The sequence below is a fragment of the Schistocerca piceifrons genome, chromosome X, assembly GCF_021461385.2.
Source record: "Schistocerca piceifrons isolate TAMUIC-IGC-003096 chromosome X, iqSchPice1.1, whole genome shotgun sequence".
In the NCBI taxonomy this organism is placed as follows: domain Eukaryota; kingdom Metazoa; phylum Arthropoda; class Insecta; order Orthoptera; family Acrididae; genus Schistocerca; species Schistocerca piceifrons.
Window position 1 is genome coordinate 260,988,954 of NC_060149.1, and position 576,716 is coordinate 261,565,669.

At 41.0% G+C, this 576,716-nt stretch overlaps 2 protein-coding genes across 2 annotated transcripts; both read left to right on the forward strand.

The window, feature by feature from the left end:
• The first annotated feature begins 74,050 nt into the window (after nt 1–74,050).
• On the forward strand, nt 74,051–317,322 carry LOC124721935 (sodium-coupled monocarboxylate transporter 1-like). The gene is made up of 14 exons (XM_047247093.1): nt 74,051–74,138; nt 198,307–198,517; nt 237,071–237,230; nt 237,396–237,461; nt 248,716–248,767; nt 264,472–264,539; nt 270,811–270,965; nt 271,076–271,216; nt 275,583–275,691; nt 289,728–289,837; nt 306,267–306,450; nt 307,211–307,297; nt 316,317–316,471; nt 316,580–317,322. Exons 2-14 carry the CDS (start codon nt 198,315–198,317, stop codon nt 316,851–316,853), a joined length of 1,764 nt encoding a protein of 587 aa, XP_047103049.1. The 5' UTR covers nt 74,051–74,138; nt 198,307–198,314; the 3' UTR covers nt 316,854–317,322.
• Nucleotides 317,323–478,026: 160,704 nt separating this feature from the next.
• On the forward strand, nt 478,027–521,183 carry LOC124721927 (tRNA-dihydrouridine(20a/20b) synthase [NAD(P)+]-like). The gene is made up of 6 exons (XM_047247083.1): nt 478,027–478,412; nt 479,035–479,156; nt 479,233–479,308; nt 480,061–480,240; nt 482,544–482,752; nt 520,752–521,183. The coding sequence occupies exons 1-6, from the start codon at nt 478,336–478,338 to the stop codon at nt 521,153–521,155; spliced, it is 1,068 nt and encodes a 355-aa protein (XP_047103039.1). The 5' UTR covers nt 478,027–478,335; the 3' UTR covers nt 521,156–521,183.
• The last annotated feature ends 55,533 nt before the right edge of the window (nt 521,184–576,716 follow it).

Here is a 576,716-nt window from a genome sequence, read left to right on the forward strand (position 1 = left end):
TTTTGATGTTCTCCTTGCTCCGTCCGTCATTGGTTATTTTACTGCCTAGGTAGCAGAATTCCTTAACTTCATTGACTTCGTGACCATCAATCCTGATGTTAAGTTTCTCGCTGTTCTCATTTCTACTACTTCTCATTACCTTCTTCTTTCTCCGATTTACTCTCAAACCATACTGTGTACTCATTAGACTGTTCATTCCGTTCAGCATATCATTTAATTCTTCTTCACTTTCACTCAGGATAGCAATGTCATCAGCGAATCGTATCATTGATATCCTTTCACCTTGTATTTTAATTCCACTCCTGAACCTTTCTTTTATTTCCATCATTGCTTCCTCGATGTACAGATTGGAGAGTAGGGGCGAAAGGCTACAGCCTTGTCTTACACCCTTCTTAATACGAGCACTTCGTTCTTGATCGTCCACTCTTATTATTCCCTCTTGGTTGTTGTACATATTGTATATGACCCGTCTCTCCCTATAGCTTACCCCTACTTTTTTCAGAATCTCGAACAGCTTGCACCATTTTATATTCTCGAACGCTTTTTCCAGGTCGACAAATCCTATGAAAGTGTCTTGATTTTTCTTTAGCCTTGCTTCCATTATTAGCCGTAACGTCAGAATTGCCTCTCTCGTCCCTTTACTTTTCCTAAAGCCAAACTGATCGTCACCTAGCGCATTCTCAATTTTCTTTTCCATTCTTCTGTATATTATTCTTGTAAGCAGCTTCAATGCATGAGCTGTTAAGCTGATTGTGCGATAATTCTCGCACTTGTCAGCTCTTGCCGTCTTCGGAATTGTGTGGATGATGCTTTTCCGAAAGTCAGATGGTATATCGCCGGACTCATATATTCTACACACCAACGTGAATAGTCGTTTTGTTGCCACTTCCCCCAATGATTTTAGAAATTCTGATGGAATGTTATCTATCCCTTCTGCCTTATTTGACCGTAAGTCCTCCAAAGCTCTTTTAAACTCCGATTCTAATACTGGATCCCCAATCTCTTCTAAATCGACTCCTGTTTCTTCTTCTATCACATCAGACAAATCTTCACGCTCATAGAGGCTTTCAATGTATTCTTTTCACCTATCTGCTCTCTCCTCTGCATTTAACAGTGAAATTCCCGTTGCACTCTTAATGTTACCACCGTTGCTTTTAATGTCACCAAAGGTTGTTTTGACTTTCCTGTATGCTGAGTCTGTCCTTCCGACAATCATATCTTTTTCGATGTCTTCACATTTTTCCTGCAGCCATTTCGTCTTAGCTTCCCTGCACTTCCTGTTTATTTCATTCCTCAGCGAATTGTATTTCTGTATTCCTGATTTTCCCGGAACATGTTTGTACTTCCTCCTTTCATCAATCAACTGAAGTATTTCTTCTGTTACCCATGGTTTCTTCGCAGCTACCTTCTTTGTACCTATGTTTTCCTTCCCAACTTCTGTGATGGCCCTTTTTAGAGATGTCCATTCCTCTTCAACTGTACTGCCTACCGCGCTATTCCTTATTGCTGTATCTATAGCGTTAGAGAACTTCCAACGTATCTCGTCATTCCTTAGTACTTCCCTATCCCACTTCTTTGCGTATTGATTCTTCCTGACTAATGTCTTGAACTTCAGCCTACTCTTCATCACTACTATATTGTGACCTGTCTATATCTGTTCCTGGGTACGCCTTACAATCCAGTATCTGATTTCGGAATCTCTGTCTGACCATGATGTAATCTAATTGAAATCTTGCCGTATCTCCCGGCCTTTTCCAAGTATACCTCCTCCTCTTGTGATTCTTGAACAGGGTATTCGCTATTACTAGCTGAAACTTGTTACAGAACTCAATTAGTCTTTCTCCTCTTTCATTCCTAGTCCCAAGCCCATATTCTCCTGTAACCTTTTCTTCTACTCCTTCCCCTACAACTGCATTCCAGTCGCCCATGACTATTAGATTTCCGTCACCCTTTACATACTGCATTACCCTTTCAATATCCTCATACACTTTCTCTATCTGTTCATCTTCAGCTTGCGACGTCGGCATGTATACCTGAACTACCGTTGTCAGTGTTGGTCTGCTGTCGATTCTGATTAGAACAACCCGGTCACTGAACTGTTCACAGTAACACACTCTCTGCCCTACCTTCCTATTCATAACGAATCCTACACCTGTTATACCATTTTCTGCTGCTATTGATATTACCCGATACTCATCTGACCAGAAATCCTTGTCTTCCTTCCACTTCACTTCACTGACCCCTACTATATCTAGATTGAGCCTTTGCATTTCCCTTTTCAGATTTTCTAGTTTCCCTACCACGTTCAAGCTTCTGACATTCCACGCCCCGACTCTTAGAACGTTATCCTTTCGTTGATTATTCAATCTTTTTCTCATGGTAACCTCCCCCTTGGCAGTCCCCTCCCGGAGATCCGAATGGGGGACTATTCCGAAATCTTTTGCCAATGGAGACATCATCATGACACTTCTTCAATTACAGGCCACATGTCCTGTGGATACACGTTACGTGTCTTTAATGCAGTGGTTTCCATTGCCTTCTGCATCCTCATGTCGTTGATAATTGCTGGCTCTTCCGCCTTTAGGGGCAATTTCCCACCCCTAGGACAATAGAGTGCCCTGAACCTCTATCCGCTCCTCCGCTCTCTTTGACAAGGCCGTTGGCAGAATGAGGCTGACTTCTTATGAATGAAATTCCAGTCCGAATGTGCCCGATACCACTGCAAATGGGCTTGTTGGTGTACAGGGGTCTACAGTAGAGGCACAATGAACGCCGTGAGCTCAGCCCCCTTAATGGTCCTTGTGGTCACTAAAACACCAGTTGTATGTAGGATCGATGATGGTGATAAATCCAGGGCTCTGGGTGCCTCTCTGACGACTCCTCGGTCCTCACGTTTTGCCGTCTCACTACGTCGACTGTTCCCGTCTTGACGCTGTGTTCAGCCTTCGTTCACCCATCCCTACCAACATCGTCGAATGGTGCCATCGCCCCTATTTACTCGTAAATGTTGACCGGTTCGCCTATTACTCCAACCGGCTTCTTTGAGCCCAACTACACGTCCACTCCCAAATGCTGATATCAGCGTATATTGTTCACACTCCTGTCTGCGAGGCATAGTAACTGTCTGAGTACACGCAATGAAATTCGTAAATTCTTTACGCCCTGGTGTATGTCCCCTGTGTACTATCATTGGCAGCTGCGCCGTCAAATTGCGCTGCAGCATCACATCTTTATCCGTGGGCCGCCAAAGTTTACAATTTTGTATTTTCCTTCGATACCTGTATGAATATAAATCTGTGACGAATTTGCATAACTCCTTCGCGGTGCGTCGTTTTTTCTTGCTTTAGAGTGTAAATATTCTAAAACACAAAAGCTCATACTGTGTTGATCGAATTCCAAACAGAATTCTGAAAAATTGTTCTAACCCAGTAAATAATGTCGTTACTTGTATATTAAAGCATCAGTAATATAGGGAATTTTTCCAGAAATATTAAAATACTCAGTTGTTAAATATCTTTATAAGAAAGATTACAAGAAAGACTTGTATAAGTATCGTGCAGTTTGATTTCTGATGTCATTTTACAAAATATTCGAAAAAGCAATATACTGAAGAGTAGTCTCAAATGTAAGTAGAAACAATTAACTTTGCACAAGACAGTTTCATTTCCAGAGGGGTTTCTCGATTGAGAATGCTATTTATATATTCGCTCAGCAAATATTACGAGACTTACCCAATAAAATAACACCATGTGGTATTTCTTTATCTTTCCAAGCTGTTTGCTTGTGTAGATCATGTTACACTTTGAGAAAAACTTAAGTGTCATGGAACTGATGGCGTTGCTCACAACTGATTTCAATCGTACTTAACAAAAACAACGAAAAAAGTTGTGCTGAATAGTTCCATCAGTGTACTTCTTGCAGACAATACTATTGTTATAATAAATCCCACTAGAGAGAAAGCAACAGAAAATATTTTTAATAATGTTTTTCATGAATTATTGAGTGTTCCTCTGAAAATGTACTCTCTCTTAATTTTGAAAGAAATAAGCGCTACGTTCAGTTATGTACATCAAACAGTTACACCATCAAATGATGCAGCAAAAGAACAGGAGTCAGTAAACGAGTTAGAATGCTCCAAATTTTTGGCATACATGTTGATGAAGACTTTAACTGGAGAAACTATGTTCCTGAGCAGCTCAAACAATTAAGGTCAGTTACTTTTGTTCTTCCTATAATACTTAGTCCTAAAACCAACGAAGCAAGCTCCTGACATATTTTGCATGTTTCCACTCAATAATGTCTTATGGTATAATTTTCTGGATTTACTAGTAAGCGAGAAAGAAAATACTGATTGCAAAAAACCGAAGGGTAAGAAAAATATGTGGTGTTCACCCACAGTCGTCAAGTAGGCACCCCTTCAAGGAGTGAGGCATTTCAACTGCACAATATGCACTAACAGAAAAAAATCGCAACACCAAAAAATAACTAATCTAGAATAAAGGAATTTCGGCAATACTTTTGAGTAGGTATCGTATTTAAGTGCTTAACATCGCAAGATCCCAGATAAATCCAAGCACAAGATAACCCATTGCAAATGTGAAATGTTGGTACATTAATCACCGAGGTAAGCTGCGCGGGGTAGCTGCGCGGTCTTGGGCGTCCTGTCACGGTTTGCGCGGCTCCTCCCGTAGGAGGTTCGAGTTCTCCCTCCGGCATGGGTGTGTGTGTTGTCATTAGCGTAAGTTAGTTTAAGTTAGATTAAGTAGTAGTGTGTAAGCCTAGGGACCGATACCTCAGCAGTTTGGTCCCATAGGACCTTACCACAAATTTCCAAAAAAATAACCGAGGCAACCGTCAGAATGTTGAATGCAAGCATGCAAACATGCATGCATTGTGTTGTACAGGTGCCGGATGTCGGTTTGTGGGATGGAGCTTCATGCCTGTTGTAATTGGTCGCTCAATACTGGAACGGTTATTGCTATTTGTGAACGACGCTAGAATTGTCAGATAAATAAATGTCGTGTGGCTAGGGCCTCCCCTCGGGTAGACCGTTCGATGATGTCCCGTATGTGCTCGATTGGAGACAGATCTGGTGACTGAGCAGGCGAAGACAACATGTCGACACTCTGTAGAGCATGTTGGATAACAATAGCGGTATGTGAGCGAGCGATGTACTGTTGGAATACACCCTGTGGAATGCTGCTCGTGAATGGCAGCACAACGGGTCGAATCACTAGACTGACGTACAAATTTGCAGTCAGGATGTGTGGGATAACCACGAGAGTGCCCCTGCTGTTATGCGAAACGGCACCCCAGACCATAGCTCCGGAACTGTCCCTGAAGTAACCGATCTATAATAGCTCGTTGTGTCACAGTGGTGCCAATAGCTGCACAAATTGCAGTTGCAGATGCAGTGCAATGCGCCAGAGCCATAGGCCGAATACGATGCTCTTCCCTCTCGGTACCGTCTGGAGCCCGGTCTCCTTGCGGCCGTTCATTCTCGTGACCACCGCTGCCAACAGTCATGTACAGTGGCTGCATACCTGCCAAGTTTTTCTGCAGTATCGCAGAAAGAACATACAGCTTCTTGTAGCCCAATTACACGAGCTTCTTCAAACCCAGTAGGTATCGACAATGGCGTCTTTGTCACCTCAAAAGTATTCTTGGCTGATATCAACTCACCACGCCCAATCTTAAAGGTAACTAAGGCTCACGACCATTACAGTGTGTATTTAAAGTACACCTCATCTGCATATTCATAGTGGCGGTATTAGCGCCACCTGTACGCGAGTGGCGCGACGTTTGAACACACCTTGTCTTTCATCTTGGTGTTGCAATTTATTTTCACTCGGTGTATATATTCGCTAACGAAATTCGTCATAAATAATCCATCACAATTTGAGAAGACTAATGTTGCCCAGACATACAACGGTGGATGAAAGAATGATACTTTTTACCCATTATTAAAACTGTCAGTGCCCGAGAAAGGAGTCCGACAAGCAGCATTAAAAGCTTTTTTTATCTTTTTCCCAATACCATAAAATGTCTGACAGGTAGCGAAGCAAGTTTCAAATCTAATCCAAACTTATTTCTCCTGGACAGCTCGTTCCATTCCGTGGACGAATTTTTAATTAAAATTGGTAGCCTGTAAAAAACTAGTATTTGAGGGTTGAGTAACACTTAGGCGGTTTTTTGTTCTACTGATTTTTTTTAATTGCGTGAACTAGTTTTAAAATTAAAAAAAAGATCAGTAGAACAAAAAACCGCTTAAGTGTTATTCAACCCTCAATATGGAAACGTTATATCAAGAAGCGACGGAAGAATCCATAAACAACCTAGTTTTTAATTCTAGGGACATGATTAGGCTAGCAAATGTACCGCGCAAAAGAATTAAAGCATCACTTTTTATAACTCTCTCAGTTTCCCCCAGCGCGACGAGTAAGTTTAAACTTTGGCTTAAAGTTGCCTATTACCTTCCTCTGTAACGGTGTAAGCACCCTGCAACGTCACCCTTGGGCAAGTTGACGGTTCAAACACACAAAAAAAAGCCAAACCAGGTCTTAGAAGTTCGTGTGATATGTAATACGGGTCAATAATGTCACATTGGCACCAAATTTCACCATAATTCTTATCAGCGCCGAAGCCGTGGACGTGTCGTACGATGGGAAGGTAGGTCATCACACAATCTAACGTAACAGTTGCGACACTTAGCCTTGATTTTGTTGCCTACAGCGGCAGCAGCGCCCCAAGCGGCCGATAGGTTGAACTGTGAGTTCGGCGCGATCGTGAAAGCGAATAGTGATTATTTATTTTGCTTTATACAATGGTTTTTACCATGGGGAGCGTGTGTAGCGCAATAAATTGCAGCAACAACAGAAAGAAGACACCACAGCAGTCTTTTTTTAGGTTTCCTAAGGATCCTGAGAGGTATATACCGTTATGTTACTAAACTGTATCGTCAGGATTCACTTGCAAACTATATGTGTATAAATGATGAATGTTTCGTTTTAGGAGCAGAAAATGGCTAGTTAATAGCAGACGAGAAGACCTTATGAAGAAAGACCCAGTTTACCTGTACAATAATAGTAGATTTTGTCCGCTACATTTCGAACAAAACCAGTTTATGAACGCAGACAATAACAAACTCGTTTGGAATGCAGTACCCACACTGACATTCCAAATAAGCCACCTCAACTGACGATGAGGAGGAAACTGCCACAAAGATTCGACAGTCAATCTGAAGCTGTAAAACAGTCCTATGACACAGAAGCAGTCAGTTCAACTCTCCTTGTATCAGTGCCACATTCGTGTGAACATCAACACAGACCTACTTTGGCGATGAAGTGGTTAGGTTAAGTGCAGCTGTTCGTGTCTTAAAAAAGCGTGTGAAGTGTCGGAATGTGCAGATCGAGCGAAACTATTACGGGACAAGGAAAGTGCCTACAGACAGATTGTTTGAAAATAATTCAAATATTTGGTTTTTCGTGAAATGTAATGTAATCAGCTCATTGTAATGTTTTCAGCATATTTCTCCCACTATTTGGCAGTTGCTTGTCCCACTTAGAGTAATATAGAGATGAAGGTCGTACTTGTAGCAACAGGCGGCAATGACACACACAGTAGGCGTACAGAACGATAAATGAGCTGTCGATCGCTTTAGCATGTAGAGGTACATGTCTGTGCTTCTCACATGTGAATCTGTGTGTTTATATTCTTTTGATATCAACGTGGTAAGCTGCAATTCTGTCCAATGTCACAAGTGTTTCTTCACGAATGTGTTGTAGCTTGCCACTCTATTCATGGTTTTTGTCCATACTTGCGCTTATTTTAGTATCGCTTTTAGAAACATATATGCCTTCTGATACTACACAAACTCTTAGAGGTAAGAAAATAACTCGAATAATTCGGAAATTACGTAGGAAATGGATGCAAACAAACATTATGCTTACGACGCGTTTGACGTTTACCTAACCTGCAACTTGGAGCGCTAGTGTCGCTCCATCTGTCAAACAACACCATTTAAGCAGTGAGTGTCGCGACTGTTATGTTAGAGTGTGCGCCGTATTCTGCCTGTTTACATATCTCTGTATTTAAATACGCATGCCTATACCAGTTTCTTTGGCGCTTCAGTGTATTTTCCTCCTCGACCTTTAAGAAAACCGCGTGATATCAATGCTTAGTATTACCGTTCTGAAATACTTGGTGGTGGTGTCAAGAGAAAGAGCAAGTGTTGACACCTTTCTGTGTGAAATGCCACTGAGCACGAACGTGACATCGCAGGGTGCAACTTTTTATATACCATTACAGAGGAAGATCGCAGACATGTTTGAGCGAAATTTCAGACTTCTGCGTCCCAATGCGGGAAAGAGCGGGGGTTTCAAATTAGAGACCCTTCAACTTTTTTGCGTAGTGTAATAGGCCGCCCGCTGTGACCGGGCGGTTCTAGGCGCTTCAGTCCGGAATCACGCGGCTACTACGGTCGCAGGTTCGAATCCTACCTCGGGCATGCATGTATGTGATGTCCTTAGGTTAGTTAGGTTTAAATAGTTCTAAGGGACTGATGACATCAGATATTCAGTCCCATAGTGTTCAGAGCCATTTGAACCATTTCGTAGTGTAATACTGTATACTCATTAACGTTAATACTTATCATGTGTACATATCATTTAAGCTGACTTATGCCACATTTGAGTTGAAAAATCGTTGGAATTGTATATGGAACATGTAACTAACGATCAAACTAATATAACTAATGCAATATTACGAAAGTTTGTTATTAATTACATTACCTTACATTTATATTCGTTTTCACGTTTCTGGTACTTACTGATAGATGTCGCACTGGCTGCTGACAGGAAATGGACTTTCACAATTTAAACTGGAATACACTGTAAAAACAAATCTTGTGAAACCACTGCAAAACTGACTACGGTATAATAATAATTTAAATACAATTATATCTTATCTTCTCTTTTTATATGTTGGTAAACCAATATAATGCCCATAAACAAAAAGCAATTAATTTCTGGAGCCTGTCTCATCACTTAAATAACCAGGAATGTGAAATATTACGAGAATATGATATCATGAATACGGATGATAGATATAAGCAGTAAACGTCGTTTCATATCATCTGGTGTATTCGGGATCTCCTTGTCAATAATGTCTTTTAGTGAATTGATTTCGCACATCTTCTAGGCGTAATTCATTAATGGTGTGCTTTCGGATGTTCGGTAAAAATTTTGTTGTCAGTTATATTCACAGTATTTCTATCATCAACCCATTCGCCTTACTCAGGTACTGTGAGATCTGTTTTTATGCATGCTCGCTGCTGGGACTCCAGCCACAACCGAGTTGGAAATTTGTGGCATGATCTTATGGGACCAAACTGCTGAAGTCATCGGTCCCTAAGCTTACACACTACTTAATCGAACTTAAACCAACTTACGCTAAGACAACACACAAACCCATGCCCGAATGAGGACTCGAACCGCCGACGGGGGGAGCCGCACGAACCGTGACAAGACGCCTCTGACTGCGAGGTCCGAGTAGGACTCCTGGCACCCATTACGCTCTTTGATGCTCCTTTGTTTAACAGAAACTGCTCTGTTATTCTGCGAAACATCCATTCTCAAACTATTTTCCAGCTTTGGTGGATGTCACGGCTGGCGAGATCTTTCGAAAGATTCCGCAATTATGCTGTCCGAGAGATTTGATATTTGTACTACAGTACTGATCTGTCATATTTGATTTCACGATAACAACTCTAAGACAAAAAGACAAGACACCACGAAGGAATTATCCGAATGGTACGGAAATCGGTAGGTGTAATGTACACGAAAAGAGGAACAAATGGTTACAATTTCAGAAAAGATGGATGATTTATTCAAGAGGAAGAGCTTTACAAATTGAACATCTACATCTACATAGCTACTCTGGAAGTCGCACTTAAGTGCCTGGTAGAGGGTTCCTCGAACCACCTTCACAATAATTCTCTGTTATTCCAGTCTCGAACAGCGCGCGGAAAAAAACTAACACTCATATCTTTCCGTGCTAGCTCTGATTCCCCTTATTTTATTGCGATGATCGTTCCTCCTCATGTAGGTCGGTGTCAACAAAATATTTTTCGCATTCGGTGGAAAAAGTTGGTGATTGAAATTCTGCGAGAAGATCCCACTGCAACGAGAAATGCCTTCATTTTAATGATGTCCACTCCAAATCCTGTTATCATGTTCGTGACACTCTCTCCCCTGTTTCTCGATAATGCAAAATGTACCGCCCTTCTTTGAACCTTTTCGATGTACTCCGTTAATCCTATCTGGTAAGACTCCCACACCGAGCAGCAGTATTCTAAAAGAGGACGGACAAGCGTAGTGTAGGAAGTCTCTGCATTAGATCTGTTGCATCTCCTAAGTGTTCTACCAATAAAACGTATTCTTTGGTTCGCCTCCCCCACAGCATTTTCTGAGTGTTCTTTAGAATTTAAGTTGTTCCTAATTGTAATTCCTAGGTATTTAGTTGAATTTACGGCCTTTAGATTTGACTGATTTATCGTGTAACAGTACTTTAACGGATTCCTTCTAGCATTCATGTGGATGACCTCACACTTTTCTTTACTTGGTATCAATTGCTAATTATTGCATCATAGAGATATGTAAATCGTTTTGCAATTGGTCTTGATCTTTTAATGACTTTACTAGACGATAAACGACAGCATAATTTGCAAACAACCTAAGACGGCTGCTCAGATTGTCTCCTAAATCGTTTATATAGATAAGAAACGACAGAGTGCCTGTAACACCACCTTGTGGAACACCAGAAAACACTTGTGTTTTAGTCGATGACTTTCCGTCAATTACTACGAACTCTGACCTCTCTGACAGGAAATCACGAATCCAGTCGCATGTTCCATAAGCACGCAATTTGATTACAAGCCGCTTGTGAGGTACGGTGTCAAAAGCCTTCTGGAAATCTAGAAGTACGGGATCAGTATGAAATCATTTGTCGATAGCACTCAACACTTCGTGTGAGTAAAGAGCTAGTTGTGTTTCACAAGAACGATGTTTTCTAAATCCGTGATGACTATGTGTCAATAGACCGTTCTCTTCGAGGTTATTCGTAATGTTCGAAAACAATATATGCTCAAAAATCCTGCTGCATATCGACGTTAATGATGTGGGCATGTAATTTAGTGGATTACTCCTATTGCCTTTCCTGAATATTGCTGTGACCTGTGAAACTTTCCAGTCTTTGTGTACGGATAAGTAGTCGAGCGAGTGCTTGTATATGATTGTTAATTATGGAGCTATTGCATCAGCCTACTCTGAATGGAACCTAATTGGTATTCAGTTTGGTCAGGAAGACTTGCTTTTATTAAGTGATTTAAGCTGCTTCACTACTCAGAGGATATCTACTTATAAGTTATTCTTATTGGTAACTATTCTTGATTCAGATTCTGGATTATTTACTTCGTCTTCTTTGGTGAAGTAATCTCAGAAGGCTGTGTTTAGTAACTCTACTTTAGCAACACTGTTAATTTCAATGGCACAGAGAAGGCATTAATTGTGTCGTGCCGTTGGCATACGTTACAGACGACAGGTCTCCCTTGGATTTGCCAGGTTTCGAAGCAGAGTTTCGAGCATCTTGCATTGAAGTCCGGGATAAATTTCGAGCCAGTCTTGGGAGTTTTGTGTTAATTTGAATTAGGCATACTTTTTTTCGTTGTCTCTGAAACGTTGTTGTGACCTGTTTTGTGTACCAAGGAGAATCATCCCCGTCATTTGTTAACTTATTTGGTATAAATCTCCCTATTGCTGTCGATACTGTTTCTTTGAATTCAAGACACATCTGCCATACACTTATAGTGTTAATTTGGAAGGAGTGGATATCGTCTCTCAGGAAGGTGTCAAGATAATTTTTATCGGTTTTTTTGAATGGACATATTTTTCGATTATTTTTTATGGATTTGGGAGTTACTGTATTCAGTCTCGCTACGACAACCCAATGGTCACTAATCCCTGTATCCACTTTGATGCTCGTTATTAGCTCAGGATTATTTGTTGCTAAGAGATCAAGGGTCTTTTCATAACCATTTACTATTCGAGACGGCTCATGAACTAATTGTTCGAAATAATATTCAGAGAATGCGTTTAGCATAATTTCGGATGATGTTTTATGCGTATCTCCGGATTTAAAAATGTATTTTCGTCAACATACCAAGGCTAAGTTGAAGTCACCACAACAATTGTTGTATGAGTCGGATACGTGATTGAAATTAGGATCAAGTTTACTTTGAACCTTTTTGCAATTGTAACATCTGAATTGGGAGGTCGGTAAAAGGATCCAATTACTATTTTATTCAGGTTGCCAAGAATGACCCCTATCCATACCAACTCAACTATCTACTTTAATTTCGCTACAAGACAGACTCTTCCTAACAGCAACAAACACACCACCATCAGCTGTCTTTAGCCTCTCCTTTCTGAACATCATTAGGTCCTTCGCAAAAATTTTGGCTGAACCTATCTCTGGTTTCAACCAGCTTCCAATGCCTACAACTATTTGAGCATCAGACCTTTCTATTAGCTTTTGGAGCTCTGGGACTTCCCCAACACAGCTACGAAAATGTACAACTGTTACACCGATGGCTCCTAGAGCTATGTTCTTCCTGTGTTGGACTTGCATCCTTTGAGACTGAAGCTGTTTTTGTCTTTTCGCTAGATCTTCTAACCTAAAAAACCACCCAGTTAGCACCACACAGCCCCCTCTATCTGTGCGGCCGCCTCGTGCGTGCAAGGGACTCCTATTAGTGGAACCGGGAACCCCACCATCCTATGGCGCATGTCGAGGAATCTGCAGCCTACACGGTCGCAGAACTGTCTGAGCCTGTGATTCATACCCTTCACTCGACGCTGTACCAGAGGTCCGCAATCGCTCCTGTCGACTATACTGCAAATGGTGAGCTCTGATTTCATCCCACAAACAAGACTGGCAGCCTTTACCACTTCTGATAGCCACTCAAAACCAGAGAGAATCTCTTCCGAACCGAGCGAGGTGGCGCAGTGGTTAAACACTGGACTCGCATTCGGGAGGACGATGGTTCAATCCCGCGTCCGGCCATCCTGATTTAGGTTTTCCGTGATTTCCCTAAATCGCTCCAGGCAAATGCCGGGATGGTTCCTTTCAAATGGCACGGCCGATTTCCTTCCCCGTCCTTCCCTAACCCGATGAGACCGATGACCTCGCTGTCTGGTCTCCTTACCCAAAACAACCCAACCCAGTCTCTTCCGATCCAATGCGACACACGCCACTGGCACCAACATAAGCCACCATCTACAGTTGCCTTCACCCTGTTCCATGTCTGGAATGACTCCACCCGGTACGCCCACAGATTGCACACTGGCTTTCTTCCCCTACCTGGCACCCATGTCCCTAAGGGGCCCCATAACACGGCTAACGCTGGACGTTGGAGCTCCCAGCTAGCAATAAACCTACCCTCTGTGATTGCCCGGATGTTGCAGGCTGATAGGTTTCCTCTGAAACACAAGCGACTGCGTCTGGCTGCGCGACATTGTCAGCCCCAAATAGCACCTAAAATCGGTTTGTCAGACTAACAGATGAGGCCTTACATTCAACCCCCTGGCAAGTCTTTCGCAGCAAGCCACGCACCAAGGTGACCTCTCACAAGTCAATAATGCGTTGGTCCACGCTAGACCTATTGCAAGCATTTATTCGGCTTGGAATTGATTGATAGAGTTGTTGAATGTCCTCCTGAGGGATACTGTATCGAGGTTTTCCAGTTGATGCGTTAGATTGCGAAAAACCCAAACTAACTCAAGGGCCCTGCCCATAATGCTCCAAACGTTCTCCACTGGGGAAAGATCTGCCGCCCTTGCAGGCCGAGACAGGGTTTGACAAGCGTGAAGGCAAGCAGTAGAAACTCTGGCCGTGTGCGCGCTGGCATTACTTTCTGAAATGTAAGGATAGAATGGATTGCCACGAAGGGCAACAAAACTGAGCGTAGAATATGGTCGACGTGAGGCTGTGCTATAAGGGTGCAGCAGATGACGACCAAAGGGGTTCTGCTATGAAAAGAAATAGCACCCATACGATCATTCCTGATTGTCACGCCGTATGGCAGGAGGCAGTCAGGTTGGTATTCCACCATTGTCTTCAGACACGTCTTCGCTGGTAATTAGGACACAGTTAGAAGGCCGGCCGCGGTGGTCTAGCGGTTCTGGCGCTGCAGTCCGGAACCGCGGGACTGCTACGGTCGCAGGTTCGAATCCTGCCTCGGGCATGGGTGTGTGTGATGTCCTTAGGTTTGTTAGGTTTAAGTAGTTCTAAGTTCTAGGGGACTTATGACCTAAGATGTTGAGTCCCATAGTGCTCAGAGCCATTTGAACCATTTGAACAGTTAGAAGTGGGACTCATCGCTGAAGACAATTCTACTCCAGTCATTGAGACTCCACAGCGAATGTGCCCGGCACTACTGCAAATGGGCTTGTTTGTGTATAGAGGTGGATGGTAGGCGGTGTATGGGCGTCTTGAGCTCTGCCCCTTCTCTCCGAGCGCCCTATTAATGTTCCTTGTGGTCGCTGAAATATCAGTTGCACGTCGGATCGATGATAATGATGAATCCAGGGATCAGAGCGCCTCTCTGAAGACTCCCCAGTCCTCACGTTTTGTCGTCTCACTAGGTCGACCATTTCGTTTTTGATGATGTGTTCGCCGGCCTGTGTGGCCGTCGGTTCTAGGCGCTTCAGTCTGGAACCGCGAGACCGCTACGGTCGCAGGTTCGAATCCTGCCTCGGGCATGGATGTGTGTGATGTCCTTAGGTTAGTTAGGTTTAATTAGTTCTAAGTTCTAGGCGACTGATGACCGCAGAAGTTAAGTCGCATAGTTGGGGTTGGGTTGTTTGGGGGAAGAGACCAAACGGCGAGGTCATCGGTCTCATCGGTTTAGGGAAGGACGGAGCGGGAAGTCGGCCGTGCCCTTTCAAACGAACCTTCCCGGCCTGGAGTGATTTAGGGAAATCACGGAACACCGAAATCAGGATGGCCGGACGCGGGATTGAACCGTCGTCCTCCCGAATGCGAGTCCAGTGTTTAGCCACTGCGCCACCTCGTTCGGTAAGTCGCATAGTGCTCAGAGACATTTGAACCATTTTTTATGATGTGTTCGGCCATGGTTCATCCATATCCGCCAACAACCATCCAAATTCAAACGTCGATCGATTCGCCGTTCACTGCTACTTTTTTCTCTGAGCCTAACTACACGTTCTCTCTCAAATGCTGATATCGGCGTACACTGTTCATGCGCCTGTCTGCTATGCATAGTTACTGTCCAACAGCGTACACGGAATGCAGTTCGCAAAGACCTGATGCCCTGATATCAACATGTTCACTGTTTATTATTCTTCCCATCTGCACGGTGAAACTGTGCTGCAGCATCACACATTCATCCATCGGCCACCAAAGTTTGTAGTGTTGTATTTTCCGTCAGTACCCTCATGAATATAAATTTGTGACTAATTTGCGTTACTCCTTCATGGTGCTCCATTTTTCTTTTTGTCCTAGCGTGTATTTTGTCGTAATGCACTTCCATTTCACTAGAAGCAGCAGAATAGGTTCGTTGTGAACACATATCACTTCAAAATCTATGACAGGATAACAAAAATAATTTTGCAAGCTCTCAGGAGAATGCCACAGTCCTGGACTACAAATAAAAGCTTCCCGATCTTTCAAATGACATTGCCTTCAGGGAGACTGACGAGGAGATAACGAATAAAACTGAGAGGAATGTAATGACTATTCTCAGTGCGTCTGGCTAGCCACATAAAGTCATTTATGCGAATAGAATATAAGCAACTCTGCCACTGTATCTTCCTAAGGTATAAAAGAAAAGTATTCCTCTAAGACTCATAGTTAGTAATGGCGGCGCACCTGCATAGCAGCTGACAAAATACCTAAAGCTCATTACCAGCGAATATGTGGGGAAGAGCGAACACGAAATTCGCAACTCTGCTCGATTTATACACCACTTAACACCAATGTGTCTCCCGGATAACATATTGTGATCATTCATAATGTGATCTTCCTCTTTACGAGACTCCCACTTTCAAAATCCTTGGAACTTATCGCGAAAAATTTCGATTGTTTTACTAAACTTTTTAGTCACATTCTCGCGGCACCTTACTTCCTGTTCAACGGGAAGTATCATGCATTCTTAAACACAATGGCGTGGCGATGGGTAGTGTGCTATCACCTATCTTAGTGAAACTATGAATGGAACACTTTGCAGTAAACGCACTAGAATCCATTTAGTTCAATGCAATGTTTTTCTGTCGATCCGTGGGTGACATGTTTGTGGGATGGCCATATGGAACGAAAAAACCTGAAGAGTTCCTGGAACATTTAAACTCCATCCATCCTACTATAAAATACACGATGCAACTTGAAAAAAGATGGCTACCTATCTTCCTTCGACGTGTTAATTAAAGAAAAAACAGACCGATCGCTAGGTCACAGTGTAAGCAGAAAATCCAAGAATCCGTGAAAGTTAACTGTTTTTTGTAACATTAATTAAACGCCCATCAGTGATTTTGAAACAACTTTCGAACAGATTTATGGTCATTTTTCAGGAAAAACTCTGTGACTCGAAAAGTTTAGCGACAAATGGGAAAACTTTCGCAAGCGGAATGTAAATTTCACCGAGGTGTTTTTGAAGGAAACAAATTAGTTAATATTAGCACGGAGATTTGAAAAGCTGATGTATGGCTCGTGTAACGAGTCGCATTTTATAAACAGAGACTCGTGAACTGCAAATGTATTTCCCATTTGTACGACCTGAAGCGAAGTATTCAAGAAAATGGACTTTTAAATCCGAATAATTACCGATGAATTTACGTAGAGGACTAATCTGAAGTCGTTGCTCCCGATGGAATTGCATTCAGTGATAAACTACTACGTCAATACTTAACGTCATGGACTGTGCGGCTGATCCCGGCGGAGGATCGAGTCCTCCCTCGGGCACGGGTGTGTGTGTTTGTACTTAGGATAATTTAGGTTAAGTAGTGTGTAAGCTTAGGGACTGATGACCTTAGCAGTTAAGTCCCATAAGATTTCACACACATTTTGAACAATGCTTAACGTGAAACTGAAAATATTGTGTAAGACAAACTATAGTGCGGGACGGTGCACAGAGTATCCGTTTCTTATTATAAGAGGGTCGTTAATGGAACCGATAATCATGACAAGAACTCAGTATAGGTTGTTCATAAGAAAAACTACGTAGTTTCATGCGCAAACAGAATTAAATTTTAGTGTAATGAATAGTAAAATGCTGAAACACCTTGTAAAGGCAATCTAATATTGAAGTACTTTGGTTACAAGAATATGCAGCCCTATATGGGTGACTGCAAACCGTCTCAAATGTTGCACGAAAGCAATAAAAATTCCTAATTTTATGACTCAAACAAAACAACAACGCGAGCAACGTAATCCACTTATTGAGAGGTGATACCTTCCGCAAGAAACATATGTGAAACACGTGTGGAAAATTCGGTGTAAGTTAAGGGAATGTACCGATCTCACCCAAATATATGCAGTGGCATGATGAACTTCAGATCAGCGTTCAAACTATAAACAGAAGCCAGCGAGCAAATGTGGCTCCTGCCTTGGTCGTGCTGTCCCTAACACAAATTCGCGCCAATGCCTCTAATTGGCTATCACAAACTCAATGAGACATACCATGTGCAGCTACTCAGAGATAATGCTGCAGCCAACAGGCGTGGCAGCGTGTCAGAAAGACAATATTCTGGAAGCAAAACCAATGGACTGGTGAGTGGCACACTTGTGCGAGTATGAAACAAGTCGGTGAGTGTAGACAGTGTAACGTGTTTAACATGGATCTACATTTCCATGCTTCTAGTTATCACTATCCACCACAATCAAATTTCGTGCCACAAGTTCTGGTTCATAGAGCTCGATCGCTGTCAGATAAGGAGAAATGCACTGAAAAAAAGAAAAAAACTTCATCATTTACGAACAGTGTTCCGAAGGAATGAATAATCAGATCGGAAAATTAAGAGAGCATCGCAGTCAAAATTGACAGAACCTGAGGTGGAGGTTAGGTTGAGACTGAGAAAGATAAAAAGATACCAAGAGCAGTTTGATCTGCTTTATGTTGGCCGCATATTCAGAAAGATCCGTAGATACTTACGAATACATGATATCCAGTGTGTTTCACTCCAGTCAACAAAGACAGAAACTCATCTTTGTAGTGTTGAAGATGTTCAAGGTCTCTGAAAGCCGAGAGTGTTTGAAAGAAACTGTTTTCATCATTATTTTCATGTCGATGCAAACATTTTTTAATCATTTTAGTAATTATAAATTGCCATCTTAAAGGATTTTTCTTGTACCAGTATTGTAAAACTTTTACTCTCTATAACCTAAAAAATGTAAAAATTACCCAAATGATAGGAACTGCTTGGAATTCATTATTATTAGTTAGTGTAGATTTGCAGTAAAATATATAGTGAATGTGTATGCATTATAATGTCTTTGACTCTTATAAAGAACTGAATTCGTCATATTCTCTAGATATTAATAATTTGTTGGATACATATATCCTCAAATTTCTTTATGCTAAATGATTTAAATCTGCTTTTTAAGTCTACTGAGATCATACAACCATTATGAGTTGAAATTTTTCAAAATTATTCAAACTTACATTGGTTCATATATTTTTTGTATATTAACATAACGAAATTCGTAGATTTTAAATCTCATACCTTGCTTCATCCTGTATCATAATTATATATATCAGTAATAGTAATCATTCAACCTCGTTTGTGTGTTAATGTTTTCTTTACAGACTTTCAGTTAAACATCTAATTTGAGCACCTTTAATTTTCGTTAACGTGATTCTATTCCATATGGACAAAATCAAGATTCAATAGTAAAAGGCATTTTTGAAAACAATTTATCGAAAACTCTTTATGAAGACATTATTTGACATAACCAGTAAAACCTGAAGCCTGAAAAAGTGTACAATAATTGAAATAAAATCATATTAAATAATTTATTCCAGTACAAAGACAAAATGAAAACTTATAGAAAATCTAGAGAACTACAAAATGAAGCAATTTCAGTAAACAATTGGAGGAAACTAAAATATTTTAGACTGAGAAAAAAATCGCACGACCAAGAAAGTATTCTGTGACATAAACTGAAGTTGGTATGGGTGTTTCTACATCTGAAAGACGATGTGCACTAAAATTTCTCGCCAGTCGCATAAGAGTGGCACTAAGGATGAAAATCAAGTTTGCTTTAAATACACGCTGTAGCGGTCGTGAGCATTACTTACCTTTGAGATTGGACATGATGAGCTGATGTTAGTCAAGAATGCCTTTAAGACGACAAAGGCGCGATTATCAACACCTTAATGAGGTTGGGCGAGGTAGTGTAATATGGCTAATGAGCTGAATGTCGTTCTGGGATATTGCAGAAAGACTTGGCAGGAATGTAGCCACTGTACATGACTGCAGGCAGTGGTGGTCAGCAGACTGTACGTTCGCAAGAAGACAGGGGTCCAGACAGCCACGTGGTGCTACCAAGAGCGAAGACCATCGTGTTCAGCATATGGTTCTGGCGCATCGTACAGCATCTGTTGTAGCAATATGAGCAGTAGTTGGCACAACAGTGATACAACGAATTGTTAAAAATCGGTTACTGCAAGGACGGTCCCGAGCCAGACGGTCTGTAGCGTCAATTCCTCTGACCCCAAACCTCCGCCATTTGCGACTTCAGTGGTGTCAAGCAAGAGCTCATTGGAGGGCAGGGTGGAAGTCTATTGTGCTTTTGATGAAAGTTGGGTCTGCCTCTGTGCCAATAATGGCCATGTGTTGGTTAGAAAGAGGCCACCTGAGGGCATGCAACCGACCTGTCTGCTTGCTAGACACACTCGACCTACACCTGAAGTTATGATTTGGGGTGCGATTTCGTATGACAGCAGGAGCAATCTCGTGGTTATCCCACAAACTCTGACTGCGAATCTGTACGTCAGTCTGGTGATTCGACCTATTGTGCTGCCATTTATGAATAGCATTCCAGAGAGATCTCCAGCAGGATAATATTCACCCACATAGAGCTGTTGCAGCCCAACATCTTCTACAGAGTGTCGACGTGTTGCCTTGGCCTATTGGCCTACTCGATCAACAGATCTGTCTCCAAACGAGAACATGTGGGACATCATTGAAAAAAAAAAAAAAAACCTCCAGCGTCATCTACAAACAGCATTTACCGTCCCTGTATCGACGGACCAAGTTGAACAGGCATGGAACTCCTTCCCACAAATTGACATCTGGCTCCTGCACAACGCAATACATGCACGTTTCAATGTTTGCATTAAACATTTTGGTGGTTACAATAGTTATTATTGTATCAGCATTTCACATTTGCAGTGGCTTATCCCGAACTTACATTTACCTGTGATCTTGCAACACTAATCACTTACATATCCTACGTAGACAAATGTATTCCAAAAATTTCATTACTCTACATGAATTATTTTTTTGTGCTGTGATTTTTCCCCCAACAATGTATCATGAATAAACTAAAATTTAGAAGTTTACAGTCTCAAGCAAAAATTAATAAGAAGATCAGTACAAAGAGGAAAAGAACTTTTTATAACATTTCATCATCTCAATAAGTGAAAAGAATAAGCGGATTAGTAAAAGATTAGAAAACTATAACTTGCAGGTAAGAAATTTTCTATAAACATAGGCTTTAGAAGTAAATTTAGGCTTAAGTAAGAAAATACTGAACACTGATTCGAAAAATTTCTGAATGATGAATGATACAAACAAACCAATCATCCTGAAATACTAATGCTAATCCTCAAGAAGAACCATCTGAAAGTAGTGCTAATATTAGCAAGGTAGAACGCTTATCTTAAATTTGAAGTTCTGGCGAGGAGAAAGAACATAATTTTAATAAATTTTGAAGGATATATCTTCACAAAATTTTATTTTTGCTAGGGTCCACAGGCTCATCATGTTATGAGATTGGAAAAATGGTCCAAGTACGCTGTATTCTGCAATATAGTATTCTAGAACACAGCATATGTGGACCATGTTCTTCCGGCTGGGGTGGCCGAGCGGTTCTAGGCGTTACAGTCTGGAACCGCGCTACCGCTACGGTCACAGGTTCGAATCCTGCCTCGGGAATGGATGTGTGTGATGTCCTTAGGTTAGTTAGGTTTAAGCAGTTCTAAGTTCTAGGGGACTGATGACCCTAGAAGTTAAGTCCCATAGTGCTCAGAGCCATTTGAACCATTTTGAACCATTTTTTTGGACCATGTGCTCATTCTGAAATCTTCATAAAAATTTATGAAAGTTATTGATATTACTCATAGTTATATAAATGAAATTATAGAACTATTTGGAGTTTTTAATGAGAACGTCTTGAGTAATTCATTTGAATAAAATTTTTTTTACCCTAACCACTGTAACTTATTTGAACATTACTCACAGTATTCCTATGAACGACATATCTGAAGGGTTAGTGGTAGAATTATTAATTAATACTTTAGTAGAAAATTTGAATTAAAGAAGAAATAGAAAAAGGAGTTAAGTATAAATTATTATAAAATATAATTTGAGATACTTAAACATAATACGAGAAAACCCATTGTGATTTACTTTGAACAAGATTAAAGTCTATTAACTACTGCTGTTTGATCAAATCAATATGAACAAAGGTAAATAATACATCTGGATGTACAAAACTATCTAATCTTTGGATTAATACACAAGGATAAATCCACTGACTTCCAAGATGGATATGAACTTTGTTAAAGGTATTTAAATGTATGCCAGACAAAAAAATAAATCTTGTGAATTGTGTGATAAATAAACAAAGAAAGTTGATAAAAATAACTTTTGATGTCGCAGATGCTAATTCTGCCTTCCAGCATCTAAGAATTTCGAAGATATGAAGAACAGAAAATCTACAAATATTACTTTTCTTCTTATGAAGAGAGAAAAGCAATATTATCAAAAAGAGAATGAAACTGATTCTTGTAATATACTTCACATTGACTTTGTTGTGCTGTATTTATATAGAGGCTTAGTTATTTTAACAAATCGTGGTATCATGTAAATATGTAGTGGGTATCCACCTAAACTTTTTTAAAAATATCTTGCATTTAGAGCAAAGTTCAGAAATTATCTACTAACCCCAATATAAACCTTAAAGTCATGATAAAATTCCATTTTGTTTATAATGATAATGTTCAACTAGTGAGTTTACCACTTTCAGTTTGAACATTTATTTGCAATCCAACACATAATGTTACATCTGTCTCTGTGTGAATAAGAGCAATATACACAAGGAACAAAAATTCCTCACTCTGATGTGAATTTGCAAATATATATCATTTTCTGATTCAGACATTTTCAATAATTCCAACATTTTGTGGTATAACAGATACCAGTTTTACTCAAATAGTCTACTTTTTTCTGTATTGCCTATTTAATTTTCCCTAAAGCATGCGCCCATATATATTAAAAGCTCATGATCGAAATGTGGTGATAGATATTGTAATGGAGGTTGATCGGTGATGTTTGAAATTCACAGTACGTTTTTATTGCCATTGCGACGTTAATCATCTATAACTACCTCATATGTACTCCAAATTATATCAATCAATGAATGGTGGAAGGTTTCTACTTCACTACATTAACTGCCCCGACTTCTACTCCGTTTATCAATTGTGGGTGAGAAGGAAGATTTCAAGTACTGCTCTGTATATGCTCAAATTTAATTTTTTTGTTTGCTCATTACGCGAAATAAGAGTTGGAGAGACTACCATGTTTCTTGTTTTGTAGTCCAATGTGCATTTCCAAAAGTTTTACATAGAAGCTCTCCAGAATTCACTGCATATTACTTGTATCATTAGATAATTCTCAGTCGCACAGTTTGCTTTCCAAATAGTTACATTTATTATTGTTCTGCATTTATTAGATGCTGTTAGATGTTCATAGATGCATGAGTGTTGAGAAGTTTTAGTGACTGCTCAGCAACTACATAACCAAATTATATCTAGTCATTTCTTCTGTTTATGCGGAGTGTGTTACATTATATTTGTGAAAAGTGAACTGTTAGTCTTTGCACCGAGAGCTGATCCCTTTCTGAATTTAGTAATTTTTTGACGATGTGTCCCCACCAGATTCTTAACGAGTGCACCACGAAGTCTATATAGACTGAAAACTGTACGTATTACATTGGCATAGTAGGGAATTTACGTGTGGTCGTCTTAGTCGTCTGATTACCATTCTAGACCAACTGCAGTGGGATGAAACTATTAGTTCTTACTGGGAGACTTTGTGAGTCATGTGCATTATTGATTGAGAAGACACCGAAAAAACTTTTTTCTTTCGCACTTTCTGCGGATTGAAATGGAAGGGGGTGGGGGAGGGGGGAAGAAAATCGAATACAGTGAGTACCCCCTCCCCATACGCCGTACTGTAGCTTGTAGTATACACGTGTTTTGAGTTAATGAAATCAAGAAATTGTAATCAATAGTTACACAAAAGCACCGAAACGGTTGAAGACAAAAGATGTTTGTAACTGACGGAGATTGGTTTCACATTCGGAAGTAGAATAAAACGGGCGAAGAAGGTTGTTGGTGACAGGTGCGGAGGCGTTTGGAAGAATATATGTTCTGAAGGAGCGGTGAATCGACTAATTTATTCAGCCGCGGCTGAAGGACAGGAGGAATTGTTTGGGCGGAAAGGAGTGCTTGCTTGTCGGCTGTGCACAGTGGTTTCTGGTTCTAATTTCCGTAATATAGTAACGTTTTCTTCGAGAATTGATGAAGAAGGTCAAAACATTGAACGTGAAAGTCTCTAGAATGTCATCTGAATAATTTGAAGCGATGCGTACCGTCCTCTCCTAGCTTTGGAGACATATCGTGTACCGTACGTACTGATAGGCAGACAACTTTAGAAAGAAGAACGATCTTGAAATGCCGCTTTTCTTTTGTCTACTGCGACATTTGCTGATACTACATAATCAGTTTCGATGACAAAACCGGCAATAAGTATCAGCGTTCCCTTTTGTAGCGCATGTATGTTGACGCTGTCGGGGTTGATCAGACCTTATGCAACGTTATACTGCGAAATTTTCTTAGTGCTATTTGCACAGCGCCCGAGAATACTTGGAAATTTGATGTGAGGGGCAGAAGCGATGTTGCGTCTATTGCACGATTGTTTGGCATGGGCAATTATAATTACTTAGTGTTAACTAGCGCAAGGAGTTTTGTAAAGTGGAAAGACCACATAAGTTAATTGCAGGGAAGGCGGACATCGGACAGATTTATTGGAAGAATTCTCAAGACTCCACCTACGAAGAAGGTAGATTACATTATCTTCGTTCGACCAATACCACTGTATTGTTCGTCAGTTTCGGATCCTTGCCATACAGAGTTGGTAGAGAAAGTGAAGAAGGCCCAAAAAAAAATCGTTTGTTAAGCTCATTTAACTCCAATGACGGATGCTACAGGAGACATCGTGCATCACGGAACGATTTGCTGTTAAAATTACGAGAATGTACGTTAATAGATGAGGCAAACAACATATTGCTTCTTTCTATGTCTATCTCTCGAAATAGCTATGAAAATAAAACTTGAGAGATTCGAGTTGACACGGAGACTTACTAACAATCGTTGCCCCGTGCCCCACTTACGGCTGGAATAGGAAAGAGAGAAGTGAGAGTGGTAAACAAAGTACCTCCGTCACATCCCACGAGGTGTCTAGAGCAGTGTAGATGTAGATGTAGAAATGATGTTTGTTTCTTGTTTATCTGAAAATACATGTATGTATTGTGTGTGTGTGTGTGTGTGTGTGTGTGTGTGTGTGTGTGTGTGTGTGTAGTTTAGTGTGGTGTAATGTTTGTGTTGTATGATAATGACGATGACAAAAGAAGGAAGAAGGTGAAACCCGGTTCAGCGAATAGCACCAACGGGGCCGCCAAGCTTAACGTCCCATCCGACGGATGGATCACAATCAAATTCCCATTCACTTCATGAGACACTGCGGAGAGGTTTGGAATTCAAACCAGGACACTGGAGCAAAGTCTGGTGATCATGAACTTTATGCCACCTACCTCTCCTTCCCATGCCGATCAAATACCGGAAGCGAAAATTTTTTCACTACCGGGATTCCCACCAACGCTTCCCTGAGACAGAGTTACCGCACAAGTGTACGTTAGCGACCTCTGCCGCAGATGTGCGTAGAAGAAATGTCGTTTGTTTATTAACATTTTGCTGCTAGAGACGATACCAGGAGGAGGGTAAGATTCTGTGTGATCTTTCGCCCCAGTACTGAGGGATTTGACCAGGATAAAAAGGCAACCGACGGTCAAATGTCCCTTTACTCTCTGTATGGAGCTGTCATAACATGAGACACTTCTAGTAACAGTTGTGCCGTTTGGAGTCATTCGTTGAGCGCACCTATCCAAGTACATGCTTAGATGCAGAGTCTTCAGTCTCTTGCACGGTATTCTTACCGTATACAGGGTGTTAGAAAATTCCGTTACTGATTTCTAAGACTTGCAGAAAGGAGTGAGTACATAATATTTTGAACAGGAACCCACGTCTGGAAACGTACCTTTCCATTCTACGACGGTTTCAGTTCGGATGTAAAACGCGTCCACGTCTTCTGAGGAAGAGAGAAAATTCTCAGAGTTGCTTGTCCTGGTATTCAATAGATTAGATAGGATGACATGTACTACGTCAGACGTAGTGACCTGAAGTCACTTAACGTATGCCTCGCTGCAAGGCCTATTAAATGCCTGTGTCTCTCAGATACAGAAAAAAGGGTCTAGTAGACCAAAATATAGACATGCTTCTGTATGGCGAAGCTCGAGGTAGCGGAAGCGCTGCTAGTCGGTTGCATCACGAGCGTTTTCTGAAACGTAGCATGCCAACCTTTTGCCCAAGTTACGCAGCGGGTCCGAGAAACAAGTATCTCCACAGTGCAAAGGGTGTCAGTCGCAATATCGACTTGGAAGTTCTGCGTGAGCAACAGTTACATCCGTGTCAGTGTACACGCTATGGGTCCAGCCGGTTTTTCACAACGCAGTGCCTACTGCACCCGGTTGCCGCACAGCTGCATTGACAAGTCCCTACCTCCACGACGAATTCTGTTCACGGATGAAAGTAAGTTCATTACGGACTGGGCTCTGAATTCACGAAACAGCCATGTCTGGGCAGATGGAACCCTCGTTCCACACATGTTCAGGGACTTCAGCACCAGTTTGATGTTAACGTGTGGACAGGTATTCTGGACTGTCATGTGATTGAACCATATCTCCTTCCACTCGAATTAAATGGTCTGCATACTTGATCTTCCTACAGAGCGTATTGGACCAGTTCTTGCAAGCTCTGCCACTGGATGTCCGTTAGGGAATGTGTTTTTACCATGATGGTGCGCCACCACACTTCTCGCGTGCGCCATCAACATACGACATGGTGAAAGATGGATAGGCCAAAGTGATCCAACTGCGTGACCGCCACGATCGCCGGATTTAAATCCTGTGCACTTCTTCTTATGAGATCGTATGCAAAGTTTAATTTACAAGTCTCCTGTAGTGACAAAGGAAGATCTACTGCCACGAGAACTGGCCGCTGCAATAGTAACTGAAGAGACACCAGATGGGATGGAGTAAGTGTACCAGAACATGCTTCTTAAGGACAATGTCTGTAATAGCGTTGGTGGTTGCCATATCGAGCCGCGTTTTTAATGCGTCGGTATTGTTCTGTACGTACAGCATGCTGGGTTCTTTTTTGCTTTGGATCAATGTAAACACGTAATGTTTAATTAATGCAAACAAATGTGCTTGAGTGATAAATGGATGTTTTGTTAAGTTACCTTTTCAGTTGTTATCTAATAGTGGCACTGCGTCACACCCAATTCAGTTCCTCAAGCAGAAGTGAATAAGTTAAACATCCGAATCGAAACCGTCGTAGAACGGAAACGATACGCTTCCGGACATGGGTTCCTATTGAACATATTATGTAATCACTTCTCATCTACAAGTTCTAGAAGTTTGCAACGGCAATTTCCGAACACTCTGTACATTCACTGGGCGGCTAGCGTCTGGCCATCAGTATTAGCCAAACCACTCAACTGAGGAGGCCTAAGACATTACAAACAGATTTGGGATATGAACAGCGGCCTTGCACCCGGATAGTTACATGTTTTCTCTGTAATTTATCCCTTATATAATACATAAATGTCCAATTGCACACGAGCTGCGATTTTCAAATGAACCATTCTGAGCATCCAAACGTATTAGTAAGTATTAAAAGCCACCAACAACAATTTGTGACCATCCGAGCACACCAATTTCCATAGAATAAAATATATTACCTTATGACAGCAATACAGACGCATGTGTGAAATAGAAACTTTACTAATTAGTTCAAGGGGTAATTCGAGCTTACGCAAGTAAGATACTATTACGTCCGCTTAGCAATGGCACACTGCTGACGCTGTGGATAGCGAATAAGTTAACAAAACTGCTTATTGTAGCTACTAAAGAAATCACGCTTGGCGTATTGCTGTGAAGGTCAAGGCAAGCATTACAAAATGTTAGAACGTCTCCCAGGTGTGCAAAAAAATACGTACCACTCTGCTGTTCTAGGGTTACGTCACCTCCACCTCGCCGGATAACTGGGTAGTTTGTTGGCACAGTTATAGAAAGTTGGTAAAGAAAGGCAGAGGTAAGAAGAGTGAATGTCATTCTTTCTTTCTGTTTTAGCAATCGTCGCCGAGCTCACTATCATAATCTTGGAAAATCCAGTACAAACTAATTAATAAAGCGTCTGGAGCTCTCCATAAGCCTCTCGTGTCTCATGAGTAGTGCGAATTGGTGAGCTGCTTAGGAATCACATTTATCTGTTTACCTACTTTTCTCACAACTCTAGACTCTTGCCTTGGATTCTTATAGTGCGTCGAAAAATTGCATACTCAATGATCAAATCACATGATAAAAACGACTTGCAAAATGATTTAGATAAGATATCTGTATGGTGCGAAAAGTCGCAGTTGACCCTGAATAAAGAAAAGTGTGAAGTTATTCACATGAGTACTAAAAGAAATCAGCCAAATTTCTATTACGCGGTAACTCACACAAATCTGAAGGCTGTAAATTCAGCTAAATACTGAGGGATTACAATTACAAATAACCTAAATTGGAACGATCACATATATAATAGTGTGAGTAGAGCAAACCAAAGACTGCGATTCATTGGCAGAACACTTAGAAAGTGCAACAGGTCTACTAAAGAGAGTGCTTACACCACGCTTGTCCGCCCGATTCTGGAGTATTGCTGTGCGGTGTGGGATCTGCATCAGGTGGGACTGACGGATGACATCGAAAAAGTGCACAGAAGGGCAGCTCGTTTTATATTATCGCGAAATAGGGGAGATAGTGTCACAGACATGATACGTGAATTGGAGTGGTAATCATTAAAACAAAGGCGTTTTTCGTTGTGACGGGATCTTCTCATGAAATTTCAATCACCAGTTTTCTCTTCCGATTGCGAAAACGTTCTGTTGGCACCCACCTAGGGAGAAATGATCATCACGATAAAATAAGAGAAATCAGGGCTCGCACAGAAAAAATTAAGTGCTCGCTTTTCCTGCGTGCCGTGAGTGGAACGGTAGAGAGACAGCTTGAAGGTGGTTCATTGAACCATCTGCCAGGCAGTTTACTGCGAATAGCAGAGTAATCACGTAGATGTAGATGTGTATTTCTTAAAATATTAGCCGAGCAACCGACATTGCCCAGGTATGTGTTTATTCCAGTTTTCTATTAGTGCATCTTCCCCTTCCTCGTCTCTCTGTACATCTGCACCATCCCCACTCTCTGTCGACCTCCTGCACCCACCCCTCACTGTCCCTCTCCCCCTGCCCCTCACTCTGTCATCCTCCTCCTCACTCCTCTCTTTGTCAATCTGCTCTTCCCTCCTTCTTTCCACCTACTCCTTTCGCCTCCCTGCCCTCCTTCCCCCCACAATTCCAATTCCTCCTCCCACTCTCTTTTTCAATTCCCCCCCCCCCTTCTCTCTGCCCATCTCCTCCTCCTCCTCCCTCTGTCCATCTCTTCCTTCCCCTCTCCCTATTCATCTCCTCTTCTTTCCCTTCTGTGTCCATCTACTCCTCTCATCTCTCTATGTCCATCTCCTCCTCTTTCCTTTCTCTAACAATTTCCTACTCACCTTGTGTCTGTTCATCTCCTCCTTCCCCACCTCTTTGCTGTCTCTTTCTCCCCCTGCCTCTGCCCATCTCCCCCTTTTTCCTTTCTCTGTCCATATCTCGCTCGTCAGATATATTTCCCACATACTTAACAAATTTCACGCGCACTTGCACGGATATTTCACCTGCATGTCCAGGGAATTTTGCCCGTCAGTTTCATTTTAACACAGCTCAATATTTATGACATGCTATCTCCTGAACTATGTGCTGTACAATAATATCGCTTTCCAGGTACATCCATTGATATGTTTGTCTACTGTCTGGGAAATGCTTGGTGAATAGAGTCAGTAACAAATAAGAAATAAATTAAAACTTCAAGGATGATGCGGCAGATTTCGCGCATCTCAGTATTTGGCGTCATATCTCCTCTATATTTGTGTGTGGTACTATGATATATTTTTGTACGTGCATTCAGTGGCAGATGTGGATGCTGTTTACGGGAAGTTTTGCGAAAGAAGCCATCAATTTAAACTTCTTGCAGGACGCTTAATTTTTCACAGATTTCAGTGTTTATGACGTCATATCTCCTGAACTAAGTGACATACAGTGATTTAATTGTTCTGGTACATTCAATGGTGTACGTGAATACCGTTCGCAAAATGCGTCACGAATGTCGTTAGTATTGAAGAAGTAATAAACTAAAAAGTCATGCTTCATGCTGCATCTTTACAGTATGAACAGCGAAAATATAGTAAGTGATAACCTTTTTATATTCCATTCTTCAAGGTTTGAAATTTTGTGTAAAATTTGTTGCAAGTCTCTAAGGGCTCTCATTTTCAAATACTGGATAACTTAAGTATGGGTATTCTCGTGTCGTGGGGGCTACACTGCTTTTTCACCCTCGCTCCTTTGGTAGGTAGGTAGTTCCGCCTCCCCCCACCCCCCAGTGATTTTTTCACATAGTACATGATATGTATACCAAGTCGTGTTGAAATTGGTCAAGTACCTTAGGAGGAGATGTGAAACACACACACACACACATATATATATATATATATATATATATATATATATATATATATATATATATTCACTGCTGGAAAAAACTAGTATACCCGGAAAGACGCTGTCGATTTTCATCCGATGACGGCGTATGCCAGCTGGGGGACAGCAGATGTAGTCATAATAGATTCAACTTCGTCCGCCAACAGGTAAGTTTAGTTGCATAGCTACCAGAGCGCCATCTGTGTTTACCATTCAATAAGGAATACTCAGAAGGATCAGTGTAGTGCAAACGTGTGAAGCAATCAGGAAAGCATGCTAAGGAGACGCACTCGTGCCCCCTACAGCCAACTGAGCGAGTTTGAAAGGAGTCAAATTGTGGTCTTCCCAGTGGCGAGACGGTCCTTTCGAAGAATTACCACACAAGCTGAACGTGTTGCCTCAGTTGTGCAGCGATGCTGGTATCAATGGTCACATGAACATTCTCACACCTCTAGAGGAGGCTCTGGTCGTTCACGCAGCATAGACGTTCGTCAGGATCGTCGTATTGTAAGGGCAGCAGTGGCTGATCATACAGCTACCATAGCACATACACTACTGGCCATTAAAATTGCTACACCAAGAGGAAATGCAGATGATAAAATGGTATTCATTGGACAAATATATTATACTAGAACTGACATGTGATTACATTTTCACGCAATTTGGGTGCATAGATCCTGAGAAATCAGTACCCAGAACAACCACCTCTGGCCGGAATAACGGCCTTGATACGCCTGGGCATTGAGTCAAACAGAGCTCGGATGGTGTGTACAGGTACAGCTGCCCATGCATCTTCAAGGCCACAGTTCATCATGAGTAGTAACTGGTGTATTGTGACGAGCCAGTTGCTCGGCCACCATTGAGCATACGTTTCCAATTGGTGAGAGATCTGGAGAATGTGCTGGCCAGGGTAGCAGTCGAACATTTTCTGTATCCAGAAAGGCCCGTACAGGACCTACAACATGCGGTCGTGCATTATCCTGCTGAAATGTAGGGTTTCGCAGGGATTGAATGAAGGGTAGAGCCACGGGTCGTAACACATCTGAAATTTAACGTCCACTGTTCAAAGTGCCGTCAATGCGAACCAGAGGTGACTGAGACGTGTAACCAATGGCACCCCATACCACTACGCCGGGAGATACGCCAATATGGCGATGGCGATTATACGCTTCCAATGTGCGTTCACAGCGATGTCGCCAAACACGGATGCGACCATCATGATGCTGTAAACAGAACCTGGATTCATCCGAAAAAATGACGTTTTGCCATTCATGCACCCAGGTTCGTCGTCGAGTACACCATCGCAGGCGTCCTTTCTGTGATGCAGCGTCAAGGGTAACCGCAGCCACGGTCTCCGAGCTGATAGTGCATGCTGCTGCAAACGTCGTCGAACTGTTAGTGCAGATGGTTGTTGTCTTGCAAAAGTCCCCATCTGTTGACTCAGGGATCGAGACGTGGCTGCACGATCCGTTACAGCCATGCGGATAAGATGCGTGTCATCTCGGCTGCTAGTGATACGAGGCCGTTGAGATCCAGCACGGCGTTCCGTATTACCCTCCTGAACCCACCGATTCCATATTCTGCTAACAGTCATTGGATCTCGACCAACGCGAGCAGCAATATCGCGATACGATAAACCGCAAACGCGATAGGCTACAATCCGACCTTTACCAAAGTCGGAAACGTGATGGTACGCATTTCTCCTCCTTACACTAGGCATCACAACCACGTTTCATCAGTTAACGCCGGTCAACTGCTGTTTGTGTATGAGAAATCGGTTGGAAACTTTCCTCATGTCAGCAAGTTGTAGGTATCGCCACCGGCGCCAATCTTATGTGAATGCTCTCAAAAGCTAATCATTTGCATATCACAGCATATTCTTCCTGTCGGTTAAACTTCGCGTCTGCAGCACATCATCTTCGTGGTGTAGCAATTTTAATGGCCAGTAGTGTATAAGAGAACTTGTGACCCCAGATGTGTCAACACGAACTGCTGAGAACCAGTTATTAGCAGTGGGAGTACAGGCATGCTTACCTTTAGCCCATCTTCCACTCACGCCACAGCACCGGCGTGCCCGGCTCGACCGGTGCCGTCAGAGGACCACTTGGTAAATGGAATGGCGCGCCGTGATCTTCAGCGATGAAAGCAGATTCTGCCTGCACCAATGTGATGGTCGTGGCGTTTAGAATATCCCGTGTGAAGTGATCTTCACATGATGGGCGTTTTCATAATCCATGCTGAATTCCATGGAGAGAGTCATTTGGCTCGAAGTAAGTCATTATGCTCTAACTCTAAATATGTTCTAGAATTCTGCCAATAACAATGGTTAGTGATGTAGGATAGTAGTTCTGTAGATCAGTTCTTCTCTCTTTTTTGTAGGTGGGTATGCCAATTTCAGAGGCTGGGAATAGTTCTATGTTTAAGGGATTACTAGTAAAACATGGGTAAAAATTGACCTGATTCGCTCAAAATTCTGGATAGGACCTGGACAAACCCGGAATGATCTGGGGTCTTGTTAAGTTTTAGAAATTTCAGCAGTATGGTGACTAAAGGGGGGCAACTTCTCTGATTATTTGAAGACAGAACTCAACACTGTTGTTTTTGTTTTACTGTTTTCCAACCTTGCTCCATGTCTCGTCAACAAGTATCAGGAAGCTAATTTCTGAGCCACTGACAGCCTTAATTGTTGTGTTGGCAGAAGAGCCAACACCATGTTACTAGTGGAGACCGAAATTCACGCGTCTTAGCTCACGCAGGCTGGCGTGAGGCGGGAAGGACTATACTGACGTGAGGTCTGGAACATGACAAGGAATTAGAATTCAGAAAGCGGACGTAAATAGTTTGATACTTAACTTTAATCCATTAATGATGAACGTCGCTCTTGACGGTACATGATTCACAATATTGTCTGTTTATAATTCATTCTAATTAGTGAATATGGCGCCTTGCTAGGTCGTAGCCAATGACGTAGCTGAAGGCTATGCTAAACTGTCGTCTCTGCAAATGAGAGCGAATGTAGTCAGTGAACCATCGCTAGCAAAGTCGGCTGTACAACTGTGGCGAGTGCTAGTGAGTCTCTCTAGACTAGACCTGCCGTGTGGCGGCGCTCGGTCTGCAATCACTGACAGTGGCGACACGCGGGTCCGACGTATACTAACGGACCGCGGCCGATTTAAAGGCTACCACCTAGCAAGTATGGTGTCTGGCGGTGACACCACATTAATATCTGACAAAAATTATTTAGGCTTTCAGGAGAAGTCCAGATATAAGATTTTGTTAAGGAAGTTCCTAAAGCAGAATGACGCAACTGCCTGTGGCAGCAGTTGAGTGCGGGAATTTACTGTGCGCTGTGGCCGTAGTAGACATGGCACTTAGGGCTTAGCTCACAGCGGGTGGTTTTATTTAAAGTGCAGCTAGTCACGGAGGCCAAGTGTAAGTTGTAACTATCGTTGGGCAGCGAAGTTTGGTTAATATGCTAATGCGTTAATGCGCAACCGACTTACGCTAAAAAAATAGTTAGTTCCAATTGTGGCCACGAGGTTGGAAATTCGGCGCTGTACACTGCACGACGGTATGACGTCAACGTTTTGGTTTGAGAAGCCGTAACGTGAGTGAACAATATGGATATCGAGAAGAGAGACCCTGCACTGTTAGTGAAACTATTTTAAGTGAACGGCAGCCATTACAGTGCTGCATTGAGAGGGTATTATCGACTGGAAGGTCTAGGAGAGGCCGGACGTCATAAAATGGTTTGAAGAAGATGATAATGAAATTTGAAAACGAATGTGAGCTTGGTATGGCACCTGGAAGAAGAGGGCATCCATTCCAGTAGAAGTTATTGGACGATGTTGCTGTTGCTGTAACTGACCATGCAGCACATGTCCCATGTAGTGCTAGTGCCCGTGCAGTGTCACGAGCTTTATTGATCTCAAGGTCAACAGTACGGAAAGTTTTGCGGTCTATTTTACACTGGTACCCGTGCAAGATCCAGACGGTGCAGCAACTGAAACCTAATGAGCCGCAGCAATGTTCTGAATGTCCTCTTCGGTTTATGGGACGGATAGAAGTTGATACTGTGTCGTTGGGTAATATCCTATGTAGTGACGAGGCACACTTTACAGGACATTGTGTAATGCCGAATTTGGGATACTGTTAAGCCACGTGTTGTACACGAAGAGCCACTCCACTCGCCGTATATGACTGTGAGGTGTGGATTCACAAGCAGCTTTATTCTTGGTCCGTTCCTCTCTGAAGAGAAAACACCCAGAGAACCTGTCAGGTGTACTGTTACATCGGGAGCCCCCCCCCCCCCCCTTGTACAGCACGCGATTCCTGCTATGGAAGAGCGGAAGAGCGGAAGCGTGTGGAAACCACTGTTTTCATACAGTATGGGGCAACACCTCAAGTTGCTCGCCCAGTGAAAGATTTGCTAATGCAACCGTCCACGAACGTGTTATCTCCAGACGATTTCCAGATGCATGACGTGCAAGATCACCTGATCTCATCCATGTGACTTTTGGCTCTGGGGTTATCTAAAAGAACGCGTTTACCGGGGGCACGTTTGGTCTAAAAATGGTTCAAATGGCTCTGAGCACTATGGGACTTAACTTCTGAGGTCATCAGTCCCCTAGAACTTAGAACTACTTAAACCTAACTAACCTAAGGACATCACACACGTCCATGCCCGAGGCAGGATTCGAACCTGCGACCGTAGCAGTCGCGCGGCTCCAGACTGTAGCGCCTAGAACCGCTCGGCCACTCCGGCCGGCACCACGTTTAGTCTCTACTTGATCTAAAGGGCAATATACACGAACATGTTGCTCAGATTACAACGGAGCTACTGTTTATCCTGTCGTTTTACGGATGCAGCATCTCGTCGAGGTCCCCGGTGCTGATACTGAAAAAATCGTGTAAGAGACAGTTAACATTAAAATAAAAATTTATGCCTTTCTCACTTGTTTGATCTTTTCTGCCTACGTCCCGTTCGTAATCCATTACGCATGGAAACATTTCTACACGTCTTTCTTGCAATCACAGCTCCAGATTTGCAGATGGTGGCCAAAATTGGAACTAATTTCTTTCCAGTGGAAATTGGTTCCGCATTAACACATTAGAATAACTACCAAGTTTCACTGCCACGCGATAATTACAGCCCATACTGGGCCTCTGTGAGTAGCTGCACGTTAGTTATAACCACCCGGCATTAGCTGATTTAGCGAACGCTGGGCAGCACCACCAAGCCGGCGAACTGTTATGCACGTACCTAAGCGCTGTTATCATGGATATGTGTACGTGAAGGAACTAGCTACGATTTGGTTCTCCCTACAGAAATGAATGCCCGAAAATGCACTATATGGACACATGATTGTTCGAAAAAGATAGGTTTACTACATAATGAAGTCGTTGGCCTTTGCTTATGACTTTTTAGGCAACACTACATCAGACTAGTCAACGACGAAATTTGCATACATTTGGTTACTCATTTTAACGGTGAAGTTGATTTTATCACATCTGGGGGTGAAAAGACCGAAGTAATTACCCCATACGTGAGCTTAGGATTGCTCTCGGGTTAAAATTAAGAATGAGATGATGCAACAAGCGCTAGGCGCATTCATCAGAGTGGACAAGAACCGCCAGTTCAGTGTAGATAACAGAGTCCATATTTTGAGATTAGAATCGGAAATACGTATCCTCTCAAGTCTGTTTGGGCATCACGCAGTGTCCGAAGAGACAATATATGTGCACAATGTCCCAAGCTGAATTTCACACACGGAGCATTGCAGCTTCTGAATGCAACACCCTCTACTAGTCAACAATATCACGTCATCTATGGAACAAAGACCAACACCCAAGATCTATGTGAAGGTAATTCATCGAACAATTAGATCTTTTAGGCGAATACATTGCCCACACTACAGACGGAGTTAGGAACCCAGCCTCCTCGTTAGACGATTCCGGATCGTGGCTACCAGCTGATGTTTCAAAATCGCACCCCACGCATCCCTCAAAAGTACCATTCTTCTGTACATTTTCGGCACCCAACTTATCCATCCTTACTTCAGCCATTATGAAGCCCAAGTCGACAGTCTACAATCAAAGGTGGGGAACCTACGCAAGTTCAGTGCTGCGAAAAACCTGTACCGAAAAAAACAATAACGATCGAAACTTTAAACAACACATCTGACGATACTATTGCCCAGAAAATGAGGCAAAACGTACACTAAAACCCCAGCAAGTAGCGGAAAACAGAGACAGAGAGCGTAACGTGTTATTGTAGGTACCCTGAAAACTATCAGAGTGAATATTAAAATAGGCACAGAACCCGAACTTGCATCTTCCAATGTGCGGCCACTTTGGAAGACGCTTAATGGACATCTCTCAATCGGAAAGTTAAGATCCTAAGTTGCTTTGTTCACAGAATAAATAGAACTACTATTGCGCAATGCGAAATTACAGAATTGCAGACTTAAACATGTATCGTGTCATCTTTTGAAACACTCCACTTTAGACAATATGTGTCTCGGACTAGCCCGGATAGCCGCGTGCATTAGCACACCGCTTCCGGGAGCGGCGAGGCGCGTCGACCCATGCTCGAATCCTTCAGTGGATTAACGACGAGGGTTGGTGTGCCAGCCAGCCTGGATGTGGTCCTAACGCGGTTTCCCACATCGGACTAGTTGAATACCGGCTTGATACTCACGTCCCGCCTCATTTACACGATTCACAAACATTTCCAAAACGTTCTCTCACTTTCACATGGGATAACAAGAGACGCAGGCAGATGAGGTGAACAAACTCTGTCTCGGGAGGGGATGGGGAGGTGACAGGGAGGAAACTGGGCCACCTACTAAGACTAACATTGCCACATCCAAAATTAAAATACCGAATCCGTCATGATACGGGATAAAGGCCAGGATAAAGAAGAAGACGAAGAGAAGGAAAAATAAGAAGAACTTGAAGCAATATCTGTCGGTAGCAAACGTTGATATAATGCTACTTCAAGAAGTTGTCATTCGCACTTTAGCTGATACAACAGGATATGAATCACTAATAAATATTGGCAATGGCGCAGGTAAAGCAACAACATACAAAAGTAGGGCACTGTAACCATGCTGCTGGTGATTCTTTTATCGGGCCGAGATATTTCACTTAAATTGAACGGTCGACTCCCCATTAATATCTATGCTCCTTATGCGTCTACCGATCACACGACACGCCCGCGGCGGTTGTCCGTATTCGCAGCTGCCAATCCGTTTCCCGTATTACAGAGATGCATAACAAACTCTAGTGGCAGACGCTACAAGAGAGGCGTTGTGCATCAGGGAGAGGTTTACCGTTGAAATTTCGACGGAGCACTTTCGGGAAGACCCAAACAACATATTACTTCCTCCCACGTACATTTCGCGAAATAACCACGACGAGAAAATTCGAAAAATTAGAGCTCCTACAGAAACTTTCCAAAAATCATACTTCCCGCGTGCCATTGACAAGTCCCACAGGTAAGGTGGGATCACTTAGCGAAGAGGGAGGCAACCCTTTTTACCTATCACCCACTTTTGTATTTATGTTAGTAGCAAAAATTTTAACGCCCACCAGTTCTACAGTAATGGTGATTTATAAAGTAATAAAATGGCTTTAAGTTATACAGTATATTTCCAAATAAGAGTTGAAGCAAGTTAAAGTATATAATAATAATTACTCACCAAATAACCTATGTCAAAATTTTATGAAAACCCAATGAAAATATATTTAATCCCCATCTGCCTACCACCGACCATGAAAGCTGGGACGCCCAGTTGTAGGCGGTAAGGACCAGGTTGACTACCACTGAGTTAGTGGTACCGGAAGTACACTCTGCCGCACACCGTTGAGTGGCTTTCGAAGCATGATGTAGATGTTAACGTCGATAGCGAACCATAGCTAAACAGAGACCAGATAGATCCCATGGACATGGACCGTCGAGCATTGCAGACGGTGATTCAAAAAAATCGCATGAAATGAGCATGAGGAATCACTTGTGAGTTACAGAGTGCTAGCATCAGTCCTGTTAGCACAGTGATTGTGCGTGGGCAATTAAAAACAATGGGGTACTATGGTCGAGCAGCTTCTCACAAGCTACAGATTTCTGTAGTCAGAGCATAGTGACGTTTGGGGTCGTGTAAAGAGCGACGCCACTGAACAATGGATGAGTGGAAATGAGTGATTTGGAGTGATGAATCACGCTACACCCTCTGGCAGTCCGACGGAAAGGTTTGGTTTGACGAATGTCTGGAGAACTCTACCTGCTATCATGCACAGTAACAACAGTATAGTACAAAAGAAAACTGCATGGGTGTTTGTTTCGTGGATAAGGTGTTGCGTGTAAGTAAATGCTAAATGTGGAACGATATGTACATATTTTACAGCACTGTGTAGTGCATACAGCAGAGGAACAATTGGTGGCGATGTTTGTTTGTATCAGGACGACAATATACCCTGTCTTAAGGCAGCATCTGTTAGGCAGTGATATGTGGAAAATAACATTCCTGAAATGGACTGGCCTGCCTATAATCCTCACATAACCAAATGGAACACCTTTGGGACGAGTCAGAACGTCAACTTCGCAACCCTACCTTCTCTGTTTCCGGCTCTTGGGGAAGAATGGGCTGCCACTTCTCCCCAGACATTCAGACATCTCATCGGAAGTGTAGTCAGCAGAGTTCAAGCCAACAAAAAGGCGAAGGGTGGACACACCCCATATTAATGTCCGCTAACAGGTGTCCTGATACTTTCGATCAGACAGTGTAGGTATAGAAAACATTCAGACGTAAGCTTGAAGTGGTTTGGAGATAATTGAAACGACAATGGCTCGAAGACGACTTAAATACCGTTTCTTTGAAATTCGAATCTAGTATTTTAATCAGTTGCTATTCGAGAGATGTAGGCTGCATTCCGTATCCCTCTCCCTTCTCTTCCGAAAGAAAAGGTGCGACTGGGTGCAAATAAAGAAAGCCTTCAGAATTTACTCGGTTGAACCCCTAGAGGACATCACATGACAACAAGACCATGGGCTGTTTACATTTCTTACCTTAAGCGCAGTGTCTTCTCGGACTGCTGGTGTTCAGGACCACTCAGTTTGTAACGTTCAAGCAACTGGTCCTAATATATTTATTGACGGAAACTTGCTAAAGAAAATGCTAGTAAGAATATTCTTGCGTTTTGGCAAAACGATATTCAAAGAACTTGTAATGTAGCATTAGCAGTCAAATACGATTCTAAACTGTAACGTCAACAGCGTTGGCAGTTCGAGCGTTGCCAGGTCCCAGCATGTTCTCCATCCTGCTTGCTGGCAGCCGCGTTTGCGCAGTGCCGTAATCCTCCGTTAATGAGTAGCGGTTACCTTGGAGTACTGATCTCAAGCGTCACTGGCACTAATAATGTGGCGTGCATTAACGACCTAAGCAATTTCCAGCAAGGTGCTTACGGTACTCGCACACTGTACGCTTGGAAACTGCACTAAGGCAGTTTTCATTGTCGTTCAACGGCTGAGTAATTATTAAAAGAATTTTAAAACTAGTTATCAACTAATAGCATTTTTATGCGAATGTATATCTAGTCGTGACTGGTAACCAGGCGTTTCCTAGTTATTCCCAGAGATTTACTTTGAGAGCTGTGCAAAATTTGCGAATGTTAGATCTGCAATAAAATGAAATTAGGATTGTAAGATTTTTCGAGATCAGTTCATACCTCGTTTCATAGGAACCATATGCAGAATTTGTTGTTGTCTTCATTCTGAAGACTGATATAATGGAGCTCTTCAAGACAGTCCATTCTGTGCAGGCTTCTTTACCAATGTACAGTTACTCCGGGCTATATCCATTCCAACTGAATGTAGCAAGCATTAGCGTTCCTCTAAAATTACCATCCTCCACATTTCCATCCATTATTCAACTGACGATTCCTCGATACTTCATGCTGTGTCCTATCGACCAGTCACTTCTTTTTGTCATGTTATGCCATTCATTTATTTTCAAATACGTTCGATTCAGGGCGTCTTCATCAGTTGAACGATCTGTCCATCTACGTTTGAGAATTCTTCTGCAGCTCCACATCTCAAAGGCATCTATTCTCTACTTGTCTAAACTGTTTAGAATCCACGTTTCACTTTCGTGGTTACTGTCTATCAATGCACTTATGAAGAACTTCAGTAACCAAAGGTAAATAAACCACGCATCTACTCGAAAGTTGGTTTGACTGAGATAGTGCTGTACTAAGCATCATTCCATCATAGACGGTATGCCCCTTCCTTCCTCTGACCCGAGGAGCGACTCACCAAGCCAATAACTGGAGAAAACGCAGTTCACTCCGAAACAGGAGACAATTTGGAGTTTTCCATATAGCAAACCGTTATCAAAGATAGAACTCATGGTACATGCCAGAAGAGGAACGATACGACCAACTATGGAGTGAATCGTGAACCTTATTATTTTTAATCAACACAAGCGCACTGAGCCACCAGTCCCAATCCAGTCATTCAAATATTCACCATCAACAAATTTAGGTAAGCAGTAAACGTATATTCGTTTTTGGTCTTACGATCCATGTGAACAGTGAGTTAACACCAAAATAGCTGTAGACCGTTCTACCGATGTTTACGAAAAATCTACGGTGGTTTAGCTAAAACCTCCTTGTTGTATATGACGAAAAAATTCCTCCTTAATCCGAGAAGACAGTGACTGATTGTCAGTTCCTACTTAAGACGGTAAACTAAGCATATTAATAGATAATGAACAACATAAACTAGTCTCTGTCTTCAAAGTCCTGCTGTGATCCTTAAAGTGCCAAGAACGAATCCTTCAGAGGTTTGTGTCTTCATCTCTCTCATTCTTCGTTGTAAATAAACCGTACTCAATCAAAACGTTAGAATTGATATTCAATAGTTGTACATTATTTCTACAACAATATTTCAGCCGAAATGAGTATTATTTCGATCCAAAACACGGCCTCAAGCGCTTATTCAGATAGCAACTTGTAACGGAAATATCCTATAGTTCTTACCGATGTTCCGTTAGTATTCAAACACAACTGTATTCAAGCAAGAGCTTATATACCTTCATTGTAATAAATAGTCAGTGTAGATAATCGGCATTCGCTACAAGGATAGCGGAAAGTAATATGAACGCCCACATTTGCCCCAAAATCAGTCTGTGTCATCCTGGGTGCCGATTAATACAAATCATAACGGGATATCAATGGAACCTTATGCCACCTCTTGTGGAAAAAAATTCAGTTTCTTGAGAGACACCAGAGGAAACTGTTTTTATGTTTTTCGATTAAAGACCTAATCACCACACTGGTGTAATATTCTACAATATTCATTATTGTTCACACGACTAGGTTTTTGGCTGTTATGTCATCATGAGGCACAGAGATAATTGTAACATTTTATAAATATTGTATAATATTACACCAATGTTGTGTGTGTATCATTCATAACGCGTAAAATATTCTACCAAGAACCGATGGAACAGTCAATCAATGCAAGGAGCAAATCACTTGATGATGTTCAAGTAAGTAAGTAAGCTGTTTTACTTCTTCTCTACAGTCAGCAAAAGAATTTTGGACATACAAAACCGTATAAAAGAAGCATTCTCATATTGGAAGATGCGATACTATTTACGTTTTCTTCTTCATAACTAAACGCTTTCTGTTGTGATGATGCAGACTCTCCAGGTTTTGTATTACTCGCACTACTTCAGCCTCTTAACTCTACATTCTCCTGGCGTACAAGAGTTTTGGCAACAGCACCTCTACCATGAATGATTTGCTTATGCTTTTCTCGTATGCTAGAATACTTTCTAAAAGTCTATGAATTTCCGGCGAAGTGATAATTCACACACATATATCCGTTCCGTAAATTCGTTTATAATGTGCAAGTTGTCCATTGTACTACATCCATTTCTAAGGCCAGTTTATTTTATTATTTTACTAAATTATATTCTTTCCATGTGGAGGTGTTGATAATTTTAGCGAATATCTGACGCCTTAAGAACAGGACTTTGATAGATCTATAGCTTATTATATCTTGACAGTCTCATTTCTGGTGAAGCAGAACAATCACCATACTCTTCCAGTTTCGAGGAACTGACTTACGTAAGTAATTCAAAAGTTTACTTTACATTGACGTTCTTTCAGAACCTCCAGAACCCTATTACTTCCATTACATCTCAAATGGATTTATACATTTACTCTGTTACCACTTCTAGAATACTGTTACTTTAATAATTAACTATACATGTTCCCGATTCATTTCTTGCTCTATACAAGTACTCACTGTCGAACGCTTCTGTCTGTCTGTTTTTGGATTTGTGCCATTTGACATATTAATAGATGAAGGGTAATGTCTATCATACATAAGTTTATGTTCTGTTTCCTTTAATTTCTTGTTTTTTTTTAACAATTTATCCCATATGTACCTTTTCACATTCTCTCAACGATATTCACTAATAGTTTGGTTTCACTCAGCATATTCCATCACATTCCGTTTATCGTTTTCTTGAAACGCACGCCATTTTTTAATAGTGGCTACGTTCAATTTCAGATTTTCTTGCTGCCTACAATATACTCTGCTGTATGCATTAGTATCTTTCGTAAGTACTCTCTAAGACAAAGAAAGGTAAAAGACCTCAAAGGATATATCTGTTCTGGGACGGAAGTCAGTAGATGTGGTGTACATGTAAAGACAAAAAAAATGCTTACAATTTCAAAAAAGGTGGATGATTTACTCAAGAGAAAGTGCTTCATAAACTGGTCCATCTCTGACCCTTACACAAGCACCTTTTCGGCTTGAGATTGACAGATAGAGATGTTGGATGTCGTCGAGGGGAATATCTTGCCAAGATCTATTGGGGCATTATATCATAAAATCCTTAGGAGTTTGGACGATCCTGTCCATAATGGACCAAACGCTCTTATTTGGGGAGATATTCGACGAACTTGCTGGCCAAGATAGTGTTTGTCAGGCACGAAGGCAAGCAATAGAATCTCTCGCCGTCTGCAGTTGGTCATTATCTTGCTGAAATGTAAGCCCAGGACAGCTTGCCACGAAGGGCAACAAATAGGGGCGTAAAATATCGTCGACGAATTGCGTGCTGTAAAGTGTCGCAGATGAAAACCAGAGACCATGCTATGAAACGGAATGGCACTCCAAACCATCACTCTTGGTTGTCGGGCCGCATGGCGGCCGACAGCGAGGTTGGTACTCTTTCCCTGTCCAGAGGGCGTCTCCAGACACGTTTCGGCCTAGAAGCTCATTGACTGGAATAGAATTGTCTTCAATGATGAGTCATGCTTCGAATCGAGTCCCGATGGCCAGTGCAAACGATATCACTAAGGTGGATGTCCAGCAACTCTGTCAATGAATTGCCAAGCCGAATAACTGCTTGCATCAGGGTCAGAGGTTGACCAACGAGTTATTGACTTGCTCAGTTTGTAAAGCTCTTTCTCTTGGATTAATCCTCTAGTTTTTCTGAATTGTAATCACTTGTGTGCCTGTACATGTAAATCACATCTACCGATTTCCAGCCAGTTTGGATAAACCCTTCGTGGTGCGTCGCTTTTATTCTTTTTTTCCCTTAGAGTGCGTAATCTTCATTTTCTAAAAAATTGATCCTGTTGTTTACTTTCAGCTGGCATATCTCCATATTGTTGTACTAATCATTATAAAGCACATCAATGTTTTCTTTCTTATGAGTTTTTTTTCTTTTTTTCTTTATATTTATTTTTACTAATTTATTTTTACTGTGTATCTAACCAGTATGCGATTACTCGAAATTTTAAAGTAATTCTGCACATTTCGTTTGTTGATTGGTAAATTACAGTCAGCTAAATTTTAGATTCTATTCGGTTCCTCTCGGGTTAACTCTCCATTTGTTGCTGTATTTTGTTCTAGAAGAATGTCTTATGTACAAATACTGCACTGAAGTAGGACATCTGTCATTTTTCCTACCAGCATGTCTTCATATCTTAAAGTACTGTAATTTGTCATAGAAAATTAGAAAGTAATAAAAACAGTCGAGATTTGAAGCCCACATTATTGATTAATCAACCAAAAATAGTGTGGCAAGATGGGGCTCACATGTGTCTGTGAGTGCTCCATAGCCCACCAAATCCATTAAGAAGGTATGGTTTGTTAACGGATTAAAAGAGCAACTCTACATTACATCAAAACATCCACCCTAAAAGCTTCCGTAAGAGATCACATACTTTCAGGACACATCAAAGTTTCTTCGTCCTCAGTTGAAATAAATGACAAGGTACTCTCTTCGAAAACAAGCATGTACGCTGAGGGCTTGAGACATAATATTCAATGTATCATCCACAAACTTTCGAACGTTACCTAAAACACAACCATTTGACTGCTGAGTGGCTTGCTTATCTTGCTGAAGTCCTATTTGGTAGTTTTCTTTGTTTGAGAGGTGGTTTTTGGATCGGAAATCGGCTACAAAATACAAAGCGCCGCTCATCTCGTATTGAGATGTATATGCTTGGATGCTAATTATAACTGGTTCTCACAAGGGAACCTTCCCATCGCACCCCCCTCAGATTTAGTTATAAGCTGGCACAGTGGATAGGCCTTGAAAAACTGAACACAGATCGATCGAGAAAACAGGAAGAAGTTGTGTGGAACTATGAAATAATAAGCAAAATATACAAACTGAGTAGTCTATGCGCAAGATATGCAACATCAAGGTTAGTGTGAGCTCAAGAGCGCCGTGGTCCCGTTGTTAGCGTGAGCAGCTGCGGAACGAGAGGTCATTGGTTTAAGTCTTTCCTCGAGTGAAAAGTTTACTTTATTTTCGCAAATATGATCTGTCCGTTCGTTCATTGACGTCTTTGTTCACTGTAATAAGTTTAGTGTCTGTGTTTTACGACCGCTCCGCAAAACCGTGCGATTAGTAGACGAAAGGACGTGCCTCTCCAATGGGAACTGAAAACATTTGATTGCAAGGTCATAGGTCAACCGAATCCTCCACAGGAAAACACGCCTGATATATTCTATACGGCACTGGTTACGGCATGTGCGTCACATGACAGGAATATGTTGTCGACCCACCTAACTTGTACACTTGGCGAATGGGTAAAAAGATTCTTCTACCTTGCCTGATTTAGGTTTTCTTGTGGCTGTGATAATCACTCCCAAAAAAGTGGCGAAAACATAAGAGTTTGTCACATAAACTGAAAATAAAGAATTAAACTTTTCACCCGAGGGAAGACTTGAACCAAGGACCTCTCGCTCCGCAGTTGCTCACGCTAACCACGGGACCACGGCACGGCTGTATTTATAGTGTCTTGATGTTACTTATGTTTCGCATCAACTACTCACTTTGTATATTTTATTTATTTTTTCATAGTTCCACACAACTTCTTCCTGTTTTCTCGATTGATCTGTGTTCAGTTTTTCAAGGCCTATCCACTGTGCCAACTTATAACTAAATCTGAGGGGGGGGTGCGATGGGGAGGTTCCCTTGTCAGCATTTCGTGTCTGAGATCAAAGTCCTCTTATCTGTGCTATGGTAGCTGTACGATTTGCCACTGCTGCCCTTACAGTACGACGAACCTGACGAGCGTCTGTGCTGCTTGAAGGTCCAGAACCTCGTCTACGAGTGTGGGAATGTTCATGTGACCGTTGATACCAGCATCGTTGCACAACTGACGCAAAACGTCCAAATACGTGGTAATTCTCCAAAAGGATCATCCCACTACTCGGAAGGCCACTCGCTCAGTTAGCTGCAGGAAGCACGAGTGCGCCTCCTTAGCATGCCTTCCTGCTTGTTTCACACTTTTGCACTACACTGAGCCTTCTGACTGTGAGCATTCCTTATTAAAGGGTAGATACAGATGACGAAAAAAATGTGAGTGAAATCTTATGGGACTTAACTGCTAAGGTCATCAGTCTCTAAGTTTACACACTACTTAACCGAAATTATCCTAAGGACAAACACACACACCCATGCCCGAGGGAGGACTCGAACCTCCGCCGGGACCAGCCGCACAGTCCATGACAGCAGCGCCTGAGACCAATCGTCTAATCCCGCGCGGCCTACAGATGACGCTCTGGTAATTTTGCCACTACAGCTATCTGTTGGCGAACGACGTTGAAACCATTATCACTACATCTGCTATCCCGTAGGTGGCATATGCCACCATCGGATGAAAATCGTCTTTCCAGGTGTACTATTTTTTCCCCAGCTGTGAATATATGTACGTATGTTCCACATCCCCTCCTAAACTACTTGACCCATTTCGACTAGAGTCGGCACACATATCACGTACAAACTGGAAGGGAGACGAAATGTGGGTGAGGAACTACCCGCTATCAAAGGAAGTTTAGTTATCTAGTATTTGAGAATGTGAGCACTTAAAGACTTGCAGCAGGCTTTACACATAATTTCAAATCTTTAAGGAATCTTTTCTCGCTGGTGACCCCCACCAAAGGCTGAAAGGTAAAAAGATTATCACTTACTAAATTTTCGCTGTTCATTCTGCAAAAATGCCTCACGAAGCATGAAGTTTTAATTTATTTCTCCTTTACTACTAACGGTATTCGTGGCGCATTTTGCAGACAGTATTGATATACATCATTGAATGTACCAGAAAAACATTGTGCTACGTGAAAAATGATGGACAATGGTGGACAAAATTCGCTGGACAGGCAGGTATCTGTACAAATACGCTTGAAATTTGTTAAATATGTGTGAAATATATTTGACGAGGAGGAAGTGGAGAGAGAAAGAAAAGAGGAGGAGATGGACTGAGACAGGAGAAGGAAGAGACAGGCAGAGAGATGTGGGAAGAGGAGATGAACAGATAGAGGGTAAATAGGAAATTGACAGAGAATGGGGAGAGGAGGAGATGGATAGAGAGAGCGAGGAGGAGGAGGTGGAGATGGGCAGAGAGAAGGGGGAGGGGGAGGAAATTGAAAAAGAGAGTGGAAGGAGGAAATGGAATTGGAGGGTAGGAGGAGAGGGACAGAGGCGGAAGGAGCAGATGGAAAAAAAGGGGGACGAGCAGATTGACAGAGAGTGTGTACAGGAGGAGATTGACGGAGTGAGGGGGGAGAGATGGACAGTGAGTAGCGGGTGCAGGAGGTGGACAGAGAGTGGGGATGGTGCAGATGTACAGAGAGACGGGAAAGGGGGAGATGCACTAATAGAATACTGGAATAAATACATACCCGGGAAATGTCGGGTACTCGGTTAATAGTTTTAGAAGTACACGATCACTGAATATGGAATTTTTCGATGCACTACAATAATCCAAGAAAAGAGTCTACAGTTGTAAAAAAAAAGCAGGTAATCAAATAAACGTGATTTCTGAGCTGCTCAAGAATTCGTCCTACTCATGAGATACGAGAGGCTTATGGAGAGTTACAGACGCTTTATTAATTAGTTTGTTCTGGATCTTTCATTTGTAGACTTAGAGAAAGCTTTTGACAATGTTGACTGGAATACTCTCTTTCAAATTCTAAAGGTGGCAGGGGTAAAATACAGGGAGCGAAAGGCTATTTACAATTTGTACAGAAACAAGATGGCAGTTATAAGAGTCGAGGGGCATGAAAGTGAAGCAGTGGTTGGGAAGGGAGTGAGACAGGGTTCTAGCCTCTCCCCGATCTTATTCAATCTGTATATTGAGCAAGCAGTAAAGGAAACAAAAGAAAAATTCGGAGTATGTATTAAAATCCATGGAGAAGAAATAAAAACTTTGAGGTTCGCCGATGACAATGTAATTCTGTCAGAGACAGAAAAGGACTTGGAAGAGCAGTTGAACGGAATGGACAGTGTCTTGGAATCTAGTCGAATTAAGTCGGGTGTTGCTGAGGGAATTAGATTAGGAAATGAGACACTTAAAGTTGTAAAGGAGTTTTGCTATTTGGCGAGCAAAATCACTGATGATGCTAGAAGCAGAGAGGATATAAAATGTAGACTGGCAATGGCAAGGAAAGCGTTTCTGAAGAAGAGAAATTTGTTAACATCGAGTATAGATTTAAGTGTCAGGAAGTCGTTTCTGAAAGTATTTGTATGGAGTGTAGCCATATATGGAAGTGAAACATGGGCGATAAATAGTTTGGACAAGAAGAGAATGGAAGCTTTCGAAATGTGGTGCTACAGAAGAATGCTGAAGATTAGATGGGTAGATCACATAACTAATGAGGAGGTATTGAATAGAATTGGGGAAAAGAGGAGTTTGTGGCACAACTTGGCGAGAAGAAGGGACCGGTTGGTAGGACATGTTCTGAAACATCAAGGGATCACCAATTTAGCATTGAAGGGCAGCGTGGAGGGTAAAAATCGTAGAGGGAGAGCAAGAGATGAATACACTAAGCAGATTCAGAAGGATGTAGGTTGCAGTAAGTATTGGGAGATGAAGAAGCTTGCACAGGATAGAGTAGCATGGAGAGCTGCATCAAACCAGTCTCAGGACTGATGACCACCACAACAACAACAACAACAGATCTTTCAATATTGTGATAGTGAGCTTGGCGAGGATACCTAAAACAGAAAGAAAGAATGGCATTAACTCTTCTTAGTTACGCCTGTTTTTACCAACTTTCTATAACTGTGTCAACATGTCTTCCATTTACACGGCGAGGTGGAGGTGACGCAACCCTAGAACAGCAGAGTGGTACGTAGTTTTTTTACACACCTGGGAGACGTTCTGACATTTTGTAATGCTTGCCTTGACCTTCACAGCAATACTCGAAGCGTGATTTCATAACTAGCTACAATAAGTAATGTTGTCAGTTTTCTCGCTCTCATCAACGTCAGCAGTGTGTCATTGCTACGTTGAACGTACAGTAATAGAATCTTCCTTGCGTACGCTCGAATTACCCGCTGAACTAATTAGCAAAGTTTCGCTTTCACACATACTTCTTTATTACTGTTATAAGATTATTTATTTCATTCAGTGTAAGTTGGTGTGTTCGGATGGTCATAAATTGTCGTTGATGGCTTTTAATATTTATTAGTACGTTTGGATGCTTAGAGCGGTTCATTTGAAAATCGCCGCTCGCATGATGTAAGATATTTATGTATTATATGAAGAATAAATTAAAGACCAAACATATAATTATCAGAGTGCAAGGCCGCAATTTGTATCCGAAATCTGTATTTTATGTCTTAGGCCTCCTCAGTTGAGTAGTTTGGCTAGTACTGAAGGTCACACGGCAGCCGCTTAGTGAATGTACAGGGTGTTCGGAAATCCCCATTACAAACATCTCAGACTTGTAGAGGGGAGTGAGTACATAATATTTTGAATAGCATCCCATGTCTGAAAACGTACCGTTTACGTTCAACAACGGTTTCGATTCAGATGTTTAACTTATCCACTTCTGCTTGAGGAATTGAATTAGGTGTGACGCAGTACTACTAGTAGGTAACAATTCAAAAGGAAACGTAACGAAACATTCATTTATCACTCAAGCACATTTGTTTGTATTAACACTTAAACATAACTTGTTTACATTAATCCAAAACAAAAAAAGAACCCAGCGTGCTGTTCGTACAGAACAATACCGATACAAACTTCTGTGAAGTTTGGAAGGTAGGAGACGAGGTACTGGCGGAATTAAAGATGTGAGGACGGAGCGTGAGTCGTGCTTGGGTAGCTCAGTTCGTAGACCACTTGCCCGCGAAAGGCAAAGTTCCCGAGTTCGAGTCTCGGTCCGGCACACAGTTTTAATCTGCCAGGAAGTTTCATATCAGCGCACACTCCGCTATAGAGTGAAAATTGCATTCTAATACCAATGCATTACAACAGCGGCTCGCTGTGGCGACCACCAATGTTGTTACAGACGTTGTACCTACGAAGCATGTTCTGGTACCCACTCTCCATCCCACTTGGTGACTCTTCAGTTGCTAATGCAGCGGTCAGTCCTCGTGTCAGCAGATTTTCCTCTGTCTCTATAGGAGTCTCATAAATTAAACTTTGCATATGATCCCATAAGAAGCAGTGTGTAAGAGTTAAATCCGGCGATCGCTGCAGCCACACGGTTGGATCACCTCGCCCTATCCATCTTTCACCATATCGTATGATGATAACCGCAAGTGAGAAGTTTGGTAGTGCACCATCATGCTAAAACCACATTTCCTAACGGACATCCTATGACAGAGCTTTCAAGAACGGGTCCAATACTTTTTGTAGGAAGATCAAATATGTAGGGCCAGTTACCTAGACTGGAAGAAGGTATGGCTCAATCACATGATGTTCCAGAATACCTCTCCACACGTTAATACGAAACCGGTGCTGAAAGCCCTGAACATGCGTGGCACAAGGGTTTTCGTCTGTCCCTAGTGAACTTACATTCATCTGTGAATAGAATTCGACGTGGAATCAGGGATTTGTCGATGCAGCGGTGCACGAACCGCGTGAATAGGCAACGTGTTATGGAAAATCGACTGGAACCACAGCCTGTACCCTGGCACGGATGCAATTGCTGCTCACGCAGAACTTCCAAGACGATATTGCGACTGACACCCACTGCACGCACAACTGTTCGAATACTCGTTGACGGGTTCTGTTGGACGCGATGCAGCACATCAAATTCGGTTGCGCGGCCTTGCCCTGAGCACCACAACCCTGCCTCCTCACTGCGGAGGTACTTGTTTCTCGGGCCCGCTGCGTAAGTTGGGCAAAATGTTTGTGCGATGGCGTTCTACGCTGTGGGAAACGTTGGTGATACAGCCGACTACCATCTTTTCCCATTACCTCGAGCTTCGCTATACAGAAGGAGCATGTCTGTATTCCGAAACCGTGTACCGAACCATGTTTACCGTATCGGAGACGCGCAGGCATTGAACAGGTCTCGCAGCGAGGCAGACGTTAAGTGACATCAGGTGACCGTCTGACGTAGAACATTTCATGATAACTTATTGCATTCTAGGACAAGCAACTCCGAGAATTTTCTCTTTCCCTCAGAAGACATGGACGCGTTATAAATCTGAACTGAAACCGTCGAAAAGGGAAACGATACGTTTCCACACATGGTTTCCTGATCAAAATACGATTATGTACTCACTACCCACTACAAGTCTTAAAGTCTGTAACGGAAATTTTCGAACACTCTGTGTACGATAAGAACAGTGTGCAAAATATTGGGCCGCGCAGGATTAGCCGAGCAGTCTCAGGCGCTGCAGTCATGGACTGTGCGGCTGGTCCCGGCGGAGGTTCGAGTCCTCCCTCGGGCATGGGTGTGTGTGTTTGTCCTTCGGATAATTTAGGTTAAGTAGTGTGTAAACTTAGGGACTGATGACCTTAGCAGTTAAGTCCCATAGGATTTCACACACATTTGAACACATTGCAAAATATTGGAGACTCTGCATGTACTTGGATAGGTGCACTTAAAGAGTGATTCAAATCGGCTCATCTGCTAATAAACCGGTCGCATGCTGTGACAGATCCATACAGAGAGTAAAGGGGCATTTGACCATCGGCTGCATTTTTATCCTCGTCAAATCCCTCAGTACTGGGCCGAAACATCGCACAGAATCTTACCCTCCATCTGGGATCATCTCTAGCAGCAAAATATTAGCATCCCAAAGACATTTCTCCTACGTTCTTCCGTGGCCGAGGTCGGTAGCGCACGCTTGAGCGCTAGTTCTGGACTGAGGGGCGTGCCGGTTTTAATTCTGGTAGCGAAAAAAATTTTGATTGCCAGTATTTGGTCGGCAAGGGGAGTAGAGGTGGTGGCATAAAGTTCATCATCACCAAACTTCACGCCAGTGTCCTGGTTTGAATACCAAACCTCTCCGCAGTGTCCCATGAGTTGAGCGGGCAGTTGTTTGTTATCTGTCCGTCGGATGGGGCATTAAGCTTGGCGGCCTCAGTGGTGCTATTCACCGGACCGGGTCACCGTTATCATACAACACAAACATTACGCTACACACACACACACACACACACACACACACACACACACACACACACAATACATGGTTGTAGTGTTACAAGAAGTTGTGATGGAGCACGTTGCAAATAAGCAAACATCATTTGTACACCTACACCCACGCTCCTCTAGACACCGTACGGTATGTGACGGAGGGTACTTTGTTAACCACTCTCATTTCCACCCTTCTTATTCCAGTCACGAATGGGGCTCGGGGACAGCGACTGTGGGTAAGCCTCTGTATCAACTCGAATCTCTCCAGTTTTATTTTTATAGTCATTTCGAGAGATATACGTTGGAGGATGAAATATATTGGTTTTCTCAGCTATTAACGTACGTACTCCAAATTTTAACAGCAAATCGCTCCGTGATGCACGATGTCTCTTGTGGTTAACGACATTGGAGTTAAATCACGCTTTCGCGCTTAACAAACGAACTATTTTTTAGTCTTCTTTATTTCTTCTATCACCCCTTTATGGTAAGGATCCAAAAATGATGAAAAATACAGTGGTATTGGTCGAACGAGGGTTTTATTATCAACTTTCTTCGTAGGTGGAGTCTTGAGAATTCCTCCAATAAATCAGTCCGATATCCGCCTTCCCTGCAATTAATTTTATGTGGTCTTTCCACTGTAAATAACTCCTTGCGCTAGTCAACACTAACTAATTAAAATTGCCTATGCCAAACAACCGTGCAATAGCCGCAACATCGCTTCTGCCCCTCACATCAAGCTCACAGGTAATCCCTGGCCACAATCCAAATACCACTAAGAAATTTGCGGAATGTAACGTTCCATAAGGGCTGATCAACCCCGGCAGCCTCAACATACATGCACTGCAAAAGGAAGAGCTAATACTTATTGCCGGGTTTGTCATAGAAACTGGATTAGTATCAGCAGATGTCACAGTAGGGAAAAGATGAATGGCAGTTTCAAGATCATTCTTTTTTCTTAAGTTGACAGCGTATTAGTAAGTACACGTAATGTCTCCAAAGCTAGGAGATGACTGTACCCATCGCCTCCAATTTATCAGATGACAGAGAGTTTCAGAAGGATAAAATGATTCTAGAGACTTTCGCGCACAATGTTTCGGCCTTCTTAATCACTTCTAGAATAAAACGTTCCTATATTGCAGGAACTAGAACGAAAGCTCACTGTGCACAGCCAGCAAGCAAGCACTCCTCTCCGCCCAAACGATTTCTGCTGTTCTTCAGCCGTGGCTCAATAAATTAGCTGATTCACCCGCTACCATCCTTCAGAACATCATTCTTCCAAACGCCTTCGCACCCTGTCACCAATAACCTGCTTCGCCCGTTTTATTCTACTTCTCAGCATGAAACAAGGCAAGTAACATACATTTTATGTCCTCAACCGTTTCGGTGCCCTTGTTTCCAGAAGGTGCGATAAGATTTTTCGGTATCTTCCCAAGCAATAACGCACATGACACACACTCTCTCTCATTAAGACCTAATATTTATATCCTTCTCCAGTGGGTCTAGAATGATAATAAGACGACTAAAACGACTACCCGTAAATTCCTTACTATGCCAAAGTAATACGAAGAATTTTCAGTCTACCAATGATAGACTCCGTGATGCACTCGTTTAAAATCTGGTGAGGACGACACATAGTTGGAAAATTACTAAATTCAGAAAGGGATTATGAGGATAAGCTCTCGGTGCAAAGACTAACAGTTGACTTTCCACAAATATAATGTAACATACTCCGCATAAACAGAAGAAACGACTCGATATTATTTGGTTATACTGTTGCCGAGCAGTCACTGAAACGTCTCAACACTTAAGCATCCGTGAACATCTATCAGAAGCTAATAAATGCAGAACAATAATAAATCTAACTATCTGAAAAGCAAACTGCGCTCCTGAAAATTATCTAATGATACAAATAAGATGCAGTGGATTCTGGAGAGCTTCTGTGTAGGAAATACACACTGGACTACAAAACAAGAAACATGTTAGTCTCTACAACTCGTATTTCGCGTAATGACCACACGAAAAAAAATTACTTTTGAGCATATACAGAGGAGTATTGAAAATCTTCCTTCTCACCGAGTATATATAAATGGAGTAGAAATGGGGGCATTTAATGGAGTGAAGTAGAAATCTTCCACCATTCATTGTTTTGTGGAATGTGGAGTACATATGATGTAGTTATAGACGATTAAAGTCACTAATAAAGGCAATAACAACATATGGTTTGTGTGTGTGTGTGTGTGTGTGTGTGTGTGTGTGAAAATGAACAATCCACATCCTCCCAGCCTGTATGCAGTCAATTAGATAAAATGAAATAAGCAATATAGAAAAAAGTAAAATCTACCTGAGTAAAACTAGTAGCTATAATACAACAAAATGCTGGAATTATTAAGTATCTCCGAATCAGAAAGTGACATACATTTGCGAATTCACATAAGGTGAGGAATTTTAGTTCCTTGTGTGTATTGTACTCCTTCACACACAAGAAGATGTCACATTATGTGTTGGATTCCAAATAAATGTTCAAACTGAAAGTAGTATACTCGCTAGCTAACATTATCATCATAGCCAAAATGGAATTTCATCACAGCTATAAGAAAATTTGTATTGGCGTTAGTAGATAATTTCTCAACCTTTTTCTACACACAAGATATTTTTGAGAAAGTTTACCTGGATACCCACCGCATACTTACATGATACGATGATTTTGTAAAAGAAGTAAGCCTATATGTACACTACTGGCCATTAAAATTTCTACACCACGAACATGACGTGCTACAGAAGCGAAATTTAACCGACGGGAAGAAGATGCTGAGAAATGCAAATGATTAGCTTTTCAGAGCATTCACACAAGGTTGGCGCCGGTGGCGACACCTACAACGTGCTGACATGAGGAAAATTCCCAACCGATTTCTCATACACAAACAGCAGTTGACCGGCGTTGCCTGGTGAAATGTTGGTGTGATGCCTCGTGTAAGGAGGAGAAATGCGTACCATCAAGTTTCCGACTTTGACAAAGGTCGGATTTTAGCCTATCGCGATTGCTACTCGCGTTGGTCGAGATCCAATGTCTGTTAGCAGAATATGGAATCGGTGGGTTCGGGAGGGTAATACGGAACGTCGTGCTCGATCCTAACGGCCTCGTATCACTAGCAGTCGAGATGACAGACATCTTATCTTCATGGCTGTAACGGATCGTGCAGCCACGTCTCGATCCCTGAGTCAACAGATGGGGACGTTTGCAAGACAACAACCATCTGCACGAACAGTTCGACGACATTTGCAGCAGCATGGACTATCAGCTCGGAGACCATGACTGCGTTTACCCTTGACGCTGCATCACAGACAGGAGCGCCTGCGATGGTGTACTCAACGACGAACTTGGGTGCACGAATGGCAAAACGTCATTTTTTCGGATGAATCCAGGTTCTGTTTAGAGCATCATGATGGTCGCATCCGTGATGGCGACATCACGGTGAACTGGCGTATCACCCGGCGTGATGGTATGGGGTGCCATTGGTTACACGTCTCGGTCACCTCTTGTTCGCATTGAAGGCACTTTGAACAATGAATGTTACGTTTCAAATGTGTTACGACCCGTGGCTCTACCCTTCATTCGATCCCTGCGAAACCCTACATTTCAGCAGGATAATGTACGACCGCATGTTGCACGTCCTGTACGGGCCTTTCTGGATACAGAAAATGTTCGACTGTTGCCCTGACCAGCACATTCTCCACGTCTCTCACCAATTGAAAACGTCTGGTAATGGTGACCGAGCAACTGGCTCGTCACAATACGCCAGTTACTACTCTTGATGAACTGTGATATCGTGTTGAAGCTGCATGGACAGCTGTACCTGTACAAACCACCCAAGCTCTGTTTGACTCAACGCCCATGTGTATCAAGGCCGTTATTACGGCCAGAGGTGGTTGTTCTGGGTACTGATTTCTCAGGATCTATGAACCCAAACTGCGTGAAAATGTAATCATATGTCAGTTCTAGTTTAATATATTTGTCCAATGAATACCCGTTTATCATCTGCATTTCTTCTTGGTGTAGCAATTTTAATGGTCAGTAGTGTAAATGCAACACAACAATATCATTGTTAATTAAATAATCTACAACAATCTATTTGGTGCTCTTTTTGAAAATCTTTCTTTTTCATCTTTGTATGATCTTGCATTAAGACATTTTTTCCCCCACAAAAAAGTAATATTTGTAGAATTTCTATTCTCCATGTCTTTGAAATTCTCACATGTTGAATGGCAGGATTAGCATCTGTGATAGCAAAATTATTTTTATCATCTTTATTTATCAGACAATTTTTTTTTATCTGGCACACATTGTGGCTGACAGTGTCCCTTAGACAGATGCAGTCACGTGCCCTGTTTGAGATAAAACCTCTCAGCCTGGAATATCCGGGTAGTCACAGAGGGTGGGATTATTGCTAGCTGGGAACTCCAATGTTAGGCGCGTTGTGATGCTCCTTAGGGGCACGGCTGCCGAGGAGGGTTCGTACTGTGTGGAGTCATTCCAGACATGGAGCGGGTCCTTCCGGATGCCATGAAGAGCACAGGGTGCAGCCAACTGCAGGTGGTGGCTCATGTCGGTGTTAAGGAAGTGTGTCGCTTTGGATCGGAAAAGATTCACTGTGGTTTCTCCTTCTCCTTCTCCTTATTCCTCTTCCACTGGCACAGCCTTCTCCACTCTTTTCCTAGCACTGTTCTGTCACTGTCAACTGTGTCCCTCTCTTTCACTCACATTGCCATTGCCTCCTTCGTTCTCCCTATACCACAACCACTGTCCACTATCTTCCAGTATTTATTGCTGTTCCGTCTCTTTTCCACTGCCACTGTCTCCTTCTCTCTCAACATAAAAAAGCGCGAATACGTACGCATGCAAAAAAATTTGGGAAAATATTTAAATGTGCTGAGGGAGGTAGAATGAGGCAGCTGGTGCCCCCCTCTTCAGTCGAAGTCTTTTAAACAGGAGTGTATTCGCCTTTTTTGTGATCCATTTAGGGAATTTTTCCGCTGGTTACTTTCTTTTCCCAGCCATGGAAGGCATGTTATTTACATGAAAATAATTTTAGAGGTCAGTAACATTTTAATAGTTTACTTATGTAAAATTTAAATTACTCTGAACCAGTTTTACGCCTCAGACCGTATTTTACGTACACAAAAATGTTGTATGTGTTTCAGATCTAAAGCATGGGGTTTACAAAACCTCTCTGGTGACAACGGAGTCACTTTTCAGCACATTTCTTCGAGCTATGTCACTTTATAGACTACGTTTTCGCTCTGCATCGGATTATTCGTGCGTATTTTACCTGTATAAGTAGGGTATCATTTAACCTCTGCATTTCGGAAACGGTTAAAGACAAAAGAAAAACCGAGCGAGGTGGCGCAGTGGTTAGCACACTGGACTCGCATTCGGAAGGACGACGGTTCAATCCCGCGTCCGGCCATCCTGATTTAGGTTTTCCGTGATTTCCTAAATCGCTTCAGGCAAATGCTGGGATGGTTCCTTTGAAAGGGCACGGCCGACTTCCTTCCCCATCCTTCCCTAATCCAATGAGACCGATGACCTCACTGTTTGGTCTCTTCCACCAAATCATCCCAACAACAAAAGAAAATTTCCAGGGTTGTTCGAGATCAGGATCTTAGAAATATATTGTAAAAATAACAGCAATTTGCTGTGCATAACCGTCTTGCAATCTGAGGCTCTGTTTGGTACCTACAGGCCAAGTTTTTGACGTGTTTCTGAATAACGGAAAATTATTTTTGAAAGAAAGAAGATGTTATTTCTAGATAAATGCTTAAACAAAGTAACATTAAAGTTTTAGCGATTTTGTGCGGTTATTTATAGTTTAGGTTTCGCCTCATATCGGATTTTACGTGCGAATTTTACGTGTAGAAGTAGGGTAACTTTGAACCTCTGTACCTCGGAAACGGGTAGAGATATCAAGAAAAATTTTAAAGCTGTTCGGAATCGGAATATTAGGAATATATCGTAAAAAATTCGGCATTTTCTTTGAAGCGATGTCTTGAAATCTGCAGCGTGGCTTTGCTACGAAAAAAGGTAAAAATCCCTTTATTTGGGGTTTTCTTAGAAACCGCCGATGAACTAATGGTGCCTCTATGAGCCCCTAAAGGCCTACCGTAGACCATATCAAATTAAAAAAGAACCAAACAATTTGCTCCCTTTCCTTAAGCAAAAGGAGGTGTGTAATATTCAAATTTTGACCCTGTACTGTAGGTTAGTGTCACTATGACGATCCTTCTGTTGGGTATACAAATTGTTTCCAGGCCGAAGGCTATCCACAACACTTGACCCTACTTTTCTATCAACAACAGAGACCAAGGCATGAGTCGTGGAAGACTCCCGTTTATATGTGCGGCGTTGCGGAACGTCTTATATAGCACACGCTGACGCTTACACAAACTACATATATTAAAGCTCCCCAGCGTTTGTTACTATTCCTGATGACTTCCTGTGTTTACTGCCCTTCCTAAGGTATCTATAAATCACTTAAATATAACATATGTATGATTGCAGCCAGTTACAGTTATGGTGTTAAAGTATAATGGAATAAGATATTTTTCCATGTAATTCACACCAATACAGCATCGAGTCACTAATGGAGTTTATATATTGCCTCTGGACTGCTATTCTGAACATCGAAAAGCACACTTGTGAATGGAGATATCCAGCTGCGTAGTACAAGTCAGGTTTTTTTTTCCGAAGGAAGTGTAGAGATAGCAGACATCTTACGTGCTTACGTGTATTAAATATATGTCCTATACATCTAGTTATTACTTCCTACAGTATCGAATGTCGATGTGTGACGTCTCACTTGAAGTACTTCTCCGTATACATATAAATGTCGCATAGCTTTACGCAGAGAAGTCTCAAAACTGACAATAATCAATGTGTACAACTATAATGTGCAAACCTCAAATGGTGACAGTGTTACTGGATTACCATACAATACGTAGAGGACTACCCAAGAACATCATAAATATACAACAATGAACATAACATGTGATATACCTTTTTTTCCACAAGCTTTACATCCAGGAGGTTCAAAACAGTAACCATTCCTAACGTCACTCCATCCATCCAACTTGCACATTCTGGACTGACTAATTTTAGCTTTATAGCGTTCTTCCAACCACGCCAGACAGATGATACAGACATGAAATTTTACCCATAGCGCTCTGCGACGATAAAGTGGCGTTTTCTTAACCCTACAGAAGGCCATTCACGCCGGCATACAATGGACTTATCTGTGGGTTCTACGTTATAGGACTAAAAGTCATAATTCCTTAATATTACACAGTTTTCTCGAATTAAGTGTTTATTTCACGTGTAATCGTATTAAGAATTAACCTATCTAGATATTATCTGTCTCTGTATAGAATGTCAATGGGTGGTGTCACTATTTAACAAAAAAACAGCCATATCCTATGGTCATATATGTAATTATACAACATTTTTTGCTAAAGTCACCGTATGATCTCTAATGCAACGTAAAGTATACCAAATATTAAAACACATACTTACCTTCTATGTCTGAAGTATCATGTAAACTAATGCACATGTAGTAAACACCTTCAAAATGGTTCAAAAGGCTTTGAGCACTATGGGATTTAACTTCTGAGGTCATTGCTGCGAAGGAGGTTAAGTAAAGAAGATAAGCGACTGTGACAAAAAGGAATGTTACTGCGAATATTTTAACAGATTAATAGTTCTAGGGTTGCAATGTAATAGCACTATTGATTTGTGTGTACTCGTGGAAACGTTGCAACCCTTGAACGTTTTCCTTCGGTTTCAGTCATGAGAACTAATCCCAAAACAAACCGTCACGATTCAGTCAGTTAACACAGTCTTCGTAACTCTTTACATTCTTTGTGTGAGATTAACACTGAAACCAATGACACCAGTATGCGCTTCTCACAACAACTGCTTCCAACGGGCTTGATGGCGCGCCTACTTATTACCTGTTACTGCGGATGCTATAGAGGCCGCGTTCTTACCTTGAACGGTTTTGTCGTCCGTGTGTTGTAAAATTACATTCGGGCTCCTTGTTGAACAAACGTCAGCACCGAGCCATCCTGCTCATCTTCACATCTAGTGGTAGCGTGTAGGAGGCACAGATGAGCTGAGTGCGAATGGGTGAAAGGCGACATGTTCACATTATTTACTGGTGTTTATAAAATGTACAATAAGCTTTTTCTTGTTTGATGATACTACTTCTCTTTCATTTACGACTGCTAGCGCAGGGCTCCACTCGGTAGAAAACCGTTCGTCGTAAGCAAAGCCCGACCGACAATCGTTTTACGGTTGGCGTGATGCGACCTTGGCATTCGCTTCGCTCCTAGTTCATGTAATGACGTCTGCGGGGCAGTAATTTCAGATGGCTTATCCCTGAACTTTTACGGGACAGTGCTCGTTTCTGTGTGATATTCTAGATTTGAAATTGTACCATAAACGCTTGACGAGTACTTTTGTTACAGAACAACTTGCGAAGGTCTCGCAGAACGATCGCTGAACCGGCACTGCGTGTTGTGTCCGTAGTTTCCCACTTCCAGTATGCGGCTGCGGCACAACAGCTTATTTCATTTACAAATAGCGGCATGCATCGTGTCAAGTTCGAAATATTTTAACGAAAGGTGGGGGGACAAGCCTATTCACTGATTTCGTATAATGTGAAGTAGACATACATCTTTCGGGAAAATCGTGAAGGATACGTGTATACTGATAATGTTGGAAGGTGTGTTGGGTAGTTAGTACTATGACTTTCTGCAAAAGAAAAACAACTCATTAACATTATAAGTTGTAAATATGGGCCCAAATTTATAGGTCCTGTTTCTTCCAAACAATTTCTTTTAATTTTGAAAAAGATGCCATATAGTTGGGAAGACGTTAGTTCTACTTTGCTCTGAGACCACTTGCGAACAGTAGTTTAGATTTACTGTAGATCCCAAAATTAGTTGGCCATAGATAAACCAATTATTATTATTATTGTTATTACTACTATTTAACAAACATTGACCATCACATCCTAAAGGGATAAAGAAAAGCATAATTTCTTTGAAAAAGAAGAGATTTATTTTGTTTCTTATTAGACTCCAAAAATTCTACAGACTGTTTCCCAAGGTAGTTTTCCTTTCCACAATTCGGGCACCAAATATTTTCATGGCATCCATAAGACTTATTTTCCAGCCCTGTCTCGATGAACATGAAGGAGGAGTGAATGTACGAGATCCGGCGGTGTCACTGTTGGTCTAAGGCAAGAGTTAAGTCGTCGCAATGCGCTGAACGACCCCTTAGAGAATGTTGACGGTACTGGAACTGCCATAATTAGAATCATGAGGCGAATAACTTCATGAGACAGGGCATTAATGCTACCACGTTCTGCAATAAGCTGTCTTCCAATAGAGGATATATGATTGTGCACCAGCGGTAATAGTTCTCAGCATTTAGAGTTGTACGTGAATGCTGTCCTGGTTAAAGTATGATGTGTGTACTCTAAGCAAAATTTCAAAACTCCATGTAAATGGAAGATTCGTTTGGGAGGACGTAATAAGTTCAAAATGGCTCTGAGCACTATGGGACTTAACATCTAAGGTCATCAGTCCCCTAGAACATAGAACTACTTAAACCTAACTAACCTAAGGACAGCACACAACACCCAGTCATCTCGAGGCAGAGAAGACGTAATAAGTATCTCTTCAAGATCTGATAGTCCATATAAATCATCTTGGTAGAACCTTCAATCAGTCTCAGTCAGAAGGCGATCGAGAATTTTAAACACATCTTACGCGTGTTTCAATTCGCTGGTATTTTTTTTTTTTTTTTTTTTTTTTTTTTTTTTTTTTTTTTTTTTGCCGTGAGAAATTTGGGTCTATGAGATTTAGGTTTTTAGAATAATCTTCGTCTTTCTCTAACAGAAGGCTGTGAGCCCCGCTCTGCCGAGGTTTAGCAGTGGATATGTATCACCAAAGTTTTGGGACCTAGCGGACTTGTGTACCGTATATAGGATTGCTGAAGACTCTACTGCTACATGCAGTTTGCTTATGTCGGCTTGGGTTAAATGCCATTTGATTTAGTCGTAAGCAAAAACTGCTGTCAAGCAAAATACTGAACGCATATTTGCTAATGAGCAGCATATTTTTTATAGCTGGCTTGGAAGAGCGGGAGGGAGGGAGGGGAGAGGGACAGAAATCGTATGTCACATCCAAAGACTTTAAAGTGAATTGAGGCAGTGCTCCCTCTCTCCCGTTCCCATGGTTGATACGCCTTTGCCTATAGGCTGTGAAGAAACCACGTATACAAAATTTTAGAGTGCTTAGAAAAGACAAAATGAGTACATTTTGTGACAAAAATGTCACAGATGCACCATTTGCCAGCTGATTTGACGCTAGTGATGTTCAGAGACGGTGTTGAAACTGCTGCGTGATGAACATTGGTTTAGAGATGTTTCTGCATGTATCTTCCGTTTACATTAATGCACAACTGGCATCTGCAAGCTAATTATTGTCTAACGTGCAGAAAACAACGAATAATGGCTGCAGCTTCAGTCAGATGGACGGCCAGCTCTTCTGAAGTGGCTATCGGTGTCTCTTACGCCAAATTTCATCTCCACCTCCCCCCCCCCTCCCCCCCTCCCTCCAGCAAAAGGAAATCCCCTGAGCAGTCAGCAACACCTCTAAAACAAATGCCGTCAAAACCTTCATGGTGGAGAAACCTGTAACATTTTTATCAAATAAAAACTATAACGTTTTGTCTCCTCTAAACACTAAAATTTGGCCCGCCTGGTTGGCCGTGCGGTCTAACGCACAGCTTTCCGGGCGGGAAGGAGCGCCTTGTCCCCGACACGAATCCGCCCGGGCCAGTCTGTGGATGGTTTTTAGGTGGTTTTCCATCTGCCTCGGCGAATGTGGCTGGTTCCCCTTATTCCGCCTCAGTTACACTATGTCAGTGATTGCTGCGCAAAGAAGTTCTCCACGTACGCGTACACCACCATTACTCTACCACGCAAACATAGGGGTTACACTCGTCTGGTGTGAGACGTTCCCTGGGGGGTCCACCGGGGGCCGAACCGCACAGTAACCCTGGGTTCGGTGTGGGGCGGCGGAGGGGTGAAGTGGACAGCGGCAGTCGTCGTGGGGACAGAGCCTCTCCGTCGTTTCTAGGTCCCCGGTTAACGTACAATACATTCAGTACAACCTGTAACATTTATATCAAATAAAAACTGTAACGTTTTGTCTTCTCTAAACACTAAAATTTAGTATACGTTGTTTTTAGTATCCTGCATACCGCAGTTTCAATTTTCACTTCTCACGAGGCCAGCAAAACGATTAGAGACAGGCGGCGTGTGAGAATTAGTATTCGTCTCCATGCTGCTCCGGTACTGTCAGTGCGGCGGTCCTAATCTGCTTTCATAACCAGCCCATTTACATGGAATGCCAAAAATGTCTTTTTGTAAACTTTCATTTACATGTACCACAATGAAAACGTTATTTCTTCTCACGTGTTAGATAGAGAGCTTGTTTTTATTTTTTGTTTTAAAATGCTGATACCAGTCAAAAAAGAAAGGTTGCTGTGTGCATTTTCGAACCTTCGCTCACGTAAGGCGACCATTTTGAATACTTGTTATGATGATGTACTAAGCTAAACATAAATTCCATTTCATTAACTTACTGCAATTTTGCGATTTGTTCCTAATGTTTTCCTCTTGGTATTCGTAGCGAGTTTGTTGTTTAATGAATGAAGGGAGAAGGTTTATTGTCAATTGCAAAACTAATATCGTAAAAATTTACGACGCATATTTAATTTTCCTGCTGTGCTTTGTCACTTCTTACTCGTCCGTTGTCGATACTATACGCCACCATACACCATACGTACTCAATTTTTTCTCTCGAATTGTTATGAAAAATGTAACCTTCAAGAAAAATATCCATGCCTATCTTAGATGCACTAAAAATCTATTTGAGTAGGCACAAATTACATAAACCTGTTGCTAGATTTCTTCGGATTATGCTGCTCGTAAGCGTGATTAATCTCCTATGTTGATCTAAGTGACTCCCAAGTTCCGATAAAGTTGCCAGATAAGCAGATAAACTGCAAACACTTCCTTAAAAGCGCGTAGCAGCCGTTTTCTTTCCTGTTAACGTCGGTGACTCGGCGTAAGGCTAGCTCCGCAAGCACCGGAAGCGACTTTCACCCACAATCAGGCGGTCACTCTGAGGTCTGCTGCTTCACGGTCAAGTGTCCGCTTAACCTCTGAATTCACTGAGGCGGCAAGAATGCTCTCTGTCTCTGTCTCTCTCTCTGATACGGCAGTAGTTATCTGCAATTCAGTTGTCTATTAGTGTAGAGCTTACTGCGTTTCGTCTCATTTTCGCGTTTTATTACAATCCAGTTTAATGAAACTTCCTGGCAAATTAAAACTGTGTGCCCGACCGAGACTCGAACTCGGGACCTTTGCCTTTCGCGGGCAAGTGCTCTACCAACTGAGCTACCGAAGCACGACTGACGCCCGCTACTCACAGCTTTACTTCTGCCAGTACCTCGTCTCCTACCTTCCAAACTTTACAGAAGCTCTCCTGCGAACCTTGCAGAACTAGCACTCCTGAAAGAAAGGATCTGCCATAGGTGTAACTGGAGCACCGCTGGATGGAGACTTAATCGAAGCCCGCATCTCGTGGTCGTGCGGTAGCGTTCTCGCTTCCCACGCCCGGGTTCCCGGGTTCGATTCCCGGCGGGGTCAGGGATTTTCTCTGCCTCGTGATGGCTGGGTGTTGTGTGCTGTCCTTAGGTTAGTTAGGTTTAAGTAGTTCTCAGTTCTAGGGGACTTATGACCACAGCAGTTGAGTCCCATAGTGCTCAGAGCCATTTGCACCATTTGCACTTAATCGAAGTTTACATCACCAATATGTTTGTGCTACCTAGGGAAATATTTCATGCTAAAGTCGGAGGTGATTGGTAAATAGCACATTCGCAGTTATCTCGCAAACGGTTCGTTGCCGGACCCAGTTTTACTGGAAGATTTTTGATTCCATTAGCGTGTACTTTTACCTGCGCTAGTTTCAGCTATTAACTATGGTACACCCTCCACTGGTAGACAGCAATTATGTAGTGACTGTTCGAACGCGATGGAGTAATTGTGAGATATTTCGGTTTTTGGTTAATCAATCGCTGCGGATACTCGTGGAGCTTATGCGTCGATCTCGCAAATAGCTGAATTTATAGTATGAATGAGAGCTGCCGTAGTTAACATGGTTCAAATGGCTCTGACCACTATGGGACTTAACTTCTGAGGACATCAGTCACCTAGAACTTAGAACTACTTAAACCTAACTAACCTAAGGACATCACAAACATCCATGCCCGAGGCAGGATTCGAACCTGCGGCCGTAGAGGTCGCGCGGTTCCGGACTGTAGCGCCTAGAACCGCTCGGCCACCCCGGCCGGCCATAGTTAACATGAACTGCCACTGGTGCCAGCACTGGGAAACGGCGAACAGTCACAACAGTAAAGAGGCAAGAAAAGTTGATAGCAGTCCCTAGTGGACAGAAAAAAAGAGAAGGATAGAGTTTACATTCCCGTTGATATCATGATTATTAGAGACGCAGCAAAGAGCGAATTGTAGGAGTGCTTAACTCTAGCAATACCAACTTATTTTCCATAACTCGTATTGCCGAAGGGTTGGGGGTGGGGATACTTTCTGCACACCACAAAAAAATTAATTGTTGTTAATTTTTACTAATTACATCGTTTTTAAATTTTTAAATAGGTACTAATGTATAAGAACAGTCCAGGACCTGAAAATACTTTTAGCACAATCTTAGTAGTACCAACGCATTTTCCGCAATGTGTACACAGAGAAGAGAGGTACTTTATTACCACAAAAAAAATTTAAAAAATATATATATTTTTAATCATCCTTAAGTTGTATTCACAACATGCTTTTTAAAGATATACTGATGTGTAAGAAGGGTCCTGAACTTGAAAATATCATTACGAAATTTGTCGCGAAAAGTCACATTTACTACTAAGACTTAAATTTTAGAGTTATATTTAAACGAAAAATTTAAAACAAATACGGAATCTCATGTTAGAAATCACTAAAAACAACGAATATTTTATCAAAATTTTAAAATGTATTTTCAAAAGGTGCCCCTTGGTATTGCGTGAGTTAAGCGAGTGGACTTCTATTCTGAAGGAGCAGAATCCTAATCTTAATCCGAGCTTGCTGATTTAAGTATTAGTGGTTTCCCTAAAATTACCCGATGCCGCTATCAGAATGGTTTTCTAAGCAACGTCAGGCCATTTTCCTTCCTCGTACTTACCCAGTCCGACTCTAACGATGTTTTCGTAAATGGGACGTTCAGTTTTCAATTTCTAGGAACTAAGCACTAGCTCGTACTAGAAAAGATGGAGAAAGGGAGCGAGCGTGGTCTTGGTTTACGAAAACCTAAATCAGAATGGCCAGGCGGGATCTGAATCCCATTCCTCTCAATCACGAATTCAGTATCTGTCACTACGCCATTTCAGCGAGCACCAAGTTTGTAATTGGTGCGTACTAAACTGCATAGCTCATGAACCACTATAGCAGTGGACATCTTTACAGTTGAAGCCTGATTACGAAGTTCCACACACTGTTATCTATGTGATGTTCCAGGAGGCACACATTAAACTGCCCCCGCGTATAACAACGGAAGCAGCTTGATTAGTGTGACGAGTGTATGAACTGGAGTTTTTAAGACTGATGAGTCAGGTTTTATGCTCTACTCCGTGGATGAGTCGTGTGTGTTTGACAACATCTGTATAAGACTCTGGTTTTATTATGAATGTGCTCAGAGTGCAAATCGAAGTTGGTGGTAATTTTTGTATCGTATGGTGCATAAATTCCACGTGACAAGTATTGAGATCTCGACCTGTAGAGGAGCGCACAACAGTTTTCTGAATCCACGGCTTTTCCGTGGAATGAATTTATCCGATAGGATGGCACGTTCTGCCAAATGGCAATGATGTCTTCCAAGAGGAAAATAAAACTGTGCCGCACCTATGTTCTTGCGCAAGACTTTTTCAGAGAACACTGTGAAGACTTTCCTCGTCTTGAGTAGTCACCTATCTCAGCAGATGGTAATTCTATTTCACACGAGTATTACGACATGGGACGGCACAAGAGGTCACCAAATGCGTCCGTCAGTTGCATATCGACACTGAAGCGGCATTGAATGCAGCGTTGTAGGTCATATAACAACACGTCACTGCCACATCAGGACTCTGATTCAAGCAAAGCGAAAGGAAGCCCCAAGCGCTGTTAGGTAAGCTGCCATCCACAGTTTAAATCCTTAGTACCTTGTCTCTTAATTATCTGGATTCTTAAGAGTCGTGGTAAAGTATGTCCCCCTAAAATCATCGAGTGCTGTTTCCATTTTTAGCGACAACGTGTAATGTAGTTCCATAAAAAAGAGGAAAATTTCGAAGTTAGACGTTCGGTTGTACGGTATTCTTGGGATCCATCCCAACATGGTTCTACACTCTGTTAGGTCATCAGCAATTTCTTTATGATAATCGTTATTTATGTCATAAACATGACTATCTTGAGCCCTTTTAGCACTGAATAACAACTGAACATACACCGGTGAGCCAAAACATTACGACTATCTGCTTAGTAGCTTGTCTGTCCGCCTTTGGAACGAAATATGTCACTGATTCTCCATATCAGGTATCCGACAGTTTGTTAATAGGTTTATATATGTATATGGCGTTAGGTGTTTACGCACAGGTCATGTTCAAATGGTTCAAATGGCTCTGAGCACTATGGGACTTAACTTCTGAGTTCATCAGTCCCCTAGAACTTACAACTACTTAAACCTAACTAACCTAAGGACATCACACACATCCATGCCCGTGGCAGGATTCGAACCTGCGAGCGTAGCGGTCTCGCGGTTCCATACTGTAGCGCCTAGAACCGCTCGGCCACTCCGGCCAGCGCATAGGTCATGTAATTCGAGTAAATAACGGGCCGCTGATTTTCGTACGCGGTGATGGCGCCCGATAGTGACCGAGATGGGTTCCATAGGATTTACATGAGATGAATTTGGTCGCCAAGACATCGACGTGAGTTCCAGATAATGCTCCTCAAACCGCTGTAGCACGGTTCTGGCTTCGAGACACGGACAGGTGTACTGCTGAAAGATGCCATTGGCGTTGGTGAAGACGTCAAGCATGAAGAGATGCAGGTGGTTCACAGCTGTCAGCATGTCTTCGATTATTACCACAGATCCCATGCAAGCGTAATAGAATGTCTCCCATAGCGGAAAACTGCTCCCAGCAGCCTGCGTCCATGACACGCTGCACGTTTCGAGCCCCCGTTCATTTCCATGACGACGTTTGTGGAGACGACCATCGAGCTAGTGTAGCAAAAACGTGATTCACACGAAGAGGCGACACGTTTTCGTTGACCGACAGTCGAATCCCGATGGTCGCGTGCCCACTGCAATCGTAGTTGACGATGTCGTTGGGTCAACATGTGAACACATAAGGGTGGTCTATTGCGGAGCTCCATGCTCTACAATGTACGATGAACGGTGTGCTCCGTAACACTTTTGCGTGCACCAGCATTGTGCTATTTCGTCAGAGATGCCACAGATCACCATCTGTCCTACTTTACAGAGGAGACAAGTCTCCAAACCCTATGTTCTGTGAAGAGTAGTGAACGTCCAACCATTTAGAGCCTAGTGGTAGTTTCACTGTCCTACCTCTGTCCTTAGACGCTCACGGCAGTAGCATGTTAACATTCGACCAGCTTCGCCGTTTACGAGATACTCGTTCACAGGCTTTGTGTAATAATAATCTGCCCTTTGTCAAAATCGTTTATCTCAAAGGATTTCCCCATTTGCAGCCCATATCTTCGCCAGGCTGATTCCCCGTCCGTGTCTGCTCCGCTTAAATTCTTCCGTTACCGCGTCACGTGCCCGCAACATCACCAGACGGCATCCAACATCGCGGTGGGCAACGGTCATAATGTTTTGTCTGACCAGTGTATATGGTTACTCATCGTTCCGACAGAACTACTCGTTTTCTCCAGTTATGTCTTCGTCTATATCTTTTACTTTGTTATGATGTAGCTTACAGCCCAATGGTGTGTCACAAACACAGAACATAACCAAAGTTTTACAAAATTTTAGAAGATGGGACAGAGGAAATCAAAAGTGCCATAGTTCCAGGAAGGAAAGAATGTCAGTGTTGAACACCCCGTAGCTCTCGAGTTCGGAACACAAACTCAGATTATACAAGGACAGGGGGATAAATCGTTCGTGATCCTATTAAGAAACCATCTCGGCATCCACTTCAAATAACTTTGAACAACCATTCAAGTGTTTTGGACAAACTACGGAAACCCTAAATCTGGATTCCACGGACTGAAATTAGAACACAGTTCCTCCTGAATCCAAGTCTAGTATCTTATCCCCTTCATCACCTCGCTTGCTCCGGTTCTGACTGTTCAGATTACTCGTCACTGTCTCTTCCTTCAGCATTGTAGTCAGTTTCTACGTTTATGAGAAAGGGTCTCAGTCTCAGCAATGACAATTCAATTTATTCCAACTTTCCTTTTTAGGTGTTAATGTTACTTTTATTTTCTCCTTGTTTATTTATCTGTTTATTTACAGTACATGACGAATTTATTTACAGTACATAACGAATGACAAGTGGGTAACGAATCATCTGAAGATGATCCTATCATCACTGTGTAACATGTAGTGTCTTTTAGTTACATATTATTATTTATACGTACACTCAATTCTTAGCTATGGCATTCTTTTTTGGGAACAAACGCACAAAATATGAATACAATATTCAAACTCCAGTGAAGAGCCGTAAGGATAATAACAAAAAATACTAGTCGAGCTCATTGTAAAGATCTGTTCAAAACACTGGGGATTTTAACTGCTTCATGCGAATAAATTTACCAGTCAGTTTTACACATCAAAAATAACATTGGAAATTATTGCACAAACAGCTCTCTCCATGACCATGCAACAAGAGATAGACTCAACTTACATTTACCAAGAAAAAACTAAGTTAAAAACTTTTGCAAACTAAGTTAAAAACTTAGTTTGTAAAACATTTTGTTATCAATCCCCTACTCTGTGTTATCTAAGTAATACTTCAATGTATAAAATGTACTGCATAACAGGTACTTTTTAGCAGACATTTTAAATATGTGTATTTTTGCAATTTCTTTAATCTCTTTTGGTAATTTATTGTACAGTTTTATTCCTTGGTAGAAAGTGCTGTTTTGAGTTTTATGTCTATTTTTTCTTGGTAAATGTAAGTTGAGTCTATCTCTTGTTGCATGGTCTTGGACAGAGCTGTTTGTGCAGTAATTACCAATGTTATTTTTGATGTGTACAACTGACTGGTAAATGTATTCACATTGAACAGTTATAATCCCCAGTGTTTTGAACAGATTTTTACAATGACCCCAACTAGTATTTTTGGTCATTATTCTTATGGCCCTTTTCTGGAGATTGAAAATTGTGTTCATGTTTTGTGCATTTGTTCCCCAAGAAAGAATGCCATAGCTAAGAATGTACTGTAAATATGAATAATATATGACTAAAAGACACTACATGTTACACACTGATGATAGGATTCTAAGGGCATAATGTGCTGACGATATTCTGTTTGAAAGTACCTATTTTTACCACTTTGGAAACCAAACTGTGATTCGCTTAAAAGATTGTATTTATTCAGATAATTCATTAATCTGTCTTTCATAATTGATTCTATTATTTTTGAGAATGCTGACAGCAGAGAAATGGGCCGGTAATTTTCTATGTCTTCTGCTTTACCTTTCTTAAGCAAAGGCACAACTCTTTCCTGTTTTAACTGCTCTGGAAACGTCCCTGATGTGAAGGATTCATTTATTATATTTCTTAAGGGGCCTTGTATAATCCCTAAGCATCGTTTCAGTACCCACATTGATACTTCATCTGAGCCTCCTGACTTTTTAATTTTTTTAGTTTTTGAACAGTTTTATTGACTTCATTCTCTGTGGTTGGAAGTAACATCATTGTATTTAGTGCAACATTATTTACAGGTGTTATATTTGTTTTGGGAAATTTTTGCTGTAACTTCTCTGGAATACTTGAAAAATGATCGTTTACATAGTTTGCTAAGTGTTGTGGATCATTCATTACCTTATCCCACTCCCTTAGCAGTATGTTATTCTGCGTTTGTTTGCGTCTCCACGTTTCCTTTTTTATAGCATCCCACACTGCTTTGCTTTTATTCTCTGCGTTACATATTATGACTTTTTTGCAGCAGTCAGCACCTTCCTATAGATCTTTTTGTATCTGTGATAGAAATTTAAGAATTCTGGATCATTGCGAATCTTTTTCATGGTACTGAGGTGTTTAAGTGTTTGGGAGTTTGGGAGGACTTCTTCACACCTGCTATTATCCATCTGTTTTTGTGAGATGTTGATACAGACATGCATACTTTTGGAAATACCTTTTCAATGTAAACAATGTGATGAATTTAGAGAATTTCTTATTTACATTGGTTTCCTTATGCACTTTATCCCAGCTTTGTTTTTCTAGTTCTCTTGAAAAAAAATTATTTTGATTTCTGGTAGGTGTCGTTTGTAGGCTTGTAGTTTAGGGAATGATTCGATGCCTGATTTCACTGTTGTTATTTGGCAGAGATCTTCACGGGATAAATTAAAGGCAACAAGCTGTAAACAATTGTGGATCTCAACACTAATTCTACCTAAGGTATCGCGACACATCACCTTCACTTTCCTTACATCGGAAGTTCTCCAGAGTACTTTCCTTTATTTTTGTATTCTTTTCTGGAAATTCAGTTGTTAATGAAGTCTATTCTTCTCTGCATTTTTCAATGGAGATTGATTTTGAAGTCTCTTTTAATTGTATAATCATTTCTGTGCACTCTTTTGTAAGTGGTACTTATCTCACGTCTTCGCGCTAACTTTTTCCTTATATAACGTTTTATACAATGATTTTCGCATAACCTCTTGAGCTACAGAAATCTGTTCCCACGTATATCTCCAAGTTCCCTAATCGTATTTATTTTAGCGACTTGAAACCCTAATCACCACAATGCCATCAGCATTTCAGTCATCCTGAGCCTTATTGGCGCGAATGAATATAAGGCTATTCTTTCAACAGGTTTTGAAAGTATGAATTAATTTCCCAGTACTCCTGATTTTTTTGCCATAGTCTGGTTAATACAACATTTCTCACAAATAATTCCTAGTTTACCACCTAATTTTCATCTTTGACAGAATAATGGCTCAAGGAAAAGCAATCAGTACAATCTATGAAACTTCCTGACAGATTAAAACTGTGTGCGGACCGAGACTTAAATTTTTCTTTCCTTCGCCTGTGTCTTCATATGGATAGCAGCACGCATCATCATTGTTCCAAGATGATCCAAACACCCTTCTGGGATACACCAATTGGGGTTATTTTTTATCTGTGAAACATTCAAAATACTGTCGACAGGAGGTAATTTAACACAGAGTGAAAGACAGGTTTTGAACAAAGGGACACTGAGCGGTAGAGGCTTTGTTAAGGGAACATTTCGTTCATCAGTGATATTTGAGGGACAAGCAGTGAATTAAACTAAAGCTACACAATGCCAAGATCTGCAGCTTGGTCTGTCGAATTCCGAGACCGGCGTAATTGCCTCGTGTTAGCTGAGTATCAACTTGATTGTTACGATTATTTAATGTACAAAAGACGTATTTGCTTACTACGCTCCCATTGTCATGATACAGAATGTATAATTGAGATTCATTGGGAGAGTCCTTACAAAATGTAGTCCATCAACAAAGGAAGTGGCTTACAAAACACTCGTTCGACCTACACTTGAGTATTGCTCATCAGTGTGGGATCCGTACCAGGTCGGATTGACAGAGGAGATAGAGAAGATCCAAAGAAGAGCGGCGCTTTTCGTCACAGGGTTATTTGGTAAGCCTGATATCGTTACGGAGATGTTTAGCAAACTCAAGTGGCAGACTCTGCAAGAGAGGCGCTCTGCATCGCGGTGTAGCTTGCTGTCCAGGTTTCGAGAGGTTGCGTTTCTGGATGAGATATCAATATATTGCTTCCCCCTACTTATACCTCGCGAGGAGATCACGAATGTAAAATTAGAGAGATTCGAGCGCGCACGGAGGCTTTCCGGCAGTCGTTCTTCCCGCGAACCATACGCGACTGGAACAGGAAAGGGAGGTAATGACAGTGGCACGTATCGTGCCCTCCGCCACACACCATTGGGTGGCTTATGGAATATAAATGTAGGGGTACATGTAGATGCAAATAATAAGCCTTCCTGGACACCCTTCAAGAATTCGCATGTGCAATCTGTTGAATGAGGCGAAAAAGTTTTGCGTAACTGCGTTATTGCATCTACACTTCTTTCTACCGTAGATGCCACCAAAAGCCGAATATCTGAATATGGCCAACAAAGAAAAATTGGCAAACAAAGATTTTACACAAATGAAAGACTGCTTGGTGTACAGGTAAATTTCCACTGGCAAGAGTTAACGCAATCAGACTTTTTGCCACATGGAGCGCTTTTACTTGGGCCTCGGTGTACATGCTGCAGCACGTCGAGCTGCAGATATTTCTCATTGTTTTGCGGGAGACGCTGTGGGATAGGAACGGTGGCCTTCGCACGCTGGTCTGTTCGTACTCTGATTGGTCTAAATCCGTCCAATCACTGGCCGTGGCCTGCTCGCGGCGGTAAAATTCTGGGTAAAACTTTTTATTGCGGCTTTAAGGTCTGCGCACAAATACACATATATATTCGCAAATGGGCCAAAGCACATTTTAAGTTCTCAGCGTCAGGTTGCATACAGAAGGTGAGTAAATGAACACCGACGTGCATTCGCAGATTCTTGTTATTGTTTTATGCCTAGAGATAATGTCTAAGCCACGTCGAAATATATGAATCGATTTTTCACAGCTAACCCACCAAAAGTGTTCTAGTCTGTTCTCTCTTCGCTTCTTCTTCTAAGGAGAGCCAATGTTCACGTCAGTCATTGACGACTCAGATTACTCGTGTAACATATTACATGCTTGGCAATAGGCTCGGTGCAAGACTTCTTTGGTTTTCGGCCCACTCTATTGCACAGAAAAAAGTTAATCTTGTGTTTAACGATAGCTTTGTGTTGTAAGAAGCGGTCGTCTTATGGCAAACCGAGTTGCGTTGCATTCTGATGTAACAATTTGATATTTTCCCGACCTGCACACAACTTATGCAAAAAGAATCATCATCTATGCTTCACACATATTTGCAAATGTTTACTGTAACGAACGATTTTCCACTTGTCATACAATATCTCGTTCTTTATTCTACCCTTAAAGGAACATTATAATATTTGAAACAGTGTACTCCATGGTTTTACGGGGAAGAATATTCATTTATGAAACATTGCTTTATTTTTATTGATTTCTTTCTATTCTTCATGTTTTGTGTATTCACTAACTTTAATTTTTTTTCATATTTAAGATTTCACTGAATATACGATGACTTCCACATCAAGTAAAATGAGTAAAATAATTGACGGTTGTGAATTTCTGATAACGCTTTTGCTGCTTAACAGTAGTGTTTCGCGATTATCTCCGATTGTGAACAGCAACGAGAAGAAAGAAGTATTCTCTAAAGAAAGGAAACTATTAAGCAAACTTTTTTTATTTACAGTTACTCCTATTTATTGTAAACTTATAAACTGTATGACTGTGATTCGTCCTGCTACCACCGCCAGAAGTTTCTTTCCATATTCTGCTAAGCGTGGAGCGCACTGAGGAAGAGTATCGCGCAAGAATACCAAGCATTAAGGCTGCTTTCTTTATATCATAAAGTTTTATTAAGTACATGAAAACGAAACTGGAAAAAACAGTCCTGATCAAGTTTTGTATAGTTGTAAAAATATATGCGTCGTCTGAAAGTGTATTAGTGTCACTTAATTTCTAACTATTCGCCTAAGATTGCTATAGCACAAAGAACTATGAAAATCCACACTGTTCATCGATTTCCCCATGATCAGAATTTTGTATCGTATCTTTCTGCCCGGAGTTTCTCGAATGCTGCGTTCCCCACCGGGCCTTGGAACCAGTTCCACAAAGCAGAAATTATAATGGTCCAAGATACAATCGGGGATACAGCAGCTAAACGGTAATTTAGGACTACGAATGAATCACAAGTGCAGTCATACCTTCAGTACGAATACTGCAACATCAGGAGCATCATCAAACTGTTCACAGGACGGCAACTTGTAGAAAAAGACATGCTCTCTCGAGTTTGTTGCCGTAGTGTTTAAGACACAGGGCGAATATTCGGGAGGAAAGGGATTCAAATCCCTGTGCGGAGGTCCTGAGTGGAGGTTTGTATAGTCTCCCTATATCATGTGTATCCACTGTTAGTACGGTTCCTTCAAACGAAGTCTTTATCTGAGTCAATTACAGACTTTTGTCCTTCTGAGCTCGCATTCCGTCTCTAGTGAACGGATGTCGATTCGATGCTAAACTCTAGGTTTCTAACAGACCATGCAACTCAGATACTTTTGGTGTGTTGAAGCACTAGCCTTTAGAATATAATCACATATTTAAAGAAATATATACGAGAAAATAAACGAAGGCTGTTGCCTGAACGGTTCCGAGATTGTTAAGACTGCTAAATTGAAAAAAAAAAAAAAATTGCAGTCGTGTACAAGAGTAAAACTGAAAACACTAAGAAAAGTGAGAGTTCATGTGGAGTTTCTTACGAGATCTTATTTCACATAATCAGAGAATAAAAATATTAATTACAATTTATCTGTGCACGGGACTTAGGAAGTAACTACCGCGGGATTCGCTCCAAAACATTTAAGAAAGGCTACCAAGGACTCAATCTTCATTAATATCATTCCAAATTTGCTGTTGATTCGAAGATTACTGAGGAATGGATTACTACATACTTTCCTATACGGTGAGTTCCCAAAGAAGAAGGGTGCTCCCCAATGAAGAACTGATCAAGTGCTCCTTTTGTGTAAACGATCCACCGGACTGAGTGAGTACCACTCTCAATTTTTTTGCTGACGATTTCGTCAGTAGAGGAAGATATTTCAAGCGAATAACTTATGTTTGTGGAGTGGTTTAGATAATATTCAAACTTCATGTACTGAACAGAACGTTGCTTTATATATACATTACCGGAACAAAAATTTCCGTAAAGGGAAAGTAAAATCTAGCCTCTTTTCGATTGCAGCATTATTGATTAACGTAGAGGATGGATATGAATTTAAAACAGAAGACAGCAAAACATCAGTTTTACGGTGTCGTGGTAAAAGTTTAAATGAATCGGGAGACTTCTAGGAAAAGTAAGTGCATTGACGAAGGAAATAGAGAATACAAAAAATCTGTAGCATATACTGATGTTCTAAGATTCCCTCTAATTTCTTCTTTCAGAAGAAAGCAATTGAATTCGGAGAAAACTTACCCCTATGGCTATAATTTGCTAGTTACAATGTGAAAGAGGGCCGGAGGTAGTTGTGTGAACTTAAACATACATTGCTGAAAGGAAGAAGATAGTCTGCTCGTGGAAGGCTGATGAATAGAAATGGAGAACAAATTTTCGTTACTAGCTATAAAACCATTTTACTGCCGCCAATTTGTATTTTAGAACACTGTAATAATGGAAGTGCACTTCGATATCTGTAATACAGAAGATTGCGGTTTTTAATGCAGCGCGCAGAGAATTTCGATTTTCATCAATTTTGTCGATAATCACTAAATTCGTGCCTTTTGAGACACTGAGAGGTGTTAAGAAATCAGTTACGTACAAACCGAATGTCATGATGCTCTTGCGACTAACACTGAATAAACATACGAGTATGTCAATTTCTTGCATTTGTCCACATTCGTCTCTAGTTCAGAACCGAATGTTTTGTTTGTTGACATAGCCATTCAGCGAGAAAATAGAATTAACAAACCTTGACTTATTCTCAAACTTTTGAAGTCTCAGAACGCTGTAATGAATATTTCTTGTTTGCAATAGATTCAATTTCATATTTTAAATTGACATTTAAAATTGCATGGTAACCTACACACGTTCGACAGTCTCAACTGTTTCCAGAATGAGGTCCCGAGTTCGAGCCTCGGTCCGGCACACAGTTTTAATCTGCCAAGAAGTTTCAGTCTAAACTGTTTTCGTAGTTTAGCATGTCTGCCATCCACTGTCAGCAATAATTTCGTAGAACAGTTTCTGATGTCGCAAACGTGCCTCTCTCAATCCCACTCTCTCTTCCTCCCGATATGACGCCATTACCTATGTCCCCATCTCCTCTCTGGAGAAACCCCATTGTCGTAAACCTCCCCTCTCTACTGTCCTCTAGTCCTATGTCAAAATGTCGGGAAAAATTACAAAGCAGTAAATATAGTCCACTTGTGCTAACTTAAAATGATAGGCGAACATTGCATTTGTTATGTGACTGTAGGCTTCTGCGGCCGTTGTCTTCTTCACCAAAATGTTTCCGGATACGTGATCAGGTCGTCATTTTCTGTATAAAAACTAACGTTTAGGCTACTGTTGCAAGCTGCCTTCGACTGGTGATGTATTTACCACTTTGTCAGTGCCACATTCAGATCTTATAAAGAGTAATTTCATTCTGCTACTAGTATCAGTATGTTAGGAAAATCATTGAACTCTATTTTGATTAGATGCCGGGACTGAGGAGGTGTAAAGTGACAACTTCTGGAGCAGTTTCTAACTCCTACTGGCTGGTATAGGCGAATCAGGGACATCCCAGTACAGTGACGCAGTATTTTGCTTCCACGGTACCAATACTACTCACACGGAGAACTCCACAGACACGACCAACCGATTCGCCTCATGTTTGAGGGGTGGGGGGTCTCTAGTGCACAACCTAAAACGAAATACTCTAAGCAGTTTTGGCTCAACAACTACCCGTTTTTGAGAAACTGCCCCTAAAGTTCCTGACAAGTAGTCGACTCTGAATTGACAGGATCGATAGCTAATTGAAAGTAAGCATTTTCGTCAACATTTATGGGGGTCTGCGAACGCATATTTTCCTAGAAATGGAGGAAATAAACTTTTTCGATCGCCGCTTTAGTACTCGTTAGGGGTAAGTCGTTCAAAGAAAGCAGCTAGTGTAGCGACCAAGTTGTTGATTGGAATTTCGTAAAATGATCCCGCCACAACGAAAATCGCCTTTGTTTTAATGATTGCCACCCTACTCGGTTATCCGTGACACCCTGTCCCCTAATTCGCGAGAATACAAAACGAGTAACCCTTCTTTGAACTTCTTAGTTCCATCTGCAGTCCTATCCAATAGGGATCCCATGCCATGCAGAAATACTCAAGAAGAGGACGGACAAGCGTAGTGTAGATATTCTCTTTATTAGATTTGTTGCATCTTCTAAGTGTTCTGTCAATAAAATGCAGTTTTTCACGGAACAGGCCATCTGTATATCTTGTATACGTCGAGGAAAAACTTATGTTCATTTTTAAGGTTCCGTACCCCGGTCGCTAAAAACGGAACCCTTGTAGGATCATTTGTTGTCCGTCTGTTAAGACACCTTATCCTCAGAAAGGGATAGAGGTATAGAATTGAAATTTATATCAAATATTGAGGTTTACTCTCACTCGGCGGTGTAAAAAACTTAAGCATCTAAGGCAATGCAGTCAAAGGATACGGCCGTTTATACCACATATTTTAACACTCGCAGGCTCACTTATCAAAACCTATATGGTATTTCCCGTTGACGTAGAATCAAGAAATCTGTCAAGAAATGAGAATTCACAGCACAAGTGAAGGAAAAAAATTCGAAAATAGTTTCACTAGTATAATGTCACATAAAAATATTTTTTGCCGTTTGTTGTCCGTCTGTCTGTCTGTCCGTCTGTTGAGACCCCTTTGCTCAGGAACGCGTTGAGGTATGAAGTTAAAATTTACGTCAAATGCTAAGGTCTACGGTCCCTTGTCGTTGTTAAACATTTAAGCTTCTATGTCAATGCAGGCAAAAGATACGATAACTTATGTCACATATTTTGATACTCGCAAACTAACTCATCAAAACCTATATATCAGCTATCTACGCACACAGTTAAGTTTGTACAGAACCCCCCGAGTACGCATCCCACTCGTACTTCTCCGGTTTTTCTTAATTACCAGTCTTTCCCTTTACAGTGTCTTGCTGACGAAAGTTATTAGGAAAGTAAAAACTTATTGTTTCTTCTACATCGCCTTGTATAGAGACGAGGGCAAATGGAAGTGGATGGAGGAAATTGATTGTGGTTCCGTTAAGGGAATCATGCAGTATTCGTCCACGAGAACAAGAAAGATATAGCTAAGGCGCACACGTAGATGCAGTGTTCCTTGACTTCCGGAAGGCATTGGATACAATTCAGCCCTGCCGCCTAATGAGCAAAATACGAGCGTACCGAATACCAGACCATCTGTGCGACTGGATGATATAGTTTCTAGCAAGCAGAACACAGAAAGCCATTCTCAATGGAGAGAAGTCTTCAGATGAAAAGGTAACTTCGGACGCACCTGAACGGAATGTTATAGAACCATTAATTGTCATATATAAATGACATAGTGGATAACGTAGGAAGTTCCTTGAGGTTCTTCGCTGATGATGCCGTTGCATACAGAGAAGTCGAAACGCTGGAGACCTGCAAAGGATTGATGTTTGCTGCAGAGAGTGGCAGTCGACCCTCAACATAAAAAATTGACGTATTCCTTATACATAGATAGAGACACCAATCATTGTATAACCACACGATTGCAGAAAAATTACTAGAAGCAGTTACTTCCATAAAATATCTATGAATTTGTGTACGGAACGATCTGAAGTGAAACGACCACATAAAATTAATCACGGGTAACGCAGATGCCAGACAGATTTATTGGGAGAATCCTCAGGAAATGTAGTCCATCAAAAAGGAGGTGGCTTACAAGACACTTGTTCCACCAGTACTAGAATATTGCTCGTCAGTTTGGGATCCGTACGAGATAGGATTGATAGAAAATGTAGAGATGAACAAAAGAAGAGCAGCATGTTTCGTTGCTCTTGCATTTACTAATTGCGAAAGCGTCATGGAGACGCTCAGCCAACTCGAGTGGCAGACGCTGCAACGGAGGCGTTCTGCCTCACTGTATGGTTTACTATTACAGTCCCAAGAGCGCAGTTTCTAGAAGAGACTACAAATATATTGCTTCCTTCTACGTATATCTCACGAAAAGACCATGAAGATAAAATCAGAGAGATTCGGGCCCTCACGAAGGCTTACCAGCAATTGTTCTTCCTGCGAACCGTACGCGAGGGAAAAAGGGGTAAATGACTGTGGTACACAAGTACCGTCCGTCACACACCGTGAGATGTGGAATACAGATGTAGATATAGAATCTGAACTAAGCTGAGGAATTCACGGGCTGCCGAATGCCAGTCTTCCTTCTTACCATGCAGACAAGAGATCGATGTGTGAACCACTACAACCTCTGTCACTGGTCTCGGTGTTCCTGGAATGGTAGGGTCACCTTGAAGCTTGCAAGTAGCTTCTCGCGAGTCAAGGCTGGCCAAATTCTGTTAAGAACGCTCTCCTAGTGAGCGGTGGCGGCACGTTTTCTACGCTCGTGACTGCTTTTTGTGTACTGGATGCGCGATCAGCGCTACTTATTGCTTGAAGTGGTCGCTGGTCCACTGGCCTACACCTTACAGTCAGCGTCTTTGCCCCTTTCCTATGGCCATTACAGAGTTTCCACGCGTTACCAAACACGTATTAACGATGTAACATGCAACGAGTGCATCTAAATACGGTGTGTGTGTGTGTGTGTGTGTGTGTGTGTGTGTGTGCGCGGGCGCGCGTGCGTACGTGCATGTGTGTGTTTACTGTTTAAGCTGTCAAAGTACGCATTATGAGAATGAAATTGTCATGAATACAACGAGGCAGTGCAATCATTGCAATCACTACGATCCTAACGTCTGGCTGCGCTTTGTCGAAGATATAATGTCCCTGTAACACCTCCATCTGAACATAAGCCGATACCGTATCGAAAACTAATTTATGATACAATATGTGCATATCAAATTCATACACAAATCGCCAATTTAAATCACAATTGCGATTTGCCACACGCAATGAATATAATGAATTTACATCTTGAGGAGCGCTTAATGCTCTAATTAAGATAAGCGTTTTGTAGCGATGAATACGATTGGATTTACAGATGCATCAAGAGAAGTCATACCGTTTTAGCAGATGCTTGAAATTTGATATTTCTGTACTCTCAAGCTGCTCTGTGAGAAATCAGAAATAACAGATGCCGGCCGTTGTGGTCGAGCGGTTCTAGGCGCTTCAGTCTGGCACCGCGTGACCGTTACGGTCGCAGGTTCGAATCCTGCCTCGGGCATGGATTTGTGTGATGCCATTAGGTTAGTTAGGTTTAAGTAGTTCTAAGTTCTAGGGGAATGATGACCTCAGATGTTAAGTCCCATAGTGCTCAGAGCCACTTGAATCATTTGATTTGAATAACAGATATGTGACTGAATCCAAGATTTACAAGCAAAAGAACACTGTCAGTCTGTCTTAAAGGGGAGACAACGTCACGAGCGAAAGTGCGCCCATCGTATCTGAAGGAACTGTGACGAACCCATTACTGTTATACACCGATGACCCAAAACATTATGACCACGTGTTTAATATCGTTTTGTTCCCCTTTTCAAACACAGTACAACAGATATTTTGCTTGGCATGGGTTCTAAAAGTCTTTGAAAGGATTCCAGGAGTATATGGCACCAGATGTCTACGCGGAGGTCAAGCAATTCACGCAAATTACGGGATAGTTGTTTACGGGCACGCTGCTGGCACCCGATATGCGTTCCATTGGGTACAGGTCAGGCACATTTTTGGCCAAGACGTCAAAGTGAGTTCACTATAATTCCCCTCGAACAACTGTAGCACGATTCTGACCTCGCAACACGGACAGTTATACTGCTGGAAGATGTCATCGCCGTAGAGGGAGACTTCAAGCATTAAGCGATACAATTGGTCCGCAATAATATTCACGTAGTTCACTGCTACATCTACATCTACATCTACATCCATACTCCGCAAGCCACCTGACGGTGTGTGGCGGAGGGTACCTTGAGTACCTCTATCGGTTCTCCCTTCTATTCCAGTCTCGTATGGTTCGTGAAAAGAAGCATTGTCGGTATGCCTCTGTGTGGGTTCTAATGTCTCTGATTTTATCCTCATGGTCTCTTCGCGAGGTATACGTAGGAGGGAGCAATATACTGCTTGACTCCTCGGTGAAGGTATGTTCTCGAAACTTTAACAAAAGCCCGTACCGAGCTACTGAGCGTCTCTCCTGCAGAGTCTTCCACTGGAGTTTATCTATCATCTCCGTAACGCTTTCGCGATTACTAAATGATCCTGTAACGAAGCGCGCTGCTCTCCGTTGGATCTTCTCTATCTCTTCTATCAACCCTATCTGGTACGGATCCCACACTGCTGAGCATCTGCTTTACCGACGATCAACTTTATAAGATCATTCCATTTTAAATCACTCCTAATGCGTACTCCCAGATAATTTATGGAATTAACTGCTTCCAGTTGCTGACCTGCTATATTGTAGCTAAATGATAAGGGATCTATCTTTCTATGTATTCGCAGCACATTACACTTGTCTACATTGAGATTCAATTGCCATTCCTTGCACCATGCGTCAATTCGCTGCAGATCCTCCTGCATTTCAGTACAATTTTCCATTCTTACAACCTCTCGATATACCACAGCATCATCCGCAAAAAGCCTCAGTGAACTTCCGATGTCACCGACAAGGTCAATTATGTATATTGTGAACAGCAACGGTCCTACGACACTCCCCTGCGGCACACCTGAAATCACTCTTATTTCGGAAGACTTCTCTCCATTGTGAATGAAATGTTGCGTTCTGCTGACATGATGCCTTCGATTACCACAGATCCCATGGAAGCCCAACGCAATGTACCCCACAGCACAATTCTGCCCTCACAGGCCCGCATGGTGCTGTGCACGTTTCGTGCAGCCATTCGCCTGGATGACGGGGTGTGAGAACCCAACCATCGACTTGGTGTAACAAGATATGCGATTCTGTCCAGAGGCGACACGTTTCTATCGTTCGGTGAAAACTCAGTGATGCTGTGCCCGCTGCGATTGAAAATTTGTCGTAATGTCTTATGGGACCAAACTGCTGAGGTCATCGGTCCCCAAGCTTACACACTGCTCAATCTAACTTAAACTAACTTACGCTAAGGACAACACACACACCCATGCCCAAGGGAGGCCTCGAACCTCCGACGGGGGGTGGGTGGGGAGGGGGGGGGGGGTGAGCAGCGGGGCCTACTGCAATCATACACTACTGGCCATTAAAATTGCTACACCAAGAAGAAATGCAGATGATAAACTGGTATTCATTGGACAAATATATTATACTAGAACTGACATGTGGTTACATTTACACGCAATTTGGGTGCGTAGATCCTGAGAAATCAGTACCCAGAACAACCACCTCTGGCCGTAATAACGGCCTTAATACGCCTGGGCATTGAGTCAAACAGAGCTTGGATGGCGTGTTCACGTACAGCTGCCCATGCAGCTTCAACACGATACCAAATTTCATCAAGAGTAGTGACTGGAGTAGTGTGACGAGCCACTGCTCGGCCACCATTGACCAGACGTTTTCAATTGGTGAGAGATCTGGAGAATGTGCTGGCCAGGGCAGCAGTCGAATATTTTCTGTATCCAGAAAGGCCCGTACAGGACCTGCAACATGCGGTCGTGCATTATCCCGCTGAAATGCAGGGTTTCGCAGGGATCGAATGAAGGGTAGAGCCACGGGTCGTAACACATCTGAAATGTAACGCCCACTGTTCAAAGTGCCGTAAATGCGAACAAGAGGTGGCCGAGACGTGTAACCAATGGCACCCCATACCATCACGCCGGGTGATATGCTAGTATCGCAATTACGAATACACGCTTCCAGTGTGCATTCACCGCGATGCCGCCAAACACGGATGCGACCATCATGATGCTGTAAACAGAGCCTGGATTCATCTGAAGAAATGACGTTTTGCCATACGTGCACCCAGGTTCGTCATTGAGTACACCATCGCAGGCGCTCCTGTCTGTGATGCAGCGTCAAGGGTAACCGCAGTCATGGTCTCCGAGCTGATAGTCCATGCTGCTGCAAACGTCGTCAACCTGTTCGTGCAGATGGTTGTTGTCTTGCTAACGTCCCCATCTGTTGACTCAGGGATCGAGACGTGGCTGTAAGATCCGTTACAGCCATGCGGATAAGATGCCTGTCATCTCGACTGTTAGTGATACGAGGCCGTTGGGATCCAGCACAGCGTTCCGTATTACCCTCCTGAACCCACCGATTCCATATTCTGCTAATAGTCGTTGGATCTCGACCAACGCGAGCAGCAACGTCGCGATACGATAAAACACAATCGCGATAGGCTACAATCCGACATTTATCAATGTCGGAAACGTGATGGTACGCATTTCTCCTCCTTGCACTAGGCATCACAACAACGTTTCACCAGGCAACGCCGGTCAACTGCTGTTTGTGTATGAGAAACCGGTTGGAAACTTTCCTCGTGTCAGCACATTGTAGGTGTCGCCACCGGCGCCAACCTTGTGTGAATGCTCTGAAAAGCTAATCATTTGCATATCACAGCATCTTCTTCCTGTCGGTTAAATTTCGCGTCTGTAGCACGTCATCTTCGTGGTGTAGCAATTTTAATGGCCAGTAGTGTAACTAACTCTGTCGTTGGGTCTACACAGGAACACGTAGGGGTCGTGTGATGTGGAGTTCCATGGTCAACAACGGCCTTTGAACGGTGTGTTCCTAAACACTTGTGCCTGCTCCAGCATTATACTCTGCCGTTAGATCTGCCAGAGATCGCTGCCTATCTTGAATTATACAAGGGGGAATCCTCCGACTTCTACTTTCGTCCAATACCACACTTCCTACTCGTTATTTCAGCATTCTTCAACCACTTCCCATAGGTGCTCAGGACAGTAGTACGCCAACAGGTGACCAGCATGGCCGTTTTAGAGATTCTCGTTTCCAGCCGCAGTGCAACAACAATGTGCTCTTTGTCAAAACCGCATGTATCAGTGGAGTTCCTCATTTGCGGCCCGTATCTTCGCTGTTATGACTGCCCATTCCTCTCTCTTTCCTTACTGCGTCACGTGCCCGCAACACCATCAGGAGGCATTGAACTTCGCGGTGGACAATGGTCATAATGTTTTCGCCCATCAGTGTAAATATCCTCGTAGAGAATGGCTGGGTTGGGTTGTTTGGGGGAAGAGACCAAACTGCGAAGTCATCGGTCTCATCGGATTAGGGAAGGACGGGGAAGGAAGTCGGCCGTGCCCTTTCAAAGGAGCCATCCCGGCGTTTGCCTGGAACGATTTAGGAAAATCACTGAAAACCAAAATCAGGAAGGCCTGACGCGGTATTGAACCGTCGTCCTCCCGAATGCTCTTAGACAATGATTGTAGCTCTCGTCCGTAGACGATGCAGATGTACAGGGAGGTGACGTTGTTAGAAAACTCTTAAGATAAGTATGCCAACTGACCCCAAACATAAATAAATTTAATGTAATGTGCGTAAGTAGACGAAACGATCAGTCACAGCGGTCAAATATCTCTAAATATCTGTTCTGAACGACATGAAGTGGAACGAGCACATTAATAAAGCTGCAGGGGACGCAGATGCCAAAGAGATTAATTGGAGGACTCCTAAAATAATTTACTTCATCCACGGAGAAGTCACTTACAGAACCACATTTTACCAATTCCTGCGTAATGTTCGTAGCTCTGGGACTGTTACGTAATTTGGTTAACGGAAGATATGGAGAAGATTCAGAGAAGTGGTGCGTGATACATCGCGAGTTTGTTTGGACATCGTGTGGACATCACTGAAATTTTCAGCAAACTGCCGTGAGAGAAACATGATGTACATTCCAGTGAGTCACACTATTAAAATTCCGAAGCCCACGTTCCAATAAGACACAAGAAACATTTTACTACGTAGTCACAACATTTTACGTCCTTCAACATATGTCTCGCGTAAACATCACCTTCTGCCCCACATCATGTGGTGACTCGTTGGGTACAAGTTGTTGTTAAATTTAAAAATGACGTTTTCATGTTTTTCATTCCTTTTTAGATTAGGTTAGATTACATTTACTTTCATTCCAATTGATCCGTAGTGAGGAGGTCCTCCAGGATGTAGAACATGTCACATAAACAATAATACATGACAAATATTTACAACTCAAACAAATAAGCTAATGTACCACTCCACGAGTCCCAAGTGGAATGATCGTCTTTTTTTTAACGAACACTAATGTACTGAATTTAAAATAAAAAAGTTTTTTATTTATAAGGTAATAAACATGTAATAAACTTACTATAATACTTATTTACAATGAACACATTACTGCACTGAAATGGTGCAGAAGTTAGATTGTACTTACACACACACACACACACACACACACACACACACACACACTTATTTACAATTAACACATTACTGCACTGAAATTGTGGAGAAGTTGCATTGTACTTATATATATGTATATAGACACACACACACACACACACACACCCACACACACACACACACACACACACACACACACACGCGCGCGCGCGCGCGCGCGCGCTCGCGCGCGCGCAAGCGCAAATCAGTTGGTTCTACTGAGAACCACGTAGAACTACGTAGAAAAAGAAGAGGTTCAAATGGCTATGAGCACTATAGGACTTAACATCTATGGTCATCAGTCCCCTAGAACTTAGAACTACTTAAACCTAACTAACCTAAGGACATCACACAACACCCAGTCATCACGAGGCAGAGAAAATCCCTGACCCCGCCGGGAATCGAACCCGGGAACCCGGGCGTGGGAAGCGAGAACGCTACCGGACGACCACGAGCTGCGGACAAAAAGAAGAAGAGGAAAAATCTAAAGCATAAACCAGAATAAAAACTACAAATTAACTAAAATAATTACAAAAGTAAAGCTACTTGTGTCGATGATTACGAGCGGCGACCTTCTTCGCTAACTTCCTATGACACGGAACTTAAACGTAATAAAACAGAAGGAGAAAGGGCTACGTCTACCCAACAACCACAAATCGAAAGTCATATTGCTAGGAAATAGTTTTGTAGCTGTGGGAGAAGTATAAGGGCCGACTGAAGGTAGTTTAGCAATTTCTAAGAGCTGTTAGTCGTTCGCTGTGTATGGCAGAATCATCGCACTTCCTGTAAAAAAAGCACAAAATCATTTTCGTCAGAATTAGTTCCTTCCTTCAATGTGACATAATGTTTTGTTTCCAGCTGTCGCCTGCAAATCAGTTTCAGTAGTTAAATAATACGACCTCTTGATATATTATTCGTTTTCATTTTTCTGTGTTCTAATGTCTGGCTGGTCCTATTTTCTTCTTGTTCGCTTACAACCGATGCCCTTTCCCAAACTTCAGCAATTATTCGATGTCTCATCTTTCTGTGCCCTCTCTGCGATACGGGGAAACCTCTGATTCTGAGCGAGGCCTTGGGGAACGGCTGGCATCCTGTGACGAATGGTAAAACATTGTGTCAGGCTCGAGTCCAGATGTTCTCGTTTTCTTTCTTATTCTCTGCAAGTCACCCTGACCTTCTCTTTTCACAATGACAAGCATAAACTTTTCTTCCACAAGCATTAATTTGTCTGTTCTCGCGGTACACTATTGAGAATATTTAGAGAACCGGCATTTGAAGCTGACTCCAGAACAATTCCGCTGCCGCCAACATACACTGAGGTGACAAAAGTCGTGGGATAGCGATATGTACATGTCCAGATGGCAGTAGTATTGTGTACACAAGATATAAAAGGGCAGTGCATTGGCAGAACTGTCATATTTACTCAGGTGATTCAAGTGAAAAGGTTTCCGACGTGATTATGGCTGCATGACAGGAATTGACACGCTTTGAACGCGGACTATAGTTGGAGCTAGACGCATGGGACATTCCATTTCGGAAATCGTTAGGGAATTCTATATTCCGAGATCCACAGCGTCACGAGTGTGTCGAGGATACCAAATTTCAGGCATTACCTCACACCACGGACAATGCAGTTACTTATCGACCGAGAGCAACAGCGTTTGTGCAGAGTTGTCAGTGCTAACAGACAAGCAACACTGCGTGAAATAACAGCAGAATTCAATGCCGTTAGTATACTATGGCAGCAGACTACTGACGCGAATGCGTTTGCTTACAGCATGACATCGCGTGCAGCGCCTCTCCTGGGTTCGTAACAATCGGTTGGACCCTAGACGACTGGAGAACCGTGGTCTGGTCAGGTGAATCCCGATTTGAGTTGGTAAGAGCTGATAACAGGGTTCGAGTGTGGCGCAAACCCCACAAAGACATGGACCCAAGTTGTCAACGAGGCACTGCGCAAGCTGGTGGTGATTCCGTAATTGTGTGGGCCCCTGGACCAACTGAACCTATCATTGACTGGAAATGGCTATGTTTGGCTACTTGGAGACTATTTGCAGCCATTCATCGACTTTATGTTCTCAGACATGTCACTGGAACACAATTGTTCGCAGTTGCTTTGGAGCACATTCTGGATAATTCGAGTTAATGATTTGAATCCTGCACCGGCAGCACTTTCACAATCATGGACAGCTATAGTGGCAGCATGGCTCAATATTGCTGCAAGGGACTCCAATAGACTTGTTGAGTCCATGCCACAGGGAGTTGTTGCACTACGCCGAGCAAGAGGAGGTCCAATTCGATATTAGAAGGAATCTCATGACTTTTGTCATTTCAGTGTACATTTCGCGCAAAGACCACGAAGTTAAGATAAAATAAATTAAGACTCATACGGAGACAGTAGACAGACGTTTTCCCCTCACTCTGTTTGCGAGGGGAATAGGAAAGGAAACGAACAGTAACGGAGTGAGGTACCTATCACTATGCACACATAGTGACTTGACAAGTATAAATGTAAAAGTGGATGTAGATATAGGCCACATTTACCTTACACGATTTATGGAAATCACAGAAAACCTAAATTTGGATGGCCGGACGTGGATCTGAACTGACGTCCTCCAGAATGCGTGTCCAGCGTGATACGCATTGCGCCACCTCATTCTGTAGGTTTACAGAAGGTATAACATTTTAAGAAACATTCTTAGACTTTTAGAATTGGAGAAAATTTGATCAGACAATAGAGAATCCTGCAGGAGAGCGAAAACAAATATAGAAAGCTAAGTGGTGTACGTGGTATTCGAGGACTTTTAAACAGTGCTACAGTTTACGGTATGCATTGGTCCAACTACGTTGATGAAGGTGAGGATATCCATAGCGATGATTTTGTAGATGTGCAAGTTGGTGAAAAATTTAATTTCTGTGTTTGCTATGTTTTTTGTTTTTGTTTTAATAGACTGTATCTATTATCAGCTTTTGTTGAGTGGCTAGTAGATCAAATCACCGGATTATTCTGCGATCGAGAGTCAGCGTGTAAGTAAGCTGGGTTGCATCACTAAGTGCCGTGAGATGGAAATTAGGAAGATGAAAACTTAAACTTCGGCTGGTGCGCCTCGAGATTATTGCCTAACGTTTTGACGAAATATGTGCATAAGTTCCATTAGGTGGATCGGGAGGAAGCGTTGAGAAGTCTGTAGGGTTGGGTAGAGACTGAGGAAAGTGGTATCGTCGGTATATTGGAGAAGACAGATGAGAGTAAATGTCTTAGGTACACGTGTGGTAATGTCACGGACTGCGCGGCCCCTCCCGCCGGAGTTTCGAGTCCTCCCTCGGGCATGGGTGTGTGTGTTGTTCTTAGCATAAGTTAGTGTAAGTAGTGTGTAAGTTTAGGGACCGATGACCTAAGCAGTTTGATCTCTTAGGAATTCACACACATTTGAACATTTGGACATACGTGTGGCAGTGACACATTGGCATCAACGTATCAGGAGCGAAACAATGAGGCAAACGAAACTGCACGTAAGGTTTTCAGTTTCAAATATTGAGACTGGGATTTCGTAGACTGTCAAAGGCTTTTTCGATGTCGATGAAGATGAGGGTAGCAGATCGAGGTTTGTCAGGCTGCAAGAATTTGTGATGTACTGTGTAGTACAAATGAAGGGTGGAACTCGGCTGGTTGTTGCTGCTTCCTATATGTAATGCTTTCTATACCGAAGCTAGATGGGGTTCTGTCACTCATCACCATGATTGCCATTTCGTCGTCTTTTAGTAATGATGGTGTCGTTAGGTCATCTAACAGTGTTAAATTTAGCAAACAGTTTTCAGAAACCTAAAAATATCGAAATAATATTCATGTTGTTGTTGTTGTGGTTTTCAGTCCTGAGACTGGTTTGATGCAGCTCTCTATGCTACTCTATCCTGTGCAAGCTTCTTCATCTCCCAGTACCTACTGCAACCTACATCCTTCTGAATCTGCTTAGTGTATTCATCTCTTGGTCTCCCTCTACGATTTTTACCCTCCACGCTGCCCTCAAATGCTAAATTTGTGATCCCTTGATGCCTCAAAACATGTCCTACCAACCGATCCCTTCTTCTAGTCAAGTTGTGCCACAAACTTCTCTTCTCCCCAATCCTATTCAATACCTCCTCATTAGTTACGTGATCTACCCACCTTATCTTCAGCATTCTTCTGTAGCACCACATTTCGAAAGCATCTATTCTCTTCTTGTCCAAACTGGTTATCGTCCATGTTTCACTTCCATACATGGCTACACTCCATACAAATACTTTCAGAAACGACTTCCTGACACTTAAATCTATACTCGATGTTAACAAATTTCTCTTCTTCAGAAACGATTTCCTTGCCATTGCCAGTCTATATTTTATATCCTCTCTACTTCGACCATCATCAGTTATTTTACTCCCTAAATAGAAAAACTCCTTTACTACTTTAAGTGTCTCGTTTCCTAATCTAATCCCCTCAGCATCACCCGATTTAATTTGACTACATTCCATTATCCTCGTTTTGCTTTTGTTGATGTTCATCTTGTACCCTCCTTTCAAGACACTGTCCATTCCGTTCAACTGCTCTTCCAAGTCCTTTGCTGTCTCTGACAGAATTACAATGTCATCGGCGAACCTCAAAGTTTTTACTTCTTCTCCATGAATTTTAATACCTACTCCGAATTTTTCTTTTGTTTCCTTTACTGCTTGCTCAATATACAGATTGAATTTTACCCCTGTCACCTTCAGAATTTGAAAGAGAGTATTCCAGTTAACGTTGTCAAAAGCTTTCTCTAAGTCTACAAATGCTAGAAACGTAGGTTTGCCTTTTCTTACTCTTTCTTCTAAGATAAGTCGTAAGGTTAGTATTGCCTCACGTGTTCCAACATTTCTACGGAATCCAAACTGATCTTCCCCGTGGTCCGCTTCTACCAGTTTTTCCATTCGTCTGTAAAGAATTCGCGTTAGTATTTTGCAGCTGTGACTTATTAAACTGATAGTTCGGTAATTTTCACATCTGTCAACACCTGCTTTCTTTGGGATTGGAATTACGAGGTCTGTTCAGAAAGTAAGCTCCGATTGATTGCCAAATTGAAACCACAGTGAACATCAGAAATGTTTTACTTGTAACAATTAGCTACACCTTTCAGCTACTTCTCTACGTAGTCGCCGTTCTGACTTAGACTTCTGTCATAGCGTTGTACCAACTTTTCAATAGCCTCATCATAGAAGGCAGCCGCCAGTGCTTTCCGCCAATTCTCCACGCTGGCCTACACCTCGTTGTCTGTGTCAAAATGTTGTCTTCAAAGACAGCGGTTCATGTGACCAGAGATGAAACTCAGGGGGAGACAATTGCGGACTGTATTGTGGGTAATCTCACATTTCCATTTGAAAACGATGCAGGAGCATCGTCATTGCCCCTGCAGAATGCGGCTGAGAATTGTCTTGAAGAAGAAACAGCACGACAGTTATGTAATGTTAGCTGCATAGCTTCAGGCGAAATTTCTCACCAGGCCCTCGTACTTGGCGGCAGACACTATTTTCTAGACATCTTTACGCACTCACTGCGAGCTCAGAAATGAGAAGAGCGACGTGATGCTAACTGGGGTTATACTAGAGACACTACCCAACACATCTGTGCAAAGCTTTATCGGATTTTCATAGTCGTTTCCATTTCGCGACCGATCGGAGCTTACTTTCTGAACGCCCCTCGTATTATATTCTTCTTGAAGTCTGTGGGTATTTCGCCTGTCTCATACATCTTGCTCACCAGATGGTAGAGTTTTGTCATGACTGGCTCTCCCAAGGCCATCAGTAGTTCTAATGGAATGTTGTCTACTCCCGGGGCCTTGTTTCGACTCAGGTCTTTCAGTGCTCTGTCAAACTCTTCACGCAGGATCGTATCTCCCATTTCATCTTCATCTACATCCTCTTCCATTTCCATAATATTGTCTTCAAGTACATCGCCCTTGTATAAACCCTCTATATACTCCTTCCATCTTTCTTCCTTCCCTTCTTTGCTTAGAACTGGGTTGCCATATTCATACAACTGGTTCTCTTCTCTCCAAAGGTCTCTTTAATTTTCCTGTAGGCAATATCTATCTTACCCCTAGTGAGACAAGCCTCTACATCTTTACATTTGTCCTCTAGCCATCCCTGCTTAGCCATTTTGCACTTCCTGTCGATCTCATTTTTGATTTAATATTCATAAGCATGACATAAATGCTGTTTATGATTGTTGGTTCCAGGACACACTTTGGTGGCAATGTAGATGATTATGAAAGTAATTAGTCTTATAAGAGAAATTGTGTGTTGTCTATGACATGATAACCATGACAATGATGATGTTAAGTGTTAATTCCTACAGAAAGAAGGATGACAGGAAATGTGGTTGACAGAATGGAGCAGAAGATGGATAGGATGTAGGCTAAAATCTGAAACTGAATACTAGGAAGGATGTTTCACAGAAAAGCTTTAAAATTCTGGTATTTTTATCAGGTGACGATGGAAAGTGTTGACATGTAGAGACTGAAAAGATTATGTTCAAATGCTGCTGTACAGTTTCGAGGTTTGTGTTCAGGAATACTGAACACGATGTTTCAGTATCACAAGGGACACAGCTGGTATGAAAAAATGGTGATCGGAACACAATGAAAACTGAAGAGAATATTTGGAGGTGATAATGGTCCAAAGACTAAGGTGTTTGGAATTGGAGACAGTGGTAGAATTCGTGACATGTACCGAGTCATTTGACACGAGAGATGCCAGCATAAAAAGCATTACAGACCTGTAACTAGGTATTATAACAGAAGAATGGATAATGCGAGCATGTTAGTTTTTTAGCAGAGCTGAGATTTTCGTGTTAGACCATCATCTACAGTCAGTAAGATGAACATTACGATGTTAGTGACAGCAGTTGATACGTATGGAAGAAACTGTCTGCTGGTACATCCTAAAGCTTTTGTTTGGCACTCCCATTGACTAACTTTCGACTCCAATTTATGACACAATGTTTCTGCAACCTACGGTAGGTACTTTGCGTCTACAATATGTTGCAAGATGTATATAGAGATGGAGAAGCTTTTAATGTGGCTTATGTAGAAAATGCGTATAACTGGTATGGTGAGCCGGCCGCGGTGGTCTAGCGGTTCTAGGCGCGCAGTCCGGAACCGCGCGACTGCTACGGTCGCAGGTTCGAATCCTACCTCGGGCATGGATGTGTGTGATGTCCTTAGGTTAGTTAGGTTTAAGTAGTTCTAAGTTCTAGGGGACTTATGACCATAGTAGTTAAGTCCCATAGTGCTCAGAGCCATTTGAACCATTTTTTGGTATGGTGGAGGAGCCCTTGACACGGAAACTTTATCATCACTGCGTGAATGAATTGCATTGTACAAATGCTAAAACAAGTTGTAGTTTGTTGAAAGTGATTCAGAAGTCTAAAAATGTAGGAAATAATACAAGCTGTAGTTTATCGGAGGTGATTCAGAAGTTTAGAAATGTAAGAAACAATACATTAATAGATCCGGGTTTCGAACTTCAGCAATTGGCGTCCAGCGGAGAATCAACGGATATGCGATATCTTAGGAGTCTGACCACAATGGTTTCCATTAACTGGCTCAAAAGGAATGTGGGAGTCATTAGTCTGTAGCAATATCGACTGAAAAATGTTTGTTGAGGAAAGAAAGATAAGCTTTCAACTTTTAGTTGACAGTGAGTTAGAGCATTAACTCAGTTCAACAAGAATGAGGAAAGAGCTTGAACGTAGTCTCATTAAGGAAACCATCCCAGCGCACACACAAAGTGATTTCGGTAAATCGTGGAAAATCTAAATCACTCGAACTGAACTATGCACTAACCTCACGCACTTCATCATCTCGCTTGTTCTGTTGGTTACTGAATTTCATGAAGAATTTTGGCAAACTTGACATGTGTGCGATTGTATTTGGAGGCTGCGAATGATATCATGGACGCTGAAAACCTCGTGTCTGGAGGCTGGAAATGATATCGTGGACGCTGAAAACCTCGTGACAAATAATTCATCCGAGACCATTGATACTTAGCGATAACACGCTTGCGAGAACGGAGGATACTACTTTAAAATATCTGGAATATTATGGAATTAATAACAATTATTTAAAACACTAAGAACTAGTAGCACCTTCCAGGCTGGCCCTAAAGGGTATAATGCGATGAAATCAAAGATCCTTGGAAGTAGCCAGCCTCAGCCTCGGAATGCCTTCGCCGTGCTCTGTGCATTGTCACAATACCTGCTTGCTTTGCTGTCCTTCACGGTGAGAGGCTTGATTATGTTTTCTATTTTCTTATAAATCATTACGTACTAGTGAACAATAGACCTGAATCGCAGGAAGTATAAAGCACAGCGTCAGATCACACAAATACTTTCAAGGAAACTGGAATGCACAGTCGCGAATGGAACCAGGGTTTCATTTGTAACTATGTATTTGACACCACTGCCATCGTGCTTTCATAGAAATAATGACACAACTTTGCTTCCGCCGTTTTGCAATAGATGGCAGTGGCGGAAAGTGGTGGTGTAGGTGTCAGGTCGTAAATGTCATACAATAAGCTTAGACAGTTGTAAACGTAACGCTATCAGAACATCACTCAATTTTTTGATTCCATCTTTAAGTTATTCTCGATTCAATATGTCAATTAATGAGCCCAATTCTCGTCATTTGCGAAGAGTATTAATTTTCTGTTTTAAAATGAAGAAATCTGCGGCTGAGGCTCATAAAATGGTGGGTAAGACCAATGGGGAGGCACATAGTAGTGAAAGACCATGCAGAGAATGGTTTCAGTTGTTCAAGAACGGTGATTTTGACGTCGAAGATCGGCATTGTGGTGGAAGATAGAAGGTTTTCGAAGCTACTGAAACCGGCGGAAGCAATCACAGGAGATCATCATCGAAAGCAAGAATGTGTTTGAGCTGAGCACTGAAAGGCAAATGGCACAATACAGTGATATACGTGAAAAGGTTAATTAGCAGCCTGACAATGCTCGACCAGAGGTCGCAATACCCGTCAAAACATACTTGCAAACGCTGAAATGGGAGGTCCTACCCCATCTGATGCATTCTCCAGACATTGCTCCCTCTGACCACTTTTTTCTATCAAATGCACACGGCCTGGCTGACCAACACTTCCGGTCATATGAACAAATACAAAATTTAATCGTTTCGTGGAATTTCTCAAGAGACGTCCATTTCTTCCTCCGTGGGATTCGTACGCTGCCTGAAAGACGGGAGAAAGTAGTGGCCAATACTTAGAATCGTATATTTTTTGCTGGTTGTAGATATAATAAAAGTAAAACAACTCCTGAAATAGACAAAAGCTACTCGAAAATTGCTCAGTGATGTACTCACAATGGCACTTTGCAGTTTTGTGAACAGGTCTGATATTCGCAAGGTGGAGATTGTTTGCGCCTATATGAAATCGTATTCAAGACAGGAAGTCGCCATTATGCCCAGATTTTTCACTACAGCTCTGGTCCACTTTCTTGTCCCTTTTTTTTCATTTTCGTTCTCATCATAAAGTCTAACTTTTCTTTATGATAGCACTCTTACTATAAATGAAAATAAATAATGAGCAGCTAAATATGAGTGGGTCTCCTTCAGTACATACACATCTGTCAAACAATGTTTCTTGGGAAAAGAGACGAGTTACGTGAAGGTGACAATACAAATGTCAGGTGAACGCGAGTTCGGATTGGGGCACTAAATCGTTCGTGTCTTTTCGAGAGGAACCATTCGGCGTTTGTCTTAAGCGGCATAGGGAATCCATGGGAAACCTAAACCTGGATGCCCAGGTGAAAATCTGAACCGCTCTACTCCCGAATGCAGATCCCGTCTCTTGCCACTGCACCACATCACTCTGTAGATCGGTAAGAGAAAACTATGCAGTTTTTATTATTATACTTCTCTTCTTGTTCTTTCAGTTTCAATAATCAGCTTGTTCATGCTTGTAGCCTATTAGATTTCTTCAGAAACAGTTACAAGAGGGCTCGGCGTTCGTCAGCCAACAAGTACTAAAATTCCGTTGCGCAAGCCGTTTACAGCTCCGACTTTGTGTTGTGTGCCCTCGTCGGCAACCTTTTCCACGCGTATTGTGGAGAGGTAGCATACTATTGCACTGTTAAGTGTAGTAAAACACATAGGAAAAACTACTTTTCAATCAGAACTGTCGTTTGTTTAAGGAAGCATGAAGTAATGGAGATTTCCTTCTTCAGCTGACATGTAATATTTTATCCACATGAATTATTACCGCTATAAACTTGCCACCTTAGCCAACGTCACTAGCGAACAGCTGTGTGGTGCCGCTCAACTGAGAGTTAACATCTTCGATTCCTGGTCGTGGAAGAAATTTTCGCCGACAGTATTTAGATGGCAAGGAAAGAAGAGGAGGTGGTGTGGAGTTACTTTTCACCAGCTTGTGCTCCAATGTCCTTCATTAAATTCCAACCTCTCCACTGTGTCTCGTGGAGTGAGGGCATATCATGCTGCTGATGGTTCTTCATCCATCATTTGGGGACCTTAAACACGGCGGATCCATTGGTTGTTTGCGGAAGGAGAGGCCTAAGTGCCGAGATCGAGTTTCACCTCCTCCCTTCTCTCACCATCATACACCACAAGCATGACACCGAACTGCACACACTTCGTGAGGACCATTGTGCACCAAAGAACAAAACGTTTTCCAGCTAGGTGGCCTGCCCCTCCAAGTCTCCATGCCATCAGTGCCCGACGACTCTTCCTATCTTTATTCCCAGCATATGGTGGTTACTGGGCTCTCTATAACTCCCAGGTTTATCTTCAGATATGTAAACTGATGGTGGAGGGGGAGAAAGGAAAGGAAAGGGAAAAGATTACTGAAGTCAGCTGCATCGGGATATTGCGAGGAATCAGCAGCGACGAGTGTAAATGTGTACTGGGCCAGGATTTAAACCCACGATCTCCTGCTTATTAGGCAGGTGGTTAACCACTGCGCCATCCGGGACATGGTGTTCCCGCAACTCTGCGGATTACATCCACCTTCAGTTTACATGTAATGTATCACAGCTGCGGGTTCTTTCGGACACGACGCATTCATACACACCACTGGCCATTAAAATTGCTACACCACGATGATGAGCTACAGACGTGAAATTTAACCGACGGGAAGAAGATGCTGTGATATGCAAATGATTAGCTTTTCAGAGCATTCACACAAGGTTGGCGCCGGTGGCGACACCTACAACGTGCTGACATGAGGAACGTTTCCAACCCATTTCTCATACACAAACAGCAGCTGACCGGCGTTGCCTGGTGAAACGTTGTTGTGATGCTTCGTGTAATGAGCAGAAATGCGTACCATCACGTTTCCGACTTTGATAAAGGTCGGATTGTAGCCAATCGCGATTGCAGTTTATCGTATCTCGACATTGCTCATCGCGTTGGTCGAGATCCAATGACTGTTAGCAGAATATGGAATCGGTGGGGTCAGGAGGGTAATACGGAACGCCGTGATGGATCCCAACAGCCTCGTATCACTAGCAGTCGAGATGACAGGCATCGTATCGGCATGACTGTAACGGATCGTGCAGCCACGTCTCGATCCCTGAGTCAACAGATGGGGACGTTTGCAAGACAACAACCATCTGCACGAACAGTTCGACGACTTTTGTAGCAGCATGGACTATCAGCTCGCAGACCATGGCTGCGGTTACCCATGACGCTACATCACAGACAGGAGAGCCTGCGATGGTGTACTCAACGACGAACCTGGGTGCACGAATGGCAAAACGTCATTTTTTCGGATGAATCCAGGTTCTGTTTACAGCATCATGATGGTCGCATCTGTGTTTGGCGACATCGCGGTGAACGCACATTGGAAGCGTGTATTCGTCACCTGGCGTGATGGTATGGGGTGCCATTGGTTACACGTCTCGGTTACCTCTTGTTCGCATTGACGGCACTTTGAACAGTGGACGTTACATTTCAGATGTGTTACGATCCGCGGCTCTACCCTTCATTCGATCCCTGCGAAACCCTACATTTCAGCAGGATCATGCACGACCGCATGTTGCAGGTCCTGTACGGGCCTTTCTGGATACAGAAAATGTTCTACTGCTGCCCTGGCCAGCACATTCTCCAGATCTCTCACCAACTGAAAACGTCTGGTCAATTGTGGCCGAGTAACTGGCTCGTCACAATACGCCAGTCACTACTCTTGATGAACTGTGGTACCGTGTTGAAGCGGCATGGGCATGGGCATCCAAGCTCTGTTTGACTCAATGCCCAGGCGTATCGGCGTATCAAGGCCATTATTACGGCCACAGGTGGTTGTTCTGGGTACTGATTCCTCAGGATCTTATGCACCCAAATTGCGTGAAAATGTAATCACATGTCAGTTCTAGTATAATATATTTGTCTAATGAATGCCCGTTTATCATCTGCATTTCTTCTTGGTGTAGCAGTTTTAATGGCCAGTATTGTAATTGATTCGCCTAAATGAGTAATGGATCCGTCTTCTTCAGCGCGGATGCACAACTACGTTCGACCTCCTGTGGAAGTCTCAGAGTAGCGAGCATGGTGGAAATGGACAGGAACTGCGGACAGATAGCGCTGGGTGGTGGAAATGTGGGTCGGCAGTGGGGCGTACCGAGATAGTCCGTACAATTGCGGTAACACTGTGTGACGGATGGAGTAGATGGCACGGTAGCTCAGAGTGTTGCCAGCACGGTAGCTTAGCGTGTTCGGTCAGAGGGTTAGCTGCCCTCTGCAATAAAAAAAATTAAAAAAAAACCTGAGTGAACAGGTCAACGATAAACTTGAAGAGGTGTCATGGGACGTCCACCTCGAACAAATGTAACGAACAAAATTAGACAAAAAAATACCGTGGGGCAGCGGTTGACGCACCTTCCTAATAAGCAGGAGACCCAGGTTTTGAATCCCTGTCCGGTATAAATTTTCACTCGTCGCCGTTAATTCCGCGTAATGTTCCGATGTAGCAGACATCAATAATCCCTTTCCTTTCATAATTCCCTCCCCCCTCCCCCCCCCCCCCATCTTCAGTTTACAGATCATGTATCACAGCTGCGAATTCCGCGTGGTTTCTGTAATTTCGGACATGTCCGAAAGCAAGGACACCACACATTCATATAATTATCTTAAAATATCCGATTAAAATATTTTGAATGCCTTCCTCTGCCTTTATATTACTTATCACACTGTCTGACATTGATATATGTGTTAACCATTATTTGGCCAAAAACATGTACGTTAAGTCCTCCAAATGATCCTGATCTTGAAGATGGAACTTTTCTACTGTCAGAGCTAATAAGAGGAAAAAGTAATGAAGCCTCAGAAATACTTCATTTCTGGTAAAGGTCGAGGCAGCTCGGAGGACAGTATCAGAAAGTGATGTGAAGATGATTTACACGTTAGAAGAGTCATTGGGCCAATTCTATAAACACTAAGATGAGTATTTTGAAAAGGGAGGGTACTTTGAATCCAACTTATATTAATCTCAATTCTGTATTAAGTCAATTTTTATCGACAGTAACAATATGCTAATATTGCATTCTAATGCAAATATGTTGTATCCACCGCATGCTCTTGATTATGTGAAGGGTCTGGTATCACTTAACTGAGGCTAGGAGCGCACTGACTAAAGTTTATACATACCAGTAGACGTAATGTTCGTCCTGACAAGTTGGGGCTTGTAAAAGTACCTAGTCAATATTTTTTAAACATTTTTTGTATACATAATACATCAACCATGCTTAGCGGCTCAAAGTATCTTACGTTAATATTTACGAACATTTTGCTGTATATGCTATGACGTCACAGACACTACAGTGTCAAAGTATTTTTACTCTTATGCATCGACTCTTTGGTGGGTAGTTAAAAATTCATCTTTCTTTCCAGCGGAAACAGTGCACTGCACCTAATCGCGTTATCTTAACGTCAGGTAGCTAATTTTACCAATTGTTGTGTATTTACGACTGGTTACGTTAGACGAAGTCCCTACCAATGTCATATAGCCTAGGAAACATGTTTACTATTTGTGGTACTATGGCTGATAAAGGTACCATCTTTCAATGGTTGTCTTTACTAATGTTAAGAATAAGAACAAATAATAGCTACACATCTGTTTAGATGACTGTTTTGCTACTGAAGATATAGATAACTTCAGGAGCTAACGTGTCAGACAGACTAAACACATTACCTATTAAAAACTTATAAGATGGTCACATGACCATGACATCGCATTTCGTTCCTTTATGATTTTAGTTTCTTGAGTTCGATGTACCACATTCCCAGGTTTCTTTTAGCATGAAGTAATAGTTTTTCTTTCTTCATAGAGGAGGCGGTGTCCCTAATCGTGTTATCTTAATATGAGGCTGCTAATTCTACCAATTTTAGTCTATTCAACCACTTTTTTGGCGCTGCTTACATTTGACAAGGATGAAATAGAAATGAGCGTTTGGCGTCATTGGCGGGGAGGCCCCTTGCGGGGCAGGTCCGACCACCTTTTTGCAGGTCTTATTACATTCGACACCACATTCGGCGATCTGCGCGCTGGATAGGGACGAAATGATGATGAAGACAACACAACAGCCAGTCTCTGAGCGAAGAACAATTTCCGACCCAGCCGGGAATCGAACCCGGGCACGTGGGACGGCACTCCTTCAAGCGGACCACTCACCTATCGGAGCGGACATTTGACGAGGATGATTTGTAGTCATGCTAACGTCATTGTTATTGCTATAACTACTTTATTTCTGCGTGCAGTTTTAGTACACTACACTGACTCCAACAAAAAGGGCATAGAACTGCTATATTAAAGCAAGAGAAAATACACCCTTTTTACTACAGTACCCACAAGGAATGTTATTCCGACAGTACTGCCTTTCCTCTGTACGTAGTTTCGTCATCTCGACATAGTCAATCCTTTTTTAGCATTCACCGACTCGGCAGAAATGCCTGTGTTTGCGGACAGGCTGAGACAAAAAGAGAATCGAGTTCAGTCGAATAATTTTATGTAGATGCACACAGACGGTACAAGACATGTTTCCTCGATGTCAAATACTCTTATCCTCTCGTCACAGAGCACATACCTAGAATGGAGAGCAAACTGCTAAAAAGCTGTGGAGCAACAATGTATGACTGATACATAATTCAGATGCTCTTTTGAGCACAGGCTACGTTGGATATTATAATTAACTCTTGCTCGAGTGCTGTTTTTGGGGGAAAACTGACACTTAACATCAGGCAGCTAATTATTTACATTGCATCCTTCTTTTTTCTGCATTTACAAAGTAGGCAGATATAACCACATCCCAAAAAATTTCTTTTTGGCAGGTATATTTGCGTGTTGATTTACCCTCCCAATTTTTCACCAAATTCCAGATTTGTTGAAACTCAACTGACATTTTGGAGACCACATTATGACATCTTTTTTTTTATATACTGTCAAAGTATCATACCGCGACGTGTGTATGGTGTAATTTTGTGTGGTATATATGCTGTCATAACATGTTATACTGATCGGTGAAGCGCTGGTGTGACGCCGGCGTGACGCTAGTGACACCGGTGATTTCTAATTTTGTGTGTCTAAATGTCAACAAAAACCAGTATTTACAATAGGCTCACTGTACTTTGTACTACTCACCTCCATGTTGTGCTGTAAATTATAACGCAGACTCCAACGTAGGCGAATAGGAGTACAGGCAGCGGTCATGTAAGCACCTCAAAAGTAGCAACGTTGAAACTGAACATTATGTATGATTACAGAAAATGTATTATAAACTGCAAGTTTGTATCCTGCTACTAATAACTCAGAACAGGTTGACGGGACATGGACGAAATAACAACAGTATTTATTGTAGGAAATATACGGTCATTACTTTGTAGCACAGTATTTTATGAAAACTTGCCTTCTACAAGCTTTTAATTCAGCCTGTATTGCATTGAGCCCTACAGACACGAACACACATATTGGAATACTGTTCGTGAACGCAGCCTCTATGGAATTAAAAGGTTCGACAATTACACACTTTGGTACAGAGGGACATGAGCATTGATGCATTGCTGCACTTGATACATATTTACGCTGTTATTATGCTAATAATCAACGAATTCATAATATCCCTCCCCTCTCTTACATATGGGCACCAACTCTTCACTCTATCTGTTTCAACTGATAACATACCAAACAGGTTAGAATGTTTTGGACATATGTTCGAGTCCCATGAAGTAAATTCCAGCATTGCCTCTACACACATTTCTACCACAGACACCTTGCGACCAAGCACGTGAATGTCATTTGGAGTATGAGATGCATCATACTCATCAGTCATCTTCCTGTCTATATACTCCATCACACCAAAAATAAAGGGTATTCGAAAACTCCCGCTACAAACTTCTAGGACTTGTAAAGGGGAGGGAGTACACAATATTTTGAGTAGGAAACCATGTCCGGAAAGGTGCCGTTTCCGTTCTACGACGGTTTCAGTTCAAATGTTTAACTCACACACTTCTGCTTCAGGGATTGGATTAGGTGTGGCGCAGTACAGTTATTAGGCAACTGTTCGAAAGGAAATATAAGAAAACGTCCATTTATCACTTGAACTCATTTGTTGGTATTAACACTTAAACATTACATGTTTACATTATTCCAAAACAGAAAAATAACCAAGCTTATTGTACGTACAGAACAGTACTCATGCATTACAACAGCTGCTCGATGTGGTGACTACCAAACGTTGTTACAGACAGTGTGCCTGCGAAGCGTGTTCTAATACTTCTAATACACACTCTCCATCCCACGTGGTGTCTTCATGGTGTGGTACAGCGACCAGAAATCGTGTCAGCAAATCTTTCTCTATCTCTACAGGAGTCTCGTAAATTAAGCGTTGCATACGACACCATAGGCAGTGGTCCTTGGGAGTTAAATATGGCGGTCCCACCGGCCACGCGGTTGGACCGCCAATCTGTCTTTCTCCATAACGTACATTGGGATCACTCCTAACCGCACGCGAGAAGACCGGTGGTGAACCATCATGCTGAAACCACATTTCCTGACCGACTTCAGTGGTACAGCTTCCAATTTTGTCGGAAGATCGAGTATGCAGGACCAGTTAGCTTGAGTGGAAGCAGACGTGGACGCGTTACACATCTGAAGTGAACCCATCATCCGGACATGGGTTCCTACTCAAAATATTATGTACCCACTCTCCTCTACAAATCCTAGAAGTTCGTAACGGGAATTTTCGAACACCCCGTATAATCCCATTCGGACCATGAATACTGAACTTTAGCACCTGCATTCACACGTTTACATCCAATTTCATCCACGTTATAACTTGTTGGCGAAAAGCTGTATTATTGTGGCGTTTGCCAGCAGCTTGAGTTCCGACTGCGGCTGTGGTACGACATAGTCGAACAATACAAGGTCTGAAATATCGTGAAGACATCCTTGCTGCAGCTGTAGTCAGGCAGGAACTTCCTCGTTTACTCATCTGGAACAATAACAAAAAAATCTCAGTATAAACGTTATTAATTTATCACAGGACGTTTGTAAAATGCATATGAATGGAAGCAGTATAACGTTAGCACTATGCTTGAATGCTGTGACGTGCGCATGCGAAATAACCATATTGTTGTAGCAAAAAAGGAAATGGACAAATACTTATAGTTTTCTTCCTCGCATCTGACCGCTGCTGTTGCTACCGGAGCGTCAGATTGGACGGTAAATGATGGTCATCGGTAGTCTCTGTACAGGTTGATCCATTGACAGTAACCGGGCCAAATATCTCACGAAATAAGCATCAAATGAAAAAACTACAAAGAACGAAACTCGTCTAGCTTGAAGGGGGAAACCAGATGGCGCCATGGTTGGCCCACTACATGGCGCTGCCATAGGTCAAACGGATATCAACAGCGGTTTTTTTTTTTTTAATATGAACCCCCATTTTTAATACATATTCGTGTAGTACGTGAAGAAATATGAATGTTTTAGTTGGACCACTTTTTTCGCTTTGTGATAGATGGCGTTGTAATCGTCGCGTAATAGTCACAAACGTATAAGCACGTGGTATCATGTAACATTCCGCCCGTCGTATGTGCTCCAAGTGGGTTTTAAGTGTGTTGATCCAGAGTGTTTTCACTACTGTGGCCGACTTTTAACCTGTCCATGTCCATTCAGTGTCTTCTCTGAGTTTTGAAGAATCGCCAACTGTGTTTTTTAACTTTCTGGTGACTTTTTTTAATTGTCCTCCATGAACGTCTCCGTGTTAGTCTATTTTTTATTTACATTTTCTCCCAGTTACCATTTATCCCCTTATGTATGTAACATTTTATTCTTATTTTAAGTTGTCATGTCACTCGGCTGAAGAGCGGCGGATTGTGCGGCTGACAGCCCTCCCCTGCCCATATGGGGCAGGGGAATGAAATCACAATAAAGAAAAAAAAATCACATTCCGTCAGTGCGGACGGTATTTCCTTCGTGATACATTACCCGTGTTAAAATGGACCGTTTACCAATTGCGGAAAATGTCGATATCGTGTTGATGTATGGCTATTGTGATCAAAATGCCCAACGGGAGTGTGCTATGTATGCTGCTCGGTATCCTGGACGACATCATCCGAGCGTTCGGACCGCTCGCCAGATAGTTACGTTATTTTAGGAAACAGTAAGTTTTCAGCCACATGTGAAACGTCAACCACAACCTGGAACAAATGATGATGCCCAAGTAGGTGTTTTTTCTGCTGTCGCGGCTAATCCGCACATCAGTAGCAGGCAAACTGCGCGAGAATCGGGAATCTCAAAAACGTCGGTGTTGAAAATGCTACATCAACATCGATTGCACCCGTACCATATTTCTATGCACCAGGAATTGCATGGCGACTACTTTGAACGTCGTGTACAGTTCTGCCGCTGGACACAAGAGAAATTACGGGACGATGACAGATTTTTTGCACGCATTCTAGTATATAGCGACGAAGCGTTATTCACCAAGAGCGGTAACGCAAACCGGCATAATATGCACTATTGGGCAACGGAAAATCCACGATTGCTGCGACAAGTGGAACATCAGCGACCTTGGCGGTTTAATGTATGGTGCGGCATTATGGAAGGAAGTATAATTGGTCCCCATTTTATCGATGGCAATCTAAATGGTGCAATGTATGCCGATTTCCTACGTAATGTTCTATCGATGTTACTACAAGATGTTTCACTGAATGACAGAATGGCGATGTACTTCCAACATGATGGATGTCCGGCACATAGTTCGCGTGCGGTTGAAGCGGTATTGAATAGCATATTTCATGACAGGTGGATTGGTCGTTCACCGGATCTGACGTCCCCGGGTTTCATTCTGTGGGGAAAGTTGAACGATATTTGCTATCGTGATCCAGCGCATTGTCAATGCATGTGCGAACATTACGAAGGCGAACTATTCGCTGTTGAGAGGAATGTCGTTACACGTATTGAGGTTGACGGACATCATTTTGAGCATTTATTGCATTAATGTGGTTTTTAGAGGTAATCACGCTGTAACAGCATGCGTTCTCAGAAATGATAAGTTCACAAAGGTACATGTATCACATTGGAACAACCGAAATAAAATGTTCAAACGTACCTACGTTCTGTATTTAAATTTAAAAAAAACTACCTGTTACCAACAGTTCGTCTAAAATTGTGAGCCATATGTTTGTAACTAGCCGGCCTGGTGGCCGAGCGGTTCTAGGCGCTACAGTCTGGAACCGCGCGACCTCTACGGTCGCAGGTTCGAATCCTGCCTCGGGCATGGATGTGTGTAATGTCCTTAGGTTAGTAAGGTTTAAGTAGTTCTAAGTTCTAGGAGACTGATGACCACAGATGTTAAGTCCCATAGTGCTCAGAGCCATTTGAACCATTTTTCGACTCCTCGTGTCCGCATCTATGTGCAGGCTCATCTCAGGAATTGTGGCAGGGATTTTGCTCCTGTTTTGACTAATAGGTTCGCTGATTCATGAGGAAGTTTTTTTCTATATAATTTACAAATATTCCGTACAAATTGTCTGAATTACGTTGAATTAAAATCAAGTTGTGATAACGACGCCATTACCTCCTAGTGAACAGCTGGCATAACTCGAGAGAGCAGCAGTGACTAGAGGGAGAAGATAGCATAATCTGACTTGCATCTGGTGTGGTGGTGTAGTGGTAAAGGGTCTGGCTAGAATCCGGAAGGTTGTAGAATCAAATCGCGGCTGGGTTAATATGTTTCACTCCGCTAGGTTAAAACCTAGCATTCACCACTCAAAGATGTGGGGATTCGCCAGAAATGAAATCTGGCTCAGATTCCGCGTTACACTGAAGCTCCCTTTATGCAGTTTGATAATTGCTCGCTTGAGTCACATCCAATTGACTGCAATCGTTTCAGACCAATGCACCAATGCATAGCGAAAAAAGCAAAAAAAAAAAAGCATGCGAATCCAAATGCTGCTGTGTTCAGTCCAACATGGGATGCAGGTTTGCTTCATTTATTTAATATAATTTATATGAAGATGTTTTACAGCACCGCAGCATATGACTCAATTTTAAGTTTTCTGCTTTCCATGAATCTAACCTAAATCTGGGCACGATTCTTTAAATGGAACCGCCCCGAGGTGTGACACAATGAATCCACGATAAATAATTACGGCAATGATTCTCAACAGCGCATCAGAGTGCATACTAAGCTTCACAAGACTAGTGCTGTAACACAACCTATACACATACATCATCTCTCTCTCTCTCTCTCTCTCTCTCTGTGTGTGTGTGTGTGTGTGTGTGTGTGTGTGTGTGTGTCTGTCTGTCTGTGTGTGTGTGTGTGTGTGTGTGTGTGTGTGTGTTTATTTGTGGCACGTCAACCAGCCTCCAATACATATTGAATCGTTCACGTACAAGCAATATACCCATGATTCGAATACAATATTTATATTGGTTGTAAACATATTACTTACGCCACGATGTGCACCCATCATTGCCATGAGAGATCACTCCAAAGCCCAATTCTATATACAACACATAACATTGATACCTCAAAAAAACTTTCCTACCATGTGCTGCTTACATCTCGTAATTTATATGAAAGTGATGATATTCAGCTACTTAACGCTGTTCTTTGAATTTTATTTGTGGTCCACAAACAAAATACGCTATGCCTGTCAAATCGTCAGACCGTAGGTACTGAATGCTTCCTTTGCGAAGCCGGGTTGGGACTCTAGTCGAACTGTAAAAACTAAAGTTGCCCGAGGGGTGGGGTGGGGGAGGGAGGGAGGGCAAGCTTGCTCTGAAGCCCTCAGCATTTACACAAAAACGCATATCGTCATTGGCACAGGAGTGACGAGGAGGGGCGAATTCTGGGAATAATGTCATTAACCGAAGGCTAGATGCTTGCGTCAGCGGTTCCGAGAAAGCTGGTGCTGATGTCATCAGTTCCAGGAAAGCTGTTGCTGATGTCAGTGATTTTCTGCCCACAACGAACGCTGTCTTAAAGTACTGTTGACGGTGTGTCCATACTGCTGAGGGGAGCTGTGTGCGCCTTATATCCGAACGGATGTCCACTTAAGAACTACGAGGGTCGTTCAATAAGTAATGCCCCAAATTTCTTATCCTCAGAAGATATTTATTGTTAAGAGTCAGCATTTGGTGACAATATACATCAACTTGTCTCGTCCATGTCCTATTCTTCTACGTAGTCTCCACCACGTTCTACAGCTCTACGCCAACGTTGTGAAAGAGCATGTGTTCCCTGCTGGTAAAAGCTCTTGTCCTTAGGCCTAGACATGTTTTCGCTTCAGGACTGACACTCTCGTCATCTTCAAAGTGTGTTCCCGGTAGAGGATCTTTAAGCGACCCAAATAGATGGAAGTCTGAGGGTGCCAGGTCTGGACTGTAGAATGGATGAGGCAGTGATGTCCAACCCAATTTGGCGATGTGTTCCCAGGTTCTCAGTCTTGTGTGTGGGCGTGCATTATCGTGTTGGAGCAAGATTTCTGCTGGAGTCTTGTCCGTTCGAACACGTCTTGAGTTTATTCAGAGTCTTCAAGTATGCCTCTGAATTGATGGTTGACCCTATTGGCAACACATCCTCGAGAATGACGCCATCACAATCTTAGAAGACTGTCACTGTGAATTTCCCGGCAGAGGGGGTTGTCTCCAATTTCTTCTTTTGTGGTGAATGAGGATGATGCCGCTCCATGGACTGCCTTTTTTTTTTCAGTGCAAAGTGGTGCACCCAGCATTCGTCCCCCGTAACGATCCGTGACAGAAACGCCTCTCCATCGGCCTCAAAACGCTCCAACAATTCAGATGAAATGGCCTTTCTTTGAATCTTGTGGTCCGCTGTGGGCATTCGTGGACCCCATCGCGAGCACCCCTTTGAAATATCTCTCTTTGTATATCTCTGAAGTTTCGATCATTGCAGAGGCACTTCCAATGCTGACCGGCAACTGTAGAGCCAATTGTCGCGATGCGCCGGTCGGCACGAATAGTGGCATCCGCACGATTCAGCATGTGTGGAACAATGGCTGTGACAGGACATCCCGAGTATGGTTGGTCATGGAGCTCTGTTTCTGCATTTCCTGAAGCTGTAACTTCCTTTACCCATCGCCCAACTGTACTCCTATCAACTACAGCATGACCATACACTGCACACAAACGATTGTAAATGTTCAACACGGTTTCTTTTTCTGCACACAAGAATTCAGTATCAGCACACTGCTTGTAACGTGACTCGTATGTGGACGCCATTTTGACGCAGTGCTACGGCTCTGCCATCTGCCAGAACGGTTCGAAACTTCACCAGCACACAGAATAAACATCAAATATGAAACACAAACAAGGACATTTGTCTATGTACATTAATGACTTTAAAAAAATGCGAGGCATTACTCATTGAACGGCCCTCATATTTGTGTGGTAGTCCGAAAGTTTCGAGACAGGGTGAATAAAAAGTAGAAAAAGTTAAGAAGGTGGTTTTGATGCTTCAGGTGCTCTACACTGTTTCCTCTCACTTGATTACAATGCACAGAACTTTCATACAACTACGTGAAGCTGTTAGAAAATAACTTCTTTGGGAGATTATTCAACTCGCGCGTCACATTCGTATCCTCTTCGGTTTTGGCGAACCATCAGAGGCCCATTCTGCGCTTTGTCGTTTTTTATATTCGTTTTGATAACATAAAGTCTCGTCACCCGGAATGATTTTTTCCAGAAAAAAACTGTACGCGTTTTTATTTCGATCAAATAGAGGCAGGTATCCATTCCCCAGGAGTCAGGATGTGCAGTTCAAAATTGACAAACACCTTTACCTCCTGCAAAACATTCTGCGAAATGTCTTGCATACTTGGTTTAGAAATGTTCGGTTCGTTGTTCCGTTGCAATTTCTGACACAGCAACGTTGATACGTCCAGCCCGATAGCTGAGTGGTCAGCGCGGCGGTCTGTCACGCCAAGGGGCCCGGGTTCGATTCCCGGCTGGGTCGGAGATTTTCTCCGCTCAGGGACTAGGTGTTGTGTTATTCTCATTTCATCATCATCAGTGGAAGGCAACGCGAAACCACCACTGGAACCACTTCCCTAGACGCTCATGCGGTGGACCTCTCTGACGAGGCTTCCCCCATGACAAGACCTGCCGTAAGGCAAAACAGAAAGAAGTAAAACGTTGATACACCACAGTCGCACATCCACTACATAGAAGGGAAACTCCCCATCGCTCCCTCCTCAGATTTAGTGGTAAAACGTAAAACGGCCCAGTGCATAGCCCGTCAAAAACTGAACACAGATCAAGCATAAAGCAGGAAGAAAGTCTTCTGAATTAAAAAAAAAGAAGCGAAATAGAAGCAGTGAACGGTCCAAGCTCAAGATGTCCAACATTGAGGGAAATGCAGGGAATATGGCGTCGTGGTTGTATGGTAACGGTGTTGGACTGCAAAACGAGAGTTTCCGTGTTAAAATCTCCCAGGTGCCCCATATTTCTTTTTTTCACAAAACTATGAACTTCCCGTCCGGTCATTGGCGTGTCTGTTCTCCTTCTGTGATCTTGGCAATTGTCATACCATACATTTATTATAGAATGTTCAAGTGGTTCAAACGCCTCTGAGCACTATGGGACTCAACATCTGAGGTCATCAGTCCCCTAGAACTTAGAACTACTTAAACCTAACTAACCTAAAGACATCACACACACCCATGCCCGAGGCAGGATTCGAACCTGCGACCGTAGCGGTCGCGCGGTTCCAGACTGTAGCGCCTAGAACCGCACGGCCACCCCGGCCGGCTTATAGAATGTGACTCATGTGATAAGAATATATTACCGTCGCAAGTAAATGTGATGAACAGTGAGAGGAGGCGAGGAGCCACATGGAACTCTCACATAAATGGAAATAACAAATAAACTGGTGTGAACTATGTGACAACAAAGTAACTCAAGAGTCCAAACATCCAAAACGGAACACAAGAGTCGTAACATGTGGTTCTTGTGCAGGACAAATGCGAGGTACGTACGTCTGGAAGTCCCTTTCCTACACCGCGCTGTTGCAAACGGACGGAACACCACGACATAGACACATATTTGAATGCAGCAAATAGACACTTCAATGACCGATCGGACGGTTCATAATTTTGTAGAGAAAAAGGTAAATGTGAGGCACGAGGGAGATTTGAACACGGGCCTCTCACTCAGAATGCCAACAGCGTGAGCGCATAACCACAGCGCCAGGGCTATTCGAGCTCGCTCTATGTAGCTCATCGTGAGCTTGGAGAGTTCACTGTTTTGCTTCTGCTTCTTTTTTTCACAGTTCAACACAACTTCTTCCTGTTTTCATGCTTGATCTGTATTCAATCTTTGAATGGCTATCCACTGGGCCATCTTACCACTAAACCTGACGAATGTGTGATGGGGAGTTTCCATTGTTAGCACTGTCTGCTTATAACTGACTGGTCGAATGCACATCTGTTGTGTACAGTTATTACTTTCAGTTGCCACCGTAGTTGCTGCGCTGACGTCGCTTATAAACCAGAAATAAAATCAGTCTCGGAACGTTTTCGACGGACGCTGTAGGTCTTGTCTTGTGTGGCCTCTGTTGGAGGCTAACCTTACGTCTGTTGCACCTGAGAACTTGGGCAGTTCGGCGCTCTTTTTTGTACGGGCATGTCTCGTATCCTCTGGAGGGGACAGTAAAATATCATTGATCGTCTGCATCGCGCTGCAGCACGTAGCGAAATACTGAGAAGAGACATTTTCAAACAACGTTATCACATATCTAAACTGAGGGAGAAATGTTCAAATGTGAGTGAATTCCTAAGGGACCAAACTGCTGAGGTCATCCGTCCCTGGATTTACACACAACTTAAACTAACTTATACTAAGGACAACACACACACATCCATGCCCGAAGGAGGACTCGAACCTCTGGCGGGAGAAGCCGCGCAATCCGTGACATGGCACCTCAAACCGCTCGGCCACTCGGCCCGGCGAACTGTGGGAAACGCTCCACAGGAATCGTGTTCAGAAGGAACGGAGATCAATTCATTCGTCTCTGCCACATCCAGGTAAAATGATTTAGTGGTGCAGACTCTTATTCTCCTTACCCATTCTTGTACGCTTAAGCTTCTGGCCAGTCACTAATTACTTTGTTTCTGACGAGGCATTAAACTCTGAGCCACCTCCCCATCTGTAGATGGTGATTACTCATTGGATGCTAGTAACCAGCAGGATCTTGTGGTAGAGTTTAATTAACTTAAACTCATTAACTGTAAATAGTTGCTTGCATGATTAATTTATTTCTGTTGGTTGCCTACCAAACTTTTACCCACCTCTGCTACTGTATAGCTCATCAACTATTTTCCGTCATTTAAATTACTATCGCAGCTGCGGATTTTGTGTGTTCCGGCTGCGATGGAACCAAAGCAGAATCGCCAAGTCATATTAGCCTTGTCCAGCTTCTGGCAAAACTATTTTGATCTGGAGTCAGCAGCAGGATGTTTCTGCTGAATCACAATTTTAATGAGTTGCTGCAAATTTGAAAGGAAGCCGAACACCACTGATGCGGAAACTAAGGTTGGTGATTTGGACGTTAAGCGAAGGCCGTGAGACTCTTAAATGTTTAGGGTTTCCAGCGTGTACAGTTAGCCGTCAGGGATTGATCTAGTGCCTGCTGTATCAAGGGCGCGCGGCAGCGACTATGTAATAGCTTGATTAGACTGATCCATCATTATGCCAGGCCTCAGTCTTCCTCTTCCTTGTGTTTATCTTATTCGCCAAACTTTTACGAAATTACTCCAATCTCAGTTTCTACCATCTCCAGTGCGCCACGGGAAGGTGAGTTGATTTTAATTCAGTATCTACTAACGAACGTACTTCTTGAAGGTTCGGATAGATCCAGATCGATAACAACAGAAAGACAGGGGACTTGTTGAGGATCGATATTGGTTCTGTTAAATATATAATTTGAAACCAAAAACCTAAATTAAAATTTCAAAATAAAACACTTAACATATTCTGTTGTCTTGAACTTAAACAAAAATTTCGTCTTCGATTTCTACCCACATTCCAGACACTTAAAAAAATCTGTGTGAAATCTTATGGGACTTAACTGCTAAGGTCATCAGTCCCTTTGCTTACACACTACTTAAGCTAAATTATCCTTAGGACAAACACACACCCATGCCCGAGGGAGGACTCGAACCTCCGCCTGGACCAGCAGCACGGCCCATGACTGCAGCGCCTGAGAACGCTCGGCTAATTACGCGCGGCCCGGACACTTACTTCTGCAGGATATATACAGGGTGGTCCAAAAGCAACTGTACACGCTTCGTGCATGTAATGTATGCATCAGAATAAGAGTAAAACGTTAAATAAAATTTTATCTGAAAATGTTATGCAGTATAGTAGGGATCAAAGTGCAACACAAACAACACAAAATAAATTAGTCTCAGAAAGAAACGACATGAAAGGACCTGAAATTCAAGTCAACTACGTACTGTACGTTTACCCCAGGATATGTTCAAAGCGATGTCCGTGTAGACGAAGACAGTGACATGTTCAACTTCTTACCGCTCTCGGGGTGTTGCAGGCTTCGTTCATCTCATTCTGCACAGTTGCACAGCTATTTTGAGTTTCCTGCTGTAGTTGTGCTACAGTCACAATTGGAGCACCATACATGAGCTCTTTGAGACGGCTCCAAAGGTATAAGTCCAGGAGTTTAAGATCTGGAGATCTGGCGGGCCGAGCAACTGGTCTTGTACGACCCCTCTACTTATCGGAATAAGCAACTCCGAGACATTCTCTTGCCTCCCGACTGAAATGTGCTGTGGCATCGTCGACAAAGCAACATCAGTCAACTGCAGCCGAACACGACAAAAGCCTGTACTGGCTCGTGATGTAATTCGTACCACAAATGACATTATGCATCATAACTCGGAAATAAAGCAGTTCTTTTGGTCCATACATTACACCCGTGAAATGTGTACTGTTACTTTTGAATTGCTCTATGTCTCCGGATGTGGGTTCATATCCTCAGAAATTTGTCGTTATATTTCTGTTACACCATATCTATACAATTATGAACTGAAGGAATATTATTATTACCTGCTGTGAAGCATTGAAAGCACGTGTGACGCTGGCAACTATGACTGAACAAATATGAAGCGTTCCCGTGTAATAAACATTAATTGTGTGTGTGTATGTGAAACCTATAATCATACACTATATTACCGGGTGATCAAAAAATCAGTATAAATTTGAAAACTGAATAAATCACGGAATAATGTAGATAGAGAGGTACAAATTGACACACATGCTTGAAATGACATGGGGTTTTATTAGAACCAAAAAAATACAAACGTTCAAAAAATGTCCGACAGATGGCGCTTCATCTGATCAGAATAGCAATAATTAGCATAACAAAGTAAGACAAAGCAAAGATGATGTTCTTTACAGGAAGTACTCAATATGTCCACCATCATTCCTCAACAATAGCTGTAGTCGAGGAATAATGTTGTGAACAGCACTGTAAAGCATGTCCGGAGTTATGGTGAGGCATTGGTGTCGGATGTTGTCTTTCAGCATCCCTTTCAGGTAACCGCAAAGCCAATAATTGCACGGACTGAGGTCTGGAGACCTGGGAGGACAAGCATGACGAAAGTGGCGGCTGAGCACACGATCATCACCAAACGACGAGCGCAAAACATCTCTCACGCGTCTAGCAATATTTTTTTCTGTTCTAATAAAACCCCATGTCATTCTAAGCATGTGTGTCAATTTTTACCTCTCTATCTACATTATTCCGTGGTTTATTAAGTTTTCAAATTTATACTGACCTTTTGATCACCCTATATATTGAGGTTCCCTGAAAAATCGTACAACAAAAGTGACTCTTCATAGACTGATATGCACCCAAGCAGCAGATGACTGCTAATCCAGTACACAGTTCCATGTCGCGTACAGAACGTAACTGTAGCCACGTCAAGAATATCATAAGTACACAGAACCGGAGATTACTCGAGTAAGGTAAGGAACTGTGTCCTCGGAGTCTTTCACGGCGGCATGTCTGATTAATATCTTTTCGGTTTCCAAGCCGCGTCAGTTCGAATAAAATTCTCGAGTTTTTGGTGGTTACCCCTGCCATCGTCGTCAGGAGTAAAACTACTGACTCCTCTCACCATCCTTGAGGAACCAGCTTCATGACGGGGCTGGCACGATTTTCCGCTTATATACCCTCGAATATGGCCGCTGGCACGAATCAGAGAGGGCCGAAACGAGGCGTGCGCTGAAGATGAGTTGGACAGCTCATAGCAGCTCTGGCCTGCCGCGGGACCGTGTGACGTCAGGTGGCGCAAGGGGCCAGCACCACGTTTGGAACTGCCGCTACCGCCTCCCTACAAGCGTTAAGCATCCGTCGTTGCTTCGTTTCGGCATCCAAAGCCGGCCCCCAGGTCCTTCTCAGTGTGTACCCCTGGTCTCTGATAAAACTGTTGTTATTCATTCTAATCTCAGCCGCCTCTTCTATAATGGAGTCCCAGTAGGTTGACACATGAGCCAAGACTCTCGTGTCCTCAAACTGTATTTTGTGTCCGTTTTCCAGCCAATGCTCTGCTAAGTCGATCTCCCTTTGTTTAATATTGCGCTCAGTACAAAGCTCTGTAGTTGTGTGATTTGTGTGGCCTACATAGATGCTGCCACACTCGCAAGGGACACCATACACACCGGGAACACGAAGAATTATGTCGTCTTTAAATGGGCGCAACATATCTCTCATCTTGGAGGCGGGACGGAACGCTGGTCTCAGTCCATGTCCCTGTAGTAAACGTCCTAAGTTGCTGCTTGTTGCCCCAGAGAATGGCAAGAAGACCGCCGGCCTGGCTTCCTCTGCCGATTCACAAGGCATCCTTCTCCGTTGCCACCTGAAAACGCTTGCAATGTCTCCTATTCTATAAACATTCTCTCTAAACACGAGTCTCGAAAGCTGCAATTCAGACTGTAGGTGGTCTTCGTCAGAAACAACTTTGGCTCTGTGTATCAACACGTTCAGGAAATTGGAAATTTGTGGTAAGGACTACGGGACCTAACCGCTGAGATCATCGGTCCCTAGGCTTACGCACTACTTAAACTAACTTAAGCTAAGGATAACACACAGACCCATGCCCAAGGGAGGACTCGAACCTCCGACGGGGAAGCCGCGCGCTTCGGCCGCTGTGGCCGAGCGGTTCTAGGCGCTTCGGTCTGGAACCGCGCGACCGCTAAGGTCGCAGGTTCGAATCCTGCCACGGGCATGGACGTGTGTGATGTCCTTAGGTTAGTTAGATTTAAGTAGTTCTAATATCTAGGGAACTGATGACCTCAGATGTTAAGTGCCATAGTTCTCAGAGCCATTTGAACCATTTTTTGGAACCGCGCGAACAGTGACAAGACGCCTTACACCGCACGGCTACTCCCCGCGGCCAACGCGTTTAGGACCGCTTTCTTGTGTACGGGGTGGTGTAAACGGCATTCAAATATCGATCAGTGTGCGTCGGTTACCTTTACGCTGAGTGACCAAGCCGGCCTGTTGCCTTCCGCTCAACTACAACATCCAAGACCGGTAGTTTGTCATCCTCCTCCATCTCGATGGTAAATTTAATGTTGGGATGGATACCGTTCATGTGGTCCACGAAATGCTGCAGTGTATTTTTACCGTGAGGCCATATTGGGAAGGTGTCATCGACGGACATCAGGAAGCAAGACGGACGCAACACCGCAGAGTTCAGAGCCTGTTCCTTAAAGTGCTCCATGAAGAAATTCGCAACTGCAGGAGACAATGGTGAGCCCATTGCTGTGCCATCCGTCATTTTACCATATTCGCCGCGCTACGAGAAGTACGTTGTCGTTATTACATGACGGAACAACTTGACTATGCCAGGTGGACATTAATGGGCCAAAAGGTGTAGCGTGTCTTGTAATGGCACCCTATTAAAAAGTGACACCACGTACGGACTAACCATTACGTCGTTTCAGCCTATTTTCATTTTCTTGAGAACTTCAGCAAATGTCTGGAAGATAAGGAATTTCATCATCAGATATGATTAACATATCAAAGTAATTCAATGAAATGAACAGTGTTATAGAGACGAAAGTTTCATATCAGACCACGGTATTATCTGCCGAAAAAGTACTTTGTATGAACTTCTTTCCTCTTTCTGTCACTATCATAAATAGTATTTTTCCTGTGAATGATATTTACGGTTTTAAAAGGCTCTTATGCTGTTAATTATTCTAAACAACTGTTCTCAACATCGTTTCCACATAGTTTAAAAAAAGTTCACAAGGAATTATAAGTTATAGATTCGTCTTCCACATTACTGAAGAACGAAACATAGACACCCAAAAGGGTTGGTTGATTCGGGAAAAGGGGTCAAACATCGATGTCATTGGTTCCTTCGCATTAGCGAAGGATGAGGAAGGAACTCAGCCGTGCCGTTTCAGGGGAACCATCCCGACATTTACCTGAAGCGATTTTAGGGAAATCACAGGAAACCTAAATCAGGATAGCCAGAGCGGGTTTGAACCGTCATCCTCCCGAATGCGAGTCCAGTGTGCTAACCACTGAGCCACCTCGCTTGATACCGCAAAAGGCATGAAATGTGAACACTACATTGATATGGAACACTGTTGGAGATCAGCAAAAATAACAATTCTACCAAGGGAACCTCCCCATCGCACCCCCCTCAGATTTAGTTATAAGTTGGCACAGTGGATAGGTCTTGAAAAACTGAACACAGATCAATCGAGAAAACAGGAAGAAGTTGTGTGGAACTATGAAAAAAAAGCAAAATATACAAACTGAGTAGTCCATGTGGAAGATATGAAACATCAAGGACTACTTGAGCACAGCAGTGCCGTGGTCCCTTGGTTAGCGTGAGCAGCTGTGGAACGGGAAGTCCTTGGTTCAAGTCTTACTTCGAGCGCAAACTTTTATTTTTTTATTTTCAGACAATTATCAAAGTTCAGGCACTCACACATAATCAACTTCGCTCTCCAAAATTCCAGGACATGTTCAGATTTGCTTGGATATATGCAGGATTTGACGGTCTACACACGGAAAAATTTGAAAACGTTAAAAACATATGTTTTGACAGAGCACAGGGAAAACTGTGCGACTGTGAAACTATTGCATTAATTTGTTGCAGTTTGTGACAAACTTTTATGCTTTCATCACTTTTTTGGGAGTGATCATCACATCCACAAGAAAACCTAAATCGGGGAAGGTAGAAGAATCTTTTTACCCATTCGCCAGGTGTGCAAGTTAGGTGGGTCGATAACATATTCCTGTCATGTGACGCACATGCCGTAACCTGTGTCGTACAGAATATATCAGACGTGTTTTCCTGTGGACGAATCTGTTGACCTACGACCATGCGACCAAATGTTTTCGGTTCCCATTGGAGAGGCACGTCCTTTCGTCTACTAATCGCACGGTTTTGCGGTGCGGTTGCAAAACACAGACACTAAACTTATTACAGTGAACAGAGACGTCAATGAACGAACGGACAGATCATAACTCCTCTCAGTTCGCAGCTGCTCACGCTAACCACGAGACCGCGGCACTCCTTAGCTCAAGCTCTCCTTGATGTGGCCTATCTTGTGCATGGACTACTCAGTTTGTATATTTTGCTTATTTTTTTCATAGTTCCACACAACTTCTTCCTGTTTTCTCGATTGATCTGTATTCAGTTTTTCAAGACCTATCCACTGTGCCAAATTATAACTCAATCTGAGGGGGGTGCGATGGGGAAGTTCCCTTGTAAGTGCCTTATTGTTAGCAGGATTGAAACCATATGCTGAGGGTGAAAACACAGAGCCCATGAAAACTGCATTTGACTTTATAAAAGAGTGGTCTGATGTTTAAAGCATCGCCCTTGGTTAGTAGGCATTGCAGATATAACAAACTGCCTGTCGGCTGCTGTCTCGGATTCTTCGGCTGTGGTATGGCAGCTGTCAACTGTGTATCATCTCTGGTGCTAGTGGTTCAATGACACAATACGTCCTCTTCATCCTGGCTCTGTTCCCATATGCGGGCTGGTCACAAACACTCTCAAAAGCTTGTAAGGGCTTTGCATCGTAGGTTGTGCAGAAAAATAATTTTTAAGAAAAAAAATCGTTACGTTGTTTCGTTTCCAAGTTAATTAGCATTGAATTTAGCTAATCAGGCCGTTGTGCGCGCAAATTCAAGCGGGCTGCTAGAGACAGTGCCGCCGAACGTGTTCTTCGTTAGGTTCCCTGAAACCAAGCAAGAGAGCGATACAGTAATTTGACATGGGACGGTAGCAAGGCAAGACAAATTCAGAAGAATGCAAAATCCCCAAGACTGGCTAAGTTTCACGGAAGCTAGAAATTTAGTGCGGACGTCAATGCGAGATGCTTTTAATAGTTTCCACAATGATACATTGTCTCAAAATATGGTAGAAAACCCAAAGGGATTCTGATCGTATGTAAAGTACACCAGTAGCAAAAAACAGTCAATACCGTCACTGCGCGATAGCGATGGAAATGCTACCGATGATGGTGCCATTAAAGCGGAGTTAATAAATACAGTTTTCCATAATTCCTTCACGAAAGAAGACGCAGTAAATGTTCCAGAATCGAAACCAGAACAGCTGTTACCATGAGTGACATGAAAGTAGATATTCGCAACATTTCAAATCACTTACGAAAGGCAAGTCTTCCGGTCCAGATGGTATACCAATCAGGTTCCTTTCAGAGTAAGCAGACACAATAGCACCTTTCTTAGCAATCATATACAACCGCTCACTTGACGAAAGGCCTGTTCCTAAAGACTGGAAAGTAGCACAGGTCACACAAATATTCAAGAAAGGAAATAGGAGTAACCCATTGAATTACAGACCCATATCACTGACTTCAATTTGCAGTAGCATTTTGGAGCATATACTGTACTCGAACATTATGAATCACGTTGAAGAAAATGACTTATTGATACATAACCAACACGGATTCAGAAAATATCGTTCTTGTGCAACACAGTTAGTTCTTTATTCCCATGAAGTAATTAGTGCTGTCGACAAGGGATCTCAGATCGATTCCGTATTCCTACATTTCCAGAAGGCTCTTGATACCGTTCCTCACAAGCGACTATTAATCAAGTTGCGTGGATATGGAGTATCGTCTCAATTGTGTGACTGGATTCGTGATTTCCTCTCAGAGAGGTCACAGTTCGTAGTGATAGACCGTAAATCGTCGCGTAGAACAGAAGTGATATCTGTCGTTCCGCAAGGTAGTGTCATAGGCCCTCTGCTGTTCCTGATTTACATAAATGATCTAGGTGATAATCTGAGCAGCCCCCTTAGATTGTTTGCAGATGGCGCTGTAATTTACTGTCTAGTAAAATCATCAGACGATCAATTCCAGTTACAAAATGATCTAGAGAGAATTTCTGTATGGTGCTAAAAGTGGCAATTGGCACTAAACAAAGAAAAGTGCGAGGTCATCCACAGGGGTACTAGAAGAAATCCGATAAATTTAGGGTATACCATAAATCGCACAAATCTAACGGCTGTCAATTCGACCAAATACCTAGGAATTACAATTACGAGCAACTTAAATTGGAAAGACCACATAGATAATATTGTGGGGAAGGCGAAACAAAGACTGCGCTTTGTTGGCAGAACACTTAGAAGATGTGACAAACCCATTAAAGAGACAGCCTACATCACACTTGTCCGTCCTCTGCTGGAATACTGCTGCGCGGTGTGGGATCCTTACCAGGTAGGATTGACGGAGGACATAGAAAAAGTGCAAAGAAGGACAGCTCGTTTCGTGTTATCGCGCAATAGGGGTGACAGTGTTACTGATATGATACGTGAGTTGGGGTGACAGTCACTGAAACAAAGGCGGTTTTCTTTGCGGCGAGATCTATTCACGAAATTTCTCTTCCGAATGTGAAAATATTTAGTTGACACCCACCTACGTAGGGAGAAATGATCATCATAATAAAATAAGAGAAATCAGAGCTCAAACGGAAAGATTTAGGTGTTCCTTTTTTCCGACGTGCCATTCGAGAGTGGAATGGTAGAGTAGTAGTATGAAAACGGTTCGATGAACCCTCTGTCAAGCACTTAAGTGTGAATTGAAGAGTAACCATGTAGATGTAGATGTAAGATCGAATCCGAGCCAAAGGCTGAGCCGTCTCGCACGCTATCGTCTACCCTATGAGAACAACGGACACTAAAAATTGTATCTGGTGAACAGATTGGCTAATTTTAATGCCAATTAACTTGTAAACGGCGCAACGCACTGAATTTTTTTCTTAACATTTATTTCTCAGCACATCCTACCGTACAACACCCTTATAAGCTTCTCAGTCAGCTTCTGACCAGCCTGTATATCATATGTGACTCTTTACATCAGATGAGGAGTCCACACAGCACAAATTAGAAACAGTGGTGCATCCATACATTGAGCACTGCAGGCTACACCCAGAACATAATCTGGTCGAATTTGATGTCGCTGTGTAGGTTGAGGGAGGTGTACACTTCTGGCAGGAGAGCAAGATAAACCAATACAAGATATTGTAATTAGTGTTCAATGTTATGTTCATAGGTGTATGACCTTGTGAGAATAATTATACAGCATAATTCACACAAAACTTTAAACTGCACACATTTTTGAAATGGAAGGTAATGTTGATGCGCTGTTTTCACGGAAATGAAATGCAACTATAGGACTAAAATTTCAGCTCACACACAGATTTTAACATTACTAGAATGTGTATATATTTTAGAAAGTCACATTTTTAATTTAACACTGCCTGTTGACATCAAGGAAATGAAAGTAGAGTAAGTTAGAATGCCAGTGGTATTTTTCTTTGGGATTGTACTACAAGTATTCCACGAACAATGACAGTGTAATAATTATAAATATTAGTAGCTGTCTACACCATGTGCCAGCACTAACTTAAGGGGGTTAAAATGCTTTGGTTCTGCAGACGAAAGAGGATTAACCTTCAATGGAGGTGATCAAAACCCAGCCATAAGCTTCAATACATGCTTCCGGTCGGCCCTGTGAACACTGATGTGCACGTTCCAGCATTTCATCAAAAATTTCAACACATGCAGCAGTAATACGTCGTTTCGTATCATCGGGAGTAGTGTATCTATGGGGCCTCCAGCACGTTTACTGTAGTATGAACTTGGCCACCTGGGACCCTCAAGCCATGACCCCTATCTATGACATCATCATCACGACATCTTAAGGCCTGCCTTCTTTATCAGTGACATCATCACTCTTATCAGTAAGATCATCATTATTATAAGTGAGTTCATGAGACTTATCAATGAGTCATCATCAATACGTGACAGCCACCCCCACCCCCTCCCACTCATATTATCATCATCCCCATTGTAATCGTCCTCTACTTCTTCTCTTTCTCCTTGTTCTTCCGCATAATCATCATATTTATCATCGTAATTATCCTCTTCTTCTTCTCCTTCAATATCTCATCCTTCTACTTTCATAAAAAAATTGTTTTCTTTCGCTTCAAGAACTTCATCTTCTTCTTCTTGATTTGTTTTTTTCTCGTTTCGGAACAGCTGCCCCAGTTGTATAACAGCTGAGAAATAGGTTTAAATGATTTTTCCAGCACAGACTCAGCTTTATCAGTGATATCATCGCTCTTATCAGTAATATTTGCCTTTTATGCTCCAATGAGAATTTCGTCTGGATATTTCGTCCAAATTTCAACATAACCTGACGAAATTTGGCGTATCCAACATTAGGCACAGCTGGATTAGTGTCTGAAATTGAGAATAATATAATATCTCACTAATATCTCCGTTAAGTAATGGTGAGAGGCTACATAAATTTTCCGAAATAGTTTTTGATTTGTTTTCCGCAGCTTTGATGAGTTACAGATATGACATACTGTAACACGTGAAGTTGCTGTACAGTTTTTTTAAGTATACGACGGGTTTTGGTCAAAGCCCATTTTCCAGGACTTGTTGTACGGTAAAACGTTAAGGAGATAGGAGAATTTTCATAGAAAGAGAATGTTTGAAAACTGCAGCAAAATACAAGAAATACCTACAAATTCCTGTTAAAAGCAGATGTTACAATATTTTTGTTATGCATTGTATTACCAGTACAAAAACTAGTTTTTATTCCTGTATCACGAAATATGTAACTCATTTTGTCTGACTTTTGTCCAATATATGGTAAGATTTCATGTTTTGTTTTCTGTTTTTTTCCCTTGGATATTTTCGTGATGTTTTATTAACAAGATAATACTACTCATAATGGCAACTCCTTGTCCTTTCATTTTATACATTTTTTAGATAATTGCATAATTGACACTCCATCGTCTACCCTTGCATAACAAAATATTATTAATATATATTATGTTTCGATAGTTGTTTTATGGTTTACACATGCAAATTCTACTATTAACAAGAAATTGTAAATATTGCTTGTATTTTACTAAAATTTTCCATCATCTTTTTTGCATGAAAACTGTCCTGTACACATAACATTGCGTAACGGGTACTGATAAATGGTCTCTTACCAAAACTGGTCATACAATTAAAAATAAGATATAAAGCAGCTTTACATATTACAGTATATCATTTCTACTATGTAAATAATGCTCTTTTACATGTTGACCTACTGTGTTTCGAAATGGGTTTCACGAGAAGTTGAAATGCTTGCTTCTTGAACATCCTCTTCAAACACAGTGCATCTTCAAGTGTTTTAAAATGGTACGCACATTTCCTTCCTAAGCCCAGGGCCGATTCATTTACACTAAATCGATAATCCTTCAGCAACACCTTGGTTTGCTTTTTTTCAAATGTTCTGCAATCGATTTAGCTTTATCTGTCTTCATTACATATTTTCTACTCATCTGAAATATAAAATAATGGATACTATTAGGACAATGACATTTGGTTTACAGAGTGACTGCCGTTACTCCTTAATAAACAGTAGTATGTTAGCAGAAACTGTGAAACAGACAACTAATTCTGTATTGTACTATGGCTTTGCTTACAACAAACACTCTCACTCAAGATCTAAATAAAAACTGTCAAAATCATCCAACTATGTCTATTAAATTTAGGAAACTGTTGCTATGCTATGCTCTCCATCGTGGGTAATGGTGGGATGACAGATTACCCAGGAGAAGAACATTATTTATTTATTTTTCCAAACACACTAATACTACTAAGTAGTGGTAGCACTAGTAGCAGTAGTAATAGTAGTAGCAGTAGTAGTTGTTGTTGTATATCTTTCATTTCATGGTACTCTTTGTAAACTTTTGATGTCACAGCATATGGAACATAATCCTGATGAAGTCATTGTCTCTGGATCCCTTTGTGTAATGTCTATGTGCCTTTATGCTGAACGTATTTATGCTATAGTAAAGGATTTTCGTGACACAGTGCAGTTTGTAAATAAAACACTTCCTTTTACATTTTGGGTCCCTTGAGCCTGTACATTTGATTCCTGTTGCTTAAAACGTAGAAGAGAAAGATGATGCAGATGTTGACAAAATGAGGACCTATAGCTTTTTTACACATCGGAACACAGCCCGAAACAGGTGGAACTTGATGACTAGGCAGTCAACACAAGATAATAAATTCCAGGGAATCCCCTCTCCCAACACTTGCTGATTCAACAAGAATTCACGTGAAACAATAAATTTTGAGGAATCCACTCCCTATCACTTGCTGACTCAAATGTAAATAGTGCCAAACAATATTTTGTAAAATATTTTCACATCTACCTCATCGTCATCATCATCAGTAATTTTCATCTCTCTGATTTATACATCACTATAAATTTCCTCTATCTATCTCTAATGCTAACTTTAATGAGACGACAATGCTACAATATACACTCTACATACATAAACTACGTACCACGAAGGAATTATTTGAGTGGGATGGAAACTGGTAGATGTGATGAACACGTACAGAAAAACCGATAATTGCAATTTCAGAAAAATTGGGTAATTTATTCATGAGAAAGAGCTTTACAAACTGAGAAAACCAATAACTTGTTAGTCCATCTCTGGCCCTTATGCAAGCAAGTATTCTGCTTGGCATTCGTTGACATAGTTGTTGGACATCCTCCAGAGGGATACAGTACGAAAATCTGTCAAACTGGCGCGAGACAAAATCCGGAGATGATCCAAGCTTTCTCAATGGTGAAGAGATCCAGCGACCTTGCTAATGAAGATAGGGTTTGGCAAGCATGAAGACAAGCATTAGAAAGTCTCTTCATGTGTGGGTGGGCACTACCTTGCTGAAATGAAAGCCCAGGATGGCTTGCCATTGAAGGCAACAAGACGGGGCGCAGAATATCGTCGACGTACCGCTGTGCTGTAAGTGCGCTGTAGATGAAAACCGAAGGGGTCCTTCTATGACCATCACTTCTTGTTGTCAGACCATATCGAGGGCGACAGTCAGGTGGAATCCCAGCACTGTCCAGGGTGCCTGTAGACACGTCATTGATTACACCTGTCTTCAGTGATGAGCCCCACTTTGATCTGAGCTCCGATGACCAGTGTAGACACGTCTGAAGACGCCTGCGACAATGGCGGGACACCAATCTGACTGTCGCGAGCCATACGGCCTGACAACTAAAAGTGATGATCTGGGGAGCCATTTCCTTTCATAGCAGGATCTTTTTGGTTGTCATCCACGACAGTCTTACTGCACAACGGTACGTCCACGATATTCTATGCACTGTTTTGTCGCCCTTCATGGAAAGTCACGCCGAGCTTACGTTTCAGTAAGATAATGCCTGCCCACATACGACAAGAATGTCTATTGCTTGTCTTCGTGCTTGCAGACCATACCTCGGCCAACAAGGTGCGCAGGGTCTCTCCCTAACTGAGAACATTAGGAGCATTATGGGTAGGACCCTTCAACCGGTTCGGGATTTTGACAATCTAAAGCACCAGTTTGAGAGAATTTGACATGATATCCCTCAGGAGGACATCCAACAACGTCGTCAATCAATGCCATGCCGAATAACTGTTTGCATAAGAGCCAAAGGTGGACCAATGCGTTTTGACTCGCTCAATTTGTGAAACTCGTTGTCTTGTATAAATCATCCAATTTTTCTACATCGCATCTACCGATTTCCTTCCGATTCAGATATTTCGTTCGTGGTGTGCTATTTTCTTTTGTCTTGGAGTGTTTCACAGAAAATGTGAAAGGAATACTACTATTTCCAACAGCTGATACCCACTGCACTGTGGGAACACATCCTGACAAGTCTCATCTTGCTGACTAATTGCTCTTTGGAACAAGTCGCAACTTGCTGGAACAAATCTCAATTTGCTTAGGCGTCGTCCAGGATTAGATTAGCTGACATCTGAGCATGCACATTTACACACTTTAAAATCATGTCAAATTTTGCTGAGTCAAGATAAATACAGGTGCGAGATCAATTGGCTATCGAAGCACCCAGTCTACATCTACATCTACATTTATACTCCGCAAGTCACCCAACGGTGTGTGGCGTAGAGCACTTTACGTGCCACTGTCATTACCTCCCTTTCCTGTTCCAGTCGCTTATGGTTCGCGGGAAGAACGACTGCCGGAAAGCCTCCGTGCGCGCTCCAATCTCTCTAATTTTACATTCGTGATCTCCTCGGGAGGTATAAGTAGGGGGAAGCAATATATTCGATACTTCATCCAGAAACGCACCCTCTCGAAACCTGGAGAGTAAGCTACACCACGATGCAGAGCGCCTCTCTTGCAGAGTCTGCCACTTGAGTTTACTAAACATCTCCGTAACGCTATCACGCTTAACAAATAACCCTGTGACGAAACGCGCCGCTCTTCTTTGGATCTTCTCTATCTCCTCTGTGTACCCGACCTGGTACGGATCCCATACTGATGAGCAATACTCAAATATAGGTCGAACGAGTGTTTTGTAAGCCACCTCCTTTGTTGATGGACTACATTTTCTAAGGGCTCTCCCAATGAATCTCAACCTGGCAACCGCCTTACCAACAATTAATTTTATATGATCATTCCACTTCAAATCGTTCCGTACGCATAGTCCCAGATATTTTACAGAAGTAACTGCTACCAGTGTACCAGTGTACCTGTAATATCTGGAGGGGAAGGGATGAGTTTCCCCAAAAATTCTGCTGAAGTATGACAGTGCAACTTGTCGGAACTAGTTGAAAGTAATTGCAACTCCTTGGAAGTATTCAGAAACCGTGATGTAAGGGAGGTTGTCCTAAGATGTATACATATGCTTATCTTTGGTGTTGGCGATCACTCTTTAGAATACTATGTCAATTTGTGATGTCTGTTTGTTTGGGTAAACTATCACTGCCTTGCCTGATTAGCATTATCAGCATAAGATGACAAACCTTTCGTACTGCAAGATAAAATTATAACTCTAGAATGGAGTCGCTATAATGTATGGGTAACTTTGAAAGAATAGCAACCCTTGTCTCTTATCTACTGATACGCTATTTCATTGAAGTGTCATGTAGTTTCCATTGTGTAACAGCAGAAGTTGAGAAGGTTTTCAACTGCAAGATTAAGTTAATAATGTTTGACTGACTTTGTTATCAGACAAGTTTTTGACATGTGAATAACATTGTTTACTTTACTAATTCTCGAGGACAATTGCGCTTTTCCCTATAAATTATATCAGCAGTAGCGCCCTTTGTGTTTTGAAATACGGGGTGTTGCCGTATGACTGTTAGCTGCGCGTGCCGTATGATTGTTCGCCTGCCTGGGTTACTTACCTTCAAGTGGACTCTCCCAACATTCCACTGTTTCGTTTATCACAGCCACGTCATTTAAAAAATTGTCATCGCTATCCACGAGTATTAGAATTCCTCGCAGTTGGTTGCCACAAGTTGATTAAAATAGTCGTTCACTACATTATTTTTCTCCGCATCATTTCCAGTATATTTGCTGCCCTGGAACTCCTTGATATTCCTGAAAAGATGTCTTGCACACTTTAATTCTTCTCATTATCTCTGATGAGTGATGTACTCCCGGATTGAGTTCCATCATGTATACTTATTCATCCATATTCCAATCTTTCAGATCATTTTCTCATATCTTTATTTCATTACTTTACCCTGATACATTGCCTTTAGTTGGCTTATAGTTTCTGCAGATATCAGCTTCCGAGCACACACTTGTGACCTCACAGTTGGCGGGACATTATATGACACAGTCAACTTTAGACAATAACAGAACCCACCATAGCTACTTCTTTCGATTATTACTCATAAAACTCTGAGACAAGATAGGGTGCAAGCAATTTGATCCTGGTAGAGGCCTGATTTCAATCTGCACAGCGGGACAGCGCAAAAGACCGTCACTTCCATCATTACCCTCGTACATTGTATTTAAAATCTTCCAATTTATCCCAGCCTGGCATCTGCTTTTCGTACAACTAGTTTTGTGCGGTCATTTCATTGTAGGTCACTCCGAACGGTTGGTCATAGATATTTTATGACTCTTACTCGTTATACTGACTGATCATCTACAGCAAAGTCGAACAAAACATTTGCGTCAAGTGCATTATATTTATTTACGTTGAAGGTCAACTGCCAGTCACTGCACAATGGTCAGTTCTCTGCTAGTCTTCCTGCACTTCGTGATAACTTACTGTTGCTGCAAATTTGCTGTACTACAACACCAGGAGAGATGGGAAAAAACCAAATTTTACACACTGTGCATATACAGTACTAGCTGATTCCATTCAGTATTTCGCAATTACTAAATATGAATAAAGGTCGGATATATGTCCTACTTTCCTTCTCCTAACTCGATCTGTCCATCTCCTCATCCCCCTCTATTTTTTCATCTCCTCCTCCTCTCCCTCCTCCCCTTCCCGTCCCTCTGTCCATCTCCATCTTACACTTCTCTATGTCCCTTTCCTCCACTCCTTCTGTCCATCTACTTCCCCCCCCCCCCCCCCTCACTCTCTCTCTTTCTGATCTTAAGTAAACCGATAAGCCATAAATGCAACTTTCCTGTTTTCTATGAAAACCCACTGAGAGGAAGAATAAAAAACAGAACATTTCCGTGTATACAATATTTGTTTAAAACATATATGCACACATCAAAAAAAAGTTTTGCACCAACACGGTTCTCAAAACTCCTGAAGATATACGTTGACTGTGGATATTGTATCACACAGTCCCTTTGACAGTTCAGAGATGTCACTAAACCCGCCCATAGATGTAAATAACCATGCATGAGCAGCGCCTGTGAGACGGAGGGGGTCCGACAGCCGATCAGTTCCAGTCATTCCACCAAGAAGGAGGTACACGGCTCGTGTTGTCTGTAGTTCAACCGCGCCTAGATTGTCGATACCGCGGTTCGATAGCGTCCGCATTGTTACTTTGTGCCAGGAAAGGCTCTCAACAAGGGAAGTGTCCAGGCGTCTCGGAGTGAACCAAAGCGATGTTGTCTGGACATGGAAAAGATACAGAGAGACAGGAACAGTCGATGACCTGCCTCGCTCAGGCCGCCCAAGGGCCACTACTGCAGTGGATGACCGCTACCTACGGATTATGGCTCGGAGGAACCCTGACAGCAACGCCACCTGTTGAATAATGCTTTACGTGCAGCCACAAGACGTCGTGTTACGACTCAAACTGTGCGCAATGGGTTGCATGGTGCGCAATTTCACTCCCGACGGCCATGGCGAGATCCATCTTTGCAACCAAGACACCGTGCAGCGCAGTACAGATGGGCCCAGAAACATGCCGAATGGACCGCTCAGAATTGACATCACGTTCTTTTCACCGATGACTGTCGCATATGCCTTCAACCTGACAATCGTCGGAGACGTGTCTGGAGGCAACCCGGTCAGGCTGAACGCCTGAGACACACTGTCCAGCGAGTGCTGCAAGGTGGTGCGTGGTTCCCTGCTGTTTTGGGATGCCATTATGTGGTGCTGACGTACTCCGCTGGTGGTCATGGGAGGAGCCGTAACGAATCTACGATACGTGAATGCCATCCTCCGACCGATATTGCAACAATATCGGCAGCATATTGGCGAGGCATTCGTCTTCATGGACGACAATTCGCGCTCCCATCGTGCACATCTTGTGAATGACTTCCTACAAAATAATGACATCGCTCATCTAAAGTGGCAAGCACGTTCTCCAGACATGAAATCTATCGAACGTGCCTGGAATAGATTGAAAAGGGCTGTTTATGGACGATGTGACCCATCAACCACTCTGAGGGATCTACGCCGAATCGCCATTGCGGAGTGGGATAATCTGGACCAACAGTGCCTTGATGAACTTTTGGATAGTATGCAGGCAATGTGTGGTTTTCATGAGCAATAAAATGTTGATCTATATTCCAATTTTCTGTACAGGTTCCGGAACTCTCGGAACCGAGGTGATGCGAAACTTTTTTTGATGTGTGTATAATGAGAAAGAATATAAGTGGGGCAAACAATTTGTCTAATGGTTTAAATGCCCTGCTGCCGTAGTTAAAACTGAGTACAAGAAAGAAAACAAAACTGCACATTTTCACAGCATAACACAGCACTCTATTTTCTTTCTCATAGGTTTATCAGAGTCTCGTGTAAAATTTTGAAGTAAATCGGTCAAGAACTTTTCGAGATTTATGCTAGCAATATTTCTCTATATACATTATATTTATGTACTTATTATTTACATTATAAATACATAGCGTATGTCTTTTGGAACGTTTATTAGAGTAACGCGTAAAAGTTTGAAGTAAATGGGCGAAGAATTTTTCGAGATATTTGAAAAACGTTCAAATGTGTGTGAATTCGTAAGGGACCAAACTGCTGAGGTCATCGTTCCCTAGACTTACACACTACTTAAACTAACTTATGCTAAGAACAACACACACACCCATGTCAGAGGGAGGACTCGAACCTCCGGTGGGAGTGGCCGCGCTGTCCGTGCATGACGCCTCAAACCGCGCGGCTACTCCGCGCTGCTCGAGACATTTGCTGACATCATTTCCCTATTACATGTATGTATATATTAAAAAGATAGTCTCTCCACTCGTTTATTAGGGTATCGTGTAAAAATTTGAAGAAGACTATCGTCTTAAATTCGTATGTATATAGGATGCAAAATTTAATGCACAGAGTTGTCACCTCCGTTAGCAGCAATAGCTCTTACCCGGCTGGACGTGAACTGAGCTTGAATGACATAACCGGCCACTTTATTCATTGCTACTTCAACTCTGTGCGTGGGTTCAACAGTCATAGTGACTAGCAAGTAGTAGCATGCCAGTCTCTCGGCAACCATAGGCAGACAGTTGCAGTATATGAAGGACCAGAAGAACATGGTGTCCAACGCAACAGTTGAACACCCTGTGTTCCGAGGCAAGGCAGAACATCGTGGGCAACATACCGGATTTCGTTATCTTGTAGAAAGATTGTGTTACAATGTCCTTGAATGTAGCGCACAGCCATTGGCTTTAACATGTCAGAAATGTAGTGGCTGGTATCCAAATTACTGAGTATGCGAACTAGAGATAGCCTATTGTGTACCTAGGGGCACCTCATACCATCAAGCCAGGTTATGGGATAGTATGACGATGACGAATGCAACATTGGTTCCCCTTGGAGCCATCGCACGCAGACACGTCCATCGTGATGCTGTACTTAGAATCGGGACTTGTCTGAAAAGACAATGTGGCGCCACTCTATGTCCAATGCTATTGTTGGACTCTTCTCGTCTGCGCCCCTCTCTCTGTTTTCGCTTCAACGGAAGCCGCGATCATGGTCGCCCTGCTGACAGTCCGTGATACTCTAGACGTCGCAGCACTGTCCGTGTGGAATTGCTACAAACAAGCCCATTGTGTGATTCAAAGTACGTGACGCGGATGTACGATCCTGCCTCACTAAGTGAACAATATAATTACAGGGCTATTACAAATGATTGAAGCGATTTCATAAATTCACTGTAGCTCCATTCATTGACATATGGTCACGACACACTACAGATACGTAGAAAAACTCATAAAGTTTTGTTCGGCTGAAGCCGCACTTCAGGTTTCTGCCGCCAGAGCGCTCGAGAGCTCAGTGAGACAAAATGGCGACATGAGCCGAGAAAGCGTATGTCGTGCTTGAAATGCACTCACATCAGTCAGTCATAACAGTGCAATGACACTTCAGGACGAAGTTCAACAAAGATCCACCAAATGCTAACTCCATTCGGCGATGGTATGCGCAGTTTAAAGCTTCTGGATGCCTCTGTAAGGGGAAATCAACGGGTCGGCCTGCAGTGAGCGAAGAAACGGTTGAACGCGTGCGGGCAAGTTTCACGCGTAGCCCGCGGAAGTCGACCAATAAAGCAAGCAGGGAGCTAAACGTACGACAATCGACGGTTTGGAAAATCTTACGGAAAAGGCTAAAGCAGAAGCCTTATCGTTTACAATTGCTACAAGCCCTGACACCCGATGACAAAGTCAAACGCTTTGAATTTTCGGCGCGGTTGCAACAGCTCATGGAAGAGGATGCGTTCAGTGCGAAACTTGTTTTCAGTGATGAAGCAACATTTTTTCTTAATGGTGAAGTGAACAGACACAATTTGCGAATCTGGGCGGTAGAGAATCCTCACGCATTCGTGCAGCAAATTCGCAATTCACCAAAAGTTAACGTGTTTTGTGCAATCTCACGGTTTAAAGTTTACGGCCCCTTTTTCTTCTGCGAAAAAAACGTTACAGGACACGTGTATCTGGAGATGCTGGAAAATTGGCTCATGCCACAACTGGAGACCGACAGCGCCGACTTCATCTTTCAACAGGATGGTGCTCCACCGCACTTCCATCATGATGTTCGGCATTTCTTAAACAGGAGATTGGAAAACCGATGGATCGGTCGTGGTGGAGATCATGATCAGCAATTCATGTCATGACCTCCTCGCTCTCCCGACTTAACCCCATGCGATTTCTTTCTGTGGGGTTATGTGAAAGATTCAGTGTTTAAACCTCCTCTACCAAGAAACGTGCTAGAACTGCGAGCTCGCATCAACGATGCTTTCGAACTCATTGATGGGGACATGCTGCGCCGAGTGTGGGAGGAACTTGATTATCGGCTTGATGTCTGCCGAATCACTAAAGGGGCACATATCGAACATTTGTGAATGCCTAAAAAAACTTTTTGAGTTTTTGTATGTGTGTGCAAAGCATTGTGAAAATATCCCAAATAATAAAGTTATTGTAGAGCTGTGAAATCGCTTCAGTCATTTGTAATAACCCTGTATATGCCAGTCTTCGCTGGCGCTAGTCACGTGGGGCCATTGAGATCATGCAAGGCGTTGAGTACGGCGCTCTTGAGACCATAAATTCTATATTTGGATGTCAGTAGTGAGGTAGTGACTAATGAGAACAGCAATATCGTGGGATGATAAACAGCAGTCTCGATAAGCCACAACCCAGCTGCTGTTGAATTCCGACACGCACTAGGAGATATTTCTGCTTCTTACACCAACTAACACTCAAATCGACTTCCAAGACAGAAATCTGCTGCACACTCTTTTTTAACACACAGCGTTACTCCTGCCTGCTTTCTGAGGTTGTGCAGAAATGCTAACCATTTTCATATAGAAGTGTGTAGCACACTTCATGCCAATTAGATGTTCGTTACTCGTCACCCTCAGGGTGTTGAAGTTTTGATTTCCAGCAGTGTATACACAACAGCAACAGCCGCGAAAAGCCTCAGGGGTTTCCGATATTATCCACCAGATGATTTACATTTATCGTGCAATCTGTAACACTCTGAGGACACCCTCAAAGGTATTTCTACATCTTACGATTTAAGAACAACTTTCTACATTCTGTCAGAAAATTTTGAATCCATTCACAGAGCTGGTCCGATATATTTTAAGAATTTATTTTATCACTAAGCCATAACGCAGAATTAAATCGAAAATCTTATAGAAGTCAGCCTGAGCACCGGTACCTATGGAGCCTCTGGAAATCATTGGCAAATACAAAAAGTTGATCATTACAGGCATGTTGCCACCGGATGGTAAGTCCGCAACTGCTCAGTACTGAGGAAATAGGATAATTTTTAATTTCGTCCGTCTCAGTTGTACTGATATAAAATTCAGCTTTTGTGGTTGCCGGTTTCGGGCAGACACATCCATTGTGAAACCACACACCTTATTATTAACGGTAATTATTCATACAATATGGTGCCAAAAGGCAAGAACAGCTTCTATACAACAAAGTATACAGTGAGCAACAACTACCCTCATTGATCTTAGCCTATGTGTCCGTTGCAACTGACTGACACAACCAGTTATCCAATAGAAAGTTGAGTTTCACGAGATCCCTGTTTGGTCCCCACACAGGAAAGAAAAGTAGTACGCGAGTGTAAAATGTGTTGTATAGTTCTACGAAAGATAGACGTAGTCGACATAGGATTATAATTATGAGCATATATCCGAAGAATCTTCTCGGGAACAGGAATGCACAGTACTTTTTTTTGCCACTTATTTGCAACCCATACATTGTTCCAGCGATTTCCGATAAATTATTGCTCAAAAGGGAACAAACTCTTTCGCATAATACGTATAGAATGGTATACGTGTCTCATCAGATCCAGATTCAATCATCTACTAAGCTATTTTGTTTACTATTCTGTTGAGAGATCATCTTTCTTAGTAACTGCCATCTGTGTTTGTCCAATGACTGAAAGGAGGAACCTTAATACCATTTTACATGGTGAAATAATTTCGAAGACCCAGGTCAATATTTTGGCCACCTGTCTGTTACCTACTGTGTTGTTGCCGACTGTTTTCGGATAACACTGAATATTTTCTGCTAACGAATCATCATTTCACGTCGTCTGATGGCAAGATCCTACAGGGATAAAGTTTATTTGCGTATTAAACAGATTATAAATTATATAATCATTGTCCCATCGGCTTACTACAGTTTCATTGATAACCTGAAACTTCACTAGGAGTAGTGGCTTCATAAATTGTTTCCACATCGTTGGATTGGCGAAGGGAACGGGAAGGAAGTTGGCCGTGCTCTCTCGAAGGAACCATCCCGGTATTTGCCTGGAGCGGTTTAGAGAAATCACGGATAATCTAAATCAGGATAGTCAGACGCGGGATTGAACCGTCGTCCTCCCGAATGCGAGTCCAGTGTGCTAACCACTGCGCCACCTCGCCTTCTAGACAAAGTGACAGACAAGTTTACTTTCATATCTCCTTAAGCTGGCTTCTCCGACCCCAGGTTGCCTGCCTCAAATTGCTCAGTGGAGCATTCTCTGTTTCCTGTCACATTTCTGCACGCTCTTACGGAAACACACTGTGTATAGGGTGAGTCACGTGATGTAACACCCCTTTTATTTCGTGAACGGTTATATATAACGTGGTTTTCGGCAAATGTTAGATCGTCGAGCGTCACGAATGTTTTTGTTTGGTTAATGTTTTTAGTGCTGGTATCAACTGAGATATTGAAGCGAGTGCGTTTTTTAAATGGAACTTTATACCTTTTATTATTGCATTCGACAGCTCTTTAGAAGGCAGTTAAAGTGATATAGCATTTGCTAATGTTTACGTTGAAACCTGTCGTAAGAAATTTGAGAAATGTCCTAGAATGTGACAGCACGGTGGCAAGAAATGGCATTTGCGGTGCAAACACTGCCAAGCAGGCGTCTCGGACCAGCCTGTGTAGTTGCATACCCTAAGGTAGGTCCGCTTTACGAGAATAAAACTTTATTTCCCTAGATGCAGGTTCACCTACGAATGTTGTATATGGCAAAATGACATAGGCTAGAATCTAACGTACCACAAAGGGCTTAGGAAAATTATTTCACATTTTTGTATCCTCCCAGATTTACGTGAGCTGAAACAGAGAAATCAACTGTTCATTCTTCAAAAATAAAGAGGCCTTACTCGCTGCAGAAAGCAGCTACTGTATTAAATATCTAAATTTTAGAAGAAAGATTTGGACCTATCTTTTCCTGTACATGGCTGTGTGCTTCTTAGAGGTGAAATACATACTCTTCCTAGACTGCTCTAAATTATGTCGTTGAACTAAACATTTTATTAAAAATACTTTGGTGACCATCTGTACATCGGAAACAAATATTCTTCTTAACGAAACGTCGTTTCATGCTGAACGTAAGCGCGTAATAACAGTAATACCAGCTACGTGCAATACACTCTATCGACTTATTTGATATTGCAATGCAATTTCGTAAACACGTAAATGAAATAAACAATTCACTTATTATGATTTGGTAACCACACAAGTCATACAACATAAATTTGGTCTTCCAAAAAAATAACTTTATCTTTTATTTAAGCACGTGTTCAAAATGTTGACCGTAGACTGAAAGGCACATTTACAATTTCCGTTAGAAAGAACGATGAACAGATGTAATCAGAGTGGATGATATGGTAGAGCATGCACTGGCTGTTTGGCTGCACATATCGTTTGGTGTAGTTGGGGCTTCGCCATGGACTACATCTTTGAGTTTTCCCAAAGGGAGAAATCAAGGAGAGCCAAATGGAGGGACCTCGCAGCTCACTTGACGACAGAATGTCGTCCTATCCAACGGCCAGAAAAGTTCTCACTCAGTATTTGCGTTGCAACACGGGACGAGTGAGCTGGACAACCGTGGTCTTGCAGCCACATACACTGCCGGATATCCAGTGGTACCTCTTCTTGTAGGATCACCAGATTGTTCGTCAGAAAGTGTGTTTACGTATGTCTTTTTAGAACACCTGAGATGAAGTAAGATCCCACAATGTCATTTACTATGACGACGCACCATGCGTTTACGCTCCACGGCCTTTGATGTTGCACCTGACGAAGCCAGTGGGGAATTTCAGCTGCCCAGTAGTGCATGTTATGCAAATTTACATTAGCGTGGTTAGTAAACGTTGCTTCATCGGTAAAGAACACACTTTGGAAAACTGTCTCAGTTTCTGAAAGGTAAATCGAGAAAATTCTGTACGAAGTTCTAAATCACGGTCGTCGAGTGCCTGATGTAGAGACTGATAGGGATAGAAATTCTTGGCCGAGCGGTTCTAGGCACTTCAGTCCGGAACCGCGCTGCTGCTACGGTCGCAGGTTCGAATCCTACCTTGGGCATGAATGTGTGTTATGTCCTTAGGTTAGTTAGGTTTAAGTAGAAAATCTGTCGATGCAGGATACGAATGACACTCTTCTGGCTGACTCCACGTTCCTTGGCAGTATGTTTTGTACCATTGTGCGGATTCGTTACAGTCGTAGCCAGAACAGCTCCTTCGTGTTCTCTCGCAGTTGCAGTCTTTCGTCTCTTCTTTTTGACGTTCAAGCAGTCTGTCCACACTAGCGTCTTGATAATTCGCGTAACTGCTTGGTGCATCGGACATAGGTGATCCCGGTAGATGGCCCTATATTGCTGTACTGATTTTACGGCATTTCTTTTACATACACCATATAAAAGTAGTATATCCAACTTCTCCTCATTGGTGTGCATGTCTGCGCGCAACGAATGTTGAAGCAGAAATGAGCGGCCTGGGATGCAGACAAGTAAACAACCAAATGTGTTGACATTCTGACACAGCTTAGCACGAGAACACTTCTTGGCAGTGTTTGCACCGTCAACAGTAACAAACGCTATATCCCTGTAATTGTTCTTCTCAAGAGCTGTCGACTGTAGTTATAAAACGTATATAGTTCCATTAAAAAAAGTACTTGGTTCAATATCTCCGTTGATACCAGCGCTAAAAACATCATCCAAACAAATAGATACGTGACCCTCTGACGCTGTAACATTTGCCGAAAACCGTGTTTCGATATATGTAACCGTTCACAAAATAAAATGGATGTTATGTCTTACGTGACTCACGGTGTCTAAGACATGATTCTGAACGCTCAAGTAAATGCCCCAATACTATTTCCAAGCCTAGATACTTATAAATAACGAGCTGAAGAGACAGCTGATATTTCAAGTTCGGCTTAAAAGAGTGATATAGTATAACTAACCTGAGCGAGCTTATAACCACTGAAAATACTGTATATGTTAGCGAAAATACTATGCTAAGCATCCAAAACTACAAACAGGCAGTCCGAATTACGGTCAGCTACTGGAAGAATGTAATTAATTCCACCATTTAGGCGTACTATTGGTGGAAGGTAGAGTGCTCTATGAAATTAAAATTTCCACAAGTAAATGGTATTTTATAGTGATATCTCCATGTCTAAAATACAAAAATGACGTTGTCATTCCAATATTTTCAGTCCGAGGAAATGTTAGTGGTGGTTCATAGAATAGACTGTCAGCACTTGGTTTTTTATAAGACTTTCAGTAACACATCACCTTAATAAGCACCATTTCAGAGGAAACGAAGATAATGAATCATGTTCTACACTATCAAAATCTGATCGATTATTCTGAGTGGCCATCATTGCTTTTTATTACAAATGATTGAGCCTAGTCGAGATTAGGTACAATAACAGTTGTTGAGGAGTGCTGCAATATTTACTATGGAGCCAAGGCTCTCTAAAACTTTTGCAGACTGTGTTTCATAAATAACGCCAAAATATTATCGAAATACTCTATTCAAATGACACAATCACAAACAACAGTGCGAAAAGACAAACGAACTGGCGACATAAGATTTTAGGAAGGAAGGGACAAAGTGTTTTGACAGCATTTTATTTCAGTGTGTCACTTAAACTGCATATTTTTGTATTACATGAAGAGAATTTCTGCAATATTTACATACATCAAAATAAACCAATGAAGGTGCTGGAAGAAGACAGAGAGGCGTTCGTACGGAAAGACGGAGATGGAAAGTCCATATCTTGAAGATAAAATCTTTGCCACCAAGTTAATATTATTTTTCATTTATCCAGTATAAAACACATGCCGATTACTTATTGTAATATGCAGCTATAATTACAGATCTCTGAATGAAAATGATAATTCGAACTTTGCGAAATATAATTGTATTATTTCTCAAAATATATAAGATTTCGAGCACAAAACACAAATTTTACCTTGGTCATAAATTAATTATCCTAGCTGCTCTTTTTAATTACGCATGTATTACATAGTACTGATAAATCTCTACGTTAAGCAGTACTTGTTGATGACCAAGGTTCGATCGCTGTACTATACTTTGCAAGCACAATGGACCTTCAAAGTAAATATTTCCGCATTTAAATTGTCTGTGTAATTTATTAAAATACACACAAATCGCTAATTGACACGTTAGAATAATTATCTTTTCCCTGTTTTCTTTTTTAAGTATCTAGTCTCTAACCTTTTGTATGCTGAGATAACTTACAAACCGCTCGTTCAATCACTTTCCGAGTGTTACTCGTAAGTGTGGGAGGATTAATGGAGAAGATATAAAGAATAGCAGAGCGTTTCGTCACAGGCTCGTTTAGTAAGCTCAGGAGCGTTAAAGAGACGCTCACAAACTTTTTTCCCCACACAACACAGTTACACATGACCCTCATCCACATGTCGGAGAAAAATATTGACGAAATACCTCCCGAAAGAACGTGTGTCGTATCTACACTGTCACTATGCTCACTTAACTCACTACAGTTTATTCGTTTGGAAACAGAAAAAAAATTAGGATCGTCTTCCAGAGGGATTCCGCTAGCACGATTTCGGCACCCGCCCCAACTGTGGCAACTGAAGCATCGGCCTGGTGTTCTGGAAAAAGAGGCCAGTACGCATCAGGTGAAGGCGAGTGCTGTAGCGTTGTGACACTGCCGCGGGCGCCTCGCCAGGCCGGCTTTCACTCTCTCCTTTCCTGCCGCGAACCACCGGAAGCTGCGCGCTCACTACCGCGGGTGCAACCTTGAAACTCTCCTACGAACACAAAATAGCCATTTTGTTTCAGTTCGTGCGAACTCTTCTGTTAACTGGTGTAATGTCTTGCTTCCGAGTACAACTTTATGGATTTCGTCAACTGTCAATAAAAGTGGCGTCAGAGCTGCAAAATCGCAGTCCGCTTTTCTGAAGACCTTCTGTCAGTCGATGTACGTTAATCAATAACTCATAACCGTAAGCCGAAATATCGTCATGGTGCATTGTGGTTAGAGCATATGAGTACATGATAAACAGCGACCGCTTCCGAACATCCAAAGCAGTTCATTCGTTTACATTACTTATATATGAGCGTACAGAAACACTCAAGAGTGTTTCATGAAGCCGACCAGTGTGACCGAGCGGTTCTAGGCGCTTCAGTCTGGAACCGCGCTACCGCTACGGTCGCACGTTCGAGTCCTCCCTCGAGCATGTATGTGTGTGATGTCCTTAGGTTAGTTAGGTTTAAATAGTTCTAAGTTCTAGGGGACTGATTACCTCCGATGTTAAGTCCCATAGTGGTCAGAGCCGTTTGAACTATTTGAACTGTTTCATGAAACTGTCAACGTGCAACTAATCGAGTTCTCTGAACAGTATCTGAACTTAAGTATTTCTTGTAGTTTTCAATAGTAAAGACAAAAAGAAACCTTTGATACAGAGTGGCGTGTTAATATACCTTACAAAGTTTGTCGAAATCTATATGTTGCTCAATCAAGCAAAATTGTGATTATTAGGATATCGGAACCAGGGAGAAGCTGGAAACTGGGTAAGATAGATTTAAACTTCGTGGTAAATCTTTTAACAGAGAACCACCCATATGATACAGACTGGATCGATTGGAACATTATTAAGAAAGCAGAAGGATAACACCGTTGGGGATACCTGAAGTCAGTAAACATGTGACAACAGAATGTCAGTTTAGTTATAAATAATCAAGCATAATTTCTTTTTTCCCCCTCTGTTATATTAAGTGTCTGTTCCGCATATGGTAGGTTACAGTAGTAGACACAACTTCGTTTTTCAATGTTAGTTCAATGTAACGGTTTACACATCAAATAAAAATTATTATTTTTCATGCAGTGCCGGAAGTAAAGGTTTCTGCGTATCCTTTGCAACGACAATGTATCTCGTCACTACGTATCTTCTGTATTTGTTTCAGTTATTTTTTTATATGTTGCAAGTAACTCTCTCTGTGGTTGTGACATTCAGTTGTTACTTGACGATGACGTAAGAATCCGAAAGCCGATTTGTGATTAAATAAGTAACATTTGATCCAGATCGTGAGGGAAGTGTATCTTTTTTAATATTGTTGTCATGTTCTGTAAAACACAGACAGAAAATTCAACTAATTTCGTATTTTGGCTTATTGCAGCCTTTTGCCATTTTTGGAACATTCTATTTAGGAGGTTGTTGCAGTGGACTTCATTACTGTCCATAGCTTCCTCTATAGATCCTTCCTATACTGTCTTACACCTTTCTTTCCATCATATTGCAGGAATCCAGAAATTTCATACTTATTCGTTCACTTCCTGTACTCCATTCTTCTAAGATGTGGATAACATCAAGTCGATCTATTCTGTTACGTTCAAACTATGCGAGCTTCCAATTCTTCCTGTGACAACGATACTAGATATATGTTCTAGTATTAACTCCTTACAACTCCCCTACATTACATTCCTCAGCATATTCCTTCTTTTATGTTGATCACCCCCACATCAGAGCTACACAGAACAATACCTTTATTTATTTCCTGAAATTTTCCTCAATTGAGAGGTTTCCTTTTAACATAACAATAAACTCAGAACTTACTACAATGAGTATTACAAAGTACTTAACACTATATCTTCAAGACGTTTCTCGAGGTACTTCGATCTTGTGTACCATCTTGTTCTGCCCAAAATCTTCTCATTGTTATCTCTACATTTTGGAGTCATATAGTCATCGGTCGTACTCTTCTTCTTCTTCTTCTTCTTCTTCAGTTTCCCACTCCAGTATAAATTTTGGCATTCTTGTTTCCTACATGCTTCTCACATGTCCGTAACATTGTAATTTTCTTTGATCTATCAGCTCAAATATTCCTTCTTCCACTTCCATTATCTTTAACATTTCGGCGTTCCTTGCGAGGTTCTTCCTTGAGATTCATGCTGATCTCCAGAAATACTTTCAGCTTGTTCATACGTCACTGATTAGCTATCCATCTCTCTACTCAATATAAGACTACACTCTCTAATATCGACTTGAATGTGAATCTTTTTGCTCTGTTCAAATTTTTGATCCATAAGACTGAATTGAGAATCTCAGTGACCTTGCTTCCATTACTGATTCTTTTATTAATTTCTTAATTTGAACTTCCCTTCTTTTCTAAAATAGACCCCAGATTGCAAAAATTATTGTATTTTTTATTTTTTATTCCTCTCTTTGTAGAGTTCATTCAGGTCATTAGTAAGATATTCCGCTTCTTGATAAATAATCCGTAAACCCCAGTTATTATGTTCCATTGATGGCTGAATCCATACATAATTTTTATCCTTCTCATCTTTTGCTACGATAACTTGGTCATTAGAAAATAGTAAAAGTTGCATACATGTTCCATCTGCAATCTCTAACACCATTCTCTCACTTTTACGAGACCATTTCCTGAGACTAATATCTATATATACAAGGGCTGCACAGGAATAAGTAAACATCGCAAGAAATGCGTGTTTGAACATAAATGCAGATGCTAGCCAATCCTGCATATTGCTGTTGTATTTGCCGGCTGTTGTGGCCGAGCGGTTCTAGGCGCTTCAGTCCGGAGCCGCGCTGCTGCTACGGTTGCAGGTTCGAATCCCACCTCGGGCATGGGTGTGTGTGTGATGTCCTTAGGTTAAGATAGGTTTAAGTAGTTCTAAGTCTAGGGACTGATGACCTCAGATGTTAAGTCCCATAGTGCTTGGAGCCATTTGAACCATTTGCTGTTGTATTTGACCATGAACGCTACTTGTGCAATGTCCTCAATATGTTGCAGGTGTCAGTCATGGTCATAACGGCGTTCTGTGTAGTTGTGAGTGCGTTATGTTGGAGATAAGTGGATTCTAAGTGGGTGATCGCATGGTGGGTGCTTCTGTAACTAAAGTAGCCGAAATGTTTGGTGTTCCAATAGGCACCGTATCAAGCATTTACGAGTACCGCATACAGGAAAAGCGGAATAACATCATCAGCTAAGTCACAACGCCGACGAAAGTGTGTGTTGAGTGATCATAATGGACGGTAATTGGAGAGTATTGTGATGAAAAATAAGAGGACGACAGCTGCAGAAGTCACTACAGAAATGAATGTCACACAACACGAAGGAACCTGCATAAGCAGGGAATTCAAGGCGAGCTTGAATTCCAAAACCACTCGCCGGTGATGGAAATGCCCGTAACAGGAATACGTGGTGCCGAAGCCATGAAACCTGGACTGTGGAGCAATGGCCGAAGGTCATTTAGTCGGATGAGTCTTGTTTCACACTGTTTCGGATTTCTGGCCGAGTTTACGCCCCTCGAGTGAAACATGGCGTGAGTTCTCTGATGATTTGGGTGACCATACTGTTGTACTCCAATGGATCCCATGGCTGCCCTGTAAAGTTGCATTACTGCCAAGGATTATGTAACCATTTTAGCTGGACAGGTCCACCCCATGGTACCATGTTTGTTCCCCAAAGGTGAGGCTGTGTTCCAAGACGACAATGCCCCTATTCACACAGCTCGCATCGTCCATGATTGATTACTGCGTCTCCCCTGACCACCACAGTCACCAGATATCGATATTATTGAGCTTTTGTGAGTTGCTTTGGAGAGGAGGCTGCGCAATCGATATCCACCTCCATCACCGTTACCCTAACTTGCCGCTATATTGGAGTAACGGTGATACAAGGTTCCCGTGAGAATCATCCATTACGAGACAACTGGAAGCAATTCTGATCGTCAACAGATTTCATAGATTGTATCAGGCATATTAGTGTCTTGTGTTTTGGTGTTTCCAAATTTTTGTCCAGAACTTGTATTTTGAATAACACTGGTGACATAGGGCATGTAACAGGCCTTTGGTTGTTCTATATTTCTGCGGAAGTATATTAACAGTTTTTATTTGGCGTTTATTTTCTTTATGTTCGCCTCCGTAGCTCAGCGGTAGCGTTACCGCCTACCACGCAAGGGGGCCCGGGTTCGATTCCCGGCAGGGGACTGAGTGTTGTGTGTCTTTCATCATCACTGACACGCAAGTCGCCGAAGTGGCGTCAACTAAAAAGACTTGCAATACGGGGGCCGAAACCCAAAGGGGATATCCTGGCCAATAAATGCCATACGATCATTTCATATGTTTCTTAAATACGCGTGAGATTTTATATTTCATTTCAGACCAATTTGCTGTAACAAACATTATTTAGCTTTTCTATTTCTCTACTGTTCTGAATAAGTCGTTATCATAGACTAGCGATCGGAAAGTTACACTGATTGCGACGCTGGACTTGTGAAGTGTGGGTTTAAAATTCCTGACCAACCATCGAACTTTATCATAGTCACGATAAACGTAAATCTGAATGGTTGAACAGGTACTTTTACCTGAGTCGGCGCTCTATCTCTAACGAGCTGGACGTCGTCAACGCATGAATCTCTAACCTTCCTTCCTGCAATGTTCTATACGTCACTGACAGCGCGAACAAATTCTCAGTTAAGATATTCAAGTGTCTAAGGATTCTGTTCAAGACTCCTTTCAATATGTACACTGTTTCCTCAGCTTTTATAACTAGGTATTCTATCGTTTCAGAGCTTTATTCCATAGTGACTACTCAAACCTTCCAGAATAAGATTTTCACTCTGCAGCGGAGTGTGCACTGATATGAAACTTCCTGGCAGATTAAGACTGTGTGCCAGAGACTCGACCTCCGGACCTTTGCCTTTCGCGGGCAAGTGCTCTATCATCTGAGCTACCCAAGTACGACTCACGCCCCGTCCTCATAGCTTCAATTCTGCCAGTACCTCGTATCCTACTTTCCAAAATTCACTGAATCTCTTCCAGGAGTGCTAGTTCTGCAACGATCGCAGAAGGGCTTCTGTGAAGTTTGGAAAGTAGGAGACGAGGTACTGGCAGAATTGAAGCTGTGAGGGCGGGTCGTGAGTCGTGCTTGGGGAGCTCAGATGGTAGAGCACTTGCCCGCGAAAAGCTAAGGTCCCGAGTTCGAGTCTCGGTCCAGCACATAGTTTTAATCTGCCAGGAAGTTTCATACTCAAAACTTATTTCGAACCATACACGGGGTTTAACTTTCCACGTCTGAGATTCAAAGGACTTAACTGCTGGTCAGCGCAACAGTGCTTACTTAATGCACTAAGCATGGTTAACTACAACCAATGCTTTTCTCTCCACAGAGCTGTCTCTCTTCCTCTCCGTTCGTTACAGTGTACAGGATTGCCGGAGATGCCTTCGTGATCGACAGTAAAAAGCGTAAAACAACAGTCCAGACAAAGTATGCTGGACAATGTACTTCATTCTCTTAGCCTAAAACGTCGTAACAGCTTCGTAACAATGTCATTAATATAAAGTATTAGCTTCTACAGATACAGAAAATTGTAAGTTGTTATAAATTGTTATTTTCTACAGTCACAAATACCACATAATGTAAGTGCTCGTGGCCGGTTTCGGCCGTCAGAGGCCATCTTCCGATCTCAATTAATTAGCTGCACTGCAACATATCACGTTCATAAACACAGGTGTGCAAAATTAAAAGATGAAACTGACTTTCGCTTGACGCGTCACTGCCAAGTGACATACTTGATGATACTTAGATTATACATATAAAAACTGCTACAGTATAATACAGAAGGTAACTGAGGGAAATACAAGGGTTGTCCAGAAAGTAAGTTCCGATCGATCGCTAAATGGAAACCACAGTGAAAATCAGAAACATTTTATTTGCAAGAGTTAGCTATACTTTCCAGATACTTCTCTAAATAGTCGCCGCTCCGACTTAGACATTTTTCGGAGCGTTATACCAAATTTCCAACATCATCGTCATAGAAGGTAGGTGCTTTATGATAATTCTCTACGCTGGTCTATAGCGCGTAGCCTGCGCCGAAGTGTTGTCTTCGTATTGAGCGTTTCATGTGAACGTAGATGATACTCAGGACGAGCCAATTAGGGCTGTGTTGTGGGTGATCGAACACTTCCCATCGAAAAGGCTGCAGGAGCGTCTTCACTGCCCCTGCAGAGTGCGGCTGAGAATCGCCATGAAGAAGGAAGTGCGTGGCAATTGTGTTAGGTGGGTTGCATTCATTAAGGCGAAGACTCTCAGCAGGCCCTCCTACTTGGCGGGAGAGGTCGTTGTTCTAGGCATCTTCACTCGCTCACAGTGCACTCACAACTGAAAAAAGCGTCTTGATGCGATCGACGGTCATACTACATACTAGAGACACTACCCAACACATCTGTGCAAAGTTGTATCAGGTTTTCACTGTGGTGACCATTCCGCAACTGATCGGAACTTACTTTCTGGACAAGCCTTGTATGCAATGAGACGAATAGAAATAACACTTTTATTCAAAGACAAGGGCTAATAACACTGAAGTCACCGCAATTTATGATGGTCCCCTGGACTTTACAAACGATGGCTCATGGTTCTAAAGAATGTGTGATCACCACCACGTCTGCAGTGCATGCTCTGCAATGTGCTCGCACACTGGCCACAAGGTCGATAAGGAGTTCTTGTAGAAGGGCGTTCCATCCCAGCACCAGCGCGGTTGAAACTGCTGCGTGGTCGTTGGTGCGAGTTGTTTCGTAATACATCTCCCAGACGCGTCTTACTCGTGCTCGGTGGAATTTATATCGGGGCAACGGGCTGACCAGTCCACTCTCCGAATATCCTGTCCTTCCAAGAGATCTTCCAGCTGCGCTGTGCGATGCAGTCGTGCATTGTCATCCATAAAAACGAAGTCAAGGCCGAATGCACCCTCAAAAGAAGGGCATGGGGAAGGAGTACATTGTGACACTAATGTTGACCAGTGACTTCAGTCATTTCTCTTCGTCTCATGGCGTATTTTTTTCAGTTACCTTGCGTACCGTGCCGTATTGTACTGTATTGTACCCTAACAGTTCTTTCTAAGTATGGTCATCAAGCTAAGTTTCTTGGTAGCGGTACATCATGCGCAAGTTATTTCGCCCTTAAGTTCTGCACACCAATATTGGCGACGAACGTGACGTGTTGCACTGTAATCAACCAATCGGGGAAACCGATACTCTTTTAAGAAAGATTTTAGAAGACTATCTCGCTTTCCCTAAGTTCTTTCTTTCGTGTTATTATTGCAAAAAAGTCGATTTCCGTCACTGTACAGTAGTTGTTTGAGGAAGCATTCTCCTTCAGTTGATTTTATTGGTGAATTCCGTTGGGCGAGGGTAACGAGCAGTGTTGATATCCAAAGTTACTATCTGAGAGAAAGCGATTTAATATACTATACGCCCATTCAAACCGTTTCACGATTCCCCAGTTTTTTGTCCAGTATTCGAGCGCAGCGCAAACAAGACTCCGTAGAAGCTAATTTTCATAGTCAAGCGAAGACTGGGAAATGGGGCGTTACACTGACCAACGTGAGGACTGCTTTTACAAAAAGGGTTTAATTGCCTCGAAGTTATCAGGGTAATTAAGCAATCATATGTAGCAATTTGAGGGAAGATACTTTTCCGAGTTTTCATAGCCAAATGAAGAGTGGGAAATGGTTATATGAGGGATCAAACTGACCAGCGTGAGGTACAGTTTTGAAGAACATGTTTAATTGCATGAACCTAATCAAGGTAATTAGGGAAAACTTAATCAGTGATCTGAGGGAAAATTGAAATATTTCACGAGCAGCTGCTGCAAATGAAGTGCGAAAACATATCAGATCACAGCATAAATTGGACTTATTTTATATAGCTCTAAAACACCGGAGCTAAATCACTGCAGCAGTACTCGTAGTGGAGGGCGAGGTAGATAGGTGTGAGATCGAATTCCCGCAACTCATTATCATTCTCTTTTCCCTGAGGGAAGGAAATGATGTGGAGTCAGCAGTGGTTTACTTGACCTTCCTTTCCCAGAAGCTGATATTCAGATAACAGATATCCAGAAAAAGTGACAGAGTTGCCTAAATGATATTTACAGTAGCGCAAAAGGTACAAAGTCTTTTGCAGAATATCTTTTGGTAAGTCATGTTTCATTTCTCAGAATGGTACGAAATGATGTAACAAGCTGGGGCGACAAAATCGGAAGTTGTAGAATTGTACTGTTCAACCGTATATCGTCTGAACGAGCATAGAGTCGTCACGGTTAAGATAAAAGAGCCGTGTTCAGTTCCCATTGGTATTTGCGTTTTTGTAGTTTTCCTAAATAACTTCAGACTAATGCCAAGATGTCTTAAGACAGAATCATGACCTCTTCCTTTCTTTATTATTCTTCAATCGAGCAGCCGCTCCGTCTCTGAAGATATGTTGATGAGACTGTAGCTTCTTAATCTTCTTTCCATTATGTACCACATATCCACGGATTTACCATGCTGAGAGCATTTTACCATTCGGTGCTCGTATCGAACCATGGACCTCGCCGGGGTGGGATGATTTGCGTGCATCTACGATACAGATAACCGTACCCTAGATGCAACCACGTTGGAAGGATAGCTGTGGAGGGGCCGGTATAATACATACTGATTCTGGATTGATGTTACAAACTTTCAGGGATGACACAAAGGGTTAATGTATCAATTTGAGGTAAGGAATCCCGGTCAGGAAACGACCGAGGCGAAAGTTATAAGCAAAAATCGTTCTGATACACCTGACAGTGTACCTCTTCTACTGCAAGCTCTTTGCTTTCCATACTTTTGGAGGAGGTAGTATGGACCAAAACAAGAAAATAATTTCCAGTAAACATGTGCTCTAAAGTGCACACCTTAAGGGGCTATGAACACTTGTTCATACTGCGAAACACATCTCTTTCACTCAACAAATGCTCACAGCTCTAAAGGTATGCATTTTAGAAACCATGTTTACTAGATCCATTTTCATGTTTTGGTCCATGCTACCTCCTCCAAAAATATGGAAGGCAAAGAGCTTGCAGTAGAAGAGGTTTACTGTCAGAGGTAACAGAACTATTTTTGCTTATAATTTTCGACTCGATCGTTTCGCGACCAGGCTCCCTTACATCAGATTGAGCCACTTACCCTTCTCCACCATCCCTGACAGTTTATATCATCATCACGGAATCACCCTGTATATTGTCGCTCGACAGACGTCTTTTCAACAGTTGAAAGGGGAACAGTATGGATGACTAACTGAGCTGCCCTTGCACCAATAGACGACATAATCTTGCCACGCTGGTATTGAGAACGGCTGAAAACAAGGACAAACTGCAGCTCTCATATTTCCCGAGGAATATAGCTCTACTACATGGCTTGATGATGATAATTTTCCTCTTGGGTAAAATATTCCAGAGGTAAAATAGTAACACAGTTGGACTTCAAAGATGGGACTGGTCAGGCGATGCGGTCAATTGGAAAGACAAAGTAAGCGTTATACGGGTCGCAGCGTGGAATATTAGCTCTCTGAACCAGGTAGCCAGGTTAGAGAATTTAAAAAGTGAAACGGATAGGTTGAATTCATTGTGGGAATTAGTAAAGTGCTCCGGCAGGAAGACCAGGACTTCTGGCCAAATGAGTACAGCGATATGGATAGAAAATCAAATAGAGGTAATGCAGAAGTACGCGGTCCAGTCACACTAGTGTAACCACCGCCTTTGTTCGACGTCAACCTGCAATAATCACTCAGACGGTGGTGGCGGCACTAGCAGTGGAGGGTACCTAATGCATATCGGGGGACGCGGAAAACAGTGCTGACGTAGTCGGAAACGGAGCGATTTATCAGACGTCTAAAAAGGCATGATTATTGCCTTTCGGGCCAAGAGCTGAAGCGTTTCAGAAACGGCTAAGTTTGTAAACTGTTCGCGTGCCGTCGTGGTTAAAGTATACCGTGCATGGAAAAATAGGACTATCCAAATTTGGTGCCAAGGCGACTGTGGTGCACAACGGGCCATCGATGACTGTGGTGAATGACGGCTGCGAAGATGTGTACAGGTGAACAGACGTGCAACTGTTGAGCAACTGACCACCCAGATGAACCAAGGGACTTCCAACTGTGACTCCTCAACGACCGTCCAGAGAACACTGCAGCCCATGAGCCTCTGCAGCAGGTGCCTGGTTCGTGGACCAATCTGCTGTTCATCCGCAACGAAGGCTGTGGAGGGGGGGGGGGGGGGAGGTTTGTTTGGGGAAGGAGACCAGACAGCGAGGTCATCGGTCTCATCAGATTATGGAAGGACGGGGAAGGAGATCGGGCGTGCCCTTTCAAAGGAACCATCCCGGCATTGGCCTGGAGTGATTAAGGGAAATCACGGAAAACCTAAATCAGGATGGCCGAACGCGGGATTGAATCGCCGTCCTCCCGAATGCGAGTCCAGTGTGTTAGCCTCTGCGACACCTCACTCGGTACGAAGGCTGGAATTTGCACGCTAGTACCGTAACTGGACGTTCACTGAGTGGTAACAGGTGACGTTTTCAGATGAGTTACGTTTTATACTCCATTGGACAGAGGGTCGTTGGCGTGTACGGCGTGAAATGCACGAAAACAAACACCCTGCAATAACGGGTCCAGGCCGGAGGGCATTCCCTGCGTTACTTCGTCATTCTGGACAGCACAATTGATTAACACAAGTATGCAGCTATCCTTGGGAGCCATGTCCACCGGTACATGCAGTTTTGTTTTTCCTCGGCACAATGGCAACGATAATGCAACGTGTCACATAGCTCAGAGAGCACCAGGGTGAGCTTACCATACGCCCCTGCCACCAAACTCTCTTGATTTAAACCCAATCGAGAATCTTCGTTGATCCATTATGGATCGTGGGACGACGGCTGGCATGAACTTTTTGATGCAATAATTTATCAACAGCCATATGATTTGTAGAAGTTTATTTTATTTCATGAACTTCTATGTGCTACTAGTTTCGGCATTATACTGATGCCATCTTCAGGCCGCACTCGTCATAGTCGTAAAATCGCTATACACGGAAAGGGCCATATAACTGGATCCATGAATCCACCAAGAGCTGTTGCAGGACGATTGATTCATGGATCCAGTTATATGGCCCTTTCCGTGTATAGCGATATTACGACTATGACGAGTGGGGCCTGAAGATATCATCAGTGTAATGCCGAAACTGGTAGCACATAGAAGTTCATAAAATAAAATAAACTTCTACAAATCATACGGCTGTTGGTAAATCATTGCATCGAGAAAAACAATCGAGAATCTGTCTCACTGTTCACATTATGGATCCTCGACTGAGAAACCTAGGGCAGTAGGCCACAGCACTGGATACGGCATGGTTCCACATTCCTGTCGATACCTTCCAGAACCTCACTGCCTTCCTTCCTGCGAGCGCTTCCGCAGCAGTCCGCGCTATAAAAGGTGGTTATTCAAGCTTTTTTACAGGCGGCCACATTAATGTGACTGAATAGTTTAGGTCTAATAATGAATAATAACACAGATGCTGTATACACCATTACATACTGTAGACAGTGATACCTACAGAGGGCACTACCAGCCAGGGAATGTTCAGCGTGGCACCACAGAAGTTCCAGTCAGTCGCCATATAGAGGGCACACATAACAAGAATGTTATTATATTTCCTCCACAAGTTTAAAATAATTCTGTCTATCCACCAATAGTTATGTCTGACCCCATAGAGGGCTCTGATTCAGGGACTGTTTCCTATATGCGCGATACACATCGCTAATGTACATTCACGCATTGGTCGTGGTTAAAAGCGGCCGCACATCTCCGGTCGGCCAGTTACTGACCAGTTTCGGACGAGTTCTCAGAATTACCGACCAGTTGCCTACAAATGCTACAATTATCGCTCAGCAGCTATCAATGACTAACCACCGGGACAAAAAAATGTTCAAATGTGTGTTAAATCTTGTGGGACTTAACTGGTAAGGTCATCAGTCCCTAAGCTTCCACACTACTTAACCTAAATTATCCTAAGGACAAACACACACACCCATGCCCGAGAGAGGACTCGAGCCTCCGCCGGGACAGACAACGGCGAGTATAGAAATGCTTATCACAACATAAATCTGAACTACAAACTGCTAAAAACAGTCCACACTGAACTATTACATCAGCTAATCATCACTGGGACCCCTTTGGCCGTCTTATTTGTTATAGTAATATTTGCCCTGTGACGAATCTAGTTGCAAGTGCGCAAGCATTCCACTTCTGTCCGGCAACTACTTTTCTTTGGTAAGGGTTCGCTTCCTGCAACTTTTGGTATTGGGTGCCAAATTTATTTGTCGAATACAATAATAGGAACGACGGGCAAACAGTTCGGACAAGAAGGAGTAGAAGCTTTCGAAATATCGTGCTACAGGAGAATATTAGGTGGGTAGATCTGATAACTAAGGGAGATACCGAATCGAGTTGGAAAAAAGACATTTATTGATTTATTGATTAGGCACGTTCTGAGACATCACGGAGTCATCAATTTGGTAATGGAGAGAAGTGTGTGTGCGGGGGAGGGGGGAGGGGGGGGGGTAATAGTTGCAGAAGGGCCCGGACAAAAATGCGTAAATACCATGATAAATGCATGCTTGACCGTAAATGCAGATGCTAGCCAAACCTGCAGGTTGCGCTGTTGTATTTAACCACGAATGGCACTTATGCTACGACCTCAATACGTTGCAAGTGTCAGTCGTGCTCAGAACAATGTTCTGTATAGTTGTAAGTGCATGATGTTGGCGCTAAGTGGATACGAAAGTGGGCAAATTGTTGGTGTTCGTATGGTGAGTGCTTCCGCAACCGAGGTAGCTGAAATGTTTAATGTTTCAGGAGGCCGCGTATCGAAAATATACACCTCATTCAGGGAAAGCGGTAAACATCAGCTTAGTCACAACGCGGTCGAAAGAGTGTCGTGAGTGATCGTGACAGAAGGTCATTAAAGAGGATTGCTACGAAAACTAGGACAACGACAGCCGCAGAAGTCACTGCAAAACTGAACGCCGCACTCGCGGACGCTGCCAGCAGAGAAACAACCCGAAGAGAGCTCCATAAGCAGGGAGACGCAGGTCGAGATGGAATTCCAAAACCACTTATCAGTGACGCAAATGCCCGCAATTGGAAAATGTGGTACCGAAGCTATAAATCCTTGACTATGGAGCAATGGACGAAAGTTATTTTGTCATTTTCCAACTTTTGGCCGAGTTTATATCCCAAGAATGTAGCATGGCATGAGTTCGGAGATGATCTGGGCAGACATATCGTGGAATTCCATGGGCCCCATGGATACTCTGAAAGGTCGCATTACTGCCAAGCTACACTACTGGCCATTAAAATTGCTACACCAAGAAGAAATGCAGGTGATAAACGGGTATTCATTGGACAAAAATATATTATACTAGAACTGACATGTGATTACATTTTCAAGCGATTTGGGCGCATAGATACTGAGAAATCACTACCCAGAACAAACAAACACCTCTGGCCGTAATAACGGCCTTGATACGCCTGGGTATTGAGTCAAACAGAGCTTGGATGGCGTGTACAGATACAGCTGCCCATGCAGCTTCAACACGATACCTCAGTTCATCAAGAATAGTGACTAACGTATTGTGACGAGCCAGTTGCTCGGCCACCATTGACCAGACGTTTTCAATAGGTGAGAGATCTGGAGAATGTGCTGGCCAGGGCAGCAGTAGAACATTTTCTGTATCCAGAAAGGCCCGTACAGGACCTGCAACATGCGGTTGTACGTTATCCTGCTGAAATGTAGGGTTTCGCAGGGATCGAATGAAGGGTAGAGCCACGGGTCTTAACACATCAGAAATGTAACGTTCACTGTTCAAAGTGCCGTCAATGCGAACAAGAGGTGACCGAGACGTGCAACCAATGGCACTCCTTTCCATCACGCCGGGTGATACGCCAGTATGGCGATGACGAATACATGCTTCCAATGCGCGTTCACCGCGATGTCGCCAAACACGGATGCGACCATCATGATGCTGTAAACAGAGCCTGGATAAATCCGAAAAAAATGACGTTTTGCCATTCGTGCACCCAGGTTCGTCGATGAGTACACCATCGCAGGCGCTCCTGTCTGTGATGCAGCGTCAAGGGTAACCGCAGCCACGATCTCCGAGCTGATAGTCCATGCTGCTGCAAACGTCGTCGAACTGTTCGTGCGGGTGGTTGTTATCTTGCAAACGTCCCCATCTGTTGACTCAGGGATCGAGACGTGGCTGCACGATCCGTTACAGCCATGCGGATAAGATGCCTTTCATCTCGACTGCTAGTGATACGAGGCCGTTGGGATCCAGCACGGGGTTCCGTATTACCCTCCTGAACCCACAGATTCCATATTCTGCTAACAGTCATTGGATCTCGACCAACGCGAGCAGCAATGTTGCGACACGATAGACCACAATCGCGATAGGCAACAATCCGACCTTTACCAACGTCGCAAACGTGATGGTACGCATTTTTCCTCCTTACACGAGGCATCAGAACAACGTTTCACCAGGAAACGCTGGTCAACTGCTGTTTGTGTATGAGAAATCGGTTGGAAACGTTGCTCATGTCAGCATGTTGTAGGTGTCGCCACCGGCGCCAACCTCGTGTGAATGCTCTGAAAAGCTAATCATTTGCATATCACAGCATCTTCTTCCTGTCGGTTAAATTTCACGTCTGTAGCACGTCATTTTCGTGGTGTAGCAATTTTAATGGCCAGTAGTGTATTCCGAGGCTACTGGATAAAATTTTGAATGCTAACGGTTTTCTTACGCCGTATTTGGCTTAACGTGTACCGAGTGAGATGGCGTAGTGGTTAGGACACTGGTCTCGCATTCGGGAAGACGACAGTTCAAACCCGCATCCGGCCATCCTCGTTAATGTTTTCCGTGGTTTTCCTAAACCGCTTCAGGTAAATGTCGGTATGGTTCCTTTGAAAGGGCACGGGCGACTTTCTTCTCCGTCTTACCCTAATCCGCTGGGACCGATGACCTCGCTGTTTGTCCCCTTCCCCAAATCATCGATCCAACCAGTTTTTGGTGTTTCCATATTTTGGTCGATCGCCTGTATGTACGGATCAAGAGGCTTACACAGGATAAACTAACATGGAAAGCTACATCAAACTAGAATTTGGACTGAAGGTCACAGCAGCACCTAAATCGAAGCAGACAAAGCAATTTTCGTGCATCACGTGGCCCCTGACGGTGCGCTCGACGGAAGCAGATACTGAGGAGCGTTGTCTGGCGGCCCGCGGCGGCACGTCGGCGCTGCGAGTCGTCCCACTTCTTCGCCGGTGGGCGCCTCCGTGGCAGTTGCAGTCGTTACTCTGTTGCAGCACACGCTCGCGCCGCTGCCTCTACCGTCCTTCCGCCGACTGCCGCCACAATGACGTTTGTCAAGAGTTCCACGTACCAGCTCTTCGGTGAGTGCGATCACTTCTCGACAAGAACAGATAAACTGTAAACCGGTGTTAAGTTTCGCTCTCACCAGCGCGTTGCGGGGGAAATGAAACGTACTCTCTCTTTTGCTTGCTGTAACCTGTCGGAAACGTTCTCCCGGCGTTTTGATCGGTTGTAATGTATTAGAGATCTCCTCATATGCACGGAATGTGTTTGCAGTTGCGAATATAAACCACCTTCGGCTGTGTATTAGAGTTGCAATGAAAATTTGTGTCGGGGCGGGACTCCAGCACGAATTTCCCGCTTTACGCGAGCGGTCGCACCGGCTATCCGTGCACGAATCACGGACAGACCCAAAGTTCCTTATGTCGTCGTCCTTGTGTCACAACTTGCGCTCGCACGTTACGTATATTCCCGTCCAGGAAGGGCATATTTGTTGACAGTCTAAGGCCAAGTATTGGCAAATCAAGACGAAATAGCAGTACATGTCCGAAGGAACAATGGATCGTACTTCTTAATGACACAGGCAATGTTATTTAGTCTTCATTCGCCCACACACTGGCACGGGTTCGAGTCCCGATGCGGCACAAATTTTCACTGTCGTCATTCTAATATACAGCCGGAGGTGGTTTATATTCGCAACTGCGAATATATTTCTTGTGTTTCTTGACGGTTGTAGTCGCTGAAACGTACTTCTTAATAACGCAGGCACTGCTATTTCGTCTCCAACAGACATGAAACAGACATTCTGTATAATCGATTTAATGTTCCAATGAGCAAACCAGAAGAGACGAGTCCGCAGCTCGTGGTCTCGCGGTCGCGTTCTCGCTTCCCGAGTACGGGGTCCCGGGTTCGCTTCCCGGCGGGGTCAAAGATTTTCACGTGCCTCGAGATGACTGGGTGTTTGTGTTGTCATCATCATTTCATCACCATTCATGAAAGTGGCAAGATTGGTCTGAGCAAAGGTTGGGAATTTGTACGGGTGCTGATAACCGCGCAGTTGAGCGCCCCACAAAACCAAACATCATCATCATCATCAGAAGAAGAAGAAGAGACGAAGTTCAGCCTCCAGCCAAGCATTCTACTGGATGACTGGCGAAAACCGCCTGAATACCTCCATCAGGATGTTCGGTAATAGAACTTGTGACGAATTCACACCATGCTTTCCCTAAGCAGGTACATCGTCTGTCTGAAAATCTACCACCATTGTTACTTGATTCTTTTCTCATTTCCTTGTTGGTAACAATATAACGTTACGTGTAGAGATTATTGAAACTATTTGTAGTCCATTTAGGGCTTGGAAGTGCCTAATGCAGCACTGAAGTGTCCATCTTTGTTATAGGTACCGAGTGAGGTAGCGCAATGGTTAGCACACTGGACTCGTATTCGGCACAACGACGGTTGAAATCCGCGTCCGGCCATCTTGATTTTGGTTTACCATGATTTCCCTAAATCGCTTCAAACAAATTCTGGGATGCTTCCTTCGAGAGGGCACGGCCACTCTCCTTCTCCATCCTTCCCTAATCCGGGCTTCTGCTCCGTCTCTAATGACCTCATAGTCGACGGAACGTTAAATAACATCAATCCCCTCCTCCTCTTCCTCCTACATGTAGTTAGGCGAATGCGAATCGAATGAGATCTCTGGACAAGAACTCACATTTTAGCTCTCATGTTATAACTACCAAGATGTTTCCTATGCTTTTCTATGTAAGTGCTGCTCCAGCCTGCAAGATTTACTTCGTCTATCCACAGGTTTACGTAGAGATTTTATAAACTTATGTTACTTGCGTTTTGTGTACTCCGCTTTTCGTGTAACCTAACTAGTAAATGTCTGAGGATTTGACTAACAGCGGAACGTGGCCAGTATGAGCAGCTCATCGCTGTAGGAATCTGAAACGGGCAGTTACAATGTGGCGCAGTTCCATAGCTCAAAAGAACTAAAAAATGGCTCTGAGCACTATGTGACTTAACATCTGAGGTCATCAGTCCCCTAGTACTTAGAACTACTTAAACCTAACTAACCTAAGGACGTCACACACAACCATGCCCGAGGCAGGGTTCGAACCTGCGACCGTAGCGATCACGCGGTTCCAGGCTGAAGCGCCTAGAGTCGCTCGGCCACAACGACCGGCGCTCAAAAGACACTGTGAATCATTCAATAAAATAAAACTTTCTGTTTCAAGTACACGGTGAGCTCGTACGTGTACAATTTTGCTGAGATAATCCTCGCATTCACTGAAATAATACTGTATCTGTTTTTGCGTTCCTCACTTTTAATCAGAGTAATCTATCGTAAAAACTACCACATACTACATCTTCATCTATACTCCGCAAGCCACCTTACAGTGTGTGGTGGAGGGTACTTTTTTCTGTTCCAGTCACGAATGGTTAGCGGGAAGAACGATTGTTGATAAGGCTCCCTGTGGGCCCAAATTTCCCTAATTTTACCCTCATGATCTTTTCGGGAGATATACGCGGAAGGAAACAGCATAGTGGCCAACTCTTCTAGAAACTTACGCTCTCGGAACTTTAACAATCAACCACTCCGTGATGCAAAATGCCTGTGTTGCAGCGTCTTCCACTAGAGATGGCTCAACATCTCTGTCACGCTGTCGTGCTTCCCAAATAAATCTGGTGTATAATTCAATAAAGAGAAAGGCTGCCTTGTAGCGTTTCGTCGACAGCAAGGTTATCAGAAAAGGACTGTTGGACGAAGCTATGACAGATAATTTTTTTTTTTTTCAAGTATCCACCCTGGCAGTCGCATTTGATTTCCGTTTCTTCAGAGTACAAGTCCAGCAAATTAAGCATTGCGCCATCTCGCTAGATACACCCTACATTCTTCAGATTTCATTTCACTTTATTTCACTTGCTGTTAGTAGGTAATGAAACGATAAATGCACTAGTGTGAGAGGTGTTTTCGTAGAGCATCGTGACCTCGCTCGCAGGATCTTAACTGCCTTTCTGTGTCGAAGCAGAATAAAGTCGCTAGAGAGGCGAGAACTGTAAGACATATATAGCCGTTGAGGTCAAGTTACAAAAGGGTTGTGAGCACGTACGCTTATTTCCATTTTGTAAACACTACTTACTACGCAGTCAGTACAGTTTTGAAACTGCTAGTCTGTGAACCTAATTGTAGCCCACGTGCTCATGTATACCGACAGCTGATAAAATATAAAGGGACTTTTTATTTTCTGCCTTCCTTTCTTTTTCTGGAAAATCTATTATCATGAAGTTCACTGCATATGTAGCCTGGATACACGTGGGAGAAGAAAAATGCTAGTTTAATATGTGAGACTTCATACTGATATGTTTCCAAGTAAGTAAGCTACTTCATTCCGGTCTAAGTAGTTTGGCTCATTTCTGTAGGACTCACCGTAAATAAAATTTCTTTTAAATTACGAAAGTTATCTTATCTTGACGCCACATTTACTTTATGTGTCTTTGACTACCTTTTTATAAGTGTTGATTTTTATTTTCCATGTGCAGGGCTTGGGGATTATTTTTTGCTTAATTTGAAACACTGAGTACTTTACTATGAATTGAAGAGCGCCGGGACAAAAACCGATAAATTCGCATTTGCTGTTAATACAGAAAGTAACAAATAGCGATCTCTAAATGGCTCCACAAACTATAAAAAGAAGAAACACACCATAAAACGCTTAATGTCGCGTTGTGCTGAAAATTATTTTGTGGTAGCATGTATTATTACTCCCGTATCTCCCCCCTACAGTTCAAACAAGCGAATACAGCAAAAGTGGATATATCGGGTTTTGTTCCGGGGCTCCTCAGTTTATGTGTATAAATCATGAAAGCTCTTTTGACACTGAAAAATAGCACTGACCCCTAAACGAGAATTCGAACTCTGGGCCTTCTGAGCACTCGTTCCTCGTACAGCAAGCTTCCGTTTCTCTCCGTGAGGCTTTTTTCTCGGCAGTAAAGGGCATGACAGAATTCTCTGGACGTTAACACCACCTCTAGTCGAGTACAAAGAGACAATAATTAAGTTAAATGTTTTTCTAATCAAAATGATGTCTCAGGAAGGGAATCAGTAGTTAATTTCAGTGTAAGTTTCGCATTGGCTTTTAACTGCACTGATGCGTTAGATATAGTCGCCTGACAGAACGACATAGCTATCCAAGCTCCATAAATAGGAAGATTAGGGTTAAACATCCTGTCAACAATTAGGACATTAAATTAGGAGAACGAGCTCGGATGAGACAAAACTGGGAAATGAAATCCGTCACGTTGTTTTCAGAGGAACCATCCCAGCATTCACCTTAATCGTTTAGAGAAACGATGGAAAAGACATATATGCGTAGCCGGAGGACTCGCATCTCACGATTCAACTTCTGCGCCACCTCGGTTGGTGGCAAGCATCGTGCAGAATTTTTGAGGCCACTGGTACTTTCTCCGGTAAATGTTCTCACTCTGCTTTTCTCTCCGCAGCGAATTCGGTTGCCCTTGACTGAGTGGGAGGAAGGTCTGTATCTTCGCATACCTGCGGGATACTACTCGACAAATATGTATTTAAAACATTCTAGTCGGATTCATATTAGTCTTCTTATTGACTGGGCCCACTCGTGGTAAGTCATTACTTACCGTGGCAATGTCATTTGCTTCTGCAACAAAATTTCCTTCCCCATCCACAAAGTTACCTTTGCCTAGGGGGCAAAAGTTCGTGCATGCTTCCTGTGTGCGATCTATGTAAACTACGAGCTGTTTCTAAGACGCTGATGAGGGGCAGCATGTGCTCGATTAAATGTGAGAAACCTAAAAGACACATCCAGATAACACAGTGTACTTTACCAAAAAACTTTAATTCGTCTCGATTCTCCTTCTGGTATGCTACACATTACTCTTTCCAAGAAGGTTTACATTTAAATTCACCGAATAAATTTAAGCAGTAGCCACAGTGCTTTGCATAAAGTGAAACATACTTTTGTCTGGAATTCCGTGATCTTTAGGAAAGAAGGCACTTTGCTGTTGACAAAAGTGTAAACAATGAAAATTATAAAAAATGGTTCAAATGGTTCAAAAAATGGTTCAAATGGCTCTGAGCACTATGGGACTCAACTGCTGAGGTCATTAGTCCCCTAGAACTTAGAACTAGTTAAACCTAACTAACCTAAGGACATCACACACATCCATGTCCGAGGCAGGATTCGAACCTGCGACCGTAGCGGTCGCGCGGTTCCAGACTGTAGCGCCTAGAACCGCTCGGCCACTCCGGCCGGCTGAAAATTACAATTTTCGCTATAAGTTCACTGGACATTTCAGTGGAATTTAGTTAAACCTGTAGAAAATTTTTCCTCGCAGCATATGCACTCTGTGTCTTCATAGTTGTCGTCAAAAATAACTCTTCTAGGGTCGGGTTTCCTACTCTTCACACTCTTTTTGTCACTCTCTTTCTTCTCTTGAGTTGCTTTCGGTTTTTCCTTCTTTTTATTTTCTTTTTCTTCTCTTTCTTTATTTGCCGCTTCTAAGTCACTGTTACAAGAACTTGCTGTAAGTATCGCCGGGGAATCCTTCTTTTGGCCGCCGCTCTTACGTTTTCCAGAAGCCACCTCGGAGATGGCCACTTTGTCCGCGTTGACGCCTTCACACAAAAGCTATATACCCTCTAATGGTTCAAATGGCTCTGAGCACTATGGGACTTAACATCTGAGGTCATCAGTCCCCTAGACTTAGAACTACTTAAACCTAACAAACCTAAGGACATCACGCACATCCATGCCCCAGACAGGATTCGAACCTGCGTCCGTAGCAGCCACGTGGTTCCGGACTGAAGCGCTATATACCCTCTAATAGCATAACCGAACTTCATGAACTAAACTGGGGTTATGGAGTCAAGATTGACACTTTCAACACAATTTCATTAAAAAGACGTGACATTTCCTCTCAATAACAAATGCATAAAGTGACCATTTAGGTAATATCAGAATAACTAAAATCGACAAAAATTATTGACAACTCCTAGGAGCGGCACAGCAGACAGGTTATGCTTCACGGGGTACTGTGTCCTCCAGAGCGAATAAGTTGAGACATTTCCCGCAACGATGTCGGCACCCCATAGCTCCCGGGATCCCAGTAGCCACTTTACCCGCCAGCGCCACTGTGCCCGGCCCTGCCCTATAATGCAAACTGCTGTAACCTTTCAGTGCGAATAGAGGGATTGTAACGTGTGATGCAGCCACCAATCCTGTTTCAAGTGCGTCTTAGGCTCACTCAAAAGTTTTGGTTTAAGCAGCTGGTTCGGAGTACTGTAGCCGTCACCTAGGCGAAGTTCTGACTAATGCCCGGGCTCCACTCATGCACTCTAGGATTTACTCAGTGCCCTAATTTATTATATGAAGAGAAGTGTTTGTGGGGTTCGTTAAGATACCTAACTTGCCATTAGTTGCATTTTAATCGATTCTTAGTCTCTGCGAAGAGACTCTGGTTGTGCACTGCGTTTAGATTCCACAACAAGCTGTGCGATCACTATTCTGTATAACCTCGTTGAACTTCGAGGTTACAATATCACGTCAATGATAAATAACAACCTTATAGCCCATAGCTTTAATAGTCTTTTTGAGTCTCTTTGTACCTAATGCAATACGAACTTTAACATTAGTGTGACGTTAAAGGGGAGAGCCTTGGACAACGAAGTATTATCCACTGAGTCGACTTATTTTGATGACCCCTTGCCAGGAGTTACTATTCGTGATCCAATTGCTATAGTTGATACGGGAGACCTCTAGCTCCATGTGCAATCCTAATGGCGACGGAGCGCCCGTGGGTGTCTGGACAGGATAATGTAGTTCTCAACTAAAGGCATTAACAGGCCAAGACCAACAGAGTTCATGAATGATCTGTAATCCATAATGTATAGCTAATGAACGAAACTGAAAGTTTTCATACAAGTGACAATGTTCTTATTTTAACTATAAAGAAAACCAAATCAAACGTTGTGGCTCATTTCCGTGGTTGTTCTGGGAGATTCTGAAGTACTCAGTTGGGGTGCCTTTTATTTCATCAGTGGAGGCTATCAAGTGTGGATCTATGTCATATGGATGATTGTAGATAACATAAAAAGGTTGTTCGCGTGTTATAAAGTTATGTACAGAGAAATCGCAACAGTAAAGAACTGTAACGAGATTCACGAGGACCTTAAGAAAATCGACGCTTGGTGTAAGGGTTGGCAGCTGACCCTCGAAATAAACAAACGTGACGAACTGCGGATAAATATGCGGAAAGCCTGCATGATTACGCGATGGCCGAAAAGTCACTGCAAGGAGTCACACCTATCAAAAAATCTGGGAATCTGCGTACGCAGCGATTTAAAGTGGAATTACTGCATAAAACTAATCGCGAGATTCATTGGAAGAATCCTCAAGAAGTGTGGTCCGCCCATAAAGGAGGTAGCTTACAAAACCCTCTTTCTATTTTTGCTCGTCGCTCTGGGATCCTTACCAGATAGGATGGATAGAGGAAATAGAGAAGATCCAAAATAGTGCAGAGCCTTTCGTCATACGTTCTTCTAGTGAGCGCGAAAGCGTCACGGAGATACTCATCCAACTCCAGTGTGAGACTTTCAAGAGAAGAGCAGTGTATCTCGATGTGGTTGTATGTATTTATGTTGTATGTTAACTGAGGGCCTAGAAACGACTGAGAGGCTCCGTCCTCGCCACAGCCGCAGTGGTCCACAACCACACGACGACTACCGCAGTCATTTCACCCCTCTGCCGCCCCGCACCAAACCCAGGCTTATTGGGCGGTTCGGCTCCCGGTGGACCCCCAGGGAACGTCTCACACCAGACGAGTGTAACCCCTATGTTTGCATGGTAGAGTAATGGTGGTGTGCGCGTACGTGGAGGACTTGTTTGCGAAGCAATCGCCGACATAGTGTAACTGAGGCCGAATAAGGGGAACCAGCCCGCATTCGCCGAGGCAGATGGAAAACCGCCTAAAAACCATCCACAGACTGGTCAACTCACCGGACCTCGACACAAGGCTGCCGGGCGGATTCGTGCTGGGGACCAGACGCTCCTTCCCGCTCCGGAAACGATGTGCTTACTAAAAGGCTCATCCAGTATATTGCTTCCTCCTACCTATTCGCGGCGAAAAGGCCCTGGTGGTAAAGTTAGAGAGATACGAATTCACACAGAGGCTGTCCAACAATAATTCTTCCCGCGCACATTTCGCGGCTAGAACAGGAACGGAGAAAATGACAATGGTATACACCAGAAGCTAGCTTGCGAAGTATAAATGTAAATGTAAATAGGATGAGTACTTGCGTATTGTCGTACTGAGTTTGGGTTTTATGAAAGATTATAAAAATTTAAGAAGGAAAGAGGGTAAGCCAAGTGCTGTCGTATAGCCTACTCCTGTTGAATGGCACGAAGAGCGTCGCCGAGCCCACATCACCATACGGCAGACTGATCGCCCTAAACAGTTTCCCATGCCCTTAATCCATGAGACACTGCGGTGAGATTTAGAATTTTACCCAGCTCATTGGCTCACAATCTGGTGACCAATAACTTCACACCATCCCCTCTTCTCCCTTATTCCGTCAGAAAGTAGGCACGGCAATTCCTTTCCCCACCATGATTTAAACCGGCTACCTCGTGGTAGAGTGCCACTAGCATCCAATTGTAGCCTAAGCTACCAAGACCCTTATGTGGGAATATACACTGTCTGATAAAAAAAAGTGAAGCCCGCAGAAGACATAGTCGGATGTCAAAATAACTTGGTACACTTACACACCATCGACGGGAATGTAAATGATTGAGAGTTGCAATTCTCTGTGACAGATAGAACGACCACAAGAGTGCATTAGTATCGTTCGTGTTTGGCGTTGTTACCAGGCTTGGTAGAACAAATAAGGAGCGTGAACACTGTAGCATGCGGGGTGATTACTGTGAAGAACAGATAGTTGCCGCGTAATAGCGCGAGACAACTTTATCAACACCTCACAGAGTTCGTGAGTATCCACAGTTGTGTTACATGCAGACATGAGGTGCACTCGGATGTAACAGTGGCACGATGCTGTACTGCATGAGTAAGTGAGGGCAGGCATGCGCGTCGTCGAGGTTCCGGTAGTCCGTGTCTGACTACCACAGAGAGTGGTCGCCATATTGTGCACCAAGAACTTCATTACCCCGTCACAACGGCGCCTGTTATCCGAGAACAAGAAATGGACTCTCTACAACATTCTGTATCATCCCGCACCATTAATCGGAGAATAGCAGCAGCAGCTGGACTAGGGAAGTACCGTCATAGATGTAGGTTGTCGTTAACACCAAACACGAACGGCTGCTTCTAAAGTGTTGCAACGTTTGGCAAGCATGAGCCGCTGATGAATGACGTCGCACTGAGTTGAGCGATGAATCGCGGTTCTGCACTACCCCGGATGACGATCATCGGCGTTTATGACGGCGACCTAGGAAGAAGTCCCATTTTTCTCATGATTTGGGGAGGCACAGCAGTGTTGCTCGTGGCGTCATGGTTTGGGGAGACATTGGGTATGACTACAGGCACAGACAGAGATGTAACTCCGTGCTTAAGATCACGTAGTGCTAGAAGGGAACTTTGGCGGGACAACGGTATCTCGCGAATATCCTGCGTCCTCATGTGTTAGCAAACATGTGGCAGTATTGTGGTGCCATTTTCTAATAGGACAATGCTCATCTACACATGGCACATGTCTCTGTGAGCTCTCTGTGTGATGTTGAGGTACTCCCGAGGCCAGAAAAATTCCCAGAACTGTCCCTGATAGACCAAGTGTGGTACCAGCTCGGATGTCAACTCCGTCCCAGAGGCAGTATTCACAACATCATGGACCAGTTACGACAGTTTGCCTCAGGAGAGGATATAGCGGCTTTATGACACTTTTCTCAACGGAATCAGTGCTTTCATTCACGCGAGAGGAAGAACAATGTCATATTAATAAGTGGGCTCATACTGCCCAGTTCACATACTCTTTCTATCGTGAAGTTTCATTTAAATTGTCCCTCCATTTTAGAGTGCTTTCCTCTTTTCGTCAGTTGATGTATGCGACTGTTAAACGGGATACTTAGCGTGGGATTGTAGAAGTCTCCTGTTCTTTTTGTTCTAAACAATTAACAGAAAGAATAAACGGCATGATCAGATGTTTAACACCGGTACAGCGAGCTATTCACCAGGTAGAGACACACAGCGTTTCGAAAACTTTCTACCGCGTCTGTAGCCTGCGGCACCATACAATACGTCCTTGTTTCACAACTGGCTTTCCGGACGTACCACTCATTGATAAATATTACCGAGTAAGATGAAACAGTGGCTGAGGCACTAGACTCTCATTCAGGAGAAGCGTGGTTCATATCCCCCTTCGACCATCCTGATTTGTATTTTCAGCGAATTCCTTAACTTTATTAAGAAAATGTATGGGACACTTCACTGATGAGGACACCGCTGATTTCTAATCTCCGTCCTTAAATAATACCAGTTTTCCTTTGTTTATAATGACCTCATCGTCGACGGAACTTTGAAGTCTCATCTTCCGTTTTACTGATCAGTCTGTACTGTTTCCCTGCTCAGCACGGAAGTTCTCGGTACGGGATAGCACTCGACATTTTCCCTCTTAAGATCTCGTCACGTTACTTGACAGAAATTAAACCTAGCCGATTCGACCGTATGATTTCGTGAAGAGGTGATCGAGTGGTCAAATTACCCCTGCTCACACCATTATGGACCCCCCTCGATATCGATCTCTTTCCACAGTCTTTGTGTCCAGAAATTGTGTTCCACGTTCCCTCTAGATGTGAATCAGTCGAGATTCACTCTCCATACCATATCGGCACTCGTCTGTGGAAAGACCATTGGTCCACTGTTCGACCGTCCGGGTGGCATGTTGACGGCTCCACTCTATACGTTCCCTTCTTTGAAGGCGCGTCAGAGGTACACTAAAGGCCATTAAAATTGCTACACCACGAAGATGTGCTACAGACGCCAAATTTAACCGACAGGAAGAAGATGCTGTGATATGCAAAAGATTAGCTTTTCAGACCATTCAAACAAGGTTGGCGCCGGTGGCGACATCTACAACGTGTTGACATGAGGAAAGTTTCCAACCGATTTCTAATACACAAACAGCAGTTGACCGGCGTTGCCTGCTGAAACGTTGTTGTGATGCCTCGTGTAAGGAGGAAAAATGCGTACCATCACGTTTCCGACTTTGAAAATGGTCGGATTGTAGCCTACCGCGATTGGGGATTATCGTATCGCGACATTGCTGCTCACGTTGGTCGAGATCCAATTACTGTTAGCAGAATATGGAATCGATGGGTTCAGGAGGGTAATACGGAACGCCGTGCTGGATCCCAACGGCCTCGTATCTCTAGCAGTCGAGATGACAGGCATCTTATCCGCACGGCTGTAACGGATCGTGCAGCCACGTCTCGATCCCTGAGTCAACAGATGGGGACGTTTGCAAGACGACAACCATCCGCACGAACAGTTCGACGACGTTTGCAGCAGCATGCACTATCAGCTCGGAGACCATGGCTGCGGTTACCGTTGACGCTGCAACACAGACAGGAGCGCCTGCGTTGGTGTACTCAACGACGAACCTGGGTGCAAGAATGGCAAAACGTCATTTTTTCGGATGAGTCCAGGTTCTGTTTACAGCATCATGATGGTCGCATCCGTGTTTGGCGACATCGCGGTGAACGCACATTGGAAGCGAGTATACGTCATCGCCATACTGGCGTATCACCCGGCGTCATGGTATGGGGTGCCACTGGTTACACATCTCGGTCACCTCTTGATCACATTGACATTTCAGATGTGTTACGACCCGTGGCTCTACCCTTCATTCAATCCCTGCTAAACCCTACATTTCAACAGGATAATGCACGACCAAATGTTGCGTGTCCTGTATGGGCCTTCCTGGATACAGAAAACCTTCGACTGCTTCCCTGGCCAGCACATTCTCCAGATCTCTCACCAACTGAAAACGTCTGGTCAATGGTGGCCGAGCAACTGGCTCGTCACAATACGCCAGTTACTACTCTTGATGAACTGTGGCCTTGAAGCTGCATGGGCAGCTGTACCTCTACACACCATCCGAGCTCTGTTTTACTCAATGCCCATGCGTATCAAGGCCGTTATTACGGCCAGAGGTGGTTGTTCTGGATACTGATTTCTCAGGATCTATGCACCCAAATTGCGTGAAAATGTAATCACATCTCAGTTCCAGTATAATGTATCTGTCCAATGAATACCCGTTTATCATCTGCATTTCTTCTTGGCGTAGCAAGTTTAATGGCCAGTAGTGCACACATACAGTAGGTCTCCGACAATAAAGGCCAATCTGCTGAAGCCTTCTATACACAGTTTGCCTCCATACAATACGTCCAGTGTATGCTGCCAGCCCAAATTCCAGTTACCGTGCAGTACTAAGGCGGTACCGTCGTGCTCTTACAGCCAAATAATAGTCCTCTATTTCTAATGCCAAACATGGTCGGCTCTGCCCTGGTCTTCCGAATAAAGTTTCGGTCTCCACAAACTGTCGCAATATCCTAGAAACAACACAACGATTCACATTAAGCTATCGGGCCACTCCAATCTGCGACTGTCCTGCTTCCATTGCTCCTACGGCAATCCATCGCAGAGAGCTTGGTAGGCGTCATACTGCACCGTCTGTGATTGTGTACACAGCGGCTGTACATGTGGGACTACGCAGCAGACACTACCCCGTTTGATAGGTGCCGTGACGTCATCACTGGCGTGGTTATCCGTTGAACCGGAATGCCATCTTCTGTTCAGCACACGAGCGTACAGACATCTGTTGACAGTTTGTATGATTGTATAGTGAATTAGACACAGGACGGGGAAACAGCGGTTGGTTGTTTTAATTTTGGACACCAGTGTATAAGAGGAACATTCGTGGACCTAAGACTGAATCTTGAGGAACCCCATACGTGATTTCTCACCAGTGTGAATAATGTCCTTGGACTATATTGGTTGAATTACGAATCACAACTTTCTGCATTCTTTTGATTAGATATTACATTACACGTTGGTTGGCTGTACCACCAAACCCACAAAACTCCAATTTATCTAAGAGAATACTGTGAGACACAAAGTCGAATGCCTTAGATAGGTCGCAGAAAATACCAACGCGCGCTATTTTATCATTTAATTCTTGTAAAATTTGGCGAGTGAACATGTAAATGGAATTTCCAGTAGAGCAACTCTTCTGAAATCCAAACTGTGATTTGCTGAGGATATTATTTTTGCTCAGGTGAGATACTATTCTAAAATACATCACCTTCTTAAAAATTTTGGAAACTGATGTCTGAAGTGAAACTGGTCGGTTGTAACTGGCATCTGTCCTATTACCTTCTTTAAACAGGGGCTTAACAATGGCATATTTCAGTCTCTCTGGAAGATGCATTGCGTAATAATATTGTTTGCACGTTCGTTTACAGAATAATTATTTGTGTCTGTGTTAGCGCCAACCGATAGACCCTGGAAGGACTATCAAGGATCATAGCAGCAGGAGTTACGTGCATTAATTGACAAGTTACTGAAGAGTAATGGACAGCACTCTTAAATAGAGCACGGATGGTTAATGTTTTCTTGGAAATGAAAGAATTTGCACGCATGGCGTGGCCTGCTCGCTCTCCCGATTTAAATCCCATAGAGCACGTCTGGGATGCACTTGGGAGACAAGTTTTTTAACGCCAGTATCCACCAACCACTCTCCGAGACTTGCGAGCAGCTCTACAGGAAGATTGGGCGTTATTGCTTCAACATGAGATTAATGAGATCATTCAGAGCATGCCCCGTCGTTGGCAGGCCTGTATTGCTGCCAGAGGTGGTCACACCCAATACCGAGTAATTTAATCAGTTATCAGAATGTGTGTATAAATCCGTTAAGTTGAAGAAACGAAAAACATATTTGTCTACCCTTATGCGTGTTGCAGTTGTTTACGTTCTGTTTTATTTACTTTGTTTCTACTTTGCTATCACCTGTTTGTGCTGTTTTGTGGCAAAATAAACGTAACCTTGCAAAATTTCCGTTTGTTGCTTTAATTTTTAACACCAATGTATGTAAACGATCTTCTGTCTAATATACGACAAGCAGAGTTAGTTCCTTTTGCAGATGACACTAGCCCTGTAATCAATCCAAGCAAACATACAGAAACTGAAGAATTGGTAACAGTGTTATTAAAGGTATCATTGACTGATTTTCTGGAAATGGTCTCATTCTTAATTTTAAAAAGACACAACATATTCAGTTCTGCTCATCTAGGGTTATCAAACCAATGATAAATGTAACACATGGTGACGAAATAGTAAATAGGATGGAAACTTCAAAGTTCTTGGGTGTCTATATTAATGAGAATTTAAACTGGAAAAAACACATTTTAGAATTCCTGAAACAACATAGTTCAGCCCCATTTGCACTTAAGAGTCATTGCATACCTTGAGGAGAGACAAATCAGTAAGCTGACCTATTTTGCATATTTTCATTCAAGTCATATGGAATAATATTCTGGGGTAACTCATCGTGAAGAAAGAAAGTCTTCATTGCTCAAAAACGTGCTGTAAGAATAATATGTGGTACTCATTCACATCATCTTATATACATCTTTTTAAAGAATTGGGCTTTCTGACCACTGCTTCACAGTATATTTATTTCATCATGAAATTTGTTGTAAACAATCCACTGCAGTTCAAAAGGAACAATGGTGCACATAATTACAGATGAAAAATGACATTAATTACTGCACACTAAAGTTATCTTGAGCACAAAAAAGAGGTGTGCAGTGCTGCAACTGAGCTTTTGGGTCACTTCCCCGGAGATATGAAATGTGTGACAGACAGCAAAGTAAAATTTGAAAACAAAATGAAAACAAGTTTCTCCTTGACAACTCCACCCATTTCGTAGAATAATTTCTATTATTGTAATGTGTAGAAGGTGGTGGGTAGGAATTACTAATTCACATCCGCACTTAAAAAGACCTTGTAAATGTTCAGCATGTAGCCATATTTACAAAATAATTTTCAGTGTGAATGTAAAATGACTCGTTCCACATCAGTACGATTTACCGTGCAAAATGATCCTTGGAACACGGAACTAACTAACCGACATTAATTCCCTTGTGTATGGATCCACAGCCACAGTAAACGTTTTGGAAATGAAAGCGTTTTTCATGTTCGGGTGTTTAAAAAGAAGTTTCTTAATTTCATCATTCACTTGTACCCTGTTAGCCGATTTCACCATATGGCTATTATCAAGTGCCTTTCGAAAAATCCAACACAACGAGGAACATCATTGGTACAATAGAAAAATTTAGTAATAATGCACCGTCAAAGAAACATAATTTTTTGGTATGTATACGTAAAAAAAGAAAAAAAAGAGAAATTTCATCTGCACTTAAAACAACCTTCGAGTAACATGGGTGTTTAAATAAGTTTTGTTTGCACTTGCATATTATTCTGTTAATTGTAAAGTTAAGATGGAATTTTTGATTTTTGTAGTGTCGACAATATACAGGGTGAGCATAAAGTCTTTCCCTGATTACAAAAGTTTATTGCTAAGGAAGTACGTTGCATACAGCTATGTGATTTGTTGCAAATGGTAGTTTAAATCATAAAGTTTTTTATGAATTGCACAAGTTTATGCGATTATTTGCAAATGGTAGCTTAACTAATGAAGTTTAAATGGATACACTTCCACATGCTGATGTTGCACCCTAGTTACATAAATGTCAACCACGGGTAATGCTTCAAGAAGATCGTGCACCGCCACACCACTGGGGATTATTTGTTCTCCAGTTCTTGACCGAAATCTTTCCTGACACATGGATCGGTAGAGACGGTCCAACATCGTGGATACCACGTTCAGCAGATATAACACCTCTTGGATATTTTGTGGGCTTATGTTAAGGATAAAGGTTCAGATCACTAGTTTATTATGTGCCGACTCTTACAGCATGAACACGAGATGCTGTAGAGACGATGACGGAACAGTTTTGGCAAAGATATAGAGAGAAACTGAATATCGCCTACATTCTCTATGTACAACAACGGAGCACATGTGGAAGTGTATCCATAAAACACAGCATGAGTTAAGCTACCTTCAAAGAAAGTCTTTATGCTCAGCATTTGTATTTACCCCAAAGACAATGCAAAACAACAATCCTTCATTATTCGCTCTCAGCCTCGACCTTCCCACTGTAGCGGTGTCTATTCCTAGTATTATGACAAGGGGCATGAAACAGATTTCCAAAATACATATCGTTCTGAAAAATGCTGACAGCTGCCTCATCTAGTGTACGCTCCGATTTCTCAGTTCGCTGCAATTTGCCTATCCGTTATCACTCACATATACACTGAAGCGCAAAAGAAACTGGGTAGGCATGCGTACTCAAATACAGAGACATGTAAACAGGCAGAATACGGCGCTGCGGTCGGCAACACGTATGTAAAACAACAAGTGTCTGGCACAGTTGTTAAATCGGTTAGTGCTGCTACAATGGCAAATTATCAAGATGTAACTGAGTTTGAACGTGGTGTTATAGTCGGCGCAAGAGCGATGGGCCACACCATCTCCGAGGTAGCGATCAAGTGCGGATTTTCCCGCACGACCATTTCACGAATGTACCATGAATATCAAGAATCCGGTAAAACATCAAATGTCCGACATCGCTGTGGTCGGAAAAATATCCTGCAAAAACGGGACCAATGACAACTGAAGAGAAACGTTCAACGTGTTAGCAGTGCAGCCCTTCCGCAAATTGCCGCAGATTTCAATGCTGGACCATCAAAACGTGTCAGCATGTGAACCATTCAACGATATATCATCGATATGGGCTTTCGGAGCCGAAGGTCCACTCGTGTACCCTTGATGACATCACACTAAGCTTGATGCCTCGCCTGGGCCCGTCAACACCGACATTGGACTGTTCAAAAAATTGCTCAAATGGCTCTAAGCACTGTAGGACTTAACATCTGAGATCATCAGTCCCCTAGACTTAGAACTAATTAAACCTAACTAACCTAAGGAGATCACACACGTCCATGCCCGAGTCAGGATTCGAACCTGCGACCGTAGCAGCAGCGCGGTTCCAAACTGAAGCACCTAGAACCGCTCGGTCACAACGGCCGGCCATTGGACTGTTGATGACTGGAAACATGTTGTCTGGTAGGACAAGTCTCGTTTCGAATTGTATCGAGTGGATGGACGCGTATGGGTATGGAGACAACCTCATGAATCCATGAACCCTGTCTGTCAGCAGGGGACTGTTCAAGCTGGTTGAGGCTCTGTTATGGTGTGGGGCGTGTGCAGTTGGAGTGATATGGCTAGATATGACTCTCACAGGTGACACGTACGTAATCATCCTATCTGATCACCTGCATCCATTCATGTCCATTGTGCATTCCGACGGACTTGGGCAATTTAAGTAGGACAATGCGACACCCCACAGGTCCAGAATTGCTACAGAGTGGCTCCTGGAACTCTCTTCTGAGTTTAAACACTTCCGCTGGCCACCAAACTCTCCAGGCAGGAACATTATTGAGCATATTTGGGATAGCTTGCAACGTGCTGTTCAGAAGAGATCTCCACCCCTTCGTACACTTACAGATTTATGGACAGTCCTACAGGATTCATGGTGTCAGTTCCCTCCAGCACTACTTCAGGCATTAGTCGAGTCCATGCCACGTCGTGCTGCGGCTCTTCTGTGTGCTTGCGGGGGCCCTACACGCTATTCAGCAGGTGTACCAGTTTATTTGGCTCTTCAGTGTATATGTGTTACACTGCATAACGAATGATAGAGAATTTGTCCATAAACAATTTACAAGCTTACCGCATTAATTCCAAACTCATTCGAAACTGCAAAACGGACTAAACGTTGTTGATCACTGTATTACGAGTATTCCCGTTCGTTTATGTATTTCTATTGTTCTGTTAACCACCTAAAACTGGTGCTCTGTGCGAGGTGTGATAACATTTAAACATATTACCGGTGCGTATTGTAGTAGATTTCGAATGTCTAAAACACATTATAACTAAGTATTAAAGATTTCTGTGGCATACTCCTACAATGCACAGAAACGGTGTAATATGGTAAATGGGGTTAACGTTCTGTGGTGTTCTGCAAGGTTACTACCATACAACACACTTCACTGGGGCACACCGGAAATTATTTCTACACATGTCTATGACTTTGCATCTCATATAACATGCTGCCTCCTCTCGACCAAGAAATCCTCAATCCACCCACAAATTTCGCCTGATATCGCGTACGATAGTACCTTGGTTGATAATGTACTCAGTTAAATTTCTTTCGGAAACCAAGAAGTCCTGGATCCACTTTACAGCCCTGAAAAGCACACGTTAGGTTTCTCATGAACGATCTTTTCAGGATCTATGCCGGATGACATGGAAGAGGTCACTCTGTTCGCGATACCTCATTACGTTTGAACTTCAAATAAGTTCTCAGATTTTACAGCTGATGGACGTCAAGGATAGAGTTGCCAGGTCCAAAAACAGAAAAACCGGACTCGACGTTATATTTTGGAGGACATTTTGCCCGACAAGCCGGACTACCTATTTTAAATAGAAATAAAGTCAACTGGGTGTTTCCAATTACTTATTAATAATCAGTTACAGTTAGTTTTATGCGAAATCAATCATAAACATTCTTGAATTAGAAAACAATCAGCAGCCTTTTAATTTGGCAGTTATGATAGCAACTTCTTAATAGCTCAGTCTTCTTCCAAAGATAATCTTATGTCAAAATAAGCTAAACTTTCTTCATTAAACAAAATAGATAATTATCTATTTTTCTAGGACGGAAAACGAAATTATATTCTGTAACTTTGGTTACTTCAGTTAGACTTATAAAGAAACAATCTTCAATCTTAAGTTATTCATTCATATTGCTCAGATGTATCCACTTTGTGAGGAAAGTTATTTTTCTTGGAAATTATTTCGCGGAACTTTTGATAGGCTAATTTTAAATTACAAAACAGCAACAGCACCATATTCCTCGTTTTCAATTTACTGCATTCGTTTATGAAAGAGAACATCCCTTCGACGTTGACATTATGACCTGTCATTATATAGTAATATTTTGCCAGTTTCGACAATTACGGGTGAAATTCTTCGTCAATCTGAAAATTTAAATAAGCTCTCCATTTTTCACGCACCAGAAGTTTTTTAGAGGCGGAGTCGGCTTTGTTTTTGCATGACTATCATGAAATTTTGCCTCTTATCAAAGAATTTACTGTCACCCGAACTTAACGTTTTTTGTTGACTAAATATCTCTCGTTTCTGCTATGTGTTCCCAGGTTGGAAGATCTGCTAATGTCATCTTCTGGAAAGCGCTTTAATTGTGTGTTAAATTCGGATGTCTAGGATTTTAAGTAGTCTTTGACAGTTACTTACTAATTATTCATGTTTACTCTACATTCTTCCACCTGTCTTTGATGTGTATTTTATATGTTGTGCACTCTCTACTTCTTCTACAAACAGCCTAACAAAAGCCTGACAGATCTGACTCGTATGTATTTGGCTGGATAAGACCTAAAGTTCCGGACACCTGGCAATCTTAGTCAAGGATATAGGACGGTAGCTTTGTGATCACTTATTACCCTTCCTATAGACACGTGTGATCAGTGTTTCTTTCTTAATAATGGACACACTTTTTATTCGACGAATTTGTGGTATGTTATGGTTAAAAGAGGGGCTAACTCAGCCGGTAACTCTAAACAGAATCTGCCAGGGATTTCATCTTGCACATAAGCTTTGTTCAGTTTTAGAGATTTCAGTTGTTTCTCAGTCCCATTGAAGCTAATATCTATTTGACCCATATTTGCAGTGGTGTGAGGATTAAATTGAAGTGATAAAGTAAAGTAAAGTCGTATAGAATTTTGACTGAGGGACCCTAGAGTTGTACGTACAGCCGCTTAATGGGAAGGGGCTTCTTCCGCTGTGCACATTGGCCCCTTTCCCAGTGGATATATTAAAGTTGCGTCTTTTGGGTATTTCTAGAGTGCAAGTGAGTGTAACTGATGCATGTACAATGTGGTGTTGTTTTTGTGTTATACGATAATGATGATGAGAGAAGGGAGAGGATGAAACCTAACACCAGTGCATAGCCTGCTATTCTCGAATAGCACCAAGGGGACCGACGAACTTAATCCCACCACCCGACGATCGGATCACCGTCAACAGTGTCATATGCCCTTACTTCATGAGACACTTCGGATAGATTTGGAATTTACTCCAGGACGTTAGTGCAAAGTCTGGTGATCAGGAACTTCATCCACTACCTCTCCTCCTGTTACCGGCCAAATACAGGCAGTGAGTTTTATCCTCCACCAGGATTCGAACCGGCTTTACATCCGAGACGAGCCCCATTGCATCGGTGTGCGTTAGTGACCTCGGCTACGGAGGCGGGTATTAAGGTAATACTCTTGGATTTTCTTATGTAAAGAATCATTTGGAAACGGAGTTCATGACTGCTGCTTCTGACTGCTACACCTCAGACATTCTCATAATAACATTAACTGACTTACATCTCAATAATTGATACACTTTCCTCTCTTTGAAATGCAAAAAATACTGTTCAGCATAATCCAAAACGTGCGCTATTTTGAAAAGTATGTAGTGCGTACCGAGAATTTCTCTAGAGTGGGACTATTGTTGTCCTTAATTTCAGTTCCCACTCATATTAATTTCTGAATCATTCGAGTTTTCATCTGTGTTAACACGTATACAGTAACGTCTCTGCGTTATGGGGAAGCGACGCCATCCAAGGACCACGGAGACCAGTACAGAGGCTCACGTCATTTCCTGAGTCTGTAAACACAATCGGTGAGAAAGTCGTTTATTACACACTAAGGTCGACAATGAAGGAGAAGTGCAGATGCATAAAGCGCAGAAGGCTTCCTCTACTCTCTCTCTCTCTCTCTCTGTCACACACACACACACACACACACACACACACACACGCACGCACACACACACACACACACACACACACACACACACACACGCAAACAATGTCAATACATTTGAATTCGCAATTTCAAACCAGTGACTAAATTATACGAGTATTTCAAATTATTTCTGTTCTCATGTCGTCGAATTCTTCTTTGGTCTCGTGCACATCAGTCTCGTAATAACATAAAATGACTTACATCTCAGTAAGTGTTACACTTTTCGCTCTTTGAAGGGCAAAACATACTGTCCAGCATCATCCAATAAGTTCTCTATTTTTAGAAGTATACAGTGGGTACTGTGAATTTCTCTGGAGTGTAACTCTTATACACTTCTGGTAGATCAGTGTCTACGCCAAGAACAACAGATAGTGATATGGGTTCAAATGGCTCTGAGCACTATGGGACTCAACATCTGAGGTCATCAGTCCCCTAGAACTTAGAACTACTTAAACCTAACTAACCTAAGGACATCACACAACACCCAGTCATCACGAGGCAGAGAAAATCCCTGACCCCGCCGGGAATCGAACCCGGGAACCCGGGCGCGGGAAGCGAGAACGCTACCGCACGACCACGAGCTGCGGACAGATAGTAGTAACGTGCATTCCGTCTAAAGCTGCGGTTCCTTTCGTAATGTCTGAATTTGCTGGTTACGCAGTCAGAGAAAGTTAAGATTATGAGACTTTCATTTCATTAGGGTCGTCTTCGTCCGTGAAATACAGAAGGCTTACGTGTGTAAATTTGACGTAGTAGTCTCTGAACTCACATCTTTCCTATATTGCTAAATCATCGAAAAACAGGAAAGGTAGAGTCTTTCCCCATACTTGTGTCTGTGACGACTACTGCTTCTTCTATTCTGTCATCTGTACCTACTATTAGATGAAAAGCTCGTGACCCATCTTCGTAAAAATTAGAAGACTCCAACGTGTGTAACACACACGCTTTGGTAATCAAATTACTGAAAGAGCATAACATGGTTCTTTCTCGTCAGATATTCTATATGCTTTACATTTGCTTCTTTATTTTTTCTGCGTTCATTTTTTTTCATTTCAAAAGCGCTTTCAAACTTGTTAGGCAAGGACTGTTTTGCCTCCTTATAATCTCTGATTAACTTAGTGTGTTCACTTCCATGTGTTTTGCATTCTTGTGACCATTTCTTAAAAATTTTCTTGTGAAGCTTCTTCACAAATCAGTGCTTAGTTACTGAAGGATATATATGTCAGTACTACAGGTTCAGCAGGCCGGAGTGACCGAGCGGTTCTAGGCGCTACAGTCTGGAGCAGCGCGACCGCTACGGTCGCAGGTTCGAATTCTGCCTAGGGCATGGATGTGTGTGATGTCCTTAGGTTAGTTAGGTTCAAGTCGTTCTAAGTTCTAGGGGACTGATGACCTCAGCATTTAAGTCCCATAGTGCTCAGAGCCATTTGAACCATTTGAACCACAGGTTCCATTCGACTTCATCAGGATAATGGGAGAATATTTACTTCGTAAGGAGCCAACCTACGACTGTGCTCTGGCGACCTCGCCTACATATAACAGAATGACTATCCTTAATTGTTGCTGCTTCGATATTGACAGAGTAACAGCTAAAAACATAGCAAAGCTGAAATAACGTACACCAAAAATTAACGATCCCATAAATGGTGCTATTTCAGGCGAAGCTCATGTCCCACATTCCTTTACAGGGAAAGCCCTGTCAAAAGCGGACACGCTGTTATTTCAGTCACCATAATGACATGTTCTATTTTAATTACATATGCTGTAGTAGACGCACGTAGGATAATAGACAACCATGCCAAAAATAAATAACGCTGAGAAAATAAGAAAGATACGCAGATGAGCCAAAACATTATCACCACCGCCCAACGCGACCGTCGAATGCCGCCTGATGGAGTTGTGGGCGCGAGAGGCGGTAACAAAAGTACACCACTGGCCATTAAAATTGCTACACCAAGAAGAAATGCAGATGATAAACGGGTATTCATTGGACAAATATATTATACTAGAACTGACTTGTGATTACATTTTCACGCAATTTAGGTGCATATTTCCTGAGAAATCAGTACCCAGAACAACCACCCGTGGCCGTGATAACGGCGTTGATACGCCTGGGCATTGAGTCAAACAGAGCTTGGATGGCGTGTACAGGTACAGCTGCCCAAGCAGCTTCAACAAGATACCACAGTTCATCAAGACTAGTGACTGGCGTATTGTGACGAGCCAGTTGCTCGGCCACCATTGACCAGACGTTTTCAGTTGGTGAGAGATCTGGAGAATGTGCTGACCAGGGCAGCAGCCGAGCATTTTCTGTATCCAGAAAGGCCCGTACAGGACATGCAACACGCGGTCGTGCATTATCCTACTGAGATGTAGGATTTCGCAGGGATAGAATGAAGGGTAGATCCACGGGTCGTAACACATCTGAAATGTAACGTCCACTGTTCAAAGTGCCGTCAATGCGAACAAGAGGTGACCGAGACTTGTAACCAATGGCACCCCATACCATCACCCTGGGTGATACGCCAGTATGGCGATGACGAATACACGCTTCCAGTGTGCGTTCACCGCGATGTCGCCAAACACGGATGCGACCATCATGATGCTGTCAATAGAACCTGGATTCATCCGAAAAAATGACGTTTTGCCATTCGTGCACCCAGGTTCGTCATTGAGTACACCATCGCAGGCGCTCCTGTCCGTGTTGCAGCGTCAAGGATAACCGCAGCCGTGGTCTCCGAGCTGATAGTGCATGCTGCTGCAAACGTCGTCGAACTGTTCGTGCAGATGGTTGTTGTCTTGCAAACGTCCACATCTGTTGACTCAGGGATCGAGACGTGGCTGCACGATCCGTTACAGCCACGCGGATAAGATGCCTGTCATCTCGACTGCTAGTGATACGAGGCCGTTGGGATCCAGCACGACGTTCCGTAATACCCTCCTGAACCCACCGATTCCATATTCTGCTAACAGTAATTGGATCTCGACCAACGCGAGCAGCAATGTCGCGATACGTTAACCGCAATCGCGATAGGCTACAATCTGACCTTTATCAAAGTCGGAAACGTGATGGTACGCATTCCTCTTCCTTACACGAGGCTTCACAACAACGTTTCACCAGGCAACGCCGTTCAACTGCTGTTTGTGGATGAGAAATCGGCCGGAAACTCCCCTCATGTCAGCACGTTGTAGGTGTCGCCACTGGTGCCATCCTTATGTGAATGCTCTGAAAAGCTAATCATTTGCATATCACAGCATCTTCTTCCTGTCGGTTAAATTTCGCGTCTGTAGCACATCGTCGTGGTGTAGCAATTTTAATGGCCAGTAGTGTATATTAGCGGAGCAGACACGGACAGCTTCAAAACGGAACTTGTAGCATAATTGCAGGAAAGGTAGTGAGCTGTCTGCAGGTGCTGAACTGTACCGTCTGACAGCAGGATTGGAACTTAGTGAGTGGCCGTGCCGCGTAGTGTCTTCTGCCTGTCGGTGGAAGGACTTCCATCTCCGCCAGTACAGACATTCCGGTCTGCACCTAAAACCTCACTGCAGTATGCAGAAACAGTTTCAAATTCGCTGTTGACTTCGTTACGTAGGAGCGGCTACTCACATTATCAATAAAAATTCAAATCAGAATTCAAAATTTCTGCTATAAATAAGAGCCAGGGGGAGGATAACGTGATCGTCATAAATTCAGTTGCTCATAATTTACCGAGAAAAATTTCTATGCCTTATGAACGGGTAAAATTTGTTATAAGATCTTAATGGATAAGTTTGCGATGTCTAGGTCATTAAAGATAGAGCACAAGATCGATGACAAGAAAATCGATTGCGTCCTTTTCAAAGGAATCGAACTGGGGAAATCAAGGGAACATGAATCTGGATGGTCGGACGGGGACGTGAACCCCTCCGTTACGAACGAGCGTCAAGAACTTTAATTCCTAGGCCACGTCCCTCGGTTGCCTCTTTTCTTCAATCGAAGCAATCATCGTTTGACAGACACAAAAATGTAACTCGGTGCTTTTAATTTTTATAAGTAGCAGGATAAGACAAATTTTATATCAAAACGCTTAGCAGCAATACTATAAGGAAATAATTTTAGTTGCACGTTTTGAACATAATTCTGTAGAAATGAATTGCTCTAAAATACGAGGTTCATTTAAATGAAACCTGATCAGTGCGTCTGCCTTTGCCTTACACTTAAGGTGGCACCACGTAACTGCGGGTATGGTGGCGCCATCTTTTGGTAGAGTGACGGACGCGTGCGCACCGTTTGATGTTGCATAGCGCCAGTGTGATTTCACGCCGAAGAGAGGGTGGTCACACAAGTTATCGTCCACTACCGAACATGCAGGCAAGTAAGGAGGAACAACGAGGATTGATTCGATTTTTGGCGGCGGAGGGAGTTGGAGGACGTGAAATATATCGACGGATGAAGGCTGTGTACGGTGAGTACAGTCTGAGTCGTTCAAGTGTTGTGGAAAGGCGCAAACGATTCCTTGAGGGGTGCGAGTCACTGGAAGACGATGCTTGTCCTGGACAGGCTCATCGTGTCATCACACCGGAAATGGTTGCGGAAGTGAATGATTTAGTCTTGGACAAACGCATAATCACCGTGGACGAGATCCATAGGTTACTGGGTATTAGCGTGGGCACCGCCCACACCATAATGCACCAACACTTGAACTTTCGAAAAATCTGTGCTCAGTGGGTTCCCCACCAACTGACCGCCGAACAGAGTAATACTCGAATGGCGTTGTCATTGAGTCGTCTGCAACGTTATCATTATTTTTTATTAATTTTTTTTATTTATTTATTGTTCCGTGGGACCAAATTAAGGAGAAGTCTCCATGGTCATGGAACGAGTCAATACATAAAATTATAACACGATATTAGAAACAGATAAAATTAAATATAAAAAAAACATATTCAGGTGACAAGTCGTAAATTTAAATAAAGAAAATCAACAATGTAACACTGGAATTTACTTAATTTTTTAGCTCTTCCAGGAGCTCCTCGACAGAATAGGAGTGAGCCATGAGGAAACTCTTCAGTTTCAGGGTTTGGGCTACTGCTAAGATTTTTGAGTTCTTGTGGTAGCTTATTGAAAATGGATGCAGCAGAATACTGCACTCCTTTCTGCACAAGAGTCAAGGAAGTGCATTCCACATACAGATTTGATTTCTGCCTAGTATTAACTGAGTGAAAGCTGCTAACTCTTGGGAATAGGCTAATATTGCTAACAATAAACGACATTAAAGAAATTAAAGAAAATATATACTGTGAGGGCAATGTCAGAATTCCCAGATTATTGAATAGGGGTCGACAAGAGGTTCTCGAACTTACACCACATATAGCTCGAACAGCCCGTTTTTGCGCCAAAAATAGCCTTTTTGAATCAGAACAATTACCCCAAAAGATAATACCATACGACATAAGCGTATGAAAATATGCGAAGTAGACTACTTTTCGTGTTGAAGTGTCACTTATTTCAGATACTGTTCTAATGGTAAATAAAGCAGCATTTAGTTTCTGAACAAGATCCTGGACATGGGCTTTCCACAACAGCTTACTATCTATCCGAACGCTTAGGAGCTTGAACTGTTCCGTCTCGTTTATAATATGCCCATTCTGTTTGATCAAAATATCGGTTCTTGTTGAATTGTGAGTTAGAAACTGTAAAAACTGAGTATTACTGTGATTTAGCATCAAATTATTTTCCACAAGCCACGAACTTATTCCATGAACTACATTATTTGATACTGTTTCAATATTACACAAGATCCTTCACTATCAAGCTGGTGTCATCAGCAAACAGAAATATTTTTGAATCACCTGTAATACTAGAAGGCATATCATTTATATAAATAAGAAACAGCAGTGGCCCCAGCACTGACCCTTGGGGAACGCCCCACTTAACAGTGCCCCATTGGGACTGAACATCACTACCACTCTCAATATTGCGGAGAATTACCTTCTGCTTTCTGTTCTTAAAGTAAGAGGTGGACCAATTGTAAGCTACTCCCCTTACTCGATAACGGCCCAACTTCTGCAGTAATATTTTGTGGTCAACACAGTCAAAAGCCTTCGTTAAATCAAAGAAAACACCTAGCGTTCGCAACCTTTTATTTAATCCGTCCAAAACCTCACAGAGAAAAGAGAATATAGCATTTTCAGTTGTTAAACCAGTTCTAAAACCAAACTGAACAGTTGACATCAAATTATGTGAATTTAAATGCTCCAGTAACCTTGTATATACAACCTTCTCGATAACTTTAGCAAATACCGATGGCATAGAAATAGGTCTATAATTGTCAACATTATCCCTGTCTCCCTTTTTATAAAGTGGCTTCACTATGGAGTACTTTAATCGCTCAGGAAACCGACCACTCCTAAAGGAAAAGTTACAGAAATGGCTAAATACTGAGCTAACATACATAGAACAATACTTCAGTATTCTGCTAGATACCCCATCATATCCATGAAAGTTCTTGGTCTTTTGTGATTTGATTATTAACTCAATCTCCCTCTTGTCAGTATCATGGAGGAGCATTTCAGGTAACAGTCTCGGAACACTTTTTTCTAAGAGCGCGATATGATTCCTCGTTGGGACTAGGTTTCTATTTAGTTCACCTGCTATATTCAGAAAGTGATTATTAAATACTGTACATATATCCGACTCATCAGTAACATGGACACTCCCACTACGCCCTGATTCTATATCCTCGACCTGTCTCTGCAGACCAGCCACTTCCTTTATGACTGACCGTATGGTTTTAATTTTATCCTGAGACTTAGCTGTTCTATCTGCATACCACATACTTTTTGCCTTCCTAGTAACATTTTTAAGCACCTTACAATACTGTTTGTAATGGGCTGCTGCGTTTAGATTTTGACTGCTTCTAACGTTTTGATATAATTGACACTTTGTTCTACAAGATATTCTTATCCCTCTAGTCAGCCACCCAGGCTGCCTGTTTGTGGTAGTACCCTGTTTAGAACCTTGTAACAGAAAGCAACTTTCAAAGAGCACGAGAAAAGTCTTGAGAAAAGCATTATATTTATCATCTACTGTATCAGCACTATAAACATCTTGTCACTCTTGTTCCTTGATCAGGTTTACAAAGGTCTCTACAGCAACTGGATCAGCTTCCCAAAAAAGTTGATAACTATATTTGACATGTGTTGCAGCACAAAAATCTTTTAGAGTTAAAATTTGTGCATCATGATCTGAAAGGCCATTCACCTTTTTGCTAACAGAATGCCCTTCTAGTAATGAGGAATGAACAAAAATGTTGTCTATGGTTGTTCTACTGGTCCCTTGCACTCTCGTTGGAAAGAATACGGTTTGCATAAGATTATATGAATTAAGGAGGTCTACCAGCATCCATTTCCTTGCACAATCACTTATACAATTAATATTGAAGTCACCACATATAACTAACATTTTGTATTTCCTATAAAGTGAACCAAGAAACTCCTCTAGCTTCAGAAAAAAATTTTGTGAAATCGGAGTCTGGGGATCTATAAATAACAACAATTAGAAGTTAAGCTCCGTTAAATTTAACCACACCTGCACAACATTCAAACACCTTTTCAGAGTAGTACTTTGAAACATCAATTGACTCAAATGGGATGCCGTTTTTCACATACATGGCTACTCCCCCACACCACAAAGAGCTCCTCGAAAAGCTGCCAGCCAACCTGTATCCTGGTAAAGGAAACCTCTGAATTATCTCCTTATTTAAAAAGTGTTCAGATATACCAACAATATCAGAGCCAACATGAGAAGGAATACGGCTTTCTGTCGCGATTGTCACAGGTGACGAAACATGGTGTCATCATTTTGAACCGGAAAGCAAGCGTCAAAGCGAGCAGTGGGAACATGCAACTTCACCACCTCCAAAGAAATCAAAGGCCGTGCACACCATTTCTGGTAAGGTCTTGATGTCCTTTTTTGACCACAAGGGCCCACTGCTTGTCGAGTTCCTGGAACGGGGAACCACCATCAATGCCCAGCTTTATCAAGCCACTCCACAGAACCTTAGACGAGCCATCAAGTCGAAACGCCGAGGCATGTTGTCCAATGGCGTTATCCTCCTGCATGATAATGGCCGCCCGCACACAGCCAATGGTGTGAGGACAACATTACAGCCGTTTCGGTGAGAAACGCTGGAACATCCACCGTACACTCCTGACCTCTCACCGAGTGACTTTCATATGTTTTGACCTCTAAAACAAGCTATTCGCGTACATCGATTCGCAACGGCCGACGAAGTGTGTGACTGGGTCCAGGCCTGGATCCGACTGCAGCCTACTAGCTTCTTCAAGGATGGAATCGACCGGCTAGTGTCGCAATGGGATAAATGTGCCAACAGTTTTGACGACTATTTTTGAGTATGTGTACTGTGTATAACTACATTTTTCAGTTAATAAAACCGTTACCATTACTTTACACTAGTGACTGGGTTTCATTTGAATGTCCCTTATAGCCTACATCTTGTATCTGATAATAATCTTAACTGTTAAGGTCTCTGTAAATGATCAAACTTGTTCGTCAAATTTGATCTTTGTTATCAGTGGATTTATCATACAAGCGCACAGATGTACCAGCCAAGTTTGTCAAACTTAACTTCATCTTTGAAACAGCTGTGCGTAATGTGTCGTGAACTGTTTTGACACTATGCAGAATGACCATCAACGCAAGCAAAGAGCTTCCTGCTGTTACTCGAACGGTTGAAATTGAGAGATACGAGGGGCATTAAATAAGAAATGCCACACATTTTTATCTGAAACCTGGTTGGCTTTATTCAGTATCCCAATAGTCCATATCATTCCCCACTCTTTTGGCTACAAAACTTTAGTTTCCAACATGATCTCCGTTCAATGCGACGGCCTCACGCCACCTTACTGGGAGGGCCTGTATGCCCACATGGTAACACTGGACTCGCATTCGGGAGGACGACGGTTCAATCCCGCGTCCGGCCATCCTGATTTCGGTTTTTCGTGATTTCCCTAAATCGCTCCAGGCAAATGCCGGGATGGTTCCTTTCAAAGGGTACGGCCGACTTCCTTCCCCGTCCATCCCTAATCCGATGAGACCGATGACCTCGCTGTCTGGTCTCCTCCCCCAAAAACAACCCAACCCAACCCACATGGTACCACTCTACTGGTCGGCGTCGCAGCCAAGGTCTTGCTGCATAATAACCTCCCCATCATCCACGTACTGCTTCCGGTGGAGTGCCTCCTTCATTGGGCCAAACAGATGGAAGTCGAAAGGTGATAGATCTGTGTGGACAAGAAGAAAGAGTTCAATGAAGTTTTGTGAGCTTCTCTAGGGTACTCAGACTTGCGTGAGGCCTTCCGTTGTCATGGAGAAGGAGAAGTTCGTTTGCGTTTTTGTGGTGACGATCACCTCAAATGAGAGTATCCGCGCGTTCCAGCACTGCAGAAGTCACAACTGTGTGCGGCCGACCGGACATGTTTGCGCGTCCTTCTTGCGGTGATGACGGACGCCTCGCCCAACGACTCATCGTGCTTTTGATCACTGCCAGGTCTCCATAGATATTCTGCAAGCGCCTATAAATGTCTGCGATGCTCTGGTTTTCCGCCAAAAGAAACAGTGGCAGTTCTCTGGTTGGAACGCACCTCCGCTACAGGCACAATTTTGAAAGTTGCTTATAGCGTCGCCACCTATCGTAACTTCACGAAACTGTGAGGGCTGGAGTAGGAATATTCCACAATGTCCTACGACAAATTCAGCGTTTTTTCAACCTAAATTGTTACTTAGAGAACGCCCCCCGTACATACAGCGTGATGCAGCTCCCCCTACTGCCGTCGTTTAATGCATCCCGCAACGTTATAGCTGTCCTTCACAAACCACTCTCAAGATTTTCATATTCTCTCGCTCGCTATGCGCAAATTGTTAGTCCCACAGGAGCGTTTGAAGGTAATTTTGTATATTTTTCTTGAATAACTCTAAAGTTATTACCTCTAGCGAAAACGTATCCCAGTACAAAATTTAACTACATGAATTTTCCTACAAAAAGGTCCTGCACATTTTTTCTGTGTGACTAGCAGATTGCACGTAGCAAGCAAGGGAATGTGAAAATTTCGCGTGTGGTTTACGTAGGCCAGCTATAATATTTTGGGTTGCACAAAGCGACAGTGGTAGGGGCAGCTGAATCACATTGTATAACCATGAAAATTAACTAAAGGAAATATTACATTCAGAAGTTCAGAACTTAACATTCCCCGTATGGGCACTGAAACTTTTAATAATGTGGTACAATAACTTCCCACTCACATTGAAGAAGAAGGTACAGTTATGTGAAAATCTATTCCAATTTCTCAGCCATTATCTATAAGTTTTGAGATATCTGCAAACTGGCGCATATTTCGAAGATTAAAACGTATACCTTGCATTGCACCTCAACACTGAGTGACGTCACTGTGAAAACACGTGAAGCAGTAAATGAAGTAATAAAAGAAAATATTGTTTCGTTGCACTCCCGCCTGTACGTCGTCCGTAGAATACCGATTTTTTCCTTTGCATCTTCCTGTGTAATATTGGGATGGGTAAGACGCAACATGTTAACTGGAATACTCTCTTTCAAATTCTAAAGGTGGCAGGGGTAAAATACAGGGAGCGAAAGGCTATTTACAATTTGTACAGAAACCAGATGGCAGTTATAAGAGTCGAGGGACATGAAAGGGAAGCAGTGGTTGGGAAGGGAGTAAGACAGGGTTGTAGCCTCTCCCCGATGTTGTTCAATCTGTATATTGAGCAAGCAGTAAAAGAAACAAAAGAAAAATTCGGAATAGGTATTAAAATTCATGGAGAAGAAATAAAAACTTTGAGGTTCGCTGATGACATTGTAATTCTGTCAGAGACAGCAAAGGACTTGGAAGAGCAGTTGAATGGAATGGACAGTGTCTTGAAAAGGAGGATATAAGATGAACACCAACAAAAGCAAAACAAGGATAATGGAATGTAGTCTAATTAAGTCGGGTGATGCTGAGGGAATTAGATTAGGAAATGAGGCACTTAAAGTAGTAAAGGAGTTTTGCTATTTGGGGAGCAAAATAACTGATGATGGTCGAAGTAGAGAGGATATAAAATGTAGGCTGGCAATGGCAAGGAAAGCGTTTCTGAAGAAGAGAAATTTGTTAACATCCTGTATTGATTTAAGTGTCAGGAAGTCATTTCTGAAAGTATTCGAATGGAGTGTAGCCATGTATTGAAGTGAAACATGGACGATAAATAGTTTGGACAAGAAGAGAATAGAAGCTTTCGAAATGTGGTGCTACAGAAGAATGCTGAAGATTAGATGGGTAGATCACATAACTAACGAGGAAGTATTGAATAGGATTGGGGAGAAGAGAAGTTTGTGGCACAACTTGACCAGAAGAAGGGATCGGTTGGTAGGACATGTTCTGAGGCATCAAGGGATCACCAATTTAGTATTGGAGGGCAGCGTGGAGGGTAAAAATCGTAGAGGGAGACCAAGAGATGAATACACTAAGCAGATTCAGAAGGATGTAGGTTGCAGTAGGTACTGGGAGATGAAAAAGCTTGCACAGGATAGAGTAGCATGGAGAGCTGCATCAAACCAGTCTCAGGACTGAAGACCACAACAACAACAACAAGACGCAACATTTTGGTAACTGCCAGTTGTAATATTTTTGGCTTTACAGCCATCATATTCAGGTACAAGAAGCTCTTATAAGAGCAGTTGAGAAGGCAGCAGTGGGAAACTGACGTAATGTGGTGTGAGGTACCGATGACATATGGTGTACTCGGTACGGGTGGTCCTTCTCAGCGACTGGCTGCTGCATTCGAAAGTTGCACGTCGAAATTATAATCTTTTGTTATTATTATGCGGTCTAACGCACAGCTTTCCGGGCGGGAAGAAGCGCCTGGTCCGGTGAACCGGCCAGTCTGTGGATGGTTTTTAGGCGGTTTTCCATCTGCCTCGGCGAATGCGAGCTGGTTCCCCTTAATCCGCCTCAGGTGGACTATGTCGGCGTTTGCTGCGCAAACAAGTTCTCCACGTACGCGTACACCATCTTTTCTCTACCACGCAAACATAGGGGCTACACTCGTCTGGTGTGAGACGTTCCCTGGGGGGTCCACCGGGGGCCGAACCGCACAATATCCCTGGGTTCGGTGCGGGGCGGCGGAGGGGTGAAGTTGACTGCGGTAGTCGTCGTGGGGTTGTGGACCACTGCGGCTGCGGCGGGGACGGAGCCTCTCCGTCGTTTCTAGGTCCCCGATTAACATACAATACAACACAATATTAGCAAAATTAAATACCTTATTTACTTGCATTTCAAATTAAAGCATCTCTCAATAGCGTGCTATCGTTCCATTATTTCACAAGTATTAATAACTAGCAGAATAATAAACAACTGATAAATAAAAAGGCAGGCATCATAGCTGGTTCGGCAGTCTCGGAGGACGGAGATGTTGTCTGCCGCGGTCGGCATCGGGTTAAGACTTTATTAGCAATGTATGGTTACATGAACATGCAGCTGATAACAGTGTGGTGTCGAAGAATGGATATTATTTGTGACTGTAAAGTGAAATGCAATTGTGCAGTTTCTCGTGTTCTGCCAATAAAAAGCGAGTGGGATCCCACATAAACAAACGAATTGGAAATTTAATTATTCACATAATATCAGTTCTTCGCTAAAAGCTTCTTACAGCTTCAAGATGACGGTTTCACGATCTGTGTGCTGTTTTCTGCGCAGGGGAGAACAACTATAGAAGACTGTAGGTTGATAAGTGTTTATTAGAACTCATGCATTTCACGCAGGGCGGTGGAAGCAAATCGGCACCTGGCGTGTACTGCAGTCTTCGTACAAATGAGATCAGTGACACGTCATCTGTGGTAACACAGAGAAGGTACGAAGGAGAAGGGGTTTATTACGCATATATAAATATCCCCTCTCTCACCATCTCTCTTTTTCAACTTGCCGTACAGTGATCTTTTGTTTTTATCCATAAACTCTTTTGATCTCTTTTGATCCACAGCTGTGGAAACATGCGATACAAAGAGAAAAAATATTTCTCGCTAAAAATGCGTGGCGAAACATCAACAGGTCCGACATCCTCGAACTCTGTCAATCAATTGGATACTGTTTGACAAACGCCTACGTAAATGCTCAAAGTTGGCCGTTAACCAAAATTTCTCTCAAACGCGTGAAACACAGTCAATTCTTGACAAAAACGTTAAACAGAGCAACGCGCTGTCAAATAATCTGAATACACTTGGAGCCTGATAAATTGTTTGATCGTCAACGGGTGTCGTAAGATGAGGAAGTCCTGAAATAGATTTAAAAAGTGTCGTAGGGAAAGCAAACCTAAGCCTATTTCGAGAGCAGACCACTCTATGAAATGTCTGGGAAAACACTGATATCGTTTATTATGTTGTACGAGACAGCAAATTTCTCACTTTTCAAAAGTGAACCTTTGTCCGAAACGCATAGTCTCGGGGCTGGGAGGCATCGAAGGTTGAGAACGGTGGCTTCTGATCTCTTGGGATTGCGTTCGGTATCCTAATCTTATGCAACTCATTAGCCACCACTGTAATAGAGACGCACGAATACTCCTACCGACACTTGGCATGTTGAACAGGACAGTAAACTGAACTCACGCCCGTTTATGCACTATTTATTAGTCGCAGCCCGTGCGTCGATATTACACTGATGGCAAATGGGTCACGTAACTGATAAGATACCAAACACATTATTCAAGGAGCTTTGACGTCTCAAACCGCCGAAATTATGCACAAGCAAACATGGATCAGCCTACTCCGTAACCGAGGTCCCTAACGCACGTTTCTGCAGTGGCGTTTGACTACGAGGTATGCCGATTCGAACCCTGGTGGTGGAAAACTTTCAGTGTCAATATTTTACCGGCATGGGGAGCGTCAGTGGTGGAATCAGATTACTGATCACCAGTCTTTTGTGCCGATGCCCTGGATTAGATTCCAAACTTTTCAGCAGTGTCTCATGAAGTGAGTGTATGTGACACTCTTGATGGTGATGCGTCCGTCGGATAGGGACGTTACGCTTAGCGGCACCCATGGTTCTATTCGAGAGGAGTGGGCTGTGTGCTGGCGTCTGGTTTCACCCTCCCTTCCCTTCAGAAACCCAACGCTACATTGTACAAGTACGCATAACAGTCATCTACACGGCATGGAAACGCAGTTAACACTTCATAACAGGTCGGAGTAAGCCAATGGCAAACCGCTTCCACCGGGACTTGACCAAGTACGGTTATACAAAATTTCAGTATCTGCAGCCCTACGCTCATTTCCTGAATACAGGACTACCTTAGCTTCAACAGAGATACCGTCTTGAAAAATCAGCAGCTTGCAGTTCTGTCAAAATATAATGTGTTGTCTGTGTCTTTCTGGCATACTTGTGGAGAACACTGTCGGTATATTACTGCCCAGATGCCTGAATAATGGAAAACCTTCACCTCTTTTGGAAAAACCGTATCAAGCTTGTAGTTTTTGCTTAAGAACATTTAATGCATTACCAGACTGTAAACTCAAAATATGGATAAATCTTCTGATGTTGTTGGTAATTGTCTTTAAATAATTAAAATGTAAGTAATTTAGATTGAAACATCCCTTGAAAAATTATGAATGACAGTGCTGGAAAAACTCTTTCGTTATTTGATTTTCAAACGGCTGAGCAAAACTGATCGTACTCAGACATTTCTCTCTTTACTTCTTCTGATCATCACTAAACTGACACAGAATATTTTTAGCGCAACGCAATCTGACTTTCAATAATCCCTACAAAAGAATGGCCCTGACTAATAATAACCTATACCTTTCGTGAATCACTTACCTCACAAAAATCTTCGTTACTCGAACTATTGCTATACAGCGAGCGCTAATACTGCCAGCTAAATAAAAGATTCTAACTACTGAAGGCACTAACTACTGATAGGCATAGTTAGCAAATTAAAGATTTTGATAGAGAAAAAACAATGAATTAACCTTAATAGCGTTCAAAAGTCATATACAGGGTGTTACAAAAAGGTACGGCCAAACTTTCAGGAAACATTCCTCACAAACAAACAAAGAAAATATGTTATGCGGACATGTGTCCGGAAACGCTTACTTTCCATGTTAGAGCTCATTTTATTACTTCTCTTCAAATCACATTAATCATGGAATGGAAACGCACAGCAACAGAACGTACCAGCGTGACTTCAAACACTTTGTTTCAGGAAATGTTCAAAATGTCCTCCGTTAGCGAGGATACATACATCCACCCTCCGTCGCATGGAATCCCTGATGCGTTGATGCAGCCCTGGAGAATGGCGTATTGTATCACAGCCGTCCACAATACGAGCACAAAGAGTCTCTACATTTGGTACCGGGGTTGCGTAGACAAGAGCTTTCAAATGCCCCCATAAATGAAAGTCAAGAGGGTTGAGGTCAGGAGATCATGGAGGCCATGGAATTGATCCGCCTCTACCAATCCATCGGTCACCGAATCTGTTGTTGAGAAGCGTACGAACACTTCGACTGAAATGTGCAGGAACTCTATCGTGCATGAACCACATGTTGTGTCGTACTTGTAAAGGCACATGTTCTAGCAGCACAGGTAGAGTATCCCGTATGAAATCATGATAACGTGCTCCATTGAGCGTAGGTGGAAGAACAAACTAAAATGAGCTCTAACATGTAAATTAAGCGTTTCCGGACACATGTCCACATAACATCTTTTCTTTATTTTTGTGTGAGGAATGTTTCCTGAAAGTTTGGCCGTACCTTTTTGTAACACCCTGTATATCAATTCATGACATTCATATTTACAAATTTCCTTTTTTTGGCGAACACACGTCCAGATCGTCCGCTTATAGTAACCTCTCAAAACTCTGGCATCTCTCTCTCCACATCCACCACTGCTGGCGGCTCACCTCCAACTGCCCAACGCTACGCGCTGTTCATATACAACTGCCCAACACTACACTAGCGAATATTCCAACAATGAGTCCAACCAGCCACAGACTGCACACAGTGCAGTCACCGTTTTTCATACAGAGCACTACGTGGCGTTACCAACATAAAAACCTAAGCAGCCTACTTTCAAGATGTATTGAATAGTTGTATACATACTGGTTACGGTTCTAATTCTTTTCTTAGATATATAAATGTGTTTTTGTGTGTGTATTGTATGTAAAGACTTTGCTATGAAATAATAATAGTACCGGTTACAAAAAGAATGGAAGTATATCCTTAAAATATGAACTTCCGCTGCAGTTCTGCACAGTTAGTCTAAAAAGTTTCAAGACAAGATTAATTAAAAAATAGAGAAAAGTTAAGATGATTTAAACGCTTCAGGTTTTCTGCATAGTCTACCCCCCTCTTGAGTAAAAGGCACAGGACGTTCATACAACTTTGTGAAATTGTCGGAAACGTCTTTTGGATATTGTTCAACTCACGCTTCACTTTGGCTTGAATGTCGATTATATCTTCGAAGCGTTGACACTCCATGTGAATGTCTGCACTTAATCGCTCTGTGCTAGATTCGTGTTGATTACACCAAGTCTCATCAACCTTGATGATTTCTTCTAGAAAAGAATTGTCCGCGTTTTGCGTCTCAATTAAGTCGCGGCAGGCGACCACGCATCGTTATTTTTGTCGGGGAGTCAAGGTGGGCGGGACAAACTTGTCACGCACTTTTCTCTTCTTCAGAACATTCTGGAGAATACCTTAAACATTTGATTTGAAGATGTTACTCCAATGCGGTTTTTGCCACAAGAACGCTGACACGCTACGGTCACGCTTCGACTACTTAGCACCGCCTTTCCACAAATGGCAGGTCGAATACATATCGCCGGCCGACGTGGCCGTGCGATTACAGGCGCTGCAGTCTGGAACCGCCAGACCGCTACGGTCGCAGGTTCGAATCCTGCCTCGGGCATGGATGTTTGTGATGTCCTTAGGTTAGTTAGGTTTAACTAGTTCTAAGTTCTAGGGGACTAATGACTTCAGCAGTTGAGTCCCATAGTGCTCAGAGCCATTTGAACCATTTTGAATACATATCTGTTGTTTATTATGGTTAGTTCAAGCTGCCACCGTAGTTACTGTGCTGATGTCGCTTATTCGCCAGGAATAAAATCGTTCTCGGACATTTTTGGACGAACGGTCCACGGTTATTTGTAACTAACTGAGAACCCAGCGTTGCCTGGGCATGTATTTATTCCAGTCCGTTAGTCCATCTCCTCATACCCCTCCCCGGGTTCCCGGGGTCGATTGCCGGCGGGGTCAGGGATTTTCTCTGCCTCGTGATGACTGGGTGTTGTGTGCTGTCCTTAGGTTAGTTAGGTTTAAGTAGTTCTAAGTTCTAGGGGACTGATGACCATAGCTGTTAAGTCCCATAGTGCTCAGAGCCATTTGAACCATCATACCCCTCTCTCTGTCTAGCTCCTCCTTCACTTCTTCTCCGTCCATCTCCTCCACCACCTCTCTCCGTCCACCTCCTCCACTCCTCCCATTCGCTGTCCATCTCCTTGCGCCCACCTCTCTGTCCATCACCTCCTCCCTTTTCTCTCTGTCCAACTGCTCCTCTACTGTACAACTGCTCCTTCTCCAGAATGACATTTTCACTCTGCAGCGGAGTGGGCGCTGATATGAAACTTCCTGGCAGATTAAAACTGTGTGCCGGACCGAGACTCGAACTCGGGACCTTTGCCTTTCGCACTTGGGTAGCTCAGTTGGTAGAGCACTTGCCCACGAAAGGCAAAGGTCCCGAGTTCGAGTCTCGGTCCGGCACACAGTTTTAATCTGCCAGGAAGTTTCATATCAGCACCCACTCCGCTGCAGAGTGAAAATCTCATTCTGGAAACATCCCCAAAGCTGTGGCTAAGCCATGTCTCCGCAATATCCTTTCTTTCAGGAGTGCTAGTTCTGCAAGGTTCGCAGGACAGTTTCTGTAAAGTTTGGAGGTAGGAGACGAGGTACTGGCTGAAGTAAAGCCGTGAGGACGGGGCGTGAGTCATGCTTGGGTAGCTCAGTTGGTAGAGCACTTGCCCGCGAAAGGCAAAGGTCCCGAGTTCGAGTCTCGGTCCAGCACACAGTTTTAATCTGCCAGGAAGTTTCTGCTCCTTCTCCCTCTGTCCATCTCCTGCCCCCTTGTCCATCTCCTCCCCCTCTAATTCCACCTACTCCTCTTCACTCTCTTTCTCTGCCTCCTCTTCCCCCTTGTCCTTTTCATCTCCTCCTCTCTTTCTCCCCGTTCATCTCCTCCTCTTCCATTTCTCTGTTCACTTCCTCCTCCCCTCTCTCTGCCTATCTCTTCCTCACCTTGTCTCTGTCGATCCCATCTCCTTTCCTTGCTATATCCATCTCCTCTCCCCTCTGTCTGTCAACTGCCCTCTACTCTCTGTTCATCCTCTCCTCCATCCTATCTGTGTACATGTCCTCCGGGCCGCACACTGTCTGTCCATCTCCTCCCTCTGTCTCTCTCCACGTTATCGCTGTAACCTCAATAGGAGGCTGGCGGTTCTTACCCCTACTGAATAACTTTCCATATCGTAACTGATATGCATACCAAATTTGGTTGAAATCGTTCCAGAGATTTAGGATGAGATTTTTACTCGTGGTCCTGTCCGCATATGCACATCTCAAATGTAATTCACACGTATTTGGACGCATATTTCACCTGCCTCTCTAGCGAATTTCGCCCTGCAGTTACGTTTTCACGCGTCTTCATGTTAATGACGTCACATTTCCTTAACTATGTGCTGCACATCGATGTACTTTAGCAGCTACATCCAGCAGTACGAGGTACATTCAAGTTCTAAGGCCTCCGATTTTTTTTCTCCGGACTGGAAAGAGATAGAAACATGCGCATTGTTTTAAAATGAGGCCGCGTTCATTGTCAATACGTCCCAGAGATGGCAGCACCGTACGGTAGATGGAATTTTACCGCCAGCCGCGAGAATGAGAACTGTTTTAAATACTTAAAATGGCGACGTTTTCCTTACTTGAACAGCGTGCAATCATTCGTTTTCTGAATTTACGTGGTGTGAAACCAATTGAAATTCATCGACAGTTGAAGGAGACATGTGGTGATGGAGTTATGGATGTGTCGAAAGTGCGTTCATGGGTGCGACAGTTTAATGAAGGCAGAACATTGTGTGACAACAAACCGAAACAACCTCGGGCTCGCACAATCCGGTCTGACGACATGATCGAGAAAGTGGAGAGAATTGTTTTGGGGAATCGCCGAATGACTGTTGAACAGATCGCCTCCAGAGGTGGCATTTCTGTGGGTTCTGTGCACACAATTCTGCATGACGACCTGAAAATGCGAAAAGTGTCATCCAGGTGGGTGCCACAAATGCTGACGGACGACCACATGGCTGCCCGTGTGGCATGTTGCCAAGCAATGTTGACGCGCAACGACAGCATGAATGGGACTTTCTTTTCGTCGGTTGTGACAATGGATGAGACGTGGATGCCATTTTTCAATCCAGAAACAAAGCGCCAGTCAGCTCAATGGTAGCACACAGATTCACCACCACCAAAAAAATTTCGGGTAACCGCCAGTGCTGAAAAAATGATGGTGTCCATGTTCTGGGACAGCGAGGGCGTAATCCTTACCCATTGCGTTCCAAAGGGCACTACGGTAACAGGTGCATCCTACGAAAATGTTTTGAAGAACAAATTCCTTCCTGCACTGCAACAAAAACGTCCGGGAAGGGCTGCGCATGTGCTGTTTCACCAAGACAACGCACCCGCACATCGAGCTAACGTTACGCAACAGTTTCATCGTGATAACAACTTTGAAGTGATTCCTCATGCTCCCTACTCACCTGACCTGGCTCCTAGTGACTTTTGGCTTTTTCCAACAATGAAAGACACTCTCCGTGGCCGCACATTCACCAGCCGTGCTGCTATTGCCTCAGCGATTTTCCAGTGGTCAAAACAGACTCCTAAAGAAGCCTTCGCCGCTGCCATGGAATCATGGCGTCAGCGTTGTGAAAAATGTGTATGTCTGCAGGGCGATTACGACGAGAAGTAACGCCAGTTTCATCGATTTCGGGTGAGTAGTTAATTAGAAAAAAAAATCGGAGGCCTTAGAACTTGAATGCACCTCGTATATGTGCCTACAACCTGCGAAATATGTTATGAATAGAATTAGTAGCAACGCAGTAATAAATTTAAACACCTTGAATGACGCGGCTGTTTTTCAGCCATCTCACTGTTTGTGACGGCATATCTCATGACCGGCCGGGGTGGCCGAGCGGTTCTAGGCGCTACAGTCTGGAACCGCGCGACCGTACGGTCGCAGGTTCGAATCCTGCCTCGGGCATGGGTGTGTATGATGTCCTTAGGTTAGTTAGGTTTAAGTAGCTCAAAGTTCTAGGGGACTGATGACCTCAGAAGTTAAGTCCCTTAGTGCTCAGAGCCATTTGAACAATTTAGCCATAACCTCATGAATTATGAGTCATGCTGTGATTTTTTTTGTAGGTACATTCAGCGGCGTATGTGGATATTGTCTGCGAAATGTATTGCAAAATTCAAAATGGTTCAAATTGCTCTGAGCACTATGGGACTTAACTGCTGTGGTCATCAGTCCCCCAGAACGTAGAACTACTTAAACCTAACTAACCTAAGGACATCACACACATCCATGTCCGAGGCAGGATTCGAACCTGCGACCGCAGCGGTCGCGCGGTTCCAGACTGTAGCGCTTAGAACCACTCGGCCACTCCGGCCGGCAATGTATTGCAAATAGAGTTAGTAGTAAAGAGGTAATATATTACGTCATACATGATGCAGCCGTTTTTCTCGCATCTCAGTATTTGACGTAACATCTTTTGAACTGTGTTGTAGAACGATATATTTTCGTAGGCACATTCAGTATAATATGTGAATACTGCCTGCAAAATGTTTTGCGAATAAAACTAGTAGTAACGAAATAACAAATTAAAACGTGATACATGTTCCGGCAGTTATTGACGTATCTCTGTTAATGGCTATGGCGTAGTATCTCCTGAACTATGTGTCGTACAATGATATAATTTTGCTGGTACGTTTAGTGGTATATGTGAAAACTGTCTGCAACATGTGTCGCTAATACGGTTAGAAGTAATGAAGTAATAGATTAAAACGTCATGTTTCATGCGGCAGTTTTACGGCATGAACAGTGAAAATGTTGTAAGCGATAAAATTTTCTGCTTTAATCATTTTGCGTGGGTTGTCAGCAAGAAAAAGTTTTCTAAAGGTTTGATATTATGTGTGAAGTTTGTTGCAAGTCACTAAGTACTTTCATTATCAAACACTTTATGACCAAAGTATTGTTATTCGCGCCCTTCGCTACACTGGTTTTTCACCTCCACCCCTACCCCTTTGATAGGTAGGTGGCTTTTACCCCATCAGTGATTCTTTGCAAATAGTAAGCGACAAGTGCACCAAGTTTGGTAGAAATCGGTCCAATTGTTTAGGAGGAGATGTAGAACATACATACCTACAGACATACGTAAATACAGGTACGTACAATTATTTTTATAATACGTACGGATTAGCATTGCTGCGGTAAATGTGGGAATGTTTCTTAGGCCGTCGAAGCTCTATTCTGACAGTTCCTTCCACAGCACAGCGTTTGCTATTTGTCTCCGGTTCTTTCCAGATCTCAGCATGGGGGTTGCGAGCCAGTCGACGCAATTCTTCTCGGTTGCGGACTATTTGGTGTTTGGAGGGATGCTGGCTGTATCTACGGGCATTGGGCTCTACCACGGCTGCCGCAAGAGAAAGGAGGCCAGTCAGGACAGGACGGGAGAATTCCTCACAGGAAATGGCCAGATGAGCACCGTGCCAGTAGCACTGTCCATGTTGGCGAGGTAACTAGCTATAAAACATTTATATGTTAAGCGAAAGTAGGATTATTCTTACACATGTACTAATGACTCTCAGAGAACACTCAAAATGAACAACTTCATTCCTCAGAATTCGTTTTGCTTTTTTGTGCCCTCGAGTAAAGCATCTTTCGACTTTCACCAGCCTTGGCCCAGTTTCTAATTCTCACACTTAGTCTATGATTCTGCTGTAACTTGGAGGCGAAACAAACTATTAAAGGAAGATTAGAGTTTTACATCCCAACTAAACTGAGATCATTAGAGACAAGTCGGATGGGCTGATGACATATCATAAATCTGCTGTGACCTATTCAAAGGAAACCTCCCGATTTTCACCATAGGCGATCAGTGGAAACCAAGGTAAACTCTAAATATGCATTCTCGGATGGGGATTTCAACTTCGTTCCTCCTGAATACGATGAGTCAGTTGCAACGGACAGGCAGCATCCATATATTCATGAACTACGACTTCCTTCACGGTTTTTTGTCTTGCTAACGTTTCTGTTACACCCACAGAATAAATGATTCTTAGAGGGAAGTAATGATCAACACAAGGGTTGTTTCAGCACCACTATGCTTCATTAGGCACGGACCAGTGACTTCCTCTGGCAGTGAACCAGTCTTCGCAGCTAGATATGGAGGAACCCGAACTTAAACATGCAATGTGACCCATAATGCGTCTTGTCATTTTACCCACACAAGGAATTTTACAAGCACTAAACGCCGCATTAAGTACTGGCAGAATAAAATAGTAGAACCTCCGAGGATATACGTTACCGTCCTGAAATTTCACCAGCTGCGCTACTCAGCCTCATTTCCATTCTACAAATTGATTATGATCAAAAATTCCTTAAGCCCCCACTTCATAATAAATTACACAGACGTTTAAAATTCTAGAAGTCGAATCGGAGTGCCTTGGAGACTCTAAAGTTCCAGATTATAGACCGCATGGTTCAGGGTTAGATCCTGGGTTGAAACTCAGGATTTTCTGCGTTACTTGCATTGATTTCCTCTTTTTACGATATTCTATGTATGTTAAATACATCGGTGTACAAAAGTAGCTTTCGCCTGATGTGCCACTGCCAAGTAACATAGCTCGATATACACTACTGGCCATTAAAATTGCTACACCACGAAGATGACGTACTACAGACGCGAAATTTAACCGACAGGAAGAAGATGCTGTGATATGCAAGTGATTACCTTTTCAGAGCATTCACATAAGGTTGGCGCCGGTGGCGACACCTACAACATTCTGACGTGAGGAAAGTTTCCAATTGATCTCTCATACACAAAAGCAGTTCACCGGCACTGCCTGGTGAAACGTTGTTGTGATGCCTCGTATAAGGAGGAGAAATGCGTGCCATCACGTTTCCGACATTGATAAGGGTCGGATTGTAGCCTATCGCAAATGCGGTTTATCGTATCGCGACATTGCTGCTCGCGTTGGTCGAGTTCCAATGACTGTTAGCAGAATATGGAATCGGTGGCTCCAGGAGGATAATACGGAACACCGTGCTGGATCCCAACGGCCTCGTATCACTAACAGTCGAGATGACAGGCATCTTATCCGCATGGCTGTAACGGATCGTGTCGCCACGTCTCGATCCCTGAGTCAACAGATGGGGACGTTTGCAAGACAACAACCATCTGTACGAAAAGTTCGACGACGTTTGCAGCAGCATGGACTATCAGCTCGGAGACCGTGGCTGCGGTTATCCTTGACGCTGCATCACAGACAGGAGCGCCTGCGATGGTGTACTCAACGACGAATCTGGGTGCACGAATGGCAAAACGTCGTTTTTTCGGATAAATCCAGGTTCTTTTTACAGCGGTGAACGCACATTGGAAGCGTGTGTTCGTCATCGCCATACTGGCGTATCACCCGGCGTGATGGTATGGGATGCCATTGGTTACACGTCTCGGTCACCTCTTGTTCGCATTGACGGCACTTTGAACAGTGGAGGTTACATTTCAGATGTGTTACGACCCGTGGCTCTACCCTTCATTCGATCCCTGCGAAACCCTACATTTCAGCAGGATAATGCACGACCGCATGTTGCAGGTCCTGTACGGGCCTTTCTGGATACAGAAAATGTTCGACTGCTGCCCTGGCCAGCACATTCTCCAGATCTCTCACCACTTGAAAACGTCTGCTCCATGGTGGCCGAGCAACTGGCTCGTCACAATACGCCAGTCACTACTCTTGATGCACTGTGGTATCGTGTTGAAGCTGCATGGACAGCTGTACCTGTACACGCCGTCCAATCTCTATTTGACTCAATGCCCAGGCGTATCAAGGCCGTTATTATGGCCAGAGGTGGTTGTTCTGGGTACTGATTTCTCAGGATCTATGCACCCAAATTGCGTGAAAATGTAATCACATGTCAGTTCTACTATAATATATTTGTCCAATGAATACCCGTTTATCATTTGCATTTCATCTTGGTGTAGCAATTTTAATGGCCAGTAGTGTGCATATGGGCGATGCACTGTACGTCTCCCCAACGCGTCCCACTCGTGGTCGATGGGATTTAAGTTGGGGGAAACAGGCAGGCCAGTCCATTAGCCGGATATCCTCTTGTTCCGAGAGCTCCTCCAGCTACGCTGTTCGATGCGGTCGCGACTCGTCATCCATAAAAACGAAGCCAGGGCCGAAAGCACCCCTGAAAAGACACACATTGGAAAGGAGTACACTGGCATAATAACGTTGACCGGTGTGCGTCTCGTGTTCGACGATTTGGAGGCAGTTCGCTCATGTAACATTGTACCTCCCAACACCATAACACCTAGACCGCCTAGACAATCATTTTCGACAATGTTCCTGTGTGCACGAAGTCTTTCCACCTCTCGCCCCGCACGCTAGTGTGTATCAAGCGTCCCTGTGGTTTGGAATGCACGTTATAGTGCAGCTGTTCCTAAACTAGCGTGGTATGTCGGTTCTCATATCAGTGAAGAAGTGGTCATATGAGGGTCACTCCAAAAGAAATGCACACTCTTTTTTTTTAAATCCATCTTTTATTTTACATGTTTTAAAGTTTTACTGTGTGTAGATACATCCTTTAAGAACAATATTTTCATTTCTCCACATCATATCCATCACTCTCAACTGCCTTACACCATCTTGGAACCAGCGCCTGTATACCCGCACGCTAAAATTCTGGACCAACTTGTTGGAGCCACTGTTTGGCAGCGTGCACAAGGGAGTCATCATCTTCAAACCTTGTTCCACGAAGAGAGTCTTTCAGTTTTCCAAAGAGATGATAGTCACACGGAGCCAGGTCAGGACTGTAAGGCGGGTGTTTCAGTGTTGTCCGTCCGAGTTTTGTGATCGCTTCCATGATTTTTTGACTGACATGTGGCTGTGCATTGTCGTGCAATAGCAAAACATCCTGCTTTAGCTAATGTAATTGAACACGTCTCAGTCGAGTTTGAAGTTTCTTCAGTGTCGTCACATATGCATCAGAATTTATGGCGGTTCCATTTGGCACGATGTCCACAAGCAAGAGTCCTTCGGAATCGAAAAACACCGTAGCCATAACTTTTCCAGCAGAAGGTGTGGTTTTAATTTTTTTTTTTTTCCTTGGGTGAATTTGCATGATGCTTCTACTTCAGTTTTTAACTGCATAGACGCTGCTTCTGTGTGGGGTTGCACGTCAGCTACCGTACGACTTGATTGAAACAACCTTGCAGTAGAAATAAATCCACCCACTGTCATTTCTGACTGTTTAGTAAGAAAATAAAAAAAAACTTCAACTTCATTTTCACTTTGGTTTCATTTACTTTTGACGTGCTTCGATGGAAAAGACTTTGCAACAGTTCAAGGACCTCATGATGAAGTCAGATCTTTGCATACAGAGCATGATGAAGGAGAAGAAGAATATTGGATCTGTGCTGTTGAGAACAATTTTCGTATACCTATTCTGACAATCTCAATCTCTCCTGACCAAAGGCGAGTCAGGTTGGGTGACATTGCTGATCGCGATCAGGCTGTGGGAGGAGATATTGTGGTACCAGGTACAACCCACTATTGTCATAGCATTCCAAGCTAATCCATGTCAACACAAACACAAGAGCCCCCTGCACACTCATTTTGCATAGTCGTCCACACATCATGCTAATACACACTGACTATTAATAACATACCGCAGGACAACAATGGAAAACAAGATTTACTAGAAACTGTTTCAGGACCACATTGTGGCATCCCTGTATTGACTCCAACAATCATGTAAACTATGGTATTGGCTTCGACATGATTGGTATTTGTAACAACGGTCATCGTAGTTTAACAATTAGTTACTCAACACTATGACAGTATTGTAGCAGAGGGTTGCCAGCGCCGGCCGCTGTGGCCGAGCGGTTCTAGGCGCTTCAGTCCGGAACCACGCGGCTGCTACGGTCGCATGTTCTAATTCTGCCTCGGGCATGGATGTGTGTGATGTCCTTAGGTTAGTTAGGCTTACGCACTTCTAAGTCTATGGGACTGATGACCTCAGATGTTAAGCCCCCTGTGCTTAGAGCCATTTGAACCAGGGTTGCTAGAAGGCTGTGTTATTCAGTCACGTAGAGTGCTGTTCACCGCTCCCGATGCCTATATCCACTATTTAAGAATGTTGATAGTACTTCAAAAGTTAGCTATGCTAATCACAGTAGATGGCACTATGTAACTGCTATTACTGTGCGCACTTTCGCATTTGATTCAACAGTTTATAAAGAATGCCTTAGTCAGTCAGAACGACCTCTAAAAGAAGCAATGTAAGTTCAGCTTCCTGTGGTGGAAGAAAGTGATGCGCACATTCTTTTACAGTATCAGCTTTGGTGTGTCCGCATAGTATGGATATTATCCAGATGGTGCCGCTGAGCGGTTCGAGAATCCACCAGCGTCCCCTGACGTGGCAAGTACGGTGGCTTCTATCATTCAAGCACGAATTTTTTCATTGCGCTACTCTGCAATTTGGTTCTTTTGCACACAAAAAATAGCTGTGTGCACTTTGGGCTCAATAGGAAAAGTATAAGGGATGCCCAGGCCACTACATTAGAAAAAAAAAAAAAACCTCACAATCAACAAACATTTTTTTCACTTCAATAAATAGTGTACAGAAGTCGATGATTAAACAACAAATTTATTATTTTCAATTTATTTGGTAATGCTACTGTATTGACTTTGACTCTACAACAAGCATTATATGAAGCCACTCTTTACCGCGATTGTGAGGCAAATGTGATGAGAAAACAAACTTTCATTCGAAAATTCTTATTCTTTGATAAAGTCTCTTTCTACGGTCTACAAACTTATGGCGCTACTGAGATACAACCTGAAGCACGTACAGCTTCTGTTTCTCATTCTTATAAATAAGTTTAATAATATGTACACAGCATTTTCGATGTCCTGATTTTGATGCCACTGTGAAGGACCTATCACAGGGAAGTCGTCGCTCAAGAAAAATCTGGTAGAATAAATTTTATTAGAAACAAATTGATTAAGCCCATTATTGATAATTTCTGTGACTTGTTTGATTCCTTCTTGAACCCTTTTTGTCTAATCTAATGACCCTGTCTCAAGATTCAATGCACAAATTAGTTCAGTTTTTCATTCAGATGACTAATACGATGAAAGGTGATCTAACTGACAGAACAGAAGACCGGTTCCAGAAATGATTTTTCAGGTTTCGTAAAACCACACTAGAAATATCACGGACGACAACCTCATACATATAAGATTTTGAAAGAATACTGAAATCCAAATATTGGGCTTTGGTTTCAGAAAGGACACATAACCATGCTTCTGTGTACAGTGATAAGGAATATACAAGTCTCACAAATCGCTTTTTATTCTTGTAGTGATGATTCAAATTAATCAAGGAACGTGTTTTCAGTTAATAAGTAACACTCTCGCATGACAAACAGCACTTGGAGCACATAAAGATAGTTCATGAGACTGTGTTTCTCAAAGTAGCTTGAACAAAGTGGAGACAACGAGACATGCTGATTTAATAAATGCGTCCCTTGAGCTTTGATTGTTGACTCCCAGTTTGGAATTTTTAAAATTGATTTCAGACCAAGGAATTTGAATTTCTTTCCCAAGATTAATATAGAGTCGGCCCCGTATTTCTACAAGTCAGTTTTTACTCCAAAACCCATTTAAGAATGATTTAGTATGTATGATGTGGTAAATAAAAGAGACTTTACTAATAAAATAAATGCACACCACTTTCCGATTAGTCCTTAGGCCTGTTCCGACTGTTGCCTACAAGGCAGTACGAGGAGCAATTATGATCATGAGTCATGTGATCAGCACGTCGCCAAATCCTCCATCTGTTGTTGCCAGTATATGAATCCTGATGATGCTATTGCTTCTTTATTCAAGCAGTTTCTCATCTGGTCACCCTTGGGCTGAGTGGACCTCCTACCAGGTCTCCATACGTCAGGAAAAATCTGAGGCGGTACCTGGAATCGAACCCAGGTGCTTTTGCATCCAAGGCAGCGACGTTAACCATATTTTTTTATCGGATGAAAACGAAAGCCACGACCAATAATCGAACACAGAGCAGCAGTCTCGTAATCTAATGCCTTGACCGCTTTTTTCCTTTTTTTAAGGGAAAGTCCGCAGCTCGTGGTCGTGCGGTAGCGTTCTCGCTTCCAGTGCCCGGGTTCCCGGGTTCGATTCCCGGCGGGGTCAGGAATTTTCTCTGCCTCGTGATGACTGGGTGTTGTGTGATGTCCTTAGGTTAGTTAGGTTTAAGTAGTTCTAAGTTCTAGGGGACTGATGACCATAGATGTTAAGTCCCATAGTGCTCAGAGCCATTTGAACCATTTTTTAAGGGAAAATGAGAACTTTATTTCCAAAAAATACAGCAGATCAGCAGATAACATCAGAAAGTGAAAACAGTGGAAATTGGCCATTCCTTGTAAGCGGACGGAAGATGGGGACTATGCTAGATTAGAGATGAGCACGTGTGGGGCACTTCGACTCGATAACAGGGCGGGGGAGGGGGGTGAAGAGTGGGCAGTTTCCAACATCACCAACCAACTGGACGTTGGCAATAAAGGACAGTCAGTTGTAATCATGAAATTCCACTGTGTGTCACAGCAGTGGTAGGTAGGGGAGAGGAGAAACGAAGAACAAAAACAATGTAGTAACAGGCGCTGCGCCCACCATGGGCTAGAAGTACCCCTCTGGCTGTGCCAAGCACACTCCAGCTGAGCAATGGAATGCACAAATTCCCACGGAGTTCACTGGCGAAACAGACTTGGTAGCGTAGATGTCGTTTAATCACCACAGAGCTGCCATTTGTCCCCATCTCCATAAAAGTAGGTGACTGTCCATCAATTGACCCAGACAAGCGCACGAGACTTGGCTGCAGGGAAACACACGTCCTCTGGGGGAATGGAACTACACAGTTTCACCACAGATGAAGGGGCACAGAGGAAACAGTAAACAGCTTGCTACCTCAGCATCCACAGTTCATGAACACCGGTGCAAGTTTTGCAACAAGCGTCATCATCCACCGAGTGACAGTTGAAGCATAAAGGAATGTCCATCAAACCAATTACATGTAAACTCTGGTCAGTGGCGACTTTTCCACAGGTGTCCTGACACCATGTCACTCGGACTGATGTCCGGTAGATCTGCTGATGATGGTTGCGCCATACTGCAGTCCACCTTCTTAATGGATACTTGATCTCAACACTGCTGAGAAGTATACCACAAATTGAACGGATATATCTTTCAAGCATAGGGGATGTGTGCATGGGAGACCACATGTACATAGTTAATGTTCTTGAAGAAGACAGACAGATGTGCAAGTAGGGCCGCAACGTGTCCTACTGACACCAGTGGGGAGATGGAAGCCAGTATGGTAAATATCAAAGAGTTGTTACATGAGTTGGTTTCCTGTGCCCAACCACTAGTTATTCATGGTGTTCAGATGTAAGGCCACACCATGGTACATGAGTTTGGTGAGTCCAAGTCCCCTGGCCTTTCAGGGGAGGGCAGGTGTGCCGTATTTGACCTTATGAATGATACCAGCCAACAGGAAGTAGCCCATCGCAGCCTGCAGGCTGCGACCAATCGCTGGCGACATCAGAAGGACCTGCGCTATGTGCACAAGCTTGGAAATTACATGGACATTCAGATATTCCACATGTTGCAATACATCAAGACAACAGAGGCACTGTTGCCAAACAGTCGTGCAAGTGACTTGGAGGGCACACTGGAAGTTGACTGCTGTGGTGCGGCAGGTGGTGGACATAAAGACGATACCAAGATAGCAGAAACTCTGTATGCAGGGTAGAGGCACCAATTCTACTCTTGTGAGACCACAGACGACTGGCGTCACCGTAAATTTCGACACGCTCAAAACACTGTCCATCATATCCCCGTACAAGGACATCAGGTCAAGAGTGTGTGTGGTCTCTTCCCGTGAGTGTACTAGCAGCAACAGGTCGTGTGCATAGGAATAACAGTGGAACATCTACTGCCACAGTGTGAATCCTGACAAGTGGACTGTGAGATTCCCAATAAGTGGTTCAAGGTGCAAATCTTGGAGGAGCATCGATAGCGGGCATACCTGATGTGAGGAATAGCAGATCAGTACTGGCCTGGCGATATGACCATTAACCTGGACAGGGGAGCAGACGCTAACATAGAGATGGAGAAGGGTATCAGTAAAGGCAGCTGGACAGCCCATCTGCTCCATGACAGTAGAGAGATAACCATGTTGCACCTGATGAAAAGCACTGTCAAAATCAACAGCCACCAACGATGCACAGAGATTGCACAAAGCCAATAGAATAACCACATCTCAACATTCACCAATGGCTGTCTGGAGATTTGGTGTCATTTGTTCAATGGAAATTAGAGTAGGAAGGGCCCAATGGCAACACGTCGCCAGTATATGTGTAAATATCTTGTAGTCGGCGTTGAGTAAGGTTATGGGACAGTAATGGGCAACCATAGTCCCCTGCATTGACATGTGTATTGGGGTGATAATGTCTTAGACAAATGCCAGTTGAACAGTGGCGGCTGTCGTCAACAATTCTTGGAATATCGCAGTCAGCCTTGGCGCCATCAAATCCTGGAAAGCAAGGTGAAATTTCATAGGGAGACCATTGATACAAGGAAACTTCTTTGGTGCACCCTTCGCAATCGCATCCTTGATGTAGTCACAATCGACGTCCTCTGTCAGGGTTTCCGCCTTAATTACCGCGATGGTTCGAGTGATATGGGACACAACCAGCTTCAAATAATGAATTTCATGTTTCTCATAGTGGTAAATGTGACTAAAATGTTCCACAAATCCCACCACGATATCTGCCTGATTGTTGACCTGATACCCCCGCGAGTGATGAACTCCAACCCAGTTGTTGCCGGTCGTGCTTCCCATCAGTCACGATGTGGTGGACTGAGGGTTCCTCCTGCCACGCTGTATCTTGACAGCAGGTCCTCACGTCCACTCCCTGCAATCTTCGATGGGTCAGCGCCATTATGTGAGCATTGATCCTGTTCCAGTCCATCTGAATGGCTGCAGAGGGCGGTTGCATGTCAAAGTCATGGAGCACCACGAAGTAGTAGTCTGCTGTATGGCAGTTTCATGAAGACACCTCCCTGCTAAACTGCATGCAGACTCGCCATGTCACAGGCTTGGCACACTCCAGCCACCGTGCTATCATCATCGAATATACTGTCCAGACCTCCATCACATGCCACCGGCAATCAGGATTGGAAAGGTGCATTGTGTTTAATTTCCATGGCAGATGACTGTGAAACACTACCTGTGTGGGAGGAGGATGGTGCTGACATAGGTAGGCACAGTGGTCTGCATCTTGAATAGCACCAATGAGCCCACGGGAGACATAAATCCTATCCAGTTTGCTTCCAGAGTGACCCATCTGATATGCATAGCTTTGCACATCACAATGTCTAATCTCCCAAATGTTGCAGAGGGAAAGGGTGTGGATGACAAAGCACAGTTCCCGGCAGGCACTGAAGTTTCGTTGTTGATCCTGCCAATTTAAAACACAATTGAAGTAGCTGCCAGGTAGACAATGTTTGTAGCGACCAAGAAAGGGTCGTGTGATCTCCTCAGAGAAAAACTGTGCTCTGTCCCTTATACAGCCACAACCAGACTGGGTGTGCACATTTACAATGCGGGTGCCCATCGTGGTAAGTGCCATGCCCCTTGTGGATGGCAGATACACAGCATCCTCAAGTGATAAGCCCTCGTGAATATGTGTGACCACTACGCATCCTAGGTCCTCATCAAGAGAACTGTAAGAGTCATAACCCATGACGTCTTGCAGGGCAGCCACACACACCTCCTGAAGCAGCACGGCATCACTGTTGTAAGCCCAAATCATATCCCACAGGCCGGCCGCGGTGGTCTAGCGGTTCTAGGCGCGCAGACCGGAACCGCGCGACTGCTACGCTCGCAGGTTCGAATCCTGCCTCGGGCATGGATGTGTGTGATGTCCTTAGGTTAGTTAGGTTTAAGTAGTTCTAAGTTCTAGGGGACTGATGACCACAGATGTTAAGTCCCATAGTGCTCAGAGCCATTTGAACCATTTGAACCTTTTCCCACAGAATTTGGAGCTTTACCGAGGTATTAATGTTATTAATGTTAATCGTAGCCACACAGTACATCTATAGATGTGGCACATCATGTGGGTGGATTCTGCCAGCAAGAATCAGATCAGGGGTAACTGGCAGTGCTATGAGCCAGGTACCCTTGGAATTCACCGTTGCCGCTATGTTCTGCTGTGGGCGCTGGAGCCTCCTGCACAGATTCCGGCGCGTCCTCGACGTCGTTACTCCATGCCTCAGATGTTTCCATACAATCCACTGCAAATGTCACGGATGGTGTTGGAAGAACATACAAGCTGCCAGTCTGGTGGAGTAGTACTACAGATGATCGTCGGTTTGTGCATGCAGCACACATGTCAGTGCTGATCCATTGGCCAAAGCAACATCATTGTCTTCACTTCGTATTGAGGAATCGCCGAACTGTCAACATAGCGAACAGTCACGGAATACTCAATGAAAGGCGATACATCCCGGTCAGAGGACGTGTGGTGTTCTTGGGCGACCGTTGCTTGTGCATATGACCATCAGCATCGAAAGAGGGAAGGGTTTCCCAATGTTCCGCCACAAAAGATGGTGTAGGACCGATGAGCAATGAAAGATCCATCAAATGGTCTGGCACGGCGTCAGTAGGTGGCAATGTGATAGGAGGAGCGAAGGATGGGCGTGTCTTCAATCTGTCAGAGTTCGCAAATAGGCGTTTCATTTATAACAGTGTCTCCAGTGGTCAGCAACCAGTGAGCAGCGAAGTTATGGCCGACATGTAGGTGACTGGCAATACCGTTGGTGGAGTCTCTCTCGGCACCTCAGAGAGCGGCAGATGAGTGATGTGCCTCAGCAGTCATTCCGATCAGAGGCAACCCTCCTTGCCACACCCAGGTCAGGTCTTGGGTTGACCATAGTACATAACTAAAGTGCAACACCCACTGATGATTAAATAGGATGGCACGTACTAACGAAAATCAGTCGTGCTCTGACACAAACCGTTTAAAACACGGTATGTTCTGATCTGGCCCAGCATTCTATAGTATGACCGTGAACCAGGTTATAGGGCCGCAAGGCCACTACGACGTCCTCCACCTGTAGCTTGAAAGGTAGCTCAAACGAACATATGGTATGAACTGCCAAGCCTGCATGTGCCACTGTGACTGAGCCGACATTGTCATCAGCGTGATAAAACTGGAGGCCATGTTGAGCAGATTTCAGGATCGTGTCACACGCTGCATTGTCAAACACCTTGACATACACGGTGCAGCGCTTAAATCCAGACAAATTTCAGTTTGAATTTCCCGCCATATTGTAGTTCCACCGGAGGTCGCGCTTGGCGTTCTTGAAAGCCATAGGCATCTAGTAAACAGTCAGAACCTCAAAATGGCCGAGATGTTACGGAAAAGTGCCGAGTACAACCGAAGAGCCGCCATTAACGAAAGTCTTCGCACTGCGCGTTTGCCCACTGAAATAGTTCGATTCTTCGGGTACCCGAGATCAACTGTTTACGATGTTGTGGCCAACTATAATTCTTTGGAGAACTCTGGGAAAGGTTCCGCTTACCCAGTGAGAAAATCTCATTCGAGGAAACGCGTGTCGCCAACTGTGGCAGTCATCGAAAAGGCTCAGGCGCTGACTTCCGAGGATCTGGGGCATTCGCTGAGGAAATTGGTGTCTGTATTGAATGTCAGCGTGTGAACAATGCGTCGGATGGCAGAGGAGAACCTCATACGAGCCATTTAGTCCAAAACTGGCTCTCGGATAACGTTTACATATTCTGGTCAAAGGAGTTCTGGCCCCCAAATAGTCCGGATTTGAACCCCCTCGACTACTATGTTTGGAGCTTAGTCGAAAGGGTTACCAATAAGACGAGGCACCCTAATGTCGCATCTCTATGCACTGTTATCGAAGCAGCATTCGCAAATATGGACAGCTCTGTTTTAAGGAGTGCTTGCTATCACTTCAGGACAAGATTGGAGGCGGTCATTGTGGCTGAAGGGAGTTACATCGAGTAATATTACTCTTGTAAGATACGATTACTTATATGTAAAAGGATTTTCGTTTTCACTTGTATTTTGTTTTAATAAATTCGCTTTTAAAAAAAAAGTTTCATTTGTCTGGATTTAAGTGCCGCGCCCTGTATACGACACTAATAAGTCTGGAAGTGTGTATCCCAAGTATGTCCGATGGTGGTACCTATGCTTCATCATGGAGGAAGCACTCTGCCTCCATTGCTTTTGATCTGGCATATTCATTATTAAAGGTGAATAGAAGTGTTGCTTTCCTATGGTGATTGACCACATTCTTGTGTACAATCAAAATGGTTCAAATGGCTCTAAGCACTATGGGACTTATCATCTGAGGTCATCAATCCCCTAGATTTAGAACTACTTGAACCTAACTAACCTAAGGACATCACATATATCCATGCCCAAGGCAGGATTCGAACCTACAACCGTAGGAACAGCGCGGTTCCAGACTGAAGCGCCTAGAACCGCTTGGCCACACCGGCCAGCTGTGTGTACAATCAAGTGGAGTCTAAGTCCGCAAGGTAAACAAGGCTGGCTACGCATGTCGCAGGCAGAAACTGAGGGCATGTCTGCACTACTCAGCTGTGAAGGCCAGACAGGGGTCCCTACATTACAAAAAAAAAAAAAAAAAAAAAAAAAACAGGAAAATCACAATAGCACTTTTATTCACCACAGTAAATAGTGCACAAAAGTAGATGACTAAACAATAAATTTATTACTTTCACCTTATTTGTTAATGCTAGTGTATTAACTTTGGTACCACAATAGACAATATACGAGGTGTGATTGGAAAGTTTTAAGAATGGATCCACTACTGCTTACTGGTTTGGTGGGCAGGTACACGGAGGGTGGGGGGTGAGTCATTGCCTTGTCCTTGAACGCCCTCTGACAGGAAACTGCGTTTCCTTTATTCAGTTTGTTGTGGCAGCTGGTTGATTGCGGGTCTGTGAGGGCTTGCTGCTGGATTCTGTCTGCGTGAAAATGGACGTAAAAACGGAGCAACGAGTTTGTGTGAAATTTTGTTTTAGAAGAGGGAAATCAGCTTCTGAGATTTACGAACTATTAAAAACAGCTTTTGGAGTTAATTATATGAGCCAGTCAAATGTTTTTGTCTGGGTCAAAAGATTTAAAAATGGCCACGAATCATTTGAAGATGAACCACGGTCTGGCCATCCTTTCACTTCAAAAACGAATGAAAATGTTGTGAAAGTTCGCGAATTAGTGCGCTCTGATCGTAGACTTACTATTAAGGAGATGGCTGGTGAACTTAATTTAAGTTTCTATGCAGTTCAGTCAATTTTAACTGAAGATCTGAACATGCATCGAGTACCCGCAAAATTCGTTCCCAAAGTGTTGTCAAGTGACCAGAGACAATACCGACTTGAAGTGTGCCAAGAACTGATTAATTGCACCTAAATTGACCCGAACTTGTTAAATAGGGTAATTTCAGGTGAGGAATCGTGGGTATATGGATATGATCCTGAAACCAAAGCGTAGTCTTCGTGGTAGAAGACTCCAGGTTCACCATGACCGAAAAAAGCACAGCAAAGTCGGTCAAAAGTGAAGATAATGTTGGTGATTTTTTTCAATTCTACCGATATTGTGCATCATGAATTTACCCCTGGAGGACAGACAATTAATTAATCAGGAATACTACAAATGTGTCCTTGAGCGTTTTGCCGGCTGGTGTGGCCGAGCGGTTCTAGGTACTAGAGTCTGTACCGTGCGACTGCTACAGTCGCAGGTTCGAATCCTGCCTCGGACATGGATGTGTGTGATGTCCTTAGGTTAGTTAGGTTTAAGTAGTTCTAAGTTCTAGGGGACTGATGACCTTAGAAGTTAAGTCCCATAGTGCTCAGAGCCATCTTGAGCGTTTGCGCAAAAAGGTGAGGAAGAAAAGGCCTGCATTGGCATGAGTTGGGTGCTACACCATGACAATGCTCCAGCTCATTGTGCCTTTTCCATCGTTGAATTTTTGACCAAATTCAAAATTTCTGTGTTTCCACAACCGCCATATTCCCCTGATTTCGCCCCTGCGGACTTCTACCTGTTTCCTAAAGTGAAATTTTCACTGAAAGGGAAGCGATTTGAATCGATTAAAGACATCCAGGCAAATACGGAGAGCGTCCTTAACACACTTCAGGAAAAAAATTTCCAGGGATCTTTCCAAAAGTGGAAACACCGTTGGAGTCGGTGTGTTCAGTCGGAAGGGGACTATTTTGAAGGAGATGCATCACAGTAGCATGTAAGTACCACCATTGTACAATTACAAGCCCATTCTTAAAACTTTACAATCACATCTCATATGAAGCCACTCTCTACAGTGATTGTGAGGCAGGACTTGTTTGATTCCTTCTTGAACGTTTTTCTCTAATCTAATAGCTCTGTCTCATGATTCAACGCACTAATTAGGTCAGTATTTCATTCAGATGACTAATACAATGAAAGATGGTCTGATTAACAGAAGAGGAGACAATTTCCATAAATGATTTTTCAGTTTTTGTAAGGCCACACCAGAAATACCACAAATGACAACCTGATACATACAAAGTTTTGAAAGGTGCTTTGGTTTCAAAAAGGACACAGAATCGTGCTTCTGTAGGCCTATACACTAATAAGGAACACAGAAGTCTCACTAATCACATTTCCTTCTTGTAGTGATAATTAAAATTCATCATGGAACATAAGAATTTTCAAGTAATAAGTAACACTCTCGCATGACAGACAGCACTTGGAGCACTTAAAGATACTTAATGACAGACATATTGTTTCTTAAAATATCTTGAATAAAATGGATGAAACGAGATATGCTGACTTAATTAAAGTGTTCTCTGAGCTTTAATTGCTGAATTCCAGTTCGGAAGTTTTTAAAATCAGTTTCAGACCAAGAGATTTGAATTTTTTTTTTTTTTAAGATTAGTATGGAGTCGGCCCTGTGTTTCTACAACTCAGCTTTTAGACGAAAATCCGTTTGAGAGTAATTTCGCATACCTGATGCGATAAACACAGGAGACATTATTAATAAAATAAATAACCACTTCTCACAGACTAGTCGTTAGGCCTGTTGTGACTGTTGCCTATAAGGCAGGATGAGAAATGATTATGATCAGTGCTTTCTTTTCTAAAAAAAAAAGTTTGAGGGTACTCCGGCATTGGATATAATGCAGCGAAAATTACTTATAACTGAAGCATGGGATACCACCCATCTGCTTTTAGCCATGACATATGACATCATCAACATGTCCAACTACACAAAAAAAAGATATCGGACTCTTCAGTTGACTTTACTACAGCTCAAATGAAGGTTTATAGTTACACTTTCGTCATCCATTGATGCTGAACTTCCTGGCTTTTCACTCGCACTACATGCTTGTCGAACTGGCTGCCAGCGATTCAGTTGTCGAGAATGGTTGCCGCAGCTTTGAAATGCTTGAAACAGGCAATGACATCACTTCTCCCACACAAAAACTGCACTGGTATCGTTCGTATTGCAATTACCAACACGAAAAAATGAAATAAAAAATTTACGTCTGTGAAATAGATCTTTGGCACTCTTCCAAGTTCTCAACATCGTAAAAAGATTACTTTGTCGACGAAAAGGTTTAGGGGTACGCATCCCCCAGCGTTCCCCCAGAAAAACATCACTGATTATGTTAATGGGAAACATGATCAGCATGTCGCCAACCCCTCCAGCTGTTATTGCTTGTAGATGAATCCTGATGGTGCCTTTGCCTCTTTATTCAAGCAGCTTCTCACTTGATCTCACAAGTGCTGAGTGTACACTATACTGGATCTCCACACCTCAGAAAAAAATGTGAAGATGTACCGGGAATCGAACCCGGATGCATGTGCATCAAAGGCAGTGACGTTAACGATTTTTTAAATTCTTTTAGCGAATACTTTTTTTGTCAAATCATCCACTGGGCGCTCTTCACTAAGGAAATGATACGTGTTGTCGAATAACTAAGGAAAAGAGAAAAAAAGAAATTTCCACATGGTGGGTGAGTATAAGAGGGATCCGCTTTGGCGCTTCTGCCTCTGGGCACGCCATCTCATGGAAATGGAGGAGATAACAGTTACGCCATGCTCACTGTATGCCTCTTCATCGTGTTTGACATCAGCTGCTCATACCTGGATTGTTCCAATTGCGTGGAGGATCTCGTAACACACTCCGCAGGAAATTAGAAAAATATTGTTGATATTTTGGGTTGCGCACAATCATCATATGTCGTTCATGCATATGGTTCAAGAAGTTCAGCACAGTCTTTGGGCTGTCACAAAGGAGATAATGCACTGCTTTGGCTTGTGACCATATCATTGTGTTTGGCTTGGCTCATGGGTAGTAAATACTGACCAAAAAAGAACAGTCATAGGGTCAATGACATGTTGTCCTATGCGAAGAAGAGAGTTAATTATGTTTGTTCCACAGTTCCACAGAGGGGTCACACATAAGACGGTGAGCGGCGTGAACTCTAGCCTTACACATCTGGCATAATGGGGAGTTCAGTATATTGATGGCAAGAGGGTGGTATCCAGTGACTTATTTACTAACTACAAGGTACGACGTTCTTCATGTTTCTGTGTCAAAGGTAATATGGTGAATTATCCACCGACCAGTGAATTGTTAGGCGCCATGTTTCCACAGGGTTGGTGGCATTTCTGCTCGTGAGATGTCGTGTGCTGTCGCTGGTCTATTGGCTGGTTGCTCCGTCAGAACATTGCTATGTTGAAGGAAAATATCTCTGATATAATGATATGGTTGGGAAATGTCCTTCATCGTCACTGGTGCAATTTGGAAAGCTGGTGTCAGTTCGTCTATCAAGATACCTGACAGACTCTGCTGTTGTCTACCCTACATTTTCAACTTCATGCTGAGATAAAGCACCACTGTTCACTCATGAACATACAGCATATGAGCCCTAGGCCTCCTCTACTAATGGGTAGGGTCAGATCATTGTATTGGATCTTGAAGATTAAATCCACACTGCTCAAGTACCCAAATGTTACCTTTATGTGACCAGTGATCATCTTCAGTATCAGAAGAATCTGTGCATAGTGGAGGATACATGACGTCAAGAAGGTATTTATGTAGGCAACCTGCTGAATCATATCTAAGACACACAAGCCATTTGCTATGATACCATTCCGGACAGCTAGCAACAAAATCTTGAAGTTGATCACCACTGTGCATTGTACATTATTCATGAACATGGTCACCAAACACTTTATACTGTCCCATATTAGTGAGACTGTAACACTGTCAGCTGGTAGTCCAGTACCAAAATTCAGAGCGACCAATTTGTCCACATTCATACGGCTACCTGTAGTAGCACCACATCTATTGATTCAATCCACTGTCGCTTTTGTGTCATTGCCAGTCTGCAGCACCAGCAATAGGTCACCTGCATATACCTTGCACTGAAAAGTGTTGGCAAATGCCGTTGAGAAGTGGTTCAAAGGGCAGTGCATATATGATCGTTGATTAGGGACATCCTTGTCAGATTGGTCTTGTAATAGTAAGAGGCCCTACCAGTCAACCATTGACAAACACTTTAGAGGTGGCTATGTGTAGTAACTGCATCACCATGGTGATGTAGGGCTGCAGGAACTTAATTCGTGTCAACACTCCTGTAATATAGGTATAGCTGTCAAAGTCTCGATCGAAGCCAACGGATGTTAGAGCTTTCCATAGTCGAAATGCTTTCACCAGTGTGATTGAATCGTGCCGAGTATCATCTGGTTGTTGTTATCGCCACTGAGGGAAGTCCAGTCAAGTTACACTATGCGATGTAGTATTCTTGTGAGTCGTGCCGTCATCAGTCTGGTAGAAATCTTAAAACCACACTTAAATGTTGATAGTGGCAGTAGTCTCTGAGTCGTGTTCCACTTGAATGTTTAGTTATTGAGATAGTGAGCCCTTCTCTGAATGCAGGTGGAAATGGCACGTTGGGAGACATTAGTTCGTGGTAGATTTCAGTCCAACAGGGAGCTGTAAAGTTTTAGCAGGTCAGATAAAACTCCAAGGATATTCCATCCAGCTCTGACAACTTACTGAGTGCCTCCTTGCCTCTAACATCTAACACTTTGTCCTCATTAATTTCCTCCAGTAGTATGGCCTCCACGTCTTGACTGAGCATCCCAATGGGCCTGTGAGTAACATCTTGTAGTGCCATCCTCTTCTGTTCTTCTTCATGGTATAGTTGGGTATAATGGTCAACGAAGGCATCTGTTGTGTCATTTGGTGTCTGCAGCACCGCTTATCTTCATTAATGACATGGTGCATTGATAGACATTCGCCTGCAATTCTGTCTAATGTCCTGCAGCAGACCGTTGCTCGTTGCAGATGAGAACTCATAATAGCAATGATTTTTGTCTTGTACCACCATCTGTCATTCAAGAGAGGAGGGCCAGGTTGGCAGATTCTCCTAATATTGTGAAATATAAGTCTAAAATCTGCCAACTACACTGTGAATTTTGGCGCCCCAACACAATTAATGTGCGTCGTATCGTGGGTTTGTAACGTTCCAAACACCAAAGTAATGTCATGGGGCATATGCATTGATGCCATTTACAAGAGTGAGGCTATTTCTTTCACTATGAAGCATGATCATTCTCTTGGTTTGTCTGTGCCTGATGGTGCATAAATGTTTATAAGCTGCACTGTAAGAACTGTATCAGCCATTCCGTATGCTAGTGGTACACAGATGATGTCCTTTGCTATGATGCTTTCCATAAGGAATATCACAACTGGTTTCTATAGATGGTGACATTAAGTAGTGTAACCATAGAGGGACGCGATTTTGCCACCATATACTTCCTGTTAAAGAGGTATATCTATATCTGTTCCACGTAGCATATCTATGAGTAAGGTCATCTTGATCCGTGATCATATGGTATTGGGATTAATGGACACGATGCAGAACACCTGTTGATGACATACAAGTTGTGGGGTATGCATGGTAAGCACACATTGTTCTTGTCAGTGTGGTCTCTGTTGGGGGCATCAGTGAGTTGAGCATCATCAGCTAGAAAGTGTTGCCTCAGTCATGATACTGGCAGCTGCATGTGGCTAGATTTCCTCACTGTCATCAGCTCAGTTCTGCCTGTGGCCAGATCTTCGCTGTTCAGCTGTTATGGTCATATCTTCCTCTACTGTGCCGAGTTCTAGGACTTCCTGGGGATCTGCCTTAAAGGTCTCACTGATGTAGAGAACACCATCACGTTTGGTAGTGTAATTGGTCATCATTGGAGACCCCAGCGATCTCTACTGTGGGGTCATCATCATCTGCCTGTTTGCATTCATCTTCTCCTGTAATTTTCTTGATGTTTCAGAGCATATACAGATGCATGTTTGTTGTTTCAAGGGGAGAGATCCACAATCATAAATTTATTTATGCATCAACATTAAAATGATTTGTTTTGAACTTTTTCTCTTGAATATTCCCATCATTTAATACTTCATTTATCATATCACACAAAATATTGAATTACAAAAAAAATCTATAAAAAGTCTTTCTTAACACCACACAGTTAATCATCACCCTTCTCAACACAAACAGCTTCAAATACAGCAGTGAGATTAGAGATGAATTTATCCATTCAAAAACACTGTTTTAAATCGATCCGTAAATGCAGAGACTGTCTTATGTGTGATTAATAGTTTTGATTTCTGACATTATAAATGTTATAGGTGGACAATCAAAATTGAAGAAATATTAAAAATAATTTTCATTATGGATACTTTCCTGAAATTATAAAATGAGTTAGGCACATTTTTAATATTACAGTCATAATCTTGAAACAACTTTTCATGACCAAATTATACTTTACTTTTAAGCATACTAGTAAATGAAAATAAAAAGCTCATGTTGTGTGAAAAATGTTATTGGATCAGGTAGTGACTTTATTGAATGTTTTGAACTATATACTAAAAATAAAAGTGTGTCACTAACCAGTTCTATTATAAGATCCACTGAGAAAGTAGCATACATTAGGCTATAAATAAAATACTGTAGAAGCTAGAGTAGATTTTTTAGGAAAACCTTTTCACTATTCCTTTGTTTACTTCTTTAGAGAAACACTGTACAATTTCCATCATTTGTCATATGTCTTACTTAAGTGACAAATTAATTCTTGCATAAAATTCAGCTCTGAGATTGAAGGAAGCCCACTATAGCACCCTAAAGTTCATTGAAATCAAAACATGGGCAACCAAGACATCTTTTCACGTGCAGAAGAGATGGAAATCACTTGAAGTCTCATGCTAGCTGTAAATCAGATGTTCAAAAAGACCCCATTTGAATTAATGCAACAGTTTTTGTGTTTGCCAGCCAGAGAACATATGAGAATTGTACAATACTGTGACTCCATTTTCAAAGAGACAATATAACTTGTTTTGAATAGAACTTTTCAATTTTCTTAATGTCTCACAGTAGGCTTCAGAGCCGATTTTCCTCCCACCTTCCATAAAATTCACTAACAAGATTTCTTCATCATCCTAAAAAATGGTAGTTATAATGCTCCTGGCTGAAAGAGTTTGGCATCCTTTTTTGGTTTGTTGGGTGAGGTGGTATGACTGTACACCACTGATTGCTGTTTTGTCTCTTCCTTAATAAATGAAAGCATTGTCTCTTCACCACACGTTGTTCTGTACAATAAGCTTCCTCCTTCCTCTATTGATAAAGGGAGTCCATAAAAACAGACATCATGTGAGTTCTGGAACCCATTGAGAACAGAACTTTGGCTACCATAACTGATTAGTCACAACCCCACGTAACACACTCCAAAGAATAAAGAAATCTATGGAAAGTTGTCTAAAAGTTTAAATCTCAAGAAACATCAGTTTTCAAAATTTTTTGGCGGTTTCCTGTACTAGTCTGATGCGGAATACCAACATACAACTATTTCTCTCATCACAATTAACATTTTACCTTCCATTATTAGATAAATAAAGTCAATGATCCACAATACATTTGCTCACCACATCTGGGTAAAATATAGCACAGATTTCATGGAGAAATTTAAGAGCTTTGAGATTTTATGCCACTAAAAATTTTATTACAGAATGGATTTTACATTTGATGGGATTTTCAATTAAAATGCTAATTTTGATAAGATAGTGCAGGAGACTGAGAAGCTATGTGGCATTCTCTCTATCACAGTTCTAAGTACACTGAATTACTGTGCTATATGAAAATGGGGACTGCTTTCCAGACAGTCCTTGTATTTTTGAAACTGATATCTATCAGTAGCATAGCTAGTGTTTGTTGAGGCACATATAATAGATGTGTTTTCTCTGACTGTTAGGAAGTTATTACAAAACGGTCAATAATTTCAGTATTGCGTCATGTCTGATGGAACTAGTGGCTTGGCCTTCAGTGTAATGTGCCTCAGTGTATTTGTTTGTTGTTTGTCTAATAATATTGCACCATTACATTTTCTTTATCACTGAAATATTTTTATTTTCAGTATTTAGTATATACCGGTATTTCATTTTTTGTAACAGACTGATGGGATTTGGAGTAATGGTGATGACAGAATTTTATCTCAAGACTATAGCTCATCTTCTAAAAGAGGTAGAGCTCTCACTTCCAAGCACAAAACATGTTATTCCCCACACTGAATCCATCCTTTGCCACCTTACCTATAATTATACAGTCTTTTGTATTGTAGAATACAAAGCTGTGAATGCTGTAGGAACACATTTTACACAAAATGAACTTTTTCACATACACCATCTAGTCTGTAAATTTCTTCCTTGTGTGATTTCCATACATATTCTCTGAATACCATGATCAAAGTATTTTTCTGATCTTTTTACGTTTAACACATTAAAGGTCTATAAAATTAGGTTGTTGTACTATGATTTTCAGTTTTTGTTGGGAAATCAACTATGGAAAGGAATTTGGTTTGCTTCAATCCTATGAAATATAATGTATAAGAATTTAATGAAATTTGTAGACAAAAAGAAAGTTTTCATTTACACTTAGCATGAAATTAATATAGATAAGTCTATAACAAGTGTCATCTATAATTTTCAGCAAAGTGCCCAATAGACACAGAACAAACAATATAGGATGCCATTGGGATTTTCCTATATGTACTTGAATAAAGATTTTGATATTTTGAATCATAAAATAGTATTGATACATATACAGATGTGTGACATTGATATTACTGATCCTATACTAAGATAATTTACTGTTTACTTAGTAAAGCAACAACACAAATAAGACATGAGCAAGACAATAATTTCACAATATATTTCTCATGCAGAAAGATGTGTATAGGAAGACCCATGATCATTCCTTACTTTAGCAGATATTTATTAACAGTTGGCAACATACACTACTGGCCATTAAAGTTGCTACACCAAGAAGAAATGTAGATGATTAAAGGGTATTCATTGGACAAATATATTATACTAGAACTGACATGTGATTACATTTTCACACAATTTGGGTGCATAGATCCTAAGAAATCAGTACCCAGAACAACCACCTCTGGCCATAATAACAGCCCTGATATGCCCGGGCATTGAGTCAAACAGAGTTTGGATGGCGTGTACAGGTACAGCTGCCCATGCAGCTTCAACACGATACCACAGTTCATCAAGAGTAGTGACTGGCATATTGTGATGAGCCAGTTGCTCAGCCACCATTGACCAGACGTTTTCAATTGGTGAGAGATCTGGAGAATGTGATGGCCAGGGCAGCAGTTGAACATTTTCTGTATCCAGAAAGGCCCGTACAGGACCTGCAACATGCGGTCGTGCATTATCCTGCTGAAATTTAGGGATTTGCAGGGATCGAATGAAGGGTAGAGCCACGGGTAGTAAAACATCTGAAATGTAACATCCACTGTTCAAAGTGCCGTCAATGCGAACAAGAGGTGACCGAGATGTGTAACCAATGGCACCCCATACCATCACACCGAGTGATATGCCAGTATGGCGATGACAAACACATGCTTCCAATGTGCGTTCACCGCGATGTCACCAAACAAGGATGCGACCATCATGATGTTGTAAACAGAACCTGGATTCATCAGAAAAAATGACGTTTTGCCATTCGTGCACCCAGGTTGGTCGTTGAGTACACCATCGCAGGCACTCCTGTAATGCCTGTCATCTCGATTGCTAGTGATATAACGCTGCTGGTATCCAGCACGGCATTCCCTATTACCCTCCTGAACCCACTGATTCCATATTCTGCCAACAGTCATTGGATCTCGCCCAACGCGAGCAACAATGTTGCGATAAGATAAACCGCAATTGCAGTAGGCTACAATCCGACCTTTATCAAAGTCAGAAACGTGATGGTAAGCATTTTTCCTCCTTACAGGAGGCATCACAACAACATTTCACCAGGCAATGCTGGTCAACTGCTGTTTGTGTATGAGAAATTGATTGGAAACTTTCCTCATGTCAGCACATTGTAGGTGTCGCCACTGCCGCCAACCTTGTGTGAATGCCCTGAAAAGCTAATCATTTGCATATCACAGCATCTTCTTCCTGTCAGTTAAATTTCATGTCTGGAGCATATCATCTTCATAGTGTAGCAATTTTAATGGCCAGTAGTCTATTAGAAATTACTGATGTTTGTTGGTTTCATTTTTTTAGCAATTTATTCTTAGATCACATCTTTCCTTCCGTAAAAATGGTAGTAGTTTATCCACTGATCATATTGAATGGCGTACTATGCAAAAATTTTTGCACAGCATATGATTCAACAGTCTCACTGACTATTCATGTTGCTGTTGTATTGAATGTTATGATCTGATCTCAAGACATCTTGTAAAAAACAAAACTGTTACTTTCCAGATATTTGTATTATTTCCTGATGGTTAGGAACACTCTGATAAGATATTTCTCAGATATGGAAAGTGTACAAAGCCAATGAACCTCAATTATGCAATCTTAGGCCATTTCTTCACTGCCAGTACACAAATGGCCTATATCTGAATGAGTCACAAGTAGATACCATGCTTACACGTGTGACTAGCATTCTTTCTGCATGAAATACTCCAAATTAACTACAGTAATTTGTAAATAGAGCTATGGGTCCACTAAATGGTTGATTCAAATGGAATGGGTTTGTAATAGAACCTCACAGTTCAAAACTTTTGTTTAAAAGGCAAAACCTCCAACACCAGCATGCCACTAAATTCCAGCAGAATAACATACTTGACAGATGCAAAATTCTTTCGTGTTATAGTACCATATTTCATTTTGGTTCTAATAAAACACCCAACTTGAAAAACATGCCAGTATTCCTGTCTCTGATTTCCTGTTCTTGATGTGTTACAAATTTCACCTTTTCCCCAGAAACTTTTGTTAATTGTCAAGTACAGATATTAATTCTGCAAAAGACAGCAATTTCAGAATTCCTCAATGCGCTTATTAAACCAAAATATCTCATAAATGAAAATTATCAGCAACAGCACCGTATCTTCATATTCAAGCATTTTAAGCAGGGCCGAACCACAACTGTTTTTGATATTTGAGTGTAGTTACATGTAAGTTTATGTTGATGACACCTAACATTCTATGATATTTTCAATAATGTTTTTATAGGTAGCTAACCCACATAAAGAAGTGTGAATAATTTAGGACTAAAGACACACACACACACACACACACACACACACACACACACACACACACACACACATGCACGCACGTGTGTGCCCACACACATACACACACACACACACACACACACACACACACACACACACACACACACACACACATAGATGCGCACAAGTTATATAGCTGTAAGTCCAAAAACAACTCATCCAAAATCTAGTAAAATTTTGATTTGTGTGCCTGTTCAGAACTCAACACCTCTAACTGTTCAGTGAGTTGTTAACTTTACTCCAAAATTGTACATATTCTACCAGGACTTTCGATTATCACATGAAAATAAATGTACACTGCCTGACAAGAAAAAATGAAGCACCTAGAAGACATGGTTGAATCTCAATGTACACATCATTGATGGATAAATAAATTATTAGAGTTTCAGTTCTCTCTGACGGGTAGTGCAGCCACCAGAGTGCATTATGCATCAACATGTCACAACTCCTTCACTTCTTCACCTGCCACCCAAGAACAAGTAATAGACTCCCTGTAACATTCTGTGTCTTCCTGAATCACTCGTTGGAGCCTAGCAGCCACTGAACTAGGAAAGTACTGTCTTATGCATGTGCTGCCATAACACTACAACACAAACAGCTGCATTTGTTATGTTGTCATGAGTGGGAAACACAGACTGCTCATGAATGGCATCACATTGTATTCAACGCTGTATTCCAGTACTGCATAACTGCAGGTGATCATCATCACTATGTATGGTGGCAACCTGAAAAAAGGTCCCATTTTTCCAACATTTTGGAGAGGCCCATTGATGTTACTCCTGGCATCATGGTGTGGGGAGATGTCAGAGATGACTTCATGTCATGATGGCTGGTAGCTACTGAGGATGTCTGATGGAACAGTGATATGTCATGGACATTATAAAGTACCCCTTAACACAGTGTCAAAGTATATTAGTCTATATCTATTGCCTATTTATTATCTATCACTGCTATAGCTGTCATTGTAGTAAATAGTCAAGAGAATACTTCATAATGGTTTCAATATTTTTACTTAACTTATAGTTGGCTTCAGTATCCAGGAGTTGTGATGTCTGCATAGCCTTATTAAAAAAAAAAAAAAAAAAAAAAAAAAAAAATAGGTCGCAAGTCCTTGTACAAGAATGACTGAAGTATTGCACTTACTTTTCACACATCCTCTTTCATTTGCAGTTCTTTGAAAATTCAGTAGGCAGCTCACAAACATTTTCCAAAACAATTAAAGTTGCAGGCTGCCAGAAAAAAACTCAGTCATAGCAAAAATCCTTGAACAGTTACAGATCAAGGTCCAAATATTAGTGACACCTATGACACCAAAAGTACATTGTACATCTATTATGCTTTGTTCTGGAAGCAGAACATTCTGTGAGTCAAAATAAAAATATATGAACTTCCATTTTTAAGATTTGGCATAATTCCAAAATCTTCAATGTTTATTACAAATAGACAATCTTTGCAGTTATTATCAAAGTAAAAGGTATTTATTAAAGTAACAAAATAAATTATATATTTTTCAAAATTATGGATGTTATGCTACAACACTGAAGTAACGCAATACCGACTGGTAAGTTAATAGAAAAATTGTTGACATCTCTCATGAATGATTTAATATGATTTCACAAATCAGAAATAAAAATGACGGCACGTTTTACAAGTTTTTGGAATATATGTGGGAACAGCTTTGGTCATCAACAGCATACCGATGCCAATAGCCAGGATATCAAGGCCAACCACCCCATGAACCATGGACCTTGCCGTAGGTGGGGAGGCTTGCGTGCCTCAACGATACAGATAGCCGTACTGTAGGTGCAACTACAACGGAGGGGTATCTGTTGAGAGGCCCGACAAACGTGTGGTTCCTGAAGAGGGGCAGCAGCCTTTTCAGTAGTTGCAGGGGCAACAGTCTGGATGATTGACTGATCTGGCCTTGTAACACTAACCAAAACGGCCTTGCTGTTGTGGTAGTGCGAACGGCTGAAATGAAGGGGAAACTATAGCCGTAATTTTTCCCGAGGGCATGCAGCTTTACTGTATGGTTAAATGATGATGGCATCCTCTTGGGTAAAATATTCTGGAGGTAAAATAGTCCCCCATTCAGATCTCTGGGCAGGGACTACCCAGGAGGACATCATTATTAGGAGAAAGAAAACTGGCGTTCTACGGATCGGAGCGTGGAATGTCAGCTCCCTCAATCGGGCAGGTAGGTTAGAAAATTTAAAAAGGGAAATGGATAGGTTAAAGTTAGATATAGTGGGAATTGGTGAAGTTTGGTGGCAGGAGGAACAAGACTTTTGGTCAGGTGAATACAGGGTTATAAATACAAAATCAAATAGGGGTAATCCAGGAGTAGGTTTAATAATGAAAAAAAAAAGAGGAGTGTGGGTAAGCTACTACAAACAGCATGGTGAACGCATTATTGTGGCGAAGATAGATACGAAGCCCATGCCTACTACAGTAGTACAAGTTTATATGCCAACTAGCTCTGCAGATGATGAAGAAATTGATGAAATGTATGATGAGATAAAAGAAATTATTCAGGTAGTGAAGGGAGACAAAAATTTAATAGTCATGGGTGACTGGAATTCAACAGTAGGAAAAGGAAGAGAAGGAAACGTAGTAGGTGAATATGGATTAGGGCTAAGAAACGAAAGAGGAAGCCGCCTGGTAGAATTTTGCACAGAACATAACTTAATCATAGCTAACACTTGGTTCAAGAATCATGAAGGAAGGTTGTATACATGGAAGAACCCTGAAGATACTAAAAGGTTTCAGATAGATTATATAATGTTAAGACAGAGATTTAGGAACCAGGTTTTAAATTGTAAGACATTTCCAGGGGCAGATGTGGACTCTGACCACAATCTATTGGTTATGAACTGTAGATTAAAACTGAAGAAACTGCAAAAAGGTGGGAATTTAAGGAGATGGGACCTGGATAAACTGACTAAACCAGAGGTTGTACAGAGTTCCAGGGAGAGCATAAGGGAACAATTGACAGGAATGGGGGAAAGAAATACAGTAGAAGAAGAATGGGTAGCTTTGAGGAATGAAATAGTAAAGGCAGCAGAGGATTAAGTAGGTAAAAAGACGAGGGCTAGTAGAAATTCTTGGGTAACAGAAGAGATACTGAATTTAATTGATGAAAGGAGGAAATACAAAAATGCAGCAAGTGAAGCAGGCAAAAAGGAATACAAAAGTCTCAAAAATGTGATCGACAGGAAGTGCAAAATGGGTAAGCAGGGATGGCTAGAGGACAAATGTAAGGATGTAGAGGCTTATCTCACTAGGGGTAAGATAGATACTGCCTACAGGAAAATTAAACAGACCTTTGGAGAAAAGAGAACTACTTGTATGAATATCAAGAGCTCAGATGGAAACCCAGTTCTAAGCAAAGAAGGGAAAGCAGAAAGGTAGAAGGAGTATATAGAGGGTCTATACAAGGGCGATGTTCTTGAGGACGATATTATGGAAATGGAAGAGGATTTAGATGAAGATGAAATAGGGGATATGATACTGCATAAAGTGTTTGACAGAGCACTGAAAGACCTAAGTCAAAACAAGGCCCTGGGAGTAGACAACATTCCATTAGAACTACTGATAGCCTTGGGAGTGCCAGCCCTGACAAAACTCTACCATCTGGTCAGCAAGATGTATGAGACAAGCGAAATACCCTCAGACTTCAAGAATAATATAATAATTCCAATCCCAAAGAAAGCAGGTGCTGACAGATGTGAAAATTACCGAACAATCAGTTTAATAAGTCACAGCTGCAAAATACTAACGCAAATTCTTTACAGACGAATGGAAAAACTGGTAGAAGCTGACCTTGGGGAAGATCAGTTTGGATTCCGTAGAAATGTTGGAACACGTGAGGCAATACTGACCCTATGACTTATCTTAGAAGAAAGATTCGAAAAGGCAAACCTATATTTCTAGCATTTGTAGACTTAGAGAAAGCTGTTGACAATGTTGACTGGAATACTCTCTTTCAAATTCTGAAGGTGGCAGGGGTAAAATACAGGGAGCGAAAGGCTATTTACAATTTGTTCAGAAAGCAGATGGCAGTTGTAAGAGTCAAGGGACATGAAAGGGAAGCAGTGGTTGGAAAGGCAGTGAGACAGGGTTGTAGCCTCTCCCCGATGCTATTCAATCTGTATATTGAGCAAGCAGTAAAGGAAACAAAAGAAAAGTTTGGAGTAGGCATTAAAATCCATAGAGAAGAAATAAAAACTTTGAGGTTTGCCGATGACATTGTAATTCTGTCAGAGACAGCAAAGGACTTGGAAGAGCAGTTGAACGGAATGGACAGTGTCTTAAAAGGAGCGTATAAGATGAACATCAACAGAAGCAAAATGAGGATAATGGAATGTAGTCGAATTAAGTCGGGTGTTGCTGAGGGAATTAGATTAGGAAATGAGACACTTAAAGTAGTAAAGGAGTTTTGCTATTTGGGGAGCAAAATAACTGATGATGGTCGAATTAGAGAGGATATAAAATGTAGACTGGCAATGGCAAGGAAAGCGTTTCTGAAGAAGAGAAATTTGTTAACATCGAGTATTGATTTAAGTGTCAGGAAGTCGTTTCTGAAAGTATTTGTATGGAGTGTGGCCATGTATGGAAGAGAAACATGGATGATAAATAGTTTAGACAAGAAGAGAATAGAAGCTTTCAAAATGTGGTGCTACAGAAGAATGCTGAAGGTTAGATGGTAGATCACATAAGTAATGAGGAGGTATTGAATAGAATTGGGGAGAAGAGGAGTTTGTGGCACAACTTGACTAGAAGAAGGGATCGGTTGGTAGGACATGTTCTGAGGCATCAAGGGATCACCAATTTAGTAATGGAGGGCAGCGTGGAGGGTAAAAATCGTAGAAGGAGACCAAGAGACGAATACACTAAGCAGATTCAGAAGGATGTAGGCTGCAGTAGGTACTGGGAGATGAAGAAGCTTGCACAGGATAGAGTAGCATGGAGAGCTGCATCAAACCAGTCTCAGGACTGAAGACCACAACAACAACAACATCAAGGCCAAGTTACAATAGTTGTGAGCTGGTTTGCCTCAGAAGAGGATCAGCAGCTTTATGACAACCTTCCCAACTGAATCAATGCATGCATCCAGCCCAAAGTACCCCCCTGTGGCCAGCATTGCCTGGTGGTTGGGCACACCAGCTGATCAGCTTCAATGTAGGCACTCCATCTGTCTTGACAGCCAACTCATTGTGTTTGCTCAGTGTCTTCTTAATTAGAACTAGAACCGGTTTCCAAGCTTTGCTGAGACTAAAGCCACAGTTGCAGTGTGTATGTCACAGTCCTCCCTGATGATGCTGTTCCAGTACTTTGATATTTGTACTAAAATCCTTGTGCATTTGTATTCTATCATGTGAATTCTGACAAACAGTGCTCTGAAACTGTTGACCTTTTAGAATACATCAGTCAAGTGTGCTGCTGGTGTTCTCTGCAGCAACCTTTGATGTTTTGCACTGTTTGCTCAATATATATTTTGCCACATTCACATAGAATCTAGTACAACCAAGTCTTCCATAAACTGGGATCACAGCTCATACTACCCAGTAATGCCTGTGTTTTATTGGATGAGCAGAAGTTGGTTTTTACTCAGTGATTTTTTAGTTCAAATGGTTCAAATGGCTCTGAGCACTATGGAACTTAACATCTAAGGTGATCAGTCCCTTAGAACTTAGAACTACTTAAACCCAACTAACCTAAAAACATCACACACATCCATGCCCAAGGCAGGATTTTACTGTGACTGTAGCAGTCGCACAGTTCCGGACTGAAGCACCTAAAACCGCTCGGCCACTGCAGACGGTGATTTTTTAGTGTGCAAAAAATTTTTCACAATAGCTTGCTGGAGCATGGTATAATGGCTGTGACAAACCATATGCTCCATCACTGCCAAGAATATCAGCAGCAGTCATAGAGTACTGTTAGTATGAAACTCATGTGATGGAATACAAATGTATCAAGAATTTAGCACATACATTAATATATTGGGAGAACATCATTAGACAGGCCATCAAAAAATGGATCAAACACAATCTCATCAACCGGGACTGCAGCAATAATCCCAGCAAGGCTTGCAAATCAGCACTGGGTCTAATTAAGAAGATACCCAGAAAACACAATGAGCTCATGACCAGGACAGATGCAGTGCGTACATCCATGTTGCTGCAGTCATGGTGCTCCATCAGGTGCTGCCAGTCACAGATGGAGCAGCCCATGGGGGAAGAGAATAAAAGTCACCCTTAGGTCACCTGAGATAACTGGGAGAAATTAAATAAGCACTTTGAAACTAGTAATTTTGTAGGTAGATTAGTATTATAGTTATTGCAGTAATGATCATTATTTCAGCAATAGCCATCTATTAAGTAACAAGCCATAACCGGTAGAATTACAAATGTGATGGATACAGTATGGCCTGATGTCCCGAATGAGTGTGTTACTTAGATTAGTCCATTCTGGGTAAACTACTAAGGAGTTCAGTTGTCTGCAATTCAAGCTATTTTTGATACTAATTGGACCTTGGTCCATTCAGAAGCACATTAGTTAAAATTAGAAGAATTCTATATCTGATAACATGCAGTAGCTAACCATTGTCTCTTCAGTTCAGAAGAACTGTGGTGTCCCTCCTGTTTACCCTTGTCTATTTGTTTGTGGTATAAAGGACACTCTGTCCAGTGGTTTTTTGTACAAAAAGAGACAGTGTAGCAATCTATCATCACAAGCCTTTCAAAATTAATTGGAGTGACAGAAGAGAGGCATGAGAATTCTCAATATATATTATGCAGTCATATAACTGACAGGTTCTGCAAGTTTGCTGGGAAACGATATTACAATACCATACAAAGAGAATTTAAAGTTTTGTCAGCAGTAAAAGAGCAAAAAATTAAAATATAAGCAGATGAGATTCATTGTTCTGTACATCAAGAAACACTTTGTGCTGACTTTGCAGGCAGGCAGCATGTGAAGAAATTGGTGATATGAATGGTAAAATTCCTGAAGTTGCACACATCATTCCATTACCGATTTATTTTATTTATTTAATTATTTGTGTTCCATAGATCCAGTATACAAGAGAATTGTATAAACATGGAATGAGTCATAATTATACATGAGAACAGTAGCCTACTTATAGGTGCTAATAGATACAAATTGCAGTATGTGTAAAGGAACAACATATGTTAACAATTACAAGCTTAGACACTTCCTAAAGTGAAACAGAGGTATAAAACAATACCATAATAAATTACAATTTTTCCATATTAGGTTATAACTTTTCTAGAAGTGAAGTACATTGTTATTCTGACAAAGGTCGTCATGTTCAGTTACAAAGTGGTAACAGCAAATATTACAAGTCAATGTGCCATATTTGACTTACAATATAGGAGTGTTTATTTCAAAGAACTCAGAAACAGAGTAAAAAGGATGTTCCAGAAGATATTCTTTTAATTTACTTTTAAATTGTGGTATTACACTAGTAATATTTCTTATGTCCGTAGGAAGCACATTGAGCACCGTTTTGCTTGAGTAGTGTACACTTTTTTGTACTAGGCTCAAGTTTTTTCCATCCACATGCAAGTTGTGTTTTGATCTTGTGTCATAGTCATGATAGTCACTGTTGGTTTTGTGCTTGGGTAGGTTCTTAACTAAACAGAATATTGTGAGTTCACTATTAATATTTTGTGTGTTTTAAAAAGATTTCTTCATGAATGATTTCTACTCACTCCACTTAGAATTCGGATTGCTCTTTTGTGAGTGACAAATACTTTATTTGCCATTAGTTGATTTCCCCAACACATTATGCCATATGAGGACAATGACTGAAAATAGTCAAAATAAGCAACCTTAACAGTGTCAGTATTTCCACTCACTGCTATAATATGTGGAGCATAAGTTGCTGAACTAAGTCTTTTTCTCAAGTCCAGAATATAGCACAACCAGTTTAATTTACTTTCGGTGTGGAGGGCTAACAATTTAGGAGAATATACATGATGTATATCTTGATCATTGATCATTACAGCTTAGACTTATGTCCTCCCACACTTTCTGAGACCCACGGAAATGAATGTACTCACTTTTTTTATTTATTTAAAAAAATGTCAGACAACTGCAGGTGAACCATTTATAGACATCATTGAACACAAACTTGGCAGACATTGCAATGTCAGTGTCAAGCATTTTTTCAATTAAAAGATATGTATCATCTGCAAAGAGTAAATTTGGTAGGAGCTTTTGTACAGTCTGGAAGGTCATTAATAAAAATAAGAAAGAGCAAGAGGCCCAGCACAGAACCTTGTGGCACTTCTGTACTTACTGTTCCCCAACCAGATGAGGCTGTTGTGCCATCTCGATGATTAAGCAATACCATCTGCTTTCTATCAGTTAGGTATGATCAAAGCCACATTCCCATTGTACCACTTAAACCATAATAGATAGGTTTTGACAAGAGGATTTCATGGTTCACACAGTTGAAGGCCTTGGTTAAATCACAAAATATACCAACTGAAGTTAATCTATTGTTCAGTGCTTCTAAAACATTGTTGGTAAATGAAAATGTAGCATCATGTGTAGACTGCCTCCTTGGAATCCAAACTGACACTGGCTAAGAGGCTTCTGGATGTCCATGTACTTCACAATTCTCTTATGTTTAAGTTTCTCAAGAACTTTGGAGAATCTTGTTAAAAGAGAAATAGGATGGTAGTTAGAAGCATCAGTTTTATCCCGTCTTGAATAATGGTTTCACATCTGCATGCTTTATTCTGTCTGGGACAATACCTTGTTGAAGGGATTCATTAAATATATGGCAAAGTATTACACAAATTGCATTATGTGAATGTTAAAGGACCTTAGAGGAAATATTATCAAAGCCAGATGAATTTTTGGTTCGCATTTGAGTGATCATCCTTTTCACCTCACTGACAGTAACTGGGGCTATATGCATTTGACTTATTTTGCACAATTCAGTTTCTTTCAGGAGGTCCATAGCCTCATTGACCGAGCCCTTACAACTGGTTTTCTCAGAGGCTGTTAGAAAGTGCTCATTAAGGACACTTGCAACTCCATCAGTTTCTTTAATCAAACTAACACAATGCCTTGTTTCTACATTAGAAACACTATCATGTTTTTTCCCCCAGCTCCCTTTTAATAGCACTCCAGATGGCTTTTATTTTATTGTTTGGGTTGTCTATTTCAGATGTAATATGTAATATTTTAGAGCGCCTTATAACTCTTTTCACTACTTTACAATATGATCTGTAATGTTCTTTTACAGCAGGCTCATCAGAACATCTTTGTGATTTATGTACTCTCTTTTTGTCTTACATGAAATTTGTATCCCTTTTGTAATCCAGGGTTTCGTTTTGCAAACTTTAGGATTCATTTTTACAGTTTTTTGTGAAATATTGCTTCAAAAAGGGACATGAATTCATCTGTGAATAGGTTGAATTTAATATTAACATTTCTTTCTTTATGCACTGGTCTCCATTTCATCTGCTACAAGAGCTTTTTGAAATTTTCTAATGTGTCCACATTTATTATTCTGAAAGACCTAAAAGCTGGTTTACATTTAATGCTCAAACATATGTTAAGAGTAAGCAACTGCTGATCATGGTCAGTCAGATCATTGAGAATTTGACATACAGTTCTGTGACTACTTCTAAACTCATCAATAAAGATTTTGTCCGTAAGACTTACACTGGTATCTATCACTCAGGTAGGAAATTCAGCTACTGGAGTCAGATTAAAGGTTTGTAAAAAATGTTTTAGTTCTCTTTTGTTGGTGTTGTCTGTAAGGAAGTTTACATTAAAATCACCCAGAAAGGCTAAATAGCCTTTGACTATATTTTTAACAAAACTGATTCAAGCTGTTTCAAGGAAATACAAATTTTCCCTGCAGGGGCTCTCTGCAGGGGCCCTATATATTGTCACTACTATAACTGACATATTATCAGCAAAAATTTCGGATCCACAGTCTTCAAAATGAAAATCTTCACAATACCTACTTAAGTGATTTATGAGCTATGCCCACTTTGAGCTATATTGCAGCACTACCTTCCTCTCTATTTTCTCTACAGTAACCACCAGCTAGGACATAACCCTCCAACTGAGGCATCAGCAAGGTAGACTTTACATGGTGTTCTGTGAAACACAGTAAATGCACTTGGGCTAGGGAGTAATTTTCATTTATATTGAGAGCCTTAAGCTCCACTTTATCTGTACGTCTCCTAATATTTTGGTGGAATATACATAATTTATCATTCATAACAGATTTTAAGTTACAGTGTTTGGGGGTTAAATAAATGTCTCTCAAAACATAAGGATATGTACTCGATTGACTGACAGGCTCCCTTTTATAGGCTATGTTTGTGCACACATTACTTACAAACTGACCAGAGTCTTGCCATGTTTCTTGTTGCACTGATCCCATAAAAAATTGTCACTTATACTATCAGCTCTTCCATCCCTTTTGCTTTTAATTAGTGATAAGTGTTGGACAGGCTGCTGGTGATGAGTTGGTTACTACTTTTCAGTGGCTGGTTTTGTTTAATTTCACACTTTCATGTTGCTTCTTGCACATAGAAAAATCCTGTTGATTATAATGTAGGATGATAGGGTCCCTGGTATTATGTAGTTCACTACAAAGTTCCACCACCTGGTCACTAACATGAACCTTTCATTTGTGTTGCAACAGCTTTCAATGGAACTGAACAGAGAGTATGGAGACTTTATATATTAGTGAAAAGTATATTGGTTAGGTCAAGGACATATGTGAAACAATTTTTTTTATTTAAAACTCACTATTGTTGACTTTATGAAGGAAAAATGAGTGCAGCAACAAAAATTAGAATATCTGGAATGGATTGCAGACACTGTATTTTAGCCTGACTTGAGGGCACACTGCCCACAGTAGGACATTGCATGATGAGAAACAACTTCTTTCTTACCTTTTGCAGATGCATTTAAAAAGAAAATCTTATTATAGAGGGAACACATTCTGACAAACATAGTTCAATTCTCTAACCTCAGTGCCATTAAAGGAAAGGCAAGGTTTTGAGAAATCATTATGGGCATGAAAGAATTACAATGATATTTTCCTAAATGTTTTGGGGACACTGTCAGTCTTACATCTATTTTCGGGCTGTTTTTGAGACTGTTTGCCATTTCAGTTGAAAGCACCCTTGTGCATGTGCAGATGTAACAGATTCTCTTGCAACTTGAGTGTGAAAATCTGTGAAATTGCTTTCATCTGTCCATGTGTAGACAGTTTGTATTAGATAAAAATTATGTTACATTTCCAACACACCAAAGGGAATTAAATAATATGGAAAATTTACTTTTTTTCTGCTGTATATTGCTGACAAATGTGAAACTTATTACCAAGTCATATGCAGTGTGACTGCACTGCCATTTAAATGCAGTATGTTTGTGGTATCCCACCCCCCTCTCCCCTCCAAGTGCAAACAGAATGGTGTGGCGGTGGTGGAAATCTGTAGCAAGGCTCAGCATGATTCATGAGCTGAAATCTTGGCTACCTCTGCTGCAGGAAACGAAGAAAACCAACAAATGTTTTCCCTTTGATCAATTACAATTAAATAATGGAGCACATGAGACAGCAAATGTGAATCCTAATCATTTCTGATGTCTGTTAATTATACAGAAACATTATAATCATATGTCAGTGATTTCTTGCTGAAATGCAGCTACCCATATATTTTTAAGAAATGCTGATTACAATTTGCTGATACTAATTTCTGACTCCAGAGGTTTGATTCTGTGCTATGAACATCACAATATACAGGGTTATTACAAATGATTCAAGCGATTTCACAGCTCTACAATAACTTTATTATTTGAGATCTTTTCACAATGCTTTGCACACACATACAAAAACTCAAAAAGTTTTTTTAGGCATTCACAAATGTTCGATATGTGCCGCTTTAGTGACTCGGCAGACATCAAGCCAGTAATCAAGTTCCTCCACACTCGGCGCAGCATGTCCCCATCAATGAGTTCGAAAGCATTGTTGATGCGAGCTTGTAGTTCTGGCACGTTTCTTGGTAGAGGAGGTTTAAACACTGAATCTTTCACATCACTATGCGTGAAACTTGCCCGCACTCGTTCAACCGTTTCTTCGCTCACTGCAGGCCGACCCATTGATTTCCCCTTATAGAGGCATCCCGAAGCTTTAAACTGTGCATACCATCGCCGAATGGAGTTAGCAGTTGGTGGATCTTTGTTGAACTTCGTCCTGAAGTGTCGTTGCACTGTTATGACTGACTGTTGTGAGTGCATTTCAAGCACGACATACGCTTTCTCGGCTCCTGTCGCCATTTTGTCTCACTGCGCTCTCAAGCGCTCTGGCGGCAGAAACCTGAAGTGCCGCTTCAGCCGAACAAAACTTTATGAGTTTTTGTACGTATCTGTAGTGTGTCGTGACCATATGTCAATGAATGGAGCTACAGTGACTTTATGAAATCGCTTCAATCGTTTGTAATAGCCCTGTATTTCTACGGTACAGCTGTGTCACATTAATGACATTCTGGAAAACAGTGCCACTACTGCATAATGGCATATGCAGCTGCAGCAAGACTAGCACGTTGTTATTTAGAATAATCTTTGGAATTTCTAAAGTGGAATGTGTTGTATTTCTGCTTGCTACATTCCTTGGATGAGTGATCAAATCCTTAACAATATTTTTTTCTCTTTCACACTTGATCAACTATTGATTGCATTGAAGTTTGTGTGATTAATATAAAATTATCAATATTTTGCAAGATATGTAATGATTAGCATGATTTCCAACTGCAGGAGATATGCCAGTTTTATGACCAAAGAAAGTGGATGAATTGTTAAATATGAACATCAGGATAAAAAGCACTAGTATTAACAAAATTTACTTTCTCTAATTTCTGTGTAAGAATCTCATTGTATCATAGTTCCTTATGCTGAAAAATAAGTTTTTTAAAAATGGATTCAATTGTGTCAAAGCTGTAGTTAACATCAGAATACAATTCTTTACATTCAGATTTTCAAAATGGTCTTCCAAACAGCAACATGCAAAGATTGTATATTTCTAATAAGATACAGTTTCTATTACAGCAATGAATGAATAATAGCTTGGCCTCCTCCCTCACAGAAGTGTAACTCCAATTGTCGGAAGTTCTTTTCCCAAGTGTTTTTTCATTGAAATTCTTTCTTGTACATAAAACATGTTATTTTGACTACTCATTTGTCTAATAGATATGCTATGTGCTACTAGTCATTTTCTTTCTTTTCTTTCTACAGCTTTCTGTCCTCAATAACATTAATGGGGCAACCAGCAGAAGTGTACCTTTTTGGCCCACAGCTGTGGTTGTTTGGAATTGCCATGCTACTCAGTATTCCAGCAGTCTGCTACATTTTTATTCCATTTTACCACAGAATTAAATGTACATCAGCTTATGAGGTAAGCACAAAAGGACAGTAATATCTCATATTCATTTCATACACAAAACATAAGTTTACATATTAGCTTTAAGTAATACCATAAAGTAAACTTTCATGAATAAGGTAGATTTATTAAACTTTCCAGCATCTTTATATTTTTTATGTAATTGCATTGCTTTTGCAGTACTTTGGGACAAGATTCCACAAAAATGTGCAGCTCCTTGCATCTGTTCTCTTCACAGCTCAGATGGTAAGCCAGTAGCAGAAATAACTGCATCACCATTTCTCACTCTTTTGTAATATTATTTGTTGTAGTAATTTTACCATCTTCTTTGTTTGTTTAGACAATATACTTTGGAAGAAATAAAAATTCATCTCTGGTGTGAAGTGAAAGAAATGCATTTTCAGATATGTGAAGTAAATTTTTATCATAATATACTCTTTATTGTTTGTAGTCACAAGCAATTTCTGTAATTCTGAGTGTTATGGCCATAATACACTGCAAAAAATTCATAATGTTTTCCAATTTTTGAAATTTACAGATTTATACAAAGCTTCTCTATTGGGTGTAGTGTAACCATTTAATGTGAGGTACTGTGCAAAACTGTTACAGGCATGTGACACTGCAACTCCTGTTCTAGGAGTTGCTGACAATGATGAGGGTTTCCCTAAGGCTGAAGAAAGAATGAGCAACTAAAACAGTGGAAAGAGGGGAATGAGTTGTGTTGCAACAGATAAGCCAGTTAAGAAAGTGGGTGATCATTCAAGACAGCAGAAAAACAAACAGGAAAAGAACACTAAAATCAACAAGATAAGTCAGTATTCGCAAGAATCTGACTTGCCTGGAATACAGGAACACAAAATGTGTGGGCCTTTAGATTACTCAGACAATGAAGATATTAAAGGTCAAAATCAGAACAATGAAGAATCTTTTATGCCAACTGTTCAAAAAAGTTACATTTCAGTAGGTTTCACTTGCATGATCCCACTTCACTATATTGGTAAAGTGGCCATGAATAAGGTTGGTTATGGTGACAAAGAAGTAACATTTGTCCACAGGGAAGCCAAAAATCCAAATATATTTGCACACTGTTATGTAGCTGATACAACATATGTGTCAGAAGAAAGTGAAGTAATGATTTTAACAAAAGTTGTTTGCATGGGGAAAACCAAAATACAGCATGAGTTCCTTAAATTTGATGTCAACCTACAAAGTTCTAATTTTCATTTAATATTGTGGAAAGACCTGAAATTACTGTCAAAGAGTCTAAATATTAATTTTGTCTTAACTTTAGCTTGTGTTTTGAAGTAATTGAATAATACAAGTAATGCTAACGTGCATATAGTTTCTCATGCTTTTTACACTGTTACTCAGTAGGAACTAATCACTGTACTCTCTGCTTTGTACTGGGGCACACTGCAACAGTTTACTTTCATACTTAATATTCTCAATAAATACACCAATTTCAAAGGTGTTCTCAGTCCGTGATCTTTAAATGTATATTAAGGGATCCTTAAAGAAAAATACATAAAGAAAAACATCTTCAAAAATATGTTTTCAAAATTTAAGAAAATAACTGTTTGTTACACTTTGCATCCCCTTTCCCTAGATCAGACTAAAAGCTTATTTTAATAACCTGCTGAATTATACTTTTCTGCATTTAAATGTTTTGTTAAATTTGTTGACAACACCTGATATTACAATAAATTTTAGTAAATACGTAGACCATCTCATAATAATTAAACTATCTCCACACAATTTAATATCAGTAAATACATTTAGAACAGGGGCAACAAAGAATTCACTTTATGAACCCCAACAGTAATGCCATAGTGCTTAGGCTTGCTGTGCATGTCCCCACTGCCATGCCATGCTGTCTGAGTGCTTGGAGGAGGAAGAGGGGGAAACTGCAAATGCACCACATTTAAGTGGCGCTGCAGTTACACTGCATGTGACTGGGTTTTATATTCACATTTCTCAACAATTTAGATAAGGGACAAAACAAATTTTCAGTATTATTTAATATTTTTGGAACATTTAAGTTATAAAATAGCTTTCATCTGGTACAAACTGTTGGACTACGGACTGATGCAAGCAGTTTCACAAATTTTTGCACTCAAACTGCCATGCAGTTGTGACTTATTTAGTTTCCACTATTGAAAAAAGATCTTTTATACACATATATCAATCAAAATATTGTAGCACTTTTGCAACCTCGTGATGGAGATGTCCAAACTCTACCTGAGGAATGCAATGTAGACATTCTGGACAGTTTTGACATAAAAGGATTTGTCATTAAAATGGGAATTACTTTCCAGGTCAATCAGTTACATCTGCACATGTACAGGGACATGTTCAACTGAAACAGCAAATGGTCTCAGAAAAATATGTAAGATTGACAATGTACTCAAAAATTTTAGGAATGTATCCTTGTAATTCTTTCAAGGCCATACTGAATTCTTCAGACCTCATGTTTTTGTTAATAGCAGTTAGGTTAGGGAACTGGAATGTGTTTGTCAGGAGGTGTCCCTTTACTAACATGATTTCCTTTTTAAATGCATCCATACCAAATCAAAAATTAGTTGCATCTTGAAATTTATTACTGTGGGCAGTGTGCACTTAAGTCCACTTAAAATGTGAGATCTGCAATCTGTTCCAGATGTTCCATTTTTCAGTCCTACAATTATTTTTCCTTCATAAATTGAACAACAGTGAGTTTTAAATAAAAAATTGTTCCACATATGCTCCTTAACTGAACCAATGCACTTTGCAGTAATATACAAAGTCTCCATACTCTTTGTTCTGTTCCATCAAAATCTGTTGCAATGGAATAATTCATGTGACCAGAACTTTTACTATTCATATGACCAGTTTCTTTTCGTGCTGCATACCTGCAAAATTAGCACAAAGTGTTGCTTGAAGTACAGAACTTTTTCATTGTGAAGTAAATCTATAAATTCTTTCTATAATATCATTTCACAGCACATTTGCAGTATCTGTCATTTACTTGACTGCATACTACATATTGAGAATTCTCATCCGTCTCTTCTGTAATTCCCATTCATTTTTAAAGACTTGTAATGATAGATTGCAAGACTGCCTAATTTTGTGCAAACAGCCTTTGAACCTGTCAATATCCCTCACACCACAAACAAATAGTGAAGGATAAATAGTGATTCTGCTGAGCTGAAGAGAGTTGTGCTGACCAAAAGATGTTACACAGCAATACTAAATGAAATATGCTCTAATGGGTACTGTTATAACCTTTAATCTCCAATAATTGCATGGATATTCAAACACACTCACTTAGAAACAATAGCTGGTTACATGATAACAACTCAGTATCTCTTATTCGACTGCTGTGCCGTGACATGCGGCCGGCACCGTTCATAGCTAGGTGGAGCTCCCGCGTTCAGCCGAGTTGCGGAGCGCCTCTATCGCCATTTGCGCATACTGTCGTGGCGGCACTGTTAAATGTTGTGGCACTGTCACAACACTTTTTCCCCCTTGAAAAAAAAACACTCACTTCCTTGGAGACATGGACAGTGCGGAGACATCCATGGCCTCTTGTGAGGCCCTGAGAAGATCCCGCGGAGAGACACGAGAGTATGGTCGAAAATGTCCAGGACGGAAGCTCGTGTGTGGAACGTGCCTCCTGGATGAGATGACAGGTGAAAACTCCGGAGCAGCATCCATAGGTGTCGTGGACCGGGGGGTGTGCTCCAGCGAGATGGGTCCCGGAGAAGGTGGCGTCGCGACTGGGGCCGGTTCCAGCGTACTCGGAAACGGTAGCGACAGCGGCTGCATCAACACGTATGGTAGATCAGCAGCAGCGACAGGACTGGCTTCTCGGGCTGGTGGAGGCAAAGGAAGGGGTGGTGGCACCAGCATGGCCACCACTCGTGGGCGCATCTGGTCATAATGGCGAACAACCATGCCGTCGTCCGTACATATTTCACAAAGCCGGCAGCCGTGAAGAGCCTTGACCATCCCTGGAATCCATTTAGGGTGAGATCCATACCCTCGTGCCCACACGTCGGTGCCCACTGAGTATTTTCCCGCATTAGGGGGAGCAGCACAAGGCCTGACAGGGTGAAGCAGGTGCAGTAGAGTGCGCGGTTGGCGGCCATGTAAGAGTTCAGCAGGGCTGCGATCACCCAGAGGCGTGAAGCGATAAGAACTCAGAAATTGCAGCAGAGTGTCATCTGTGGAAAAATCACTAAGGAATTTTTTCATCTGGCTTTTGAAAGTGCGGACAAGGTGCTCGACCTCCCCATTCGATTGCGGATGGAAGGGCGGTGCTGTAACATGATGAATCCCTTGTCCAGTACAAAAATCACGGAAGGCCTGCGAAGAGAACTGAGGGCCATTGTCCATGATGATCGTGGATGGAAGACCTTCTAGCGCAAAGATTTTGGTCAAAGACAGCGTCGTCGCCGCAGTGGTGGGCAACGGACATCGAACAACAAACGGAAACTTTGAGAAGGCGTCAATCAACAGTAGCCAATAAGTACTGAGGAAGGGGCAGGCAAAGTCAGCGTGCACCCATTCCCATGGCTGCGCCAGATCAGGCCACAGAGAGGGCATTGTACGAGGTGCAGCCAGTTGTTGAGCACACTGACCACACGCAGCAACCATGTGGGCGATGTCCGAATCAATACTGGGCCAATAAACGTGCCTGTGGGCCAGGGACTTAGTCTGAGAAATACCCCAATGGCCTTCATGCAACAGTTTGAGAACATATTTGTGAAGAGAGGCTGGCACCACGACCCGTGGAGATGCGCCATCCATGGCCAGAAGAACAACACCATCATGAACAGACAGACAAAGGCGCAAGGCATGGTAGTTGCGAAGGGGATCCGATGTCCGGCCCTGGGTCCTGTCCGGCCAACCCCGTTGAACAAAACCGATCACCTGACGCAGGACCGAGTCCCGCGCAGTAGCCGACGCAACCTGCGAACCTGTAAGTGGAAAACCCTCAACCGCACAACGTTCTTCCTCATCAATGTGGAAACAGAGTAGTTCATCACGATCGAAAACCGGGTCAGGGCCCATCGGCAATCGCGACAATGCGTCAGCGTTGGCGTACTGGGCTGTGGGGCGATAGTGAATCTCATAGTGAAAACGAGACAAGTATTAGGCCCAACGTTGCAGGCGGTGAGCTGCCTTATCCGGAAGCGATGCCGATGGGCTGAACAGAGAGACCAGTAGCTTGTGGTCGGTGATGAGGTGAAACTTAGAACCATACAAAAAAACGCTGAACTTTTTTTAGAGCATAAATGATTGCGAGTGCCTCCTTTTTGATTTGAGAGTAACGCCGCTGCGCATCGTTGAGGGTCTTGGAAGCATAGGCGATGGGTCGTTCCGACCCATCCTCATACCGATGGGCGAGAACAGCTCCTAGGCCATACTGTGATGCGTCAGTTGCCAGAACCAAGTGCTGACCCGCACGGAATGTGGCAAGACAAGGCGCCAACTGCAAATGAGCCTTCAGGCGGACAAAAGTCTGCTCACACTCATCGGACCAACAGAAATGGACATTTTTTCGTAACAGCTGATGCATAGGATGAGCTACCGCCGCCGCAGATGGAATGAATTTGTGATAATAAGCAATCTTGCCTAGAAACACCTGAAGTTCTTTGACTGTAGATGGCCGGGGTAGAGTGTTAATGGCCGCAACGTGCTGACGTAGAGGACATATATCCTCACGGGACAAGTGGAAACCAAGATACACAATGGAGGGTTGGAAGAACTGTGACTTGTCCAGATTGCACCTCAACCCAGCTGAATGCAAAACCCGAAACAGTGAATGCAAATTGCAAAGGTGCTCCTCAGTGGAGGCCCCCATGACAACAATGTCATCCAGATAGTTTATGCAGCCAGGTACGGAAGCCGTGAGCTGTTCCAAAAACCGCTGAAAAATGGCCAGCACGCTAGCGACACCAAATGGTAACCGCTGGTACTGATACAACCCACAAGGAGTGTTGATGACGAGAAATTCCTTGGAAGAAGCATCCAATGGCAACTGATGGTACGCCTCCGATAAGTCAAGTTTGGAAAAGAACTGGCCCCCAGCGAGCTTGGTAAATAACTCCTCAGGACGGGGAAGAGGATAAGTGTCAATGAGGCTCTGAGCGTTGACAGTGGCTTTAAAATCACCACACAATCGCAGACTCCCGTTTGGTTTAGAAACCACCACGATTGGTGATGCCCATTCGCTGGAGGTAACAGGAAGGAGAATCCCTGAAGCTGTTAACCTGTCTATCTCAGCCTTGACAGGTGCACGCATCGCTACCAGAATAGGGTGTGCCCGGAAAAACTTAGGGTGAGCTGTAGGTTTAAGAGTAATGTGGGCTTCAAAATCTTTGGCACGACCCAGACCAGCAGAGAACACAGACGAAAATTCAGAACACAATCCATCCAGCTGTTGATACGGAATATCCTCAGATATGAGGTGCACATCATCATCAACGGAGAACCTGAACAACTGGAAAGCATCATAACCGATCAGGTTTTCACTGCCCGCATGATCCACCACATAAAACGTGAGGGGCCTAACAACAGACTTGTAGGCAGTGGAAGCATCAAACTGGCCAATGATAGGAATTTTCTGTTTATTATAAGTTCTCAGATTTCACGTAACTGGAGACAAGGGAGGGGAGCCCAACTCCAAATACGTACGAGAATTAATGAGAGTTACTGCAGAGCCAGTGTCCACTTGCATGCGAATGGCTTTATCCAGAACACGAACAGTAACAAACAACTTATTTGTTTGAGAAGGCACACAGTTAACATCCATGTCCGATGACTCGTCCTCGTCGACAGGAACTTTAGGGGACTGACACACAGAAGCAATGTGGCCTTTTTTCCTACATGAATTACACATGGCCCAATGTTTTGGACACACGGCCCTGTCATGCTGTACAAAACAACGTGGACAAGAAGGAAGTGCGGAACGAACCTGCTTCTGTGGTTGCTGTTGTCGCTGCGAGCGTTGCGGCCCAATGCAACATTGTTTACATGAGTGAACTGCCGCCACATCTTCGTTCTCCTGTGAAACAGGCAAATTGTCCGTGTCGAAAGTTGACTGTACAGCGCCTACATCACAACACGTGTCTATTTGCGTACCAGCAGCGTGAGACACTTCAAAGGATTGAGCGATGCTTAAAACTTCCGACAATGACGGGTTTGGCAGTTGTAGGGCAGGTTGACGAACTTCTTTATCAGGAGCAAGCCGTAGAATAGCATCCCTAACCATTGAATCAGCATTAGACTCATGATGAGTGTCCGCGACAAACTGACATTTCCTACTCAGACCGTGCAGTTCTGCCGTCCAAGCCCGGTGAGATTGATGGGACTGTTTACGACACCGGTAGAACGCCAAGGGGGCGGCAACAATGTGGGTGTTTTTTCAGTAATAGTTGGACAATAAGTCACACATTTCTTGGAAGGACAGAGAGGCAGGTTCCTGCAGAGGGGCTAACTGAGATAGCAGCTGATAGATCCGTGGGGAAATCCAAGATAGAAATAACGACTTACACATAGGAGTGTCGACAATGCCGAAATCCAAGAAGTGTTGCCCCAAATGCTTCTCATAATCCTCCCAGTCTTCAGCGGCCTCGTCATAAGGAGGGAATGGAGGCGGAGAAGAGAAAGACAGATGATGAGTAAGTGATGTCGACAACGCCTGAATAGCAGCTGTCAACTGTGTTTGTTGTTCAATGAGCGCTTGCATAAGCTGTTCCATGTCTGCCCCGTCACGAACACACAAATCCACAATGCAGTGAAAATATCCCATCATCATAGCCAAAAAGTGTTATAACCTTTAATCACCAATAATTGCGTGGATATTCAAACACACTCACTTAGAAACAATAGCTGGTTACATGATAACAACTCAGTATCTCTTATTCGACTGCCGTGCCGTGACATGCAGCCGGCGCCGTTGGTAGCTAGGTGGCGCTCCCACGCTCAGCCAAGTTGCGGAGTTCCTCTATCGCTGTTTGCGCGTACTGTCATGGCGGCACTGTTAAATGTCGTGGCACTGTTACAACAGGTACTTCCCCCTGATGAGGTAGGCCAATACATGACCAACATGCAGTCCACACACTTGGTTCACATATTTTCTTACTAACTGGACTCTGATGTGCAGTGCAGATACCATTCCACAAAATCTCATCAATTTTTCATCCTAATTTTATGTATGTCTGATGGGCACAAGATTACTACTTACAGATTCACAGAAAGAAAAAGTACTGGGTGTCCAGAATTATAGTTTCTGTTCCAAAACTCTGCAGAAAGAGAACCACTGCTCAGAATGACATCAAAGTTTAACAGCTTATTGTTGAAGCAGGGAGAAACATCATGGAAAAAATAAAAAATAAAAGAAAAATATTAACAGCAATTTGATGAATAGATGGTGCTGTAAGCTTCAGAATATGCACACCAGCAGATGTGTGGCACATGGCTGTTTCTCATTTTGTGTCCAAGATGCCTAACATGGCTGTCTCCATGAAGGATCATTTACTGTTGGTAAAGCTCTTTTACAAGAATGGAGACTGTGCCAGTAGACCTGCATGAGTTCTTTACACTCAAGGGTATGAAAAAAGGCCTTAGTCTGATGTCTACTAAGGGTTGGGAGAAAATGATGACAAAAATTGAAACAACAGATTTTTTTGAAGTGCAGTATGGCAAAGGGATGAAAATGTAGAAAATGTGGAACAGCATTGCAGAAGGGGGTCAAGAGATGGTGTGCAAATATGTAGTGCATGGAAATAGCCTGAATGTTGGACAGGCCTGTGAGCACAGTGTATAAAATCCTACTAAACATTCTCCATTGCTATCCATACAAAAGCATCCATGCTTAGGGTTTGCTTCCTGTTGACCTGTTAGCAAGACAAATGTTCACTCTGGAATTTCTTGCTCATATGGATGTGCACAATGAATGGTCATGGATCATCATATGGATGAAGCCATTTCCATCTACAAGGACATTTCAATATGCAGAATCACAAAATATGGACTATGGAAAATCCATTCGCACGCCAACTGGTACCACTTCATTCTGCTAAGGTGACTGTGTGATGCAGGTTGATGGCATCATTTATCATAGGGCCAAATTTTATTGAGTAGAGAAGTCCTGCTCAGAGGAGTGAAGCCGACGTAGAGGACGTGGGTGGAGCCATTGATGAAGGGATTATAGATACGTCCGCACCCGTGTTGACCAATAAATTGAGTTTCGAAGAAATGTCTGCTACAGACAATCAGCCATTGGTAAAAATGGGGGAATGTATGGAGTGCAGCGTAGTGGGACGCCTGTCTGATCCCCCTCAGGTTTCAGCATCTACTTTGCCCTGCAGAAGGCGTCTGGATGCTGGCAAGGCAACCCCCAATTCTGTGCTGTGTCACTGTCGGCCTTGTGATACCAGCAGTATGGGTGAGCCAGATGTGGCAGAGAGGGAGACTTAGCAAGAGGGGGAAGCTTGTCTTCGTCGATTGCTTCAGGTAGGTATACTGGCACGTACGGGATGTGCGCAGTCTGGGAATGTTTGGAGAGTGGGGAGTGTGAGTGCAGGCCACCAGGCATTGTGGAGGCCAGAGCGGTGGAGCGAGCCTTGCCCCTACCGGCAAATGGGTGAATCTCCAGTGCAGGTGTACCAACCTGTGGCAGAGAACATGGAGGTTGGTGCTGTCACAGGAGAGAGTAAATCGACTCGATGTAACAGGTGTATCTGCATTTCGTTGGGTACCTTAGCAGACCACACCACCCAGACCAGTATATCCGACATAGTTTGCTTGTTGGCCAGCAACCATAGGCAGCACCACAGTTGCTGTGTCCAGTCCCCACGGTGTTCTTTGTATAAAATTTTTAGGATGAGTCTTCCTGGGGGGAACAGGTGTGGCACCCGATAATCGTTTTCTTGGGGAAGTCATACTTTAGAGCCGGTGGCATAGAGAGGAACAGGTTACAGATCAGGTCCCAGTGGTCATGAAGGTGTGTCATGAGTCACAGGAACCTGGAGTTGTCATCAGAAATGTAGTGTATCTAAAAAATGTGCTCTACCAAAATGTCTTCTGACAGCGGCGCTAACTTTGGTAGGTGTCCAGGGAGAGGAGACGGAGGAGAGTTAGGAACCTCTGGGAACAAAGAATTGTCTTTGTGAGCAGTGAAATCCCATTCCAGCCAGGAAATGGTAGCACAGCAGTCCGGCATGGCAGGTGTAGGTGATCCTGTGGAGAAAATGGGTGTAACAGTGGAAGGGGGTATAGGTCCAAAAACACATATGTCACAATTGCCACATGTGTGATCACTGTGCATGCCTGTTGCACTGTGGAAGGACATCATGGCAGGCATGGTCAGGACCATGGAACGAACGGGCAGAAGGGCGGCAGGAGCCAGAGTTCTCGAAACTGATATGCCTGCCAGGGGTGGCAGGCTGTGGAAACAGCAAGTGGGAACCGGAACCCTCTGTGTGGGCAGGGGTGGTAGTTGGGGGCAGATTGTGAACATGTGTGACATGAATTAAAGTCCACAACACATGGCGGTGGCAAAGTTCATCGTGTGGTGATGTACATCACGGGATGGGGATCAGGTTATGTGTCCATCAGTTGCAAAACACTAGCAGCAGGTGCTGGCATGTAAACTGAACTTGCACTATTATGGTCAACCACCTGTGAAAAAGTTCTGGGGATCACCCATGGTGCACTATTAGTGATGATATGTCCTTGGCTAGTATTCATGAGCGTTGTAACAGGTGTGGAGGATGGCTGATTGATACATGTTACATGTTGTGGTAATGGCATCGTTGTACATAGCACCATAGTAATGATCACAGGAGCATGCTGTGAATGAATGTTCAGCTGTGGAGGCAACCTAACCTGTGCATTCAGATAACATTCCAAAGAAACACTGTTCTGAATATTGTGTGAGCTGAACTGCACACGGTGATGAACACAATCCAGCAATAAAAATCCTGAGTCCATTGTTCTGGCCGGAGGTGTAGCAAACAGCCATTGTGATGAGATGAACATCTTTTGTGACGTGGATGTAGTACATGGACTGTAGTCAGCAGGATAAAATCCAGTCACAGGAGACGTGATGAATACATCTGCATAGTTGGTTTGAGTTTCCATGTCCACGAGGAAAGAGTTGTGCGTAGAAGTCATCTACATGTGTATATTTAACCACTCACATAAACAAACTGAATCATCTCAAACTTTTCATTCAAAGAACTCATGAGTGGAGAGAGAGTCCTCATTTGTGGGTCAATGTTTATATTGATGCCACAATTTATTATGGTTAAGAAGGTTAAGAGAAAGTCTAACTCAGCTGCAAATTCTATGTGAAATCTGATAGGGTTTCCATCAAGATCTACAGCTTTGTTCAATATTTCTGTTTTGTAATAATATTTTATCACCTGTGTTTAACTAACTAATTTTTATATTTGTAATGAAGTATGTAATTCAATAGAGTATGTTACTGTATTTATCATTTTCTTTTCAGGTACTATATTTAGCACTAGTACTTTATGCACCTGCTGTTGCTCTCTATCAAGGTAAGGAAATAATTCTCCACCATAAAATAATACCTCATATACTAACAAAAGATATTGTATGTCAGATCTCTTCATGTCAGATGGAAACAGATCTTTGAACTAACTAAACATATTGTAAAACTATAATGTAACTGAATAGATAAAAGATTTATTCACCAAACAGTGTCAGTGACACATACAGAAGTGAAGTAAATTTGCAACAGTCAGTGTTTCCTTCTGATCCCACCCAGTAACTCTCCCCTGACCTGGGGTTCGGGGTAACTTTTCCAAACTCTCCTCATTTCCTAAACCTCACCAGTCCTTTCCTTCATCCCTTTTCCTTCCCCTTCAACTCTCTTACCAGAAGAAGGAGCCAAATGCTCTGAGAACTTGTAAATTTTCTTAACTTTTATATGTATGTGTTCTCCTGCTGCTGCTTGCTGAGTAAGTTTTTCAACTGTCCTGTTACATTATAGTGTTCGGAATTCAGAATTGATTTCTTTTTTGGTATAAACATACTGCAAGGAATCTCTTCAACTCTGTAACTTTCCACTTTTATTAAAGGCTTATAATACTTTTTTATTTAAATTACAAGAAATAAGAATGGAGAAAGATGGAGCAAGTTGGCTGTCAACACATAATGTGTCTCAACAGATGCTCAGCATATACAGGGTGAAGTATTTGCAGTGGTAATATATTTACAGGCAGGATTATAGTCACAGGCTTCCTTTAGGCTTTTGCTGCTCAAGAAGCATGTTTGGTTCATAGACTGATTACCTGTGGTTATGTGACTCAGACAATTTTCACATTCACTAAGATAGCTGTGTGGTTATATTCAGTATGAACCACAAGCCACATCATTGTCTAGGTTGTTTTGAGTGTTGTAAAATATGAACTGGTCAGGATGCTTTAGATCATATATTCTTCATACAGACACAATAAACAAAGGCTAAACTCCATTAGGATGAATAACAACACATCCACAAAGAAAAGTATGAACTTACTGTTTTTCATGAAGAATCAAAACAATTGGCTGACAGTATTTCATGAAGACCTAAAGGAAATTTGGTGTAATTGAAGAAATCTTTCAATGTAGGACAAAATTTTGAATCATAATTACAGTCACACATTTTCTAAGGAGTTCCTTTGACAAACTATTTGATGGACAGGAGAACAACAGAAGAAACACAGCAAACAGATGAAGAATTAGTGTTGGAGGCTGAAACACACCCCCTTATGGGGTACAACAAATAATAAAACATTTTACTGTACATTCTTAATGTTTTATACATAGCGATACCTCAGGATGTTTAACATGCCAGAAAAAAATACACTATTCATATTTATGAAGGAGCTGATAAGCTTTTGTTCCTTCATATTTTATGCATGCTTAGGAAGAGAGTTATTTCAGATTAACTACTGCATGCAGTGAGTTTTGTCAAAATTTAATGACAATGACGTGGCTAGAAATAATTTTTTATGCTCATTGGAATATTCATTAGATCTTCCAAAAGTTATTCTTGATTTTGTACTATTTATCATAATGCTCATCTATTACAGCCACTCCTTCTTTTTGTAATGTTTATCCACTAATGGATGTTTGAAATCACATTTTCCATAACTTCTTGGTTACTTGCAGTGTAATTGAATATCAGTCTAACATTTTGCAGCCAAGATCTCCTCTTTTTCATAATGCCTTACTGCCTTCAACTTTGGCTTTAATGATCAGCTTATTATTATTATTATTATTATTATTATTATTTATATTCTGCACATCTCGTTCTCTGCTATCATGCTTAAGGATTTTGTCATTTGTCATTCTCACCATCCACATACTCTATGGTATATCCATGTCTCAAAAGCTTCTACTTTATTGATGGTGTTTACCTTTAGTGTGTAACCTTCTAAACAATAAAAAATAATAATTAAACATATCAACTTATGAACTTTAAATGTAATTCCAAGTAAAAAACCTCAAAAAATCTAAGTCCTTTTTTTTTTTAATTTTAAGAATGCTTGTTAAGCACGTTCAGTGCAGCATTTTACTTTGCTGTCAAATGACCAATTTTCAGAAGGCCATTTGTAAGATATTTAAATTTGTAAGTCTTTCTATGAGCATTGCTTTAAACATTGTGCTAGAGTCTTGAAATAAGTTCATAATCATTGAGATAATCATAAATTTTGACTTTTTATACTTATATTTAGGCCTATAGATAAACATGTTACTGATCATCATTAATATTCATGTTATCAAACTTGCATGTAAAGACTGGTCTCATGTCAGATATTCTAGAGCAGCATTTACAGAGCTTGGCAAATCCATCTTATCAATAACGGATGTAACATTCTTTTTAGAGAATTTTGCTAGACTACAGACATCTGTTACCAGCATATCATTTATTCAGAAAGCAATCTGCTCCTCTTCATCTATGGTCCTACCTGTTTCTTTATTCATTATATTCCATAATGTCTTCATATTATTGCCTGATGTGGCTGTCTTCTTCTGATAGTGCAGCTAATTTCATAATGGGAATAATTTCTTTTGTATCCTACAGTATAGCTTGTAATAAACTGCAGTATATATATTAGACCTGTTTCTTACAGACAGATACAGTTCCTTCAGTTTTCTTTTAGTCCTAAAATATATCTTTATTCCTCAATATTTTTAACCCTAGTTTAGATTTGGTTGCTTTTGGGAGAAAATAATTGCCATATTTGGTTAGGTCTATATTAACAAATGCACTTTATTTCTATCCATGTTGTGAGCATTTTAAACATCTTTCTAGTTGATGTCTTTGAGCAGTTTCCTAAAAATTCAATTTTTGTCTATTAACCACCCTCTTGGATTTTGATTTAGTAGATTTTGCATCCTGATAAATATGAATACTTAAAACTGGGAAATGCGCATCATCAGATGAAAGGAAGTGGACTATGGTTTTATTCATTATATGTGTCTACAAAAAAGGGATTAATGGCTGTTTTTGAACAGTTAGCTACACTGACTGGAATCCTTATGATGGGAATTATGCTTTTCATCCCGTCTGCTAAATCTCCCTTGACCGGAGTTCTGGGCAACTTTTCTATATTCTACCCCTTTTCCTAAATCTCACCAGCCCTTTTCCATCACCCCTCTTCCTTCCCATTCCACCCTTCTGTCAGAAGAAGAAGCCTCTGTTCCAGAAAGTTTGCAAACTTTAATACCTTTTACATGTGTGTTCTCCTGCCACCACTTAGTGAGTAGATTTTTCCAAGCCAGTTACATTATATTTTCAAAAATTGATACAGAGTGTGTTTGTCAGTTGCCTTAGCCAGCAAGTTCTCCAAGTCTCTCACCCATTGAAATGATTTAGTCATTGGTTGCTCAGAGACCAGCACACAGCAACTCACCAGCCATTATGACTGATAAACTCTGCCATAGAGTTGAAGCAGCATGGAATGACGTGCCCATATTTGTCACCCAAGCTCAGTTCAACAAAGTGCGCAACCAGGTTACAGCTCTTGATCCTTCCAAATGTGGCACCTTTGTGTATTAAATTGTACATGCAGTATATTTATTTATTTATTATTTTTATTTGGTGCTGTGACATCTTCTGTAGATACAGGAAAAGTGAAAATATAATGCAAATATAAACATTACAAATTTTCCACACAAGGACAATACAGAAATTAATCATGATTTCACATTTACTACATGTATGAATTTACTACATGTATGCATGATATCCCACAAGTGATTCCTACAGACAGTACAGTTAGACTATAAATATATATACATATACATCCATAAATGAATCTTAGTAATGTTTACTTCATATACAGGATGGTCCATCTGAAGTTTCGGATGAGATTATCTAAAAAACTATACATTGGGTAAAAATAGTGGGTAAGACAAGTTCGTAAGCTCGAAGGGGGACATCAAATGATGCCACATGTGACCCCCAGCCCCCACCCCCTTGGGTGGGGCGGGGGGAGGGGGGGGGCAACTTTTAAATCTTAAATGGAAACCCCCATTTTTTATTGCAGATTCGGATTCTCCATAAAAAAGGAATCAAGTTTTGTCTGAAACGTTTTTTTAAACCATTGCCAGGTGGCACTGAAATTCAGAAAAATTAAAATTGGGGAAGAACTCCAATTTATTTAGAATGATCCGAGAAGGACGCATAAAATCAATACAAAATATGCGCCAATTCTTTCATTACGTCAAATTAAGGCATTTTTTTACAAAATGTATCCTACCCACCACAGTTTTTGATGGAGGGAGGCGGAATGATATTAAAATCCCATTAGTGAACTCTTCACAATTGCATTACTCACCCGACTGTGGCACTACCATGGCCAGACTGCGAACTATGGCTCAGCTGGGATGGGATCAGACATCACTTCACTTTCAGAGTGTGAACAGTAAACATCAACTGATGAAAGTAAATTATTCTTTAGCGAAACATGGCTCACTATCCTTTTTTCTTTAGCGAAACATGGCTCACTATCCTCCTACAGAGATTGTTGATATGCTGTTAATTTTAGGTGAATGCCATAACAATTACACTGCAGCTGCGCAATTGTATGCAGACTGTTTCCCAAACAGACAACACCCAAGCTAAAACATTATTTGAAATTCCACTCATCACAAATACAATGAAAATGACACTCGTACCCTTACTGTTCTCATCTGTGTTCAACTGGATCCTGAAATTAGTAGTCATACATTTTAGAGACAAACTGGAATACCAACATCAACTGTTTTGAGGATTTTGAAGGCACACAAATATCATGAGTATCATATCACACTGACACAGACATTAACACTGGAAGATATGTAAATATGTGTGTATTTCTGCCAATGGGCCTTGGAAATGATAAGAGGTGATAATGTTTTTTTTTAGATACATTAAGTTCACCAATGAAGCAACATTCAAAAACAATGGTGAATTAAATCATCATGATTGTCATTATTGGTCCCCTGTCAATCCACACTGGCACAGACCCGTTGACAAATCAACACAAATGGTTGTTAATGGTCTGGTGTGGAATTTTAAATGGTTACTTGATAGGTCTGTATTTTTTTCACCAAAATGTTACAGGGTGCACATGAGATGCAGTTCCTTACATATTTTTCTACATCACTGCAATGTGTTTTCCACCAAAATCTTTCAACTACACATCTACCAGTTGTCCATTTTCCTCTGTGACCTGATAATACATGGTTGTACACTCAGTAGAATACTTCCAGTTTCAGTGCTGCAGGAACTACAATATGAGGCCTGCAACTTGTAGATCTGCATAGCAAGCCTTCTTGAATTTCAAACTGAGATTGTGTTTGAAAAAATTTACATTCACTGTCAGCTGCTTGTGCCTTCATCCAATCTATCTGGCTTCCATCTACTACTTGCAAAGCTGCAATCTTTCTGGTTAGAACATCAGCATTTAAGTGTTTGACTCTTGACTTATGAATTATCTCATAATCAAACTCACTCAATTTTAATGCCCATCTTGCAAATCAGCTTGATGGATCTTTGAGTCCTAATAACCATTTTAAAGATGTGTGGTCTGTAACTACTTTGAATTTATGACTGTACAAGTAGCAACAAAAATAATAGATTCTGTATACAACTGCTAATATTTCTTTTTCAGTTGTTGAATAATTGATTTCAGCCTTATTCAATTGGCTAGAGGTATATGCCACCAGATGTTCTTTTCCATCATCATTCTGACTTAAGATACAGCCCAAAGCATCCTTGACTGCATCACATGCAAGTATGAACTCCTGTTCAAAGTCAGGGAATATTAACACATCATTTGATACTAATATCTCCTTGAGTTTCTCAAACACTTCTTGGCATTGTGATGTCCACTGCAAACTAGCACCTTTTTTTAGCAACTTAGTTAATGGTCATGCAATTTCAGTGAATCCCTTCACCAATTTGGAATAATAATTCTGTAACCCAATGAATAACTGTAATTGTTTTGTAGTTTGTGGTGTTGTAACGTAATGTACAGTGGAAGCAAACTGAGGATCTGCCCTCACTCTGTCTTGACTGATAATATGTCCAACACAAGTTATCTGTGTCTGACCAACATGGCTTTTCTCCACACTTAGCATAAGGTGTGCTGCCCTCAATCTACTAAACATTTCATCCAGGTGTTTAACATGATCTTCTACATTTTACAAGCCAAATGGCATTCTTCAATATTGCTAGTGACCTGAATTTGCTGCGAAAACAGTTTTGGGTCTGTCTTCAGAAAATATTTCTAGTTGGTAATAACCATTTCTAAGATCACTTGTTGAGAAATATTTACATTTTCCTAGGTTGTTTAATGTATTTGTTATGTTCCATATTAGGTATTGGGTTTTAAGGTGAAATCCATTCAACCATGGCATAATAGCTCTGAACATTTTATTAATTGTGAGACATGCATCCATTGTGGTTCATGTGTTCAAGTAACAATAGTCACAGCAAAATCAATATTTTCTGGTACCAACTGATTTTTTGCATACAAGGGCAATATTTGCTGACCAAGGCCTATTGCTATGCTCGATAATACCCTCACACCATTGCTGGCCTATAAATTCATCTACTAGTGGCTGTAGGTGTTTTGCTATCCTGTATAGTTTCCCATCAACTGGTGAATTATCACCTGTTGGTATGTGGTGTTGTGATAGGTGTTACTGGTAGTGAACCACCTGAATAGGATAAGTCTGAATATTCTCACAACAAAGCTTCTATGGCTCCTCATTCAACATATTTCAAGTGATGAACCATGTCACATAGTGCAGAGGCATTGGTGGCTTTTTAGATGCTGTGATCACAGTGTGACCCTTCAATATCCTCACCTTTAAGTTCCTCTAAACTTGCTATAAGTAATTCTTTTGGGAGATTCACTTCAACTGTCCCAAAGTTATCCAAGCTTACCTGAATCATCAGTTCTTCATTAATGTGGGTTAAATACACAACTCTTCTTTGTATAAAACTACGCATTTCTTCTAATGTTGTATTGTTCTGCAATGGCTCAACCACACATAATCTCTGCTGTGGCGCACTGGTGTCTAGAGATACCCAAACCAAATTCCCGGTACCAGCAGGTACTTTGTCATGCATAATCTTCTTTAATGTACATGTACACAGTTCAGTTGGTGACACCTCAGCAATCAGTGTACCTTGTGACACTGAAACATTTACAGCTGTTGGATCCACTGGAAACAAGTACCCACCAAGTTCAGCTGTGCACTGTGAAAGATTAATTTTTGCAAGATGCCTATCCAGTAAATCAAGTCCAAGAATTGCAGAATATCCTTGCACAACAGTAGGCAACACTTCCATATACTCATGAAACTTTATTGTTTCAAAGCTAAAAACTAGCTTTCTTTTCCCCAGTGATACCAAGTCATTGTTTCCCACTCCATATAATTTATACCTCAGAGTTCCCAGTGCTCTCCTACCCATGAGATCTAGACTAATAATACACAAGTGCTCCAGTATTGACTAGCAATTTACATTCTTTACCATTTACAAACCCATTAAACAACAATCCATCTCTGCCTTAGTGTCTGCAGTAATCTGACTAACCAGAAATATTTTCCAGTGGACAAAACACCCCCATTTAAGCTTAACATTTTCCATTGATTATGTCCTTTATTTTGCTTCCCATTCCCTCACTTTTTTGCCTTGTGACCAAAATGTCCACATCTGTAAAATTATGGTTGACTGCATTGTGCCTTCTAGAATGCCCTTCCTTCCCACAACAGTATCGACTCTTTTTAGAAGCAAAAAGTTGCTTATCTGTATAGCAATATCTACCTTCTGCAGATGCATGGCAATACACAGTGCTGCAACCAAATCCTCTGGATTTTCCATTAGGACTCTTTGTGAAAACTCCACAGGAATTCCTTGCAAAAACACATTGAGTGATCAGTTGTGTGACTCCCTGAGTATGACATGATCCATGTCAGAATTTCCCACCAGTTCATATGTTTTCACATTTATTTTACAGATTCTGTCTGAAAAAGTCTTTACAGTCTCATTTGCCTCTTGCATCAACCCACTCAACTTTCCCCTAAAAAGCCTGGCACTAATTTGATTACTGTGTCTCTGACACATACCTTCCACTAACTGCTCAAATGTACTTGCTTTGCTCAGCGTCTCATAACACATCACATATATCTTGGCTTCACCTGTAAGGTGTAAATTAACCAATTTACACCTGCAGAGTAATTTCATCTGATCAATTACACATTCTGGCTGTAGTAAATACATCACTATTGAAAACCGTGATGTCCTCTGTTGATCTGCTGGAGAAGGGAATGATGGGGTGAGCTATTAAAGAATCTACTGAAAAGTGGGGCATTGCTGCTGTGACTTAAATTCACTTGAACCCAGCCATGAATCTCGCATGGCCCGCAAAGATTCTAACTATTCCACCAATTCCTCATGGCATAACTTCTCTCGAGCATTTTCCTCTAATAATTGTGACATGTTTCTTTAAAGTGACTATACTATCACTGGTAGTAACTGACCTCATGCCTAGCATGTTTGTGCAGTTTATCACTGCCTTATATGTATACCAAAAATATCTGTGCCAATATATACCAGAGAGGAAAAATACAATTTACACTGACTTGGTTATTTTTTTTGCCTGATCATCACCCAGCAACACTCAGTACACTCCTGTGCTGTGTGGCCATAATGTCTACATGTAGAACAAGTTAACAGTACAAACTAAGTGCATAGTTCACTATGACTTGTTAAGTTACAAATAGCACATGCCACCAGTACCAAATACATTTCTATACAATTGCCTCTGAAGTTTGATAAATCAACAGGCTCCATTGGTTTTTCAAAACATACTTTCGACATAGAACTTCCATCACTATGTCTAAATTCTGCCATAACATGAAAGAAAACATTTTTTGTACTCACTGTGTTATGGTTACGGCTGGGAATTATGGACACAATGGAAGCAGACCACTGCATCCAAATTCTAGGTGCTGGAGTTGAACACCTCCAATGCCAAATCCTCTGATGACAGCATCAAAGTGCATACTTCTGGCATCAACTTACAGAGGGGCCAAGTGAAGACACCTCTGCATGAAGTCAGGATAGCAGTTGGGTACCTATGAAGCATCTCTGACACTAGTAAACATTGTTAAAGTTCAATTACTTATTAACTATTTTTACAGTCATCTTTTCCACACTGGTCTTGAAGCCAATGCTTTGTTCAGCTGCGTGCTCAATTCTGCTGACGGCTGCCAAGTCAGCTTCTCATATGCAAGCACAGGGGAAGAGTGGGTGACCTTGTGCCGTGGAGCATTGCTGGCAGTGGTCCAGCGTGAATGGTCTCGTATTAACTGCTACAGTGTCCTCGATCCCACTCTGAATTCTATGTTGACCCTTGATGAACTACGCGCAATGTGGTATTATCAGTAGTCATGTGGTCAGTCAATCTCCTTCCTACTGGCCAGGTAGGTTTCAGCAGCTGGAGGTGCTGAAAAGTAACATGGACCCCACAAGGCCTTGCTGCTGGTTTCTGCCCTGAAGTCTGGTGCTGCCTGCACTCCACAATGCAGTGTTATTGAAAGACAGTCAGCTTCTTCACTTAGGCAGTGAACGGTATGAAATTCATCAGGTGAAGGCCGTCACCTCAGTTACATCTTCAGCTGGTTTGTAAACCATTCTGGAGTATCTATGACATAGATTCATTGCAGTATCATAATCATGGAATCAGCTGCCATCAATCCCAATGATCAACTCCTTGAGAGCTGAAAACTTGAGTACTTAAAGGGAGCTAACATGAGGCTAGGACTCAATGCTTGGTTCGTAGTGACCATATGTGTCCTGCTTATTCTGCTGTATTTGCTTAATAGGCTCTTAACTGCTGTGTAGGTTCTCTGATTCTTATGAAACAGGTACAATTTCTATCAACATCTCTTACAAGCCACAAAATATTCATGTCACATTTCTGTCAGTTTTTTGTCCCATGCTGTTTTCTGCTAAGCTTGTCCTCTCTCTCTCTTGGTGTGGTGTTGTAACATACTAAGGCCTGACTCACTTGCAAAACACTGCTTATTTCCTGGTTCTGTCTCTGCCTATGTCGTGACCACAAGGTGAATGAGTTTTAGTAAAATTTTCTAATTTTCAACCTATTACTATTCTGTGCTGTAACACTACTGAAGTGCTGACATCATTTCTCCTGCTACCACCTGTCTGGCTTGTGAATCTGTGCCACTGTCCACCTCTTCCTGTCGTGTTCTGAACTAGCAAGTCCTGCCATCTAGGGGCAGCCTGTGCCATTGGGTGCTGACTGCAGCAAGATTATGCCTTCAATTGCTGCACTGATTATGGTTAATAAACTGTTTATTACTCTCTCATTGCTCCTACAGCTCTACAATGGCCAGCCATATGGTGCTGTGTACCTGCTTCCTTGTCAACCATTGTTCACATCAATGCAACCTGTTGTGAGGTCAGTTAACACTCGGGCCAATGTGACCTCGCTATAGAGTAACATAATCAGACCAGCAAAAGTTACACACTCATGTTATGCAACCATTCATTGTTTATTTAAGTCATCTAGAGTTTTACTATTTGTGACGTATTTAACTACAATCCCCCACGTATCATGGACCTTGCCATTGGTGGGATGGCTTGCACGCATCAGTGATACAGATAGCCATACCATTGATGCAATCACAGTGCAGGGGTATGTGCTGGGAAGCAGCATAGCAAAAGCATTGTCTTAGGCAAGATAGAAACAAAGCCCAGACCTACCACAGTAGTGCAAGTTTATATGTCAGGTATCTCCATAGATGCTGAAGATATTGAAGACATGTGTGATTAGATGAAAGAAATTATTCAGAACTTTCGGTAGAGGAAAATTTAACTGTGATGGGGGACTGGAATTCAATAATAAGAAAAGGAAGAGAAGGAAAAGTAGTTGGTGAATACGGACTGAGGGAAAGGAATGAAAGAGAAAGCTATCTGCTTGAATTTTGCATAGGACATAATTTAATCATCACTAACACTTGGTTTAAGAATCATAGAAGAAGGTTGTATATATGGAAGAGATCTGAAGACACTGAAAGATTTCAGATTGAGTGTATAATTGTTAGTCACAATTTTAGGAACCAGGTTTTATTTTGTAAGATATTTCCAGGGCAGATGTGAACTCTGACTACAGTTTGTTGGGTATGTACTGTAGATTAAAAGTGAAGAAATTGCTAAAAAGTAGAAAATAAATGGGGTGAAACCTGGATAAGTTGAAACAATTAGAGATTGTTGAGAGTTTCAGAGGGATCATTAGACAATGATTGACTAAAACAGGGGAAAGGAATATAGTATAACATGAATGTCTGACATCGAAATAAGTGTCCAAGGAACAGAAAAGCAACTGAAATCACTCAACAGAGGAAAGTCCACTGGACCTGATGGGATACCAATTTGATTTTACACAGAGTACGTGAAAAAACTTGCCCCCCTTCTAACAGCCATGTACCGCAAGTCTCTAGAGCAACAGAAGGTTCCAAATGATTGGAAAAGAGCACAGGTAGTCCCAGTTTTCAAGAAGGGTCGTAGAGCAGATGCGCAAAACTATAGGCCTATATCTCTGACATCAATCTGTTGTAGAAGTTTAGAACATGTTTTTTGCTCACATATCATGTCATTTCTGGAAACCCAGAGTCTACTCTGTAGGAATCAACATGGATTCCAGAAACAACAATCATGTAAGACCCAACTCGCTTTATTTGTTCATGAGACCCAGAAAATATTAGATACAGGCTCCCAGATAGATGCCATTTTCATAGACTTCCGGAAGGTGTTTGATACAGTTCTGCACTGTCACCTGATAAACAAAGTAAGAGCCTACGGAATATCAGACCAGCTGTGTGGCTGGATTGAAGAGTTTTTAGCAAACAGAACACAGCACGTTGTTCTTAATGGAGAGACATCTACAGACATTAAAGTAACCTCTGGCGTGTCACAGGGGAGTGTTATGGGACCATTGCTTTTCACAATATATATAAATGACCCAGTAGATAGTGTCGGAAGTTCCATGCGGTTTTTCGCGGATGATGCTGTAGTATACAGAGAAGTTGCAGCATTAGAAAATTGCAGCGAAATGCAGGAAGATCTGCAGCAGATAGGCACTTGGTGCAGGGAGTGACAACTGACCCTTAACATAGACAAATGTAATGTATTGCGAATACATAGAAAGAAGGATCCTTTATTGTATGATTATATGATAGCGGAACAAACACTGGTAGCAGTTACTTCTGTAAAATATCTGGGAGTATGCGTACGGAATGATTTGAAGTGGAATGATCATGTAAAATTAATTGTTGGTAAGGTGGGTGCCACGTTGAGATTCATTGGGAGAGTCCTTAGAAAATGTAGTCCATCGACAAAGGAGGTGGCTTACAAAACACTCGTTTGACCTATACTTGAGTATTGCTCATCAGTGTGGGATCCATACCAAGTCAGTTGACAGAGGAGATAGAGAAGATCCAAAGAAGAGTGGCACGTTTCGTCACAGGGTTATTTGGTAAGCGTGGTAGCGTTATGGAGATGTTTAGCAAACTAAACTGGCAGACTCTGCAAGAGATGTGCTCTGCATCACGTTGTTGCTTGTTGTCCAGGTTTTGAGAGAGTGCATTTCTAGATGAGGTATCGATTATTTTGCTTCCCCCTACTTATACCTCCCGAGGAGATCACAAATGTAAAATTAGAGAGATTCAAGCACGCATAGAGGCTTTCCCGCACTCGTTCTTCCCACAAACCATATGCGACTGGAACAGGAAAGGGAGGTAATGACAGTGTCATGTAAAATGCCCTCCACCACACACCTTTGTGTGGCTTGTGGAGTATAAATGTAGATGTAGATATAGATATAGATGTTGATGTAGATGTAGAATAGGTAGCTTTGAGAGATGAAACGGTGAAGGCAGCAGAGGATCAAATAGGTAAAAAGACAAGGCCTAAAGAAATCCTTGGATAACACAAGAAATATTGAATTTAATTTATGAAAGGAAAAACTATAAAAATGCTAGGTAAAAAGACAAGGCCTAAAGAAATCCTTGGATAACACAAGAAATATTGAATTTAATTTATGAAAGGAAAAACTATAAAAATGCAGCAAAAGAAGCAGAAAAAAGTGAATACAAACATCTAAAAAATATGATTGGCAGGAAGTCCAACATGACTAAACAGGAATGGCTAGAGGTAAAATGTAATGATTTAGAACCATATTTCACTAAGGGAAAGATAGATTCTGCCTATAGGAAAATAAAAGAGGCTTTTGGAGAAAAGGGAAGCAGATCTATAAATACATAGGGCCCAGATGGAAAACCAGTTCTAAGCAAAGAGGCGAAAGCTGAAAGGTAAAAGGAGTATATAGAGGGTCTATACAGTGGAGATGAACTTGAAGGCAGTATTGTAGAAATGGAAGAAGATGAAGATGAGTTGGGAGATATAATACTGAGAAAAGAATCTGACAGAACACTGAAAGACCTAAGTCACAACAAGGCCTTGGGAGTAGATGACCGTCCATCAGAACTGTTGTTAACCTTGGGAGACCCAGCCATGGCAAAACTCTTCTTTTTGGTGTGCAAGGTGTATGGGGCCACCAGAATACCCTCATACTTCAAAAAGAATATAATAATTCCCATTCCAAAGAAGTCAGTTGCTACAGGTGTGAAAATTGCCAAACTATCAGTTTGGCAAGTCATGGTGGCAAAATACTAACATGAATTCTTTACAGAAGAGTGGGAAAACTGATAGAAGTTGATCTTGAGGATCATCAGTTTCGATTCTAGAGAAATAAGACAATACAGACTCCATGACATATCTTATAAGATAGGTTAAGGAAAGGCAAACCTACGTTTATAGTGTTTGTAGACTTATAGAAATATTTTGACAATGCTGACTGTAATACTCTCTTTGAAATTATTAAGATAGCAGGGGTAAAATACTGGGAGTGAAAAACTATTTACAACTTGCACAGAAACCAGACAGCAGTCAAGGGACATGAAAGGGAAGCAGCAGTTGAGACTGAAGTGAGACAGGGTTGAAGTCTATCCCTGATATTATTCAATCTGCACTATCAGCAAGCAGTAACAGAAACCAAAGGAAAATTTGGAGTAGGGATTAAAGTTCAGGGAGAACAAATAAAAACTGTGAGGTTTGCCAAAAATATTGTAATTCTGACAGAGACAGCAAATAACTTGGAAACCAGTTGAATGGGACAGACAGTGTCTTGATAGAAGGATATAGGACGAACATCAACAAAAGCAAAACAAGAATAATGGAATGCAGTTGAATTAAATCATGTGATGCTGAGGGAATTGGATTAGGAAATGAGACACTTAAAGTAGTAGATAAGTTTTGCTATTTGGGCAGAAAAATAACTGATGATGGCCAAAATAGAGAGTATGTAAAATTTAAACTGGCAATGGCAAGAAAAATGTTTCAAAAGAAGAGAAATTTGTTAACATGAAATATAGATGTAAGCATTAGGAAGTTTTTTCTGAAAGTATTCATAAGTATTGTAGCCATGCATGGAAGGAAATATATACAATAAACTGTTTAGACAAGAAGAGAATAGAAACTCTTGAAAAATGATGCTGCAGAAGAATTCTGAAGATTAGATGGGTAGATTATGTAATTAATTAGGAGGCACTGAATACAATTGAAGAGAAAAGAAATTTGTGACACAATGTGACTGGATGAAGGGTTCAGTTGATAGGACACATGCTGAGGCATCAAGGGATCAGCAATTTAGTACTGGATGTACGTTTGTGGGGGTAGAAACCATAGAGGGAGACTAAAAGATGAATACAGTAAGCAGATTCAAAAGGATCTAAGTTGCAGTAGTTGTTTGGAGATGAAGAAGCTTGCACAGGACAGAGTAACATGGAGAGCTCCATCGAACCGGTCTTCAGATTGAAGACCACAACACAACATGTTAGTAGAAAGTCAGCAAGAACAAAAAATGATCTAGTTTTTGCTTGGTTATAGATGGAAACATTTTTCTAAATTTTGAGCTTCATATAGCCAAAAGATAGACTTCCTAAATGGTGTTATAGTCTAGTATACCAAATTTAAATGCTGATCCAATGTTATGTTAAGGGTAGTAGGATAAAGAAAGAGGTATGGGAAGAATGACTTCACAGGTATGTCCAGTTATCAATTTTCAGTGTGATTTAACAGTTACCTGTTACTTAAGATTCAGTTTGAAACCTAGGTTTTGTACTCACATTAATAATGAATAAAGGTTGGGAGTCACAACCTGAAATGATAGAAGCAATACTGGCTCTTAGATACAGCTGTGTGTCATTAGCTTCAAAATGGCATTATAAGAATAAGACATAGATAAGGTAACACTGATGTTCATGGAGAAAACAATGCATCAGACAGTCTTCAGAGCTCATAAATGTCACATTGGTATTTTTTCAGTGTTAAATAACCCACTTCAAAACTCAAAATAATAGACCACCCTTTCATCAAGTCAAACATAGTTGTAATAGATTCAGTGTTTCCATGCACACCACATGATTTCTATTCAGTCTACAGCATGGTGTATAATCTTTGTCTTTTGTGCCTTCTCTCACTACCTCAGACAAAAATGGATTTTACATATGTTTCATTTTCCAGAAATGTTCATTTTTCACTTTCTACTAGTGTATTTTGGTTCAGAATGACAAACATTATAATTGAAATTTGTTTTTCATATTTTTGCAGTCACTGGCCTGAAGACTGAAATAATTGTTTCTGTGATGTACATAGTGGTTATATTCTACACAACAATAGTGAGTACACTTTCAAAACTATTTAAAATCTTTTGGATTAGGTGTTGAAACATAAAATAAAGAATGAGATTAAAATTTGTATGGATTATTTTCCATTTAGTTGTTATAATTTGCATGTGGATTCACTTTTTGGCTCTCATACTCATGTCCTCCATACATAACTGGCTCATGGTCATTGCATACATATCACATACTCATTTATTACTAATACTGTTTTGAAATTTCAGAGTATCATGCATGGTCAATGCAAAGTCATAATTAATGTCAGGGAAATATGAGGGGCGTTTGAAAAGTCCATGCAAAAATAAACACTACATATGTGTTTGGGGTAAATCTTTTTTTATTTTTCGACATAGTCTCCTTTTAGACTTATACAGTTTGGCCATTGCTGTTCTAATTTGTTGATCCCTTCCAAATAATAGGAATTGTCCAAGTCTGCAAGATAGCTATTAGTTGCTGCAATCACCTCCTCATTTGAATAAAATCTTTGTCCTGTCAGCCATTTCTTCAAATTGGGGAACAAATAGTAGTCCGAGGGAGCCAGGTCTGGAGAATATGGTGGGATGTGAAATGAGTTGGAATCCTATTTCCATTAATTTTGCAACCACAGTTGCTGAGGTGTGTATTGGTGCATTGTCGTGATGGAAAAGGACTTTCCTGCGGTTGAATCGCCGGCATTTTTCTTGCAGCTCAGTTTTCAAACGGTCCAATAACAATGAATAATATGCACTTGTAATAGTTTTACCCTTTTCCAGATAGTCGATGAGAATTATCCCTTGTGAATCCCAAAAGACAGTCGCTATAACCTTTCCGGCTGAAGGAATGGTCTTCACCTTTTTTGGTGCAGATTCTCCCTTGGTAACACATTGTTTAAGTTGTTGCTTGGTCTCAGGAGTATAGTAATGTGTCCATGTTTCATCCACAGTGACAAAACAATGTTTAAAGTCCTGCGGATTCTTCCTGAACAGCTGCAAACCATCCTTGCAACACTTCACACGATTCCAATTTTGGTCAAGCGTGAGCAATTGCGGAACCCATCTTGCGGATAGCTTTCTCATGTCCAAATGTTTTTGCAAAATATTATGTACCCATTCATTTGAGATGCCAGCAGCATTAGAAATCTCACACACATTAACTCTTCTGTCATCCGTCACCATATCATGGATTTTATCAATGATTTCTGGAGTCGTAACCTCCACAGAGCATCCAGAATGTTCAGCATCGAAGGTGCAGAGTCACTGTAATGTTTATGAAGATTCTCGTTAGTCTCCTGAGGTCTTTTGCCTTTCATAAAGTAATGTTTAATCACCACATGAAATTCTTTTTCATCCATGTTTTAACAATCACTCGACTTTCTTGATTCACACGAATGCTGACCACAAAGAAATAGACCAATACTGCTGAAACTTGGTGTGCATTCTTTCCAAAGATGCTACTAACTAAACATGACCTTGGTGGCATCTCTCAGACTTTGCATGGACTTTTCAAACGCCCATCATAATTGTTTAAAGAATGTGGAGTGTGCATGCTTACAGGTACTGCAGCTGCATTAATGGACATGGTCTCCAACTTCAATTGATTTAAAGAGACTCATAATATTTACAGTGCACAAAATTACAATGCTCATTTGATTGTAATAGAGACTTGTTGACAGTACTGAGAACATAAATAATAAGCCATGACAAAGTGAAACATGGATATGCATAGAAATTTAATAAGTTTGTGAGTGAATGCCTACAAATCTGCCTTCATATTCTACCAGCAGCCATCCACTCATTACTGTAAGCATTCTGAAATTTATAATGAATATTAGTCATGGAAACTCCATCTTTTGAAAGTGACTCTATCCCAATAGATTGTCAAAACTGTATGTTACTGGAGCTTTTTCTGACAATAGTTATTTTACGTCTGTTTTGTACATTGGAAGCTAAGTAGATTGTCAGAAATTGTGATAACCCATAACCTCCTTCCTAAGAAGCTTGAGTAACTACACACACACACACACACACACACACACACACACACACACACACACACACACACACAGGGTGTACATATTTACAAATAAAAGGAGTGAGTAGAGGACAAATGAAACAAGAAAATAATCCTGAAAAATATACAGTAGGTCGAAAAACCAATGGTTTCCCTGACACAATGTATGCACAAGTACAGTCATGCCAGTGTTACAACACTGTTCATGTCTAAGGCTATGTTTATGCTGTAGCTTTGTTGCTGACCCATCACCGTTTGTTAGTTGAGTTCATTACTTTCAATGCTGTGAAGTGAAGAGTGACCTTAAAGCAACCAATCACAGGTCAAGTTTCAGGCCATACTAATGTTATATGAGCAGTGAAACTTCAGTATAAACATGGCCTTCTGTTCCAGGCAACAGTTCTCACAATCAGCAGCAAACACAGTGGTCACAGGTAACATTTGAAGTAGTTGCTATGGCTCTGCACCTATTTTCAAATGAAGATATGGCTGACATCCATGTCATGTACAACTGTGCAAATTGCAGTGCACAGGAGGCAACAGGATTGTATCACAAAGTGGATCCTCAAAGGAGATAACCAGACAGCAGAGTGTTCACTAGGTCTCATCAGCATCTCCACGAAACTGGCTCATTAAAATCCAATGTGCAACATGCTGGTAGATCAAGAACAATGCGACACTATGACTAGAGGAACATTTATGACAAGAAGTGAATACAGTGCTGGGCACAAGTACCGAAAGGATTTCTGCAACAGAATGCATTTCACCCTCCACTGTATGATGGATGTTGCAGAAGGGCCGACTGAACCTATATCATGTACAAATAGTGCAACAAATGACTGCACCTGAATTCCCACACAGGGTTTCCTTCCTCCATTTGGTATTTATGCAATGTGAGAATGGTCCAGTGCATGTGTTATTAACAGAGAAAGCATGCTTCACCCAAGACTCTATTGTGAACATCCACAACACACATGTTTTTGGTTTATGAGAATCCACATGTTACCTTTCAGGTGGCATATGAGTGGAGATTTTCCATTAATATTTAGGCAGGTGTCATTGGTGATTGATTGACAGGTCATATTTCCTATCTGACTGATTTATGGATGGTGTGCACCTTCATTTCCCACAACACATCCTAATTGATGATTTTAAAATTTTCCTTATGGTGAAAGGCTGCATATGTTGTACAGAAATAATGGTGCACTGGCACACTCTCATGGGGCTGTTCCAACATACGTAGCATAAGTCTTCAACAACAAGTGTATCAGTTGTGGCTTGCGAATACCATGGCCTCCCAGGCCACATGACCTGAATTTGTTGGATTTCTTTTTTTTTTGTGTATAGAGCTAATTACAAGCTGATATATATGGATAGGTTGCTACTCACTACATAGTGCAGATGTTTAATTGCTGACAGGCACAACATAAAGACTGCTAAATAAGTAAACTTTCAGCCAAATGCCTTCTTCTGAATTAGACAACATACACATACACATTCAAGCAAATATGGAACTCAGACACAAATGACAACTGTCTCTGGATGCTGAAGTACTGTCATTATTCATCCTGACTATTTATCCAATGAAGTTAATGTGACTGCTGCCTATGTTCTACATCAATGTGCGTTAACCACTTACAGATGGCAGGTGGTAGCACAATCAGTGAAAGGTACATAAAGAGTATTGGGGAGACACAGAAAAGAATGCAATCATTATCAAAATGTAGAAACAGAGTGATTTATCTGAGGTCCAAAAGAGCATGGTCATTGACTTTCGGGACAAGGATGGAAGCATTTCTGAAATGGCTAACTTTGTAAGCTGTTTGAATGCTGGTGTGGTTAAAGTATATTGTACTTGCCAAAATGGCCTTTTCCAAAACTGGTGCTGAGGTACAAAGCATAGCTGACAAGGGCGAACAACAGCTGTGGTAATGTGTATGAGCAAATAGACTTGCAACTGTTGAGCAATTGACCACCCAGGTGAACCAAGGAGCTACCACTAGTGTCTCCTCAATGACCTTTCAGCAAATATTGCTGTGTATGAACCTCTGCAGCAGGCACCTTGTTCACGCACCCGTGCTGGCTGCTGTTCATTGGTGACAAAGGCTGGAATTTCCATGCCAGTACTTCAACTGGACATCCACTGAAGGGTGACAGGTTTGCCTTTTCAGATGAATGACATTTTATGTTCCATTGGCATGAAGTATCTGAAAGCAAACACCTTCTAACAATTGATGGAAGGGTCCAGGCCACAGGAGGAGCATTATGGTCAGGGGAATGTTTTCGTGGCATTGCCTTGGTGAGCTTATGATTCTGGAAGGCACAATGGATCAACACAAATATTCATACATCCTTGGGGACCACATACACCCCTACATGCTCTGAGTTTTTCCTCTGTATAATAGCATCTACCAGCAGGACAATGCAACATGGCACACAACTCACAGTGTATGTGCATGGTTTGAAGATGAGTTTATCATACTACCCTGTCCACCATACCCCCTCCAGATTTAAACACAATGGAGAATTTGTGGGACCATCTCTATTGGGCTGTTCATTCCATGTATCCTCAGTCATGAAACCTGGTGCAGCTGGCCATGACCCTGGAGTCAGGATGGCTATACATCCCAGTCAGCACCTTCCAGACCCTCACTGCTTTTCTTCCTGGGTGTCTTCACTGCAAAAGGTGGTTATTCAGGCTTTTGGCAGGTGCTCTCATTTCTGTGACCATACCGTGTGTGTGTGTGTGTGTGTGTGTGTGTGTGTGTGTGTGCATGTGATTATTGTGTCATCATTTTTCTTTTTTTCTTTTAATAGTTTTATTTTTTCAAAGTCACTTCTGTGATTTTCTTTAATCTCACAATTTTTTGTTTCTGTTAATTTTATATCCTTTAATTTGCTCATGATGTTTAGCTAATATGTAAGTCTTGCATCACCTGAACTTAATAGAACTTTCATAATGAGTGAACCTACAATAAAAATACTTTGCCATTTACAGTATTTGACCATTTTATGTTTGCTGTATTAGGTTCTAAAATTTTCAGTTCTTGTTTAAGAAAAATTAAAAGCTTGCAACTTTCTGATTGTGTTTCATAATCTAAACAAGAGAAATTTTAATGTTCTAATGCTTATCAATTATAACTGGTAGCATTCAGCTGTATTTCTGTTCTACAAATATGGTCAAACGGTACCAATTATAATTCTGAAGACATAACAACCATTGCCTCCAATCCGTAATGGATAATATTGAACATAATGCTTAAATTCAACTAAAATATCCTGTCATGAGCTATCTTATCTTGAGAGACTAAGGAAGCACCTACAACAAACTCATGCCATCTATGTTGCTATTAATATATTCCAGAAACCAACAGGTGAAGCTGAATAGCTAATAAAGATTAAACAACTTTAAACAATAAGGATTATGTCAGACAATGATATCATCTCTGCAGCTATTAAGTCCATAATTACTAGTCCACCTTTCTATTAGCTATAACTAAATGTGCTGCCAGATTGTAAATATAGTTTATTAATAATGAAATGTAAGAGTTTTGCTTTTAATAAATATAACAATGTATTTTTTATTCATAAAACTAACTGAGGTATGGTATTATTTGAAATGAATATGGGTCAGACATAATTTTTTTTTAAACCAGTCATTGGGTTATGCATTTCAAAGAAATTTCATATGTTTTGTGTTGACACAAAATTTGTTACATTTCTCTGAATGTTAATTATGCCAGAAAGAAGTGACTTTTTAGTGGGATTTCTTATATGCCTTCATAAATATTGTAATACAATGATCAGCCAATGTTATCAGAAGAAAATTGTAAAAATTAATCCAATAGCAAAGGGTACTGGCCTTGTTAGTGGGAAAAATCAGTGTCAGCCAAGTGAAAAAAAGAAAAATAAATAGCTATATTCAGTTACTTTCAAGGAAGAAATACTTATTGAATTTCCAGTTTTGATCTGCTGCACCTGGCTATACTTTTTGTACGATCACTTCAAAGCATCCTATTTCTATTGCATCTAATATTTTACCATTCATTCAAGAGCAGGTGAATTCATGAAACTCTCATAAGCCTAAAAATTTTGAGTTTGGCTGTTTCTTAGATGTATTTATACAAAAAACAAAATTTTCCACCACTACTTACATGATAACTTTCACAAAAAAATCATTTACTTGAAAAATGAGACCTCACACATGAAGAAACTCAATGGAGAAAAGAAGTATAGGTAGACACATTATATTTAAGAGTAAATTTTCATTTTCTCATAGGGTGGAATAAAAGCAGTGGTATGGACAGACTGTTTTCAAGTATTTGTCCTCTTCATCTCCATGATAGCAGTTCTTACAAAAGGAACAATGGATATTGGTGGACCAGAAGTAGTGTGGATGAGAAATGCAAAAGCTGGTAGAACAGAGTTCTTCAAGTAAGTTACCAATGGTTTGTCAGATTATGTCACTATTTCTTAATATATCTTGCAATGATTACCACTAATTTTCATCTACTCATGAATTTCACACAAGGTCATTGTTTCAGTTGGAATTATGATCCTACAGAGAGATACACAGTTTGGTCATGTTTGATTGGAGCAGGATTTCTGCACAACACAGTTTATGGTGCGAATCAGTTGCAAGTTCAGAGGTATCTCACTGTCAGAACTGTCAATAAAGCTAGACAGTAAGTATATGAGCACTGCCAGCAGTGTCCTTCACTTGTTGTTTTATTACAATTTACCATAGTTGTTTTTACTTATTTTGTATATACCTACTCCTGTACTTTTATGTAATACATATGCACCAGCATGTTATGTTCTTTAGCACTGTATCTATCTGATTTCATCCTGTATAATTATTTATCTTAAACTATGTGCAGCATGCACTTCACTGACTGTATGTAAGATGTTACACCTGTGTGCTGGGCTGGGACTAAACAATCTGAGCAGATCTCATAAACTTACTTAGAGCTAAATAAATAAAAAATAAATAAAGCTACAATTTACCACTGAACTTCTTTCCTCCCTCTTTCGAACTTTGTAGAGTCTTTACCAAAGTGTTGTGAAAATAAGAACCCAGTGTGCACTGTTCCATTTTAGATCTTTGATATGTTTACTTCATTATTTTGTTACTTTGAATAAAATACTTTATGCTATTCATAAACTTTCCTGAAACTTAGTCTGAAATTTGCAGGTTCATTTATAATTCATGTCATACATATTTTTAGTTCATATCACATATTTCAACAGTCAATTAACGGGCATGTTGATTGTAAAATACTATTTAAAATTAAACATAAGATGCTTAAAATCCCTTAGCAATAACTCGTTGTTTGTTATAAAGGAGCATTATATGTGCATGTGGAGAAAGGAGAGATGAATGACGTTGTTTCTACATTCAAAAACTGATATCTGTATACAGACCAGATGTTATTCACTGCTACATATAAGCTAACCTAAACTAAAGAGAAAGAATTAATGTTTCCATCTTTAATATTGTTAATGCATAATTGATGTATTTTGATTTGGTGCAGTGTGTACTAGTATTCAGCATATCACCACATCTTAAACTAAACTTTAGCGCCATCAGTGAATGCAGACAGACATCTGATGATTGGCCCCTCAATAAGTCCACTCTCTTAAGGTAGCAAAGTGCCTCATCACCAGACAAAACACATCAGCTGCCTCAAGGTCACACTACACCTAGTGCATAACCATGCACTAACAGTGAATATAAGTGAATGAATATTTTTTTTTTTTTAATAAGGAATTGGTAAAGGAGATAAGGAATTTTTATTGTCTATAATACAACAAATAATCACCTGTAATCTTTATTTTACAGTTGTTGTTGCCTACTTTCACTCAAATGAACAAATGCTCATCTGCATTCAGCTTCTTCTTTCTTATTGTGGACAAATTAAATGGCTTGTCTGGAACCAAGGTACCATAGGGAACCTTCGCTAGTAGTCCAGTACTCTCCGCTATACTCCAAGTCTTCCAAGCAAGAATGTCTGCATCAGGGAAAGCTTAAAGGCCACTGTAGTCTGCATGGTTCCCCCATATACAACAGCCAAGGTCAATCATGTACTGCCCCCAAAGACAGCACTAACATCACATATGAACTGCATTCTCAGTCCACGAAAGACATTTGGACCACCAATAAGCTGCTACTTATTGAATTGGCCAGCAAGATCAATATCTATTGCTTTCAAAGACTTTTACACAGGAACACTGCACCACCAGTGGTGATGATAACTATGTTGCACAGGCATTAATCTTCTTTTCATACTATTTCATTTAAAGATTTACTAATCAAAACTATTTCTGTGCGGTCAAGATTTTGTGAAACGCATTGTAATAGAGTTATCTAAGTTCATAACCTAAGTTCCATAACTACCATAAATCTTTGTGAATTTTATACTTTCGGCAGGAATTTCATAATTTTAACATAATAAACTGATGTTCCACTATTTCATGATAACATGTGGTTACTGATAAACATCATGACATCCGAGGCTACGCTTATTGTGAATCTTCTGTCGTTTAAGTTTTCAATTAAATGTTGTCTCCACCTCAGCCAACAGCCTTGTCACAGCGGTAACACCATTTCTTGTCAGATCACCAAAGTTAAGTGCTGTCAGACTTAGCTAGCATTTGGATAGGTCACTGTCCAGTTCTGCCAAGTGCTGTTGACAAGCATGGTGCACTCAGTCTTAGTGAGGTCAACTGACGAGCTACTTGATTGAGAAGTAGTGGCACTGGTCAATAAAACTGATAATGGCCGGGAGAGTGGTGTGCTGACCACATGCCCCCTCTGTATCTGAATCTGGTGATGCCTACAGGCTCAGGATGACATGGTGGCCAGTCAGTACTGTTGAGCATTTAAGGCCTGTTGAGATGGTGTTTTTTTTTTGTGTGTTTTCTGCACCTCATCTTTCCTTTACTTAATGAATTGGCTTTGTAAAACGATATTCATGAGTGCACACATTCCTATGTTCCACTATTTGCACTGTAATATGATCACGATGGAAAGGAGTAAGCATTACTAGTAAAGCAATTAGTTATGGGACATCTTACACACTAGTTGAATGCAATGTGTGTCCTGGTGCTGTTTTGCAAGAAGCACCAATAATACACTGTAGATGATTTTAGAAGTATTACTCAAAATTGCTGATTGCAACTGTTTGCAAATGTACTGCTTGTGTTATGTTTCAGTACTTATGATGGAGGTGATGGTTCAGTAATTTAAGATACTTATAGATTGTATAACTTCGGCAGCTGTTTGGAGCATGCATCAGCAATACAATTTGGTCATCAGCAAAGAGTAATATTATCGAATAATTTCTTTTGTTGCAGACATCATATCCAAACCTAGTCACCACAAGTAAAGGTCGTATATATAAAGACCTAATTTATTCACCCATTGCCTCAGCATGTCATCCATATAAATATAAATAAGAATCTGTAACAAGCTGAATTCTTGTCTCACTTCCAAATTTATCTGGATCTTAGATTTTCTGTTTCCTGCAGTGGTGATTTCTGATCCTTGGTACATACTTTCTACTACCTTTATTACATGTATTCCTTTTTTGTTTATTATCTTCCATAGCTTTTCTCTGTTTACTTTACTGAAAGCTTTCATATTATCTATGAATAATAAATGTGTCTCTCTGTTGAACTCTCCATGTTTCCCAATGATTTGCCTCATCATTTGATAGTTCTCTTGATTGAAAATTCATTTTGGTGCAGTAAAAGAGTTTCATTGTCTTCCTTATTTAAAGTAATAACCAACTCCAACTCCTTATTCCTACACTTTGAAGTATGCAGCTGCTAATGGGACTATGTTTACAATTATCTCACTGATGTCACTCAAAGTGCAATTTACTAATTTCAGAACATCTGTTGCTGAATGCCTGTCATCAAGTCATTCAATTTTGTTTTATCCACATGAGTGTCATTTGCTAAAAATGTATTTCCTAAACTTCATGGCCATTATTTATCTGGTGTTGTCACCAAGTAAGTTCTTAAAATACATTGATCTCATTTCTTTAATGAAACTGACTCAGAAGTTTTCATTTCTTAAAGATTGTATTATATCTACCATAAGGTCAAAGTTAAAAAAAAAAAACTCTTTTTCATCACTATTTCAATGTGGTTTGCATTACACTGAGGTTTGCCGATTTTGTGCCCAGCAAAAAGTATAAACTTATCATGCCAGGGATAAAGCTATAGCTGTTACCTGAGTAGAATCCATCTGCTTTAATATCTTTAAATAAAGCCAATGTGTAATACTTTATTTATGAAACAATGGTTAATGAATTCTTTAATTAATAAGTAAATTTTAATTTTCTTATTTTTAACCTATTCTGTCATGCAGACAGTTATTAAATCTAGTTCATCACCTGTAGTGAATAGTTACATTTGCATACATATTTCTCACTGACAAAAAAGTTAAGCACCAAAATCATACAAAACTGAGGAGTTTGTAAAATCACATCAGATAGACTTAAGAGTTAACAATATGGACTGTTCCATGTTACAATAGTTGGATGTGCCATGCCACCAGATCTGGAGGCACAATTTAATTGTGGTTCATAAGCACGTATAGCTCAACTATCCTCCTTTGAATAAACTGACCCACTGATCATTCTAGATGTTAAAATTATGACAGCTCTAATAATTTCCATGTTCTTTCATAGTATGCAAATGTTCCAAGTGATATGCAAACTGGACCACTCATTCCTGGTGTTTAACTTTTTTTCAGTGAGCTAATATATTTGTGGAGGGCACATGGCATATTTCTCTGCAGACGCCCTGTTGTAAAACTGGTGCATATCAATATTAGATTGCAACAGAAGTATAGTTCTTGACCTGATGTATCAAAATCAGTTGCAACCATATACTGAACTGCAGGAAAATAGGTGTGGATTATATTACAGTAAGTTGCACACTCATTTGTGCGTAAAATGATGTGGCAAAAATTTCATTTTGTCATTCCTGCTATGAAATATGTTTCAGTTTAAATAAATAATAAACATTTATATGTTCCAGAATGATGTGGATAAATGTAGTTGGTTGGACAGCCATTGTTTTCCTGACAGTGTATGCAGGGATGCTAATATTTGCAAGGTACCATGATTGTGATCCTATTACATCACAGGTGAATATTGTTTATCAGTATGTCCTTCAGTTAAGTCACTAATATCTCAGACATCTTAGATCAAAATACTGAGTATGACAGTATATACACTCCTGGAAATTGAAATAAGAACACCGTGAATTTATTGTCCCAGGAAGGGGAAACTTTACTGACACATTCCTGGGGTCAGATACATCACATGATCACACTGACAGAACCACAGGCACATAGACACAGGCAACAGAGCATGCACAATGTCGGCACTAGTACAGTGTATATCCACCTTTCGCAGCAATGCAGGCTGCTATTCTCCCATGGAGACGATCGTAGAGATGCTGGATGTAGTCCTGTGGAACGGCTTGCCATGCCATTTCCACCTGGCACCTCAGTTGGACCAGCGTTCGTGCTGGACGTGCAGACCGCGTGAGACGACGCTTCATCCAGTCCCAAACATGCTCAATGGGGGACAGATCTGGAGATCTTGCTGGCCAGGGTAGTTGACTTACACCTTCTAGAGCACGTTGGGTGGCACGGGATACATGCGGACGTGCATTGTCCTGTTGGACCAGCAAGTTCCCTTGCCGGTCTAGGAATGGTAGAACGATGGGTTCGATGACGGTTTGGATGTACCGTGCACTATTCAGTGTCCCCTCGACGATCACCAGTGGTGTACGGCCAGTGTAGGAGATCGCTCCCCACACCATGATGCCGGGTGTTGGCCCTGTGTGCCTTGGTCGTATGCAGTCCTGATTGTGGCGCTCACCTGCACGGCGCCAAACACGCATACGACCATAATTGGCACCAAGGCAGAAGCGACTCTCATCGCTGAAGACGACACGTCTCCATTCGTCCCTCCATTTACACCTGTCGCGACACCACTGGAGGCGGGCTGCATGATGTTGGGGCGTGAGCGGAAGACGGCCTAACGGTGTGCGGGACCGTAGCCCAGCTTCATGGAGACGGTTGCGAATGGTCCTCGCCGATACCCCAGGAGCAACAGTGTCCCTAATTTGCCGGGAAGTGGCGGTGCGGTCCCCTACAGACTGCGTAGGATCCTACGGTCTTGGCGTGCATCCGTGCGTCACTGCGGTCCGGTCCCAGGTCGACGGGCACGTGCACCTTCCGCCGACCACTGGCGACAACATCGATGTACTGTGGAGACCTCACGCCCCACGTGTTGAGCAATTCAGCGGTACGTCCTCCCGGCCTCCCGCATGCCCACTATACGCCCTCGCTCAAAGTCCGTCAACTGCACATACGGTTCACGTCCACGCTGTCGCGGCATGCTACCAGTGTTAAAGACTGCGATGGAGCTCCGTATGCCACGGCAAACTGGCTGACACTGACGGCGGCGGTGCACAAATGCTGCGCAGCTAGCGCCATTCGACGGCCAACACCGCGGTTCCTGGTGTGTCCGCTGTGCCGTGCGTGTGATCATTGCTTGTACAGCCCTCTCGCAGTGTCCGGAGCAAGTATGGTGGGTCTGACACACCAGTGTCAATGTGTTCTTTTTTCCATTTCCAGGAGTGTATATTTACATTGTCACATGGCAACCATTCATATTTCACCCATAGATTCTAGATGGGAAAAACAATTATCTGTATCATTGTGCAAGTGCCCTAATTCTCTACTTTTATCATTCCTGTGCAAGGTGACCATAATTAAAGTTTCAGTTTCAAAATGCTGTGGAAACAGAACCACTGCCCAGAATGACATCAAATCTCAACAGAATATTATTGAGGCAGGGGGGGGGGGAGGGGGGATGTTGTGGTGAAAAGTAGAATTTAACAAAAATTTGAGCAATAGGTAGCACTGTAAGCATCAGAATATGCACAACAACAGCCATGCAACACATAGCTGTTCCTCAGTTTGTACCTGATACACTCAGCATGACTGTCTCCATGAAGGCTTACACTCTGGTGGCAGAGCAGTTTTACAAGAACAGTGACCATGTGCCAGCAGTCCTGCAGAGGTTCCAGACACTCAAGGGTAAGAAAAAGGGCATTGTTCTGATGTCTGCTAAGGGTATACAAGAAATGATTACAAAATTTGAAAAGACTGATTCTTTTGCAGTGCAATGTGGCAGCCATAATTTGACTCAATATCTGTTGAAGATGTGGCCAAGCATTACATGTTGAATTCCACAAACGTTGCACCTGTGAGCATGGCACATAAAATCCAATGAAACAGCATGCATTGCTATCCATACAAAATCTTCCCATCTTCAGGCATTGTGTGCTGCTGTTCTGCCAGAAAGATAAGCATTCGCTCTGGAATTTCTTGCTCACACGAAAGCAGACAATGAATGGCCATGGAACATTCTGTGGACAGAAAAAGCCCATTTCCATCTCCAATGACATGTCAGTACACATAATTGCAGAAAATGAGCAACAGAAAATCTGCACACTCATCAGCCGATAGCACTTCATTCTGCAAAGGTGACTTTATGGTGCAGGTTGATGGTATTGTTTATGGTAGGGCTGCAAATTTTTTTTAAGGAAATGAGAAATTAGTCCTTTGTGTCATGTTACCTGTACCATCACTGGTAAATGCTATGAGTCTTTTGCATACCACTGTCATTCCAACCCTTCAACAGTATGGATGTGTGGGTAGGATCATTTTTATGCAAGATGCTGCAGAGGTATTTTGGAAATGCTAGAATTATCAGCGATAATTTCCCTACAACCTGGCCATCCAGCTCACCTCATCGTAGTCTGTGTGACTTCTGGGTGTGGAATTGTCTAAAAGATGTTGGTTCAGTGCTCCAATTACAAATGGAGCTGAACTGAAGCACACATTGTACAATACATTTTGAACAAGACCCAAGACTCTCCCATCTGTTGTGGAATATGCTGTTTTTTTATTTCTATTTGTGACAGGAAACAGAGGACAGTATACTGAACACACCTTGCACCAGTCTCAGAACAATTATAAACCAATGTCATTTTGGTTTTATGTGGTGTTTGGCCTCAGGACAAATAAAAACTGACGTTTTTCATCTGGTGTGCTATGACCCTTTCATAGTGGATGGGCTTACATAACTAACAGTGCCACAACTGTTGACTGCAAAACTTGTGTAGTCATGCACATTGAACAGCACAGGTGTTACAATGTGCAGCCCAAAACAAAGCTGTTGTTTTTAGCCAACCTCATTTAATTACTTAAATAGAGTTGCTTATGGCACTATCTATCAATAAAATTTTTGTTAATTTTTTTCCCATGATGTTTCCCCCTGCATCAATAGTATGTTGTTCAAATTTGACGCCATTCTGAGCAGTGGTTCTCTTTCTACAGCATTTTGAAACTGGAACATTAATTATAAAAGTGACACGGTTCATTCTATTGGGAACATTTGTGGCCAGAAACTTTATTTATTCCAAGTAGCAAGCGGTACAACAATCAGTCACAAATAATATTTATTCCATATCTAGGTTCTGGTCACTTTGTGGCCATCTTCAGTTCTAAAAAGACATATGAAGAACCACTTACAACAAGATAACATGCATGCCTCATTAAATGTACAGTTTTTTAGGCTTTAAATGTGAGACAGTCATAAGGTTCATACCTGTAAATGTAAGTTAAAACATTAAAACCACTTATATATGCACATAGTACCAACTGGAGTATTCATGTCAAAGATTGACCTCACACTGAGGCCACTGTTTAAATTACATCACAGTTGCAACAGTGCACTAGTTTTGTGCGCACGTATGAGAATGCTCCATCCATGCAAGGAGGGAAGGCATATGGACCTGTTGGAGGAGTTTGAAATCTTTTTCCATCAGGCATCATCTCACAGGACACTGCTTAATGAGCATGAGACCACAAGAAGCTCCCAGTTTTCGGAACTGTTTAAAAGTCATTGGAATTTGGCTACTATGGGCTGATCCCAACATGACTTCCTGCTCTTAAAGTTAAAAACAGTAATAATAAAAGGTAAAACAAAACACAATAAGAGCACATTTAAAACATGATACCGAAACGTAGCACTTTCCCGGCACAAAAACTGGAATAACCTGCCCTGGCATAGGGAGTCTGTTGTTGAAGAGGAAAAGGTTGTTCATTATGGAGGGTAGGGATGTGACGGTATAATATTGGAGGAGTGAAGTGTAGTATTAATGGGGTAGGAAAGGCTGTTAGGAAGGAAGAGTGGGTGGAGTGGAGGGGGTATTGGTGAGGCTAAAATTTGATGGGGAATGAGAGATAGGGAGCACTGATCTGAAATGAAGCCCTACATATTTCCTACATTTTTGCATGACTTAATTTTACTAGTTTTGACACCAAACAGTGCAAATTATAAAGTTTTTTTGTGTGAAACTTATGAGAAAGGTCATTTAAAACCGAAAGATGTATGGTCCTTTTGATATACCACTGCTGGTACAATGCCTTATAACATCACTTCTGTCTGTTCAACTCCTCCAGTTGTCCTCAGTATGTAACACAATTTAATAAAAAAATTATTAATGTAAGAATTCTGAACAACATCTTTCATATTTTTTAAACTATGTTCAGTAAAGCATACAGCAACAACTGATGCCACTGCTTAGTTCACGCAGTTGCCACCATATGTAAATGTAAGACATTAGTCAATCTTTTTATTTGCAACCACATGATTTGCTCTATGTACATAAGTTTTTGAAAAGTATAAAGTAATAAATAAAATGATAAAACATATCAATTTTGTCAACACATCACACATGTAAAACTGTAAATCAGTATGACATACACTGAAGCCAGTTATATCTGTAAACAGCAGTCTCAATGTGAAATCAGCCTTTAATGTGACTATTCCAGTTGGAACTATGTGCATATATATGTGGTCTGAATGTTTTGACTTACATTTACTGTAAGATAGGAGTGGGTGAGTGATTCTCTGCTGGATGTTGACAATGAAATGGGTGAAGAAGGAAACCAATTCAGTTGATAGAACACTTTACTGATGAACATGAATATACATGGTTCAACACCTCTGAAACAGACAGACTGCAGGTGATGCAAAGTGATCCTCAGGCTTCAGCACACTGGTATGTGTGTCCCAATGCAGGCGTTTCCCGTCAGCGATTGCAGTGTCCCAGTTACTACATCATGATAGCACGTGGCAGCTGGTGGCTGCAGTGTGGCAGTGCAGCAGCAAGGTGGTGCCCATGTACAGAGGCGGAGTCAGTGTCATGGTTTTAGTGACTACCAACACAGGCTGTGAGTCATTGGACGGTTCAGCTGTGACGACTTTGTGATGGGATGGTCCTGGTGATGCAAATTCCATTTCCATACGGTGGCAGCTGTGGAAGACCCCCTGTACTGGGACTGCATCAAAACATCTGGAATGGGATTGATGGCCTGGTGTGGCGTAGTTGGTTAATCAGTCAATCATGTGACAGTAGTCTGCATGACACCCCTCATGTGGAAGTGCCAGTTGCAGGTGCCCATTTGCTGACATCAGTGAGCTGGCAGGGCATTGGCTGGTAACTGCGGTCTGGCTTTGGCTGCTGGTTGTTGTTCCAGCTGGCAGTGTTTGGGGCATTACATTTCCTCCCTTCTTAGCTTAACCCAGTCCTCTGGATTCCTATTTTGTTAGTCTTACTGTAACAGGACACTTTCACATCTATCAATGTTTCTTCATTTTTGAATAAGACTTTGGTGTGTGTCCCTTTTTGTTTTATTTTACACTAAATATAGTATCTCACTCCTAAAATGCTTAAGCACTGAATTTCTGTATCCCTCTTTGTTTTTCCCCTCTTTTTTCTTCCACAATTTACTATTGTTCACTGTGGTTGAGTCACTTATTCACTGGTACCAGCATGTCTGTTGTGGACCCACAGGTTGATGGAAGGTAGGGGCAGGATTTGCAACTCTGTGTTAGTTGCCAGCTTCTTGAAACAGAGTATACTTGCGTGACTTAGGTACTGGGTGTACTTGATTTTTGGGGCAAATAGTGACTTGCCTAGCTCATCACTACAGTGACTCCACAGTGGAGAGTAGTATTTTCTCATATGCCTTATCATCTTAACTGACTGTCTGCCTGCTTATCTGGGTGGTAACGTGCTTGCCTCCCAAGCACTGGGCCCGGATTCAATTCTCAGCTGGGTTGGAGATTTTCTCCACTTGGGGACTGAGTGTTGTGTTGTCCTCATCATCATTTCATCCTCATCACTGGCCGCAAGTCCCCCAATGTGGCACCTAATGAAATAAGACCTGCACTTGGCGGCCGAACATTACATTTGTCTATGTTAAGGGTCAGTTGCCACTCCCTGCACCAAATACCTATCCGCTGCAGATCTTCCTGCATTTCGCTACAATTTTCTAATGCTGCAACTTCTCTGTATACTACAGCATCATCCGCAAAAAGCCGCATGGAACTTCTGACACTATCTACTAGGTCATTTATATATATTGTGAAATGCAATGGTCCCATAACACTCCCCTGTGGCACGCCAGAGGTTACTTTAACGTCTGTGGACGTCTCTCCATTGATAACAACATGCTGTGTTCTGTTTGCTAAAAACTCTTCAATCCAGCCACACAGCTGGTCTGATATTCCGTAGGCTCTTACTTTGTTTATCAGGCGACAGTGCGGAACTGTATTGAACACCTTCCGGAAGTCAAGGAAAATAGCATCTACCTGGGAGCCTGTATCTAATATTTTCTGGGTCTCATGAACAAATAAAGCGAATTGGGTCTCACATGATCGCTGTTTCTGGAATCCATGTTGATTCCTACAGAGTAGATTCTGGGTTTCCAAAAACGACATGATACTCGAGCAAAAAACATGTTCTAAAATTCTACAACAGATCAACGTCAGAAATATAGGTCTATAGTTCTGCGCATCTGCTCGACGACCCTTCTTGAAGACTGGGACTACCTGTGCTCTTTTCCAATCATTTGGAACCTTCCGTTCCTCTAGAGACTCACGGTACACGGCTGTTAGAAGGGAGGCAAGTTCTTTTGCGTACTCTGTGTAGAATCGAATTGGTATCCTGTCAGGTCCAGTGGACTTTCCTCTGTTGAGTGATTCTAGTTGCTTTTCTATTCCTTGGACACTTATTTTGATGTCAGCCATTTTTTTGTTTGTGCGAGGATTTAGAGAAGGAACTGCAGTGTGGTCTTCTTCTGTGAAACAGCTTTGGAAAAAGGTGTTTAGTATTTCAGCTTTACGTGTGTCATCCTCTGTTTCAATGCCATCATCATCATCCCAGAGTGTCTGGATATGCTGTTTCGAGCCACTTACTGATTTAATGTAAGGCCAGAACTGTCAAGTCAGTATATAGAATTTTACTTTCTAATTCACTGAATGCTTCACGCATAGCCCTCCTTACGCTAACTGTGACATTGTTTAGCTTCTGTTTGTCTGAGAGGTTTTGGCTGCGTTTAAACTTGGAATGAAGCTCTCTTTGCTTTCGCAGTAGTTTCCTAACTTTGTTGTTGTACCACGGTGGGTTTTTCCTGTCCCTCACAGTTTTTCTCAGCACGTACCTGTCTAAAACGCATTTTACGATTGCCTTGAACTTTTTCCATAAACACTCAACATTGTCAGTGTCGGAACAGAAATTTTCATTTTGATCTGTTAGGCAGTCTGAAATCTGCCTTCTATTACTCTTGCCTAACAGATAAACCTTCCTCCCTTTTTTTATATTTCTATTAACTTCCATATTCAGGGATGCTGCAATGGCCTTACGATTCCCTGTTCTGCACATACAGAGTCAAAAACTTCAGGTCTGTTTGTTATCAGTAGGTCCAAGATGTTATCTCCATGAGTCGGTTCTCTGTTTAATTGCTCGAGGTAATTTTCGGATAGTGCACTCAGTATAATGTCACTCGATGCTCTGTCCCTACCACCTGTCCTAAACATCTGAGTGCCCCAGTCAATATCTGGTAAATTGAAATCTCCACCTAAGACTATAACATGCTGAGAAAATTTATGTGAAATGTATTCCAAATTTTCTCTCAGTTGTTCTGCCACTAATGCTGCTGAGTCGGGAGGTCGGTAAAAGGAGCCAATTATTAACCTAGCTCAGTTGTTGAGTGTAACCTCCACCCATAATAATTCATAGGAACTATCCACTTCTACTTCACTACAGGATAAACTACTACTAACAGCGATAAACACGCCACCACCGGTTGCATGCAATCTATCCTTTCTAAACACCGTTTGTGCCTTTGTAAAAATTTCGGCAGAATTTATCTCTGGCTTCAGCCAGCTTTCTGTACCTATAATGATTTCAGCTTTGGTGCTTTCTACCAGTGCTTGAAGTTCTGGTACTTTATCAATGCAGCTTCGACAGTTTACAATTACAATACCGATTGCTGCTTGGCCCCCGCATGTCCTGACTTTGCCCCACACCCTTTGAGGCTGTTGCCCTTTCTGTACTTGCCTGAGGCCATCTAACCTAAAAAACCGCCCAGTCCACGCCACACATTCCCTGCTACCCATGTAGCCACTTGCTGCATGTAGTGGACTCCTGACCTATCCAGCAGAACCCGAAACCCCACCACCCTATGGCGCAAGTCGAGGAATCTGCAGCCCACACGGTCGCAGAACCGTCTCAGCCTCTGATTCAGACCCTCCACTCAGATCAGTACCAAAGGTCCGCAGTCAGTCCTGTCGACAATGCTGCAGATGGTGAGCTCTGCTTTCATCCCTCTAGCGAGACTGGCAGTCTTCACCAAATCAGATAGCCGCCGGAAGCCAGAGAGGATTTCCTCTGATCCATAGCGACACACACCATTGGTGCCGACATGAGTGACTACCTGCAGATGGGTGCACCCTGTACCCTTCATGGCATCCGGAAGGACCCTTTCCACATCTGGAATGACTCCCCCCGGTATGCACATGTAGTGCACATTGGTTTTCTTCCCCTCTCTTGCTGCCATATCCCTAAGGGCCCTCATTACATGCCTGACATTGGAGCTCCCAACTACCAGTAAGCCCACCCTCTGCGACCGCCCAGATCTTGCAGACTGAGGGGCAACCTCTGGAACAGGACAAGCAGCCATGTCCGGCCGAAGATTGGTATCAGCCTGAGACAGAGCCTGAAACCGGTTCGTCAGACAAACTGGAGAGGCCTTCCGTTCAGCCCTCTGGAATGTCTTTCGCCCCCTGCCACACCATGAGACAACCTCCCACTCTACCACAGGTGAGGGATCAGCCTCAATGTGGGCAGTATCCCGGGCAACCACAGTCGTAGTCCAATCGGGGGATGCGTGGGACAAACTGGCCATCCCCGACAAACCCCTATCCGGACCCCCACAGTGATGCCCATTGGCAACAGCCTCAAGCTGTTTGACCGAAGCCAACACTGCCTGAAGCTGGGAGCGAAGGAATGCCAACTCAGCCTGCATCCAAACACAGCAGTTGCAGTCCCTATCCATGCTAAAAACTGTTGTGCAAAGAAGGTCTGAACTAATCTGCAGAGAGCACAAACAAATCGACACAAAATTTAAACGGTTATTAAAATGCAAGATTGCCTAGTAAATCCAGTAATGCTGCTACTTGCGCACTGCTGACACACTGCTTGGTGGCGGAAGGAGACTACGCGATTTTACGCTATTCAGATACTAAAATGCAATGCTACAACTCTCAAATAATACTCAAATATAATAATTTATGACTTAAACAACGCAAGTACCAAAAACACACAAAGAAATTAAGAATTAAACTATGTAACAAACAAGTGAGCTAGGAGTATACGACTTTCTGCTGGCAGCTGCTTATCCAACGGCGGCAGGGAGCACCAATAAAGTCGTGAGCAGAGGCTGCTTCCTCCCCTGGAGTAGGTTGACATAATTCAAAAAGTGTGGGCATTTGTGTACCAAGAGTAACCTTATAGAGCAATAGACCCATGTTTTCTTGGAGTTTTGAATTGACTATCCACTTCTGATACCAATATTGTAATATGAGTTTACTGCAGGGTACGAGTGGGTAAGTAGTTCTCTGCTGCAGGTTGGCGATTGAGTGAGCAAAGAAGGCAGCCAGTCAGTTGACAGAATACTTTAATGATGAAAACTGAACAGGCATAGTTCAGCACATCTGAAACAGACAGATTTCAGGCAATGGAAGGTGATCCTCAGACCCCAGCACAGTAGTGCAGGTGTGCTGACACAGGCCTTTCCCTTGGATGGTTCTGGTGGTCTGGCTACCACAACATGCTGGCAGATGGTAGTTGATGGCTGTGGAGTTGTGGTGCAGCAGTGAGATGATGTCCCTGTTGCTGGGTAGGATACTCAGACAGCAATCGTTCATTTGTGGTCCAGCGGAGACAGTGTCATAGACACAGTGACAACTGACACAGACTGTGCATCATCAGACAGCTTAGCTATGATGACTTGCTGACAGGTTGGTTCTGGTGGTTTAAATTCCATTTCCAGGTGCTGACAGTTGTGGAAGGCCCTCTGTATTGAGGCTGCATTGAAACATCTGAAGCATGGTCAATGGCCTGTTGTGGCATAATCTTGTAGGTTGGTTGGTCATGTGATGAGAGTCCACATGATGTCCCTCATGTGGAAGCACCAGCTGTGGAATCCATGTCTGATGATGCTGCTGAGCTGGCAGTGCATTGGATGGTAGCCGTGACTTGATTTTGGTTGCTGGGCTGAAGTCTTAAATGTTAATGTTTGAGCTGTTACACTATTTTATGACTGACTCACATTTAAATCTTATGCAACTGTACATTAATAAGGCATATATGTTACTTTATTGTAACTTTTTCTTCATATTTCCTTTTAACACTGAAGATGGACACAGAGTGACCAGATGATGATCTTGTACAGTCCTCTATTGGATTTTTGAGTATCTGTATAATTTTGTAATGCTAAATAAATGCAGTGATGTGCCAAACATTATGATCACTTGCTTAACTGTGTGTCTGTAATGCAACACAGAAGTAATTATACATGGTAAAGATTCAACAAGTCATTGGTATGTTTCTGGAAGTATGTGGCACCAGATATTTTTGCACAGGACACACAATTCCTGTCAATTATGGTCTGGTAATTTGTGGGCATGTGGCTGGCACCTGATAACACCCAACATGTGTTCCATTGCATTCAGATCAGGTGAATATGGTGGCCAAAATATAAACATGAATTCACTATTGTGCACCTTAAACCACTGTAGCAGGATTATGACCTTGTGACATGGGCAATTATCATGCTGGAAGATACCATCAACATCAGGCAAGACATGCAACATGAAGGAATGTGGGTGGTCTGCAGTAATGTTCATGTAGTCCACAGCTGCCTTGGAACCCTTGATCATTACCACAGGTCCTATGGAAACATAGCTGAATGTCCCTCAAAGCACATACTACCTCTACCAGCCTACATCTTTGGCAGGGTGTGTTTTAAGCAGCCGTTCACCTGGATGACATCTTGTGTGGATATGGCTTCTGAAGAGGTGTAACAATAAATGTGATTTGTCTGACCAGGTGACATGTTTTCATTTATCCCTAAACCAGTCTCAATGATCCCAGGCCCACTGCAAAAGTAACTGATGATGCCACTGGATAAACAAGGGGATACGTAGTGGTCATTTGCTGCAAAGCATATGTGCAGTAGCATGCACTGAATGGCTATGATGAGGTGTGAACATCCAGCTGATTGTCACCTACTCACAATTTTACTGTCTCTCAACCACTTTTCATAGATGCTCACAACAGCAGAATGTGAACAACCAATTATCTTCACCATTTTGATATGCTCATACCCAGGTAAAGGGTGGTGAAAATCTATAGTTTGTCAAAGTTGCTTATGACAATGGATTTCCCCATTTGTAGTTAATATCATTGCCAGAACAGTTCCCCATTCATTTCTGCCCTGCCTATATACAGGATGATTATAATTAAAGTTAATTTTTCAAACCGCTGTAGAAATAACACCACTAGTCAGAATGACATCAAATTGCAACAGAATATTATCAGAGAAGGGGGAAAACGTATGGCAGAAGAAAAATAAATACTTACAAAACGTAGCAATAGATGGCACTGTAAGCATCATAATTTACTGTTAGTTACGTAAGCCCATCCACCCAGGCAAGGTCACATCACACGGGATGGGGAAAAATTGGTTTTTAATTGTCCGAAGCCAAAAACCGCATAAAAAGCATCACTCACATTGGTTTTTAATCATCCTGAGGCCAGAAACTGCATAAAAAGCGTCAATCAAAATCAAATTGGATTATTAAATTTCGTATGACTGGCGCAAAACATGTTCAATATGCTGTCCACTATTTTCTGCAACAATTTTAAATTGAGAAACAGCATGTTCCACAACTGATCTAAGTGCTTCTGGGGTCACTTTCAGAATGTGTTGCACAATGTGTGCCTTCAATGTAGTTAAGTTTGAAGTTGGAACACTGAACACAACATCTTTCAGATATCCCCACAGCCTGAAGTCACACAGATTAAGATCAGGTGATCAGAACCGCCAGGCTGTAGGGAAATGGCGGCTGATAATTCTAGCATTTCCGAAATGATGCTTCATTAACTGCTTAACTGGATTTGCAATGTACAGAGGTGTGCCATCTTGTACAAATATGATCCCATCCACACTATTGGAGAGCTGGAATGACGTGGTTGCGCAAAAGACACTAATAGTGCTTACCAGTGGCAGTACAGGTAACAGGACCAGAAGCATTTGTCTCTTTGAAAAAATATGGCCCTATGGTAAATTCTGCTGTAAACCTGCACAACACAGTAATCTTTTAAGGATGAAGTGGTACTGGTTGAGTTGCTTGTGGATTTTCCATTGCCCATATTTGACAATTCTGCGTATTGTCATACCCTGTCAGATGGAAGTGGGCTTCATCTGTCCACAAAATCTTCCATGGACAATCATTGCCCACTTCCATGCAAGCAAGAAATTCTAAAGCAAAGGTCTCTCTTGCTGGCAGGTCAACAGTAAGCTACTCATGCACATGGGTGATTTCAAATGGATAGCAAAGAAGGATATTTCATAAGAATTTACGAATTGTGCTCATGGGTATGTCCAATGCTTGGTCAATTCTCCATGCACTACATGTTTGCACACCATCACTCATCTCCTCCTGCAATGCTGTGGCCGCTGCTTCCACTGATGTCAAATCAATTTGTTTCCTCCCTCTACCAGGTTGCACATCAAAAGAACTGGTCTTTTCGAGTTTCCGAATCATTTTCTCCAGACCCACAGCAGTCACTGGACCAAAGCCTTTTCTCAAACCATTCAATGTCTGGAAATTCTGCAGAGCAACATATGTGCAGTCATCATTCTTGTAATACAGCTTTACTTGCAGAGTGCAATCCTGCATTGAGATAGTCATGCCGAATGTCACAGATGTGAAAGGAGGAAAAGCCATGTACCTGGTGTGTTTATACCAACTTCAATGAGTCATATGGGGGTGTTTTCATTTACATAGTCTGACACATACAGCGTCATCTATTGATCAATTTTCACACCACTTTTTTTTCTTATACCATATGTTTCCACATATCCCAATAATATTCCATGGCAATTTGATGTCATTCTGACCAGTGGCGTTATTTCTACAATATTTTGAAAGTTTAATGTTAATTATAATCATCCTGTATATTGCTTACCACACCACGAGCTCACAAAACCAACAGGTGTCATTTAATTTCATAGTGGCCTGTGGTCATAATGTTTTGGCTCATCCATGTAAATCTAACACAAATTATTTAGGGCTTTTATGAATTTCTTCTCTTTTGTCAATTATTCATATTTTATAGCTGTTCCAGGCATATGAGCAGCGTTCAATAATGTGCCACATTAATGTGGATCTACACTTTCACATAATCATAATCTGGCATTTTACTTCTCCATTGTGGTGGTCTTATCCCTATATGTTGTTTCAGTGTAGACATTCTATCAATTAGCAAAGTGTTTGTTTATTTTGTTAATAACACTTGACTTAGTTACCTTATCAAAAGCACTAAGTGATCACATAAGTCTTCATATCAATGTAGTTAAAATATAAATGAAAATATGAGACTGAAAATAACACATTATTGAACACTGAATCAAACTGAAAGCCAAGCTCTTTCTTTCCTCTGTTTTCTCTTTAAACACAGATGGTGAAGAAACCAGATCAGCTTTTTCCTCTTTATATAATGGACACCTTGAGTGACTATCCAGGATTTCCTGGTGTTTTTGTTGCTGGGATATTTAGTGCTGGACTGAGGTAAGCAGAGCTCTAGCTTGTACATCTTTATTTGCTGTGTACTTACTTCATGATATATATCAAAATGATCATAACATGTGGGCTTTCACAGGTGGCGTCTTCATCAATTAAAACTTATGGGCTAAGAGGTCACAGTCAAACAGTAGAAATTCTTCCTCCTGACGTTCAATGATATGTCAAAATGGGTTATGAAATGCAGCCAGAGAATTGTGTCAAGTTCTACAAAAATTCTCTCATGAGGAAGTTATTTTTCTTAGCATTCAACAGAACAATAAATAAATATGTAAATTACACTGAGGTGACAGAGGTCATGGGATACATCCTAATATTACGATGGACCTCCTTTTGCCCGGTGTACTGCAGCATCTTGATGTGAACTGAAGTCAACAAGTTGCTGCAAGTCACTTGCTGCAATACTGAGCCATGCTGCCTCTAAAGTCACCCGCAATTTTGAAAGTGTTGCCTGTGTAGGTCTTTTGCATGAACTGACCTCTTGATTACATCCCATAAATGTTCAATGGGATTCATCTTGGGAAATCTGTGTGGCCAGACCATTCACCTGAATTGTACAGAATGTTCTTCAAACAAGTCACAAAGAATTGTGGTCTGGCATCATGACACATTCTCATCCATAAAAATTCCATTGTTGTTTGGGAACATAAAGTCCCTAAATGGCTGCAAATGATCTTCACATAGCTGAACATAATTATCTACAGTCAACGATCAGTTCAGTTGGACTAGAGGACACAGTCCATTCCATGTAAACATAACCCACACGATTATGTAGGCACCATCAGCTTGCACATTGCCTTGTTGACAACTTGGGTTCCATGGTTACATGGGTCCTGCAGCACACTCAGACCCTACCATCTGCTCTTACCAACTAAAACTGGGACTCCTCTGCCCAGGTCATGTGTTTACAATCATGAAAGGTCCAAATGATATGGTCACAAGCCTAGGATAGACACTGCAGGTGATGTTGTGCTATTAGCAAAGGCATTCGTATTGGCCATCTGCTGCCATAGCCCGTTAATGTGAAATTTTGCCACACTGTGCAAACAGATACATTTGTTCTACATCCCATATTGATATCTGTGGTTATTTGATGCAGTGTTACTTGTCTGTTAGCTCTGACAACTCTACGCAAATGCCGCTCTTCTACAACTGTGTTATCCACAGTGAGAGGTAATGGCTGAAAGTTGCTATTCTTAGCACTCTCTTGACACTGTGGATCTCAGAATACTGAACTCACTAACAATTTCGAAAATGAAATGTCAGAGGCATCTAGTTTGAACTAGCATTCACTTTCAAAGTCTGTTAATTCCTGTTGTTCAGCTGTAATCACATCGGAAATGTTTTCACATCAATCACCTGAGTATAACTGACAGCTCCTGCCTGCTCTTTTATATATTGTGTATGTGACACATTTTTCACCTCAGTGCATACCAGAATGTAAAATTTCTTGGTTTAAGGGGAGATGGAAGGCAATTTTTATCCCTATTCTGCCAATGCTATTTTACCCTTTGAATAGGTACACTTTTCATGGGAACTATAAGTGATAAAACAATGAAATTTGTACTGCATATATATAACATATATGCCTCAATTTACAAGTAAAATGAACATAATACCTCTTATGATTTTGAAGGAAAAAATTATTCTTTCACTAGTAAAATTTAACTTTTTTTGTACATTAATTATTATAAAACAGTTTCTGATTTTTTGGTGATTCTCAATTTACTTGTAATAACTTACTACCATCTGCAGTACAAATTGACCAAATATCATGTTTATAACCCCATTAGTTTATCATATAATGGTACCTGAAAGTAAAAAAATGTAGTTTTCAGAAGAATCCATTTTAAGTTTAATATTGCAATTCTAGTATATTTATTGATGAGAATTACTTACCACTAATATTTTCCTGCACCATACTGAGCATCATCTGAATCATACTGATCTTCTTTTCAGCTCTTGGTCCCTCTTCTTTACTGTCTGGCTTCTTTCGTGCATTTTAAATCAGCAATATCTGCTTTGCAAATTCTTTCTTTATGTATTTGCACCAAGGATTTTACAGCATTTCCTCTAGATTTTATGCCCAATAATTCCAAAACATCCAGTTTTCTAATTACATCATCATTGAAGCATAAAGTAACATCATAGACACCAAATTTGGGGGTTGTAAGCTGAACAAATACAGTTTTCAGTAACCAGTTCCAAATGACAGAATTCACACATTCATTTAAATTTTGGGTTTTCCCATGAAGGCATTTCTTCAACAAGGTCTCTAAATATGGGTTTAATTTCATTCATTACTGATGCAGGTAAAGAATGTTTGTGGTCATATCTGGCACTTCTCCTGTACTTGCACCAAGTGTCAGGATCATTCAGGCAAAGACCATGCACTGGATTTTCCTTTGTGGAAAGCTTATAGAAAAAGATAGCCCATACAGCTTTCTTCATATTTTCTAAATTCCCTACATATAAAACAAAAACTGATTCATGCAGGAAAGACCAGGCATTTCAAATATGCTAAAATCTAAAAATCGAATTTTTGAAGCCCACTTGCCTTCCGTCTCCCCTTAAATTCAGTAGAAGAAAACCACTTTACAAAGCATGTAATGCACAGAAGTTATTTGGGAAAAGCATAATTATAATAGAAATGCTTAGTAAGTTTGAGAACGCTGTGCTTCAAGTGGTACTGTAAGCAATTGCTCAAAATATAGACATATTACCAATAGATGAAAAACAAGAAGCAGTATGAAATCATCCAGTCACAATGGCAGAAATTAATATAACACCACCAGAATAAGCATCATATGGAGAACTATTATTCAGCTGTGGCCCTGTGCAAAATAATCTAGAATGTATCTGGGAAGCATCACCACCACAGGACACCCAAAATGTGTGGTACCCAAAAAGTTCCACGTCTTTTCCAAAATTTGATGGCCAAGCCACAAATATGTTATCATCAGATGTGTTTACTGTAACTTCAAACAGTGAGACCCCTAGATGCAACAAGTCAGCAACAGGCAATAGAACTGAAATTGAGCCAAGCGGGATTAGCCAAGCGGTCTAAGGTGCTGCAGTCATGGACTGTGCAGCTGATCCCAGCGGAGGTTCGAGTCCTCCCTCGGGCATGGGTGTGTGTGTTTGTCCTTAGGATACTTTAGGTTAAGTAGTGTGTAAGCTTATGGACTGATGACCTTAGCAGTTAAGTCCCATAAGATTTCCCACACATTTGAACATTTTATTTTGAACTGAAATTGAGATAAAATAAAATTACAATACAGTCAAATTCACAACAGATAAGAACAGTAAAAATAAAGCAGCATATACATTAAAGACATCCAATAGCAAGAAGTGAGGTGTTTTGATAGCTACATAAGAAGACAATCCCCCCCCCCCTCCCCACTCTTTCTTCAACACTCATAGTAGTCTTGCATTCTGCACAGAAAGGTGGTCAGTCAGATATGTCAGCATCAATCAGTGAGTCAAATTTTATCTCGATCAATCAGATTGTTCAGTCCATACCAAATAAGAAAAATGAAATTGATATAGCTGTCTGAAGAGGTGAAGCATGTAAAAGGAAAGATACTTCAATGTCTCAGCCAAAGAAACTCTGCCACTCAGAAAGCTTTGTGGATTGAGTTTGTCATCATATCTCTGTAGAAATAATGACTGCATATAGACAAATATGAATATTTCTTGGAAAAAAAGTCAAATACCACCAGCTAAAATTAACTGAAAATCTAGATACAGAGCATGTCTTCAAGGTAACTATAATAGAAATTTTACAGAAGTTCATATGGAAATGTGACTACTCTCCTTAAAAATCTGAAAAATGCCCATAACTGCATCAGGAGACACAGTAATATTTCAAAACATAAAAGTTCTAAACCTATTGATGAGGCAGAGAAAATGGCAATGATGATCACGTAAGAATTGCCAGTAACAAGTGAAAGCTCTATAGAATATTGTAAAACAACTGATAGGCAACAATATTCTCAAAAATATCAATGTACAGTTAGATTATAAAAGTGTAAAAAATACATGCAAAATACTGTGGACATGTTTAATAAATATTTTTCAAATGTAATAAACAATTACTCAGTGGACTCAAATATCTCAGACAATAACCCTGCTTCTCTCTTTGTTCTTATGGCTAATAAGAATAAAATTTAATAACAGTTGTGCACTTAGAGTCCAAAAATTCCACAGGTATAGGCAGCATCTCAGGTAAAATTATCTTTTATTTTACTGTTAAGAACTGTGGTGGCTTTATTACTAAACCACTGCCCCATTTATGTGACAGTTCTACATCTACACTTTGCAAACCACTACCATTCTTGTAGACTGGTGTGACCTATGGTTTCTTTCAAATACTGAGTATTGTCTTTTGTGTTCGGGTTAAGAGAGGGACTAACTCAGCCACAGAGTCCTTACAGAATCTTATAGGTATTCCATTGGACTCTACAGCTATGTTAAACATTAGTGATGTCAACTATTTCTCAATACCACTGATGCGTCATGAGAATTAACCTTTGTTAGTGTTTTCAGATTGTCATTTCTAAAGGGATTTTGTAAAACAGAGTTCAGAATTTCTGCTTTTGCTCTGCTGCCAGCAATTTCAGTTCCTGTGTCACCCATGAATCTCTAGGCATTAACGTTGGAGCAACTGATAGCCTTAACAGTTCATTATCAACTGGAGCATTCCCATGTTGATTAAAGAAACTAAAACTCAAGCTGCTATTCAAGAGAAGGAAGAAAGAAGCTATGACACATTAGATACTTTGCATTATTATCTAGTTTCTCAAAAGAACTAGAAAAATGTTTCCAAAAAAATCTGAGATTTCTTGTGCAAACATCAGCTCCTTTCCATTGGAGAAGTTGGCTTTAGAAACAATGATCAGCTGTCACTGACTTTCTTGGATTTTTAAATAAAGTGCATCATAATATGAAATGGGAAGCCTATCACCAGTCTACACACTGACCTGCCCAAATCTTTTGATACCACTGATCACAATACATTAATTTACAAACTCCACAATATAGACATCAGGGACACACCCTACGAATGATTGAGTCAGCGGAAACAGAGCAATGAAATGTTTTATTAAAATGCCAGTTTAAATAAACATTATCATGGGTATCAGGAGACTGAATATGATTTACCATAATAGTCTGTACTCTGGTCCATTTTATTTATAGTGAATGTATTGGGTTGATGCATAAGTTCATAGGGTTTGTCCATAAGTTTAATAAACACAATAGATACATATAACAGAGACTTTAGTCATAAATGATACATTCTGCTTCACTATCTACAACAATCTGCCAATGTTGGCGTAACAGTTTGATTCTGTGACTGTAGTAATGACTTGGTTTTAGGGCAAAGAACTTGTCAAGTCATGTTCAGAGTGCATTTTCACCTGGAAAAGAAGTTCCTTGAAGTTTGTTTGATAGAGAGTGGAAAAGATGAAAATCTGAGGGCACAATATCAAGAGAATAAGGTGGGTGCAGAATGACTTCCTGACCCAACTCCTGTATAGTGTTTTTTGTCAGTCTAGCAGGATTCGAGCAAGTATTTTGCAGAGTAGCATCCATTCACACAGTCTTTCTCATTGTTGTTTTTGGATTGCATCTGTAAGATGTCTCAGTTATCGATAAGAAATTTCAGCAGTAACAGTAACACCTTGGGGAAGTGTGGTGTGGTACACCACACCATCACTGTTCCACCAGATGCATAACATAAGTTTTGTGGATGTGCACAGGTCTTTGTATGGGGAACTGCTGCTTTGTTTGGGCTCAACCATTGCTTTCTTTTCCTTATGTTAGTGTAGAGACACTATTTCTCATCATGGGTAATGATACCAGATAGAAAGGGTTGGTTTTGTTGTTCACAATCCAATTGATGACAAACAAGCAGAGATCCACATATGGCCACCCACTGATTTTTGTGATTTGGCTTAGAGCATGTGGTACCCATACTCCTAACTTCTGAGCCTTCCCCATCAAATGCAAATGCTGCATGATGGTGCACTGATCACAGTTCATCACATTTGCCAGTTCCCAAGTATACTGACATGGATCATTGTGGTTTAATGCATTTAAATTATCTTGATTAAAGCCCAAAAGTCTTCCTCAGTGTGGAGAGTCAGTGACACCAAAAAAATCCTCTTTAAAATGAGATAACCATGTGCTTGCCATGCTCTAGCCAGTGGAATTATCTCCATATATGGCACAAATGTTTCTGGCTGCCTCCACTACTGTCACCCTTCTTTTGAACTCAAACAGAAGAATATATCAGAAATATTTTGATTTCTCAAATTTTCACTCCATTTTCTAGCATCCACAGCTCCACACACTATCTCCAAATGACAAAATTACAATATGTAAATTCAAATAACAACAGTGAACTACAAATAAGAAATGACAATTGATAAATAAACCCATAGCAACCAGAATACCAAAACAAAAGTGATACGACCTTATCCAGAAACCAAATAAATGGCTTAATATCAAACAAAAACTGTCAAAAAATTGTCAGTTTGCAGATGATACTAGTGGCTTCATCGTTGATAAGAATATTGAAACATTCTAGTAGCTATAACAGAAGCTCAAAGCAGTACCTGGAACTGATTTAACAAATATAAACTGATAATGAATCAAAACTTATCTGCAGTGTTAAATTTCCACACTTTAATCAATAGAAATAACCAGAACATTCTCATATGGTGGAACCATAAACTATTTAATTGGTAAAGATCACAAAATTTCTTCAAATTTTCCTCAGGATGATCTTAGATGGGATACACACAATGAAAATGTCTTTAAGTGGCTAAGTACAACATATAACCTAATGAGGGGCCTTGAAAATTGCTGTCACAAACTCTACTTGTTCCATTAAAGTAGACCCTGCCTGATTATACACTCCTGGAAATTGAAATAAGAACACCGTGAATTCATTGTCCCAGGAAGGGGAAACTTTATTGACACATTCCTGGGGTCAGATACATCACATGATCACACTGACAGAACCACAGGCACATAGACACGGGCAACAGAGCATGCACAATGTCGGCACTAGTACAGTGTATATCCACCTTTCGCAGCAATGCAGGCTGCTATTCTCCCATGGAGACGATCGTAGAGATGCTGGATGTAGTCCTGTGGAACGGCTTGCCATGCCATTTCCACCTGGTGCCTCAGTTGGACCAGCATTCGTGCTGGACGTGCAGACCGCGTGAGACGACGCTTCATCCAGTCCCAAACATGCTCAATGGGGGACAGATCTGGAGATCTTGCTGGCCAGGGTTGTTGACTTACACCTTCTAGAGCACGTTGGGTGGCACGGGATACATGCGGACGTGCATTGTCCTGTTGGAACAGCAAGTTCCCTTGCCGGTCTAGGAATGGTAGAACGATGGGTTCGATGACGGTTTGGATGTACCGTGTACTATTCAGTGTCCCCTCGACGATCACCAGTGGTGTACGGCCAGTGTAGGAGATCGCTCCCCACACCATGATGCCGGGTGTTGGCCCTGTGTGCCTCGGTCGTATGCAGTCCTGATTGTGGCGCTCACCTGCACGGCGCCAACCATGCATACGACCATCATTGGCACCAAGGCAGAAGCGACTCTCATCGCTGAAGACGACACGTCACCATTTGTCCCTCCATTCACGCCTATCGCGACACCACTGGAGGCAGGTTGCACGATGTTGGGGCGTGAGCGGACGACGGCCTAACGGTGTGCGGGACCATAGCCCAGCTTCATGGAGACGGTTGCGAATGGTCCTCGCCGATACCCCTGGAGCAACAGTGTCCCTAATTTGCTGGGAAGTGGCGGTGCGGTCCCCTACGGCACTGCGTAGGATCCTACGGTCTTGGCGTGCATCCGTGCGTCGCTGCGGTCCGATCCCAGGTCGACGGGCACGTGCACCTTCCGCCGACCACTGGCGACAACATCGATGTACTGTGGAGACCTCATGCCCCACGTGTTGAGCAATTCGGCGGTACGTCCACCCGGCCTCCCGCATGCCCACTATACGCCCTCGCTCAAAGTCCGTCAACTGCACATACGGTTCACGTCCACGCTGTCGCGGCATGCTACCAGTGTTAAAGACTGCGATGGAGCTCCGTATGCTATGGCAAACTGGCTGACACTGATGGCGGCGGTGCACAAATGCTGTGCAGCTAGCACCATTCGACGGCCAACACCGCGGTTCCTGGTGTGTCCGCTGTGCCGTGCGTGTGATCATTGCTTGTACAGCCCTCTCGCAGTGTCCGGAGCAAGTATGGTGGGTCTGACACACCGGTGTGTTCTTTTTTCCATTTCCAGGAGTGTACAATGGGAAATAGAGAAAATATTTCCCTAAACTATTATTGGGAAAGCAAGAATAAATACCTTTTAGCATCATGAACTTCTCTTCCTACATTTAATATTGGAAATTGCACTTCAGATTTATATACTTAAAGTAAAGTGAAAATATCATGATGTTAGGAATTACTATTCTGAGATATTTTACTGCTACAAAAAGTTATCTCTGCTATGGATGATTAGTATTTTCCTTTATGACTCAAAATAAATTGAAAATTCTTTTCATTCTGAAATATCATTTTGTCAGGCTCAAGCCAAAGCTAATGCAAGCTTACGCTAGTGTGGTTTTATGTGTAGATAAATTTTCAACAATCAAAGGTAACTGTGCTGTGTTAACTGAAAATCAGACTTTGTGAATAACTTGAAAATGCAGGTTGTTTAGAATTTATAGCACTAGAAATGAAGGAAAACTAATTTTAAGTTGCTTTTGGGAATTAAAATAAAATACCACACAAGCTTCCACCCATAAAAACCATAGCAAGGAGAGGAAAAGGTTTCTGTTTCACAGCAAAAACAAATTTTTAAAATTCAGCACTGATAATTATTATTTAACTTCAATTCAACTTACATGAATAGGCAGCAAGCCTTTATACATCAAACTGCATACAGAGCCACAAGTGCAAGACAAGAGTTAAGCAACAAGATCAAAAGACAAGTGATAATAAAAAATGATGTGGTGTCTTTCTTCATATAGTAGTTCGTGGAATCTTTATATACCACTGAAAAATCTAATGTTTCAGTACACTACTTATGATAAATATTCTTTGTTAAGCATATATCACTCTAATTACTTTTACCACTAATTAGAGGTGTCACACTGTATCTTATTGTTACTTGTACAGAATTGATGAAAAAGGACAAATAGGTTACAACAATAATAAAACATGCCACACAGAAGGAATTTACAGTTTTCTGTTAATTGAAAAACTCTTCTCAGTACTCTTTTGATCGCAGAAACTTGCTGCGTACAGTCAAACAGAGATAAAAATAAACCTGCATTCTCGATGCATTTCAGTAGGGCATACTATGTCTCCAGTCAAGAGTGGGACAATGCAGGTGTGTATGCTGTTACCTCTGTCAAAATGTCTCAAAAAATAATTTCAAGTTTAGACCATGGACTCATTGTCACTTGATGGCAATAACAGTTTTCAGTGTGGAGAGGTGTCCTCCAAATTGGCACAAACCACAGTAATAACATTCAAATATACATCTGCTGTCTTGAAAGATAAAATATAGATGATGTGCCTCATGGTAGTTGCCTGCTGCCAACAGCACCAGCTGGTGGTTACTACCTACAAATTATTGCTCATAGATATCCATTCTCGCAGGACAAATTATAACTGAATGCTGCCTTTTTGTAGGTAACTGGGAGAGCTGTCAGCCCAGTCAGTACACAATTATCCAGACATGAGAAATTTGGTCAATCCACCACAAACAACAGTACAAGCTCCTCAAAACAATGGTGCTTGAAGGAGGTGGGCAAGGAATATGTGGAATGAAACCTGGATCAGTGGCATTAGGCTCTCTTTGCCAGTGTGTGTAGGATTTGTCTGATGTATGATGCCCCTGACAGGTCAGTGTCCAGAGGTTACCAGATCCCTCAGGCATTCAGTCCCACAGGTTCAAAGTGGAGGTACAGCAATGATACTTTATGCCTGTATTGAGTATGGGCATTGAACACTTCTCATTGTCATCAGTGGTAACTTGAGGGCTTTCCATTGCAATAACAGGGATCCTCCAACCTATAGTCTAACCCTACAGTGATGGGTCCTTCATTCCATGATAATAATTCATGATCAATCATATCCTACTTGTAATCACTTTCCTCCAGAAGGCAGTAATCAGTGAAACAGAATGGTCTCAGTACCAGTTGAGCTACTGAGCATGCTTGGGGCCTGTTGAAATTTGCAATGTGTCATTGCAGGAACCCTGCTCACACATTGAATGAACTTATTATGGTCATTGTCAAAGAATTTATTTATTTATTTATTTTAATCCATATTTCAGCACCTACATGCAATCAATGTCGTCAGAAGAGTTACAGCTATTTGTACATTATGTTTTACATACCAAAATATTACATAGTAAAAATATAGCAATGTTGTAAACTATTAGCTTACAACAGCCTCTACACTTAGATCCATACATAACAGTAAGCCATAATTTATCAGCATTAACATGCAATCAATGTTGTCAGAAGTATTATAGCTATTTGTACATTATGTTTCATATAACAAAAATATTACATGGAAAAAAAAGATAGTGTTGTACTCTATTAGCTTATAGCTAGCTGCCTCTACATCCATAACTATACATAACAGTAAGCCTTAGTTTATCAATAAATTAGATCATCTTTACAACTATTCTGAAATTCTTATACATTGTAGAAAGTATTTTTCTTCATCCATACTTTGGTTTTAGTTTTGAAAATATCCATTGAAACCAATTGAGCCTGTACGGGTAAAGTGTTGAATAATTTTATGCCTATGTATTCATAGCTAGATTGGGTTTTCTTAAGCCTGGTTGTGGGTATATCAATCATATTTGTTTGTCGAGTATTGTGTTGATGAACTGATTTCCTTATAGTGTAGTGGTTTAAGTTTTCTTTTATGTTTAATAGGCAACAATATATGTAAAGAGATGGGACTGTGAGAATTTTTAAGTCTCTAAAATAAGGTCTACATGAGGTCTTGTTGTCAGTGATTCCGTGCAAACGTCTAATTGCTTTCTTCTGCCAAGTGAAAATTTTTTGGCTCCTGGAGAGTTACCCCATAAAAGAATGCCATATTGTAGATGGCAATGAAAGAAGGCATAGTATGACTGAAGCAATAAATCTTGTGTAACACATGTGTGTAGTTTGGCTAGTAGGTAGATAACTCGTGATAGCTTTCGACATACATAATCTGTATGTGTGTCCCAAGTTAATTTTGAGTCAATGTGTATTCCTAGTAGTTTAACAGATGATAACTCCATGTTACTGTTTGATAAACTGAAGATTATCTTGACAGTCTTTTCATGGTTCATAGATAAGTCATTAGCTTTAAACCAGATATTAGATATTTTGAGACACTCTTCACTTTCCTCCTTCAATATATTTATATCCTTTCCAGAATTAGCTAATGTTGTGTCATCAGCATAGAGGATAGATTTACAGGGTAAGTTGTTCGGAAAGTCATTTACAAACAATATAAATAGTAGAGGGCCAAGCACTGAGCCCTGAGGAACACCTCGTTTTATACTTAAAGTCTGTGACTGTTGGTCATTATGCTTTACTATTTGTTTTCTATTGCTGAGGTATGATTCAATTAGTGAGAGTTCCAAGTGTTTGATTCCATAGCAACACAGTTTATCTAATAATAATTTGAGGTTAACTGAGTCGAAAGCCTTACTCAAGTCAATTAGAATGGCTTCAGCAGATAATTCTGACTCAAATGCGCTTAGTACAAAAGAGATAAGGTTTTCAACTGCTTTGACTGTTGATCAGTTTGACCTGAATCCATACTGAGAATCATTTAATATATTATTGTCTGATAGGTGTATGCATATTTGCTGCATTATGCAATGTTCTATTATTTTTGAGAGAATAGGCACAAGTGAAATTGGTCTATAATTATTGATACAGGACTTGTCACCCTTTTTGTATAATGGTATGACAACTGTTTTTTTTTTTTTTTTTTTTTTTTTTTTTTTTTTTGAGACATTCTGGAAAGTGTCCACTCGAGAGCATCCAGTTTATCAGTATGCAAAGAGGGTATGTTATGAGATCTACAACTTTTTTAATTACGTAGTTTGACAGGCCATACACATTTTCAAATCTAGAGTATCCTAATTTAGAAGTTGCCTTAATTATATCAGTTACTTGTACTTCTCTCCATTTAGAAGCTGACACTATGTTTGTAATGTTTTGTTGAAAATTTCTGCCAGATATGGGGTGAGAAATAGGTGTATGTGTTGAATTGGAATTCTGGTTGCTATGGGTTGGAAGGCTAAGATTGGCAGAGTTGGCAAAAAAGTGATTGAAATCATCAGCAGTGACGTTAGCAGCATTTGTGTTGTCTTTGTAGTTTATATCCATACCTAGCTCTGCTTTTATTACTTTCCATGCAGCCTTACATTTATTGTGTGATTTTTTAATGAAATCACCATTTGCCTTACACTTGGCTATTTTAATTTCAGATCTATATTTTATTTTCAGGTTTTTGTAAGTTTCTTTATCTACTGCTCCCTTTTTGACCTTATCGTGACAAGTAATTACCAATAGTCTCAGTTTTTGTAATTGGGGTGAAAACCACTTCTGTAAAGTTGAGTGGCTAGGTTTCCTAACTTTTTTGTTTTTTTGTTTTTTAACCAGTGGACAGCATGTGTGGAAGATTTCAGAAATGATTTTGAGGAATGTGCTGAAGGCTTCATCAACATTTCTGGAGGAATGTATAACAGTATTCCAATCTATAGACTTAAGTTCTTCTCTATACTTGCTAATATTTGTATCTGTAGATAGTCTGACACACTGAGTTTGTTCCTCGTCTTCTTTTGGTTTTTTAGTAATTAGTTTCACCCATATACCTCTATGGTCTGACAGGTATCTAGTGAACTTCATACTAAGGGAACTTAAAGAATATTACAGTGCATCTACACCACAGCACATTTTGCTTTCTGGGATGAGCAAAAATGTCCACTCTTGAACAGACTGCCTTTATTTGGGTTATTATTTTGTTTTCATGTACATTTAAATTATATTTTAGTTTCATAAGGCTTATTCTTTCATTCTGCACTCCTGATGAATCAGCTTGCACAAATTTGCAATATTTAGATAGTGCAAATACTCTTTTGAGCAGTTTAGATTATGTTGTGGCAAATAAAATTAAGATTCACTAGTGAAAATCTGAGCAATATTACAACTAAAGAAAAGACATTCTATCAGCAAGAATCAGCAACAACTGGTTCTAGAAATTTTCTGAATCAGATACTAGTCAGTTAAATCCATTTCTCCAGATCTTCAATCATCTAGAACAATCAAAAGTTAAAGGTGTTTTGAAAATCACTCCACTGATAAAATTACACTGACTGAAAGTAAAATCACAACATCAAGAAGGATTTTTGCGACATGAACAAAAGTTGGTAGATGTATTTCTTCATCTGGAAATTGATGTCTATTCAGATTTCACACCAGTCACATAAGAATGGTACTATTAGCGCCACTATGAGGATGCAAATGAGGTTTGCTTTAAATACACAGTTACTGTCATGACCATTAGTTATCTTGTGGATTGCATGTGGTTAATTGATGTTAATCAAGAATGCTTTTAAGGCAACAAAGGTGCCATTATCAGTGCCTCACTGAGTTTGAACAAGGTCATGTAACAGGGCTATGAGAAGTTGGATGTTCCTTCTGCAATATTGCAGAAAGACTTGGCAAGAATGTAGCCACTGCACATGATTGCTGACAATGGTGGTCAGGGGACTGTAAGGTTGCACAAAGACTGGGCTCCAGATGGCCATGTGGCACTACTGAAAGGGAAGACCATTGTGTTTGCCAAATGGTTCTGGCGCACTTTACTGCATATACAGCAGCAATTTGAGCAGCAGTTGGCACCACAGTGACAAAACAAACTGTTACAAATCAGTTACTTCAAAGGCAGCTCTGAGCTGGATTCCATTGACCTCAAATCACCACCATTTGTGACTCAAGTGATGTCAATAATGGGCTCATTGGAGGACAGGGTGGAGATCTGTTGTGTTTTCTAATGAAAGTTGGTTGTGCCTTGGTGCCAGTGATGGCCATGTATTAATTAGGAGGAGGCTAGTTGAGGGCCTGCAGCCAACCTGTCTGCATCCTAACACACAGTATGTACATTAGATTTATGTTATTGAGTGCAATTTTGTGTGACAGCAGTAGCACTCTCGTGGTTATCCCATGCACTCTAACTGCAAATCTGTATGTCAATCTGGTGATTCGATGCTCACCCACATACCACTGTTGCAACCCAACATGCTCTATAGAGTGGCAACATGTTGCCTTGGCCTGCTCAGTCACCAGATCTGTTTCCAATGAATCACATATGGGGCATCATTGCATGACAACACCATTGACATCCACAACCAGCATTTATCAACCCTGTATTGACCAATGAACTGCAACAGGAATGGAATTCCATCCCACAAACTGACATCCAGCACCTGAACAACATAAAGCATGTATGCTTGCATGCTTGCATTCAACATTCTGATGATTACACTGGTTATTAATGTGCCAGCATTTTACATTTGTAATGGCTTATCTTGCACTTACATTAACCTGTGATCTTGCAATGTTAATCACTTAAACATGTTATCCAAGCAAATGTATTCCCAAAATTTGATTACTCCACATTAATTATTGTTTAGTGTTGTGGTTTTTTTCTGTCAATGTATTTCCTCCACATACAGGTACACATTCTTAAAAAGTATAGCAAACTGGTAGGAGAGCTGGTGAACATAATAATGACAACAATGCACCATTAGTAAGGTTTGAATTTTATAAACACTGTAATACACCTATTTCATCATATGCCCTCCTCTGTTGTAAATTAGTACATTTTTGCTACAGAAAATTAGAGACTAGTTCACTCAGAGACAAAACCTCACACATTGTGTCAATTCTTGTAAGTACTTGAAAATTGTGAAATAATGTATACTCATTACCCCAACTATATTTTGGGCAGTCACCTAACAGTTATGCTCTACAGCTACTCACAATGCATTATTGTTTAAAGGAAGAAAATTGTGAGTATTGTTGGCCCCCTGCACCTTGATACCAAAGACATCATGAAGATAAATATTAGACTAATAAAAACCTACACAGATATGTAAAGGCATTTTATTTTCCAAAATTCCATCTGTGAATGAAACAAACAGAAACCATAACATATGGTTGAATAAAAAGTGTCCCCTGCCACATATTTAACAATAATTTTCACATGGTGGATATGGATAGGTTCAGATGAAGTTGTGACTACTGATGCATGTCCATCATCATTCTGAAGGTGATATTGCTACACTGAAACTGTTTGAAGCCTCACTATACAGTTTGTCTACTTATGTTGTTGGATACAGAAGTTCTATATAGGTTCCCACTTGCATTTGTTGAATTGGAATCAGGCTTGTACTTTCAAGGAGGAATTGGGTGTATTTGATTTACATATTGGGTTGGAATATGTGCTGAAGAAATCATATTTCCTTCACCTTCTTTTCTCTTACCACACAACAAAATCTGTTTCATATTTGAAAACAAATACTGTTTACAAAATGAAAGAATGATATACTTCTTTTCTCGACAACTGTCTCTGCAATAAATTTCTCAAATATCGTGAATCTCAGAAAACCATGGACAGAAAATAAGTATTTACATGTAGATTAAATGTTATTTGCCAAACACAAAGTTGTAAAAGGACAGACCACCATGAAGAAGAAAAACTAACCAGCGAAACTTTACCACACAGTCCTTGTTCATAGTTAAGTCATATTTCTACCGAAGTCCCTGTCTGCTAGTCAGAACATCTTCTATTTGAAGAATAAAGTTCTTTTCTCAGATACAAAATTACCACAAGCCTCTGTATTCAAATTAAATTCTAATTTGCTTATCTTTTATACAAGTGATGTATTAAATCTCTTTCTGGTTGCGTAACAAGGTGATAACTAATTTCATCCTTTGTTTATGGTTGTTTCACATAACAATGTCATTTACAGCTTATGCTGCTTTTATAACACAGTGATATCTCTGAAATACAGTGCACTCTGCATGAAATGTGTTACACCATCTGGTACATGATATTCTGGAATGGATACTTATGATATAGAAATCTGCTTAACAGTAGTTCTGCAGACTAAATTTCAGTCCTGGCATTATGTAAATTTGTTAATTTTCCTGCCTTATGTTCTGGGCATGAGAAAACCTAATGTAATAGATCTTAATTCAAAAATCTTAGATTGTTTTTATGTACTACAGGCCTTCAACAGAATTGCATTTATATGGAGGAATTTGACATGAATCTACGTCTTTTTTTTTCTAGTACTGTCTCAACTGGCCTGAATTCCCTTGCTGCTATATGGTTTGCAGAGATGGATGGCTCAAATTTTAAGAAGAAATTGAATCAGTCCAGGGCAGCATTAACAGTAAAACTGCTTGCCTTATTGTTTGGACTACTTTCATTTGCTTTAGTGTTTGCTGTACCATACATGGGTGGTCTTGTGCCAGTAAGTATTTCATTCCTTTAAACAATTCAGATTAATTTTCTTTGATGCGCTATAATTGAATGACATATGGAAGGCCAGTCTTAAGTTAGGAATAAAAATTTGTTTTGTTCATGTTTACCAATACAGTCTCTGGCTAATTTATCATTTCTGTAAATGTTACATATCTACAAAACTTAGGTATGTATTGTCACTGGCACTACCTTTAAAAAAAAAAAACACCTCTTCTCATTTCTTAAACATATTGTGTATTGCGAATATTGTTACGCATTAAGCTGAAGATGTTTTCTGGAAATCAGCATTTTCTCATTGTCAGAACTTACCCAACTGAATCACTGAGATCAAATTTTCTTTATTAATTAATATTCTGACATGGTAATAGCTGAAATGTTAGGTTCAAAAATACACCAACAGCTGTACCTCCAGTGAACTAACTTGAAAAATGCAAGAATTTCTTGAGAATATTTTTTTTAACTGCAATATGTGTATTTTAGAATGTCTTTACCAGTAAAATATGTGAAATAGACAAGAGCTTACAGTTTTTCACAGATAGATATGATGTAAGAAGATCAAAACATGAGGAGGAAGTGTAAAATATCTTCTTTTTGTTTAAATAAGATTTGAAATTTTTTGTCCTTGTTTATGAAATTAAGAACTATCATATGATTCACAAATCATATTTTCTCTTATTTTCACAACTGTTAAAACCTACTGAGATTTGTAGAAACATGCGTGATGTTTGTTGTTTAATTATTCTCTACAGGTTGCAGTGTCTCTATCAGGATTCTTTTCTGGAGCATTATTTGCTCTTTTTCTTTTGGGAATGTATGTTCCATGGGTAAATGCAGTGGTAAGTGTAGTTCACAAAACATTTTTTATTTATTCATCACTAAATCATTCTTGCACAAGACATGCGCATCGTGATATTGGACATGATTGATGACATGATGTGATGTGATGAGAATTTACGAAACATGATTTTACATAGGTATTATTTATTAGAATGTTATTTTAGTTTTATGCCTAGCTCACATGTATACCAAACAAGTACCTGGTTGGCATACTTATAGATTGCAACTTATTATTAGCTTCAAACATTTTTATGTTTTATATTTATATCTACAGCATAAAAGAACAAATGTATTTCATGGGAAATGCATCTCTAGATCAATCAGTCTATTGCATAGTTCTTGAACTGATTTGCCTAATATTGTATAATTGAGATTCGTGGTAAACAGTGTTAAGTGTAACATGTTATTTGTAAAAAATTTGCACAGATATAGTAAAGTTAGGGGACTGAATACTTACATGTATTTAAGAATGCATTTGTAGTATAAAATTATATCTCAACGAACAAAACTTTAACGTTATTGAAATATACGAAGGGACTTCAAAAAGTAAGCTACACATTATAATAGCAAGCCAAGTAACTTTTATTGAATATTTCACTACACTTCAAAGTCACATAGATACATTACACTAATTTTAAACATAGTTACAAAATCTCTGTAAACATGGGTCAGAATGTTCTACCAACTGTTCAGTTCCTGAAAAATATAAAGGTGCTCCTTGGTCTCTGAGCCATTCAAGAACCACTCAGAGAGCATCATCATTCAAGACACTCTTTTCCCTGAGATGTCTTTCAGCTTGCCAAAAATATGGAAATTTTAGTACCTTTTTGTGGGTGATGTGTGCTGCTAGAAGAGACAGATGTCCAGGTAGCTGAGAACAATAGAACTTTATAACTAACACAGAGAATACATAAGTACTTAACAAATGGTTCAGGATAGCAACTGAAACAGCCTCTGAATGGATGCAACTGCAAAGATCCGATGGTAGTTGATCTACCATAGTAACTAGCTGGGTACACAGCCTGTCACAGTAGGGAAACATCACCATAGGCAAAGTCCATATATGCTGCTCTAACCATTTCCACTCTCTTAGGTTCTGGCTGACATGTGCTGCTTTCTGATGAATAGACTTGCCGAGCTTCTAATGTCAAGTGTTGATTTCAAGATGTTAAGGTCAAGGCTGGAACTCACACTGACTGGTGAGCTGCTGGACAGCAGCCTATAAAACCATCCACTGGAGAAATACTGGGAAGTTGTGCTAGTATCACATGGCTTGCAGAGGCAAGCCAGTGCCAGCAATAGCAGCAGTGTATATGGCAGATGTGGTGCCCCCAGATACTGCAGTATGTGTCGCAAGCAGGATGAGCTGACACAGTGTTGCAGGCACCTTGACAGGGTGGCAATCGAGACCACTCTGTTTTGTGGCTTGTAACTGGGTCGTAAGGTGTTAGCCACAGATGCCACATATATGGTGCAAGACTTTGACTGTATGGCACATGCTTCCAAACTTCCTGCATTAAAATGTTCAAGCAAAGCTAGTAATGTGCACACTGTGTGGGGTGATGCATTGTAACATGGGAAAATAATGCCTTTGCTTAACATTCCATGCATTGTTTTCTTTACAGCATTGTGCAGTAATATCATTGCTGCATAGAACAAATTGGCATTAATAGTTATGCACTTTGCCATAAACTCAGTGTACATACCTCCATCACAGTTGAAGGAAACAGTGGCCATGACCCCCCCAGCTGATGGTACAATATTTCTTCCTAAGAGGTGAGTAGGTATGTCTCCATTCCACAGCCACTCTCTCTGTTGCTGGTGTCAAGTGATGGACCTATGTCTGATTGCCCATAATGATATGGCTTAGGAAGTCTTTGTAGGGCTCAAAGAAGGTACCATACACCTTGCACCTTTGTGTACAAGAGGTAATGATTGCAGACCCGAACATGAGAGCAATTTCTGATACTGCAGATGATTCCAGATGATGGGATGAACACTGCTTGTTGAGATGCACATGTGCTGAGCAATGTCCATGATACTCACTCTGCAATTGCTACAAATCAGTTGCTCAATTTCCTGGATATTATTACCTGTACTTGATGTTGATGGCTTTCCTTTTCAACATGTGTCACCCAGATCTGTGTGGACTTAGTCAAATTTTTGGCACCACTTCACCATGGCTGGATACAACATTGCATTTGGCCCATATACCACCATAATTTCATTGTGAGTCTGTGCAATTTAGAGGTGTTACCCACAACTTTGTAATATACTTCCAGTTGCTGTGCCATTTTTCTCACACATTGTGATGCACCTATTATCTTTACCACAGCAAAGCTGTGTCTGCAGGATACTTTCAACATGTACTCTCCACTGACAATGTACCACTGTTGTTGCACAATGGTCTTAGCATGGGACAACGTATATAACTTACTTTTCAAGTCCATACCTATTTATGCTACCTGTAACACACATACAATAAGAAAGAGGTAAACTGACCTATGTTACCCAAAAAGTACATGTGTTCCTTACAAAACACTTATTACATGCTCTACACATTCACTAGACAATATATTGACTGAACATATATTAAATACTACAAGTGAACAACCAGCCTCACGACACGCTCAAGTTATCAGGATCGCTAATCTCTAGATTGAAGACTAAAACTAATAGACAGGTGGGATTTTCTGCACAAGCATATTTTGAAAAATAGTGATTCTATTAATTTTGTATGCTAATAACATGATTGTAAAAGTCTATATGCAAACAGATCATTTTTTGTCTATCAGCAGATAGGCATGTGCGCACACACACACACACACACACACACACACACACACACACACACACACACACACAGATATAATATTGTACAATTTCTTGTGTAGATTTGCAATACCTCGATGCAGTGAGAAGACAAAAGTCATGGCATACCTCTTAGTATTGTGTTGGACCTACTTTTGTCCAGTGTAGTTGCAGCAACTCAACATGAAATGGACCCAACAAGTCATTGGAAATCTTCTGCAGAAATATTGAGCCATGCTGCCTCTACAGCTGTCCATAATTCCAAAAATGTTGCTGCTGCAGTATTTTGTGCAATAACTGACCTCTTGATTATGTTCCATAAGTGTTCAATGGGATTCATGTCAGGTGATCTGGGTGGTTGAATCATTCACTCAGATTGTCCAGAATTTTCTTCAATCCAATCTGGACAATTGTGTCCTGGTGACATGATGCATTGTCATCCATAAAAATTCCATCATTGTCTGGGAACACGATGTCCGTGAATGGCTGCAAATATTCTCAAAGTCACCAAATGTAATCATTTTCAGTCAATGATTGGTTCAGTTGGACCAGAGGACCCAGTCCATTCCGTGTAAATACAGCCCACACCATTATGGAGCCACCACCAGCTTGCTCAGTGCCATGTTTACAACTTTGGTCCATGGCTTTGTGGGGTCTGCATCACACCCAGACCCTGCCATTAGTTCTTACCAACTGAAATAGGGACTCATCTGACTGGACCATAGTTTTTCAGTCATCTAGGGCCCAACTAATATTGTCATGAGCCCAAGAGAGCTGCTGCAGGTGATGTTGTGCTGTTAGAAAAAGCACTCACATTGGTCATCTGCTGCCATAGCCCATTTATGCCGAATTTCACCACACTGCCCTGACGGATACATTCATCTTATGTTCCACATTGATTTCTGTGTCTATTTCATGTGGTGTTGCTTCTATGTTAGCACTGACGACTTTACACAGATGCCACTGCTCAGTCATTAACTGAAGGCCATGAACCACTGCAGATATTGCCTGAAATTTAATATCCTGAGCACACTCTTGACATTGTGGATCTCAGAATACCCCAATGATTTCTGAAATGGACTGTCCCATGCATCTTGCTCCAATTTGTCTGCATTCAATATTGTTTAATTCACATCATGCGGTCATAATCACATTGGGAACCTTTTCACATAAATCACCTGAGTGCAAATGGCAGCTCTGCCAATGCACAGGCCTTTTATACCTTGTGTATGCAATACTACCACCATTTGTGTGTGCACATTTCACTATACCATGACTTTTGTCACCTCAGTGTATACGATATCATTTTTACAAATATGGCCCAACAATGGATTTTATATGCAAGATTAAGTGCTAACCAAGTTTTTCTATCCACCTGTCTGCTGTTCAATACCTCCTTTATTCACTGCTATGTTTGTATACCATGTTCAGTTTTCTATCACCATAGAGTAATCTGATTCTTTTGGACTGAAACTATAACAATATGTTCTTATTGCTATAAACCACTTAAGAAACAAATTTTATGATTTTATGATTTTTTTGTGACAGTGTAATTTATTTAATGTAAGTATATTATAAAGTGTTTCAATGCTTGTAGGAAATTTGTCAGTTTATTAGAAAGTTTAATGGGTTGATTATTCATTGCCTGTCAAAGCTGTTTCACTCAGTTTTTACTTGAATCTTGATATATGTATTTCCCACATAGTTATCTTGTAAAGTACTTGCAATTGTCTCAATATGAATGTTAAATTTAGTTTTCACAAGTGATAAGTATCTTCCATGCTTCACGAATCAGTTTTCTTTATTTACTTATTCATGCATCTTTAAGCATTTACATATAATTGATGTTGTAATTAGTAATTTTAAAATAGCTTTTACATTGAGGGGTGACATGTTAAAGAAAACATGGTTACTTATTGTATAGAAACATGTACTATATACTAAATCACATACAATCACATAAAAATTCATATATATAAGTAAAACAACACTACACAAGAACACACATACAGTTTCTTTAATGAAAGTGCAATCAGTCTTACAAATTAATTAGTAATGTAGATAATCTTTCACAGAGTTTTCAAATTCTTGGAGTATGTGAAAAACCCTTTCTTTCAGCTACTTTTCTATTTTACTTTTGAAGACGTTTGGTAAGACCTAATGTGCCTATAAAGCAAATAAACTGAAAAGTTTTCTACCTAGGTATTCATAATTTCACTGCATTTTCTTAAAACTGGTTGTCAGCCTAGGCATCCACAGGTGGGATGTAGGGGTGGGGACTGAGCCTCCCCTTCCCTGGAATCTACAATACAAAGTTTTCATTATCACTACATATTTCTCACACTATAACAAGTATTGTGTCGATAACAATAAGTTCTCTGGGGTATTTTAAGCTTTTTGTCACCTAGAAAATTTGTTTCTTGTGGGATGACAGATCTCGAAACTGACCATCTCATTTATATAAAAAACGGTGATTTGAGTCATGGCCCCCACCTTTACCCCCTCCCCCCCCCCCCTCTCCCACCACCATAATAAATTTCTGTTGATGCTCATGGTTGCAGGCATATCTATCTTTGATGTGTGATGAATATGATGATGTACTGGCTGCCATAAGCTATACTTGTTGTAGTTATCTTTCATATACATCAGGCAACTGTATATGAAGAGGGGTGGAATGGTCAGTGTATTTAACTATTTGAAATAGGAACTACTAGATATTTTAGGTAAGAAAATTCCAGAAATGCACCTAATGGTCTTCTCCCAGAAGAACTACCCCCACACAATAATGCCATATCATAGATGACAGCGAAAGCAAATAGTTTTTTTAGGAAGAAACTAGCATAGTTTACTCAACAGATAAATAATGCAGGATAGCTCTTTACATATATACTCTGTATTACTGTTCAAAGTTAATTTCGAGTCCAGATATACACTGAAGCACCAAAGAAAGTGGTATAGGCATGCATATTCAAATACAGAGATATCTAAACAGGCAGAATATGGCACGATGGACAGCAACACCTATATAAGACTAAAAGTGTCTGATGCAGTTGTTAGATCAGTTACTGCTGCTACAACGGCAAGTTCTTAAGATTTAAGTGAGTTTGAATGTGGTCTTAGTCAGCACACGAGCAATGGGACACAGCGTCTCCGAGGTAGTAATGAAATGGGGATTTTCCTGCACGACCATTTCACAAGTGTATTATGTGTATTCTGAATATCAGGAATCCACTAAAACATCAAATCTCTGAAATCACTGTGGCTGAAAAAAGATCCTGCAAGAACAGGACCAATGATGACTTGCTGCATATTTCAATGCTGTGCCATCAGCAGGTGTCAGTGTGGAAATCATTCAATGAAACATCATTGATATGAGATCTTGGAGCCAAAGGCCCACTCACATACCATACCCTTGATGACTGCACGACACAAAGCCACCTTGGACTGTCGACACTGACATTGGACTGTTGATGACTGGAAACATGTTGCCTGGTCAGACAAGTCTCACAAATTGTATTGAGTGGAAGGGTGTGTACAGGTTTGGAGACAGTGTCATGAATCCATGGAACCTGCATTTCAGCAGGATTTTCATGTCATAGTTGGCTCATTCCATTAGGACAGTAGCATTGCCCTTGTTAGGTGGCAGGACACCAGGGAGAGGATTGGCCAGATTCAGAAGAAACATAAAATCAGTACTGTCTGCAGGCCCCAAACAAAGATCTGGAAACTAATGAAGCCTGTGAAAGATGATGTAGGCTTCAGAACACCACGAATATACAAAATACCATGTGGGTGTGGGCAGTTTTATATCAGTCAGACTGTCAGTACCACTGAACAGTATCACACACAACATGAAAGGTGTTTCTGCCTACTGAAGCAATAGAGATCAAAACATTGGACAGCATACTCAATGAAGATGTTGGATTGGAGCTGAGTACAGCCTGGGCTCCCGTGATTGGGGAGTTGAAGCGGGTGCGGCGGTCACGCAACCAAAACATTGCCTTGTATGGCACAGGACTAGGCACCAATGATGTCACTGATTGCTGCACAGCTATGTAAGCATGGAAGAGGCATTCAGATGGCAATCAACCACTTGACAATGTCAGAGGAGGTCTCTGCCGAAAGCTCGTACACAGTTAACCACTTGACACAGCTTGGAACCTGAGAATATTTTATCAATGGATGTTGCCACAAAAGCATGCTTTCATACATAAGATATGGCCTACTTTTCCCTGACACTTATCAAGAATATTTTTCCATACTATTCTTAGTCATTTGGTAGATTTACAGCTGGGAATCACTCCTATCCATGCCTCCCATATTGGTGCTGCAATCCTTGACAACACTAGGTTTTGTGTTATGCCATTCTTTGAATTTACTTCCTGAAATGTATCATCATCACTAGATCTCTTGTCATTTCATTTTGTCAAAATCTGATTGATTCTGTATGCCATTATGTATTTGCCCTTCTTCCGTTTGTCATTTTCCTTGAAGTCAGGGAACTCCTTTCAGTTTTTCTGCTTAGTGCTGATAACATTGGCGCTCTTACTTGTTAGATTGTGAACCAAATCTGGGATAGTGTACAAGTTGTCAAAGTAACTATAGTGACACTTTCCAAGTAAATCACGAGGAAGATCAAAGCAGTTCAAAAAGTTACTTTCTCTCCCATAAATTGTGTCTTTAGCAGTATAAACAATGAAAAAAGTTATAACCAGCCAAAATACATTATCTTGGATGACGAGAGGTATCATCTTCTGGAAGAAGCATTTACAAGGAAATACAGCATCACTTTTTGTACTGCTATGTATTGCTAGTAATCCTTTTATGCTACACTGAAGTGCCAAAGAAACTGGTATAGGCATGTGTATTCAAATACAGAGGTATGGAAACAGGCATAATATGGCACTGTGGTCAGCAACACCTATATAAGACTACAAGTGTCTGGCACAGTTGTTAGATTGGTTACTGCTGCTACAGAGGCAGGTTATCAGGATTTAAGTGAGTTTGAACATGTTGTTATAGTCGAGGCATGAGCAATGGGGCACAGCATCTCTGAGGTAATGATGAAGTGGGGATTTTCCCATACGACCATTTCACGAGTATACCATGAATATCAGGAATCCAGTAAAACATCAAATCTCCAACATTGCTGTAGCTGGAAGAGGATCCTACAAGAACAGGACCAATGATGACTGAAGAGAATGATTCAACATGACAAAATTGAAACCCTTCCACAAATTGCTGCACATTTCAATGCTGGGCCATCAACAACTGTTAGGGTGCGAACCATTCAATGAAACATCATTGATATGGGCTTTCAGAGCCAAAGGCCCACTCGTGTACCCTTGATGACTGCACAACACAAAGCTTTACACCTTACCTGGGCCCATAAACACTGACATTTCACTGTTGATGACTGGAAACATGTTGCCTGGTCAGACAAGTCTTGTTTCAAATTGTATCGAGTTGATGGATGTGTATGGGTATGGAGACAACCTCATGAATCCATGGACGCTGCATGTCAGCAGGGGAAGGTTCAAGCTGGTGGAGGCTCTGTAATAATGTGGGGTGTGTGCAGTTAGAGTTATATGGGACCCCTGATATGTCTAGATATGACTCTGACAGGTGACACATATGTAAGCATTCCATCTGATCACCTGCATCCATTCATGTCCATTAAGTATTCCAACAGGACAATGTATGACACCCCACACATCCAGAATTGCTACAGAGTAGCTCCAGGAACATTCTGCTGAGTTTAAACACTTCTGCTGGCCCTCCCTAGACATGAACATTGTTGAACATATCTGGGATGCCTCGCAACATGCTTCTGGAGACATCTCAGCCCTCTTGTACTCATACAGATTTATGGACAGCCCTGCAGGATACATAGTGTCAGTGCCTTCCAGCATGACTTCAGATATTAGTCATGTCCATGCCACATCATGCTGTGGCATTTCTGCGTGTTCATGGGGACCCTGCATGATATTAGGCAGGTGTACCAGTTTCTATAGCTCTTCAGTGTATTTTTATCATGTCAGTCATCAGCAATTATTATTTCATGAACACGTATGTAAATGACAAGCATCCAAGAAATCAGTGCATTTCATTTTAGAGTACACAGCATATATAACGTCTGATAAAAATAAAACAAAAAATATTCATCACTTTTATCCGAGTGTAGATGCATCATTCATTATTTTGTAGGGTGCAGCAGCTGGAATGATATTTGGTATTGGCATACCAGCATGGTTAGCTACTGGAAGCAACATAGCATCTGAAAAAGGGTATGTCCCAAACATGCTTCCTGTTTCAACGCATAACTGTTCAAAGAATACAACAATTCTGCCACAATATGTAAGGTGTGTAACACATTCTCCTGTTGCTGCTTATGAACGTAGGCCTACATGTTTAATTACTTATACATCTCCGCTGTTTCCACAGATTTTAACTGTACATTTGTGTTTCAGGATTAATGATGAGATTTTTTATCCATACAAAATATCATTTCTTTGGTATTCACTTATCTCAATCATATTGACACTTCTCTTTGGTTTGGGAGTCAGCTGGCTTTTCAGTTTTGAATGTTTTCAAAGACAGAAACTGTGCAATATCAAACTCAGAAGCTTGACACAAAGAACAACAGAAATGGAACATCAAACTCTTTCTGCTACAAATGAGGAGTCAAACAAATTATTAATAGCAGAAGGCAACACTGACAAAGATTTGTACAGACAGAGTTGAAAATATCTAGCACCTAAGGAAGTAATATGTGTGTGTGTGTGTGTGTGTGTGTGTGTGTGTGTGTGTGTGTGTGTGTGTGTGTGTGTGTGTTTAGTGCAATTGTTTTTCTGACTCCTAGGTTATGAGTATAACTGTGTTGTTTACTCATAACTATGTTGTTTGTGAAGATATGTTTTCAGTCTGTAACAATAACGACCAAAAATGTCAATCTACTGTTGTAATACATATCAACTAGCTTCCTTATTAATAGTATAGTAGTATTATTAGTATAAAACAGTTGTTTCCTGCTCAAATTTTGTACAAATTTTTGTGTGACTGTGTGATGATATGTGACATTAGTAACTTAATTCTTTTCAATTACCTATGAAACTGCCAGTCAAATACAATGTAAAAATAAAATGGTAGCCCATTGTATGTAATCCTGAGATGAAATTCAAATGTGTATTCTTGACAGTATAAACAATATTTCAGAGGAATTATAAATATTTTAGTAGAACAGTTTTGTGTTAAAAAGTTCATTTAACCATATATCCAAGCTTGGTGGTTGCTGTATTTCAGGAATCTGAATGTTTCACATGGGAGGAATACTACTACAACCAATTGAGATTCCACAGCTACATTATCAAAGCAGTCTGCCTCTTTTTCCTTTGCCATTCTTTCAATAACAGTGGCAATTCATGTTGCAGGAAGTCTCAAATATGATCCTTGTGAAACGCAATAGGACAGTAGATCCAGTCAACCAATTGTCAATTGCACAACATTACACATTTACAAAAAAATCTTGAAAATATGTTTTTAGAATGCTATGTGAACTTGCAATGAATCATTGATATGAGTTATTGAATCCATCTCATGTGGAAGAGACTTCCTCAGTTAATGATATTCACACAGTCACTCAAATATTAGCATTTACCCATTGCCAAAATTACAATCACTGAGTTTCATCATTTACCTACAAGTGTTGCAACCACTGATGTAGGTAAGGGATATAAACCATACTGAGATACTGTTAGCCATACTTTAAAATGTGGATACCAATAGAAGTTGACAGTTGTTATAGTTCTATAATTTATTGACTGCAGAGTGGTTTGTTTCTAATCAAAATCTAACTGGACTAAATAGCCTTCAGTTTGGTACTCTGCAGATATAAAACTCTCCTTGTATTTCTTATCAAATAGCAAGAGAATTTCTATCATAAAACCTGTAAACAAATATCATACTGAGATATTCAGTATATCTAAAAGTGTGTAAAATTGTTTTAAATAATTCATTAATGGACTCACATGCACATAACCAAACTGAACATACTAATTTAACTTATAGAAACAATCAAATAATGAGTGAGTTCAATATCATGTCTTATAAAAAACAAAATGCAAACATTTTCAGTCTTATCATAAAAAGCTTTTAATAAATAATTAGCACTTCTTAATTCACCAGAAATATTTCAGATTAAAATGTCTTTCCTTCATTGCAAATCTGCTTCTTGTACTATACATTGTCTTTTATTTTAGGAATCAGTAGTAGTTTCCCACTATAGCAGTCTTTCATCTACACACAACAAAAATGTTTCGCATCACCTCAGTTCCAAGAGTTCCAGAACCTGTACAGAAAATTGGAATAGAGCTCAACATAAACATCATTTCCACCCCTTTTTATTGCTCATAAAAAGCACAATTGCATGTTCTACCACCATACAGCAAGACCTTCAGAGTTGGTGGTCCAGATTGCTGTACACGCCAGTAAGTCTAATACCCATTTGCATGTCCTCTTGCATTGATGGATGTCTGTATTCATCATGGCATACTATCCACAAGTTCATCAAGGCACTGTTGGTCCAGAGTGTCCCACTCCTCAATGGCGATTCAGCATAGATCCCTCATAGTGGTTGGTGGGTTACATCATCCATAAACAAACCTTTTCAATCTATCCCAGGCATGTTCGACAGGGTTCATGTCTGGAGAACATACTGGCCACTCTAGTCGACCGATGTCATTATCCTGAAGGAAGTCATTCACAAGACGTGCACGATCGGGGTGCACATTGTCGTCCATGAAAACAAATGCCTCGCCAATATGCTACCGAAGTATACTGCCAAAAAATTAATTCCGGTTCTTATCTGCCTATGACGGTAGGAATGGTAGACTACAGTAGTGTACTAAAATAATGTGAAAGGAAGAAAATTAAATGAACAAAGTGCTGAAATACTGTTTTATTTTAAATATTTAAAAAGATTGAAACCTTTACATAAAAAAACTAAACATGAACTACTACAAGGTACAATATTAATAACTTCACCACTGTATTCAGTTTTAACACCTGTCATGAAAGTGAGAAATCTTTGGAAACAAATCTTGGGAAAATGAAATATTGCAAAGAAACGATCACAAGGTAAAATAAAGTATAAAGCATTGAAGCTATATTTGGGAAATTGTTGCAACTGAAACTCGGGCTCGTTTACTACCTATTTTTCACGTGGCTCATCTGTAAAGGGGGTTGGTAGTAAACGGTTGCATTTGCGCCCCTATTATTGAGTCTGATATTGGCTGGCTTTTGAAGAGCAGTGAATTGAACTATACACGTTCAGATTGAAACTTATTTATTCAAAGAAACACTTTAACGTTGTGGCCATGCATTTTTAAGTTCACAAATAATAATCGGTGCAATTCGTACACTGTTTGTCTCACACCCACACACTTTCACTTTGTTCCTTCGCATACCCTGGCGTCCACGCTTGCACTCGCGGCACTTTGCCGCTCCCAACTCACCACCACAACGGCCAACGACAAAAGACCCCGATTTTCCCGCTCACATCCACAGTCCTGAGTCGGGTCACATGACACCACAGTAGTCAAAATAATTGCTAAACATGGCCACAATTCGTTTACAGTATTTTATAATATTTAAATACTTAAATCTAAATACATTATATAATTTTACAAATTATCACCACACTTATATAATTCGTTCCAATTAAAAGAAAACCAAAACACTATCCAACGGAACTACAACGTCCATCAAAATGCAAACAAATATTTTCCGGTCTATTTTGCCCAGCATATTATCTCTGCTGCCGTGCTTTAAATTTTAAATTACTTGAAAGAGTTCCATATTATCCCCTGTTACATTACATTGTGATCATCTAAGAGCTCAAAGTCAAGTCCTTCATCCTCTCCATTTTGACATTCATCTGTTTCCATGATCTTCTGCTGCTCAAAAACATCAGTGTAGAATTTTAACTTTTCCTCCTCAGGCCATGTCTCTCCTAAGTGTAGTTCTAAGAGCCACTTGGCACCCATAATTTTAACTTTTTTCAGTGGGACACCTTTTGGAATCTCCTCAGGAAGAGTTTCTTTCATGACACGTTTGCCTCTTTTAATAATAGATTTCGGCTCTCAACTTTCAAAATTGAAGAATGCTTCTCCTTGCACAAGACATAATTTTCTATTTGCTGTCTTTGTAATGATAATTCTCTTCGACTTTTGAAACTGGAAGTGCCAGGATCACGGAGCTTTTATGACATCAGTGACGATCTTCTTCCAGTCTCTCACTTTGCAGTCGTCTGACCCCAAATGCACCACAGTGGTGAATTTTTCCATTACACAGACAGGGTTTTCGATTATGCTCAGTTTTCTCCATGTCTCCAAAAACTCGTGTCAGAGGGTATAGAGGAATGACCGACAATCAGGAACCACAATTCAATGCTCTCTACATGTACTAGAGTAGCGTACAGGAACCAGTACATCAACATGATCCGTAAAGAGGACTGGTGTTAAGCAGTTGTGATGAAGAGGTGAAGCAATCTGATTCAACCCCTTTGCAAATTTGTTCTCCAGCCAAACATATGAAGTCACATTGTCTTTTGTCTGATTGCCCGTAAAGGAACCTCAGCAAATGGTGAAATTATATAAGTACATCTGTCTGGAATAATAAGCTGCTTGATCTGGGACTTTTGGAAGGACTAAATTTTTCTGGCAGCATGTAGAGCATGTGTCAATATAAGGTGCTCTGATGCCACTATTAAAATTATTGCGGAATATTGTCCGGTAGTAGTCATACTCTACATCCAGATCAGGATGTTTGTCACAGAACATTTCCCACATTATTTTTACATTTAATTCACCAGGCAAATATTGACAAGGTAGCATTTTTCCTCTATAATAGTGACTTTCAATCAGCTTCAATTGTTCAATGTGTCTCCATGTATGTTGAATTTACAAGAAATGCGTTCCAGAAAAGGTCAGGTAATGTTGCTAGGTCATTCATTCCAACAACATTAAACCTGTAATGAAAATTTGAATATTATATAAGCAGTGGTCTTCCTTACCTCTTCCTTTTCTCGATGGTTTGTTTCCATTGCTGTAAATTTCGTCTTCTCTTCCTAGAAGTGGAGTTTCTCGTGGCATCTTCCCTCTCATCATTAATGCTAATCTCACCTTCATTGTTGCCGGGTTCATCAAAATGTACTTCAATACTAGAAATTTCCTCTTAGTTATCCTTGTCCATTTCCAACTGTGCTACAATAAAACTGCCTACAAAGCTGTTTTAAAATACACAGTGGAACGAGTGTGCTGGTAGGTCTTTTTATCATATAACAATGCCTTCTTGCACTTTCCTTCCAACAATGTAGCAATAGAAGCAAAGACATATGAGAATCTACCCAGTACTGCCAACCCAAACATTTTAGTCACATGTAGCTAAAAATTGGAACTTTTAAAAAGTGTTGCATGTGACGAGACGATATGTCCAGTTCAGCAACCATACCCTTTGTTGGCTGCCATTATTTCTTTAAGACTCTGCCTCTTTTGCAACCGAATAGGATTTGGCTGCTTTTGTAACCTAACATGTAGAAAACATAGCCACCTCTGCACCTGTACACAATTTTTGCACCTCATTTTAATATACTTAGAACCATTTTTGAAACCTGATTGATACATTATTACACAGACCGTGAAAACCTGTACAAGAAAGTGCCTCTAACTCAATTTTTGATTTTTGGTCACATAGCCACTTTTGCAACTGGGCAATTCATTTAAAATGTGTGTTACTGAATAATGAACACATTCCTGGATCAAAATAAGTCACTATGTTGCTTTTTTAAATTCTAGTAGTGATTCCATAAACTGAATTATCTGTTTGAAAGAGATACACTATTTGTGGATCCTTTCTCCATAGCCTCTACAAAATTCTTCACAAATCCTTATTTAAGAAGGAGAGTGAGTAAGAGCACATTTACAGAAACCCATTTAAAATCATTTACTTGCATATTTCCAAGTCAGTGGAAGTTCCATAGACCTTACATGAAATGCTCTTCATGAATATGGAGTAAATCAAAACATCTGAATTATATTTTCATTTAACAAGTAAATATATATACACTGTAGTGCAAAGATAATTATTATGATCTTGTAGCTCTGTATATTTTTCATATTTTCAAAATTTATTTGCATTGAAAATGTGTGTTTCTGAATAATAAACGCATTTCTGAACCAAAATAAGTGACTTCATGTTGCTTTTTTGAATTCCAGTAGTAATTTCATGAAGTGAACTGTTTGTTTGAAAGAGATATATTATTTATGACAAATTTCATATATATTTGATTCAAATAACATGAGCTTGGCTTTGCTTGGTGATGAGCTTGCGTGACATCCTAAACATTTGTTTAGGCACTTCATAAATTCTGTGGTATGTTCCTTCCAACTTAATTTATCATCAGCTTTTAAACTTAAGACTTTAAATGATGTCAGCCTCTTTTGTCTACTTCATATCACATTTTAGATAGATACATGGAGGAGACCTCTTACAAGTTCTGCTGCACATAATGTGCCATGCACATGAAAATTCCATTAACTGCTCTTTCTAAGACTAAACTTGATTTGCTATTTATTGCAATGCTTGTACCAGCTGCAAACATAATAAACTTGGCATCTCTGAATGTCAATTATGTAAGGTCATTAACGCACACAAGAAAATGTAATGATCTTAAGATGGAATCTTGTGGGACACCACATGTACGTAGTTCCCTGTTAGATGATGACTTTTACAATAAAACAGGCTTGTGTGTATATTCTAGATTATGTAAAAGTATATTGTAAATTACACAGTCAAATACCCCTGACAGATCACTGAATACACTAGTAATATGTAATTTACTGCCTGACAAATTAAATACTCTGTGTGCAAACAGCCTTCTCAGTATCTGAATCCCTTAGAAATCCAAACTGTGACTTTGACAACCTATATGTAAAGGCTGATGATTAAAAAGTCTCTCGTATATTATTTTTCTAATATTTCTGAGAATGCTGGCAGTAGCAAAATTGGACAGAAGTTTTTTGGTATTTCTTTATTTACTGTTTTATACAGAGGCTTAACTTCAGTACATTTCAGCCAATCAAGAAATGTTTCAGTGATAAATGATTGGTTTCACAAGTAATATGTACTAGTCTCAGAACACCACAATTAACTTTTGTGATATTTTATCATGGCCATAGAACTGATTTATTTTAGAGAGTTTCTGGTGGCCATTACATCTTCTGGTGTAATGAAGATCATATTCATATTGTTAAAGTGAAATGTTTATATTAAACACTTTGCTACATAACAGATTTGTGGCTATCCTAAATACACATGTCACATTGTAAAAACTATGATGTGTGTGTTCTTTAAGTTGTCCCCATTTGTTCGCCTTTCCACCATAGGTTATGAGCCCAGTCATAAGTAACAAGTTCCAGAAAGAAACTGCACATCTTGTGACATCAGAAATGTGTTTGCATGTGTTGTGTGAGTTGCACAGTTTTTGTTTTATCTGAATAATTGTCCAGCAAAATCTCATGTGTAAATTTTGCAGTTATAAATCTGAACTGTTTTGCGGGATGCAATTGATGTCCATGGCATTGAAAACTGAGTAAGGCTGAAAAATGGACCATATGGACATTTGCAGTACAAAACATATTATGTAAGTCAGACAGCACATATGAGGTGTGTATTGGCAATGTGAAAAAATTGGTTGCTTTGTCAGCAGATGCTACAACAGGATATCTATGAGAGACATTCCAAAAGTATGTTTTGTCATTGTTTTTGAAGGAGAAGATGGTACACCAGGTTACACCAACAAATACCACATGAATCCATACCTGTTGCTAGTTCAAAGATGGATGGGGTGTCAGCATACGAGGAATGAGGTGTGTGCAGAGCGCTTAAGAAGAGACAGTAACAGCAGACAGACATGCCTGAAGTTATTCAAGTATACATCATGATGGCAGGTGGGTGTGTACTGACAGCAGGGTCACCAGGGCTACTGAGCATAGATGCAATGCTTGTGGTTACAGTGCAAAACCACACACAGAAAGGCTCACACAGTATCAGATTTGTCACTTTAGGTGGAAGAGAGTGGATGACCCAGCCCACAGTCCTGATCTTGTCACATTGAACTTTCACCTGTTCCTTGCATTAAAAGCCGCACTCTTGGGATGTCACTTCCAAACTAATGCTAAGGTAAAGCAGGCTGTACAAAAATTCCTTGCATAGTGGGGCACTGAGTTCTAATAGTGATTTCTTCAAACTGACTGCTGTGACAAATGTCTCAATGTCAGTGGTTACTATGTCAACAAATATAGCAAGGCACATAGTTCATGAGGCCATTTGTATTCATTTTGGCAATAAAGTTTCTGTATGAAAAATAATAATGAAACTTACTTCCACAATGTTACTTGCAAACGCATTTAATCCTATGCTAAAAGCATTCTACAAAGCTGATTATTTGGAAGTCATATCATATCAGAACCGTTGAAGCAAAAGTCATGGCATTGTTGGTTGCATGTGAGAGTGTGCAAAATATGTGGGGCAAGTTACATGAAGTGTCTGAACAGATAACATAGCAAGCTGTTCAGTCAGAATTCTTCAGTTTCCACATGATTGCAGGTAGCAACATGGTGAAACACCTTGCTCATTTAGAAAAGTTGGTTCTTTGCATGCAGAAACTCAGTGTGAAACACAATGAATCATAATTAATGAAGCAAGCACTTGAAACACTGCCTGACAGTCATGGTGGGCAAGATCTGAAGATCAACAGACACTAAAACATTTAATTGACATGTTAATATCTGATAAAAGTTGTCACACTTATTGCAGGAAGAATTGAGACAAGTTGCAATAGATATGACCAACTGTCAGAGTCTAGTGGAGAGGAATCTCTAGTAGCTGTAGATGTAGGAAGTATGCAGCAGATCTCAGCAGTTATGGTGGCTAGGACAGTTGCAAAGTCGAAGAAGAAGAAGAAGGTTCTGCTGTTAGGTAGTTCTCATGGCAGAGGTGTAGGCCAGCAGTTGCAGGAAGTGTTGGGGAGTGAGTACCAGGTCACCAGCATTGTGAAACCTAATGCAGGATTGGCTCAGGTGACTGTTAACATAGGGGGGTTATGTAGGGATTTTACTAAAGAGGATCAGGTAGTGACTGTGGGTGGGGCTGGTAATAGTATTGATAGGGAAGGGGAGTATGACATAGATGGTGACCTGGAAAAGATAGCCACTCAGACTGGCAACACGAATGTGCATTTAGTGGAACTGTTTCAGCGTCACGATCAGCCTCACCTTAATACAGCCGTCAGGCATAATAACATGAGACTTGGGGGTGCGCTGATGACAGAAAGCATGGGTCACATTTCAGTGGTGTCGGTGGAGTCTATCAGCAGGACGGGGTTAACTAGACATGGCCTGCACCTCAACAGGTATGGGAAGGGGAGGTTGGCAAAGCTTATAGGTGACAGCATAGGTGGGGGTGGTGGGATCACTCATGGGAAAATTCCTGCAGTAGCGGGTGTTAGAGCTGCACCTTTTTTAGATTGAAGTCAGCTGATAGGTATTCCTGCTTAAGGGAAGTCTCTCTAACAAGGGAACCACTTTTGACAAAGCTTAGGATCCGAGTAATGAGGGAATTAATATATTTCATCAAAATATACAAAGTATTAGAGATAAAGTTAATGAACTGCTTATAGATGTTGACTCTGAAATTATTGGTATATCTGAACACTTCTTAAATAAGGAGATAATTCAGAGGCTTCCTTTACCAGGATACAGGTTGGCTGGCAGCTTTTCTAGGAGATCTATGCGGTGTGGGGGAGTAGCCATGTATGTGAGAAAAGGCATTCCTTTTGAGTCAATTGATGTTTCAAAGTACTGCACTGAAAAGGTGTTTGAATGTTGTGCAGGTGTGGTTAAATTTAATGGAGCTAAACTGCTAACTGTTGTTATTTATAGATCCCCAGACTCCGATTTCACAACATTTTTGCTAAAGCTAGAGGAGGTTCTTGGTTCACTTTATAGGAAATACAAAAAGTTAGTTATATGTGGTGACTTCAACATTAATTGTATAAGTGATTGTGCAAGGAAAAGGATGCTGGTAGACCTCCATAATTCATATAGCCTTATGCAAACTGAATTCTTTCCAACGAGAGTACAAGGGAACAGTAGAACAACCATAGACAACATTTTTGTTCACTCCTCATTACTAGAAGGGCATTCTGTTACGAAAATGGTGAATGGCCTTTCAGATCATGATGCACAAGTTTTAACTCTAAAAGATATTTATGCTGCAACACATGTTAAATATAGTTATCAACTGTTTAGGAAAGCTGATCCAGTTGCTGTAGAGACCTTTGTAAACCTTATCAAGGAACAAGAGTGACAAGATATTTATAGTGCTGATACAGTAGATGATAAATATAATGCTTTTCTCAAGATTTTTCTCGTGCTCTTTGAAAGTTGCTTTCTGTTACAAGTTTCTAAACAGGGTACTAGCACAAACAGGCAGCCTGGGTGGCTGACTAGAGGGATAAGAATATCTTGTAGAACGAAGTGACAATTATATCAAAACGTTAGAGACAGGCATAATCTAAATGCAGCAGCCCATTACAAACAGTATTGTAAGGTGCTTAAAAATGTTACTAGGAAGGCAAAAAGGATGTGGTATGCAGATAGAATTGCTAAGTCTCAGGATAAAATTAAAACCATATGGTCAGTCGTCAAGGAAGTGGCTGGTCTGCAGAGACAGGTCGAGGATATAGAATCAGTGCGTAGTGGGAACATCCGTGTTACTGATAAGTTGCATATATGTACAGTATTTAATAATCACTTTCTGAATATAGCAGGTGAACTAAATAGAAACCTAGTCCCAACGAGGAATCATATCGCGCTCTTAGAAAAAAGTGTTCCGAGACTATTACCTGAAATGCTCCTCCATGATACTGACAAGAGGGAGATTGAGTTAATAATCAAATCACTAAAGACCAAGAACTTTCATGGATATGATGGGGTATCTAGCAGAATACTGAAGTATTGTTCTATGTATGTAACTTTTCCTTTAGGAGTGGTCGGTTTCCTGAACGATTAAAGTACTCGGTAGTGAAGTCACTTTATAAAAAGGGAGACAGGGATAATGTTGACAATTTTAGACCTATTTCTATGTCATCAGTGTTTGCTAAAGTTATCGAGAAGGTTGTATATACAAGGTTACTGGAGCATTTAAATTCACATAATTTGCTGCCAAATGTACAGTTTGGTTTTAGAAATGGTTTATCAACTGAAAATGCTATATTCTCTTTTCTCTGTGAGGTTTTGGGCAGATTAAATAAAAGGTTGCGAATGCTAGGTGTTTTCTTTGATTTAATGAAGGTTTTTGACTGTGTTGACCACAAAATATTACTGCAGAAGTTGGACCATTATGGAGTAAGGGGAGTAGCTTACAATTGGTTCACCTCTTACTTTAAGAACAGAAAGCAGAAGGTAATCCTCCACAATATTGGGAGTGGTAGTGATGCCCAGTCCCAATGGGGCACTGTTAAGTGGGGCGTTCCCCAAGGATCGGTGCTGGGGTCACTGCTGTTTCTTATTTATATAAATGATATGCCTTCTAGTATTACAGGTGATTCAAAAATATTTCTGTTTGCTGATGACACCAGCTTGGTAGTGAAAAATCTTGTGTGTAATATTGAAACAGTATCAAATGTAGTTCATGAAATAAGTTCATGGCTTGTGGAAAATAATTTGATGCTAAATCACAGTAAGACTCCGTTTTTATAGTTTCTAACTCACAATTCAACAAGAACCGATATTTTGACCAGACAGAATGGACATATTATAAGCGAGAAGGAACAGTTCAAGTTCCTAGGCGTTCGGATAGATAGTAAGCTGTTGTGGAAAGCCCATGTCCAGGATCTTGTTCAGAAACTAAATGCTGCTTTATTTACCATTAGAACAGTATCTGAAATAAGTGACAGTTCAACACGAAAAGTAGTCTACTTCACATATTTTCATTCACTTATGTCGTATGGTATTATTTTTTGGGGTAATTCTCCTGATTCAAAAAGGGTATTTTTGGTTCAAAAACGGGCTGTTCGAGCTATATGTGGTGTAAGTTCGAGAACCTCTTGTCAACCCCTATTCAATAGTCCGGGAATTCTGACATTGCCCTCACAGTCATTTGTTGTTAGCAATATTAGCCTATTCCCAAGAGTTAGTATCTTTCACTCAGTTAATGCTAGGCAGAAATCAAATCTGCATGTGGAATGCACTTCCTTGACTCTAGTGCAGTAAGGAGTGCGGTATTCTGCTGCATCCATTTTCAATAAGCTACCACAAGAACTCAAAAATCTTAGCAGTAGCCCAAACTCTTTTAAGTCTAAACTGAAGAGTTTCCTCATGGCACACTCCTTCTATTCTGTCGAGGAGCTCCTGGAAGAGCTAAAAAAATTAAGCAAATTCCAGTGTTACATTGTTGATTTTCTTTATTTAAACTTGCGACTTGTCACCTGAATATGTTTTTTATATTTCATTTTATCTGTTTCTACTACCATGTTATAATTTCATGTATTGACTCGTTCCATGACCATGGAGACTTCTCCTTAATTTGGTCCCACAGAACAATAAATAAATAAATAAAATAATTGTGCAGTTCACTACCAAAGCAGGTGTTAAAGGAACAAGAAATGCAGATGGTGCCACAGCTAGGAATGTTACTTTGTCAAATAAGTATGAAAGTCAACAAAGAAAATGAAGCTTGAATGTTTTGGTTGTATTAACAAACAATGTGTCCAAGTGCCAAACAAAAACAAAAAATGTCCATAACCAAAATAAAAGTGAACTGCCTGACCAGGCTTTCACTGGTGAAGCAACAAGTACACTTACATAAAAATGGGAAAAAGAAACTGTGTGTTAATGTGCTGAATGCCATCAAAAGTCCACTGGTAACAAGAAGTGCCATAAAACGTATTACACCAGGACATCAAACATATCTGTGGTCCAACGAAGCTAATTTGGTGGACAATCTCAGAAGAATGAGCAATACTGCAGCTGAACCAACAACAACACCAGGAGCTGAAGAGCCATCGGTAACAACAACAAAAGTGAGTATGCAGTCAGGATCATCAAGGAAAACATCAGAAACAGTGTTAGAAAAGAAGAAGGTATCCACAGTCGGCACCAACTCACCACCAACATCCTATGCAAAAATTTCGTCAAGTGCCACAAATCAATCAGCTCATGACATCCAAGTGGAAACAGCAAAAAATGCGCAGCCACACTCCAAATCAGTACCACTGGAAACTGTGACAAGATCTTCAACACGAAAATGCAGACCTCCAGCCTACAGCCAGGATTTTTTATCGGCAAGAACAACAGTAGCTCCCTGCTAGCAGCAAACCAAAGGAAAACAGATGCAGAGCAAAATCTTCATGAACCAAAACTACAAGAAAACCCGGTGAATGGTGTAAAAAATCATTCCATTGGAAAACAGTCACTATTATCCTTTAAAATATTACTCCATAATGTGTAGTCAATGTTTAATAAGTTACTAGAAATAGATCTCTTCCAAAAAACAAAGTCACACTTAGATGTTCTTTGTATTACTGAACACTGGTTAACAGAAGACAATATTTAAAAAATGCCACTTGACGAATTTACTCTAGCTGGTTATTCTTGTTGGAACAAAAGTAAGGAAAGTGGTACAGCAATCTATGTCAAAAAAAAAAAAAATTAAGCTACAAAAGCCTCACAAAGTACAATAATATGCAAATAGAAACAGACTTTGAATTCTCCTTAATTATCTTAACAGACTATAACCTATTGATACTCAATGTATATAGAGCCCCTGATGGGAACATCCAAACCTTCAATCACTCCCTCGAAGCACTACTCACAAAAGTTCACTCACTAAACAAAAATCTATTAATAAGTGGAGATTTTAATATTGACTTCCTCACACCTGGAAAAAAACAAAGATGAATTGTTGAATGTTACAAATTCATTCAACCTATCCCCAACTGTAAACACACCAACCAGGGTCACAAAAAATTCAAAAACAGCTCTAGATCAGATTTTCATAAACGCAGACAAACTACACCACTCAATCGAAGTCATCAGCACAGGTTACAGTGACCATGAAGCTCAAATACTAATGGCGAATTTAAATTACATAGGACAATATCCCACAATAACTAAAATGCAAAGGCAATTTAATGATGATAATATAAGGCTTTTTAACTATCTGTTAAGGACTGAAAACTGGGCAGAGGTCTATAAAGAAAATGATATAAACTACATATTTAATTCCTTCCATGAAACATTTCTCCACCACTTCACTACTGCATTTCCACTGAAATCCAGGAAAATTGGAAACAAACACACAAACTCATGGGTAACAAAAGGGATAAGGATTTCCAGCCAAAAAAAGCATGACTTAAAAAATCACATGAAACACCATGAAGTCGATGATCAGTTTAGGTCATATTGTAAGACCTATTTTGCAATCTACAGAAAAGTAATCCAACAAGCAAAAAAAATTATACAGTGATAAATTTATAAAGGAATCTAACAATAAAATGAAAGGCTTGTGGACAATTGTAAAAAATGAAAGAAACAGTAAGCAGCATGTTATAAACAAAACATTAAAACTAAAACTAAATGATGAAGTCACATCAGATCCCCAAAAAATAGTAAATGGTTTTAATGACTATTTTAGCAAAATAGCAGAAAAACTGATAAAGAAAAACTGCCACAGACCAAATACTCAACACCAAACACTAATAGAAACCATACCAGTACAGGCATCAATGTTTCTTCACAAAGTCTCCAATACTGAAGTACTTACAGCTAAAAAGGACTAAAGAATAAGTACTCCAGTGGCAGTGACAACAATCCTAGATTAATTGTAAAGAAATGTGGAGAATCCATTGTAGAACCCCTAACCAACATAATAAATGCATCCTTTACAAATGGAGTTTTCCCTGACCTACTAAAGACTCACTTCACAAAAAGGGCCCTAAAAATGATGTAGCCAATGACAGGCCCATAGCACAACTCAGCTCATTCTCAAAAATATTTGAAAAATTGTTTTACACCAGATTGGAAGACTTTACTAATAAACTATCCTTATTAACAAAACACCAGCATGGTTTTAGAAAGCAAACGACAACCACCACAGCTATTTATGTGTATCTCAACAAAACCTTAAAAGCACTGGATAGTAAGGAAATCACTACTGGTATCTTTTTAGATTTACCCAAAGCCTTTGATGTAATTTACCATACCATACTCCTTAAGAAGTTAGCAAATAAAGGTCTAAGAGAAATTGCAAACAAATGGTTAGAATCTTACCTGTCAAACAGATTTCAAAAAGTTGAAATTAATTTTGAAAAAAAGAATACAACCACCCATCAATCTACTGTCCACTCCTCTGACACAATGCCTATTAGATATGATGTGCCACAAGGCTCAATCCTGGGACCCGTACTGTTTCTGCTATACAATGATGACATAAGCACAAAGCTTGCTGCAGGACATACAACACTATTTTCTAATGACACGAGTATACTAATAACAGGTACTGATACAGAGGACCACAACCAAAAAATTAAACAGCTTATGTCGTCACCCAGCAAATGGTTCAACGAGAACAAACTGATTATAAATATACAGAAAACAACGTACATCAGCTTCAGACTCTCATCCCAAAAACAAGAAATGTGATTCTAAATAACCAAGAGCTTATGTGTGTAGACTCTGTCAAGTTTCTTGGCATATGGCTTGAAGAAAATCTTAAGTGGCAGATTCACACAAATTATATCTCAAAAAAGCTATCAACTGTGTGTACATTTTAAGGATACTCAAAAAATCAGTCACAAAATCTGTTCTCATGCATGTATATTATGCTTACTTCCACTCTACATTACAGTATGGAATCATATTTTGGGGGAACTCACCTGGAGGCAGATATATTTTCAAAATGCAAAAAAAGGCAATACGCATAATATGTAACCTAAGACATAACGAATCATGCAGACAACATTTCAAAACAAATGGCATTATGACACTGTCCTCTGCTTACATTTATAATATCGTCTCATTTGTCAAGTCATACCTGTTAAACAATGACTGCACACTAAAATTCAATGGAGATGCTCATAACTATGCAACAAGGCAGCAATCTGACCTACATATGATTCAGTCCAGAACTACCTGCTACCAAAAAAGTGTTTTAAATGTTGGGATACAAATGTATAATAATTTACCAAATGAAATCAAAGCAACAAAGAACCCAAGAGCCTTCACACATAAGTTAGAAAAATATCTCTTGGACCATTGCTTTTATGCAGTTGATCATTTTTTTGAAAGGGATTAAAATCGTAAACAATTTTATGATAAACGTTCAATTAGGTCTGAAAATTATATACTGTGCATGTCTATGAAATATACTGGATTATTACATACTGTGCATTTCTATGAAATAAACTGGATTATTTTACTATTACATTTGTATTGGCTGTTTGTATTTTACCATACAACATTTGTATTTACTGTTTTGTTAAAGATAGCTAACTTCCTCATTACAAAATAATGTAAAATCAATTTATTAAAAATTACTTGCAAATATGTTCTCTTGACCTGTCCAATATCATATGTACAACCATACAATTCTATGATTTGTATTAACTGTTTTGTTTAAGATAGACAATTTCCTTGCTACAAAATAATGTGAAAATCAATTTGTAAAAATTACTTGTAAATAGCTCTCTTGACCTGTCCAATATCAGATGTACAGCTGTACAATACTATGATTGCCTGGATCAATAAAAATACAATACAATACAATACAATACAATACAATACAATTAGATGAGGACTTTTGGATTGCTGGTTGTGGAGTGACAAATCACATGGCTAAGAAAATTGAGTGGTACACATTGTTTACTAAGTTTGCAAAACCTCTGCAGATACATATAGGCAATGATTTGACTGTGGACTAGGAAAAATGACTGATTATTTGAAAGCTTTTGATGATGCAGAGTGAGAGTTATGCTACATGAATAGTGTTTTATATAGTCCAGGAAGGCAGAGCAACATCTTTCCTGTATCATCTACTATGGACAAGTGATTAGTCTTTAATTCATCATAAGACAAGTGTGAGTTCCAAAACAATGGTCTTGTTACAGTCTCTGACATACATATGCAATGGCAATTTATTCAACATGTGGATTCAAATGACGAAACCAATTCATCCTTTTAATCCTGAGGTAAATCTTGCATTAAAAGAATCTCTGTAAATTTGGCATGGACGCTTGGGTCATCAGAACAAAGTCATGTTCATCCAATAGTTCTTGCATCAACATGGTGTTGAAGATGAAGGCTTTGGTAAAGAATTTTATCAGGCACGTGTTAAGGGGAAGCAGTATCACAGCAGTTTTCAATCACAATTTCAGTATGCTATACAGCCTGGAGAAGTGATTCACTCTGTTTTGTGTGGACCTATGGAGTGTAAATTTCTGGGATGAGCTAGCTGAATATTTTGTGTGCTATACCTGTGATTTTTCAAACTAAGCATGGTATACTTTCTCGAGCAGAAGTCTGAGACCGCAGAGAAAATTGCGAAAAATTTTTGTGCTTGATTACCAAAAACATTTCATTGTGATGGTGGATGGGAATTTGAGAATACTGAAGGGAAAAATTTGATTAAATTAAGTGGTGTACAACTCATCACCATAAATCCAGAGCAGAACAGAGGTGCTGGGTGTACCAATAGAACTGGTGTGAAGCTGGCTTGAACCATGTGCATCATTTGGGTAGTGCTTCAGGTCATATGGTCCTAAAACTGCTGCATTGTGCCGCCAAATTACACGCAGTAGACGGCAACCATTGTTATTTGTTGCTCTGGGATGCCACTCAGAGTGTTTTGCATTAAAATCCCCCATGATAAAAAGTTTACCTTGGAGAGACATGAAGAGACAGTAATGCTTCAACATCGCATGGTTCTAGTGGACTTCCAGGTGGCCGATAAACAGAGATAAATGTAATCTGAACTGACAGTGTCTCTACCGCAATAGCAGTGGCCTCAATTGTTGGTAGTTGTGGGAGCTGTACAGCTTGGTGTTTCAGCAAGGTTTTCATGTTGATGGTAGTGCCGTCCCCTGCTGTAGGCCTATCAGTGCGATGACAAATGAAATTTGCTGACTGCACATGGACGGAAGGTTTTAAGAAGTTTTCCTGGCTGAGACAGATGTCAACTGCCTTGTCCTGAAGGAACTGCCAGAAGGCCATCTGCACTGCCATCACAAATATGATGGGAAGAGTTTGGAGCAACTCTTTGACTGTTTTAAAGAGAGAGCGGAGCTCATCTCTCAATTCATCATAATTTGCACCAGTGTCCTCATTTGTGGAAGCGTTTACATTTTGCAGGTGTTTCCTTTCTGGTGCGTTCTCGTGAACATCTAGCACAGCTTGTTGGGCAGCTGGGCATTCTCTATTTGATCTGTGCCCACTAATGACTTCAGTAACAGTGGAGGCAGCTGGGCATTCCCTATACAGTCCACGCCTGCTAATGACTTCCTTAGCAGAGGTGTCTGCGGCAAGCATTTCAGCCTGCTGGCCGGCGTGATTTACATTGACATGTGAGCAATGACCATTTGCACACTTTTCCTCACACGAGGCTGTGCTAGTTCAGCCTGAGGGTAGTGGTGGGGGAAGGGGGGGTGGGGGTGCAGTACCTTTCCTTTCCTCTTGTGACACTAAAACTAAGGCCAGGACGATTCTGTGAAGCATTGTAGCAGTCTAACAATAGGCTCATTTCAAGTCTGGGAAACCAGCAGCTCTGATGATGGACCACCAGGTGGCCCGACCTGCTTCGGCAGTGAAATAGGCACTTCGCCTGTATAAACACAGACAGAAAGGGCTGTCTTTTGGAAAAGGGCAGGTGCTGGCTTGAACCATGTTTCTAGCTCAGGTTTCAACTAAGCTTTTTCGGGCAGAAGCAATAAATACAGATGTTTATGTGTTAAAAAGAACTGGTACAAATCATATAAATGGCAGAAAACACTGCAATGTATTAACTGGAAAGACAATACAGCTAAATAAGCTTCACATTTTTTTAAATAAATGGTTTTGTTCATATTCCAAAGGATAGACAAAAGAAATGGGATCCAAAACATAAACCAGGAACCATTATTGCTTATTCTGATGGCATTGATGGGGGGTTTTGGGTGTGGACTGAATCGTAAAACTGAATTATTCAGAGCAAGGCTGTTTGTCTTTGAACCCAAGGAAACTGGAAAGACAATGGCATTATTTTCAGATGGAAAGAATGAAAAACAATTTATGATTCATTGTGCAATTGTGTTTACAGAAACCACAGAAACAAGTTTTGTGTGAAAGAATTGATAAATAGAAAACATTCGAAGAAACCAACTCACCTTAGTAAAATGATGCTAGCTGAAGTAAAGGAGAGTAAAAGTTACACAGAGGCTATTAAGTCTGTAGACCATCAACAGTAGAGAAAAGCAATGGAGGAGGAAATGGCTTCAGTGGAGGGCCATGGTACATGGACCTTGAAACCATTTGGTTTACAGAAGTAAGCATAAAGGTGATGGTAAAATTGTTCACTATAAGCTAAGACTAGACGTTCATGGACTTAGTCAACAGGAAGGTATTGATGTAATGAAACATTTAATTCTGCTGATAGTTACAACACAATCTGAGCAGTTATGAGTGTTACTTCTAGCAAGCACCTTCACTTGGTGCAGATAGATGAGAAATCTGCTTTTCTGAGTGGCCCCCAGCAGCCTGAGAGATTTACTGCTGAATCAGATTGTTTGTGCAAGCTTCATAAAAGTTCATATGGATGTCTGAAGTGCTGCAGCAATGGTTCAAGGACTTTATAATGAACCTTGGGCCTGGGGAAAAGTAAGGCTGACCCCTGCCTGTTCTAGTAAGAAGATTTCAATGATAAATTGATGGGACATTGAAGTTTTCCTAAAGGAAATTCACAGTCTGTTTAAGATTACTACAGAGCCACTAGGATATTTCTTAAATGTTAATGTTATATGTCAACAGAATGGATCAGTAGAGATTAATAAAGAAAGTTATGCTAAAGATATGCTTCAGTGGTTTAAAATGATGGAGGCAAATTCTGTGTCAACACCAATCCAGAAATATTTAAAATTAGATGAGTTGTCCAATAGTTAACCAATAAATGCTCCATACTGTAAAGCAGTTGACTGTGTTACGTATTTAGCTGTTGATACAAGGCCCAATATAGTGTTTGCAGTGAGATATGTTTTAGAATTTTTAGACAATTGTTAATAAAATCACTGGTCTTTTGGGAAAAGGGTTCTAAAGTATATAAAAGGTTCAGCGTAATTGGGCACAAAGTAGGAAGCTAGCTATCCATACAAATGGAAAACTTGAACTCATGCTGGTTGTGCTGGTGATTGAGCAACTCAAGTCAGTCACCAGGATGGCTACAACATTTTTTGGAGGAGCAATTACATGGGCAAGTAAGTGACAACATCACATATCACTGTCAACATCTGAGTCAGAATATGTGGCTGCTAGTGAAGGAGCAAGGGAAGCAACACAGCTACTGAAACTCTGTGAAGAAATTTCATCACTAGAGAGTGTTACTCTTCCTCTTGTTGATAATACAAGTGCCATTAAACTGGACAAAAATCCTGAATTTCACCAGAGATCAAAGTACATTGATGTTTGTGTTCACTTCATATGTGAGAAAATTTAAGAGGGCCGGTTAGCTAACAAGCACGTGGTAGTAGTAGTAGTAGTAGCTTTATTCATCCATAGATCTCTTTTTACAACGATATAGGACATGTCAAAGTATTTACAAGTTTAGACCAATTTAAAATAAGCTAATTCATGTACACATGTATTTACAGACTTCTAATTAGAGACAATCATTAGATTTACTCCTGGTATACAATACTTTTTTTTACAGTAACTTATCAAATAATTTAATGCCACACTGTTCACTCATATCTCACTATCAGTCACTGCACACACTATATGCACATTGTTTCATAATATTTCACACACACACACACACACACACACACACACACACACACACACACACACACACACTGGTGATCTGTAGGCCATTTTCTGTACCGTGACTTCCCATTTGCTATCCTGAAAAAACTGACTCAGCATCCTCCATTATGAGTGAGATGTTGAGCTCAGAAGGTGGAAGAAGTGTTAGTATTGTGCTATGCATAGCTTGGTGGTAAGTATTTCTAGAAAGAAAAGGAGAAGGGAAAAAAACATAAAGTGAAGGTGTTATGTGGAACGTTGGATGTTTTATAATCATTATTATTATTATTTATTTGTATAACATTTTTTTATCAAACTGCTACTCTTTTATTTAAGTAATCCATCAATGTATAAAATGTATTGCATAGCAGGTAGTTTTTACCTGCCTTTTTAAATAAGTGTATTTTTGCAATTTCTTTAATCTCTTTTGGTACTTTATTGTACAGCTTTTTCCTTGGTAGAAAATGCTGTTTTGAGTTTTATGTCTATTTTTTTTCTTGGTAAATGTAAGTTGAGTCTATCTCTTGTAGCATGGTCATTGACAGAGCTGTTTGTGCAGTAATTACCAATGTTATTTTTGATGTGTACAACTGACTGGTAAATGTATTCACAATGAACAGTTAAAATCCCCAGTGTTTTGAACAGATTTTTAGAATGACCTCAACAAGTATTTTTGGTTATTATTCTTATGGCCCTTTTCTGGAGCTTGAAAATTGTGTTCATATTTTGTGCATTTGTTCCCCAGGAAAGAATGCCATAGCTAAGAACTGAGTGTAGATACGAAAAATATCTGACTAAAAGACACTGCATGTTACACACTGATGATAGAATTCCAAGGGCATAACATGCTGATGACCATCTGTTTGCAAGTAACTTTGTGTGTTCACACCATTTCAACTGAGAATCTGTATTCATTTCTAGAAATTTTGCATTTGTTACACAGTCTATAGGGGTGCCATCTACATTTAATCTAACATTGTCATTTTTCCTCTTCAAACTGAGGTATGATCGGAACCAGTATTTAGCTACCCCTCTTATTTCTAATGCTTCTAATTTATTTAATAGAATCTTGAGGTCAACTGTATCAAAAGCCTTAGAAAGATCCAAAAACATGCCTGTGATACACTCATCACTATCAAGAGCATCAAGCACAACTTTTGTGAATTCTACTATGGCTGGCCCCCCATGAACCATGGACCTTGCCGTTGGTGGGGAGCCTTGCGTGCCTCAGCGATACAGATGGCCGTACCGTAGGTGCAACCACAACGGAGGGGTATCTGTTGAGAGGCCAGACAAACATGTGGTTCCTGAAGAGGGGCAGCAGCCTTTTCAGTAGTTGCAGGGACAATAGTCTGGATGACTGACTGATTTGGCCTTGTAACATTAACCAAAACGGCCTTGCTGTGCTGGTACTGCGAACGGCTGAAAGCAAGGGGAAACTACAGCCGTAATTTTTCCCGAGGACATGCAGCTTTACTGTATGATTAAATGATGATGACGTCCTCTTGGGTAAAATATTCCGGAAGTAAAATAGTCCCCCATTCGGATCTCCGGGTGGGGACCACTCAAGAGGACGTCGTTATCAGGAGAAAGAAAACTGGCGTTCTACGGATCGGAGCGTGGAATGTCAGTTCCGTTAATCGGGCAGGTAGGTTAGAAAATTTAAAAAGGGAAATGGATAGGTTAAAGTTAGATATAGTGGGAATTAGTGAAGTTCGGTGGCAGGAGGAACAAGACTTTTGGTCAGGTGATTACAGGGTTATAAATACAAAATCAAATAGGCGTAATGCAGGAGTAGGTTTAATAATGAATAAAAAAAATAGGAGTGCGGGTTAGCTACTACAAACAGTATAGTGAATGCATTATTCTGGCCAAGATAGACACAAAGCCCATGCATACTACAGTAGTACAAGTTTATATGCCAACTAGCTCTGCAGATGATGAAGAAATAGATGAAATGTATGACGAGATAAAAGAAATTATTCAGGTAGTGAAGGGAGACAAAAATTTAATAGTCATGGGTGACTGGAATTCGTCAGTAGGAAAAGGGAGAGAAGGAAACATAGTAGGTGAATATGGATTGGGGGGAAGAAAAGAAAGAGGAAGCCGCCTTGTAGAATTTTGCACAGAGCATAACTTAATCATAGCTAACACTTGGTTCAAGAATCATAAAAGAAGGTTGTATACCTGGAAGAATTGTGGAGATACTAAAAGGTATCAGATAGATTATATAATGGTAAGACAGAGGTTTAGGAACCAGGTTTTAAATTGTAAGACATTTCCAGGGGCAGATATGGATTCTGACCACAATCCATTGGTTATGAACTGCAGATTGAAACTGAAGAAACTGCAAAAAGGTGGGAGTCTAAGGAGATGGGACCTGGATAAACTGAAAGAACCAGAGGTTGTAGAGAGTTTCAGGGAGAGCATAAGGGAACAATTGACAGGAATGGGGGAAAGAAATACAGTAGAAGAAGATGAAGTAGTAAAGGCAGCAGACGATCAAGTAGGTAAAAAGGCGAGGGCTAATAGAAATCCTTGGGTAACAGAAGAAATATTGAATTTAATTGATGAAAGGAGAAAATATAAAAATGCAGTAAATGAAGCAGGCAAAAAGGAATACAAACGTCTCAAAAATGAGATCGACAGGAAGTGCAAAATGGCTAAGCAGGGATGGCTAGAGGACAAATGTAAGGATGTAGAGGCTTGTCTCACTAGGGGTAAGATAGATACTGCCTACAGGAAAATTAAAGAGACATTTGGAGAGAAGAGAACCACTTGTATGAATATCAAGAGCTCAGATGGCAACCCAGTTCTAAGCAAAGAAGGGAAGGCAGAAAGGTGGAAGGAGTATATATAGGGTTTATACAAGGGCGATGTACTTGAGGACAATATTATGGAAATGGAAGAGGATTTAGATGAAGACGAAATGGGAGATAAGATACTGCGTGAAGAGTTTGACAGAGCACTGAAAGACCTGAGTGGAAACAAGGCCCCGGGAGTAGACAACATTCCATTAGAACTACTGATGGCCTTGGGAGAGCCAGACCTGACAAAACTCTACCATCTGGTGAGCAAGATGTATGAGACAGGCGAAATACCCTCAGACTTCAAGAAGAATATAATAATTCCAATCCCAAAGAAAGCAGGTGTTGACAGATGTGAAAATTACCGAACTATCAATTTAGTAAGTCACAGCTGCAAAATACTAACGTGAATTCTTTACAGACGAATGGAAAAACTGGTAGAAGCGGACCTCGGGGAAGATCAGTTTGGATTCCGTAGAAATGTTGGAACACGCGAGGCAATACTAACGTTACGACTTATCTTAGAAGAAAGATTAAGAAAAGGCAAACCTACGTTTCTAGCATTTGTAGACTTAGAGAAAGCTGTTGACAATATTGACTGGAATACTCTCTTTCAAATTCTGAAGGTGGCAGGTATAAAATACAGGGAGCAAAAGGCTATTTACAGTTTGTACAGAAATCAGATGGCAGTTATAAGAGTCGAGGGGCATGGAAGGGAAGCAGTGGTTGGGAAAGGAGTGAGACAGGGTTGTAGCCCCTCACCGATGTTATTCAATCTGTATATTGAGCAAGCAGTAAAGGAAACAAAAGAAAAATTCAGAGTAGGTATTAAAATTCATGGAGAAGAAGTAAAAATTTTGAGGTTCGCCAATGACATTGTAATTCTGTCAGAGACAGCAAAGGACTTGGAAGAGCAGTTGAACGGAATGGACAGTGTCTTGAAAGGAGGATATAAGATGAACATGAACAAAAGCAAAACGAGGATAATGGAATGTAGTCAAATTAAATCGGGTGATGCTGAGGGAATTAGATTAGGAAATGAGACACTTAAAGTAGTAAAGGAGTTTTGCTATTTAGGGAGTAAAATAACTGATGGTGGTCGAAGTAGAGAGGATATAAAATGTAGGCTGGCAATGGTAAGGAAAGCATTTCTGAAGAAGAGAAATTTGTTAACATCGAGTATAGATTTAAGTGTCAGGAAGTTGTTTCTGAAAGTATTTGTATGGAGTGTAGTCATGTATGGAAGTGAAACATGGACGATAAATAGTTTGGACAAGAAGAGAATAGAAGCTTTCGAAATGTGGTGCTACAGAAGAATGTTGAAGATAAGGTGGGTAGATCACATAACTAATGAGGAGGTATTGAATAGGATTGGGGAGAAGAGAAGTTTGTGGCACAACTTGACTAGAAGAAGGGATCGGTTGGTAGGACATGTTTTGAGGCATCAAGGGATCACAAATTTAGCATTGGAGGGCAGCATGGAGGGTAAAAATCGTAGAGGGAGACCAAGAGATGAATACACTAAGCAGATTCAGAAGGATGTAGGTTGCAGTAGGTACTGGGAGATGAAGAAGCTTGCACAGGATAGAGTAGCATGGAGAGCTGCATCAAACCAGTCTCAGGACTGAAGACCACAACAACAACTATGGCTGGCTCCGTATTTTTGCCACTTCAGAAACCAAACTGTGATTCACTTAAAAGATTGTATTTAATCAGGTAATTCATTAATCTGTCTTTCATAGTTACAATTTTCAACAACAGATGGTGCTGCAAGTGATGTGAAAGATATAGAAGACAACGCAGTCTGTGGGTGCGCCATTCTGTACGTCGTCTTTCTGCTGTAAGCGTGTGCTGTTCGCAACGTGCAAGTGTGCTGTAGACAACATGGTTTATTCCTTAGAACAGAGGATTTTTCTGGTGTTGGAATTCCACCACCTAGAACACAGTGTTGTTGCAACAAGACGAAGTTTTCAACGGAGGTTTAATGTAACCAAAGGACCGAAAAGCGATACAATAAAGGATCTGTTTGAAAAATTTCAACGGACTGGGAACGTGATGGATGAACGTGCTGTAAAGGTAGGGCGACCGCGTACGGCAACCACAGAGGGCAACGCGCAGCTAGTGCAGCAGGTGATCCAACAGCGGCCTCGGGTTTCCGTTCGCCGTGTTGCAGCTGCGGTCCAAATGACGCCAACGTCCACGTATCGTCTCATGCGCCAGAGTTTACACCTCTATCCATACAAAATTCAAACGCGGCAACCCTTCAGCGCCGCTACCATTGCTGCACGAGAGACATTTGCTAACGATATAGTGCACAGGATTGATGACGGCAATATGCATGTGGGCAGCATTTGGTTTACTGACGAAGCTTATTTTTACCTGGACGGCTTCATCAATAAACAGAACTGGTGCATATGGGGAACCAAAAAGCCCCATGTTGCAGTCCCATCATCCCTGCATCCTCAAAAAGTACTGGTCTGGGCCGCCATTTCTTCCAAAGGAATCATTGGCCCATTTTTCAGATCCGAAACGATTACTGCATCACGCTATCTGGACATTCTTCGTGAATTTGTGGCGGTACAAACTGCCTTAGACGACACTGCGAACACTTCGTGGTTTATGCAAGATGGTGCCCGGCCACATCACACGGCCGACGTCTTTAATTTCCTGAATGAATATTTCGATGATCGTGTGATTGCTTTGGCCTTACCGAAACATACAGGAGGCGGCATGGATTGGCCTCCCTATTCGCCAGACATGAACCCCTGTGACTTCTTTCTGTGGGGACACTTGAAAGACCAGGTGTACCGCCAGAATCCAGAAACAATTGAACAGCTGAAGCAGTACATCTCATCTGCATGTGAAGCCATTCCGCCAGACACGTTGTCAAAGGTTTCGGGTAATTTCATTCAGAGACTACGCCAAATTATTGCTACGCATGGTGGATATGTGGAAAATATCGTACTATAGAGTTTCCCAGACTGCAGCGCCATCTGTTGTTGAAAATTGTAACTACTGTAATTTCGAAAGTTTGTCTGCCTGAAAATGTACTGTTGTCCCAAGCATATTGCAACAAACGGTGTATTTCTATCGCTGCTCGTTTAGTTTTTATTGTCGTTTCAAATATACTGGTCATTTTTGAAACACCCTGTATTATTTTTGAGGCTGGTGACAGCAGAGAAATGGGCCAGTAATTTCCAAAAATGCTCCGGGACTTAACTTCTGGGGTCATCAGTCCCCTAGAACTTAGAACTACTTAAACCTAACTAAAACCTAATGACATCACACACATCCATGCCCAAGGCAGGATTCGAACCTGCGACCATAGCAGTCGCGCAGTTCCAGACTGAAGCACCTAGGACTGCTCAGCGACAACGGCCGGCTAGTAATTTTCTATGTCTTCTGAATTACCTTTCTTAAGCAAAGGTACAACTGCTCTGGAAATGTCCCTGATGTGGAGGATTCATTTATTATATTTGTTAAGGGGCCTTGTATAATCCCTATGCATTGTTTCAGTACACACCTTCATCTAAGCCTGCTGACTTTTTATTTTTTAGGTTCTGAACAGTTCCATTGACTTCATTCTCTGTCATTGGAAGTAACATCATTGTTTTTATAGCAACATTATTTACAGGTGTTATATTTGTTTTGGGGAATTTTTGCTGTAAATGCTCTGCAATACTTGAAAAATGCTGGTTTACATAGTTTGCTAAGTATTGTGGATCATTTATTATTACCTTACCTTATTCCCCTCCCTAAGCAGTATGTTATTCTGCATTTGTTTGCCTCTCCTCATTTCCTTTTGCCTCTCCTCATTTCCTTTTTTATAACACCCCAGACTGCTTTACTTTTATTCTCTGCATTATATATTATTTTGTCAATAAATAACTTTTTTGTAGAAATCAGCACCTTCCTATACATCTTTTTGTATCTATGATAGAAATTTAAGAATTCTGGATCATTTTGAATTGTTTTCATGGAACTGAGGCATTTTAAGTATTTGGAAGGACTTCTTAATGCCTGCTATTATCCATCTGTTTTTGTGAGATGTTGATACAGACATGCACACTTTTGGAAATGCCTTCTCAAATTTCAATTTAAGCAATGTGGAAAATTTAGAGAATTTCATATTCACATTATTTTCCTTATACACTTCATCCAAGCTTTGTTTTTCTAGTTCTTTTGAAAAATCTTTTATTATCATTTCTGATAGATGTCGTTTAAAGGCTTGTAGTTTATGGAATGATTTGATGCCTGATTTTACTGCTGTTATTTAACAGAGATGGTCTGATAGTCCAAGATCTTTTACACCTACATCACATTTTCCCCATCCATATTTGTGACCACATGGTCAATTACTGATGCAGTCATTGTACTAACCGCTGTTTGCGCTACTGACCAATAGGAACATGTCAAAACTTTGAAGGATGTTTATGAAGGTGTTGCTGGATTCATTTATGATATTAGTGTTGATGTTAATGTCCCCACACAGAATTATGTTCACCTTTGTACTTCAAACTTTATGTAGAACTTCTGTTAATTTATTGAAAAAAGTGTTCGCACTACCACTGGGAGACCTATACACACACAAAATGATTAATTTCTTGGTGATATCAAGCCCCATTAATTCAATAGCTGATATTTCAAAGTGTTTGTCTTCACTTGCTGTACTGAGGTCATGTCTTGATTTGAACTGTGTTCCTTTTCTGATATAAATGCATGATCCTCCACCCCTTGAAGTAGTTCTGCAGTAAGAGTTTGCCCTTTCATATAATGATAATACTGCATGTTGGATTTCTGTGTCTTTATACCAATTCTCAGTAATACAAACTACTGTGCAGTTCAAAGATTGGAGCTCAACTTCTAATAATTCTATTTTATTTTTTATTGATTGCATGTTTTGATGGAGAATTGTTGAGTCTGTGAAATGCCCCATGTCACTCTTACCAATTGTTCATTTTTCTTTGGGACATCTGTTAGGTGTGATATTTGAAGTGGTAAAATCTGTCTTGTGAGTGATTGTTTCAGTATTTTTTAAACTGCTGGAGATACTCTTCAGGCAGGGGAACCTCTTGTCTGGGTTTATCCAAAGAAGACCTACCTTTCCTCCCTATGAGAACAGGTATGTGACCATGTGTGGTCTGAGATCCACCCCCTATACTTTCATGAATCAGCTGTACCAATCTTCCCTTCCCAGTCCTGTTTAGGTGTAGGCTATGCCTAGTGAAACCCCATCCATTGATAGTCCCAACAGGCACCAGAGAAACATGAGCAAAGTTGGCTGCCCTCAGAGCCATCCCTAACCCCACATTGATTCACCTCACAGCTGCATCAAGGTGTGGTTGATCATGATGCTGGGACAGCTCAACAAAGTGTACATTGGTGCCATGAGTCAGGGAAGCTATCTTGTCCAGGTCACCACCTATGTCATGTGCCCCATCCCTGTCCAAACTGTTTCCCGCCCCACCCACTATCACTACATGGTCCGCTTTTGTAAAGTCCTTACATAAAGACCCTAGGTCCTCTATCACATGACTTAGCCCTGCATTTGGCTTGAAGATACTGGTGGTCTGGTACGCTGCCCCCAAACTTCCCTGTAACAGGGCCTACACCCCGCCAATGGCTACTACCTAGCAGCAGCACTTTCTTCTTCCTAACACTTGGCCTTGAAATGTGCTGCACATTTCCTGCTCCCAGTTCTACCTGAGGCTCTCCTCCACTTAACTGTGGCAGTGGTAGATACCTGTTTTTGGTGTTGATGATAAAACTGTCAGATCGCATTCTCTTTCTTCCTCTGCCAGTTCCCAATCACCCTACTCCCCCCTATCTCCCTTGATCCCTATGAGATCCTTCCTTGCTTCCTCTAACTGTGCCTGAAGGGCACAGATTTTCCTTTCCTGTTCCCCAATCAAAATGTTCCTACTGCATACTCTGCAGTGCCAGGAGAGAGCCTCTTCTGTTCTCCCAACATTATCCCCAGTGCATCCCCCCAGTGAAAATATTTCCTACAAGATTGGCAACAAATACCTCTACTCACTACCCTATAACAGCTCCCACATTTCTCACTTATGGTCAGTTTCAAAAGAATAATTAAGTTTAAAGAATGTTTTAAATTTGACAAGGATGTGAGATTGGCTGTGTGTAAACAAAAAATGACACAAAGGTCTTATGTACTGGCCAATAAGCAAGTTGCAGATGTTCTCACCAAACAATACCATGTGTCCAGCTTGAATATTTAAAATCATTAACTGGAATGTATTAGGTAGTGTATTTATCAAAATAAACATTTAGGGAATGTGTTGAAGTGAAATGTTTATGCTAATCTTTTTGTTATGTAGCATGTCTCCATGTGCAGTGTCTTTTACTGTTCTCCTCAAAACATGTGTCATGTTGTGAGAACTATGCTATGTACGTGCTTTAAGTTGTCCTCTTTTCTTTGAGTTTCTGCAATATATATCACTGAAGTTATTTGCAATGAATAACTGGAGACTGCATAAACAGAAAAATTTTACATTAGTGGACTAAGGCTTAAATTCTAGTACAAAAAAGAAAAGAAAGTAAAAGAAAAATGTATGCTCTGATTGTGCTGCAAAAACTATGATGGCTGGTATTAATTTTCCTTTAGCTCATTGAAACTGCCCATTTGAAATTGTCTCCCTTCAAATTTTGTTGTTAACCAGAATCTGATTAAATTTACTTCTTATGAAAAAGTGTTATACCTATGAGAAATATATACAATACCTCTCATAGGACACTACCTGTTTCAATTATACTGTTTCATGCAGCCAGGTTTATAATTTTTTGTGAAACTGCATTAATATATTTAAGAACCATTCACTAATGGAGACATGTATTGACATTTCCTAACATTATGACATTTCTGAAATTACTTCGAAGCTACAGCTTCAACATATTATTCAGTGTTTATGTTTCTGCATGCTTTCCATTTTACTGTTTAAAATATAGCAGTGAAAGTACTATTTTTAATGTTTAGGGGGATGCATTTGTTATATGACCAGTTTAGCACTACTAGTCTGCCTCCATAGCTCAGTGGTCAGCAGGTTTGATTTCCCATACTGCCAGGGATTTTTCCTTGATGGGAGAACTCTTATGAGATTCACTAAGCCTCAAGATGTCAACTGTGTGAGAAGTAACAACACCAATGTCTAGAAAGCCAACAACAGTTAGGAGGGCTCTGGTGAACCCTTGCTCCTCCATTGTACATAAATCTGGAACATTGTTACGTAAGTTAAAAACTGCATAAGAAACTAACTGTATGTGCTGACTTCAACACAGATGTATGAACTGATGACAAATTTTCTTTATATTTAACAAATGTGATAGCCACAAATGGGCTAAATGTAAATTTTGATCAGCATACAAGAGTTATAGCAACTGCTTCAGCATATGGGTACTCTATCTTATTCTTGCATTCACAATAAATATTGTTCACTATTCATCAATAACTTTATTAAGCAAGCATAGGTTGAACAAAGAAAAGAAGATAAATAGCTGTCAATAACAACAGTAACTAAGCCAACAGAGGCAAAAATACTTTTACAGTCTGCAATGATTTCATTCACTTATCATGGTAAAGTGTATTATGGTGTCATTACTTTAGGTCCGATCTGCCTTTTTGAAATTGGGTGCTCCCAAATATGTGAGGAAACTTACACTTAATTTGCCTGCCAGTCCTCAGATAACACCTGGTGTAGGTGAAGATTGCTCTTCTATTGGTGCCCAAAGCTCTGCCTCCCCACTGGAGTGCACTGTTGTGGTGTGAGAAGAGGACATACCCTCATCAGTATACACGGGCTTGAGTTGCTCTATTGGCACTGTCCCCTGATTGCTGCCTTTTTCAATGTTGAAAGGGTGGCTCCCACATGTGATTACTCTGCATGTTCCTGAATATGGAAAAATGTGGGGAGGGGGGGGGGGTTAATGGTATTATCCTTGAGCTACATATGGGTTGGGTTTGCTATGTCTTTATGTGCAAACACCAGTCAGTCTCTATGTCTGACAGGAATAGTATGCTGAATGGACCTCATTTTTAGGATGAATTTCTGTACAAACTGGCTGCATAGCTCTGGAACCACCAGTTGTGAGGGTGCTGGCTAGATCAGTTGTCCTGGAACCCACCACTGCTTGCCATAGGCCATTTGACCTGGTGAGCACTGGATGATCTCATTCACTGCTGTTCTGAACCTGAGTAAAAGTGCTGGCAGGACCACTTCAGTGGATATAGCTCATATCATGATGACCTCTGTCCACCTGGTAAAATGATTGATGATCATTAGTAAATACTGTTGTCCAGTAGAGTATGGTAGTGGCCTTGCGATGTCCAAATGTATGTGCAAAAGTCTGACAGATGGTGTCAGGAAATGTGCAACAGGTGCAAAGACATGCATGCCGATATTATGACAGCATGTCAGGGATGTTCTTGCCTGTGTATGACAATCTTTCTGTATTCCCAGCCATATAGCTTTAGTGGGACCTAATTTGACTGTCACTCAGACTCCTGGGTGTGCTAAGCTGTGCAGATTGTTAACTTCTTGACTGCATTGTCCGGGCATGTGGGTCACTGCTTCCCTCTTGCTATGTCACATCAAATACTGTGCAGCACATCCTGTGCACCGAGAGAGGTGGAATCACATTCAGGAGGACGATCATTCAAACCTGCGTTCAGCGAGGCGAGTTCCTGAGTTAGGTTTTCTGTGATTTCCCTAAATTGTTTCAGGCAAATGCCAGAATGGTTCCTTTGATAAGGCATGAATGGTTTCCTTCCCCATGCTTCCCTAATCTGAGCTTAACCTCCATTCCTAATGACTTTGTTGTTGGTGGGGTGTTAAACACTAATCTCCACCCCCTCCACATCTTGGTCTAGCATAAACTTGAGCTGCAATACAGTTTACTGCATGAGACTGAGCGAAAGGAAATACTGCTGTCCAATGAATAGAGTTTAAACTGTTACGGTAATGAGACAAGTAACACGCAATCAGGTCGTTTTTGCCTGCTATGTGGCACACATCACTTGAGAACTGTGCAATGTTCATGATCTGCCTGCTGAAATGTAGGGTTTCGCAGGGATCGAATGAAGGATAAAGTCACGGGTCGTAACACATCTGAAATGTAACGTCCACTGTTCAAAGTGCCGTCAATGTGAACAAGAGGTGACCGAGACGTGTAACCAATGGCACCCCATACCATCACGCCGGGTGATACCCCAGTATGGCAATGACGAATACACGCTTCCAATGTGCGTTCATCGCGATGTCGCCAAACATGGATGTGACCATCATGATGCTGTAAACAGAACCTGGATTCATCCGAAAAAAATGACGTTTTGCGATTCGTGCACCCAGGTTTGTCGTCGAGTACACCATCGCAGGTGCTCCTGTCTGTGATGCAGTGTCAAGGGTAACAGCAGCCATGGTCTCCGAGCTGATAGTCCATGCTAATGCAAACATCGTCGAACTGTTCGTGCCTATGGTTGTTGTCTTGCAGACGTCCCCATTTTTTGACTCAGGGATCAAGATGTGGCTGCACGATCCGTTACAGCCACGCGGATAAGATGCCTGTCATCTCAACTGTTAGTGATACGAGGCCATTGGGATCCAGCACGGCGTTCCGTATTACCCTCCTGAACCCACCGATTCCATATTCTGCTAAAAGTCATTGGATCTCGACCAACGCAAGCAACAATGTCGCGATACGATAAACCGCAATCGTGATAGTCTACAATCCAACCTTTATCAAAGTCAGAAATGTGATGGTACGCATTTCTCCTCCTTACACGAGGCATCACAACAACATTACACCAGGCAACCCCAGTCAACTGCTGTTTGTGTATGAGAAATCGGTTGGAAACTTTCCTCATGTCATCACGTTGTAGGTGTTGCCACTGGCGCCAGCCTTGTGTGAATGCTCTGAAAAACTAATCATTTGCATATCACAGCATCTTCTTCCTTCACGTCTGTAGCACGTTGTCATCATGGTGTAATAATTTTAATGGCCAGTAGTGTAGTACGCGCACAGTGTTTGGAACAGCCGCGGCTTGAAGAAAAGGCCACAGGCGCTGCCTTTGGTCGACACATACCACTGACAAAGCGCCCGATGCAGTGCGGATCGCAGACGGAGTGCGTAGCACAACACAGGCATAAATACTGGACTCGTTCCACATTGGAATCAGTGTCAGACAGCACCTGAAGAAGACTGCAAGTCACACAGTTGAAATATTGTGCAACACGACAAGGCCTCGCCAGGAGAGCCTGAAGAATTACGATATGTCTCCGTTTCAGACAAAACGGTTTCTAAAACGAAATTTTCGTGCTCATTCGACAGAGTGGTTTCAAATTAGTCTAGTGCAATATTTTTTATCAATGTTTATCAACAGGGACAGAAAACCAGTAATCTGGCAGTGACAGCACTGTTCTGGCCCATGCTGATTGCTACTGCCATGCACAAGTGCTGCTCAGTCGCTGCTATAGTGCTGGTTATTCTTTGTGCTATATAACAATGAAAATAATCAATTTTTGAGAATACAGTGTAATTGGATAGATAAAAGACCTTCTCACCGAGCGGCAACAGGAGACACGCATATATATAAGAAAAGGTTTTACTTATCTGCGGGCCTCGGATGAGTCCTGTATTGTTATTTCTCATCACTACTTCCCCATGCTGGTAGTGGGTAGTTTGCACGCCTGCTGCCTTCCTCTGATATGGGACTCATGCAAGACCCTGTAGCGTAAGTAAATCCTGTCTTTTGTATGTGTATTTTCCTGCCGCCGCTTAGTGATTAGATTTTTATGTATCCAGTTTGATTACTCTTTGTGCTTTATGTTCCTGATAATTCATATCGATAATACGAATAATTGTGGAGTACTCTATGAATGAAAATGCAAAATAATTATCTAGAAATCAGTTCATTTCTAATGGGAAATAAATTGATGATTTCCGTCGATGCTGAGCGTCATATGTGAGATGTGATGAGGAGCATTCATTTGAGCTAACTCCAGCTACTCAATTCAAGAATGAAATTACATATATCTGCTAAAAACACCAGAGAAAATGCACCTGATGACCCATCGAAGAGACACATGCTTATGAGATTCTCATTTTCACAAAGAGATAGCCACAAACATTTGATTGCAACTGCTTCTTGCAACTGTATGAGACTACACATAGAGTAAATTACACATTACCTATCCACAGACTAAAACTACACGAAAATACTCCTAATTACATGGGCTGAAATTTATAAATAAAATCTGGAAGGGGGAGCATGATACAAATCTAAAAGATATTGAAGGAGACCCAGAAAAATATTTGAAAAGTGAATACTATGTAGAAGAAATTTTTGAATGATAGCTGTATAAAATGGTCTTACAGAACATTCACAGCCACGAAACAAAATTGCTTTCGGACAGGATTTACTGGCAGCTGGTAATTCTATAGGGAACACTGAAAATTGTATGCGTATTCTCCACAGGGCCATGCTCTTAATTTGTTAGAAGAGCTTGATATTTATAAAGCGAAAAAACAAGAGCCAGTAGAAGTGCTGAACTGGCAGAGCGATTTTGTGCCCAATGCTTTGTTTGACAATGTTCAACTTCAATCACTTTTTTGTTTTTTGGACGCGCCGTAAATCAAATTGCCATTGTCGACGATGATTCAGACTTCATGGGGGAAGGTAATTAGGTGCTTGGGTTCACTTTATTATGAATAAATGTTTGGGGTCAACCTCTTACTCGCATTCGGGAGGACGACGGTTCAATCCCGTCTCCGGCCATCCTGATTTAGGTTTTCCGTGAATTCCCTAAATCGCTTCAGGCAAATGCTGGGATGGTTCCTTTGAAAGGGCACGGCCGACTTCCTTCCCCATCCTTCCCTCACCCGAGCTTGCGCTCCGTCTCTAATGACCTCATTGTCGACGGGACGTTAAGACACTAATCTCCTCCTCCTCCTCCTCAACTTCTTAGGGCCTGTATATCAGCCCATAAGACACCGCCAGTTGGTAGAATGGGTCAGGATGTTACAGTACCAAGAAAGTGGTACCTTATACCAATGAGATAAGAGGGGTATTGTCCTGCCCAAAGCTCTTATGTGGTACACCGAGTAACACAAAGTGTCTACTTTGGTGTGCAGGGTCATTGTCCATTTGCGAACTACTTCTAGTACTTTATGCATATGGAGGACAGCATGCAAGTCAACGATGTGAGTGTAGTGGCTGGAACAAAGTATCCAACTGAGTACCATATTTTGTTAACTTGTAGACAGCCAGTTTGTGTTGGACTGGCAAGACCCTGACCGAGCTGCCATACAATATCTTAGAGACCACTGACGCCTTATATAATCGAAGCTTTGCTGTGGTGCTGAGATCAGCACTATTGAAGAAAGGGAGGAGTTTCTTGGCCATATCAAAAGCTTTGTTTCTGACAAGGTCACCATGTTTATGGAGATAGAAATGTTTGTCCAGGTAAGTCACCGTCGCCCCCCAGGGGATATCCCACCCATGCAATCTCAAGTTGGTAGGCATTGAGGGGCAGTTCTTGCTAAAATAGATGGATGTCGTCTTGGTGGGATGTAGTTACTCTTTAGTTGACATTAAAGGCATCAAATGTTGGTGTGAATGTGTCTGCCGCTGGTGAGAAAAGCCATATCATCGGGAAATTCCGCAATTTGTACCCGTGTGACAGTTAACATATCATTGACATAGAGATTAAATAGTGGTAGGCAGCCCCGCCTGCGCCAGCTGGGTATCACACAATTGGTCCTTCACTCTATAACAATAGCCTTTCTGTCTGTCAGTCTAAAACCTAGCTACAAGTTTCACATAATAGTGGGATATCGATGTCAATTCATCCAGTTTCCAACTTAGTTGTCTCTTCCATACATAATTATAGGCCCTCAACTTAAATTGTTTCTTTTTTTTATCTTTATTATGATTTTATTCCCCTGCCCCATATGGGCAGGGGAGGGCTGGCAGCGGCACAATCCGCTGCTCTTCAGCCAAGTGACATGACAATTAATAAAAGGGGAAAACTATACATATAAAGGCGATAAAAAGGGGGACATAAAAAACAGAATAAGTTGGGCTTCGTGTTGGATTGTAAGGAGATGGGGAGTACAAGTGAGGTGGGGGTCAAGGATTAGGCCAAGGTATTTTAGGGTGGAGTGAGGTGGGTAGGACGACCATAAATGGTTAGGTAGAAATGATGGAGACGGAAGGAGTGGGCGGTGCGGCCTATGATGATTGGCTGGGTCTTGGAGGAGTTGATGCGAAAAATCCAAGTGGTGAACTGGTGAACGTGGGTATGGAGAGCATGTTGGAACCATTGAAGGGTAGGACAAAGGGCCAGGAAGGCAGTGTCATCAGCAAATTGGAAGAGATGAACAGGTGGGGGAGGTTTGGTCATATCAGCGATATACAAGAATTAGAGGAAAGGGGAAAGGATGGAGGAGCCTTTGGGCATGCCGGAGGTGGGACAGAAATTATGGGAGTTGGAATTGTGGATAGTGATATAGGAGGGACGCTGGAAGAGGAAGGAAGTAACGAGATGGACGAAATTGTTAGAAAGAGCATACGTCTGGAGTTTGAAGAGGAGCCTGGGATGCCAAACATGGTCATAGGCGTTTTGCAAATCGAGGGAAACAAAGATAACAGAGCAACGGGAGTTAACTTGGAGGGAAAGAAGATTGGTAATGTTTAGGAGTTGCTCGTTGGCTGAGAAGGAGGGCTGGAAGTCACACTGGGTAAGGGGAAGGAGGTGGTGCTGGTTAAGGTGGCGATGAATATGGTGGGAGAGGATGGAATCGAATACCTTACTGAACATGGAGGTGAGGCAGATGGGACGATAGGAAGAGGTGTCAGAGAGAGGTTTGTTGGGCTTAGGGAACAGCAAGACATGGGAAGTCTTCCACAGGTCAGAGCAAAAGCCAGTGGAGAGGAGGACATTGTACAATGAAGCAAGGTCAGCCATGAAGGACGGGGGAGGGGAGGGGGGTACTCCTTGAGGTGGCAGTAGGTGACACTGTCATGACCAGGGGCAGTGTTACTTTTGGAGTGGAGGATGAGTGTGATGTCATGTGCGGTGATGGGAGTGTTTATGTCTGCCGGGGGTAACTGATCCAAGTTCAATCGCTTTTTTTTTCATTATTAAATTTCGATTCCCGTGCCTTCACCATTGTGTCCCCCCTACCCTCCACCTCTACACCCTTCATCTCCTTTCCCAAGGTGGCCTGCATCAACTCCCCCTCCAGGTTGATGCCCTCTCTCCCTCCATTTGTCCCTCCTATCAACTATGATCCTCACCTCCCCCTCTCTCCCTCTGCCATTTTCCCAGGCTCCCTTTCCCCCTCCCCCCCTTCCATGCTGTTTTTTCTCCACCTACCCACTCCTTGACTCCATTCTCTCCCCCAAGTCCTTTTTCTTTCCCCTACACTGTCTTCCCCCCTTTCTCTGTGCCCTCTCCCTCCATCAGCTCCACCACCTTTTTCCCCTCATCTGTCCAAGTCCTTTGTACTCTATAGTGCACCGTTTTCCGTTTGTGTTCAGTGTTGTGCGTCCCCTTTTTACAGAGCTGTGAACAGCAACCAGACTGTCGCTGTGTTTTTCTAATTGTGCCTGTCTATTTCCTAAATTTCTTTAATCAGCATCACTGACGTCTTTGTTTTTTACGTTTTCTTCACAACTTTTTCGCCGTGTACCAGTTTTAAACAGTCACTGTTTCAGCCCTCTTTTTACTGTTATGTCTCCTCATTATGTTTTTTAACTTTATCTCTTTATCTGTAGGCTGCAGAGTGGCGTATTACGCTGCTGCTAGCCCATCCCGGGTGACTGTTCAATAAAGACAAAAACCACACCTTATAATCCCATTACAGCCTTTACTGATTGTATCGACCTTTATTTTACATCATTGAGGAGTATATGTACGGCTACAATAGCGACATCTGGCGAACTTGCAACACAAACATTTGTGGCTACAGTACAGCAGTTCGTTTTGAACAGTAGTGCTGCTGACAAGATGGCTCCTGTATATATCTTTATTTATATATGTTTGACAATACTGGCACTTATTTTTTGTTTAGATTTGACCCATGGCAAAAGTTTTGTAGCAGCTGTACCACAGAATTGCGTGGATGGTGGCATACCAGTATTTGCCTGCGAGCGCAGATTTTACTGTTCAGGCTAACCTCTGGCAATGGTGCAGTGCCCATGGATGCAGAAGAGACAAAAGCAAAAATCAGTGCAAGCTTGACCAGTGAGCCTTGTGGAAGTTTATGCTAATCACAGATTATTTCAGCTGTGGACCACGTGAGTTGAGTGCAATGCGTGCTCCTCACTGACGCTTTTGCGAATTTGAACAGGTGCCCATTGTTCGCTCTGACCCATCATGTCCGCAAATTAAATGGCACCCAGCGAAAAGAGAAGTAATTTGCATGTTCAGCTGGACACACATCCTTTGTCTCTCTGCAGTCGTGAGACCATACTATGTTCTGGATCACTGAGGTGTGCACCCTTTGGGATGAATGTTTGAGCTATTTACTGCAGTCACATGACCACGCTGTGTGACCATTTCAGCCAATATCTCTGCAAGTTTTTTAGTCTACCAAACTTTGCCAATATATGTATTATTATGTAATGAGCTGTCTGATCAATTACCACCACCTTAACTTAATGCATGGTTGTAACAGTAAAAGATGGCTCTCTGCACAACAGACTTGAAAGTGGTAAAAACCACCCCTTTCCCACTTTACTGGTGACCCCAACGTGATCAGTAGGCAAAATATGTGGTGATGGACTCGATCAGCGGAAGTGACACAGAACCGCGAACGGACTCCCAGACAAACTTTTCTGTGCTTGCCCATAGCCACCCATGCATGTAGTTTGAACGTTGAACAATTATTCTTCTTGTGAGAGTGTATTCTTTGTGTGTGCCGCCTTACCCTTAATGTGTGTTTTCCCCTAAGTGCAGGGACTTAGTTGTTGCATTATGATGACTATGGAGGAACTCTAAAAAAAGGCAATAGAAGAGCTGTTGGCATGCAATTGGCTCCTGGCAAGTGAGCTACAGACAAGGCCCACACACATGGACCCCTCTTAGCTGGAGCCAGCTCGTGACAATTTTCATGTGCAAAACAGTGTTACTCAGACACCACTTATCATTGCTGGGATGATGACTAACACAGGACACATGTTAGTGAGACTGCCTACCTTTTCACCCATGACCCATTCATGTGGTTTAGCAAAAAGGAGACAGTTTTCTAAGTAAAAATGTCGCTTGCAAGCTCGCCAAATGTGGACACGTCATGAGACAGTTCGATAAAAACTACACAGCCGAAATGTGGGACATACTCACTGCCTCAGTGATGGAGTTCTCATATAACTGTCTGAAGGAGGAATTGATCCAATGGATTTCGTCATTTGAAGAACAATGGGTGCACCATTTGCTGGGGCAAGAGGAACACAGCTAACAGAGACCTTCTCATTTCTTGCGCCACCTGCGGAGCCATGCACAGTCCGACAAGATCTCTCAACTTGCTGTTGCGCACTATCTGGGTGCACATCTTCCCCACACAGATGCAAGCAGTAATAGCGAGGAGGACAAATATGCAGTTGGACCCCATTGTAAACTTGGCTCATGGTACATAACATGCTGACAATGATGCCTAGTACCACAACTGCAGTAGCACACACATCCCACAACCACCACCTTGGATTCCAACCCGTACTATCTAGTGCAGAACTTGGCCACTCAGGTGGCACCACTTACCACACAGGTCAACTGGTTGGCACGCTCATGGCCAGAGGCTGACCTGGTTCGTGCAATTGGCAACAGAGCAGCCACCATTCTAGCACTACATGTCTGAGTGGTTACTGTCGATAACATGTCCTTTTCGGCAATGAAGCTACCAAATGTCATTCATTATGCTCACACCAAATGCCAGTAGTAAATGGGCCTAGGTGCACCTAGTTGCAGTGTAGTATCAAAGTGTCTGGTCATAGCAGAATGGGGGGAGGAGGCATGAGATACCTGGTCGACACTGGTTTAGATTTATCCATTTTCCCTGAGACAATGAGAAGCGATAGTAGGAAAGCCAAAACTACATGTCTCACGGTGGCAAACAATTCTGCCCTAAAAATATACGGTACTCATTACCAGAATGTGGATCTTGGACTGCGCTGCACATTCACATGGAAGTTCACTGCGGCCAATGTCAACAACCCAATCCTTTCTGCAGATTTCCTCAGCCTCTACAAGCTACTCGCTGGCATCATAAATGCCACAACGATTTGAGGGTAGCAGTACAGCGACAGCAAGCAGTGCTCATCAGCATAAAACCTGTGGTGTGCTCTGGACTATACATACACATTCTGGTGGAATTTCCAGATCTTACTCGTCCATCTGGGGCACCGAGGGAAGTTAAACATATGATGCATCCACCACATTATTACCACACCTGGCGCATCACCACTTTAATACCATGCCTCACTCTCCCACCTCATGCCGCCCACACAGTCTTGCACCTGATAGGCATATGGTAGCAAAGGCTGAATTTCAGGCCATGTTGTGACAAGGTATCATGCGACCTACCTTACACTTAGTACCTCAAAAGGACAATTCATGGCGCCCATGTGGAGACTACTGTGTACTTAATTCAAGGACGGTGCCAGACAGATACCCACCATTGCACCTGCTGGATTTTAGCTACACCTTGGCGTGCTTGACTATATTCAGCAAGATCGATTGCACAGAAGTGCACACACAGTTCCCCATGGCACCTGACGACATACAAAAAAGCGACGATGATACCCTTTTTGGGATCTTCGACAGCATGTATATGATGTTTGGCATTTGGAATGCTACACAGACTTGGTAGCTCTTTCTGGACAGTGTTATGCAAGGCTTGGCAGGCTGTTTTGCATACCCTGACGACATCATCGTGTTCTCAAACTCCCCTGAGTTCCACTGCAGCCACCTAACGACCATTTGTCGGCGCCTCAGCAAGGCTGGCAGCATTGTAGACCCATTGAAATGCATATTTGGTGTAACAGATATCGAATTGCTAGGGCATCTAGTCACTCCTAGCAGATCCAAACCTCTACCAGACAAGATGCATGCGATCTTGAACATGCCACATCCACAGACCCATCCCTTGGTATGATCAGTTTTTACAGGCTCCATCTGTATAACGCTTTTGCGGTGCTTGAACCCCTGACTGCAGTGCTACACAGCTCCACTGCCAAAGGAAGGCCTCTTGTTACCTGAACAGATGCAATGGAACAAAGCTTTCCTCAGTTCAAACAGAGCCTCATCAAAGTGACGCTGCTGACCCACCCGAGCCATGATGGAGAGTTAGCCACAGTTGTGGATGCTAGGCATACCGCTATGAACACAGCACTCAATAACGTGTTGACGGTAGCTGGCAGCTACTCGATTTCTTTTCACGCACGTTATCAGTGTCATAATGCTCGTGGAGTGCATACAACCATGAGTTGCTTGCACTGTACCAGGTAGTGAAATACTCTTGTTCGTCAGTAGAAGCCCTCCCTTTCATTATTTTTAGTGACCACAACCTCATAACTCACGTGTTTTGGAGCAGCAGCATCAACTGTTCACCACGCCAACTATAACAGCTGGAGTATGAGTCCCAGTTCACCATGGACATTTGCCACATTTCCAGCCATGAACTTTGAGGACGTTGCCCAAGAACAGGAGAATGATGAACAGCTGGACAACTTTCGCTATGACACATCCATTGGCCCACTATTTAATCTAGTACATATTCCCTATTCCTCCCACGAAATCTGGTGCAACGTTTCAACAGGTGCACATCACCCATTTCGCCCAGAGGAATATTGGTGCAGAAAATTTGACTGCATCCATGGGCTAACACACACCAGTGTAAACACCACTGTGACACTCATGACTGTGTGTTTCATCTGGCTAGAACTCTGGAAAGACTGCCACAATGGGCATGCATCCACGATGCATGCCAGCATGCTAAAGTTGGGAGACATACCTACGCACATGTCAGCTCCTTCCCTGACATGTCACATCACTTCACACATGTCCACACACACTTTGTGGGCCACCTTCCTCTGTCCCAAGGCAAGTGGTATCTACTGGCAATGGTGGACCATTTCATGTACCAGCCAGAGCCAACACCAATAGTGGACATCACAACAGAGATTGTCATCACTGCCTTCAGCGAAACCTGCATGGCATGCTTCAGCTGTCCCAGTCACATAACAAGAGACTGCGGCCACCAGGTCGATAGTGCGCTGTTTGCGCAGGTGGTGTGGTGTTCAGCTACCTCAAATGGCCAGCTACCACCCAGCATCTAGCAGCATGGTCGAGCAGCTCAATCAGATGCTGATAGCATCTCTGATATGTCATGACATAGCATGGATGGAAGCACTTTCGCTTGTACTCCTGTGTCTGCGAGTAACGCCAAAGAACGAGATTGGCATTTCACCTGCAGACCTTACCTACAGTGAATAATTTGCCACCGCTGGTGAATTCATGGAGGAGATACCACTGCCACATGACGCCTCGGTCCCACCACTGGCAGAACATTTGCACAGTCACATGGCTGGCTTCTAATTACACACACTAATATGGTACAGTTCTGGCAGAGTATTTGTTCATGTTGATTTCAGTTCTGTACACATGTTATGTTGTGCATAGACATGGTACAGTCACTACTTAGTCTGCCCTACTCACTATTGCACCGTGTGATCATCCGTGATGAGAAGGCTCTGCAGATCATGACAAACTGACTGAAGCCTCAATCGAGAGAGTAAGCTGGCTTACATCTTGACCACTCTGGCCATCGTTCACTTCTTCAAACAGAGGACCTGACAATGGTCAATGCTCCCAATGCCACCAGTCAGGCAGAGCCCATTCCCATAGCAGCCAGTTACATGTGGGTGATGCCGTCTATCACCACACAGCCTCTTGCGGCATGGCCTATTCCCACCCCACCCAGGTAGCTAGCAAGTTCACACCCGACACAGGCACACTTGTCACCCAAACCACATCAGCCAGTGTAATACCTCATACACTCCTGGAAATTGAAATAAGAACACCGTGAATTCATTGTCCCAGGAAGGGGAAACTTTATTGACACATTCCTGGGGTCAGATACATCACATGATCACACTGACAGAACCACAGGCACATAGACACAGGCAACAGAGCATGCACAATGTCGGCACTAGTACAGTGTATATCCACCTTTCGCAGCAATGCAGGCTGCTATTCTCCCATGGAGACGATCGTAGAGATGCTGGATGTAGTCCTGTGGAACGGCTTGCCATGCCATTTCCACCTGGCGCCTCAGTTGGACCAGCGTTTGTGCTGGACGTGCAGACCACGTGAGACGACACTTCATCCAGTCCCAAACATGCTCAATGGGGGACAGATCCGGAGATCTTGCTGGCCAGGGTAGTTGACTTACACCTTCTAGAGCACGTTGGGTGGCACGGGATACATGCGGACGTGCATTGTCCTGTTGGAACAGCAAGTTCCCTTGCCGGTCTAGGAATGTTAGAACGATGGGTTCGATGACGGTTTGGATGTACCGTGCACTATTCAGTGTCCCCTCGACGATCACCAGTGGTGTACGGCCAGTGTAGGAGATCGCTCCCCACACCATGATGCCGGGTGTTGGCCCTGTATGCCTCGGTCGTATGCAGTCCTGATTGTGGCGCTCACCTGCACGGCGCCAAACACGCATACGACCATCATTGGCACCAAGGCAGAAGCGACTCTCATCGCTGAAGATGACACGTCTCCATTCGTCCTTCCATTCACGCCTGTCGCGACACCACTGGAGGCGGGCTGCACGATGTTGGGGCGTGAGCGGAAGACGGCCTAACGGTGTGCGGGACCGTAGCCCAGCTTCATGGAGACGGTTGCGAATGGTCCTCGCCGATACCCCAGGAGCAACAGTGTCCCTAATTTGCTGGGAAGTGGCGGTGCGGTCCCCTACGGCACTGCGTAGGATCCTACGGTCTTGGCGTGCATCCGTGCGTCACTGCGGTCTGGTCCCAGGTCGACGGGCACGTGCACCTTCCGCCGACCACTGGCGACAACATTGATGTACTGTGGAGACCTCACGCCCCACGTGTTGAGCAATTCGGCGGTACGTCCACCCGGCCTCCCGCATGCCCACTATACGCCCTCGCTCAAAGTCCGTCAACTGCACATACGGTTCACGTCCACGCTGTCGCGGCATGCTACCAGTGTTAAAGACTCCGATGGAGCTCCGTATGCCACGGCAAACTGGCTGACATTGACGGCGGCGGTGTACAAATGCTGCGCAGCTAGCGCCATTCGACGGCCAACACCGCGGTTCCTGGTGTGTCCGCTGTGCCGTGCGTGTGATCATTGCTTGTACAGCCCTCTCGCAGTGTCCGGAGCAAGTATGGTGGGTCTGACACACCGGTGTCAATGTGTTCTTTTTTCCATTTCCAGGAGTGTATGAGCTGGCTGCTGCGTCCATTTCAAACTCCCATGCTGCATCATAATGACATCAGAATGCAGTCAGCATGCATGCCACCTGCTCTCTGCTGCTGAGACAAAGTTTCTGGTGGGCAACCTCACTAACTGTGATCTCATCTCCAATCGAGATCCAGACATCACCTCCTGTCTCACTGGTTGTTTGTCCTTCACAGCTCCTGGACCCACTGTCATGTCTCCGTGCCTCTGACGCCTTGAGCATTGAGGCTGGATCGACTCCTGCACTGTTCGCCGCATCACGTTCCCGTCAAGCTCCATAAACCGCCTCCCACACTGCCAGGGTTGTCCGTCACACTTCGAGGACCAGCATTTAAGTCCAAATGATACCATATTCATGCAAGCCTAGATTCTCCATAGTCTCCACGTCCCCACTACCGCATGTGTCAAGGCCAAATCAAGTGCCACACCATGTTTATGCGCTGGGTGTGTCAAGAACTCAGGGCATTATGAACAGTGCACCTGTGTGAATGTTTAGTTTTATGCCTTTTATTCACATTTAACCAGACTTCGTGTGCTTGTGTCGTCTGAGGTAACGTCTCTGCAGTGAACATTTCTAGCCACATGTTGCCATGAACAGCTCCTCGACAGCTCTGCCTGTTACTGCTGTTGCTGGTGGGCCATGTGAGGACACACCCACTGCACCAAGCCAGTCACGCGTGATGTCATACACTGCTGCTCAATCACCAGTAACTGACCCCACAGCCATTGTGCTTGCCCTCACATCAGCATGAAGCTCATGAAGCCCAAACAAATGCTGGCTGCAGACAGATCACTTTCACTTCTCAAGGCTACAGAGCTCCACTGTTCAAGGGGGATTGTGTGACTGCCATACCACAGAATAGTGTGGACAGCAGCGAGCCAGTATTTACCTGCAAGTGTAGATTTTACTGTTAGGCCATCCTTTGGCAATAATGCAGTACCCATTGGTTCGGAAGAGTCACAAGCAAAAACCACTGTGAGCTAGACCTCTGTCCCTTGTGGACGTTTATGACAGATTCTGTCTACTGTGGATTACGTGGGACAAGTACAACGTGTGCTCCCCACCGACGCATTTGCGAATTTGAAAAGCTTAATCGTTTGCTTTGTCCCGCCGTTTCCACGAATTAAATGGCGCCCCATGAGAGGAGAGGCACTTTGCATGTTCTGCTCGACATGCGTCCTGTGTCTCTCCACAGCTGCGAGAAAATATTAAGTGCTTAATCACACAGGAGTGTGCACCCCCTACGAACAGTGGTCAAGTTATTTGCTGCACTCACCTGACCATGGCATGTGAACATTTCAGCAAGTAGCTCTGCAAGTTTGTTAATGTACCAACTGTTGTCAATAAATGTATTATTATGTAATCAGATGTTTAATCGTCACCTGAGCCAACACCCTGAACTTAGTTTGTACACTCCTGGAAATGGAAAAAAGTACACATTGACACCGGTGTGTCAGACCCACCATACTTGCTCCGGACACTGCGAGAGGGCTGTACAAGCAATGATCACACGCACGGCACAGCGAACACACCAGGAACCGCGGTGTTGGCCGTCGAATGGCGCTAGCTGCGCAGCATTTGTGCACCGCCGCCGTCAGTGTCAGCCAGTTTGCCGTGGCATACGGAGCTCCATCGCAGTCTTTAACACTGGTAGCATGCCGCGACAGCGTGGATGTGAACCATATGTGCAGTTGACGGACTTTGAGCGAGGGCGTATAGTGGGCATGCGGGAGGCCGGGTGGACGTACCGCCGAATTGCTCAACACGTGGGGCGTGAGGTCTCCACAGTACATCAATGTTGTCGCCAGTGGTCGGCGGAAGGTGCACGTGCCCGTCGAACTGGGACCGGACCGCAGCGACGCACGGATGCACGCCAAGACCGTAGGATCCTACGCAGTGCCGTAGGGGACCGCACCGCCACTTCCCAGCAAATTTGGGACACTGTTGCTCCTGGAGTATCGGCGAGGACCATTCGCAACCATCTCCATGAAGCTGGGCTACGGTCCCACACACCGTTAGGCCGTCTTCCGCTCACGCCCCAACATCGTGCAGCCCGCCTCCAGTGGTGTCGCGACAGGCGTGAATGGAGGGACGAATGGAGACGTGTCGTCTTCAGTGATGAGAGTCGCTTCTGCCTTGGTGCCAATGATGGTCGTATGCGTGTTTGGCGCCGTGCAGGTGAGCGCCACAATCAGGACTGCATACGACCAAGGCACACAGCGCCAACACCCGGCATCATGGTGTGGGGAGCGATCTCCTACACTGGCCGTACACCACTGGTGATCGTCGAGGGGACACTGAATAGTGCACGGTACATCCAAACCGTCATCGAACCCATCGTTCTACAATTCCTAGACCGGCAAGGAAACTTGCTGTTCCAACAGGACAATGCACGTCCGCATGTATCCCGTGCCACCCAACGTGCTCTAGAAGGTGTAAGTCAACTACCCTGGCCAGCAAGATCTCCGGATCTGTCCCCCATTGAGCATGTTTGGGACTGGATGAAGTGTCGTCTCACATGGTCTGCACGTCCAGCACAAACGCTGGTCCAACTGAGGCGCCAGGTGGAAATGGCATGGCAAGCCGTTCCACAGGACTACATCCAGCATCTCTACGATCGTCTCCATGGGAGAATAGCAGCCTGCATTGCTGCGAAAGGTGGATATACACTGTACTAGTGCCGACATTGTGCATGCTCTGTTGCCTGTGTCTATGTGCCTGTGGTTCTGTCAGTGTGATCATGTGATGTATCTGACCCCAGGAATGTGTCAATAAAGTTTCCCCTTCCTGGGACAAAGAATTCACGGTGTTCTTATTTCTATTTTCAGGAGTGTAGTTTTGGAAGTAAAAGCTGTCACACTGCACGATAGACTTGAAAACGGTAAAAACCACCAATTTCCCACTTCAGTTTTACCAATACCCGCGTTCATCAGTGCCGCTGAAGAAGCTGTTTGAGCATTCTCCGTGGATTCAGCAGAAGGAATAAGACGTGAAACTTGTTGAGCAGTAATATATCTGAGGCAGAGTGGGCTATATTATGTTAGCATCGCAAGGATACCAAGGTGGTGATTCTTCCAGTTGATAAAAGTAGCCAGCCGCTGGTGGCCGAGCGGTTCTAGGCGCTTCAGTCTGGAACCGCACGACCGCTACGGTCACAGGTTCGAATCCTGCCTCTTGAGTGGATGTGTGTGATGTCCTCAGGTTAGTTAGGTGTAAGTAGTTCTAAGTTCTAGGGGACTGATGACCTGAGATGTTAAGTCCCTTAGTGCTCAGAGCCATTTGAACCATTTGATAAAAGTAATGTCACTATTTTAATGTCTCATGACGTCTACCATGATAAAATCTACAGTTTACTAAGTGATAGCACATAGTGGAAGACCAAAAAGACCCCACCAACCAAATGCTAAGGAAGACTGCTTCACTTCTTAAGGTGTCCCCCTTTCCACCAGAAGCTGTGCGAAGATAGAAACCAAGTGATAGGGTTCCTGTGAGGCATTATGGACTTCCAAAGATCCATAAAAAACATCTTCCTATGTGTCTGATGGTGAGTAACATTGGCCCTCCAACCTCTAACTGTGCCAAACACGTAGCGTCGTTATTAAGGACTGTTAATGGGAAAATGTGCTCATCACATACGTAACTCCACAGATTTCATAGGCAAACTAAAATCACTTAAAGTGAACAGTTCTGATATTTTAGTTAGTTTTGATATAGTGTAGTTATTCACAAAAATTCCCCTTTCAGAATCATTACCTCTTATTGGCAAAACCTTCGCTAAAGAGATTTCAACTTTGTTTAAACATGACATGACCATGACATATTTTTATTTAACAACTAATGTTTTGAACGGTGTCACCCTTGGTGGCCACTTTGTTTATGGAAGACTTAAGACAAAAGGCGCTGGAATCTTTTAGAATGAAGCTCACAGTATTTTGGAGGTATATTGATGATACATTTCTAGTATGGCCCCCAGGGTAAAGATAAATTACAAGAAATTTAAACCATCTGAATTCCCCCATAGACAACCCGAGTTTACAATGGAAATTGAAAAGGACGATGCTTTCCATTTCTGGATGTTTTGGTATGACGCAAATATGATGACACTTTGGGATATGTAGTATATCGGAAGCAAAGGCGTACAGCTTTATATTTACACACGAATTGCTACCACCATCCTTCCCAGACTCTGTGTGTTCTCAGAACTGTGGTACACAGAGCACACATCATTGCTGATGACAGCAGCCTGAAGGACGAGCTTCTACCCTTGAAGAGAGTTTTTGAATCCAACAGGTATTCTCCACCGCAGATACGTAAGGCACTACCAATGAAGTCAATGGTGGGCATAAGGAATGCAGAGGAACACACTGAAAGTTTTAAATTCATGGCTTTTCTGTCATATGTGGGAAGCCTATCCTCAAAAATAGGACGAGTCTTGAGAAATCACAAAGTAAAAGTAAATTTTCACCCACCAAAAAAGACAGCAGCACTCCTGGGTACCATTAAAGACTATTTGGTGCTTCAGAAGCCTCGCGTCTACGAAATCCCCTGTGGGTTTGGCCTTTCATACATTGGACAGATGACACATGCAGTCCATGAAAGACGCACAGAACTCCTCAGTTACATGTGTCTCTTACATCCTAATAAATTGGCGGTGGCAGAGAACCGTGTTGACACTGGACACACTATGGTGAACGAAAACGTCTAAATTTTAGCCCGACTTCATCTTTCAGGGACTCAGAAGTGAAAGATGCCATTGAAATTTGGTTGGCGATGAATTTGATAATTACAGATAGCGGCTTCAGCTTGGATAAATCATGGAGTTCGACACTTTCTATTATTAACGTACAAAGACGTCGCCACAGTACAGCTCATAGTGATGCATCCAAGATTCCAACATGGATAGACCGCACAGCCACAGTTCTAATTCAAGAATGTGCTGTACCTGTTTGCCACCGATCAACCACTCTGGCGCCTTGTGTATCAGTGACCGCATGTGCAGTGGCATGGTCCATGGGTTTAAAAGGAACAGCGCAAGTGCTCGTGCGTCAGTCATTCGGCTCACTCTGAATAACGGTGAATGATACACAGCCGAAATATCAGGAGAATTTATGTGGCTGCACGCCAAAGCTTTAATGAAGTAATATTCTTTTCGGCTCTGTTGTCTGCTCGGTCTGTGGATGCATGAGCAGCTTTGCTATTGACAGTAGTGTAAGATACGACTGTCATGCACCTTTTCTGAAGGAGATTTTGTACACTGTGGAGTGGCTTAGCATTGTGAAAGAAAATTAATGATGCATTATCTTTATTGTATCACTGTGTTAGGTTTGTCATATTGTATTTTAACATTAAAACAGCAGAGTTTCTGACATTGCTAAAACGGCAGAAAGTGGTCATTTTGACCCCACATATAATATTTTTATATTTGACTTAAACAACTACTTGTTTACTGTTTTTTAATCCATATCTTATTACTAGTAATCACAACAGTTATTTACAATTATATATAATAATTACTAATTTATTTGAACAACAATGTGTCATACAAGTTTATTGTTGCTACTGCTAACAAGTTCCTTAAGTATAGATTTTAATTTGTTAACTGTTCATACAACCTTCTAGACACATTTAGTATATTTGCTCAATTTTACCATCACATGTGTTTTACAAACAGCTCTGTATCACTTTTCACTCTAGTCGTTTGAAGGTGCTAGACGCACTTAGCACAGGTGATTTCTGTTTTACTCACACATTTTCTGCACACCGCTTTGTGACACTTTACACATTTTACACTGGTCTCGTTGCTTTTTCAGAGGCTGATTTGGCACTTCCTCCGCTTTCTAGGTGATTTCAGTACCATATCATTTTCATTTGCCTGATGTTCTTGCTCTTTCGTTCCTTTGAGTTCATTTGCCAGTTGAAATATGAACTTCTTCCTTTCCATTTTCTTGTTGATTACTATGTTATAGATGACCCATGCATTTATTGCCCCCATGTCCAGTATGTTGTAGAAGACATGCATTGGCCATCTCCTACATGCAACCTTCATAGTATATTTACAGGTTATTTGATCAACCACATCCACCCCATGCTTTGTTGCATTGTAGAACGTTACAGTTTCAGGTTTTCTCTTTCCTTCCTTGCTTATTGCTACTTCAGCATGCAGCATACTCAGAAGAATGACATATTTGTTCTTCTTTCCTTAGTATACAGTCAAGGTGCAGTCTATGTTGCCACTATTGTGCAGTATTGTGGTGGAGAGTATATCAGCATTCTGCTTCCTTACTTCTTCTAGGATTTCATGGCGGATCTTGCCCATTGCACCAACTAATGAAGTTTTCTTTTCTCTAAGTTTTTTAGCTAGTTGAAGAGACTAAAGAAGTTGTTTGTGGTCACATTTCTTGCGTGATTTACAAATGGCTCCATGAGATGCAGAACGATATACCCTCCAAGTAATTGTTTCTCTCTATGCGTGTCCTCTTTGCTGAGGTATGGGAAAGCATTACATATATACTTTGTTGTTACATCAACAGCGTACCAGAATTTGAGACTGTTGATAATATTTATTCAGAATAAAGGTTAACTATAGATCATGGTACAACTACACACATCCATCTTTTTACAGTGAGTGAGGAAACACGCAAAGAACAAAACGGTTGTGCTATAAAGATATATCACTCTTCATTAGATTCCATATATCGATATAAATGTACGAAAATTCCAACGTGCCTCCTTACACTTATACCATAATCAGATTATATTTACCATGTCTCGAAATTTTACAATCTTATGCTTTCTCAAAGATTTGGTAAAAATGTCTGCTACATTGTACCATGATTTGTACTTAACCTTTGTTCTGAATAAATATTATCAACTTGGTAGCAGTTCGCGGTTGTAAACCACAAATGAAATGTGTCCCTCAAAATAATAGTGATCGATTGTAAGTTAAATGGAAGACTGTTATTTGAAAAAGTGTGATTTGTGAAACTGAACATGGCTGATATTAAGATACCGGTATTTGATGGAGAAGACTACTGGAACTGGAAAAGAAGAATGGAAATGTACCTGAAAATGAAGAAATGCTATACAGTGGCTTCAAGTGCGAAAACACGCGCGGACAAAGTGGATACGTGGGAAGAAGGAAATCTGATTGCAATGAACTACATATACGGAGCAATTTCGAACAACAACTAGAATTCGTGAGTGCTAAGGAAACTGCATTTGAAATAATGAAAAAGTTTGATGATTTATACTGCAAAGAATCAACAGCACTGCAGCGTGTGTGCAGAAACAAGTTCGACAAACTAAGGTTAAAAGACCATAGTGATATGGCAACATTCTTTAGTGTCTCTGAAAAAACAGTGAATGAATTAAGATTAGCCGGTGCAAAAGTGACAGAAAAGGAGACGCTAAATTATATGTTGAGAACATTGCCGGAAACCTTGAGCTATATTGGGGACTTGATCGATGTTTTGAAAGAAGAAGATCAGACAGTGGAATATGTTGAAAGTAAACTTCAGTTGATTGATCTAAAAGAAAAGGATGGAAGTGAATGTGTAAAATCCAATGCATTTCACGCTGAAAGGAAAACTAGTATGAGCTACCAAGAGCAATTGTATTACGGATGTGGCAAACCAGTTCATATATGGAGGGACTGTCGCCATTCAAGAACAAGCAGAGATTCAAGGACATCACCAAGGAGGCGGTCGCAGCAGTTGGCAACATGGGCAGAGTGATCACTCCAGCGGGAACAACTGATGATTTGATCAGAGTAAACATCATGTTACAAGAGGAAGTCGTCATCCTGGACGCCAAGGATGTCAACAGAACGGAGTCAACATGAGCAGCTTTGTAACAGAGGTACAACCTACAGTGATGTGTAACAACATTGAGTCAGGTAACAATGTACAGATTGATTGGTTATTGGATAGCGGTTGTACAGATCATGTTGTCAATAACCAGAGTTACTTTTCTGAGTACGTAACCTTGAGAGAGCCTGTAAATGTTAAAATTGCAAATGGAAAAGTCTTGCAGGCTACAAAAATAGGAAACATAATTAGTTATTTTCCAGTTTATGATGATATGGTTGCAGTCGAAATGAAAAATTTGTTTTATGTCAGAGGCATGGACAGAAATTTGATTAGCTATGCTAAAGTAACATAAAAACATGAAGTTGTATCTGTGGTCAATACTTAAAAGATTTTCGATAAATACAATAACTTACTTGTGATTGCTTCGAAAGAAGATAGGCTCTATAAAGTGACAAGTAAAATCTACAAGGAGGAGATAAATGTAAACACTGTCAGTAGTGGGGATAGTATGTCAGTTAAGGAGAAATGGCATCGCATACTTGGACATGTAAATTTTAACGATTTGAATACATTGTGAAACCAGCACTTAGCTTATGGATTGCCAAGAAATTTAGAATCAGAATTTATGAAGTGTAAAGTCTGTATTGAAAGTAAAATGCACAATTAACTTTCGAAAACAAAAGAAGCAAAGCAAAAGAAACATTGGAGATTATTCATACTGATTTAAATGGGCCTCGCTCAACTTATGGTTTGCATGGGGAAGGATATTTTATCACTTTCATTGATGATTATAGTAAAGCAGCTAGAGTCTATACTATTAAATCTAAAAGTCAGGTTTATGATTTTTTTTGTGGAGTATGTAAATGAAATTGAAAATTTAACTGGTAAAACTATTAAGAAATTGAAATATGACAATGGGAAAGAATATTTAAATTCAGATGTGTATCAGTTTATAAGACAGAAAGGAATCATATTAAATGTATGCCCTCCCTATGTACATGAATTAAATGGTACAGCTGAAAGATATAACAGGTCAATTATGGATATGTCACGATGTCTGATATCTGAAGCGAGAGTAGATAGGCGATTTTGGCCAGAAGTGGTATGTGCAGCTGCATACCTTAGGAACAGAACTTTCGCTAATACTATTGAAAAGAAAACTCCTTATGAGGTATTATGTGAGAAGAAACCTGATGTTAAACATTTAAAGTTATATGGAAGTAGGGTTTATGTACGTGTACCAGAACAGTTGAGGAAGTCAATGTGGGACTGTAAAGTAGACTTGGGAATTTTAATAGGGTACAGTGAAGTTGGGTACAGATTATTGATCAATAACAAAGTTATCATTGCCAGACATGTTGATTTATATTAATGCATCCAATTCAAGGAATGAGCATTTTAGTGCTTCTGAGTGCAAAAGCATAAACAATGAATCAGTAAATGAGCATATGGAAAGAAGAGGTGTCGAGCGTTGCCCAAGTAAGCAAAAATAAAACCAGGAACAAGAGTTGAGAAGGTCAACTAGGGACCATAGAATGCCTGATAGATTAAATGATTACATCTTGAGTAACTTCATTTATGTAAACTTTTGTTGTGCTGATAGTACAGAAAATCTTGAGGTGGCAATGAATAGTAATGAGTCAAAAATGTGGAAGGAAGCAATGGATAAAGAAATTGAAAGTTTAAATAAAAATAAAACTTGGAAACTAGTAACTAAATCAATAAATGTAAATGTTCTTGTTGTAAAGTGGGTTTTTACAAGGAAATCAGATAACACTTGTAAAGCAAGATTAGTTGTAAGGGACTTCCAAAAAAATGGATTTGTGGATGATATTTATTCACCGGTTGCTATGATGCTAACATTGAAAATGTTGTTGTCATTCTGTTGTCAAAAGGGCTTAATTGTAGAACAAATAGATGTACAAACTGCATTCCTTAATGGAAAAATTTTCTCAGAATTTTATGTTAAGCAACCCCCTGGATACATGGGTGGAACAGATAGGGTTCCTAAGTTATTTAAGGCACTTTATGGCTTCAGGGAAAGCCCTAGAGCATGGTATGATTGTCTGGATGAGTTTTTAAAAGGTCAAGGGTTTCAGAGAAGTAACTATGTCTATTGTCCGTATGTACTGAGGACTACAATTTGTGTTGTCTATATAATTGTGTTTGTTGATGATCTGCTAATTTTTTGTAAAAGAGAAAATACAAGAAATCAATCCAAGCAATTTGAGATGAAAGACTCAGGTGAAGTAAAGAATCTTGGGATAGATATTAATTATAATTATGCAGAAAATGTAATGACTCTGAGTCAGGGTAGCTATATTGAATCTCTAGCTAAGAAATATCAGATTGAACACGCAAAATTGTACAGTACACCAATGGAAGAAAATTTGAAACTAGATGTAGCACATGATGGAAGTCTTGATAGCAAGTACAGGAACTTTATAGGTTCTATCCTGTACATTAGTTCTGGAACACGGCCAGATATAAGTTACAGTGTGAATTATTTGAGTAGATTTCAGAGCTGTTACTATGATACTCACTTTAAGTGTGCTGTGAGAGTACTGAAATATTTGTATCAAACAAAAGATTTGAAGCTAACATATAGAAAGACTGAAGATATGGATTTGTTAGATTGTTTTGTAGATGCAGATTGGGAAGGTGATTCTGTGGATCGTAAGTCCACATCAGGCTATGTAATTAGATTATTTGGAAATGTAATATTTTGGAAATCCAGGAAACAAAGAAGTGTTACAACATCTTCTACTTTCTCTGAGTATGTAGCATTGTCAGAATCTGTCACTGAGACTAAGTTATTTCTAGATATTTTGAATATTTTTCATGTAAAGTCTGACAAGCCCATTAAAGTTTATGTAGGCAACTCAGGGGCAGTCAATATTGCTAGATATGGTGGTCTTACTAAAAATTCAAAGTATATTGAAGTGCATTACCATTTTGTGAATGAATGTTTTAAAAACGGGATCATAGACATTTGTAAAGTAGATTCAGAAAGCAATGTAGCAGATATTTTTACCAAATCTCTGAGCAAGCATAAGTTTGTAAAATTTCGAGACATGTTAAATGTAATTTGATTATGGTACAAATGTAAGGAGGTGTGTTGGAATGTTCGTACATTTATATTGATATATGGAATCCAATGAAGAGTGATATATCTTTATAACACAACCGTTTTGTTCTTTGCATGCTGTCTCACTCACTGTAAAAAGATGGATGTGTGTAGTTGTACCATGATTTGTACTTAACCTTTGTTCTCAACAAATATTATCAACAGAGACCATATTTGTCAGGTTTGTTGGACATGAATTGAGTAAGCCTGCATCTTGCTTTCCTTGGTAACAGTTGCTCATCAATAGTTATATTTTCTCCATGGTGTTAAGTGCAAATACTGTTTTCAGTTAACTTTCCCCAATTTCAAATACAAGAGCAAATTTATCTGCTGCCAGGCATTCAGCTTGGGTTGATCATCAAAATGGAGAAATCTGAAAAGCTCCTGAAATCTGCCCTGTGGCACAATGTCGTTGATAAAAGCAGGCCCCCAAGAGTGCGACCAGAGATCATCCACAGACATACCTTTTGCACACAGTACATCCTGAACATACATGATTGCTATCAGTCTCTCCAGTTCCTCAAGTGACACAGTCTGGTCATTGTTTTTTAGTACTTTTCGAGCATTTGGTTCTGTGTATTTCTTCGTGAGACGTATCACTGCTTCATCAAAAATAAGACGGAAGGCACTGATGACACAGCTGTCGACTCATTGGTAAGCATAAGCAGTGGGACCTCCTCTCTCCTTCAAAACACTCACAGCTGACCACCTTCCAGAAGATGAATAATTTCCACTTTCCCACACGGATCCATCCCTTGCAATCATCTTTGTAGACTCTTCCAACTGTACCAGCTGTGCTGAAAGCGGTGATGATTGACGTATATCAGCATCTGAACCCTCTTGCACTAATTGCCACTCTTTCACAATGTATTCATCTTCATTTGTGTCAGGTACATAATCATCATCTTCATCAGTGAAGTCAATTTCCGATTCAACTTAGGTATTCTCTAAGAGATCTATCGCTTCTTCATCAGAAAGCCCACGCTGACGATACATGTTCGAAAACGTGTTTCACGGACAAAGCCAGCCTGAGTGACACAACATAAGCTGTGGCGGGCTGGAATGTACACATGTCAAGTTGCAACAATGAGGAGTAACTGCTCTGCGCTCACCAGTGGCGGCTCGTGACCAAAGAAGATGGTGGTGCACTTTGCTCACGAAGGAAAACATCAACAAAAGAGAGAAAATCAGTACCCTGCTCATGTTTTTGTAACGTCTGATATAAACAGACGGCTCTCTCGTGTCACTCCTGCATCTACTCATAATAAAACCAAAAGGTGTACACAGAAAAAAGTATTACTTTTGCAGAATAAAAGGAATTAAAATCAACTGCACCTCTATGTACTCAAAAGTGGTAGGCATGCCTTGAGAGCATTGCGAGAGCTGGTAGTCTTTCTTTTCAAATGGCTCTAAACGCTATGGGACTTAACATTTGAGGTCATCAGTCTCCTAGAACTTAGAACTACTTAAACCTAACTAACATAAGGACACCACACACATCCATGCCCGACGCAGGATCCGAACCCGCGACCGTAGCGGTCACGCGGTTCCAGACTGAAGCGCCTAGAACCGTTCGGCCACTCTGGCCGGCGATAGTCTTTCTTGGTCCATAGTATTCCGCATGAAGGTTTTGATGCGTTTCAGCGAAGAAAAACAACGTTCTGCTTCTGATGTGGTCATTGGAATTGGAATTATCGCTTTCAGGAGCTTCACAGATTCTCTCAGTGTATCACAAAGATTATTTTCTGTTATGTAATCCAGAAAGCTCAAAGCTCCACACATGATTTTGAACTCCTCTCTTCCATAAATAACAGAGAGTTCTGTTCGAAGTTTCTTTGCTTCCAAAAAAGAGTAGCATTCAGTAGTAGCTCTGAAAGAAGTTTCTGGAATACTGGAAAAGTAAGTAGCGAACTACTCTGGTAGAAAGAGAGAGGCTGCAAGTAGGTGTCCAGTGAACTAGAATCTTTCTTTTGCCTCGTAACTTATGACATCACATACTTCTTTTGCCTCCCGCAGTAGATTACACTTCGCTGCGCCATCTTCAGTTCTCCCTCTTTTATGGTAGGGGAGAGTGGGGCACATTGAAGCATAAAAATATTTCTCCATGTTACTCATCCAATAATTTTATTACAGAGTTGTGATTTACAGATGTTACAGTTTAATCATTCAAGTATCAAATGGCCTTATATGATTGCATTGTCATTAATTGTTTTTTAGCTGCAGGCCTTTGTAGAAAATTTGGTAAATGGTTCATTGTGCCCCACATGTGGGGCACAGACTGCTGCACCAACATATGTTTGCGCTATTAGCTAATGTGGACAGTTCCTCAAATGCTTATTTATCTCTTCGATGCTGGACGTTGCCGAAGACTGGGCATCATGCTTTTCTGGTGCTATGAAGTCCCAAAATCTTTCAACTGGTTTTCCGTTAATGATGTACCTATATACTATAACCATCTGGAAAACACAGGCTACGTCACTGCTTTCGTCAGCTATTACGGCCAAAAACTCAGCACCCTTAATTTCCTTTCTAATTTCCTCTTGGCAGACTTGAAGCATGCACTGGAGAAGTTCATTCTGGATGGTTATTGAGGTTCCTTTGAAAACTGTAGCTTTCTCTAAATACAGAGTTTAATTCTGCACTAAAATTAATCAAGGAACGAAAAACACCAGGCTTGGAAGATGATTCAGTCTCATCATGTCCTCTAAGGGCAAGTTCCAACGCACCACAGAAACGAATACAGTTAATAATTAGATTCAATATGTACCTATTATTGGTAACTTTTTGGTTGTGTAATGCCACAGACCTTCTGTACCCACTGTCTAATTGGGTAGCTATATTTACATTGCCCAGACTTGCCATATTCAAAACGTTATTTACATGGACTGAAGAAAGTTCGTGTTTTCTAATTTTGTCATAGAGTGTTGAATGTCACAGACTCCATGTTTAGACCATGAAAGATCTCCTCCAAATAATGAACAAGGAAAAAAAAGGCATTTTTCGTGTCACAACCACACAGCCAATCATGCTTGTTGTACAATTCAGAGTTAAATTTCTTATTGAATTGGCGACTTATCTTTTTAACGGTTTGAGAAATTGTTAAAGCAGGAGTCGGCCTACCTAGCCTCTTGGTTTCTAGTTTTTATTCAAACTTCCGTGAACTGAAGGGTTCAGAGAGCAATGAAATTACCTTATTCATTATTTCACGTATTCACTTGTCACTTGAGCCTCAAAATTCACTGTAGCACACGCTAAAATAACTAACACAATGGATAGGAAATAGTTCTCTCGCAGTTACACCTGAACTGCTAAGGTGGTGCGAGAATCCCACTTTGTTCGAAGATCCGATAGTTCCGTTTCCCTTCGGAAGAGTTCGGGCCTTCTTCCTACGGCTGGCAGGGTGGCCCAGGTGAGGTGTTTATACACACAAGGCCCGCATACGAGTACAGTGATGTCCCCGCAACGCACCCCCCCCTCTGAGACACCCAAGTCCACGTTTGCAGCCGGTCGGGGTGGCAGAGCGGTTCTAGGCGCTACAGTCTGGAACCGCGCGACCGCTACGGTCGCAGGTTCGAATCCTGCCTCGGGCATGGGTGTGTGTGATGTCCTTAGGTTTAAGTAGTTCTAAGTTCTAGGGGACTAATGACCTCAGAAGTTAAGTCCCATAGTGCTCAGAGTCATTTGAACCATTTTGAACCACGTTTGCAGCCACAGTGCAACTCCCTGTCACCGTCGGAACATTCCGTCCAACTCCGCTGCGATCGGCGTTTGGAGCTCAGGCATTTCAAAAGAGATAAACGGAGCGCTACTTCTCGACTAGTATAGAACGCTCAGAAGGCAAAGACAGTGGAACAAAATTATTACTTGGGGGTAGCGCAAACTTGCAAACCTATACAGGAGCCGCCCCTGCTGCTCACTGTTGCCACTGTATTGCTGGATAATTTACTTATTCAGAAGAGAAATTACAGTGAGGTCAAATTGAGCCCTTCCACCATTCTAGGTATACTGAATGAAATGGCGAAGAAAATTAAAATATTTTGTAAATACTAAAACATCTTCAAAAAGAGGAGAAAAACTTTGAAAAAGCCATATAATTTCATTAACAAAGTAAATAAATTACATATGACAATGAACGAAAGGTATATGACAGGGCTCATTTTGACCCCTTCCGCCGTTCTAGTGTAACTGTATTTCAGTGTGTCCATTTGCTTCAGAACGAAATCGTGCAGTTTTGAAACGTGATATGCCATTTCGCTTACAGAAAACTAAAAGCCATTTTCTTTAACTACTGATTTTGGTAACCCTTCGTTTTGGAAAAGTTGTGATAGTTTTGTTTTTGTAGAAGTTATAGATTATACGTATTACATATAGAAATTTATAAAATGTACCATAGCAGTTTTTAAGAGTATTTGTTTAAAGCAGCCTATAAAAGATTTACAAAACATAGTTCTTAAGAGACACATACAACAACATAGTGCCAAACACTTTGAGTTTTAGCATTCTAAAGATTTATTTGCACTTGCATAACAAATACATGAAAACTCTTATTACACAGATATAACAGTACCCTTCATGTTTTTCTCTTTTCAGTGTTAACAAAAATCAGCCAGTAGCTTACTAAATCCCATCCATGTGTAAATGCGACTAGTGTTCTGAAGCTTGTCGGCACAGAAAATATTACTGCAGGAATGCTGACTGGTATTTTTGGCTTAAGTGTCATTTTGAAACATCATTTCCATATCTTTATCTACGTTTTTCCAATAGTAATGCCCTCTGGCAATGCGTTTGATATGTACAATACTCCAGTGGCATTGCTGCAGCATTTGAGGTGCTTTTAGTTTTAGCATTTCTGGAATTACCATTCATCTTTTCTGATTTGAAATGTGCCAAAATGACACCTTTGTAGACAATGACAGCATGTCTGATGTGTTAGTATGTTTTAATTCCTCACTGACTGTTCAATATTTTATCTAAAGGTCATTGAAATTCAGTATACTATTTTACTTTGGATAATATGGGATCCTTTGCACAAGTTTTTCTACCATGTTGGCATTTTATGAAAAATTTTCAACCCTGTCTTCACTGATGATACCCAAAGTGAGAGGTACATCAGCATAAAGAGTCAAAATTTTTGTCCTGTCCTTTTTGGTAATCGTGATACCAAGTCTGTGTTCATGAACTGAGATGTGTATCTCAAAACTGTTTCATAATCATAGTTTGATAAAATCAATGTCCATTAGTGCAAGTATTAAGCCATTCTGGAGGGAGCATAAGTATTTCCTCAAAATATTACTACCAAAAGCTTTGACCCCGTCCCCTCCTCTCTCCAATAATAGCCAAACATAGCATATTATTTTTGCTGCTATTAAAATAAAATAGTCAGTCGCAATATAGCTGTCAAATGATGTGGGTTTAATTTGAATTACGTAAAAATGACGCCATGATCAAAGAAATTTGACAAGACTACAGTATTTTCCATGCCAGAAAAATACATAACCTTCATTTTAATTCCATTAAATGGCATCATGTCCAAAATATGTATTATAAATGGTAGAGTATTTCCAAAGAAACTACATAAGCTTCACCTGAATTGTGTAGAACTGCACCATGTTCAAAGATATTTACCAATACTGTAGTATTTCTATATCATAAAATTTTCACATGAATTAAATAAAATGGTACAGTGTCCAGTGTCATTTTTCCAACAGTCAATATTTCTAAAAATTATGTATGCTTCACCTGAATTGTGTAAAAATAGCGTTATGTTCAAATATATTAACCAGTACTACAATATATAAAAAAATACACAAACTTCATTCGAATTGCATGAAAATGACGCCATATTTAACGATATCAAATAAAATTGAATTGTGCAAATTCAGCACACACACCTCCGTATTTCATATTTCACTTAAAAAAATGTTTGTCAAATATTGTGCTCCTTACATAGGCTATGTCATCATTCTCTTACAAAACTATCCAGGAATTGTGTGCATGTTTTTATCAAAATTCAGAAATGTATTGCCAATTTTCCAGTATTTCTATAAAAAAATTACCATATGTAGGTGTCACCTTCAGTGTGTGAATTGACACTACTCATCACAACTCACACACACCCACCTACCCACCCACACACACACACACACACTCACTCACACACACACACACACACACACACACACATATACACAGCATCAAAAGTTGCTGTATTTTCACACCAGTATTATTTACCAAAAATATATAAACACATAAAATTCTCTCTCTCTCTCTCTCTCTCTCTCTCTCTCTCTCTCTCTCTCTCTCTCTCTCTATCATATGTTTTATACTACAGAAAAAGAAAATATCTATCCAATATACTAAGTATTTTGTCCATCCCCAGCAATTGTAGTATATATCAAAACAATAGGCAACCAGTTGCATAAAATATATTTAATTTCTTTTATGCAACTGGTAGATTATTGTTTCGTTATTTATGCCAAATAATTTACTCCCTCATCAGCAAATTTCATCTCTCTGTGTTACACTTCACTCAAACAAATGATACTATCAAATTTCAATTTCTCTCTCTTTCTCTCTCTCTCTCTCTCTCTCTCTCTCTCTCTCTCTCTCTCCTGTACACTAGATATAAATTTAACTTTCAAACAATAAATCACGTTTTCAAAAATTCACACAACTCACAGTTAACTTTGACTTGCAGCAAAAATCATTTGTTATCTTATGTTGTCACACATTAGGAAAAAAAACTAATTTAATACAAATTGTGATTCATCTTCAACACTTTTGAGAATACAACCGTTTGCTAATAGTAGATTGTTACAGCGTCAGTAAATAAATGAGTCATCTCCATCAGCAAACCAAGTTTTGACAGCTGTACCGGCATTTTTAAATGGAAATGATACTGAATTGCATTTTTTGGGCAAGTTGTATACGATAGAAAAAATACCCTAGTGTTCAAAATTTGAGAATGAATGTAAAATTCACATGATGTGCCACTGCCAGCTAACTAACTCGATGAACCTTGGACCGTACATCTGCCACAGTATAGTACAGAAGATGAGTGAAAGAAAAATGCAATCAGGTGAACAGACACTTTTGTTCAAAGACAATAAGTTCACTGTAGTCACCACAATTCATGATGGTACCTTCGACATTATAAAAGATGGGGCATGGTTCTTAATAGGGTGTGTAACTAGCGTGGATGGCAATGCATGCTCTGCAATGTGCTCCTGTGCTGGCCACAAGGTTGGTAAGGAATTTTTGTGGTAGGGTGTTCCATTCCTCCACCAGCGTGGTTGACAACTGCTTTATGTTCGTTGGTGCATGTGGGCATGCTGCAATACGTCTCCCCAACACAACCCACACATATCCAGTTGGATTTAAGTTGAGAAAATGGACAGACTAGTTCCTTCACAAAATATCCTCTCATTTCAACAGGTCCTTCGTCTTATCACACATTGCCATCTATAAAAATGAAATGCGAGCCGAAGGTATATCCGAAAAGACGCATGTGGGTAAGGAATACAGTGTCACAATGAGGTTGACTGTTTAATGTGGCATATTCAAAGACTTTGTACAAGCATGCAACATTATGCATCCTGTAATGAAACTGGTCTGACTACATCATGTTGTATGCAAAAAATGTGATTTCCAGTAAAAAAATGTTTTATCACGCATTTTGCGATACCCTTTTTTAATTGTTGTAAATTTTGATAATATTTCTTACAAAAAATTGTCTTTATTATTTTGCTGAATGTAAATGTCAGAGAAGTATGTAAGCATGGAGAAATTTAATAATCTTTGACGAGTGTGTCGTTATCTTCATATTTAACAATCTATGGAGTGTCAGTGGGTAAAGTAAGTTAGTTGCCATGGGGTAGTCTGACGAAGGAAGTGGTGTATGGCCACATGTGATCAAAGTCGGGTGAGTGTTGCCAATTAGTATAAACAACAATGCTCAATAATTTTTTTTATAATTGTGAACCTCAAAGAAAAAGTGTTAGAGAAAATCTGTGAAATGATTTCAAAAATATATCAACAAAGTGATACTCAAACATGTTCATTGTTTTGATTAGAATTTATACAAAAAGATCAGACCTTCGAACTTCTGCGAATCCAATTTTTTGTCAATATACTACAGGAAAGCGACAAAGAAGAATGCTACACTTGAACTGTGAAGGGTTCCTCAATATGTTTGCTGTTGTATCTTCTTTTCAGCAGAAAAGGGTTTTGTTGGGTAATTTTATAACATCGGAGTATGAATAGCTATGAGGGTCAGATGAGGCGCTTTCTCTCACACTAAGATATTTTTTTTCTCATGAGTGAAAAGGTATATAGTGTGGTTGTGTGGCGACTAAATGGTTGGAAGGTGGTTGTTTATGATAAATTTCAGTTGTAGTGTATTTATTTCCTCTAGGTGGGGATGATTTTGTGAGACTTGCAAATGTACTGCGATGTTTATGGGACGATTTGACGACTTGTAGGTTGAAGGATTTGTGTATGAAGTGAGACTAATAGTGTTTGATTTTCAGTGGTGCCACATTATAAGATGATTAGAAGTTGTAATTTGCCACCACCTACTACTAGGTACATTTAAGGAAATCAGAATATGGAAGCCCTGGCAGATGAAAAATGAAACACATTTTAATCTCATCCAATTTCATGTTTGGTAAATAATCAAGGTAACAACCTAAAGAGTGAAATGACGTGAAGGTATGTGAGTATCCCTGGTGACACGTGGTCAGTAATGGTGCAATGGTTGTGGCTATCGTATGACAATTAGTAAGATGAGAAATTATGGCCATGGGCAAATGATTTGATTTTTAGTGACAATCTTTTGTGTGTTTACTTATAGGATAAAGTGTCTTTGATTTCTATTTTATGCTCACTAATTCGTTATAGATCAATCTGATGCCTAAACACAGTCATCATATGGTTCCAGGTATGACTTGTATGAACCTTCTGTTTCTTATTAACCATAACTTCTATTGTGAGATGTTCATATAAAAGACTTCACAGAAATTTTCCACAGATCACCAAACGTGTACTGCAAAACATGGAGAAGCAGTCAAAGAGTAGCAATATGGGTATTAAGTAGGGAAAAAATATATTTTTATGTGTGGGTATCATAGTCGTTCTATATGTTTGTGGTGACTAGTACAAATTCTGTAGATTGTATGTGGGAATGCTGTTAGTAGTAGATGAAGTTTTGTGTTTGTAGGTTTTTGTGTTTTTAGTTGGTAGCGTCACCAAATCTTCTCCGTTTCCTTATCAAGTCTTGTACAAGACCTGTCCTGCCCCTTTACTCAATGTATGTAATGCTGTATCTATATTGTATAAGAAGTATCTTTGTTGTTCGAATTTTGAGTATCATGTCGCTCTTGTGAAGGGACCTTAGGTAATTTTTTTGCTCGGTGAAATTCTTAATCACCGAAATAATTTTCTACAAGTTAAATTCATTTCCTTTTATCGTTAAAACTAATCCTAATGCGTAATAATTGATCATGTGAGTTTTCTTATTTTTTATATTATCAAGAAGGCCCTTTTTGTAAACCCATTTTTGAGCAATTCTTCATGTAGCAGTCAGTAGCAGGAATTTCTGCAGATTTTTTTTTTGTAATATATGCATCATTTTGTTTGAATGTCTCTGTGAGTACAGCTATTAAGTGGGCACAAAATCGCTGGGCTGCCTAGTGAGCCTGCACAACAGAAAGTACGGGACTTGCTGCAACAGCAGGTATTGCCGAGCCTTGCTATCAACTGTGAACTAGTGGTGTGGCGAGCAGTTACAGCTGTTTCCACCCCAGAGAGGAGTGGATTCTGGTTTTCCCCTAACCCCAGACTGTCTGTCAGTGCAGATGTCGTGACGTGGCAGAGCTTCGCACTGGTCGCTGAACCAGGCCAGGCGCAGGCGCGAGGTGCTGGGTTGGCATGACTCAGAGGAGCGTCGCTCGCATACACACAAGCGAAATTTAGGCAATGTCCAAGGCACGACCCAAAAACATTAATACTGTCTGATGATGGTATGGCTCCTGGTCTATTCAGATGCAACCATCTCAGGAAGATGGTTTCACTGAGTTTCGTGGCACCGGGGCCTGCCCATGTTACAAGAACAGAGCTGTGCAGCCAACTGCTACCAAATTGCACCTGAAGTGGACGTTCCCTGCTCGCTGAGGGAAGGCACGAAGAAGAGTTTATTAGTGGCTTCTTCACGTGGGGTTGTCCACATGAACGTTGAATGGCTCTACCAACCGAGCAGCGCGCAAATGATGATGATGATGGTATGAAGCCTGAAGTGTCACCCTGACGTTCAGAAGAAATACAGTCGTGGTCGACATTCCTTGCTTGCTGAGGGCGGTGCTAACAGAAGAACCGTTTTCGAGTCCCTCAGGCAGGAAGATGTCTGAGCAGAGGAATTGACACCAGCCACGATGGAGTACTTCTGTGAGGTTGTGAACTGCCAAGTAGCTGTGGCACATGGACAGTAGTAGTAGTGGAACAAGCTTAGTATGAGTACATTTTGTTAGTGTGGGTTGCCTATATGAGGGGCACGTATGCACTAAGGGGAAAACCTTTGATTGACAGGTACTTCATCTATTGTTCTGCTTTGATCGACAGGTACTTTACCTATTGTTCTGATAAAAGGATCCTCCCTTTTGATTGACAGGCACTTAGCCTATTGTTCCCCCCACCCCCTCTCCCTCCCCCCAGTTCTCAGGAAACCTCTCCCCTTGCTGTTACAGGTACATATCCAGGTCTGAGTTATTGGAATAGCCCCTCTGACTCTTATCAATTTGATTGACTACTTCATTAAATTGATCAGTTAATTAACCTCTCCACCTCTTGTAAACCCACTACCCTCTCACCCACCCTCCCAGATATTGATGGGAAAATGGTTCAGTTGATCAGTCATTTGGAGGAAATTCTATTGTAGTGTATGGAATATTGTTTAACCAATTTAGACAATGTATAGAATATTATTTATTTATTTATGGCAGTGTGTGAAATTTAGTTTATTTATGTAGTTATGAATTTGTCTGGACAATGTGTAGAATATTGTTTATTTAAACAATTTAGGGGATTCAAGAGTGTATGGAATATAGTTTATTTATTTATTTAAATAATTTTTCAGGAAATTGATCACCACGCCCGCCACCCTGTCCGCGTTCCCCTCGCCCCCTCCCCTCTCACTTTCCCCTCCTCTACCAGGAAATTGGCGGCTCTGCAGTGGAAAGGAAGGAGCTCATGACCGGAAATTCAAGCGTATATTGTTTATTTATAAAAAAATTCAGTTTGTGTGGGTTGGATTTCTCTTGCTCATCATTCTCTGCTGTTGGGAAACATGTAGATCTTGTAAGAAGTAATTACATGGGGAAAACATGTTGCATAGCCTAATGTTCGGCACTATACTCTGGGTGTCATAACCTAATGTTAGGCCCTTTGTCAGCACTTAACCTATTGTTCTGTTAAGCGGTTTTTCATGTCATCCCCATTTTCTTAAACTATTGTACCGCATTTGATACCAAATTAAGTAATCAGTTTGTCCTCCCACCATTTTTTTGTGCACTTTTCGAATTTCATGTGCTTCTGTACGCCATTTCTGACGCACTCTTCTTTGTCACCCACCCCCTTAAACTATTGTACTGCGTTTAACATAAAAATTATGCAAATTAACCTAGTGTTCTGCATTTTACCTGATGTTCTGCTCCATGTCACCCACTCATGCACACCCTCCCTTTAACTATTGTACCGCTAACACCATATAAAAAATTTATGCAAATTAATTAAATGGATGTTCTTCACATCGATGGGGTAGTTTTTTTTAATTTGCAGCACCCTATTGGTAAGTGAAATCGAAAGAATATAGTTTAAACAAAAGATCGCTAATAAAAAACACATCCTGCCGCCCGATGCCTGACCCCAATGCCATCGACTCCTAACGCGACATGCAAGCTGTGTCTAGCTGTGCATGCATGCTTGCTTGCTCAGTGTGGCTGACACATCGCCGCAAAATGTTCATGCAGCTGTCAACATACATCTCAGAAGCGTTAAATGTTCTCACCACTAAAAGCCTTCATCATGTCTGTGCACACTCGCGAGAACACCGTTAGTCAAAAGCTGTATATTTAATAGAATCGTCACATATGTTCTATGTCGGCATGCAGATGGTATTTATTTTTGATATATGGGAGGAGAGAGATGCGGTAAAAATCGTATCGAGATCTCTATCAGATGAAGTTAGTGGAGCCTTATAGTTCGTAATTTTTCTCTGTTGGATGGTACAGAATAATGAAGATAGCATGTTGGACGATAGATATGAATGGGCCCTGAGGGACGTGGATCTGTAGTACTTGTATGTAGTTTTGGGACGCACCACAGTGCAGTAGCAAAATCCTCATCCTTCTCCCAGTTTCCATTTCCTTCGAATGGTCAAGACACTGTTGTGTCACAGTAACTCAGCTTAGCCTGCTTCTACATGGGTTCCAGAAGGTGGTGGATATAGCTCTCTCCAACTTCTTCTCAGCTCCAACTTAAATTGTTACGATCATCTGCGCAAAGCTGAAGAAATGGCAGCAGTTGTAGGAGACATTAGGAGTATCTAAAATTTTACTGTAGCTGATAGGTTCGAGAAAGGAGACTCGTTTTGAGATAGGAGAGTGCCAGAAATATGATTCACTAGTGACAGTAATCATTAAAGGACTTCTCCATAGGATCCAATGCAGGTATGTGGTTGAATGGAAAGACTTGATTCCTAATCCCAGACGGCATTTCTACTGGAGAGTGTAACACTAGAGATCTGAAAAATCTGTGTGCATTTTACTTCAATCATCTATGGTTTGTGATCCTTCTCAATCAACCTTCGCCTATAACCCACCGGATATATCACAGAACCTCTGACATGGCATCAAGACAGAATATGTTACAAATCCTGCAAAAATATCTAGCGGAGGCATGAGGAAGTTGCAAATACCGGTTTCATACCACGTTCCTTAGCTGAATAACTTCCAAAATTCCGTGATTTTATCACGAGGTTGCATTATGAGCTACGGGTAACTGCACTGTTTGTCTGATAATATACACTCTGGCGATCACTGTCTATATTCAGTGTCGTGGTATTTGTCTGGAAATACTAATTCATTCAGAGGTAATACCATAAGTCGATTTATAAAGCGGGTATAGCTTTTAACTGGATACTTGTATGCACCTGTAGAATCAAGACTGCTTGTGATAGTAATATGGTCGTTCCGTTCGTGTTTTTTAACATCTGGCGGTTTGTAAGACGATTACACCTCTCTTTCAAAGAAACAGTGGCAGCACTCGCAGGAAAAACTCATGAGAAGACGTGTCCACCTATCGCTAATTTTTTTCTCAGTATTATTTCGTGTCGCCAGCAATCAGTTATTGGCAGAGTATTATACTTAGTAGTAGGGGGTGTGGGATAAGTTTCTCTTGAGAATCAGGCTTGTAAAGTATGTGTTTGTGTTCCGATACATGCAAAGGAAATTACTATATCCAGTTGTAAGGAAGGGATGGATTTGATATGGAATACTGTGACAGCAAAGTCATAAGAATGGTACAGATATTTCTATTTCCAGAGCCATGGCTGTCAGCAAGGTGTATTTCCAATACTTCTCTCACTGACGAATGTCGTCCATTTGAGACCGTGATCGTAATATTTAATTGTAAGAACAGGGATAAAATACACTCCTGGAAAAGGAAAAAAGAACACATTGACACCGGTGTGTCAGACCCACCATACTTGCTCCGGACACTGTGAGAGGGCTGCACAAGCAATGATCACATGCACGGCACAGCGGACACACCAGGAACCGCGGTGTTGGCCGTCGAATGGCGCTAGCTGCGCAGCATTTGTACACCGCCGCCGTCATTGTCAGCCAGTTAGCCGTGGCATACGGAGCTCCATCGGAGTCTTTAACACTGGTAGCATGCCGCGACAGCGTGGACGTGAACCGTATGTGCAGTTGACGGACTTTGAGCGAGGGCGTATAGTGGGCATGCGAGAGGCCGGGTGGACGTACCGCCGAATTGCTCAACACGTGGGGCGTGAGGTCTCCACAATACATCGATGTTGTCGCCAGTGGTCGGCGGAAGGTGCACGTGCCCGTCGACCTGGGACCGGACCGCAGCGACGCACGGATGCACGCCAAGACTGTAGGATCCTACGCAGTGCCGTAGGGGACCGCACCGCCACTTCCCAGGGACACTGTTGCTCCTGGGGTATCGGCGAGGACCATTCGCAACCGTCTCCATGAAGCTGGGCTATGGTCCCGCACACCGTTAGGCCGTCTTCCGCTCACGCCCCAACATCGTGCAGCCCGCCTCCAGTGGTGTCGCGACTGGCGTGAATGGAGGGACGAATGGAGACGTGTCGTCTTCAGCGATGAGAGTCGCTTCTGCCTTGGTGCCAATGATGGTCGTATGCGTGTTTGGCGCCGTGCAGGTGAGCGCCACAATCAGGACTGCATACGACCGAGGCACACAGGGCCAACACCCGGCATCATGGTGTGGGGAGCGATCTCCTACACTGGCCGTACACCACTGGTGATCGTCGAGGGGACACTGAATAGTGCACGGTACATCCAAACCGTCATCGAACCCATCGTTCTACCATTCCTAGACCGGCAAGGGAACTTGCTGTTCCAACAGGACAATGCACGTCTGCATGTATCCTGTGCCACCCAACATGCTCTAGAAGGTGTAAGTCAACTACCCTGGCCAGCAAGATCTCCGGATCTGTCCCCCATTGAGCATGTTTGGGACTGGATGAAGCGTCGTCTCACGCGGTCTGCACGTCCAGCACGAATGCTGGTCCAACTGAGGCGCCAGGTGGAAATGGCATGGCAAGCCGTTCCACAGGACTACATCCAGCATCTCTACGATCGTCTCCATGGGAGAATAGCAGCCTGCATTGCTGCGAAAGGTGGATATACACTGTACTAGTGCCGACATTGTGCATGCTCTGTTGCCTGTGTCTATGTGCCTGTGGTTCTGTCAGTGTGATCATGTGATGTATCTGACCCCAGGAATGTGTCAATAAAGTTTCCCCTTCCTGGGACAATGAATTCACGGTGTTCTTATTTCAATTTCCAGGAGTGTATAAATGTGGCTGGTTTTCCTAGGAGGATTCTCTATATGCAGGCTTGGCATGGAGCGCCGGTGACGTGTGGCGGGAATGATTCATGTTTCCACCTAATGGTAGGAGCTGCCCGAATGGAGAGGCCTGTTGGGGTGTAGCAGACTTAACCGTATCGCCCTCTAGACAGCAAAATAGCGAACTAATACTTACTTTGTGTTGGACAGCTTCGTGATCGCTTGGAAATTTGAGAAGATTCGGTATGGACGTGTGTTTATGCTGGACCATTATTCCCTCCCATGTAAATTGTCTTGTTGACTGCTTCTACACATTAAGTGCCTTTATTTAGTTGAGGGAACATCGATTGTGGTGTGTGCATCTAGCAGGTGAAAGACAGGTGGAAGACATGTTTGCTAGTTCTCTAGTCATGAGAAACACCTTAGTTGACTTTGTAGATTATAGGGATGATTTGGAATCAGTTATATCACCGACATCAGTATCCGTGAGTGGAAATATCATTTTCCTCTATTTTTTTCGAGTTTTCACGTGCAGGTCTTCACAGACAGGATAAGTTTCTGGTTACTAAATGGTTTAGTGCATGCTCCACCTCGCTAGAGTTTTGGGTTTCTAGAGAAATAATTTTCAGTCTATATCTTCGGAATTATGTCACGCGAGTGTTACTGCTATGCAAGCGATATTGCTATGTGTTTGATATCGAGAAGAATTGCGGAAATGGTATGATACTCTGACAAACCATGCGAAATTACATATGTTCTTGTAATCCCAGAGTCTGGAGATGAGTGTAGAAAAGAAAGCAAGGAAGCAGGTTGGGACCAGAAACAGTGACGTCATTGTGCTGAGGGGAACCGACACAGCCGTTGTTCAACAGTTCTGAGAGTGACTATCGTCCTGTGCTGGCACTCTGGACACGCATCGGCAGTGGATGACTGACTGACTTCGCTAGAAATATTTAGTGCACCGATGAGTATACCTACGGTGCGTGTGCTTATGCTGTCTGTCTTCGCAGTATATGTACAAGTGTCTGGCAGTCGATAGCTATACAAATGATGTCAAAGGAGCGATTTTGTATGGTGCAGGATACGAATTGTATGTTTACTACATCAACACAGTACGCCGTGATATATTACCGGGTTGAAGATCAGCTTCACACTCTAATATTCGAGCTCCTGTCCCCAGTGGCAGAGCAGTGTGATTGAGTAAGAACTGTAGGCCACTTTGCATGGTTTAATTGTTGGTGCAATATGGTGATCTGCACAAAATAGTTTTATGCCGTTGAAAGTCTCATGTGCACAAAGGAAAAAAAGGCAGATAGTGCTTCCACACCAGCGGTATCAGTAATTCGGCCGATAAATTCAATAAGAGCCATTCATAATCCTCCATGCATTCATAAGACATCCTTCATGCCAGGACGTAGGAGCATCAACAAACTGATTCGAACAAGGTGGAGGGAAGGTTTCTACAGAATGTTCTGAGAAAGCAAGTGTTCAAAGACAAACTGAAGCAGACCATCCATCTCTGGCGAGGATGTCCTCACTTATCCACCACTGTGGCATTAGGACATCTCCAGACCAGTAGCTGTAGGATACCAAAAATACCCGCTTTCTCTTCTGTAGGACAGTGCTTCAAATTCTATTTGGGTAATTGTTCTGATTTCCCCCACCTGTGCTTAGACAGTTCTCTCTTTCCATGATTAATGGTGTTTTCGTGAGTGTGCACAGACATGATGAAGGCTTTTACGAGTGAGAACGTTTAACGTTTCTGAGATGTATGTTGACAGCAGGATGAACATTTCGCGGCGATGCATCAGCCATGCTGGGCAGGTAAACACGTGTGCACAGCTAGACACAGCTCGCGTGTCCCATTATGATCGCTAGGAACAATGCACCCTGTGCTATTCTGGAAAACATTGGAACAGATTTCTATAGCACTGGACCCACAGCTCTGCTTAATCTCGCCAGCAACGGTGCCTAGGTGAATACGTATTTCGACAGGAATTTCTCGAGTGTCAAGTACGAAAGGGATGCCACCACCTCAGCGTTACGGGACGTGAACGGACACCTTTGCATGGCTCAACAGTTGACAGCCGCATCATCACTTTGCAGGGGTCGACGGTGCACCCCGACTCCTGGGGACATGTGCGGAGTCGACGGCGTCAGCGTCGAACATCGGGTGGCGGGATGTGTTTTTTACCAGTGTTCTTTTGTTTAAACTATATTCCATCGATTTCACTGACCAATAGGACGCTGCGAATTAAAAAAAAACACCCCATACATGTGAAGAATATTGATTCAATTAATTTGCATAAATTTTTTATATATCAGTGTGGTGTTAATGGTACAATAGTTAAGGCGAGTGTGGCGTGAGTGGGTGATATGGAGCAGAACAGCAGGTGAAGTGCAGAACACTAGGTTAATTTGCATAATTTTTGTGTAAAACGCAGTACAATAGTTTAAAGGGGTGGGTGACAAAGGAGAATGCGACAGAAATGGCGTACAGAAGCATGTGAAATTCAAAAAGTGTACCATAAAATGTGGGAGGACATAACTGATTACTTAATTTGGTATTAAATGCAGTACAATTGTTTAATGTAATGGGGAAGGCATTGGAAACCACTTAACAAAACAATAGGTTAAGTGCCGACAAAGGGGCGAACATTAGGTTATGACACCCAAAGTACAGTGCCAAACATTAGGCTATGCAACATGTTTTCCCCAGGTAATTACTTCTTACAAGACCTACATGTTTCCAAACAGCAAAGAATGATGAGCAAGAGAAATCCAACCCCCACAAACTGATTGTTTTTGTAAATAAACAATATACCCTTTAATTTCCTGTCATGAGCTGCTTCCTCTCTACCGCAGAGCCGCTAATATCCAGGTAGAGGAGGGGAAAGTGAGAGGGGAGGGGTCAAGGGTGCGGGGACGTGGTGGTGGGGGTGGTGATTGATTAACTCAAAAATTCTTTAAATATGTAAATAAACTATATTCCATACAGTGCCTTGAATACCCTAAATTGTTTAAATAAACAATATTCCACACATTGTCTAAATTGTTTAAACAATATTCCATATACAGCAATTGTTTTCAGGACAAATTCATAACTAAATAAATAAATTATATTCCATACATTACCATAAATAAATAAACAATATCCTATACATTATCTAATTTGTTTAAACAACATTCCATACACTACAATCGAATTCCATCTAAATGACTGATCAACTGAGTCTCTTTCCTGTTAATTTCCTGGAGGGAGGGTGGGATGGGAAAGGGTTTACCAGAAGGGGAGAGGTTAATTAATTGATCAATTTAATTAACTAGTCAATCAAATTGATAAGAGTCAGAGGGGCTATTGCAATAACTCAGACCTGAATGTGTACCTGTAGCAGCGAAGGGAGAGGTTTCCTGAGAAGTGGGGGAAGGGAGAGAGGGTGGGGAAACAATAGGTTAAGTGCCTATCAATCAAAAGGAAGGATCCTTTTAGCAGAACAATAGGGAAAGTACCTGCCAATCAATGAGGAACAATAGCTTTTCCACTGAGTGCATACCTGCCCCTGATATAAGCAACCTGCTCTAACAAAATGCACCCATACGAAGTTAGTTCCACTACTAGTGATGCATGGTGACAGCTGTTCCGGTGGGAGGAGTTCCACCACTAATATCCTTCATTCTGTGGGACTGCAGCGTGCGCTTATGTCACCGCACAGTCAGTGAAATGCAAGTGTTTTTTTTTTTGGGTTGCTCACCGCCTAATATGGATATGTGATTGCCTTGAGATAATCTGTCATGGCACGTATGTTTTTAGTGTGTTAAGGCTTGAAACTAGCTATGATGGTAAACAAAGTATCAACGAAAGTTGCGACGTCATGCTTACAAACCACCAGCGTAATATTTTCTTGTCTGACCGCACACTCGCGAGTTTAATCTTGTAGTATTGTGTTTTTTGTAAACCTGTATATTTTGTATACCTGTATATTATGTATGTGAAGAGTTTGACAGAGCACTGAAAGACCTGAGTCGAAACAAGGCCCCGGAAGTAGACAACATTCCATTAGAACTACTTACGTCCTTGGGAGAACCAGTCCTGACAAAACTCTACCATCTGGTGAGCAAGATGTATGAGACAGGGGAAATACCCTTAGACTTCAAGAAGAATATAATAATTCCAAACCTAAAGAAAGCAGGTGTTGACAGGTGTGAAAATTACCGATCTATCAGTTTAATAAGTCACAGCTGCAAAATACTAACACGAATTCTCTACAGACGAATGGAAAAACTGGTAGAAGGCGACCTTGGGGAAGATCAGTTTGGATTCCGTAGAAATACTGAAACACGTGAGGCAATACTGACCTTACGACTTATCTTAGAAGAAAGATTAAGGAAAGGCAAACCTACGTTTCTAGCATTTGTAGACTTAGAGAAAGCTTTTGACATTTTGACTGGAATACTCTCTTGCAAATTCTAAAGATGGCAGGGGTAAAATACAGGGAGTGAAAGGCTATTTACATTTTGTACAGAAACCAGATGGCAGTAATAAGAGTCGAGGGACATGAAAGGAAAGCAGTGGTTGGGAAAGGAGTGAGACAGGGTTGTAGCCTCTCCAAGATGTTATTCAATCTGTATATTGAGCAAGCAGTAAAGGAAACAAGAGAAAAATTCGGAGTCGGTATTAAAATCCATGGAGAAGAAATAAAAACTTTGAGGTTCGCTGATGACATTGTAATTCTGTCATAGACAGCAAAGCACTTGGAAGAGCAGTTGAACGGAATGGACAGTGTCTTGAAAGGAGGGTATAAGATGAACATCAACAAAAGCAAAACGAGGATAATGGAATGTAGTCAAATTAAATCGGGTGATGCTGAGGGAATTAGATTAGGAAATGAGACACTTAAAGTAGTAAAGGAGTTTTGCTATTTAGGGAGCAAAATAACTGATGATGGTTGAAGTAGAAAGGATACAAAATGTAGACTGGCAATGGCAAGGTAAGCGTTTCTAAAGAATAGAAATTTGTTAACATCGAGTATAGATTTAAGTGTCAGGAAGTCGTTTCTGAAAGTATTTGTATGGGGCGTAGCCATGTATGTAAGTGAAACATGGACGATAAATGGTTTGGACAAGAAGAGAATAGAAGCTTTCGAAATGTGGTGCTACAGAAGAATGCTGAAAATTAGATGGGTAGATCACATAACTAATGAGGAAGTATTGAATAGGATTGGGGAGAAGAGAAGTTTGTGGCACAACTTGACCAGAAGAAGGGATCGGTTGGTAGGACATGTTCTGAGGCATCAAGGGATCACCAATTTAGTATTGGAGGGCAGCGTGGAGGGTAAAAATCGTAGAGGGAGACCAAGAGGTGAATACACTAAGCAGATTCAGAAGGATGTAGGTTGCAGTAGGTACTGGGAGACGAAAAAGCTTGCACAGGATAGAGTAGCATGGAGAGCTGGATCAAACCAGTCTTCGGACTGAAGACCACAACAACAACATTATGTATGTTTCAGTGTTAATTATGATTTTGTGTTGAATATTGTTAACCAGTTTAGTTTAAAATGTTTGCTTTGATGACCGACAGAGGTCTGTTTTGTCACATACATTTCATGTTTTCTCTTTGAAATCTTATATGAAATGCTATTAATTTTGCTCTTGCATTGAGCATGATGATCAGGACACAAGTAGTGATCACCTTATAATAATCACTTTTAATAACTGTTTAAAGCAATATTCAAGATGATATCTCAAGTTTGTTATTGCAATGAGTTGGACGATATGATGTAAACTTTCAAAGTCATACATTTCATTTATCTTTAATTATTTAATGGTAAACCAACTGTTTGTTTTGCGGACCACATGAGGTCACAATTACTGACTAAAGTTATCCAAAATTCATTTAAATATTATAGATTAGTCTTTTCTTTTGAGCTGCTGTTTGCTTGTTGCGATAACTTTTTCTTAAGTTATGTTTGTTTCGAAGACTGTTGGCAACAGTCCTCTCTGGGACGTTTGGGGTAATGAAAATGTCCTATAGTCCCATTTAATTATCCTTTTATTTGCTTTCCAGTGAACTTTGCATCCTGCAGAACAAAATGGTTCAAATGGCTCTGAGCACTATGGGACTTAACTTCTGAGGTCATCAGTCCCCTAGAACTCAGAACTACTTAAACCTAACTAACCTAAGGACATCACAAACATCCATGCCCGAGGCAGGATTCGAACCAGCGACCGTAGCGGTCGTGCTGTTCCAGACTGTAGCGCCTAGAACCGCTCGACCACCTTGGCCGGCCCTGTAGAACAACTCGGGTGTTTTCGTTGCTAAATTTCGTACCAGCGAAGACTGAGCTATGATTCAATCTAGCCATGGCCTATTTCTTTCTTCGATTTGCAATCATCATATGGCTGTTATGTTGGTTCTTTTCAGTCTTGCAAATGCGTCTATAACACCATTACAAGTCTTCCATGTTTTTATATGTAACTCAACTCACGACTAAAATGTGTATCGCTTGTTCTCCTATTCCAAAACTCTCTGGCTTGCGTGAGTGAATGAATGTGGGTGCGTTTCATTTTGCTGTACGGTTGTTTAGCGTGCTGCAGAGAATCAGCGGTAGTCTTACAGAAAGGCCAACGCTTGTAGTTTTCAGGTAGGCAAAGACGTTTGTTTCCTTAGTGTGAAAGTCAGTGGTTTTAGGTTGGTGGCAGAAGCCTCATCTCTGGGTTTTAGTGTAAGATGCGCAGTCTGTTTCCAGCTCTTTTAGGGTCTGCAGCCAAGGTCTCTTCAAAGAAGGGTGAGTTGATTTAACCCCTTGGCGCTTTACGCACGCACTATGCGCGCACAGGGCACACCCACACTCCGCTGCTCAACTCGCTGCGGTTCACTTCGTTAAGCCGTCGGCACACGGACCGTGCATCCGAACGTTGAGCGTTGAGCGTACCGAGTTTCTGACGTCATAGCGTGGAATAGCACATTCGGGAGTCTTCCCGAACGTGCAGAGCAATATCTGGCATGTCAGATACTCTGAGCGTGCGTCTGAGCGTTGACCAATGAGATGGCACAACGCTGCCTACGTCACACGCACGCCGTCTCCCTTCAGCACAGAGTTGTATGGAGCCATATTGGCATTCATTTCAAGCCTTTATGTATATATGCTGTTTCTGAGCACCAGCAAATTGAGAATCACTGGAAAATCCGTTGTTAACTGTGTGATTCGTTCCAATAAAATAATCATATACATGGCAAAAGACTTTTGTAACTTGCGTGTTATGAGAGTAGGCTACTTTAAGGCAACGACACACTAAAGATCCACCCAAAACGCATTGTTCTTGGTCAATTTGTTATAATTGAATTTCAATTAGTAACATAGCTTCGAGTAAGATTTTCAGCAAGGGGTAACATAATACGATTTTTGGTTTAGCGTAATGGCTAGCGTAACTGTTCTGTACTGAGCTGGGATTTGGGGCAGTGGTTCGCGTCTTGCCACTTCCAATTTTTTTCCTAACATCCACGTTTTTATTAGGCTCTCATACTTTATATTATTAGTTTAATATAAGTATATACTACAACATTTGATGTTATGTAAATATAAGTTCACCTTTTTTTGAGAGATGACTTTGTTCGAGTGGCTTAATCTACAGGACAGCTTGCGCTACTTGTATAAAGATATTTTGCTCCTTTTTCTTTTACGCTTCGTAATTCACATGTTGCAAAGATTTTGCTACTGGGTAGGAACAGTGATCAAGTAATATTGACCTTGGGGTTTTACTAAAATGTGGGAATGATGAAATAATGTTTATCTTATGTGGAGAGGTATTCCAAATTTGTACCGCACTGTTTGTAACGGAACTTTTACAACCCTGCATTCTTATTGATTGGACATGGTACTTTCCTTTTCGTGGACGATGGAGGAAATGTGCGTTTTAATAGAGCTAACGTGGGAATTTTACGCGCGCCTGTTGAGTAAACAGTGTGATTTACGAACAAGAAACATCCCTCAACTGCCGCTGGAGTGCGTTGCGATCACGCGTACGACGTCGGGTCCACGTACCGTATGCACAAGTCACATCGTTCCTCAGCGCTCAGCAGCACGTGGAACTTGGCACGCTCAACGTTAAAGTTCGACAGCACGGTCCGTGTGCCGACGGCTTTACAGTCGCCCGCCTACGCCACTAGCTGCAAGATATGGCTGGACGCAAGGAAAGCAAGCTGGCAGCCGCGCTGGAGTTACTCAGCTACTCATCGACGCGATGGGGAGCAACCGCGGCCGCAAACGACAGCCGAAGCGTACTCAATGGAAGGTGCAGTGCTACAAGTGCCTGCAAATGGGGCACACTGCAAATGTTTGCAAGAACGCCATCTCGTGCTTGAAGTGCGCGGCATTGCACGTCACTCGTAATTGCCCCAAGCCACGAGGGGTGGTTTGCAGAGTTCCGGCGCGACACGCCCTGAGGCGGTGTCTGGCGCCAAGATGGCCGCCCCGACTCCCCTCCCCCCACCCGACCTGGCGATGGTGCGAGCCGTGGTGCCTCGAAGCCGCCACAGATGACGCCATGGCCGGCTTCCAATCCACCTTTGCAGCCGAAAGGGCTGCACTCAGGGACGAGCTAGCAGCCGTCCATCGCCAACTTCAGCAGCTGCGCGAGGAGCTGCGGGTTCTCAAGACGAAGGGGACGGCCATCACCTCACCCCCTGCAGAAATGAAATGCAGGAGGCGCTGCACCTGGAGATGGACGTCGACACGCCTGCTCTGCCTCACGCTGTGGAGACAGTCGCGACAACCGACAAGGAAGAGGCATCGACGAGGAAGAGCTGCCCCTGTGCCTGACGGTCCCACACGAGCGCAGTGCGTGCAGCCTGTTTTCAAGGAGATTGTGGCGTCCATAAGGGATGGGTCATACCCACACTGGGACAACCCTTATCCCTTCACGCCACTGGACATCCCAAATCTTCCCCTTCCTCACCACCCGTGCGACCTCCGCCACACCTGTGGAGTGTTGCACACGGTGGTGTCTCGGAAGGAGCTGCGACTGATTAACGCCCACGCCATCTTCACCCCTCCCCCAACTGGGAGCACGTCTATCAAGTCGTAGAGAAATGGGTGAAGGAGGTGTGGCGCTCCGGCAGAAGACAGCCTGCCACTGAAGACCTCTCAGCCGTAGCCTACTTCTGAGATCTACGGAAGTAGCATGATGACAATTGCAAAGAGAGGCAACACTACCACCAGAGAGGCCAATGCAAGAACAGCAGCTACGCTGCTTAGCCTCCTTCGACACCGCACTCAATGGACAGTCCATGAACTAGTGAAACCGCTTGGTTCTATGTCTCATACCGAGTGGGGAGTTTTTTGTAATTCAGTCTCAGTGAACGTGCACCTTGTGTAGCTTTTGGTCGCGCGTTTTGTCCTATAAAGATTGTTTTGTTGGGTCGCAGCAAGGAACGCAAGGCGTTTTCAATCTTTCAGTTTGATTCCTGATGCGGACATTGGTCCGTAAGAAGAATGTAGCACAAAGGTGTTGCATATGTTGAAGCGGTCTCACGTAGGAAGTGCGCCCTCGGTTCAGTGTGAATATTTGTGTGCCTCCGACTGCCTGTGTATACATTCTAACCTTTTCCGAATCTTGATAATTTTTGCCTCTCTGTGAATTGTCTTTGTTTCATTACTATAGGTCCGTTGGAAACCATCCACGTCGATAATGTTAGATTTTGTTGGCCCTCTGCCATTCCCCATTGCTGTTCAAATATGTCCTCTGTAAAATGTAAATTGTTCGCGGCTGTGTGGTTTAATGTTGCTAAAATTTTGCCACGGTACATAGAAATTGTTTCTCCATGATTCACATGGCCACATAAGTCAACTGTGAGCCTAACCTTCCTGTGGTCCCCTGCCTCTGTCCTAGAGTTTACTTATTGTTCTGATTTGGGAATATTTAATATATCCTGTACGGATTATTCAATTGTATTTATGGTTTGTAATTTCTTGTTAAGTGCGTAAGCGTGTATGTGTGGTCCTCGTTGAGGCTGTTTCTCCAAACCGAGATTCAACTTTAAATGCAACCGTGATGCTCAGATTTACTCTTTTATTTAATTATTTCTCAACACAGCAGAGCAAACCTCCTAGCTTCGTTGCATGTTGGTGTTGGGGCCGTCCTTGCTGTTCTTTGAGTGAATGTGGATCTGAGTGCGAGTATTAAATCTTTCTTGTCCCCCTCAAATTACGACCGCGATTCTACATTAAGATATTCTGTTGTGAATTGTATAGGGTTTCACAAGCAATCGTACGTAGTTACCAGGCAACAGCAGTTAGATAGATGTCTTAAGAAATACATAATTTTGTTTCAAGTCTTATCCAGTGTGCCGATGTTACGTATCCTTTACCTACGCCATTTACCTTGTAGTTTCCCTGTTAGCTTATCCATAGCGTTTCCATGCGCACAGATCCAATAATTAGTGTTCCCTTTTCATTTAAAACAAATTCTTTAGGATAGATTTTGTTTTCAGGAATGTTGCTGCAAGCTGGTCTTATTCACAGTGTTCACACACTTTTTACTTTATTTTTAATTTTTCATTCATGTGAACAACCTCGGGATCATATCAATATCTACACCCCATTTTTTATGAGTGACATTACAATGAATGTTCTTTTATGAGTTTTTTCTTATGACTAAATGAGTTAATTTTCCAACTCAGTCGAACTTCTTGGTTGACGTGTGGCTGGAGTTAGTGGCGACCCAATCTTTTACTTTGATTTTAATGTCAGATAGTATTTCCATTTGCGTGTGGCTCTTTTAGCCATCTGGGTATAGCTCAGTGCTCCACTCATTCCATAAACACCACGTAAGTGCACGTCACTTACAAAGATATGCACAAATTCTTACCGAAGTGCTACTGGCTTTCCTAGACGAAGTACTACTTCAGATATACACATGTTTCTGGTACCAGTAAAATGGGTGCCGAGTTCACTATTTGCTTGTGGCTCTGTCCTGGTCGCTAGATAGGACGTGAAGGCGTTATCAGTTGGCCTACGCTTCGCCTGGTTTGAGTCCACTGGAATTTTTTGTCTACAGTAAACTCAAATATGAAGTCTATGCAGACGTTCCGACGACTTAACAGGATTTAAAACATCGTCTTGTTCCAACATATGCAATGATATTGAAGGAATCTCTCCAATATATCCAAAAGTCCTTCATCAACGATAGCAGAGACGTATTGCTGTAGACGATGGACATTTTGCGCACTTGATGACATAAACAGGATTTTAAGGAAGTATTTTCGACCACATTCTTTTGTAATTTCCTTTTTGTTGCTGCAGTGTAGGTATGCATCTTCACATGACGTGAAGTTATTGTTAACAGTCCTTACACCTCAATTCCCGGTTTTTCAAATACATTCAATTTTTAACGTGGACCTTTCCTTCAAGACACCCGCAAAAACAGAGGCAGAACTTTTATTGCAGCAGATAATGAATAATCCTTAGATGTCACGTCCTCTGACTTCCAGTTTGTCTGTCGATTCAGTCGTAGGTAGTCAACAGTAATCATCATCTGTTTTAAGTTAAACTTTTCTCCACTATTCCGCTTTTGTAAGTAAACTTAGTTGTGTCAATCTGGAGAGCCCACCAGCCTAACGTGACTGTTCCGTATAATACGAACTTCCACAGTTCAAAAGAAATAAATCCTAAGTTCTAAATATTGTGAAACGCCGATCAAGTTGTATCTTTTATAAATATGATACTAGTAGCAAAATGCCCGCATCTCGTGGTCGTGCGGTAGCGTTCTCGCTTCCCACGCCCGGGTTCGATTCCCGGCGGGGTCAGGGATTTTCTCTGCCTCGTGATGGCTGGGTGTTGTGTGCTGTCCTTAGGTTAGTTAGGTTTAAGTAGTTCTAAGTTCTAGGGGACTGATGACCATAGATGTTAAGTCCCATAGTGCTCAGAGCCATTTAAAAAGTAGCAAAAATATTGTAATTCCATTTGAAAAATAGAAATTCATTACATTAATATAGACATGAAAAGAGATTATATGTATCTCATTTAGTGAGGACTTCTGCACAATTGATTCAATTGAAAACAAAATTCCGATATCTTACACAGTTCAGGAAATATTTCAGCTGAACAGCTCAGCTGAATCACCCTATATGCATAAAAACGAAACATACACAACGAAAAGCACATAAAAATAATGTATCTATTACCATAATTATTCTTACTAAGGAAGCGTGTTGCACCTAGCCTACACGCCATATATAAATTCAGTTGGTGGCCTCTTGTTGTAGATCTATGCTCTATTCCTTAGAAAGAAGCCCTTGTGCATTTTAATCTTCAACTTCTGTCATTATGTAGCTATTTTTTCTTATGGGCTCTTTGCATGTACACTAGTTAATATTTATTCTGTTACTAAGGAATTAAATTCGACACCTGATTTTCTAAATGATAATTTATTGTACCTTTTGTTAGCTTAGATACGGTAAAACAGATGGTAGATGCACGAAAAATGATAAAATATGAACATATACCAAAATGAAACATACTGGAAAGTTACAAGCGACACAATCGACACGGGAATTTTGAGAGAGTGTGGTCTGGTTTGTTGTACAGCATTTATACCTTTTGCAGAAGAATCTCAGTAACTGTCTGTAACCGCATTACTTTGTTACGTGTTTCATATATCCTTGAGAAGGGTCTCTAAACAACCTTAGAGGTCCTTAAATTGTTTTTAATGGAATCTTTTCCTCTGACAGGCACTGTACCTCCTGCTGCCACAAGCAATTGTCGTCATATTGTGGTTGCTATTTATTTTTGACAAATGTATATGTCCATTAACTGAGTTCTTCCTGCAAAAAACTGTAACATGTTGTTACTTTTCTCTGTCTTCTCCAAACTGTCGTTACAGGCTTGTCTGTATCACTCACCAATGGCAGATCACAGGCCTAAAATCTGGGGATGCAAGAAAACATAGTGGAAAATCTCCTTTCCTTCCTTCTAATGAGCATGTACCTAAGTATTGGGGCGACCTGCTTTCTACCCCACTCTGCATTGTTGCCAGATGTATCCAAGATGGCGTCTATGACGTTGTCCACGATGGCGGCATGTATATTTTGCAACAGTGCATTACATCATCCAAGATGGCGGCCAAGACGTCAGCTAATGACGCAAGTACCGTTATCCAAGATAGCGGCTTTTGGCGGGAAAGTGCCACGCCCCCTCTCCCAAAGAAAAATGGTGGGAAGTTCAAATCCAACAGGATAATGCATCACACCAAGCTTATCTCTACTAACCTAAGAAAATTGCGGGAAGATAGGTCACTTGGCCTACCACCACTAACCTTAGTCACCTGACCGCCACTTCTTCCTATGAACTGGCGCCAAATTTGAATTTTGGCGCTAAAGAAAGGTGAATTCGCGTATCTCTACTAAGCTGAGAAAATGGCCCGAAAGAAAGGGCACTTGGACTAACCTCAGTCACCCGACCACCACCTCCTCCTAGGAACTGGCGCCAAGTTGAAATTTTAGCGGTAAAGAATGGTCCCTTGGGGTTTCCCTACCAACCTAAGAAAATTGTGGGAAAAAAAGTTCACCTCACTAACCTAAGATACCGAGTGCCATTTCTTCCTATGGATTGGTGGGAAAAGGTCTCAGCCTGCACTGGGCTGCTAGAGAGAGGAAGAAGTGTGCTTTATTTATTTTGGAATAATTTATTTTGGGATGGAGTATATTTATCACAGTGATACAGAACACACGCTCTGACATGCCACACAGCATACACACCTGGAAACTACTCCTAAATAACTCATGTATAATGCTCTGCACATACGCTTGCTAATTGTAAACTATCAAAATAACGCATTGCACAGCCTACAGACCTGTAAACCACTCGTAAAGAATGCAATACCTTTATTCCCAGGTATCCAAACAACCTGTAAATTGTGAAAATAATAATCCATCTAAAACACTCTGCAAACATGATTGCTAATCATCAACTGTCGAAATCATGCACCAGTCTTTATTTAAACAATTACAGACAGCACCACCATACAGTGTGTTCGCCAGGTAGCCTGCACTCCAGCTGGCCCAGTAGACACAACCACCAGCACAGGGCACTGTCATCCAAGAAGGCGGCCATGACATCAGCTGATGACGCAAGTACCGTTATCCAAGATGGCGGCAAACAGTGTGTTCACCACAAGGTCTAGACCTAGTACACAGTACCACCAAGAGAGGGGAGAATGGCGGGAGAACGACTCTGCCTGTGCTGGATATAAGTTTTTATTTTGCAGGCAATGTCTCCACCATGAGATCTAGACTCCAACTGACCTAGTACACAATACTGCCATCCCTCGTCTGGTGTAATCCAAGATGGTGGTCTGGAGGGGGAAAATGGCGCGAAAATGCTTCAGCCTCTGCTAGGTTGCTAGAGAGAGTAAGGAAGGAGTGTACTCCATTTATTTTGGAATATTTTATTTAGGGAGGCAGTATATTTATCACACTGACACAAAACACTTGCCCTGATGTGCTTGGGGTCACAATACACAGTCTGTAGACCTGTAAACTACTTCTAAATAACACTCCCCAGACATGAAAACAACTCCTAATTTACCGAAATGCACAGACATGTACTTTACTGAAATGCACAGACATGTAAACTTCTCCTAAATAATGCAGTACACTGATGTGCAGACACGAAATCGTAAACAGTAAAAAAAAAAAAAAAAAGCATAGCACAGCATACAGATCTGCTCACAAAATTATGCAACAGACACACAATCATTGCGCGCAAGCATGAGGCAGCAACATCCCTTTCATACTTGGTACTTCAGAAATTCCTTTTGAAATACGTGATCACCTAGGAGCCGTTGATGACGCGACCAGAAGGGGGCGCAGACGCTCCAGGGACATGCACGCTGTCACAGCCACGAGCTGCCACCAGACGCAGGTAAAAGTTGCATCTGTTTTCAGGTATAGAGTCAGTGTTATACTAACATCACAGAACTCTAAGGCGTGCTCACGCAGCCCCAACGTGCGAGACACCTCCAGGCGGCACTTGTCTTTACTGTTGATGACAGAGTAGCACAGGGCGCATTGTTCCTAGCGCGAGATTAGAGACGCGTTTAACCATGCTTAACCACACAGCGTGACTGATGCAACACAATGAAGTGCGCGTGCTCAGCTGCAAACTGTCACAAGCACATCTAACAACATTCTCAACCTTATACTCATATCACATAACTATGTAAAAATAAGAACCAAGTCGACTTCGCGGAAATTATTTAGTGTCCCAGCATAACGTCAAATGCAGTCTTCCACGGGCACCTAATGAAGTACCCCCTCCATTACGTGTTACCTTTCCTGCTTACAATACACACAAACGTCCCCTCCACTATGTAGAGGGTCCTATATCCCAGCACAAAGGATGTGCATTAATTGGGCATTATGATTGGCTCTTATCGACTTTCCCAGCCAAATTACTGATACCGCTGGCATCGAAGCACCGACTGCCTTTTTTCCTTCTGCAGATGAGACTTTCAGCAGTTATTTTATGCAGAACGCCATATTGCACTGGCAATTAAATCTTACAAACTACCATGCATATTGTCGAATATGAAAAGACTCTTACTCATTCACAGTGCTGTCCCACCGAGGACAGGAGCTTGAATATTAGAACGTGAAACCGACCTGCAACCCATCAATATATCACCGTATACCCTACATAACATCAAATACGTAAAGACTACTCAATTTACACTGCTCCCCCCACCGAGGACAGGAGCTTGAATATTAGTGCGCAAAACCGATCTCGAACCCAGCAATATATCACCGCATACCATATCGATGTAGTAGAAATACAGTTCATATCCTCTGCCATACATAATCATCCCTTTTAAATCAGAAAACCGCCAGTGGATCGAAGTCACTCTCAGAACTGTTGTACAAATTCGAGCTCGTTTCCCCTTGGCACAAACGCGTTAATTTTTCTGCTCCAAACCTGCTTCCTTGCTTGCTCACTTTTCTACACACATCTCCAGACTCGAGGATTATAAGAACAATTTTTTTTCATATGGCCCGCAATAATATTATACCATTTTCGTGGTACTTCTCAATATCAAGCACTAGGCAGCATCCTACCGATCGCTAGCGCAACATAATTCCCAAGATATAGACTGGAAATTATTTCTCTACAAACGTCAAATATTAGCAAGGTGCAGTGTGCTGTAAACCACTGAGTAACTAGAAACAAATAGAGCAAACTAATATTTCTACTCTTGAATACCGATGTCGGTGATGTAACACATTCCAAATCATTCCTATAATTTACAAGCCAACTAAGGTATTTCTGACGTCTAGAGAACAGGCAAACGTCTCTTCCACATGCTAGATGCACACACCACAATAGATCTTCTCTCAACTAAATAAAGGCGCGAAATGAGCAGAAGCAGTCAACCGAACAAATTACATGGGAGGGAATAACCATTCAGTGCAAACGCAACTCCATACACTAACTTCTCAAATTTCCACTTGATCGCGAAAGCTGCCCAACACATGCTAAGTATTAGTTCGCTATTCGGTCGTCTAGGGGATGACAAAGTTGACTCAGATACAGTCCTACACTTTAACAGGCCTCGGCTTTAGGACGGCTAATGCTGTTAACAGGAAACGTGAATCATTCCCACCACAGACCAAGTATACATGGAATCATCTAGAAAACCGGTCACATATACGTTTTATTACTATACTTACAATTAAATGTTACAATCGCGGTCTCAATTGAATGGCATTCGACAATGAGTAAAGTATTGTAAATACACCCTGTTGAAGGCTGTGGCTCTGGATATGGAAATATCTGTGCCTTCCTTACGACTGGACGTACTCTTTCCATGCTATCACAGTACGCCACGTCAAATCCATACCTTCCTTATGACTGGACATAGTCATTACCTTTGAACAAACACATACCTTGTAAGCCTGATATTCAAACTGAACCTATCACGCACCCCTTACTACTAAGTATAATACTTCGTCAATAACTGATCGCTGGCGACACCAAATAGTACTGACAGAAAATCAACCGTGGGTGGTCATGTCTCACAAGTTTTTCTTGCGAGCGCCACCAACGTGTCCTAGAAAGAGAGACGTAATCGGCCAGATGTTAAAAAAATCGATCCCAACAACTACTCCATGTTACTGTCACACACGATCTTGGTTCTACGGGTGCACACAAGTATCCATGTTAAAAGCTATACCCGCCTTACGAATCGAAGTATGACATTACCTCTGAATGAGGCGGTTTTTTTTCCGGACAAATACCGTGCCAGTGATCATAGGAATGTGTATTATCACACCAACACGTAGCCCACGATGCAACCTCGTGATAAAATTGCCGCATTTTCAAAGTGATTCAGCTAAGGAACGTAATATGTAAGAGGTATTGGCGACTCCCTCACACCGACCCAGCTGGATAATTCTATAGTATTTGTAGCGCATTCTGTTTCGAGACCATATCAAAGGTTCCGCGGTATATTCACTGAGTTATAGGCGATGACTGATTGAGAAGAAACACAAACAGTAGAAGTAGATGATGTGCCGATTGAGCTCATGAGAAAATGTACACTAGCTTCTCAGGTCTCTAGTGTTATGCTGTCGCTTAGAAATGATGTATGTGATTTGGAATCGGATCTTTCCATTCAAGCACATACCTGCGTTGGATCCTATTGGCAATTCCTTTAATGATTACAACCACTACTCAACCATATTTCTGGCACCCTCATATATCGAAACGAGTCACCTTTCCCAAACCTAGCTGCTATAGTAAAATTCCAACGTGGTTTTAGTCACCCCCTATGCATCTTGTAAATGCCCCTATTTCTACAGCTTTCTGCATGTGATGGTTCCAATTTAAGTCGGAACGGAGCAGAGGTCGCAGAAAGACATATCCACCACTTTCTGCAACCCGTGTAGAATCAGAACAACCTGAGTTACTGCAACAGGACCGTCATTTGAGCATTCGGTGGAAATGCGAGCAATGTGGTATGTCTCCAAACTAGATACAGATACTACAGCCCTAAGCAGATCCGTCTCCATTCAAATCAGTCACCCCAACTTGCTATCATGGTTATTCTCTACCACTTAATAGAGAAAAATTACGAATATAAAAGCTCAACTAACTTCAGTCGATTTAGAAGTCACCTAGGCACCTATGCTGGCGCAATGACGCATAGCTGTGGTGTGTCCACCGAGGAGAAAGAGATTTCCCAATGTTCCCCAGAACAGCGCAGCGTCTAGCCACCCAAGCATTCCTAACAGTATACCCCACCCCTCACCGAATTTACACCTCAAACTGCTGCTGCTACTGTCACGTCTGTGGCACGATCCTATTAAATATACAGGCACCGCAGAAGCCACTTTAAAGTTTGATCACCTATACTCTAGGGAAATGATCGTATCCCACAGACTATACTAAATCGCACGAGACGCTCCCTCTAGTCCTGTTTAGTTGTTTCAAACACTGTTTTCTAACACGCTTTTTAACAATGCCAAACATTGCGTTTTTCTGCCATGACTTCGAGGCCTGTCCAGGTTCTAAACTGACATTAAGAAGTTCTGATTCATGGCCATTCACAGAAAACTAGACGTTCCACGGTGTTAACCATATTCTTACGGCGGATAGCATAACACACCAAACATCGACTGATCTTAAATAAAAGACAGTTACAAAATAAGCAAACTGGAAGAGTTTTACAGCGTTGGCATAGGTTTCCAAACTACAGTCCGAAGGTGATACACGAGTTCTACATTTAGACTCCTCTCTCACACTGATGAATACCTGATGGCCCGGCGTTATCTTTAGACTGATTTCTCATATTGCACTCATGTACGCGATCAGTGTTTCGATGCTATCCACTCCAGAAGGTGCTGACTATCAACCAAAGCTTTTTCCCTAACTCAAACAAGGGATATCAGTCAATCATAATGTGGTAACCAATAGTGTGCCAGAGCATGGATGGGATGGAAAAGACGCCATCGATGTACTCTAATAATAAGCATCACAGTTGATAGCCCGAACAATTTTAGCAATTTTACAGTAATTTCAACACCTGCGAATGATGTGACAGCATGTTTCGCCCAATTTCAGTATCATGGTTAAACCACCCCCTCATCACTTTACGAGGATCATTGCGAAAATGGATAGATGACTGTGCTGTATGTCCATTCAGTGTTAATTCTCGAACACATGAATCATCAACGTATACCAGACAGCGCTCCACTTATTTCTATCACCTCAAGCACAGTGTTTAATTTACGATCTATCTCTCTGCGTATGGGAGTCACAGAGCATTCTCACTGTCTTAGGGTAAAATTAGAGAGTGAAAGGCCCTCCTCACACTGCCATTGACCAACCTGCCCTGCAGCACCGTTACCGAATTAATCTGCAACCGATCAGAAGAAGACCGCTACACTACACGTCTCGTGAATGAATGGAGCTTCCCGAGTTCTCACCCATCTCGAGATGCGTCCATGTCGAGGAGCGTAGCACTCCTTATCGATGTATAGTGACAGATTTCAAAGTGCCGTGATGTAATAGCATACAGTTAAGAAGAACAAGAAACGAATGATTTTTATGTGCGATGGTGCTCCAGACAGACGGAGTTCGACTCATTTTCACGTATAGCAACCAAGCTACCAACTCTAAAGTCTTGTTCTAGAGTCTAATATCGGTACCTTGAAGGTATTGGTAAGAGAGAACATAAACACACGCACTCCTAAGGCTACAACGTTCTGCACTTAAAACGAGCTATAATGTTAGATCGCATGCGTTTCCAACCTATCTGGCGTATGGAATGAAGCGTTGTTATAATTCCATTGTGAGAAATATATTTCAAGTACATTACATACATCCTTCTTCCCTGTTTCTCTATGATAAACTATGTTATCGAACCGTAAAACGAAAAAACTACTTCCGTAAAACACTTGTTCTGCGTGATACGAGCACAATATAGCTTTCCGGAGACGTATAGTGATTCACATCCGATCGTGGTTCAGAAATTATACGATGCTCGTATCAGACCTATATAAAGTGATCATTAGGATACCTCCTACAAGGAAACAGATAAACGCATAGCAGCAGCGTCTGACATGTGAAAATTGCAAAGTCATTCCATCATTAATTCTGTAAGCAGTACATCTGTCGGGAAAATGTGTAAACGGGGATTGCAGCACCTCACAAGCAGCTATTGCTAAGTTACACTACTGGCCATTAAAATTGCCACACCACGAAGATGACGTGCTACAGACGCGAAATTTAACCGACAGGAAGAGTCTTTCGTCATCTCGGCAACAGACAGGGTGTTTACCGTACTTTGTATTCGTTACTAGTGGACGTTTTGGCTTAGTTTGGTTGTCTCTTGTCACCCGTTGCTTCTTGCGTGTTGTCGTCGTAAGGTCTCATTCAGTCGTCCGTCGTTGTTCGTCTCCGTCCTTTCCTGTTCATGTGTTGCTCTTGGACCACTCCCGTTGGTCTTGCCGTGCTTCGTGCTCGGCCATCCCGCGACCAATCGGGCGACGAGGTAAACGGTGGTCGTTGTCAGCATGGAAGCGAAGTTGGTTTGTCTTCTGGAGCAACAACAGCAGCTCATGAAGCAGCAGCAGCTCCAATTAGACATCTTTCAACAGTCTCTGCGGTTGCTAACGGACAAAGTCGATACCCGGGACTTATTAAATGGCTCTGAGCACTATGGGACTCAACATCTTAGGTCATAAGTCCCCTAGAACTTAGAACTACTTAAACCTAACTAACCTAAGGACATCACACACACCCATGCCAGAGGCAGGATTCGAACCTGCGACCGTAGCGGTCACGCGGTTCCAAACTGAAGCGCTTAGAACCGCACGGCCACACCGGCCGGCCGGGACTTATTACCACAACAGCTTCCGAGTCCTCGGGTGTGCGATGCTTTCCCATGTCAGTCGTCGTTCCCACCATTTAATGACACTAACGAAGACTGTGAAACATTCTTACATCGGTTGAAACAACATTTCACAGCTTTTCACGTCACCGATGACTCCTTGCAGCGGTCGTTGCTTTTGTCTTGGGGCCCCCCTAGACATGTTCTTCCTTCTCCGCAAGTTGGCACCGTTGTTCGATCCTGTGGCTCTCTCTTTCCAGGAGATATGCCTTTTGCTGACAAACTATTATTCTCAACGATACCATGTGGTCGCGTTCCGGTTCCACCAGTACCATAAACAGCCTGTCGATCAATCGTTCCTGGGTCACAGACTTACAGGGTCTCAGCCATTGATGCGATTTTACGTGCACAAATCAGCAGTGTAAGGTTTCATATGCAGACTCCCTAACCTGGGATATGGTGGTTCAGCTAGCTATGATCCTGAGGTCCGCACTGCGGCGTTGAAACTCGATAACCCCACCTTAGAAGAGATTCTCCGCATTGTCCACTACTTTGAAATTGCTCAAGCTGCTAACGAGCGTCTTATGGGACGGCCCATTGTGGCGGCGTTCGAGGCATCTCGGCGGGTTCCGCCCTCGCAACGTCGACGTGGGCCCGCCGACAGAGGCCAGCGCCGTCGGGACTCCTCGTTGTCCGACGTCTCTAGGGCATCGGCGCCTCCGGTCGCCCCTCGTCGCCTGTCACGTGGCCCTCTTTCCTCTTGCACACAGTGCTTTACTGCACATTCTCGAGGTGATTGTCCCCACCGCTGGAAAACGTGCACGTGGTGCAACAAGGAGGGCCACTTCCGATCGGTTTGCGTAGTCGCTCGACCCGCTCCAGTCCTGCCCATCCTGGGCCTCAAGATACTGTCCATGCTCTGCAGTCGGTCGTCCCACAGGATGACCCGTCAGCCCGGAAGCTTTTCCTCACGCTCCGCCTTTTCGCGGAGGATGTCAGTTTTTAGGTCGACAATGAGGCCACCGTCTCCTGATTAATATGGGGACATATACCCAGCTGGGCTCTCCTGAGCTGTCACCTCCCTCTAGTCGTTTGGTCGCCTACAGCGACGGTTCAATTCCCCTTCGTGGGAAGTTCGTTGTCCAGGCGACATAAAAGCGTGTTTCCCAGCTCCTTACTCTCTCTGTCGTCGACCATCCGTCAGCTTCAAATATTTTTGGCCTGGATGCGTTTCAACTGTTTAGCTTTTCAATTCCCGACGACGACGAAGTTAAGGTCGTTTCCAAGGCTGTTCCTTTTCAGGACTTGGACCACCTATGCTCCGCTTTTGCGCCATTGTTTGCACCGGATCTCGGATTTTCAGGCGCAATCACCCTTCGGCCGGGTGCGCAGACTCGGTTTTTCCAGGCCCGACCCCATCCGATGGCCTTACGGCTGGCAGTCAAGCAGGAACTTGATCGGCTCCAGGCCACTGGCGTTCTGGAGCCTGTGACTTACAGTGCCTGGGCGACGCCATTGGTGGTCATACGGAAACACAATGGGTCCCTTCGGCTGTGTGAGGACTTCGACGCTACTGTCAATGCTCAGTCCCTCGTCGAAACTTACCCCATATTCTAACAGGAACACCTTCTCGCCAAGCTTGCTGGGTGAGAGTATTTTTCAAAGATCGACCTGGCTGAGGCATACCACCAGTTACCCTTGGATGCCGAATCCCAGAACTTCATGGTTATCAACACGCCTTCCGGACTGTACAAGAACAAGCGTCTTCCCTTTGGTGTCTCCTTGGCGCTGGCAATTTTCCAGCGGTTCCTGGTGCAGCTTACACAGGCTATCCCTGCCTGTGTGAATTATCTGGATGACATCTTGGTCACTGGGCGTTCCCGCCGGGAACATTTGCAAAACCTTAGCGCCTTATTTCTTGCCCTGCAATCTGCAGGTTTACGCCATCGGCTGGACAAGTGTTGTTTTTTTGAATTGGAAGTGGAATACTTAGGCCACGGGCTAAGCAAATATGGTATTTGCCTTTCAGGTCGTAATGTCGTGGCCATTGATTCCCTTCCTCTTCCCAAGGACGTATCTGAACTCCAGATGTTTTTGGGCAAGGTTACTTATTACTTAAAGTTCTTACCCCAGGCTGCCTCCGTTGCTCAACCCCTCAATCATCTGCGTCTCCGTAAGGTCTCGTTCAGTCTCCTGTCTTTGTTCATGTCCGTCCTTTCCCGTTCGTGTGTTGTTCGCGGGCCGCTCCCGTTGTCCCACCACGCTTCGTTCTCGGCCAACACAACTTCTTCTCTAGAACGCATCAGTCAACAATTAAATCGTACCTCGTTACAGCTCTATCTCAATCGATCGCCCCGTCCACTCTCTGTTATCCTTTAATGCAGATGGAAGTAAGTTTAGAGGTGAATGGTTCTCTGTCCGCCTGAAAAACATCAAATACAGTAGTCAACTCGCGTGTATCACTGGTACCTCAACAGACATACAGTATAATGCTGCCTTGCTAGAAAAAAAAATGGACTGCCTCCCTGATTCCCTTCGTTTCGATGTCGACGTTTACTGGATTCCTCTTGTTGCCGCATACCTGTTCCCATGTACAAATTGTTCAGCGCGAACCAGAAGATACACAAGTACTTCCTCAATTTCCCCGCAATTCAGTGTATATTCTGTCAATTTATACCTATTCCCGCCAAACAAATAAATATATTTACAATCTTAAATTTGTGTTTGTGTTGTTATTTCTATAGGCAAAATGTCACATATGTTAATGCACGTTAGAACACGTTTATCTACGTTAATGTCCGTGTCCGAATGTAACGCGTGGTTGGTCCACCCGCGAACCTTATCATCTCACGTGTGATTAAGCTTGACACATTCCTCTCAACGAACTTTGATTTATGCGATGTACTCCATCACTCCTGTCGCATCTTGCGTGTAAAATCGAGACTTCAGCGTCATAACTACACTACTGGCCATTAATTTTGCTACACCAAGAAGAAATGCCGATGATAAACGGGTATTCATTGGACAAATATATTATACTAGAACTGACATGTGATTACATTTTCACGCAATTTGGGTGCATAGTTCCTGAGAAATCAGTACCCAGAACAACCGCCTCTGGCCGTAATAACGGCCTTGATACGCCTGGGCATTGAGTCAAACAGAGCGTGGATGGCGTGTACAGGTACAGCTGCCCATGCAGCTTCAACACGATACCACAGTTCATCAAGAATAGTGACTGGCGTATTGTGGCGAGGTAGTTGCTCGACCACCATTGACCGGACGTTTTCAATTGCTGAGAGATATGGAGAATGTGCTGGCCAGGGCAGCAGTTGAACATTTTCTGTTTCCAGACAGGCCCGTACAGCACCTGCGACATGCGGTCGTGCGTTATGTTGCTGAAATGTAGGGTTTCGGAAAGATCGAATGAAGGGTAGAGCCACGGGTCGTAATACATCTGAAATGTAACGTCCACTGTTCAAAGTGCCGTCAATGCGAACAAGAGGTGACCGAGACGTGTAACCAATGGCACCCCATACCATCACGCCGGGTGATACGCCAGTATAGCGATGACGAATACACGCTTTCAATGTGCGTTCACCGCGATGTCGCCAAACACGGATGCGACCATCACGATGCTGTAAACAGAACCTAGATTCATCCGAAAAAATGACGTTGTGCCATTCGTGCACCCAGGTTCGTCGTTGAGTACACCATCGCAGGCGTTCCTGTCTGTGATGCAGCGTCAAGGGTAACCGCAGCCATGGTCTCCGAGCTGATAGTGATACGAAGCCGTCGGGATCCAGCACGGCGTTCCGTATTACCCTCCGGAAACCACCGATTCCATATTCTGCTAACAGTCATTGGGTCTCGACCAACGCGAGCAGCAGCGTCGCGAAACGATAGACCGCAGTCGCGATAGGCAACAATTCGACCTTTATCAAAGTCGGAAACGTGATGGTACGCATTTCTTCTCCTTACACGCGGCATCACAAGAACGTTTCACCAGGCAACGCCGGTCAACTGCTGTTTGTGTGTGAGTAATCGGTTGGAAAGTTTCCTCATGTCAGCACGTTGTAGGTGTCGCCACCGGCGCCAACCTTGTGTGAATGCTCTGAAAAGCTAATCATTTGCATATCACAGCATCATCTTCCTGTCGGTTAAATTTAGCGTCTGTAGCACGTCATCTTCTTGATGTAGCAATTTTAATGGCCAGTAGTGTAAGTTAGCAGTAGGTGCTTGTGAGGTGCTGCAATCCCCGTGTACATATTTTCCCGACAGATGTGCTGCTTACAGAATTAATGATGGAATGACTTTGTAATTTTCACATGTCGGACGCTGCCCGCTATGCGTTTATCTGTTTCCTTGTAGGAGGTATCCCCCACTACAAACGATCATTTTATATAGGTCTGATACGAGCGTCACACAATTTCTTAACCATGATCGAATGTGAACAGTGGACACTATACATCTCCGGAAAGCTATATTGTGCTCGTATCACGCAGAACAAGTGTTTTACGGAAGTAGTTTTTTCGTTTTACGGTTCGATAACATAGTTTATCATAGAGAAACCGGGAAGAAGGATGTATGTCATGCGCTTAAAATATATTTCTAACAGTGGGATTATAACAACGCTACATTCCATACACATGATTGGAAACGCATGCGGTCTAACATTATAGCCCGTTTTAAGTGCAGAACGTTGTAGCCTTAGGAGGGCGTGTGTTTATGTTCTCTCTTACCAATACCTTCAAGGTACCGATCCTAGACTCTAGAACAATACTTTAAGAGTTGATAGCTTAGTTGATATACGTAAAAATGCGTTGAACTCCATCCGTCTGGAGATCGATCGCACATAAAAACCATTCTTTTATTGTTCTCATTAACTGTCTGCTATTACATCACGGCACTTTGAAATCTGTCACTATACATCGATAAGGAGTGCTACGCTCCTCGACATGGACGCACCTCGAGATGGGTGAGGACTCGGGAAGCTCCATTCATTCACGAGACGTGTAGTGTAGCGGTCTTCTTCTGATCGGTTGCAGAGTAATTCGGTAACGGTGCTGCAGGGCAGGTTGGTCAATGGCAGTGTGAGGAGGGCCTTTCACTCTCTAATTTTACCCTAAGACAGTGAGAATGCTCTGTGACTCCCATACGCAGAGAGATAGGTCGTAAATTAAACACTGTGCTTGAGGTGATAGAAATATGAGTAGCGCTGTCTGGTATGCGTTGATGATTTATGTGTTCGAGATTTAACACTGAATGGACGTACTGCACAGTCATCTATCCATGTTCGCAATGATACTCGCAAAGTGGAGTGGGGGTGGTTTAACTATGATACTGAAATTGGGGGAAACATGCTGTCACATTATTGTCAGGTGTTGAAATTACTGTAAAATTGCTAAAATTGTTCGGGCTATCAACTGTGATGCTTATTATTAGAGTACATCGATGGCGTCTTTTCCATCCCATCCATGCACTGGCACACTGTTGGTTACCACATTATGATTGACTGATATCGCTTGTTTGAGTTGGGGAAAAAGTTTTGTTGGATGGACAGCACCTTCTGGGGTGGATAGCATCGAAACAATGATCGCTTACATGAGTGCAATATAAGGAATCAGTAGAAAGGGTACGCAGAGCCATCAGCTATTCCATCAGTGTGAAAGAGGAGTCTAAATGTAGAGCTCGTGTATCACCTTCGGACTGTAGTTTGGAAACCTATGCCAACACCGTAAAACTCTTCCAGTTTGCTTATGTTGTAACTGTCTTTTTTTTTGAATCAGTCAATGTTTGGCGTGTTATGCTATCCGCCGTAAGAATATGGTCAACACCGTGGAACGTCTAGTTTTCTGTGATAGGCCATGGATCAGAACTTCTTAATGTCAGTTTAGAACCTGGATATGCCTCGAAGTCATGGCATAAAAACGAAATGTTTGGCATTGTAAAATAGCGTGTTAGAAAACAGTGTTTGAAACAACTAAATAGGACCAGAGGGAGCGTCTCGTGCGATTTAGTATAGTCTGTGGGATACGATCATTTCCCTAGAGTATAGGTGATCAAACTTTAAAGTGGCCTCTGCGGTGCCTGTATATTTAACAGGATCGTGCCACAGACGTGGCAGTAGCAGCAGCAGTTTGAGGTGTAAATTCGGTGAGGGGTGGGGTATACTGTTAGGAATGCTTGGGTGGCTAGACGCTGCGCTGTTCTGGGGAACATTGGGAAATCTCTTTCTCCTCGGTGGACCTCACCGCAGCTATGCGTCATTGCACCAGCATCAGTGCCTAGGTGACTTCTAAATCGACTGAAGTTAGTTGAGCTTTTATAGTCCACATTGCGCGCATTTCCACCGAATGGTCAAAAGACGGTCCTGTTGCAGTAACTCAGGTCGTTCTGTTTCTACATGGGTTGCAGAAAGTGGTGGATACGTCTTTCTCCCACTTCTGCTCCGTTCCGACTTAAATCGGAACGATCACATGCGCAAAGCTGTAGAAATGGGGGCAGTTGCAAGATGCGTAGGGGGTGACTAAAACCATGTGGGAATTTTACTGTAGCAGCTAGGTTCGGGAATGGTGACTCGTTTAGATATATGAGAGTGCCTGAAATATGGTTGAGTAGTGGTTGTAATCATTAAAGGAATTGCCAATAGGATCCAACGCAGGTATGTGCTTGAATGGAAAGACCCAATTCCAAACCACAGACGTCATTTCTAGTGGATAGCGTAACACTAGAGATCTGAGAAGCTAGTGTACATTTTCCCACGAGCTCAATAAGCACATCATCTACTACTACTTGTTGTGGGTTGGCAGGAGAGCCAACACCGGGTTACTAGAGGAAGCCGAAAGGCACGCGTTTTAGCTCACTCAGGCTGGCGTGAGGTCTGGAACAGGACAAGGAAATTAGAATTTAGAAAAAAACGGACGTAGCTGGTGGAATACTTAACTTTAATCCATTAATGATGAGCGTCGCTCTTGACTGTACATGATTCAGTATCAATAGTACTGGTAATGGCGCCTTGCTAGGTCGTAGCAAATGACGTAGCTGAAGGCTATGCTAACTATCGTCTCGGCAATTGAGAGCGTATTTTGTCAGTGAACCATCGCTAGCAAAGTAGGTTGTACAACTGGGGCGAGTGCTAGGAAGTCTCTCTAGACCTGCCGTGTGGCGGCGCTCGGTCTGCAATCACTGATAGTGGCGACACGCGGGTCCGACGTATACTAACGGACCGCGGCCGATTTAAAGGCTAGCACCTAGCAAGTGTGGTGTCTGGCGGTGACACCACAGTACTGTTTGTGTTCCTTCTCAATCAGTCATCGCCTGTAACTCAGGGGATATATCGTGGAACCTCTGATATGGTGTCAAGACAGAATGCGCTACAAATATTATAGAATTATCTAGCTGGGTCGGAGTGAGGGAGTCGCCAATACCTCTTACATACTACGTTCCTCAGCCGAATCACTTTGAAAATGCGGTAATTTTATCACGAGGTTGCGTCATGGGCTACGTGTTGGTGTGATAATACACATTCCTATGATCAACGTCACGGTATTTGTCCGGAAAAAACCTCCTCATTCAGAGGTATTGTCATACCTCGATTCGTAAAGTGGGTACAGCTTTTAACATGGATACTTGTGTGTACCTGTAGAACCAAGATCGTGTGTGGCAGTAACATGCAGTAGTTGTTGGGATCGATTCTTTTAACATCTGGCCGATTACGTCTCTCTTTCCAGGACACGCTGGTGGTGCTCACAAGAAAAACTTGTGAGACATGTCCACCCGTGATTGATTTTCTCTCAGTATTATTTGGAATCACCAGCGATCACTTATTGACAAAGTATTATACTTAGTAGTAGTGGGTGCGTGATAGGTTCACGTTCAGTCTCAAGCTTATAAGGTATGTGTTTGTTCAAAGGAAATGACTAGTCCAGTCACAAGGAAGGTATGGATTTGACGTGGAGTACTGTGATAGCATGGGAAGAGTATGTCCAGTCGTAAGGAAGGTACTATAAGGGGGCAGTTTGTGTTGTTGCACGGGATGATAATTACTCGAATATTTTGTCGGGCTTTGTAAGCGGTGGGTACTTGAGGTACAGCTATACGTGAATACCGAGAAGTAAGTTTAAACAGTTTTATTAACAGAGGTGGATCATAAAACTCGCCCACTATGCACACCCATCATCACTGCGTCTGACATCCTAATTACGGTAGTATCGAAAGGCTCCGTAGTGAGCTAAGAAAAGAGACATATTCGGGCCCTAGACCGCGCTAGTTAATACAGCACGCTGCGGATAGACATTTACAACACTCTCCTCAGAGAAAAAGAGCAACCATAGGTGGCTCAAACGACTTTCTGGTTGTTATGAATCTATTTCGCCATTTGTGGCATCAGAAGGCATTGCAACATGTATTTCATTTGCAGACGCAGTAACGTTCAGTACAGAGAAGCGGGCCTTCAGGATGACAATTTCATACATGACAAATGCTGTTGACAAAAGACAAATTAGTAGAAGCAATAGAAACACAATACTGACAATCTAGTAGGCATTAACATTACCTGATGAATCGAAGGACTTAATTCTGTTTGCTGCTTCAATGAAATTTAACTCATTATTGGAATAAATTATCTTTTCATGTATATTTTTAATTATATTGCTGTCTTCAGAAAAACTTGATAAGAAATGCTTCCCATATGTTAATATTTATGAAACATTGTAATAAACAGATAACATTCTCGTTAATGGCAAATGTCCCACTGCATGAAATGTAGTTGGCAATACACTAGGCATATCAAATAGTTCACATGATAAATCACAATGTGTGCCATTCAAGATTAATCCACTATTATTCAATTTGAGTGTAAAGGATAGCTCAGGTGTATCATAATTTTTACATGTAAATATGACATCAAGGGTGGATCTAAATGAGAAAATTATACCTTTAAACATCGTTTAAGAAATGGATGATAAAGATGCGTTAAAATTCTAAGGCAATCATCTCTTTGGGGATGATTCATTAACAACTCTTTCTCACAGCTGCACACGCTACTATCTAGGAATACTGCCGATTCAGGGTAATTCTCTTATGACTACGTTTACACATATGCAAATCATTTAGGGACACAAAATATCTTCGCTCCTTGCTGATTAGTAGATAATCATACAGTTTGTACTTCACATGAATACCTGCCTGTCTCCATTTCACAGGGTAAGTATAAATCTGATGCATTTCAAAATTATGGTTTGATCTAGCAACGGGTATAGAAACAATAACAGTTAATTCATATTCAGTCATTAAAGAGTGTGTGGTGGTTAACTTGTAGTAAGCATATAAAGTGTAAGAGTTAACAGGGTAAATCATAGTATATGTTGCATCTAGCTTCCGTTCAATTGACAGTAGGATCTGTGAAAATTGCTCTGGATGTAGTAGCACACTGCTCAAACAATCATTTGAGCTACTTTCTAAGTCTGTTCTTAAGTTAAGGGCATAAATTCTAGCATCTGATAAACTTAAGAGTGTTTAAATCTAAGTGTGCACACACAGTATTTAATCATTGGAATAGTTCTTGGATATTTGCGTTCGTTCCATTACGAATTACGTGGAAATGTGAGATAAATTGCTTTACAATCTTTTCAATGAAAACTGTGTGGTTAGTAATGGTTCTTTGCATATTCTTTAATACGATAATTTCATTAGAGAGGTTAGTTGAATCTGTACTAGACTGTTGTTCAAGAGCTAATATTTTGCCTTTAACCTCTCGACTAGTTAAAGTACCAAATACAGTATGACGGATACTCCCTCCAAAATGAAACCAGGCACGTTTATGCCCAATTAAAGTTTTGTGTGGCAAAAGATTTAAAAAACAGTAAATCTCTTGATCATGATTAGCAAATGTAGGCTCTACTTGCAGTTTGGCAGTGATCCAGTTATTATACCAAGATGTACCAATTTCCAAAAGTCTATCATTACCCTTAACAGAATGAATTAGATCAATTTCCTTCCTTACAGAACTGAACTGTTGCTGGACTTCACTCAGATTGTACTCAAGGACAAGTTTTGTATTACTTGTTGAAATTACCATGTCTGATAATACTAGAGTTAACAATAAACATAAAATAAATGAGTTTCTTATGGTTACCTGTGGAAAAAAGGTTTAGTTTCACTTGTGCACTCATGCAATAGTTTCAATACTAAATTTTCACAACACATTCACATAAGCACATGGCTGAAATAAACACATGCATTGCACTCTCACACAGTACACACGTTTACGCAGATTGTAGGGGTGTCTGGAACAGGATTGCTCGGAACGTGGCGATGCCTCGGCCTCGAAGTCTGGACTGCAAGCTCGCGATTCTCGCTTCCTGGGTTTGAGAACAGCAGGTCTGCCTCTCGGTCGGACCTCGTCGTCTTGCGATGCTACAGGAAATCTACCCATAAATGGCTTTACACGATAGACATGAACGACAATCGAACGAAAGGGCAGTTGGAGCTTAAGAGTGACTGGCGACAACACCTCCAACGTTGGATATGGTTCTTTCCAAAACTTCTTAAACTTTTGACTTGACTCTTCTTTAACACCACGTTTCTCAGATACACATGATCTCCAAGTCGATACTGTGCACTGCTGCTTGGCGGTCGTCTTGCCTTGCTTGCTGAAGAAAGGATTGGTGATTTCGCTGTTTCACTCCCCTCCATGCTTCCTTTAGCTTGCGTGCTAGATCCCTTATGTGTTCATTGCTGATTCCGGCAGTCGATCGTGCAAAGTCCAAGGGTGAATGCATTCTTCTTCCGTAGACTATCTCATATGACCTTAGGCCAGTTGAGCTGTGCATTTTGGCATTGTAACAACTTACCAAGTACGTTAAACAGACATCCCAATTGTCGTGTGGACTCGCTCTACTCTTCCATTTCCTTCACGGTATGCTGGAGTAGTCTTTAACTGAGTCATTTGCATAAGCTTACAAGTCTGTTTAAGTAATTCACTCATTAAGTAATTCACTCATAAAACTCGTTCATTGGTCACTGATTATACTAAATCGTGATCCAAACTTAAGAATCCATTCTTTTACAAAAACTTTAGCTATAGTCTCAGGCACTGGTATCATGAGGAGGTATCTAGAGAAATGATCTAACATTGTCAATATGTATTTGTTTCCATCTTTAGTCTTAGGCAATGGTCCTACGGTATCTAGTCCTACTCGTTCAAATGGTTCACTTGTCTCTGGCAGTTCTTGCAATGGTGCTCTACTTTTTCCTACATTATTCCGTCTGTTACAGGATTCACATTGTGAAACAAACTCGAAAACGTCAGTTTTGCGGCTCGGCCACCAAAACATTTGAGCTATTTTAATGTTAGTTGTTTTTTTACCACAATGTCCTGATAATAAAGAATCGTGTTATTCTCTCATGATTTGCTCTTTAATACTTTCTGGAATAACTAGGCAGTTTCCTTTACTAGTGATTTTGTACAATAATCCATATATTTCGACAAAACGTTAATCATTTTTCCGTAATTTGCATTGTGGATCTTCTTCTTGAGCTACCTTTGACTCTTCTTCTCGACTTATGGTAACACAAACATTGACTTTTTGACCCATTGCACCAGCATTCACATGTTGTTTGCCAGGTCAGTGAATCACCTTAAATTGGTACTCACTCAGTCTTAATGCCCATCTTGTTAATCTGGAACTTGGGTTATTTAAGCTCAATAACCATTTAAGTGCCGCATGTTCATGAGCATCAACTTCTTGTGACAAGATTTTACCAATGGCAAAATTGGATGCATCTGTTCAAAGAATAAATGGTTTACTGAAATCCGGACTGTCTAACACTGGGGCTGTGGTTAGAGCAGTTTTAAGTTCTTCCTTTGCCTTTTTGCTCTCTGTTGACCAATTAAATGTGGCTCCTTTCTTCAGTAGCTGTGTCATTGGATGTGCTATATTCGCATAACCGGCTATAAATCGTCTATAGAAATTTGACAATCCCAAGAATGATTGTAGTTCTTTCAAATTCTGTGGTTCAGGAAACTTCTTTACATCTTCAATTAATTTTGGACCAGGTCGAACACCTTCACTGGTTATAACATGACCAAGATAGTTAACTTCACTTTGCGCAAAATGACGTTTATCTATTAAGACAGGTTTGCGCTCCTTATACGCTCAAAAACAGCTTGTAGTCTCTCAGTATGCTGCTTATGTTTTCATCAAAAATTATTACATCATCAAGGTAAAAAAGTGCTTGTGTTGTGGTGAGCCCTTGTAATACTGAATCCATCAGGAGTTGAAATGTAGTTCGAGCATTACGAAGTCCAAATGGCATACGAAGATACTTGTATAGTCCTGTTGCTGTTACAAATGAAGGTTTTGCTTGATCATCTGGATGCACTCTTGACTGGTGATAACCCCTTGTTAAATCGCATAAAGAAAAAATTCGGCATCTGTCCAAGTAATCCAATGTTCCCACTAAATTTGGTAAGGGGAAAATGTCGGGTGTGGTCACAGCATTCAAAGATCGGTATCAACACAAAAACGGAATTGTGGTTCTCCAGAAATTGATTTCTTCTTTACAATTACAACAGGCGAACACCACGGTGGATCTGAAGGATCTCTTGGTTTTATAATTCCGGCTTCTAATTGTTCTTGAACCATGTCTTCTATCGACTCTCTTTGACTAAATGGTATTCGGTAAAGTTTCTGTGTGATTGGGGCTGTATTCCCTGTATGAATACGATGCTGAACTAAATGGGTGACAGGTAAATTTGCACGTTCTCTGAAGAAATCTGCATACTCCAACGAAACAGTTGCTAAAATCTTCTTTTCATCAGCTGTCAAATGTTCCATCTTCTTCCAAATCTTGCACTTCACTTCATAATTAACTTCGTCGCCTCGTTGCAGTTTTGCGGTACTCTTACAAAAGTCCGTGTTTATAACTGCTGCATATGTTACCTCATCTGGAATCTGTATTAGGTCACTTTTACTTACGCTCGACACTTCAGCAACTTTCGTTCCTCGTGGCAAAACAACATCCTCATTGCTCATATTCGTTATTGTAACCGGGACTTTTGCGACATTCTGCCTCACCATTGTAGCGACACTTACACTTCTAGCAACATTACAATGCATTGCAGCCAGTAATTCACATTTCTCGGATCGCTCAATTAATAACAAAGTTCCTTCCTTGCATCGGGGTGACTTAAGTTCAACGTAGATTGTCTTTCCTGCTCCCTTGGAAATTTGATGAGGCTGATCAGTTTGAACATCGACTCGGACGGTTTGAACTGATGCATCGTTTGGGCGCTCCATTCCCACGACGTCACTATTGCTGCTCCTTTGAGTACGATCTGAAGATGATTTCCTAGGTTGTAGTTGCTACGGCCCAGTCTGATCTCTCTTTCTGCGACAAATATCTCTGATTCGTTAGCGGACAAGAAATCAAATACAAGTACACCGTCATAACGCGTTTCGTTATTTGAAACTACTTGCACCCTTGCTGTGTATTTATCTTTATCTTTATTTTCACTATAATCTTGGCCTTGGCCAAGAATTAACTCTACGTCAACTTCTCCATAGTTACGTAGCTTTCCTCAGTTTAACCCTCGCACTTTTAATAGCTGCGGTTTCAATTTATGCCGTCTATCTATGCAACACCACATTAATGAGGTCTGTGCTCCTGCGTCAATAAGTAGTTTGATATTTCTCCCACGATATACAGAACCTATCACGAAATCATTTTCGGTCCGATTTTCACTAGAACTAACGCGAATCACTGTCTCTGGCAAGGGGTGGACGGAGTGGTGGTCCTTACGTCCCCGTACTCCTTTAAAAATCTGGCAGATTGTCTGTTGTTCGCATTACCTTTCTTCTTGTTGCGACAATCTCTCGAAACATGACCTTGCATCCCGCAATGATAGCAGATTCGATTCTGAAACTTCCTGGCAGATTAAGACTGTGTGCCGGACCGAGACACGAACTCGGGACCTTTGCGAGTTCGAGTCTCGGTCCGGCACACAGTTTTAATCTGCTTGGAAGTATCATATCAGCCCACACTCCGCTGCAGAGTGAAAATCTCATTCCAGATTCGATTCTCTTTACAATCCTTACGCTTGTGATCCAGCTTATTGCGTCTGTAGCAATGTGTTGAAAACTCTGCGTTCTTGTTTATGCATCTCATTCGGTTGTCTTAGTGCTTCAAAGAAACCAACAGCTGATTCTACTGCTTCCTGAAACGTTTTACATCGTGCCAATCGAACAGCTTTGCTTACTTCCTCTCCGTACAACCCATGAATGAATGTGTCCAAGGCTCTCTGGTCGGCTTCGAACAACTGAATGCGGTTTTCATTTTCATCTTCTACTAACTCGTACGTTTGAGCGTTGATGTTTCGAATTCTGTCGGCAAACTGCTCGATAGCTTCGTCTCGTCGCATTCGCAAACTGTAAAGCTGCTCTCTGTAAAATCTGATCGCGTGTTTACGTTTAAATCTCTGAACAACAACAGTTCTAAACTAATTGTAATCTTCTGTTTTCAAGTAAGTAGGCTCCGCGCTGATGAAATCTTGTGCTGCTCCCTGAATTCTTAATTTGGAAACCACTAGCTTATCGGAATTTGTCCACGATCTTAACAGGGCGGCACTTTCAAGTTTACGATAAAACACCTCCACATCATCTTCCGGTTTTCCGCTAAACATCTACATCTACAGCTACATCCATACTCCGCAAGCCACCTGACGGTGTGTGGCGGAGGGTACCTTGCGTACCTCTATCGGTTCTCCTTTCTATTCCAGTCTCGTATTGTTCGTGGAAAGAAGAATTGTCGGTATGCTTCTGTGTGGGCTCTAATCTCTCTGATTTTATCCTCATGATCTCTTCGCGAGATATACGTAGGAGGGAGCAATATACTGCTTGACTCTTCGGTGAAGGTATGTTCTCAAAACTTTAACAAAAGCCCGTACCGAACTACTGAGCGTCTCTCCTGCAGAGTCTTCCACTGGAGTTTATCTATCATCTCCGTAACGCTTTCGCGATTACTAAATGCTCCTGTAACGAAGCGCGCTGCTCTCCGTTGGATCTACTCTATCTCTTCTAATAACCCTATCTGGTATGGATCCCACACTGCTGAGCAGTAATCAAGCAGTGGTCGAACAAGCGTACTGTAACCTACTTCCTTTGTTTTCGGATTGCATTTCCAAACACTGGTACTGATGGCAATAATGAAAAATTCTTAATTGTAGTTGTACCTGTACTGCATGAACTATCATTTGCCAAGTCTTTCGGAATGTTATGCTCGTTTATTTCTGCTTTTAACTGCCGAATCTCTTCTTGCAGTTCATTAATAACAGTTTGTAAATCGACAACATTACTCTGACTGGATTGCGACGATTTGTCTAATTTAACGCCAATGAGTCACTCAAATGTAAAATAAAAATCCATCACTGCCTTTCGTATTCTAGCCAAACTGAAGTAGACCAACCTGAATTCCAGCATTGGATGTCCCCGCGTAATCAGAAGATGTTTATGCTACTGCTGCTGCTGCTCGAAGTTCACGTTGTGCTGCACCTCTTCAGGACTGTAGATTTTCCATAATTATCCCCATGCTGGTGTCACTTCTATAAGGGGGCAGTATGTGTTGTTGCCCCGGATGGTGATTACATGAATATTTTGGCAAGATTTGTAAGTGGTGGGTCCTTGTGGTACAGCAGTATGTGAACATCGACTAGTAAGTTTAAACAGTTTTATTAACAGAGGCAGTTTATAAAACATGCATGCTATGAGCATGCATCATCACTATGTCTAACATCTTAATTACGGTCGTATCGAAAGGCTCAATAGTGAGCTAAGAAAAAAGACATATTCGCCCCCGAGGCCGAGCTAGTTAATACGGTGCGCTGTGGACGGCAGCCAGTGGCATACTCCCTGTGTCCCACTCCGGCCTGACACACTTGTACTGACCAAGCAAATTGTCAGCATTCCAGGTAGGCCGGCTGGCGAGCACGTGTCACGAACAGTACAGCTGAGTGCAACCCATAGATCCTTAGAGTACAGATATTTCCATTTCCAGAGCCACAGCCTTTAGCAGGGTGTATTTCTGATACTTCACTCACTGTCAAATGCCGTTCAATTGAGACTGTGACCATAACATTTAATTGTAAGTATAGTAATAAAACATATATGTGACCGGTTTTCTAGAATGATTTCGTGTATGCTTGGTCTGTGATGGGAATGATTCACGTTTCCTGTTAACGGCTTGAGCCGTCCTAAAGCAGAGGCCTGTTTAAGTGTAGGACTGTATCTGAGTCAACTTTGCCATCCCTAGACGACCGAATAGCGAACTGATACTTAGTATGTGTTGGGCAGCTTTCGTGATCAAGTGGAAATTTGAGAAGATAGTGTATGGAGGTGCGTTTATGCTGGACGGTTATCCCCTCCCATGTAACTTGTTCGGTTGACTGCTTCTGTACATTTCGCGCCTTTATTTAGTTGAAAGATGATCGGAAAGACCTTAGTTGGCTTGTAAATTATAGGAATGATTTGGAATGTGTTTCATCACAGACATCGGTATTCGAGAGTGGATATATCAGTTTCCTCTATTTGTTTATAGTTACTCACAAGGGAACCTCCCCATCGCACCCCCCTCAGATTTAGTTATAAGATGGCACAGTGGATAGGCCTTGAAAAACTGAACAGAGATCAATCGAGAAAACAGGAAGAAGTTGTGTGGAACTATGAAAAAAATTAGTAAAATATACAAACTGAGTAGTCCATCCGAAGATAGGCAACATTAAGGACACCGTGACTGCAGGAGCGCCGTGGTCCCGTGATTAGCGAGGGCAGCTCCCGAGCAAGAGGTCCTAGGTTCAAGTCTTCACTCGAGTGAAAAGTTTAATTTTTTATTTTCAGTTTATGTGACAAACTCTTATGTTTTCATCACTTTTTTGGGAGTGATTATCACATCCACAAGAAAACCTAAATCGGCAAGGTAGAAGAATCTTTTTACCCATTCGCTAAGTGTACGAGTTAGGTGGGTCGACAACATATTCCTGTCATGTGACGCACATGCCGTCACCAGTGTCGTACAGAATATAGCAGACGTGTTTTCTTGTGAAGGAATCGGTTGACCTATGACCTTGCGATCAAATGTTTTCGGTTCCCATTGGAGAGTCACGTCCTTTCGTCTACTAATCGCACGGTATTGCGGTGCAGTCGCAAAACACAGACACTAAATTTATTACAGTGAACAGAGACGTCAATGAACGAACGGACAGATCATAACTTTGCGAAAATAAAGAAATTAAAATTCTCACTCGTGGGAAGACTTGAACCTAGAACATTTCGTTCCGCAGCTACTCACACTAACCACGGGACCACGGCGCTCCTGAGCATGTAGTTTCCTTGATGTTGCGTATCTTGCGCATGGAATACTCAGTTTGTATATTTTAGTAATTTTTTTCATAGTTCCACACAACTTCTTACTGTTTTCTCGATTGATCTGTGTTCAGTTTTTCAAGCCCTATCCACTGTGCCAACTTATAACTAAATCTGAGGGGGGTGCGATGGGGAGGTTCCCTTGTCAGTGGTTTACAGCACACTGCACCTCGCTAACGTTTGGTGTTTGTAGAGAAATAATTTCCAGTCTATATCTTGGGAATTATGTTGCGCTAGCGATCGGTAGGATGCTGCCTAGTGCTTGATATAGAGAAGTACCACGAAAATGATATATTATTATTGCGAACCATGTGAAAAACAAAAATTGTTCTTGTAATCCCCGAATCTGGAGATGTGTGTAGAAAAGCGAGCATGGAAGGTAGCAGGTTTGGAGCAGAAAAATTAACGTGTCTGTGCCAAGGGGAAACGAGTTGGAATTTGAATAACAGTTCTGAGAGTGACTTCGATCCACTGGCGGTTTTCTGATTTAAAAGGGATGATTTTGTATGGCGGAGGATATGAATTGTATTTCTACTACATCGACACGGTACGCAGTGGTATATTGCTGGGTTGGAGATCGGTTTTGCGCACTAATATTCAAGCTCCTGTCGTTGGTGGGGGGGAGCACTGTAATTGAGTAGGGGTCTTTCCATATTAGACGTTATGTAGGATACGCGGTGATATATTGATAGGTCACAGGTCGGTTTCACGTTCTAATATTCAAACTCCTGTCCTCGGTGGGAGAGCAGTGTGAATGAGTCAGAGTCTTTCTGTATTTGACGATATGTATGGTAGTTTGTAAGATTTAATTGCCAGTGCAATATAGAGCTCTGTGTAAAATAACTGCTGAAAGTTTCGTCTGCAGAAGGAAAAAAGGCGAGTAGTGCTTCGATACTGATGGAATCAGTAATTCGACGGTTAAATTCGGTAAGAGCCAATCATAATGCTGGATTAATTCACATCCTTTCTGCTGGGATATAGAAGCCTCTACATAGCGGAGGGGACGTTTGTGTGTGTTGAATACAGAAAGGGTAGTACATGATGGGGGGGGGGGGTACCTCGTTAGCTCTGCGAGGTGGACTGAATTCGACGTTATTCTGCGCTATTTTCGTAAACAGATTCTGTTAAGGCAAGAATTTCTGTGGATACAAGCTGAGACATCAAGAAAGCGAGCATTAACTATTTCTGGGACACTATACAATTTCTGCAAGGTCGACTCGGTTCTTATTTTTACATAGTCATGTGACATGAGTAGCCGGCCGGAATGGCGGAGTGGCTCTAGGCCCTCCAGTGTGGAACTGCGCGACCGTTACGGTTGCAGGTTCGAATCCTGCCTCAGGCATGGATGTATGTGATGTCCTCAGGTTAGTTAGATTTAAGTAGTGCTACGTTATAGGGGACTCATGACCTAAGATGTTAAGTCCCATAGCGCTCAGAGCCATCTGAACCATTTTTTTTAAAATGAGTATGAGGTTGAGAATGTTGTTAGATGCACCTGTGTCAGTTTGTAGCTGCACACGTGTACTTCAAGGCATTGCATCAGTCACAGTGGGTGGTTAAGCACGGTTAAATGCGTCTGTAATATCACGGTAGGAACAATGCCCCCTGCGCTACTCTGTCATCAACAGTAAAGACAGGTTCTGCCTGGAGGTGTCTCACATATTGGTGCTGCGAGTGTGCGCCTTGGAGTTGTGTGACATCAGTATAACACTGGCTGTTTACCTGAAAATAGATGCAACTTTCACCTGCATCTGGCGGCGGCTCGTGGCCGTGACAGCGTGCATGTCGCTGGAGCGTCTGCGCCCCCGTCCATTAGCGTCATCAAAGGCACCTAGGTGATCACGTATTTTGAAAGAAATTTCTCAAGTACCAAGTACGAAAGGGATATTGCCGCCTCATGCTTGGGGGGAAGGGGGGGTGCAGCTGTGTGTGGTTTGACAGCTGACGGCTGCGTCATTTCACTGGGGCTGCCTGTAGCCTCCTGTGCGGTCTAGTGGACACAGGGGTGACGGAGGGCGCTTGCGTGCATTGATTGTGTGTCTGTTGCATTATTTTGTGAGCAGGTCTGTAGGCTATGCTATGCTTTTCTTTTCTTTTCTTTTTTTTTTTTACTGTTTATGATTTCGTGTCTGTGCATCAGTGTACTACATTATTTAGGGGCAGTTTAAATGTATGTGCTGAAATTATTTCGGTGAATTAGGAGTTGTTTGCATGTCTGGAGAGTGTTATTTAGAAATAGTTTACAGGTCTGCAGACTGTGTATTGTGACCCCAAGCACATCAGGGCAAGTGTTTTGTGTCAGTGTGATAAGTATACTACATCCCTGAATAAAATGTTCTAAATAAATGGAGTACACTCCTTCCTTGCTCTCTGCAGCAGCCTAGCGTAGGCTGAGTCATTTTCGCCCAATTTTCCCCCTCCAGACCATCATCTTCGATTACGTCAGAAGAGGGATCACAGCACCCTCTGGTAGCAGTATTGTGTACTAGATCAGTTGGAGTCTAGATCTCATGGCGGAGACACTGCCTGCAAAATAAAAACTTATATCCGGCACAGGCAGAGACGTTTTCCCGCCATTTCCCCCCTCCCTCTGCTGGTGGTACTGTGTACTAGGTTTAGACCTCGTGGTGAACACACTGTTTGCTGCCATCTTGGATAACAGTACTTGCATCATCAGCTGACGTCATCGCTGCCATCTTGGACAACAGTGTCCTCTGCTGGTGGTTGTGTGTACTAGGTCAGCTGGAGTGCAGACCTCCTGGCGAACATTCTGGATGGTGGTGCTGTCTGTAATTGTTTAAATAAAGACTGGTTCATGATTTCGACAGTTGATGATTAGCAGGCATGTTTGCAGAGTGTGTTAGTTGGATTATTATTTTTACAATTTACAGGTTGTTTGGCTATCTGGGCATAAACGTATTGCATTCTTTATGAGTGCTTTCAGGTCTGTAGGCTGTGCAATGCGTTATTTTGTCAGTTTACAATTAGCAAGTATATGTGCAGAGCATTATACATGAGTTATTTAGGAGTAGTTTCCAGGTGTGTATGCTGTGTGGCATGTCAGAGGGTGTGTTCTGTATCACTGTGATAAATATATTCCATCCCTAATAAGTTGTTCCAAAATAAATAAAGTACACTCCTTCCTCTCTCCAGCAGCCCAGTGCAGGTTGTGTCCTTTTCCCACCAGTCCATATGAAGAGGTGGCGGTTGGTGTCTTAGGTTACCGGTAGTGGAGGAGAGCTTTGTTTCCCACAATATTCTTAGGTTGGTAGAGGAACCCCAAGTGACCTTTCTTTACTGCCACAATTCAAACTGTCCACCAGTTCCTAGGAGGAGGTGGTTGTCAGGTGACTGATGTTAGTCCAAGTGCCCTTTCTTTCGCGCCATTTTCTTAGCTTAGTAGAGATACGTGAATTCACCTTTCTTTACAGCCAAAATTCAAACTTGGCGCCAGTTCATAGGAAGAAGTAGCGGACCTTACATTAGTGGTGGTAGGCAAAGTAACCTATCTTCCCACGATTTTCTGAGGTTTGTAGAGATAACTGTGGTGCGATGCATTATCCTGTTGGAATTTGAACTTCCCACCATTTTTCTAGGGGAGGGTGGGTGCGGCACTTTCCAGGCAAATGCCGCCATCTTGGATAACGGTACTTGTGTCATCAGCTGTCGTCATGGCCGCCATCTTGGATGACGGCATGTGCTGTTGCCAAGTCTACACGCCACCATCTTGGATTACGTCATAGCCGCCATCTTGGGTACTGGCAACAATGCAGAGTGGCGTAGAATGCAGGTTGCCCCATTACTTAACTAGTGTTCCTAGCGACCACCACGATTACTATTACTACTACCACCACTAAGATGATGACAGCTACTACTACTACCGGTACTGCTACTGCTAATAATAATAATAATAATAATAATAATAATAATGACTTTCATTTTTAATTAGAAATGTACTGGTGGCTCGGGTGTTTGAGTGTTGTTAGTTGTGAAACAAAGTTAACTCGATTATCCTTCCACTTCCTGAACCTTTCGATTACATCGTCATACCATTGCGAATGTAGTTAAAAAGATTACAGTACTGTTGTTACCCAGTCGCATCACATCACATCACATCGGTGCGAGTGTCGTGAGTCACCACGCTGCCCAGTGGCGTAGCTGATGATGAACTCTCTAGCAGATCTTCCTCAGTGACCAGCTTCTGACATAGTAACTGTAACACTCAGTTGCAGAGTAGTGACTTTAGAATTCGGACTTGGTTTTGTCTGACAGGACAATTCCGGAAGGTTATGCTTCTCTCACACATACCTCCGTATAGTTTTCACTATGTGTTAGTATATTCAGGCACGTGAGTCCTTATTTAACATTCCTAGATTTCTGCCTTCTCAGCGAGTTTGCTAGCCTGCAAGTAGCAGCTGCAAAAGAAACTGCCATAACTTTCACTAAGGAAAAGCTTGTGGGATTTAGTGCAAGTACTTATGGGACACTAAAGAAAATCGAGTTAAAATGTTGCAGCTATGGTAAAGGAAGACATACAGCGATAGAATGCCAAACACAAAAGCGTGTAAGATTGCTTGGGTCAGTGCCAAAACAAAAACAGCTTAAATAATTGCTATATAAGGGAAAAAGCTCAAGAGCAGATAAGATGAAACCAGTATGATGCATGCAATGCAATCTACCTGGGCATGCCGCACCTTCTAAAAATGGGAAATCTGGAAAAGTGGATCACATGCAATCGACGAGGACATTATGACGACGATTATACCGATCGGCCATGGTTAAAGAAAACGGCTAGGTATCATGAAAAGTAAGGGCAAGTGTAATGATGTAGTCACATTGCACCTCACCAGATATCATATTAAAGATAGTTTGGGCAAATGAAAATGAACAGGCATATGTCGAATTTATCTGCAAACATGCAAAAAGAAACCCTGTGAAATTCTTAATACATAGTGGTGCTCAAGTCAGTCTAATAAAGATGGATATTTGATGGGGAACAGATAACTATTAATATCCAAGGGATAGTGCATACGATAACTAGGAGAGAGGGCAAAATAAACATGGAACTACAAGTGAGTAAGAGTTTAAAATTGTTACATGAGTTTGCCATTTACTGACCTCTTAGGTTGTGATTTTATTATTCAAAAGAACTTTGCATAGATAAGCATCATCAGCAATATTGGAACAAGGGTGATCCCACCCCAAAGTTCCGTTATCCAAGATGGCGGCCGTGACAACACAGACACACCCCCAGTGAAGTCATCCAAGCTGGCGGCCGTGAAGTCACAGACACGCCACAACATGGCGGATTTTGGCGGGAAGAAGGTCAATTGGGCTACCTCCACTAACCTAACACCCCTCCCTCCCCAGAAAATGGCCGGAAGTTCAAATTCCAACATCATAATGCGTCACACCTAGGAAAATGGAGGGAGAAATGGACTTCTCTTTATTGTTTAAACAATTTCAAGCAGGTTTGTTCGCCACTGGGTCTGGACTGCAACTGGCTTAGTTCATATCATCGCCAGCAGAGCACCCCACTGTGACGTCAGATCATGACGCAAGTACCGTTATTCAAGATGGCTGCACCTAGTGTATCCACCATGTGGCTTGGTACACAGAGGATGCTGTCGTGACGTCAGCTTATCACGCGAGTACTGTTATTCAAATTGCTCTGGTACCCTGAACATGCCGCACCATCTGACATTTCGTGAGCATGTGGGGCTGTTGACAGCTGCCACGTTGTCTGACAGTTAGTGAGCACATGGGACTGCCCAGTCGCTGCAGCCAGTGCATGGGCCCGCGCTAATAGCAAGCCGTGGTCCTGCCTGCTGCGGCAGCGTAACTGTACATCACCATTTGACCCCACAGCCTCAAGCTCGAACCTTTATACTCACGCCGTACATAGTCTTCTGTAAATATGCTAACTAAAGCAACACCCATATCGTGCATCTAACCTATCACTTACCTAAGTACTTAATTCCATTTCAATTTTAATCATACTCAATAATTCAATTTAAAATTTCAATATTCAATGATCAAATGAGAAGTTCCACATTTTCCCACTATCAGCGCGGTGTTCATTCATGACCTACCATCCCCAACCCCCCACCCCTAGAATGCTACACTCCTATTGGCCACGTGATTCGACTTCATATAGGTAAGAAAAGGTGTTCACTATACTTTCAACTACCTAGTTTCAACTACTTTTCAAAGTCCAGACTGCCACCTCATCCTAGGAATCGCCGCCGAGTTTGAATTCTGGCAGTGAAGATAGGTCACTTGGGCTTTCGCTACCAATTGTTCCAAACGAAGGTCACCACTATTAACCTAAGCCTACAGGGCGAAACCTCTTCGTAGGGGTTGCTGGTAAAAGGAGTCAGCCCACATTAGGCTGATGGAGAGAGGAAGGAATACACTTTATTTACTTGGGCGCAACTTATTTAGGGATGGAGTATATGTATCACAGAACACACGCTCTGACATGACCCACAGCATACAGACCTGCAAACTACTCCTACATAACTCATGTATAAGGCTCTACACACATGCTTGCTATTTGTAAACCGTCAAAAATAACGCATTGCACAGCCAACAGGCATGCAAACCACTCGTAAATCATGCAATACATTTACGCCCAGATAGCCAAACAACTCCTAAATTGACAAAATAATAATCCATCTAAAACATTCTGCTTGCTAATCCTCAACTGTCGAAATCATACACCAGCCTTTATTTAAAGAATTAGAGGCAGCACCACCACCCAGTGCATTTGCCACTGAGTCGGGAGCCCAACTGACTTAGTTCATATCGATGCCACTAGAGGACGCTGTAGTTACGTCAGGTGATGACGCAAGTACCGTAATCTAAGATGGCGCCACCTAGTGAGTTCACCATGAGCTCCAGACCCCAACTGTCTTATTACGTTTCGTCGCAGCCAGAGGGCAACTCCACGACTCCACCGTGCGAGGTGGCGCAGTGGTTAGCACACTGGACTCGCATTAGGGAGGATGACGGTTGAATCCCGCGTCCGGCCATCCTAATTTAGGTTTTCCGCGATTTCTACAGACATCTCCAGACTCGTCGATTACAGGAACACGCGTATTTTCGCCGTAGTATTATACAATTATCGCCGTACTTCTCTATATCAAGAACCCAGCACTAGCCTCCAGATCGCTAACGCAACATAATGCACAAGATATAGACTTTAAATTATTTCTCCACAAACACCAACCTTTAGCGAGGTGCAGCGTGCTGTAAACCATTGACTAACTAGAAACAAGTAGAGTAAACCGATATTTGCACTCTCGAATACCGAAGTCGGTCATCTAACAGATTCCAGATGATCAATATTTTTTACAAACCAGCTAGGGCCTTACCCATGTCGAGAGAACAGGCAAACATGTGTCCAACACACCACAATCGATCTTCCCTTAACTAATTAAAGGCACCAAATGTGCAGAAGCAATCGACCGAACAATTTACATGGGAGGGAATAACGCTCCACCGCAAACGCGCCATCTTCTCAAAGTTACACTTGATCACGAAAGTCGCCCACCACATACTAAGTATTAGCTCGCTATTCGGTCGTCTAGAAGATGGTAAAGTTAACTCTGATACATTCCTACACTCCAACAGGCCTCTGCATTCGGAAGACTGTTACCATTAACATGGGAACCCGAATCAATACCACCACAGACTTTGCATACACGGACACATTCTAGAAAACCCCTCACATATATCTTCTATCATTATACTTACAATTGAATCTTACGATCGTGGTCTCAACTGAATGGTATTCGGCAATGGCCGACGTATCGGAAATACACTCTGTTGAGCGCTATGGCTCTGGAAATACCTATACCGTCCTTACAACTGGACATACTCTTCCCTTCGCTATCACAGTACTCCAAGTCAAATCCTTACTTTTCCTACAAGAGCACATAGGCATTTCCTTTACACAAACATACACTTTATAAACCTGATGCTCAAATGCGAACATATCACGCACCCAGCACTAATACTAAGTGTAATATTACCTCGTCAATAACTGGATGCATACGATACCAAACAATACTGACCGAAAATCAACGATCCGTGAGCATGTCTCTTAGTTCTTCCTGCGAGTCATACCACCGTGTCATAGACGTAATCGACCAGATGTTAAAGAAAAAATCACAATCCCAACAACTACTGCATGTTACTCTCACAAGCGCTCTTGGTTCTACAGGTGCACCCATGTATCCATGTTAAAACCTATAACCACTTTACGAATCGAGGTACGACATTACCCCTGAATGAGGTGGTGTTTTCTGGACAAATACCGTGACGGCGATCGTAGGAATACGTATTATCAGCCAACGATGCAGCCTGGGGATAAAATCACCGAACTTTGAAAGTTATTCGGCTAACGAACGTGGTATGTACGCGGTATTTGCGACTCCATCACACCGCACCCTATTAGATTATTGATTAGTTTTTGCAACGCATTCTGTCTCGAGACCATATCAGAAGTTCCGCGATATATCCACCGAGTTATACGCGATGACAGACAGTTGTAGTAGATGATGTGCTGATTGAGGTCGTAAGAAGAAAAATATACACTAACTTCTCAGATCTCTAACGTTACGCTATATGTTAGAAATTACGTCCATTCAAACACATGCTTGCATAGACTCACATCCACAAGTCAATCATATTTCACACACTCTCATATCTCTAAACGAGTCACCTTCCTCGAACCTGTCTACTACAGTAAAATTACAACCTGGTTTCAATCACACCTTACACATCTTGCAGTCACACCCATTTCTACAGTTTTCCGCAAGTGCTCGTTCCAATTTAAGTCGGAGAAAGACATATCGAACACCTTCTGCAACCCCTGTAGAAACAGATCGAGCTGCTTTACTGCAACAAGACCGTGTTTCCAGCATTCGGTGGAAATGCGTGCCGTGTGGTACGTATCCAAACTAGACATAAGTACTACAGATCCCCAACATGCTATCTTCGTTATCCTATACCCACCCCAACATAGAAAAATTACGAACTATAAAAGCTCATCCTGTTTACAAGTCACGTAGGTGTCGATGCGGGCGCAATGGCGTATAGCTGCGGCAGGCCTCCAGCGCAAAGAAAAAGATTTCACAATACGTCCCCAGAATAGCGTAGCGTGATGCCATCGAAGCATTCCTAGCGGTATAGCCCCTTCCTCACCGACTCTCTCACCTCAAACTGCTACTCCTACTCCTGCTGTGTCTACGACACGTTTCTATTAAATATACAGACACCGCATAGCCCACTTTAAACTTTCATCGCCTATACTGTAAGTGAATTATCGTATGAGACGCGCCCTCTGGTCCTCATTCAAATTGTTTTCTAACGTACTTTTGTACACTGCCAAAGATTTCGTTTTCCGCCACGACTTCGAGGTCTGTGTCAGATTCTAAACTCACATTAAGACGCTCTGATCCACGACCTCTCACAGAAAACTAGACATCGCAGGGTGTAAATAATATTCTTACGCGGATAGCATAAGAGTCGATCATTTTTAAATAAAACATACTTACAGCATAAGGAAACTAGAAGAGTTTGGCAGCGTTGTGGAGAGTTTCCAAACTACCGTCTGAAAGTGATTGACGACGTCTACATTTAAACTCATATGCCACAGTGACGGAATAGATGATGGCTCCGCATTCCAATTCCACTCATTCCTCATGTTGAACTCATGTACGCGATCACTGTTTTGCTGCTAGCAACCCCCGGAAGTTGCCGTCCATCCACGAAAACTTTTTCCCCAACTCAAACGAGCCATATTAGTCAACCATTATCTGCTAACCAATGCAGGAATGCGATGGAAAAAGACACCATCCATGTACTCTAATAATAAAGATGAAACTTAATAGCGAGAACAATTTTAAACTAACTTCAACACTGGCCAATCATGTGACAGCATGTTTCCTCAATTTCACTATCATAGCTAAACGATCCATTCTCTACTTGGCGAGTATCATTGCGAACATGGATAGATGACTACTCAGCACGTCCATTCGCAGTTAATTCTCGAACACTTAAATCATCAATGTATACAAGACAGCGCTCTATATATTTCTAAGACCTCGAGCGTAGTACTTCATTTACGATTCATCTATCTGTGTATGGTTCAAATGGCTCTGAGCACTATGGGACTTAACATCTGAGGTCATCAGTCCCCTAGAACTTAGAACTAATTAAACCTAACTAGCCTAAGGACATCACACACATCCATGACCGAGGCAGGATTCGAACCTGCGACCGTAGCGGTCGAGCGGTTCCAGACTGAAGCGCCTAGAACCGCATGGCTATCTGTGTATGGGAGTCACAGAGCTGTCTCAACTCTAAATTATTGTTCTAGAGTCTAGGATCTGTATGTGCAAGGTATTGGTAAGAGAGAGAGAACATAAACACATACACTCCTAAGACTACAATGTTCTGCACTTAAAAACGGGCTATAATGTTAGATCAGACATACATCCTTCTTCACAGTTTCTCTACCCTGAACTATCTTATCGAATCGCAAAACGAAAAAACTACTTCTGTAAAACATTTACTGTGTATCATACGGACACAATATAACTTTGCAGAGACGTATAGTGTCCGCTGTTCACATCCGATCACAGTTCAGAAATTATACCATGCCTGCATCAGGCCTATATAAAATGATAGTTAGTAGCTGTGGATACATACTACAAGGAAATAGGTAAACGCATAGCAGCATCGTCCGACATGTGAAAATTACGAGTCATTCCGCCACTAACTTTGTAAACACAACATATGTCAGGCAAATGTGTACACGGGGATTGTAGCGCGTCCCGAAACAGACAAACGCATAGCAGCAGCGTCCGACATGTGAAAATTACAAGTCATTCCGCCACTAACTCTGTAAACACAATATACACTCCTGGAAATTGAAATAAGAACACCGTGAATTCATTGTCCCAGGAAGGGGAAACTTTATTGACACATTCCTGGGGTCAGATACATCACATGATCACACTGACAGAACCACAGGCACATACACACAGGCAACAGAGCATGCACAATGTCGGCACTAGTACAGTGTATATCCACCTTTCGCAGCAATGCAGGCTGCTATTCTCCCATGAAGACGATCGTAGAGATGCTGGATGTAGTCCTGTGGAACGGCTTGCCGTGCCATTTCCACCTGGCGCCTCAGTTGGACCAGCGTTCGTGCTGGACGTGCAGACCGCGTGAGACGACGCTTCATCCAGTCCCAAACATGCTCAATGGGGGACAGATCCGGAGATCTTGCTGGCCAGGGTAGTTGACTTACACCTTCTAGAGCACGTTGGGTGGCACGGGATACATGCGGACGTGCATTGTCCTGTTGGAACAGCAAGTTCCCTTGCCGGTCTAGGAATGGTAGAACGATGGGTTCGATGACGGTTTGGATGTACCGTGCACTATTCAGTGTCCCCTCGACGATCACCAGTGGTGTACGGCCAGTGTAGGAGATCGCTCCCCACACCATGATGCCGGGTGTTGGCCCTGTATGCCGCGGTCGTATGCAGTCCTGATTGTGGCGCTCACCTGCACGGCGCCAAACACGCATACGACCATCATTGGCACCAAGGCAGAAGCGACTCTCATCGCTGAAGACGACACGTCTCCATTCGTCCCTCCATTCACGCCTGTCGCGACACCACTGGAGGCGGGCTGCACGATGTTGGGGCGTGAGCAGAAGACGGCCTAACGGTGTGCGGGACCGTAGCCCAGCTTCATGGAGACGGTTGCGAATGGTCCTCGCCGATACCCCAGGAGCAACAGTGTCCCTAATTTGCTGGGAAGTGGCGGTGCGGTCCCCTACGGCACTGCGTAGGATCCTACGGTCTTGGCGTGCATCCGTGCGTCGCTGCGGTCTGGTCCCAGGTCGACGGGCACGTGCACCTTCCGCCGACCACTGGCGACAACATCGATGTACTGTGGAGACCTCACGCCCCACGTGTTGAGCAATTCGGCGGTACGTCCACCCGGGCTCCCGCATGCCCACTATACGCCCTCGCTCAAAGTCCGTCAACTGCACATACGGTTCACGTCCACGCTGTCGCGGCATGCTACCAGTGTTAAAGACTGCGATGGAGCTCCGTATGCCACGACAAACTGGCTGACACTGACGGCGGCGGTGCACAAATGCTACGCAGCTAGCGCCATTCGACGGCCAACACCGCGGTTCCTGGCGTGTCCGCTGTGCCGTGCGTGTGATCATTGCTTGTACAGCCCTCTCGCAGTGTCCGGAGCAAGTATGGTGGGTCTGACACACCGGTGTCAATGTGTTCTTTTTTCCATTTCCAGGAGTGTATGTCAGGAAAATGTGTACACGAGGATTGTAGCGCGTCATAAGCCCATGCCGGTAACTTAGTTATGACGCTGAAGTCTCCATTTTACACACACAAGATGCGACAGGGGCGATCGCATATATCAAAGCTCGTTTAGAGGAGTGTGTCAAGTTTCTTCACACATGGGATGGAAGTCCTCTGATGACAGACAGGTTTACTGTTAACGATCGCAAAGAGACAGTGCTTTAAAACACATCTGGGACATGTAGCTGTGTACGAGTAGAATGCGGGCTATGTCAAGTGACTGATGCATCCAGACAGAACATTTGAAAAAAAAAAATTGACCTCCATCAACTTATCCTTCTCTAGGATGAATCTGACAGCCATTAAATAGCACCTAGTTACAACTCCATTTCAATCGATCACCCGGTCCACCCTCTGTTATCCTTTAATGCAGATGGAAGTAAGTTTAGAAATGAATAGTCCTCTGTCATCCCAAAAAGCATCAAATACAGTAAACTCACGTGTATCACTGGTACCTCAATAGACATGCAGTATAATGCTGCCTCAATGGGAAAAAATTGACTGCCTCCCTTATTTACTTCGTTTCAATGTCCACATTTTCCCGGATTCATCCTGTTGCCGCATGCATGGTCCCGTATACAAATTGTTCGGCAGGAACCAGTTGTGTACACAGATATACAGAAAGCAGAGCAAACGCTCTCTGAATGTGGAGGTGACTGGATGCAGTCGAGTGCAGTGCTGTATTACACCTCCCGATCAGTACATCTGGGATAGGAGTTGGCAGCGTACTACATTTACAGTCAGTTTTAGAACATGACATAACGAGATGTTATGTCATGATCGCATGGATAGATCCGACCTAAAATCCATATAATTGCGAAAAATGACGAGGGAATAGGTATAAATTGACAGAATATGGACCCAAATGCGGTGAAATTGAGGAAGTACTTTGCTATCTTCTGCTTCCTGCTGAACAATTTCTATATGGGATCAAGTATGCAGCAACAGGAGGAATCCGGGAAAACGTGGACATCAAAAGAAAAGAAATAAGGGAGGCAGTCAATTTTTTCCCATTGAGGCAGCATTATACTGTATGTCTATTGAGGTACACGTTACACACACGAGTTGAATACTGTATTTGATGTGTGATCTTGAATAATGGTACTCACGTGATAAGCTGATGTCACGACAGCATCCTCTGTGTACCAAGCCACATGGTGGATACACTGGGTGCAGCCATCTTGAATAACGGTACTTGTGTCATGATCTGACGTTACAGTGGGGTTAGGTTAGTGGAGGTAGCCTAATTGACCTTCTTCCCGCCAAAATTCAAACTTCCGGCCAAAATCCGCCATCTTGACTGACATCACTGGGGGTGTGTCTGTGACGTCACGGCCGCCATCTTGGATGATGTCACTGAGGGTGTGTCTGTGACGTCACGGCCGCCATCTTGGATGCCGTCACAGGGGGTGTGTCTGTGACGTCACGGCCGCCATACTGGATAACGGTACTTTGGGGTGGGATCACCCTTGTTCCAATACTATCATCATCATCAAATCGATGATCAACGACCCATGTGCTGACCTCACAATGATCCTCCATAGATGGCGATCTTGTGCACTTTGGATCCTGTTGTCATGGACTCCTAGCTGGCGAAGGTCTTTCCGTAGCTCATCCTCCCATCGCTTCCTGGGTCTTCTGATTGGACAGATACCATCAGGTCTTCCTATAAGTACAGCTTTTGTCCAAGAGCTGTCTGGTCTCCTAGCAATGTGGCCTGCAAAGCTTATTGTCCGCACTTTCAGTTTTTGAACGATGTTCAGTTGCCTCATCAGTTCATACAATTCTTGGTTTTTTTCTTTGTCTCCACGAGCTCCCTTCCTGGACAGGTCCAAAATCCTTCTCATAATTTTTCTTTCGAAGACCAACAAGTTTTCTTCATCCTTCTTTGTCATGCTAAGGGTTTCTGTCTCATACAACAGTACTCGCACTATCATGGCATTGTATGCCTTAGTTGGGTCTTCATTGACAGATTCTTGGCTGTCATTATCTGCTTTAGACTGAAATAAGTTTTAGACCCGTTCACAATGCGTTGGTTTACTTCCTGTTTTAAATTATTTTGTCTGTTGAAACATGAACCAAGGTATTTAAAATTCCCCACTTTAGCAAATTTCCATATCCCTACCAGTAATGGAATGTCATTATGGGCCATTGTTACCTCCATTACCTCGGTCTTTTTTGCATTAATCTGTAACCTGATCTTACTTGAATTTTGCTCTAGGTCCTCTACAGTTTCTGCCATCTCTTCCTCTGATTCTGCTATAACTGCAATGTCGTCTGCATAACCCAATAAATCTGTCCTACCATTTAGCGTCACCCCTTTGTTTTTTTATAAGGTGGGATCCATAAACCCGAAAACTGTAGGATAGAAAATGGTGAAGGCAGGCTCGAAAGCTGATGGTAGATCGAATGCGGTAGGATCTGGTTCAATCGCAACGAGTGCCGTTAAGGCAGACAAATGTTAAATCGGCCTCGGAAAAAGCTGCAGGGCCGGAAGACCGCCAGTCGAACTGTCCAGGGGCAGTAAGTGCCTTGAGAAGAAATAATCAGAGTGTGAACACGGTGAGTACCGTTTCAAGTACTGTTCTCTCAACCAAACAGAGTAGCAAACATTTCGACAAAAAGACAGAGCAGAACGAAGATACATGGGAAGAAAATAAAACAGAAAAAGAACAGATAAAAATAGGCCCTGGGACGAATTTCGCAGATCAAGCAGATGTAATGGGAGTGTCAGAAGCTGTAATCCAAAAGCAAGAAATACAGCCAGGTGTGTATGTACCAGAGCCAATAGTTAGATTAATCGGCGGGTAACTGTTAAATAAGAGTGTTAAATACAACCGTAAGTAAGGTAGTCATTGACTACTCAATACTGAAAGAAGAAAGAGTACCAGCAGTAGAGGACATGCCTATAAGACACATTTGTAGAGTGAGAAAAGAAAGCAATTCCAGAATCAGTAGACTGTCTCTTGATCTTAAAGTAAGTCGTCTAAATGAGGTGGAAAGAAAGGCCATCGTTGAACCATGTATAATGATTTATTTTACTTGTAAGCTAAGTTTACACATACAGATGTGTTAAGACGTGAAATTATATTGTTTCCAGAAGCAGAGGACTGTATAATTAATCAAAGGCCATATATGATACCAGAAGAACAAAAGGAACCATCCCAAAAGAAAACTGATAAAGTGTTAACATTTGACATCATAGTGCCTAGTAATAATGCGTGGAACTTCCCCTAATCCTAAGCCTGAAGAAAACTGATGTGAGTGGGAAGCAAAAATGGAGGACTGTAGCATATTACAGGAAATTAAACGAGATTTCACTCAATTTTGTGTATCAGCTACCACGCATACACGAAATCTTGAATGGTTTAGGTAAAGTACTTTTCGACACCCAGTTTAGCAAAGGGATATTATCAGGTGCTCCTAGATGAAAACGATAGAGAAAAAACGGCGTTCAGTATGTCATATGGGCACCAACAATGCTAATAAATGTCAATTGGATTGAAAATAGCTCCTAGTACATTTCAAAAATTAATGAACTCCATATTAACAGGGTTATGAGGATTAAAGGCTTTATATATTTAGATGATATAATAGTATCTGGATGATCTCTCAAAGAACACAACAGCCGATTGAAAGAAATGTCAGACGCCTTCGTCACCATAATCTAAAATTAGGAGTGGAGAAATGTGAATTTTTAAGAAAAGAAGTTACTGTTTTAGGTCCTGTATTGATGGCACATGGATTGAAGCCACATGCAAAGAAAAGTAAAAGCACTAGAATACTTTCAACCAAAGACTTCCACCCAATTAAAAGCTTTCTTAGGCTTAACTGGATACTGCTGGAGATTTACCAGTAACTTCAGCCAAATTTCTTAACCGCTATATGAATTATTAAATAAGGGAGTACCCTACAGAAATTGTTAAAACGTCACATCTTACAAAGCCCAGATTTTGAAAAAGAGGTCATAGTCACAACAGACACTAGTCAGATTTCAGTTGTAACTGTACTCAGTAAAGGTAAGATAGACAAGGACTTAGCAGTTTTTTATGCATCTAGAACCTTGAATAAATGTGGACAGTGATATAGTGCAAACTGAACAAGAGATGTTAGCTAAATGTTGGGCAATAAAATATTTCAGACCATATCTGTTTGGCAGAAAGTTCACTGTGTGCACAGATCATAAGCCATTGACTGGATCAGTAGCATAGTTGATCCGTCATTGTGATTAATGAAATTTGTCCTAAACCTGGAGGAACATGATTATCAGATCTTGTATAAGAGTGGGATACGAAATCAAGTGGCAAATATGCTGTCAAGGATAGAGAACATTCATACATTCGAAACAATATAAACTTTAAACACAGAAGAGGATAGTCTCAAGACAGCTGAGAGTGGCGACCTTCACCCATTAATGACAGACAAGGGTAACAGATATTCTGGTAAACACGATAGGAAGGATGACATGAGTGAAACAATTCTGTTCACCACAGAGGACACAGTCACATAACAAGACACATCTGAGCTGAATCCAGGAACCAAGCTAGACACCAAGGATAAGTTAGCCATATTAAAACAGTATCATAATTCATTAACAGGAGTGCACCGGGACTAGGCCACAGTTGTGAGAAAATCAAAAGATATTGCATGTGGAAAGGTATGAAATCCAAGATTGCAGATTACATTTGTCACTGCAAAAGTTGTCAGAAAAATAAGCTGACAAGAACTCATATAAAGTGTGCTGGCGTAAGCTGGCGCCAGCACACTGATCAGCAAAGATGTTGCGAGAAGATTGATAGTAGGCACTGGATCAAGCACGCCTACCAGGAGAGAGGCCAAAGATAGACTCGCAAGCAGCACACTGCCAACACTCTCTCAATCGCGAGTATTTAGATCGCTGCCATGGACCGGAGGGCTCAGTCTCAGTTAGTCGTTAGGCAGTCTCAGTCTCAGTCCCTAGCGCAGCCATTCAGTCACTATTCTAGTTTGGCATAGTGGGACTTGTACTTCTGCAGCAGTGAGGCTAACGTGGAATATTATGGAAGAACTTGTACCACAACACATGGACACACTTGAAGTTAAGTAGCAGCTCTCTGTTCAAATAAATAAAGAACTCTGTCAATACATGTGTGCAGTTGTGTTGTAGAGAGAGGATACCAGCTACCAAACAGCATCCTCTCCTTTGATTCCTATGGTACGAGGCTCATCATAAATATAGTCTTAACAGTAGTAATCACACCACAACATTTTTATGAGAGGTATGATATAGATATTGTTGGCCCAATGAATCAGATGTGCTAACGAAATTTATTGTTGCTGAACATATTGAGAAGCAGGATGTGGATAAAGTAGCAAAGAGATTTATAGAAAAGATAGTATTAAATTTGGAATACCCTCAATATTGCTAATTTATATAAGAAGTAACTTTGTTAGCAGGACAATGAAAAGGGTAAGTAAATTGTTATGTATTGATAAAATTTAGAGTACAGCATACCACTCTCAGATGAATGGGTCATTTGAAAGAACTCATAGAACCCTTACAGAAATGCTGAGACATTACATAAAACATAAACAAACAGACTGGGATACCTGGATACCACACGCCGTATTTGTATACAATAAAGTTTCTCATAGTTCGACAAGATATGCCCCCATGAATTATTCTTTGGGAGACCATGCAATGTTCCTGGAATTTTTCAAAAGTATCCTGTAGAAGTCTTATGCTGTGGTGTCACCGCCAGACACCACACTTGCTAGGTGGTAGCTTAAATCGGCCGCGGTCCATTTAGTACATGTCGGACCTGCGTGTCGCCACTGTGTGATCGCAGACCTAGCGCCACCACAAGGCAGGTCTCAAGATACGGACGAGCACTCGGCCCCAGTTGTACTACGACATTGCTAGCGACCATACGGACAAAGCCTTCCTCTCATTTGCCGAGAGTCAGTTAGAATAGCCTTCTGCTAAGTCCATGGCTACGACCTAGCAAGGCGCCAATTGTAACAGTGCATGTATCTTACGAGTCTCATTTGTATAGCCAAGAGAGATGTATCACAAGGAATAAATAAAGTTAAGTATATTCCAAAGCTACGTATTTTCTTGATAGCAGTCATAACTTACCTTATTCCAGACTTGACGCCAGTCGGCGTGTGTGTACGCGTGCCTTTCTTTCGGCTACTTCAGTGTGGCGTGACAGTCTTGTTATGTCACAACATATGCAATACAGTGACTACGTTACCGAGTTGAAACAATGAATGCAATCTTTACATCAGAGCGCCAGAGAACGTAATTTACAATGTAAAGAAAAGTGAAAAGAACGATACGAGGTGTGGCAATAAATAACCCAGACTGGTTGTTGTGCGCATTTCCAGGAAAGAGGAAAGTGGGGAATAACCTTGGGACTCTCCGTGACACACATACAAAATTTCACGCCGCTTTTTTTGAGCCATCTTATAAATGAGTCGTGTGTCTGAGCTCCATCGGAATTATCTTACCTCTACTGTTGAACAACATTTTAACATCAGATTCCTCACAAAACTTAGAAATTCTGCCACAGAAATTTACGGCGTGTTGAAACAAGTTTACAATGATTAGTGACTATCTCATACAGAAGTTGTCTAGTGGGTTAAGAGGTTCAAGGACGGAAGTGAAGACGTAGAAGACAATCCGAAATCGGGCCTTCCTTCCACTTCGAAATCTGAAGAGAATGTTGAGAAGATCAGTAGAATTGTTCTAGAAGAACACTGCCTGAGCATCCGAGAAATTTCGGACCTTGGCTGCATCAACAATGAAACAGTTACACAGATTTTTCACGATTATCTGGGTATGACAAAGTTTTGTGCTAAAGAAAAAAGGTACCAAGAATACTCTCACACGAGCAAAATCAACGTCCAGTGTACTGCTGTGCTGAGATTCTTGAAAACATTGAAAATGACCCTGATTACCTCAGCAACGTAATTACATGAAGTGAAACATGGATACTCCAATACGATCCAGAGACTAAGCGGCAATACATGCACTGGAAGAGCCCTCAATCCCCTAAGAACAAGAAAGTGCGAATGAGCAAATCAATGTTCAAAGCGATGATGATTGTTTTCTTCGATATCCAATGGGTTATCTACATTTATTGGGTGCCAGAAGATGAGTCTGTCAATCAACCTTAGTGTGTAACTGTTCTGAAGACCCTCTTTGAACGTGTGTGATGAAGGAGACCAAAAATATGGAAGAATCACTGATGTCTGTGAAGAGGTTTTTCGCGAGAAACAACATTCCAATGATGAAACATCCACTGTATCCGCCCGACCGTGTAGCATGTGATTTCTTTCTCTCCCAAAACTATCTGCACTCAGAGGAACCAGGTTTGAGTCTGTGAATGCTGTGAAGGAAAAAGAGATGAGCCTCCTCAACAGAAAGAGTCCTGCAGCACTGCTTCCAACAGTGGAAAATTCGCAGGGGTCGGAGAATAGACTAACAGAAAGTGATAACATTTCGGTTGTGTAAGTTTTTTTAAATAGTTACAGCATGAGTCCGGTTTCTTTATTGCCACACATCGTATGACAGAATCCCAAACACTTTAAACCAGATGTGACAGTTGGTCTCCTTCACCATCAATATGGAATTCGCACCACTGAGCCGCCTTGTGTAGTTCCTCTGTAATCCATGCATTATTTGACATCTTATGTTGGCACTTTGCGGTGCAGTGGCGCTAGCAGTGTCTGCAGTGGCTGTGAGGTTTGTTACACTATTGAGGTGTCTCTCAGTTCGAAAAACATCCTTTTTACGAACACTGCATTGGATAGAGGCACTAACTGGGGCAGCTCATTCTAAAGGGCCAGAGGGGCCCAGCCCAACTAAAAATTTTGTGATATATTTTTTTCAGTTTTATATCGTACAGTTCGAGTATGACATGATTTTGACGTAGTATGACTGACAGGAATCCTGATCTAATCAGGCTCAGTTCTCTCTACTGCAATCACACACAACACGTATCATTCTGCAATTATGGCACGCAGTCACAGTGACACAACCAAGCAGTTCCCTCTTCTCCACCTCACTCCTCGCCAAAGCATAGCTGCGGGCCAGCAAGCACGGATCCCAGTGGACAGGCCACCGTACATGTACCCCTGCACCCCAGCCATGCTGTGGGGTTAGCGGCATGTGGCCCTTACTCCCCCCACATCCCCAGCTCCTAAAACTGCAGTCGCGGTAACATGACCAAGCTGTTTCCCTTCCTCCACATCAGCCCTCGTCCTAATGCAACGTAGGATCAGCTCATGTGGGCCTAGTGGATGGACCACCTCACCCAAACCTCTCTTCCTCCTCACCCCAGCGAACCTGCTGTCCCTGCCATGCTCCCACTCTCTTTCCCTTGCCCACCTGTCCACAAGTTTTCACAATGGTTGGGGTCAGTCACCTTGGACCCACAGCATCTAACTATAGATGCTGTCACTTGTCTTACTGCATTTCCTCCCCCCCTCCCCCCCCATTTCCTGTCCATCAATGGGAAAAGTGGAAAATAGCAAAGGAGACCACCTCTCAATATAGTCCCAGATTCTGGACCTGTGTGGTTCAAACTCGAGTGTTTGTACAGTTATTTTGAAACGCATAAAGCAGGCTATTTGCTCAGAATGCCCTTTCATTTATTAAATATGAAAGAGAAGCTTGAAATCAAGCAGTTAGGCGCACGTTAACGAAAAGATTTCTTGATGTCTCAACTCGACGGAAGAACGAAAAGAACTTTCTGAAACACTGGGTTCTGTAAAGTGTCTTGGTTGACATTTAGTGAAGAGAACCAAAAATTGTTTTGTTTCCTTTGTGTGTTATTTGGAGGTGATGGATTGTGGACAACAGTTGGCTGTAAGGATCTAAAGCATTTAAGTTAACGACTTAAGAAACATGACGAAAGTGGACTAAATTTAGATAATGCTTGTAAATATAAAATGTTTGGCACAATTAACATTGCTGCTCAGATTGATTCGGCATATAAAATGTCAATTCAGAAAGGTAATTAATTTGTTACGATGAATAGACAAGTATTAAACAGGATAGTAGAGTGCTTAGTGTTTTGTGGAACTATGAGTTAGCACTAAGGGCTCACAATGAAAGGGCTCAGCAAACTGTGGCAATTTGTTAAGTTTGTTATCACTCTAGGAAATCTTGACAGTGTGTTAGATCACCACTTAAGCAGTTCTAGTACTTCCATTTTTAAACATACACACATGATACAAAATTAACTTTTAGACTACATATATCATGTTTACATTGAAGAACTGATTAAGGACATTAATGTTGCGACTTTTGATTCTGTGCAGGCAGATGAAACAACAGATATCACACGCAGTAGTCAATATGTCATTATACTGCTGTATATTAAGTAAAAGAAACCTATTTAAAAATTTCTTTCCTTTGAACATGTTAATGATAGGACTGTAAGTAGGCTTAGTGAGATTCTAAAAATAAGTCTGGAACCTTTATGGCACCCCAGTAATATGTGGCCGTCATGGTGGTCTACAGACTCTGATGCAGACTACTTTCTCATATGCCAAGTGTGTCAACTGTTATGGGCACCAAATGAATGTTGTTGTTAAGAATTCTTGTAGTAAGAAGACAAAGTGTTTTGGATTGTCCTTCGCGAATATTTCCGGATCTACAACGTTTTTATCTTCATGGCCTTAAGTGAAGTAATTTTTTATGGACACTCTGCAACAAGAGACTTCCTTCAGTCTCTTTATCTGGATGGAACTTCCAGTCTTGCGTAGTAGGCCCTAAATAATGTCCAAGAAAACAAATTACATTTGCTGGAATGTTATGAGAAGACTGAGGAAGAAGATTCCTGGGGTGATATTACAATAAGAGAAGCATTTTCTTTAAGAAACTTAGTTAACCTTCCAGACTTTTTGTTCCTTCTAAATTTTTTCTACGAGATTATGAAGCATGTTGATATATGGTATAACACAGCTCAGTTGCACAGAGCAAATTAAATTACTATATCCAACGCATTGTGTTATTTTGAGTCAGCAGTTTCTGAATTATGAGAGAACATTGAAAGGTCTGGAGTTTCTGGAGACAAATGTTATGCTCCTTCAAGAAAAAGTTCCAGATATAGCACTGAACCTAATATGACAGCAAATGCCAAAGAAATGTATGACATTGTGACAAGCCAACTGAAAGTAAGATTCCAAAATTCTCATGTATTCAGTAGCTTCGAAATTATTGACCCAAAGAGGTTTGCTTACTTCAAAGAACATTTCCCAGCCACTTTAGTCAATACATTTCGTGAAGCTGCTCTCCCTTTATTTGCCATGATAAATTGAAAACTGATTTATTGCAATGATACAGTTAAACATCTTACATCGATTTGTGAGCTGTTCACGTTTCTTGTGGAACGTTACTATAAGGAATCGTTCACTGAAGTGCACAAAACATTGAAAATTGCACTAACCACACGTGTTCCAACAGCAGAAGCAGCGCGCAGTTTCACCACTTGAAAAACAATTCAAACCTTCCTCAGAAACAGTATGGGTCAGGAAAGGGTGTGCTCACTGGTGGTCTCTTCTATTCATATGGAGGAAATGAGTGAAATTTCAAACTTCAACAACAGAGTAATTTATATGCTCGCCAGTCAGGGCTGGTATAGAGACCTCATAGTTAACATGCTAGTTTTTGCCCTTGGCTACATGGCAAAAGCTGGGAGTGTTCCTATATTTGCTCTCTGGTGGATGCAAAGTGGGAGAGAAGTTATATACTTCCTCCCACAGGGGTGTCATTTTTCTTTTTGCACCAGAATCAGACTACAGAAACACAGTTAGAATAATAATGAACATCAGCAGAAGGGGATCTGGCGAAATTCGGTTTGAACCCAAACATTTCCAAACCCCTAAAGTTATTCAATAAAATGTATCACCACAGCATTATCACATACATCTACAAAATTACATGGTAACCCAATGAAGCTGGTGGACGAGACCAACTATAATATTACACACACACACACACACACACACACACACACACACACACACACACACACACACACACAAACACACAAAAAGAAATTGTGAACTCGCATTTTAAATCTACTGATGTTCTGTCTCTAAAATCAATTTATCCTTTAGTTATTTTAAAGAAATAACGTAATTCTTTATGAAAATGTTCAATTAAACTTTCAATTTTGGATATAAGTCTCTATTAATTTCATTCTTTGTGTTTTCTCTATGTCCATCATTTTGTTCACTTGTTATACTATGTTACACTGCAATTTATTTACAAAAATGTCCATTTAGTAGTTTCAAAATTTCATTAAATTTGTAGGTATATGACAGCAGCTTTAGCATGAATATACACAAATGGTCACGCATTACTTCATTAAGATTCTGAATTTGCTGTCCATTATAGAACAATTTATTTGAACCAAGATATGTAACCAATTCTTTGGGAATATTTACACAAATTAATCACATACAAGTTTTACATTTTTAACTTTATAATAAAATATCCAGTGCGTAGTAACATGATAAATGCATCTAAATTTACTGTTCCAGATTCATATTCTCTGTAATGAGTAGGTGGCTCATCAATGATGAAGACATCACGAAAATGCTTGACTTTTAGTTGCATAGCTAATTTTTCTACATCAAGATTTGAGAAAGGTTTATTATATTTTTTGGAATTTTTTTGATCTTTTTTATCTCTTCTTTGCAGAGACAGCTCAAGCAGGCTTAGGACTGCATTCACCTCCTTTCTACACCATTGACAGATTATGTCTTAGTTCCTCTAATTCTTTATTAAACATTCACCTAGTTTCTCATCCTCACTTAGCAGCGAATCATCTAGATTTCTTTGTCTCAAACTTGGAAAAAAGTCATCAACAATTTCTCTTATCAAATAATTGTACTTGACTTCTTTACTTGGCTTTATTTTGCTAGGGTGTTTTACAGAATAGAATGAAATTGGTTGGCACAAAATACTTCCATTATTTGTTAGATCAGAACCCATAAATTTTTTGTTCATATCATCCATAGTGATGTGTTTTTTAGTCAGAAGTCATCAGTTCATCTTCATATGTCTGACCACCAAAAATTAATTTATATCCATCAAATTTTACATGTAATTTGGCAATATATTTAATGGTGTCAACAGGTCTCAAGCCAAAAACAGTGGTTGATATATTGCAACATTCTCTCCCTTAAGTTTATTTTTTTAGTGTGTTGCTTTTTCTTTCTCTTAGTTTTCTATTTTTTAACCCTTCTTCATATTTTGTCAATAAATCTTGTTTTCCTGATTCACTTAGCATATAATCTTTTCTATCAGTATCATACTGCAAATTGCTTATACGTCATTAAATTTTTCAAAATAACGGTGATAACGAACCATCTGCTTTTCAGTTTCTTTATTTTCTTTAACAGCAATAACTCATGACCTAAACCTTCAGTTCCCTGTTTTACTTTTTGTATTGCATCAATAGCAAGCTGATCTTTTTTATATTTTTCATATTCTGTTCTTGATTGAATCCTCCATTTTTTAAATATTTTTAATTTTTCTTTTACTTTTTTATTACATTTAGATTTTTTTAAAACATCTGGGTCATATTTTGCAAACGTTTACTATAGACAAGAAAATTTAATAAAACATTCTTTAGACCTGGTGAATTTCCAGTGTTAAATTCAAAATTTATGTTTATGTTGTTATAAAATTTTTAGTACTACCTCTGTACTAGACTTCCTAGTCATGTCTATTGTAAGAAAACCAAAATGATCCCCATTCCAACATCTACTACAATACTCCTTAAAAGAATCTAAGCTTATATCTCCACGAACAAACCCATGTTAAATATGGTTTAAATTTGTCTCATCCTATATAAAAATATTTAAAAAATAAAGGCTATCTCTCACAAACTGTTTAGGTTTTTAAAATGTGTTTGAGCTAAATGAAAGTAATCTATTATCTATTCTCTAACCACATCCTGATTTCTGAGAATGAAATAATGGAATACTACAAGTGACCTATCTTGGCATTGATCCAGTGGTATGATTACATCATTATTTTCAATAAAAGAAGTAATATTCTCATGTTTTATTGTCATGCTTTTTACACATTTTCATGTATTCTCGATATTTTGGCCGATCACAGCTTCTAGATTAAACATACATATAATTGCTTGTTCCACTTCCGTATAAATGTAAATTTATATATACTTATACCTGTGTAACCAAGTGTCATAATATAAAACTGACTGTTGAGTCTGTAATTCAGACAATAACAATCACTTAATAAATCATGATAAAAACCATTTCTTATTAAATAGGAACCTTGAGCTCACATAAATATTTTGAACGAATGATGTTCCAATATGTCACATGGCGCCCCTTGTGTTTTGATGGTAAAACGAACGACTTGACAATAGATCAGACAGTTCTATCTGCGACTTGCGCATGTGCACCAGGTATATCCAATGTTGATGATGTAGCATGTCTATGTGAACCAGCCTGTAGTTACAGATATGTAGCTTGGGGCACTGGTGCATAGGTGTACAGTTTAGGTGCATCATGTAATAGGGGCTTAAAGATCTGAAGATTAAAATATCTTTTTCTGAACTACAAACCATCAAGGCTGCTGGATTGAATGCAAAGGGAAATTTTAAATTAGATATCGTCAATTTCTATAGTCCTGCAAAATTCTATACATCTTTTTTGTGTTTCAAACAAATTGAGAAAATCACAGAATTGATTCTCCCTGGTTCGACCACATCAAACTACAGAATATGTATATACCTAATGGAGTAAAATTTTTCCTCATGAAATGTTGAATCTACATCCACCAAACAATTATCTGAAGGCATATGATGCTTTTCAAGATTTTAAGCAAGTTACACAGTTGAACAGTGATGTCAACATGAATTCATATAATTTCATAACAAATTATTCTATGTATGTTATGAATACGTCGAGAAGGATGAATGTATTGGTCACACAAAAAACGACAGTGAAGCTGTGTGCCATATTCAGTGATAAAATTCCGAATGCACCACTTGCCTACAAAGTCACGTATGTTAAGAAAAATTTAACATATGGTGTTCAGCATAGAATTTTGAGTGAAAATTGTTAAGTATATAAAATGAATAAGAAATTATACAATTGTTACATTTCCATTACAAAGCATTTTAAAAAAAGATAGAGGATGATATCAGATTTTATTTATTATAATCTCTCTGTTTAGCCTTTTTAATGTAGATTATGCCAGCTTTTTGAATTTTTAAAATTGGTTAATATTCAGCTGTAAAATAAAGAAAAGCTACCTATTTGGATGTTGGCAGGCATCAGCTGCCGTGATAGATCCCGCTTGTGTGAGAGAACTGACTTAAGTGACTGATTCAGGAAGGGGGCGCAGCTGATGAAGATATCAAACGACACCTTCCATTTCGTTCCACTTACTAATCTCCATCTTACTGTTTGCATAGTTGGCTGTACTGCTCGTGCAGCAGTTGATAACTTCATTCATATGTGGCACTGAGGCAGTCTCCATTCAAAATACTATGAGAATATATTTCGTTTCTCACATAAAATATTATTTTTTAATCTAAATTTGAGTGTTCACATTCATATTTACATGAATACAATGTTTACAATTCATCTCTTCTAAAAAGGCAATAGAATAAAGAAAATAACGTATTTGCATCTTAAATAAATCGACAAAAGTCTCAATGTGTATGAAGTTTATCACTCAAATATAACAAGTATATATACGATTTGTAAACAGTACTTGCTAGTTCATATAGACAATGCTGCTGCTTTAGTTAATGGTTCATTTGGTGTCTGGCATTCTTCAAGAGCATCTGGCAGCTGATATGGCAGCTCTCATCTGGTAGCTCAACAGGCTATAAGTAGAATAAGATGGGACAGCAGCAGTGTCACAGAAAAAAGTGAGACATAAGCAGCACCAGAGAAAATCCAGAGGGTGAGAATAAGTAGCATAAAATAAACATCAAGAGAAATACCGTCCAGATTTCTCTGATATGACCTGGAGCTTTACTAAATTTTAGTAATAGAAATTTTCGCTATATAAGTAGAGGCTGTACTCAAGGATCTCAACAGCACAAATAATTCTAATTCATTTAAAAAATTAGTGAGGTGGAAGTAAATGAATTATATTACATAACAGGATGTGGATATTTAAATACTACATATGGCGAAATAACCTGTATGGATCTCGATAGTAAATTTAAAATTATTTTGTGAAACAGATCATAAACTTATTATTGGTTGACATTTTCAATTTTTTTGAGACAGATATGTTAAGTTGACATACAGAGGATAAAAGAAAATGAAGAATAACGACAATGAATATCACAATTTGGAATTTTTAGTTTAATTTTTTAATTTGTAAATATACAGTGCTAAATTTTGCATGCTAAATTATGTACATTTGATTTTCTTACTTTAATGCTCTGCGCCACCGCCTGGTTCACAAAACTAGTGACATTATTTTATCTCCAAGTCTAACCAATGTGTCAACTTACATCTTTCAGAATTCTGCCAGCAGGACTGAGAGGGTGCCTTCCACCTTTCCATCATCCAGCAGATGCCAGCCATCCTGGAGAGATCGATATTTTTATTTTTTTGGAACTGTTCACAGAAGTAAATAGATTTCATTCAATTTAGCCTCAACACTCAATACCCAGTACTCCCATCACAATTGGATTCACAGGGGACAATGTGTTACTGCATGATGAGAGTGTATGTCGAGGACATTTGGAAAAGTTATATAGCCAGTGGTATGCAACGTATAAAGTAGAAGAAATCAAAGTGCCTAATGTCACATTGCAAGTAAAAGGATGAAAATACTTGACAATGTTCGCAAATAGATTGAAAGATTGTTTTTAAATTTCAGAGATTGGAAAAATGAAGTACCTTGCTACAGCAGGAACCATCAGAGTACTTCTCACTACAAAAACAGTAGCTACCAAAGTACACCACCCCAAGTTCAACTCAGCCACTTTGAATCTTCATCAGGTTTGCACTATGATGATATGGGTACAGCCAGCATACACAGTGTGATACGTAGAACAGTAAGTTATTTCAGTGTACAGGAGCTAAGTTTGAACAAACGTAAGTATTGGTGGAAAAGGCAGTAAACTATAGACAAAAACGATTATCGTTAATAAATGTTACCACAATGGAATGTAGTAGTACTCATCATGCAGTAAAATGGCATACTGAAAAACTAGAGAAAGCACAAAAGTTAATAGGGCAACTGGCAAGACATGAAAGAAGAGTGAATGGAGGAATCTTAAATTTCATAGGTCAAGTTAATAAAGTACTATTTGGAATTCTTGAAAAAGATGATACCTCATATTTCAAAGCAAAAATCGATGTTTTGGAAAAACAACAGTGAGAAATATTGGGGTTAACTAAAGAACAAGTCACAATAGTAAAGGGAACATTAACAATATTTATTCATACAGTAAGTTCGATCGAAAGAAATGAAAAGATACTAACCCAGGGAATGAGAAAGCCGTGTCAGCATATATTAGAATCTGAAAACAACACTGATCAGAAATTGCAGAGAGCTGGTATCTTAATTACCATAAATGAACAATTGAGCCAGTTATCATCAATATTTAATGAATTAGAGTGAGAATATTATTTACTGAGTATTGTTATAGTAAGTGGACAAAAATGTATCTTGGAACAACACTTGATTAATCCCACACAAGTTGTAAAGCATTTGGAGTTAATCAAAGAAGATATTAAAAATAAACATTTCCAATAGGGCTAACAGAGGACAGTACCCGTTATTAAAGATAATGACTGTGAATGTTCTTATTTGAGATAACATAAATACGTTAAATATTCCCTTAGTGGAGAGTAATTGGTTTAATTTATATAAGAATTTGGCTGTTACCATTCTATGTACATGGAAAAAGAACATTGTTTGCATATATAGCCCCCAAAAAAGAAATTTTGTTGACTGATGATGCAAGGAGACCTTATCAATCGAGTTTTTTTTAAAGAGGCATAACTCATCATTTCACCAATTTTCAGTTTTTTATTGTTTCAGAAACCCAATAGATACACCTAGCGATTAGATCTAAAAAGGCGTTTCTAACGCCTCACATTGAGCGAGAATCCCAGACCAAAGATAGCAGTTTTTTTTAATGGGCATATGTCACTGACTTTCACCTCTTTAAAAAAAATCAGTTGACAGCATTGTAAACAGCTCTTTCAGTTTGCCGTTTATTTTATAATCTCTGATATACAGCCTTTGTTCCATTGCTGTTCAGTTGACAATTAGTTCACATCAAACGATAAAATGAGTGCCATTGATAGCGTGTGTAGTGGTGATTACGCTGACAAATCATGCAAAAGAAAACATGGTGCAAATCCGTCATTATATAAGGTAAACAAAGTAAAAGCAGCCCAACTCAAGGGTGAAGGTTATGTTAACCACAGAGGCAACATTGTTGAGGCTAAAAAACCTGAATTTTCCTACAGGCAAGCCATTTTGCTTCCATTATTTTTTCCGTATTTGTGTTAATGATTTAGCAATACATTATTCTTTCAAAGCGATACTTTATATTTATAATTAAAACAATTAATAACAATATTACTGATAAGTAGCTAAAGTTGTTTTAAATTGTAGCCTCAATCTTCTTCAGAACGACCATGTACTAGTTGTGTTTACTGCAACAATTACTCATTTGTTTCTTTCTTTTTCATTTTTCTGTTAGATGTACAGGAAAGTGTTTGGACAATCTGGGGGAAGACAACTGTTTGGATGTGTTTTCAAAATTTTACAATGTACTCCAGAAGATAAAAGAGGTAGAGGAGGTATTACCACATGTCTTGCACCTGAAATGCATGAGGCAATTCACCATCATATTAGATCTTTCCCATTGTATGAATTGCACTCTTCTCAGGACAAAATATGCTACCTGAGCCCTCAGCTATCAATAAAAACAATATGGAAACTGTTCAGAACGAAATATCCTGAATGCAGAATTGTCTCATACTACATATACTGGAATGATTTTGATAAGAGTTTTGGTTACAGATTTGGTAGGCCTCAAGTAGATGTATGTTGTACCTGTGAAGAACTTAACTAGAAAATTAAAGACCCTCATCTTAATGAGGTTGCCAAAAGGAAAGCTACAGACGAACTATTAATACAGAAATGCAGGAGTAGGAAGTTTTATTCTGCTCTAAAGCATGAATTGTCTGTAGAGGGGCAAAATGAAAGCCATGTTTTGTCCATCATAGTTGACTACATGTAGAATATAACCCTACCAAAGATTCCAGTTCAGGAGCTTTTCTATTTAAGACAGCTTACTGTTAGTATATTCTGCATCAGTAACATTAAAGAAAAGAAGAGTACATTGTATGTTTACCATGAAGGGAATGGCAGAAAATCCCCAGATGAGATCTGTTCTTTTTTATCAGATTTTATAAAAGAGGTGCCTCAAAATAAAACAGAGCTCCATTTATTTTCAGATAACTGTGCGAGCCAAAACAAAAATCAGACAGTTTCTCGACATCTTCTCTCTCTCACAGACACAGATCGATTTAAGAAAATACAACAATTTTTCCCTGTGAGAGGTCAAAGTTTTTTAGCTTGTGACCGTGATTTTGGAATCGTCGCAAAACATCTCAAAAAATCGATAGAATCTATTCAGTGCACGAGGTTGCTCTCATATTATAGAGAGTTCTGTACCAGGAAAGTTTGTAGTGAAAGAAGTCGCAGCCACAGAAATTCTGTATTTCAAAAGCTGGTGGCCATTGCACTAAAAATAGTATGATATCTCTGAAGAGAGTAAAAGCAAACCCGGAAATGAAAGAATTAAGTTTTCAATTAGTACTCTTTATAACTTTGTCTATTCCCATGAAAGAAAGGGTTATATTAAGGAGTATTTGACAATAAATGGTCTGGTCTGACACAGTTTCTTCATGGCTCTCAGTTCGATGACACCTGCTCAGCCATCATCAACATCGTACTCTTCTGGGAAAGTTCCCATCAAAAGAGCAAAGATTGAAGACCTGAAGAAAATCGAACCTTACATTCCTCAAGAGCACAAGTATTTCTGCACAGAACTATTTTCTTGGCCAGCTGAACCTGAAAATGCCACAGAATAAGAAGAATGCATTTTATGTAATCTAGTTGATGACAGTACTGGTGTTATATTTTTTTGGCAATTCTTGTGATTTGTATCATAAACCATTGCTCTTAATAGTATTTTTTATTCCTTTGAAAAATAATTAAACGAAATTTAAGAGAACAAAGCAAAGTTTGCTTAATTCTGACATGAGTTTATAGTTCAATAACACATAGCATAATTACTGAAGGTGAAAATACTTCTCACATAAACTCAGATATTACTGTACTGATCACATAAAACCACCAAAGAGCATCTACGTTTCGTAGTTTGGAGTTGACAGTTTTTTGTGTGCCCTGAAAAATTTACTCAGCATGTGATATGCCCTTTTAAAGAACTCAATTCATATGCTAAATTATGCAATGATCAGTCAAAATTATAACATATGTAAACAAATATTTGTACTATTATCCACATATGACCATGAAATGTGGGAAACTAAAATGCTGTAACCAACAAGAGACATACCAAAAGATTGTATTCAAAAAGTAATCATATTAAACAAATGCATATGGTCCCAACTTCGTAATAATGAGATGATATTCATGGCTCTAAAAGATGAAGATCTCACTGTTATTTGTAATGGTAATGTATCATATGTTATTATGATTGAAGCATAGAGGTAAATTAAAATTTGTAGGGAAATGTCCTGGATACGGTGCACAAATATTAATACAATCTGAAACATAAGAATAAATGCAAATAAGAATGATATTGTACCAAATTTTATTTTGGACATTGATTTTTGCATTGTGGATAAAGATAAAAAAATAACTGAATTTACCTTAAACTTACCTGTAGAACATCTAGTGAAACAGCTTGATGATCTAAAAGCTGGTGGTCATAAACTGGATGCCTTCCAAAACGAAATAGCTTACCAGCAGAGAACCATGTTGAGTGGATTTTCAATAGATACTTTTTCCATTTAGGGATATTGTGACTCTATTATACTAATATTAATTGCCTTATGTTCTATATGTAAATATTACAAATCTTGAAGAGATTTTCTCAGGTTTTTATTTAGTACAATGAATGATGTTTGTTATTGTAAGATATGTCTAAAGAATGCTGTAGTAGTGCGGTACTCTGAATTAATTCCACTAATATACCAACGTGCACAGACAGACAATGAGAGTAATGCATTAGGTATTTAAAGAGAATTAGAGTCAGTATGATATGAATCGACAACTAATGATACAGTATTAACTGAAAGAATTAGATTACCAATTAAGAATGAGGTAGAGAAAAGACCATTAAGCTTAATATCACAGACTGACAAAAGATGAAGATATGAGCCATTGTACAGATATCTAAGAAATTTTATGAATAATACTGTAAGTTGTGAAATATTCTTGTAAACTTCTAAAAATATGAATTGTAAGCATGAAAAAAAGCATACAAGAAAGTTTACTTTATATTTGTATATTATGTTATGAGTCAAGGTGAAATAGTAGTACTGATGTGACTAAAGTGTAAATTGATAAACGAATGTAAAACCACATATGCATGTACAATTTAAATCTATGAAATATAAAAAGAGCGCTCAAGAGGCACAGAACGTAGAGAAATTTTGCAGTCTCTGTGGACAGAGAGGCAAAAGCTTTCCCCGAGGGAAGAGGTGTTGAGAATGTAATTAAATGGGGTACAGTATTGTTGCTACTAAGTTGCATCACATTAACCGAAAATGAAGGTTGGTGCTGTGAGTTGCCACGGCTTCCAGCAGTATAGCTGACGATAAACAGCTGTGCAAGAGGGGACATAGAGCGGCAGCTACTACGCCATCAATGGATATAAATACGAGTGACAGAGCGCTCCAGAGAATCTTCCTCAGTGACATTCAGGTCCAGAGTCGTGACTTCGGGCTAGATTTTGCCTGGAAGGACAATTGCAGAAGGTCGTGCTCCTTTCAGATGTGCCTCAGTAGAGCTTCCGCTATATCTCAGCATGTTCATGCATCTGAGTCCTTATTTAACCTTCCTACGTTTCTGCCCTCTCACCGAATTTCCAAGCCCGAAAAAGTTTTCAGCTCTTCAGCTTGGAGATTCATCAGAGAACTTCGAACGACGTGGTGAACCGACCCAACGTCCACTTGCTCATTCAGGTTTGCTGTCAATTAACAATCGTCCTTCTTAGCTACCTCTCTAGAACATGACAACAGCATGTGCTGTGGCTTTTAAGCATTCACAGTACTGGTTTCTGAACAATCAATAGGTGATAAATGATCCTGCACCATCCGATTCCTCAAATGCGTTTTTACACATCTGAGACAAGAAAAACTTTCAGCTGGAACACTTGTAGCAGGAATGACAGCAATTAGACATAGTTTGAATGCTTTTGGAAGAATTTGGTCCGTTTCATTATCAATCGTTCTTTTGATAACGTCTCCCAAACTGGCAAAGCGAAATATTTCTTTATGCTGGGAAGAAAATAGTCTCCAATTATACACGCAGATGGGAGTGACTGAAGAACACACCATACGTTTCTAATAATGAATCTACAGAGACTACAGGGAAATGCCTAACATAACTGATGAGCTTAGTAATATCGCCTAATTTAAAGAACAGCAGACTATCACAATGTGAAAATATTGTCTCCAGTTGCATTACAACCAGTAATTCTAAGTACGCTTGTTTGTATATTTCCATCAGTGGATTGCCAATGTATTCATCCATCATTTCAGCTCTATTCATGGAATCTTCAGCTTCCGAACTAGTCGAGCATTTCGTGGAATTTTGAAAAATCGTTCAATTTATCTTCATTTATTAAGTTCGTTGTGTAAGCTATGCATTCTGAGACAGCATTGTTGCAAAACTGCGCACCATTTTTTCTAAAGAATGTTGAATAACTGTTCAGTTTTTAAAAATAAGCTTTAAAACAGAGAGAGAGAGAGAAAAGAAAGTCAAAGTCTAGGAGGATATATTTGAAACCACAGGCTTCTCTTGTAGTCGTTGCACTAGAGTCTGGACTGTTAATTATTTCGTTTAGAACCTCAATGCATGTAGATGTAAATTTAGTCTGCCTGTTAAGATGTCAGTCCATCCATTTATCGGCACACAAAACTCACAGAAGCTCGTTGCCTCTTATTTATCGAGGAAACAAGAGACAGAACTTCAGCTGCTGATTGTCTGTCAGTAAAAATCTTCGTATTAGCCCCTAATTTTCTCACTGCAGTCACTTCGAGAGACGTATGTGAGATGTAATATGTTTACTCACAATACTTACACGAAACGGTAGAGAGCATACCTCTCAACTCCCCTTTCGTCAGGGTATCGCTTACCTACCGCATTCTCACGAATCCTCCAGTGTTCGAAATAAAGTAATTGAATCCACCTGATTTCTACAAGTAAGAGATGTCCCCTGGCCAAGTCACAGACTTACTAATTCTCTTGAAATCCCATCAGGTTCCGACAGCAATGTTCCATTAGTAAGAAGACTGTCTTGTCCTCCATCCATCACTGACTAGGTAGGGAGCTATCACAATGAGAAGTATGGCACACTAACTAACAGAAGAAAATTCATAACTATGCACAGTATACGTGGACTGCCCAAAGAAATTCAGAAGTGTAGCACCTACAATTAATTGATATCGAATGAATGTCTATAAATATCCTCCTGTACATTTCCTAATCTTATTTATCGTAGTTCTGTGATTACTACGCTAGAAATACGACAGTGTAATGGTGTCAGAGTCTTCGTTGACAGCACAGTGTCTCTTTCTCTCCTTGTTACTTTTATAACATCCAATAGAGTAAATTACAGACTATGTAAAAACTTTGCTAACGTCACCCATTAGAGAATTCGAGAAGATTTTACTGCACCTCTCTCTTGCGATATATCGAAAACAAATACCACCTGCTTATTGACCACAAACATATGTGGTGATCCCATTAAGCATATTCACACATGTTGATCCATTAGAGCAGGTGGCCAGTGCTCCAAATCACTTCCACTGACCCACGTAAAGATTCAAGAGCGCCGACTTTCCAACATTTCTTTGGGTGCATATCAATGGCGGAATGTAGCATACGTTTTCTGGGGAGTCGATATTTTTAAATTACTAGCTTTCATTTATAATCTTTTATGAACACTGTCTGTGACATAAAGATCTCTACTGTGATAAAGTAAAGTATACCGATACTATCAGCATACATTGACACTGCTCTAGCTCAGTGAGTAACACAGCTGACTTAAGAGCAACAGAAATGAGATCATTCTCAGGTTCAAATGTGTTTGAACGAACCCACAGGTCTAGAAGCCTGATACAGGACCACTTGCAAATAAAAAAAATCCTGACCCCTAAAATAAAATGTATAAAGTATCACTAACCAATGTAACATTGATTACAGGGGATGTAATAGAAACTTAATTAAGTGTACTGTAGAATCCCATGTAATATAAAGAAAGAGATCATTTGTTTACTCTGAGAAACATGATGATGAGTATCTGAAAATGTCAGTAAGAGAATTGTCTGGTGTGTACTTAAGTCTTCCCCTACACCAGACTGAATATTTTCATTTTCGCTTCGCTTGAAAGGTTGCCCCCTCTTCTTTCATTATTACAAACCTAGTGATCTTTTTCTCATAACGAAACAGCTCAGGCGACTGTTTAAAGTACTTGAAGCATAAACTAACCACTATGCAGTATTTTAAACATAGCTGCGCTGCAGCAATGGTTCCACGTAAATCAGACTAAGAACAGCCGACCAATTGCAAAGGATAAAGTAATCTTTACCTAGGTTTCAATAGATATAAATCTATCTTCTTCAGAAGACACCTGGGGACAATGAACATCGTAATATATATTAAGGTATGAAACATGAGTCAAGAATAAAGTTTAACATATATTAGGAAAATATTGTATTACAAGATGTGAGAAAGATTCTTGGTACTTACAATATTATAACAACATGAAGTGATATGTCCTTATCGTTTAGGCAAACATCTGCATAGTTACATTAATCATATAAAATATAGCCCTGACACCAGGGTTTGTCAAACAAATAAAATAGGTACATAGAAGTTGCAGAGCGCCTAAGCGACTGAGTAAAATCGGCCAGCGTAGTAGCACAGCGGCCAGGGCAGGTGGCGCTCATGTCGCGGACTACGTGCCGATAGGCGTACTGAAGTAACATTTGAAACATCAATTTTAAATGCGTTCTTAAATAGAGTGATAATAGATAAATTGGCAAGCATTTGACACTCCCGTTATGACATTGTGGGAGGTATAGGAACAATAACGTAGATACATACATCAAAAAGACAGGTGGCGCTTCCGCCGTGAGTTACATGCAGTGGTCTATATAGCCAAATTATAAAGTTATATTACCATATTAGTGAAGCCCATAGAACGTATATAAGTCAAACCATCAAGAACAATCAGTCCTCTTCCTCGAACATATCCGCATCCTCTACACCTCCCGCCGTCTTGAACCCCCTCACCCCCTGGTTGCTCCTCTCCTCTCCCATCCCCGCCCCCTGCCACGTCTTCACCGTTGTGTCCCCCCTACCCTCCATCTCTACACCCTCCATCTCCTTTCCCGAGGTGGCTTCCGTCAACTCCCCCTCCCGGATGATGCCCTCTCTCCCTCCATTTATCCTTCCTATCAACTCTGATCCTCCATCCCCCTCCTTTCCTCTGTCCTTTCCCTGGGCTCCCTCTCCCCCCCCCCCCACTTCTGTCCTGTTCTTCCCCCCACTACACCTCTCCCTCCCTCCCTTCTCCCCCCCCAGTCCTTTTGTATTCCCCTCCTCTGCCTACCCCACTCCCTGTCGCGTCTGCCCCCCACCCCTCTTATGGGTCCTCATCCTCCTTCAGTTCCTTTCCCGGCTCCCCCCTTCGCTTTTACTCTCCTTTCCCCCCCTTTTTCGTTTTCCCATCTTCTGTCCAGTGTCCCCCCACCTGCTCTCGACTGTGGTGTCACATTTGCCAACTTTTTAGTGCAGTGTTCCAGTGACTCTTCAGTGTTGTTTGTCTTTCTCGTGTTGCGAACAGAACCCATGCTGTCGCTCGGTGTGAATTTTATTTCCTTTGCGAACAGAATCCAGACTGTCGCCGTGTTTTTTAATTGTCTATTGTTTTCCCTGTCTACTTCGTATGTGTTTTTATTAGCGTCATCATCCCTGTGTTGTTGTTTTAAGTTCCACGATTTCTTTTCGCCTTGTTACTCTCTAAGTCTCCGATTTTATCGCCTGTTGTTTTTCTTATTTGTTCTCTTGCTCTTTGTCACAAAATCTGTCGGCTGAAGAGCGGCGTACTAAGCTGCTGCCAGCCCGCCCCCTTCGGGGGGAATTGAAATTCAATAAATGAAAAAAAAAAAAAAAAAAAAGAACAATCAGTAATGGCTTTTAAGAAAATTACGAGAGCTGGTCTACAATCCAGTTACTACCTAATATAGAATAAGAGAAAATTACATGAGGGCCGCTGTAGTGGCAGCCATATATCGTGAAAAGAACACATTATATAAACGATAGTAAACTGGAGGATTTGAAAGTGCATTATAGCTTCCTGAGGAAATAGACTACTGAGGTTACTAACAATAATGTTATATATTACACAGTATGGGTTTAAAGCCTTCGAAAAATTGTTTACAGGCAAGGTTCAACTGATCATTCAGAATATTGCCGTCTTTGAGCTCTAGATGTTTAAAAATAAATAGCTCTTCCCACAGATCTAGTCTCCGTCCTTTGACCTGTCTATGTAGGATAACCGTGTCTTCTAACTGTTTAGGCGTATGGCCAGTTAACAAGAGGTGTTCAGCAAAGGTAGAGTTGCGAATATTCGTTCCTTTTTTACCTAACAGATGTTCTTTATATCGTGTTTTCACAGCTCTGCCGGTTTGACCAATATAATAAGAGGGGCAGTTATTACAGGTTAGCTTGTAAATACCTGAATTAGAAAACCAATCGCTGGCAATCTCTACTGACTGTACAAGATTTCTTTTTAAACTGTTATCTGTAGAAAAGGAGACGTTACAGTTATATTTTTTATTCAGAAGACGTTTAATCCTATACGATAAGTTACCCAGGAAAGGGATGGAAATAAATTTTTTAGTTTCTGTGGTATCCGTGGGGAGAATATTCCTCAAAGTCGAACATTTTTGGGAGATTTTCTTATTGAGCCAGAATATGATCGATTACCTGAATGATCAGTTGAACCTTGCCTGTAAACAATTTTTCGAAGGCTTTAAACCCATACTGTGTAATATATAACATTATTGTTAGTAACCTCAGTAGTCTATTTCCTCAGGAAGCTATAATGCACTTTCAAATCCTCCAGTTTACTATCGTTTATATAATGTGTTCTTTTCACGATATATGGCTGCCACTACAGCGGCCCTCATGTAATTTTCTCTTATTCTATATTACGTAGTAACTGGATTGTAGACCAGCTCTCGTAATTTTCTTAAAAGCCATTACTGATTGTTCTTGATGGTTTGACTTATATACGTTCTATGGGCTTCACTAATATGGTAATATAACTTTATAATTTGGCTATATAGACCACTGCATGTAACTCACGGCGGAAGCGCCACCTGTCTTTTTGATGTATGTATCTACGTTATTGTTCCTATACCTCCCACAATGTCATAACGGGAGTGTCAAATGCTTGCCAATTTATCTATTATCACTCTATTTAAGAACGCATTTAAAATTGATGTTTCAAATGTTACTTCAGTACGTCTATCGGCACATAGTCCGCGACATGAGCGCCACCTGCCCTGGCCGCTGTGCTACTACGCTGGCCGATTTTACTCAGTCGCTTAGGCGCTCTGCAACTTCTATGTACCTATTTTATTTGTTTGACAAACCCTGGTGTCAGGGCTATATTTTATATGATTAATGTAACTATGCAGATGTTTGCCTAAACGATAAGGACATATCACTTCATGTTGTTATAATATTGTAAGTACCAAGAATCTTTCTCACATCTTGTAATACAATATTTTCCTAATATATGTTAAACTTTATTCTTGACTCATGTTTCATACCTTAATATATATTACGATGTTCATTGTCCCCAGGTGTCTTCTGAAGAAGATAGATTTATATCTATTGAAACCTAGGTAAAGATTACTTTATCCTTTGCAATTGGTCGGCTGTTCTTAGTCTGATTAACCACTATGCATTGTATATAACCAAAATTATCTTGGTACGAAAACCCTTGCCAGAATTTCGGTTTGGAGTAGATGAAAATACGATGTATTCTTAAGATTTCGCCACATGATGGGCTCACCTAGGTTCAGTAACAAAAACGATAACAATACAGATTATGTGAAAATAATTTCACTAGAATCTTAAACCAAATTGTTGTTATTTCTTGATGCAATAATTGTTGTTATTTCTTAAAAATACTATTGAGGTAGTCTATAACAATCAGGCTTCTTTGTATGTTGGATTATTCTTTATTATTGCTCAGTATTGGCAAACAGATACTTTAAAACAGTTATTGGCAAATGGAGTGGGCGTATTGTAGTGTGTAACCTATAAGGACACGTGAAAGCAAGCTGAAAAACTGGGATTCTGCTCACAGCATAGTGCGACTGTTACTCTGGGGAGTGCCTTTGACTTGGCCAAAGAAACCCACAGAATGGGGGAGCGTGTTGCTTTGTTGCCTTTGCAATAAGACACCTAAAACAAACAGATATGTTTTGAAGGTAAAAAATTTTAACTTCCATTTCTTTGTTTTAATAGCTCATTAGTTTTTGATAAAGGCAAGTTAGAAATATTTATTTTATTTTGCTTTCATCAAACTAAAAATTGTGTGTGTGCAGCATACCCAAAAGATTAAGTAAGTGGGTGTCCGAGTCCCAGCACACCCATGTAGTCGGCATGCATGTAAAATTTTATCACCTGTACTGGAGGAAGATCGTATCCCGCTAACTATCAATCATAACAGGGAGTTCTTGTTTTGTTGTTTCACAAGCAGTTTGACCTTTATCTTTTTGCAGTATCGCATCAAAGCAGTGTTTGACTACAGCTTTGTACACCAGCATACATTTTGTTTTCCTACCATGACTTTAATGTTTGTGTAAGGTGTTAAACTGACATCGATCCACTGGCTCCCACAGAAAGCTGGACATCACATAGTGTAAGGTAAGCTTCTCCCAAAACACACAGGATGGTTGAAATAAAAGACAGAGATGGTGTTTCTTATTGACGTAAATGTAGAAGACATCACAACATATGCAAACTGGAAGAGTTTGCAGCATTGTGGGGTGTTTCCAAACAGCTGTCCAAAAGTGATGACCTGCATATCTAATCTCATCTTCCACAGTGACGGGATATCAGATACCTCATTCCGTTTCTGAAGTGAACATGAGTATTAATTCCTCATATTGGCAGTGCATATTGCATCCACATATATAATCACTGTTTCAGTGACCTAGATGGTGGTCATCCTGAGCTCCAAATCTACTGACACTACGTCTTCATTAAACGTTGCCACCCCAACAGATGTATCATATTGGTAGCAGCACTGTGCCCTCTACTTCGAAAAGACTGCCCCTTCATTGAACCTATCGGCTAAGGATTCTCGGAAAAACTCTAGATAGTCTCTCTAGTCTCTCTATGCATCTTGCAACTGTCCCTCTGTCTTTAACCAGCCCTCTGTACAACATTGTCTCCAGTTTTATTTGGGACTGATCAGGAACAGGAAGGCATTATATCCATTACATTCATCATCTCATGAAGGAACAGAACGAGCTGTGTTTCACATAATCAATCCACTTTCATATTTTGCTTTTCGAAAGCACAACCCACTAACACTAGTGATGCAGACCGGTGTTCTCATTCCAACAACCCCAATAATGTTCTGAGAAGACATTCCTGTACCAATCTTACTCACATCACCCATCCAATTACTCATGGTCTCTCTAGATATATGCATGCTGAGGAGGCCTGCACTCCTTGTTGGTGTATAGTAGGTACGAACATGATGCATTTGAGGGTATTGCAGTGATATAACAGAATGTTAAGAAAAAGAAGAAGCATATGATTTATGCAAGATGCAGCTCCATATGGAACATATGGAAGGAGTTTGAAACACTTTACATAAAACACTTGTGCTATCAATTATGCAGAATTGTTGTGGTGTTTGGATTCCATACCAAGAAGGTATTGGAAAGAGAGAAATGGTCATAGAACATAAACACCACTCCTCAGGCTACACAGTTCTGCACTTAGATATGCTATAACATTAAAGTAGTGCCGTTTCCGATATATTAGTTGCATGAAATGCAGTACTGTTAATACTCCAATCTGGAAACTATATCTCCAACACCTATCATGCATTCACCCTTACAAGGTTTCTATCCCATTCACTATGGTGAGAAACTTTAAGATGATAAAACTACCACCTACTAAACCAAAGAAAAAAACATAAATTCTTTGTGATACATTCACTATATGACTTTCCAGAGGTTTAGAGTGCCCACTGTTCATGTCTGATTATGGTTCAGAAATTATGCTTGCTGACATCAATTCTATAAGATGATCGACAGAAACGGAAAGTACATGAAACTACGACATATTATGAGGAAATAGACAAAGGCATAACAGCGGTGTATGACATGTGAAATAACACGCCATGCAGCACTAATTTCATAAACAGAATACAGTCTCTTCCACACGTAACAAGCCTCAAGCAAACGTATACACAGGGATCTCAGTATCTCTCATCTAGAGGAGGATGCTGAAATAGGTTTTCCATCGGTTTGGTGGACATGATTCATCACACATGCATTGGAAATCCTCTGTTGATTGTGGAATGGGGAGGTTTTCTGTTCTTCTCCAGAGTTTTCCAAGATTTTCGACAAAGTTTTTAGGGTGTTTTATCTAACTCTGCTCCAAGTTCCGTTCTTGCAAAAGTGCTTCGTTACTGTGATTCAGAAGCAGTTCTTGAAGCAGCAATTTTGGATCCTGTATTTTATGAACTATGAGATGCTGCAGATTGTAAGATGCACCTTAATTTTTAGCAGTTTTTACAAATAATAACATTTTTATAATTTTTATTACTATATTGCAAAGCCAGACTAAAAAAGCTCTTAGTTTGCAAAACAGAACTGATCTTTAAAATCCCTGAAAATCATCATCTGAACTTTCTTCTTCTTCTTCTTCCTTTTCGTCGTCATCGTTGCCCTGTTCATATATGAGGTGGTCTTCACTGTGATCGAGAGCATTACTTACCTCACACTTTTTAACAATAATGTCTTCTCCCAGTCCAGACCATCAGTGTTTTATTGAGTGACACACTTGTTTGATTATAGGTCGTTTTAAAGCTACCTTCGGCCTAAATTGATTTGAGTTTCATCCATCACCCATTTGTTCCATTCCTCTCTCATGCACACATTAAATGGTTCATTTATCGAGACATAGATGGGTAGCAGTTATGAAGTAAGTCCTCCCAGATTAACAGCAAGCTCTGTATTTCCCTGTCTGAGTTTCTCTTTCACAGAATTTTTCAAATGGTTACTAAACTGATCTAGCGCAAGAAGAGAACTCTTCTTCAATAAAGCACCTTCCTTTCTCTCCCACATTCTGTTAATCCACAATTCCATACCAGCCTTGTCCAGAGAGCCCTTGTCTTGTACATGAGCAACAACATTTGGCGGTATTTCAAAAGGCTTTGGCACTGTTTAGGGCTTGAAAATGGTAATTAGATTAAGTTTAGTACCGTCAGGACAACATGAAAGGATAACAGTGTAGTGCATTTTTTTCATGTACATTTGTGTTTATAATTACAGTTTTAGCACCTTCCATGACAACTGTTCTTTTACTCAGCTGATGAAATATCAGTGGAGTTTCGTCCATATTCGCTATTTGGTTTAGCTCCACATTGGTTTTCTTCCGAAGTTGAATAATAAAGCGACTGAAAGATAATATTTTCTCTTCATACTCTTGTGGCATTTTCTGAGATGTTTTTCTGTTGGTGGAGGGCCAAAATGCGGCTCAGCTGCTCTGTTTGCATGTTCGTCTGCAAATGCTATTGCCTTAAATTTGTAGCCCACATTACATGAATACCTTTTTTTTATGATCATACTGACCAGCTAGGATCACGTTAACAACTTTAGTTCCTCTTCTCCCTTTGTTGTTATTTCCTATTTTTCCAGTATTACTTCATTTTCTCCCGATGAAGTCTCTTCCTTTCTTCCGATTTTTTTATTTCTTATTCCTTGAAAGCATTCAAAATTTAGTATTTTATTTTTAAACGGTTTCTTTCTGTTATTTCTGATTCTTTGATGTTGTTTCTATCTAGTTCTTTCCTTACTTCTGCAATCCATGCTATAGTCGATTTCTTCTTCCAGAAATATGGGAGTAATTGTTTTGTTAGCCTATTTCCATCCATTCGGTAGAGTGGTCCGGGAAAGGCTAATCTTCATCTGGCCATTACTTCAGATATTTGCTCAATATTTTTGTAGATCTCCTCATTACTCTTTATTTTCCAACCATCTGCAGTTTTTATTGCACCCATTATTTTTCTAATACTCCTTCTTTCCAATACCTCTAGTTTGTCCATCTTATAGTTCATTGTTGGGCATTCAGATCCATATGAACATGCTGGTCGTACCACTGTGGTGTAGTTTTTTAGTTTTGTTTTTCTAGATATACATTTCTTGTTGTAAATGTTTTTGGTCAAACCATTTGCTCTTTCCATTTCGTTAATTCTTACATCCATTGCAGACTTTTCTAGTCCATTTTGTTGTATCGTATCTCCAATATATTTAAATTTATTTACCCACTCTATATTACCTATCTGTGCTTCTATGAATTTTGTTGCATTTTTTACATTTGTCATGAATTTTATTTTTTCAGCTGAAATTTTGAGGACAGTTCTGTTTGCTATTCTTTCCAGAAGGTTTATTTGTATAACTGCTTCTGTCAGGTTTTCTGAAAGTATTGCAAAATCATCCACAAAAGACAAGCAGTTTACCTTAATACCATTTGTTTTCCTTCCCAGAGTTATTAGTTAAATTTTGTAATTTTTAGCTCTGGATTCCAAGTCCTTGCCATTTTCTCTAGAACACAATTAAACAGTAAATGTGATAAACCATAACCTTGTCTAACACCAGTTTTTATTTCAATTGGCTGAGATACTTCTTCCATAAATTTGACTTTAGATATTGTACCTGTTAGTGTTTCACAAATTATATTTGCTAATTGAGTCGAAACAAAGCCCCGGGAGTAGACAACATTCCATTAGAGCTACTGACGGCCTTGGGAGAGCCAGTCATGACAAAACTCTACCATCTGGTGAGCAAGACGTATGAGACAGGCGAAATACCCTCAGACTTCAAGAAGAATATAATGATTCCAATCCCAAAGAAAGCAGGTGTTGACAGATGTGAAAATTACCGAACTATCAGTTTAATAAGTCACAGCCGCAAAATACTAACACGAATTCTTTACAGACGAATGGAAAAACTAGTAGAAGCCGACCTCAGGGAAGATCAGTTTGGATTCCGTAGAAATATCGGAACACGTGAGGCAATACTGACCCCACGACTTATCTTAGAAGCTAGATTAAGGAAAGGCAAATCTACATTTCTAGCATTTGTAGACTTAAAGAAAGCTTTTGACAGTTTTGACTGGAATACTCTCTTTCAAATTCTGAAGGTGGCAGGGGTAAAATAATGGGAGCGAAAAGCTATTTACAATTTGTACAGAAACCAGATGGCAGTTATAAGAGTCGAGGGACGTGAAAGGGAAGCCGTGGTTGGGAAAGGAGTGAGATACGGTTGTAGCCTCTCCCCGATGTTGTTCAATCTGTATATTGAGCAAGCAGTGAAGGAAACAAAAGAAAAATTCGGAGTAGGTATTAAAATCCATGGAGAAGAAATAAAAGCTTTGAGGTTGGCCGATGACATTGTAATTCTGTCAGAGACAGCAAAGGACTTGGAAGAGCAGTTGAACAGAATGGATAGTGTCTTGAAAGGAGTATATAAGATGAACATCAACAAAAGCAAAACGATGATAATGGAATGTAGTCGAATTAAGTCGGGTGATGCTAAGGGAATTAGATTAGGAAATGAGACACTTAAAGTAGTAACGGAGTTTTGCTATTTGGGGAGCAAAATAACTGATGGTGGTCGAAGTGGAGAGGATATAAAATGTAGACTGGCAATGTCAAGGAAAGCATTTCTGAAGAAGAGAAATTTGTTAACATCGAGTATAGATTTAAGTGTCAGGAAGTCGTTTTTGAAAGTATTTGTATGGAGTGTAGCCATGTATGGAAGTGAAACATGGACGATAACTAGTTTGGACAAGAAGAGAATAGAAGCTTTCGAAATGTGGTGCTACAGAAGAATGCTGAAGATTAGATGGGTAGATCACATAACTAATGAGGAAGTGTTGAATAGGATTGGGGAGAAGAGAAGTTTGTGGCACCACCCTGATATTCTCCCTGTTGTTTGTCTAAAGTATCTACCAAGCTGTTCAGGAGAGATTTTGTTAATATTTTGTATGCCACTGGCAGAAGTGACAGTTCTCTCTAATTATTAACACTTTTGTTTTGTCTCCCTTTTTGTGTAGTGGGTGGATTAATATCTTTTATTTTTTTCCAGTATTAAATTAGTTACTAACAAAAATATTGTGCTGTTACTGATAACACAAATCACTTTCAGTTCAATTTCATTGATACCGTAGTCTGCAATGACGCATTGTAGGATAGAGAATGTTCAGGGTTTGTGATGGTGGGGTGAGAGGGAGACAGCATTAGCAAGCTTGTTAATCCCTGCGACTCACGTTCGTCACTTCAGTCCACTGCTGCTGCCAGTGGAATCCAATGTTGCCAGATAGAGACAGGTTTCTGCAGCATCGAATATACGGCCTTTCTTAAGACTGATGGGAATTTTAAATCAAACACTGGATATTTTTGGATTAATTTAAAGTATAAGACACATTTGAATTTTTTAGTCAATTTTTCGAAGAAAAACGTCATCTTCTAATCTCTAAAATATTGTAATGGTATTCAAAGGTGATACTACCTCGTTGGTAGATGGCTGGAAGTAGACTTGTAAAGTTGGTTGTACTCCAATACTCATGGTTCTAATGTATGTGTAGATATTTGTGTATTGTAATTGCAGTCTGCTATACTATTATCTTAAAGAATTAAACAGAATCCTTTGAAGCTCTGACTGGAAGTAGAATGAGAAAAACCTTGAATATTGCAATAAGAAGTGCAGTAAACGATGTACTATCTAATTAAAGCAGAATGAAATTAGATGCCAACAGAATGGAACAGAATGGTGTGCGACAACACTGTACAAAATTGGTGTGTTAACAAAAGATAGTATATCAATGCAATGTCACTTTGCTTAGTCCAATACCAAAAGAGAAGTTGGAGGTTCTAGTCATGAAACAAAAAGTCAGAATATAGAATAACAGTGACAAAGCTCGTTAATGGTCAAAGCAAACTTCATAATGGACGTTCTTGACAAACTTTTTATGATACATTTTTGGGAAGTTGAACAACAGGAAAGTTGTCATCCAAACATTTTAAAACATTGTCAATTATTTGCAAGAGAAAATATATAGATACAAACACATTGAACAATATTTAGAAAGCGATACTTTTTTACCTCTTCCATTCTGTTGCTATCTTTCTTAGTACTAAATGGAGTGAAAAACAATTATATTTTGATTCTGCAATAGTGAGACTTTTTCACTGTTAAATAAAGTTATTTAATGGCTATTGTTTCGTCATTTTATGTTCCTATTTGTCCACAAAGTAGGCTTTTTCTTTATTTGGGTATTGCAAAATTTGAATCAGTTTTCTTTCAGATATTAGGCCTCTTTCAAGGAAGAGCACTCATGGGAAATAACAGTCAATCCATTATGGAACATTTGCAGTGTGGACGAAAACGAATTAAAGTATCCCAGGAAGACTAGTAAGACACAAAAGCATGAAATCCAGTAAGGAATAATAACGTGAGAGAGTGTGGCAAGAAGAGCTTCACTTCTGACATTAGCAATCGATGCCATCACCCCTCGCCAGCTCGAGGGAGGTGTTCATTTTTCGGGAACACACCTATTCAATAACCTGCTGGCAGGCATAGAATGTCTGATGACTAATAAAGTTCAGTTTAAATAGAAGCTTTTGCAACAGTGTCTAAAGTGATTCGGCAAAGTAATATTTTTTCATCTCTTATACGTGTCCTTATTGTGAACAATTTTCTTTATATGTCATATGAAAAATTCTAAACAGCTCATACATATATACATAATTTTGATGCAGTCTGTCCAGTTAAAGCTGGCATGTGACACAGGTCTACTAATAAAGTGATGTGTTACAATAAAATCAAACAATGCAAGTATTATTACAATTCTGTTCTGAACAAATTCAGTGCATTGATGTGATCATTGTAAATACGTATTATAAATTGACCTTTCTATTTAACGATGTGTGACCACCTGTGGCCTTAGAATTATCATATGCACCTCAGGGTAGTGAACATTTATAATGTTGGTAATCCTTACCAGCCACTAGTGGGCATTCCAAGTTTCGTGGTAAGTGGTTTGTGTTTTAAAAAATTTTCATTAAGTTTTCATAAAATGCTGACATAAAGTATTTTGCAACTAATTATTATTATATACTTTAACTTGCTGTAACTCTGCTTTATAAATTTACTTCCCTACTTTCTCCATTACTGTAGAACTGGTGGGCAGTTAGAACATTTGATAACTAACAGAGATACAAAAGCAGTCAGTAGGCAAAAAGGTTGACTACCGCTTATTTCCATGTTTTGTGACAAAACATTTATTACTTTTTAAATGAAAATAACTTATTCCATGTCAATGAGAACCACTTCACTTTGGATTTGTGGAAAATGCGTATATTTGTTTTTCTTTGTAAATATTAAATATTTGTTGTATATTCATGCTTTTCTTACACATTCTACAGCCTAGAGGGTCTACTCGCTAGGGATCCACTGGAACACAAATCTAATCTAATTAATGTCAATGTCAGTACTTTCTTCCTGGGAACCGTTGATCTTGAGCCCTCGTTCTGTTTTTTTGACAGCCTGTGTAAATGCTAATGTTTGAATGGCATTTTCCTGTGTTCTTTTCTGACACATTCCTTTCCGTCAAGTGTGAATCAATCTTAATCAATGATCTCTATAGAGATCACTGACATTAAAGCCAGGTTCACACATGCAAATAATGTGACACCACAGGTTATGGCTTTCTGTAGTGGCACCATGAGCTACCATTCACACATGGAACTGCAAATTCTATGTAGTTGCTCAACTTTCAACATGGCATCAACTGAAATCATATGGGGCGGTGTCAGTGTCATAGTATGGGTTAGCGCTGTGACAAGGAGCACGAAACCCAAATGTGGGATCCGAAAATAGTTTTTGCCCAGGGTTAAGAAGCTACAAACACATTTATTAGAAAAATAATACTTGGAGACGAAAACGCTGTCTGCTTTGACAAACTATCCGACAGCTGGCATGTAGAAATTATCTGTAGATATGCTAGTCTCCTAAGGAGTTTAAAATCTTATTGTATTCGTTGATGTAGGCATTATGAATCACTAATTTTTAGTTTAACAGCTGCCACATCACACTCGCAAGTTATTTTCCGCATATAATCCACAGTTTATACACTGCTTGGTCTCACAAATCATGTCGTTTCTACGACTCATTTTTTTGTACTTATTAAATTTGTTTATTTATCACTGATTTGCAAATATTGCTCGCACATACACACACACACACACACACACACACACACACACACACACACACACACACACACACAACATACACAAATGGTTCAAATGGCTCTGTGCACTATGGGACTCAACATTTTAGGTCATAAGTCCCCTAGAACTTAGAAGTACTTAAACCTAACTAAGGACATCACACACACCCATGCCCGAGGCAGGATTCGAACCTGCGACCGTAGCAGCCTCGCGGTTCCGGACTGCAGCGCCAGAACCGCACGGCCACTGCGGACGGCACACACATACACAGTGCGAAAGAAATTCAAACATAGTTTGTTGTTCTTGTAGTTCCAAATGCTGCGAAAGTGCCGACCACTGTTTTCACTTTCTTCAGTAATAAAATGAAAACACACTAAAATGGAACGGAGTAAAGCAGCAGTTACTCTACGATGAATGTGACAGAATGCTCGTGTTTTGAGATACAGCCACCAGGGATTTGTGGCATGACAGATCTAGAGTTGCGCCACAAAAAAATGGGAGTTCACACATGCAATTGCAGTATGCCACTAGCTGTAACGACCCTTTTGTTGCGTGTGTGAACCCGGCTTTTTAACCATGGAGGTAGAATACCTCCATTTTTTAACTCACAATGCACGGGTATAAAATCTTTGAAGAAACTCCTGAATCCCCTTTATGTGCAATGCATATCGATTTACGTGTGTCTAGGGACAGCAAATCTTGGTGCCGATCGGTTGTGCTGATCGGTTGTGCTTTGCTGGCCTGGCCTGAAGTCTGCAGCTCTTAGCACTTCCTGAGCAGACAGTGAAAGCCTACATTCGCCTTTAGCTCGGCCTGTGGGACAAGGAGGTGTTTCATTCACTCCGCGCGAAATTCAAAATTGTGTGTTAATTGTCTAGGATGTTAGATTAGATTAGTACTTGTCCCATATATCATGAATGCGACACTTCGTAATGATGTGGAATGTGTCAGGTTAATAAAAGGTGTCTATACAAGATATTACATTAGACAAAACATTACATGACACTCAATATTTTTAATTTTTTTATGCAGCTTTTAGCCCCTACAGTTTACGGTAATGACAGACTTTACAAAATCTCCTCCAAAATATATCCCACAACTAAAGACATATTTAACTTCTCCCTAAACTGTGAGTAATTTTTCACGGCAAAAGTGTTCTGGTTCTTCTTACGGCAGCTTGACTTACTAATACTATACGTTTCTGACTGCAGATGACTCAATCCCGTGTTTACTGCCGGAGGCTGCACAAACATCATGGTCTCAGGTTTCCTTCATTAACCTGTACCTGATTTTGATCTTTAAGTAGCGGAGCTTTATGTACTTTCCACAAGAAGTTTATATCCAATACGGAAGTTTACAAGTAGCTTTGTGGTTTTATGTAACATTTCTTTGAATAGACTGAATCTGCCAATAACATGAAGGCTGCTGTAATTATATTTCACAATCCTGGAGGTGCAGAAGCATTTACTAATGTATTGCACGGGAGTGGAGAATCAGAAACAGGCTTTGTGATGTATACTAGTTAATTTAATGAGTCCGTTATTACAGCAAGAGCTATATTACATTAGTTTTTATGTAGTTTTTGTCTCTGTATGGAATGTTTTGAAAAAAAATGGGGCAAGATGTTTCTATAGTGCATAGTCTCAGTAGCAGTGACACAGGAAATTTTCTCGCTAAAGATGGTTTGGATGGAGAAATCGCCAGTAAGTTGCGAACTATGTTAGAAGGATTCAGGATAGTTGATTATTAAGACTTCTTTTGCACCATACAACAGTGTGGGTTTAAAATAAAAACTGTCTGTGCTGTCTGGTTGTCATTTGTGTTTTTGCTGATAACTAAAAAGAAAATGGAAATTACCACTGCTAATGAGTTAAGAAAGTAAAGGCAATTGTCGAAGCACATTTTTTTGTGGTGAGATCCATAACAAAGTAGATGACAGTATGTTTCTTTGATTTGTAAACTTGTAAATGTCTCAGAAATGAGATATTTAAATTGCACATCCAGCAAATGAGACATCCTATATCAGACTGTTCAAAAAAATAGATTTATTATTTCATCAATTTCTATTTTGATGAAATTTGCTGTACATTCCAGATATGAAAATCCTGATATTTGGCATGAGACTTGAAGAACTTTGCGGCAACATTGTTCTTTCCAGAAGTTTCTGGGATAGTAAAGTTTGAGGCATTCAAGATTAGAAGTCAGGGAGACTGATTTTGATATGTAATCTGAAGTAAGGATTTGCGGGTTAAATAGAAAGCTGTATTCTTTGGCTTCTCGACTGATTTTAATCCTCCTAAAGAAAAGAAAAAAAGTAACTGCCATTTGTAAATAATGTTAATTTTTACGCAAATTCGGATTATCATGCCTGTATATTGGCTAATTTGGCGATGTAAGTTTTTATTACTACTATATGTTGCAGTGCACAAATTGCAATCATGCTTTTCCATTTGCAAAGGACAGCTGTATCAACATAAGCAAACATGTAATAACCAAATGCAAATATTAGAAGTTCCCCAAAAATCTAGGTCAGATTCCCCAAATTTGGGAAGAAAAATGTTCTGATTTCCCGCATAATATGCCATTTTTTCTGATACTCGTCTTCAATAAATTATTGATTATGTTATTTCATGCTCATAATGTGCTGTTAATCTTGATAAATTTAAATATTTACTCGGAGAAATAGAAATTCACATAATTCGGAAGGCCACAGAAATGTTTTTTGTGTGGCGTGATGCTTTGCTCTACGCATGCCCTCAGCCATTGTTATGTTCAGTCTCGCTTAAGTAATATCTGTATATTAAAGAGTATTTATCTACCCTTTTTAAATTATATTGATTGAAATCTTCTCTATGAAACTCATTTTGGCAATGCTGACTGTAAGTTTTCGCTGCCAGCCACAAGAATGCGCGACGAGCTGCAGACCCGAGCGCGTTCGATTGAGGTTTGCTGTCCCTGTGTCTGAGTTATTGATTTTACGCCAAGTGGCTCATTGCTGCGCAGGACGCTGATGTACAAGCAGGGAGTGCCGTTTCGTGTAACGGCTCTCCAAAATATTTTAAAATTTGAATGTTGTAGGACACTGAAATGCTGTATAGCGCACTTAACGTAACGCCTGTGGTTATTTTAAGTGAAACCTGTGTTACATTTTGAGTGCGCGCGTGAGACTAATTCCGTTTTGTTGATACCGGCGATGTTCATAGGATGCCTGTTGATATATGTGAGTTGTTTGAGCGGAGAGAGTTGGTGAAGGTCTGCGCGCCGATGGTGAGATACAGCAAGTAAGTATAAAGTTCAAACTTGAATTAAGAACAGTTACATCTATAAGAAAAGTACCACCTTAAGGGTATATAATTGCGGTGTCAGGGATGGGGTTGAAATTCGGTGGCTATCTAGTGATTTATGTTTAAGGGTGAAATATCGTTATTAATGAAAATCGTGCACGTTGCTGTAGTACTGGAAATTTCTGTTCGAATTAGTTCGTGATATGGTTGTGCTGTATTAATGTTGACTCATTTGTATGTCCTGCTTAACTTGTGATCCTATTTTTGAAGAAGATTCTGCAGGAGAATGAGCTATTAACTAGAGATGACGGCTCTTTTTTGTTGAAGGTGATAGTAACTTGATTTCAGAAATTTGTGGCTTAACCCAGCAGTTAATAATTTGAAATAAAGTTTTCCATCTTTCAATTATATGTAGACTACAGTGAATAAATACTTGTATGAAAACACTTCTTGCGTGCCTCATTACTTGTAAAACTTAGGCCTATATACATTTTAAGAATTGCGTTCGGCTTCTAATTGGAAATATCATTTTGGCGTGAATTGGTGTAGTTGGAGGCTCATTTTACGTTTCTTTTCTACGTCTTAATACTGCTTTCGTAACTTAAAAAATTATTTTTAGGTTGGCATTCCGAACATTGGTTAGACTTTACAACTGTGACGTGTGTTTCACGCCAATGATACTAGCAGATTCATTTATTAAATCAGAAGAAGCAAGAAACAGCGAATTTACAACATTTACAGGTATGCCATTTTTCCATTCGTGAGTAACGATGGTTTTATTTTCTTCTTTGGTATTCACAATTTTTTATCTTTCCAGGTGATCAGCCATTGATAGTGCAATTTGCAGCAAACAATACATATGATTTTGCCACTGCTGCTGAAATGGTTGCCAGGCAAGTAAACATTTGTGTAATGGGTCACGCTATAAAAGCAGCTGTTCTGACAGGTTTAAATGTGATGGCGCTCTGGTACATTGTCACTTCAAACAAGGATGCATTTTTGCAACACTCAGTTTAGTGATAGATTCAGCAAAAGTGACAATGATAGTGATAAGAGGTTGCACTAAATTGTTCCTCGTTGTATTTAGCTGTTGACTGGAGAGTTGAGACGGTAGTATTTCACGATGATGATTTTTTTTTTGTAATGTCAGAGTATAAAATAACCACTCTCATGCCTGTATTTGTTTTCCATTTGCAACTGTGCAATTTTAACACTATTACTTCAGATATTGCATACTGTAGATGAAAGTTGGTTTATAGTCTGTTGGTTTGTGGTAATCAGTGCAAGAAGATCCCTTACAGTTAGCAATGCTGTTGAAATCTTTCAACTGTGAACCACAAACAGCTTCAGGTGGAAACAGAAGCCATTTATGGAGCTGTGACCACACTGAGGTGCCATAAACGTTTACAAAATCATGTTAATAATTTGTTGAGGTGAGTGCATGAAGCTGTTGTATCCAGCCCACTGAAACTGTTGGGATGTTCTTATGGCGATTCAACTAAAAGTGCTCAACTATACAGCTAATGTTCAAATTTTATTTATTAAAAATGATGTTCAAAATGAAGTTCTATGTAGTAAGGTCGGTTTTCATTGCTTTAATAATATGTTGTCTTCCCTCTCACAGTACTCTTAATTTTCTTCGTAGATACAGCAATGGTGTAGATTTGAATTGTGGCTGCCCCCAGCGCTGGGCAATCAGTGAATGTGTGGGTGCCTATCTACTTGACAAACCACAGCTTGTGAAAGACATGGTGCTGCAGGTGCGCAACAGGATTCCGCACCCATATTCGGTGTCTGCAAAAATACGCATCAAACATGATATTAGGTAACATGCTTTTATAGAACTATATCCCCACCTTTCCTATATATATGATTCTCTAGAATATGAATAATATTTAGAATTGTTGATTTACGTATACTTGAGAGAATATATGAAGAGCTGTATGCAAGAGACTGAACAGATTGTGAAACTCCCCTCGCCCATATCTTCCCTTCTCACTATTATTAGTTAATGACTCTCGGGTTGTCATACACATTCAATGAGGCAACTTATCAATTTCAAGTGGTAATTATTATTTTCTTAAGCATGCATGTAAGTTTGCCTGTAATAGGAAATACTTTATTTGAACAGTGTACTGTCTAGTTAAACCTGACATTTAAACACTGTACATGTCTGATTGTACCAGTAATTCAGATTAGGTTACTTGCGCCTGTAATTGTTTATTATGGCACAGGGGCATAATGTTTCGAAGTAGTTGATGCACCAGACTAATTGGAAATAAAGGGATCAGTTATAAATATCAATTTGCCTTTTCTTAATTTTTAGTATAATTAATGAAAAAGAGTAAGATGGTAACTTGGTGTCATGTAAATTGTAATACATGCCTATTGTTTTAACATCTGTATAGGTGTAGTGATAAACAATCGATAGTAAACATGGCATTTTTAGTGCCTGTTGAGTTTAAACCTAAGCAGAGAATTAGCGTAGTAGTCTGCTAGTTTGACTGAAAATAATAATCTGGTTCAGTGTATTGGAGAGCTGTATTGGACACCATATTGATTCAAAAGTGAGAAAATGTAAATGACAGTAATATAGCTTACAACTGTTCTGGCTGCCAAAACATTAAATAAGTGTAACACATAAAGAATTTCTGTCCAAAAAGGAAGCGGTAGTGGCGTTGTTTCTATTATACAGAGCTTGCTACGCGAAAAATTTTATTATTTCTAACAATAGTACTAATGAAAGCAATATTTTGTGAAAAATCCAGAGATATCTGAAACATTGTTTCATTGTACTGTGATTTTATTTTACACTAGTGATCCCAACAATGCTTCGCAATTCTTAAATATGTATGGGAATTGGATGTATGTCAATTTCCTCCTCCATGTGCATTATGTCCCTTCTCTCTGACCATCTACTCCTACTGCCCTTTGACCTTCACCCTTGTTAGTTGTTACTACAGGTTCAGATTCCTGAGTAGTATTCTGATCATAAGCTGATAAGCCATGAATACAACTCTTATGTTTTCTCTGAAAATAAATTGCGAGGAAGGAAACAAAAAAGCACATTGTTGTGTAAACAATTTTTGTTCAAAAATATGTACGAGATGTGTGTGGGAGAAAAGATTTTTCTAATGGTGTAAATGCCATATTGTAATTTACCTGGCATTGACTGCAAGAAAAAATGAAAGTGCATGTATTCATTGCAGAGCAAAGTACGGCATTTTCTTTCTAGCAGTCAGTTGTAACAGAACACTTCTACATTTTTATTTAAAAAATGCAGTATATTGCTTATGACCATCTCAATGTTCATTAGAGTATCGTGTTAAAATATGAAATAAATTGGTCAAATACTTTTAAAGATTTTTGGTAACAACTTTTCTCCTTTATGTACTAAATGTGTATTTATATATTATAGGGTGATGCTCCATAGATATATAAAAATGCGTGTATTTGAACGCAGAATTTGAGTATCAGATTTAAGATTTTGAGCAGTTGAACATTTACATTTTTATTTGTATAGATTAATCCACTGTTTTCTTTCTTACATTGCTTATATCTAATATAAAGTATTTGTAAGTCCTGTTCACTAAACGTAACATTCGTAATGAGTTTAATGTGGAAGTAAGTGACAAATTTAGTGTCTTTTACGTAAGTATCTTACCTAATTTCTGATACTATAATGCATTTTGGGCATATACACTGTTATAAAACATCTGTATGTCAAAAATAGAATGTTTTGTGTGTGGAGGCTAGGAAGGGAATTACAATGTAATGAGGTTTATTAGTGTCCCATGTCATTAGTTGATTTGTTGTATATTCTCCTCAATTTCTAGATTTGTGATTCAGTTTATTTTTATTATTGCAGTTTCACTTTTTGTCATTCATCTTGCAGTAGTTTTGATTGTGGAAAGTTTTCAACTTTCTCGGGTGGTGATCAAAATGGAAGGTATTGAGCGCATATTATATAATTCTTATGAAGTGCAGAGGCCATAAATTTCTACTTGAAAAAGTATCACCATCTTGGAAAGAGTTTTTGGTAATTATCTCGACAGTAGATACGGAACTTACTTGATATCAATATTTTATATTGGGTTAATTACTGAAACATATGTTTAAATTTCGCAGGTTGACAGTTGAACTCTGTAGAACTTTGGAAGCTGCTGGATTGTCATTTATAACAGTTCATGCTCGAACTGTGGAACAAAGAAACCAGCCAATCAATCAAGAAAGCTTGAAACTGATTTCACATTCCATTAGAATACCAGTAGTGGCAAATGGTGATGTCAGGACATTGGCTGACGCTGAGGAACTGCGAGAAACTACAAGGTGCAAAGGTATGTAAAAATAAAAATTCACACGGCTTAGGATTGGGTTAAGCACTTGTCAGAAACTTGTACCTAAGTTACAAGAAAAGTGAAGAAAATGTGAGATACGAGGTACTGGCAGAAGTAAAGCTGTGAGGACGGGGCACGAGTTGTGCTTAGATAGCTCAGATGGTAGAGCACTTGCCTGCGAAACGCAAAGGTCCCAAGTTCGAGTCTTGGTCTGGCACAGTTTTAATCTGCCGGGAAGTTTCAAGAAAAGAAAAGCTGCAGTGTTGAAAAGTTTAACTTTATATAAAAGTGCTTTGTCCAGATAGTCTGTTTGGTGTAATGTGTAATTTCCAATGAATATACCGTTGCTGGTAAAATTATGGGAAGTCGTCAATTAGGATGCTCTAGATGGCAAATGGAAGTTCCTGCTCTACATCAGATATCATAGAAATGTAGTTTATGCCACAGCATTGTCAGTCTATTTCCCACTCACCTGTATGACTGGTAATTTGTTTTTTGCGATGTCATGTAATCTGTTAAACAAGAGTAAAAATCCCAACACACTTACAGGATAGAAACTCTCACACAAGACTCTGCATAAAGTGAAAGGATTGGGGAACTGCTTGCTTGCTATGTTAGCTCAGAAACACGTGTAATACTGTATGTCAAGAAAAGAACCCAGAAAACAATGGCAGATCAGCCTCACAAGAAAACTTGATGCATCACTGTTCTTTGTATAGGATTGACACCAGATGTTTTGTATGTTCATACTAGCTGGATGTACCAAAATAAAAGTATTTAAGATGGATTAAATATAAGGAGATGGCAAAGTTGTTGCATGTATTACTAAGGAATTGTCAATGATCTCACTTACAGGACAGTGAGAAAATAAATTCCAAAAATGGCTACTTAGGAACTGGAAGGTATGAACAAAATGTTTGTATCATTCCCCAGATGAATGTTTGAAAGCTGCCTGTTCCACCTAATTAATCTGGGAGCAAAAATTGCCTCACGTTGTGATTTCAGCCTGCACAGAGAACATGTGCTAAATAGTGTGTTCATGAACGTAAGCAAGAGCTATATAATATCTGGGACAAATTGTTTAACTGGAGGCAATGCTTGTCTCAACACTACTTCAGATTTTAGTACTTAAGAATACAATTAAATGAGATTGTGCAAATACTGAGACCACAGTGCATTATTAATCACACAAAAACAGTGAGTAAAAGACATATTCGTACCTGGATTTCTGTAGTAGGATCATTAAGAAGGAAAGTCGTGCAATTCATTCTTTCAATACTGAATGGATGGGTCAGCACAGATATTTAAACTAAAATGACTTTATTTTTCTTCAACATCTACAGGAATGAGGTAGAACAAGCAGAGGAGAAAAACTGTTAGATTCAGTGAAGAGGCTCAGAACTATTGCAAGGTAGAATGGGACTGGTAGATGAAATACCTAACATGCAGAATAGATTCTGCAGTTGCTATGAAAACTAGAAAGCAATGCAGAGATGGAAGAGAGTGGATTGAAATAATTTGGTTAAAACTGTAAAAAATGTGTGAATCTTCAGTGAGTCCCAATATTTATAGTATCCTTTCCTGTACTGTACTGTACTGAAAATGATGTAATTGCTCAGCCACTGATTGAATTAATAAATGGCCGTGTACTTTTGAATTCAGAGATTCCCAAAAAGAGGTGCCCATAGAACCAGTTTAAAGACAAATGCAACCCATTGAAGTCTCAAATTGCAGGCCTCTCTGCAATGTGAATTCTGGCTAAGGCAGTGCAATGTATGATGAAATGCTAAGTATAATGTTATTTTGAAGATGGTTACCTCTTCCTTGATATAGTGTCATGTTCCATGCTTAGGTTTCCCAATGGCTTAAGTGACTGGGAGGAATCTTTGAGGTAATCATGGCCAGAGAGGAAGATGGCTAGAAAATTCACAAACTTAAAAGCATATAGGACCACTCCATAACAACTTCGAATGTTTTCACAGTGAATTATTAAGTCTAAGCATAGACATTGGAGTCTCATTGTTCCATACAATTAAAGAGCAACAAAAAAATCTAAGTAACAAGGAGATGCTATGGTACGTTTCTGCAAATGCTACTAAGAATGTGTAAAAACTGACCGATTTGCCTCTTGTTGCTTGGTTACTATTACTTTAATCCCAAATTCTGTGCCTGTCATGTACAAGAGGAAGGGAAGGATTCCTTTGATGGGCAGTTGTCTGTGATATATGAAGTATATTAAATTGAACTTTTGGTTTGCGGCAATAAATTTATTAATTTTGAGGTACAAAGTAGTCTCCTAGGTAATGCGCACAGTTCTGCCACCACTCCTGCCATTGTTGTAAACACTTATGGACCGTATCTTTTGGAGTGGCGATTAACATTCTGCATGATATCTTCTCTTTCCTCAAACTATATTCCTTTCACGGGCATTTTCAGCTTGAGAACCAACCAAAATTCACACAGCATGTCTGTGGAATAGGGAGCATGGCTAACTACTGTTTGGCAAGGTAAGTCTGCTCCATTGTCAGCAGTTTAGGTACAAATTTTGTGGACATTTTAGTGGTGCAGAAGTTGGTCAGAATTGAATTTACTCATTTGCAAGTTCTCAGTGTGGTAAGTGTTCCACGACAGTTCACACATTCTCATTGACACAATTTTGACTGGAGTGTCTTCCTGTTTCTGGTTCCCTTTACATTGATGTGTGGCCATCTGTGAAGCATTTGCGCTACCCCTTTATATGTGAATCATCCCACGACATATCTTGCAAATGGTTTCCTCTTGGGTATCGCCAAGCTTTTGGTAACCTTTGATGCAGTATTGTTTTCAGTTTGAGTGGGCATTTCACAACTTACTGGAATCCAGTGGGTGCTCCCTACACGTGCTCATTCACAGGCTGGCTGCCAGCAACTGACACTTCTTGCTAGCAAGAAAAAATTCACAACTGCACATGTATGTCCCCTATCACATCTATGCTGAAGGAAGTCTCCTGTGTTTCTTTGTTTTATGACAGATAGGATTGATACGCCTTGAACGCACCTCATTTGCCTACTGTTCTCTCATCTTTTCTCTCACACCTTCAGTACATTATTCTAAAAAGTGGTAGTTCAGCACTTTTTAAAAAACTAGTTGTTTGTGTGATTTTACTGCTGCTTTTGTGCTCTGGCTTGCAGCAAGTGTAATGCTACAACCACACAAGTGTTCATCACCCAGTGGCTCTGCCTTGTTTCAATCAACACATGCAGCTCTGTCAGTCTGGCCACATGGTCTTTTTCCTCACACATAGTGAAGTCCAGAGAGATCCAGTCACAAGTCAGAGCAAGCTGCAGTAAAATTTACTGTGTGCAGTATGAACTTTGAATATTTCTTTGAATAAGAAAGTGATCCTTGTATTGTGTGCTGTAATAGTTGTTTATGGGTGTTAACAATGACAGCATGAGAGAAATACGGAATTCATCTGATATTGAGACGTCGAAGACAGAAGTGTGTGCTGCTACACAGCAAGTTAAAGGCAAATCTGGGCAAGTTTTCTGAATGCTATGAGGCATCTGTTAACTTATTTGAAATTATTTTGAGCATAGTCAAATACAAAATTTCCAAAAGTAACACACCCAGTAATGCTTGGAATGTTGCAATTTCTTGTTGACATTGTATAGCTTTAAGTTAAGCTATATTAGATATTATATCTATTTATCTGTACCAGTGTAATCATGACAACAGTTTGTTTATAAGGTGAATTCTGTATGCAGGTCTGGTGCTTGATACCATTCTCTGGACATCATGCATGCAATATCGTGAACTGAGAAATACTTCAGAGCTGAAATTGCTTTTAAGAATTTATTTTGACTATGATTGGCTTCAACAACACTCTGCTGTCATTTTCAGATCTGCTATAGGACAACACACACACACACACACACACACACACACACACACCATTTGTAAACATATTTTCTGTGCCAGTGGTAATGAATACATAAATATAATATTATAAATGTAGGTAACATAATTCATTTTTCAAAATTATGGCATATATTTTGACAGTGTTGAAAATTTAAATAGTTTGGAAATGCAAGCTTTCCCAGCTGGTAGATCACAACCAGTCAGCATGTCATTGATAAAAGTACTAGTTGCAAACATGTTGGCATGCAACTTTCGCTGATTACATGCAGCCACATGCATGCTTGTTTGAAGCTGTACTGGATTGTGTGCTGTGACAGTCAACCTACATCTTATGTCCACTAGATGGCAGTGTGGTAACAGATGTTACTGTTTCCATTTACATAGTTATGATTCACCCATAAGAAATTTGTGTATTAAGATAGTCCAGATATAAAGTTCAAAAAAAATTGCAGACATTTTATAAAGATTATACAGTAGCAATAGCTTTCAATATACAAACTTTCATAAAGGTGCAGTATTGTTATTTAAGTAATAGACTGCTAAAACAAATTCTGCAGTGTATGTCATTAATAGGATTTAATAAAATTTTAATTTTGTCTCTGCATATCGTGAGTACTGTAAGATTTTTAATAAATGAACAGTATAGTATTGAGTTAGTGTAAAAGTTTTTAGCATTTTTGTTTTGCTTGTTGGTCTCTGGTCGCCATGGATTTATTTATTGATTGGTGTTTTATTTGTAATTCACTGTTGCTGTAATGGGAGTGACAGGTGAAGAAATCTGAGCGTTTCTGACGTCATCTTCTGTTTGAGTATAATAGAGGGATGTCAGCAGCAGAGGCAGGCATACATTTGTGCTGCGTATGGGGATAATTCCACTGGACAAGGCACAGCAAGAAAATAGTTTTCTCATTTTGAACAGGATTGTTTTGACATTAGCGACTCTTCATGTTCAGGAAGACCTTTGGGTTTGAAGAAGATTACTTAAATGCATTAATGCAGTGATCCAAATCAGTGTACTCGAGAACTGACAAATATGACACTGATCATTCCACCATTGTGTGACATTTGCATGCAGTGGGGAAGGTTCAAAAATCAGGTGTGAGAGTACCACATGCTTCACGCCAAAATTACAAAAATCAGCAGGTGGCCACATGTGCATCTCTGATTGTCCATCAATTGGCTCGCGAACACTGACCATTCCTATCCTGTATTGTTACTGGTGGTGTGAAACTGTCTTTATGCTAAAATAACGAAAAGAAAAGAATGGAAGAGTCCAAATAAAGAAGCAACTCCCCGTACAGAGACCTGCATGCATCGACAAAAGGCAATGTTATGCATTTGTTGGAACAGTGGAAGTGTGGTGTATTAAAAATTGCTCCCCCAAGGTGTAACCATCACTGCTGACAATTTGTCAACAACTAAGTGTCTTGCAGACCCAATCAAAGGACAATGACCAGGAAGACTGCATGAAGTGGTGCTACTTGATGATAATGCCCGCCTGTATTCTGCTAGACTGACAAAAAACACTATACTGGAATTGGGTTGGGAAGTCATTCCACACCCACTGTATTCACACAATCATGCACCCTCAGATTTCACCTTTTCCGCTCTGTCGAACAACCCTCAAGGAACTTCCTTTCTGAATAAAAATGCACTTGGAACATAGCGTGTCGAGTTCTTTGTCTCAAAACCATGTGATATTTTAAGTCATGGAATCAAAAAGTTACCCCAGCATTGGGAGGCTGTTGTAAATAGTGGAGTAGTATATATATTATTGGTGTTAGTCTCTGTATCTGTTTGTTAAACTTATGGAAAAATGCTATGTACTTATGCACCAACTTAATTTAAGGGAGGCAGCATTTATCATCATGATTTGTCAGTTTTATTTCCAAAGCAATCTTACCTTGACAGTAACAGTTCTCAGTAGAGTGAAATAATTAAAACATATACATCGAGCCCCATTTCGTGTTACGTCAAATAGTGATGTATAAAACATTGTTTTCAGTATCTAGCCTTGTTGGCTCGCGGTAAGGTAACTAGCATTTCTTACGGTGAATATTGCTCTTAGTGCGATGGATAATACCCTAAGATAGTAAGATTTTCACGTAGGCATGGAGCACTGGATATTATTTTACTCTATACTGTACACCAGCAGTTTCTCTTATCCCATATGAACATTAAATCATGAACACAGTAAGTATATAAACTATAAATAACCTTGAGCGGCATAAAAAACTGGAAATTACATTGGCTTCTTGTGATGAACATATTTTTACTGTGATGCTATGTTGCTGTAAGAGGCGATTTTCGTGAAGACTTAGAGCACTGGATATTACTATGTGCCAGTAAACTGTCTCCCTTATTTAGCTGAACATGAAACTATGATTAGATAAATAGATACTATAAATTGATGTTACACTTTAGTTGGGATACCTTGAAACTAAATAACATAGTTTATATGAGTATACTATGCGATTGTACTCTTTAAGGAATCTGCATGTTGATTGCAGGATACAACATGTGCAGACAGTGAGAAGTAATGAGTAGTTTTAGGTTAATCTTTGTTCTATGTTCTATTACAAAAATTGGTTCATGATTGTTTCTCTCACCTAGACATGTGGGAAAAATTCTCAGGCTCATTAAAGTGGCATTTGTTTTGTAAAGTGTTGATGGCTCATTAACTTATCATTCTTTATACTGCGTAATTATACACCAGTACAAGAAACATTGTGACTGCCACTAGGAAAATATATAATTCATTAAACTGTGGCTATCCCTGCTAGGCAAAATGTAACAAGATGTGTGGTTATTTGCTGTGGTGTAGCTTACAAATTTTAGCCTTGCCAGCATCATAGTGAACTCATGTTATATCATTAGTTTTAGAAGCCTTGCTACCTATTGCCTTAAGTGATTTCACCTACAGCTATTTGATATTCATGTTGCAAATTTGGCAACTTTCCCCCAGAACTTGGGTGTCAATGTTCTAGATGAATTCTTCACAGGAATTCCTACACTGCATAAATAAAATGTTATTAGTTTAAGCTAGTTGCTCTCTATGTTACAGAAAGCTTTGACAGTAGTTAATTAAAAGGAAAATTGTTTAATGTTTCTACTGCCTCATGTTTAAAAGTGTTTTTCCATGAAGTTCAGAAGTTTTTTAAAAACTAAATATACAAATAAATAGGAGAAAAAGACCCATGTTATATCTTATGGCAAGGTCATACTAAGAAAAAATTAAGATTATATAATTGTTCTTTAGGTAATTGTAAAAGCTAAAATGTTAGGTTAGGATGTTTAGTTTGCACACTGTTACTAACTTTTTGATTTGTAACTTTGTGATGTGAGACAGCATAATGAAAATGTCACACTAAAATACATTACATGCAAATGGGTGAACTGTCCAAAGAAGATTCTTTAGAAACAAAACTAAGCAATCATGAGAATAAATGTTGCCTGCCTTGGTCATTTATTTTTAAAAGAAATTTTCATACAGAACTAGCAATATGCAGAAACAAATTTTTTAAAAATTAAGAAACTTTTGTTGGATTGCTTTTAAATACTGTAAATGGCGTGTACATTGTAGATTTTTTAAAGTAGTGTATTACTTAAATGACAGCACTGCTCCCTTATGAAGGCTTGTATTGAAAGCTATTACTATTGTATAATTTGGTGAATTGTATAAATGTTTATGTAAATTCAAACAGTAACATTTGTTACTGCACTGCCACCTAGTGAATGTAAGAGGTAGGTTGCCTGTCACAGCACCTGGCTCAGTATGTCTCCAGATGAGCATGTGTGGGGTTGCATGTAATTAGTGAAAGTTGCATGACAACATATGTGTAAATAACATTTTTATTAATGACATTTTTGGTTGTGATTTACCTGCTGGTAGAGCTCATATTTCCAAACTATTTAAATATTCAATACTATCGAAGTATAGGGCATAATTTTGAAAAAGATAGTGTGTTATGTATAGGTAACATATTTTGGTAGTCATTAACACTGCCACAGAAACTGTTTACAAATGCAATGTGTGTACACAGTATTACAGATCTGAAGATAACAGTGAATTACTGTTGAAACTGGTTATCAGTTCAAAATAAGTATTAAATGTGATTCTGACTTTGAAGTATTTCTTCAAATATTACAAACTATGATAGGCATCTCTCAACAGTCATAGAAATATATTATGCCTCATATCTTGAAATTTGGAGTATAACTGAGGAAGTAAGAATAATTTTTCATTTGATTGTTATGTTGTGTAAGGAGTAACTCCAACAATGATATGCAGTATACCCAAACTACAAGGTGTGGCATGATGTATTTTTGCGGATGTTGAGAGAAGCCTGTCGGTTTGTTCTATTGCTTGCATGATGCTACAGAGAACAGTACCAAACATCAGATGTGCATTCAGAAGTGATCTTGTAGATAAACTGTTGTGATAAACTGATACAGATAAATATAATTTATAATACTGCTTTACCTAATGTTACGTAGTCTTGACATAAAACTAAAATGTCCTTGGTGTTGTTAATGAAGAGTAACATACTCTCAAAGGAACTGCACTGCTAAACAGGTAACAGATTTGTAGTTGTCCTGTAGTGCTGTTCTAAGAAGGCAGCATCCCCCTGCACTGCTTACTCCTCAGTTTAGACAGATCACAGAAACACCATAATGTTTACTGCATTTGTGGTCAGTGTCAGTTGGCTTGCAGCATGGGAAAAAATGCAGAACAGATGCATCCCAATACATTCACACTGGTTGTACACAGCAGTCTGTGGGAGCCTAGTATGTGAAAAAGCTGCATTCAGCAAGGCATACTGCTTAGTAAGATAAAATCTTACAAAACTGGGGCACTGCCTTTGGCATTTCTTTGAAGAATTTGTTAAACAGGTAGCAAGTTGCATCAGAGCAAGAATCTCTCATGTGAAGAATGTGTGCAACATGGATGCCCCAAGGATGCTGCTCTTGATCATAATTGTTTACAACCTTCACTCACTCAAACTTCACACTTTGCATATTATACACATTTAGTCTTAAGTGAGATGGCAATTATGCAGGTAGTACAAGAAGCAGATGTCTGGGTTGAAGTGGCAAAGATGTGGTTTATGTAAGATGAAAATAAAGTAAAACACAATGGATGACTTACATCCTAAGTGGATATTGGTGCTTCATCATAGAAAGTAAATGAACTAAAACTAAACACCTTGTATATACCAAATTTTCACAGGTGTGTATCAAGCTTTTGCAGACTGCAGAAGTGTGCAGTTGCTGCAGAACAGTGAGGATAATTTCTTCTAGCAATAAAAGTGCCACTGCATACCCACATTTACGAAACTGGAGTTCTTTGTCATTGCCACTATTTGTCTGCCTCAACCGTTTGAAGCTGCTCTGTGATGCCTACAGCAAGACACCATCACTATGCTCGAAATAAGAATAGTTGAGACAGCCCAAGACAATGATTAACCAAAAAACAAGTTAGAGTGCTGATAGGTGTACTAAAGATATATAGTTTAATACCAAACAGCATTCATTCCTTATCAGTGTAGCCAATTTAGAAGTTGAGAGAATTCTCATTTTGCTAGAAGTGTGACTATAGGTAGGAGTTCTACCACAATATGTGAATACACAAAACAATCTAAAACACTATTTCATAGTGAATTGTATCCGGATAAACTATTTTGTCAGAGATGGTTTGAAATATTTTATTTTCTGCATGTACATATTGAAAATGTAACCAGTGTTCGTAATTGCACATCATATGGCAAAGCCCAATTTGGAAAGATAATGTGCATAACATGTTTGCAAAATAAAAGGTGCAATGATGTATCACTGTGTTCAGTGCTCTGGTGCTACACTAATTTTGGGTGGTTGTTCTGTAAGGTGCACTCTGCTTGATGCATTGTAGTATTTAACATCTTAGAATAAAGTGTCTCACTTTAGTCTACTAGCTAACATCTTAGAACAAGGGACTCTAACTTTCATCTACCAGCTAAAGCTAAAAAATCTTATAATGTGGAGACACTGATCATGGTATTCTAGGTAGTGGGCATTTCGAACTGTGGTGTAGAAAGCAGTAGAGGTCTGGCCTGCACTACTGTTTGATACTGTCAACCTGAGACTGTAGCCATTAACAAATACTTCGTGTTCTGTATTGCTCATTGCTTAATACTCTTATTTGGACTGAGGGAAGAGACTTATCCAGGTCTATCAAGCAGTTCACTTACAACCCACGTAACACCAAAAGTGATTGATGATCCCTATGACCGTGTGTCAGTTCTGCTTTCACAGAAATGGTGCTGCCCTAAGAGGGATGTGAGGCTTGTTTCCTCTCCCATCTGGCATTTTAATTTTAGTTTGTTTATGCTCATGGCAAATTGCCAGTTTGTAGCATGTGCACTCGGCACTGGAAAACTAAACATGTATTTTGACTGCTCTGAAATTCTTTCCCTAGCATGCTGGGAATGGTTATTTTTGGTTCTACTGAGACACTGCCTTGTCAGTTCTGTATGTAGTGTTGTCAGGTGTATCTTGCACAGTTATGAATGCCCACTAAAGGTTGAAATTAATATACTGCAGGCTATGTAATTATCTGATTGGGTTGTTGTTGTTGTTGTTGTTGTTGTCGTCGTCTTCAGTCCTGAGACTGGTTTGATCCAGCTCTCCGTGCTACTCTATCCTGTGCAAGTTTTTTCGTCTCCCAGTACCTACTGCAACCTACATCCTTCTGAATCTGCTTAGTGTATTCACCTCTTGGTCTCCCTCTACGATTTTTACCCTCCACGCTGCCCTCCAATACTAAATTGGTGATCCCTTGATGCCTCAGAACATGTCCTACCAACCGATCCCTTCTTCTGGTCAAGTTGTGCCACAAACTTCTCTTCTCCCCAATCCTATTCAATACTTCCTCATTAGTTATGTGATCTACCTGTCTAATCTTCAGCATTCTTCTGTAGCACCACATTTCGAAAGCTTCTATTCTCTTCTTGTCCAAACTATTTATCGTCCATGTTTCACTTCCATACATGGCTACACTCCATACGAATACTTTCAGAAATGACTTCCTGACACTTAAATCAATACTGGATGTTAACAAATTTCTGTTCTTCAGAAACGCTTTCCTTGCCATTGCCAGCCTACATTTTATATCCTCTCCACTTCGACCATCAGTTATCTTGCTCCCCAAACAGCAAAACTCCTTCACTACTTGAAGTGTCTCATTTCCTAATCTAATACCCTCAACATCAGCCGACTTAATTCGACTACATTCCATTACCCTTGTTTTGCTTTTGTTGATGTTCATCTTATATCCTCCTTTCAAGACACTATCCATTCCGTTCAACTGCTCTTCCAAGTCCTTTGCTGTCTCTGACAGAATTACAATGTCATCGGCCAACCTCAAAGTTTTTATTTCTTCTCCATGGATTTTAATACCTACACCGAACTTTTCTTTTGTTTCCTTCACTGCTTGCTCAATATACAGATTCAATAACATCGGGGAGAGGCAACAACCCTGTCTCACTCCCTTCCCAACAACTGCTTCCCTTTCATGTCCCTCGACTCTTATAACTGCCATCTGGTTTCTGTACAAATTGTAAATAGCCTTTCGCTCCCTGTATTTTACCCCTGCCACCTTTAGAATTTGAAAGAGGGTATTCCAGTCAACATTGTCAAAAGCTTTCTCTAAGTCTACAAATGCTAGAAACGTAGGTTTGCCTTTCCTTAATCTTTCTTCTAAGATAAGTCGTGAGGTCAGTATTGCCTCACGTGTTCCAGTGTTTCTACGGAATCCAAACTGATATTCCCCGAGGTTGGCTTCTACTAGTTTTTCCATTCGTCTGTAAAGAATTCGTGTTAGTATTTTGCGTCTGTGACTTATTAAACTGATAGTTCGGTAATTTTCACATCTGTCAACACCTGCTTTCTTTGAGATTGGAATTATTATATTCTTCTTGAAGTCTGCCGGTATTTCGCCTGTCTCATACATCTTGCTCACCAGATGGTAGAGTTTTGTCAGGACTGGCTCTCCCAAGGCCGTCAGTAGTTCTAATGGAATGTTGTCTACTCCCGGGGCCTTGTTTCGACTCAGGTCTTTCAGTGCTCTGTGAAACTCTTCACACAGTATCATATCTCCCATTTCATCTACATCTACATCCTCTTCCATTTCCATAATATTGTCCTCAAGTACATTGCCCTGTATAGACCCTCTATGTACTCCTTCCACCTTTCTGCTGGGGTAGGGGAAGAAAAAGTTGAATTGCCTTAAATCTGAGAATCGCCCAGTTTACTGTCAGAGGGCTGCTGCTGCTTCTTAACAGGAACAATTGTTTGTTGAAAGCATAAACAGAACCAAAATAAGAAAACAAGGAAATATCACTTCAGAAAAAACTTAAGTTTTTTGCAAAAGCAAACATGCTAGTCAAAAAGCACCCCACTTTTTGTTTTCAGCCAATTTCAAGGCACGTAAGGCTTTGCCTTCAGGCACATAGCATGACAACCTTTTCAATTTGTATGTCTGATAATATTCAAACAACTAAAAAGTAGATGTGAATTTTGCCACAAATAGATAAATTTTCAGGTCCCCCCCCATGAACCATGGACCTTGCCGTTGGTGGGGAGGCTTGCGTGCCTCAGCGATACAGATAGCCGTACCGTAGGTGCAACCACAACGGAGGGGTATCTGTCGAGAGGCCAGACAAACGTGTGGTTCCTGAAGAGGGGCAGCAGCCTTTTCAGTAGTTGCAAGGGCAACAGTCTGGATGATTGACTGATCTGGCCTTGTAACAATAACCAAAACGGCCTTGCTGTGCTGGTACTGCGGACGGCTGAAAGCAAGGGGAAACTACAGCCGTAATTTCTCCCGAGGGCATGCAGCTTTACTGTATGATTACATGATGATGGCGTCCTCTTGGGTAAAATATTCCGGAGGTAAAATAGTCCCCCATTCGGATCTCCGGGCAGGGACTACCCAGGAGGACATCATTATTAGGAGAAAGAAAACTGGCGTTCTACGGATCGGAGCGTGGAATGTCAGATCCCTTAATCGGGCAGGTAGGTTAGAAAATTTTAAAAGGGAAATGGATAGGTTGAAGTTAGATATAGTGGGAATTAGTGAAGTTCGGTGGCAGGAGGAACAAGACTTCTAGTCAGGTGACTACAGGGTTATAAACACAAAATCAAATAGGGGTAATGCAGGAGTAGGTTTAATAATGAATAGGAAAATAGGAATGCGGGTAAGCTACTACAAACAGCATAGTGAACGCATTATTGTGGCCAAGATAGATACGAAGCCCACACCTACTACAGTAGTGCAAGTTTATATGCCAACTAGCTCTGCAGATGACGAAGAAATTGAAGAAATGTATGATGAAATAAAAGAAATTATTCAGATTGTGAAGGGAGACGAAAATTTAATAGCCATGGGTGACTGGAATTCGAGTGTAGGAAAAGGGAGAGAAGGAAACATAGTAGGTGAATATGGATTGGGGGACAGAAATGAAAGAGGAAGCCGCCTGGTAGAATTTTGCACAGAGCACAACATAATCATAACTAACACTTGGTTTAAGAATCATGAAAGAAGGTTGTATACATGGAAGAACCCTGGAGATACTAAAAGGTATCAGATAGATTATATAATGGTAAGACAGAGATTTAGGAACCAGGTTTTAAATTGTAAGACATTTCCAGGGGCAGATGTGGACTCTGACCACAATCTATTGGTTATGACCTGTAGATTAAAACTGAAGAAACTGCAAAAAGGTGGGAATTTAAGGAGATGGGACCTGGATAAACTAAAAGAACCAGAGGTTGTACAGAGATTCAGGGAGAGCATAAGGGAGCAATTGACAGGAATGGGGGAAATAAATACAGTAGAAGAAGAATGGGTAGCTTTGAGGGATGAAGTAGTGAAGGCAGCAGAGGATCAAGTAGGTAAAAAGACGAGGGCTAGTAGAAATCCTTGGGTAACAGAAGAAATATTGAATTTAATTGATGAAAGGAGAAAATATAAAAATGCAGTAAGTGAAACAGGCAAAAAGGAATACAAACGTCTCAAAAATGAGATCGACAGGAAGTGCAAAATGGCTAAGCAGGGATGGCTAGAGGACAAATGTAAGGATGTAGAGGCCTATCTCACTAGGGGTAAGATAGATACCGCCTACAGGAAAATTAGAGACCTTTGGAGATAAGAGAACGACTTGTATGAATATCAAGAGCTCAGATGGAAACCCAGTTCTAAGCAAAGAAGGGAAAGCAGAAAGGTGGAAGGAGTATATAGAGGGTCTATACAAGGGCAATGTACTTGAGGACAATATTATGGAAATGGAAGAGGATGTAGATGAAGATGAAATGGGAGATATGATACTGTGTGAAGAGTTTGACAGAGCACTGAAAGACCTGAGTCGAAACAAGGCCCCCAGAGTAGACAATATTCCATTGGAACTACTGACGGCCGTGGGAGAGCTAGTCCTGACAAAACTCTACCATCTGGTGAGCAAGATGTATGAAACAGGCGAAATACCCTCAGACTTCAAGAAGAATATAATAATTCCAATCCCAAAGAAAGCAGGTGTTGACAGATGTGAAAATTACCGAACTATCAGCTTAATAAGTCACAGCTGCAAAATACTAACACGAATTCTTTACAGACGAATGGAAAAACTAGTAGAAGCCAACCTCGGGGAAGATCAGTTTGGATTCCGTAGAAACATTGGAACACGTGAGGCAATACTGACCTTACGACTTTTCTTAGAAGAAAGATTAAGGAAAGGCAAACCTACGTTTCTAGCATTTGTAGACTTAGAGAAAGCTTTTGACAATGTTGACTGGAATACCCTCTTTCAAATTCTAAAGGTGGCAGGGGTGAAATACAGGGAGCGAAAGGCTATTTACAATTTGTACAGAAACCAGATGGCAGTTATAAGAGTCGAGGGACATGAAAGGGAAGCAGTGGTTGGGAAAGGAGTAAGACAGGGTTGTAGCCTCTCCCCGATGTTGTTCAATCTGTATATTGAGCAAGCAGTAAAGGAAACAAAAGAAAAATTCGGAGTAGGTATTAAAATTCATGGAGAAGAAATAAAAACTTTTAGGTTCGCCGATGACATTGTAATTCTGTCAGAGACAGCAAAGGACTTGGAAGAGCAGTTGAATGGAATGGACAGTGTCTTGAAAGGAGCATATAAGATGAACATCAACAAAAGCAAAACAAGGATAATGGAATGTAGTCTAATTAAGTCGGGTGATGCTGAGGGAATTAGATTAGGAAATGAGGCACTTAAAGTAGTAAAGGAGTTTTGCTATTTGGGGAGCAAAATAACTGATGATGGTCGAAGTAGAGAGGATATAAAATGTAGGCTGGCAATGGCAAGGAAAGCGTTTCTGAAGAACAGAAATTTGTTAACATCCAGTATTGATTTAAGTGTCAGGAAGTCATTTCTGAAAGTATTCGTATGGAGTGTAGCCATGTATGGAAGTGAAACATGGACGATAAATAGTTTGGACAAGAAGAGAATAGAAGCTTTCGAAATGTGGTGCTACAGAAGAATGCTGAAGATTAGATGGGTAGATCACATAACTAATGAGGAAGTATTGAAAAGGATTGGGGAGAAGAGAAGTTTGTGGCACAACTTGACCAGAAGAAGGGATCGGTTGGTAGGACATGTTCTGAGGCATCAAGGGATCACCAATTTAGTATTGGAGGGCAGCGTGGAGGGTAAAAATCGTAGAGGGAGACCAAGAGGTGAATACACTAAGCAGATTCAGAAAGATGTAGGTTGCAGTAGGTACTGGGAGATGAAAAAGCTTGCACAGGATAGAGTAGCATGGAGAGCTGCATCAAACCAGTCTCAGGACTGAAGACCACAACAACAACATCTATTAGTGATTGACTTTTAGTGATGAGTCCCTGAAATGGCAACAGTGCTAATCCATTAGCAGCAATTCTGATATTGTACTTTAAATGCATTTGGGCAACAAAACTTTGCACACTTATTTTTTTATAATCTGTCTGAATGAAAATGACAGAATTTGTCAACTCAGAGAAGATATTATGCAGCAAAATTTCCAGTCAAGGAAACCCTACAGTAGATTCAAAGGGTAAACCTTTGACAGACTGTCTGTGCCCTAACCTTCGAATGTATGTCTGTAACTTCCGTTGTGACTGGTCTTGGATAGTTATGATGGCATAACAAGCAATTTGTATAGCCAAGGATGAAATGTTGTTTGTTTCAACTGTGAGAGAAACATTAAGCATTTCACATAACTACTTCAATGTACTAGATGTTAGTGCTGTCAGACTGAATTTTCAGAGAAAAATACTTCATTTGTGGAGGCAGGTACAAGAAGTGTTATGAATAATTTAAGTGGTATTTTTCATTTTCTGCTTTTCCTGAACTTCGGCATTACTATTGTTGATACATATACTGCAGACTGTGAACCCAGATACACTGAAAATGATAAATGAAACATGAAAAAATTGGCTTCTAAGTGAACATATACCATTGATAAGTTAGTTACCGCAACCAAGATTTCACTTTCACATTCATTGACTTTGCGAGCTCGTGGTCAAATTGTCATCTACCAACCTTACGATGACCTCAGCTATGCTAAGGACCAACCTGTCATCCCAAGAGATTCTACTGTGGAGCCTTATTATTATTTCCACATAAATGGTGGAGATAACTATACAGGATGATCGGAAGCAGTTGGGAAAGTTTGTAAGGATGTGGCAGGAGAGGTTGTGCTGAGAAATAGTTGTTAACCAAGTTTGATCCACTCCACTGTTTGTGGGTTATTTATTGTTGAAGTTAGCCAATTAGGTCATTGCCACACACGCACCCAGCCAGAAACACTGAGGAAACCAAACAAAGGGCAAGTTGGCAACAAACTGAACAAATATAGCTTTGGCTCATTAGTTTAAATTTATCACTTCTGAAAAAGGCACATTTTAACTGAGCAAGTAGTAACATCTCATACCCTCAGATGTCTGTGCTCTGTGCATTACTGCATTTTAGCCTGTGCAAATGCTCGAATTTGTGCACACAACAGTCTGATAGGCTGACTTCAGTGCTAGTCAGTATGCAGCAAAAGCAGAATATGAAGTAAAGGCTGTCCACAAAATTCTACGAATTCAGATGTTAGTGCCATGAAGACTTATAATTAGCAGCTGTTTATTAGCTAAGACACACAGTCCTGTTTTTTTTTTTTTTTTTTTTTTTTTTTTTTTTTTTTTTTTTTTTTTTTTTTTTTTTTTTGTTCCGTGGGACCACATTTAGGAGAAGTCTCCATGGTCATGGAACGAGTCAATACATGAAATTATAACACGATTGTAGAAACACATAAAATGAAACAAGTCGTTAGTTTAAATAAAGAAAATCAAGAATGTAACACTGGAATTTGCTTAATTTTTTTATCTCTTCCAGGAGCTCCTCGACAGAATAGAAGGAGTGAGCCATGAGGAAACTCTTCAGTTTAGACTTAAAAGTGTTTGGGCTACTGCTAAGATTTTTGAGTTCTTGTGGTAGCTTATTGAAAATGGATGCAGCAGAATACTGCACTCCTTTCTGCACAAGAGTCAAGGAAGTGCATTCCACATGCAGATTTGATTTCTGCCTAGTATTAACTGAGTGAAAGCTGCTAACTCTTGGGAATAAGCTAATATTGCTAACAACAAACGACATTAAAGAAAATACATACTGTGAGGGCAATGTCAAAATTCCCAGACTATTGAATAGGGGTCGACAAGAGGTTTTCGGACTTACACCATACATAGCTCGAACAGCCCGTTTTTGAGCCAAAAATACCCTTTTTGAATCAGAAGAATTACCCCAAAAAATAATACCATATGACATAAGCGTATGAAAATATGCGAAGTATACTACTTTTCGTGTTGAAATGTCACTTATTTCAGATACTGTTCTAATGGTAAATAAAGCGGCATTTAGTTTCTGAACAAGATCCTGAACATGGGCTTTCCACAACAGCTTACTATCTATCCGTACGCCTAGGAACTTGAACTGTTCCGTCTCGCTTATAACATGCCCATTCTGTCTGATTAAAATGTCAGTTCTTGTTGAATTGTGGGTTAGAAACTGTAAAAACTGAGTCTTACTGTGATTTAGCATCAAATTATTTTCCACAAGCCACGAACTTACTTCATGAACTACATTATTTGATAATGTTTCAATATTACACACAAGATCCTTCACTACCAAGGTGGTGTCATCAGCAAACAGAAATATTTTTGAATCACCTGTAATACTAGAAGGCATATCATTTACATAAATAAGGAACAGCAGTGGCCCCAGCACCGACCCTTGGGGAACGCCCCATTTAACAGTGCCCCATTGGGACTGAACATCATTACCACTCTCAATATTGCGGAGGATTACCTTCTGCTTTCTGTTCTTAAAGTAGGAGGCGAACCAATTGTAAGCTACTCCCCTTACTCCATAATGTTCCAACTTCTGCAGTAATATTTTGTGGTCAACACAGTCAAAAGCCTTTGTTAAATCAAAGAAAACACCTAACGTTCTCAACCTTTTATTTAATCCGTCCAAAACCTCACAGAGAAAAGAGAATATAGCATTTTCAGTTGTTAAGCCATTTCTAAAACCAAACTGTACATTTGACAGCAAATTATGTGAATTTAAATGCTGCAGTAACCTTGTATATACAAGCCTCTCGATAACTTTAGCAAACACCGATGGCATAGAAATAGGTCTATAATTGTCAACATTATCCCTGTCTCCCTTTTTATAAAGTGGCTTCACTACCGAGTACTTTAATCGGTCAGGAAACCGACCACTGCTAAAGGAAAAGTTACAGATATGGCTAAGTACTGAGCTAATATACGTGGAACAATACTTCAGTATTCTGCTAGATACCCCGTCATATCCATGAGAGTTCTTGGTCTTTAGTGATTTAATTATTAACTCAATCTCCCTCTTGTCAGTATCATGGAGGAGCATTTCAGGTAACAGTCTCGGAACACTTTTTTCTAAGAGCGCTATATGATTCCCTGTTGGGACTAGGTTTCTATTTAGTTCACCTGCTATATTCAGAAAGTGATTATTAAGTACTGTACATATATGCGACTTATCAGCAACACGGACATCCCCACTACGCACTGATTCTATATCCTCGACCTGTCTCTGCAGACCAGCCACTTCCTTTACGACTGACCATATGGTTTTAATTTTATCCTGAGACTTAGCTATTCTATCTGCATACCACATACTTTTTGCCTTCCTAATAACTTTTTTAAGCACCTTACAATACTGTTTGTAATGGGCTGCTGCATTTAGATTTTGACTGTTTCTAACGTTTTGATATAATTGCCACTTTGTTCTACAAGATATTCTTATCCCTTTAGTCAGCCACCCAGGCTGCCTGTTTGTGCTAGTACCCTGTTTTAAACGTTCTAACGGAAAGCAACTTTCAAAGAGCACGAGAAAAGTCTTGAGGAAAGCATTATATTTATCGTCTACTGTATCAGCACTATAAACATCTTGCCAATCTTGTTCCTTGATAAGGTTTACAAAAGTCTGTACAGCAACTGGATCAGCTTTCCTAAAAAGTTGGTAACTATATTTAACATGTGTTGAAGCACAAAAATCTTTTAGACTTAAAATTTGTGCATCATGATCTGAAAGGCCATTCACCTTTTTGCTAACAGAATGCCCTTCTAATAATGACGAATGAACAAAAATATTGTCTATGGTTGTTCTACTGTTCCCTTGCACTCTCGTTGGAAAGAATACGGTTTGCATAAGATTATATGAATTAAGGAGGTCTACCAGCATCCTTTTCCTTGCACAATCACTTATACAATTAATATTGAAGTCACCACATATAACTAACTTTTTGTATTTCCTATAAAGTGAACCAAGAACCTCCTCTAGCTTTAGCAAAAATGTTGTGAAATCGGAGTCTGGGGATCTATAAATAACAACAGTAAGAAGTTTAGCTCCACTAAATTTAACCACACCTGCACAACATTCAAACACCTTTTCAGTGCAGTACTTTGAAACATCAATTGACTCAAATGGGATACCGTTTCTCACATACATGGCTACTCCCCCACACCGCAAAGAGCTCCTAGAAAAGCTGCCAGCCAACCTGTATCCTGGTAAAGGAAGCCTCTGAATTATCTCCTTATTTAAGAAGTGTTCAGATATACCAATAATTTCAGAGTCAACATCTATAAGCAGTTCACTAACTTTATCTCGAATACCTTGTATATTTTGATGAAATATACTAATTCCCTCATTAATCGGATACCCAAGCTTTGTAGAAAGTGGTTTCTTTGTTAGAGAGACTTCCCTTAAGCAGGAATACCTATCAGCTGACTTCAATCTAAAAAAGGTACAGCTCTAACACCCACAACTACCGGAATTTTCCCATGAGTGATCCCACCACCCCCACCTATGCTGTCACCTATAAGTTTTGCCAACCTCGCCTTCCCATACCTGTTGAGGTGCAGGCCATGTCTAGTGAAACCCGTCCTACTGATAGACTCCACCGACACCACTGAAATGTGACTCATGCCTTCTGTCATCAGCGCACCCCCAAGTCTCATGTTATTACGCCTGACGGCTATATTAAGATGAGGCCGATCGTGACGCTGAAACAGTTCCACGAAATGCACATTCGTGTTGCCAGTCTGAGTGGCTATCTTTTCCAGGTCACCATCTATGTCATACTTCCCATCCCTATCAATACTATTACCAGCCCCACCCACAATCACTACCTGATCCTCTTTAGTAAAATCCCTACATAACCCCCCTATGTTAAAAGTCACCTGAGCCAATCCTGCATTAGGCTTCACAATGCTGGTGACCTGGTACTCATTCCCCAAAACTTCCTGCAACTGCTGGCCTACACCTCTACCATGAGAACTACCTAACAGCAGAACCTTCTTCTTTCTCTTAGACTTTGCAACTGTCCTAGCCACCGTAACTGCTGAGGTCTGCTGCATACTTCCTACATCTACAGCTACTAGAGATTCCTCTCCACTAGACTCTGACAGTTGGTCATATCTATTACAAACACCAATAGTAAAACTATCTGAAAATCTCCTTCTCCTAGCAGATCTCTTGCCAACAGCCAGCTCCCATTCCCCAACCCCCTTCTCCCTCCTCATCCTATCTAGCTCCTCCTGTGCGTTTTTCAACTGCACCTGAAGGGCACAGATCTTAAGCTCCTGCTCCTCTATCAACTTACTCTTGCTACATAACCTGCAGTTCCAGGAGAGGATCTCACCAGAATGCCCACTGGCTTCCCCACTGCATTCCCCCCAGTGAAAATACTTCGAACAAGTCTCACACCGCAATCCACTACTCACAAACCTACGGCAAAGCCCACACTTCTCACTCATGGTAAAATTTTACAATTATTGAAACAAGAAAACAACTTTATCTAAGTTCCGCTACTACAATAAGAAGATGTTAAAAACTGACTACAATTATCACAAACTTGCTCTACAAGGGAAGTAACTACTATTATTGAAAGTATTAATCAACAACAAATGAGAATATAACAAAATACTAACACAGAAAGAAAATCAAACGTCTAATGACAGTAACGAAACTGAAAGCAGTTCGCAAAAATTTCTTCTGAAGTTATTTCACCGGAAAACACCAAGAACACCGGTTGAAGACCACTAAAGTTCCTAAATAAAATACTATACACAAACAATTAATTAGTACTTAGCTTTCGATGCGCCGCTACAGCTGCAACTGGTCAGCGCGGAATGTAAACACGGGTAAGAGGTTAAGTTGCTCGATACGAAACACTCACAAATATCAGGCCACAACACACGAAATGCAGAGGTGAATGAAGAAACCACTAATAAGTCACTTATATAGTAAATATTATCACAAAAACAGTTAAAATATATATCTGAAAACTAAAAATAGATGAAAACTTAGAGAGCGATCTCACACGCAGTCACGCGCTTATGACGTCACATTCACTGCCTGCCTCCAACAGTTTATCGAGCAGCAGTGCCAACACCTGCTCTAAAACACAATAAATCCGTGTGTACTGCCCTTTGTAGTAAAGTTTCGGTGACTGAAGCTCTGAGCTAATTCCACATTGTGCTGGAAATTTAGACATGTTCTCGTGCAAACCAGCACTTTTTTCGTGCAGTTACAGCATTTCTTTGTTTGATGCATGGTTCTGTACATAATACTGTTGTCTTGTTTTCCTACATATCCACCTCTTGTCTTGCTGTCATAGCATAAACAGAGGAAAGTGATACAGTGGTTATGGAACTGGACTCCCATTTGATAGGGATGGGCTTCAAATCCTGTCCTGCCATTCGTGTTTAAGTTTTCTGTTTTTATCGGAATCACTTAAAGCAAATGCCAATATGAATCCTATGACAAGTACACAGCTGATTGCCATCCATTTCTTTGTCCAGTTAAAGATTTAAGGCCAACTGAAATGACTTCTTCCCCTGGAGCATTGGAAATCAGTTTCTGCAGTAGCTCCTGCCTGTGGTAAGGTGTCTGTAAGAGATCTACCTTTATGTCAACCTTTATATTGGCTATACAGCTTTTATCATGGCAACCCCTAAAATTTGCTCTGCTCAGGAAATTGCTCTTAAAAGAAACCGAGAACACTTCTGATTCCCTTTATAAATATCATTTTATTGATATTTTTATAAAAAAACTTACAGCTGTCTTGATAGCATAAGTTTTTTAATGCAGTGATTGGTTTCGATCTTATTATAAGATAATCTTCAGACATACAATAAACAGGAATCCTTATAAACATACAAAGGATGAAATCGTATATTGATAAAACAGTAAATAATGATGTTATATCATAATTGTCTGCCAGAGGCAGTGGTGTACTGCAATGTGAAGGATGCCAGCTGCTAATCAAATACTTGAAGCCCTGCCACTGTCTCCTGCATAACATCATGGATAGCCAATCACGTAAGTTCATTTCTGCCGCTTAAGAAAGTAAGGTGGTAGTTACTATTAAGTCATTAATACCACCTATAGAACATATAAAACAATCTTATAGCTTACAAAATATAATGTGAACAGGTAATTATTGTGGCCTAAGCAATGTGGCTGTCAATCACATACTGTTATCAACCAAAGCAAAGATAATAGCAAGGATACCACTGTAGTAATCATGGCTACCTACTCATCTTACTAGGGCCAAAGATGATAGCAAGGATGCCAATATAGTAACCATGGCTATCTACATGTCTTACTAGGGCCAGAGGCTGTGAGGAAAGCATCCTGGTTTCTCTAAGGTTGCCAGGGAGACTCAACGAAGGTTGATAGTACATGATATGGGTAAGTGATATGCGCATGAGTTACTGTTACCATTAAAATTTAAATTGAACTACATTTTGTCAAAATAACTTCTATATTACCGCTCCTGTCGATGGTCTGCATAGGATGCAACATGGTAGCTATCATGAGTGTAAAATTAATGATATTATGCCAATACAAGCACTGCCTGGATGGTCATGTGATGGGCAGATGAAATAATGTCTGCACTAACCATAATGTTATATTGAAATACAGCAATAACTGCTGGCATAGCAGGGTAGGGTAAAAGCATCCCATGTCAAACAGTGAAACACATATAGGTGACATATAGCGTATACATAAGGAAAGAAAATTGATTCGTGCACATATGCACTTAATCCAGTGTGAAATGTTGTGTAATAACGATGATCACATGTAAATAAAAACACAAAAAATATAAAGCATAATAATGTGACACTGAACATATTGAAGACAGAGGCACATTCATCTGGTGTAATGTCTGAATATGGTATAATAAAATACAACAGTTATAACCAAGTGTGGTAAGCAGTAGTGTAACAAATGCAGTTGACAATGACTGTGTGGAAAAATGAACTGTAACAGTGGAGATATGATTCTTGACATCTATACTCATCCAGGCAAACAGAACAATGTGAAGGGTGAAGTATTTTAGAATAATTCCTCAAACAGATCAAAAAATATTTTTCTCTGAAATCCAGTTGTTCGTTAGTTTCTGGATCTTTTCTCTTATGTATATAAATTTCAAGTTCTTCAAGAGTATTAAGTAAAAACTCTTTAGGGACAGTATGCAAAGATACTTAATGTTACTGATAGTCCCTTCAGAACGCTTATTTTGGTTAATGTGTTGCCTGAAAATAGATTTACTATGTGATGTACCAGTACTATGTTCATGATATCTTAATTTCTACCAGTTTGGCCAACATAATGGCTATCACAATTATTACATGTGATTTTGTACACCCTGTAATTTGAAGATTTATTGTGCGGCAGCATTCTCGCTTCCCGCGCCCGGGTTACCGCGTTCGATTCCCGGCGGGGTCAAGGATTTTCTCTGCCTCGTGATGACTGGGTGTTGTGACGTCCTTAGGTTAGTTAGGTTCTAAGTTCTAGGGGACTGATGACCATAGAGGTTAAGTCCCATAGTGCTCAGAGCCATTTGAACCATTTTTTTAAAGATTTATTACTCTTATTGTTCATAGTGTCTCTCTATCTATGTTGAAGTAAATTGTTAGTTGTAAAGGCGATTGTAAGTTTTGTATCCCTAAACATTTTATCTATTTTATCTGAAATATTGCCAAAATAGGTTGTTTTGGTGAACTTCTACTTACTCTTCGCTTCGCTTTGGATTATGAACAGAGTTGCAAATTTTCTCATAAAGGGTATAAATGAACTCAGATTCATAGTTGTTGGCTGTAACAATTTAAGTATAGTCAACTTCTTTCACACAGCCTCATTTTTTAATGGTAGTTTAGTGATCTTATGTACCATGTACTGGAAAAAGGATTTTTGTATATATGTAAATTGCGGACTGGTGCCTACCTTCGTGATTGGTAATAGTAAAGTTAAGAAAATGTATCATCTTATTACTTTCATGTACGACCATAAATTTCAATTTTGGATGACTATTATTGAGTTTGCTTGTCAAATTATCAATGTCTTCTTTGGAGCCATTAAAAAGTAATAATGTGTCATCCACATATCTTTTGTAATGTATAATTTTATTGCTTAATTCAGAGTTTCTCAAAAAATGTAATTTCTCTGACAAAAATTTCAGCGGTTGTACCTGCTAGTGAATTTCCCATGGCAAGGCCATATTTCTCAAAATAAATCTTCCCATTAAACATGAAATAGTTAAAAGCTAAGGTATTTTCAAGTAATGTAATGAATTCTATTTCTTCACTATTCATTCTTTAGTGTTTCATAAGATTTTTTATAGTTTCGATCGTTATGCAATTGGAATATTTGTAGTGAGATTTGTAATGTCTAAGCAAGCGAATCTTGTGCCATCGGGAATTTTAATGTCATAAATTTGTTCTGCTAGTTGAAATGTATTATTAATACCAAAATTCTTTTCGAAAACATACGGTTTCAGAATGGTGTTCAGCTTCCTATTTAAATGATATGATATGGACCATTTTTATTATTAACAATTGGATTAATTGGTAAATTTATTTTGTGATGCTTTGTGATCTTAATTTTGGTATTTGTGGATTCATTATCTTAAGAACATTTTTGTCTTTAGGAGTGGACAACCAATTGTTTTCAATTAATCTTTTAATAGTCTGAAATTTAGCAGTTGGATCTTTCATTACATCTACTATGTTGTTTTTGTTGAAAAAATTGTTTTGGAGATGAAAGTTTCTCCATTTACAACTATCAGAGTATTCCTGTTGTCTGTTTGTATAACGACTGCTTTATTTGTTAAAAGCTAGTCATTAATACCTTCAATTGTTTTTAATTCATGATTGGTTTTTATAAATATTTTATTCCTTTCTTTCAGCACGAGATCTTTAGTTTTGAGCACTATTGGAAAAGTTTCCGCTTTACTACATTTAGCTAATTTGGTGGCAATCCTATCATCTGCTATTAATTGTTTCATGTTACCATCATTAAGTGATGGGTGATAAATTATATTTAAGTCCCTTATTTAACAAATTCATTTCAGTGTTTGTAAATTCAATATTTGTTAAATTAGCCACTGTATAGATATAATAATTAACTCCACATCATGTCATCCACAGATATAAAAAAAGCCTTTTTCCAATACATGGTACATAGGATCGCTAAACTACCATTAAAAAAATGAGGCTGTGCGGAACAAGTTGACTGTACTTAAACAAATTGCTACAGCCAACAACTATGAATCTGAGTTCGTTCATACCCTTTATGAGAAAATTAGCAACTCTATTCAAAATCCAACACAAAGCAAAGCGAAGCGAAGAATAAGTAGTTTACCAAAACACATTGTTCAGTTTGCCTGGATGAGTATGAATGTCAAGATAACCATATCTCCGCTGTAACAATTCGTTTTAATTAGTTTTTCTATGCAATTATTGTAGACTGCATTTGTTACACTACTGCTTACCACATTTGGTTACAACTGTTGTATTTTATTATACCGTATTCACAGTCAGACAAATGTGCCTCTGCTCCTCAATATGTTATGACATTATGCTTTATATTTTTTGTGTATTTATTTACATGTGATCATAATTATTACACAACATGTCATGCTGGATTAAGTGCATGTGTGCACAAATCAATTTTCTTTCCTTATGTATACGCTATATGTCACCCATCTGTTTTTCACTGTTTGACGAGGGATGCTTTTCACCCTACCCTGCTATGCCAGCGGTTATTGCTATATTTCAATATAACATTATGTTTAGCACAGACATTATTTCATCTGTTCATTCGTGACCGTCCAGAGAGTGGTTGTATTGGAATAATGTCATTAATTTTACACTCATGATAGCCATCATGTTGCATCATCATATGCAGATGATTGATCGGAATGGTAATATAGGTGTTACTTTATAAAATTTTCTTTAACATTCCACTACTGAAATCACATTTCAGGCGTACATTGTTTGAAGTTATTTTGGCGAGATGTCGTTCAATTTAAATTTCAATGGTAACAGTAACTCATGCGCATATCATTTACACATCATGTACTATCAACCCTTGTTGAGTCTCACTGGCTACCTTAGAGCGACCAGGACGCTTTCCCCCATAGATAGCCTCTTTGGCCCTAGTAAGATGAGTAGGTAGCCATGGTTACTACCATGGTGGTATAAGGAGGGGAGATGGCACAATAGCCGTCTGCTGTACATCTGTTTGAAGGCGGTGGGCATAGTCGGCCGCCATGTTTGATTGGTCAAAACAGTGACAGGGCTCTTGTTAGAATTGCGTGTTCTTCATATTTAACGTTATGTCTGCGAAATAATTTCAGATGTTGAGTGTTACAATGTTCACATGCATAACACGTCAGAATAGCTTTTTCAGGTGTTTCTTTGTTTTGTTTTTAATGAGTTTTTGCCCCAGCAATACAACTAATTTGGTCTTGTTAACTTCAAGTGTTTCTTTTGGATACAAACTTCGATTGGTGAAAAATAATAGTGTACAAAGCTCTTTTCAAACTCAAACTCAAACTCAAATCACCTTTTACTGTATTTGTGTCGATGTAAACTGAAAGCAGAACCCGAAAGCTATGCTTGTTTACATACCGGATGATATTTCTTACTCGTTTACACACTTGTACAAAATTTCATTTGTAAATACAAACATCGTTTGCCCTTTGTCAAGAAAAATAAGCATATGATAGTGCTTTTGTGAATGTCAACACAGCAAACTTGTGAAAGTACACACAATGGGATTTTCAGTACCATTGTAGTTTACACATCTGAACACTATGAAATCACAACTGTTGCTCTGTGTGTGATTATTAATAGCACAATAGGCCTACATGTCAGATGATAATTAGGAAACCTTCCTTTAGTGTATAAGTCAATACATGTCATTAAGTAGCAGGTTTGATGCTAATCATGAACTGTTAAGCAAATCTCAATTACACAAATTTGTGTAAAGGACAACACTGCTATTAAAATCACCAATAGTTACATTAGGATGCCCTGCAAACATGCGTGCTCAAATTTCAACCTGCAAGTCAAGCTAAACACTTGCTGATGATAGGTACTTACGTGCAATAGTCTGAAATTTCACTGAAATGTATAAAACATAGTGGAAAAGAGTGAGGCACCTTGACTGTTTTAACCTACCTCTTTTTTTATTTGCTTCAATGTTGGATAAAGCAAAATATCTTAAACCAGTGCTACACTTGGAACCATTTCTTGCACATAGCATTTAAACTAGCATTACGTTTACACAATATTGTTTTATCACTCACCTTTTACAATTACTGTAACATACCGCAGACTTCCATGGGATAAAGTTGCAAAAGTAAAGGATAAAATAAGAGAGAAACAATAAATGGCATACTAGGGTGTTTTGTACATTTCAACTCACTAAAACACATTTTCAAGTACAAATTATCAAGCTGTGTTCTTGCATTATCAAATCGTCAGTGTTTCAATCTCATTATAGCTTATCCACTAACATTCCATATAATCATATGTGAAGTATGGGACTAACAAAATTTTTGAGAAATTTATAAACAATGTAGTTTTGAGAAACATTTTAATCTCTTGGATACAGTACAATATTAATATTGACATTTGGGTTACAACAAAGCACTTAAATATTTTGTGTCCTCAGGTTACACAATATGTTTTGTGCCAATAACAAGCCAATAAGACAATTACATCTGGACAGTGTTATAACAAATGTAAAAATAAGTATGTATGAAATGGGCTTCTTAATAGTCTGTATCTATCAGAACATGAAGTAGTATGGCTAGAATTGGTGATAAAAAATCCCACAGAACAATGTGAAAAAAAACTTTCAGATCACAGTTGTGTATCATAGGAGTGGTCCAATTTCCTGGATCAATTTACAAATGAGCTCTTGAAAGCCTTACACCACTAAGTCAAGAAACACAATTTTCCATCTGAAACCACTAAACTCTCATTACAATGAACTCCGTTACTAATGCAGTACTCTTTAAACTACACGTAGCTACAAATTAAGGTAATCATTTCATCATTAAAATACATGTCACAAATAAAAATTCTCCAGGGTATATATAGCCATTGTGAATTTTGTAAAGGGCTGGTCAATTTTTATTTGTTTAATGCACTGCCACCAGAAGCACACACTACCTCATTAAAATACTTCAGAAATGTTCTCCAAAAGGGGTAAAGCTTTCATATGTACCCTCAAACACAGCTTTAAAAGGGAAAATTAAATAACATAGAGGAAAGAAGTGTGGGAAGGAAAGTTCACAAATTCATTGACCTTTAAAAAGAACTAATTTGGTGTATGCTGTTCTCAATTTTTTTTTCATGGAGTGAATCTGTTAAACATTTTGCAGCATGTTTCTGATGTGTCAGCAGGTACCTTTTCGCAATAGCTTTGATCAGCAGTACCAAGTGATTATCTAATGGGTGCTGATCCTTCATGTGCTCTCCCAATTCCTCACACAGGCTTGAACAGAAAAGTGCCAAGTACCTCTGACACACATTTAGTATTAGGATCTTTCACAGGAACCCTCCTATTTCCAGCACTGTATTTTCTAAATACTTTTTCAGAACACATACAGATGTCCACAACATCGTCAGATGGTGAAATCAAACCACCTCTACTCTTTCTGTGTATAAGAGAATAGGCAGTATGACTCCCTTCCCCTCGCAACACTGACAAGCATGTTTCACACTGTAAAGTTCTCTCTAAGTGACGAACCACAAATCCTGAAATATAAACAATATGGGTTGCCACTTCAGAGAGAATCATTTCAGCTTCAACTTAATCATGATCATGGCTCACCAAATGGGTTTCCATATCTAGTAATTGCCTACGTTCAGTGGTGAAATTGATTTGTTGTTATATAGTCTGACCGCTGTATGTCAAAATAGGGATCTCTTCCGGGGCTATACAATTGCCTCTGTCTGATTCACGAATTTCATTGTGAATGAGTCTCTTATAGGCAGATATGAACTGTCGAACTGTTGGATTGTTATTCCACCCACCACGACTACGGATTGCACTAAAAAACATCTCCAAATGATCCTGGGAGCACTTATAAATACGGAGGAACTTCAACAAAGGTGCAGAGGATTGTGGTCCAAGCTTTGTATAGAGGTGCAAGACACTAGAAATACAAAGTAGGAAGCCGATGAAACCTGTTTTCCTGTTACTGTCCACAACTCTTTGTCCCTGACACACAGTAAGTGTTTTGATGTATGTCTGAGCCGCCATTAAAAATTAACAACCTTGAAATTATGAACATTCAAAGGCTGCTTCCACTTACTCTGCAGAAGGTTTCTGGAATTTAATATATCAAACGGGCAGTTGAATACCCTTGTAATAGAAGCATCTTCAAAGCCTGGTATCTTCATATCGCAGCAGTACTGCATTGCGTCTGCCATGGAAGTGCTGAGCAGCTGGGCTGCTAACCTAACTTTCATTTTGTTGTTCACAAAATTGATGTGGCTACTCGTAATGCTGTTGCCTAACTGGAGACCTTCTTTCACTTGTAACCTATGCAGTAGTTCAAATAGGTATCATGAAATTACAGTACCTTGCCCATCCCAAAAATGTTTTCTCTCCCCTAATGCATTTCTTACAAGTTTTAGCATATGGGGCGGATCTAACAGAAATGCAACTTCAAAATTGTTACCCTGATCAAAAAAAGGTGGTCTTTAATCCATCGTCAGTATTGCACCCCAAGCATTTGGCCATAGATATATTGGAGGCACAACCGTCACAAGAGACACTACTTGAATGCCACTGGCACTGGCAAGGCTAATGCATTGTTTAATCAAATGAGCTTTCTGCTCCCCAGTCAATCCACATGTAAAAAGATACCCTACTGGTAGCTTCCATGACCCATTAATTGTGACTAACATTAATACAAAGGCCTCTTTAGCTACAGGTAAACTATCCATAGCAACAGAGGCCCCCGTATCTATGTACCCATAATACTGTGTTCCATCAAATTCTGTGTGTTGCCTGATTGCAATTTCATCCATTAACAAACTGCATAGAATTTTATTAGTCCGGCCCTGATGAGAAGCTTTTGCTTTAATAATGGCAAATGCCTCCGTGGTAAAGCCAGGAGCACCATCCACATCCTGGTACCACCTTGCTAATGTTCTTGGATGTGGCAGACACGTGTCGTAGCAGCGTCTAACATATTTATACACTTGTGGGGAATAAAAGTTTAATGTAAGAGCAAAAGAACGTAGCTCAGGGCTGTAAGTTCTAGGTACACTCTTACAGTTTGCCTTTGCTGCCTGTCGTTGCAACAGCTGCTTGTGCATTCCAGGTATGCTTGCAATAACACTTAAGACTGTCTTCATCCACAAAATGTTTTTTCTCAGTTCTTCCATCACTGTGCTCAAACATGCCACTTTTTTTTTAAATTGAACGGCACTTGGATTGCTGAAGAACTTTGACTTTCTTCCTATAATTTTCATTTTTTTTTTTTTTTTTTTTTTTTTTTTTTTTTTTTTTTTTTTTTTTTTTTTTTTTCAGCAGCACACACACATCCCTCTTAAGGTTCCTCACTATTGGTGTTTCTTCAGGATTTACATCCAATGGTGTGGTGGGATTAGCAGGATGAGAAGCTTCAGCCTGAAAGCCACTGGTAGTGGCTTCATCTTGAGTTCTGCATGTAGCAGTTAAATTAACTGTACATTTTGATGTCTGCTGCCTTTGTTGGTGGTCGTCTCTTCTTCTGTTCCTACAGAAAACAAAGATCGAAAACAAATAAAAACTGTTCAATTACACCTTACAGCCTACTTATAATTATTTGCATTCCGTAATGCATTTACAATATTTGTAGATTCTGATTGGACTTGTTACTATTTATTTGCACTACAATGACAGTACAGAAACACTTGTGGATGTGAGGGGGTAGAAACCTGCCTTTATGAAAAGCTGCATTTTGGGGGGGGGGGGGGGGGTCGATGTACTCCCAGCGCAGTATGAAAGTGCCAATTTGGTGGTTTTGTATCCACTGTATGTTTTGAAATTGTAGCAATATACACTTGAACATATGATATATTAGACAAACTATCTTACACAATTAAGCACTTTTTTCCCCAGTATGATAATTTGTCACTGCCCAGAACAAGAGTAAATGCAATGCTGTTACTGGGGCATTTAAGTAGTGTTATTTCACAACAGACACCAATGCTTACAGGTGTGAAACTATTATCAAAGAATACTGATTCAACTTGTTGAATTTTCCCAAAATGGATGATTAAGTAATTAATGATCGAAAGAAATAAAATTAAATATGACAAAGAGGAAGAGCAGATTATGACAGTTATCTTGACTTGATGCCTGAAGTCTTATTACACAGAAATAAACACACACACACACACACACACACACACACACACACACACACGAAAAAAATAGAAATTTACGCCCGAAAATGTGATAAAACTATGAAATTATTGTTACATGGATTAACTCCACTGTAATGTGCACATGTTATTGGTTATAGACAAAAACACAACTGAAATTAGAGGCCTAATTAAAACATTCATACTTTCTGGCATTGTACATTCATTTCCTAGTTTTACAGGAATTCAGAATCAATATGCTGATTTCATGTAGACCTCCTTTCGTAAGTGAGGTGGAAAGGCAGGAAAAATTGATGGCACAGAATTTTCTCTGATCCGAACACTCGAAACTGAAGTTCGGTCAATATCTTCTTCTCGAAAATGCTGGGAACATATGTTGTTTACATTTGTTAGGTATCCAGTCTTTCCTTCTTACCATATGAACCCACAGAGCTCTAAGAGCTTCATTGACTGGAAATCTGAAATAAAATAAGAGGAAAACAGTTTCACGAAATGTAAACAAAGCCGCACATCTCTCAAATATAAACAATATTTTACGAACGGGGCCACTTACGCATGGAACGTGATTCCTTTTAACTTGGTAGCACTATTCCAACGTTTAGTACACATGTAAACAATGCAAACCGGCATTATAAAATGAAAAAAACTTCCGCAGCTCTACACAGTAGCACAATCGGAAACGAGTCTTCTGACCAAACTGCAATGGCGAAGCTCGGTTTCTGTCGGCTTCAAGTTTGTGATGTCATGGCATCTCCCCTCCTTATACCTCCACGGTTACTACAGTAGCGTCCTTGCTACGAGGTGCATTCAAGTTCTAAGGCTTCAGATTTTTTTTTTCTCCGGACTGGAATGAGATAGAAGCATGCGCATCGTTTTAAAATGAGGCTGCGTTCATTGTCAATATGTGCCAGAGATGGCAGCACCGTACGGCAGATAGAATTTTACTGCCAGCGGCGAGAATGAGAACTGTTTTAAATACTTAAAATGGCGACGTTTTCCTTACTTGAACAGTGCGCAATCATCCGTTTTCTGAATTTGCGTGGTGTGAAACCAATTGAAATTCATAGACAGGTGAAGGAGACATGTGGTGATGGAGTTATGGATGGGTCGAAAGTGCGTTCGTGGGTGCGACAGTTTAATGAAGGCAGAACATCGTGTGACAACAAACCGAAACGACCTTGGGCTCGCACAAGCCGGTCTGACGACATGATCGAGAAGTGGAGAGAATTGTTTTGGGGGATCGCCAAATGACTGTTGAACAGATCGCCTCCAGAGTTGGCATTTCTGTGGGTTCTGTGCACACAGTCCTGCAGGACGACCTGAAAATGCGAAAAGTGTCATCCAGGTGGGTGCCACGAAAGCTGACGGTCGACCACGTGGCTACCCGTGTGGCATGTTGCCAAGCAATGTTGACGTGCAACAACAGCACGAATGGACTTTCTTTTCGTCGGTTGTGACAATGGATGAGACGTGGATGCCATTTTTCAATCCAGGAAACAAAGTGCCATTCAGCTCAATGGAAGGACACAGATTTACCGCCACCAAAAAAATTTTGGGTAACCGCCAGTGCTGAAAAAATGGTGTCCATGTTCTGGGACAGCGAGGGTGTAATCCTTACCGATTGCGTTCCAAAGGGCACTACGGTAACAGGTGCATCGTACGAAAATGTTTGAAGAACTGGTTCCTTCCTGCACTACAACAAAAACGTCTGGGAAGGGGTGCGCGTGTGCTGTTTCACAAAGACAACGCACCCGCACATCGAGCTAAAGTTACGCAACAGTTTCTTCGTGATAACAACTTTGAAGTGATTCTCATGCTCCTACTCACCTGACCTGGCTCCTAATGATTTTTGGCTTTTTCCAACAATGAAAGACACTCTCCGTCGCCGCACATTCACCAGCCGTGCTGCTATTGCCTCGGTGATTTTCCAGTGGTCAAAACAGACTCCTAAAGAAGCCTTTGCCACTGCCATGGAATCGTGGCATCAGCATTGTGAAAAATGTGTACGTCTGCAGGGCGATTATATCGAGAAGTAATGCCAGTTTCATCGATTTCGGGTGAGTAGTTAATTAGAAAAAATCGGAGGCCTGAGAACTAGAATGCACCTCGTATTATCTTTGCTTTGGTCGATAACAGTACATGATAGGGCCACACTGCTTAGGCCACAGTAATTACCTGTTCACACTATATTTTGTAAGCTATAAGAGTGTTTTATATGTTCTATAGGTGGTATTAATGGCTTAATAGTAACTACCATGTTACTTTCTTAAGTGGCAGAATTGCAACTTAAGTGATTGGCTATCCATGATGTTATGCCGGAGATGGTGGCGGGGTTTCAAGTATTTAATTAGTAGCTGACGTCCTTCGCATTGCGGTACACCACCATCCACAAGCAAGAGGGTTATCAATATATGATTTTGTCCTTTATATGTTTATAGGGATTCCTGTTTGTTGTAGGTCTGAAGATGATCTTGTAATAAGATCAAAACCGGTCACCACATTAAAAAATTTATGCAATCAAGATTGCTTTAAGTTTATTTATAGTAATTATTGACAGCTGTGTTCTTTAAAATGTTGATATTTTTAGTTATGTGTGTTACATTTCTCCTTGTGTTTTAGAGAGAATAAATGTCTGTGTTGTTCATGTTGGGCTTATGTCCGTAGGACAAGTGCAGAGGATGGATTCTGGCAAGAGATGATCTGATGATCTTCAGTTGGGGTGACTTCCACACTGGCAGTACCACCCTTCCCTATTTTAAACATCTTAAAACTGCCATTCTTTTCCCTTGCTTTAACTTGCCTCATTGCTTGAACACAATTCAGATTTTAGCTATGATAAGATTAAGGATCCTGGACTAGACCGTTAAATTATTTATATACTATATTACTATTTTAGTTGAATTTCCTCTGGAAGGAAGAAAGGACCGATAACCATACTGTTTAATCCCTTAAGAATCCTATTAAACATAATCTGTAATGAATTTTTTTTTACGATTTCATATTTGCACAGCTGCTATTGTGTATCATTTTTTTCCTTTCTTGTCAGTGAAGTACAGGAATAATGTACTGATACATGTAACAATCACTTTATGTGGTAGTTGTAGTACATCAAGGATGATGAATATGGGCTGCTGCAAAGTTTCTTTTTGTGTTTTTATTGAACACTCAAAGCAATTAAGAATGTACCATATGTACCAGGCTTACAGTTTACTAATGCTAATAAATTTACATGAAGAATAATGTGACTGAAATGAAATTCGTACTACCATTGATTTGGTGCACTATAATTAGGTTTAGAGAACTGTACATGCTCTCTGTTTTAGGGGACGCTTTATGATGTTTGGCCCTTACATGCTAGAATCAAAACCTTTAATTTGTGTGGTCTGGAACCAGAGTGCATGTATATGTCCCCGAGGTTAGGAAGCAGTGGTATCCATTGTTTTGTAAAGATGTCTAGCATATTTCAGAAAGCACTCGTGCCTCAGACTAAAATGGGCATGTGTATGCCATCATTGGCGTTATGACTGGCAATGTAAGTTTCCAGATTAGACACATTAGAACCTGTTATATAATGAAGGCAGCATGTGGGTTACATAGTAGCTGGGTGACAGCACTCAGGGAGCTTGTGCATTTGTGAGACATGGTGGAAAATTGATGAAGTGATATGATGGATTTTTACCATCACATACAGCTTGCGATCTTACCACTTACTTATTGAGTGTAGTGTGAATGATTTAGTCTTGAAGAATGGTCAGTGCTGAGAGTCCTAAAACTTCCAGGGTGGTGGTCCCATTCAGATTACACTCAGTGAGTTGAAATAAAAGTTGTATCCAGTGGTAAACACAATCACATCATTTGATTATTCCCCCCCCCCCCTTCCCCCCCCCCCCCCCCCCCCCCCCCCCTTCCCCCCCCCCCCCCCCCCCCCCCCCCCCCCCCCCCCCCCCCGTGTCAGTCAATAGCACAGGCTCCCAAACTGCTGTCACCTTGGTAGCATGTAACAAGCGTGCTGCCATAAGTGTATAACAGGTTGCAATGGGTTTGACTTGGAAACCTATTTTGCCATTCATAATGTTAGTGATGGTGTTTATATGCCAGGAGTAGTCTGAGGCATTCATTTTTCTGAAAATGGAAGCTAACGTAGTCCCATGTGAGTCCATCAGTCCAGCCCACAGCAAACAGTGTATACAGTGGATGCACAGCTAATGTTGCACTTTGCAGTGTACTGTGCACTGTTCTGAAACTTATTAATAGATCAAAATTGTGCACAGAACTGGGACTTGAATCTAGAACCCTGTGTTTCGTGGCAGTGCTCTTGATAGATGAGCTATACAGGCATAGCTTAGTCTGTAAGAGCACTGCCTATGGAAGACCTGTTTTCAAGTTGTCTTTGCCTGGCACATAGTTCTAACATTTTTGTCTGATTTTTCTGTAGGCTTTGCAAAGCAAATGCTGTGGATGAATTCTGGGACCCTCTTGCATCCACTGATTCCATGTAATTCTGTCATACATGTTTCTGGCTAGCTGAAATGGTGATAAACCAATTTCCCGGTCCTCCTCCCCTCCCCATCTGAACCCACATTCTGATGTTGATGCTGTGTCCTCATGTGTCATTGAGGTACAGTGTTTACTTGCTTTGATATTTTTTACTTTGTTCACTGTGTGCACTTGGCAGAACACTGACCTTTGCAATCATTCAAGAGGTCACTGCTAGGTGACTGAAGTTTAGATCGGGGCCAGTGGCAGTCACAGTGGAGCTTATCTATTGCTCATAGGTTGGCAATGTGTCAGTTTCACATAGCCGGTGGAATGATCCTTTAACATAACCGGTGGGAGGTGAGGAGAAACGGAATGTTTCTATTGCCAAAATAGCAACCTTTGTCTCATTCACCGTTTTCAGTGTATTAGTGAGTTTAGAGAGAAATATTTTGTGATTATGGCAGCGAGTTCTATGAAGGGGACTGATGTTGGTCCATGTCTTGTGGAATAGTAAAAGAGACACGAAAATGTAGCAAATGTGGATTCGCAATCAATCAGCGTAAGCACACTTACTGGGCCAGTGTTTATAAATTAAATCGTGAGAGAAGGCAGTTTATTCATAATAGTAGTGTGTTTTATAAACATTGATCCACCTACCTCCTCCCATTATTTAATTAAAAAAAAAACATTGATCCACTTGCTCAGCGTGCTTGCACAGATTACGTGGAAACAGAGCAGAGAAATATTTCATTTCTTTCTTGAATATATCAAGCATTGTGACACTGTCCTTGGTTTGCAGATACTAGCACAGTTTAAACAGCTGTGCCACAGACAAGGAGCAATTAAATTAATCCTTGCTTGCTGCTCTCTTTCACCCTTCTTCCAAATATATTACTTGGAACACAGTCTGCCTGCTGTTCATTTCATTGACTGTGTAACACAGACAGCTGACACACTTCATTTGTTCCTATCATACCTCATGGCAAGTGATAACTACAGTCCTGCATGAAACATGTAAGTATGCTACTGGCCCTAGTCTAGACTTTCACTCTGTTGACCATGTGGGTACACCATCTCTGTAATCTTTATCAAACATTACTGATATACTGTTTTACAATCCTCTAAGTAGGGATTCACTTTTTCTGTATTTAAATATATATTACTGCAGAACATTTCCATTTAGCTCTGATATCTTGTATTGGTCCAAAACATGTAAAACTTTTAAAGTTAAATTATTTTTGGACCACATATTTTAGAAGACTTTGTTTTGGGAGTAAATCAAAAGCTTTTAGTTGTTCAGGTATTAATTTGTTTCAGGTGTAATGTCAGCCCGTGGAATACTTACCAACCCAGCAATGTTTGCTGGATACCATCAGACTCCAGTGGAATGCGTCCAGGAATGGATAACACTAGCCAAGGCAATGAAGGTTCCCTTCAAATGTTTTCACCACCATCTTGTGTTTATGCTGGAAAAAGTACTTGCCAAACAAGATCGTCTGATTTTTAACTGTCTGAAAGATGAAGAATCTGTTCTAAAGTATCTCAAAGATTATTTTGATATTTTCCCAAAAGAACAATCACAGAATTTCGATCCAGCCAATTTTACAGTCTGTGATTATTCATGTGTGTTGGATAGAAGTTTGTCTGAGACCAAAAGTAAACTCTCTGAAGATACAAGTTCAGAAGCTATTTTAGAACATTGCTGTATTTTTAATGTGTAGCAGCTAAGAGTCAAAAGCTAATATATTTCCTCTTTAAATAGAAAACTTAATTATTTGTGGATACTTAACCAAAACTGTATTATATGTTTTGTATTTATATCATGGCAAATCTCAATAGGGGAAAGCGTATTGGCATCTACAGTACTTCCGTAACCCTGCCTTTACAATTTCTGTGTATTAGATTTCCATAAGAACACTCTTGAAACGTCTTCACATGTTGCTGACACACTTACGTACTTCATCAGTCATCTATTTGACTTGTCAGTAATGTCATTTTATCTTAGTTGACTACTGAAATAGTACTCTTAATCTTTGATTTGCGTGAATTGACAAATTTAATGTTGGTCCTCCTGATAGATTGTGCCATAGGAGCCATATCCTATAAGTGTTGTGCCTTTTCGGGTTCAGGTGATGGTTGTCTTTCCCTAAATTTATCTCACAGCATTCTCTAGATTCAGTACTGTATGTCTCGAGTCTCTGTTCAGATGTAGTGTAGCTGCTGTCTGTTACTCTTTCAGAACATTGTGTCTGCCTGCTTAGCTGGGTGATAATGTGCTTGCCTCCCATGCACTGGGACCGGGTTCGATTCCTGGATGGATTGGAGATTTTCTCCACTCGGGGACTGGGTGGTGTTCTCATCATTTTATCTTAATCACCAGCTGCAAGTTGCCCAATGTGGTGCCAATTGAAATAAGACTTGCACTTGGCAGCTGAACTCGACTGGGACATTCTGGCCAACAATGCCACATGATCATTTCATTTTTAGGTATTCATCCTGGATATTGGCTGAACTACCACACACGGATTGACTCTAGATGTATACTCAACAAGCCATGTTACAGTATGTGATGGAGGGTACTTTGTGTACCACTCTCATGTGTGTAATGAAAGTAGATGGGTAGTGGGCATGTGGTAAGACTCCAGAAGTAAAAATTTAGTGGTGTAAGAAATAAACCTTCATAGTGGTTTCACAGGGCTGTCGTAGTTAATTGGTGGTGCATGTAGATGTTTACAAAGCCATAAGATGTGTTGTCATAATTTTTGTTGTGCATGCCAGAGCCTTCTTCATATAGTCGATCATTGGGAGGGTAGAGGTAGGTGGTGTGGTTTGTTTCAAACCATACTGCTTAAAGGTAATGAGAAACTATTGAGCTGTGAATTTAGGTTCTTTAGCTGTAACAATGTCCTTTGCATCTGTTCCTCTAATTTGATCTGTGTGAACCCCATAGGGTAGATACTGGATGGCTATGATTAAAGTTCAGCTACTCATGGAGGTCCCTTGTGGGGTGTAATTGCATGGCATCAGTAGATATGCTAATGCATTAATGTAGAACTGATTTACACTGGAAAAAAATTAGATCTAAATTTGGCCCCAACTGCAAATCTGGTGCCATACACTGTATAGTGGTATGACATCAACGTTGTCACTTAACAGTGCGTAATTTGAGTAAACAGTATGGCAACAGAGAAGAGACTGTACGCTGTTAGTGAAACTGTTTTATGTGAATGGCAGCAATTACAGTGCTACATTGAGACTGAAAGGTTTTAAGAGAGGCCCAATGTCACTAAATGTTTTTAAGATGATAATGAAATTTGGAATGGGTGAACTTGGTGTGATACCTGGAAGAGGAAGGTGTCCTATCCCAGTGGAAGTTATTGATGAGGTTGCTGTTGCTGTAACTGATCATGCAGTATGGGCCCTCAGTAGTGCTAGTGCTCGTGCATTGTCATGTGAATTGTCCATCCCATGGTAAACAGTGTGGAAAGTTTTGCAGGCTATTTTACACTTGCACCCATAAAAGTTCCAGAAGGTGCAGCAACATTCTGAATTTGCTCTTCGGTTTCTATTATGGATCATAGCTGATGAAATGTGGCTGGGCAATATTTTACCGAGTCACGAGGTACATTTTACACTATAGGATACAGTTAATGCGCAGAACTGCCATCTTTCAGGTACTGTTAAATTGTGTGGTGTGCATGAAGAGCCACTGATTTTACCGTATGTGGTTGTAGGTCTGTATTCACAGGCTGCTTTATTCTCAGTCCATTCGTCTTTGAAGAGAATCCACCCAGAGGACCTGTTAGAACATGCGATCTCTGCTTTGCAAGAGTGGAATTGTGTTGAAACCAGTTTCCGTGCAGGGTGGGGCAACACTTCATGTTGCTCGTCCATTGAAAGGTGTGCTTAAAGCAGTCTTCAACAAATGAGTTATCTCCAGAGATTTTTGAGATGGATGGCCTGCAAGATCACCTGATCTGAACCAGTGTGATTTTTTGGCTCTGAGAATATCTAAAAGAGCGTGTTTGCCAGACACGCTGATCTGAAGGCTGGTAGACAGGAACATGTTGCTCATATTGCTCGGAAATACTGTGAGCAACAGCTGATTACGCCATATGGATACAGCATCTTGTCGATGCCTCTGGTGCTCATATTCAACAAATTGTGTAAGAAATGGTTGATGATAAAATCAACATTGCGCTTTTTTCACTTGTTCGACCTTTTCTGTCTGTGTCCCGTTCCTAAACCATTACATATGGAAACATGCCTATATATCTTTCTTGCATTACAGCACCGGATTTGCACTGGTTGGCCAAAATTGGAATTAATTTTTTCCAATGTGGATTAGTCTGCATTAATGCATTAGAATATCTACCAAATTTTGTTGTGCATAATTACAGCCCATATGGGACATCTGTGGGTAGCTGTACTTAAATTACAACCATCTGGTATGTAGGGGCTGAAGAATATTTGTTGTTTCTGCTTTAAGAAACAGTTCCTGAAGTTATCCAAGCAGGTGCTCATGAGTTGTGAGGTGTATTCCAGTGTGTCTGGCAATTATGACATTCCAGCATTTCTGGCCCACTCTTTCACCAGTCAGATGAGACTGTGACCAGTTATGCTAAGCTTTTGTGTGTTCCATGTCCTCTGCTAGTATAACATGATGCTGCGGATCCCATACAATTGATACCATCAACTGCGGGTTACTTTACACACATTTTTGTACTTTCTTCATTTTATGAAATGTGATGAGTTATATAATTGACAGAAACAGGTTTGTGTATATAAGGGATCTCCAAATTATTAGTCCATGAGAGCTACATTCCACTTTGACTCTGTGGGGGCTGAATAAAACAGTATCTTGAAATTGAAGAACAAAATTATAATGAAATTTGTGTGTGTTTAATGCAAACACAATTCAGCGCAAACCTCAAGTACACTTTATTAATCTGCACTATACTTAGTGAGAGGTAACAAAGCTTCCTTCTTTAGACTTGTATTTCATGTCAGCTTGCAGTTCAGTGAATCCCCTTGCAGTGCTGCCTGAACATCTTCCATTTCACAAGAAAGAATTCTGGAAAATTTCAATCTCCTTGGAATGAGGCATCTAAATCTGAGAGCCTGAATGAGCTATCTTCCTTCAGATCAACAGAAATTCAGTTGCAAACAAAGAGTGGAAAACTTGAACAGTTTTCCCCCTTTGATGACGGGAAAATAGTGAAGTGTTAGAAAATTTTCCATCTGACGTTTTGTTCGAAATGTAACAGTGTCTGTCAGCTTTAATATTTGTGCAAAGGTCACAAATAATACCCTCTGCCAATTTAAATATTTTAATCTGTTCATTCAAGTGGAGAGCAACATCAGCCAAAAAAGCTAATTTACAAGTTATTTGTCATCTAACAGGACTTCCAAATGATTACTTTTCTTGTTCAAAAATATTTGTCTTTATCAAAGAAAAGAAACTTTACAAAATGTTGCTGCATATTCGGAAAAAGAAAACTTGAAATAACACAGCAAATGAGTAGGACGAGTAGGAAGTCGGTCACCTGCAGGCAGAGTGCTGCTGGTGGCAGCTCAGTTCCTTCTGAGAAAGTGAAAGAGATACTCAAAGCAGCCAGCCTTAGTTAATAACATACTACAGCTCAAAAGATATGCAGTAAATTGTGATGAACAGTGGTGTAAATGCCCTTCCAAATGCTGTTCAGGATGTGACAGGGAACCCATCAGACCTTGGAGTCTTACTGTTACATACCAATTTGAGCTGCTGTTCAATGCCACTAGCCCTGATACGCTGCTTATCCCCAAGTGAGAGGCCATTTGGCAGTTGGGTTTTTTTTTTTTTGTGTGTGTGTGTGTGTGTGTGTGTGTGTGTGTGTGTGTGTAGTTCTTTCGAGAAACCTGACTGGCAGGGATAACAGCAAGTTTTGTCTTTGTCAGCTATGAATTTCTCTATAGCATTGTCTATCACTGGCTGCTGTTCTACAAGTTTACATGATGTAAACTTGTAACTTTGCAACTTCCTATTCTGTACGATTTCTTGAAGTTGACAAAGCCTGGGAATTAGCAATGTTCATGTTGGATGCAATTCAGAGGGCCCAGTCCCGTAGATCTCCATCAGTAACGGTGGGTGCGTAGCCTCTCGCGAGCAGTTCTAAATCTTTCGAACAGTTTTTTATTCAGATGGTTTTGGGTTTCCATTTCGTGCATATTTCGTACTTCATATTGTTCATTCTTCTATTTGTACAGTCCACATTCTGATGTAACGAAACAAAAACGCCATTGCACACTGTGTCAAGTGTTTTTCCCTCCTTCGTTTAATATTTGACCAATATTTCACTGCCTTTTCTTTGTCGCTGAAAGCTGTTGAGTACGTGTTTTTTTTTTTAAAAAAAAAAGGCTTGGAAGGTATTGTTCTTCCAAACTGTTACTGATACAACTAACATCACCCGAACCACAATTAATGGAATTGTCGCAGTTATTTCCTATTTCTTCTGACCAAGCCACAATTTCAAACGAAATGTCGATACCATTCAAATGAATGCCAAGATAATCAACAAACAAATGACAGACATTTACGTCATCAGGTAATTTCAGCGGGAAACCACGCTCTTCATATTTCATCATTGCTAAATTGAGAATGTTAATTGGATTCCACATTACTGTGAAACTGGAAGAAAAACAGGTACTATTACCAGGCATCTCTTACAAAACGACAATAAATATTAATTCAGCTTTATCTGTATTGTCAATACTTACCAATACCTCGAAAAGCAACTGATTATTTGTAATAGATGTTACTTGAGTGGCCAATTCGAGAGAATAGTTACTGTGTACTGTATTTTCAGAAAAACTATCAATGAACAGTAACCTGAGACGCCCTTTACTAATTACAATCGGGTTACGCCCTTTACTAATTACAATCGGGTAGTCGTGTTTCCTGTTTACAAATGTACTGCTGACATCGGCTGTGTGTGTGCGCATAGTTGTGCATACGCAGTTGCTACAGTGCCAGTAGGGGTGTACATTTCTAGTGCCGCCTAGTGTGCTTAAACTTTGGTAATTTTCAACTATTTTTAATACCTGCAGTGCCTCCTTGCAGCTAAAATTTTGACAGTGAATTTCTTTCATTGTCTTCTTCATGTCTAAAAAATTTCACAGTAGGTTTAGACATGTCTTATCGGACCATTCCCTTGTAAGAGATGTTCCATGGTAGCACGACCACATTGAGTGGCAATCATCTGATCCAAAGAAGTGAGCATGTTCTCGTCAGAGATATCGTTCAGAAACAAAAGGTGTTTGTGGGGCGAAACAGAGAAAGATAAGGTCAGGAATGTAAATTAAGAAATGGACCATACTGACGGCTGTGGTTTCCATTATTGTAGCTGCTAAGTGGAAAGTAAATCCTAGTGTCACTCCCACATTTCTGCTCTAGGTCTTAGCATATACTGATGATTTGCCATATTATCCTGTTTCCTTAACTCTGCTGTTTCACTTCCCTTCTCCTTCTCTGTTGTTTCTCCCCCCCCCCTCCCCCCCTTCCCCTTTCTATGGAAACTGGGGCCACACACTGCAAATTGTCTGTATCCCCCCTTAAACCACCGAATTTGGATTACATGGGGCTCCTGAAGGGCTTGTGGGAGCTGCAGTTTAATGTTAACAGGCGACACCATCTGTATTACCTGGTAAGGACCATTATACCGTGACACAAACTTCTTAGTTTTCCCCTTGAGCACATACGGATTTGTTAACATAACCCACTGACCCACATGGTACTTAAGTAACATTGCTTTAACATCCAGCACCCTTCCCTGTTTCTCTAAAATCTTCACATTCCTTCTTTTTACTTCTCTCCACATAAGCTTTGCTCTCTAGTGAAATCCTTCACTGATGTGATGTCTCCTTGCAGTAGGGCTTGCAAAACTCGAAGGGCGATGACAACTGGTGCCCAAAAATTACTTCACACTGGGATAACCTAGTGCTTTGAACTTGAGGTGTATGCGCTGACAATGTAGGCCAATATGACATCCCAATTGTTATGCTGGAAATTTATCTAAAAACTCAACATTTTCGCAATTGTCCTGTGAACTCGTTCCGTGCAAGTGTTTGCTTGAGGATGCAGAGCGCTCACCCACAATTTCTTAATGCACAACAGCCTGCATTAGTGCTGCATTCATTCCAACATAAAATTTGCACCCTGATACGTGATTATCGTTCAGGTGTCCCAAACTGAAGTATCCACTGGCGGACCGCTGCCTGAGCCACTGTCATGCTTTGCTCTGGTAAAGCTATCGTGGAAACGTAATGAGAAAAGTGGTCAATAATGGTTAATATGTTAACGATTCCTGCTTGGTGTTTGTGCTAGGGGTCCTAAGATGTCCAATCCTACCATTTGGAAGGGCTTATTAGCTTCCGGTAACCACTGTAGTTTAATTTTCTTGTGATTCAGTCCTATACTTTGTGATTTAGTCCTATACTTTGTCCACACGGAATACAGTTTTTCGTGTAATGTTCAATGTCCTGCCTGCACATCATCCACCAATTCTGCTCTACCCTTTTCTTTGTTGCTCTTTGACCCGAATGTCCTGCTAAAATTAAGTTACGTGCTTGTCACACACTTTGTCACGGAAGCTCTGCATTGCTTGATACAATACTCCATCCCCCGTGCAGAACTGCTGTTTAGCAAACTATTGACAGTCCGGGTTTGGGGTTTGCACTTTGTGCTGCCCTCCATTCACTTTCATCAATGCCTGCGCATTCCATAGCACGTACCTTATGGCTGAGTCCGTTTGCGTTAGCGTGCGACCTTGCCAGCCGATGTACTATCTCGTAATCAAACTCCCTTAACTGCAAGGCCTATCTTGAGAATCTACTGATTGGATCTTTAAGTCCTAAAAGCCACTTGTCTGCCATAGAGGTAACAACGAAAGTACCCAATTCCAAAAATGACCGAGCATTTCCTTTTCCATTGTGGAATAACTTCTTTCAGTATTATTGAACTGCCGTGAAGTGTACGCAGTAGTGTGCTGCTGTCCGTCTACTTCCTGACTCAAAATAACTCTCGTTGCAAAATTGCTCGAATCACAAGAAAGAATAAAGGGTTTTTCAAAACCCGAATAGACGAGATGAGACTAGATTTCAACAGATCTTTTAACGTCTGGAATGCCCTCTCACAGTCAGCTGTCCAATGAAACTTCACTTCTTTTTGTTGCAATTGCGTGATAGGTCTTGGAATTGCTGCAATTTTTGGACATACATATGGTAAAAATTTGTGAGTTTCAAATAAGATAGCAATTCCTTTACCTTGGTGGGTGTTGCAAAACTTCGAACCACCTCAATTAACTTTGGGTCAGTAAGAGTTCCATCCTGCCCTATAATGTGACTTAAATACTTAACTCCTCGCAATACAAAATATTTCTAAACAATCAACATTAACCATGTTGCGCATGAACGATCAAACACTTCGTGCAACCACTCCACATGTTTTGAAATATTCTGTGAATATATGATTGTCATCCAGATATACCATGCACTGTTTGTTTTAATCTGCACAACACACTGTCCAACAAATGCCGAAAGGTTTCTGGTGTGTTTTAAGTTCAAAAGGCATGTGGCAAAACTGAAATTGCCCAGTTAGGGTTGAGAATGCAGCTTTTGGTCGGTCCTGTGGCACCACTTCCAAGTGGTGGTAACTACTACGGGAATCTAGTGTTGTGATGCACCAGCACTGACCAAAGTTGTCCATTTTCCAGTATGTTAGGCATATGATGTGCATCGGACACCATTTTCTGGTTGAGGAAATGGTAGTCACAACAGAAACAATATGCTTTGCCACCATCTAGTGGTTTTTCATTGTAATTTTAATGGGAGCAGACCAGACTGCTGCTAGGTTCTGTGATGCCATCTCTAAGTTTCTGATGTATAAACTTCCATAATCAGCTGTAAATGTCTTGAAACTCGATACTGTACTTTGTAAACAGGTGTTTCACTTCTGTTAGGAATTTGGTGCTAAACAAACAGTGGTGCAGGTAATGAACCTGATGGATTAAATAATTCCATGTACTTACTTGAAAGTTTTTCCATTAATGCTCTGTTCTGTGCTTCCAGATGCGCTACCTCACTCCTCAGTGCTGACCAGTTGACAGGCCCTCCCAGCATTGTGTAATTTGCTGTAAAATCTAACGTTTCTAAATTCACAACCAGGGTACCCTGTGGCAACTTTACTTTCTCAGACAGGCACTACCCTTGTGCTGCCTACCTCCCAAACTTACGACACACTATGCTGTGTAAAACAGCTAACTGCAGCTAGTACTTTATCTGCCAAAGGTTCAATGATACTCAATGAGTTCACTGGCAGTACCAACATCAATCCAGACTACCTTTCCTGTGAATTGGTTTCCCCTTGCAATGGGACAGACCTTGAGACAGTGAAGGTATTCTGGTTGCAGAGTCTAGCTGAAACTAAGTTTCATCCATTTCTACCATATGCCGTTCCAGGTCAATTATGGCATGATGTGCAACCAGGAAATCGTCAGAGAATCACATTGTATCTTCTGCTAATCATGGGAAGAACTTTTGCATCCACTTGGAAGTTAACCTCCCCCACTCAGAACTTATTCACTCCATTGTTGAGTGAATTTACATGCCCTCCACCTAGGCCACTTAACGTCCAGTATCGTGTACTTAATATATTTGCCCCAAGTACTCGCTTACTTGCAACCAATACCGGAGAACTGGTACGCAACAATATTTTACATAATTTGTCCCACATATAGCTGGTCAGAAAAAGTGAGGGCATGGTGTGGCTGTGGGACAGGGGAGTGCCCTGTCTGTGACCATCCTCAGCTGTAGCTGATTGTCGTTGGCGGGCCAGGGTCCCCAGCTCCCGCCCCAGTCACGGCGTTTGTGGAGACAGCATCCCAGGACAGTGGCGACAGTGCATAACCACTATGCACCCGAAGCAGTGACTCTCATGACAGGCAGCTGCCTGTCGATGGTGTCCGATGTTAGTTTAAAACGTGGCATCACTCTGGTGCCTCGTAAGCAACGACCTGCATTATGATGGTGACTATAATTATGGCTGTGAGGTGATACAGGTTCTGCATAACTCCAGTGCCTAATGACAGACAAGTGACGAGCTGGCTGTCAGTTCTTAAATACAGCTTTCTGTTGCTGATGTCTGCAGTTCTTCTTCCCGAGTAGGTCGGTGGAGTATTTTGGTGTTGATCGGCTGGTTTAACCGATTACTCCCATTGATGTTGACCCCCTGGTTTGTGGCAAGCAGCTGCTTGTCAAATCCTCAGCTGGCCAGTGACGCAGTGTTTGCCTTCACTTTGTGTAATTCGGGACTCCACTGGTCCACTTAAGTCACAGTATCATACCACTGAACTGCACAACAGAATGTCACACACATACAACTTCTGGCTCCCAATATTCCATCACATTTTAACTTACTTCATTACTGTAAAATGCCTTCATTTAACTAACTTAATCACTGTAGTCATTCAAACCTCTACACGAGGATTCCACCCGACTGACATCAGGCATTTATTGGTATGGTTCTATATGTTGAAAGGAAGCTGGTCAGGGCTTCCATGGGCGATGTCATTGCTTCTCTCTTCTGTGCCTTGAAGAATCTGACAAACCAGTCCACCTCTAGATGTTGAGCAAGAGGGATGATTTTCAGATTTTTGATGCTGTTTTGTTGGCAGCACAGATGAAACGTAGACGAGATGAGCTGGGGATAGTTGTCTGAAACAGAGATTTGGGGAGTGCCTTAAATTGCAAAGATAGTCTCAGAAGACACTGATGGTAATGTCTGCTGTTGCAGACATCTGTCATAAAAGGAAAAATTTGGAGTGCATGCACCACCAGCAACCTCCTAGTGCTCTGAAATGGTCCAGAGAAGTCAACATGCACATGCTACCATGAGTGATGGTGGAGGTCACAGAGAGAACTGGTTTCGAGCTGTCTGATTTTGCAGTCAAGAATGGCCTGCTCAGACTGCATGTTCAAAATCTTTGTATTGTCACAGCCAGTAAACATAATGGTAAGTGTGGGACTTCACATGAGGTATCACACAATGCAATCTGTGAACCATGTATCTGTGAGATCGGTGGCTTATGGTCTATTGGCAGGTGGTGTTTTGTGCCATACAGAAATACTCCCTTTGTCAGAAAAGTTTCAGGCTAGATTTTCTTAAAAACAGAAAATTGCATCCTAGCTCCTACCAGAGTTGTTGCCTTGGCTGTCTATGTACTGTTGCAAATTTTTGTAAAGGTCTTGGAAGCAAGTAAGGAAATTTTAAACTGTGATGCCTGTAAGCTCATTTGCCTCATCCTGTAGGTGGTCTGCAATATCGTGGTGAAGTTTTCCTTTGTCATTTTTTCAATCGCGGAACAAGATTAAAATAGCAAGATGACAGGTTGGGTGAATATTACAATGTGGGATGGCAGTAACAGAATGTCTGGGCAGATACTTCGTTACAGATAAAGCAGTTTGTCATCTTGCATTGCCATGGAGTAAGAACCAGTCCTGAGGATACCGCAGGTCGGGGCTGTGGTGTTCAATTGCTTGTCACAAATGTTTCAAGACTTTGATGCAAATAGTTTGGTTCACTGTTTGTCCTGGAGGAACATACTCATGGTGAACTAATCACTTATCAGAGAATACAATCAACATTGTCTTTGTTCTCGAAAGTTATTAGACTTTTTTCGAAACTGGTGATCAAAGATTCTGGCATTCGGCACTTTGACACTTCATGTGAGGGCTACACTGGTAACACCAACTTTCATCCCCAGCAATAATCTTGGAAGGAAATGTGGGATCACATCTGACTCGCTCCAGTAGTTAAGTAGAAATTCTTTGTCTTTCCTCTGTCTTTTCATCTTTTAGTGTGCGACGGATGAGTTTTGCATTCAATTTTAATGTCTCTAAATCATCACATAAAATCTTATGACACACATCACAATTACAAATTAAGTTCTGATGTCACATGCTCAGCTACATGACAGTCTTCTTGCAATAACTGCCTTACATGCTCCATGTTTGCATCGGTAAGTGCTGCAGATGAGCGACCAGCTCTGGGGTAGTTTTGCACTGAATCTCTGCTTCACAAAACCTTTTACGCCACTCAGAGCAAGACTTCTTGAAAGTGCCTCGCCTGCATATGCTTGCTTAATCATTGGGTTTTTCTAGGGTTTTTCACTAGGGCTTTTCCTGTGCTTATCGCAGAACTTAATGTTCTCTTTGCTCACAGTCAGCATCCATTGTCGCCGTAATTAAAGCGCCAAGAACCCAAACTGTGTGTTGCTATACAGCCATGCCACCTTCTGAGTTTGTGTGGAAACATGGTCAAGGTCATTTCAAGGATGCACATGCACCAGGTAACATAAAAACAACATTTGTTCCTTTTTAGTATTGCAAACTTGGAAATAAAAATAAAAAAAGATCTGCCCTGGAACTTTTCTGACAAAAGCAGTATATGAAACTTTTTTGTATCAAAAGTTATTGCTAATGCCTCCATTTGGATCTAAGAGGAGTTCCTCTGTGCCACTGTCAATGTTTAGAAACGAATGCCAATTGGACGTAACATGCTGTTGGAAAGTTTAAGGCAGCATGGTGCTGATACCATAGTGAGAAGATAGTTGTCTATAGGTTGCCAAGCAGGAAACAGATAAAGAAATTTCCTTAGTTCAATGAAAGGCTGCTGTTAGGCTTCTCACTACTAAAATATAATATGCCATCTCGACAGCAGTTTGCAATTCTAAATAATTTAGGTATAAATTCACCATAATTAATGTTGACAAAAATGCATCTTAGATTTTTAGACACAGGTAATGTGTAGCATCTACATTGTGAAAGTTACAGCCTAAAGGTGCATTTAGATGGGCTGTATTTTACGGCAATATATGGCAGCGATAGCATTGCCATCAACATTGCTGCAATGTGGCTGCAACGGACATCAGTTTTTCAGTATGGCTGGACAATATTGCTAATGTTTCAGGCTGTTGCCGGTAGTTGCCAATGTATTTCTGACATTGTGGGTGTTGCCCACCACATGTGGAGAATATTTCACATTTCAGGCAAAATCTACCTCTGTCCTTGTCCATAATTTCTTTCCTCTTGTTCTCACTTTAGTTTCCTACTCCTCTTACTGGCACGTTTCAGACATGTCTGAGGGAAAAATAATGTTTTGCTTTTGTCCAAAAATTTGTGCACATACATATAACCGTGTGTTTTGTAGTTGGTTGAGTACAGCAATGGAAAATTGGACAAACAAGAGATCTATGAATATTACAAATGCAGTTCCACTACCAGAGCTACGGGACATTGGAAGTTCTGTATACAAAGATTGCAGTCAGAATAAAATTGTTGGCAGACTTTTGACAGTGAGTTAGGAATCGTTCTTGATGAAGCAGGCAAAAATTCTGAAGTGCTCGAACATACGCCAAAAGTGAGGCAAAAGAAAGTTATGTAGGAAGAGTGGAAGTGCAATTGCCTCTCCATCCACAGGGTTTGCATTTGAGACTCAGTTTCATAGTATCCCAAGACATAGTAATTGATGGTGTAAATGGCTGTGTGTGCTGGCAAACAAAAATAAAATAAAAACTGTATTCTTATTTAAGACTTCCCTTAAATAAATCCTTCAGTCCTTCTTTCTAAGCATTGCATACTTCTGGTACCATGTGGCTTATTGATGACAGGTGAACTTAAGACGTACATTTAACTTTTTACGAATAACTGGTAGCTACAAACTGATTGTTAATCAATTTGTACCTAGTATACATACTCTCATGTTTGTTTAGGTTTTAGCATTTCTCGGATCAGTTGCTTGTAAAAGATACTCGAAATCGTGTTTAGACATTGTAGTAGAATTCTAGAACAGGTATCTACCCAGTATCAGTTCACTAATTAAATTTTCTGAAGCATTTTGCCTACGTAAAAAGGACACATCTGCAAAACCCAATTTCTCATCCCGTCTCACTTGATTCCTCATGTACGGTAAATTCTGGTTGAGAATTAAGAATTATTTAGGGACTTGGTTTTGGCCAGGAAGGTTATTGGTGCGAAGGGTGTGCTGCAAGGATAGCTCATCAGCATAGCTCGGAGGGCACTGGTTGTGAAGCAGCCATTGAAAGCTTGCATATTCTCCTCTGCTGCATGTTGTGCTTCTGGGTGGTGCACCTTACTTTTGGCAGTGGCCATTCATTGTAGTTGAGAACTGGTTGGTTTCCATATCAATGCAAAATGCTGTGCAGTGGTTGCAGCATAGCTGGTATATAACATTGCTACTTTCACAGGTGGTCCGGTCTGATGGGGTAGGATAAGCCTGTGACAGGACAGGAGTGAGTGGTACTGCTCTTGTGTGGCCCTCATTAAATTAATATTAACCAGGTAACTTGCACAGTTAGGAATATCAGGTATTAACTGTTTTTAAGTAATGTTGGAATATGGTTGCCATACTAATGGTGCCAAAAATTAAGTTACAATGCTACATTCTGAAAGGCACATTGAACTCCTAAGATCTATCGTATCTGCTCATTTGATTTTCAGCAGTAAATGTATGTCTGCAAGTTCAAAGAGAAATGACTGGCACATGTGGTGTGTTTGGATGTACAGAGTTGTAGTGTAATTGTGACTGTTATGAGCTGTTACGTGCACTAGTCTGACAGTGGCTTTTTAAATCAGAATTGAGAGCAATATCTGGTGAATTGGAAGTAGTACCCAGAGCTACTGTCTTAACTTACTATGATTGGCCGGAATACTATGCGATGGTGGTCTCAGAAGAGGAAGGTGTATTTCATTCACTTCAAGACCGTGTTGAATGTTACACCTCAACAAAGCAATTTACAGTCAAGTGTAGGGCAGGGACCAATGTCTGTTCACATTTGCCTTTGCACATTATATGCCAGCAGTGGCAGCTGTGCTTTCCATTCTGGATACATTCATAAACTGGCAGTTAATGTGCAGTATGGGGTCAGTTGGCAAGGTGTCGATAGTCTTGGCACTTTTTCTGTGCACTTTAGCAACTAGTTTCAGGCATGCTGTCACATAAAATGTGTTTATAGCCCAGAGAAACAATCCGTGCAACTAAAGCAAATAACTGTTGTTGGTACCAGTTGCAAGCACCATCTGCAACTGACTACGGCAACTGGCACCTGAGGTAACAGAGCAGTGTGATGGTGGTCAGAAAAGGGGACCAAGCATATTTGTGGATTGGCTATTGCTGTAGTAGCTGTCATGTAATGAACTAGTTGTCAGTCAGTTTGTTATTCTGGTACAGAGATAAACATTGTAGCTACTGTTATGCCAGTCTCAAAAACTTGGTCTTTGTTAGGTAAAAATGATAAATATGTCTAAAGTACTTAGTTGCCACTGACACTGCCTTTTGAGTGCGTCGCAGGCTGTAGACAATTGACCAGACCATTAGCCACTTTCATTAAATTGTAGCCTTGAAGCTTCATTGTGAGGCTCCTGGCTGTAATGGTTAGTCTGGATATCACAGATTACAGAAAGTGGCAAGTTATTTCATTCTGCTATGGGCACACACTCTGGACTAGTCCACATAACTTGCTCCCAGAGGAATGAAGTAAAAAAGCTTAAACTGTTTGAATCCATGATACATTGTAGTGTAGCAGAAATTGTAGCAGGTAATTCACCTGTGACTTGTAAGTCCTTAAAACTAAAAAATGGGGATGGCTACACATTATGGCCACTAGTCTGTTGTTGGTGCTGCTATTACTTGACACATTGGTTTTGTTGTGTTTATTGCTGTCACTGCAACATCAGCAGGTATTTCTGATGTTCCACGAATTCTCCATCCTTAACTGTTGATCACACGCTGCACTGCTGAGAAAGGTCCTCATCGCCAACTTCGTTGTCATACTATCATAACAAAATTCTAAAGCTTGTTAATACAGTCAGTAAAGCCTCGCTGCAGTGACTTGTAGTGATTGGTTTGTGAAATTTGTTTTATTCATCTCATAATGTACACAATTTCAGAATGTAAGTCTGATGAACAAGAGACAGATCAGGCTTAAAATTACTTATATAAAATTTGTTGAACTTAAAATATTACTTGTTGAAGAATTTCTGCAAAGTCATTAACTCATTTTCAGAATTTGCATTCACTACAACTAGCATACATTTTTATTTCACTTTAAGGATTCAGCTCAAAGTATTAGCATCTTTCAGGTAAAAAATTGCACAACTTCTTTTTTAACGTATTTAGCTTCATATTCATTGGGTCACATCCTTTCATATAGTGAATTTTCATGTTTAACTATTGAGGAGTCTGAGCATACAATGTGAGGTGAGCATAGTTTGTGCACCTGTCGGTGCAACCTATTATAGATGACATCGTGTACTGTCAAATGAGATCACAGCAACTGCCTACTTGCTTGTTAGATTGACTTACGAGCATTTCACTGGAAGGACGTATGGAGTAATTAAACGGTAGCCTCTGGAACTTTGTGGCGGCCTGACATCGAAAGCAAATGCCCAGTTTCCCCAAAGCTGCTAGTTGAATTTCTTCATTGTTACTTTACTGGGAACATTGTCAGTTCGTCACGGCCAATACTAGCACCAAAATAAACGTTTCACCAATGTAACAAACTTTAGCTCCATGAGAGAAAGCACATGGAACACCTTCTGCTGTGGAGTCGAAGTGGCTACTGTCGTGTTTACGTGAACAAAGCAGTTATGCAGATGTGCGTGTGGTACCAACTGCTGCAAGCAGACACAGAAAACACTTCGAGTTCTCAATTATGTATCATGTTATTAAATTTTATGCTGTTATATGTTTGACTCGGACACCCTGTACTATAACGTGCCATCTGCAAATGTGACTACCACCACGTCACACAGCACAAAACACTGTAACAGTTCAAACTAGTTGTGTGGAATCACACTTCCCTTGACCCTAAGTACATATCCACGCGATCATGGGACACTATCATCTATAGCTTCGCCATAACTGGCATCATCAACTGAAATGCCAAGTTGAGCACTAATTATCATGGATAGTAATATACAAAATACTCATATGCATGTGTAGTGGTGTCAGGAATACCGCCTGTCCTGAATTGCACCACCCGGCAACATCTTTGTCGTGTAACATTGATATCTTATGTGACAGAATGGATGTCATTATCTGGGCAAGATACAAGATGGTTATTTGAGCTGATCCAAGAGTCATTATCGTGTAGTATCAGGAAAGTGCTAATGAGAGCAATAACTATACTATTTTTAGTCCACATTAATGAAAAGGGATGAAACACAATCCCATTAAATTACAAATCTACAAATAGTTTGGTGACACTCCTGTCCCACTAATTTCAGTTCACGTACAAAATAATGAAGTTGCCGAGAAGTAAATTAGGCATTGTGCTTGTATAGAAAATGATGATTAGATTAACAGTAGGAAGAATTACTTAGTTCAGACATCTTTGGAAAAGTGTGAAACAATGAAAATTTGTGTAAGACGTGAAACGCAGGCTTACAGCAGCCATATGTATGTGCCAGTCAATGGAGTTGTCACGGCCTTCTCTGTTGCCTGTAGAGTGCTGTGCCAATTTTTTTTAGGCTCAGTCATCATCCCTAGATGCCAGCACAATCCAGAAGTGGATAAAATGTCCTGACAATCAAATCAGTGCTAAAAGTTAGTGGGGCATTAAGACCCATCTACCAGGGAAGGGTTAAATTGATGGGATGGTGATATTCACACCTGTCAGCATCTGCTGCCTTTGAAATTGGAATTACTGATTCTAAACTTCTTGTATCCTATCTTTGTGATTATGTGAAATGTTTGTTGGCAGCAGTAGAATTGTTCTCCTGTCACTAAATTTTCTCAGTAGGGCTCTGAAAAGAACATCTCCATAACACTTCTGTATTGTTCAAACCTCGCAATTACGAATCTAGCAGTCTGCCTCTGAACTGCTTTGAGATCTTCCTTTAATCTGATCTGGCGTGGATCCCACACTTGAGCAATACTCAAGAATAGGTCGCACTTGTATTCTGTATGTGCTCTTTACATGGGAACCAAACTTTCCTAAAATTCTCCCAATAAACCGAAGTCGACCATTTGTCTTCCCTACCACAATCCTTGCAGGCTTCTTCCATTTCACATCACTTTGCAATGTTACACCCAGATATTTAAATGAAATGACTTTATCAACCAGGACACTACTAATTCTGTATCCGAACATTACAGGTTACTCATATGCATTAACTTTAGAGCTAGCTGCCATTTATCACACCAACTAGAAATCTTGTCTTAAGTCATCATATATCCTCCTACAGGTGGTCAACTTCGACGCCTCTTCTGTCCACTACAGCATCATCAGCAAGCAACTGCGAATTGCTTCCAAACATGCCCACCAGATCATTAGTGGTCCTATCAGACTTCCCTGGGGCACTCCTGATGATGCCCTTGTCTTTGATGAACACTCCCAATTGAGCGCGACATGCTGGTTTCTATTATTTCAGAAGCCTTCGAGCCACTCGCTTATCAGGGAACCTACTCCATATGCTGTTACTGTCCTTAAGTCTGCAGAGGGTCACTGTGCCAAATGTTTCCCAGAGATGTAGGAATATGAGATCTGCCTGTTGCCCTTCATCCACAGTTCACAGTATATCGTGTGAGAAAAGAGCAAGCGGAGTTTTGCACAAGTGATGCTTTATGAAACCATGCTGAATTGTGGACATGAAGCTTTTCAGTCTCAATTTTTTTTATATATTTGAACTGAGAATATGTTCAAGAATTCTGCAGAAAAACATCGTTCATGATATGGGTCTGTAATTTTCGGGGACTGTTCTTTTACATTTTTTGTATACAGGAGTCACTGACACCTTTTTCCAGTTGCTTGGGACTTTGCACTGGGTGAGAGTTTCTCGACAAATGAAAGCTAAGTAAGGGGCCAATGCTGTAGAGTATTCATTGTAAAACAGGACTGGGATTCGGTGTGAACTGGGAAAGTTATTTGTTCTCAACTCTTTCAGTTTTTTCTCTATGCTAGGGGTGCTTATTGTTATGTGCTACATACAAGTATCTGATGGTCAAAGGACAGTATGTTTGTACGATTCTCGTGTGTACCATTTCTTAAACACACAGTTTTATACTTAGCTTATACCGAGTAGAAGGGAAAGTGTGCTGATTCTCCTAGGTCACCAGTTCCTCTGCTATGGCAGCTGCTTTGTTTGTGACCCACAGAAGTACATGTTACTATGGCAAACATGTCACACAAACTGTTTGTCATGAAATTTATGTAATGAAATGGAAAGTATGTGGATATAGTTACCGTACCTCAATGGACATTAGTTGTCCACTAGTTTAGGCAGTTTATGGGCAGCCTTGGATGTTTTTTGAAGATTACAGCTACTCCTCCTCAGATTTCTTTGTGGTCATTTAGGTCATATGAGTTGTTTCTCCACAAGCATTTCACAAGTGTTGTGAAATATTTCTTCTCGAATTTTCATGTGTTCTTGTGTTTTTAAAGTGTAAGGATTCGAAGTGATGAGATTATTTTGGATGGGTTCATGGTGGGTCAAAATATATTTGCATGGATACTGGGAATACGTACTCATGAGGAGTTGGGACATACCTGGAAGAACAGTTATAATGGGGAAGAACTTCCAAAATTTTAGAGGAAAAATCATGTTTTTTCAGGATAAAGATAATGAAAATAATAAATGATTTGTTAGATTTTGATAATGTGCACAGTCATAACGAATATGTTGTTAGAATTACATGGGAATGAAAAAGAAAAGTACTAGGAGCGAGATTCGATCCAGAGACCTTGTAATTATGAACTGTGGACTCCTTGAATACAAGCAACCAGAGAAGATATATGAGCATACCTGAATTTTCAAACTCGATTTTCTCACAAACCATTGATAGTTGTCTTCATGTCTCTATTGATGAATGTTGTGTTGTCTGTGAGATTTACTTTTTGCTCATGACAAAACCAAAATATTCAAAAGAAGTTTTGAAAAACTGGCCTTTCTTGAGAGATTGCATTTCAGCTTGGTGTCTGCAACATGATAAAATGTTGTAAATTATGCTGACGTTAATGCGTACCAGTGTGCCTTACATGTAAATCATTTGGCTAATTAAACAACATTCCATAATGTCTCATAGATGTTATTGAAAAATTTCAAGGTTGCTCAAAATGCAAAACAGGAGATGCCAGTATAGGTAGTCCAAATGGCGTGTATGACGCTAATAATGTTTCAAAGTCTTGAGTGCAGTAGGATTTTGCAGATGCATGTTGGATAAATCAAACTCTGTGTAACACTTACAAGACTGAGACTTTAAAGATCAGTCATCAGGGCAGAGTAACAAGTAGATGGTAATAGATGAGTAAATAATTCACGTAAACTATGAGGTGTCTTAACAAAACTGTAGAAGTGGCAATAATATAAATACTTTGTCTTCACACTATATATTGATGCTGAGTTTTCATGACTGACCTTCTGGACATTAATCAAAGCTAACACTGTGCCATCTTGTAGGGAGCACATTGCGCTCATGTGGGAGCGATCTAGATGCTTGTAACACAATAAACTGGTAGCCAAAATCGCAGGAATTCTTTTTATCCCATGATTACTGGTTTTGGCGAAACTAAAGCCGCCATCATTGGATTATAGGACACATACAGGTTAAAACATCAAAGCAAACAATTATTAATAGCTGCCTATAACACGCAGGCCTTACAAAATTGTCGTGAGTGGCACATAGGTGTCTGAGAGAGATGCCATAAATGTTAAGTTTTTCCATCACATACAAGTGTGCGCTTGGTCCCTTAAGTTATATCCTGATTAGGAATGTTAATTGCTCTGACAGTGTTTAGCAACTGGACTTGAAAGGAATCGGAATTGATCACTTGCAGTAGCTGTTCAGCAATAAAACTACTGATCACTCTCTCAATTAGACAGTGCTTGCACACCACCACAAGATAAATTATACATAATAAGTAGTTCTTACAAATTGAAAGTGGAGGAAACCTGACTAACTTTATATGAACTGTCTTTGAGGGGGGCGATGACAGGGCATGCTTACATAACAAAAACACTTTATGTGCATCCAATGCTTAATGAGCCTATCTACATACTCACACACAAAGAACTACTTCGAATGTGATACACTTTATAGACTATGATAATAGAATATATTAACTAGCCTGCAAAGCATAGAAGATGCTTGTCTTATTGTGGTGGCAGATGTTGTAACAGTACAGTTATGAACGTTTGTTTCATACCAAAGCTGAAACTATTTAGATCAGTCCTCAAAATCTGACAAGAAACCGCACTTTGTTTGAACGATCCCTTGAGCCTCGCTTTGAATAAGCGGAGTTGTTGTATTGTCACATGCACACTAATTGAGAATTTTCGTGAAGTACAATCCACCAGTGCTTTCAATAAGAACAATAGAAGTTTCACATTACATTGCAGTGCATCAGCAAAACATAACATTTATAAGAGGATTTAGCTTGTTCATAATTTGTGTTGTCATTTAAGTAACTGATAAATACTTATATTTATGTTTCTACCAGCTTTTATCACTGCAAAATGTAATTATATTAACATGTACTCTGGAAGGAAAAAGGGATCATTTCGCATCTGTACAAATAACAATGCTGTAAAAAGCGTTTGCTTTAAGAATAACTTAAATAATTATTACATAACTTGGAAATCAGGTGTCTCTGTATGAAGACCGAATTACACAAAAGCACAGACAAGAAGAAACTTGTATTTGGGAGGACAATGGTTCAGTCCCGCATCCGGCCATCCTGATTTAGGTTTTCTGTGATTTTCCTGAACTGCATCAGCCAAATGCCGGGATGGTTCCTTTGAAAGGGCATGGCTGACTTCCTTCCCTAATCTGGTGAGACCAATGACCTTGCTGTTTGATCTCTTCCACCAAATCAACCAACCAAAAAGAAACTTGTGTGGTGAGCTGCATCCAAGCTTCTGTCGAAAATGCTGCTATAAAATGCTTTTCACAGCTAACACTTCGGTAGATCTGAATAATACTGCTTCCTCCCTTGGACTAATGGCCAGTATCAAGGAGTTTTGCGAAGTCCACGGCTCCACAGCACATCTGGCATATACTGTATTTTGTAATTAATCTGAGACCACTTCTTAGATGTATTTCTTTAGCAGCTGAACACGAAATCGAAGGCGCCACTCGCGGATGCCCACTTAAGTGATGGATCAGAAATCACATGTATTATTTATTTATTGCAAATAAAGAAAAATGAAAGTAGATGAATGTGAATCTCATGAAGTTTCAACGCTAAAATCAAAAACAATTTTTTGGAATTTGTTTGCACATTGCATTTATTAAACACAGCCACAGCAGTAATGTCTACAAAGTGTAATTAACTGTGCCTGAAAGACTTAGTTCACTGTCTTTTGGTATGATCTGATATCTTTATCATCAGCTTGAGGGCGTGGTATTGATAAGTTAATCCTTGAACATTTCCATCTCGTGTCCAATACTCCGGCCCCAGTTGCCGCACATTCCTGCAGTAACTTCGCCAGTGCTGTGCAGTAAGTGAAAGGAACACAGTGTTAACGAGATCCTGCTATCTTTCCTTCGACATGTCCACCAGTGACAGTGGTCTCTTGAAATTGTGTTCTATGTTCGTCCATGCCAGTTCTATCGGATTTAGATTGCAGTTGTAGGGTGTTAAACGGACGATTTTGTGGCCTTTGCTCTCTGTGATTTTATCCATGACGTACACTTTCACAGCAATTTTTTCGCCAACAGTCCAGTCTTCCTCATTGAGTCGCTGCTGTTTATTTGCCTCCTCGCAACCACTCAGTAGCGTAGCCCTGAAATATTTATTAGGCATTCTGTCGAGCTTCCTGCTGTTGTATGACGCATTATCCATACAATCACAGAAATGGGTGAAATATAGGAATCACCATAGCTGTAAACCGCACACGCCTCCGTCGACGTGCGGTAGTTTCGTAAACTTTCAAGAAATTCGCAAATTAGTGGACAGTTTCTTGCATGGAACTTCCTGACCAACTAAAACTGTATGCCAGACCAGGTTCTCAGGTTCGAGTCCTGGTCTAGTGCACAGTTTTGTCGAAGTTCCAAATTAGTGCAGACTCCTTCTAGGATGAAAATTCGTTCTACTTGCCGAATTTGTCATTTTGTGGAAGTTTTTCCTCAGGCTTATAGAAGTTGTGTGTTCAGTACCAATGCGAAAATTTGTCGAAAATGAGACTGCCATTGGAACACACACACACACAATTGCCTGTACCACCAGGGAAAGCAGAATGGCAGTATAGTTGTCTTTAAATTTTAGCTGATTTTATGTTACCGTAACAATAAACGCATTACATTTATCATAAACGTAGTAAATACTGCTTGCAAAAATCGAAGAGTAATTGAAAGTCAGTCTCTTGGTGAGATACCGCGAGGCGTTGTTTTTTTAATCGAACATTTGATTATACAATAGACAAGATGTTCGAAACTTGCATATGGCATCCTCAAAGTTTTAAATCTAATTGAAGGGATCCGATTTTAGTGAACTGAGTGTTTCTTGCTAATGACTATATACTGTAGCATTTTTCTATTTTTTTTTGTTTCGTCGTAATTTTTATTCATTAGTAAGAATGAAATGATAGTGAAGGCTACTTTAGTTTTAAGAAAAACTGCACGTCTGCAGTAAGTACTAGCAGAATGTTCCTGAAATAAACTAGCCCCAATCACATGAACAAGTAAACTGGAGTAAGATTTAGTTCTAAAGTAAACACCTCAGCAAGTGCTTAAAGAAGTTACTTGCTAGTAAACACAAGATTTTCGTAAGACTACGCGTCTAGGGGCAGTTTGCCGTTGGCAGCGCTGAGAGACAAATGAATGTCTTTCAATCGGTGCTGGTAACGAAGCAGTTAGGTTCGTTTGAGCAGTTACCAGACAACGTCAAACAGGCTGTAATGCGCATGCGCAGCTACTATGATGGAGGCAGCCAGCACCTCCTATAGAAGGTGCTGAGGCAGCCCGTGCTTGGTACTTGCTCTGCTCAGCTCAGACACTTTCGTCGCATTTCTGTGTGGAATTTCGTGGGTGGTGGGGCATCACGTGACCATGTGCAGCCCAGCGGCATGTTGTTGAGGGGACAAAAGGAGTTGTACGTAGAGCAATTGGTTTATCATATCCCACCCAGATAAAGGATACAAATAAGGAAGCAGTTCTTGGCATAATATTTCAATATTAGACTCCACACCTCAAAGTACCATAACATTTTGCTAGGGGGTGACTGACAGTTTTTTTTTTTTTTAATTCGTACTCATCAGTATTGTTATGTAGCATTTCAAATCAGATTTACTTTTACGCAGTACTGCAAAAAAACTAGTAGGATGGAATTCAAATTTCTGGGGGGGGGGGGGGGGGGGAGGAGGAGGAGAAGTGTTTCTATTTCAGAGTGTGTGTAAAAAAAATAAATAAATAAATATTAACACGGTTGTACGTGAGGGAGAGAAACTGTACAACTGACAGTTTATATTCTACTCTAGGAATAAATGTAAAGTCATGTGAGGAGTTAAATTGATAAAACACGGTATGCTGCCAATCTACAATTTAGCTTAGAATGGCATTCTATAAATTTAAGATGCAAACACAAGTTCAGAAATAATTTCAGGCCTAGAGGAAGTACTAGACAAGTGCCTTATGATTGAAAAACAGTCACAGAAGGCAGATTTGTAAAATTCTTCTACAGCTGTCAACATATTTGAAACAAAATATTAGCGCAAAACTTCTGACCAAATATGCCTACTTAGTCAGCTTCAAGTCAATGTTTACGTACGTATACAGCATTAAGAGATCTTGCAGTGTCGTAAAAGAAACAGGACGTCGGAGACTATTCCAGCAGCATCGGATTTTTGTAAACCATACTAATATGCTTCATTCCGCTCTAATTGCACATTTCTATGTCCAGTTGCACTCTGAAGTACCTGATATTCAGCTTTTCTATGTGGTTTTCGTGATACCAAGTTTCTTGGAGGTCCAGTATTGTGTTCTTATGTTTGGTTCTTTATTTTGGTATAATTTCATTCGTCCCAGAAAATAAAAATTGGCACTTGAAATTGAACGAAGTGGAAAGTAGCCGATAGTGCGGAACGAAACACTTCGTTTCAAATAAACTCAGCGGAAAAAACAAAATTAATAGAAGCAAATTTCTCTACAAAAGACAGAAATAGCTTCATTAAGACATTAATGGTTGATTGCTAATAACTTGGAAATATAAAATCAGAAAATTGAAACTAACTTATTTTGGCCTTTCATGATTATGATGTATATTAATTCACTTGCTGGTTCCCGCCCACAGAACTGTTTTTTCATTTGACGTGGGAGCCGTAAACCGAGAGACCACATCACCAAACATATACATGGGTCACGTGGAAAAGGACCCCCCCCCCTATAACTCAGCTTGCTCTGCGCATGCGCGAATCTGGCAGCTTGGGCGCGCCGTGCTCATACGGCAAACATCCGCGCTTCAAGTAGCCATAAGCGGGAGGAAGGCACTGCTCGTACGCGAATTCAGCTGTGCGCATGCGCACGAGCCCGCTGGCAACTGCTCACGTTGCTTCGGAGGCGGAGGTTTCGCGCCATTTCACTCGGATCACGCGGCTTCCTCCGTTTGGACAGGTCGAATCGAGCAGACGCCATATTGGAGATGAATCTTGCCGCATTTGTTTGATTTTGCAGTAGCGCGAAAAATGCAGTTTCCGGGCATAAAGTCTATGAACATTAACCACCATCGAAGTTTTATAATAAGAGTTTGTCATAATGAAATGTTGTGAAACGGCACATTTATTGACAAGTTTTACGATAGCCTTACACGAATAATGAAGTAAAAATATTGATACATAAACAAGTGTCATCATAGCGTTATCAGTAGTGTGTTAGAGCGCTGAGTAGGATGTCTTGAGTTCGATTCCATGCGACAGTAAACATCACAATTCTCCATACATGTTCAAAATTTTTCTTTCACGCTTCTACTACGAAAGGGTGCTTTTTCCCCCTAGAAGGTAATATACAATCGCACCAAAAAGTATTGGCACAGTTACATTTTAGTGGTTGTAGGTTAAACGAAACATATATTTCAGAACAGAACCCATACATGTGACACCTTACATTACATAGTTTACAAATATGTCAAAATCACCTGTCCTTAAAGTAACATACAGTGTCATGAAAAAAAACATCGCTCTTCTGCACCCAAAAAAGTATTGGCACACGCATATGAATCGGACAGTGTGTTCGTTTTCTTCATTGATGTTCACCATCTAATAGCTAGTGTGCATCCCTTTAGCATCTATAACAGCACGTAAACGCCTAGGAATGCTTTGTATTAAATTCCGGGTGATATCAGGGGTAATTTTCGACCATTCCTCCAGGAGCACTTTCTCCAAGTCGTTTTTACCGGACGGACGCCTTTTTCTGACTTGCGTGTCAAGATGAGCCCACAGGTTCTCAATGGGGTTCAAATCAGGGCTCTGAGGTGGTGTTAGAACCCTTCTGGGGGCATTGTACAGTAACCACTCCCGGGTTTTCATGGCGGTATGTTTTGGGTCGTTGTCTTGCTGGAACTGAAACACCCCAGTAAGGCCCAATTTCTGTGCACTAGCGTGTAAATTACCTCGCAACACGTCAATGTATCTCATATGATCCATTGTGCCGTGAATTACAGCTAGATTTCCAACGCCGGAAGCCGCCATACAGCCCCAGACCATGATACCGCCCCCACCGTGTTTGACTGTGGGATGCATGTGTTTGATGTCGAGGTGCGTATTCGGCTTGCGCCAAATTTTCTTTCTTGCATCAAATCCGAACACATTGAACTTCGATTCGTCGCTAAATATCACAGTGTTCCAAAACTCCATCGGCTTGCTGATGTAGTCCTTGGCAAACTGCAGGCGTTTCTGCCGGTTAATTTCCGAAATGTATGGCTTCTTCCTGGGAGAACGTCCATGCATGTCAGCCTCATTCAACACATTTCGTATAGTCTGAACACTAACCGTCTTGTCGGACGTTGTCTGAACAATCTCAGCAATAGTTGCTGCACTTGTAGCAGGTTCCTTCCGAGCAAGTGCGATGATATGGCGACGCTCTCGGGTTGTAAGCACTTTTGGACGTCCAGGACGACACTTATTCACTGTTGTTCCAGTCTCTTTATATTTCTGAATGATGGCTCTTACCGTGGTGTAGCTCACAGACACCTCTGCTCCGATTTGTCGATAGCTTCTCCCTTGTGAATGGAGCAATACCACTCTCTCACGCAACGCCACTGAATGTTCCTTCTTCTTCGGCCCCATGCTGACCACTATCGCGCACTACAGCAACATACTGGCGACCGGGCCGTCAACAACACGCAGTGTCTAATGTGTCAGCAGATGGCGTTCCGGTACCTGAAAACCCAGCAATATACCGAGATGCCATGCTCTGTGCCAATACTTTTTGTGTGCAGAGGAGATACGTGTTTGCCCATAACACTGCATTTCTTTGTTAATGGTAGGCACTATGGGCAGAATTGTAATGTCTGGTATGTGAGGTAGCACGTACATGTACTGTGTACCGGAAAGTGCGGCGTTTGTAACCAGCAACGATAAATACGCACGTGTGCCAATACTTTTTGGTGCGATTGTATATTTGTAAAGTTTTATTCAACATGTCATATAACTTTTATCAAAGGCTGTCCTTATAGCTTTCTGTTTAAAAACTGTCGAGTTAACGCCTACATGTTTTGTGAAATCAATTTGAAGATAGGGAACATAGTCGTAGTATTAGTCCTGTGTGAAGAAAGTCTAACTGTAGACAAGCATCTCCACACCACAACATTATAACCGAAAGTATCAGATTCCAGGCTAGTTTAGATCTTCTGTTACGTTGATTATACTGTCCACAGCAGTGATTCCAAAAACTTTATATAAGCGAGAAAAAAAGGGAGTGTTGTTAGGGTTCTGTTTCGTCATCGTTTCTTGGCGCTCTGCTTGTACTAGTTACACCGAACAATTTCTAAAGAAAGCATTTCAGCTACCCCTACGTGTAATTGTTTTCCTGTATCCAGACTTGTTAGTCATGATCAAGAAGTGGAGAGTGGAGTGATAGGAGGCAACAAGGGAAATTCAGAACAACGAAAAGGAAAATTAATTTTATTATATACGAGGCGTGTTTTTTAAGTAAAGTCCATTTGCACATAAGTACACACCGAAAGGTCATTTAAAAAATTAAATTTATTTTCAGAAAGTACATACTTCACTTTATTTTTCGAGATAGTTGCCAATTTTGTTCAAACAGGTGTCATACCTCCCAACAAATTTTAAAATTACCAAAACTAGACATGATTGTCTTAATGGGATTTCCGCGATCGTTCATTAAATGAAAATATGGCATTTCAGTCTTTGATCGCTATTTTTTATTTTCAATGACCGGTTTCAGGCTAGCTGCCCATCTTCAGATCATATATTGCAGTTACAGAGTAACTTGTCAGCACAGAACTATCGGTTCGCTGTCATAACTCATGAATGAAGTATTTAACGGGCTACTAATTAAAATCGCTTCCCGAAGAGCTGTCCAAACCTCCGTTGAAATAAAAGAAATGGGATCCGTTTATTAAATAGATGGTAACTGGAAAAAGTTATATGCATTATAATCACACATTTATAAAGAGACCTGTAAGAAACAAAGGAGCGTTTGCCAAATGCGACTGAGCGAGGACCAGTTCATCTTTCACTTCTAGCAAACGTGTGATCATAGCCAATCTGCTATTTCATCTTGTTGCAACGTATTGCACTAGACGTAATCGCTGTTTCCCTGCGATATCTTGCACATTTGATAATTCTGCGTTAGCAATATTGCTTAGCCTGAAACGAATTTTAAAAATCATTGATACGCAGACACCTTACAGGTGTTAGTGACGTAATTAAAAATGAGTGGCTTGAAATAAATGACGCTGTCAGCACAGCCAGTGTGAGTGTGTTTTTTCATACCGTCCGACAAAACTAAATTTATTGTGTTCCACACATGGTGTATGGCGAATGGACAGGTGTTTTACAGCTGCAACCATTTTTGGCCGGTACCTATGACAGTGGCAGTTACTCTGCCCGAAATACACGTCTCCATTATTTATTTATCAGCTATATTATGTCGTATGATTTTCATTAAAAACGAAGCAATCAAGACATGCCGAAGTCAGTATTGCATCTTTTGAGAAATGTGCTGTCACTGCTATGTAGCTATCTTGCGTATTGGAAGTCCATGAGTCAGTGGTCAGCGTCACTGTTTAACCTGAGAATACTGCATATTTTATGGCCCAATATTTTTCTTGTAAAATATCCTATGGAAGTAAGTAGTAATTGCAAATTGTCACGGATGGTACTATGTTTCTTACTCAAATAGTCACAATACAAAGTGAATTTTGTTTTCGAATTGTATGTTAGTGCCTCTTATGTTTCTCGCAATACAGCTACAGAAATCCATTATTTGTCGTAAACTTACATTTGAAAGAGCATCCCCAAACCTTTGGAATGCACTATCGTCCACAATTACGAATTGTTGCAGTGTGGAAATAATGAAATGTCAAGGCATTGTCTATTTTTTTTCAAACAATTTCCTTTCCATACATTACGAATTTAATGTTTGGTTCTTCATTATTATAGGAGTCTTTATGAAATCTTTTTAAATGGTCGGGAAGATTAGATGTTCCTCCACCTGTGGCATACAGTCGTCTACACAGGCTACTCGTAGCCTTGTGGCACCGTTCATCCCCTGTCTCAAAGAATCGCCACACATCCGATCTACGTGTTGACATACCTAGAAACGAATTATTTTACGATTAAAAATATAATGGTTACTCAGATAAAGTCTAGTCACATTTACAAGTAAATTTGTGAACGTTCATTAACTTCAAAATACCTACTTCTATGTGGTATACAAATACACGTGCCTGCCAGGTCAAAACAACCACCTTATTAGTTACGCCTCCTGCGCTAGTACCAGAAACACCTCAGCGGAGCGCACCTGTCAGAAGCTCCGTTTGACCAGCGAAATTCCACCGCGCCCTCCGTTTCCTCCGATTAGTTTGGTGCCTCCTACGATAATACCGGTAATCACCGGATGTGGCGCACTTGTTGCACCTTCGATTTACCCGCCAGTTAACAGCATCCGCAGACCAGCACTGCTTTCAAGTGGTGGACATTTTCTCTGCGTCTGACAGCACTAGCACAATCATCAAGTTATCGTGGCCAAACAGGACATACTGTTCTGGAATTACAGATACTGAAAAAGGCGGGATATGGCCTTACCAATACATCTGCGGAGTTTCCGTACAGAATATTCGTCTATATTAATTCCGTGTCTCCTTACAATGAGAAATACATAACTTTACAATATTCTTAATAACATTATCCTTTTAACAAAATAAATCAAACAATATACATTTGCAAATTTCGCAGATATGGTTTATGAACGTCTACAGCATAATTAGTTAAAACATCGACCTCGAGATGGCAACATCAGTCACTTAACATTAGTTCTCGCTACAGCCGCTAGATGGCATATGCATGTAGTTAGGCGCACACTACGAAGCGCTTCTTTACTCATGAGGGCAGGCAGGTGGCGTTGAGTGTTGCCGACCTTTGCAATGTAATGTTATTAGGGGAAAAAATTATGATTCGGAACTTACTGTCAATGATCATAATGATACTTCCATTATTACAATATCCACTGGTAATTGTTGGACATACCCCCCCCCCCCCCCCCAAAAAAAGAAAAAAGAAACCCTGGAGAGTGGGGTGGGCATGCAATCAATGCTTTTTGAGCAATCCAGCGACCTATCAACTCATTATTGAGAACAACTTGCACTTCTGAGGCAGTGAGGTGAGGCTCTGGTTTGCTGCACAAAAAACATTCACTTTGGTGACATCAGTAAAGTGTTCCACATGTTGATTTGACTTTTCAGTGCCCCAAATCCTGCGACTGTGTTGATCATGTCACTGATATATGAGGCACTGAGAGCACAAGCGGACTAACCCCGGAGAAGTCAATATGGAGGAAACAGGTCTCATAATACGGGCCCACAAATAATGTATGTTTGTGATACATTGCAGCCTTGTAACATGCATATGATGTAACTGTGGTTTTATTGAACAATATTTTGACATAGATAAATTACAAAAGTACTATATAGTAGAATATTAGCAGTTTTGTTGTGGCTTAGTCCATTTTCGCTCCAAGTAGTTGAACATTCTCAATGACAGGTCCGTTAGTACGCTGATGCATGTGACAATAGTATTCATTACTAGTATACATTGTACACATTACATGTACCATTTTACATTGGTTTCTGTAATGTTACGCATTGTGTTACATTTCAAAATCATCCACAGGCAATGTTTCTACAGCATTTGATGACGTTTGTAAAGTTTTGTAGAAATCATGATGAAGTGGAGGTACATACGGAAGCAAACTTGCAGATCCTTCTTTTTTGCCTCTGTAATTACATTTCCATTAGGATAAAGCAGTTCGAGATTGCTGATGCATGTGGATGTTCGTTTGGCCACATCAATTTCCTGAAATGGCTCTTGGTTTTGGTTCGAGTATTTATACAATATTTTGAATCTGTTGGTTGCTTCATACCGCAGCCACTGTATGTTCAACCATTGTACTTTACAATTGCCAGAAGACATTTTTCGATTCGTGATGTTTCTTTCGAGTTGTTTTGTTGAAAAGAAACATTCCGCATTCATATTAATTACCTTGAATGGATTCCTTTTTCTGGCACTCACTACCACATCATTCCAGTGTTTAGGACGGTAAATATTAGGAAAATACTTTTTTCGTTTCTGAACTAAGCCAAAATCCTGATCACAGGGCAGGTACGAGTGTCCGCTAACTAAAAATTTATGGTCTATTTCCTTCACAGAGAACTCTGAGCTGTTGACAATGTATTGGCACAGTACAGCAACCTTTATGTTTCTATTCTGGCCTCCGCACTGATCAGAGTACATAATTAGTTTTTCAGTCCTGACAAAATTGCGTATGAAGTACAGCAAACAAGAACCAATTTCTTGTGGCCCTCTCGACGCAATGGATTCATGCCACAGAAACATGTATACATCATCATTGTGCATATTGTGGATGCCAAAGCAATATGTCCACAACTGACGTTTGTAATAGCAAACTCCAGTTGAGATGATCGGTGTAGGCAAAGTTTTCATCAAATCAAATGTTATCACTGTAACGTTACCATCTGATTTGCTAAGCAATGTATCACTATGTAAACCTGCCCGTGCATACTCAGCTTTTTGCTGATGGAATTCACGTTCTGCAATTAACTCCGTCCTCTCCTTATCATTATCGGCAGCTGTTATTTTTACCTGCAAAGCATCACATGTTCGACAAGAGTCGGACACTGGTGGATGAAATGACAAATTGAAGTTTTCGTAAAAAATTTTGCGGAAAATAAAATGAGAAACGGGCATTTGCTCCTCTGCACAGTACAGTGAATACATGACTGATAAATTTAAATCTGGTCCTAAATACTTTCTACCGTTATTTTTATGATACGCATAATGGCTTTCATACGCCGGGAATTTTTCTATGAAACGTTTTACTACATCAACTTTGTGGCGAGGTGTTTTATTACCAGGTTCACCTTTACCTCTACCATCACGAGGAGGGGTGGCTTTTCCCCTTTATTCTTGAGTACCCTATCGATTCTTCCAGCAGATACGGCTAAAGTATTCTGAAAGAATCTTTTGCACACCCTCGTTTCAGACCCATTTGAATTGAGCAAGTAATACAATCTCGTCTTCTCCCTACGTGAATGTTGCTGACCTACGTAAGACCGTGCTTTATCAACGACTTTAATCATGGTAAACAGGAAAGCCGACTGCAGATCGTGGCTGCCTAAATTATAAAACGCATTGAACACTTGTTCCTGCTGTTCTTCGTTGATGTGTTTGTGGCACTCATACCGGCACGTACACTCGCTGATTTTCCGCAATTCCTTTCGAGGTACAAGGTTACCCTTACGGTTTACATACTCTTGACCTAGAGCTCTCCGTTCTTTCCTAACGTTACGAAGCCATTTATCTTCGTTTCTAAGGCGCTTCTTTCCTCGGCTCCGTACCACGGCATCGTCGTTCGTCTCTGGCACGTCCTCTGGAACAGTTGTTGCTGCAGCCGTGCTCGCTCTCGCGTCTCCCGGCACTTCCCCCATCGGACGCAAACATCTCTGTAATAACAATATCCATCCCTCAATGTAATATTAACTACACTACAGTAATGGTCAACGTGTGCATTGGTATCCACAGGCGAAGCAATTGCTCAACACAACTCGGCGGGCGGTAAAACATTGTTGTACACATAACATTACAAGTGATCGTTACTTGATTACACAAAATAGCAATACATAAAGTATTGTTTGTATGTCATTCTGTTTTCGTATGGAAAACAACCTGCATTTTCTGAACAAAGTCACCATTCGAGATACGGTACATCTAGACGTGTTTGCATATGAACGCGTTAGTGTACAATCGACAATGTTATCCGCAAAAAAGGAATGATTTTGGGCGCTAATGACCATAGAAGTTTTGCGCCCTAAAACCACAAACAAAAAAAAAAAAAAAAAAAAAAAAGAGGAATGGAACACAATACAAACTAACCTTCCAATTGCTCCTCCACGCTTTTCGCAGGGGCTGCCATGCTGATCAACTGAAATACACGTCCACGTGGTCACTGGTCCAATACGTTGTTCCACACTAAATACACAAGTCTTTCGTTCGCCGGCGTCACGCGCAATGGCAGTGGACGGAGAGCATAGAGCACAAATGGACTATGACGCATAGTCCACTCCTGCCCTCAACGGTATCTATCGGCGGTTGAGTGCAACAGCAATGTTTACGTTGCTACATTAGACAAACCTTCAGATAAACAAACAGATCAACATGCATTGCATAATACTCGTATACTGTTATCACAACATGTCAATACCTCAAATTCACGAAAAGTGTGGGTTAGTCCGCTTGTGCTCTCAGTGCCTCATATGTTGATTTGTCACTAAAAACCATATGAGTAATCAGTATCTCATCTTCCTCAATCTGACATAATGTTTCTGCACAAAATGTTACGTGCCTCCTTATGTGCTTCTGTGAGGGCACGTAACACACTCCAGACAGTTGATTGAGGAACTCCAAGCTTTCGTGGCACATGTCAGTTTACTGGGACTGCGAATAAAACTCGCCCTCTCTATCACCCTCTCCCCCTCTCCCTCTCTATCGCACTCGCCCTCGCCCTCTCTATTTCCTCTCTAAATGATACTCAGTATAAAATTTACATTGGCATGTGCTGCCCCATAGGTGTTGATGCACATTTGTCTCGTAATAGTATGATTGGTGATAGTAGCTGGTCTAGTAGGTAAATTAAATTCTGTAGCAGGAACTTCTTTTCTGTAGAGAGATAAATATTGCAGATTACCGTCTTGATAGGTATTGGTACCTGTACCACAACAGCTTTTGGGTGAGTCTTCAAGGCCAATTGCTCACTGAATATCTCTGAATTTACTAATGTACACATTCCTCTGAATACTATGTCTGTATTTGCATGTGTCTTGTGGCATGAATTGCAGTTTCTGGTGATACAGTGATAATATCTGGAAAAATTGTTTTGTGTATTTTAACAACTACTGTCAGATAATTGGAATAGTAGTGCACAAATGCTGAATAGATTGCTTAATAAGTTATCAGCTGGTGAATGAATGACTTTAATATTAGAGTTTTGGGATAACCCATCACCAGATATCAGATACAAGTTGTACAGACGAACTGAAGTTATATGTTACATACACAGCTGCCAGAGGCAGACGTGTCACATTTCCAATATGTCAAATATGTTGCCGATAAACTCAGTTAACTGGCAGAAACAGCCTCTGCAGCAGTGTTGTGATTAGAATTTAAAATGTGTGACACTCACTGTTATTCCTGCATTGCCTGTGTCGGTAGTGCATTGTTGGCACTCATTTAATAAAGCTGGAAAAACTGCAAAATTATTCGAAGTGCAAGTATCCACAATAACATAATATTCCAGGTACACACTCTCCTGCCAGAGCGAGTCTCAACTTACAGCAAAATAATTCAGAGTTCACACCGGCTCTTCTCGCAAAAAACACAGGCCAACCAACCCACACTGAAATTCCAAAGGCCAGCCGGTGTGGCCGAGCAGCTCTAGGCACGTCAGCCTGGAACTGCATGACCACTATGATCGCAGGTTTGAATCCTGCCTCGGCCATGGATGTGCGTGATGTCTTTAGGTTGTTAGGTTTAAGTAGTTCTAAGTTCTAGGGGACTTATGACCTCAGATGTTAAGCTCCATAGTGCTCAGAGCCATTTTGAAATTCTAAAGAAACTGAACAGTTAAATCGCTGCCTGAGAAAGACTGACTGATTCTGCATCTTCCAGTGCAACTGGAGAACTGAACCCAAAGCCAATTAAACAAAGTGTGAAGTTCCTCTATGCCTACACTTATATGGTGACCATCACAAAAGTTCTACTGTCATCTCCGTGTTGTTAGTTTGAATTGAGGAGACCGTGGGATGTGGGGCTGTGATGTCTGTACATCTGGCTAGGCCCACCTACTAATATGGGCCCATCTAGGAAGTAGAAATGGTCGAAAAGTGAACATGCCATGGTTCTCATATAAGTGGCCAATTGGTCATAAATCGATTGCACATTGTGTTGGGTTTTGTTTGCATTTGATGTGCAGTACTGCTTCCCTGCATTGCTGGATAGTTGGCTGGGTACATTCAGACGGCATTGCCAGTCTAATCACTGCCATGTACATGGAGTCCGAGAGTCGCCTCTTCCATGTGCTTCGCCTGTTGAGCATTGGGTAAAGCTGTTTGAGCCTCACATTAGCTTAGTTGTTACATATTGTTAGTGGTCCCCTGATGTTAGTTTCTGGTCCAACCTGACTCTGAGGTACCTAACTTTTGCACAGAAATGTACTGTGTGTGTGTGTGTGTGTGTGTGTGTGTGTGTGTGTGTGTGTGTGTGTGTGTGTGTGTGTGTGTGTGTGTGTGTGTGTGTGTGTGTGGCTTCCAACCTTGTGCTACAATGATAGTGTCATCCGTGTAGATGGCTACCATCGTTTTTTGTGTGGTTGGAAAGTTACTAATACGGAGGTTGAACAGGAAGCCCCCAGGACACTGCCTCGGGGTAATCCTGCTTGTGCACTGTGTCGTGTTGACTATTTTGCCCTGAACATCAGAGCTGTATGAGTATACGAGCCATAAGAGTCCATTGGGAAAACCAGTGTCACTGAGTTTGCAAATGAAGCAGTTGTGCCATAGACAATGGAAAGCCTTCTTGATGTCCAGGAACACAGGCTCTGTGACTTTGTTGGTGTTATTGTGGTGTATAATACCTTCTACTGTGTGGAGGAGTTGTGTTGTGGAGTGGTAATGCCTTAATCTGAATTGCTCCAGTCTCAGAGTGTTGTTCATTGATGCAGTGCCTTGTGAGACATTTGAGAATAACCATCTCAACAATTTCATACAATGAGAACAATGATTATTTCTTGCTAATGGTGTCTGAAGCATTTACTATATACATACAAGGGCCACCTAAATCTTGTAGGAAATGACCTTCACGTACATTGGAGCTGCATACGTCACCAAATGTCTAATCAGTGTCATGTACTTGGACCTCAACACCCTCCTATTTGGTGTGCCTTGCCTGTTGAACATTGGGTAAAGTTGTTAGAGTGCCAAGTTTATTCTATTGGTTGTGTTTGTTTGTTGTCCCCCAATGGTAGTTTCTGGTCCAACCAGACACTGAGGTACCTAACTTTCACACAGGACTGTAATGGGCTGTGTGTGGTTTAATTTGTGTGTAGTTTTTATGTTCACACAATTGTTTCAGTTTGCAGTTGTTGACAATTACCCACACAGCCCCTGTGGCTTAATTGGTGTTGAAGCCCTGTGTAACATGTTATACTGCATGGAGGAGTTGATGTCTTTTTAGCAGTGGTGATACCTGAATCCGAATTGCTCCAATCTAAAGCTGTTTGTGTTGATGCACTGCCTCGTGAGACGCTTGAGAATAAGCTTCTGAAAACTATAGCTGTGAGAGCACGGCAGACTAATGGGTCAGTAATTTTATGAGAAAAGACAAGGTGGCGGCCTGCTTTTATGATGGGTAAGTTTGGTTGCATGCATTAAACAATATCAAAAGTGAATACACAGCTTGTGTTATCTTTGATACGCTGTGTGCACTTCATAATATAATGCCTGTCTTCACCTGTGTGCAACCAGACTCACCCATACTATAATGGTAGTTTGGGTGTCCAATCATTTATCTAAAGCAGCTAGGAGCAAATTTCTTCATTCTCAACTACAAGTTTTCATTCTTACATTGCTAGTAAATTTCATACTGTGAGAACAGTGATTAGTTTTTTGTTACTGGTGCCTCAAACATTTACAGTATATGTACAAGGGGGCACATAAATCTTGTAGGAAATGACCTGCTCATTCCACTGGATCTCCTTACATCATCAGAGGTTTAATCAGTGCCATGTACAATTGGTTTGAGAGCTCCTGTTCAGTATGCATAGCCTGTGAGACATTTGTGAATCGCTATCCCAACAATCTTGCTGAGAAAGCACATCAGACTGAGCGGTATTTAATTTTCGGTGCAGGCTGTGATAACATAATGTTCTTGTAATGGTTGATTTTGGATGCGTGCACTGAACAACCGAAAAAATTGCTGCATTTCTATATTAGACCAAATAAGCCCTCGGTCACAAATATTAAGTCAAAATTGACTAGGTTTTGACGCTACTATGAGCATCATCTTCAGAATTAAACTAACTGTTCTAAAACATAATAGGTATATAAGACATTAATAAACTAAAGTGTGTGCTGACTGGAAAGAAATGCAGTACTTACAAGTCACATTCTAAAAAAATCTAAGCCGGAAAGGCGATGTCATGAAAAGTTGTAAATAAGATAAGATGGAGAGCTGCTAAGGGCTGCTTGTACCTGAATGAACGTGTGTTGCAACATAACTGAGGTGCCCACGTTAGGAAGTGTGGGCAAGTAAACATGGTGTTGCTACGAGCACCATCTAGTGGCCGCAGAAAAACTAGGCTACTGTACATTCAAAATTAGACACATGAAATTGCAATGAAGCTGATTCAGGCATAACGTAAGCACCAATAATAATAAGATAAAGTTACATATTTATCTGCTTTAAACCGAGATACGTTTTGTAATGTAAAAAAAAAAAAAAAAAAAAAAAAAAAAAAAGTCTGTTATGACATACAAGAAAACAGCAAAGACATAACAGGAAAATAATATTTCAGCAAACTGCATGAGGAAATCTGAATCAAAGATCAAGCAACGGCTTTATACAGTCAAAAAAGTTTTTATTTCGCAGCTGCAGCTGTTCATTGAGAATGTGGCCGCCATGACGAGATAGATGTTTGAAAATCTCCAATTCCTCTAAAACATCTAACCTACGCCCCTTCTTTTCGGTATGCAGAATATTGCTATCGCCAATGGCTTTAGGCACGTGTCCAGTAATTAAGAGATGATCGGCAAAGGATGCATTTCTACTGTCATCTTCAGTATGGTGTGGACTCGTCATAATGTCCTGCGTGTCTTACATGCGTGCAGCTAGACTTGCTCCTGTGATAGCATTCCGGGTTTCCCATGTATTATCCCATGCAGATAGTAGGAAATTTCATCATTCCAAATTATAACTTTTCATTGTTACACTGTGCCTTAAAACGAGAAGTATATGTGATGAATGTTGATATGCCAGTTCAAATGCTATATAAAATTAAATATTTGGATAGTTAATCCTTCAACAATCTCTCAGAAATAGCAAATTCATAAAGTAGGATGGTGATTATTTTTTATAACTGTGCCTCAAGCACGTGTACAATATATCCAGCGGGCACAAAAATCTTGTATTAAATACCTCCTCTCGTCACTGGAGCTGCTCCATCATCAGAGGTTTAATGAATGTCATCTAAATTTTTTTTTCAGTTACTTCTGTTCAGTATTCTTAGCCTGGAAGATATTTGATAATCACCTTCTCAACAACGTTGCTTAGTGAGCATGGAAACTCAAATACCACAATTTTGGCATGGTTATACAATTCTTCAGTTGGGTAGCATGCACTGTACAATCTCAAAAGTTGATGCACTTCTACTATTAAATTCGATAAGGTGTGAACTTGTCATAATGTTCTACCTGTCTTTACCCGTGTGCAACTAGAATTGCCCATTTAATCGTGGAAGTTTGTATTACCCATGAATTACCCAAAGCAGCTATTAGGAAATTTCATCATTCTGAACTTCAACTCTTCATTCTTACACTGTATCTTAAAACAAGAAATCCGTGAGATGCATGTTAAATTACCATGTAAAGTGCCATGTAGAGTCGGTTTGACAGCTGCTTGTTCAATAAGCTTAGCATATGGGGCACTTGAGAATCACCTTCTCAACAGTCTTAATGAACATTGACAGCAGACTCAGGGCCATGAGAAAAGCATGTTTTTATAACTGATAATTTCGGCTGCATGAATTGCATGATCCCGATCCCAAAAGTTCATGGATTTCTACTGTCATGTTTGATACCATGTAAACTTGTCATAATGTCATGCCTCTCCTTACCTCTGTGCTGTTGGGCTCTCCACTTTAATTGTGGGATCTCTGTTTCATATGATAATCTCAAGCAACTATTAAGAAATTTCATCTTTCTGAACTACAACTTCACATTCTTACATGGTACCTTAAAACAACAAGTGTGTGTGATGCACATTGAAATGCCATTTAAATTATGTATAATATTAAATTTTTGGGATAGTGAATCCACCTATAATCTTACTGCAATGTACAGTCGGGTTGACAGTTGCACTTTTGGTATGTTTAGGTTGCGACGTATTAGAGAATCACCATGCCATCAATGTTGCTGAGCAAGCACAGCAGACTGAGGGGTTGCTAATTTCCCCATGTGAGCCTTGATGATAATGTGCTCTTACAATGGTTGACTTCGCTTGCTTGCATTGAATGATCCCAAAAGTTGATGCATTTCTACTGTCTTCTTCAATACAGTCGTAACTGATCATAATATCATGCTGTCTGTTCTCGCCTGCCACTGGACTTAATAGGGGGGTTTGGCTTTGACATTAATTATCCCAATCACTTGATAGAAAATGTCATCTTTCTGAACTACAACTCTTTATTCTTACACAGTATCTTAGAACAAAAGTCTGTGAGACGCATATAAAATACAAGGTAATGTGATACATACCTATAAATTTTTGGATAGTTAATCCACCCACAATCTTATTGCCATAGCAAATTTCATACAGTGATAACACTGATTGTATTTTGTTAATGGTGCCTCAAGCATTTACAATATACATCCTGGGGGCTCATAAATCTTATACGAAATGACCTGTTCTTTCCACAGGAGCTGTTACATCAACAGAGGTTAATCAGTGCCCTGTACAATCAGGTTGACAGTTGCAGTTTTGGTATGCTTAGGCTGAGAGAAATTGGGAAATCACAATCCCATCTATCCTGCTGAGCAAGAACAGCAGACTGAGGTGTCAGGAGTTTTCCCATGTGGGCCATAATGGTGGCATGCTGTTACTGTTGTTGAGTTCAGTTACATGTATAGAATGATTGCAGAAGTTGATGAATTTCTGCTGTCGCCTTCGGCATGGTGTGGATTCATCATAATGTTCTGCATGTCTTTATATACATGCAACTAGACTTATCCCTTTAATAGATTTTGTCTCTCTCATGAGCTACACCAAGCAGCTATTAGGAGTTTTCATCATTCCAAAAAATAACATTTCATTCTTACACTGTGCCGGAAACAAGAAGTGTATGTGATGAACGTTGATATGGCAGTTGATATGTATTATTAAATGTTTGAATAGTTAATCCACTGACAGTCTTACTGGTTAACGGTGCCTCAAGCATTTACAGTATACAATCAGGAGGCACATCAGTCGCTTATTAAATAACATGTTTAATCCATTCTTCTTTTTGGTTGAATTCACTGAACAACCCCAAAATTTAATGCTGTTCTGCTATTATCTTTGATACTGTGTGAACTCGTCGTAATGTCCTACCTGCCTTTACCTGTGTCTGTTTAGGATTGGCCCTTTCATAGTGTGTGTCTCGATGTCCCGTAAATCATTCCAAGCAGCTATTAGTAAACTTCATCATTCTGTACTACAACTCTTCATTCTTACACTGTATCATAAAACAATAAGTCCGTGACATACATGTTAAAATGCAAGATAAAATGATACATAATAATTACTTTTTGGGTAGTTAATCCTATCACAATCTTACAGAAAAAGAAAATGTCATACAGTGACAACCTTGATAATAATTTTTTAAAGGTGCCTCTAAAATTAAAGGCATACTTACAGTGGGCATAAAATCTTGTATTAAATGACCCACTCTGTCTTTTATAGCCGGTACATCACCAGAGGGTTAATGAGTGCTATCTACAATCAGTTTGAGAATTGCCTGTTCAGTATGCTTAGCCTGTGAGACATTTGAGTATCACCATCCCAACAATCTTTCCGAGCATTGACAGTAGATTGAGTGGTCTGTAACTTCCTTGTGAGTGCAATGATGACAGCATGCTCTTACAATGGTTGTTTTTGGTTGCATGCACTGAATGATAGCAAATGTGGCTGCACTTCTATTGTTGTGTTTGATACAGTACGAACTACTCATAATGTCATGTCTGTCTTTACCCCTGTCCTGCTAGTTTTGAACCTTTTATGGAATTCTGGGTTTCCCATGAATTATCCCAAGCAGCTATTTGGAAATTTCATCATTCCAAACAATAAAATTTCATTCTTACACTGTGCCTAAAACAAGGTGAGTATGTGATGAGTGTTGGCATGGCAGTTGGAATGATATGTATTATTAAATTTTAGGATAGTTAATCCACCAACACACTGAATGGTTTACAGCACCTCAAACATTTACACTGTACAATCAGGAGGCACATCAGTCTTGTAGTAAACTACATCTTCTATTCATTTGAACTGCCACATCATCAGAAGTTTAATCAGTGCCATGTAAACTGGATTCATAGTTGGCTGTTCGGTATGCTTAGGCTGTGAGACATTCTAACAATCTTTCTGAGCAAGCAAACAGGTCATGGGGTCGGTAATTTTCTCATATGGGCAAATATGATGTCATCCTCCTACAGGTATTGACTACAGTTACATGCATTGAACGATCGTAAAAGTTGATGCAATTTTACTGTTCTGTTTAATACGGTGTGAACTCGTCTTGATGTACTGCCTGTCTTTACCTGCATGCAAACAGTGGCGGTCTCGACTTCCCATGAATTATCTCGAGCAGCTATTAGGAAATTTCGTTATTGTGTACTACATCTCTTTATTCTTACATGACATCTTAAAACAAGACATCTGTGAGGTAAAGTGATGCATGATTATAAATTGTTGGGTAGTTAATCCTTCACAATCTTACTGATACAGAAAATTTCATACAATGAGAACCATGATTATTTTATATCGGTGCCTCAAGGATATATGGGATACATTCTGTGGCCACATCAGTCTTTTATTAAATGATGTGTTTCTTCCACTGGAGCTATTACATTTCCAGGGGATTGATCAGTGACACGTACAGCTTAAGGAGCTCTTTATAACTGTGCTTATCCCATGACGCATTGGGAATTACCTTCCCAACAGTCTTAATGAACGGGCACTGCAGACACAGAGGCGATGATGGAAGTGAGATTTTACAATGGTTAAGTTTGATTGCATGCATTGAATGACTGCAAAAGTTGATGCAATTCTACTGTTATCTTTAATACGGTGTGAACTCGTCTTGATGTACTGCCTGTCTTTACCTGCATGCAAACGGTGGCGGCCTCGACTTTCCATGAATTATGTCGAGTAGCTATTAGGAAATTTCATTATTGTGTACTACAACTCTTTTTGTTACATGATATCTTAAAACAAGACATCTGTGAGACAAAGTGATACATAATTATAAATTGTTGGGTAGTTAATCCTTCACAATGTTACTGATATAGTAAATTTCATACAATGAGAACTGTGATTATTTTGTACCGGTGTGTCAAGCATTTATGGGATAAATTCTGTGGCCACATCAGTCTTTTTATTAAAATATGTTTTCCTTCCTCTGGAGCAATTGCATTTCCAGAGGATTGATCAGTGCCATGTACAGCTTAAAGAGCTCTTTATAATTCTGCTTATCTCGCGACGCATTGGAAATCACGTTCCCAGCAGTCTTGATGAATGAGCACTGCAGACCCAGAGGCCATGATGGAAGTATGATTTTGTGATGCTTAAGTTCAATTGCATGCTTTGAATGACCAGAAAAGTTGATGTATTTCTGCTGTCATCTTTTTAATGGCGTGGACTCATCATAATGTCCTCCCTGTCTTTACCTGCGTGCAGCTTGACTTGCCAATTTAATAGAATACTGAGTTTCCCAAGAATTAATCCAAACAGCTATTAGGAAAATTCATCATTCCAAACAATAATATTTCATTCTTACACTGTGCCTAAAACAAGGAGAGTATGTGATGAGTGTTGGCATGGCAGTTGGAATGATATGTATTATTAAATTTTAGGATAGTTAATCCACCAACACACTGAATGGTTTACAGCACCTCAAACATTTACAGTATACAATCAGGAGGCACATCAGTCTTGTAATAAACTACATCTTCTATCCATTTGAGCTGCCACATAATCAGAAGTTTAATCAGTGCCATGTAAACTGGTTTCATAGTTGGCTGTTCGGTATGCTTAGGCTGTGAGACATTTGAGAATGACCATTCTAATGATCTTTCTGAGCAAGCAAGCAGGCCATGGGGTCGGTAATTTTCTCAGATGGGCAAATATGATATCATCCTCCTACAGGTATTGACTACAGTTACATGCATTGAACGATCGCAAAAGTTGATGCAATTTTACTGTTCTGTTTAATACGGTGTGAACTCGTCTTGATGTACTGCCTGTCTTTACCTGCATGCAAACAGTGGCGGTCTCGACTTCCCATGATTTATCTCGAGCAGCTATTAGGAAATTTCATTATTGTGTACTACAACTTTTTATTCTTACAGGATATATTAAAACAAGACATCTGTGAGATAAAGTGGTACGTAATTATAAATTGTTGGGTAGTTAATCCTTCGCAATCTTTCTGATACAGAAAATTTCCTTCACTGAGAACCATGATTATTTTGTATCGGTGCCTCAAGGATATACGGGATACATTCTGTGGCCACATCAGTCTTTTATTAAATGATGTGTTTCTTCCACTGGAGCTATTACATTTCCAGAGCATTGATCAGTGACACGTACAGCTTAAGGAGCTCTTTATAACTGTGCTTATCCCATGATGCATTGGGAATTACCTTCCCAACAGTCTTAATGAACGGGCACTGCAGACACAGAGGCGATGATGGAAGTGAGATTTTGCAATGGTTAAGTTTGATTGCATGCATTGAATGACTGGAATAGTTGATGCAATTCTACTGTTATCTTTAATACGGTGTGAACTCGTCTTGATGTACTGCCTGTCTTTTCCTGCATGCAAACAGTGGCGGTCTCGACTTCCCATGAATTATCTCGAGCAGCTATTAGGAAATTTCATTATTGTGTACTACAACTCTTTATTCTTACATGAAATCTTAAAACAAGACATCTGTGAGGTAAAGTGATACATAATTATAAATTGTTGGGTAGTTAATCCTTCACAATCTTACTGATACAGAAAATTTCCTTCAATGAGAACCATGATTATTTTGTATCGGTGCCTCAAGGATATACGGGATACATTCTGTGGCCACATCAGTCTTTTATTAAATGATGTGTTTCTTCCACTGGAGCTATTACATTTCCAGGGGATTGATCAGTGACACGTACAGCTTAAGGAGCTCTTTATAACTGTGCTTATCCCGTGACGCATTGGGAATTACCTTCCCAACAGTCTTAATGAATGGGCACTGCAGACACAGAGGCGATGATGGAAGTGAGATTTTGCAATGGTTAAGTTTGATTGCATGCATTGAATGACTGGAATAGTTGATGCAATTCTACTGTTATCTTTAATACGGTGTGAACTCGTCTTGATGTACTGCCTGTCTTTACCTGCATGCAAACAGTGGCGGTCTCGACTTCCCATGAATTATCTCGAGCAGCTATTAGGAAATTTCATTATTGTGTACTACAACTCTTTATTCTTACATGATATCTTAAAACAAGACATCTGTGAGGTAAAGTGATACATAATTATAAATTGTTGGGTAGTTAATCCTTCACAATCTTACTGATACAGAAAATTTCCTTCAATGAGAACCATGATTATTTTGTATCGGTGCCTCAAGGATATACGGGATACATTCTGTGGCCACATCAGTCTTTTATTAAATGATGTGTTTCTTCCACTGGAGCTATTACATTTCCAGGGGATTGATCAGTGACACGTACAGCTTAAGGAGCTCTTTATAACTGTGCTTATCCCCTGACGCATTGGGAATTACCTTCCCAACAGTCTTAATGAATGGGCACTGCAGACACAGAGGCGATGATGGAACTGAGATTTTACAATGGTTAAGTTTGATTGCATGCATTGAATGACTGCAAAAGTTGATGCAATTCTACTGTTATCTTTAATACGGTGTGAACTCGTCATGATGTACTGCCTGTCTTTACCTGCATGCAAACGGTGGCGGCCTCGACTTTCCATGAATTATGTCGAGTAGCTATTAGGAAATTTCATTATTGTGTACTACAACTCTTTTTGTTACATAATATCTTAAAACAAGACATCTGTGAGACAAAGTGATACATAATTATAAATTGTTGGGTAGTTAATCCTTCACAATGTTACTGATATAGTAAATTTCATACAATGAGAACTGTGATTATTTTGTACCGGTGTGTCAAGCATTTATGGGATACATTCTGTGGCCACATCAGTCTTTTATTAAAATATGTTTTCCTTCCTCTGGAGCAATTGCATTTCCAGAGGACTGATCAGTGCCATGTACAGCTTAAATAGCTCTTTATAATTGTGCTTATCCCACGACACATTGGAAATCACATTCCCAACAGTCTTGATGAATGAGCACTGCAGACCCAGAGCCCATGATGGAAGTACGATTTTGTGATGCTTAAGTTCAATTGCATGATTTGAATGACCAGAAAAGTTGATGTATTTCTGCTGTCATCTTTTTAATGGCGTGGACTCATCATAATGTCCTCCCTGTCTTTACCTGCGTGCAGCTTGACTTGCCAATTTAATAGAATACTGAGTTTCCCAAGAATTAATCCAAACAGCTATTAGGAAAATTCATCATTCCAAACAATAATATTTCATTCTGACACTGTTGCTAAAACAAGGAGAGTATGTGATGAGTGTTGGCATGGCAGTTGGAATGATATGTATTATTAAATTTTATGATAGTTAATCCACCAGCACACTGAATGGTTTACAGCACCTCAAACATTTACAGTATACAATCAGGAGGCACATCAGTCTTGTAATAAACTACATCTTCTATCCATTTGAGCTGCCACATAATCAGAAGTTTAATCAGTGCCATGTAAACTGGTTTCATAGTTGGCTGTTCGGTATGCTTAGGCTGTGAGACATTTGAGAATGACCATTCTAATGATCTTTCTGAGCAAGCAAGCAGGCCATGGGGTCGGTAATTTTCTCAGATGGGCAAATATGATATCATCCTCCTACAGGTATTGACTACAGTTACATGCATTGAACGATCGCAAAAGTTGATGCAATTTTACTGTTCTGTTTAATACGGTGTGAACTCGTCTTGATGTACTGCCTGTCTTTACCTGCATGCAAACAGTGGCGGTCTCGACTTCCCATGAATTATCTCGAGCAGCTATTAGGAAATTTCGTTATTGTGTACTACATCTCTTTATTCTTACATGACATCTTAAAACAAGACATCTGTGAGGTAAAGTGATGCATGATTATAAATTGTTGGGTAGTTAATCCTTCACAATCTTACTGATACAGAAAATTTCATACAATGAGAACCATGATTATTTTATATCGGTGCCTCAAGGATATATGGGATACATTCTGTGGCCACATCAGTCTTTTATTAAATGATGTGTTTCTTCCACTGGAGCTATTACATTTCCAGGGGATTGATCAGTGACACGTACAGCTTAAGGAGCTCTTTATAACTGTGCTTATCCCATGACGCATTGGGAATTACCTTCCCAACAGTCTTAATGAACGGGCACTGCAGACACAGAGGCGATGATGGAAGTGAGATTTTACAATGGTTAAGTTTGATTGCAGGCATTGAATGACTGCAAAAGTTGATGCAATTCTACTGTTATCTTTAATACGGTGTGAACTCGTCTTGATGTACTGCCTGTCGTTACCTGCATGCAAACGGTGGCGGCCTCGACTTTCCATGAATTATGTCGAGTAGCTATTAGGAAATTTCATTATTGTGTACTACAACTCTTTTTGTTACATGATATCTTAAAACAAGACATCCGTGAGACAAAGTGATACATAATTATAAATTGTTGGGTAGTTAATCCTTCACAATGTTACTGATATAGTAAATTTCATACAATGAGAACTGTGATTATTTTGTACCGGTGTGTCAAGCATTTATGGGATAAATTCTGTGGCCACATCAGTCTTTTATTAAAATATGTTTTCCTTTCTCTGGAGCAATTGCATTTCCAGAGGATTGATCAGTGCCATGTACAGCTTAAAGAGCTCTTTATAATTGTGCTTATCCCATGACGCATTGGGAATCACCTTCCCAACAGTCTTAATGAACGAGCACTGCAGACCCAGAGGCCATGATGGAAGTATGATTTTACAATGGTTAAATTCAATTGCATGCATTGAATGACTGCAAAAGTTGATGCAATTCTACCCAGAGGTAGAGGAACTATAAGGTCACACCATGGTTACTGGGACACATGTGTCCCACTAATTGTAACTACGCAAAGAAAATATTTTAGCAGTAAAATACGTTTAAGGAAAAGTAGTTATCATTTGTAAATATCTGAGATATTGAAAACACAAGAAATTGAAGTTTTGGTGCCGAAACTCATGCGACAACGCACTGCAACAGTCACAGCTTTCTATAGACTGAGAATTTCGTGCATCGATTTTTTTCTGCGTTCAGAAGAGCTGCCAACAGGTGGCAGGGCTAAGCAGAAATATGCAACTCGCTTATCAGTGTTTTAAATAAGGCCCAAAATTAGTCGGTCATATGTGTCCCAGCAACCACGAAAGGGTGAAATTATATCTATTATTAAATTTTTGGAGACTTAATCCACTGTAGTCTCACATGTTGATGGTACCTTAAGCATTTACAATATGCAGTCAGGAGGCACATAAAACTATTATTGATGTCATGTTCTCTGCACCTGTAGCGCCACATTGTCAGAGGTTTAATCAGTGTCATGCGACGAATCGTAAGAGACCCTTTGAGGTAATCCTAAGCCTCTGAGACATTTGAAAATTATCTTCCTAACAATGCAGTGAGCATGGAAACTGAAAGGTGATGCTGTTGTAACAGTTATACAATTCCTCAGTTTGGTTGCATTCACCGAACTTTCCCAAAGTAACGCTGTTCTACGGTTATCTATCGTGGGGTGTGAAGTCGTGATAAAGTCTTGCCTGTCTTTACCTATGGGCATTGAGAATTGCCCCTTTCATAGTGGCTGTCTAGATGACCCATGAATTACCCCAAGGAACTATTGGGAAACTTTATCATTTCTAACTAAAACTCCCATTGTTACCCGGTATCATAAGACAATAAGTCGATGATTTATCTGTCAAAATGCAAGCAAAGTGATATGTAATAATAAATTTTAGTATAATTAATTCTCCTACAACCTTACAGGAACAGTTAATTTCATACAGTGACGACCATGATTATTAATTCTTACAGGTGCCCCCAGCATTTATGGGATACTTAAAGTGGACACACAAATCTTGTATTCAATGACCTTATCTTTCCACTGGCACTGCTACATCATCCGAGGTTAATCAGTGCCATGTACAGTCAGGTTGACAGTTGCAGTTCTAGTCTTCTTAAGCAGTGCGACATTAGAGAATCACCATGCCATTAGTCTTTGTTGGCAAGAACAGCAGACTGCGGGGTTCAGTAATTTTCCCATGTGACCCATAAGGGAGGTATATTGTTACACTGGTTGAGTTGATTTGCATACATTCAATGATTGCAGAAGTTGATGCATTTGTAGTGTATTTAATGCGGTATGGTCTCATCTTAATGTCTTGCCTGTTGTTAGAAGTGTGCCTAAGCATTTGTGGGGTACTTACAATGGGCACATAAATCTTGTATTAAATGATCTTATCTTTCCACTGGCACAGCTACATCATCCGAGGTTAGTCAGTGCCATGTACAATCGGGTTGACAGTTGCAGTTTCGGTATCCTTAGGCAGTGCAACATTAGAGAATCACCATGCCATTAGTCTTTATAGGCAAGAACAGGAGACTGGGGGGTTCAGTAACTTTCCCATGTGGCCTATAAGGATAGCATATTGTTACAGTTTTTGAATTCAGTTGCATGCATTGAACAATTGCGAAAGTTGATGGATCTCTAATGTTGTTTGAATGCGGTGTGGACTCCTCGTGACGTCTTGCCTTTGTTTAGAAGCGTGCAACTAGACTTATCCCTTTAATAGCTTTTGTGTCTCCCATGAATTATCCAAGCAGTTGTGAGGATATATCATCATTCAAAATTAATACACTTCATTCTTACTCTGTTCCTAAAATGACACGTACATGATGAATGTTGATATGACAGTTTAAATTATATGTATTATTAAATTTTTGAATAGTTAATTCATTGACAAACTCGTAGGTTAATGGTGCAAGCATTTACAATATGCATTCAGGAAGCACACCAATCTGTTATTAACGTCATGTTGTATCCACTTGAGGTGCTACATCATCAGAGGTTTATTCAGTGCCGTGTACAATCAGTTTCAGTGTTCCCTGGTCGGTATTCTTAGCCTCTGAGACATTTGTGGGTTATTGTCCTAACAATGTAACTGATTGAGCATGATAACTGAAAGGTCATGATGTTGTCACAGTTATATAATTCCTCAGTTTGGTTGCATTCACTGGACAGTTGATGCAGTTCAACAGTTATCTCTGATGGGGTGTGAACTGGTGATAATGTCCTGTCTGTCCTTACTTTTGTGCATTTAGAATTGCCCCTTTCATACCGGGTACCTATATGACCCATGAATTATCCCAAGGTGCCATTAGAGAATTTCACCATTCAGAACTACAACTCTTCATTCCTACACAGAATCATAAAACAATAGGTCGATGACATGCATCTTAACCTCTTAACATATGTATTATTTATAATATGATGGTTTTTTTTTCAACTAATTTTTTATTGCCAAAGTGAAGTATTCAGTGAAGCATAATAATGATAGTAACAATGAAATCATTATTTAGGTGCTTATCAATGGACATTTTCATCTCGAAATAGCCCCTGGTTTAAAATCACAAGCATACTCGTGATAGGCTTAATCTTTTTTCTCTTCTTAAAATTACAGTAATTCTGTGCATTGAAGTGCTAAAAGTGAACAGCAAAACTAACTATTAAAATTTAGAGCCATTGTTTATATGTTTGTCTCTGTGTGAAATACCCTGAAGCAAGGATCAATACACAAATCTACACCACAGTCTTTACACATGTATCTTGATTCCCTCTATGCCTTCTTCCCTCTGGCATCACGTACACTATTGCACATCCTACACATTCTTGTTGGATTCTGCTTCTTCTCGGTTGGAGGAATTGTAGATGGAAAATGATGCCCAACAAGTCGCATTGGGGTTGATTTTGCTTTGAATGCTTTGGGTGAACATTCCTCCCCATGATGTTTGGCAATGAGCTGTTCAGCGACAGCCATGCGAAAGTCAAGGGCAGTGAGCTTTCCTCCATGTTTTTATATAGGACAAAGGCTTTCCATTCTGCTAATTCCAATAGATGAAAAAATATCTTCTTGCAATACTTCTTACCCCTCTTGCATGACAATGGATCGTTTGCGACGTGCTGATCAACTTTATCTACACCCCCCATTGTGTCATTATAAGCAAATACAGCCGCTGGTTTGGCAATATATTTGTTTCTTACTTCCTGTGTTTGTATTTCTACATTGTGGATAGTGGACAGCATGCAGATGTCTCTCTTATCTTTCCATTTCAGTGCAGTCAGTTTACCTCGCTGGAATGCTGCAGCCTCCCCTTTCTTCAGTTTCTTGGTCCGGAAAGAAGGCGGCATTTCTTTTCTTGTAGGATGCACGGTGCCATACATATCTGTTCTTTTTGTTAGAAGAAGGTCAGCAAGCTGAGGAGAACTATAATAATTATCTAGAGTCAAGCAGTATCCTATATTTAGCAAGGGTTGCATTAGTGTCATTACAATTTGTGTCGACGTTGTCAGATCCTTGTATTCTTCCTCAAATGTAGTGCCCTTGCCAACGTAATTAATTAGGGATAAAATGTATCCAGTCTGTGACTCACACTACATGAATGTTTTTATGTCAAACTTAGCTCTCTTGAGCGGCAAATACTGGACCCATCCCAGTCGCCCTTTATATAACAGCAGGCTTTCATCTACGGTGACATCTCTTTCTGGAACACAGCTGTTTCTAAGTTTAGATGACAGGTAGCTCACAGTAGGCCATACTTTATTCAGTTCAGGTTGTGGATGGCTTTCTGCATTATAGGTTGCATTGTCCGAAAAATGTAAGTTCTTCTTCAAATTGACAAATCTCTTGAATGGTAGAACCTCTCTAAAAATTGGCGTGGCTAATGTAGCTCTTTTTGTCCAGTACAACTGATATGTGTTTTTTTTTTCAAATGCTTTGTAACAATATTACAGCAACAAATATGTGCATCTCATCATTTGTTGTTGGCTTCCATGCGGGGACGTTTGTTTGTGTTGCATATTTGTTGGTCTCGGTAACCAAAATTTCCATGTATCTGTCATCAATGAAGTGTCTAAAATAATGCAAGACATCTTCAATACAGGGTTCACAATTAATTTGAGGTTTACCTGTAAAAGGAAAACGTGGTGGAGCAGTTGGCAGTGGCTTATATGGATCTATCTCGTACCATACTTTGGCACTCACAAAGTCACACTCTGAAGAAAATGGTTCATCACTTCCTTCTTCCAAACTCTCTTCATAGCAATCTTCAGAACTCTCAGACCCACTAAATTCAATATCAAACTCATCTACACTCTCCATTTTCATAAAACGTGAGGAAATAACAGGCAAACTGCAAGAACAGATTGTAGAGTGACCGCTAGTACAACTGCCTGATTCAGAGACATCTCTTGCCAGAAATATACACTTCAGAGTAACACACCACAGTGACATCTACCAAAAATATCAAGGAACTGCCAAAACATGAGATAGAATGAGTAAATTCGGGCTTTTAAAACATGTGCCAGTCAGAAATGATAAGCCCGAGTATACTCGGCGTTTTATTATTTCGTCAGAATTAAAAAACCGAGTATACTCGGGATTTTATGTTAAGCAGTTAAAGTCCCAGGGAAATTGACATGTAATAACAAATTTTAGGATAATTACTCCTCCCACAATCTTATGGAATGGTATATTTCATGCAGTCCTACTGTTATGATCGATATGGTGTGAAGTCGTGGTTAAGTTTTGCCTGTCTTTGCCTGTAGGCATTGAGAATTGCCCCTTTCATAGTGGGTGTCAGGATGACACATGAATTACCCAAAGGAGCCATTGCGAAACTTTATCATTCATAACTACAACTCTCCATTGTTACATGGAATTATAAAACAATAAGTCGGTGACATGCTTGCTAAATGCAAGGATAAAGCATATGTATTAATAAATTTTAGGGTAGTCATTTCTCCTACAGTCTTACAGGATTGGTTAATTTCATAAAGCGAGGACCGTGATAATTAATTCTTAAAGGGGCCTCCAGCATTTATGGGATACTTACAGTGGACACACAAATATTGTATTAAATGACCCTACTATTCCACTAGCACTGCTACATCATCAGAGGTTAATCAGTGCCATGTACAGATTTTGGGGACAGTTGCAGTTTTGGTCTTCTTAGACAGTGCGACATTCGAGAATCACCATGCCATTAGTTTGTTGGCAAGAACAGCAGACTGAAGGGTTCAGTAATTTTCCCATGTGGCCCACACGGAAGGTATATTGTTACACTGGTTGATTTCAGTTGCATGCATTGAATGATTGCAGAAGTTGATGTATTTGTAATGTTTTTGAATGCAGTATGGACTCATTTTAATGTTTTGCCTGTTGTTAGAAGTGTGCTAAGCATATGTGGGGTACTTACAATGGGCACATAAATCTTGTATTAAATGACGTTTTTTTTTCAACTGGCGCAGCTACATCATCAGATATTAATCAGTGCCATGTACAATCGGGTTGACAGTTGCAGTTTCAGTATCCTTAGGCTGTGCAACATTAGAGACTCACCATGCCATTAGTCTTTATTGGTGGGAACAGCAGACTGAGGTGTTCAGTAACTTTCCCATTTAGCCCATAAGGATGGCATATTGTTACAGTTATTGAATTCAGTTGCATGCATGGAACAATTGCGAAAGTTGATGGATTTCCAATGTTGTTTGAATGCTGTGTGTCTTACTGTTTTTAGAAGCGTGCATCTAGACTTGCCCCTTTAATAGCTTTTGTGTCTCACATGAATTATCCAAGCAGTTGTGAGGATATTTCATGATTCGAAATTAAAACACTTCATTCATACTCTGTCTCTTAAACGACATGTACGTGATGAGTGTTGATATGACAGTTTAAACAATATGTATTATTAAATTTTTGAATAGTTGATACATTGACAATCTCATAGGTTAATGATACATCAAGCATTTACAATATGCAGTCAGGAAGCACACCAATCTGTTATTTATGTCATGTTGTATCCTCCTGAGGTGCCACATCATCAGAGGTTTATTCAGTGCCATGTACAATCGGTTTCAGTGTTCCCTGGTCAGTATTCTTAGCCTCTGAGATATTTGTGGGTTATTGTCCTATCAATGTAGCTGATTGAGCATGCTAACTGAAAGGCAACGTTGTTGGCACAGTTATATAATTCCTGAGTTTTGTTGCATTCACTGAATAATCACCAAAAGTTGATGCAGTTCAACAGTTATCTCTGATAGGGTGTGAACTGGTGATAATGTCCTGTCTGTCCTTACTTGTGTGCATTTAGAATTGCCCCTTCCATACTGGGTACCTACTTGACCCATGAATTATCCCAAGGTGCCATTAGAGTATTTCATCATTCAGAACTACAACTCTCCATTCGTACACGGAATTGTAAAACATTAGGTCGATGACATGGATCTGATAGTCCCAGGGAAATTGGTATGTAATAACAAATCTTAGGATAATTACTCCTCCCACAATCGTACGGAATGGCATATTTCGTGCAGTGAGGACCGTCATTCCTATTTCTTAAAGTTACCTCAACCATTTACAGGATACATACAGTGGGCACATAAATCTTGTCTTAAATGAGGTTTTCATTCCACTGGGCATGCTGCATCGTCAGAGGTTGATCAGTGCCATGTACAGCCGGTTTGACAGTTGCAGCTTTGGTATGCTTAGTGAGTGAGACATTAGGGAATGAGCATGCCCACAATCTTTCTGGGGAGGAACAGCAGACTGAGGATTCAGTAATTTTCCCATGTGTGCCATGATACTAGCATACATTTAGAATGGTTGAGGTCAGTTGCATGCATTGGACGAGTGCAAAATTTGATGAATGTCTAATGTTGACTTTGATGCAGAGTGGATTTGTTCATAATGTCTTGACTGTCTTTACATGCGTGCAAGAACAACTCACCACTTTAACAGCTTTTAGGTCTCCCGTGAAGTACCCAAGAAGTTATTAGTAAATTTCACCATTCCAAACAATAACATTTCATTCTTACACTGTGCCTAAAACAAAAACTGTATTTGATGAATGTTGATATGACAATTTAAATGATATATATTATTAAATTTTTGGAGACTTAATCCGGTGACAGTCTCACATGTTAATTGTACCTCAAGCACATACAATATGCAATCAGGAGGCACATCAAACTATTATGAATGTCATGTTCTCTGCACCTGTGGTGCCACATTGTCAGAGGTTTATTCAGTGTTATGCAACGAACCGGAATAGACCTTTGTGGTAATCTTTAGCCTCTGAGACATTTGAGAATTATCTTCCTAACAATGCAGTGAGCATGGAAACTGAAAGGCGATGATGTTGGCACAGTTATATAATTCCTCAGTTTGTTGCATTCACCGAACAGTCCCAAATGTAATGTAGTTCTACTGTTGTCTACGTTGGTATGTGAGGTCATGATGAAGTCTTGCCTGTCTTTACCTATAGGCATTAAGAATTGCACCTTTCATAGTGGGTGTCTAGATGACCCATGAATTACCCCAACGAGCCATTGAGAAACTTTATAATTTGTAACTAAAACTCTCCATTGTTACATGGAATCATAAAACAATAAGTCGATGACATGCTTGCTAAATGCAAGCGAAAGTGATATGTAATAATAAATTTTAGGGTAATCAATTCTCCCACAATCTTACAGCGTTGGTTAATTTCATTCAGCAGGGGCATGATAATTAATTCTTAAAGGTGTCTCCAGCATTTATGGGATACTTACAGTGGACACACAAATCGTGTATTAAATGACATTATCATTCCACCAGCACTGCTACATCATAAGAGGTTAATCAGTGCCATGTACAGATTTTTGGGACAGTTGCAGTTTTTGTCTTCTTAGGCAGTGTGACATTAGAGAATGACCATAGCAAATTTCATACAGTGAGAATAGTTATTATATTTTGTTAATGGTGCCTCAAGCATCTACAGTATACATTCAGGGGGCACATCAATCTTTTATTAAATGATCTGTTTATTCCACTGGGGCTGCTACATCGTCAGAGCTCTAATGCGTGCCATGTAGAACCGGTTTGAGAATTCATTTTCGGTTTGCTTAGGCTGTGCAACGTTTGAGACTAACTACCCCAACAATCTTGCTGAAGTCAGTAATTTTGCAGTGGGGGCCATGATGTTGACATGCTCTTATAATGGTTGAGTACAGTCTTAAGTCCTCATAACATCATTCCCG

Coding starts and splice junctions, on each gene's coding strand:
- LOC124721935 (XM_047247093.1), top strand. CDS start 198,315: ATGGGGGTTGCGAGCCAGTCGACGCAATTCTTCTCGGTTGCGGACTAT. Junction 198,518..237,070: donor GCACTGTCCATGTTGGCGAG/GTAACTAGCTAT, acceptor TTCTTTCTACAG/CTTTCTGTCCTCAATAACAT. Junction 271,217..275,582: donor ACTGTCAATAAAGCTAGACA/GTAAGTATATGA, acceptor TATATGTTCCAG/AATGATGTGGATAAATGTAG.
- LOC124721927 (XM_047247083.1), top strand. CDS start 478,336: ATGCCTGTTGATATATGTGAGTTGTTTGAGCGGAGAGAGTTGGTGAAG. Junction 478,413..479,034: donor CCGATGGTGAGATACAGCAA/GTAAGTATAAAG, acceptor AATTATTTTTAG/GTTGGCATTCCGAACATTGG. Junction 480,241..482,543: donor CGCATCAAACATGATATTAG/GTAACATGCTTT, acceptor TAAATTTCGCAG/GTTGACAGTTGAACTCTGTA.